This window comes from Aedes aegypti, chromosome 2 (genome assembly GCF_002204515.2).
Source record: "Aedes aegypti strain LVP_AGWG chromosome 2, AaegL5.0 Primary Assembly, whole genome shotgun sequence".
In the NCBI taxonomy this organism is placed as follows: domain Eukaryota; kingdom Metazoa; phylum Arthropoda; class Insecta; order Diptera; family Culicidae; genus Aedes; species Aedes aegypti.
The window spans coordinates 183,716,527-184,293,242 of NC_035108.1; the positions used below are offsets into that span (position 1 = coordinate 183,716,527).

Consider the following 576,716-nt stretch of genomic DNA (forward strand, 5'->3'; position numbering starts at 1 on the left):
CTATAGAAGTAGCCATTTTCGAGATATTTCCAGTTGACTACAAAGATGTATATTTTAATTAAAAAAATAAATCAACAAACCATTTAAGTCGTTTAACCATTAAATAATCAGACAGTGGGTTGTCGTACAATGCTGTAACCGTTTATATCGCGAATGTGGTTAGACGTGAATATGTCATAGACCGCATATGAGCCTTACCTTATCCCACTAACCAATAATCCTTGCCATGATATCTGTGGAGATGCAGAAGACTCTTCCGTCTCTAGTTACAATGGTTGACTAACTAACAATCCTTTACTTTTCGATGGCCGTAAGAACGTGGCCGGCGCCGTTATTGACATTTAAAATTTGTTTGTGAGCTAATACCATGCCCAAACATCAAATCTCTGTGCAACTTCAATTGTTCTAGTCAATCACGGAGTAGCACATACGAATTTTACGGTCATCTATGCTCATGCCCATGCTCATGCTCAACATTGAATAATCTTGCCTCGTGTAGTGTAATCATTTAACCTCAACATCCCTACAAAATTATTAAATCATATCGCTTGCGCTTAACAACACTCATCCGTTTTACATTAAATCAACACATTATCATTTCCATAGAATTCTACGTTCTGAAGCTCTCTCACGACCATAAGTCTTCAACGGAAAATGTCTCCAGTTTCACAGTCTACACGCTCCATCCTAGTTGCGCTAAGAATGTTAACGTAGTAGAAAACCATACGTGGGAATATAGTGTTTTCAAGTCTCACCTAATTCCATCAATATGTAACGGCAGAGCTAATGGAGAAAATAAACGACACTTATGTTTAAACTTCAAACCGATACAGATGAGTATCATCCGAAATCCACAGAACAATTTTCTCGCGACAGTTCACCACACCCGCGAGAATATTACGAAAAGGCTTTTTAAAATTTGTGTTGGCGATATACTACATAGAAGTAGAAGCGTGTACTATGCCATTTTTTCCGAAAGTAAACTCGAAATTTCGCGAAATTCCGTTTTATTCCGTTTGTTTCCAATTGTCCGCGGATGAATTTTTTACAATTTAGCGAAACGAAACGAAATCGTAAAATAAAAATTCCGTTTGTGTGAGTTCCGTAGAATTCCGCGGAATTTCGTTTCGAAGCGTGTTTGACGGAATCATCCGGTATTTCGCATAACCCGTCAAAACGGCTGATGTTGAAGATAAATGCAAAATAAAACGGAGCAGTTATTTTGTTAATTTCGTTTTGACACTGTTAGTTTAAGTGGGGGCCTTGCCTAGCCGGTGTCAGGGTTCCCAGTCGATCCAGGATCTTTTCGCAATGGAAATTTTTATGACTTCCCTGGGCCTAGAGTTCCAACGTACTTCCCAGACAACCAGAAAACGCATAACAGTTAACGAACAAAAACGTTTATATATACAAATTGCATCACTCTCGCCCTACATAGTGGATAAAAACGATTGAACAATAAGTTTCCTCGCATAAAACACTTTTTTATGAGTTTACATGTCCATTTCGTTTCGTCCCGTATACTAGGTAAGTCGAAGCAATCCGTAGCAGCTATTAAATAAACTTCGTTAAATTAAGTCGCTTCTAATTTTCAAACGTGGTTTTCTGAAATCTTAGTTTTCGTTGATATTTTCACTTCAATTGGCCTACGTATCAACTTGAACACTCTGATTCATACTATAAATCGTCCGTGCGTGATAAAAATTAATCGAAATTTGTTTTTGCTCGATAAAAGGTAAGGTGTTCATTTTACCACCACTTCCCCTACAGATGAGTACGCAATAAATCTAGCACACTCGCCATACTTAGGCTCCTTTAACCCGTGTTCAATTTACAACTCCACGAAGAGATGTTATCCTTTACTCGACTTTCTTGTTATTTTCTAAATATTTCTAATGGTAGTTCAACACCACGTCTCACGTAATGCTACACTCACTACTGTATCCTAAAAATTTGACTCCTACCCACCCCTTTCCGTACCGAAAAGTACCCTCTTCAACTGTCTTCTCCACGTAGTCCTTATCGACACCCTCAGCAGGATTGCGGCGTATGACAAATAACGATAACAATATTCCGACGGCGCGCGTAACCAACGAAGGCACGGTGTCTCTGGTAGAAAACATTAATATAAAAAATCAGTATCGATGAAACACCCACCAAATGAAAGCTTAGGCTTTCCCCTTTCATTTGAGACCGGTTTAAAAATGTTCTATCGGGGGGTCCTGAACATTTTTTTTTATTTTAGTAAGAGATACGTACCATAGGTGATCTTCTACCACCAATAGTATGATACAATGAATCGCTTGTACCGTATGATGACAACTCAATAGAACCGTAGAAGGCCATGACAAATATTTCTGGACACACATTTGAAAAGGGCTGGAGAGGTCTTGAGCCTTTTTTCAGAAACGTTGCTGTTGAGCCCTTTTTAGCTCGCCCATGCAAACCACTATCAGAAAGATTAGTGTTGCTCTTCCTGATAGTAGTATTGGTAAGCGTGATCGAGTTGAATTGGGGCTCAACAGCGTCTTACAAAGACATTGTTTACCTATGTCGATGTGCCCTTTTTAAATGTTTGTTCAGATTTCCATAAAACAAGCTTGTTTTTGTTTTGGCAGTGTTGCTGTTCAGTTGATTATAAATTCAGTAAATAGTAGAATTGTATATCTTTAATTGAAATTTATTCATTTATACAAAACTAAAATGGTTGTAAATAGTATTTAAAATTTTGAATGAAAAAAATGTTTAGAGATTTGAAAGATTTCCAATAAATAACCATTATTTAGATTCAGTTGTATGCTACCGTCTTAAAATTCAAATATATTTTCATAAGATATTGCTTTTTACGATTAGTAATAACCAAAGCGTTTGAAAACATTTACTCATGGATCATTACATTACCAATGGTTTCACAGATTGCAAAAACAACTATATTGGCATCAATGGTAGGGAAATCGGCGCTGCGTTATAACGCGAGTTATTGGTGCTTGTGTCGCGTGATAAGTTTATAAATTCATTGTTTTGGGTCAACATTTTGGTTTGCTGATCAGAGGTATGCCTGTTAATAGTTACAATAAATATATCCCAATTTTACACCTAATAATAAATATATATATTTACACTACACTCTGTCAGGAGACCTGAAACATGAAACCGAAAAGCCATGAAGACAATCGTTCGAAGATTTGCGTATTGTGTTTAAAGAATTTGTGTCTGCAACCGTTATCAGCAATAGTGGTTGATATTATTGAACAGCAAATACTTAAACGACATCAGGATTACAGTCTGGTATTGTCCTACAAAAATATGTCGAGCTTGCACGATTATTCTTTCAGTAACAGTTCAAAATTTTGAATATAGCACTGTATTAATATAAATACAATTTAAAACCTACCACTCGAAGCATGTAATGATGTGAGAACAACAATCTCACCAAAACTAAAGGGAAAACGTGGTAGACACAGTAATGCAAAGAGTAAGTGCCAATTGAATTGGTTGGTTGTCGAATCTACACGGTTTACCACTCAACTTATTCAACATCTGTGCAACCTAAAAAACCCATTTGTTCGCTGATGACTTGTTTTGGATTAAAAAAAATTTGATTTGAGCACCAGATGAGCGTTGTAGTTGAGCAGCTGTCTAAGGCGTTTGGATGTTGCAATCGCCCCAAACATCGCTTTCAAAATCAGCAGACCTAACCAATCAGTTCAGGGGTTTTTAGTGGTAACACATTTGCACTTTGATTTGGATGATAATGCAGAAACTGCAATAACGTAAATGTAAATGCAAATAAATGCGTTCAGCGGCCTTCCTTAGCCGAGTGGTTAGAGTCCGCGGCTACAAAGCAAAGCCATGCTGAAGGTGTCTGGGTTCGATTCCCGGTCGGTCCAGGATCTTTTCGCAAAGGAAAGTTCCTTGACTTCCCTGGGCATAGAGTATCATCGTACCTGCCACACGAGATACGAATGCGAAAATGGCAACATTGGCAAAGAAAGCTCTCAGTTAATAATTGTGGAAGTGCTCATAAGAACACTAAGCTGAGAAACAGGCTCTGTCCCAGTGAGGACGTTAATGCCAAGAAGAAGAACGTTCAGGGGTTAGTTGATTATGTGACGTCCAAAAAGGAGGGTTGGCCTGGGCAGTTCGATCTGCAAGCGATGGAGAAGGGTCCTTCAATCATTTACCCTGTCGATTATCGAGCATAATTCCGACGTCATCGGGACTCAAGGCCGATGTAAGGATACTGGCGTAAAAATACTGTAGCTGTTTGCTGTTGCTTTTGGCGTTCCAGAAAAATATGTCAATATTGAGAAAATGTGGAAGACACTGTTGCTTTTGAATAATTTTGGGTGCTCCATTGCTGGAGATTTGAAAATCGTCAATCTGTTTTTCGTAATAATGGGAGTACTTCAACATTTCCTTGCCCAAACTGCACCACACAAAAAAGATTTATCCAATTTAGCTGGTCATCTACGAATACTTTGTCACATACGCGTCCGCGAAATGGAAAAGTCTCGGCTCGGACCATTAACTGGCGGAGCAGTTCTTCTATTGTATTTACTATCCACTGCTCCAAATTGATCCAAATAATGTCGAGGAATGGGTAAGCATCAGCAGTTTGATTGTGTGATTCATAAAGATGACCTTAAAATAATACTTTTATCACAGGTGAGGATCATCAGTTGCTAACGCCACAACAAAAGTGGATTCACCAGATGAAACTGTCAGAAGCTTTTGAAAAATCGGCATGATTTGGAAGTGTAATGGGATCTAAGTTTGCTAGCAATTGTAATTTATCGTACTGTTCTGTAAATTCTCTCTTTTAAATGAAAAAATGTATTTCAGGCGCTTGATCATTCTGATCAGGTACATAAAAGTTGTTTTCAAATGAGTCTGGATGATGATTTTGCAGAAAAGTTGAGAACTTTTCAAAAACGTGGATTGCTTACCAAATAGCTCGAAGTTCCATATTTCCGCTATCATATCCCGGAGTTTTGTGAAATCACAGGAAGTGGTTTGAGCAAATACGGGAAACAAGCCAGTGAAACCGTGCATTTCGATTTTCAAGTTGCTTGGAATCATGTTAAGGTTCCGTAGAACTCCGAAGCATATGATCGACAGCTTCTTTGAGCTGTAGTAATGTACAATAGTGAGCATTTGTAAGCCGTATTATCCGTATTTACTTTATCGATATGTCGTGTATATAATTGGTTTAAATAGAATGGTATAATGCTAAACCTAAATCCTTTTTATTAATTGGTTAACTATTCGTAGTACAATTTCTCATGGCTACCTAGATAAGCATGAAAGAAAATGACTGTGTAAACCATAATTAAGAAATCAGTACTGAAAAAACGGCATTGTACTGTTTAGAAAAAAATGTTCAGGACCCCCCGATAGAACATTTCCAAACAGGTCTCAAATGAAAGGGGAAAGCCTAAGCTTTCATTTGGTGGATGTTTTAGCGATACTGATTTTTTTATATTAATGTTGTTCTACCAGAGACACCGTGAAGGCATCCAACGACACCGTCATCATTGCGGTTCGGTTTCCATTTCCCGCCAGCTGCGTGCTCAATTTTCTATCATTTATTGATAATCAAATTGAATTAAAATTTATGCCTCCCGCCAACGTTGTCGTTTTCGCTGCTGATGCCTCTCGAGATATTGTTGTGATAATATTTGTCCACGGTCTTTTCCAGCTTCCAGTTCAGCTCAAGCTTGCCAGGTCGGGAATTGTAATATGATAAGCGAAAAGAGACGTCGTACCCCAGAAAGAAACGGCAAACGAGCAGCTAGCAATCTGGTAGATGTTGGCACAAGAAGTGGATGTTGTCTTCCTTATGGATTGGGCCATCATATGGTAGAGCCGAGTGAAACAGCAGGAACAACAATAATGTGTCTGTCTAAGAACTAATTTAATTAAATATCCATTAGCCGGAGATAAATAGAAGAAATTGACCTAATTAATTCAGAGATCAATATTTGCTGGCTAATCATTAGCTTAATTGATAGAACAGCTGCTCACGCTGGTTTCCAAATGGACTAGACAGGGTGTTGTCCTGAATTGGAAGACGTCGGAAGTGTTGACTTGTACAGTTGTTCGATAGTGGACTCAGTGAAAATGATTTTCCTTATACTTAATTTTTCTTGTACATTGGGGTCAATTAAGGTCAATCAGAAAAGTAGTTAGGCTATAAATTTGTGAAAAAACTGAAGTGAAATGTTCCGAGTTTTTGAGGACGAACATATACCTACGTGTTGAAATAAACTTTCAGCAACCTATACGCTTTTACTTTCTCCACAATCATCAAGAAAAGGGTGTTTAGGATTAGGATGAGAGACGATCTGGGAGTCACCTTTGGTCGTTGATGCGATCTTAGTTTTGCATTTTTCTCTCGCGTTGGAAGTATTTTGGCAAAAGATTAAAAAAGTAAGACCACATTTGTTGCCAGCACTCTTCGTTATGACGCATAGGTGGTGAAATGACTTACCATTCCCTCGGATGAGTCTGTGTAGTAACGTGGAATGATAAACTGCGAATGACATTTTCCGTAATCTGCTCTCAGTGAGTTTATGATTAGTCAGCACTATCAGCGAATCGTTCTTCAAGTTATGTATCGAAGTGAGTTTGAACGAATTAAAATATAAATTGAATTTATCTTTCTAACAATTATAAATAGGGGAAGGGGTGGTAAAATGAACAAATACTGATACAAAAACTAGGAATTTGTATAGTTCTATCGCACAACATCAAAAGTAGGGATATTATCTATACCAGCGATACGAATACATATTGAAATAGCTAAATTTTTACATAGTTTTATCGCTAGCAAAAAACGATTTAAATATTCATTTTACCTGCACTATGTGGGTAAAATGAACAGCTGTTGGTGGTAAAATGAACATCATGCAAAAAACGTGAGCAAAACAAATATTTTTGAATAATTGTATCGCATCCCCGAAAATATATCTATTAATGATTGTAACCCATTCAAAAATTATCTAAAGGTATTAGATTTGACATCATATCATAACGATATTCACCTCACTGAAAAACTTCAAGACTCCCAAGCTAAAAGTTTCGTCAGTCCTAATTTTCAAACGTGGTATTCTAAAATCTTAGTTTTCGTTGATATTTTCACTTCAATTGAGCTCCGTACCAACCCGAATACTCCGATTTATGCTCTAAATCGTCCGTACGTGATAAAAATTCAATCAAATATGTTTTTTTTTCTCGGTAAAAGGCAAGGTGTTCATTTTACCACCCTGATCATTTTGCCACCACTTCCCCTATTCGTAGAGCAGTAGTGTTTGATTCTTCGACCTTGACGCTTGCTCCTGCGGGGGCGGGCGATGAGGGCAGGATCAAATATGTCACGCGTAGTAGTGAAAAAGTGCCGCGATCGCTCAATAGTGTTTGTTATATTGATCACATTGCACACTGATCCAGGAAGCTAATTTAGGCGGACATAAGGTTTTTGTCAAGATTTATTTATTTTAGAGCCATAGTTTCTTCTGAGAATATGTTCAGAATTTTTAGTACTACAAAATGTACGGATCAATTTTTTTTTTACGGTGATCGCAAGAGTGACGTATACGCCAACTTTTTTATTTTAGCGAATCGTAAGTTGGTATGTTTAGCAAAGTTGTAGCAAATGATCATAGAAACAACTTTGCCGAACAAGCTTTTTCTCGGTTTTGCTTAAGAGCCGAGATAATTAAGTATTTTTTAATAAAAAATCGTTTTTTGCTCTTAAGCGTTTTATTTTTTAGTTTTATTGGCCTACTACATTCTACAAAGTTTTTACACTTATCATTTGCTACAACTTTGCTGAACATACCAAAGTTGTATTTCTTATGGTTTTAATGTTATTTGAGTTTTTCATCTTAAAATTAGCTATTTTGTATGCCTTGTATCTGAACTATGAGTACCTCAAAAAATATATCTTTCCACCAAATGAATTTGCAGTCTTTCAAGTACCTGTGAGCAAAATTTGGAGAAGATAATAGTTTTCTATCTCGTTTAAAATCGATTTTACTAATAGACGATATGACATAAATCCATATTTATTAAATATTCATACATGTTCAACTCACAAAAGTCATGGCTACCTAAGCATATCAAACCAATTCATCATCTTTTCCTCTTCCAGTATTTAATGTATTCCTAAGCTAGATCATCGGGTTGGAAGTCAACATAAGCCGTATAAAATACATATACAAAATTTACAGTCCGATTGAATTCTGTGGCATGATTTTCCCAGAATCTTCTGATGGATTTATTCCGCATTTCTTATGCTTCTTCGGTGGCATGCCGGCAACATCACTTCATGCAAAAGTAGTTTTTACACTGTTGGAGAGAGTACGTTAAAATCGTAGAACTGGCGATACTAACAGCACGTTTATGACAAAAACTGCTCAAATGCCTCCTCGTTAGTCTCCCGATTAAAGTTGACTACTTTTAAAATGATTGAGATCTGTAAAAAGAAGTTTTTACAAGTGCAGAAACGCTAACAAAAGTGCGCAATTGAATCAAATCGGGTAGATGTCTTCGGGGGACTTATTCTTCGTAAATCGCAAAATAAGTGCTCTGAAGACACCAACAGGATTCAATGCAATCCCGCACTTTCGCACTTATGAGGCCGCACTTCGCACTCCAGTAGTAAAAGAAATACACAATATCTACTTCCCGTGTATAATCCCGTTTGATGTGCTTAGGTAGCCATGACTTGTGTGAGTTGAACATGTATGAATATTCAATAAATATGGATTTATCTCATATCTTCTATTAGTAAAATGGATTTTAAACGAGATAGAAGAATATGATCTTCTCCAAATTTTGCTCACAGGTACTTGAAAGACTGCAAAATTATTTGCTGGAAAGATATATTTTTTTGAGATGCTCATAGCTCACTCAAATAACATTAAAACCATAAGAAATACAACTTTGGTATGTTCAGCAAAGTTGTAGCAAATGATAAGTGTAAAAACTTTGTAGAACATAGTAGGCCAATAAAACTAAAAAATAAAACACTTAATAGCAAAAAACGATTTTTTATTAAAAATACTTAATTATCTCGGCTCTTAAGCAAAACCGAGAAAAAGCTTGTTCGGCAAAGTTGTTTCTATGATCATTTGCTACAACTTTGCTGAACATACCAACTTACGATTCGCTAAAATAAAAAAAGTTGGCGAATACGTCACTCTTGCGATCACCGTAAAAAAAATTTTTTGATCCGTACAGTCTGTAGTACTAAAAATTCTGAACATATTCTCAGAAGAAACTATGGCTCTAAAATCAATAAATCTTGACGAAAACCTCATGTCCGCCTAAATTAGCTTCCTGGACCAATGTGCATTGCTTGCTCTTGCGAGGGCGAGCGATGAACACTTGTCCGTCGTACAATGCGTTTATAGAATTATTTCGCGAATCCGGTTAGGCGAGATTATATCATGGATCCAATCACCAAAAATTGGTGACTCCCAGATCTCTACCTTACCCACTAACCCAATATCCTTTCCATGACAACCGTGGAGATGCAGAGATGATCTCGGTCTCTAGTAACAACGGGTAGTCACACTAAAATTCCTTCCCTTGTCCGATGACCGTAAGGACGTGGCCGGCGCCGTTATTGACTTTAAAATTTAAGCTCTCGATTTGTATACATTGAAGAATGGTAAGCTAGCCCCATTCATCAATTCCCTGTGCAACTTCGATTGTTCTGGTCAATCACTGAGTAGCAACTACGAATTATACGGTCCTCTATGCTTATGCTTATGCTTATGCTAACAATTAAAAATATTCGTAGAATTAAGGTATCTGCTTCCTAAAAAAGTCCGTCAGTTTTCCTAGAATTACACTTGAGCATTCAAGGTACGTTTACCATCTGGAATGAAAAATAACACATACTTACCTTTACCTGAAATTATATAAAACTTGCCTTTGGATGTCTGTGGATTTATCGTCGTTAAGTTCCTGTGCAAAGATTGCCAGTGGTATTGTGCGCAGAAGAACACTGAATTAGTAAGTTAAATCTATTATACTTACCTGAAACATAACTAATCAAGGATAAATAAATTACAGCGTTGTAGCTGCTTGATAGCGACTTACAAGACGGTAATTTGTTTGGTAATTCGGAACAATCTACAAGGTAATTCATCCTAAGTTGGATGATTGATTGTTGTCCGTAGGACCTTCAGTTCCTGCGATTCGCGAAGACATAAAGGCGATCTATCCAAGAAGACTTCTTTCGCCACAGAACGATAACGCGGGGGTGAACCTAACTTCCCAGTCACTGACTGGATGCGGCCCTGGGATGGTGTACGAGAAGCAGCTAAGTGCAGTAAATTTAGCCCGTTTTTTCTGTATCCCTTGTTACCGCATTTGCTCGTTCAGAAATCGCTCTACTAGAAATAAGTTAGTCATAGTTAGAGTTAGGTTCATCAGTACAACGATGTTGAATAAAAAAACGTCAATATGTCGACTCCGAGCAGCGAGAAGCACTGCAAGAAATGCGGTCGAGGTGAATAGATGACAATATGGTGTGTTGCAACGTTTGTGAAGCTTGGGTACACTTTCAGTGCGCTGGTGTTACCGATTCGATAGGAGTTGGAAATGTAGTGCTTGTTTGGCCAACTGGAATGTATCCTTGAAGTCTAAGGTGTCATTCAACAAGTCGTCGGTTAGCAAGAGTAGTCGTGTTTCAATGAGAGTACAGCTCAGCATGCAACTGCTCGTAGAGCAACAGAAGTTGAAGAAAAGCTGCAGCGGAAGAGTTGAAAATCTGTAGACAGGAGGAAGAGGCTAGGTGGAAGGAGATGGATGATGAACAGGAGTACTTAACGATCAACGTAATCATCGTTATCATCGAAACTTCAAAAGCAGTTTTTCTGTTCAATACTGAAAATTATTCGATGAAAATGTGTTCACTGTGTTTCGGTTGGAGAATAGGAAACAGTGAACACATTTTCCTGCTCCCTAAAGGAGAAGTATGCGTTGATGCAGTTTGGTGATGAGATGGAGTCGTCGAGCAGGAAAAGCCCCATTAGTGTAAAGAGTAAGCGTGATCAACTGGAGAAGTGGATCATCAGCGGATGGAGTGGGGCATTCGAAACCGACGATTTTCCAAACGGGGACAACCTTTTCACTGTCAATCGCCAGTGAAGATGGCACCGGAGCAAAAACACTGTCAAGCAGGAACTCTTTGGCGAAGAAGATAGGGAACGCATCAGTTCCGCTAAACGAGGGTATGCTATACGCAGATCCGACTATTCCAGTTCAGGGTGGAAGCGTCATAGCTTTGACGCAATCGTTCGAACAGCTGGCGATGGCAGCAGTGCCAGAAACCAACTACGCTTGGTTTGGCAGCAGTGATAACTGTATCTACAATTGCACCGACCGGGTCTTCTCTAACACGCACTGTCCCGGCGATTGCCGCAATTACTAACGCGACAGTTCAGAGAGCGGAGAAGGCTAGAGTTACACAATCCGTTATTTCTGGCATGCCTCCGGTCTATTCGTATCCAGAGATGTCAATTCCATCGAGTTCGCAAAATTCCAACGGTAAATTGGTAAAAAATCAAGTACCGTTTCCTGTATCAGCCACGGGCCAAATTCCATCTCGAGGTTCGTTTCCACCAACGGCTTTTCTTTACGAATTTTCTCAACGTTGGAAAATTTTGTGGAAAACTGTTTCCAGTTAATATTTTTTTTATTCCTGAGAAAATTTGCTTTCATTTTCATAAAAAAAAACTTTGTTTCTATGATGCTTCGTTCTTGAGTTATGACACTACTTACTGTCAGGGGAAAACAAAAAAAATCCAACTGAGTTTTCCGGAAAAATAGGCGACACTGAATTTTTCTCAATTTTTTTTATTCATATATTGATGAGCCCTGCCTGTGGAAAAAGTTTCATGAAAATCTGAGACCTTTCGGCCCAAACCCGTACGGAAATAAAAAAAAATCCCCCTTGCTGGTCGAAAAAGGAATGTAGTGTGGAAGGATGTCGTATTAGACTCGCAGTGGAAACATTGATCGAAGCACCAACGAAACTGTCCACCAAAACCACCATGGAACAAAATCCTTCTCCCTCTTTCGTTACTTTCCCATAACGCTCTACGGGAACGGTAAGTAAGTAGACACTTTCGTGCTCTTGGATGACGGGTCGTCTCGACGTTGCTCGAAGAGGGAATCGCGAAACAGTTTGGAATCGAGGGCGAGCCATATAGCCTCTGGTTAAGTTGGATAGGAAAAATTGATCGATATGAGAAAACTTCTAGGCGACTAAGTGTGAAAATATCTGGAGTCAATAAAGAAGAGATTTGCTTGCTGAACGAATTTGGACTTCTGAATCAGACGTTAAACTATCCTGAACTAGTGAAAGTTTTCCCTCACCTTTAAGGGCTTCCTGTATCCAGTTATGTCAACGCCAAACCAAGCATGATCATTGGAATCGAACATGTGCGAATGCTCACCAGTTTAAAAATCCGCGAAGGGGGCAACAGTGACCCAGTCGCTGCAAGAACTCGACAAGGGTGATGCGTGTATGGGAGAAACACCCCAAGCAATTAGCGTCTGTTCCCCATGTTAGGGCCGGCTGATCATCGTCCAAGTGCCAGAAAAGGACTCTTAGCAAAACTGCGCACTATGGTCATCCGGAAATCTAGGGGGTTGGTGTCAAGCCCTGCAATATACCAGCACAGCAACGTAATGTACTCCGACGTACTAAAGATTCGCGGGTTCGGCATCGTAGCGCTGCAGGAGGTGTGCTGGATAGGTTCGATGGTGCGAACGTTTAGAGGTAATCATACCATCTATCAGAGCTGCGGCAACACACATGAGTTGGAAACAGCTTTTATAGTGATGGGTGTTATGCGAAGGCGCGAGATCGGGTGGTGGCTGATCAACGAATGTGCACGACGTCAAGATCATCATAGGTGATTTGATTGGAAAGTTCAGCGCCCACTGGCTGACGAACGAGAACGGCCTACGACTGATAGATTTCGCCGCCTTCAAGAACATGGCCACTCGTAGCACCTACTTTCAGCACAGCTTCGTTACACCTGAAGATCACCACAGCAAACGGAATCACAAATCGATCACGTTATGATCGATGAACGGCACTTCTCCGATATAACCGACGTCAGAACCTATCGTGGCGCTAACATTCACTCTGAGCACTATCTAGTGATGGTGAAACTGCGCCCAAAACTATCCGTCATCAACAATGTACGGTATCGACGCCCGCCTCGGTATAATCTATCGCGACTGGCCAAACCGAACGTCGCCGCCACATTCGTGCAGCATCGCGAGGTAGCGTTGCCGGAACAGGGCGAGCTCGATAAAATCCCTCTTGAAGACTGCTGGAGCACCATAAAAGCAGACATCAACAACGCAACCGAGGGCATCGTAACCCCTGTATGATAGTTTACGCGAGAATTTAATCCATATCGACGATTATCGCGCACAATTTCTAAAAAAAATCTACTCAATCTGGATTAAATTTAGCTTACCTTTATTGCATATAAAAGCTGTGTCTGAAAATTAGAACTGCCATACCTACAGGAAGAATATATACCTTTAATTGTCACCAAGGGTCCTATTTAAGCTTTTGTAACAAACGGGGGCCCAGATAGCCGTAGCGGTAAACCCGCAGCTATTCAGCAAGACCAAGCTGAGGGTCGTGGGTTCGAATCCCACCGGTCAAGGATCTTTTCGGGTTGGAAATTTTCTCGACTTTCCAGGGCATAGAGTATCTTCGTACCTGCCACACGATATACGAATGCAAAAATGGTCATTGGCATTGTAAGCTCTCAGTTAATAACCGTGGAAGTGCTCATAAGAACACTAAGCTGAGAAGCAGGCTCTGTCCCAGTGGGGACGTAACGCCAGCAAGAAGAAGAAGAAGAACAAACGACGACAGTGACTTTTCCGGAACATATCAACACATATTGTCGCAAAATAAATCTCATTTTAGATTTAGAACCAAGCAATAACTTTTTGCCTAGTGCCGGTAGACTCACCGAAATGTCATTCTCATACCAGGACCCCGCACGTTCTAATGAGATCCGCCAGCCAGACGTTGAGCCCGTAGACAACTGAATTTCTTCACACCGACTACGACGACGACGGGTTGCCAACAAACGGCAGCCAGTCGCAGTTCACTGTCTGATGCTTCAGTGAAAAAAAATATTATCGTGCACTAGGAAAAGGGTAACAATCACTGGTTCATCCACATATTGCCAATAAAATAATTCGACACAAGCAATAGTTGGGTATAAATAAGCAATAAATTTTCCTTATAACATTCAAGAATATATTTTCTGCCGGAAAAATTGCAAAAAACAGCAACAAAGCAATTAAAAATCGTCGTTTAGGATTTAAATACTTTCCAAGAAAAAACTGTATATAAACGCTAGAAAATGAGAAATTCTTCGCAGAATAAATAAAATTTAATTAAGATCTAATATATGATTTTGATATAGACTTCTGATTCAGTAATCAGTTCTCACAGTTTTCACTAAAATCTTTTTGATTTTTACTCACTTAAAATTTTGTTTTTTGTTATTTATTGTTAATTATCATAGTTAACTTGGATTTGTTGTGCTTATTTAAATATTATGAATGATAGTTTTAAATTTCTTGATGTTTATTCAATTTTTTCTTAAGATGTCGATTGGTTTTGTTTCCAAATTATCATTGCTTATTTTTATCGTTAACCGGTAGAAAAAAATTTCATTAATGTTATTTTTTGTTGTATTTCTATAAACGTTCAAAATATTGCTTATGTCTTATTACTGTGTTGGCTAGTTTTGTAGTTAACACAGAGTTTTTCCCGTCTTTGTATGCTTATTAATTTGGCTGCCCGCATCAGTGAGTGTCAAATTTCAAGAGCATGCCTGGCACATCAAGTGCAATGAGAGCTTATTGGATGATTGATTTACGATCCTGTCTGCAATGGTGCTGCTGGCTGCTGCTGTTCCTCCTTCTAATTCTGAGAGTCGCTGATGGCAAACGGCATCAAGTATGAAGCTTAGGTCTACATAGAAATCTAGCTTGGTTGTTGTACATGGTTTGACTTTTGTCGACGTCGGGAGCGATAGTACTATCTCTATGCAATAGATGCTCAATGCGCTACAATTTAGACTTGATGGATGTTTCGGTTGACCTAACGTGACTGACTCGCAGATGGATGTTGAAGGTTATTGGCCCCTTCCTTGGGGTCGGGAGTCTGGATAGCTTAAATCGATTCATTAGGTGTCGATGTCATTGATCGGTTCAATACGGTCAATAACATCATATATGGTTTTAAATTATTCCAATAACATATTAGTATTGTTTCAGGAGTTTTCAGTCTAAAATTTAAGTGATGCCATTTTTCTATTATAGACGTTTCAATGACACAAAAATGTGAGAATCAGGTTACGTTTCGGGAGAGGAGGATAGTATTCAATTTGAGCTCCAAACTTACATATTTTTGCAATTAATTCAGAGGGCAAGGACAGACTTTTAGAAGAGTGCATATTTAATTACCTACTTTTTTGTCGTGCAGCAGTGCTATCAATTACGATTTAGACTGTGTTTTCTACTCCCAGAAATCAGCAGCATAAAATGAACATATATTTCCAATAATCGTTTCTGTAAGTGGCTGAATTTCTACTTCATGGTAAATCAGAACAATCGAAGTTGCTCGTAAAATCAATGAATTCCGAGTCATTTGGCCGAATGCCATTTGGCTGAATGCCATTTGGCTGAATGCCGTTTGGCCGAATGCCGTTTGGCCGAAAGGGTCATTTGGCCGATATTGAAAACAAAAGTGAACTACAGCTAATATGGATTTATAATGAATTTAAAAGATGAATTTTTAAGAAGATATTCGGCTTATTCATAAAGAAAAATAAATCATCATGTGTATATAAAATGTTAGCTATTTAATATTAGCTTAAGAAACAGTCAATGCTGAAAGAAAAACATCCTAAGAATGAGCAATTATTCACTTCTCTGCTAGTGCCAATAGCCACCAGCAGTTTTCGCATCGCGCTTGTAGTAAGCTTTTGGCAGTAACTGAAACGGTTAAAGACTATTCTTCAATCTGCTGGATCGTGTAGCTCCGATACCTCGAATCGTACTAAATATATTTCATAGTGCTAGCAACCACAAGTCTGGCAATTCACACGTTGCAATCGTAATCTTGGAAGAGAATTTGTTAACCTTAATTCCAATGAATATGAAAAATACTTTTCTTTTGAAAGAACATTCTATGATCAAAAGAAGGGAGAATCTCTCATGAAAATTTGAGCATTTGTAATGCATATAATCGTTTTATCAGTTCAACTACAAAGAACTGCCGATGATTTTAAAAAAGGTAAAAAGAGTTCTGGACCCGAATGTACACAGATGACTCATATATCATTTTTTTTCAATCGACTATCAATAAAAAATATGTGAAAAGCTCTATGTTTAAAAGAATGAATCATGAATTTGATTCAAAGATGAAAACATTACAAAGTGATGCTAGACGGCCATTTATATATATATATATATATATATATATATATATATATATATGTACATTAGGGCGATTCAAATTTTAAAAATGTGTGAAAATCAAATCTCACATATGCTCCTTACTATCCTTACCATAAAAATAGTGTTCTGTGAAATTTTCAGCTTTCTAGGTGGTGAGTTGAAGGTGGCCCAAAGACAATGTAGGATTATATGGAAATTACTATGGATAAATTTTGAGAGATGTTCCAAACACATTAGTACTGTAATGTAAGTAGAAACTTCTTCTTCTTTTTCTTCTTGGCATTTACGTCCTCGCTGGGACAGAGCCTTCTTCTCAGCGTAGTGTTCTTATGAGCACTTCCACAGTTATTAACTGAGAGTTTTCTTTGGCTTAGTGGCCATTTTCGCATTCGTATATCGTGTGGCAGGTACAATGATACTCTATGCCCAGGGAAGTCAAGGAAATTTCCGTTACAAAAAGATCCTGAATCGACCGGGAATCGCACCCAGACACCTTCAGGATGGCTTTGGTTTGTAGCCGCTAACTCTAACCACTCGACTAAGCAAGGCCCCCAATGAACGGGGTCTGTGATATGCTAAACAACCGAGAACTTTTAAAAAAATAGCAATGTACATTTTTTTTTCTGACAACAGTGCCACTAGCGCTCTACTATGTACTCATATTTCTATTAGTATACCTCTACAACTCCACGGTTGTCATCCTTTCAATGGATTAGTGGAATAAAGTGAAGATCTGGGAGTTTTTTTTTGTCGGTGACGTAGTCCATGAAATATTTAAATCTAATCAGATTCACGATATTACGTAATCATCATTTTAGGGACAAAATGTCAAACGCCAAAACGAATCCTGAAATTCTCAACAGTGATTTGATTTAGTTATTTTTATTAAAATTAAATGCTAATAACCCCTCTACCGGCAGCTTCATTTTTTACCATCAAAAAATATTTAAATCGCAATAACTATTTTGTTTCTCAATATTTATGCACCATTTTTCATAAGTTTTCAAAAAACTCCTCTAGTTTAAGAATTCGTGTCGATATTTATCCTTGGTGATCTAGTTTTGAAGATATTCCGATGTTCCTTGGGGGATGTCTTGGGCCCCATGTCCATGTTAAATGACTTGGGCAGCCAATTTGTTTTACGTCAATTTATCAAAAAAAATGAAATGTGGGCTTTATAATACCAGTTAATAAGGAGCTACTCTGAAAAAATCATTCAAATCGGTTTAGTATTATTGGAGTTATCTGAATATAACGATACGATATTTCACAATAAGGGTATTCAGTTAACAGCGTAAATCGCTGTGTATTTTGATTATCCGAAATGTTTCACGACATTGCGTAAACTGCAAACGAAACATTTCGAATTGTCAAAACTCGACACATTTTCAATCCAAGCATACATTGATCATCTTTAAAACTGTCATCATAAAATATTGCTGAGAATTTCGATGAAAATATATCTACCGTTCTGATTCAAATTCCGGACAGCTTCTAATTCCGGACACTCTAGTTTGTATGGGAAAGGTTTCAACTGAAATGTTTCAAAATTTTCCGTTCAAATGTTCCTAACTTTCGGGCGCATTTTAATAATAATTTTAAACTGCAATTCATGAAAAATTATGTTTGCGCAATTAGTTTTGACGTTGCTCGTACTATTTCGGGAGTTTAATTAATAATTTTACTAGTGAAGTGTTGGTTTTCGAGAGCTGTCCGGAATACGAAACAAGATGTCCGTGAAATGGAGCTAAAGTGAAGTTGCGTTCGGAATAAGAATCATAGAAAGATCATTAATATCTATTTATTTTAGGTAATTCAATCTATGTAATCCGAATCATCGCCCACCGTTCGGAAGCTAAGTGTTTTAGAATCCTGATAACGCACAGGTATCTTACATTATGTTTCAATTTATATGCTTTTCAATCGGTTATACTTTACTGAGCCTGTTGGGACAGCAGCGATAGGTGTTCGGACCTCTTATAGCATGACTCGTGTTTGCATGGTGCATGAGTCAGCTTTATAGCTGTAATTTTATTAATTTTAATTAGTTTCCAATTCATGTTTGTGTTATATATCGTGCTACTCAAATTTCTAGTCCTAAATGTACGTTTGTTAACTGTCCAACAATTTTAACTGTGATAAGCGACAACTTTAGCGGATAATTTAAGCAAAAAGATTTTAATTCAATGTTTGACTTCCTAGCTTTAGTAGATTTTAATCTGTTTTGTGTGTGTCTATAGTTACGTAAGCTCAATACAATCATCCAGTTTGACAGCTCCACCAGAAGGCAATACATCCGCATGATCGTATCTTGCCTCTACTGTGGCCTCTTGCTGTGCGACGAACGGGTGACCCTATCGCATCCGGGTGCTGGTTTGTCGTCGTTCGGAACAGAGCCCTTAAGTATCCGTAATATGAATCAAAAAGGTACATTAAATTGATAAAATTTAGTGAAAATAGCTTAGATGAGATGGCGCTTTGTAGGGTGTATAAAAGCAATTCTTGGGCGGAAAATTGAACGAAGTGTCCGGCGAACAGCTGGTGATGTAACTACCGTGGTGAATCAAAATCCGGACGGTACCGATATCCGGACACTCTGAATATATAATTGAATTAGAGTTAAAATTAAGGTTTAAAACGTTTGGTATTTATTATCATTTTTTATTGTTAACATTGCTAATTGTTCTACATTATTTTTAATCTAGTAGCCACTGACGAATAATTAATAAAAATAAAAACAAATAATTTGTTCGTGTTGGACGTCATTTCGTCACGATTCAACTCCAATCAAACTCCATCGACCGTTGATGAACGCGTGAACAATGTTTGGTTAAAATAATAGTTTGTGAAATATATTTTTATAGAAAGTTTTACCCATAAGTGCTTGAAAAGAGATGTTTTGAACGTATTGAGGCTCCAGTGCAGTTAAATATGTTGGAAACATATATTTATCCGTGTTTGAACAGACTGTCCGGCATTACGAGCCAGTGTTTCAAGATCCAGACATCATTTAAAAGACCCACGTATAAACAGTGTAAGTGAATTTTAAGGAAGAAAAAATGAAAGGAACAACTATGAGAAGCTTAGTGAGTTAACAGAAATCAATTGAGTGTTAAATAAACAGTGTATATCTTCCAGAATAACTGTTCGAGCCGTATCGACTGCAGTTCAAGCCATGTCCCCTTCAGCTCAGGTAATCAAGCCACTAAAAACACAAATTTGCTATTATTTTTGACATTGTTGTTCAAACGCGGACAAGTTCAATGAAGATTGATATTTAATTGTGTGGTGAAATGGGTTTCATTCGAATAAAACGAATATTACATGCCAAAATACAGTTGTCCGGATTTCGATCCAAAAGTGTCCGGATTTAAAGATATCGTTTGCATTAGGTGTCCGGATTTATAGACAAGACATGCTTCATTGTTTTAACGATTTTTATGCTGAAATCATGATTCTTACCAGAAATTTTAAATGATTCGTAAAGATCTGGCTTGAAACAATCTTTAAAGCAATATTACATTAGGAATTTTCCAAAACAACGCATTCTTTTTACAATTTGAACATTTGTTTCGACTTAAGTGTCCGGGTATTGATGCACCACGGTACAAATGATATGCGTGGAAATCTGCAGTTTTTTCTTTGATATCAACGAAGTATAACTCTAAAAATACTAAGCGTTCAGTTCCACTACACTATTGTCCACATTATCGATTTTTGTAATTCGAGTTATTGAATAAATTGTATTCGACTAGAATAGTTTGACTAGATTTTCTGAAAATGAAGCAATGGTTGCAATCGAATGAGACCTTGGTGGGTAGCACGGCATAAAAATTAACAAGGCAGACTCTCTACTGATGTAAATATCAAGTTTGATTGTAAACATGTGACGTCACTCCTATCGTATCATATACCTTCAGGAGCACTAGATCATTTTTTCGTAAATTTGTTCGAGGTAGATAGGGATGACGTCGTCAAGTAGCTGTCAGTTTTGGGAATATATCACCTTCTCAATATAAGTACACCGTGGGTGGGTAGGAGACTCTATAGTCCTGAGAACCAAAAACCTAATTATGTGATACTTCGAAAAGAGCTTTCATTTTTCAGTAATTGATACAAGAATAATCGATTTAATCTTTATTTTAAATGACCATCGATCGGCAGGGGTTTCGAGCATCTCACGAAAGCCACCACGAATTGAACTGTTTCATATCCAATCATCTAACACACAATTAACAACACTAAAGAATGCTATCTAACGTTCTCCAGATTGTAAAAAATAAGGGTCATTCAAACTTGGCATTCGATACCGTGAAGAAAACGATCATTATTCTGAATATGCAACGAAATAATCCAATAAAAAAAAATTCTGAGCACAAATATTGACAAATTCGCGAAGCACTTTGAGCGATCTTGATGGGTGACTAGATTATGTATTTGTCATCAAGAAGAATTATTTCATTTGAAACATTTCTTGAATTATTTACGCAGAATACAACTTTACGCAACTTTAAGTGAATACCCCTAATATACTCTCATTAATTTACTCTTTCGGAGAGTGAATATCCGAATACGATAAAAATTCTGTAACCTGAGTTTTTTACGTGGGTTATGGCTACGCTTGGGCCCCCAAGGAATTTCGGAATATCTCCGGATCCAGGAGATCAATTATCAATATCGACACAGATTCTAAAACTAGAAGAGTTTTTTTGAGAACTTGCGAAGAAATGGTGCAAAAATATCGAAAAACAAGAAAGTTATCGCGATTTGAATATTTTTTGACGGTAAAAAATGAAGCTGCTGGTAGAGGGGTTAATCATGATTTGCACATATTGTATTATTTATGTTTTCGGAAAAGAATCATCCTTTCAGGAAATTTCCGTCTTCTTTATATTTCTTGCACTGTTAACCAAACTACAACACTGTTGTTTGTATTCAACTTAACTTGCTACGCTCGGTTCTTGAATTCCTTAACCATCGAGCAAGAGCTGAATGATGGTGGTCAAAAACTGTCAAACGCATGGAAAATAATTTAAAAGTTACTAAACTGTATCTATATCTGTATCTATCGCTGTATGATTAGAAATTGAGTGTGATGTGAATAGACAACTTTGTGAGTTTAGCGCTTCTTCTGGTTTTAGCTTAGGATTTTGGTTTCTCTTTTTTACAAGTTACAACTTGTTACCTTCTGAGTTATTTGGTCACCATGAATGATGGTGGTCAAAAACTGTCAAACGCATGGAAAATAATTTAAAAGTTACTAAACTGTATCTATATCTGTATCTATCGCTGTATGATTAGAAATTGAGTGTGATGTGAATAGACAACTTCGTGAGTTTAGCGCTTCTTCTGGTTTTAGCTTAGGATTTTGGTTTCTCTTTTTTACAAGTTACAACTTGTTACCTTCTGAGTTATTTGGTCACCATGTGGCTCGATGGCTAAGTAAATGGTAGGAATCACATTTTTATCTGATTTATATGTTCACGTAATCTCAAAATCATATAGAAAGAATCGCCAAAATTATTTTAATTGCTTTGAAATGAAAGGAGGGCTATATGCGGTATGCAGTGAATTTAAGTAATGTTCAGTGTAATACATTCAATTTGCTATTTATCATTGGTATTGCTGTGTGCGTTTGAAATGCAAATATCAAATGCGAGAACAACAAATGCGGTTAGATTTTCAACAAGGAAGGCGATGTCAAAGATTGATTTTCATTACTAGGTTGACGGTGATATGGACTATGGTTGCTAAGTACCCTTTGGTTATTTTGTGTTACCGCATTTGAAGCCCAGTTATGATTTATTTGCACGAAAACGCAACAGCAATACATTGGTGTTCTTATTTTTATAGCAAAAGCAAGAAAACAAATACGTAACTATTCATACGTCCGTTTTTTACGATCTCTAGAATGATAGGAAAGAGTTTGTCGGTGGCCTACACTGTCGTTCTACGCATATTTGTTCAGTGGTCCATAAGGTTTACATAGAACAGCGGTTTTCATATCGTGCTCGAGGCCATGGCAGGTGCTCCACGACAGTTTTGAAATTTTTTATCAATGCCTTTAAATATGTCAACTTTTCGCATTAAAATACGCAGCCATATCGAGAATGTTCAAGATTTAGAATTTAAAGAACAAAACCGATCGAGCTTATCAATTAGTAACTCGTTGGTTTGTTGTACCATTTACGTCGAGGTGGAGTACGAAACATAGTTTCTACGAGTTTTACATAACCATGTGTAAAACCAAATATACTTAAATTTGAATGCAAACTTTGTACAGTTTAATCTTGTAATAAAAAAGTTTGTTCAATTAAATACAATCAATCTTTTTAGATAAGAACTAAAATTGAAAAATAAAACCATATTTAATGAAAGATTTACCAACATAAATGGCACAAATCTCCCAACTGGTGGGGAACGTGCCTTTGGAGCCGGCCTTCTGAACATAAATCTTACTTCATGATTTTCGTAGGAATTAAAAGGTCAATTTGAGCGTGCACAAAAATCCAGATTAAGAACTGAGTGATGATGAAGGACAAGTGCTCAACGATACAATTTTATTCCAAAAAGTGCTCCGCGAGCCAAAAACGCTGAAAGCCCCTGACATAGAACATGGGACAAGTAGGCGTAAAAGGCAGTACATGTCTCACACGTCTCACGACACCATTCCTTCTCTCTTTTTCGATCCGCTAACGATGGATCAAACCAACAGAAGGATTTTACCTTCTCATATGAATACCTCTTTCATAAAATAGCCCAAACTGCAAATGTTTGCGAAGCAGGAATGAAATCCTGTAAAAACATAGTTTAAGTATTGTAAAAATTCTACGCGCATCATTACTTTATCTATCGCAACATACATCAACAAAAAGAATGTTAGAATATGGAAACAGTAGCGATGTGAGACCGAGGACAAGTACAGTATAAGACAAGAGACAAGAGAGGATACGAAAGATGGAACGGGGCCCCGGTAAAGCGTTACGTTCTAGACGTTATAATTTTCGACGGCCGCATAAAAAATTGCTGAAGGCGTAGCATTTGAGCAGCCGTATATCGGGCCAAAACCTGCATTTCGTTAGTATTTAAGGCACATATACGGCTTGCTAGCATTAAATTAACTTGCAGTAAAGGCGCATATACTGGTAAATAAACACTTTTTTAGGTGTTTATTGGTTACCTGGGTAGTCAATGAAAACAACGAAATTGGTGGAAATCGAGATTATTTCGACCGACATTACTTCGATAAACCAAGAACTTGCTATACAGCACATAAGTACTTGCTCTCTCAATCAGAATTTTCATAGAAACTATCGTATATTGAGCATTTTTGCATTGTTTGTAAAAACCACAAGGTAAGAAAATAATTTTAAATCAAACATTTTATTGACTTAACTGTACCATCGTGTCTGCAGCTATGGCAAAGTTGACAAAGTATGCTATTAGTCAATAACTGTGGAAGTTCTCTTAGAGCAGTAAGCAGATAGGCAAATTAATTCATCCTTAACAAATAATCAATAGTAGATAGAACCAGGGCTAGATTTTCAAATATAAGGGCCCAGGGCTTTTTTTTCGGTATTTCAATAGTTTTCCGGTCCAAAAATAGGAGTCATATATCCTTTGTCGAAGTTCTAAAAGTTGTTATACTTTGACTTAGTATTAGTCATTTACCATTTTGAGATGTTTCAAACAATCGATTTTAAATTTAATGTCTTTTCAACAAGCGGTTTTTTAAATGATCGAAATCAATATTTTTCACATAAAGAAGGAGCTTATTGTCATTTTGAGATTAAATAACTGAGTCTAAGAAGTTTAAATTTTTTGAAACTTTTAGAATATCTGTAAATTTTGCCAGAACACCTTTGTTGAAATATATCTCCAGTATTTTTTTTAACAAAAATGCAAACATAAATTATTTGTTAGTTCAGTGAAGTGATTAACTTCAGATTATATTAAATAAAAGCCAACCACGGAAGATCAGGTGTACGAAATAAAAAATCGAGCATTTAAAATATCCATTGTTACGGACTGTTTTATAAAAGTCATATCAAGTTCAAATTCTGCAAAATGCTTGTTATCATATCTGTTTCCAAAAGTTTAAAAATGTTAACGAAGTCTTGATTAAATTACATACCGGGTACCCCCGTTGGTTTGAGTGGATTTATTCTGAACACTTTATACCCGCTAGTTTATTTATTTCACGTTGTTCAAATTAAAAATGTTTTAAAAGTCACTCACTTCTTGGAATGGAGTGAAAGAAAATGGAACATTGAGGAATGAAACGCAAAATCAAATCAAAACAGCCAAAGATGTAACCGAAAGTAAGATTTTCTGTTCTGGGTAACAAGAAATTCAAATTAAAAATGAATCCGATGGTTTGCATAAGATAGGGTTCATAATAGTGAGGGTGCACGGTAAATATATTTGAGAACATTGAACAAGTTCCAAACTGTATTTTTCTAATTGCTCCAGTTGCAAGTACATGGCCAGGGTGATCATCGGCCATTATAGTTTATAATATGTAGAGTGCTTCGGAAAACCCAAGCAAGATGGTTCGTTTTCGGGACGCCGAGAGTTTGTTTTTGTTTTTGAAGAGTGTTTCAGAAAGCCGAGGAAAGACGGTTCATTATCGGGACGCCAAGAATTTTTGCGGTTGTGATTGTATGAGTGCGAAAAGATATTCGTGTTCAGTCGAGGATGGATTACAAACTGATGAGCTCGTTTCATACCTATGATAACACATTTTTTTCATGACATTTTTTTATGTAACATTCAAACAATATGGTTTGCATAAGCATAAGCATAGATGAGCGTACAATTCGTAGTTGCTACTCCGTGATTGACCAGAACAATCGAAGTTGCACAGGGAATTAATGAATGGGGCTTGGAATTAGCTTACCATTCATCGCCCGCCCCCGCAGGAGCAAGTGTCAAGGTTGAAGGATCAAACAGAACTCATTTATCGTTTCATGACTCTTCACAGTATAAACTCGAAATTGTCAAAAATGTCGAATGTGACAAATATGCAGTTATGGGCAGTGTATCACATTAACCCTCTTATTCTCAAATTTTTATTTTTGATCTAAGTATCATATTTTGCAATCTAAAATCGATCTAAACACCTTTTGGATAATGATTTATTTTTACTCCCAAATGAATGAGTTTTGGTTTTTCATTTCTGTAATTTTTATTTTTGAGCATTGAGATCCTCTTTCATACTTTTTCATTTTTTCAAGTAACTTCAATTTTCTGGAAACCGATTTTTGATAATAATAAAAATTTGAGTTTTTATAGTACTTTTTTAATTTTTTTGTTTTGTTTTTTTTCTGGGACATATTTTATTGTCCGTGTAACTAACGGAAAATTTAGTTGAAAGCATTTCAATTCCACTAGGCTCTTCTTCTGTGATAGGTTGATTGTAGAAAAATATATATGTATTATATATTTTCAAACATATTTCAAAAATAAAAAAAAAATGTTTCAAAAGTCGTATACAACTTTCTTAATATGCGTGTTATGGATCAAGATTTATGCCAAAACAAAAACCATTTTTATTTCTGAGCTAAGAAAAAATACACAAAATTACAAAAGGTACCCCGTCTAAGGGCGGGTTGGGTTTCAGAGGATCAAGTTGATTTAAGCGTATTTTCATTAAAATTTCAGTTGTTGAAAGCTTGTAAGATCAGCACTACCGTGCAATCACATATGTGCATGCGGCTTGAGCAGCAGCTCGTCATAGGTGGCTATGACGCGCTCAGTGATTACCATCAAGCTATGGTCAAGAAATACAAAGCAGTATTGCACGAACTTAACAAATATTTTTCAGATAGTTAAAACACCAACTTTATAAATTTTAATCATGATATACTCTTCAACAATACAGTATGGGCCATAAAACATGCGAAAATCGTCATATCATGTTTTATGGTAGGTTTTTTGATGAGAGCTTCTAAAACATCAACGATGGAGTGAGATTCTACACAGGCCTTATCTACAGTATTCGCCCATATCAAATGATAGAATTGATTTATACCTGGATCATTGAAGACTTAAACATATTTTCGAAAAAACGGCTCATTTTGGAGAGCCGTGGTTGAGCCTTCATATAACTGTGATAAGCCGCTCTGTTTTGCTCAAAACCTATGAACTATTATATTGATATAGGTTGTTTCTAACTAAAGAAACAAATCTCTTCCTCAAAAATCGGTTTTAGACTTCCGTAATATATTTTTTTTAAACTTTAACAGAAAAATGAAGGCATATCGAACCCACAGGATGCAAATGCCCTCAAAACTAAGACCCTGGTGGTATTTTTCAAAAAACGCACTCAAAAACATAGCTAGTTTCCTCAGCATTGGATCGACCGAAATTTTAAAACAAAGCGTCATTAAAATCGTAATCTTATATTCTTTAAAGAGCACTTACGAAATTTTTGCGGAAAAATCAAAAGAGTATTCAAAATTAATGAAACAGTCATTCCAGTCATCGTGCAAAAGTTTGGGTTCACCTGAACTTACTTAAACCACAAAAAACTTGAGAAATCTCAAACCAATCATGTACGCGCCATTTTTTGCGTTTGAAAAAGCTATGAATTATTGAAATCTGTTGACAAATGGCAGAGATATTGACGAAAATGATTTGCGGCTCAGGTGAACCCAACCTTTTGCAAGATTTGCATCATACTGAGGGGTGAACCCAAACTTTTGCATGATGACTTGAATGACTGTTCCATTGATTTTGAATACTTTTCAGATTTTTCCATAAAAAAATCGTGAGTACTCTTTAGAGAAAACCGGAAATTTTTGATTATTTTTTCATGTAAAAAAACAATTTTTGTGGAATTTTATATTTTTCTTCAAAAGTCAAAATATTTAGTTTCCATTCCGTCCAAGAAAATTAATCGGTCAAACTGTTCTAAACTTATGATTTTTTTAGAAATAAAATTTTTGAAAAATCGTGATTTTTCTGGTCACCCTAATGAAAAAATCCAAAAACACGTGTATCCTTATTTCGGATAAGGAACAAAATAGCATATATGAAGAAAACTTTCCCAATGATGGTTTAAGTTCATGTATCCATCGTAACATTTTCAACATTTTTTAACAGTGACGCATTAGACTGATGCAAATTTGAAATTTTTGCTCCCCTATGCTTGAACGGTGTCAATTATGATAAATATCATTCTCCCAAAATTTGAAGCAATTTGGAAGAAATTTGGTTGTGCACACATTATTTTAAGTTTATATGGAAATTACTACGAAAAAGACAAAGCTTTTGTGTTCAGTCCTCTAACTACTCGAAATAATAATCTATGGAAATGTGAATAAACTCTTCTCATGTGAAATTTTCCCAGCTACAACTTTTCCGAAGACCACATTTTGATGGGACGTAAGGATAATTTGTTATTATTGGTAACAAAGTCTAAACCATGCTGAGATCATTCAATTACTTTCAGAGCAACACTGGTTTTTTGCTGTAGAACATTACTTTGATCTATTCTTCCCGCCAGGAGTACCACTGTTGCCTGCCGGCCAGTTGGTTCAGCATGCAAAATGCATACCCAGTTTATGATTATGAATAGTAATTTATCCTGACGTCCAATCAAAATGTGGTCTTCGGCAAAGTTGTAGCTGAAAGGATTTCACATGAGAAGATTGTGTTCACTTTTCCATAAAACATCATGACGAAGAGATAGGAGGCTGAACACAAAAGGATGGCGTTCTCCATAGTAATCTCCATATGAACTTCAAATGGCCTATGCACAGTCAAATTTCTTCCGATTCATTTCAAACTTTGGGAGGGTGCTATTTACCATAATATAAGTCGTTTAAGCATAGGGGAGCAAAAATTTCAAAATTTGCATTACTCTAGTAACGCATGCCATCAAAATCTGAAGTAAATTTTGCGTCATATAAAGCATAAAAGAACTTTTCAAACTGTTTCACTTTATTAAAACAAACGGAATGTTCACAGAAAATATCATATATCGAGCATTATTGCATTATTTTACATATATAAAAAAAAATCATTTAAACATTTCATTGACTTACTTGGGTTTAGAGAAATAACTATGACAAATTTGGCAAAGAAAGCTCTCAGTCAATAACTGTGGAAGTATTCTTAGTGCACTATGCTGAGAAACTAAATAACTAATTCTAAAAAATTATCATCATTATAGAAACAAACTGATTCCCTTCTACCTGCCAGTAATGTTGAAAACAGGATTGAATATATTCGCAATCACTCTTTGGCAAACCAATTACAACAAACGTCCTATCCCAAGGATACAGTTGCGCAACCAGGAGGGGGATTTGGGGGTCAACCACCCCCCCCCCCAGAGCCAAAAAAATTAAGGATTACCAAGTATATTTTTGAAACTCATTACTACACATCTTATGCAACCACGCAGCAGTAACTCAGTTTGATTCTTACAAACACTAGGAGTTTCAGTGGTTTAAAGGTTACATCTTCAAAATTGTTTTTTTTTCAACTCTTGTAAGTATTTGTTTAAAAAAAAAACTCATAAATAACGAAATTTTCTTGCTTTTTCCTAATACCAAATTGAGGGCTTTGTGTGAGAAGTTTGTCAAATATTTAGTAATCAGTTAAATATTCTTAAGGAAATCTGAAAATTATGATATAATATTCTTTGAAGTTCTCAAGATCTTCGTTTGGCCAACGTGGTACGAGCAACATAAATGCTCATTACTCAAAAACGGCTGCACAAAATTGTTTAATTTTTTCACAACAGGCACTCATAAATGTATTATTTTGGAGAGCGAATATCCGAAAAACATAATAAATCTGTGACTTGCGATGAGTGGGTTATGGCTACGTGTCGGTCCACAAAGAAATTTCTGTATATCTCTAGATCTAGATGACCAATAATCAATATTTGATCAATAGTTTTTTGAGAACTTGTGAAAAAATGGTGCATAAATATGGAAAAAAGTTATTGCAATTTGAATATATTTTTTGTAGTGAAAAAAAGATGCTGCTAGTAGAGGGGTTAACCAATAAGACCATAAAATCATCCAAAAACAAAACTTGATGGTCCTATTGAAAACAAACAAGATGTTCGCACATATTTGGTTATAAAATCTTAACAGTGAAAGTAAAACTTGTTTTCGACTTTTAGAATCGATTCTCTTAATTGTCGATGTTTTAATAAAAGACAGTTATGCTCGCACTGTAAGTTAGATGTTGCAATGCTGGTTTGCTTTCGACCAGCTGTAATAGTAGTTGCAATGATTTCTAAAGCAATAGTTTGCGTTTAAAGATCATTCTCATCGTTAAAAATATGAATATATGTTTGAAGAACAACACAGATGGTCGACTGTGTCGTGTCGATGTATTGTAAACTTGTTCAATCAATTTTTACTATGCGTGTTAAAATAGTGAAGTTCACTCAAATCTTCAAGTCGATTTTTTCTAATTAAAAATACCCCCTCAAATTCAAACTTACAAAACCCCCCCCAAAACCAAATCCTGGTTGCGCTACTGCAAGGATACCAGTATAAAATATTTCGCACATGGAAAAAATCAATGTTCGAAGAGCCCAGCTAGTTTCATTACGTAGAAAATGTTTTTGGCTTCCAAGAGCAAATAGTATCTTCGTGCTTGCCACACGATATAATAATGGAAAAATGGTGAATTGTTAAGGAATGTTCTAATTGAATTATTGTAGAAGTGTTCTCTAAGCTGAGAAACAGGCTCTGTCTCAGTTGAGACATAGCTCCAGAAAGTAGAAGAAGACAATTAAAATACAATACCATCGGGACTCATGCCCTGAATCGACCATCCCACCATAAATCCATCACCAGCTCTCACCCGTGTCTGACGTGCTCTCATCAAAAACTCCTCAAAAGCTGCCACGCGGAGAGAGAGACACACACTGTTTGCTTACCCTCCCTATTATCGCACGTTTCCTGCTGGTTGGTATCTCCTCCACATCTGCGCATCCTTTTTAGCGCATAAACAAACCGCCTTCCCCAATCCCACCCCCCGGGCTTTTGTTCACTGCCTCCAACGTGGCACATTTCGGCACGATCCTCTTTACAACAATAGGGGAAAATTTGTTTGCAACAAAAAGGAAAACATCAAGAGCTCTCTTGCCGGCTTGATGCCTCATCGGTTCGGATTCGGATCATTTTCCCTTTCGAGAGTGTAGAGAGTGAGAGTTGATGGTGTATCGGGTGAGCGAATCCTGAAAATTGGCCGCCGTCGGTCTACAGCTGTAATCATTCGCAGGGCGGCTGATTTTCCACCTGTTTTTCATCCGACTCGAAAGGAAACGCGCTTTTCACGAATCAGTCGTATTTTTCGCGCCGTTCATGTTGGACGTGGATTCGCCAAGCAGCGTCAATTCGGGATTCTTTCCAAGCTAGGTTTGTTTAGTCCACTGTATTGTGAAGTTTTCCAAGTGAGAGTCGTTCTTCCGGGTGGAGCGCGTGTGTCACGAGCAGTGCCGTAGCGTGCGGTTGGCCAGGTTGGCACCCGCCAAGGGCGCCAGCCTTCAGGGGGCGCCAAAATGCGTGACATGCTTGGTAAAATTTTAGAAGATACATATATAAAAATGGTGCTCCTGAAAAAAACCTAAATATAATAATCATAATTGTGGGCTCTAGATAGTCAAAGCAGTAAATGCGCAACTATTCAGCAAGAGTATAACGAGGGTCGTAGGTTCAAAACCCGCCGATCGAGAAACATTTTGGGTTGGAAATTTTCTCGATTCATCACTGAATTGTTTGCAACACAATATCTTGAAAGATACTGAAAAATTAGTTCGGTAATTTAAATCTCCAGTGAGAAATCTCAGACTTATCACCATGCATAATTAAAAACTATTCAATACTTGCAATGATTTGTAGAATACTTCATCATTATTTAGAAATCACAAAGATAAAGCATCAGCAGTTCAAAGTTTAGGTGGATCAGCTTAGAGTATATATTAATTAAAAAATTATTTTTTGAAAGGAATAGTTGACATATTCTTTAAAACTATCAGCAGTTGTTCTCACATTTTTTAATTACCAAAATATGGCTTATTCATTGTATTGATGGCATTTATTTAAAAATCTAAACAATTGTCTAGCTTTTTTTTTTAAGAAAAGGCACTACACAAAATTTAAAAAAGATTGATAGCTCCCAGTAGGTTCTGCAGATTCATCTCTGGTCATATAAACAGGAAATGTTTTAGAAAATACAATATAACCTCCGAGCTATCAGACAGTCCTCCTAAGCAGGGCGGTATTTACGGGGGTCCAAGATCCAAGGGAACTCCCACATAGTACGACTCAATTGATAACTATTGAACATTCAAGAATAACTATAGATAGCGATGAATGGTGCCTATATATTGAATCACATCGAAAAATTTGAAAATTTCAAAGTTTCTGATTTTAAATTAGAGTATAATCCTTTGACTTTCAATCTTAATGACTTTTGGGCTTGTCTGTAGTGGGCAGTACATTCGCCCTATTGTTTTATTTATTTATTTATTTATTTGCTTCAATACATGTAGAGTAAGGACTTCTCCTTATTTATTTGTACAATAAGGTCCTAAAGGCCTGTCCCAATTTTAATGCCAAACGCTGAATTTTAGGCACATGTTCACACATGTTTACTCAATTTTTTAATGTTTTTCTTTAGTTCAAGTCCAAAAAACATGTTTTTAGATTTTGTCACACTCTTTGGCTTAAACACAAATTTTGGGTGTATTTTACTTTCCGTGTCCCTTCCGAAATGTCAGATAGGAACAACCCCAGTGTTAAAACTAAAAGCCTTGTGGTATTTTTGTCGATTAAGCGAACGTCAAACATGATCAAAAGTGTCAAGGTTCATTTATGGACCCAATTTTTAAATTAAAGTTTAAATATGATGTAGCTGTTATTTGAGAGGGAAAAATTTCTAAAATAGTTGCAGTAACATGCTCTTTCGTGTCATTAAATAAAAACAAGAATTCATTAAACATTTTAGGACCCAATTAGATGGAATTCGAATTCATTTTAATATCTTGACTAATTTGGTTTTGGATCTAAGTTTCAGTTTTTGTTTGTTTCTAACAGATTTGTCTGGTACTTTTTTTAAATGGAGTTCTGTTTGACCCTTCGACCTTGACGCTTGCTTCTTCGGAAGCGGGTCATGAGGGCAGAATTAATCGTGTTGCGCGTCGCTCGCGTGGCACTGTGGAATAGTATCGCGGGTCGCGGAACGCGTTAGTAGTGTTTGATCCTTTGATCTTGTCGCTTGGTCCTATGAGGGCGAGTGACGAACACTTATTTGGCGTTCAATTCGTTTATCGTTTACCAAAACGAATCCCTCCTCCATATAAAAACTCCCAGTGTTTACTTGTGGAAGTGCAGAGGACTCCTCGGCTTCCATAAAGCAAGTAACACGTCAATATTTCCCTCCTATCCCCAAATTGACCTGCATTCGGACGCAGCCGGCGCCGTTATTGTTTATTATAATAATGAGAGCACCAGTACTTACACATTGAGGATGCTACTGATCCCGAGTAGCGTCTGTTGGTTCTCTGTGTAAGTACAGCTGTTCTTGCAATAACGGAGTAGCATCTGCGGGCGGTCAATCAGGCTCATGCTCATGCTCATTTGTCTGGTACTTTTTTTTAAATGTATCTAAAAATAAATGTAAATTAAAAATAATGTTGGATCACTGCGGTAATCAATTTCTTGAATTGTAGAGAACAGGTACAGGGCAAGTGGTTTGACCACTTTTAATTTGAACACTTTTTCATTTGAACCCCGCTAGTCTGCACACATTAAAAATGGTTCAAACGTCATTCAGCTCGTGGAACGATGTGAAACATAATGTAACGTTATGAAATAAAACTCAGAATCGAAACAAACTAGGCTAAAAAGTAATCAGAAACACATTTTTCTACTGTTCGTAAGGTGATTAAAAGTTCAAATTGAAAATAAAGCCCGATGGTTGCATGAGGTATCGTTCAAATTAGCGGGGGTACATACAGTTGTGTTCAATAATAGTAGTGAAAGCCGATTTTCATACAAAATGCTCAACTTTGGCATGCTGTAACTTTGTTTCCGTATGAGCAATCGGCATGAAATTTTGGCAGTGAACTACAAATATACTCAATTTCATTATCACAATATTTGAAATTTTTCACACTACCGGCTAAAAAGTTAAGTACCAGGTGAAATCGCTCAAAATAATAGTAGTTTTAATAATTTGAATATCTGCTGTATTTTGAGTTTTTGAATTTTTCTTTACTCATCGTTTCAACCATTTTCACCCAAACTATAAACGTGTAAACAAGCCATCCTTTTTACAAATTTTTTGCTGAACAAAAATTTACAAAAAAAAAACAAATATTATTTTGAACGATTTCACTTGGTTCTTAACTTTTTAGCCGATAGTGTGAAAATTTTGTGATGACGAAATTGAGTATATTTGTAGTTCACTGCCAAAATTTCATGCTGATTGCTCATATGGAAACAAAATTACAGCATGCCAAATTTGAGCATTTTGTATGAAAATCGGCTTTCACTACTATTATTCTGAACACAACTGTACGTCAAAAAGTAAGGAAATCCAACATTTATTTGATATATACATATATAAAATAAGTAACATTGAATTACAATTGAGGAGTCCAATGTAAGTGAAAGTTACATTTTGATAGATTTTATGTTAGGTGTAGTGAAATATTGTACTTTTTTTAAGCTTTCCAACAGTAATTTTGAGTGGTATTTCCATCTCAAAATATATCATAAATCGTAGAAGATTGACTTGTTTTTTACAGATCTCATACAATTTGTACAAAGCAAAATATTGCTGAAAAACTTTAAAACTGATTTCTTGGAAAGCAAGTTTTGGTCACTTACATCCATTGATCCCAACTTGCGCTTCTGATGGTTTTTAAATCGGTTCAAACCTAAATTCTGGTAATTGAAACTTTATTCAGAACATTAAGCATGAAACTTAAAAGAACATTAAGCATGAAACTTAAAATTACCAAAGAGAAACTACTTAAAAAATTATAATATAATGCAGTATAATGAAAAAAAAAAAAACTGAGCTTTAAAGGGGCGCCCAAATGATGGTTCGCCAAGGGCGCCATGAGGCCACGCTACGGCTCTGGTCACGAGTTCTGTTTTTTGTCATATTGTAACGAAGTCCAAGTCCAGGACAAGTGTCGAGTTTCCCTTGGGTGTGTGCCCCATTGGCGTAAGAAGTGAAGAATTTTTCTTCGATCAAAAGGTTACAAGTATTTCCAGACGGTTTTTGTGTAAGCGCACGTGATTGATTTACGACGGGCAGAGTTCGTCAGAGCTGTAAATCGTTTAATTAGAGTAACGAATCGAGACAGCAAAATCCAAACAGAAAAGCAAGAAACTGTTCTCACGTGCGTTCAAGTTGTCCTGCTCGGTGAAAGATTTAGGGACCGCCTCTTGGAGCGCGGTCTTTCACGAAGTGAGTGTGTTGATGTGCTTTACCTATCAACTGTGAACCCGTCGGGAGCGCGAAGAATTTTTAACGCCCAGTGGGTGTGCGAAAGGAAAACCCGAAATTGATGATTCACGTTCGCATTGAGAAGTTGTAATTGTGCTCCGAGTGAAAAAAAACATGAGATTTGAGCCAGCATTAGAGTGAAGTGAAAGTGTTTTGGAAAAGTCGCTAAACAAACAATCTAATGAGGGGCAAGTGTTGAAACGATACAGAACAGACACGAAAACGGGAGCATGATTCTTTCATCTGGATCAAAATATCATAAATAAATCTTAAATTGATCAAAGATAACTTGCCTAGTGAATGATAGTGTAAATCAAATAACATAATACATCTCAAAACAAGTGGTTGCTGCTTTGTCAAACGCCATAGAATATAAATTCCAACTGATTGACAGTGCAGTGATACAACAACGCTGAAATAAACTTAAGCTGAATCTGCTGACGCCGAGATTTTAAAAGGTATTTGATAGCATATTCTAGAGGGCTGTTCTAAAAAAAGGCCGTGCATGGCGATTTCCACACAAAATGCTCAATTTTGGCATGTTCTGATTATGTTCCTTTTCAAACAATCTAGCTGAAACTTTCGCCACAGAACTACAAATATGTTCAATTCTATAAGCTCAAAACTTCAAATGCTTCTTAGACCATACCTCAAAGTGAGACACTAGGAAAAAATGTTCAAAATAATAGCAGTTTTAAAATTTTTAATTTTTACTTGCGATTGACTTCTTAAACTTTGTATAACTTACTATTTGAATGACCTGGACATTATTAACGAACGTACACTTAAAACAAAAATAATAAAAAAAATGGAGAACAAAAACTGCTATTATTTTGAACAATTTTACTTGGTACCTCGGGTATCTCGCTTTTTGGTTGGGTATGTGAAAAAAAATAAGTTTTCTGATTACAAAATTGATCATATTTGCAGTTCAATGGAGAAAAAATTAGTGCAGATTGCTTACAAGGAGACAAATCTTAAGCATGCCAAAGTTGAGTATTTTGTATGAAGCGCATGTCGATGGGCTTCTATTTTTATAAAACAACACTACAGTCAACTCTCCGTAACTCAATATTGAAGTGACCATCGATTTAGGGAGATCTCGAGTTACAGAACACAAAACCAGTGCAAATGCGATTCAAGCGACCATCGAGATAGCTATGAAAACCATGTTTACTATGGTTCTCTAACTCGATATCAAGATATCGAATATCGAGTAAAGGAGAGTTGACTGTTTATGTTACGGACAATAACATAAAGATGCTTAATTTTTATTCTAACAAGAAAAAAACATATTTTCAAAACAATACAGCAAATGAAAAGTTTCACTTCTTTGGATACTGTGAGACCCACAACTAACCTATCATAATTTCAGTTAATTAGTTGAGTTTTTCCACAACTATAGTTGACTGCACTTAAGTTCATGTTTAGTTTTATTTTTATTGGCAAAAATTCGAACTATGTGAATTGATGTGTGAGGTCAAATTATTTAAAATAAGTTTCACCACCATTGTGACTCTGAATAGCATGTTGATTCAGACAATAAATAGACAAAAAACGAATAGAAAAGTTATGATAATTAGTATGACATTCATAAATTTAAATATTTTTTTTTTCAAACGCTTTACGCACAATCTGCTCGACACTATGTGATGAACTTTAGAGATTTCGTCACCTTTTACTTGACAGCCCAGTAATAGTAGAACTTGAAATCCTACTTACATCACTTAGCAAAACTCATATTTATTAAAAGGGAGATGAAAACTTGTACCTCAAGTGGTACATATAGTATGAAATACATCGAACTGTCATTGTCAATCGTAAACAAAAACTATGTGATTCGAGCAGTAGACCAGTTGCAGAAAAGGTTTCAGACATAAAAATTAGGGTACGTTCGACAATTAAGAGAAGCAAATGTCTGAAGACAAAACACATTTTTGTCCATTAATAAATTGTAAATGCTTTTTGTTATCCTCTCCAATATTCATGTTTCATACCCACAAAATGTGATCTTTTCAAAAATATTATTTCCTATCCAAATAATTCCTATTATAACGTGAAAAATCTTTTCACTCGTATAACAATACTTTATGCTACATTGATTTAAATATCACGAATATGAGTGGCGTAAATCCAATTCTAAAATTGTGCCAAAAATACGTATCTCCATTTCCTTCGTTGCCACCCTTGATATATGTTATCTTAGGCTCATTTCAATACAATGTCGATTAATGTATTTGTGGCAGTAGCGTAGCTATGGGGTGTGCGGTGGGTGCGGTCCGCACCGGGCCCCGAACTCCTTAGGGCCTCAAAATCGCGATAAGGATTTATCACCAAATTAAAAAGAATTAAATAGCTTGTAAGAAACTGATAATTCTAAGTCCCAATCGAAATGCACATGGCACGATGATATGGGGCCCCTTGATTATCCCTTATTTTTGGTTGTTCAGGTGGACTAGATTTAAAGTGGTTCCAGGGCCCCGGTGTGACCATAGCCTTAGGCCCCCGCATTTTGAGGACCTTTACAAAAATAGTTTAGTGTTATTTGAATTGAAACAAGTTGTTGTTCAATCGACCTGATAGGCATGATATGGCCCCAAGTCTCCTTATTACTATTTGCGACCTAGAAGAAGACTCAGATTGAAGATGTTGAGTCTAAATTACGGTCCTAGATTCATGAATGTTGTCTTCATAAATTATAATTTCCAACGATTTACCCAGTTTTATACGATCTGACCCAAGCAGATCTTAATGTTGATTTCAACCCTTGAGATATATTCAAAAGCACGGATTTTGATTGATTATCAACTATTCATCTCAAAATTAATCCTTTTGTGATAACTTCAAGATGACCAGCAGGAAAAATACTGCGTGTCTGCAAGAGGTAAATATAACGTTTCCTTCTGGTACTTCTTCTGATAAATTGTGATACGAAGTATTTTGATGATTTCTCGACGGTTCTTTTTTAATCATTCAAGAATTCGTTCCAATATTTTTTTAAAATATTACCCTGACTGACGTTTAACATCTTATCAATATATTTCTCCTGGTATTTTTGTTGGGCTTTTGTCAAAGATTTTATCAACAATTTGTTATTAAATATATCCAGAGCTTCCTCCAAATTTTCGTTGAACAATCACCAAAACACTCTCAAGAATTGGTTTAGGTATTCTTTCAGGAATTATAACAGAAAACTTTTACTGGTTTTCTTTCAGTGCCTACATTACCAACCAATAACTCTAGGAAATTTCTTCAAGCGCTTCCATATAGAGCATGTTTATAGTGATTCCTAAAAGAATTACTTTTTACAAAAAAACATTTTACCCTTGTACCTAAGTAGATGTAAATTGCTAGGTATCTTTTTATATATTATAACTTAAGTTGTTGAAACTTGGTTGAATTAAGTTATAATAACAACAAGCTGCTCCTGAAATAACACGATAACATAAATTTTAGTTGATTTAATAACAAAGAAATAACTACGAGTTATTGATTTGTTCTTCAAAGAACAAACTTTAACATTATCATGTTTAGTCAAGTGCAAATTTCTGTTATTATAACTATGAATTTACCAAAGTAAAAAAAAACTAGTTTAATCGAGTTGTGTTTGATTCGTTGAATCTGTTGCATGCTCCTTTGTGTGTGAGCGACGGAATCCGGATCAAGTGTGCCCAATTCGTATTGTTCGGGTGAAAAAAGAAAAGAATAAAAATAAGAGTGCGTTAGTAGCGTCCGGTTTGCTTAGCAACCGCAGTATTATTATCGATCATTCGCGTGTATGCTCACGTATTCATTTAAAATTATATCTTCATCGTTTACCACAACTAATCCTTTCTTTGTGTTTTGTTATGAAAGTGCAGAGGACTTCTCTGCTTTTATAAACCCAATCCAGAGTTTGTTCAAGGATTCTTCAAGAATTCCTACGAGAAAAATTCTAAAACAAAATTAAAATGGTAAACCAAGAATTTCTCTAATGAGACCTCCTCAGTTTTTTTGTCCACAAGAGGTACGTCAAGAAATGCCTTCAGAAGTTTTCTCAACTATTCCTTTACAAACATATCCAGGAATTTATCCACATTTTTTTTTTTTTGATTTTTAAAATATACCTTTTGAGATTTCTCTTAGTATTTCCTACTGGTAACTATCTTATTAGTTTGCAATGATCCCTCAGATCATTGGCAATACTTTTGGATTCGTCCTTTAATTTTTCATGGGGGTCCTTCATGGATTCGTCTTTGGCTTTCTTCAGGCATTACAGGAAGCAGTTCTTCAAGTGGTACATGCAGTAACTAGTTATAGTAATTAAGTAAAGTAGATAACTAAACATCTCAGACATCACAGCCACAGACTTAACATAGTCAAGGACTTTAGAGATAGGATAAATGTCAGACTTAGGGATCATTCTGTAATAAACCATCAACCTGATAATACTAGTCCAGATCTTCTCAGTGATTCCACCACATTTTTTTTCCCAGAATTCCTCTTAATATGCTTAGGGATGGTATACAAATTATGTCACGCTAAATTTCAACTTTTTTGACCACCTCCCCCCCTCCCCCCTTTGTCACGTTTTTTGTATGAGTCTTCCGAAATTTTTGTAAGGCTTGTCACGCTTGGCTTGACCCCCCCCTCGGAGCGTGACCTAATTTATGCCTGACCCCTTACACGAGTTCCGTAAATTCGGGTGAAATTGATCAGTAGGGTGAAATTGATCATTGTGTCACTCGATATTATTTCTTCCTAATGGAGCACAAATATCAATGTAACCCGCAGTGAATGAACATTGTTTGTCGTAAGTATGTCCAAATTGTGTGTTGTGAAGTTTTTTGCGTTCAAAAATGTTTATTTCTGTGAAAATAATGTAAAATTTCAAAATCCTGTACGGTGTAGTGTAGTGTATCTTTGTCTAGAACTAGAAGTTTATTGATGTTTGTCAACACATCAATAAACTTCTAGTTCTAGACAAAGATTTGGACATGGTATAATCCTGAAAGTTTGTAAGGATACTTAGGATATATCCCCAAACTAGATTTCATAACCAAAACTCGTACAAATTCGTTGATTTGGTTGAAATAATTGAATTTCTGTTATGTATCAGGAAATTCCTTAGGAAATTGCATACATTTAGGCGTTTTCTGCGTTATTCTTGAAATTTAAATATTCATTATTTCTATAAATATTGTATTGTTAAGAATTTGGCAAGCATATTCGGATTCAGGGAGCTTAAATTTATTATGTAAAGTTGTTTTGAAAACTAACAATAATGGCATTGATAAGTGATCAATTTCACCCCGAAATGAGATCTCGCGATTTTTTATTTTAGACATATATTTTAGCACTAAAATAACATTTGTTAGAAAATTTCGGTACTTGAGTCAATGAGGCTCACCTTCATACTTGTTTTCCTGCATTCAGTTGTTTGGCATTGTCAACATTGTAGAAATCAGAAAAGAAAAACCGTGAAAAGTGATCAATTTCACCCGAAATTACGGTTCCTTTAAGAGCATTACTAAGAGTTTCACTAGAAAATCTACCAAGAAATTAAGGAACTTCGACAGAGTTCCGAATATATATTATTACTTCATATTTCTATGAAGTATCGCTGCAAATACCTCATATAATAAAATCAACTATTGCGTCAAGTATTTAATCTTGATTGCCTCATTTTTTTCTGTTTCTGTTCGTTTCTTGTTCTGTTCCACTGCGACTAGTTTCCTTTGATCTTTTGTGGTATACCCGTGTCCTTTGTTTAGTGCATGTCGTTCTTCTTCATTACTATTGAGAAATAATGAAGTAGTCGTTTTTTATACAAATATCATTCTTAACCATTTTGCATAGAGCCTCTTTAGAAAAAGATACCGCTATTTATACCTTTTGGAGAAAACAGTTTGTTACCATTAAAATCTCAAAAGCGCGCCCCTTAATCAGGTTCGGCCACTAAGCTGGTTGAATGATACTGATTTTGACCATGCATCGGTACTCTAGCGTATCAAATTATTGCTTCTACTTATAAGGTTCAAAGTCGTATTTTGAAACTGTGAACAGGTTTCATCCCATGGAACATTTAGATTCCTTGAAACAAAAAGCTTATTTTAGAAGTTAAGAGGTCTGCTACTCCACTGATTCGGAATCGTTTCCCTCCTAGATATCGAAAGATAAACTCTTGAACTCGTTAAGAAATTGTCTCATGAGTTGAAACCAACCTCAGATGCTGATTGAGCCATTTTTTCACTTCGACCTCCTCATTATCTAGGACAAATAGGTGGGTTTTAGTGCCTTGTTACTCTCTTATACTCTTCCGACCCTAACTTATAAGTATTCACAAGAACAGATACAACAAGAGTACAATATGGTAGATCTTACCCCGTAACGCACCTCGAAAAGGTGATCTACCCGCGTTACGGGCCTCGTTGGATTGCAAAAAAAAAACAAGAAAGATTTTTTAGAATTTCAGGAATTTGTCAAGAGAATTCACCAATAATTTTCCTTTCAATTGTACCAAGATTTTTCTGACTTTTCCAAGAATATATCGAGGAGATTTTAACATAATTCTATGAAAGTTTTCAAGATGTTTTTCTTAAAGTTTTGTCACACAAAATTTCGATTTCGTTGAAGATCCTTTAAAAAAGCCATATATTTCTCTTGGATTCCACTAAATGTCGATCCAGAACTAACTCTACGCCGGAAATCTTGAAGGTACATGATAATTAAACAATAATATGTATATTTATCTTTAATGAGTTCAGCTTTTTCATGGCAGGGACTCTGCATTAGTAGCTTAACACAAATCTACTTTATCTCATTAGGTAGCTAATTTTCATGGCGTTGCATACCTCTATTAAGGGGCCATATATTTATTTTTTCAGTAAAAAACGACTGCAAGTATGCATGCATGCGACATTCCAGTGTGTTTCATCAGATGGCGAAATTATATCAACTGAACAAAAACCATAATCTATTTTGGACATCACCTGATTTATGCCTTATATATTCATGTTAAGATTTTAGATGAACTTAGCTTAAATATTAGACATATTTAATCATATTCCCACTTGTAAACTTTTATGAATGCCAATTCTGAGCGTTATTATTGGATTTGATGTATGTTCTTGAAATGCACATCCTCTTGCATTTGTAGGTTTCGCAGATGTTCTGTTGATATAAATTACAATTTTGATATTTTTGAAGCCAATTTGTAATTGTTATGAAAATGGTCATCATTAATAAGTAGCATAGTGTATTAGTTATGCAATACATGATGTTTCTACATATATTCCTCACCATCTCAATGAAAATGAGCATAGAGCGACTAGCCAGTCCAAATTATATACATGTCCAAGTTGTATACGTTACCTTATTCCGAACACTTAAGGCCAACCGTCACTTCAAATGCCTCTGATAGGCATAAATTAACTGATATTTGGGAATATTTTAATTTCTTCACAAAGTCTAACAGTTAGTTGTTGGGTTTGCTGATAAAATTGTTTAATGAAACTTGTTTAGTATTGTTTTTACGTAAAAGTATGAAACAACATATCGATTCAAATACCGAACATTGTGTTCATTCTGTCTCATATTCCGAACACCTTGATTCAAGTTCCGAACAGCACGAATAAATCGTATTCAAGTGAATAATTTCACAAATCAATTGATCTGAGCTAGCTTCTCTGACCTTGAAGTAGAGAATCACCACTGCTCCCAAAATCTGAAAATAGATTTGAATATGTTTAAATCGAATAGCAAATAACTGCCATTTCCTGGTAATTTTATGACATATTTCAGTAAAGCATTTCAACCGATTCGCCATACAAAAACAGAGTGTTCAGGATATAAGTCTGTTCGCAATTTGAGTCAAAACAGTATTAAGTACTTCTGAATATTTTCTGACATTCCGACCTCTTCTATCGTAGTCAAATCAGGATCAGGAATCAAATTGACATCAACTCAAATCCTTCCTTTTGTTTCTGGTGTTACGTCTCAACCAGATCAGAATCTGCATCTTAGCTTAATATTTCACGGGTCCTTTCACATTATTGACCTGGAAACCTTCTATGAAAATTTACAAATTTTTGCATTTCTGTGCAATGCTCTTCAAACTGAAACAGGTGATAAGGGAATTTACGTATTCTCAACAGTCTTAGCCGATACTGCGCTTCTTTTTTAATTATCTTGGACAACAGCAAACAAATCACGTGTTTGTCTGTTAACCTTTGCGCTGCTCAATCCTCCATCGATTCACACCGTCAGACTTGTTAAAAGTTTTTTGGAAACGTTCTTACAACGCTTCGAACATCTCTTATCAGTGTGGCTATTGTCGCAGCCACATTCTCTTCGGCTTCTCTTCTCTCATGATTTTTCTGGTGGAACAAAAAAACATCTGAATGTTTTCACTGGTGTATTTAGGGAGTCGATGCCGGTTATGGACCCTTTGCGTATTATGGACCCCCTACAGAAAACATAAAATTAACACTCTAAGCAACTTTATTCATATGAAAATCCACCGGGGGAACTTCGATTACATTGTTAGTCAGCAGTTTCAGGCAAAATATTTGGTTTGAGACGCATAAATACAAATATTTGAACAGTTTTGTAAATGAAACCACACAAGAGGGTCCATAATACGCATTTTCAGGTGGGTCCATAATAGGCTCTCCGGCAGCGAGCCGGATTACATGGGAATCAAATGGAGGGTCCATAATACGCAACGTCAAATTTGTAAACAATCCTATTATGGACCCCGGGAGAGTCCATAATAGGCATTCGGACAACAGTTTTTCAAATGCATATTTCGCTGGAAAAAAACGAATGATTTTGTATGTTTCATAGACGTATTATGAAGTAAAAACATTGAATTTGTTGTTAGACTCCACAGAACGTATATGCGTCTGAGATATCATTGCAGAAAAGCGTCTAGAATGAATTTCAGCTACTAAGGGGTCCATTACTAGCATTGAAACCCTAGATAGAAACATACTGTGTAATTTGGTTGCCGATAATAGTTTTTTGCAAAAAGTGAAGTGTTAAAGTTCATTTGTAGTTCTAAACATACTCTAATAATCCCTCCCAAAGTTTAATATAAAAAAGTGTAGTGATAATAGTCGAATGATGCCGAAGCCGTAAATCATACATGTTAAATTAATATGGCATGATTTGTGTTTATGATATTCTTGGCACTTTCGATTCACATCGGCAGTGTGTTTTTTTGAAAGCTACTAAGCTCATACTTGGCCACAATACGTGTCGTATTGAAATGCTTTTTATTGCAAACTTTCAGACAACTCGGTCGAGAAAAACCCCCTATGCCAAAGTGAATTATGGAAGTGCCCCTAATCAAAATTAAAACAGTTTAGCATGTTTTCCTGTTATTGCAAAAACAAGTACACTTTCACAATAGATCTATTCATATTCTCAAAAATGTCCGGAAACACCCCAGTCAACCAATACTTTGATTTTACATGTCGAAATGAACTTCTGGTAAAAATTTTCGTCAATTTGGAGTAAATTTAGGTGTGCTTCAAATCAATTATGTGTTTTGGGCTAATTTCAAGCTTTAAAAAATCATAACTACCGAAAGAAACACCAAAACAAAGAAAGCAGTTTATCCAATTCTACGAACTTTTGTTGAACACGATTTTATGATTGGAACAAGTTTTAACATAGTTTGGTCAAGGTTTGTGTTTCGAGGTTTTTTAAGGTTACCATTTATCTTACGAAAATAAATTGTAAAAAATTGGTAGTTATGAAGCACATTTGTAAATCCACTGTGAGTAAGCCAAAAGCACCACCATGAGCATCAAAGAACATAAAAAATGAACACGTTAGCACCTAGGGGATGCGAGCTGGATATCAACAAGCAACCAGGCTGCTGTCAAGCTTAAATTTTCATCAGAATGGTCCGAGCATGTATAGAAGTTTGCGGTCATTATTTCGTCACGTATTTTTAGTTTTTGTGACACAGAAACAAAAAACTTTTGAAAAAACGTTTTACTTGGTCATATTGATGCGTAATATTTTCAGAATTTTGGTGAAATGTATTTATACTAACATGCGGTCACAAACTATCTATTTCAGTTGAATCATAGAACTTATTATCTTCATCAAATTGCAGAAGCTTAGTATGAATCAACTTGAGTGTGTACCTTGAAAATGGTATCTAGCTAGGGGGTGTGAACTGGATATTAAGGTGATTATAGAACGAAGCCACACCTCAAATTTTCAAGAGCACAAGACTTGAGAATCAAACAGCGCTCCGCGTTGAAAATCTATCCAATTGGTCATCACCAGCAAGCAAGCAAATTGATTGGTTTTCATCTCGAACTGCTGTCAGATTCTCCAGTCTTGTGCACTTGAAAATTCAAAGTTTGGCTTTGTTTTATAATCACCTTAACAAGTAACCAGGCTGCTGTCAAGCTAAAATTTTCATCAAAATGATCCGAGTATGCCTAGGAATGTGTAGCCATTACTTCGTCAAAACTGGTATACATTTTATGTGACACAAAAACTATCAACTGTTGAAAAAACGTTTACTTTGTCTTTTTGTTGCGTAAGTTTTTCAGATCTTTTGTAAAATATATTTTTAACTAACGTACGGTAAGAAACTATCTGATTCAGCTGATTTATTGGATTTATTACCTGCATCAAATGGCAGAAGCTTTGTGTGAAGTATTTCAAGTGTGCATCTTGAAAATGGTTTCCTGCGAGATAACCAAACACTGGTTAGCACTGGTAGAAAAATTTGTGTTCAAATTGAATGACCAAAATGTTTGAGACCGCACCCCTCAGGTTAGCACTGCCTTTTCTCAGTCGATGATGATGATTGTTTCCAAATCGTTCTAAATGGTCAGTGAAATGCGATCAAAACAATCATCAATGGAAGAATGCACGAGTTCACTAATTTGATGTTTGAGCGGTGCCGAATTCACTGGTTGCCATGGTCCCATAAATAACACGGCACTGCTAAAACGTCAAATAGTGAACCCGTGCATAGGTTCATTGGAAAGAAAAAGCAATGCTAACTTGTTCAATTCATTCATTCGTCGGTACATGTGTCACGCACAATTTAACTTTCATCAGGTTGCGATGCTGTGTTCGATCTTTGGGCATTTTTTGTAACTAATTGCCTCAAGTAACATGTAAGAAGTTTATGGTCAATAAATTCATAGATTTATTATGTTTGATTCTTTTTGACTAGGGTTTGAAGAAATAATGTCAATGTGTGTTTTCTTTACCATATATTGAGAAAACTGTGATCTCTGGGTACTATGGCGAACAAATCAGGATCAAACTATGTTAAAACTCTATTTAATCTTATTAGCGTCTTTGACAAACTTTAACAGAATGAAATTAGCTTTCAAATAGTGGTAAAAGCAAGTGGTTTTGATTTCTCACATGCTAGTTATGATTTTTCAAACCTTGATATAAGCCTAAAAACACATTTTTAACTTTAACGCAATCTTTATCAAATGAGCTGAAAATTTGACCAGACGTTGTTCTTAGCATGAGAATTCAGAATACTGCTTGATCGGAAGATTTACAGGCATTTTTTCAAATTTGAACAGGCCTATCGCACAAGGCATTAATGGATGCTCCTTGGGATTTCACGACGTGTATACGGGAAAGATTTATCACAAAAAATAGGCATTGCAAAATCCTTCATCAAACGAAAATATAGAAATTTTGGCTTCCATTTGACGTATTCCCCAAGAAAATCCACCTATGGATCCCGAACATTTTTTTAATTTTAAATTTGTGTTCCTAAGAGTACATTACTTTTAAATGTAATCATTGTTAGAGACAGTTTTACTTCACTCAAGCTCGATGAATGCTTTGATAGCATATAAAAGTTCATAAATTAAAGGTATGTTAGGTCTCATTTTGTAAAAAAACAAAACTGTCCTATATGATTTAGAGTACTTAATGAGCCATAGGACACTTATTCGATAAGCTATGCTGGAGACTCGACTGTTGGAAATTTATTTGTACTGTAGAATTTTATTGATCCGTGCACTGTTTCTTTTCATGGTTTTAAGTAATGTAAATTCTCTTCTTCTGTTTGGCTTTACACCTCTTCTGGGACAGAGCCTGCTGTTCAGCTTTAAATTGAGAGTGATCCTTGCCAATCAACCGTTAGCGCATTCTTATTTTGTGTGGAAGCACCAATCAACCATTTGATCGTGAATTTTAATTGAAGGAAAAGTAACTTAATTTTTTATAAACTACGTCCATTACTTAATGAACGATTCTTGAAGAAAACTTTCAGTCGATAATTGATTGATTGATTTGACTTTATTAACGAGATTTTTAGCCCTGGGCTAGTTCATCTCGGGACCAACGGCTTTACTTCCCTTCCGAAGGAAGTCGTCACTATAACTTTTTACGTCATAGGTGACTATGTCGGGGATGGGATTCGATCCCAGTTTCAATCGATAAATAAATGTCCAAAGAACTCTAAGCTGGGATAGGAGATCAACTCCAGAAAGAAGAAGCAAAAAAGAAATGTATTCTAACCACGAAATGAAGCAGTTGTACGCTAGAATCGAAATACTTCGATATCGATATACAAATAAGTGTCCAATGGCTCATTAAATCCACAAGATCAAATAGGACAGTTTTGTCTTATACAACATGTACCCTAGTAAAACATCATTCTGACAACTTTCGTTTGAAATATAAGCTATCATCGAGCTTGGGAGAAATAAAACTCCCTTTTACTATGATGCCGTTTGAAATGTACTTAAAGAAGCAATAATGAAAAATAATGTTAAGGATCCCTTGGTGGATTTTCGTCTAATGATAGCTTAAAATTTATATTTTCGAATGATGCAAGATTTACTTACTTTACTTTACTTTCGCTGGCTCTACCTCCTTCAAGACATGACCTGCGCCACAATGTTACGCCAACTAACTCGGTCCATGGCTGCTTTCCTCCAATTTCTCGATCGCCCCACACTTTCAAGATCCTGCTCCACTTGGTCAAACCACCTAGCTCATTGCGCTCCCCTTCGTCTTGTACCGGCCGGATTTGAGATGAATACCATTTTTGCGGGATTGTTGTCCGGCATTCTCACGTGTCTCGCTCATCGTACCCTTCCATCTTTGGCGACTTTCTGGATACTGGTTTCACCGTAGAGTTGCGCAAGTTCGTGGTTCGTTCTTCTCCTTCATACGCCGTTCTCACATACTCCGCCGAAGATCGTCCTAAGCACACGTCGCTCAAAAACTCCTAGCGCTTGCAGGTCCTCTTCGAGCATTGTGCACGTCTCATGCCCGTAGAGGACTACCGGTCTTATTAGCGTCTTGTACATGGTACACTTAGTACGGAAGTGAAGTTTACCAGACCGCAAGGTCTTGTGGAGTCCGTAGTAAGCACGACTTCCGGCAATGATACGTCTTTGAATTTCTCTGCTGCAGTTGTTATCCGACGTTATCAATGATCCGAAGTAGACAAATTCGTCCACCACCTCGAACTCATCCCCGTCGATCATCACGCGTCTGCCAATGCAAGCTCTATTGCGCTAGGTTCCTCCAGCCAGCAGATATTTCGTCTTCGACGTATTTACCTTCAATTCAACCCGATCTGCTTCACGTTTTAGCCTGGTATACTGTTCAGAAACCACCTGGAACGTTCTTCTGACAATGTCCACGTCGTCAACAAAGCAGATGAACTGGCTGGATTTATTGATGATCGTGCCCCGCATGTTGAGTCCCGCCCATTTCATAACACCTTCTAGCGCAATATTAAACAGGAGGCAGAAGAGATTATCGCCTTCTCGAAGTCCTTTGCATGTTTCAAACGGGTCCGATAATGCAACTGATATCTTCACACAGCACTGTACACTATCGATCGTTGCTTTGATCAGTCTAGTCAGATTCCCGGGAAAACCATTCTCATCCATCCATCTTCCATAGCTCTTCGCGATCGATTGTATCATAGGCCGCTTCGAAATCGATGAGTAGGTGGTGCCTAGGGACTTGATATTCACGACACTTTTTGAGGATCTGCCGCAACATAAAGATTTGGTCTGTCGCCGATCGCCCGTCCACAAAACCGGCTTGATAACTTCCCACAAATCTGCTAGGCTGTGTTAAGAATGGTAATCGCTCGATAGTTCTCACATTCTAACTTGTTACCGTAATCCGGGGTAACATTGATCATTTTTTTGAATATTTCTTAAACATTTGATTTGAAAATGCATGTGTTGCAAATTTTATATTTTTAATTTTATTTATTTTACTGCCACCCATTGTTCGTGTTTATGTACTGTATTTTGTTTTCTGAAAGTTTAAAGCATGTTTAAAAAAATGTTTTAAGTGAGTTTTTGATTTACCTGATATGGGGTAACATTGATCACACCATGAGAACATCGTTTGGTAATATTGAAAATATCATTACTTACTAAAATCATGGTCCCTGAAGCCGAATATGAAGGTCAAACTCTTATAAGTCATTTACTTTTTGAGTTATTTTAAAATTAAAAACACCTTGAATTGTGGAATACGCCTAAATGTATGCAATTTCCTAAGTAAATTCTTCACGCTTTATAATAATTTGTGAATTATGTTTTATTGAATATATTTATGAAAATTTTGACAACGGAGTTGTTTCCGGCGATGTCATTTTTAGTAACAACCGCATTTCTCTTGCTCATATCGTTTACAGAACTCATGTGAGACATGATTCTTATATGGTGTCATCCATAATCATGAAAATCATTGTTTACAAAAGTTGAAAAATTTACGCATGAACACAACTCTATTTTCGCAAAAACCTTATTGTTTATTAGCTCATGATTAGAAGAAAGAGAATCGCCATTCATGCATTGAAAATATTTCATGAACAATTGTTGATTCGAGCTTTTTACGAAAAGGGTCATTCCGATCAATTTTACCCCGCTGATCAATGTTACGGTACTCGTTTTGTATATTGGGTTTATTAATCCCTCCTTCCACTCCTCCGGTAGCAGTTCTGTATCCCAGATCCTGGCTATCAATCGGTGCAGGCAAGTGGCCAACCTGTCCGGGCCCATTTTAATAAGTTTTGCCCCAACACCATCCTTTCCAGCTGCTTTGTTTTTCTTGAGCTGTTTGATAGCATCCTTAACTTCACCTATTGTGGGAGATAGTACGTCTCCCTCAACCGCCATACCCGGACAGACGGAAAAATCAAAATGACATCTCGAAACGAACAAATTATGATCGCATATCTCAATTTGATATTGAAGAGATGTTCGAAAATTTTATAAATCTCAGCGCTATAGCTCAACAGCTGAAAATATGTAAACAAGATCAAAATCAGTTCTTTGACATGAAAAAAACACATGCAACAGCAAAATGGCGGAACCGAACAATGTGACGTCAGAACAATCTCTGAGAGCAAAAGGTAGTGTCAGAAAGCGAAGAAAATGATGCTCTTATTTCCTTGATCTTTCAACTGATAGGCATAGCCGATTGGTTAGTATAGGGTTTGATCCTGGTTGCCGGCTTTTAATTATTTTTATTCTTAGCCATCTGTCAGATCATATTTTGATGTTGATTTGTTGGTCAATCAATAAACTGCCAGATATTGTTTTGATCTTTTAATATCTCAATAAGATATTGTTTAATACTTCTCCATATTAATTTTTGATATTATTTTTGATCTTTTATCTCTTATCTCCAACAAACCAATAGCTGATTATGATCGTCAGTAATTATTTTAGAACAACAAAATATGATCTTGGTCAGCTTTTTCCACCTGCTCGGGCACTGATTACATTTCGACTCGCGGCACATAGCCTTTACGGGATGCATTGAGTTTCTTGTAGAACTTTCGTGTTTCTTGACAACGATACAGCTGACACTTCTCGTTGAACCAACCGTTTCAACGATTTCCTTCCACAAACCCAATGGCACCTTCCGCTGCGTTGTTAATGACTGCTTTGAGACTACTCCAGCAGTCCTCAAGAGGGGCTTCGGTGAGCTCTCCCTCTTCCGGCAACGCTGCTTCAAGGCTTTGCGCATAATCAGTTGCGACTTCGGGTAGCTTGAGTCGTTTCAGATTGTACCGTGGCGGGCGTCGGTACCGCATGTTGTTCACAACGGAGAGTCGTTGGCGCACTTAAATCATCACTAGGTAATGGTCTGAATCGATGTTTGCGCCGCGATAGGTTCTGAAGTCGATAATTTCCGAGAAGTGTCTTCCATCAATCAAAACGTGGTCGATTTGCGTTCCAGTCTGTTGGGTTGATCTCCAGGTGTACCGATACGGGAGGCTGTGCTGGAAGTAGGTACTACGTATGGCCATGTTTTTGGAGGCGGCGAAATCAATCATTCTAAAGCCGTTTCCGTTCGTAAGCTGGTGAGCTCTAAACTTTCTTATACCGTGGTGAATCAAAATCCGGACGGGATCAATATCCGGACACTCTGGTAATATTCGTCAAATAGAAATATAATTGAATTTCAATTTGTTGGGTTTACATATAATTTACACTGTTGAAAACGCTGTTCATTTTCCTATCATTTGTAATCTAGTTACCATTGCCAGATAATTAATAAAAATAAAAACAAAATATGTACCCCCTGTTAGATGTCATTCCTTTGGCAGCGCTAGTTCAATTAGTAAAACGTTGACGAACGCATCACAATATTCAATCAACGGGATAGTGCTGAAGTCATATTATTTAATTATTGTTTCAACATAAAAACGATAAGCAACGATTATCCAAGGATTTGGCTACCAAGCGGATTGAAGATATAGTGTAAATTAACATCTAAAGTTGTGAACAAAGGCTGTCCGGAATCACAGGCAAGTGGCTTTAAATCCGGACATCATTTTAAATCCGTATGTTTAATTGTTCGGGATTGGATTTGGAGAAAATTAATACAATATCGCTACATAATTATAGGAAAAAGTGTTATAAGTGAACAGATACCCTTTTGTTTGCCTCAAACCGATTTATTTAAATCATCAGTGAAATAGCTCAAACTCACAGCAACGACTCGGATATCTTCAGCGTTAATAGAGGCAATCAAAACCTAAATATGTTTATTCTGTACTCATTAGTGTAAGTTGAAGCTTAAAATTCGTATAACTGAGGTATTTATCGATTAAAGCTATACCTTCATAAACTTTCCACGAATTTTTCACGTTACAAAGCGGCTGTCCGGATTTTGATTCGAAAGTGTCCGGATTTAAATACAAAGCATGCTTCTAGTGTCCGGATTTAAGGACAAGACTTACCTCATTGTATTAGTGATATACACGCTATAATTGTAATTTTTAACGTAAAGTTTACCATTATTAGCTAGATATAATGTATATTTGTCTGTGTGATAATTGGACTTCAACTTGATTCAAAGAAAACATGTTCAAAATTGAGTTCGAAGATTTGCACTTACTTAAGCGTCCGGGTATTGATGCATCACGGTAAAATCTATAGATCTCCGATAACGATTTTGACATTCACGTTCCAGCTGCGCGTAGAAAGCGTGCTTATCGTCATCGTCACTTGCTAGGTGAGGGCTGTGCACTAGACCGTCCCTTATTTTTTGAAAAGCAGAATGTTATAAGTTCGTCATTCTAAAGTGCTCGTTTTGGTAAGAAAAAAATCAGGTAATATTTTGAAGTACGTACTTGGACGCTAAGTGGTCCCCCAACGGCCCCGTGACCCCGTGGGCAAAATCGAGCTCGCTGCTCTGGTGCACACAGCATGAGTACGAAAAGCCACCAGTAACAAATTGTCCTGCGCGTGTTAATAATCAGCATAGAAGTTTGTTTTCTTTGGGATGATTCAAACATTACGAACGCAACATTTGCCAATCTAAGATCCCCTCCCTTCCCCACATAACAGCTTTTGTATGAAAAATTTAAAATTTTTGCATGGACTGTAAGCCTACGGAAGACCCCCTGCCCCTCTCCCTGTTGCGTAACGTAATATTTGAACGATCCCTCTGTAGTTATGAATTTTATGTCAGCGTATGTTGAAGGTATCCACTGTATAAATTATTATTTTACTTAAAATTTTATGCTGATAATCAATTCGTTAGTAGTGGCTCGATTTGGCGCACGGGGTCATCTACACCTGATACCTTTAGGGTCGTTGGGAGACCACTTAGCGTCCACGTACAGATTTCAAAATTATGCCTGATTTTTTTCTTACCAAAACGAGCACTTTATAATGACGAACTTATAACCTTTCGCATTTTCGAAAAATAAGGGACGGCCTACTGTGCCCGTTAATTATGCTGATATTGAAGAAACGGCCTTTGATTTTCAACTTGCACTTTCTGTTGTCGATTGGCCACCACCCAATCACGCGTCTCTGCATTTCGCCCATCACGCTAAATGCTTTGCCCAGCCCCATGAGCACTCGAAAGATAAAACCCTCCAAATGTGATTGCTTTAAGAATTGTTGCACGAGCGATGTTTGGCTTTCAAGTATGCGGGAGATAAAAAGGAACAAAATCCTCAATTTTCATATGATTCTCTTTATGTGGTTCTGCTAAGAGCTTTCGAAAATGTATGGCATGATTATATTAAATTTTAAATAATGTAGACAATAAAACTTCTGTTTGTCAGCCTTAGCGTAGGTCCACGGATAGTTATTGAACTAAAATCGTGCGAAGTATTTATCGTGCACTTAGCAATTAATTGCCTTTGCGGTAACCATCACTGTCACCGTACGTCCACCCGACCAAACCATCTCGTAAGACGTTGACCAGTTGTTCGAACCCTGGCTGAAACATCTCTCCGGCGAACGCTGCATCACAACATTGCACATGATTTATTAATATCACTTTGCAAATGTCGTGCCAAGTGAGCGCGGTTTACCGACCTGGAGACACACAGAGGTCATTGTCGAGCCGGAAAGTGCTTAGCGTTAATCCTTCTGGCGAACACTCTCACACTTGGTACACTTCGAAATAGCCACATTATAAATTGCATGATTAAGAGCTAACGCGAGGGGATTATGGACCTAATGGGAGAGGACAGCTGCATGTACTAAGTTCCCAGCTAACCGTGGAGAGTGGGCAACAGCTGCCTACCGAATTTGTTAGGTTCAGGAGGGGTTCTCAATTGACTTTGATTTCAATAGGGCATGCCTTATTACTTCGTTTTTGGGGTCTTTTCACCTTACTATGTTCTAAAACTTGTTGGAAACCATGGTCCTTAATATATATAAGGTACCGTGGGGTAAGTGGATACAGAAAAATCAATAGTTAACTTCATTGTTATGTACAGCTAACATGAATAGTTTAACTCAAACGTTTTTTCTGTAGATAGCAAGTAAGGGACTATTATACTTCAAATCGTCATTTATTTTGATTTTTCTGATTGTTATGTATTGAGAATGAGAGACTTGAAAATTTGCGCCAAATGATCCACTTGCCGCACCATGGTGGGGTAAGTGGATCACTATTAAAAAAAATCTGTTCTCGAAACAAATGTAGTATGATTATGTTTAATAAGAATGATATTACCCTCGCACTTGTTATTAGTGCTAGTAATGTTACATTTTATTACTTTAAATTAAAAAGTATCTTTATTTAATCGAAATATAATAAAAAGTATGAATATATTAGTTCATACTAATTAGAACAAAAAAAAACATTGTAACTAGAAAAATTTGGAGAAAATTCATCCATTTATACGCATAAGTTATACAGAAGTATTGTAGGATTATTCCTAACAATATTTTCGAAAAGCACTCTTGGTTTAAAAATATTAGTTACATTTACTTTTGAATAACAAACTGAAATCCTTCTGTTTTATTTATGAATATATGTGTATCATCTGTCTAAAACAATTTATATGGTCAAATCATGTACGAGACTATGCTTTCGATTGGAAAATTAGTAAATTTTGCTCTTTTACAACTCAGCTTAGATAAACCACGAAAAGTTTCGTGTGAATTTTGAAATTATTATTCTTTTTATATTTTTTTATACCAGAAAGGTTAAAAAAAAACTTTTAGGTGGTCAATTTAACAAATTCAAGCTGGGAATGGAACAAAATAAAGGAAAACAGCATTTGCAGGTATTCGAGCTTATTAAAATTCTACTAAGCAGTCTGCCAATAAATGATAATTATTCTTGATCCACTTACCCCACCCCACTAAAAAGTAGGGGTAAGTGTACCATGTCCAATATATTTGTATTTATTCATAAAAATGACATATTTTTCATTGTGATTCATTCAATTAGAACTGAAATGCTCAGCATGTGTCGAAAAAAATAATAGAATTTGATTTTAGACAGAGATACAATGGATTTTTGATTGATGGAAAACAATTTTCAAATTAATTACTTTTTGCAGCTAACAAGTTTGCTTGTGTTAGTGTACGTGTAGTACCAGTTTTGCAATAGTATTAGTGTGGGCGTAAGAATATAACCTAAAACGAAGCAATGGAGCGAAAACATTCAACATATCCAAGTATTTAGGCTTTATATTGACAAATGATCCACTTACCCCACTGATACACTTCCCCCACTGTACCTTAAATATATAACGCATTTATCGTGGCGATAGAAGATGATTTTTGTCTTAAATTTATTAATAATTTTCTTCGACATTTCTTGCAATATTTCAACATTAGAAAATAAAACTGGCCTGAAAATTTGTTTGTAGATCAATAGCTTGAATGTAATAATAATTTGATATTTGGAGTACAAACATTTTTTTTCGTTTCACTGTGTGTGTAATTTTCGTCAAATTTTGCAGTTTCAAGCAAATAAAGCAATTCTAGTAAATTTGAACACTGTTAATAATAATCTTCATGACAAACCAGTTTTATTTTCCGTCGGTAAAAGAGAAGGGGGGATTTCACCTCATATGACTGCTAGAAAACATCCACTCTGCACTCTACGTGTAGCGGATTTATGCTGCGTGCTACGTATCCATGAAGCGTGAAAGGTTTGGAGAAGGATGAGACGATGCGGAGTTTATAATTTGTCGCTCTGGTTGGTGCTGTGGCCGCCCTGGATAAAGATGATACTTTGCGGGATCACACGGCGACTGAGCTCCTGCCAAGATCTGTCACGGTAACCCACCGTCAAGTGAGTTATAATGTGCGGCCTAATTGGATGATTGTTTCGTCCGGTTTTCAGAGACAAACGATTGAAGAAAAATTTGAACTTTAAGAATCATTCCCATCAAAATTTAATTTAAAGAAATTTAGTTTTTCGATCCACTTGGAAATAATTTCACATGCCATGTTCTTCCCGTGTGGTGACACAGTTTCCTCGACAGGACAATATTGTTTTCCAGATGAATGTTCAAGAAGTGAAACTATTTCTCGTCTGTTACACCTGATCCACACTCATACGGTAGCTCTACCATTTAGTGTGGGAAGAAGCAAAATATAACAATTCATTTTAATCGCTGGGAAACGACGGAAGTTTCCCACGGTAAGTGACAGGTGAGCGACTGACGGAAACATGTGGGATTTCTGCGAAGCTGACGACGAGGAATGGGATTTCAATTTAAATGTCCCACCGTAGATATAGATGAGTCAGGCTGATAAGATGGTATGGACTGTTCGCCCGTTGAAGGGAATTGAAAATCGGCGACACTTTCTTGATTGAGATGCAGTTCTGTCTCGATACTAGGAATTGTGATGGAGCTGTGGATTATGATTAATGCATCATCCTATATGTATGGCAATATATAACGGTTTCTTCCGCAAAAACTTCCTACAAGAAACAATGCTCGATTCAAATAAACTTTTATTAACAATGGTTGAACCAATATGTATTAAAATTACAATGGTTGATACCATATATGTACTCTTTCTAAGGTTATTATAATCTTTTGCATGAGACCTAGCGGTATGAAGGACTCAGACTTCAGTCAATTGCTTGGCTTGCATATAGATAATATATCCCGGATTGATTGGACATGAAAATCGGTAAACTAGATTGGCAGCTAACGAGGCACAAAAGCAACCTAATGAGATCTAGCCGGGGTTAGAGACAAAACATCAAATGCCAAAAAAATCAAATTCTTCGAAGAAAATTCGATCCCTCTCAATTATTGCCTCTTGACGTTTTGTCTTTTCCATCCTTTGTCCATTCAACGTTTTGTCACCCAACCCTCCCGGGATCAAGCATTTCGTTCAAAAATATCTCCAAAACTAGTCAACAGTCAACATCTAAACAGATAACACTGAATCAACAATTTCACGCCACAATACTCGGTTCGTGGCCGCATCTCTACATCCTCGATTCTGCCCTACGCTCGCCAAATCTGCCCATCTAGCTCGCTACACTCCACGCCTTCTTGTACCAACCGGATCCGAAGCGAACACCATCTTTGCAGGGTTGCTATCCGGCATTCTTTCAACGTGCCCTGTCGATCGTATTCTTCCAGCTTTGGCCACCCTCTGAATACTGGGTTCACCGTAGAGTTGGGTGAGCTCGTAGTTCCTTCGCCGCCACACACCGCCAAAGATCGTCCTAAGCACCCGACGTTCGAAGACTCTAAGTGCTTGCAAGTCCTTCTCGAGCATCGTCCACGTTCCAAGCCCGTAGAGGACTACCGGCCTTATGAGCGATTTGTACATGGTACATTTGCACTATGGGCCAGAAAGCAAAATTTCGCGATAAAAGTCCAAAAACCTTTTTTTAATAAAATGAATTATTGAGATGAATTTATCATTTTTGAGAGCATGTGTGATTGCATACCAACTATCTTATTTGATTAATAACATTATTTCATCGCACTTTGTGGAGGTCAATATTGTCTGAACTGAAAAACTTGAATTTCAGCCTATCATAAGAAAATTTGGTTTAAGGGGAAAAATGGCAAGAAAAATTATTGTGTGTACATTTTTGGAAAGCAAATTAAGTGCATTTTATATGTCTGGTATAAAAATAACGTAATTTTACAATGTACCAGTAAAATTTAATATATGTTTACTAGTTCACCGTAAAAGTTTAGGTATTCTACCGTATTTGACTTGCAAACAGTTCGAGGTGGAAGCCGAAGCTCCACTCTTTCATGTGCTACCAAAAGTTTTTGCATATATTTGCGGATGACCGAGATACATCGGTTCAAGCACATGCGATAATTTAGTCTATTTTTTAATTCTATATTTTTAGCTTGGCTACTGTTCAAACATTTAATAAATCAAATAAGATTGATTGGTATAATTTTCTTCGAGCCTATGACTTGTATGATATGATAAGACCATAACAAAGGAATCTGTTTGAGGTTCCCAATACAGGGACTTATGCGTGGTTTTTGGACCACGTCCAGGTAAAGATAACAGACGTTTAGAAAAATATGAAACGATTGAAATTTTTATGTTTTTGTAAAATCTCCATGGCTTCAATTGAGACATTTAGTAGAAATTTTCAAAAATAATCATACAAACTCAGCTTATTGTTCATCTTACCAAATTTTTAAAAATCAAGTAGAAACATCGAAAATCTGCCTGTTTTTAAGTTTAAACATTTACTAAGAGTGAATTTATATTTTTCAATAGATTATAAAAGAAATACAAATGTAATGAAAAAAAAAATCATAAAGATTGCTTAATCAACCTCCTGTACCATCTTCCTATACTATGCTGGAATATCATTTAAATACTGTATAAAAATTCAGACAGCACTAAACAACCAGGTCAACAACCATCAATGAAGAAAATAAAAAAAAATCCTTTGAATCCATTAAAATTGCTGCCAGAAATATCGGCAACTCAATCATTATGTTGTCGGGAGAACTATATTATTGTGCATTAACGGATCATCTAATTTCGTTGAAAAGAAATGGAGATTGGGAATCCTACTTGATTCATTTCAATTTAAAATCAATCAAATACGAGATCTGGACAAAAAATCATGGTTCTCATGTAAGAATTTGCTGCACGTAATCATAAATCCATTTTCCATAAGCTGGTGTGAACCAGATGTTCTGATGTTTTAACACATCAAGTAAGGCCTTCAATACAGCTAAAATATTTCTGACAATAATGTTTCGAAAGTGATTTTGATTGTCACCTTTTGAAACAACATAGCTTTCACAAAAATGTAATTCATATTATCTTATTCCATTTTGGACCATTCCTTTATACTCTCTGATGATTGTATGTCTTTGGTTATGTACAGTGGAAACTATGCATTATAAAATTTTAATAGTGGGAATGATGAATTGAATGCAAATGTACTGTCAAGTACCAATAAATATATTAAATAAACAGTTGCCTCACATTTTTCTGGTATTTTTCAACTATTCTGAGAAACTTTATAGTGTATCTTCAAAATTTTTTAGAATGTATGAATCATATCCTTGAAAATGTACCATGTGTTTTGTAACATGAAATATGAGCGAATATGAATTAATAATGCCCTAAATAACATATTTTTCTAAACATTCATAATCCTTACAAATATTCTCAATTCAATAAAAAATGCATCTTACTCGTCCCAAACATGACTTTTTCGTGCATTCTCAAGTTCGTACTACTTTTAGGATGATTTATGTTCATACAGGAGGTGTTTGGAATTTTGTCGCAAAATTTTGATTTGTGTCCCATAGTGATTTGGTGCGGGTGTGAATCTTTTTTGATCGCAGCTTCTTCTGGAGACCATGGACCATTGCACGAGTTCACTTATTTGACGTTTGAGCGGTGCCGAATTCACTCGTTGCCATAGTCACGTAAATAACACGGCACCGCTCAAACGTCAAATAGTGAACTCGTTCATCGGTCCATAGTAGGCCCGACTTCCACTGATGATGCGTCTCCGTATTTCACGGCGTACGTTATTGTCAGTCGTCAGCAAGGATTCAATATAGACGAGCTCTTCGACCACCTCGAACGTATCCCCATCCATCGTATCACTGCTATCTGCTATAAATCGTACCCCGGCTGTTAAGCCCGGCTCTCCACATAACACTTTCTAGCGCAATATTGAACAACAGCCACGAAAATCTATCACCTTGTCTTAGTCCCTTTTTTTTATATAGGGTACAAAAAAGCTTCAAAAGCCAGGCCTGTTGTGTGTTGGCACGGTGTGGGACTCACGTTAGGCGTGCTTAACCACTTAAAAACTTTCCCTACTGCTCCTGTGCCTCGATCCCCCCCGGAACTACATCAGGCAACTTCATCGGGGGAGGGCTGTGCTCATGCACTTCTTCAATCTCAGCCTCTAACTGTTCTGCTAGTTTGCTGTTGGAGCGTTTTTCCCAATTGGCGGTTGAACATCTCGTTAGGACTTTGGACAGCTTTCTGTGCGACGACGCATACTTCCCTTGGGCTGACCTCGCGTCAGAGCTCTGTTGATTTTCTACTGGACGCTCATGTGCACTTCGTTGCTCTACGACGACTCGTTCTCCGCTGCTGCTGTTCGAGCTCTCCTTGTTGACCAGTTGGATGCCGAGGTCGGTCCAGTAATTCCGGTTGGAGGATGACTTCCGGTTTACTGGCGCCCAGACGACCCAAAACTGGTTTGTGACGATCGATGCTACTCGGCTTAGTCCCCGACGGTGGAGCTAGCCTACTCCGGCTACGCACTTCTTCATGATTCGATACTGGCCGGTGGAGTGCCGAAGTCGGTCCAGCGATTCCGGTTGGAGGATGGCTTCCGGTACACTGGCGCTCCGACGACTCAAGCCGGCGATACGCTACGTACTACTCAGAGTAGTCCCCGGCGGTGGATCTATCCTACTCCGACGAAGATTTCCCTGGCGGCGGAAGATCTCCCGAACCGATGCTATCCGAGCAGATGCCGAGGTCGGTCCTGCGATTCCGGTGGAGGGAAGCTTCAACAACGCAACAACGCGATCTACTCAACTAGTCCCCGGCGGTGGACTTAGCCTACTCCGAAGCTGGCCGGGCAGATGTCCCTGGTGGGATCCAAACAAACTGGAGTGTTCGCCTGAAACCTTCACACAATTTTGCACACCTTCCATCGTCGCGCTTATCAGTCTCGTGAGCTTTCCGGGAAAGCTGTTCTCGTCCATGATTTTCCAAAGCTCTACGCAGTCGATATTGCTGTTTGCATTTGGGATGCAAATCAAGACTAAACGTCCTCCAAATGCGGTAACACAAAACAATCAAAGGACACCTAGCAACGATTAAATAAATCACCGCCGCCCTAGCAAGAAAAATTTATCTTTGACATCGCATTTCTTGTGAAAAATCTTACCGCGTTTGGTGTTCCCGCATTTGATATTTGCATTTCAAATGCACACAGCAATACTATCGTATGCCGTTTTGACATCGATGAAAAAAAGGTGATGTGTTGAGACCTGGTGCTCACGACATTTTTGGGAGATTTGCCGTACAGTAAAGATCTGGTCCGTTGTCGATTGGCCGTCAACGAACCCGATAACTTCCCATGAACTCGTTTACTACAGGTGACAAAGACGGAAGATGATCTCGGATAATACTTTGTAGTTCGCGTTAAGAATAGTGATCGCTCGAAAGTTCTCACAATCTAACTTGTCGCCTTTCTTGTAGATGGGGCATATTACTCCTTCCTTCCACTCCTCCGGTAGCTGTTCTGTTTCCCAGATTGTGTCTATCAGCCGGTGCAGAAAAATGGCCAGCCTCTCCGGGCCCATCCTTATGAGTTCAGCTCCAATACCATCGGCTTTATTGTTCTTGAGCTGGTGAATGGCATCCTTTACCTCCCTCAAAGTGGAGGCTGGTTAGTTTCCATCGCCCGGTACTGACGAAGGCATTTCCTCCGCTGACCGACGTTACTCTCAGCTGCATTGTTGATGGCTGCCTTCACTGTTCTCCAGCAGTCCTCAAGAAGGGCTTCTTCCAGCTCACCCTTTTCCGGTAATGCAGCCTCGAGGTGCTGCGCGTACGCTTTGGCGTCATCCGGTTGCTTAAGCCGCTCTAGGTCATACCGGTGCGGCCGTCGGTACCGTACGTTGTTAACGACGGAGAGTTTTGCGCGCAGTTTAACCATCACCAGATAGTGGTCAGAGTCGATGTTAGCGCCACGATAGGTCCTAACGTCGATAATGTCGGAGAAGTGCCGTCCATCAATCAGAACATGGTTGATTTGTGATTATATCTGCTGTGGCGATCTCCAGGTGTAAGGCTGTGCTGGAAGAAGGTGCTACGAATGGCCGAATTCTTGGCGGTGAAATCAATTAGTCGTAAGCCGTTTTCGTTTGTCAGCTGGTGAGCGCTGGACTTACCAATAGTCGGTCTGAACATCTCCTCCTGGCAAACTTAAGCGTTTAGATCTCCTATGATGATTTTGACGTCATGGCTTGGGTAACTGTCTTACTCGCATTCAAGCTGCGCGTAAAAAACGTCTTTATCATCATCAGTGCTTCCGGAGTGAGGGCTGTGCACGTTTATTATGCTGAAGTTGAAGAACCGGCCTTTGAGCCTCAACTTTCACATTCTCTCATTGATCGGCCACCACCCGTTCACGCGCCTCTGCATTTCATCCATGACTATAAAAGCTGTTCCCAGCTCGTGTGTGTGTTTTCGCTGCTTTGGTAGATGGTATTGGTACCTGACACTAACCCCCTAGATTTCCAGAGGACCATTCCCTCTAAATGTTCGAAAAATTATAGTGCGCAGTTTAGTTTGAAGTCCTTCTCTTTCACTCAAACGATGATCAGCCGCCCCTGACATGGGAAACAGACGCTGTGGTGAGCCACTCCTAACATGGAGTGGAGCCGCTCCAGGTTTGCTGAAGCAAAAGCTAAAGCAAACCCCCTCTTCCCTGTCAGCATACGACCAGAGTTCCCACCGGGTTGGTTACCCAATCTTCCCCAAGGTTACTCGTACCCCGGCCAGTACCACGAGGAGATAGGGATAGGAGTCCTGCAGGTACGCGAGGTACCAATGGTACGCCATGCCCAGCCATTTACCGTGCCTCCTATCTAGATATCGAGTCTGGATATTGGTCATAAGGAAACAAAATTAAAGTATGACAAAGTTAAACATTTTGTATGAAAATTAGCTTTCTCTTCTGTTGCTTCGAACACAATTTTATATTACGTCTACAGAAGACGAACAAATTTTAAATTTGAAAAGAAATTTGATTCTAAACAATATTTAAAACTGTTGTTGTAATACTCGGTGGAGTGACTCCATACTTTTGAAGTGTAGTGTTGATACTCATTGATCCGTAAAGGCCTTCTTGTTCGTAACTGAAACATTGTCTTTTTCGTAGAAAATCGAAAAGAAATCTCTATCAAGATCTAATGCTGTCAATCTATTAAAGTAGCCTCAATTTCAGGGAGCATATAAATATGATTTGCCTCCGGCATATTGGACGACACCTCATCACATATCTCACTTGTTTAAATTTCTTTAACACTGTTGTGTACAACTCACCCCTCCTTCATATTGTTCTGAGGTATCACAATACACGGATCCCAACGCCAAAGAAAGTCCCGACCTTCATCATCACCTTTTGAGCTGTTCTGTGTCTACATATTCTGAATACGCTTCGTTTTTTTACGATGAATCGTAAAATGTGGTATTCATCGGCTTTCTCTTTCAAGCCAGCCAGAACAAGTTGACACAGAACATGAGGAGCTCGCAGATTTCCATGTTCCGTCACATCGTCACAACCACGAGGACAGGTAATGTTCGGTGTCAGCGGTGAGTGGCTTTAAGATTTCACAGTTTCCAACCTCAGCTTCCCGTAAATAAACTTAAATAGCTAAGTGAGGGCGTCAATAGGGTGGAGGGTGAACCAGTATGGTGGCCCATTTTTATTTGAGAAAAAAAATAACTCTAGGAGGGGCTTAATGAACTTTAAGTTTGTAGGAAGCAAATCGACCTAATATATCGAAAAGGCTATTCAAATTACATTTTTGACTATAGGTGGCGCTGTAGTTGATGAATTTATTTTATTATTGATTTGAACATTCTCCAACAACAAGTCGAAAGTCTTTTCGTTGAGAAAGAAAAAGAGTCTTAGATTTTTCATTCGATTCTCAAAATACAACGAAATCAGAGCACTTATAAAAACCAAACAGTTTTTGAAGAGCTTCCCGTTCCACTCAGAGAGAAAATCGAATTTCAGTTTCTTCAGGTATATCGTTTTTGTTAAAAATTAAAATATAATTAGAACCGTTTTCACCAAATATTTGGCCGATTTTCATCATACAAACCTCAAGCTCGTTTAGCCGCCCCAGATTCCACTCAAATTTACACACTAGCTTTTGGGGGTCCAAATGAACAAATTTGGAGATGTAACTTCAGGTTTTTGTAGTTTGATCATTATGGGCCACCCTAATGAGCCAAGCTTGATTCCGGTGGCTTGTGGGGGTCGTGTTTATATTTTCCACTTCTATGCTCCCCACACAGAGAGAGCAAGGACACCGACACCGGGTTTGGCTTTCATCTGTGGGATCAAGATAAGCAGATCATGTGAATAGTATAGGACAGAAAGCCGGGTTGTGAATAGACGGAAGAGTAGCGTCTTGTTGTTTTTGGAGCACACATTTTACACTTCATTTTATGGAGCTGTTTTGAAATTGAGATTGCTTCCTGTCGACAGGAGAGCAGAGAAGGACGACAGAACTTTGGATAAAGATTAAACACAAATTAGTCATCTTCACCGTTCATGAGTCGAACTTGAACGAACGAGTAAAGGAGAGCATATCAACGACCAGCTGAAGCCAGTTCATGTGACAAACGTAAATATTTGCGCTTCCACACGCTGATGGATCATGAATAATTTCTCGCTTTGTTTGGTACTGGAAAACCGTACTGATTGAAAGTTGCTTTATAGCCAATGAAAAACCATACGGCAGATTGCATATAGAACTAACGTTCCAGTGACCAGCGTCGCGTCGTTGATCTAAACCGTCTATCGAAAAGCAGTCGGTCGCTCACGTACAGTGACTCAATTTCATAATCATACATGGCACTGGTTTCAAATGAAGTTTCAAAAGCAATATTGAATTGTACATCGAAAACAAACATGCTTCAACAATGACGAAAGTATTTTCGGTTTAGTTAATCTCAGGACCAACGGCTTTACTTCCCTTACGGAGTCCTCGGCGTGAGGGACGTGTGTTCTACCCACAAAACCATGTATGTCGCTATAATGAAAGTGCACAATCACAAACATCCTCTACTTTATTCTTTGTATTAATGGGAATGTTTTGAATTTGTGTCTAAAATTGACCCATCTCAATTTTAGTACACCTAGCAATACCGTTTTGATTTATATTACGGACAGCTTCAAATTCCGGACACTCTAATTTGTATGGGAAACATTTCACGTGAAATGTTTCAATTTTTGCTGTTCAAAAGTTCTCAATTTCAAGGCTCGTTTTAGTAAACTTTTCCCATAAATATCTTTGAAAATTTATAATGCCCAACTACCTTAGATGTCTCTTTGGTGGTTTAATGATTTCGATTGATGATTTGACTGTTTCATTAATGATTATCATGAGCTGTCCGGAATTCGATTCAAAGTGTCCGGAATATGAGGCAAAAGTAAGGAAGCGTCCGGAATAAAAATCATGAAAAGGCCACACATTTTGATTTATTTAAAATTATTGAAGGTGCGGAAGCGTATTCTTCACCCACCGTTCGAAAGTAAAGGGCTTCCGACGCTCGATAGCGCTAAGGAATCATACAGAATGATTTATTTTGTATGCTCTATGCTGGGTTATATTTCCCTGAGTCCTTAAGTGTCCGTAATATGAATCAAAATGGTAAATGATTGCTCAAGTTTCACATACCATTGGATGATTTTTATGCGGCCTACTATATGTTTAATATATGTTTAATAGTTATGTACCGTTTTGACTCATATTCCGAACACTTAAGGCCAACAGTGACTTCAAATGCATCTGATTGGCATAAATTGGCTGATATTTGGGTGAATTTTAATTTCATTGCAAAGTCTAACTGTTAGCTGTTGGGTGTACCAATAATAATGTTGATTTAATTAGTTTCAGTATTGTTTTTACGTGAACGTATGGAACAACATTTTGATTCAAATGCCGAACACTGTGTTCATTCTGTCTCATATTCCGAACACCTTGATTCAAATTCCGAACAGCACGAATAAGCCGTATTTAAATGAATAATTTTGCAAATAAATTTATCTGAGCTTGTTCTACTGATCTCAAACTAGAGAATCATCACTACTCCCGCGGTATAAATTATATTGGAGACGTAACAATTTAATTACAATTGACTGCCATTTCCTTGTTATTTGATGACATATTTCAGCGAAACATTTCAACCAAATCGCCATACAAAAACTGAGTGTTCGGAATATGAGTCTGTTCGGAATTTGAGACAAAACGGTACGTTACTTTCGATGCTTCTATTGTAAGAAGAGTATTGGTTAACACTGAAAATATTTCAGTTTAAATTTGCTCAGTTTATAGAAATCACAAGCATTTCATGTCATTCAAAGCTATTCTAGATTTTCATTTTTATTCAATTTTAACCCGTATCCGCTCAGCAAATGGTAAAAAGTTCAAATTGCAGTTATTTCAATTGTCACGATTTGTCTTCGTTCTAGCTTAAATCAAATCATCTGTACGTCTAGTTGTACAAGCATCATGGGAATTTTCGGAAATGTCCACGGGTTATTCCGGTGGGTCTTTGGGTTAAGCCAGGTTGAAATGACCCCAACTTCCTTTTCAATAATTTTGTACCCAACTTATTTGTATGAATCTGACTCCAAATCAACTTGTTTCTATAGTTTCGACTACGGATGTCATGTGAGAACTGAATAAGTCTGAGACCAGATTTGACCTTCGATATTTTTTCGGTTATTTATGGAATTACCTTAGATACGACCGAAGAAAGGTCAATTTATTTTTCTTCTTAACCGTTTAAATTTGAGTGTTTATCTCCATAATTTACAGAAGATAATTCTGACATGATCGTGGAAATTCATTTGAAGGATATTAGCCACATATATGACAGGTTCAGTGACTTAGTTATGAGCCAGTCTTTACAATATGGGAGCTTAGGGAATATTGTCAAGTGTTCTTCTATTTCCAGGTGATCAATACCCTTAAAATGATCTTGTTCGATAAAGTCTGAGATGCTTTTTAAAAATGATAATGTTTAATACCCAAATTATGTAGTTTGGAAGAACAAATAAATCAAGCTGTTTGGGATCGGTTCCACGGAGGTCCCATGAATACCCGAAAAATACCCAATGCCAAAGTTGATCCCATTGTCTTATTTATTTCTCATATGACGTCCGTAGTCGGAACCATGAAAACCAAATGTAATTGTGTCAGATCTATATCAATTAGTTGGGTAAAAGTTGATTCGAAAGAATTTGGGTAATTTTTACCACCGGAATAACTCCGCACCGGTGGACATTTCCAAAAAAATCCAAACAATCCTAAACATCTATACGACCAGACGATTCCATTTGAACTAAAACGAAGGCCAACCGTCAAAAAGACCCCTCTGTGCGGTCCTTAGCATCCTATCCAGCAACTCCTATCCCTACCTCCTCGTGGTACAAGCCTGGGTACGAGAAATCTAAGGGGAGATCGGATAACCAACCCCGGTGGGAACTATACTGACAGGGGGGGAGGTGGTTTCATTGCTTATATAAACCTGGAGCGTCTGTACTCCATGTTAAAAGCTGCTCACAACAGCTTGTTCCCATGTCAGGGGCGGCTGATCATCGTCCGAGTGCCAGAGTAGAGCTCTTAGGAAACACATATATTTATTTCTAGGAAATGCAATTTTCAATTAAACAAACTGCTATGGACCCCACTAGACCCCGCAATTATTTGAGCATATATTAAAAGGGTAAAGGTTAAGGAACAGCATGATGCTAAAATTAGCTGCTACTACTTGCAAGTTTACAAGACATGCACACTTCAATTTGACGTGAAAAAATCAGTAAATCGTTCGTAAATCTTCAAAATGAAGTGCTAGCGCTTAGTGTCTTCGGCAAAAATGTGTATTTTTACAGCACCATAAACGTTGTAGAACATTGTAAAAATGTAGAATTTCAAATTAAGAAGTAATGGACAAAATATGAGTTTTGAGGGGGTACCCATCATTTTGACCCCCAGTGAAAAAGGTAGAGCTTTTCTGTCTTCGACAAATTTTCATGGAATAATGTCGCCTAAAATAGTTCCTTAGACAGTTTTAAATTTTAACAATATATAAAAAAGTTATATTTTTCTCAGTGTATATCACCTTAAGTGATTTTTTTTCAATGTCTAAATGAAGTACTCAATGAATGATGAAACTTTGTAGAACATGTAAAAACGCTAAACCCAATAGTTTTAGCACAAACACACATATCTCCCTTTTTTATTTCGTCCCACTATGCGTTGCAGGAAGTGTGTTGGAAGGGATCAATGATGCGAACGTTCAGAGGTAATCAAACCATCTACCAGAGGTGCGGCAACACACGAGAGCTGGGAACATCTTTTATAGTGATGGGTGATATTCAAAAGCGCGTGATTGGGTGGTAGCCGATCAAGGAAAAAATGTGCAAATTGAGGCTCAAAGGCCGGTCCTTCAACTTCAGCATCATAAACGTGCATAGCCATCACTCCGGAAGCACTGATGATGACAAGGACGCATTTTACGCGCAGTTCGAATGCGAGTACGACCGCTGCCCAAGTCACGACGTCAAGATCATCATAGGTGATTTGACCGCTCAGATTGGCCAGAAGAAGGAGTTCAGACCGACGATTGGAAAGTTCAGCGCCCTCCGGCTGACGAACAAGAACGGCCTACGACTGATTGATTTTGCCACCTCCAGCTCGTAGTATCTACTTTCAGCATAGCCTCCCGTATCGGTACACCTGGAGATCACCGCAGCAGACTGACGGCTTCTCAGATATAACCGACGTCAGAACCTATCGTGGCGCTAACATTGACTCTGAGCACTATCTAGTGATGGTGAAACTTCGCCAAAAATTATCCGTCATCAACAATGTACGGTTTCGACGCCCACCTCGGTATAATCTATCGCGACTGGCCCAACCGAACGTCGCCACCACATACGCGCAGCATGTCGAGGGAGCGTTGCCGGAAGAGAGCGAGCTTGACGAAGCCTCGCTTGAGCACTGCTGTAGCAACTTAAAAACAGCCATCAACAACGCTGCCGAGAGCATCGTCGGGTACGGGGAAAGGAGGACATGTAACGATTGGTTCGACGAAGAATGCAGGCAGGTTTTGGAGGAGAAGGATGCAGCGCGGGCTGCAATGCTGTAGCAAGGAAGGCGACAAAATGTAGAGCGATATAAAAGAAAGCGAAAGCAGCAAACCCGCCTATTCCAAGACAAAAAGCGTCACCTTGAAGAAGCGGAATGTAAAGAAATGGAACAGCTGCATCGTTCACGAGAAACGCAAAAGTTCTACGAGAAATTTAACGCATCCGAATAATGTAGGGATAAGAACAGCAGCATCTTGACGGACAGAAGTGAGGTGATTGAAAAGTGGAAGAAGCACTACGATGAACACCTGAATGGCACGGGGAACACAGGGGCAGAGGGTCACGACAGCGGAGGAATTGACTACGTCAGCACGAAGGATGAAGGAAACCAACGTGTCTCCACATTGAGGGAAGTTAAGGATGCCATCAACCAGCTCAAGAACAACACGGCCGCTGGTAAGGATGGTATTGGAGCTGAACTCATCAAAATGAGCCCGGAGATATTGGCCGCCTGTCTGCACCGGCTGATTGTCAGAATTGTCAGAAACGAAACAGCTGCCGATGGAGTGGAAGCAAGGTGTCATAAGCCCCATTTACAAGAAGGGCGACAAACTGGAATGTGAAAACTATCGTGCGAAAACTATCCTGAATGCCGCCTATAAAGTGCTATCCCAGATTATCTTCCGTCGTTTATCACCAGCAGCAAATGAGTTTGTGGGAATTTATCAAGCTGGTTTCATCAACGGCCGCTCAACGACGAACCAAATCTTCACTGTACGGCAAATCTTCCAGAAATGCCGTGAATACCAAGTCCCAACGCATTACCCAAGCGGCTTATGATAGTATCGACCGCGAAGAGCTATGGAAAATCATGGACGAGTACAGCTTTCCCGGGAAGCTCACAAGACTAATAAGACCAACGATGGAAGGTGTGCAGAATAGCGTGGGACTTCGCCGGGGACTTCAACAGGGTGTAACAAATGTTTTTGTTGCATAATGCTTAGTAATGAATTATTTATTGATTGTTTGATCAAATTATTAAAACTTGTTTCAATTCGTTTATCAATTTTAGCGTGTTGTGTAGCCGCTTTGTAGAAGGCGGCATTATTTGTTCAATCGTTTGTGATGTATTAAGCCACCTGTTGTCAAGTAGCCACACGACGGGCTTTGTACTAGAACGATAAATGTCTGAGATAGGTCGGTTGCCTACTCACAGGCGAAAACATGTGCGAGCTTTACTTGGGTGCTCGACTAAATAAGAAATAAGCTTAAGAGTGCAAGACTTTTCCACTTAGCCCGAAACCGGAAACCCTTTTCCTAGCCCATCCTAACTCATCTAAAAGTTGAAACGAAAAACCGGAAACCATTTTTGGACCACTCAGAAAACAGGAAGATATAAAATATTCAGTTGTGGGTAGATGTTATTTAAGAGGGTCGAACGAGCTTGTATCAGATAAATTTGTTCCTTTTGGTGGAAGCCGTGGTGAAGAAAAGTGGTTGATTCTAAACCTAAAGTTGATATAAGCCTAAATACGGTGAACTATTGTACTAGTTTGTTTTCAGAAGTGGTTCTTAACGTATCGATCGTACTTAAAAGAGGCTAAACCCATTCAACGTGGGTGTTTGTCTGGAGCGCATTGTACGTGTCTGTTCTACGCTCGGTCGTCGCTAAGGGGGCAAGCAGCCGTCCACCACCCTCGATTCCGGGACGCCAATATACCCGAAGAATCTGCTGTGCGGCCTCTCTAGAATATGACGATTCTCGAACCTCTCCGAAGAACAAGTGCGTCGACGCCACGTGAAGCCAACCGTCATTGGAACCCTAGCCAGCTGACTAGCAAGTAAGCCCGTTCTTGTGCACTCCTTGACTTTGAGCTCTGAACTGATTTTTCGAAAAATTGTACATAAATGTAAATAAATTAGAAGAAAGCTATCTTACTTTTGCGAACTTGTAATCAGAAGACACAGTGTGTTTATTTGACAAATTGAGACATGAATTTGCGAAAAAATACGCGTTCTAGTGGGACTCGAACTCACGACTCCGTGTACGCTAGACCGGCGCTTTAACCAACTAAGCTACAGAACACCTTATGGTTCTGCGGAATAGAAAGCCAAATTGAATCCAAGTACTAACTATGAACACATCTCTTTTCGCAAATCCATGTTTCTTTCGGACTTAGATGCCAAACCGCCAACACGCTCACGATAGCTATCTTAGTTTCTAGTTTTACTCTTACACTCTTTCGTTGTAAATTAAATACTATAAGTTGAATTTGTGCTTACTTTTTTCTTAATTACTTTGGGAAGCGTTTTAGAATTAAGTTTTGAACATAATCTTTCCTTGATTTTTTTAGAATTATTTCTTTCGTAGTAACTCTCTTAGGTATAAGTAATTAACCATCCGCCTCCATCAGTGCTCGAATGTGTGATATGGGTTCGAGTAGTTTATTTAATAGTTTGGTTCATTATTTGGAATTTTTCTGATTGGTTTTTATGGTTGAATTTTTGTATTGAATTGGAATTAATTTAACGGTGATTGGGAACAACTACCTGCCCTCGAAAAAGAGTCTTGGCCGGACATTAACGGTACTAGTGATCCTTCAGTTGAAGGTGGCGCTTAAATCACTAGCGGTAAGTAACCAAACACGTGGCTTACGACTACTTTCGATCGATAAGACAACTCATTGGTTACAAGAGCGATGGAATTTCGTGTCTGTTGTTCTACATCATGCTAGAAGGTGTCTTTCGGAGAGCCGGGTTCAATAACCGACACAGCTAAAAAAATGTTGTAGATTTAAGTTTATTTTCATGCAGCATCAAAATAAACCTAAATTTAACGACCAATCAATTATTTTTCAATCGAATTCACTTTAAATTTACACGATAATGTAATATTCAGCCATTTCTAGTTGAAAATTGAATGTATAATCATTTGTACATTCAGCTGTAACAACACACGAATTTGATTTATTTTTACAGTTTACATCACACTGAAAATAAAATATTTTTTTCTGTGGAGATACGATTTTCACAAGATCTAGCTAATTTGTTTGCTTTGCGGATGATATGGATATTGTCGACAGAACATTTGGAACAGTGGCAGACCTGTACACCCGCCTGAAACGTAAAGCAATAAAAGTTGGCCTGTTGGTGAATGCGTCAAAAACAAAGTACATACATGCTGATAGGTGGAACCAGGCGTGATAGAGCCTGTCTAGGAAGCAGTGTTACGATAGACGGAGATACTTTTGAGGTGGTTGATGAGTTCGTCTTCCTCGGATCCTTGTTAACGGCTGAAAACAACGTTAGTCGTGAAATACAGAGACGCATCATCAGTGGAAGTCGCGCCTACTATTCGCCTAGATTCACCCCCGCACCAAATGAACCATGTACAAGACGCTATTAAGACCGGTGGTCCTCTATGAACATGAAGCATGGACCATGCAGGAAGAGAACCTACAAGCACTTGGAGTTTTCAAACGAGTGTGCAGGAGAACGGTGTGTGGCGGCGGAGAATGCACCACAAGCTCGCTAGGCTTTACGGCGAACCCAGTATCCAGAAGGTTGCGAAGGCCGGAAGGGTGCGCTGGGTAGTGCATGTTGCAAGACTACCGGACAACAATCCTGCGAAGATGGTGTATGCGTCGAATCCGGTTGGCACAAGAAGGCGGGGAGCACAGCGAGCGAGGTGGCTTGATTACGTTCAACAAGATCTGGAGAGCGTGGTCCGAAATCGAAGTTGGAGGGACACAGCCATGGACCAATTAAATTGGCGTAATACTGTTAACGAGGTTTCAAAAAATCAATTGATGTAACCCCAATCAAATAAAAAATAAAATAATAATAATACCTGCCACACATTGAAAAAGCATCGATTTTATCAAATTTAATTTTGAAATTTAAAGCTTGGCTGTTCTGCAAGTTTGGTGGATTGAATCACTTAAAGGTTTGATACATCATAGTTCAAAATTCACATGAATATTAATAAAACCAGTATACAACTTTGGCTACCTGTGTCTCAAAATTGAGATATCCTTGAACATTTCTGAGAGTGGCTCAGATTCAGCAACCAGAATTTACTACACATGATTTGATCCATGAAATAAACACGAATGTTATTTTTGTAGTAAACGATTTTGCTTTCAAAGTTTATTTGATATTTTTACCACCTTCATGATGGGGCACTGGCACCGTACGAATTTGAATTCGAGTCACTGTAGTTTGAACGTTCAGCGTTGTTAGTCCTTCGCAATGTTGCACCATCTGGAATGAGTCCATAGCGACAACACGTATAACTGATGCGAATCCACGAAGAGGGTGACCACTACCAGATGATGGTGTGAAACCGGCGCGGAATGCAAACAGAAAACTTTCAAACATTGAATTGTTGGTTTTTCAATTAAATTTGTCACCGCCTCTGACCGTATACCGAAGTCGAGGGAACAACGGCTAGGATTGCTTGCTGCCAGTTGAAGCCCGAGCCTGAGCGTTTACCAGTCAGTGTTTGCATGCGGTAGTGATTGAGAGTGATTTTCCGGCTGGAAAATGACCAGAACTCAAACATAAATCTGAAACTTGGACGATGAGATCTGGATGGGGTGTGGAATGTTTATTTATGGGAAACGAATCGATTACTTTGCGAGGGTGGCGTGGTTCGTTCTGATCGTAAAATTCTGATTTTGTCAATTACCAATTTGATGAGTTGACTGTGTAAGCAGAATTATCATTCTGAAGATAAATGTTTGAGCATTTATATTGTTTGATCTAGAGGGAACGACAACAAAAAGTTTAATAAGAAAAATTAAGAAGTAGTTAGACGAGTTCAGCCGACAATCATTGAGGAGCCATTGTATCAAAAAAAAAATATTTTCTGAAAATAGATATGTCAATTGTATGCAAGGAACACCAGGGTGGGTGGGGCAAGATGAAATGCAATGTTTTGAACATTATGTTAATAAAAATAAGTGGAGCTTTCGTCACTTACATATTGTTTCACTTGTTAACTGATTCTATATTAGAAGTTTAATTCCTCACCATTCCTATATCTCTCTATGATATCGTGCCATTTCATTTTACCTAGGAATCCAATCAAAATGAGGCAATTTAATTACTGGACAGTTCCCAACGACTTACACGGCTGCGCTTGAGGATTTCGAAGGGCGTTCCTCATCTAAACATACATTTCAAACCAGAGTGTCATATTTCTCATGTATACCTAAATGAGCAAGTGTGCCATGCGATATTTCATATCGCAGCTCACAGGATATGTGAAACACGAGATGCAGATACGTACAAAATATATCTAAGTGAGCGAGTCTCATGAAACATCTCGTGAGGCTTGTCACATGCGCTTACTTGGAGTACTTTTATGCAGTTCTGTTTGCCTAGTACAACAACCCAACGGAAGCATACGGCTTCGGTATATGCCTATGCTTCTTCGGTGGCCAGCACAAGTTTTTCAATTCAAATGCTAGAACCTCAACCGCGTTGAATCGCGTCAGTCCTTTCAAACTGCCTACAGGCAGTTTAATTCATGATTTGATCCCTTTCCTTTGCTTCTGAAACCTTTGCCTGCGAGTCTCAAATGCACTGTTACATTGAGATTTTCTCATGAGACAGCGCATGAGCCAATGCAGATGTGATCGTTTGAGCTAGTAGGGAGTCGATGCCGGTTATGGACCCTTTGCGTATTATGGACCCCCTACGGAATAACATAAAATTAACACTCAAAACAACCTTATTCCTATAAAAATCCACCCGGGGAGCTTCGATTGCATTATTCGTCAGCAGTTTCAGGCAAAATATTTGGTTTGGAACGCATAAATACAGATATTCGAACAGTTTTGTAAATGAAACCACACAAGAGGGTCCATAATACGCATTTCCAGGTGGGTCCATAATAGGCACGTCGGCACGGCCAGCGAGCCGGATTACATGGGAATCAAATGGAGGGTCCATAATAGGAAACGTCAAAATTGTTAACAATAGGCATTCGGACAATAGTTTTTCAAATGAGTATTTCGCTGGAAAAATCGATTAATTTTGTATGTTTCATACGCGTACTATGAAGTAAGAACATTGAACTTGTTGTTATACTCCACAAAACGTATATGCGTCTGAGATATCATTGCGGAAAAGTGTCGAGAATGAATTTCAGCTACTAAGGGGTCCATTACTAGCATTGAAACCCTACGTTGCTACATGAGATCTAAAAAAATGTGTTTCACTATAGCACGTGCTCAAGCGCGCGGATATTTTTGTGCGCTCATGGCAAGCTGATCTCAAGCTCTTGATATGAAGCGCGTATACATGATGTCTGTTTCCACGGTGTACTGTATTAAGAAGGTGATATATTCCGAAAACTGACAGCTACTTGACGACGTCATTCCTATCCACCTCGAACAAATTTACGAAAAAAAAATGATCTAGTGGTCCGGAAGGTATATGGTACGATAGGAGTGACGTCACAAGTTTACAATCAAACTTGATATTTACATCAATAAAGAGCCTGCCTTGTTAATTTTTATGCCGTGGTCTGTTTCAAACAAATCCATCCAAGACCTAGTGACCAATTTCTTACTCATTTGCACTGCCTCAGCAAAAAACCTTAAAACCAATCTTCTATTGAGTCTGTTATCGCTGGTTTTTGTCTCTAATTTTTATGACCGACCGCTTCCGTCTTCACTTTGCAATGTCATTCACATAGCTCTGCTGGTGCACCCGGTAATAATCTAAAAGCTTTTTGTGTGCTATGAAGTTTACCACCACAGACCCGGGACTCGAGCATTCCTATGCCAATGGATGCTCCTTGGTATGATAAAAGACCGTGTGTCATCTTCAGGGCTAGTCGCTCCCACACATGAAATCGAACTCCCAACTGAATGGACAGCCCCAGTCCGACCTCTTCGATGACCGGCCATGGTCGTACGTCATTCGGACAATGAATCTAAGAATGTGTAAGCTGAGACGTATTAAATCTCAATTTTATGAAGATTTATGTACATAATTGCGCCCCTTTCTCCGGACAAGCGTGGCTGGTCAGTAAGAGTAACTCATTGTTAAAGCAATTCAGTCAATATCTATGCCTGAGCGATGTTAGAGAGATGCAAGGAGAGGTATTTCCTAGACGTTAAGTGTGTAACAAATTGATGACTATCAAGGAATTTGCCGTAATCCTACCAATTGTCAGAATTGAGATGTTCTACTGAAGTGAATTATTGTTGCATATTTCCCTGTGACACAATTGTTGCAAAATATGTATTTATTCTGCTGGTGCTGTGTGAAATTTCATTAATAATTACCGCGTTCGGGAAAAACACATGTGTCGTAAATCAAACAATGATGGTACATTACGCCAAACCCAATCATCCGTTGGATAAAATACGCTCAATGTGAATTGCTTAAAGCTGAAAGCGGCGCGAAAATCACTGACCATGGCCCTGTGTATAGAACTGAACTGAATTTTATGCAAAATAAATCATCAGAAAATTATATTTGACTACCAGTTGGAATGTTAATGCAATAATAACACGGTAACCAGCACCAAAACACCGATTTTTATATAATTTTGGGTTGCCGAGTTCATTGCCGTTTTCTAAAATGTCATAGCACTTCTTGTTTTTGAGGTATTGACTGTTGAAACTGCAAAATTTGACGACTTCAGTCAAACCTGTAAACCTCTTGATAATTCGAGGTTAATAATGCAATTTGGACCAAATTATATTTTAAGGAAAAGTTGCATTCCTATTTTGCATGCTTGGTAGATAACATCACTTTAAATCACTAATACTTTAAATTTCATGCAATCGTCAATAAAACCAGTGTTTTAATCACCTTTGGCAATCTGTAACTTAAAATTGTGACATGTTGGAACATTTCTGAGAACCAGCCCTGTCGTCCTGCTTAGTCGCGCTTAGTCGACGACTAAGAAGCTTTTCTCAGATTTTTTTTTAGAATTTTTAACCTGAGGTCATAAACATAATGTGCGCCCATAATCATAAACATGCGGTTATAAACATAATCTAGCGCCCCATAAGATATCAATCGAAATTTCCAACCTGTTCCTTCCAACGCTCTGGAGTAATTTGACCCTATTTCATATAGTACTTCATATAGAACATGAGTATATTACCGCCCTGTATCAACGCCCAAGAGTAATTTCACTATATCTATCGGTCGGTAGAACATCGATTGAACATTTCAGGCTTTATCAATACCCTAGAGTAATTTTACCTTATTCTACGTAGATCAAAATTGAAAACTCTAATCTGTCAACGCCCTGGAGTAATTTTACTTTGTCCCATATAGATCCGTAGTGTCCTAACGCCCTGTATGACATCATTTAAAATTCAAGCTTTATCAACGCCTAGGAGTAACTTGTCCTCCTTTATGTAGACGCCCATCTTTACGCCGCACATAATTTGAATATTCCAAGCATTATTAACGCCCTGGAGTAGTTTGGACTCGTGTCTTGTAAATCAGCTGCATCTTAACGCTCTGTGAGACAATATCAAGATGTATAAACGCCCTTGACTCATTTGACCTTGTCTTACGTAAATCAGGTGCATCTCAATGCTCTGCATGGATTAAAAACTCCAATCTGTATCGATGCTTTAGAGTAATAGATCAGCTACATTTCAACGCCCTGTAGGACATGATTTAATTACTGCAAGCTATATAAATGCCCTGGATAAATTTGACTTCATCCCATGTAAATCAAGTGCAGCTTGACGCCCTGTATGACATCAATAGAAACTCCAAGCTCTATCAACGCCCTGGAGTAATTTGACCTATATCGATCAAATATATCTCAACGCCCTGTAGGACATCAATCTATCTATATAAATAAAAATGGATTTGTGTTTGTATGTCACAAAATGGCTTACGAACGGGTCGACGGATTTGAATGATTCTTTCTCTGTTTTGTTCGTCAAGGGTTCCGACGTGTTTGTGTGTATAACAATCCCAGGATATTTACCGGGAAAGTTGGGAAAACGAGCGTGAACGAATCTGTCATTTTGTATGGGACGATCAATAGCGTTTTTCAATAGCCTACTTGATGGCAAGACGAAGTTTGCCGGGACCACTAGTTGAAAATATAAGCTTTATCGACGCCCTGGAGTAATGTGATACCATTTTACGTAGACCAAGTGCATCTTTACGCCCTGTTGGACATCAATTGAATATTCTAAGATTCAATAACGCCCTGAAGTGATTTGACCTTGTTCCATGTAAATGAGCTGTATTTAAACGACCTGTGGGGCAAATGTCAAGATGTATAAAAAATCTCCACTAATTTGACCTTGTCTTACGTGGATCAGGTGCACCTCAATGCCCTGTATTGATTGAATATTTCAATCTGTATTGACGCCTTGGAGTAATTTGACCTTGTCTCATGTAGATTTTATATCAAGTGCATATTAACGCCCTGTAGGACATAAATTGAAAATTCCATGCTGTATCAATTTGGACTCGTGTCATGTAAATCAACTTCATATTAACGCCCTGTTCGATATCTATATTCCTTGTCATACGTAGATCAGGTGCAACTTAATGCTCTGTATCCATTGAAAATTCCAAGCCATATCAACGCCCTGGAGTAATTTGACCTCATTCCTTGAAGATCAAGTACATCTCAACGCCCTATAGGACATCATTTAAGAATTTCAAGCTTTAGCAACGCCCTGGCCTTATTTCAGGTAGTTCAGAAACACCTTTACGCTTTGTATAACATCGAAGTTGTCAAAATATATCAACGCCCTGGATTAATTTGTTCCTTTCTCACGTATATTAGGTAAATCTTAACGTCCTCTAAGACGTCAATAGAAAATTCTAGCCTTTTCAACGCCCTCAAATAATTCAAGCTTATCTTATGTAGGTCAGGTGCATTTTACGCCCTTCAGGAAATATTCTAAACTGTGTTACCGCTCTGGAGTAATTTGGCCTAATTCTATGTAGATCAGGTACAATTTGTATGGCATGAATCGTAAATTCCGAGATGCCCTGGAGTAATATGACCGTATTCCACATTGAGCAAGTGCAACTTAACGCCCTGTATGGCATCAATCGAAATTGTCAAGCTATATAGTAATTGATCTTGTCTCATGTAGATCGTATTAACGCTTTGTTGAACATCAATTATATGTTAAAATGTGCATATTGAGGATTTTGCCCTCTAATAGACTCACACCTAAATAATTTTGTCACACCAAAATATTCTCCCACCATGTTTGCCATATATTGGATGGCGTCGTAGCTAATAAAACCAATAAGTAACGCACATGTAACGCATTCTGTTGGATTGTACATTGAATGCAAGTTGCGTGCTTCTATCAAAGTGCTATATAAACTGATGTGTGAGTATTTATTTTTCCACGTTAAAAATGTGCACTAGAATCTATTCCTCAACAAAACGAACAATACATTCTGAACATTATCAACACCCTGGAGTAATTTGACCTTATCCTATGAATATTTTTCAATCTGTTCCTGGTTTGCTGGGCAGTGTTTTGGAAAGCCCAAGCAAGACGCTTCGTTTTCGGGACGCCGGGAGTTTGGATTTCAGTTCCCGGTTTTGCTGGGCAGTGTTTTGGAAAGCCCAAGCAAGACGCTTCGTTTTCGGGACGCCGGGAGTTCGGTTTTCGGTTCGCGGGTTTTGCTGGGCAGTGTTTTGGAAAGCCCAAGCAAGACGCTTCGTTTTCGGGACACCGGGAGTTCGGTTTTCGGTTCGTGGGTTTTGCTGGGCAGTGTTTTGGAAAGCCCAAACAAGACGCTTCGTTTTCGGTTCGCGGGTTTTGCTGGGCAGTGTTTTAGAAAGCCTAAGCAAGACGCTTCGTTTTAATGACGCCGGGAGTTTGGATTTCAGTTCCTGGTTTTGCTGGGCAGTGTTTTGGAAAGACCAAGCAAGACGCTTCGTTTTCGGGACGCCGGGAGTTCGGTTTTCGGTTCGCGGGTTTTGCTGGGCAGTGTTTTGGAAAGCCCAAGCAAGACGCTTCGTTTTCGGGACGCCGAGAGTTCGGTTTTCGGTTCGTGGGCTTTGCTGGGCAGTGTTTTGGAAAGCCCAAACAAGACGCTTCGTTTTCGGTTCGCGGGTTTTGCTGGGCAGTGTTTTAGAAAGCCTAAGCAAGACGCTTCGTTTTAATGACGCCGGGAGTTTGGATTTCAGTTCCTGGTTTTGCTGGGCAGTGTTTTGGAAAGACCAAGCAAGACGCTTCGTTTTCGGGACGCCGGGAGTTCGGTTTTCGGTTCGCGGGTTTCGCTGGGCAGTGTTTTGGAAAGCCCAAGCAAGACACTTCGTTTTCGGGACGCCGGGAGTTTGGTTTTCAGTTCGCGTGTTGTGCTGGGCAGTGTTTTGGAAAGCCCAAACAAGACGCTTCGTTTTCGGGACACCGGGAGTTTGGTTTTCGGTTCGTGGGTTTTGCTGGGCAGTGTTTTGGAAAGCCCAAGCAAGACGCTTCATTTTAGAGGCGCCGAGAAGTTTTGCTGTTCGCGCTGTGTGAGTGCGAAAAGATATTCGTGTTCAGTCGAGGATGGATTACCAACTGGTGAGCTCGTTTCATGCTTATGATAACACATTTTTTCATGTAAACGTTACTTTTTTGTAATATTCAATCAAACTTTGTATGGTTCGTCACTACAAGTGTCGGCATTATGCCTGTTTTATACTATTCTAATAAACATAGAAACTTTTTTACATTACTTAAAATATTTTTTGAATTGTTCGACATTATGAATGTCGACGTTTATTTTGAAACTTCTACCAAAGACTTTTCTTCTTGAGGCATAAATGTTCTGTAATACTTTTATGTAATTTTCAAACAAACTATGTATGGTTCTTCACTACAAGTGTCGGCATTATTCCTGTTTCATATAACTTAAAATTTACGCATATATTTTTCTCTTTTCGCCATTAATAAAAACTTTTTTTGAATGGTTCGACATTACAGATGTTGACGTTCATTGCAAATCTTCTACCAAAAACTTTTTGAGACAAAACTAAAAAGTAGCTTTAAGTATAAACCATATTTTTCCTCCTTATCCATGGATCGCATCACCGACCAAAGGTGACTCCCAGATCTTTTCCTTCTCCACTAATAAACACCCTTCCCGTGGTGATTGTGGAGATGCAGAGGTATTCTCGGTCTCTAGAAGCAACAATCATTACACCCTAACATTTCTGCCCTATCCCAACTGACTGTAAGGACTTGGCCGGCGCCGTTATTGATCAATAATATTAGATCTGCTAAAATTGCACTCCGAGAGTAAGCGGAAACTCCCATCCTTTATTCATTTGGATCGCAGTGCAATTATTACCAGTTCCGATCAATCACGGAGTAGCAACCATTGACATGTACAGTCAGTCTATGCTATGCTTACTTACTTATTTGGCTTTACATCAATTATCTTGATAAAGCCTCGCCAACAATGTTTCGCCAATTCCCTCGGTTCATGGCCGCTTCTATGCTATGCTTATCCTATGAATATTTTTCAATCTGTATTAACGCCCTGAAGTGATTATACATTGTTTCACGTAGAACATCTGCATCTTAACGCCCTCTAGAAAAGAAATTAAATTGTGTTTGCTTTATGTCCATAACTAACGTATATCAAGTGAAGAGTAGTAGTAGTTACGTCGTCTGCTCTTGTGGGAACGAGCGATACAATTAGGATCAATGTTGATGTTGTTGGTGAATTATATCCGTTTTATTTGTTGTTTATAATATCTATATTTTGTCTCATATTATTTTTCCAAACTATTTATCAAACGATTGTGCTACTTTTCCTCGAATGACGTTTCCGCGAATGAAAGTTCCCCGAATAACCCTTTTTTTCGAATCTCATTTTTCCGAATGAAGTGTCACTTCGAGAAGTGATGCAGTACATGAAGGTGCAAAAATAGTTCTTAGAAACAGGATGCGTACCAGATGACTGGTCTGTTCACCACTCTAAAATGTAGAAAGTCGTGAAACGGGATACTCGGAGAACAGACATTCAAAGGACTGACGTTCGAGGAAACGACGAGGAAACAATATTTAGGGCAAACTAGCACAATCCTTTAATAAAATGGATATTGCGATAAAAAAGCATTTGTCTACAGGGCTGTATGCACTTGATCCTTAGTATTCTGTATTATTAAAGAAATTATTGGTTAAATTATCTCGAGAGATCCTTCGATGAAAGCACGAGATCATTAAGGGACCCAAGACCACTCTCGAACTTTGATAAAATATGTTAAAGTTTAAAGCTGAAAAATTATAGGGTGTACCAGTTATGGCCATAGTGGTTCCCTATTTCGCCATACGTGATAACTTGAATGTCTCTACATTTTGAAAAGTTTTGTGTGTTTTATTAGTAAGATATAGGATATATCTTGATGTTAAAGCATTCAAAAAGATTAAAAATGTGAAAGTTATCGAAATTTCACATATGGCCAAATAGGGAACCACTATGGCCATAACTGGTACACTTTCCCTATATATTATTATATATAATATATGTTCTATAGACAGTCAGTTCATACCCTTGTTTATTTTGGACCAATAATTTTCATGTGATAGTGATAAACTTTCATAATCAAGTAAACACTAAGAACAGTATTTTCGTATTTTTTAATTTGATGAAATTAGTTTGAAACCCTTCTGTAACTGATACTTGGCAATTACAAGATCCACCACTATATCTAACGTAAAACTACAAAAGATAAAAACATTGAAATCCCCATAAATTGTTGACTTTTTTCATTTTGATATTACTTCAAAAGCGATATTTCATTTTTAATTTAAGCTATAATTTGGCTGAAAATCGAACACATCTTCTTTAAGTTAAAAAGCAGTTAGAACGTTCTAGATGTTTAGAAAATTCAAAAAAATCTTTGTACACTTAATTATTTGATTCATTTTTTTTAATATCATATATTTCTATATGTATGCATCATATATTACATTACGTTCAAACATTCGAAACATCGAGGCTTAAGTATTAAGTTATTTATGTCTAACTTTAAAACTTTTCTTTGCATTCTAGTCAAGTCTATACATTTTCCTAGTATTACATGACTGAGCATACGCATAAAATTTCTTTAAAAAAATGTTTCGAGCTATGGTTAAGTATTTATCGCTGAAACGCGGTTACCATAGGCATATATTATTATAATTACAGATTGCATCGTAGTTCGCTTGAATTTTATAAAACTAGAGGAGAAGCGTTTTGGTAAACTCAAACTGCTGGACCCTAGCTTGACAGTTTACAAAAAGCTTGGTTTTTTGATAAATTCTATGTATTTCTTCACGTATCTTTCTTCTCATATATTCGCTGAAACACAAATCAATCTTAGGGTCATCGCATGGAGGAAAGATATAGTTCAATTTAAAATAATGTTGGCGACCATTTTGAATTTGGCTCTATCTTGATTTTTTTTTTTTCAGAAAAACGTGTTTCGCCGTTAGCGCTTTGTTTTGAATTCTTAGATCAGAATCAATAAGCTTCGAAAACACTGAGTTCGAGCAGCTGCAAAACTGCCCTATAATATTTACCGGATGAACGAATTTCTAATTAAATGCGAACATCATATTTTGTACAATGCTATTTTGTTCTAGGTCAATTTATCAAAAAATAAATAAATACAGTATCAAGTTATTAAAAAAAATCATACAATTGTTAAAATTATGCTCTTGACTTAGAGTTTACTCCAAAAATGTTGAATCAATTTGTTAAAATTTTTCACAATTTTGTTTAAAAAGCGAAATGCAATAACAATATATTGTTTTAAAATCAAAATGCCGAACACAAGAAAAATTTTGAAATTTGAGGCAGACAAAAAAAATGTTTACAAATAAACGGTTTGATGTGGTTATTGGATTGGCGTTAGGTGCCCCGTTTTACACTGAGTGATAGGTTCTACAAGACTAAGTTCATTTCATGGATTGAGATTTCTTTTTAAAGGGCATATCGAAATAGTCTCAGTTGTTAGACTCTAGAAAATAGTCACATAGCATATACAGTAGTATAAAAAGCCATTGTTATAGTAGATTCAATTGATACAAGGACAAAATAACTATCACTTTTTACATTAGAATTTTTTTTAATTAAATAATGTTTAAGCCCATGTACTTGATCTCTTGATTCCATATTTTAATATAAATGGCACACAAACTAAATACGTGCAAATGAATATTGATTTTTGTTTATTAGGAATGTATATTGAAGTTTTTGTGATATTTGTAATTTTTATATATAAAATGTTGCTAAGGGTTTTTGGATTTCCGTTTATGATCTGCATAGACTGAAAGTCGAAAACCCATAGCAACATAACCTTCATCACAGTTGATCCCTATGTATTAAAATAGTTGTGATATTTCTTATTTTTAACGCCTGGGAGTGAAAGCGCCCTCTGGACCATAGCAACGCCCCCTTAAAAAGGGACGACTAAGAAGCTCAACTTTTACGACGACAGGGCTGCTGAGAACTGCATAAAACTCAGCTACCCCAAATATACTAGAAACACATAATTTGATCCTTGAGACAAGCTAAAATGTAATTTTGGTCATCGCTGTGTAATGGAAGTTATTATATATCATTTCAGAAATGAATATGTGGTTTGCATTTGATAAAAATTGAAATGTAAATGTGATATGGATTTTTTTTTCAATTACGGATACCTGTTGTTGCAAACGAGAACAAAAACGAACTGTATCTTCCACTGATATTGATAGCCGTTTATTTTATGCTTCAAACTAGAAAAAAGATTAACAAATTAGTTCGTGGTAATTTCAATCCATAGTAGTATAACCTACAATTCAGTGAGACCATACATGCATGATCTTGCGTTACTGTTGTTCAATAGCCCGTTCACAACTAAAATTCTGTGTAAAGCGACATTCTAGTTATACATATTTGGCATACATTTAATTACAATTTGGATATATTTCACCTGCCAATAATAATCCCGTATCTACCGCGATCCACAAATTCAATACGCTCAGCGAGTATTTAGTTCCTGCAAATGAAATCAGCTCTAATATACCATAACCCACAGACTTATGCTGCATACCTTTGATAGCACTAACGTAGCCTTACTTCTAGTAATTCGGTAATAAAGGGAAATTGAAATAATAATAAATTCTACATAAATCCAATAAATTCAATGGGTTAACTTCTGTCGCAAAGCACTTCAAAATTGCAAGTAATCTATTTTGACATCAGTCAAATCCTTTAGTCACACACTACTGCATTCGATGGCAGGGATGCCATCTCTCCGAGTGATGTGGCAACACCTGTTGTAAACTGATTTTGTGCTTCGTGGACGTATGATTAATATCATGTGGATGTGGATTGGATCCCCGCTTCAACATTTGAAAATTTTTGCGATGTTCTTGTTTCCAGTGACTTTCTACGGTTAATAAAAACATTTTTTTTTATTTTATTTTTTGGCTCGCGTAAAAAAAAATCCTGACAGTATAATCCGGATGTAATTGACAACGATATTTACATGCCGGTACTAGAAGTTTTTATGTTTTCGGTGAAACCAAGCTGTGCGGCACATTCAAATTTGCAGAATTTTTTTACAAATTGATCCAAGACGTTGCTATCTGAGTATGGCAACATTGCCCATATGGATTCCCATAGGAGATTCTTGGGTTCCCTGGGGGGTCCTGGGAAAGTGGCCAATTCTTTCATTTGATAGAACCATATCATGCGACCTATCAAAATTTTCAGAATTTCATACATAATTCATAAGGGACGCCTTCAGTTATCTAAGGCAATGTTGGTCATCTATTGGTTCTGTAACAGGTTCCGGAATTCCCGGAGCAGTGGTCAATTAATGGAGTCAATGGATGCCATCATATCATGCGACACATCAAACTTTTTAGAATTTCATACAGAATTTAAGAGATATTCACTTAGTTCTCTAAGTCAATATTAGTCAACACAGTGGCTCCGTAACAGGTTCTGAGATTCTTGGAGAAGTGGCCAAGCATTTGATTGAACTGAGCCGTGTTACACATCAAAATTTTCAGAATGTCATAGAAAATTCATCTGAGATATCTTCAAGGATTAAAAGCTACATTGGTCACCTAGTGGTTCCATATCATGTTCTCGGATAAGTAGTCAATTCGTTAATTTGATGGAACCATATCATGAGGCTCATCAAACAAACCCATCAGAGATGTGTTCAGTAATTAAAGGTTATAGTGGCCACTCAGTGATTCCGTAGCAGGTTCCGTGTTTCCTGAATAAGTGGCTAATCCATTAATTTGAAAAATTGAGCTGTGTGGCACAAACAAAATTACATAATTCCAATGAAAATTCATCAGAGATATCTTCAGTAACATTGGCCACTTAGCGGTTCCATAACAGGTTCCGGGATTCCCAAAAATGTGGCTAATTCAAACATATGATAGAACAGCAGAAAGTCTCAGAATTTCATGCAGAATTGATGAACTAAATCTTCAGTTATGTAAAGTTCCGTGAGTTCCGAAAAATGGACAATTCCAATAGTTGATGGAACTTAGCCTCGTGGCACAACATATCTCCTATTTTTTCTTGAGCACCCATATAAATGACTGCAGCTATCTCAAATAAAATTGTTAACCAAGTGGCCTCGTAACAATTTCCAGTAGTCGTGAATGAACAATCAATTCAAGTATTGGATGGGACTGAGTGCGGCTCATAAATATTTGTAATCTCATAGATTATTTATCAAGGACGCATTCAGTTATCTAAATCAACATTGGTCACTCAGTGGTGTATAAAGTCAAAATTTTATAGAGAATTAATCAGAGATGTCCACAGTCATCTAAGGTAACATTAGTCACTTAGTGGAGAGTATTTGATAAATGACCACTTTAAACATTTGATGGAACCTAACCATACGGCTCATAAAACCTTTTAATTTGTTTTAAAGAATAAGAGGTATGTGTTCAGTAATCATGAGTCATTTTGGCTACCTAGTGGTTCCGTAACAGGTTCTAGGAGTTGCGGACAAGTGGTCAATTTAAATAAATAAACATTTATTGAATTTCATGAATAATTTATCGCAGACCTTTTGAAGTGCCTAATATAAATTGATAGTGTACTAATCTGCTCAGAGAACCACAGAACAATATCTATTTTTCTATAAAATTCTTCCGTAATTTAAGTTAATGTTTAAGAGAAAACTACCACAGCTGATTTTCATGGTTTTGTGTACTACTAGCATACTTTGAACACAATGTTTTATTCAATGATAGAATGATCCTCAAGCCTGCGGTAGAACTCTGCCACTACCGTAGGAAAGAAAGTTCTCAAAATATCCGCAAAATGATAGTCCCTGCGGCTTGGCTTATAAGGGAATATTTCAGATGATTTCACTTATATATTATCTGCTTAGGAATCATGCACAAATTACGTCACGCTCCGAGGAGGGAGGGGGTCAAGCCAAGCGTGACAAGCCTTACAAAAATTTTCTGAGGACTCATACAAAAAACGTGACAAGTTGAAATTTAGCGTGACATAATTTGTGTACCATCCCTTAGTTCTTTATAAAATTATGTAAGATTTTATGGTCATGATGACTTTGTTCTGTCGAAAGTATAAAAATTGATCGCATTTTTATTTACGTTTGTTTTACGTCTTTCCAAATCTATAATAAATTTTCAAAAAGGCGTAACTGCTTTGGAAACAACAATTCTCATCAAAACTGGCGATGGGAGCAGTCAAGTATTGCTAGTTTTCCGAATTTCTGCAAGCACTTCATGAAACCAGGTGACCAATATTCCTTTAAACAACTTAGCTGGTGAATTTTCTAATCAGTCATGTACATTTTGATATAAACCTTAGCACGTACACCAAATGTTGTATGGGACAACGGCAGATATTTATGATAGCACTTCGAAATAAATCCATCGACTATTAGTATTGACCTTTTTGGTCAATGATACTCAAGATAACTGTAGATACTTTTGATAAATTCTAAATGGAATTTAAACAATTTTGATAATCCGGACGGCACAGCTCTATGAAATATTTGGATTGATCACTTTTTCGGGAATCCCGGAACCTGTTACGAAACCATTAGGTGGCCAATGTTACCTTAGATAACTGCACATTATTCTGATAAATTTAAATGATTTCAGCACTTATCCGGGAATCATGTGGCCTGTTTCAAAAGCACTAGGCCAATGTTTCTTTAGAAAACTGAGGATATAGCTCATGAATTATGTATAGAATTCTGAAGAATTTGATACATCGTACACGCTGTGAACATACATTTTGCCTTATGGAAGGTGGAACGGTTATTACAATACGCTTTATGCATCGTTTTAGCATCAACTCACATCAAGGCGTCGATAGACGCGTGCTGTACGCACGGGCCTAAAGATCGCAAGGTCCTTGGTTCGATTCCAGGTTTCCGCGAAAACATTTTTTTGTTCTCAAAGTTTGGTTTCATAAGGCACACCCGGATTTTTTTTATTGAAACACTAGGTCCAATATTACCATAGGTTGTTAAATAAATCACTAATAAATTCTGTATGAAATTCTGAAAAGTTTGATTTTTCGCATGACATGGTTGGCCACTGACCTGGAAATCCCGGAGCCTAGCACGGAACCACTAGGAGGCCAATGTAGCCTAAGGTAATTGAAGGCATCTCAAATAAATTAGATATGGATTTCTGAAAAGTTATGGTTGCATCAAATGAATGAATTGACCACTTCTCCGGGAATTCCGGAACTAATAGGTGGCCAACGTTGCCTTAGATAACTGAAGGCGTCCCTAATGAATTCATTTTGATAGTTCGCATGATATGGTTCTATCAAGTGAAAGAATTGGCCACTTTCCCAGGACCCCCCAGGGAACCCAAAAATATGCCATGGGAATCCATATGGGCAATGTTGCCATACTCAGTTAGCAACGTCTTGGATCAATTTGTTGAAAAATTCTGCAAATTTTGATGTGCCGTACAGCTTGGTTCCACCGAAAACATAAATTGGCCACTACTCCGGATGCCCTGGGAACCGTTTAATGGCCTCCGGAAATGGCCCCTTGGCCACTTGGTAACCAATAATGCCCTGAACAACTAACCATTCGATAAGATACCATGTTCAATGCATTTTAGACAAAATTCTATGTTTCACAATTCACAACAATTGCATTTTGCTCTTACAAATGATTTTCAACCAGATTCACAAAATATAAACCTTGACGAAAATTTTGAGTACAGAAACATTTATATTTGGTGAAAAAACGGCTGCGAAATTCGTATGTCAAATTCGGGTCAAAATGTTCCGAAAACCTTAAACGTAACTTTTTTTGTCCTTCAGAATTGTCCTACAAAAATTTTTCAAGCGTGAAACTCTTATTTTCCACAAAAGATTTAAAGTCACCAAATTTCATAACAATAGCAATATAACAATAACATATTGACCCGAACACCGTAGGAAGGCTGACAAAGGCGGTTCTGTCTCGTAGATATGATCGTAGCCACTTGACCAACCAGTCGGGAAATCCTAGCCGCTTAAGTTTACGCATTGCAAACTCATGGGGTACCTTATCGAAAGCTTTGGAAAAATCTACGTTAACGTCATCCACTTGGCAGCGTTTTTCCAAGCTAGAGTTCACAGCACTAGCGTACACCATGTGCTGTTGACCGATTCTTCACGAAGCCGTGCTGATATTGCGATATTACTGGCATAGCGGCAGCGTACATTCTACTGTGAACTAAGAGTTCAGTGTCTTAGCTAAGCAACAGAGAATCGAGATGGGTCTATAGTTTTTCACGTCATGGATATTTTCGGCTTTGTGAATGGGCGTTATAGCAGCAACTTTCCAAGCATCCGGAAAAACAGCTTCTGACAACGACAGGTTGAACAACCGGCAAACAGGTGGTCCAAGTACTTCAGCGCAACGTTGAATGAAGACCGAAGGGAGTTTATCAGGTCCAGGACCCTTGGAAGGATCGACAGAGTTGAGAGCACTTACGACTTCTGCCACGGCAAATGTTGGAAACGGTAAATGTATGTTGAAAGACGGCAGGGAATTCAGCATCTCATGCGGATCCGGAGGAGTTTCAACGTTATAAACGGATTTGAAATAGTCGGCGAAAAAATCGACAGACTTTGGTGGAGACTTCTAAGTACGAAGACCTTTGTAGATAGTTCTGTTGATTCATAACATCAGTACGAGTAACTACAATATTCAGTTGATTCGTATAAAATTTAATGGATGGTTATTCTGGTCCTTTTAGAGCACTGGAATGGCCACCGGGAAAACCGTAATATTGGACCACAAAGTTTTAGCACCAAAACTAGACATGTGTTGGCTCAATCTTAATGGTTTTTAATCCCTGTGTTTCTATTAGTTTAATTATTGATAAATGGTTACTTCGGTTCTTCTGGGCCACCGAAATAACCCAAGAATGACCACCGGAGATACCCGTATTGTGAGAAATTTCCGTTTTTGTACCAAAACTAATTGAACTAGAAAAGTCACATGTATTCAAAATCATGAAGATTAAGCCGTCGCATGCCTAGTTTTGGTAGAAAAAATGGAATGTCCCACAAAACGGGCATCTCCGGTGGTCATTCCTGGGTTATTTCGGTGGGCCAGAAGAACCAAAGTGGTCATTCATCAATCATTGAACTGGTGAATTGTTGGCTGAGCTCAACATTTCTCGGTTGTGATATTTATTAAACAACATCTATCTTTGACTGCTGAACTGTTAATCGTGTATTCAAATATTTCTAGTTTACAGGAAACCTACTGGAGACTATTGAAGCTTACATGCCTGTATGTGTTAGGTACTCGATCACCAATCAGTGATCAATAAATAATGGAGAAAGAATAAAATCGAGAGAGAATGTAGATATATCGGAAGGTCGGAGAAGGCGATATGGCAATTATGGCCTTGGCAACAAACACGACACGGTCATGTTGAAATATGATCATGACGGGTTAGAACCCATGGCTACAATTTCTATCGTGTCGTTGAACGGATTTATGGATTCGTTGCTGAACAGGTTTTGTTTCGTGAGAAAGTTATTTATTATCAGATCGACGAGGTATTTGACTTTCTATGCCGTCCTTCGTGAAACCGGGTAATGGGTATTGCTAACATGTGCGAAGCAGATGTCACACTAGCAGAGTCACAGGGATCCATAATCTTGAAGAACCATACTGGACCGAATTTTTCAGGGAATGTGCGCCGGTCATTGGTTCCTTATTACAGAAAAAAAATATGCCAAAATATACATCTAAAGGATGTCCACGATGAAATTGCCACACTATGAAATTGCTCTAACTTTTTAACCGTTGGGTAGAATTTAATGGATATTTGGGTGGATTTAGTTCATAGTGCATTATTTACATCCTGCAAGTTTTAAAGTCCTGTGATCAAAACTCGCGGAAATGGAGGGGAAATAACAGCTCGTGCATGATAAAATCTTGCGCATTCATCACGAGAACAAGGATCTCTCGCGTCGTTCCATCGCTAAAACGTTGGGAATCGCGGATTCCACGGTGTCGCGAGTGATTAAATGGTTCGAGGAACGATTGACCACCGATCGGAAGCCCAGAAGTGAAGGAAAAAGTATTCCGTACAACACCAAAAACCACAACCGCGTAGTTGGGGCCTTCAACCGAAACCAGAACGCCTCCATTCGGGATGTGGCTAAGAATCTGCACCTAAGTCGAAGTTTTGTCCAGAAGGCCAAAACTAAGGCTGGGCTTCGAACGTTCAAGGCACAAAAGGCCCCTAATCGCGACGAGAAGCAGAGCAAGTCCGCCAAAACCCGTGCCAGGAAGTTGTACCTCAACATGCTGACGAAAGTTGAATGCTGCATCATGGACGACGAAACATATGTGAAGGCCGTCTTCAAACTTGTTTTTCACGGCCAACGATAAGTTCAGCGTTCCGGAGCATGTCCGCTCTTAGAAGATGTCCAAATTTGCGAAGAAATTCCTGCTTTGGCAAGCCATCTGCACGTGCGGGAAGCGGAATGCACCTTTCGTGACCAAGGACACGATGAATGGACAGGTGTACATGAAAGAGTGCCTCCAGAAGCGGCTGCTTCCTCTTCTGAAGGCCCACAACGGCCCAACAATCTTCTGGCCAGATTTGGCCTCATGCCACTACTCCAAGGACGTGCTGAAGTGGTATGCGGACAATAAGGTCAATTTCGTGCCGAAAATGTTCAACCCTCCCAACACTCCGGAGCTCCGCCCCATCGAGAAGTACTGGGCGATTATGAAGCAGCACCTTCTTAAACGACCTAAGGTAGTGAAGACAGTCGAGGAACTGAAGAAAGTATGGGTTTACATGCAAATAACGGTTGATTCACAGGTTGTGCAGAATCTTATGGCCGGGGTTAAGGCCAAGGTGCGGGCATTTGCGTATGGACTGTAAATAAAATACGAATAAAATGGTAAAATAAAGTTAAATAGTTATTTTTCAATCCCTGAAAATTTAATGGCAATCGGATGAAAACTCTAATTTTGCGAATCAATTTTGTGTGTGGCAATTTCATCGTGGACACCCTTTAGAGGTCTGGTTTCTTAGAATAATTTGTGCTACATTTTGTCTCCTTCAAGTTTGACCTAGACAAGTTTTAACTTATCTAGATAAGTTTTAACTGATCTAGATAAGTTCCACCTTCTGATAAGTCCTAGCAAAAAACTCTTTTCGACAAAGTTGTTCATTGAAACATTTTTGACATTTCTTCCGGAGACATTTTTGTTCTATTGCTGACGATCCCATACATAGATTCTAGACATAGCAGAAGCATTTGCCAGTGTTTAGCATGAAGGCTTGATTGTAAAATTGGAAACCTTTAATTTTCCAACATACATTGTAAGAATAATCCAAAGTTATCTGTCAAATCGTACACTTCAGGTGTATCAAAACTCCAGGTTTGAAAGACTTCCTGTTAGAGTGGTGTTCCCGGTTGTTCCTCAATGCAGCATTTTGAGACCAATATTATACAATATTTTCACATCTGACTTACCTGAATTATCTCAGGGATGTCAAAAATCATTGTTTGCTGATGACATAGGCTAGATTGCAAAAAAGTTTGGATATTTTTTCTTCATACTTGCAAACATAGAAGATTTTTCCTAATGCTTCCAAAACTCTACTAATAATATTCCCACATAAACAAAAAGCTCTTTATTTGAAACCTTCAGGCAGACATGTTGTAACGATGACATGTTGTAACGATGGTCAGATAAAGTTAAGTATCTAGTGCTCATGCTAGATAAAAATCCAATTTTCAAAAATCAAGATAGAAATCTAGATAAAAATTTAACTTTCAAATTAAAGAATGTCTTATTAACAGAAAATCTAAACTTTGTCTTAAGCTCAAGCTTTTAATCTTCAAACAAATTTTCAGACCAGCCATATTGTGTGCTGTACCAATATGGACTAGCTGTTGTAATACCAGGAAGAAATCTCTGCAGAGGATTCAAAATAAAATTTTGAAAATGATTCTGAAGCTTCCTCCCTGGTATAGTACTAATGAGCTTTGTAGAATTTTTAATGTTGAAATATTGGAACAAATTTAAAAACAATAATTTTAGAAAAAAAATCGTTGCAATCTTCTATTGCCACGATTAATGCGTTGTATATTCAGGCTATGTTAGTTCAAGTAAATTCGAAGCTTTTTTTTCTCTCTCTTTTAAGCAGATGAAATCAACCCATCTGTAAAAATTCTGAATTGCTACGGCAAATGAAATGTAATATGTTGTTAACGAAATGTTAACAAATGCTTAATTTAGTTTTACAAAATTAGGATGATAGTGTTGTCTAACACAGAACACCTAGATTAAGGAAATGAAAGTTATGTTGAGAATGATAGGGTAAAAGCACCGGTTTTGGACAGTCTATGAGAAAATGTCAATAAAAAATTAAATGGGAATCCGTATTTATACTACATATATATCAAATGCAAGCTTCCAATCCATATCATGTGTGTAAAATTTCAAAACTGAGCTAAAACCATTTTTTCGCCTTGAGAAACCCGTTGGTCAATATAGGCCAACGGAACCAGTTTCGGCCAGAGATTTAACTTTGGTTCCTAAATTGGTCAATTGCATTGATTTCTTATGAGAGTGGCCAAATTATGAGTGCCCTGGCCAAATTAGGTGTATGGGAGTTAAAATTATAAGGAAAATTAATTGTTTTCGTATGTTTTGAATCAATTTGGACGAGTAAATAAATGTAGCTCTATCATATCAATGTGATCTACTGAACACAAAAGGTTTCATGCTGATTGGCTATGTAAACCGGTGCTTCTACCCTACTTAAAAAAAGTTAAGGCTTTCAATGATTGTCCACACTTAGACTACTAAAAACCAAGACTTTTTTACACAAAAATAGAAAATTCCTATAACTCGCTTGAACCCGCACTTCTCATATTATTGAACACACACTACTACTGGATCAGCCACCCTACTCGTTCAGAATACAGTTCTAGCGAAACTTATCCGCGGCTCAATGTAAAATGCTTTCTCCAACAGATTAAAATCGTTAGAACGGATAACGCTGTCGGTGTCATTCAAAACAATATATATGCAAACAAATTGTGCTTTACTGCCGCACTTAATCTCCATATCGGAACACCAACTTAGTGATTCTCAATTTCCTTCCTTTGAATAGTAATTCACCGGAGCAAATTTAATGCTCAACTTACTTCCTCTTCGCACTCAACTAATCCGGCACGTACCGGAATAACTCACGTACCGAAGAAATCCTATTGTCATTTCTCCTATTTGAAATTCGTTCGTTCAATTCACAGTCTCCCCGGAGCGAACTCTCCAGCAGAAGCCGTCGACTTGGCTTACTCCAGTGGCAGTGAGTCGTCCAAGCCTCTACCATGCAGGATGGAATTTCCATAAAGTCGAATCTTGTTGTTGCATTCCTGCTTCACATTTATCCGCTCAACTCACATATGTGTAATCATAGCTTAGTCACAGAGCTGCACATCGGATAAATCTACACTTGGAGCAACGGGTACGGAGAATTCTATACGAAAAGATGAGCAAGTCATATTTTATGCTTCTTTTGTCTGGTTGATGCTACCGGCTGGCTCGGGAGCATCGCAAGATCTTCTTAGTGTGAAACCAAACCACCAACGGTACACTATCTCGTCGTTGCCCGGAATGGTTCAAATGGTACACGAAATGTTTAGTTTTTCACCGTCCCTGCTGGGTGATAGGGATGTTTCAGGATCAAACAGACTTTAGGTTCTGGACTTATTGCATGATTTTTTAGATATAATTATAGTTTTATAATTTCTTTTTTATCCTATTATTCAACTATCTAGATATAAGACAGCTTTGGAATTTCAAACGAGTAATTTTTGAAGCATCCCTATTCCAGGAAGCTTTGTACTCACGCCTACAGTGAATGAAGTAAGGAAAGTGGGTATTGGTGTATTGTATCTTAATTCGCCATAAATAAAACACATTTTATCGCTCCCTCAGCAGTTAGAAAAGGAACAACAACGACATTCGGTGGCATGGTATGGGCTTGGGATGATATGTGGCACAAGTTGATGGGGCTGGATATATGCCGCCATAGCGATACAGGAGCATATTTCACACGGTTTACGTAGAATAGGGGCTCAAACAGGGGATGCAGAATGTGCGAGAAAGAAACTCTCTACATACGGTGTGATAATACTCATTGGAACGAGGCAAAAGAATGGGCTTAATGGCTGTGAAAAGTGAAACAATTGGCGGTCTATTGTTTTGCGTAAAAGGAATTGTTCTTGAAGCTTGAAAGGGAGAGTGCTCCAAAACGAATTATAGTTTATTTTTGATGTTTATACACTTGGGCGTTTTTTTTTTACTCAAGGATTAAACAAGTAAACAGAAGATCGTAATTTCGTTCCCTTTTCTGTTAAATCCATTGAATACACTTGTTTTCTGGTCGATGACACGCGGTAAAAGTACATTTCATTTCATATAATTCAATCAATTTCATTGAGTGTACAGTACTGGAGAGAATACAGTATGCGTTGGCTGTATTATTTCATACACAATGGTCAAGATTAAAATATCAATGTCATGATTAAAATAACTTAAATAATCTTCAATTTTTTGAAGGTTTACAGCTTTTCATAATTAAAGTTATCGGAAACCTCCAATTTTGACAGAAAACAATAAATTTTGATATACAAATGATTAATTCAAAATGGACATATTCAGAGCAATATATCCTTCTGCAAAATTGCTCAATTCAAAAGGCAAAAAAATAATAGAATGTTTTTTTTTTCAGCAACATTTATTTGGATGTTATATCATTTGATTAAACATTATTATACAACTTTATCAATATCATAACAACAATACTAATTTCAATATTTTTTCTTTTCAGGTGACTGCTTTTGGACGCTTGCAGGTGTTCAGTACTGTCTAGGGCTAAGCAACATCCGTTCAGCATAAAAATATGGATATCGTTGAAATTCTATACATTATAGTTTTTGCATGAACAGGGCAACACTAAGAAGGTACATATCTACTATGTATGTCTTAAGACATGTCTTCTAGATCTCATGAACTTCTTGGAGTATAGATATTCAAATTAAAAACCATATTCATTGATCATCGGAGCTCACGCAGCATTGAACCATTTTGATCTATAACATTGAGTACACTCTTAAAAACAATGGAAATTACTGTGGACGTAATTCATAGTATGACTGAATGGCACATGATGTAAATGATAAAACGACATAAAAATGTGTCCTTAAAGATGTATTGAACAAAAAATGTAATTTTACACGTTAAAGAACACGAACATAATGTCACTATGATCGGCATTTCCCGAATCAGACGATATGGTATTTCAAATGTGACATAAATGCATGTCATCCGGCTCGCTTCTTTTATGTACATTCAAAAGACGTAAAATCACATGATTTTTTCGGAGTGTGTATGTATATGAATAACCCAGACAACCAGAAATCGCATGAAAGTTCACGTTATAACTCGTTTATTCATACTAATTACATCAAACCCGCAAAAAAACGTGGATAAACTCGTCAGCAGCCCTGTCGTCGTAAAAGTTGAGCTTCTTAGTCGTCCCTTTTTAAGGGGGCGTTGCTATGGTCCAGAGGGCGCTTTCACTCCCAGGCGTTAAAAATAAGAAATATCACAACTATTTTAATACATAGGGATCAACTGTGATGAAGGTTATGTTGCTATGGGTTTTCGACTTTCAGTCTATGCAGATCATAAACGGAAATCCAAAAACCCTTAGCAACATTTTATATATAAAAATTACAAATATCACAAAAACTTCAATATACATTCCTAATAAACAAAAATCAATATTCATTTGCACGTATTTAGTTTGTGTGCCATTTATATTAAAATATGGAATCAAGAGATCAAGTACATGGGCTTAAACATTATTTAATTAAAAAAAATTCTAATGTAAAAAGTGATAGTTATTTTGTCCTTGTATCAATTGAATCTACTATAACAATGGCTTTTTATACTACTGTATATGCTATGTGACTATTTTCTAGAGTCTAACAACTGAGACTATTTCGATATGCCCTTTAAAAAGAAATCTCAATCCATGAAATGAACTTAGTCTTGTAGAACCTATCACTCAGTGTAAAACGGGGCACCTAACGCCAATCCAATAACCACATCAAACCGTTTATTTGTAAACATTTTTTTTGTCTGCCTCAAATTTCAAAATTTTTCTTGTGTTCGGCATTTTGATTTTAAAACAATATATTGTTATTGCATTTCGCTTTTTAAACAAAATTGTGAAAAATTTTAACAAATTGATTCAACATTTTTGGAGTAAACTCTAAGTCAAGAGCATAATTTTAACAATTGTATGATTTTTTTTAATAACTTGATACTGTATTTATTTATTTTTTGATAAATTGACCTAGAACAAAATAGCATTGTACAAAATATGATGTTCGCATTTAATTAGAAATTCGTTCATCCGGTAAATATTATAGGGCAGTTTTGCAGCTGCTCGAACTCAGTGTTTTCGAAGCTTATTGATTCTGATCTAAGAATTCAAAACAAAGCGCTAACGGCGAAACACGTTTTTCTGAAAAAAAAAAAATCAAGATAGAGCCAAATTCAAAATGGTCGCCAACATTATTTTAAATTGAACTATATCTTTCCTCCATGCGATGACCCTAAGATTGATTTGTGTTTCAGCGAATATATGAGAAGAAAGATACGTGAAGAAATACATAGAATTTATCAAAAAACCAAGCTTTTTGTAAACTGTCAAGCTAGGGTCCAGCAGTTTGAGTTTACCAAAACGCTTCTCCTCTAGTTTTATAAAATTCAAGCGAACTACGATGCAATCTGTAATTATAATAATATATGCCTATGGTAACCGCGTTTCAGCGATAAATACTTAACCATAGCTCGAAACATTTTTTTAAAGAAATTTTATGCGTATGCTCAGTCATGTAATACTAGGAAAATGTATAGACTTGACTAGAATGCAAAGAAAAGTTTTAAAGTTAGACATAAATAACTTAATACTTAAGCCTCGATGTTTCGAATGTTTGAACGTAATGTAATATATGATGCATACATATAGAAATATATGATATTAAAAAAAATGAATCAAATAATTAAGTGTACAAAGATTTTTTTGAATTTTCTAAACATCTAGAACGTTCTAACTGCTTTTTAACTTAAAGAAGATGTGTTCGATTTTCAGCCAAATTATAGCTTAAATTAAAAATGAAATATCGCTTTTGAAGTAATATCAAAATGAAAAAAGTCAACAATTTATGGGGATTTCAATGTTTTTATCTTTTGTAGTTTTACGTTAGATATAGTGGTGGATCTTGTAATTGCCAAGTATCAGTTACAGAAGGGTTTCAAACTAATTTCATCAAATTAAAAAATACGAAAATACTGTTCTTAGTGTTTACTTGATTATGAAAGTTTATCACTATCACATGAAAATTATTGGTCCAAAATAAACAAGGGTATGAACTGACTGTCTATAGAACATATATTATATATAATAATATATAGGGAAAGTGTACCAGTTATGGCCATAGTGGTTCCCTATTTGGCCATATGTGAAATTTCGATAACTTTCACATTTTTAATCTTTTTGAATGCTTTAACATCAAGATATATCCTATATCTTACTAATAAAACACACAAAACTTTTCAAAATGTAGAGACATTCAAGTTATCACGTATGGCGAAATAGGGAACCACTATGGCCATAACTGGTACACCCTATAATTTTTCAGCTTTAAACTTTAACATATTTTATCAAAGTTCGAGAGTGGTCTTGGGTCCCTTAATGATCTCGTGCTTTCATCGAAGGATCTCTCGAGATAATTTAACCAATAATTTCTTTAATAATACAGAATACTAAGGATCAAGTGCATACAGCCCTGTAGACAAATGCTTTTTTATCGCAATATCCATTTTATTAAAGGATTGTGCTAGTTTGCCCTAAATATTGTTTCCTCGTCGTTTCCTCGAACGTCAGTCCTTTGAATGTCTGTTCTCCGAGTATCCCGTTTCACGACTTTCTACATTTTAGAGTGGTGAACAGACCAGTCATCTGGTACGCATCCTGTTTCTAAGAACTATTTTTGCACCTTCATGTACTGCATCACTTCTCGAAGTGACACTTCATTCGGAAAAATGAGATTCGAAAAAAAGGGTTATTCGGGGAACTTTCATTCGCGGAAACGTCATTCGAGGAAAAGTAGCACAATCGTTTGATAAATAGTTTGGAAAAATAATATGAGACAAAATATAGATATTATAAACAACAAATAAAACGGATATAATTCACCAACAACATCAACATTGATCCTAATTGTATCGCTCGTTCCCACAAGAGCAGACGACGTAACTACTACTACTCTTCACTTGATATACGTTAGTTATGGACATAAAGCAAACACAATTTAATTTCTTTTCTAGAGGGCGTTAAGATGCAGATGTTCTACGTGAAACAATGTATAATCACTTCAGGGCGTTAATACAGATTGAAAAATATTCATAGGATAAGCATAGCATAGAAGCGGCCATGAACCGAGGGAATTGGCGAAACATTGTTGGCGAGGCTTTATCAAGATAATTGATGTAAAGCCAAATAAGTAAGTAAGCATAGCATAGACTGACTGTACATGTCAATGGTTGCTACTCCGTGATTGATCGGAACTGGTAATAATTGCACTGCGATCCAAATGAATAAAGGATGGGAGTTTCCGCTTACTCTCGGAGTGCAATTTTAGCAGATCTAATATTATTGATCAATAACGGCGCCGGCCAAGTCCTTACAGTCAGTTGGGATAGGGCAGAAATGTTAGGGTGTAATGATTGTTGCTTCTAGAGACCGAGAATACCTCTGCATCTCCACAATCACCACGGGAAGGGTGTTTATTAGTGGAGAAGGAAAAGATCTGGGAGTCACCTTTGGTCGGTGATGCGATCCATGGATAAGGAGGAAAAATATGGTTTATACTTAAAGCTACTTTTTAGTTTTGTCTCAAAAAGTTTTTGGTAGAAGATTTGCAATGAACGTCAACATCTGTAATGTCGAACCATTCAAAAAAAGTTTTTATTAATGGCGAAAAGAGAAAAATATATGCGTAAATTTTAAGTTATATGAAACAGGAATAATGCCGACACTTGTAGTGAAGAACCATACATAGTTTGTTTGAAAATTACATAAAAGTATTACAGAACATTTATGCCTCAAGAAGAAAAGTCTTTGGTAGAAGTTTCAAAATAAACGTCGACATTCATAATGTCGAACAATTCAAAAAATATTTTAAGTAATGTAAAAAAGTTTCTATGTTTATTAGAATAGTATAAAACAGGCATAATGCCGACACTTGTAGTGACGAACCATACAAAGTTTGATTGAATATTACAAAAAAGTAACGTTTACATGAAAAAATGTGTTATCATAAGCATGAAACGAGCTCACCAGTTGGTAATCCATCCTCGACTGAACACGAATATCTTTTCGCACTCACACAGCGCGAACAGCAAAACTTCTCGGCGCCTCTAAAATGAAGCGTCTTGCTTGGGCTTTCCAAAACACTGCCCAGCAAAACCCACGAACCGAAAACCAAACTCCCGGTGTCCCGAAAACGAAGCGTCTTGTTTGGGCTTTCCAAAACACTGCCCAGCACAACACGCGAACTGAAAACCAAACTCCCGGCGTCCCGAAAACGAAGTGTCTTGCTTGGGCTTTCCAAAACACTGCCCAGCGAAACCCGCGAACCGAAAACCGAACTCCCGGCGTCCCGAAAACGAAGCGTCTTGCTTGGTCTTTCCAAAACACTGCCCAGCAAAACCAGGAACTGAAATCCAAACTCCCGGCGTCATTAAAACGAAGCGTCTTGCTTAGGCTTTCTAAAACACTGCCCAGCAAAACCCGCGAACCGAAAACGAAGCGTCTTGTTTGGGCTTTCCAAAACACTGCCCAGCAAAGCCCACGAACCGAAAACCGAACTCTCGGCGTCCCGAAAACGAAGCGTCTTGCTTGGGCTTTCCAAAACACTGCCCAGCAAAACCCGCGAACCGAAAACCGAACTCCCGGCGTCCCGAAAACGAAGCGTCTTGCTTGGTCTTTCCAAAACACTGCCCAGCAAAACCAGGAACTGAAATCCAAACTCCCGGCGTCATTAAAACGAAGCGTCTTGCTTAGGCTTTCTAAAACACTGCCCAGCAAAACCCGCGAACCGAAAACGAAGCGTCTTGTTTGGGCTTTCCAAAACACTGCCCAGCAAAACCCACGAACCGAAAACCGAACTCCCGGTGTCCCGAAAACGAAGCGTCTTGCTTGGGCTTTCCAAAACACTGCCCAGCAAAACCCGCGAACCGAAAACCGAACTCCCGGCGTCCCGAAAACGAAGCGTCTTGCTTGGGCTTTCCAAAACACTGCCCAGCAAAACCGGGAACTGAAATCCAAACTCCCGGCGTCCCGAAAACGAAGCGTCTTGCTTGGGCTTTCCAAAACACTGCCCAGCAAACCAGGAACAGATTGAAAAATATTCATAGGATAAGGTCAAATTACTCCAGGGTGTTGATAATGTTCAGAATGTATTGTTCGTTTTGTTGAGGAATAGATTCTAGTGCACATTTTTAACGTGGAAAAATAAATACTCACACATCAGTTTATATAGCACTTTGATAGAAGCACGCAACTTGCATTCAATGTACAATCCAACAGAATGCGTTACATGTGCGTTACTTATTGGTTTTATTAGCTACGACGCCATCCAATATATGGCAAACATGGTGGGAGAATATGTTGGTGTGACAAAATTATTTAGGTGTGAGTCTATTAGAGGGCAAAATCCTCAATATGCACATTTTAACATATAATTGATGTTCAACAAAGCGTTAATACGATCTACATGAGACAAGATCAATTACTATATAGCTTGACAATTTCGATTGATGCCATACAGGGCGTTAAGTTGCACTTGCTCAATGTGGAATACGGTCATATTACTCCAGGGCATCTCGGAATTTACGATTCATGCCATACAAATTGTACCTGATCTACATAGAATTAGGCCAAATTACTCCAGAGCGGTAACACAGTTTAGAATATTTCCTGAAGGGCGTAAAATGCACCTGACCTACATAAGATAAGCTTGAATTATTTGAGGGCGTTGAAAAGGCTAGAATTTTCTATTGACGTCTTAGAGGACGTTAAGATTTACCTAATATACGTGAGAAAGGAACAAATTAATCCAGGGCGTTGATATATTTTGACAACTTCGATGTTATACAAAGCGTAAAGATGTTTCTGAACTACCTGAAATAAGGCCAGGGCGTTGCTAAAGCTTGAAATTCTTAAATGATGTCCTATAGGGCGTTGAGATGTACTTGATCTTCAAGGAATGAGGTCAAATTACTCCAGGGCGTTGATATGGCTTGGAATTTTCAATGGATACAGAGCATTAAGTTGCACCTGATCTTACGTATGACAAGGAATATAGATATCGAACAGGGCGTTAATATGAAGTTGATTTACATGACACGAGTCCAAATTGATACAGCATGGAATTTTCAATTTATGTCCTACAGGGCGTTAATATGCACTTGATATAAAATCTACATGAGACAAGGTCAAATTACTCCAAGGCGTCAATACAGATTGAAATATTCAATCAATACAGGGCATTGAGGTGCACCTGATCCACGTAAGACAAGGTCAAATTAGTGGAGATTTTTTATACATCTTGACATTTGCCCCACAGGTCGTTTAAATACAGCTCATTTACATGGAACAAGGTCAAATCACTTCAGGGCGTTATTGAATCTTAGAATATTCAATTGATGTCCAACAGGGCGTAAAGATGCACTTGGTCTACGTAAAATGGTATCACATTACTCCAGGGCGTCGATAAAGCTTATATTTTCAACTAGTGGTCCCGGCAAACTTCGTCTTGCCATCAAGTAGGCTATTGAAAAACGCTATTGATCGTCCCATACAAAATGACAGATTCGTTCACGCTCGTTTTCCCAACTTTCCCGGTAAATATCCTGGGATTGTTATACACACAAACACGTCGGAACCCTTGACGAACAAAACAGAGAAAGAATCATTCAAATCCGTCGACCCGTTCGTAAGCCATTTTGTGACATACAAACACAAATCCATTTTTATTTATATAGATAGATTGATGTCCTACAGGGCGTTGAGATATATTTGATCGATATAGGTCAAATTACTCCAGGGCGTTGATAGAGCTTGGAGTTTCTATTGATGTCATACAGGGCGTCAAGCTGCACTTGATTTACATGGGATGAAGTCAAATTTATCCAGGGCATTTATATAGCTTGCAGTAATTAAATCATGTCCTACAGGGCGTTGAAATGTAGCTGATCTATTACTCTAAAGCATCGATACAGATTGGAGTTTTTAATCCATGCAGAGCATTGAGATGCACCTGATTTACGTAAGACAAGGTCAAATGAGTCAAGGGCGTTTATACATCTTGATATTGTCTCACAGAGCGTTAAGATGCAGCTGATTTACAAGACACGAGTCCAAACTACTCCAGGGCGTTAATAATGCTTGGAATATTCAAATTATGTGCGGCGTAAAGATGGGCGTCTACATAAAGGAGGACAAGTTACTCCTAGGCGTTGATAAAGCTTGAATTTTAAATGATGTCATACAGGGCGTTAGGACACTACGGATCTATATGGGACAAAGTAAAATTACTCCAGGGCGTTGACAGATTAGAGTTTTCAATTTTGATCTACGTAGAATAAGGTAAAATTACTCTAGGGTATTGATAAAGCCTGAAATGTTCAATCGATGTTCTACCGACCGATAGATATAGTGAAATTACTCTTGGGCGTTGATACAGGGCGGTAATATACTCATGTTCTATATGAAGTACTATATGAAATAGGGTCAAATTACTCCAGAGCGTTGGAAGGAACAGGTTGGAAATTTCGATTGATATCTTATGGGGCGCTAGATTATGTTTATAACCGCATGTTTATGATTATGGGCGCACATTATGTTTATGACCTCAGGTTAAAAATTCTAAAAAAAAATCTGAGAAAAGCTTCTTAGTCGTCGACTAAGCGCGACTAAGCAGGACGACAGGGCTGCTCGTCAGATTGATGAGTTTCCTCGCATAAAACACTTCTTTTCTCAGTTCATTTGTACGTTTTAATTCGTTCCGTACACTCGTACAAAGTAAGTCGAATCAATCCGTAGCAGCTGTCAAATCAATATTTGTTATCATAAGTTAAGTCGCATAAGATCACAGGTTAGTTCGGTAGAATATTTATACACTCGCATTGTATGTTATTATTCATCACATAATATATGCATGCATATCGCCTCCACTTTTGTACGTAGAAGGCCTTTTCGCGACATCTTATAAGTGAAATTTTGGACATACAAAGCCTCCAGGTGATTTCGTTATACGTACATTTTGGTTGTCTGGGAATGCCTATCTAAGGTCATTCACGAACTCTTTTCTATTCAGGCCTTCAGATCAATATACGAAAATTGTGCAATGATGTCACTGCATTTGACTTGTGGTGCAAGCAAATTTCTTGTTTTACAGAAGTAATTTCGGTCGAAATAATCACGATTTACACAAATTTCGTACACCCGATTCTGTTTTTGTACGGAATTTTTTTTACACGGCCGTGCAAAAAAAGTTTCCATACATAATTTTTCGACAAAACCTTATTTTATAATGAAATGTCGAGAAATGGTGTTACTTTTTTGCACGGTTTTTGAAATTTTGAACTGAAAACTTTTTTTGCTCGGTACGCATCCCCCGTGCAAAAACAGAATCGGGCATCACTGCTGTATTCTTTTGATTGTGTTTTTATGGTGATATTTTTTTTTATTGATTTTTACTATTTTTTCGTGTTGAATCTCCGTTCGCATTTTTGACCTGTGAATGATACATCCTGAAGAACGTTAGGATCTTGGAGTACCCCGTTTTTTGCCATCCTGAGAGATTCCGGAACCTGATTTTCATCGTAGTTCTTCGGTTCACTACATTGCTTTTCTACGACCGTCAGCACCAGCTACAAACCCCTATAGACCACTTCGTTTGATACTATCACCAACTGAAAGTGTACAAAGCAGAATGGATAAAAAACATTGCGGGGAATGCAGCCTGTAGCGGTCAGGAGTTTTGTATATATTTTGTAAATATAGTCCGTTAGAATATTTGTAAATATTGTTCAAATGCGGATATGAATTAAGAAGTAAATATAGTAAATGTACAGTAGAATTTATAAATTCAAATTATAAGATTTCCCTTAGCGTAGGCAATCGCGAATTGCGAACATTGTGCTGAATCTCTCCTAGCGGGTTTCTCGAAAGGTTGGAAAGGGACAGCTGCCCAACCATCGTGCCGAGTATTCCTTCGTGACTATATGGTCACGAATGTGTACGGTGAAGTTTCGGGAAATGACGAATTTCTGGTTTGTCCAAGATTCACTTTCCTTAATCTGAGGAGTCACAGATTCGTTCATTACGTTCGTGACTACCCAGCAAATTAGAAGTGTGCGCGTTTGTAATTCGTTTGATTTTCTTTGAAAGGTAAGATTGTTCAAGTGACGTTAAGTACATGTAATTAATTAAATATTTATTCGTTCTCTAGTTCGTGAAAAGTGTGCGTAGTTAGGATTTGTGTGCGAATTAGCGTGATAGCCAAATGTCAAAGGTAATTGTGCTCGATATATGCCATGTAGTGTCGTGCTCAGTGTTCGTTTTAGCCGTAAGGCTGGTTTCTTCGCAGCAAATCCACCCGCACCCAAGCGCGTGGACTTTTCCCCAACGGACGAAATCTTTGCCCAGTAACCGCTAACCAGCTGGAAGTCGGCCGATCCGTCACCAAATCGACCGAGGGAGGTTCAGGGGACCTCTAGGATTCGCAGGTCGGTCAATCCATCCAACCGACGGCGAAGCTCGATAATTGTCGCCGCCATTGCGAGACCCCGGCTCCGGTGAAGAGCGCGTCATTCAACAGTACCGCCATTGGAGATCGTCGCTCGTCTAGACGAGGACACTGACCTGGGTCACAGGTCAACGACAGCGTAAGAGGCCAACGAACTCGGTGAGTCAAGCCAATTTGAACCTTTTTTCGGAGTGAAGTGGGGCGTCCGGTGAGGGCGCCTCGGAGTGTTTTTTGTCCAGTCTTAAGACTGAAGAGTATGCGCTACTAAAGCCTTACTAGTGGAAGTGGATCACGATGCGTGCGTGACGAATTGCCGCCGCCAGATCCGATTGTCACCAGGAGTGCAGACTAGCCCGCAGATGCACTGCTTTGGTCGGTGACGTAGAACATAGAGCACATGAGCACATAACAGATACACGCTAGGCCTGCTCAACGCAGCGCATGTGTTAAAACTACACAGAATGAGGCAACCAATGCAGGACTCTCTTGCTGAGTGAAAATTCTGTGTAAGTCGCACTCATGCTGTGTGTAGCCGATGCGTTGGCCATTGGCTGTGCGCGGATTGATGGAACTGGAACTGTCAGTCATCTCCCGCACGGCAGCAAACAGTTGGCCTTTGGTAAGATGGGGAGTTTTCTGGGATTTTTCCAGCGAAAAGGCTGAAGATGGTCGCAAATGTGGATTTTTTTCCCCATTTGCTTCCGCTTCGGCTATTCGAATGAAAAAATCACTGAAAACTTTAAAATTTGAATGTATTTTCAATGCTTTTAGAAGCAAAAACAAAAATGGAAGCGTATTTCGCATTCCAAACGCTCCTCCTCTGTGCGCTTTTCACTCATTCGGTTTGTTTACCACCGTTTGCACAAAACTGTGTACAGCCCCCTTTGCACAGAATCTGTGCTGCATTAAGAGAGGCCGATTTTGTGTACTCGGCACTCATTCTGAGCGGATGAAGTTTAGCGTGTTGATTGTGTGGTTGCGTAGCGGTAATAGGGTGAACCCCGTTCGGTCGTTTGGTTCGTAAGTCAGCTGAAGCGATCTTTGAAATTCTTTTCGGGAAAATTCAATGGACCGGGCAAATCAAAATTGGGCATGTGGTCTCCCTTGTGGAGTGGCGCTTAAGCTACGTGCTTTAAGACCGATCGCCCGGGCTGGCTACAAATTGGTGCCCAACTAAGGTCTTCGGAATATTTTGAGAATTTATGGAATTTCTGATGTGGAATTATTTTTCGGAAAATATTTGCGTTATATTAATGGATAATTTTAGGTTCACATATTATTAGTTTCTGAGTAATGATTCGTCGTAATTTTGGGTTTTGTGTAGATTCTTTGAGTGATATAGTAAATTTGGTAAATTATAAGACTTTGGAAGGTTTTGAGATTTGGGAAACATTGAATTAGTGCAGTGAAATATATTGGTTATATATAGAATTAGTTTATTAGTTGTTTTGTTTTTTTTTTCTTATATTTCCCTTTTGATTTTAAACTACATTTTTTCTATTGAAATGGCTGTCAAACTTCCATATGCGGACCATTTGATAAATGATGAAGTAGACTATGAACTTACTATACGAGGGAAATTTGAAGAGACTAAAAATGACGTTGAGGCAAAATATCGGGAATAGAGCGGCTGAATAAACAATTGAGCACTCCGTTGGATCCTCAGCGAATCTTCGAGGTAATTTGGGACAACATGCGCCCTCATTACCGTTCAAAACTGGCGTGCAAGACGGTTGATAGTTTGCGTAAGCTGGAGACAATGGTGAAGAACACCCCTCTGGTACCCTATATTTTTCTTTTTTCACCGAGATGAGCAAGCATCGAGCGACAAATCTCGTTTATAAAGTTAATAATAATAATAACAATTACTTTAAACATAATTATTAATCCCGACATTCTTCCATAAATAACATTCAGATATCTATCCACTCTCCATTTTTGGTCAAAAAATATTGCACGAAAGGCGAGTGTTCGGAATATGAGTCATGTTCGGAATTTGAGACAAAACGGTAAATTGAATTCGGAATAATTTACTAAATTCCTTTCGAAAAAATCAAGAATTCACTCTATAATTTCTGTAACTTTTTGACGAAATTCATGAAGATTCACCTCACAGAGAAGCTTTACCTTAAAAAATGTTTTTATTACTTCATCGGATGGAATTTTTACTGAAAGTAACAAACTTTTAAAAGGGACTTTTTTCATTAATGTGTTTACCTATATTCTATTTACCTATTAACCTATGACGCTATTTTATTTAGAACATTGCCATTGCCTCATAATGTAGGACAGTGTTTCCCAAACTTTTTTGACTTTCGCCCCCTTGAGACCAATACTTTTTTAATCGCCCCCCTGATATGAAATTTAAGTATTTCAGCATTGTTTTTTTTATAAGGGCCTATCTGCATTCATTCATTTCTCTTCATCGTTGCTCTCTTTGCGTTATTGCAGAAAATTGATCCTCTTTTCGTAACATATTTTTGTGCAGTAAGATGAAGAATCACTCATTTTTCTTCATTCACAAGAAATATTACCCCAAAATGAGTGTATTCTATTTATTTATTTATTTATTCTACTTATTCTATTATTTTACTTGTGTATCCATAAAAGAGCCATGCAATATCTTTAATTGTATTGTTTTTGTATCAACAAATCTATTATCCTGGCTAATGTGCTATCATCGAAAAAGTTTCGGCTCACGTTCTGCATTTTTGTCTTCTTTTCAAATGTTTCTCAAATTGTTGAAATCGAATTTACGGAATTTTGGTAATACATTTTCTCTGTTCTGGAAATAGTCCAATCTATATACAAAATATAAAAAATCAGTAAACTCAAACTTTTTGCATCTTTTCTTTCACTGAAATATTACGTTCAATTTAGAGTTTTTTTTTCAAGCTTTGATCCATGAAATTTGAAGTCGCTCTGGCCTATTTTTAATAGGGTGATTTACGTGTATGACATTTAGTAATTTTTCAATGGCGCTCGATTTTTGTCCACCAAAGTCATATAATTTTTTTTATGATTTGTACTATAAATACTGATTAGTATACGTGTCAACAAAATATCAAAATGAGTAGTTTAACAAATGCGTGAGGAATAATAGAAATTTAAGCTGCCTTATTATGAAGATCCCCTAACAAAAAACCAACAAACTTCACTTTGGTCTTGGAAATAAATTTCAAACATCGCCAAAAGTTCTCACATACTTTCTGCTTTCAAAATGCATTCAATATTATATATTGGCAAAAACCATTAACGCGTTTAGAGGTAATGAACCAATGAAATAGTTAGGGGTCAAATAAATTCTTCCTCAGATGTATATGCTATCATTAATATATGATTGTCTCTTACAAACTTTTAATCTATTGTTTTTCACTTTCGCCCCCTTTCTAGCAGTTTCGCCCCCCAAATTCAGTTATACAAATTTTCGCCCCCCTGGACCTGAAAATCGCCCCCAGGGGGGCGAATTCGCCCATTTTGGGAATCACTGATGTAGGATATAACTGATGTTGAATCTACATTATGTAACTAGGTTTAACTGAAATTAAATCTTGCATTACGTTAAAAAAATGTTGAGGAGTTCTTGATTTTGAATCCGGAACCATATGTGAAGAATTCTGCAATTTTTATAAATTCATAGAATTTACCCTTTTTTCTTACATTTTTAAAGTGTTGCTTTTTAGAGTATGGAAAAAAATTGTACGGAGTTTCTCAAGATAGCGTCATGCAAAGAAAGAAGAAACAAAAAAATGTTAAAGCAGGTAGAAAATTATTCATTATATTTTCTTTAAAGGTAAACGATTGCAGGATAATTGAAACTTCTCACATCTAGAATATTTAGATCCTTCCAATCGAAGAATTTTTATTTATCAATAATAAAAGCCATGTAAATTGATCCAGATGATTTTTGTTCATAATATAAGGGGCGGTCCATTTATAACGTAAGGCAATTTTAGAGATTTTTCGAAAACAAAATCCATTGAGTTTTTGCGTGCCTGGTTGATATTTATGGAATGTTTTCACAGTTTATTACAAAACTACCGGCACAAAAGCCGTAACGATTTCAATCTTAATTTTATTTGTTTACCTATGCCAATATAAACTGGTATCTTAATTGACGTATAATGTTTGTTTTCATGAAATGAGTTCATGATTTAGGAATCTTTCTTCATAATTTCATGACTCAAGTTGCCAGTTTTCAGCACCAAAATCGGAATCGTAAATGGCACGTAAATCGTAAATGCATGAAAAGTGCTTATGTACCCATGAACTGTATTCATGATATCAGATCCTTCTTCATGATTTCATGACCGAAATTGCCACTTTTAATATATAAAAAAAGGAATTATAAATAACAGATGATTAAATCCATGAATAGTGCTTATGTTTTCATACATTTGATTCATGGTTTCAGCAAACATACTTTATGATTTGACGATTTGAATTGACATTTTTTCCGTTAAAATTTAAAACGTGACGTACAGCCGGCGTTACGGTACAATGCTTCACGATTTCATGATTTTTGGTCATGGTGTATTCTCATAACATGAAAACACACCTTCCTTTTAAAATCATGACTATTTCTCCTTATTTAAAGTGCCGCATTTTTGCCCGTGCATGAAGTAAAGCGCACCGTTTAGTGTTATCACTCTGATAGTTGTGCTCATAAAGAATCATGATTATGATTGCATGAACCATGACTTGCCTTCCTGATATCATATCGAAGCCAATTTATGAATTTCATGGCTTGTAAATCATGATTAGGGAAACAGATTTTTATTCGTGAAGGGATATTTTATTCTTGAATTGGAATAAGCTGTTATGCTTGGGTCAGTGTGCCAAACTTCATACCTGACAGTATTTTGTACGCCCAGCAGTATTACTGTTCATTCTATGCACTTTCTTGAAGGTTGGCCTATGATGCCATGCACTCGCATAGTTATCTTCAATCTTTTAAAGGTGAAGTCTAAAGTTGTGGCTTCGAACTTCCATCCAAAACACGCTCAATTCGTTCATTAAGTTGTATGTTCAACGCGGGTTAATTTAATTCTTGTCATCAATTAATTATGAGTCTCAGGTTATGAGAAGTGAAAATTTTGCAAGTAAATCTATGCTGCAGCTTACATCAATTGGTACCTTGTCATCATGTTTAGGATGTTGAGTCATTTTTTGTACTTAAGTTATGGTCTATCGTTGAAGGAATCAGTAGTCAATACATTATTTAAAATAAATAGGTTTTCAAGGGCCTTCCTTAGCCAAGTGGTTATTTTCCTCATCTGTAGAGCCTTTTAACCACTGCTTCCATTATTTAGGAATATTGTTGTATGACCCATATTTTATTTGGTGCTCATCAAATATCCTTTCACAGTTGAGATGTGATAGACATTGGTTGATGTGTCACACTGTCCCAACTGGGCACAACTCGTTTTATAAAGTCTATTACCCTATTAGCTTGCCAAATTTCCAAGGGCTTCAAAAACCCGTTTTTTTTTTAAATCTCACACTTTTCAAGCACAACCATCGTCAAACTCATTGTTCTTCAAACTGATTTTCCGTTCCCATTCATAAAGCTCAGGTGTACTTTTCTCCCTTATTCATACTTTCATTCTACCCGTTCCTCTCATCTCTCGTCAGGAAGCGTCCGATCATCCTTAGCAAAAGCTCGCTTAAGTTGACATCGATCCGTTTTAGATGATGGAGTTGGATTTCCGTGCGTTTCTTCTTCTCTTTCTGTAACGCGATGTTTACACTAATGTATATTTTCACACGAATTACAATAATTTAATAAAACAACTTTCCTTACAATAAATCTTATTACCTACAACGATTTCCTTCGGAAGGGAAGCAAAGGCATTGGCCCGGAGCTAAAAATCAATCTTATAAACATATACAAAAAACTGCAGTTGCACTGTTAATGCAAATATCATCACATTTTGAAAATGTTGTTTATCTAAACCACCAGACATCCATCGGTACGCCATCGAAAGGAAAACGATTATCCTCATTTATTATGATTTTCATTCACAATTTGTATCCATTCTTCCGGTGATGTTATCCAGCCATCAAGCACGCTGCATTTGTCCAGCAAAACGATTGTGAAAAGTACCTTCAGTAGCGATGTGACAGCAATGTTCAGGACACATGCACTGCCATCGATCGCCATTTCAATGTCTAGTTGCAGACAATTTAAATTTATAGATTTTATATGAAACCATACGGCAGCACAACAGACGCAAAGGTGATGATGACGACGGCTTCGGTTGCGGGTTGAACGAACGCTCAATACGGCAACCCTTCGCTACTTATGGGGGAGGCAGTGAGTTGAGGTTTTCGTATCAAAAGAGTGCATCTCCGTTGCAGCTTTTTGCCACTGTTGTTGCCATGGGCGTATACAGAAGAAGGCAACGTCGGACGAAAAAAAAATGTTGTCATCAATGTTGATGAAATAATTACGTCACGCTAAAGTTCTTGCATATTTGTTTTGTCTTTTGGTCTATATCTAATAAACATGATAAAACCTCGCCAACAATATTTCGCCAATTCACTCGGTTCATGTCCGCCTTTCTCCATCCTCGACTTCGACCTTCGCTCTCATTGTCCTGGTGTACCTGTTCAATCCACCTAGCTCGCTGCGCCCAACGCCTTCTTGTTCCGACCGGATTCGAAGCGAACACCATCTTTACAGGGCTGTTTTCCGGCATTCTTGCAACATGCCCTGCCAAGCGTATTCTTCCAATGTTGGCCACCTTCTGGATACTGGGTTCTCCGTAGAGTTAAGCGAGCTCGTGGTTTATTCTTCGCCATCACACACCGTTCTCCTGCACGCCGAAGAAGATCGCCCTAAGCGTTCGAAAACTTCAAGAGCTTGCAGGCCCTCTTCGAGCATAGTCCACCTTTCATGCCTGTAGAGAACTACCGATCAAAGGATGAACAATCGATTCAACACTTCTTAATGTCCAAAAAATTCAATTAATTTGCATTTTTCTATAAAAGGTATATAAGAGGTTGTATATCCTTCATAGAATGATTCATATGAAAAATTTAATAATAATTCGAAATACAAAGAAGCATATAGAGCGGTTCCATTTGAATTCGAATGTCGGTTTACTTTTGTATTTTTTGATTTGGCTGAAATTTGGCATATGCTTTCTTTATACCCAAAAATGCCTATTTGCATCATCGGTTCGCCATTTTTACCCTAGCGTTACTTTTAAGAAGGGCCTAAGAAAAAAAGCCTTAACAATTTTCAAAAAATTAATACTCAGAAACTATTTGTCTGATCGGTTTGGTGTCTTCCGCAAAGTTTTAGGTTATTGTTGGAACTATCTGGAAAAAAATATACACAGTAAAATTTTTTTTTTGTAATTTTTATATTTCGAAAATAAAGCTTATAAATCCATTTTCACAAAAATCGTTTTCTTGATTTTTTTTTATTTTTTTATTTGTTAAAGTAGACAAAAAATGGAGTCTTTTGCACAGTGGGTCAAGATGGAGAAATCATGGACAAAAAAGTTATGATTTTTTAAAAAAAAAGGTGAATTTGTTGAAAATGTTCATAATAAACTTTTCAAATGTTTCGGTAGCAATTAGCAAAATTTTCTCATGTACCTTTTTTGTTGAAAATTTTTCGTGCCTTCATAAAATCGGGTCGAAAAGCATTCAAAAAGTTTATTTAGACCATATTGAAAAAAAAAATCAACCTTTTTTTTAAATCATAACTTCTTTGTCCACGATTTCTCCATCTTGACCCACTGTGCAAAATACTTCATTTTTTGTCTTCTTTAACATATAAAAAAATAAAAAAAATCAGAAATACGATTTTTGATAAAATTGATTTTCAAGCTTTATTTTCGATATATAAAAAATTACAACATTTTTATTACAGTGTATATTTTTTTTTTCAGATAGTCCCAACAATAACCTAAAACTTTGCGGAAGACACCAAACTGATAGGACAAACCGTTTCTAAGTTATATTATAATGAACGAAAATTGAAAATTATATCATAGTTTTGTATTAAAATCGCTGTATCTTTAAAACGGTAAAATTTAGCCTGATTTTTCCGTAAAACTTTTTTGTTGTAAATTTTGCGTACTTTCATAAAATCGAGTTTAAAAATATTTAAAAAGTTTATTATGACCATTTTCAAAAATTCACCTTTTTTCAAAAAATCATAACTTTTTTTGTCCATGATTTCTCCATCTTGACCCACTGTGCAAAATACTTCATTTTTTGTCTACTTTAACATATAAAAAAATGAAAAAAATCAAAAATACGATTTTTTAAAAAATTGATTTTTAAGCTTTATTTTCGATATATAAAAAAATACATTTTATTTTACAGTGTATATTTTTTTCCAGATAGTCCCGACAATAACCTAAAACTTTGCGGAAGGCACCAAACTGATCGGACAAATCGTTTCTAAGTTATAATTTTTTGAAAATTAATAAGGATTTTTTTCTTAGGCCCTTCTTAAAAGTAAGGCTAGAGTCAAAATGGCGAGCCGATGATGCAAAAAGGCATTTTTGGGCATAAAGAAAGCATGTGCAAAATTTCATCCAAATCAAAACATATAAAAATGAAATTTGGGAAAAAAGTCGTCATTTTCTGTGGAACCGCTCTATATGGTGGCAAGAATGTTATTTTGTAAGTAAAATATGTGCAATAGCTTTGAAGATCGTTTGCCAAACCCTGGCTACGCCCATAGCCGTTTTTACTCTATAGTCAACGTAGCGGATAGTTATACATGTTGTGTTGTAGGTATTTTGCAACATCATCATCATCCGACACACAAAACTACATTGGTTTGCATATGAATGTATGTGTGTGGGTGTGTGAGCATATGTGGAACAACATGCAGGAATGAACCTCATTTGGAGGAAAACGGGAACATCCTAGTGCCTCCAGCTTATTCTCTAAATTGTGCAAATACAACATTGCAATGTGAAGGTAATACAACCACAGTGGTAGATAATGTGTGCAATGCGAGAATCAGAGCATGGAAACAAAACTCGAATCCAACAGGACCTGAGGTAGGAAGGAGTTTAAAGTTATGATGTTCTGCTGAGTGTTAGCATCCAGCGAGGGAATTGAGTTGGGTTAATTAAAATTATTTACTTTTGTAAAATGTGTCCATTGTGTGTAGACGTGATTGTTGTTGCAAAGCAAGAAACAAATTAATGAAAACACAATACAGCAGCAATGGCTTGGAAATCATGCCTGAGGATTTTTTTCTTCCATTGAATTTTATGCTTAACCTGTGTGAATCAACGAAACATCCTCTTGTTTTAGGTGCAACGTCCCTACTAAGTTCGAGCCTGTTTCTCAGCTCTTAAACTGTAATCCTATTATTCTGCAAATTCATAAGTAAATGATTTAGAACTTTCTATTCCAATTGACCAGGTTTACTTTTGTATATAGTAGGAAAAACATATAGATGATGAATCACAGCTTTATTAATTATTCTTATTTGATTATTTTTGGATTTTTTATGAAGATGTGAAAAATTCTAACATTGCCAGGCACTTTCATATTTTTGAAATTTTTATTAATAGTTTTCATATCTCCCAAATTGGTCGTCCGATTGATTTTGCTGACGGATTCGTGCTTGTTTTCATCGCCGGAGTTTTTTTTTCCTGTTTTGGAGCGTCTTGCTGGGTAGTGCTTCGTGAAGCCCAAGCAGGACAGTTCGGTTTTGCGTCGTCCGATTAATTTTGCTGACGGATTCGCGCTTGTTTTCGTCGCCGGAGTTTTTTTTCCTGTTTTGGAGCGTCTTGCTGGATAGTGCTTTGTGAAGCCCAAGCATGACAGTTCGGTTTTGTGTCGTCCGATTGATTTTGCTGACGGATTCGCGCGTGTTTTCGTTGCCGGAGATTTTTTTTTCCCTGTTCTGGAGCGTCTTGCTGGGAACGTATTTGGGAAGGCCCAAGCAAGACGGTTTGTTTTCGGGACGCCAAGAAGTTTTGCTGTCAGTGTCAGTTTTGTGTTCAGTCGAGAATGGATTACCAACTGGTGAGTTCGTTTCATGCTTATGATAACACATTTTTTCTTGAAAGCGTAACTTTTATGTAATATTAAAACAAACTTTGTATGGTTCGTCACTATATGTGTCGGCATTATGCTTTTTTCTTATACAATTTCAATATACATATATTTTTCTCTTTTTGACATTATTAAAAATTATCTCTTGAATGATTCGACATTGTGAATGTTTACGTATTTTCTAAAACTTCTACCATATCGAGACAAAATGCACAGTAATACTCATATGTAATTTTCAAACAAACTATGTATGGTTCGTCACTACACGTGTCGACATTATTCCTGTTTCATATAAGTTATAATATATACATGCAATTTTCAGTTTTCGTCATTAATAAAAACGTCTTTTGAATTGTTCGACATTATAGATGTTGACGTATTTTTTCCAAAAACTTCTCGAGACAAAAATACAAAACTATTAAATACAAGTCGTATATTTCCCCCTTGTCCATGGATCGCATCACCGACCAGAGGTGACTCCCAGATCTTTTCCTCCCTCACTAATAAACACCCTTCCCGTGGTGATTGTGGAGATGCAGAGGTATTCTCGGTCTCTAGAAGCAACAATCATTACATCCTAACATTCCTTCCCCATCCCAACTGACTGTAAGGACTTGGCCGGCGCCGTTATTGATCAAAAATATCTGCTAAAATTGCACTTCGAGAGTAAGCGGAAACTCCCATCCCTTATTCATTTGGATCGTAGTGCAATTCTTACCAGTTCCGATCAATCACGGAGTAGCAACCATTGACATGTACAGTCAGTCTATGCTATGCTATGCTATGCTATACTATAGTTTTCATATCTCCCAAATCATTCTCCCAATAATTGTTCGTTTTATTGATTGAGAATGCCTTTGAAGTAATTTTCAATTGGACTAGTGACCCATAAACTGATATTATGCGCGCTTTCAAATCACATAGAAGGTGGAAGATCCTGGTGTAGTGGTGAGAACACACACCTCTCACGCCGAGGACTTGATATCGAATCTCATCCCCGATAAAGTTACTTATGACGTTGAAGTTATAGTGGTGGCATCCTTCGAAAGGAAAGTAAATGCGTTGGTCCAGAGATAAGGAAGCCTAGGACTGAAATCTTGTTAGTAGAGATAGAAAAAAAAAACACGAGTTTTAAGGCTTTTTGAATCAAGTTTATAAATAAATGGCTCTAGAAGTTTTTTTAAAATCTTAGATAATTTCTAAACAGGTTAACAGAATTCAAAATTTTTGTTTCTCCATTCTGTTTGTGGCAAAAGCGGTCAGTACCCGTTCTTCGCGATTTTTCCCCTAACAGAGTTCAAGGTTTCCTGCCTAAACTCACCAAATTTGGAAGTACTGATCATGATCGGCGGCACACTTTGCTTCCTCACTTGAATCGAAGAGCCTTGAATAGAGGCTGCTTCGATGTGCTGCACAGAAAATTAATTTAAATCATCAAACTGATTGCTCATTTCGATGCAATTTTCAATATATCAATCCTTGATATATTCTTTGCATGCTGAACAAGTTTGATCTGAATTCTCTGGTAGTATCTCTAAAGTGAATTGTTCACGAATTTTTCGAAGAAATTTTGGATAGATTTATTTCAGATGGCCAGCAATTGTTCTAGCAAGTTTTTTGGCATAAGGCAGCGTCCATTAATTATGTATCGCTAAAATTGGAAATTTTCGACCACCTCCCCCCCCCCCCCTTCCGTAACGCTTTTTGTATGAAAAAATTTAAATTTTTGTGTGAGTCGTAACGCTTGAGCCTACACCCCCCTCCTCCTAGAGCGTTACGTAATTTATGAATGCCGCCTAAATCATTTGAGTTTCATCACAGAGAGGTAATTTTTAAGCTTTTTTGACGATAGTAAGAACTATAAGTGTTATGTTTTGTCTCACGTCGCGTTTTCGTGAATTTCATCACAGTTGTTTGGATTATTCCTTGCAAAATCCGTTACAGATTATGATTCTGAGAGGACTATTCGAATGATCCCGATTTATTGTTGATTGAAGTTCACATGAATCAAAAATAAGTGGAAAATTTGGTACACAACGACATTCTACAAAATGTCAAACATTTGATCGTTCCATGATTCTTTCATAACAATCAATTAGTAAATCAAGGCGCTTACCAAACACTGACAGTTATGGCGCAAAAAGCAGTTCCCTATAACTGATATCGAGGGATGGGTGACAAAGTGGATCTCGAAAGGTAAATGCCATCCACTCTACACGACCCGCAAAATGTTTGCCACAACGGTGAGCAGTTTGAGGGACGTGGTCATTGCTGGGGGTTGTTGTTGTCTGCCCAACTGTGGTGGCACGCTTCGACAATTGAAAACAGGGTCCATCGATAATGATGCTTTCGAAACGTGGTGGGGCACGTGAAGAGCCATTATCCTGCCAGCCCCAAAGTGTTACCTGGTGCGTTTGGTTGGCGGTTGTGGTTGTTTGTTGGGGCTATTTTGCGGTAGAATCTGTATGGGATTTTCCAGGTTGGGATGTTTAAACGGCTGAAGCAGAATTGCGAAAGTGAATAGTTTAAACATTCTTTCTGTTTAGAGCTTCATCCCGATCAGAAAACGCCATTACCCCGTAAGCCACTACCCAGAATGAGCCATTACCCCGAATAGTATGAGATACAAGCCAGTATCTTGTTTTGCTGGCAAAAATGTTAACGATTCTGTTAAAAAAATAATTTGAACATTGATGTATGCGTCTCTAATGTAAACTGATAGTTAGAAGTGCGTAAAATTCGTTGGTACAGTGTTCATTATATATTTTCCCTGCTTTCATATGTCTGCTTTCTTTCGAAATATCTTGTTGGCAACTATCTTCTTCTTTATCTTTCTGAGACAATGCCTGTCTTCCCGCTCAGTTCGCATTTTCGCAGTTCAAGGGTTCATTCACAAATTCTAAAACGCCAAAAATTACCATTTTTGACACTCAACCACTTATTGTATGGAAATTCTATAAATTTTGTATGATGTGGCATTTCAAGGTCAACCACTCATATTTTTTTTCTCACTCTGAAGTTATGAAATTTGTGAATGGGCTTTTAATAGACCAAGCCTTTTATTGACTGAGAACTTTCCTTGGCAGTTCACCATTCTTGTGCATGTGCCTCTATACCTAGGGATGTCAAGGATATTTTCAATGCAATATGATACGCCACCTGAAGATTTCGAACCCATACCCTCAATATGGTCTTGCTGAACAGCTGCGTGCTCACCGGTGTTTGGACTTCTTGGTGGTGTTCATATTTCAATTTTGTTTTAAACAAAAATTTTCCTTTCTTATGTATATAGATTGTGTGATAACATTACATTGTTACAGCGATTATTCACGTCATAGCTGCAAGCATTTCACCATGAATTTGCCCTTTCTTTTTAAATAGGTTTTAAATAAATAAGTTTTCGTTGGATGAGCTTGTTACTAATATTTTCATATGGAACAGCTTTTTTTTAGGAGCAGGATTATCTAACGGCATTCATTGAAATTAATCCTGCTTTATTTGATTGATCTCAAAATGTTATGCATTCGGGGTAATGGCGTTCGGGGTAGTCCCTTCTGATTGGGAATGGTTTCAAACCTATAGATAAGATGCTACTGTTTTTTTTTTTCATAAACATCACTCATAACCTCTACATAAAACGAGCATTTTCCCATTATCTGCTTCATCATCAATCAATAAAAACCAGACAGATTTTTTCAACATGCTGTCGGCAGACGGCAATCAAGTTAATTGAATTGAATTAATCTCCAGTTTAAATGGAAATTAAAAACAATCCGCTAAAGCCGCATTTCTTTTTCATTCTCCATAGTGCGTATTGTCGTTTATTTGTGGAAAGATAATGAAGCAGTGAACATTGTATAATCCATAGCGGTTGTTTTACTATTCAAGAGAAAAATCTCTTTTTTTGCAAGGAAATCAATATTTCGCAAAAATTACCAAAAATTCAGTTGTAACTTTAAAATCGTGTAACAACCAGTAGTTTATGTTACCGCATCCATCACAACTCATAAACCAACAACGGCTGTTACATAGATCTCAGTGTCGGTCAGCTGCCCGTGTAGTATTTTCACCAGTTTGCAGTTGTCGTGCGGTGGCAAAAGGGGTGTCGAAATGAGTGACATAAATAATGGGAAAATGTGTGATGAATTAATTCAATTATTCTCCTGCAGCTCGCACAATTTGGCAGTGACAGAATATGTTGTATGGCGAAAACATTCATATTAAAGTACCGATTCATTAAATATGGGCCATTCCAAATCAAGTATCCACAAAAAAGTACAAACGTATAATCGGCCATCACTGATTTCAACCAAATGTTGATCAAATGTTCATTCACTTAATATGCGTTGAATAAGCGAAATATTGGTATGTGCCTATCGGACCTGCTGTGGATAATTGGTAAGGAATGACTCATACGTTGATGAACATTTGCACAGTTCCTTAAAAATGTTACAAATCTGAATGAATCTGAAAAAAAAAACCTTAACCACTTCCGATTGTCATCATTTCTAGTCTACGATCATATTCGATTTCTCACACAGGAAAAAATCTTTCTAGCAAAAACGGATGCACGCCATTGACAGTTATCCATCCGCTCCCTGTCTGTCATCCGACACGAGGGCAGAAAATTTGTGTCCACACCGTCAACATATTAACCACCGTGGTTTGTTTGAAAATATTTACGGCCTCTTTTGCTCTCAACGGAACGCCACGTTGATTGCAAATTAGCACCGATCGTTGTGAATGAGGTGTGAAAAATGTTGGATTGGGATACTTTTCCAGACGCGGTGTTGAAATCTATGAGTAGAGTGAAATATTTACGGCTGGAAAAAGATTTATTCATCGTCGCTAAGTAGTTGCATAATTTTTTTTTTAATTTCTTTGTTAGTATCATTCCAAACATTACATTCATTTCTTATATTTAGGTGTTCTGTGTTATTAGACAACACTATCATTCTAATTTGGTAAAACAAATTTAAGATTTTATTAACATTTTGTTAACAACATATTACATTTCATTTGCCGTAGCAGTTCAGATTTTTACAGGTGAGTTGGTTTCACCTGCTTACAAGAGAAAAAAAAACGCTTCAATTTACTAAACCTAAATATATAACGCATTAATCGTGACAAAAGAAGATTGCAACGATTTTTGACTAAAATTATGAATTATTTTATTCGACATTTGATATTCTATGTAACTCATTAGTAGTATACCAGGGAGGGAGTTTCAGAATCATTTACAGAATTTAATTTTAAAACCTCTGCAGATCGTTCTTCCTGGTATCACAACAGCAAGTCCATTTTGGTACAGCATACAACATGGCTGGGCTGAAAATTTGTTTGAAGATCAAGTAGTTGCACCTTACATTATTTAAAGCAATGTTTACCGATTCTACCCCATTACCACGAACCACATTACTTCGAATTTCATTTCTCCAAATGCTGTTACCCCGAATACACAGTCGCTCTGCATGACATTCCCCCGGTTTAATGTAATTCAGGGTTATGGGATTCAGGATAAGTATTCGAAGAAATGGGTTAGAATAGTTAGGGCTTTAGGAAACATTACCACGAATGACCCATTACCCTGAATCGTCTTAAAATAGAAAACTTGTCATAAAATGGTGCAAAAATATTTAGAACCCAAATAGCTATCGCGATTTGAAATTTTTTTTTTGTGTGATAAACAATGAAGCTGCCTGTAGACTTATGAGTAATTCCGTAGCGGATACGCGATTAGATGTCGACCAGCTGGAGAACACTCCATGATTACGAAACAATAGAAAACCCTTAAACTCAATCAGCAGTACGTAATCATAAAATCAATAGTTCTCTAATCCTTCATCAACATCCTACAGCTTACCTACCTAGCAACGAAAAAAAAACGAACTCTAGTTTCAACACCAATAAGAGCTCAAAAGCTCTAACGAAGAATGAGTGCAAAATTCCAACCAAAAAGAAGAGTGCCAACAAACTGTCGTCGACGGATGACGGCAACGACAACGATGGCATTTGTTTCCAAAGTCCCTTCCGCAGGCAGGCGTCCTCAACCGTTCAACACCAACCCTCGACAAGATCTCAACATTCTTTGCAATCGGCAATCTCCTCCGGGGGTCTGATTGTTGGTGGTTTCCGTTCGTTGTCGTCTGCAGATTGCGAAAAGTGAGAGAAAAAAAAAATACTAGAAGCTATACCTATGGAGCATTTCCAGCTCAAAACGCAAATATAATGGGATTTTCAGACGGACTTTCAATGCATTTGGAAATTTGCACTTGTATCAGTAGCTATCTGATATGGCATTCCCAATCAAAATTTTGTTAAAATTTCAACTCTACTTTTTAAAAATGTCGTTAGTCTAAAAAATTAAGCATAATTTTAAAGAATGCTACTAAGTAATACATGCGCAAAGTTTCACCCAAATTCAAAAAAAAAGTTATCGGCTATGCAATTTGCATTTTGAGCTGGAAATGCTCTAAGTTTTTATAGATGGAATGACGACGACGACATCAACAACCCACTCCGCCGTCGATCCACAGTCCTCCAGATAGAAGGAGAAAGGCGGCGAAAATCACGATAATACCTCCTTCGGTATTGGTTCAAAATCAATTAAAGTTTAATTTCTTCACCGTACCGCACATTCTTCTATTGTTCAGTCACTTGGAAAAACACAGCCTGGTGAAAATCTTCCCTCGACGTCACTTCGCATTTGCTTGCGGTCTCACGGGAGCTAAGAGGAATAATTAATTAATGGTTTTTTGCCTCTCCAGCATGACTTCTAATGTGTTTTCGCAATCAATCGAAAGGGCACTGCAAATGGTTGTTGGTGTAGTGATTAAAAGTCAGTTTTCTGGAAAAGCACTCTTTCATCAGCATTTTATTGATCTAGCAAGGACTGGTTTTTTGACCCCAACCATATGGCAGCTAGAAATTGCACTCTCCATCATCTACGCCTCAGTAGATGAAGTCAAAACTAGGCTACAACTGTACAGAGAAAGGGATTGCTCATTTCCGAAAGTGGAATTGAAACTATGAACGAGACGTACATACTTCCTCCCAAAAACCAACGGTCTGCAATAGTCTGGAAAAAGTACTCTTGGTTTACCCCAGTTCGGACTTGTACAGTCAACAGTCATAGCCAACCGCCCTGCTGGCAGACAAAGTCTATGAATATTGCATTGATGCAGTGAAAACAGAACAAATTAAAAGTGAAAGAGATGGAGATTTGCACAATGAATGCGGGAGATTTATAGGTATTTAAGTGCGAACTTGTCCTTTTGCCGGCGAGGGTGGACAAAAATCAATACGACACCCGTCGGGCTTAGGGTGGTTGTTGATTTGGATTTTACACTTTCGGTCAGTCCAAAGAGCTTCTCTCCGACTAGCCCAGGCAACATTGATAGCTGAATAACAATTTATTCTGCTAAAAAGAGGCTGTACAAACAAAACTTTAGCTGAATAAGCTGTTATTTAGCTGCCATTGTTACTTGGAAGATTTTTTTATTTATTTTCTTCTTCTTCTTGAAATTATGTTTCGAATCTATGACAAAATGTCGAAGGTCAGAAGGTTGAATGGACAAAAAGTCGAATGAACAGAAGATCGAATGTACAGCAATTCTAATGTACAAAAGGTTCAATAAGGTTGAATGGATAGAGGGTTGAATAACAAAGAAGTTTTATGTACAATATTTGTATTTGTATTTGTATGTTTGTTAATTCATCTGACACTGTGTCTTAATGAACATATGTGGGAAGAAGACATAAACAAGCAAAGTTCGATAAAAAACTATTGGTTTCGTGGCCATGTAGTTAGTGGTGTCAGTCAAACGTTGAAATAAGAAATAAATATTCGATTCAGTCATGGAAAACTTTTCGGAAAACGCATCAATTTTTACAGATCTACAAAGTGTTCTTTGTATGGCACAGTGCGGTGTGTTGGCACTCGTCCGGTCTGTCTTTAAAATTGCAAAAAAGGGTGAAGTTCATTGGACCACTGTTAATATTAAGTATGGCTAAACAAATATGAAACCGAGCCACCTAATTATATGATATAAATGTGTTTCATTACGTGTTAATCCGTTGGGTAGGTTGTCGTTAGCTAGTGCAAACACACAATAGTAAGAGATGCATTGTAATTATCTAAGATTAAAGAGTTAAACATTAGTAGGTAAATGAACATAACAGCCAACACACAACATGAAAAAATATTTTTTGTCCGCATAATACTTGAAAAAAGCACAATCAATGTGTCCGAAACTTTGGAGGAAAATGTAAATTTCGTTTCCTTGGATATATCAGACTGAGCGCCATAACCCCAGAATAGAAAAAAAATTGTTAAAAAATCAGGTCTAGAGCTCATAGTTAATCTCAGACTCTAAGGAACATCAGAACATCAAATATTCGAAATTCAGCATACCAACCATCATCAGTTCAAAATTTCTCAGCTAAGAATTGGATCTAAAGCCAATTCATCATCAAAAAATGCAAACGCGAGACTATCACGAAAAGACAAGTGCTTCTTCATCTTCCCACCAGCAAAGAAATCCAATTGCAACGAAACCAACGCTTATGACCTCCGAAACCGTTGCAAAAGTAGAAAACGGTATATGAATATATCCCCTACCGCCGATAGTAACTGCTAACATGTTGAAAAAAATGATTTGATCTAAATTTTATCGTGCAATATCTTTCAAATTATATCTGATATTAATGTTAAGATCATATTCTCTATGCCTGGTGGACTAGATCACAGAAAAGTTTGAAAAATCATCCTTTAAATTTCACATAAGCCTTAATAAAATCAGTGTTTTATACAACTTTGACCACCTGTAGCAAAAAATTGTGACGTGCTGGAACATTTCTGAAAACGGCATCAGATACACCAACCCCAAATCTACCAGAGACACATTATTTGATCCTTGAGACATGCAAAAATATCTTTTTTTGTTGCGCTGTGTTAACAAGCTAATAACTGAACCATGTATTTAAACAACACGTTCCATGCACCATTAATCTGTCATCTTCTCGCTGGGATATATATCTGGCACCTACAGATTCGCCAAGCGTGTGGCCTTCCATGTCAACCCTGACCAGGGATGTTCAGGATTCATCCGAAGAGTCTCTGGCGGCAGTCAAGATGGACCTCTGCCAAGTATCATTTCATTTAAAAAATTTTTATCTGTTACACATACTACCACCGTGTCACTTTTAAGAAATCTTAAAAATATTCATCGTCCATTTGGCATTGGCATAAGACGAACAATCAAATCAGAACATTATTTTACAAACTACAAATAATGGACCAAGCACATGACATCGAACATCTTCCTTCCGTTATAAAGATTGTTATCGAATATTTTGCAGTCGTGGACCTTCACCAGAAAATAGAGAATCTTCAAACGAAACAAGCTTCAACGAAAACTCTAAGAAGTAAACGCTGTATCTGCAATGGACTTTTGGTGTTATCAAGCAGAGCTTGATGCTTGTGAAGTACCTATTTCAATAGGACTGCAAGAAATGATGACTAGATCCTAATACTATCAAAAATCGGTACAACTGGATACTTGTTGATCGTCATCATAATCAAGGAGGTAGATCTGCAGCGCTTGGAATAAGGGAAGGGGTGGTTAAACACCTTAAGGATATCATCTTGTTTCTAAAAGAAAAACGAGGAATTTTTAAAAATCTATCACACATTATCAAAATTAGGGATGTTACCTATAGCAGCGACACGAATTCAGACTAATATAACTAAATTTTTACATATTTTTATCGCTAGCAAAAAACCGTACAAATGTTCATTTTACCTGCACTATGTGGGTAAAATGAACAGCTGTTGGTGGTAAAATAAACATCGTGCAAAAAACGTGAGCAAAACTAAATTTCTGAAAATAATATCCATTTAATATTGTAACCCATTCAAAATGAATTCTAAAAGTATTAGATTTGGCATCATATCATAAGGATATTTACCTCACTGAAAAATATCGAGACTTTCGAGCTAAAAGTTACGTCAGTTCTAATTTTCAAATGTGGTTTTCTATCAATCCGAACAATCCGAACACTCCGATTTATGCTGTACATCGTCCGTACGTGATAAAAATTCATCGACATTTTTCTCGATAAAAGGCACGATGTTCATTTTACCACCTCTTCCCCTACTGTTGAAAATATCTCACCAATTACATCATAAGAGCTCGTCTATCCCTACCTGCGTCGCCAGATTGAATGCACCGTACAACTTTACTATTGTTTCAATATACGTTCCACCTAATGCAGAGGATGAAGGCGTAGTCAGCATGCTGGACAATCTCATAAGCAATCAACATTCGTTATTGGAGAAGACTTCAACCCCTCTACCGGCAGCTTCATTTTTTACCACCAAGAAAATATTCAAATCGCGATAACTTTTTTGTTTCTCGATATTTTTGCACCATTTTTTCATAAGATCTCAAAAAAAAACCTTCTAAATTAAGAAGCCGTGTCTATAATAATCATTGGTGATCTAGTTTTCAAGATATTCGGATGTTCCTTGGGGGACCGACATTCTTCATATAAAATATCTTTGGCGGCCATTTTGTTTTTGATCAATTTATGAAAAAAGAAAAAAAAATGTGTACTAATTAATACCAGGTAATAAGGAGCTACTCAGAAAAAATCATACAAATCGGTTCAGTATTCTTGGAGAAATCTTAAATTAAACAAATTACGTCACGCTCCGAAGGGGGGGGGGTTAAGCCAAGCGTGACAAGCCTTAAACAATTTTCGAAGGACTCATACAAGGAACGTGACAAAGGGGGGGGGAGGGTAAAAAGTCGAAATTTAGCGTGACATAATTTATGTACCATCCCTATGATCCGCGCCACCTCAGTCAATCTAGAACATTGGAGAATCTCGCCCGCCCCGCGAAAATATTGTGAACAGGCTTTTTTTGACATTTGTGTGCAGTAGATGTGCAGCGTGCGCTATGCCGTTGTTTGCCGTTGTTGGTCGAATTTAAACTGGAAATTTCGCGAAATTCCGTTTTATTCCGTCTGTATTCAATTCTCGTGGAAATTTTTTTACAATTTGGCGAAATGAAACAAAATCGTAAAATAAAAATTCCGCTTGTATGAGTTCCGTGGAATTTTGTTTCGAAGCGAAGGTTCCGCCAGGATTTCTTTGGGGACATTTTCGTTTTTTGTCCGCGACGTCCCAATATTTGTGAATTCAAGAGAACTTGCCAATAAATGAAGAAACAGATTAATTTCAACTTATGTGTCCACTCCAGAGCTTCGATAACAGGTTTCACCAGCGCTTCCGAGAGATGTTTTTGCTCTACGTGTGACGTCTCAATCATCGTGAACTCGAAATAATATGTCAATTAATGAAGAATGTAACTAGGTGTCAATCAATGAGGTCATTCCTAAGCACCTGGTACTGGTTCCGCTAAGGCTTCTTAGGGGACATTTCAGCTTCATGGCTAAAACCTGTTGCGCAACGTCGTAATCTTCATAAATTCAACAAAACATGTCCATAAATAAGGAAAAAAATTTGTCGCCTCGACCTGTTAACTATATTGTTTTTTGCCTGTCTAGTGTCAGTAGTGACCAACGCTACAACATCTAGCCGTTCGAGACCAGGACGTTAGGCAACGATTTGTCGTTTCGATTGTGTTGTTCACACATATGGCCCTCTGTTAAAACAAATTTTCAACTTCTATTCATTTCTCTCGTCGCTCGCTTGCGATTCTATCCATCTTGTCATTTCATTACTTTCGTTACTCCCTTTCACTCTGAGTACAGGTATTGCATTCACCGAAAAAAGCCAATAAATTTCCATAATAATAAAGTCATGCGGTGATTAAACCTTATAAATGAGCTATACATTAGTCTGCGAGCATCAAATTTGGCCATGGTTCAGTAGTTCCAGTAGCGAAATTTTGAAATTGTCTTCAGATCTTTTATCTCTTATGTCAATCAAGTCAATATCACGTTTTGCTTGTTAGAACTTCACTCAGAGTACTTAGGGGTACATGTACAAATTACGTCACGCTCCGAGGGGGGGAGGGGGTCAAGCAAAGTGTGACAAGCCTTACAAAAGTTTCGGAGGACTCATACAAAAAACGTGACGAAGGAGAAGGAGGGGGTGAAAAAAGTTGAAATTTAGCGTGACATAATTTGTGTACCATTCCTTAGCTGAAATGTTTATTTTTGTTTTTCAAAATAGTCTTATATTCCTGGAGACTGATCATGTTCTTTTTCTACTGCTATTGAAAATATTTGAGAAAGCATCAGTTATGATTGTATCTGATGTTTCTTTTTTTATACTAGTAATTTTAACTTTGAAACGCATTCGGAACTCAAGACGAATTTCGGATATCATGCCCATTTTCTGAAAATTTAGCCATAGTGTGATCACTGTTGCAAAGCTTATTTGTTGCTGTACAGTGTTAATCGTTATCTAGCCTCTTTTGAATCCATTGTTCTTATGACATACCGAAGCTGAATTAGGATTTTATAAAATATTTATTCAGTTCTTAATCATGTTTATGATAAACATGTGGAAATAGGTGAAGTTCGAAGAAAATATTCAAGACTAATATAAAGCGCGAGTGTGAGATACGAAGAAATTCAAAGAAAAACGATACGTTACTTCATTTCACATAAAAATCAAATGAAATATGAGGCCCTAGTGGAATTAAAATGTTAGACCTATTCTCGGCGTTAACAGTTTCAAATCTCGATTTATTTATTCAATTCGTCGTGAGTAACCTGTCTACGGGTTCGAGAAAATTAATTAAGAAGAATCATAATCTATAAAGAGTAATCAATTTTAAAACAGTTTTAGAAGACAGGCTAAAACTATTTTAAAATGAAATACTATTCACAGTATGTTTTCTCCGTGTATTCGTTTAAATTTTGGATGCAACCAGCGTTCAAAAACTACTTAGTTTTTATTATTTTCCAAATTCCAAATTTGTTGACAAGGGAATTTTATTTCGCAAATTGAGCTGTGTTTTCATTCCTACTTGTCAATTTTAATGGTGAAAACTGCTTCATCAGTGTTGACATATTCTCAAATTTACCTAGGGTCTGAATCTTGCAGGAGTGTGTTTGATGGAGACGTATTATATACCATTCATTTATTCACAGACATCACACTTATCAAACGCTAGTAGGGCAACCCTAATGGCCCACGCGTATCATTCGGAAGAGATTAGTGCGATTCTCTTCCGTGACGTTGTTCTGTCCTCAACCACTTCCAGAACCCTGCAACCCTTGACTATCGTCATCGCTTGGTTTACTTCCTTTCCAACGTGGCTGAATAGAAGAGGCACGCAGCATGAACATTGTATAACCACGGGCCATGAATACTGAACAGCACGAGACTTTCCACTCAACCCGACTGCGGAATGGTTAAGAACGGTGGTCCCCGCTATCGATGTCCACTTTTATTCGATCACTATCATGCAGCAATAATTCAATACTCTTCCATTCTCAACCTTGCCCACCGCGGATGCACCTTTAGGGCTGTCCTCATTGATCCCGTAGATCAGTGTTTCCCAAACTTTTTTGACTTTCGCCCCCTTGAGACCAATACTTTTTTAATCGCCCCCCTGATATGAAATTTAAGTATTTCAGCATTGTTTTTTTTATAAGGGCCTATCTGCATTCATTCATTTCTCTTCATCGTTGCTCTCTTTGCGTTATTGCAGAAAATTGATCCTCTTTTCGTAACATATTTTTGTGCAGTAAGATGAAGAATCACTCATTTTTCTTCATTCACAAGAAATATTACCCCAAAATGAGTGTATTCTATTTATTTATTTATTTATTCTACTTATTCTATTATTTTACTTGTGTATCCATAAAAGAGCCATGCAATATCTTTAATTGTATTGTTTTTGTATCAACAAATCTATTATCCTGGCTAATGTGCTATCATCGAAAAAGTTTCGGCTCACGTTCTGCATTTTTGTCTTCTTTTCAAATGTTTCTCAAATTGTTGAAATCGAATTTACGGAATTTTGGTAATACATTTTCTCTGTTCTGGAAATAGTCCAATCTATATACAAAATATAAAAAATCAGTAAACTCAAACTTTTTGCATCTTTTCTTTCACTGAAATATTACGTTCAATTTAGAGTTTTTTTTTCAAGCTTTGATCCATGAAATTTGAAGTCGCTCTGGCCTATTTTTAATAGGGTGATTTACGTGTATGACATTTAGTAATTTTTCAATGGCGCTCGATTTTTGTCCACCAAAGTCATATAATTTTTTTTATGATTTGTACTATAAATACTGATTAGTATACGTGTCAACAAAATATCAAAATGAGTAGTTTAACAAATGCGTGAGGAATAATAGAAATTTAAGCTGCCTTATTATGAAGATCCCCTAACAAAAAACCAACAAACTTCACTTTGGTCTTGGAAATAAATTTCAAACATCGCCAAAAGTTCTCACATACTTTCTGCTTTCAAAATGCATTCAATATTATATATTGGCAAAAACCATTAACGCGTTTAGAGGTAATGAACCAATGAAATAGTTAGGGGTCAAATAAATTCTTCCTCAGATGTATATGCTATCATTAATATATGATTGTCTCTTACAAACTTTTAATCTATTGTTTTTCACTTTCGCCCCCTTTCTAGCAGTTTCGCCCCCCAAATTCAGTTATACAAATTTTCGCCCCCCCTGGACCTGAAAATCGCCCCCAGGGGGGCGAATTCGCCCATTTTGGGAATCACTGCCGTAGATGTTGTTACTATTTGCTACCTGAAAAGCTTCTCTACATCAGCATGAGCGTAGCCAGGACCTCAAATTTGCATTCACGCATTTAACATCTAACAATCACTTTACTCAGCCTCTGCAACTTTTTTGAATGAAATGATACTAAGTAATGACTCAATTCAACGTGTTGAAGAAGTATGAATTTTTGTTTTGGATTTTCTGCTGATAAATGGATACAAACAATTTATATATTTTTTACATTTGGCTTGAATTCAGGGAGTGAAATTATCGGTCACGGCGATAACCATAAGCCTATCGCTCAAGCCAATTTTCCGGAGGTAAGACACGTGCGATAATAAGCAACGTGAAGTTGACTTCCTTCTTTTCTACTATTGTTTTGTCGTTTTGAGTGTCCTTCTTTTTGCAAGTATGAAGAAAAATATCCAAATATTTTCACAATCTACTACAAATGGCACGCAGGCTTTGTCCTTTGGCGGATAGGCCTGTGGATAGACATCTCTGAGGTTGGCCCTAAAATGCTGCCTTGAGGAACACCACCTCTTACAGGAGTCTTTCATACTTGAAGATCAGATAATTAACCTGAAGTGTACGATTTGACAACATCAAAAATACATACAACAAGCTGTGTTTCAACAGAAACATTCAAAGTGTCAAAAACTTCGAATCTAAATGACGAAAAAGTTTAAGCTTTATGGACCGATGAATGAAGACTGCAACTCCACCACATGGTCCATCTAGTCGATCATTACGATAAACAAAAAAGTTTGGATCTCTTTTGAGTTTAGATTCTTCTTTCTGGCGTAACGTCCCCACTGGGACAGAGCCTGCTTCTCAGCTTAGTGTTCTTGTGAGCACTTCCACAGTTATTAACTGAGAGCTTACTATGCCAATGACCATTTTTGCATGCGTATATCGTGTGGCAGGTACGATGATACTTTATGCCCTGGGAAGTCGAGAAAATTTCCAACCCGAAAAGATCCTCGACCGGTGGGATTCGAACCCACGACCCTCAGCTTGGTCTAGCTGAATAGCTGCGCGTTTACCGCTACGGCTATCTGAGTTTAGATCCAGATTTCTAATAAATTTCAGTGATAACTGCTATACCGTTTTGAATCATATTACGGACAGCTTCAAATTCCGGACACTCTACTTTGTATGGGAAACATTTCACACGAAATGTTTCAATTTTTGCTGTTCAAAAGTTTTCACTTTGGAGGCTTGTTTTAATAAGCTTTTTCCATATAGATCTATGCAAACTTATAATGTCCAACTGCCTCAGACGTCTCTTTAGTGGCTTGACGGCATCAAATGATGGTTTGACTTTTCTATTAATGATTTTCATGAGCTGTTCGGAATTCGAATCAAAGTGTCCGGGATATGAGGCAGAAGTGAGAAAGCGTCCGGAATAAGAATCATGAAGAGGCCACACATTTCAGTTTATTTAAAATTATTCAACTTTCAGAAGCGTATTCTTTATCCATCATTCGAAAGCTAAGGGCTTCCGACGCTCACTAACGCTGAGAAATCATACAGAATGATTTATTTTGTATGCTCTTTGCTGAGTTATACTTCACTAAGGCCTTAAGTGTCCGTAATATGAATCAAAACGGTATGTATGTTATTATGATTAATATGATTTTTCCAATATATCTAATCAATCTGTTAGTAATATATTTAGAATCGAAAAATTCTAACACAAGAATAATTCTTATAGCGTTTTTCTCCATTGGCCGGATAAGTGGCAACGACCCCCCTGCCCCACTCTTACTACGCCCATGTATCCCAGGCCTTGAGGCAAGATCTCTCCGATTTGTTCGTCGAAACCACAAATTTTCCAGGGCTTCAGCACGTGAGCTGAGGTGAGAAAAAAGTGAAGCACGACAACTATTGCATTGGAAGCTGTTCCGTTGAAAAAAAAAGAACCACTTCTCGAGATCTACTGTACGGTAACAGTAGATGATTTTCTCACCCCGGGTGCGAACTGGTGGTAATAAAAATGCTTTTCCACGAGAGTCGACCGCAAGTCGAGGCCAAGCACGACGACAACGATGTCTACGTAGGACGAAGAGTCTGGCTGCTGAGTGAAAAGATTTATTGCTAAAGCGAGCGTGAAAAACAAGATTTATCTTGTGTTGGTCGGTTTCTCCAAGTGGCTCTCTCAACGAACGACTCCGAATGAAGCCCTGGGATTGTCCTAGGTCAGACGGAACGGGTTGAATTTAATTAAAAGTGGTTGTAAATTTTTATCGCTCGGAAAGGATTTGCTAAATAGGATTAGGAGTCCACCACCACGTTTATCGATGGTACATCGGTTGAACAAGTGTCGAAGGCGACTCGGGATCGATGTTAAGGTAGGATCGGGAGAAATGAGATTGATTGGGTGACAATTACATAGATAGGCTTTAGAACTACTTGGACACGTCCCTGATTCACTTTGGTATGTATGGATTACCTAGGTCAAAAACTATTAGAAACTTGGTTATAAAAGGTTCTTTTATATGACGACTATTGTTATACAAATTATGAACAGACTCGAAAAACTTTCGTTACTTAAAGGTTTACATTTCAATGAGTTTATTATGGATTATTAACATTTTGTTGACAGCATATTACATTTCATTTGCCGTAGCAGTTCAGAATTTCACAGGAGAGATGAATTCACCTATTTTTAAAAGAAAAAATAATCGTTTTCAATTCACTTAACCAAACGAAACCCAAATAAATAACCCATTCATCGTGATTGATTGAAACTATTTTTGTCCAAAATAAATATTAATTTTATTCGACATTTGAAACATTGGGATTTCAACATTGAATATTGTATGCAACTCAGTTTTACTTTAACAGATAGGGAGCTTCAGAATCATTTTGTAAAATTAAAAATTCTATTTTGAATCTTCTGCAGAGTTTTCTTCCTGGTACTACAACAGCTAGTCTATATTGGTACAGCATACCAAATAACTGGCCTAAAAATTTGTTTGAAGATCAAAAGTTTGTTCTTAATACAAAGTTTTGATTTTCTGTTAATAACTGGATATAGGCATTTTACATATTTGTTACATTTTGCTTGACTACCTTCAATGTGATTTTTGGAATTTGAATTTCTATTCAGCATGAGTTCTAGATAACCAACTGCATCAGACCAATTTATTGGAACCACCCTCATCGTGACAACATGTCTACTGGCTTAGAATAGATAAAAAGTTTTTTGTTCGTGTAGCAATAGGGTGAGTTTTGGAAGAATTACAAGAAACCTTCCATTTTTGCAAGTATAAATAAAAATATTCAAATTTTGTTGCAATCTACTACCGTGCGGTATCGAAATCCGTACACCTAACAAATGAATCTAAATCCGTCCACTCCATACAAAACCCCTACTATTTGTATGAAGTGTACGCCTACTATTTCCATGAGCCGGTACGGATTTTGGTCTTCCACTGTACAGATGACACGTGGGCTTCGTCCTTTGATGGAGAAGCCTGTGTTATCCTCAAACAAATATTTTTGACAATCTAAGGTAGCGCAGTATTTTGAAACGATTAAATGTTGTTACATGTAAGAGTTGATTGTTGGTCGAATGTCCATGGAGGAATCCGAATTGTTCGTAGCCAAAAATTGATGGTTTCTTGATGTGGATCAGAATGATTCAAAATGAATTTTTCAAAAAGTTTAATGGTGAAGGAAAGCAAGCTGGTTGAACAAAAAGCGTGATTTACGACAATGCATGACAGATATTCTGATTTGATTTACGCATTTGTTGGTGACTAAATATTGTACGTTTACTGAAGTTCTCTTATTTCTACCATTTATTTTCAGGTAATCAACAATCATAAACCTGTTAGTACAATCAACGATACCGAGAGAATGAATCTTTGACAAAAGGTCGAAACACATAACGTCAAAACGTGATGACAAAAGTTTTAAAAGATAAGAGGTCGAATAAACAGAAGGTGCATCAATAAAGCAAACAGGGATAACATTTTGTATCTGAGTTTCCGAAGATTTGTCCTTAATCCCGAAAAAATACACAGACTCACAATCATCGCAATGAGCAATCATTCTGAATACGACAGTAGGTGACTAAAGATCTATTCAAATCTTGATGTTTATGATGTTTTCATAAATTTAGTTAAATTGCTGTTCTACGCTCTATGCACAAACCCTATATTGTGCTGACTCTTCATATTATTGGGTCCAGGAAGTTAAAATGTAGCCTGCCCATTTATTGTACAACCATCCGAGAAATACATAAGGTAAGTGTACCAGTTATGGACATATTGGTTCCCATTTTTGCCATACGTGATTACTTCAATGTCTTCAAATTTTAAAAATTAGTTTGTGTTGTAGTAGCTAGATTTAAGGTATATCTTGATGTTAAAACATCCGAAAAGATTTAAAATGTGAAAGTTACCAAAATTTCACATATGGCCAAATAGGGAACCACTATGGCCAAACTGGTATACTTTCCATACATGGCAATTTGACATCTTAATTAACCTAATCTATTTTTAGCACTTGCACAGCAAGTATTGAGTTTGGAGAAGGAAGATGATCAGTTTTTGAAGGGTCACTCAACACTTTAAAAAGTCAATAATGAACAATCCGCTAGTTCCATGCTTCCATACCAACTTTAGGGTTCACTACTAAACTTTTTTTTATCATGAAGCACAAGCTAATTCTTCGTTAATAAAACCATTTACAAACAGATGTAACACTAACGAAATTTCCTGCGGCCACTGATTTTACGAGAATTTCGAATTTGCTTTGTTTTAAACCTCCAAATCACAGCCGTTCGCGATTCTCCTCGTCTTTGACATTTGACAATGACACCATCTGATGAGCGTATTACTGTAAAAGCATTTCGTGCATCATACTAACTAGATGATAATAGTGTGAACTATGCGATGGGTTTAAAAAAAATGTTTTAAATATTACATCTGCTTGTCTTCAGTAAAACGTTTTATTCCCAAAAGATTGAAGATTTTTAATGAAACTTCCTATTTTAAGGATGATTTGGCTGATTTTCACGGTATATTTTTGCATTATTTGACCAATCAGGTATCAGGTATCAGAAGGCTGGCTCCAGAGGCACGTTCCCCGCCATTTGGGAGATTTGTGCCTTCGCCACATTTGAGCCTATTTCATCATCTATCCGAAGGGAGAGGAAAGAGAAGGGAAAGATAGGAGGAAATAGGAGTGGGTTCCCTTGAAGAGGGAAAATCGCATAAGCGAATTGAGAGCATGTAGCTCCATACCACAATGGGTTCGAACAGCGCCCTAAAAAGGACACTGCAAAACGCATGAGCGTAAAGAGAGCCTATAGCTAATTACCACAGCGGGTTAAGAATAACAGAATGTCCTGAAGATTCAGGTTTCTGAAATCAGTTTCACTTAATAACTGTTAACCAAGAAATTGGAATCGCAATTACGCGAAGATAGGATAGTTACATATCAGGTAATGAAAAGTTCCATAATCGGAATCACAACTATCACACACAAATGTATCAACACACTGAATATTTGCCATGTGATAGTTGAGTCGGCGTGGCCAGTCAAGGTTGTTACCAAGAGATTGCAATTCTGCTTTGACAGATTTGTTAAATACTTAGCCACCTTTGGGATGGCTCAGTAATGTACAATTTTGTTTGATGACATGACTCAAAATTATTCCAATATTGCTTGTGCTGAGTTGCCGCCCAACAATTTCTGAAGCTTCACCCAGCACTTCGAAATAATATTAGCTGCCTGCGAGCCAATGAAGTCATGCGATGCTCCATTGCGAGCTTATTCAAAAGCCAATTCATTCCCAGCAATGGTAGCAAGGACCCATTTATGTTTTACAGAGTTCACTGAATTCAGTTCCTCAAATTGAGTTCGACGTGCGATAACAAGCTTAGACCTTGAGTTGGCCTAAGCAAGAGCTTTAAAAGCAGCCTGACTATCGGACATATTCCTTTACAAATAGCCAGACGTCAACTCGTCCCGCGAAGGGAGTTGTAAGGAACAAAGTGACAAGCAATTGTGAGATTCACTCGAAGCAAGAATAATTGTGTCCCAATTCACCGGAAGTGGAAACATTCAAATCACTAGGATTTCCAATGGACGGAGAGAATTTATAGAATTTGTTCACAACCAGTTTCCAGTTTGTGGAGTATAACAAATGCAAAGTCTGCAAATTTACATTCATATGTTCATATAGAGATGTAGCGATGATCATATAATGATTCATCATCTGATACATGCCAATTCGTCAACTCGTGACTGATTCTGTGACATTATGTCTAACACTTCTTCTCTAGAAGATACCATGAAGGTTGGGCGATTCCCTAGAATAAGTAATCCAAGATTTGAACTACTTGAGCATTCCATCAGACTGGAGCTTCTCAAATTGATATCTGAGCTGCTCCAGATGATGTGATGAGTATCAGCATAACTACCCACAAATCAGCAGAAGGCCTTTTCATAGGCACTGAACGACAACTCGTTTGAAATCATCCATTGGGGATGGTTCATCATGTGGTAAATACAGCACAAAACGAAAGACGTATTTCCTATTGAGGTCACATACAGAAATATCAATTGTGACAGCACATACATCTCTGGTGGTTAACTCAGAAATGAGTGTGGCAACGTCAGCGCTATTAACGAGCACGCATGCACGAGGTATGGCACGCGAGTTTGCCATTTCATGTTTATGAAAGTAACAAAAACTGGCTCCACAAGGTTACCTAGAAAAAAGTTCACAAAAATAAGGTTTTTGCGCCATTTGAACTGTACCACTTGCATTAGTCTACAAAGATTAATCGTTGCTGATATTTTATGCTGCAGATTGGTCTGACTAAGCTATCCTAACCGTAGCCACTACCCAAACTAGGCAGGATTAAGCTTTTCGCAATCTCAGAACGAAAAAGACCAGCAGCGAAAAAAAACAGATCGGTATCTCTTAAAAGTCTCTAAAGGCGAAAAGCACAGACTACACTGTGTAATACGCATAATGCCATAGAGGTGAAAATTGTAAACTAAATTACAACGTATTAATAATCCCACCCTTATTTAGCCTCAGCCTAGAGACTGAAGAAGGGCAGCCGATTATCTCGGAGAAACACAAGGTCACCTGCACCATAGCTCCGGGTAGCACAGGAAGGGCATAATACTGTAGAGGGCGCCCTGGTACTCCACAGGCTCCGTTTGCGGTTAGGTTTTATTTAGACCCCCCTAACCATTCATTCCTAGGCACGGTAAGCTTAAAGCCGCATGAAATAAGGGTCACCTGTTAGGTGGACTTTTACCACCGGAACAGGCAGTCCGTAGTATTAATTCTTAGCCAATTGAAACAACCGCTACCGACACTACACGGCTATCTAGGCTGATCTGGAAAAGGAAGTTAACATTGATGATTAACTCCTGACGTGCCCAAACAGCCTATAAAAGATAATTTGGCTGACTTTCACGGTATATTTTTGCATTATTTGACCAAACAAATAATTTGAAGGAGCATTATCTGATTCAGGGGAATCAAAATTAGTAGACAGGGATTTTTTTTTCTAAATCCTATTTCGTCATGTGATAATTAATTTTGCGCAGAGTATCAGAAATGATTTTTAATATTTGAGCTTATTCTATTAAACGTTGAATGTTATTTCATAAAAAAAATAGCTGCGAAAAATTAAAGAGGACTAAGAAGTACTGATTTCTTCGAAATTAATTTGCCAATATTTGAATTTCTGAAGACAATCTAAAAAAATATGTTCAATAATGATGAGTTCATTTTCGGTTCACGATACACATTTTTTATCTCTATGTCTTTATCTTTGGGGCTGTCCATAAACCACGTGTTCATTTTTTTTTCTAACCCCCTCCTTCTTCGGGACCCTGTGCGGTTTTGGCCATTACCTACCTCCTATGACCTTTAAAAATTGGGAAACAAAAAAAAACAAAACTAACTTATTTGTACTGGTAGTTCCAATCACTACCACTACCAGATTGCATTTCTCCAATTTCCTCATATATCTAGAATCGACTAATCATGATTCTCTTCACCGAGCCTCTCTTTCGCTAATAACTTCGCTAAATTAGATAAATCTGTAATACTTCTTGTTAATGAAGCAAGATATAGTAATTCTTCATCCTACTGCACGAAAATATGATAGGAAAAGAGAATCAGTTTTCTGCAATAACACAAAGAGAGCAATGATGAAAAGAAATCGATGAATGCAGATAAGCCCTTATGAAAAAACAACACCGAAATGTTTATCTGATTATATCTTTACTCAGTCGCTCTAATCAGTCTTGAGAGATGTTCTCATCCATGATTATATTTTATCTGAAATGTTGGTGAAAGCTTATGACTTCGAAAAAATATTCCGCCAAAATGAGGCTGTTGGCGGACTGCTAAGAAATTTAAAATAGTTTCAGAACTGTGAATGAATAGGTGAAAGTATTAAATATTGTCATAGAAAAATATGTTAGCCAAACAGAAAATTAAATTATAAGGCCAAATGGTACAATGTAAATAACTAGAAATCCTCGGATTTTTCAATTATTTTCGTAAAATCACTATTGAATGATTGCAGAAGACTTAAAAGAAGTCAATTTACACCGCCTTCAGCCAAAGTGAAACCTTTGAAATTTTGAACAATCATGAACATTAGGCAACTGACAGTAACCCAGTCATGACCTTTTCGTTCGACGAAAAGTATCCACGTACGTTGTTAACGACGGAGAGTTTTGGGCGCAGTTTAACCATAACCAGATAGTGGTCAGGGGGCCTTACTTAGCCGAGTGGTTGTAGTCCACGGCTACAAAGCAAAGCCAAGCAAAAGGTGTCTGGGTTCGATTCCCAGTCGGTTCAGGATCTTTTTTTAATGGAAATTTCCTAAACTTCCCTTGGTGTAGAGTATCATCGTACATGCCACACGATATACGAATGAGAAAATGGTAACTAAGGCAAAGAAAGCTCTCAGTTAATAACTGTGGAAGTGCTTATTAAACACTTCGCTTAGCAGCCGGCTCTGTCCCAGTGAGGACATCAATGCCAAGAAGAAGAAGATAGTGGTCAGAGTCGATGTTATCGCCACGATAGGTCCTGACGTCGATAATGTCGGAGAAGTGCCGTCCATCAATCAGAACGATGGTCGATTTGCGATTCTTTCTGCTGTGGTGATCTTCAGGTGTATTGGTATGGAAGTAGGTGCTACGAATGGCCATATTCTTGTAGGCGGCGAAATCAATTAGTCGTAAGCCGTTTTCGTTCGTCAGCCGGTGGGCGCTGAACTTTCCAATAGTCAGTCTGAATTCCTCCTCCTGGCCAACCTGAGCGTTTAGATCTCCCATTATGATCTTGACGTCGTGGCTTTGGGTAGCAGTCGTACTCGCGTTCGAGCTGCGCGTAAAATGTGTAGGGAGGTAGGGAGGAGGTAGGGATAGAAGTTGCTGGGCGGGAGGCTAAGGACCGCACAAAGGGGTCTGTTTTATTCCTGCAGGTACGCGAGGTACCAATGGTACGCCATGCCCCCGAGTTACCGTGCCTTCTCTGCAACTCACTTCATTGAACATCTAGGTTTGAAAATATAATATTTCTACCGGCGTTCGAAGTTTCATTTTCATAAATATTTTCATATAAACCTTCAACGCCTTTGGACCGCTAATCTTCACCATAAGGAAAAAAAATGACAGAAATCTATTTTCATTAAAAGTATCCTAAAAAGGATATAGGAGATATAATTTTCGAACTTTTCGTAATTTAAACCGTTTAAATTTTACACTCAAAGATAGAGGCCACAAATCTGGGAAGCATAGATTTTATTGAAAGCCTACCAAACAAAGATAAGGCTAGGAATCTCTAGTCAGCTTTTGGTGACTCTAATCCACATTCAAGTTAAATTCAACTAAAATAGTTCATCAAGTGTAAAAAACGTTATAAGGGTACCTTGATCATCAAAAATTTATCATAGTCATATATGAAATACATACAAAATGTTGTCTAAATATTTATAGACTATAACAAGGTAATTATTCCAATCTTCATAGAAACGAATTGACAGCATTATCAGAAGAGTATATTTTTTCGGAAGAAAATCATTGCGAATAATACGAAAACTTGATTAATGATAACTTAAAAAATCTCCTTTTTTTAATAACCATGCCCTATAGCACAAAGCAATAAAATTCTGAAAAAAATATTCCTTCATTCCGAAACATTCACAAATCTCCCACTCCAAAACACCCTTCCAAACCACGTTAATGAGTTGTTGAGGCTTCATCATCCACTTCACACCAAAGCGGAAGGGTTGAAAAGTTTGCGGAATTTCTGGATCTCATCACCTTGTGCCCGTCCCCTCTGGCGTGACGTCCTGCCATCAAGCCTGTCAGCAAGATGAGAAGGGATGTTTCAGAGTTCTTTTGAGGAATGAGTGAATGTGCTGGTGGTAGGGTATTAATTTCCACAATTTCACGCCTAATATTGGTGAAGTGGGTTTCGGAATTTGATTAGCGGTCGCGTCTTTGTGGCTCACCCACCGAAAAATCGTCTATCGTCATCACTGGGTTGCATGACTGAGGGTCTTTTGAACTGATGGCGGCTGCTTTAATTGTCGAGGAACGAAATTCATTAAAGGAGATTAAAGCCGGGAAAACTGGGAGCTCTAACTTTCAATTTTCCACCCTTGCACTGCTTCGGGTGTTTTTGTTTTCTTCCGTTGCAAATTGCGCGTTTCCATGTTCGTCTGGAAAAAGTTTATCCGCCGCATCCCTGTCTGGCTTGGAGCAGAATCACTTCGCATAATAGTCGGTAGTAGGTTATCAAAAACCACCCCCTGCTGGTTCTGCGTGCGGTTTTGTCAGGTTCTGAGTCGAGTGGGAAATTTAATTCGGGTTATTCGTTTTCAGTGAGCAATTCGAGAAACCTCCGTGTGACACACCAGCCCCCAAACCGGATGGATCAAATTAAACAAGCAACAGGTACCCCGTGGGGCTATGGCATCATCCATCTCTCTTTGGTTCCGTCATCCACCCCCCCGTTTTCCGAGGCCAGGTGTCGCGTCCAGGAAATCATCAAAAGAATTTACCTAATTCGTTACTCTCCGGCATTCTCACCAGGTATTGCATTAATTAAAAGCGTCGTTCTATCGCGTGCTTCCTTCTGGCCTCCCACTGTGAGCATTGCAGTGCCCCTCTCATACTTGATCTACAGCATTAGAGCAGGGTCCGGTCAAAGCAGACTAAATGAACGTGAACGCAGTACTGAGAGGATGATTATATTTAGACGAGTGGGCGCAAAAAAAACCGACGAACGACCAAAGAGGACTGCTGACGAAGCCATACCTTGAGTTTGTTGTCGTACCTGGCTGGCTGTAGTCTACAGCTACCCTAAGGTTTTGCGAAAAATGCAAGCGGCGAGCGGAGATAATGAGCTGAAAGAGTCGAGGACAAACGTCATAAAAAAGATACGACTTTTAACGTGGCACGCGAAACGAGTCCAGTCAGTCAGTTGTGCAACAGTGAAAGAGTGGGAAAAACTGCCAGTCAAGGTGCAGGGTAGCTACCTAACTACTGTTGAACAGTATCCCTCGTCGTCATCATTGGGAGGGAAAACGAGAAAATGTTATATGCAAGTCATCGTGATAATTTCATCAAAGATTTCCATTCTAATTTTGTTAGCAGCAAAGGAATGGCAGCTCGGAATCCGCTTCCGCGTGAGAAAGCCAGACCAAAGTGCAAGTTGGCGGCTGCTGATTCTTTTATGATGATGCTGAAATGTCACTGAGCGGTGTTAGTGTTGCGTCGAAATAAGATAGCTTTGGAGCAGATTATAAATTCTAAATTGAAATGTGAAAATTCAATGAGTGCAACGGCAATAGACTCTGTGGATAGCAGTAAATGTTGTTCATGTAAGATAATAAATGTTGTGTTAGAGCAATTCAATGATACAGAAAAAAAGACTACACTGTAACCTATATTTACGAACTAGATCGGGGATGCGTAAATTGAATCAGTGCGTAAAACGAGGGAGCTTAGTTTGTTAAACGAGATTTTGCCTTTTGGAGTCTACTTGCATGACATTATTTTTTTTTATATTTATGGAAATTATACTTTTTTAATATCAATAACATATTATTAAAATATTTGGTTCATAATCAGGCTAGAATGTGTGCAAGTTAAGGTCTTCCAAAAACTCTGCTGAGTTTTGGCATATGATTGATCCTACATGGATTAATGGAGATCAATTTAACATTTCCATGTAGAAGAATATCTCACAACATCTTGACCCTAGAAGATTGTTATATTTTGAAGATCCGTTTGTATTGTCAGATTCGAGTTTTGATAACAAAGTGAGTACAACAGGTGTTCTAATTAATTTGAAAACTTTCTGGAAAATATACCTGCAATATACTGGCGTATTTAAGGATCGTTTGATTTTTTTATATGGCATTATCCCTTCACAGCAAGAAAATGAGTTTTGTTTTAATTTGTACCCATGCCATAGGTCCTCCACGGACTTCATCGAGTATAGGTCTCTGAATCTAAAAGCGTGATCAATAATCTAGTAATAGTTTTTTTGCAATTTCTCATCGTAATAGGCTGTTTCTCATCACGCCAATCTGTCATGAAACGGCCTACTTTCCTGCACTGAAGTATGCAGTGCGGGAATAGTCATTGCGCAACTGAAAGCAGTGCTGTAATGATTCATTACGCAACGCTTTCTCATTACGCAACTGTTTTGAGTTGCGTAATGAATCATTACAAAACCATTTTTCAGAAATTGTAAAATGATGGTGAATGCATTCCGATATTATTTCTGATACCCTCAAGTGGTCTTCTACGAAATTGCAAAAAATGGTGTACGTAACTCGTTGCAGAACTCGATTTTTACAGCACTCGTCGTAATTATCCTACTCGGCAAGCCTCGAAGGATAAATTTACGACTCGTGCTGTAAAAATCATCATTCTGCAACTTGTTCCGTAAACTACTATTTTTTTATCTTTACCATTCGTCTAAAGCATCGGAATATTTTATTGGCTTGTACGGATGTTTTTGTTCCTGTAAGGACTTGAAACGGGCGTCTGATCGTCGTTTCATAAACATCGCTAAATTGTGAATTTCGCGCCTATTAGGTAGGTAACCAAGTGTACGTACTTGAATCAGGGTCTCGTGAAAATATTTCAAAGTCGAAATGATTCAGCCGAAAAAACGGAAGAAAATTGGAAATATTTTCAATTATATTTTCAAGAAAGTTCGGACCGGAATTAGAAGGAAAATTCTGGAAATTAGAGATCTGAAGGTCTGGACAAGATCATTACCAGTTCTTTCCAGTTAAGACCGCCGAAGAATAAAGTTTATATAAGTGAATATAAGTCAAGTGATTTAAAACACATTTTAAGTGATATTAGATCTAAACAAAGTAAAGTTAGATTTCAACAAAAAAAAACTATTTACAGAAATAAGTTTAGTGTTTTAAAAGTATTTCATCTTAAATCGTGAGTGGAGTTTTACTGAAAAGTAATTGACTGTAAGCACATTTTTTTTTAAAAAGAACCGAATTGCCAATATGAAAGCTTATTAATAATTTCTGTAGGAAAAGTACGTGAGTGTTAATCTAAACTGCTATTAACACTTAAGTCGTTGCGCTGTTGTATTTTGTACAACACTAGTGAAAAACGCTCGCTGTTCGTTCACAGCAGCAGCGTCGTGGTTCTGACGGTGACAATCCACGCGACGACTGGAAGGTTAAAGGAAAAATAGTTGAAAAGTAACGTGAGGTAAATTCAGGAAAAATCATTTGGTGTGTTGAGAATGACCGTGTGGAGCATTGAGGTTGTGGATTAGCCTCGGAGCTACGTAGAGGAGGATAGCTGTCAAACTACCTCGCCTAGTGCACGAGCAGCTCTTGCACCTGACGCTCTAAGTATTGGTGCCTAATTCGATCGGACTAGGGCGATCCCCTGGAGGCACTCTTCGTCTCGTAGCTTCGCGCCGCTAAGGGTATCCCCAGAGTGCGTGCTCAACGGATTGAAGGATTCGGCCTCACGTGAACCACATCGTTACACGTGGTTCTGTACGAACGCGAGAGGTCTGACTGGGGAAGGAAAACAACAGCCAGCGAGATTCGCCCCACACCACACTCACGTCCCGGATTCACAGGGTCCATGGTCAACAATAGCCCGATCGTCTCCTACTCGCACCCCACCATCGGATAAACAGCATTGGTGTTGTTGGTGCTCTCCACACGCGAGAACGAGAGTTAACGTCGTGTATTGCATCCAACACCACGCCGGCGTCGCACCGACCCCTGTTAAGGTGGCAATGGTCCAGCTACACTCTCGTCAACTACCACTAGGAAGATCATCACATCAGCCAATAGTGATCCAGAAGCCCGACGGTTGCAGCACGAAGATTGACGCCGTTGCCGGCCCCTAGACGCTCAAAAACACCGTAAGCATTCCGGTCTGCCTCCTTCAACGTTCACGCTTCGTGCCCGTAGAGAGCCACCGGAAGAAGGGTCCACAGCTTGATCACCATCATCAATATCCATCCTGTTCCTCGCTACATTTCCATTTTCACCGTTCATCAATTGCTGAAAGTGCTGCTTCCACCTGGCAGCCACCGCCGTTTTATCGGTCAGCAAATTCCCTTCTCGATCATTGCACATGGCGGGCACTGGTACGGTATTGTGCCGCGCACCATTGATCGTTGCATAGAATCTCCGCATATCATCCCGGTTCATGCTTTCTTGAGCTTCAGCTACCACACTTTCTTCGTGCTGCCTTTTTTTTCTGCGGTGAATTCGCCTTTCTTCGGCTCTCGCTGCCCTGTACTGCTCTCTGTTCTGTCGGGTACCGGCCACAAGCATACGGCTTCTGGCGACATTCTTCATGTCTGTCACTCTGTGGCACTCTTCATCGAACCAGTCGTTTCGTCTTCGTCGTTGACCAGTGCCAATAACTTCCCGCGCCGTTGTTGTCACGGTTTCGTAAAAAAGGTCCCACAGGCTGTCTACATCTCCAGCAACGTTGATTCTTCCCAACTGCTCGTCTTGCTAGCGGTACTGTGCAGCTACCCCATCAGTCGACAAGCGTTGTATATTGAAGTGCAGCGTTCTGTCTGTTCTGGAACTCGTGACGCTAGATAACCGCGCCCGAATTTTAGCGACAACAAGATAATGATCCGGGTCGATATTAGGGCCTCGGAAGGTCCTGACATCAATGACATCTGAGAAATGTCGCCCATCAACCAGCACGTGGTCTATTTGGGAGCAGGCATCGACATTCGGGTGTCGCCAGGTGTGTTTGCGGATATTCTTTCGTGCGAAGTAGGTACTGCTGATTGCCATTCTTCTAGCAGCAGCGAAGGTTACTAGCCGCAGGCCATTATCATTGGTAACGGAATGGAGGCTTTCCGTACCAATGACGGGTCGGAAGAAATCTTCTTTCCCGATCTGCGTATTTGCGTCGCCGATGACTATCTTGTTTTGGGCACTCTCCGTAGGCCTTATCCAGACTCTTATAGAACTCATCCTTCATGTCATCGGGCTTATCGTTTATTGGCGCATATATGCTGATCAGGCTGTAGTTGAAGAACTTGCCCTTCATTCTCAACTCATGGATTCGGAAGCTTACCGGTTTCCACGGAATAATTCGCTTCATCTGCTTCCCAATCACTATGAAGCCAACTCCACGTTCTGCTCTGTCACAACCGCTGTAGTAGATTCTTCTTGGCATGAACGTCCCCACTGCGACGGATCCAACTTTCCAATCGTTGTCCTTTATTCCTTGCCGTAAGATCAATCCGTTTGCTCTACTTTTGCCTTTCTTGGTTGGTGAAGAGTCTTCGATAGGCCACCTAACCAGGGTTGCGCTACCTACATCGTGCTAGAGGGGCTGCCTCCTCGGTGCTGACACGATACAGCATTCTCCGTTTGTTTTTTACATGATGACCACGGGCATAGCCGTCACAACCATCTACCTTTATCAGGTCCTTGGACCTGTAGCTCTGGTTCTCAATAGTTTCAAGTTCTTTCGGATATGCTACTGTGATGGACCGTCATGCGCTAGTGGTGTTAATCATCATTCATAGTTGTATTAAAATCAACCGTTTTCGTCATTTGAAACCAAAATATTCTTGTTCTATTATACTCGTGTGACGTCAAAGCGGATGGATTTATTTTCATTCAACAAACTAACAATTACTTTCTTATAAATAAAGTTCATTTATTTATAGGTATTCCACTAACCTGCTCTAAGATTTATTAACATTATTTTTCTACTTACATAAATTCCAAAGAAACTGTTTTTGGATGTTTTATTTTTTTTAAGTATTGTGGTAAACCTTAAAAAGTTTAATGTGAAAACATTGGCAAGGATGTCTTATGAAAGATTTTACTGGACATATATGTACTTTGAAAATTTATTGAGGAATTCTTGGTGGACATAATATATGTTCCATGTTTATACGAATCCTTCCACTTTTCAAAACTCCTAGAATTTATTTGTTTCTTTATAGTGTTACTTCTTGAAGTATAACAGAATTTTTTTTACGAAATTCCTCAAGAAAGCGTCATGCGAAGGATAGAGAAACAACAAAATGTTGAAGCAGGTAGATACAACAGATGTACAACGGAGCAACGTCAGATAAGTGATTATTTATAATCTTTTCTCTAGAGGAATATTAGAACCTCTCAAATAAATAAAAAAACGGAACACATTTGTGAAGAAATATCTTTTTTAGAAATTGTCCTTAAAATCTAACAAAATTCAATTTTTTGACTTCGGGATTTCCCAGAATTCTGCCCGGAAGCATCTAGCAATCCCCCACTGGATTTTCATAGGAATTCAATACCAGAATACAGGTTCCGTCAATAATTGATCAAACTAGTCATTGAGAAATGTTTTAAGGAAGATAATTCCAGTTTTTATGAATTTCTTAACAATTCCATTTCCCCTTCCCAGTTATTTTGCTCATTTGCTCATTTCGGAAGCAAAAGTATTCCTGGCGTTTACAACAATTTTTCCCTGAAGATTCGAAGGCAAGAGACATTCCAAAAATATTTTCCGTAGATAATTCCTGTATAATCCGGCGATTGACAATTTCAAAAAAAAGTAGAAGTGCGTTTTGAAGGTAATAAGTTTAGGTATAATTTATTTTACAAGCCGGATCCTAAATGTTTTCGATTCAATAGATATATCGTCTTCAAAACTACTCTAAGTTTAAAAGATTTTTATGAACCAGATTTTCTATAACCGATTTAAGCTTATGTACTTTTGATCTATCTTCACGTGGTTCTTCTGAATTAATGGAAATAATACGATTCAAAATTAGGACGCACTTGGTAAGTGGTTAGATCAAACGCCTATCACGCCGAGGACCTAGGATCGAATCCCATCCCCGAGATGATCTTAATTCCATTGGTTCCAAGATGAACTTGCCTATGTATAAAAAGATAAGATTATAACAAGCTTTTTCGATTAGGCAGTAATTGAAAAAAGTAATTCATAAATCTAGAAAAAAAAGTTATTTATGAGACTAGAAGATGATCTCGATTCAATAAACATATTAAATGAAACCCTAAATTTCAATTCTTTCCAACAGAACAATGAAATATTTATCAGCAACTCACTTAAGTAACTCTACCAAAAAATTCTGCAAATCATATCTCAGTCATTTATTACTCATTCATTATGGGAAATGGATCGTGCTCGTTTAAAGCTGCGAAGTGTAAATTTCTATTCACGTTTTCACATCCCCATTCTGCGCTGAGAATTTATGTTGCCCCATCCTCGCTTCCCGGCTAGACGCTTCTGTATAATTAACATTTTTATTTATCGACACGGTTGAATTATGATTATTTTTGCCATAAAACGGACCTTTAATGACGGGTCTCATCGTGTGGTGGTTTGTAAGTGGTATGAAAATATTTTAATGCCATGTGGTACAAGCAATAGTGGTATGTTTTCTTGAGTAACACCATCTCTCATCATCCAATCGAATAAGGTGTCAATTTTCACTCTAGCGTGAGTGAGAAGAATTAAGTCAGACGGACACTGATGGACACGCACAAACCACACTCAAGAGGTGGAGCGATGTTTCGAGAGTTGGTGCGTCAAAAATTGAAACTGACCGATCGACAGACCTGCTAAAACGAAAACGAGTGTTTTGGTTTTCTTTCTAAAGATCACTCAATTTTCAGGGGACACATATTTATACCTAACGGATGGCATATCTTGCGGTAAAAGTTAAATTTGGCATGTCGTACGACGGAAATTGACATTTAACGATCGAGAGGTGACTGCGTTTGACACACAGGAAGATTTATTATTAGCTCTCGGTACCGGGGCCGCAATGATGAACGTCTTTATTGCATTTGTATTACAGTTGGAAGAAAATTGGAAATAGTGGCCAGAAGTACCTACACTATTAAACAGTTTTTTCGATTTTCCATATAAATGGTCATCTTATAAGGGTAAGATCTTAGTTATATTATTATTTATTTGGTTCTACATCAATCAACTTGCTAAGACCTCGCCAACAATATTTCGCCAATACACTCGGTTCATGGCTGCCTCTATCTATACGCGACTTCGACCCACGCTATCCAGGTCCTGGTGCAACTGGTCAATCCACCTAGCTCGCTGAACCCCACGCCTTCTTGTTCCGATCAGATTCAAAGGGAGCACTACCTACACAGGGCTTTATTTACCATTAAAATTTACCATAAAATTACAAACAAAAATATATGTGAAACATCCTTGATACAATGTACTTGAACTCACTAGGACGAAAGATTTTGTTAAAAAAAAACATTTTTATTAGTTATTTTTCAACAAAAACAAAATGTAGGGTCTGTGCTGACCATATAAGAATTGACTATCTAAAAATAAAATTTTCAATGTAAACGATTATCAAATCAAACAAATTTAATGCAGGTGCTGGTTAAAATAGCTTATGAAAATATACAAAAATATAAAAATATTTGATTGTTTGGAAAAGTACTATGATTTTCATTATCAAAGTCGTGCCCATAGTTACTAAGACACACTGTATTTCGGCTTAATGGCATTCGCCCTATCGTCATTCGACCTAATGGCATTCGGTCTAACGACCTGCATCCTGTCCAGCCAACAAAGTTGTTCACATAGCTAAGAAATATGACACGTTTTTGAGACAATTCATCATGATTAGGAACAAATTGGAAATTTGGCTTTCGCCGTGGAATTCCGAAAATCACGTGACAAACCCTGTAAATTTAGGATATTTGGTTATGAAAATGAACAATTAATTTTTAATTCGAGCTTCCATCAAAAATGTTCTAATCGTTTAGTTTCAAGTTGGATGGTTTTCTAATATTTTTGTTATGTTTTAAATTTTGCATTGAAAATGTAATACTAAACTTATCTAAATTTTAAAATGAAAAACAAAAACTTTTAATGAAGTTCCGTCAAATTTACACATATAAAGAATATTTCCACCGTAAACATATATTTTTATGTAAAATATGGTCAAAACTATGGACCTGCGACAAAGCCGCGAAATTTTGGTTTTATCGCCTGGATCACCAGCGAAATTTCAAAAAATTTACGGCGAATTTCCATTGTGATCAATACAACTCCAGACAAGTTCAATTCAAGAATTGCCCTCCTATCATAAAATTATTGTTAGAAAGTTTTAACTATAGTTTTGACAGGAAGTTCATTCCGATCCTTCATAAAATTCGGTAATATCTAATTATCTCCGAATAATATCAGCGGAATATTTTCAATTTAACTAAAAGAAACGAAAAAGGAAAGCTAAAAATTTGCCTCTATGGATTTCGTGGAATTCCGGATCACTTCGAAATCTCACCAGCCCTTACTACAGCCTTTATGTTGTACTTAAAAATCCCCATTAGTTCACTTCCTGCATGATAATTCACAAACTAATGCCATGAATAAACTAAACACACTCTCATTTTCAATTTGATTGGCTCGCAAATTCACGTTTCTATAAAAACTTTACATGTTAGTTTAATTTTGATAATTTATGACAGTAAATATTTTCCGCACTCAGAATATGTGTGCCGTTATCTTATTGCTCGAATATCGCTCATCATCCACTCGACATCAATCTCGAAATACACAAGCATATAAATGTTCGTCCAAGCCACGATCGACGAACGGAGTGAATCATATAAAAAAAACAACCAAGCAAGGTGTATTTTGATTTGCTGCGCTAAGGTGAGAAAGCCGGCTAAAATTAGGAAACAAAAATTTAAATTTAAATTCCAACTTTTCCCCTTTTGCTGCCCCATGGTATTTCGCTCTTTGTCAGATTTCCATTCCTTCGCTGTTACTTGTAGGTTGGTATACGATGACGGCGTCTAAATGAGTTCATTCGTTTTTCTCACATTTTGTTTCGGTCTAGGGCAAATGTACCATTGGTGGTTCACTTTAGGGAAAACAGTTAAAAGTCCCTTGAAAGCGCAATTCATTGATTTCTTATTCCACCCTTTACTATGGGTGCTGATGCACTACTATAGGTGCATAGAAGCGAAGTTTTAAGCAAAACCATAATTTGAAATAGCTTTAATGTAGACAAAAATCACATAGTCATGTGTGAAACGTGTCGACACACATTACCTCTATTATTGGAGGTATCCCCACTAAAGGAGCATTTACCTTACGCGGGCTAACAGCAGCAAAGTAAAGGAGCAGCCGAAAAATGCCTGAAGATCATTGCTGCGACCATACGACCACAACCACGACGATTGTGATGATGTTCTGCTACGAGTAATAAAACGAAAAGGAATTGCTGCTGGCGGTTATAAATTACTACATTACCTCGACAACCATAGTGTTGTAGCCGTGGCTGCCAATTGAATCAAGCCGTTGGCAATCAAGCATGAGAGGAAATAGCTACAGAAGGGACGGGACAATGTATTTCTAATTATGTGCGAATTGCAAAATGTCGTAGACCAAACCGACTACAATGAATGAGATGTTTTGAAAATTGTATTGATTTCATAATGCAAATAAAATTCTCACAAATTTATCTCGGTAACATATCTTGATTTCATTGTAAAAAAGTTAGCAAAGGAAGTGTGTGAAACATTTGCTTTATGCATTTTATGGCAACCTCCACCGTTGCATCCGATTGGGCTAGAATCACTTACTAGTCGACCACAAACCAATTAATGGTATTGCAATCGTTTGCCATACCATTAAGCCAGTCAATTACCGGCCCCATCACAATGATTCCATCGCCATGGCAAGGCTAAAATTTACTCTCATATAATAAAATTATTGTCATCCTGCGTGCATAAACTTTATTACCTTTGCTCTCGACCATAAAATTTAACAGTACACTTGAGCAGCGCCCCACTCACAGCTCCATCGACCCATCCCCCTGAAGAGCTCTACCATTTATTACAGCAGCGTAGTGTTTGCCCTCAATATCACACTCACTCACTTAGTTAGTCTGGGTATGGCACCTGGCCACAGAACGCTCGTTCTCTTGCCAGCTAAATACCCGTTCAACACAGAATCTCACTTTCATCAATCGTAAATCAATTCAATTAAAATCATTTTACACACTCGAAATATGCAATGAAAATACCGCACCGACACCTTCCCACTATCGTTGGTGATCGATGATGAATCCTGCAGGCCTCCGACTGACTCACAGTGGTTTAAAACACTTTTTTCATGTCTTAATTAATAGCTCCCTGGAATGATTTCTACAAACAGATTTGTCACTATCAGATAGCTCTTGATATGCTGAACAATTTTGCCGAAAACAATAAGCTTCTAGTTAATAAGGACCTCCAGGTATACAAGATATAGAAAATTTGTTATTAGTGCCACATTCATTTATTTAATTAAAATCTAATCCGATAACACCGAATCAACAAGTTACGCCACAATACTCGATTCGTGGCCACATCTCTCCATCCTCGGTTCTGCCCCACGGTCGCCAAATCGATGCACACTTGATCCGTCCACCTAGCTCGCTGCGCTCCACGCCTTCTTGTACCAACCGGATCCGAAGCGAATACCATCTTTGCATGGTTGCTGTCCGGCATTCTTGCATCATGCCCTGTCCATCGTATCATTCCAGCTTTGGCCACCTTCTGTATACTGGGTTCGACGTAGAGTTGGACAAGCTCGTGGTTTATCCTTCACCGTCACACACCGTTTAACTGCACTCCGCAAAGATCGTCCTAAGCACCTGACCTTTGAAAACTCCAAGTGCTTGCAGATCCTTCTCAAGCACTTTTCCTGCCAGTAGAGGACTACCGGCCATAGGCAGCGTCCAGGCAGCTAACGTTATTGTCAGTCATCAACAAGAATCCAATGTAGACGAACTCGTATCCCCGTCTATCGTAACACTGCTACCTAGGCGAGCCCTGTCGCGCTCGGCCCCACTAGCTAGCATGTACTTTGTCTTGGACGCATTCACAACCAGTCCAACTGTTGCTAGCTCGCGGTTCAGGCGGGTGTACACTGTACAGATCTGCCACCTATCAAATGTTTGGCCGACAATGTCCATATCATCCGCGAAACAAACAAATTGACTAGATCTCGTAAAAACCGTACCCCAGCTGTTAAGCCCGGCTCTCCGCATAACACCTTCTAGCGCAATATTGAACAACAGGCACGAAAGTGCATCACCTTGTTGTATTCACCGGCGGGAATCAAATGTTCGCCTAAAACCATCACACAATTTTGCACACCTTCCAACGTTGCTCTTATCAATCTCGTGAAAGCTGTTCTTGTCCATGATTTTCAATAGATCTACGTGGTCGATACTATCGTATGCCACCTTGAAAACGATAGAGAGATGATGCGTTGAGATTCACGACTTTTTTGGAGGATTTTCTGTATAGTAAAAATCTGGTCCGTTGTCGATTGGCCGTCAACTAAGCCAACTTGATAACTTCCCATGAACTCATTTACTTTTGGTGATAGACGACGGAAGATGATCTGGAATAATACTTTACAGGCCGCAGTTAGAATGGTCATCGCTCACAATCTAACTTGTCGCCTTTCTTGTAGATGGGGCATATTACCCCTCCCTTCCACTTCTTCGGTTACTCTTTGTTATGTATCTAGATATCACAATGTAACTCATCGATATTGATCTAGGGAAGAAACTCAGCGATAGTTCATATCCGCTAATGTTAAATGAGATTCTCATCAGGCAATACTATTGCTATAGTATAAAAGCAATCAGAGAGATTGTGAAGGCCTCTTTTATCTATTGCTCTTCGAGCAACCAAAACCGTTGTAAGTATAGTTGGTAAGAATAAATAAGTGAAACCAACAACGCGTGTGAAAGTTACTCCCAGCCTCCGAACTCCCCGAATACAACACTCTTCTGTTTCCCAGATTAAGCCTATCAGCTTTACTTACTTACTTATGGGTCCTGGGCACCCATTCTGGTGCATAGGGCCGACGTGAAAGATTTCCATCCTGGGCGAATAAAAGCTATCGCCTTGATCTGCGGCCAGGTCAAATTGCCGTCGACTTCTTTTATTTCTTTGTTGAGGCTGCGCCGCCATGATCCTCTGGGTCAGCCTCTGCTGCGATGTCCTGCTGGATTCCATTCCAGCGCTTGTTTGCAGATTTCTTTTCCGCCCCGACGTAGAGTGTGGCCGACCCACCCCCACTTTCGTTGTCGAATTTCGGTTTGTATCGGTTGCTGGTGGCACCGACGATGGAGGTCAGCATTAGAAATCCAGTTGTGTGGCCACCATGCCCGAATTATATACCGCAGGCATCTGTTGATGAACACCTGCAGCCGTTGAGTGTTCTCCGCTGATACACACCACGTTTCACTGGCGTATAACAGCACAGATTTGACATTGGAATTGAATATTCGAATTTTGGTGCGTTGACTAATCTGACTGTTCTTCCAAATATTTCTTAAGCTCGCAAAAGCAGCCCTCGCCTTCTTGATCCGTGCACCTATGTCGATCTTGCTACCGCCGTCAGACGCCAGTTGGCTACCAAGATATTGGAAGTTTTCGACGTTCTCCACTGTTTGCCCGGCTACTGTAAAGCTGGAAGGGCCGGCCGTGTTTACATCCATCGATTTGGTCTTGTTGACAATGATGTTGAGACCTGCCGTTGAGGAGCGTTCGGCAAGATCGTCTAGCTAACTCTGCATATCAGAGCGCCGTTGAGCTAGTATAGCAATATCATCAGCCAAATCGAGATCATTTAAGTGCTCCATAGTAATAGGCTGCCACAGCAGCCCACGGTTTTGTTCACGGTCAATGGCGCCTATCAGGATCTCGTCAATTACGATGAGGAACAGTAGTGGTGATAGTATACATCCTTGCCTCACTCCAGCTACAACCCGGATGGGTTCAGACAAGACCCCGTTGTGCAATACTCTGCACGTAAAGGCCTCGTATTGCGCTTCGATGAGGCCGATGATTTTCTCAGGAACACCCTTGCGTCTCAGGGCACCCCACATATTTTCGTGATTGAGTCGGTCAAAAGCTTTTTCATAGTCAATGAATACCATATACAGGGACTCTTGGAATTCATTGACTTGCTCCAAGATGATACGGAGCGTGACAATATGTTCCACACAGGATCGTCCGGCACGGAATCCCGCTTGCTGTCGACGAAGAGTCGCATCGGTCTTCTCCTGGATCCAGTTTAGGATCACTTTGCATAGAACTTTGAGAACAATACATAGCAACATGATGCCCCGCCAATTATCGCATACAGTGAGGTCACCCTTTTTGGTAACTTCACTAACACGCCTTGCATCCAGTCGGCCGGAAAAGTCGCGGTGTCCCAGATATTTCGGAATAGTTTATACAACAGTTGAGCGGATATTGCGGGGTCTGCTTCGAGCATCTCGGCTGATATGCGATCGACCCCAGGGGCTTTGTTGGATTTCATACTTTGGATGGCTGTTTATATCTCATGCAGTGATGGAGCTTCGGTGTTAACGCGACTAATACGCCGAACCCTAGGCGGATCATGCTGAGGTGTTAGTGGCCGGGTTGACACTTGGAAAAGTTGTTCGAAGTGCTCAAACCAGCGTTTTAGCTGGTCAGTGGGGTCGGTTAACAGTTGTCCAGTCGTGTCTTTCACGGGCATCGTCGTATTCATCTTTGCCCCGCTAAGGCGTCGTGAGATATCGTAGAGAAGACGAATGTCGCCGGTTGCTGCGGCTTTCTCACCTTCATCAGTAAGGGAGTCCGCCCACGCTCGTTTGTCCCGCCTACATGAGCGCTTAACTTCCCTTTCTAGAGCCGAGTATCGTTGACGGGAAAGTGCCTTGGCTCCTCTGGTTTTCGCCCGCTCTATCACGGCTTTGGCTTCTCTCCGCTCCTCTATCTTCCTCCAGGTTTCATCGGTAATCCACTGTTTTCTCCGAGTGCGTAGCTCACCCAGATTATTTTCGCTGGTAGTGATGAAGGCATTCTTGATGGCGGTCCATTGCTCTTCTACGCTGCCACCTTCCGAAATATTAGCAGCACGAGTCTCCAGTTCTTCGACGAAGGGCCTTTTCACTGTGGCATCTTCCAGTCGGCGTGTGTTAAATCGACGTCCGACTCTTTCCTCCTGTCGACGAATCCGCGCAATGCGCAGACGCACCTCGCTGATGAGGAGGTGATGGTCGGATGCGATGTCAGCGCTACGTTTATTCCGCACATCAAGAAGGCTCTGTTTCCACTTTCGGCTGATACAGATGTGGTCAATTTGATTTTCGGTAAAGCCGTCACGGGAGACCCACGTGACCTTGTGAACCGGACGATGGGGGAAGAGCGATCCCCCGATCACCATGTCGTTATTGCCACAAAACTCTGCCAACAGTTCTCCGTTTTCGCTTATTTCTCCGAGACCATGGCGTCCCATGACAGGCTCATAGCTTGAGTTGTCGGATCCGATCTTCGCATTGAAGTCGCCCATGTAGATCTTGATATCACCCTTCGGAATCTTATCCACGACAGCATTGAGTTGACTGTAAAAGTTCTCTTTGTCCTGCAATTCGGCAGTATCGGTTGGCGCATAACATTGGACTATGGTAAGGTTTCGGACCCGTGTTCTAAATCTGGCGACGATTATTCTCTCATTTATAGGTTCCCACTTCATAAGCGCGGCGTAAGCTTGAGCGCTGAGCAAAAAGCCAACCCCACGGTGCCGAGGAGCGTGTTCACCTCGCAGGCCAGAATATAGCAGAATCTGTCCCGATGGTATTCTGTGTTCTCCAAAGTTTGGCCAACGGACTTCGCTCAGTCCTAGGATCTCCAGATTCATGCGACACGCCTCGTTGGCGAGTTGTGCCAGTTTACCCTGCTGGGCTAGGGTTAGTACGTTCCGTGTTCCAATTCGTGTCCGTTGTTTCGCGCTAAAAGTCATTGCCGTTAAATCAGTTCGTAATCTTTCTCTATCGGTTTCTTGAACATTTTTTGATGTTTCGGGGACAGTAGGTTGTTAGCCTAAGGTTCCCTATCCGCCGTGATGGGGCTGCCATCTTAGGTGTAGCTTCCGGGGAAGAGCATTTCTTATTCAGCCGCTGGATGCCATACAGACGCTGTTTGAGCCGCACCTCCTTGGTGAACAGACGCTCGGTGGACGTACCTCCTCAATCTAGCTGAAGTCAGAAGGACTACAGGACCCAGGCTGCACTACCAGCTATGCACGCAACTCTTAGCTGGCGGTCATTTGTCATCCGTCGACCCGTGGAAGCATGAGGTAGGAACTTGTGAGGACTCCGTCGACTCACCATTTTGCAGCCCCTATCAGCTGGTGCAGGCAAATAGCCAGCATCTCCGGGCCCATCTTTAGGAGTTCAGCTCCAATACCATCCTTACCAGCAGCTTTATTGTACTTGAGCTGGTGAATGGCATTCTAATCCTCTCTCAAAGTAATGACTGGTTGGTTTCCATCGCCCGCAATACTGACGAAGGCATTTCTTCCGTTGCCCCGTCCTTCATTGCTTGTACTCTCAGCCATTCAGGCGTTCGTCGAAGTGCTGTTTCGACCTTTCGATCACCCCACGCTCGTCTGTCAAAATGCTCCCACCCTTATCTCTGCACATCTCGGCTCGCGGTACGAAGCCGTTGCGGGATGCGTTGAGCTTCTGATAAAACTTACGCGTTTCTTGAGACCGGCACAGTTGTTCCATCTCCTCGTACTCCGTCTCCTCCAGGCGGCGTTTTGCATCCAAAAGAGGCGGGTCTGCTGTTGCTGTTTCCTTCTATAACATTCCACGATCTGCCGGGTCCCTTGCTGCAGCCACCCACACTGTATTTTTCTCCTCCAGAAACTGTATACACTTCTCGTCAAACCAATCGTTCCGTCAACTCCGTCCCACGTACCCGATGTTGCTCTCAGCTGCATTGTTTAGGACTGATTTCACTGTTCTCCATCAATTCTCAAGAAGGGCTTCATCCAGTTCACCCTCTTTCGGTAACGCAGCCACGAGGTGCTGCGCGTATGTAGTTAAGACATGCGGTTGCTTGAGCCGCTCTAGGTCGTACCAGGGCGGCCGTCGGTACCGTACGTTGTTAACGACGGGGAGTTTTGGGCGCAGTTTAACCATCACCAGATAGTGGTCAGAGTCGATGTTAGCGCCACAATAGGTCCTGACGTCGATAATGTCGGAGAAGTGCCGTCCATCAACCAGAACGTGGTCGATTTGTGATTCTGTCTGCTGTGGTGATCTCCGGGTGTATCGGTATGGAAGGCTGTGCTGGAAGTAGGTGCTACGAATGGCCATATTCTTGGACGCGGCGAAATCTATTAGTCGTAAGCCGTTTTCGCTCGTCAGCGGTGGGCGCTGAACTTTCCAATATTCGGTCGGTACTCCTCCTCCTGGCCAATCTGAGCCTTTAGGTCCTCTATGATGATTTTTACGTCGTGGTTTGGGCAGCTGTCGTTCTCGCGTTAGAGTTGTGCGTAAAAAGCGTCTTTATCACCATCAGTGCTTCCGGAGTGAGGGCTGTGAACGTTTTCATGCTGAAGTTGGGCCTCTACTTGACTTGCATAATCTCTCATTGATCGGCCATCACCCAATCACACGCCTTTGCATATCACCATCACTATAGAAGCTGTTTCCAGCTCGTGTATGCTGCCGCAGCTCTGGTAGATGGTATGGTTACCTCTAAACGTTCGCACCATTAATTCCTTTTCATAAGAGCCACCTAATAGGAATAGAATTTATCACTATCAGATAGTCCTTGGTCCGCTGAATAAATTTGCCAAAGACAGTAATATTCTAGCTTATTTGGATCTCAAGGTATAGATGATATGAGAATATTTGTAAAAAGCGCCACCTATAAAATAAATTCTCAAGTAATTTCGTCATTACCGGATAGCCCTGAGCCTGCTAAGTAACTTTGCTGGAGACACCTACCTTCGATCTTATCGGGATCTCAAGATATAGAAGATATAAGAAAATTTCTCACTAGCGCCACCTAGCAGATAAATTTCCAACCAGATTTGTCACAACAACTGAACAACTTTGCCGCAGACACCAACCTTCGAGCTCAACACGATCTTGAAATATCCGTTGAATAGATTATTTGGCAAATTTTGGGACCCTAAGACAATCGGGAATCACTTGGATCATGTTTCCAAATTTGTTGGACAATGAACTCTTCTAGTTTTCTTTCAAGTTCTGAAAATTTCAACAAAATTTATCAAGAATCAAAAAAGTTATGCCCAACTTAGTGTGTTTTTCAGTATATGAAAAGTGTGTTGGCTGGATAAGTTCATGTAAATGTGCAAGTAGGTGCCGATAGTCCACAATATTGCATTTATATTTGATAAAGGCAGGTCTAGCAATAGCAGCTGCACGGCATAGTGATACGGTTTTTGAGAAGTCCAAAGTTTTTTTTAGAGTTTTTATGTTCAGCAACACTCAGTCATGCCAAATCAGCTTGGAAGAACTGTATTGACCGTGTTGAATTTTTTAAGATGTACTTGTGCGAATAGAGAGAATTCATGTATTTTAAACAATATGCTTCTACAAAACAAGCGTTTACTTTATTGAGTTGCAATATTAGTTATTTGAACAAAGTTTTTGACTGTGTATTGATTTTATGATAAATTAGAAGAATATAGCGCATTGTTCAAAGATAGAAACTGACTGGAAAGACTGGAAGACTGAAAAGTCCAGTCATTAGGCCGAAGTACGTTGGGCCGAAGTAGATTAGGCCAAAGTTTTGTAAGCCGAATGGGTTATTACATTCAAAACTACCCATGTACCAGCAGCTTTATTTTTTAACCACAAATAATTTTCATATCATGATAACTTTTTGGTTTCTCAAAATTATTTTGAGGACTTATATACAAATGGTGCCAAAATTTCGATTAACAAAAAAGTTATTGCGATTTGAATATATTTTTGTGGTGAAAAAGTAGTAGAGAGGTCAATCAATGCGCATATATCGTTAAGGGACAGAAAGTTGCATATGTAGTTATCGTTTCATGAAAGTGCTTAAAAATAGCTTTCAATTGTTGGTAAATTTGCTCGTCCACGATCGTCTGCTTATATATTAGGATTAGATGTTATGAATTAGCTGAGTACTGACAAGTAATCAAATTGAATTTCATGGCTACATTTAAGTTTATTCAGATTTTCCTTATATTCAGTTATTCGTTTTACTTTGATGAGGGTCTGCTGTGAGAAAATGAAACAAATTGCTGTATCAATATATGAGTGATAAGCAGCGGTTGGAAAAATATCTATAAGAGTCTGTATGCGTTAAGTGAAGCTGAAAGTGGATTGTGGCTGTTCAGTCAAGGATAATAGATCAATTGGTGAGCTCGTTTCATGCTTTTATTTCAAATCTGTAGAATGTGTATGACTGCACATTTGATCGTTACAACGGTGGGACGTTAATATGATTGTTCAGCAAAATATAAATGGTTCGTCACTGTAAGTGTCGTCATAAACTCTTATTCATAAATTATTTATGTTCAATATTTTTTTGATTCAAACCCCCTTTTTAACCCTTGAATTTGCAATTCGGTCGTCTGGGACTCCGCAGTCGGATTTTCCATGACGGCACCCCAAACTCGCCGGCGATTTTCTTCTTGTTTCGATGCCATCTAAATAATCACTGAACCGATTGTTATGACAAAAACCACGGACAAAAAAGTAACATACGGATAAAAATGTTGCATTTTTTTTTTCGAGAACAGTGTCGACATAAGAGTTTTCGGTGATGGCCCAGCCAAACGAGTTTTTTTTTCATATGAGTACAATATGATAACTCATGTTTTCGTCCTGACAGCTGTTTAAATGCTGCGTTGAGCTATTTGGTCAACAAACTTTGAATGGTTCGTCACAGTGTCGACATTTCTCAATTTAGGAATTTTCATATTACATTTATAAGCGTCTTCATATCTTACAAATTATAGCTTATTATGGTCAAATCGCCTATTAAAATGTATCCTCTAACCCAGGCCTGCCCAACCTTTTAGAATCGCGGACCAAATCTCAGCAACGAAATTCGGTGGTGGGCTAAATTTTTTGTAGTACACAAAAAAATCTTTGTAATAATATCGGACCAAATCAACCAATAAATCCGTTTTTTTTTTTAAAGATACCTACAGCTTGCCACATTTATCTAGTTTTTTGAGCATCTTCTTCTTCTTTCTGGCGTTACGTCCCCACTGGGACAGAGCCTGCATCTCAGCTTAGTGTTCTTATGAGCACTTCCACAGTTATTAACTGAGAGCTTACTATGCCAATGACCATTTTTGCATGCGTATATCGTGTGGCAGGTACGATGATACTTTATGCCCTGGGAAGTCGAGAAAATTTCCAACCCTCCAAAGATCCTCGACCGGTGGGATTCGAACCCACGACCCTCAGCTTGGTCTTGCTGAATAGCTGCGCGTTTACCGCTACGGCTATCTGGGCCCCACTGAGCATCTTGTCTTGAATTCTATTAAAATGAAATTAAAGTTTTTTTATTGGTCATCATCGGATTTTTTCATTGGTTATCAGATTTTTTTCAGAATCAAACTTGTCCCTGGTACTGCTGCCAAGATTCTAAAAAAAACAGGTCCTAGATTTTCCGAGAAAGTTGCCCAAGATTTTGCCTGGGATTCAATGAGAACTATGCGCAGGATTTTGTGAAAATTGTGCATAATATTATATCAGAATATTGTTTAAGATTTGATTTATAATCCTGCCCAGGAATATGTCAAACAGCTATCTTGTCTAGTATTTTATTTGAATCCTACTCAGAATTTTATTAAAACTCCTCCTAGGATTATGGAAATGCCCAACCCATGATTATGTTTTAGATTCAGTGTTAATTTTATCAATGATACTGCCAAAGATTCTATAAGAATGCTGCCCAACACACATGAGAATTATGCACTAGTTTTCCAAAAAAATCATGTCAATGGTTTTATAAGAATCATGCACAATTTTTTTTCGAATAATCTTCCTAATATTTTCAATAATCTTGCCCAGGGTTTTGCTTGATTTTTTTTCTGAATTTATTTTTGAAATTGTGTAAGAATTTTGTGAGAATCCGGTGAGATTTTGTTTTGACCAATTTGAGCTACATCTTTTCTTGAAGTTCGATATCAAGAAGTGAAAAAAGGCTTTTTGATTACAAACTTCAAAACATCAACTTTATACTAAATGCCAATGAAGAATAGTTTCAAGGGAATAGTTTCTGAAAAAAAGTGCATAGAATCCAACTCCTAAATATTCACATATCTAAAAAAATAAAATTGTAGTTTAAAATCAGTTGGGAAATAAAATTAAAGAAAAGGAAAAAATTGGGCTTGGTACCGTTTTGTCTCAAACTCCGAATAGACTCATATTCTGAACACTCGGTTTTTGTATGACGATTGGGTTGAAATGTTTCGCAGAAATATGTCATCAAATAACTGGAAAATGGCATTCGATTGCGAATCAGTTCTACGAATTCCAATTAATTTTATGCCTCGTAAGTAGTGTTGATTCTCCAGTTTGAGGTTAGTAAAACTAGCTCAGAAAAATTTATTCACTTGAATACGATCAATTTATGCTGTTCGGAATTTGAATCAAAGTGTTCGGAATATGAGACAAAATGAACAAAGTGTCGGCATTTGAATCAAAATGTTGTTTAACACTTTTACTTAAAAGTAATACGAAACAGGTTTTAATGAACATTTTTATCGGCACACCCAACAGCTAACAGTTAGACTTTGTGAAGGAATTAACATTTTTCCCAAATATATCAATTTTATGACTATCAGATGCATTTGAAGTCACTGTTGGCCTTAAGTGTTCGGAATATGAGTAAAAACGGCATGCTTTAACCTCAAGTTGGTGAAACATTCAAACATTTAAACCAGATATGAGATGGATCTCTAAGCTCTTCGCGGGCCGCACAAAATTAGGCCACGGGCCGGATGCGGCCCACGAGCCGGACGTTGGGCAGCCCTGCTGTAACTCAACGATCCTCCGTATTGACAAATATCCCTCCTAGTAGCCTTTTTGGAGATGCAGAGATTAACACGGTCCCTTAATAGCAAAGGTTACACACTAACATTCCTTCCCCGAATCCCACTTGATTGTAAGGACGTGGAAGGCGCCGTTATTGACCTTTTATAAATAAAGGCACTGAATTATGCACACTGAAGAAGATTATGGCCAATCCCAGCCGAACTTCTAGCTTATTGTTTGTGCATATTCACAGACTTCGGTCAAACACGGAATAGAAACCATTGATTTGTGTAGTCAGTCCAAGCTAATAAGCAGCGTAAAAATATTTTTAAACATAAAAAACATTATATTGTAAGTTTAAGATTTCTTGGAGGCAACATGACCGATTTTTCACATTTTATATTTTAATAAATTTACTTTAAAATAAAATGTTACATAGGAAGCATCTGTCCCCAACGAATATAAGAATATCTTCAAAACGAATTGACCAATGGCCAATATCGACATAGATTCCAAAATAAGAAAAGTTTTTTGAAAACATGTAAAAAAAACCCGAGGGAAAATATTAAGAAAAAAAAAAAACAAAAATATATATAGCGATTTTAACATATTTTGTGAAAAAAACAAGCTGCCGGTACAGGAGCTACAATGCTAAAAATTTAATAGAACACTATTTTTATCTTTAGGCTTGTATGAAAGATATGATTTCAAAACTGTTTTAATATTTGAACCATTTTAATGGAATCAATGTCCATAAACCATTTTAATGACACATGCCATACTGATCGTTTTTGCCGAAGACGGCATAACTCTATCTGTTTATCCCAGAGAACTAGCAAATAAGAGCGTGAAAATGGCGTTTCAAACCACTGTGCGATCAACCGATCGATGCAACGCATCGTATCTCCCAGCATTGGAATGCACCATAAACAAACAGTAAACGAGCATGAAGGGAACCCCGAACTGTTGTCTCATTTGCCACAACAACGAGTGTGCTGAACAGAGTGAGCGAACAGTCCCATACACCAGCCTCAGCCTTGAATCCGCTCGGTTTTGTGTGTTATGGATTCGAATATTCCAATCAGCAACCACCAACCATTGCCATCATCATCATCGTCGTCTGCCTCCCGACCGACACCACCCGCCATCAGCGGAGAAAGCATGAGGAAAACAGGGTAACGAATTTTCCCGACACATTCGGGTTGCCCTCGGGCTGTAACACCTTTTTGATACATCGTCGGCGATGTCGTTGGATGCTGACTGCCAGCAGTCTTCGTCAGTGGTCCTCTAACTGTTTTGTTGCGAGAGCTACTTCAAAGTGTACGAGGTTTCTAAACTTCAAAAGCAGTTTTTCTGTTCAAAACTAAAGATTATACGATGAAAATGTGTTCACTGTGTTTCGGTTGGAGAATAGAATACAATGAACACATTTTCCTGTTAATTTTCTTAATTTTGAACGTAAAAACTGCTTTTGAAAATTTCGAAATCAATGACGGACCCTGTCCCCTTAATGTCTCATTTTAATGTTTGAAATGATACTTATTTAAGGAAATGAAAACAAATCATAAAGACTTCTGAATCAAATAATTGAGAAACACTAAAACAAGGGTAATAGGTTTCCACCGGTACTCAGTGTGTTGGAAAATGTTTCAATACTGCACCTGCTGGGCGCATATATAGTCGATTGACTTTATCGCTTGGCGTGGCTGACGTTAGTATCCCACATGCATTCGTGGTGCTCGTGAAGCTACTCGTCAGTGCAACGGCCGCTGTGCTCTCTGGTGGTAAGCCGAAATGCTCGCAGTGCAGAAGCCAGTCGTACGAACATAATCAACAGAGTTCGGTAAGTGAATTGCCACTCTTTCTCTTCGACCAGGTTCACTATTGCGATAAACTTTAGTGAAATAGTAGTCCTTCAGATATGAATCATCTATTTGTTTTTGTTGCACTGATGCTGTATACTATGTTTCTTCATTTATGTTTACAGGATTATTGTTTGACAAAAACTTTTCTTCTACTGGTACAGAAGTTAAATTTTTAGTCTAATATACTAACAATTACGCCAATATTTATACGACCACGAATACACTTACAAGACGCGAAAATTACAAGAGCCTAATATGAAGGTATTACAAATACAAAAACGCATATTTGGTAAAGAAAGTTCTTAGTTCTACACTGTAACTGAAGAAGGCTACACATTGTGATGGCTTTTTATTGTCAATTAAAAGAAGGCATAGTTCTGTTTCAAAATCATCCAAATCACAAAGAAAAACCTGACCTTCACATACACAATGTGTGTGGGAGTGTTGAATTGAACATCTAAGAGAACCGAAAAAGATGCAAGAGACGAAGGACTTTGATTTTAGGTTGGCAGATAGCGCTACAGAATTGTTATCCGTTCTGTGACGTAAATAGTTGGTTAATGCGCCCTGTCTAGCGTACTGGGGAGTCGTAGAATCGAAGCCCACCAGAACGATTTCATTATTTTAAGTCCTCATCGGCTGGTAAGCCATAACAGTGACAACAACCCTAGTTACACAAAATAATGTTTTTTTTTTCAATAAAACATACAGATTGGCTTAGCTGTAAAAACTAACTAATTTAATTGCATAAATGTTTGTTGTGTGGCGTAGAGGTTTATCGTTTGTTGTCTTTGGTTCTACTTCAAGTAACATTTGTATTCAATCGATAGATGAGCTTATTAATCAACTATTTAAGTAATATTCCTTCATCAAGATTTTTTTAATGCAAATCAGCGTGAATGATTTAATGTGGCGTGAAGTTTTTTGTCAGATCGTTTTGAAATATGAAACTCGTCCATAATATGCAGTTCAATATAAGCAATCATGTGGAAGATGTTGATAGCTTTACTGAGCATGAGCATGAGCATGATTGACCGCTCGCAGTTGCTACTCCGTTATTACCAGAATCAGGGACGAAAAACTTCATGCTCGCTACACTCAATTCACTGACATTTATGCCACCATCAAAGTAACCGCACCACCACCAATATGATTGTATCAATGGATGTCACAAACATAGATGAAGAAAACAAAAACGATGCCCGTATGTCGTTGGTGGTTTTGATTATCATAACCAGAAGAGTGTCAATTTTGGAAAATTGATTATCAATGAGGTTCATATTAATAAAAAAAGGTGCTTTACAGGTAATTAACGACCCGATGCACGGAATCGATAATATTGACGCGTCTATAGTGTGCTTCATGCAAAATTAAAACATCCCGAAGCGGAATGTAAGAAAGTCAAGCTGGTTCGATTGAAAATCATTTTTTGTTTCCGATTATCACAAAGCGGTTGAGTATCAGCAAGTTAAAAGGAAACTGACAATCTTGCAGCAAGCGCTTTGCCAATCTTTGTTGTGTTGTCACGGTGAGGATAAAATAAAAATCAACGAAGCATCGCCCAGCAAGCGTCAATATAGGCGAGGGTAGATTAAATATTTTCGTACCTGACCAGAATAGCTGTACTTACGAGAGGGAACCAACAGACGCTACTCAGGATCAGTAGCATCCTCAATGTGTAAATACTGGTGCTCTCATTTTTATAACAAACAATACCAGCGCCGGCTGCGTCCGAATGCAGGTCAATTTGGGAATGGGAGGGAAATGTTGACGAGTTACTTGCTTTATGGAAGCCGAGGAGTCCTCTATTCTTCCACAAGAAAACAATATATACACGGATGATCGATACCGATATTGCGGTTACTATGCAATCCGGATACGATCCGAATTCCGTCGCTCGCCCACGAAGGAGCATGCAACAGATTCAACGGATCAAAAACTACTGACGCGTCTTTGCTATTTTCACTTGCACACTTTGTTTTCGTTTTTTCTTCAGCAAAACGCGAACCAGACATAATTGATCCGGATTCCGTCGCTCGCCCACAAAGCAACATGCAACAGATTCAACGGATCAAACACAATTCGATGTTGATAGCTTTACGGCCCATTAAGGTATAACTGTCCCATATGGAATAAGTAGGTATTGAGAAAATGGCACTCAAAGTATGAAGTTTGTCTTCCCATACAAATATTCATGATTTTTCAGCACATTTCTACATACCATATTCATTGAACACAACCGTTCTGATGACTCAGATTGCTTCTATTGATCAGCGAAAAATATAAACTTGAAAGCAATTCCCATCTTGCAGTTATTATATGGGTTGAAAGTTCACATAGAGACTGCTCTGCCTTTATTATTTAACATGGGACTGCATCAACTTCATATTTTTCCACAACATTTTCAAACAAAGTGTGTCAGTTTGTATATGCATAGTAAAATATATATTGAAACATGGATGTTGGGACGTTAAAGAGTGTGGGCTTGAAAATAAATATGGGGCAGTTATGCTTATATGGGCAGTTTAGCTTTACAGACAATCTTCATAATTCAGTAAACCAAAGTACTGTATATATGCAGTATAAGTCTCTCCAGTACACTTGATACATTTCAAATGCACTATATCATGGAAAATATATATATTTTTTTGTGATGACACTAACCTTGTATATTAAAAAGTTCAAAAAATGAATTGTCTTTCTTATTTCTAGAGGGATAGATCAAAATCATGAATACATCGCATTTACTTACTCAAAATGTTTCTAGAAGATACTATAATGATTGGTGCATAGTTAAGATGCTATATATTATAAGCGCTAAAATGAGATTTCGTCTATGCTATGCAGTGTACCAATTGAATCAGAACAACGCCACAAAGCAATCAATTCAACGGCGAATACGAAACGTAATTGAAATATTGCAATAAACCTAAATCAATACTGCGAGCCGTATTTATTGTTGCAAATTGCAATCACGTCTTAAATAGACAGTTATTTGTTTTTTATAGATCCTGTTTTGGATCTCAGGAAGGGAAAGTTTAAGTGCAAGGTCGCCCCAAAAAACAAACAAAAGTGTTTTGCCCATATCTACGATTACAAGTCCAATTGAATTTCTTTATGTCTCATTCGAAATGATTTTATGGTAAGGGATGGTACAAAAATTATGTCACGCTAAATTTAAACTTTTTTGACCCCTCCCCCCCCCATTTGTCACGTTTTTTGTATAAGTCTTTCGAATTTTTTGTAAGACTTGTCACGCTTGGCTTGACCCCCTCCCCCTTCGTAGCGTGACGTAATTTGTGCATGATCCCTAATGGAATAATTTTAGTTCGAATATGTTGTGGCCAACTAACACCTAGAATTTTGTTTACAATGAGCAAGTAGAAAGCTTTGGATTGCATTGATCTTTGGATAGCCGTTTTTGTCTCAAGCACCAAAATACCGCAATTAATTAAATTAAAGGTTGCTGTAACCATTTCCGTTTTCAAAAATATCACAGAACGTTTAGTTTTTGAGACATTGACTGATGAAAATTCAAAAATTGACTGTTTCAGTCAACTTGCATACAAGTTTGTCAGCTTGTATTCAAACTTCATGTGCATAACAAATGTTATCAACAATGTTCATAATACTTTCGATGCTCAAAAGTTATTTTTTATGATTTTTTTTTAAGTATTGTATTATTCCACAAAAGAGAAATAAAGAGTTTTGTTTGGAGACTGCAAGTGTGTTGGAAAAATTGATTTAATCAAAATTGAATCGTGCAATTTCAACCAAATTCAATCTGAAATGCAAGTTGAAGTCATATATTGCATGCATGGTGGATAAGACCACAAAAAATGACAAATCATATGTTAAATTTCATGCCAACATCAATGAAATCAGTATTTTATACAACTTTGGCGATCTGTAGCTAAAAATGTTTACGTGCTGGAACATTTCTGAGTACGGCTTCAGATACAGCAACCCCAAATCTACTAGAGACACATAATTTGATCCTTAAGATACGCAAAAGTGTCAAAAAAAATCTGCTACTACGGTCAGTTCTCCACAAGTCGATATTGAAGGAATCGTCGAGTTACGGAGATATTCAGTTACTTTTTTCCTTTTGATGGCGTTACGTCCTTCAAGATTTGCATATAGTTCTTCGAGCATTGTCCACGTTACATGCCCGTAAAGAACTACCGGTATACCAGACCACAAGGTCTTGTGGAGTCCGTATTTAGCACGACTTTCGGCAATGATATGTCGGTAATTTCTCTGCTACTGTTGTTATCCTATCCCAAGTAACACCGAAAACATTTTTCCAGATAGCAGATAGCAGATCGTGTCATATAAGAGTTATAATGGTGAATACCATAACATCTTGTGTTATATAAATGTTATAAAATAGCTATCGGAAAACAAGTCATCCCAAAACATTAAATGCAAAAACGACAACCTGACTTGGTTGATTGGATGCTCTACAAACGTACATAATAAAATGTATGTTGTAATTATGCATTTTAAACGAATTTTTTACAAGATTCAAACATCAATATACCCATCATCGTCGATACATGTTGTGTGTCATTCTAACATCGACCATTGAAGTTGGGACAAAAATGCCATAATCAAACCTTGTGGAGAAAAATTGAACGTAATGAAATCGTTAGCGGGTGGTTTTCTAAGTTCGGTTGCTTTTCATTATCACAAAAAAAGAACAATCGATTTGATACTATAAACTTCTGAAAGGGTGGTTTCAGTGGTTTCAGAGTGTACTGCGAATTGACAAAATAAATATTTTTTTAGGTGAACAAAACTTCTGCCAACTGCGTTTGCTTCTTCAACTAGAATTCGGTGTTTTACACATGCACATAACGAATTTTGATATATTCAGATTGGAAAATAAACGCACGGTTTAAACACCGTGGTTGTCCAGAGTGTTTTATGTATATCGGCACCATAATTTCAAATTTGTTCTGGTAGCAGAAAACACATGATCCAAATGATGTATATTCCACTAGTGTTCAAATAAAGCAGGTTTCTTCTGTGCGGGCCAAAATTATTGTAGTCGAATAGGCTCTCAAATTGATGAATATCGTCGAAAATAACAAATAGCTACTGCGTGAGGTCTGTCAACATTACTGCAATTTTCACATTGTTGACATTTGTAGAGTAATGTTTGACGTTTGACAGATTAAAATCTATCTACTAAGCAAGAAGCTATATTTAAGTTATTTGGATGTTATAAACATTATTGAGAAAACAATCAAATGGTTTTTTAGATAATATGTTCTTATGACGTATTATGAACGTTATTTTAAGTCAATCTAAATCCTCTAGTTAAGATGCTCTGGAGACGTTATTACAACGTAATTTCAACTCATATCTGAATCAACATACACAAACATTTCACATTTTGCTAAATAAATAATCAGGCTTACAGTACCGGTTGAAAACTTGAATCACCTTACTTCGAATCTATTTAATTTGCATATCGATAATATTAAATTAAATAAATTGATTAGAAATCAGAATCAATTTGATAAGTTGCGTCATTCACAGCGATATAAAACAATTGAGTATGAAAAATTTAATAAAACAATTGAACCGTTCCAATATTTTTGGACGGCGCTGTAAGACATATTAAAAATCTGCCATCTTATTTTTTCGTGAGAATTGAAGAAAATTATACAAAACTGCACAATTTTGGGTGGCTTCGTTATACATTTAGAAATTATTATAATGGCCCATGAATTATTGAAAAGTGAAATTGAAAGTTTCACCATTAATTTTGATCCGCATAATAAACTTCTCAAATATCGTTGAACACCATCCTTTTTAATTTTATTCATCTCCTTGATGAAAAACAATCTTAGATTTTTTAGTTTGGAAACATTTGCCAGGTTATGGTAGCCATGTATTTTTGGAGGCAATTATGTGTTTTTTTTTTCTGTAAGTTACTTCGTTTTGCAGATTGGACATTTCAAGCAGATAATATGTAATATGATTGTGTTTTGCAAGTTATATAGCTTTCAAATAACGTCACAATAACCAGAGCATTTGCCTGTATTATAATCTAGTCATCTTGTGCCATATATATGTGGTTTGTACTTTAAAATAGCTCATTTACAGCACATGAAGTATGTCGTCATATACACTTGAATTGTGAGTCTTTAATGCTGAAAAATAACCTAATTATAACAACTGTTCATTATAGCTTATATTCCCATCTTTATTATGTTGAGAGTATGTTTATAAATCGTCAATAGTACGTCATTATAAGTGGTTGTCAGACCTATGAGATGTTATATAAGCCGCCATTTTTTGCGCTGTTTTAGCTACACAAGTGTTAGATATAAAGTAAATATCACTAGAAAAATACAACAGAATGTGTTAAAAACTGGAATTTTTAACTCTTATATAACTAGCTGTGTTACTTGGGATGTTACCCAATGATCTTAGGTAGACAAATTCATCCAGCACCTTGAACTCATCTCCGTCGATCATCACACTTCTGTCAATGCGCTCAGCAACCACCTGGAACGTTCTTCCGACAACGTCCACATCGTCAGCGAAACATATGAACTGGCTGGATTTATTGAAGATCGTGCCCCGCATGTTGAAACCCACCTGTTTCATAATACTTACTAGTGCAATATTGAACAGGAAAGAGCATAATTTTGTCGAAGTCCTTAACGTGTTTCATGCAGATCCGGTAACGCACCCCATCTTTGCCTTGATCAATCTACTCAATTTTCCGGAAAACCCGTTTTCGTCGTCCATAGGCCGCTTTGAAATCGATGAATAGGTGGTGCGTAGGAATTTGATTTTCACGGCACTTTTGGAGGATCTATCGCAACATAAAGATTATGTCTATTGTCGATTGTCCATACACGATACTGGCTTGACAACTTCCCACAAATAGATAGATGGCGAAAGTTAATCTTGGAAAGCACTTTATAGGCGTTATCGCTCGATAGCTCTCACATTCTAACTTCTCTCCCGTTTTGTATATTGGGTATATTACTCCCTCTTCCACTCTACGGTAGAGGTGGATACAGAACCCTGGCTATCAATCGGTGCAGACAAGTAGCCAACCTGTCCGGGCCCATTTTAATAAGTTCCGCTACAATACCATCCTTCCCAACTGCTTTGTTGCTCTTGAGCTGTTTGATAGCATCCTTAACTTCACTTATTGTGGGAGTTGGCATGTCTCCCTCATCTGCTTTGCCGATGAAGCCATTCCTCTTGCTGCACTCGTCTTCCGCCTCTCACGTGTTTCTTGAAAACGGTACAGCTACTTCATCTCGTCACACTCCATCTCTTCCAAGCGATGTTTTTTTTATCCCGGAATAGATGGGTTTGCTGCTTTAGCTCCTGTTTGTATCCTTTCACATTTTGACGGGACACTCCTCGTCGACTCGACTGTTCTATCGACTTTCTTCCAAGAAGCCAATGGCACCTTCTGCTGCGTTGTTAATGATTGCTTTGTCACTACTTCAGCAGTCCTCAAGAGGGGCTTTGATGGCTTTTCCCCTTATCCAGCAACGATGCTTGAAGACTTTGCAGTTGTGACTCTAGGTAGAGTCGTTCAAGATTGTCTTTGACGCACTTCAACCATCACAAGGTTGTAGTCAGAATCGGTGTTTGCGCCATTCTAGTGATCTCCAGTGTACCGACTATTCTGGAAGTAAGTATTATACTATGGCTATGTTCTTGGAGCGTTCAGATCTCCGAAAACGATATTGACATCATGGCTTGGGCCCCTAAATTTGAAAGAATGTGAATACTTCCAAAGAAATTGTGAGACTTACAGTTCCATGATCAGAGTTTCCAAGAGTTAATTTGTTTCCGATACCTGGGTCTATGCCGATTGTTCCGGTGAGAATGGAGCTTTTCTGTTACATTCATTTCATATATTGTGTTGACATCTAAACAGATAACACTGAATCAACAATTTTACCAGGGTTGTTAACGTTAATCAACGATTAACGCCGTTAACGTTGATTTCGTCGCGAATCAACGTTAACGCCGTTGCGTTGATTTTCGTGGCTGTTAGCGTCAACGTCAACGATATGCGTTGAATCAACGTCAACGGACATCGCTAACCAAATCGTTGATCGTAGCTACATGAAAATTTGTCTTTACATCGATAAACAGATCGTTTCCATGCTGATTCCGTTTCCAAGGAGAGCCGAATGGAAAAAAATATTAGACCAGCTCTAAAGCAATGTTTTTTCAGTCATCATTCTGATTCCACCTGTCGTCTTGTTTGGGCATAAGTACCTTCATTTCGATTTATTTTATCGGAGTCCTTCATATAATCTGTGCCTGACAAAAATTGTAACTCCAGAAGCTGGCCGAAAATTGCCAACAATTCATGAAAATCCCTGCTAAGGATTGCGAACGGAAGCCTCCACTCAGCACGCCAACCACCACTTCTGGATTGTAGTTGTTCCAAGTGCCTTCGCCGACCCGTTGGATTATATGCGAAACTTTTTATCACATTTCAACCAATGTTTTTTTCTGTTCTGGAGAACACGGTGATCATGAAGCAGGTTTCCCAGTCTCAAATGTGTTAGAACTGCGACGAAGAACATCTCCACTGATGCAAGGATCATTATACGAGGCACTTCTTCGAGGCCTGTTGGTATTCATTCTGGAGGTGCTTTTTAACGAAATGCCGAATGCTAAACCTTAATCAAAAGTGTTCTTTTCTAAAAATAAATATTATACCTTATTTTGTATTTTTCCCTTTTTTCTCTTTTTTTTTTCTCTTGGGTCGTAAACTCCCAATAATAAAGAAAATTGTATCTGACAAAAAAATGAAGTTAATAAATAAAATAATTTAAAGACAACCCTTTTTTGACATCACCCTCAAAACTTTGCATTTAATCTTTTACCATCCGTGTCAACTTGCCCCGGTGGTAATGATAATTTTAAGATCAAGGACTTTTCAAATCCCTTCCCAAACGAGGAACTTAAGATTCTATCAATATTGAGTATCACACATTTCCAGTCATTAACGCAAGAAACAACGCAAGTCGTTGACGTTAAATCAACGGAAATCGTTAACGTTAACGTTAATCAACGGCTCGGAAAAAATAACGGAAAATTCGCTAATCGTTACAATTAACGTTAACGAATGAACGAAACGGCGTTAATCGTTGATTAACGTTAACAACCCTGAATTTTACGCTACAATACTCAGTTCGTGGCCACATCTCTCCATCTTCGGTTCTGCCCCACGCTCGCCAAATCGATACGCACTTGATCCGCCCACCTAGCTCGCTGCGCTCCACGCCTTCTTGTACCGACCGGATCCGAAACGAACACCATCTTCGCAGGGTTGTGGTCTGTCATTCTTGCAACATGCCCTGCCCATCGTATCCTTCCAGCTTTGGCCACCTTCTGGATTCTGGGCTCGCCGTAGAGTTGGACGAGCTCGTGGTTCATCCTTTGCCGCCACACACCGCCAAAGATCGTCCTATGCACCAGACGTTCGAAAACTCCAAGTGCTTGCATGTCCTCCTCGAGCATCGTCCATATTTCATGCCCGTAGAGGACTACCGGACTTATGAGCGTTTTGTACATGGTACATTTGGTGCGAGTGTGAATATTTTTTGACCGCAGCTTCTTGTGGAGGCCCCGACTTCCACTGATGATGCGCCTCCGTATTTTACGGCCAACGTTATTGTCAGCCGTCAGCAAGGATCCAAGGTAGACGAACACGTCGACCACCTCGAACGGATCCCCGTTTATCGTAACACTACCAGCTAGCATGTACTTTGTCTTGGACGCATTGGTGGTGACCTGAGACGAGACTCGCGAAGAGGAAAAAAAGCAACGTCATATGCAGCCCAGATTTCGCTGTCACGAAACGTCAGATGCAGCCAGTTGATTTTGTGGGCGAATATGTGGAAAGTATTGGAATAATTTCTAGAAAACTTAATTCAGCGAAATATTTCATTTAATTTACACTGACGAAACTAAATCGAAACAAGCTAAACATTTGTTACTGCAATGTTTACTGCGTTTGCGGATATGAAATTTAACTTTAAAAGGTTTTCTGAACTTGGAACGATACAATCGGAATTCATCTTTGCCATTTAGTTCATGTAAAAGCTTGAACATCTTGCTCACAAATTTGTGTAAACACAGAATCGAAGAAGAAAATCTTAGCAACCGTAGAAAAAGAAGACCGACTTCGCGAGTCTCGTCTCAGGTGGTGACCAGTCCAACTTTTGCTGCCTCGTGTTTTAGGCGGGTGTACACAAGAGGCTAAGGACCACACAAAGAGTTCTATTTTATTCCTTCAGGTATGCGAGGTACAAATGGCACGCCATTCCCAGTCATTTACCGTGCCAGGATTCCTTGTCCTTGGGTTGATATTTGTCATTTTGTGAGAAATTGTAGAATTTATATTTATTGACTTTCTATAGTATCCCCTAGAGGAAATCTTGGCTGCGTTTGTTAAGACGTTGTTAAGACCTTGTTTTAGATGATTTAAATATGCTGTAACTTTTAACCTCTCAATGCGAAATGTCAATGTGTTTTGAGATTATTGATTTTTACGTCATACTGGGTCATATGTTGTATTTCCAGGGGCAATGGTAAAATATGTGCCAGGAAATTTGTAAACAAATCCGATGAGGTTTACTACTTCGCTCCGAACATTTCTATTATTTCACATACGTTTTGGCCGGCTTCTACAAGAACACACAATGTCACCCATGAATCTTCATTTCAACTATTCTGAAATTTACATATCTTAATATTTCTAAACCATGTAGCTGCCAAAACTAACCAAGAATGATTAGAGTCTTATCATCTCAACAAAATGCATAATGCAATGGCGCCTATCAGGATCTCGTCAATTACGATGAGGAACAGTAGTGGTGATAGTATACATCCTTGCCTCACTCCAGCTACAACCCGGATGGGTTCAGACAAGACCCCGTTGTGCAATACTCTGCACGTAAAGGCCTCGTATTGCGCTTCGATGAGGCCGATGATTTTCTCAGGAACACCCTTGCGTCTCAGGGCACCCCACATATTTTCGTGATTGAGTCGGTCAAAAGCTTTTTCATAGTCAATGAATACCATATACAGGGACTCTTGGAATTCATTGACTTGCTCCAAGATGATACGGAGCGTGACAATATGTTCCACACAGGATCGTCCGGCACGGAATCCCGCTTGCTGTCGACGAAGAGTCGCATCGGTCTTCTCCTGGATCCAGTTTAGGATCACTTTGCATAGAACTTTGAGAACAATACATAGCAACATGATGCCCCGCCAATTATCGCATACAGTGAGGTCACCCTTTTTGGTAACTTCACTAACACGCCTTGCATCCAGTCGGCCGGAAAAGTCGCGGTGTCCCAGATATTTCGGAATAGTTTATACAACAGTTGAGCGGATATTGCGGGGTCTGCTTCGAGCATCTCGGCTGATATGCGATCGACCCCAGGGGCTTTGTTGGATTTCATACTTTGGATGGCTGTTTATATCTCATGCAGTGATGGAGCTTCGGTGTTAACGCGACTAATACGCCGAACCCTAGGCGGATCATGCTGAGGTGTTAGTGGCCGGGTTGACACTTGGAAAAGTTGTTCGAAGTGCTCAAACCAGCGTTTTAGCTGGTCAGTGGGGTCGGTTAACAGTTGTCCAGTCGTGTCTTTCACGGGCATCGTCGTATTCATCTTTGCCCCGCTAAGGCGTCGTGAGATATCGTAGAGAAGACGAATGTCGCCGGTTGCTGCGGCTTTCTCACCTTCATCAGTAAGGGAGTCCGCCCACGCTCGTTTGTCCCGCCTACATGAGCGCTTAACTTCCCTTTCTAGAGCCGAGTATCGTTGACGGGAAAGTGCCTTGGCTCCTCTGGTTTTCGCCCGCTCTATCACGGCTTTGGCTTCTCTCCGCTCCTCTATCTTCCTCCAGGTTTCATCGGTAATCCACTGTTTTCTCCGAGTGCGTAGCTCACCCAGATTATTTTCGCTGGTAGTGATGAAGGCATTCTTGATGGCGGTCCATTGCTCTTCTACGCTGCCACCTTCCGAAATATTAGCAGCACGAGTCTCCAGTTCTTCGACGAAGGGCCTTTTCACTGTGGCATCTTCCAGTCGGCGTGTGTTAAATCGACGTCCGACTCTTTCCTCCTGTCGACGAATCCGCGCAATGCGCAGACGCACCTCGCTGATGAGGAGGTGATGGTCGGATGCGATGTCAGCGCTACGTTTATTCCGCACATCAAGAAGGCTCTGTTTCCACTTTCGGCTGATACAGATGTGGTCAATTTGATTTTCGGTAAAGCCGTCACGGGAGACCCACGTGACCTTGTGAACCGGACGATGGGGGAAGAGCGATCCCCCGATCACCATGTCGTTATTGCCACAAAACTCTGCCAACAGTTCTCCGTTTTCGCTTATTTCTCCGAGACCATGGCGTCCCATGACAGGCTCATAGCTTGAGTTGTCGGATCCGATCTTCGCATTGAAGTCGCCCATGTAGATCTTGATATCACCCTTCGGAATCTTATCCACGACAGCATTGAGTTGACTGTAAAAGTTCTCTTTGTCCTGCAATTCGGCAGTATCGGTTGGCGCATAACATTGGACTATGGTAAGGTTTCGGACCCGTGTTCTAAATCTGGCGACGATTATTCTCTCATTTATAGGTTCCCACTTCATAAGCGCGGCGTAAGCTTGAGCGCTGAGCAAAAAGCCAACCCCACGGTGCCGAGGAGCGTGTTCACCTCGCAGGCCAGAATATAGCAGAATCTGTCCCGATGGTATTCTGTGTTCTCCAAAGTTTGGCCAACGGACTTCGCTCAGTCCTAGGATCTCCAGATTCATGCGACACGCCTCGTTGGCGAGTTGTGCCAGTTTACCCTGCTGGGCTAGGGTTAGTACGTTCCGTGTTCCAATTCGTGTCCGTTGTTTCGCGCTAAAAGTCATTGCCGTTAAATCAGTTCGTAATCTTTCTCTATCGGTTTCTTGAACATTTTTTGATGTTTCGGGGACAGTAGGTTGTTAGCCTAAGGTTCCCTATCCGCCGTGATGGGGCTGCCATCTTAGGTGTAGCTTCCGGGGAAGAGCATTTCTTATTCAGCCGCTGGATGCCATACAGACGCTGTTTGAGCCGCACCTCCTTGGTGAACAGACGCTCGGTGGACGTACCTCCTCAATCTAGCTGAAGTCAGAAGGACTACAGGACCCAGGCTGCACTACCAGCTATGCACGCAACTCTTAGCTGGCGGTCATTTGTCATCCGTCGACCCGTGGAAGCATGAGGTAGGAACTTGTGAGGACTCCGTCGACTCACCATTTTGCAGCCCCTATCAGCTGGTGCAGGCAAATAGCCAGCATCTCCGGGCCCATCTTTAGGAGTTCAGCTCCAATACCATCCTTACCAGCAGCTTTATTGTACTTGAGCTGGTGAATGGCATTCTAATCCTCTCTCAAAGTAATGACTGGTTGGTTTCCATCGCCCGCAATACTGACGAAGGCATTTCTTCCGTTGCCCCGTCCTTCATTGCTTGTACTCTCAGCCATTCAGGCGTTCGTCGAAGTGCTGTTTCGACCTTTCGATCACCCCACGCTCGTCTGTCAAAATGCTCCCACCCTTATCTCTGCACATCTCGGCTCGCGGTACGAAGCCGTTGCGGGATGCGTTGAGCTTCTGATAAAACTTACGCGTTTCTTGAGACCGGCACAGTTGTTCCATCTCCTCGTACTCCGTCTCCTCCAGGCGGCGTTTTGCATCCAAAAGAGGCGGGTCTGCTGTTGCTGTTTCCTTCTATAACATTCCACGATCTGCCGGGTCCCTTGCTGCAGCCACCCACACTGTATTTTTCTCCTCCAGAAACTGTATACACTTCTCGTCAAACCAATCGTTCCGTCAACTCCGTCCCACGTACCCGATGTTGCTCTCAGCTGCATTGTTTAGGACTGATTTCACTGTTCTCCATCAATTCTCAAGAAGGGCTTCATCCAGTTCACCCTCTTTCGGTAACGCAGCCACGAGGTGCTGCGCGTATGTAGTTAAGACATGCGGTTGCTTGAGCCGCTCTAGGTCGTACCAGGGCGGCCGTCGGTACCGTACGTTGTTAACGACGGGGAGTTTTGGGCGCAGTTTAACCATCACCAGATAGTGGTCAGAGTCGATGTTAGCGCCACAATAGGTCCTGACGTCGATAATGTCGGAGAAGTGCCGTCCATCAACCAGAACGTGGTCGATTTGTGATTCTGTCTGCTGTGGTGATCTCCGGGTGTATCGGTATGGAAGGCTGTGCTGGAAGTAGGTGCTACGAATGGCCATATTCTTGGACGCGGCGAAATCTATTAGTCGTAAGCCGTTTTCGCTCGTCAGCGGTGGGCGCTGAACTTTCCAATATTCGGTCGGTACTCCTCCTCCTGGCCAATCTGAGCCTTTAGGTCCTCTATGATGATTTTTACGTCGTGGTTTGGGCAGCTGTCGTTCTCGCGTTAGAGTTGTGCGTAAAAAGCGTCTTTATCACCATCAGTGCTTCCGGAGTGAGGGCTGTGAACGTTTTCATGCTGAAGTTGGGCCTCTACTTGACTTGCATAATCTCTCATTGATCGGCCATCACCCAATCACACGCCTTTGCATATCACCATCACTATAGAAGCTGTTTCCAGCTCGTGTATGCTGCCGCAGCTCTGGTAGATGGTATGGTTACCTCTAAACGTTCGCACCATTAATTCCTTTTCATAAGAGCCACCTAATAGGAATAGAATTTATCACTATCAGATAGTCCTTGGTCCGCTGAATAAATTTGCCAAAGACAGTAATATTCTAGCTTATTTGGATCTCAAGGTATAGATGATATGAGAATATTTGTAAAAAGCGCCACCTATAAAATAAATTCTCAAGTAATTTCGTCATTACCGGATAGCCCTGAGCCTGCTAAGTAACTTTGCTGGAGACACCTACCTTCGATCTTATCGGGATCTCAAGATATAGAAGATATAAGAAAATTTCTCACTAGCGCCACCTAGCAGATAAATTTCCAACCAGATTTGTCACAACAACTGAACAACTTTGCCGCAGACACCAACCTTCGAGCTCAACACGATCTTGAAATATCCGTTGAATAGATTATTTGGCAAATTTTGGGACCCTAAGACAATCGGGAATCACTTGGATCATGTTTCCAAATTTGTTGGACAATGAACTCTTCTAGTTTTCTTTCAAGTTCTGAAAATTTCAACAAAATTTATCAAGAATCAAAAAAGTTATGCCCAACTTAGTGTGTTTTTCAGTATATGAAAAGTGTGTTGGCTGGATAAGTTCATGTAAATGTGCAAGTAGGTGCCGATAGTCCACAATATTGCATTTATATTTGATAAAGGCAGGTCTAGCAATAGCAGCTGCACGGCATAGTGATACGGTTTTTGAGAAGTCCAAAGTTTTTTTTAGAGTTTTTATGTTCAGCAACACTCAGTCATGCCAAATCAGCTTGGAAGAACTGTATTGACCGTGTTGAATTTTTTAAGATGTACTTGTGCGAATAGAGAGAATTCATGTATTTTAAACAATATGCTTCTACAAAACAAGCGTTTACTTTATTGAGTTGCAATATTAGTTATTTGAACAAAGTTTTTGACTGTGTATTGATTTTATGATAAATTAGAAGAATATAGCGCATTGTTCAAAGATAGAAACTGACTGGAAAGACTGGAAGACTGAAAAGTCCAGTCATTAGGCCGAAGTACGTTGGGCCGAAGTAGATTAGGCCAAAGTTTTGTAAGCCGAATGGGTTATTACATTCAAAACTACCCATGTACCAGCAGCTTTATTTTTTAACCACAAATAATTTTCATATCATGATAACTTTTTGGTTTCTCAAAATTATTTTGAGGACTTATATACAAATGGTGCCAAAATTTCGATTAACAAAAAAGTTATTGCGATTTGAATATATTTTTGTGGTGAAAAAGTAGTAGAGAGGTCAATCAATGCGCATATATCGTTAAGGGACAGAAAGTTGCATATGTAGTTATCGTTTCATGAAAGTGCTTAAAAATAGCTTTCAATTGTTGGTAAATTTGCTCGTCCACGATCGTCTGCTTATATATTAGGATTAGATGTTATGAATTAGCTGAGTACTGACAAGTAATCAAATTGAATTTCATGGCTACATTTAAGTTTATTCAGATTTTCCTTATATTCAGTTATTCGTTTTACTTTGATGAGGGTCTGCTGTGAGAAAATGAAACAAATTGCTGTATCAATATATGAGTGATAAGCAGCGGTTGGAAAAATATCTATAAGAGTCTGTATGCGTTAAGTGAAGCTGAAAGTGGATTGTGGCTGTTCAGTCAAGGATAATAGATCAATTGGTGAGCTCGTTTCATGCTTTTATTTCAAATCTGTAGAATGTGTATGACTGCACATTTGATCGTTACAACGGTGGGACGTTAATATGATTGTTCAGCAAAATATAAATGGTTCGTCACTGTAAGTGTCGTCATAAACTCTTATTCATAAATTATTTATGTTCAATATTTTTTTGATTCAAACCCCCTTTTTAACCCTTGAATTTGCAATTCGGTCGTCTGGGACTCCGCAGTCGGATTTTCCATGACGGCACCCCAAACTCGCCGGCGATTTTCTTCTTGTTTCGATGCCATCTAAATAATCACTGAACCGATTGTTATGACAAAAACCACGGACAAAAAAGTAACATACGGATAAAAATGTTGCATTTTTTTTTTCGAGAACAGTGTCGACATAAGAGTTTTCGGTGATGGCCCAGCCAAACGAGTTTTTTTTTCATATGAGTACAATATGATAACTCATGTTTTCGTCCTGACAGCTGTTTAAATGCTGCGTTGAGCTATTTGGTCAACAAACTTTGAATGGTTCGTCACAGTGTCGACATTTCTCAATTTAGGAATTTTCATATTACATTTATAAGCGTCTTCATATCTTACAAATTATAGCTTATTATGGTCAAATCGCCTATTAAAATGTATCCTCTAACCCAGGCCTGCCCAACCTTTTAGAATCGCGGACCAAATCTCAGCAACGAAATTCGGTGGTGGGCTAAATTTTTTGTAGTACACAAAAAAATCTTTGTAATAATATCGGACCAAATCAACCAATAAATCCGTTTTTTTTTTTTAAAGATACCTACAGCTTGCCACATTTATCTAGTTTTTTGAGCATCTTCTTCTTCTTTCTGGCGTTACGTCCCCACTGGGACAGAGCCTGCATCTCAGCTTAGTGTTCTTATGAGCACTTCCACAGTTATTAACTGAGAGCTTACTATGCCAATGACCATTTTTGCATGCGTATATCGTGTGGCAGGTACGATGATACTTTATGCCCTGGGAAGTCGAGAAAATTTCCAACCCTCCAAAGATCCTCGACCGGTGGGATTCGAACCCACGACCCTCAGCTTGGTCTTGCTGAATAGCTGCGCGTTTACCGCTACGGCTATCTGGGCCCCACTGAGCATCTTGTCTTGAATTCTATTAAAATGAAATTAAAGTTTTTTTATTGGTCATCATCGGATTTTTTCATTGGTTATCAGATTTTTTTCAGAATCAAACTTGTCCCTGGTACTGCTGCCAAGATTCTAAAAAAAACAGGTCCTAGATTTTCCGAGAAAGTTGCCCAAGATTTTGCCTGGGATTCAATGAGAACTATGCGCAGGATTTTGTGAAAATTGTGCATAATATTATATCAGAATATTGTTTAAGATTTGATTTATAATCCTGCCCAGGAATATGTCAAACAGCTATCTTGTCTAGTATTTTATTTGAATCCTACTCAGAATTTTATTAAAACTCCTCCTAGGATTATGGAAATGCCCAACCCATGATTATGTTTTAGATTCAGTGTTAATTTTATCAATGATACTGCCAAAGATTCTATAAGAATGCTGCCCAACACACATGAGAATTATGCACTAGTTTTCCAAAAAAATCATGTCAATGGTTTTATAAGAATCATGCACAATTTTTTTTCGAATAATCTTCCTAATATTTTCAATAATCTTGCCCAGGGTTTTGCTTGATTTTTTTTCTGAATTTATTTTTGAAATTGTGTAAGAATTTTGTGAGAATCCGGTGAGATTTTGTTTTGACCAATTTGAGCTACATCTTTTCTTGAAGTTCGATATCAAGAAGTGAAAAAAGGCTTTTTGATTACAAACTTCAAAACATCAACTTTATACTAAATGCCAATGAAGAATAGTTTCAAGGGAATAGTTTCTGAAAAAAAGTGCATAGAATCCAACTCCTAAATATTCACATATCTAAAAAAATAAAATTGTAGTTTAAAATCAGTTGGGAAATAAAATTAAAGAAAAGGAAAAAATTGGGCTTGGTACCGTTTTGTCTCAAACTCCGAATAGACTCATATTCTGAACACTCGGTTTTTGTATGACGATTGGGTTGAAATGTTTCGCAGAAATATGTCATCAAATAACTGGAAAATGGCATTCGATTGCGAATCAGTTCTACGAATTCCAATTAATTTTATGCCTCGTAAGTAGTGTTGATTCTCCAGTTTGAGGTTAGTAAAACTAGCTCAGAAAAATTTATTCACTTGAATACGATCAATTTATGCTGTTCGGAATTTGAATCAAAGTGTTCGGAATATGAGACAAAATGAACAAAGTGTCGGCATTTGAATCAAAATGTTGTTTAACACTTTTACTTAAAAGTAATACGAAACAGGTTTTAATGAACATTTTTATCGGCACACCCAACAGCTAACAGTTAGACTTTGTGAAGGAATTAACATTTTTCCCAAATATATCAATTTTATGACTATCAGATGCATTTGAAGTCACTGTTGGCCTTAAGTGTTCGGAATATGAGTAAAAACGGCATGCTTTAACCTCAAGTTGGTGAAACATTCAAACATTTAAACCAGATATGAGATGGATCTCTAAGCTCTTCGCGGGCCGCACAAAATTAGGCCACGGGCCGGATGCGGCCCACGAGCCGGACGTTGGGCAGCCCTGCTGTAACTCAACGATCCTCCGTATTGACAAATATCCCTCCTAGTAGCCTTTTTGGAGATGCAGAGATTAACACGGTCCCTTAATAGCAAAGGTTACACACTAACATTCCTTCCCCGAATCCCACTTGATTGTAAGGACGTGGAAGGCGCCGTTATTGACCTTTTATAAATAAAGGCACTGAATTATGCACACTGAAGAAGATTATGGCCAATCCCAGCCGAACTTCTAGCTTATTGTTTGTGCATATTCACAGACTTCGGTCAAACACGGAATAGAAACCATTGATTTGTGTAGTCAGTCCAAGCTAATAAGCAGCGTAAAAATATTTTTAAACATAAAAAACATTATATTGTAAGTTTAAGATTTCTTGGAGGCAACATGACCGATTTTTCACATTTTATATTTTAATAAATTTACTTTAAAATAAAATGTTACATAGGAAGCATCTGTCCCCAACGAATATAAGAATATCTTCAAAACGAATTGACCAATGGCCAATATCGACATAGATTCCAAAATAAGAAAAGTTTTTTGAAAACATGTAAAAAAAACCCGAGGGAAAATATTAAGAAAAAAAAAAACAAAAATATATATAGCGATTTTAACATATTTTGTGAAAAAAACAAGCTGCCGGTACAGGAGCTACAATGCTAAAAATTTAATAGAACACTATTTTTATCTTTAGGCTTGTATGAAAGATATGATTTCAAAACTGTTTTAATATTTGAACCATTTTAATGGAATCAATGTCCATAAACCATTTTAATGACACATGCCATACTGATCGTTTTTGCCGAAGACGGCATAACTCTATCTGTTTATCCCAGAGAACTAGCAAATAAGAGCGTGAAAATGGCGTTTCAAACCACTGTGCGATCAACCGATCGATGCAACGCATCGTATCTCCCAGCATTGGAATGCACCATAAACAAACAGTAAACGAGCATGAAGGGAACCCCGAACTGTTGTCTCATTTGCCACAACAACGAGTGTGCTGAACAGAGTGAGCGAACAGTCCCATACACCAGCCTCAGCCTTGAATCCGCTCGGTTTTGTGTGTTATGGATTCGAATATTCCAATCAGCAACCACCAACCATTGCCATCATCATCATCGTCGTCTGCCTCCCGACCGACACCACCCGCCATCAGCGGAGAAAGCATGAGGAAAACAGGGTAACGAATTTTCCCGACACATTCGGGTTGCCCTCGGGCTGTAACACCTTTTTGATACATCGTCGGCGATGTCGTTGGATGCTGACTGCCAGCAGTCTTCGTCAGTGGTCCTCTAACTGTTTTGTTGCGAGAGCTACTTCAAAGTGTACGAGGTTTCTAAACTTCAAAAGCAGTTTTTCTGTTCAAAACTAAAGATTATACGATGAAAATGTGTTCACTGTGTTTCGGTTGGAGAATAGAATACAATGAACACATTTTCCTGTTAATTTTCTTAATTTTGAACGTAAAAACTGCTTTTGAAAATTTCGAAATCAATGACGGACCCTGTCCCCTTAATGTCTCATTTTAATGTTTGAAATGATACTTATTTAAGGAAATGAAAACAAATCATAAAGACTTCTGAATCAAATAATTGAGAAACACTAAAACAAGGGTAATAGGTTTCCACCGGTACTCAGTGTGTTGGAAAATGTTTCAATACTGCACCTGCTGGGCGCATATATAGTCGATTGACTTTATCGCTTGGCGTGGCTGACGTTAGTATCCCACATGCATTCGTGGTGCTCGTGAAGCTACTCGTCAGTGCAACGGCCGCTGTGCTCTCTGGTGGTAAGCCGAAATGCTCGCAGTGCAGAAGCCAGTCGTACGAACATAATCAACAGAGTTCGGTAAGTGAATTGCCACTCTTTCTCTTCGACCAGGTTCACTATTGCGATAAACTTTAGTGAAATAGTAGTCCTTCAGATATGAATCATCTATTTGTTTTTGTTGCACTGATGCTGTATACTATGTTTCTTCATTTATGTTTACAGGATTATTGTTTGACAAAAACTTTTCTTCTACTGGTACAGAAGTTAAATTTTTAGTCTAATATACTAACAATTACGCCAATATTTATACGACCACGAATACACTTACAAGACGCGAAAATTACAAGAGCCTAATATGAAGGTATTACAAATACAAAAACGCATATTTGGTAAAGAAAGTTCTTAGTTCTACACTGTAACTGAAGAAGGCTACACATTGTGATGGCTTTTTATTGTCAATTAAAAGAAGGCATAGTTCTGTTTCAAAATCATCCAAATCACAAAGAAAAACCTGACCTTCACATACACAATGTGTGTGGGAGTGTTGAATTGAACATCTAAGAGAACCGAAAAAGATGCAAGAGACGAAGGACTTTGATTTTAGGTTGGCAGATAGCGCTACAGAATTGTTATCCGTTCTGTGACGTAAATAGTTGGTTAATGCGCCCTGTCTAGCGTACTGGGGAGTCGTAGAATCGAAGCCCACCAGAACGATTTCATTATTTTAAGTCCTCATCGGCTGGTAAGCCATAACAGTGACAACAACCCTAGTTACACAAAATAATGTTTTTTTTTTCAATAAAACATACAGATTGGCTTAGCTGTAAAAACTAACTAATTTAATTGCATAAATGTTTGTTGTGTGGCGTAGAGGTTTATCGTTTGTTGTCTTTGGTTCTACTTCAAGTAACATTTGTATTCAATCGATAGATGAGCTTATTAATCAACTATTTAAGTAATATTCCTTCATCAAGATTTTTTTAATGCAAATCAGCGTGAATGATTTAATGTGGCGTGAAGTTTTTTGTCAGATCGTTTTGAAATATGAAACTCGTCCATAATATGCAGTTCAATATAAGCAATCATGTGGAAGATGTTGATAGCTTTACTGAGCATGAGCATGAGCATGATTGACCGCTCGCAGTTGCTACTCCGTTATTACCAGAATCAGGGACGAAAAACTTCATGCTCGCTACACTCAATTCACTGACATTTATGCCACCATCAAAGTAACCGCACCACCACCAATATGATTGTATCAATGGATGTCACAAACATAGATGAAGAAAACAAAAACGATGCCCGTATGTCGTTGGTGGTTTTGATTATCATAACCAGAAGAGTGTCAATTTTGGAAAATTGATTATCAATGAGGTTCATATTAATAAAAAAAGGTGCTTTACAGGTAATTAACGACCCGATGCACGGAATCGATAATATTGACGCGTCTATAGTGTGCTTCATGCAAAATTAAAACATCCCGAAGCGGAATGTAAGAAAGTCAAGCTGGTTCGATTGAAAATCATTTTTTGTTTCCGATTATCACAAAGCGGTTGAGTATCAGCAAGTTAAAAGGAAACTGACAATCTTGCAGCAAGCGCTTTGCCAATCTTTGTTGTGTTGTCACGGTGAGGATAAAATAAAAATCAACGAAGCATCGCCCAGCAAGCGTCAATATAGGCGAGGGTAGATTAAATATTTTCGTACCTGACCAGAATAGCTGTACTTACGAGAGGGAACCAACAGACGCTACTCAGGATCAGTAGCATCCTCAATGTGTAAATACTGGTGCTCTCATTTTTATAACAAACAATACCAGCGCCGGCTGCGTCCGAATGCAGGTCAATTTGGGAATGGGAGGGAAATGTTGACGAGTTACTTGCTTTATGGAAGCCGAGGAGTCCTCTATTCTTCCACAAGAAAACAATATATACACGGATGATCGATACCGATATTGCGGTTACTATGCAATCCGGATACGATCCGAATTCCGTCGCTCGCCCACGAAGGAGCATGCAACAGATTCAACGGATCAAAAACTACTGACGCGTCTTTGCTATTTTCACTTGCACACTTTGTTTTCGTTTTTTCTTCAGCAAAACGCGAACCAGACATAATTGATCCGGATTCCGTCGCTCGCCCACAAAGCAACATGCAACAGATTCAACGGATCAAACACAATTCGATGTTGATAGCTTTACGGCCCATTAAGGTATAACTGTCCCATATGGAATAAGTAGGTATTGAGAAAATGGCACTCAAAGTATGAAGTTTGTCTTCCCATACAAATATTCATGATTTTTCAGCACATTTCTACATACCATATTCATTGAACACAACCGTTCTGATGACTCAGATTGCTTCTATTGATCAGCGAAAAATATAAACTTGAAAGCAATTCCCATCTTGCAGTTATTATATGGGTTGAAAGTTCACATAGAGACTGCTCTGCCTTTATTATTTAACATGGGACTGCATCAACTTCATATTTTTCCACAACATTTTCAAACAAAGTGTGTCAGTTTGTATATGCATAGTAAAATATATATTGAAACATGGATGTTGGGACGTTAAAGAGTGTGGGCTTGAAAATAAATATGGGGCAGTTATGCTTATATGGGCAGTTTAGCTTTACAGACAATCTTCATAATTCAGTAAACCAAAGTACTGTATATATGCAGTATAAGTCTCTCCAGTACACTTGATACATTTCAAATGCACTATATCATGGAAAATATATATATTTTTTTGTGATGACACTAACCTTGTATATTAAAAAGTTCAAAAAATGAATTGTCTTTCTTATTTCTAGAGGGATAGATCAAAATCATGAATACATCGCATTTACTTACTCAAAATGTTTCTAGAAGATACTATAATGATTGGTGCATAGTTAAGATGCTATATATTATAAGCGCTAAAATGAGATTTCGTCTATGCTATGCAGTGTACCAATTGAATCAGAACAACGCCACAAAGCAATCAATTCAACGGCGAATACGAAACGTAATTGAAATATTGCAATAAACCTAAATCAATACTGCGAGCCGTATTTATTGTTGCAAATTGCAATCACGTCTTAAATAGACAGTTATTTGTTTTTTATAGATCCTGTTTTGGATCTCAGGAAGGGAAAGTTTAAGTGCAAGGTCGCCCCAAAAAACAAACAAAAGTGTTTTGCCCATATCTACGATTACAAGTCCAATTGAATTTCTTTATGTCTCATTCGAAATGATTTTATGGTAAGGGATGGTACAAAAATTATGTCACGCTAAATTTAAACTTTTTTGACCCCTCCCCCCCCCATTTGTCACGTTTTTTGTATAAGTCTTTCGAATTTTTTGTAAGACTTGTCACGCTTGGCTTGACCCCCTCCCCCTTCGTAGCGTGACGTAATTTGTGCATGATCCCTAATGGAATAATTTTAGTTCGAATATGTTGTGGCCAACTAACACCTAGAATTTTGTTTACAATGAGCAAGTAGAAAGCTTTGGATTGCATTGATCTTTGGATAGCCGTTTTTGTCTCAAGCACCAAAATACCGCAATTAATTAAATTAAAGGTTGCTGTAACCATTTCCGTTTTCAAAAATATCACAGAACGTTTAGTTTTTGAGACATTGACTGATGAAAATTCAAAAATTGACTGTTTCAGTCAACTTGCATACAAGTTTGTCAGCTTGTATTCAAACTTCATGTGCATAACAAATGTTATCAACAATGTTCATAATACTTTCGATGCTCAAAAGTTATTTTTTATGATTTTTTTTTAAGTATTGTATTATTCCACAAAAGAGAAATAAAGAGTTTTGTTTGGAGACTGCAAGTGTGTTGGAAAAATTGATTTAATCAAAATTGAATCGTGCAATTTCAACCAAATTCAATCTGAAATGCAAGTTGAAGTCATATATTGCATGCATGGTGGATAAGACCACAAAAAATGACAAATCATATGTTAAATTTCATGCCAACATCAATGAAATCAGTATTTTATACAACTTTGGCGATCTGTAGCTAAAAATGTTTACGTGCTGGAACATTTCTGAGTACGGCTTCAGATACAGCAACCCCAAATCTACTAGAGACACATAATTTGATCCTTAAGATACGCAAAAGTGTCAAAAAAAATCTGCTACTACGGTCAGTTCTCCACAAGTCGATATTGAAGGAATCGTCGAGTTACGGAGATATTCAGTTACTTTTTTCCTTTTGATGGCGTTACGTCCTTCAAGATTTGCATATAGTTCTTCGAGCATTGTCCACGTTACATGCCCGTAAAGAACTACCGGTATACCAGACCACAAGGTCTTGTGGAGTCCGTATTTAGCACGACTTTCGGCAATGATATGTCGGTAATTTCTCTGCTACTGTTGTTATCCTATCCCAAGTAACACCGAAAACATTTTTCCAGATAGCAGATAGCAGATCGTGTCATATAAGAGTTATAATGGTGAATACCATAACATCTTGTGTTATATAAATGTTATAAAATAGCTATCGGAAAACAAGTCATCCCAAAACATTAAATGCAAAAACGACAACCTGACTTGGTTGATTGGATGCTCTACAAACGTACATAATAAAATGTATGTTGTAATTATGCATTTTAAACGAATTTTTTACAAGATTCAAACATCAATATACCCATCATCGTCGATACATGTTGTGTGTCATTCTAACATCGACCATTGAAGTTGGGACAAAAATGCCATAATCAAACCTTGTGGAGAAAAATTGAACGTAATGAAATCGTTAGCGGGTGGTTTTCTAAGTTCGGTTGCTTTTCATTATCACAAAAAAAGAACAATCGATTTGATACTATAAACTTCTGAAAGGGTGGTTTCAGTGGTTTCAGAGTGTACTGCGAATTGACAAAATAAATATTTTTTTAGGTGAACAAAACTTCTGCCAACTGCGTTTGCTTCTTCAACTAGAATTCGGTGTTTTACACATGCACATAACGAATTTTGATATATTCAGATTGGAAAATAAACGCACGGTTTAAACACCGTGGTTGTCCAGAGTGTTTTATGTATATCGGCACCATAATTTCAAATTTGTTCTGGTAGCAGAAAACACATGATCCAAATGATGTATATTCCACTAGTGTTCAAATAAAGCAGGTTTCTTCTGTGCGGGCCAAAATTATTGTAGTCGAATAGGCTCTCAAATTGATGAATATCGTCGAAAATAACAAATAGCTACTGCGTGAGGTCTGTCAACATTACTGCAATTTTCACATTGTTGACATTTGTAGAGTAATGTTTGACGTTTGACAGATTAAAATCTATCTACTAAGCAAGAAGCTATATTTAAGTTATTTGGATGTTATAAACATTATTGAGAAAACAATCAAATGGTTTTTTAGATAATATGTTCTTATGACGTATTATGAACGTTATTTTAAGTCAATCTAAATCCTCTAGTTAAGATGCTCTGGAGACGTTATTACAACGTAATTTCAACTCATATCTGAATCAACATACACAAACATTTCACATTTTGCTAAATAAATAATCAGGCTTACAGTACCGGTTGAAAACTTGAATCACCTTACTTCGAATCTATTTAATTTGCATATCGATAATATTAAATTAAATAAATTGATTAGAAATCAGAATCAATTTGATAAGTTGCGTCATTCACAGCGATATAAAACAATTGAGTATGAAAAATTTAATAAAACAATTGAACCGTTCCAATATTTTTGGACGGCGCTGTAAGACATATTAAAAATCTGCCATCTTATTTTTTCGTGAGAATTGAAGAAAATTATACAAAACTGCACAATTTTGGGTGGCTTCGTTATACATTTAGAAATTATTATAATGGCCCATGAATTATTGAAAAGTGAAATTGAAAGTTTCACCATTAATTTTGATCCGCATAATAAACTTCTCAAATATCGTTGAACACCATCCTTTTTAATTTTATTCATCTCCTTGATGAAAAACAATCTTAGATTTTTTAGTTTGGAAACATTTGCCAGGTTATGGTAGCCATGTATTTTTGGAGGCAATTATGTGTTTTTTTTTTCTGTAAGTTACTTCGTTTTGCAGATTGGACATTTCAAGCAGATAATATGTAATATGATTGTGTTTTGCAAGTTATATAGCTTTCAAATAACGTCACAATAACCAGAGCATTTGCCTGTATTATAATCTAGTCATCTTGTGCCATATATATGTGGTTTGTACTTTAAAATAGCTCATTTACAGCACATGAAGTATGTCGTCATATACACTTGAATTGTGAGTCTTTAATGCTGAAAAATAACCTAATTATAACAACTGTTCATTATAGCTTATATTCCCATCTTTATTATGTTGAGAGTATGTTTATAAATCGTCAATAGTACGTCATTATAAGTGGTTGTCAGACCTATGAGATGTTATATAAGCCGCCATTTTTTGCGCTGTTTTAGCTACACAAGTGTTAGATATAAAGTAAATATCACTAGAAAAATACAACAGAATGTGTTAAAAACTGGAATTTTTAACTCTTATATAACTAGCTGTGTTACTTGGGATGTTACCCAATGATCTTAGGTAGACAAATTCATCCAGCACCTTGAACTCATCTCCGTCGATCATCACACTTCTGTCAATGCGCTCAGCAACCACCTGGAACGTTCTTCCGACAACGTCCACATCGTCAGCGAAACATATGAACTGGCTGGATTTATTGAAGATCGTGCCCCGCATGTTGAAACCCACCTGTTTCATAATACTTACTAGTGCAATATTGAACAGGAAAGAGCATAATTTTGTCGAAGTCCTTAACGTGTTTCATGCAGATCCGGTAACGCACCCCATCTTTGCCTTGATCAATCTACTCAATTTTCCGGAAAACCCGTTTTCGTCGTCCATAGGCCGCTTTGAAATCGATGAATAGGTGGTGCGTAGGAATTTGATTTTCACGGCACTTTTGGAGGATCTATCGCAACATAAAGATTATGTCTATTGTCGATTGTCCATACACGATACTGGCTTGACAACTTCCCACAAATAGATAGATGGCGAAAGTTAATCTTGGAAAGCACTTTATAGGCGTTATCGCTCGATAGCTCTCACATTCTAACTTCTCTCCCGTTTTGTATATTGGGTATATTACTCCCTCTTCCACTCTACGGTAGAGGTGGATACAGAACCCTGGCTATCAATCGGTGCAGACAAGTAGCCAACCTGTCCGGGCCCATTTTAATAAGTTCCGCTACAATACCATCCTTCCCAACTGCTTTGTTGCTCTTGAGCTGTTTGATAGCATCCTTAACTTCACTTATTGTGGGAGTTGGCATGTCTCCCTCATCTGCTTTGCCGATGAAGCCATTCCTCTTGCTGCACTCGTCTTCCGCCTCTCACGTGTTTCTTGAAAACGGTACAGCTACTTCATCTCGTCACACTCCATCTCTTCCAAGCGATGTTTTTTTTATCCCGGAATAGATGGGTTTGCTGCTTTAGCTCCTGTTTGTATCCTTTCACATTTTGACGGGACACTCCTCGTCGACTCGACTGTTCTATCGACTTTCTTCCAAGAAGCCAATGGCACCTTCTGCTGCGTTGTTAATGATTGCTTTGTCACTACTTCAGCAGTCCTCAAGAGGGGCTTTGATGGCTTTTCCCCTTATCCAGCAACGATGCTTGAAGACTTTGCAGTTGTGACTCTAGGTAGAGTCGTTCAAGATTGTCTTTGACGCACTTCAACCATCACAAGGTTGTAGTCAGAATCGGTGTTTGCGCCATTCTAGTGATCTCCAGTGTACCGACTATTCTGGAAGTAAGTATTATACTATGGCTATGTTCTTGGAGCGTTCAGATCTCCGAAAACGATATTGACATCATGGCTTGGGCCCCTAAATTTGAAAGAATGTGAATACTTCCAAAGAAATTGTGAGACTTACAGTTCCATGATCAGAGTTTCCAAGAGTTAATTTGTTTCCGATACCTGGGTCTATGCCGATTGTTCCGGTGAGAATGGAGCTTTTCTGTTACATTCATTTCATATATTGTGTTGACATCTAAACAGATAACACTGAATCAACAATTTTACCAGGGTTGTTAACGTTAATCAACGATTAACGCCGTTAACGTTGATTTCGTCGCGAATCAACGTTAACGCCGTTGCGTTGATTTTCGTGGCTGTTAGCGTCAACGTCAACGATATGCGTTGAATCAACGTCAACGGACATCGCTAACCAAATCGTTGATCGTAGCTACATGAAAATTTGTCTTTACATCGATAAACAGATCGTTTCCATGCTGATTCCGTTTCCAAGGAGAGCCGAATGGAAAAAAATATTAGACCAGCTCTAAAGCAATGTTTTTTCAGTCATCATTCTGATTCCACCTGTCGTCTTGTTTGGGCATAAGTACCTTCATTTCGATTTATTTTATCGGAGTCCTTCATATAATCTGTGCCTGACAAAAATTGTAACTCCAGAAGCTGGCCGAAAATTGCCAACAATTCATGAAAATCCCTGCTAAGGATTGCGAACGGAAGCCTCCACTCAGCACGCCAACCACCACTTCTGGATTGTAGTTGTTCCAAGTGCCTTCGCCGACCCGTTGGATTATATGCGAAACTTTTTATCACATTTCAACCAATGTTTTTTTCTGTTCTGGAGAACACGGTGATCATGAAGCAGGTTTCCCAGTCTCAAATGTGTTAGAACTGCGACGAAGAACATCTCCACTGATGCAAGGATCATTATACGAGGCACTTCTTCGAGGCCTGTTGGTATTCATTCTGGAGGTGCTTTTTAACGAAATGCCGAATGCTAAACCTTAATCAAAAGTGTTCTTTTCTAAAAATAAATATTATACCTTATTTTGTATTTTTCCCTTTTTTCTCTTTTTTTTTTCTCTTGGGTCGTAAACTCCCAATAATAAAGAAAATTGTATCTGACAAAAAAATGAAGTTAATAAATAAAATAATTTAAAGACAACCCTTTTTTGACATCACCCTCAAAACTTTGCATTTAATCTTTTACCATCCGTGTCAACTTGCCCCGGTGGTAATGATAATTTTAAGATCAAGGACTTTTCAAATCCCTTCCCAAACGAGGAACTTAAGATTCTATCAATATTGAGTATCACACATTTCCAGTCATTAACGCAAGAAACAACGCAAGTCGTTGACGTTAAATCAACGGAAATCGTTAACGTTAACGTTAATCAACGGCTCGGAAAAAATAACGGAAAATTCGCTAATCGTTACAATTAACGTTAACGAATGAACGAAACGGCGTTAATCGTTGATTAACGTTAACAACCCTGAATTTTACGCTACAATACTCAGTTCGTGGCCACATCTCTCCATCTTCGGTTCTGCCCCACGCTCGCCAAATCGATACGCACTTGATCCGCCCACCTAGCTCGCTGCGCTCCACGCCTTCTTGTACCGACCGGATCCGAAACGAACACCATCTTCGCAGGGTTGTGGTCTGTCATTCTTGCAACATGCCCTGCCCATCGTATCCTTCCAGCTTTGGCCACCTTCTGGATTCTGGGCTCGCCGTAGAGTTGGACGAGCTCGTGGTTCATCCTTTGCCGCCACACACCGCCAAAGATCGTCCTATGCACCAGACGTTCGAAAACTCCAAGTGCTTGCATGTCCTCCTCGAGCATCGTCCATATTTCATGCCCGTAGAGGACTACCGGACTTATGAGCGTTTTGTACATGGTACATTTGGTGCGAGTGTGAATATTTTTTGACCGCAGCTTCTTGTGGAGGCCCCGACTTCCACTGATGATGCGCCTCCGTATTTTACGGCCAACGTTATTGTCAGCCGTCAGCAAGGATCCAAGGTAGACGAACACGTCGACCACCTCGAACGGATCCCCGTTTATCGTAACACTACCAGCTAGCATGTACTTTGTCTTGGACGCATTGGTGGTGACCTGAGACGAGACTCGCGAAGAGGAAAAAAAGCAACGTCATATGCAGCCCAGATTTCGCTGTCACGAAACGTCAGATGCAGCCAGTTGATTTTGTGGGCGAATATGTGGAAAGTATTGGAATAATTTCTAGAAAACTTAATTCAGCGAAATATTTCATTTAATTTACACTGACGAAACTAAATCGAAACAAGCTAAACATTTGTTACTGCAATGTTTACTGCGTTTGCGGATATGAAATTTAACTTTAAAAGGTTTTCTGAACTTGGAACGATACAATCGGAATTCATCTTTGCCATTTAGTTCATGTAAAAGCTTGAACATCTTGCTCACAAATTTGTGTAAACACAGAATCGAAGAAGAAAATCTTAGCAACCGTAGAAAAAGAAGACCGACTTCGCGAGTCTCGTCTCAGGTGGTGACCAGTCCAACTTTTGCTGCCTCGTGTTTTAGGCGGGTGTACACAAGAGGCTAAGGACCACACAAAGAGTTCTATTTTATTCCTTCAGGTATGCGAGGTACAAATGGCACGCCATTCCCAGTCATTTACCGTGCCAGGATTCCTTGTCCTTGGGTTGATATTTGTCATTTTGTGAGAAATTGTAGAATTTATATTTATTGACTTTCTATAGTATCCCCTAGAGGAAATCTTGGCTGCGTTTGTTAAGACGTTGTTAAGACCTTGTTTTAGATGATTTAAATATGCTGTAACTTTTAACCTCTCAATGCGAAATGTCAATGTGTTTTGAGATTATTGATTTTTACGTCATACTGGGTCATATGTTGTATTTCCAGGGGCAATGGTAAAATATGTGCCAGGAAATTTGTAAACAAATCCGATGAGGTTTACTACTTCGCTCCGAACATTTCTATTATTTCACATACGTTTTGGCCGGCTTCTACAAGAACACACAATGTCACCCATGAATCTTCATTTCAACTATTCTGAAATTTACATATCTTAATATTTCTAAACCATGTAGCTGCCAAAACTAACCAAGAATGATTAGAGTCTTATCATCTCAACAAAATGCATAATCTCCGAAAGCATGTGCAACAGTTAGCTTATAAACTAATTCAAACACCTATTCCACTCGTTCCTTGTGTGGGTCTTACTGGTAAAACTTTCTCCAGTGGCATCCCCAACCAAGACCAGCAAGAAAGCAGTACAAAAACTGCACCCGCCAACGAAGACAACTTGGCACGAATTGAAATAAATGTCCATGAGAATGAATATTCCCTCCCAGAAACTCCTCCCTGAAGCAGCGCCCGACTCTCTCAGCTTGCACCAATGGCACTGTTCGGAAAAATTGAAATATTAAAACTATTAAAAGCTACTTTCGTTGAGCAGTTAAGTCCTTCCCCCGGGTTGGTCATCCGTTGCTAGGCAAGCGTGTCGGAGGATGCTCTCATAGTTGAATTCCATGGAATGTTCTCGTAGTTGCATTCCACTAGGATAGATATACCGGTATTCACCCTAGTACCAATATACACTACCAGGATTATGTACCGTTTTACAAATACTCAAATTTTAAATAAATACGTCATTAGAAACACAATCTTATATTCTTCAAAGAGCTCTAGCGGGCTTTTGGCAGAAAAAAACCTGAAAACTATTTATCATTAATAAAATACGCATTTGAATCATCGTGCAAAAGTTTGGGTTCATCCTTTAGCATGATATGTTGTATTCCTTAGGGTGGTGAATACCGGTCCACCTATCCTACTGAAAACGTCATGCAGTCAGAGATTCCACCGTATCAACCAACAGACCATCTTCGGAAGGAACTGACTCTAGCAGTAGCCCTGACTCCATCGTGGAACCATCAAGCATCTATAAATATAAATTACTTCTTACTTTAATTCCTTGCATGCCAGGATGCTGGCTTTATTGCGAGAATGTAAACGCATCAGCAACACTTATGTGATCAGTGGCTTCCTGCTGGGTTCACAGAAGTTACTCGACTTCGCCTGGAAGTTGTCCTGTTTCTATGTCGTGTTCCTTGCAGCGACCATCCGACAGTCTGCACAGACGAAATGGCAATTCTGTGTTTTCTCCGAGGCGAATGTTAAATAAGATCTTCCAAACGAAGGTATGCATTGGCAGAGTGTTCACTAGTAGAGTGAGCAGCTTGGCTTTTGGATGGCACGATAAAGTTGCCAAGTACTGCAACAGATGTTCTCGACCTCATTTTTTATACAGTTTTCCACTGTTCAGACTTGAGCATAATCAACAATGATTAAGATTTTCATTCCAATATTCCTAAAAATCTTGAAAATAAAGTTTTGTTCTAATAGTACTCGTAGCATGGTTTCTGAAAAATATCTGATTAAAGATCGGAGCAATGATAAATATTTTTTAATTATTTTATCGGTAACATTTCAAACATTTAATATGTCTTTCATATCTAGGTGTTCTGTGTTAGGCAATACTTTCTCAAACATGAGCCCTGGATACTTAACTTCATCTGACCAATTTGTTGGAGCCCCTTTCATCGTGACAACATGTCTACTTGAAGGTTTCAAATAAAGAGCTTTGGGTATATGTGGGAATATTATAAGTTAAGTTTTGGAAGCATTAGGAAAATCTTTCATTTTTGCAAGAATGAAGAAAAATATCAAAACTCTTTTGCAATCTACTACATTTGACACGCAGGCTTCGTTCTTTGTCAGAGAGGCCTATGTCATTCGCAAACAAAGATTGTTGACATTTTTCAGTGAACTTAGGTAGGTCAAATATGAAAATATTGTATAATATTGGTCCCAAAATGTTGCCTTGAGAAACTCCAGCTCTTACAGAAAGTCCTTCGGACCTGAAGTTCTGTTAATTAACCTGAAGTGTACGATTTGACAGATAACTTTAAATTGCACAGTTAATTAATGATTATGTAGGCAGTTCCCGCCCAAGGAAACTTGCTGTAATAATATGGTTTTGACGTTTTGAAGTTTACATGTACACGACGAAACACGTGACAAATGTAAAAATTGAAATTGAAACTGCGAAAAGAAACCACGTGCTCCGGTGGGGATCGAACTTACGACTCCCTATTCGCTAGATGGGCGCTTCAACCTACAAGCTGCGGAGCCCCTTGAGAGACCCCAACGCTCGAAGCCGAACTTAATTCGATTACCCCAAAGCACATGGGATCATCATTTCGCAGTCTAAACTTCGCTCGGATATATGAGATGTATATTTGACACATACATCGTCGTGTACATGTATACGTCAAAGCGAACAAGAGTTATTTTTAGACATCGGCTTCGTGACCAAATCGCCTCCTACCAATCACTTATTTGTCAGAGAATTTAACATGACCTGAAAACCTTATAACTACTTTAGATTATTCTAACAATGTTTGTTTGTTGGAATATAACAGTTTTTTAATTTTACAATCAACCCTTCATGCCAAACACTGTCGAATGCGTTTTCTATGCCTAGAAGGGTTGGACGGTTGGACCAGTAGAACAGCCTTCAAATTTTTTGGAAAGAATCAAATTTGTTACATAAATGATAATAGTTTTTCCGCCGATAATGCATTTTATATGAAACTTCAAAAACACAAAACATAATTTCATGAATTCTATAGTAACATCTGTTGCTGATCGCTCCGTAAACTACTCTCTTCCTATAAGTATTTTTCTTAGAATTCCCCCAATGATATGTTCTTAATAAATTCCTTCTATTATTTTCTCTTAAATTCCTTACGAAATTACATTCAAAATTCCTTTAGGAATTGTTTTAGAAATATAGTCACCCTATAGTTATAAATACCACACAACTATGGATCAAAGTTGGCTTAAACGGAGAATATCTCATCAAAAGGAGTTGTAATTACGCACGCATTTATCTACGTGAACCATAAATCTGTACAACATTGCAATCAATCATAACATCTTCTAGCATATTTTATTCGTCCGTATGAAATAAATTGTCATCCATATTCATTGAAGCGTTGATTCATAACTGTGGGGCATTGAAACCCATACCACAGTTATGAATCAACGATAAGGGATGATTCAAATATGACGTCCATCGTTTTTCGGAATTTTTAGAAGCACCCTCCCCCCACTGTCACGCTTTTTCCAATACCTACTACATGTACTGTAACGCTTTCGTAGACCCCCTCCCCTCCCCCAAATGCTGGACGTCATTTTTGAATGACCCCTAAGATGATTCCGAAAGAAACGCCGAAACGTATGCTTTCACGACACTTTTTCATAAATACCCGCGATTTTTTATGTGTATTCGAGAAAACAACTATATTCGGCATTGCCAAATGGGTATTTTTGTTTTGTACAAGGTCACCATTATTTGTAATTATATTTTGTTCTAAAAAATTACTTTTAGCGGATCCATAACTGTGGGGTGACTGTACTGTCAATGTTTATTTCAGGAATCAATTCAAAATTATTTTGAAAATTTCTTCAATTTATTTCATTCTGCTTTTTGGGATATCGTGAGGATGTTTTTTAGACATTGTTCCTAGTATTTTTTTTCTGTTCCTGAATCATACCATGGATTTATCCATCGATATCTTAGGAGGAATTCCATTATAGATTTTTAATGAAACACATCTAAAGATTTGTCCAAAGGTTTTTCCAGGGATGTTCTTGAGAAAAACATTCTTTAATTATTTTATCTGAAATATTTTACGCATCTTTGGAATTATAAAATAAGCGCTTGCAAGTTGTAATGAAATCAAAGGAGTAATAGGTATCTTGAGAAATTTTCCGAGGATTTTTATAGTGTTCATAGAGATATTCATAGATAAATTGAAACTATAAAAATAAAGTCCGGAGGAAGCATTGAATGAAATCCTGTTTCAATATTTTAATGAATCCTGATAAAAAAAATCTAGAGAAGTCACAGGATGAATTCCGGAAGAAACTAATGCGAAAATTATCTAAAAATTTTGGAGGAATTCAAAACATAAAACTTTACGCACTTCCACGGTGCACCTCTGACCGTTATTATCAGAAAAAAATCTCCATCAAATCTACATCTACATACTCACCAGTCGTTTTCCATAGCTAAGCTGCATGTCTGGGCAAAATTTAAAAAAAAATCGCAGTTACGCCCTTTTTATTATATAAGTCTACTAATTCAAAGGAAATCTGAGATTTTTGAACGGATTTTCATTGGCCGAGATTATTAAAAGAAATATACTATCAAAATTTGGTTCAAAGTTGGTTTGTTTAGTTATTTATAACCTCTTGGTGGAGTTTTGAATGAGAAAATAGGCGAAATTTGAAGTTACGCCCTTTTTGAAGTGTAACCATTGAAAGCACTAATTTGAAATAGAATAATTAGGCATTCTAATACCGATAAGCATGTTCAAATAATTTCAATGACATATTGCAACTACATGTCGCCAAAGTATTTCACAATTGATCAATTTTTCAAAGGCTCAAGCGCTGTAAGGCATTACGGAGCCATTTTTGTGACATTATTATTATTCAAAAAATATTGTTATAGCACGGCTATTCCGGCTAACATTGTACTGCGCTAGAACTTGAACTTCAATTGCTTAGTAGTGGACTATTGGCTAAACTATGGAACTCTAGACCACTGTCAATACTTTTGTGATCATTTGTAGCATACATCACTAAATTTTGATTTTGCACAAATCTACAATTTTTCCTTTGGGTTTCCCGGTCTTTTCGATTACGCAAACCCATTAGAGCCCTGCATAAATAAAATAGTGGAAGCAATGTATACTCATTCTCAGGCTAACTCGCGAAGAGAAAGCATCAGTACTTGAAATACGCTCAAGAGAAGTACGAAACATGGGTTATTATTTGATTTCATTGATTTTAAAATCATGACACTTGCAGAGCTTAATGTTACATATCTTCCTTATGTATCAAAACTCTCTTGAGAAGATTCTAAACCTTAACACCTAATTTAATTTCCCGGAATTTCTTTATCCCGAGTTTCATAACACTGAACGCACTGTTACGGTGAATGCTATTGTCTCAAATATATTATTACCTTGAACGATATTATCCCGTGATAATGGAACTCTAAGATATGCCATTCTTGGAACTGGAACTCACGGTGATGATCTTCAGGTATTCGGGCTAACGGATCTCAAAGTTAAGGGGTATATTTTTGAAAAGATATATTGAATATGATAAACATATAGTTGTTCATGGATCCTACGTGAATTCCAGTTTTGGTTACCGGAAAATTTTAAATTGTTCTGTGGCCCTGTTGATTACCTGCTGACCTATCTACCATAATGTGGTTTGAATCCTACACAAACTGAAGATTTATATGTAAACTTTATTTTTTTGATCGCGAGCTGTGCTTGTGAAGTAAAGACACACCAGCTGCTATGACCCTTTACAAACGAAAAAAAAAAATCATATTTTGGAAGCTACGCAAGTTTTTTCAAACTGACAGAGACAAACATTTAATATTAAGCTCTGTAAATGCTACGATTTTGAATTCCATTAAACAAAATAAACACCGATGTTCTAAACTTTACATTATATGCTTTCATTTTAAATCGCTGCTTTCTACGTCGTTGATTTTATTTTATTCTATTCACTGCTACCCATCACCAAAAACTTGACTCTTTAAGTACTTCTTGACGTATGCTTCGAATTTGATATACAACAAGTAGCAATCAGTAGTATTTAAATAAGTGTGATTACATTGGTTCACCAACCTATCCAGAATATTGTGCTACAAGAACTAATTTGGTAACATGATGAAATTAGCTCCGTAATGCCTTAAAACACTTGATCCTATGGAAAATCAGTTGATATTGAAAGACTTTTGTGGCATGTGAGTGCAATGTGTCGTTGAAAACATTTGAACATGCTCAACAGTAGGGTGCCGGTACCAATGGTTGTAATGTACCAGTAGATTGGACTATGGAATAAAACGTACATTTTTTGATAAAAACGACATGTGCTATTTTTGGTGGATAGATCGTCTCTAGTTTAGTCGATTTGCCAAATTTCAGCTTTTTATTTCATCAAAAAGTCATATAAATAATTAAGTTTACGCAAAAAATTTGCTCCCTTGCACCAATAGTTGCCGTCGTGTTCCAGTAGTGGATCAACGGATGGAAGCAGTTTTTAAAATGGATGTATAAAAATGAAGAAAAGTCCCAGAGATGTTCTTAATGCTTCATTCGAAAGATATTAGTTGCTGTTCGAAGGGAAAAATGTTAAACCTGTGTAAAAGTTTGCCTTTTTTGTTTAAAATTCCTTGTATAATTCCAAAACGTCTACTACTGGAGCACTAGCGCAACTACTGGAACACGTGTACCAATAGAGGCTCAAGCGATATTATGTTAAAAAATTAGTTTTATCACTCTTTTTATATTTTTCCCATATAGTAGAGGTTGAAATCTTTCTGTTGACGCCAAAAGATCTCTGCTAAGGCTTTTCGTTATTTTGTTATGATTTTTTATAGCTTAGGTAGTCCACTAATGGCACCGGCACCCTATTAGAATGCCTAATTATTATTTTAAAATTTGGGGTTTTCAAAGGTTACACCTTTGTAATTTCAAATTTCGCCTATTTTCTCATTCGAAACTCCACCAAGAGGTTACAAATAACTAAACAAACCAACTTTGAACCAAATTTTGATAGTATATTTCTTCTGATAATCACGGCCAATGAAAACCCGTTCAAAAATCTCAGATTTCCTTTGAATTAGTAGACTAATACAATCAAAAGGGCGTAACTGTAAAACGGGTTCTACGATTTTTTTTTAAATTTTGCCCAGACATGCAACTTAGCCATAGAAAACGACTGGTGAGCACAGATTTGTTGGAGATTTTTTTCTGATAATAACGGTCAGGGGAGCACCGTGACTTCTGGTTAAATTGTTAAAACTCAATTCTCTGTCTCTGTATGAATTTTTAATTACCTACCTTGATACCTTGATGGCTACAGCGCAGCGTCACGCCATTGCCGGGCGTATTGTAGAGCTCCATCTTCGTCGGTTTTGGGCAAAACTTCTCCAGTTGCCCCGAACGTTTAGGGTCACCACTGCCCATAACTGCATATTTGTAACATTCGACAAAAGTAGGCATTGAGTAAATGGGATACCAAGTTTGCATTTTATTGCAGTATGGGAGGGAACTGATATTTCAAAAAATCACTAAGAATTCAAAAGTGTTTATTTGAGGCTGAAATTTTGTACAACTCATATCGCTTATTGGGTGAATAGTCAGAAAAAAATTCTGATAGAAATTTCGTTGCCACTGCATTATAAGGCTCATGTATAATCTCAATGTGACTGTTATGCGGTTACAATTGCCAATGTGACAAAACAACTTGGTATTTTTTTCGAATTTTCTAGAACAATCTCACAGATTATAGTAAGTGGGTCGAAAGTATTTGTTATTTGATGACTCTCCCCGGTATTAACTCGAAATTTCCAAAAATGTCGAATGTGACTGTTATGCAGTTATGGGCAGACCAGGTCCTCTTCCACTGCATACAGCCGGCGTATTCGTAGTTTTCCCCGAAGACACCGACCTCTACCTGGTTCCCTGCTGAATATTATTTTCACAATGCTTTTTTCCAACATTCGCACCAAGTGACCAGCCCACTGAAGTCAGCCGTATTTTACACGCTTGATATTATTCGCATCTTTGTTCACTCGATACAACTCGTGATTCATGCGTCTGCGCCACACACCATTTTCGAGTTTCCCACCGAGTATCACTTTACGCTCGAAAACACCGAGAGCTTTCCGGACTGACTCTTTCAACATCCACGCTTCGTTCCCGTAGAGAGCCACAGGAAGAATCAATGTTTATACAGGGCGAATTTTGTTTCCGTTTGCAAGCTGCGGGACCTAAGCTGGTTACGTAGTCCGTTAAAGGCCCTATTCGTAGCCACAACACGTCTTCTCACTTCGCGGGAAACGTCGTTGTCACATGTCACAAGTGTTTCAAGGCAAACAAATTCTTCAACAACTTCAAACACATCGCCATCAAACACTATCTCAGCACCTACACCACCATGCCTGACTCCATCTCTACCTGCAACCATGAACCTCGTTTCGGTAGAATTAATGGTCAGGCCTATCCTCGCTGTCTCCCTCTTCACAGGCATGAAGGCTTCTTCCACTGAGCTGCGATCGATTCCAATTAGAAAGCCAAAGAGCATGTGCGACCTTGTGATAATAGTGCCATTTCTCTGCACGCCAGATCTCCTAAAAGCACCTCGAGTGCAATGTTGAACAGTAAATTTGAAAGTGCAGAAATAAAGTCTCCCTGCTTCAATCCGTCTGACGTCACGAATGAGGTTGACACCTCGTCTACGATCCGAACACTTGATTTCGAACCATCCAGCGTAGCACGTATCTGCCCAATTAGTTTCGCCGAAAAACCATTTTCTGACATTATCTGCCACAGCTCATTTCTTTTCACTACGTCGTACGCCGCCTTGAAATCAATAAACAGATGGTGAGTCTGCAAGTTATACTCCCGGAATTTTTCTAGGATCGTTCGCAAGCTAAACATCTGATTCGTTGTCGAACGGCCCTCACGAAAACCTACTTAGAATTTTGTACGCCGAATTCAGCAGGGTAATTCCTCTGTAATCGGCACACTCCAGTCTGTGCACTTTCTTGAATATCATGAGGCCATCCAACCAGCCGGTGGGCAATTCTTCGTCCTCCCATACCTTCAGAAGTACTCGGTGGATCGACCGGTAAAGCTGTTCACTTCCGTGCTTGAGAAACTCGACCGGGATCTCGGCCTTCCCAGCAGCCTTACAGTTCTTCAGCTCAATAATAGCCTTTTTTAACCTCTCTTATGGTCGGTCCACAGCTTGATCGTCATCATATATGTTCATCCTGTTCCTCGCTACATTTCCATTTCCACCGTTCAACCATTGCTGAAAGTGCTCCTTCCTCCTGGCAACCACCGCCGTTTTATCGATCAGCAAATTCCCTTCTCGATCATTGCACATGGCGGGCACTGGTCATTTTGACTTATTGCGAGTCAATTTTTGCAAGTCAGTTTGAAGAAAACTAACTTGCTGCCCAGAGCATTGAAAAGGCAAATAGGCAGCTATGAAAGTATATTTACCAAGCTGTGTTTCAACAGAAACACCTAAAGTTTCATAAACTTTGGTTTCGAAGACGAAAACAGTTGATATTTTATACGCCTATGAGTTGATATTTTATACGCCTATGAAAGAGACGGAATAGAAGTTTCCTGCAGCGGCATAAGCAGGGAAATTTTCATTTGATTTGAAACAATTACCCATAGGAAGAAAACGGGAGAAAGTGAAATTACCTGAGACAACATTGGCATAAGAATAATCTCGGATATTTCCCTTCAAATTTAAGAAATTCGAACGGTTACCCGAAGGAAGAAAATAAGCTTATGAATGAGCAATTTTCCTGATGGGTATTATTATAAAGCAAGCGATCGTTAACTGAAAAATTAAAATTGATGGAGATTATGTCTGGGAAATTCCGGCTACGAACAACGTTGCCGTTCATATGCATGGTACGAGCGACAACGATTCGTTTGCGCGAATGGCAATCCCAAAAGTTAGACTTATTGTTGCTCCCGAAATTTGCGATTACAAACTTTTTGGTAGCTTCCTTCACAAGACAGACGTCCTTAGGAATTGTCCACTTATTACTTAAAACAATTTTTGGGATTTTTCAACTTCCCTCCTCCATGAAAATAAAAAGTTAGGACTGATTGCTCATGCAATTGTCAACATTATCCATTTCACCCTTGGTAGAAAGCGCGCATTCCGGAGAAACGTCCTTTCTTCCATTCATGCCACGTTTAGTGACAGTTTTAAATCCTACTTTTTTCGGGATGAAGCTGTGAATTCAGAGATTCACCCAAGACGGTGTCCAAGAAGCATTACCACCACTAGCTTTCGCTAACTGGTCCAATAAAAATCGAAGGCACGGGTCCAGTCAAGGATCATAATGGTATCAATAGTTGAAAGAATAGTACTGAACAGTACTGTTTTTGTAGCATCGAAAAGTCTGATGTCATGATCTGAAAAAATGCTAATAATTATTATCAATGTTGTAAATATCAATTTATTTACAACCTCGCTGCAATCTATAATCAAGTAAAGGGAAAATATTATTTTGTTTTTTTTTTCTTTTTCTTCAGATTACGCCGCCAGGATGAAGATGTCAAAGTTATCCAATCAAACCAACTCGCAAGATCCGCAGGCAGTGAACTCGCGAGTGTTTGTCGGAAATTTGAACACATTTCAGTGCTCCAAGACGGACGTCGAACGGATGTTTCAGCGCTACGGACGTTTGGCAGGTGAGTTTCTCCGAAGCATTTTGTAGTAATAAGGCGGCTAGCTCCTCGGAGCCAGCAATCGAACGCAACCAGCAATGCGACTTTGAACCGTAAAGTCTTCCCCTTGACTGCACCATTTCCGATGCACTGAAATTGCGAGAAACTCAACTTCCCACACAGAACTCATTCCGAACCAATAAATGAACAACAAAAGTTGTTGCCAACAAAACGCTTGTTAATTTATGGCTCTTCTTCGCAGTGCAGTGAAAAACTTTGTAACTAGTTTGTAGAATGAATTGAACCCATTTGTACCGGGCAGTGGCAGCGAAGTTGTTGGTCGGGTTGGTGGCCCATGATGCACAGCCAGTGCCAAACAGAAGAAGCGAAATTAACTCAGACAGTTTGATATAGAATCGATTTCTGTACCTTTGTTCCATCTAGGGTTACCATATTTGTTTTAAAAAGCGCTTTGGGCTGAAATCTAAACTTCCGTTACCTTACCTTCACTGTAGTCGATTTTGCATAATGCTTTTTCTTAAACAAAAATTACCTAGATGACCTATTCGACGTATCGCGCTGACAACCCAAGTAACCAAATAGCACTTATTCACCACGCGTGCTAGTATAGTGCTATTATACAGCTGACAAGCCCTATATCAGCCCAAGAAGTTGATCCCCTTAAAGAAGACACAGAGAAAGAATGGTGGTGGTCACCCTAGCTCCACCTTTTTTTTTCTTTGAACCGCTCTTCTACTACCTCGAATGAAGTGGAACGAAAAACCGAGACATAGTCAAGCAAACGTGAAATCAATTTACTACATCAGCAATGAAGCGCACTGATTCCTCACAGGCCGGGACTCATTCGAAAACGGAGCATTCCGGGGTGGGTGGAAAAATAGTGAATGCAACTCTTCCATTCCGATGTGCAACTTTTCCTATATGGTATGGTGGCTTTTTGTAGAGTTTCTTATATTTCACACCTTAGCCTCACATATCAGAGCGTCCCGGGAAAAGTTTTCTTGCACCCTCCCAGGCCTCATTTCCCACCGGCTCGATGTCGTCTCTCATTCATCACCTTCCAATGCGAAACAACACATCAGATAAAACTGGAAACTATACACTTTCCCCGGTAGTTCTATGCCTTTGCCTCTGTTTTTACTACTTGTACGAACCAGGTGTCGGGAGTTGCTCTGATTTTTCACCTCGACTGGAGTTTTTTTTCTCCTCTGATAAGCAGCGATACAACAGCGGGAGGAAGAAGTTTATTGCATGTTTTTAATTACACCTTCTACTGTGTCTATCATTCCTTTTTTGTAGAAAGATGCCAATTTCATTTTTTGTACTGCTAAATGAACTGCAGTGGGCTGCTTGTAAATTTAATTTCAAGTCACAGTTATAGAAAGATTAAATTCATTGAAAGATTGCTTAGAACTTTTAAACTTGTTATTTGTTTGTGAAATAATTCTTTTATCCGCTTATTCGACAATTTGACATTTCAATTGATTATAATAATTGATTATCAATTGATTCTACTGAACACTTCAGTGAACGCGCTGTTGTATTTTGCACAGCAATGATGTTACCGGTATTGGGGTTACTTTTTATTCTATGATCTTTCACATGCCTTGTTAATTCGAAACTTCTCGTTTAGCATCCTGAGTGAATTTCAATGAAAACTAAGTTATCGAAATGCGTTGGAAGCGTACGCATCGTTCAAATCCTGTTCAACTCATATGAATTGTTTTGCTTATTGTTATTTTTAATATTTCACACAATAGCTGCATTTCCCTTTCAAAAGGATCCATGTCGATATTTTGATTAATATAGATTTTCTCCCTACCGACACATTTCCGATGTAATTTGCATTTTATTGCTCCATTTACAGCAATACTCGTTGAACGATCCGATTACCATAAAATAAATATACAATGTAGGTTTTTTTTTTCATCGTCGCCACCCAAATCATTCAACGCGCTCAACCAGCCAACTCAAGCCGAGCCAAATGAAGTATTGTGTTTTGTGGACCGATTCGACAAAACATTTCATGCAATTCAAATGATCGCACACATCGCTCATTCATTGCACGGTTTATTCATTGAGCAGAAAACACCGAACGAATTGAAAAAAAAACTTTTGTTCAAAAGAGCTCCCGAAAGAACGGTGATCCAGACCTGGGGTAGAATCCCTCCCACTTTTTCTGCCACTGCTATTCCTGCTGCCGCTGGTGATGAATTACAACACCATCAAAATTGCATCGCCCTCGAGGCTGATATCAGTTACCAGCCAGGCAGCCACTGCCACTATTGTTGGTTCGGTTGAATGCTTGCTCGCCACACACACAAGAGAAATTTTGGTCAGACATGGGCAAAATTATGATCTGTCCTTAATGGGTTTCGTAAGCTAAAATATTGACTGAAAATTGTTTTCAGCTTAACAAGGATTAATTTCAAACTGTTCCAACTGTCCACATACATTTTCTAAAAAGCATATTTTCAAATATCAACCAATATATTTCTATGGAAATGTATGAAATTTCAATGTAGTTTCAATTTCAATTTTTTAACACATATTTAAGCTTTTTTTTCACTATGGGGAAATCTACTAACAGACGCCTGAGAAGGTAACTCAGAGTGTGGGGATGCCGCACAGGTACCACAAGTAACCGCGGCAAACTGCTTCTCCTAGCCGACTTAAACAATGTTACAAGGGACCAGCCTCGGCTGGGTTAATCCTCTGTCTCTTGGCTAGCGCGCCTTAAGCGCTGCAATTCTAGCATAATGTGAGTGACAGCCGTAGGTAATGCATTCCTGCACTCGACATCCGCACAAATTATGATTCGCATGAGATTCTGAGTACCCGAACCTATGCAGGTACTGCTTATAGCAACCATGTCCTGACAGAAACTGCGTCAGGTCGAAATTCACTTTCCAATGGTTTCTTTCATACCAATCTGACACATTTGGTATGAGCCAATACGCCCATCTACCTTTGGTGGAGTTATCTCATTCATGCTGCCAACTTTTGAGCGTTGCTTCTTCTCGGCTATGATGCACACGGCCTGTCCGTAGATGCCCTTTTGCGGGCATATTCAACGTGGCTGGCGAAGCTGAGCATGTCATCGATCATTACCCCAAGATGCCTAAGGGATCACTTGGGCTCTATGGTGCTAATCACCTACCGAGATAAGCGCCCGTTGCTCGGATTTGCGGTTGTTGACTACCACCACCTCAGTCTTGTGACGGGCCAGTCCTAGTTTCCTAGACCTAGATCCATTTCTCAACTATGGAGATAGAGTGCGCTGCTGTCAACTCTACTTCCTCCATCGATTCGCCACAGACCAGTATGGTGATATCGTCAACAAAGCCAACCATCTTAACACCCATCAGAAGAGGCAGCCCCAATACATCATCATATATCGCATTCCATAACATCGGGCCCAGGATTGAACCTTGACATATTCCCGAGGTAATTCGAACGCTTTTCTGCCCGTCCTCTGTATCACACAGTAAAATCCTTTCATCAAGATAGCTCCTAGACCCACACCGTAAGCTGACGTAGATAAAGAAAATGCCGGTATCCAAGTGTCTAACGCCGAGCTTATAACGATTGTGAAAGGACTGAAGCTGAACTAAGTTCCCGGACCAGATGGTATCTCTAACGTAGCGCTAAGGGCAGCAATCTTGGCGTTCCCAGACATATTCAAGACAGCGTTGTAAAAGTGTCTAGCGGAAGGCTGCTTCCCAGGCAAATGGAAGGTGTAGAAGCTGGTGTTGCTGCCAAAACCGGGAAAACCGCCAGAAGATCCTGATTCATATAGACCAATATGCTTGCTAGATACTCTTGGCAAACTTCTGGAGAAGGTCATCCTCGACAGGCTGACGATCTACACGGAAGGCCAGAATGTTCGACAATCCGTTCAGATGCCGTGAAAAGACTTCGACGGTGGATGCTCTTCGAGCAGTCATCGCGTGCGCAGAGTAAGCGTCCAAGCAGAAGAGGAGAGGCAATCGATACTGCGCAGTGGTAACAATAGACGTCAAGAACGCGTTCAACAGTACCAGTTGGGAGGCTATCGCCGCGGCCCTAAACAGAATGCGGATTCCCGGATATCGGTTTAAAGCTCCGCAAAGTTATTTTCAGAACCAGGTACTGGTTTACGACACAAACCAGGGACGGATTTCAATGGAAGTCACGGCGGGAGTTCTACAGGGATCCATACTTGGTCCATCACTGTGGAACATGATATAGGATGGAGTGCTAACCTTGACACTACCGAATGGAGTCGAGATCGTCGGGTTCGTAGATGACGTCATTCTTGCGGTAACTGGCGAGACTGCGGAGAAGCTGGAGATGCTGACGGCGGAATCGCTAGACATCATTGAAACGTTGATGACTGGAGTCAAGCTGCACTTGGCTCATCACCAAACGGAGGTGGTGCTGTTCAGCAACTGCAAGGCGGTCCAGCAGTTGGAGATCAACGTCGGAGGACACGGAATCCCATCGAAACGCTCTCTAAAGCACCTTGGAGTAACGGTCAACGACAGGCCAAACTTCAACATCCACGTAGACTTTGCCTGCGAACGGCAGCGGAGGCTGCCAACACTGTAGCTAGGATCATGCCTAACATTGGAGGGCCAAGAAGCAATGCGAGGCGTCTTCCGGCGACCGTATCATCGTCCATACTGCGATACAGACTCCCGACCTGGGCTGCAGCGTTGACAACCAAACGCAATCGAGATAAGCTGGCAGGTACGTTCCGGCTCATGGCTAAACGGGTGGCGAGTGCCTACCGCACTATATCGTCGGAGGCAGTGTGCGTTATCGCCGGAATAATCCCCATTTGCATCACTCTGGCTGAGAACATCGGATGTTACCACCAATTTGACACTTGGAATATGAGGAATACCATTAGGTTGGACACAATGGCCAGGTGGCATCAGGAGTGGAATAACTCGGAGAAAGGAAGGTGGACCCACAGGATCATTCCTAACGTGTCGGTGTGGTTGACCAGAAAACATGGGGAAGTTAATTTCTTCCTGACCCAGTTTCTGTCAGGTCATGGATGCTTCCAGATGTTGCCAGAAACCGCAAGCGTCCTACATCCGGACAACATCGTGCAGAACATGTGCCAGCATGAAAGCACTTGGAATGCGGTGAACAGGAGAATAACGGCGATTATGTCGTTGCTGCAAAGGAGATGGCGTGAAGACCAGAGAGTCGTGATCGGAGTAGGCTAGATCCTCCGTCGGGGACTAGACCGAGTAGAGCGGGCGTAGCGTAGTATCGGTTAATAGTCGTCGGGGCGCCTGCAAACCGGAAGCCATCCTCCCGCCGGAATTGCAGAACCGACCCTGGCACTTGGCCGACCAACGTCGAGTCGGAGTAGGCTGAGTCCATCGCCGGGGTCTAGCTGAGTAATTCACGAAATAGCACCGGCAAATGGTCGTCGGGGTGCCTGTGAACCGGAAGTTTCCCTCCACTGGAATCGCAGGACCGCCTCGGCATCTGCCCGGATAGCATCGGTTCGGGAGATCTTCCGCCGTCAGGGAAATCTTCGTCGGAGTAGGATAGATCCACCGCCGGGGACAACTCTGAGTAGTACGTAGCGTATCACCAGCTTGAGTCGTCGGAGCGCCAGTGAACCGGAAGCCATCCTCCAACCGGAATCGCTGGATCGACTTCAGCACTCCACCGGCCAGTATCGAAACATGAAAAAGTGCGTAGCCGAAGTAGGCTAGCTCTACCATCGGGGACTAGGCCGAGTAGCATCGATCGTCACAAACCAGTTTTGATTTGTTGAGGCACCAGTGAACCGGAAGTCATCCTCCAACCAGAATCGCTGGACCAACCTTGGTATCCAACTGGTTAACCAGGAGAGCACGAACAATAGCAGCGTACGAGTCGTCGTAGAGCAACGAAGTACACATGAGCGTCCAGAAAAAATTCAACAGGTTTCTGACGCGAGGCCAGCCCAAGGGAAGTATGCGTCGTCGCACAGAAAGCTGTCGAAGCCCCGGCGAAATCTTCAACCGCCAATGGGGCAAAACGAGTAGTCGCGGCGTTTTTGATGACGTTGAGCTCCAACAGCGAAGTAGCAGAACAGCTAGAGGCTGAGATTGACGAAGTGCATGAGCACAGCCCTTCCCCGATAAAGCTGATGTAGTTCCGGTGGTGATCGAGGCACAGGAGCAGTACACTGTGCCAACACACAACAGGCCAGGCTTTTGAAGCCTTTTTGTAACCTACTATAAACAAAAAAGACGCTTACACAAATGCACCGGTACCTTGAGGCTATCGCTTCTCAGCTTACGCTGTTGAACGCATTCTTCACATCCAGAGTGACTACCGCGCAGTAACGGATGCCACCTCAGATGTCTAAATGGCTGACTGGATGGCGAACAGAGTAGATTTTTCTTTCCAGGCCGTCCACACCTTCCGTATACGGTACGAGCCTGTAGAGGATCAATGTCTCCAACAAAATGTCCGTCGTATCTGGTAGACAGTACAGGGTGTCCGCAAATTATCCGTACAAACTTTGAAGACATGGCTCTATACAATGAATCATAATAAATTCAATATTCTTGCATGGTTTTAAATATTGACTTATTATATTCTTAAGAACTAAGTTTGACACATTTTTTGATTTCAAATAATTGCAAAACCAACCCAAATGTATTGAGGTGTCTTCAAGGGAGCTGGTTTCCGAGCTTTATGGCAGAAGAGAAATGTCCATAGAACTCACTGGATTTGAACCATAAAATTTTCTATCTTCAATCTAACTTGAAGCCACTAACCTGTAGATTACTGCAAGTAGCAATAGAACATTTGGATTCATCTCTTTTAGGTTTAAGGGATGACACATCTTCAGTATGAGTAGTGGCCCTCAGGAAAAACGTCTCCGAAAAATTTAATTTTGCCTATCTCAGTAACAAGCAATTATTTCGAAATTTTTTAAAGTTGTATTTTATGTTAACATATAGATGTATTATAAAAGGTACATGGACATTGATTTTATATTGTTTTCAATGCGAGATCATCTTTCAAATATTTTGCTATTCGGATAATTTGCGGACACCTTGTAGGTCTATACGCCAACGGGTCACCTGGTGGTTTCCCGCCTTTGGAAGCAGCACCAATTTATGTCGATTCCATACATCCGGGAAGACTCCTTGATCTATGCAGCGTTGTTCGTTCGAATCTCGCTGGGGACTACCCCAAGGTGATGGACTTTTGTGCCTGTTGTTCAATATTGCGCGAGAAGATGATATTTGGAAAGCTTAACTTAACAACAATTTATCGGCTTCGCGCACGACATGGATATTATTACAAACAACGTTAGACATGAAATACGAAGGCGCATCATCTGTGGGAGTCGTGCCTACCATTAGCTCCAGAAAAAACTGCGGTCAAGCAGTGTTGTGAAAAACTCAATTTCTCACAAATCACGCTTGAGATTTTTCATGCGTGAGTTGTCAATCATGCAACTCAGCAGTCAAAAAATCATGGATGAGTTGGCTCACCTTTTTAACTCATTGTCTCGTATTTCCACAGTTTACTCACACACGGCAATAATTTCTTGTTAGTCTGGTAAAATTATGTTAATCCTTTCTAACATAAACAACAACATTCGGGTTTCACGAGTTTTTGTCGGGTTTTGCGACTGAATCATTTTTTACGGTTTGAGTTGATTGAGTTGATTTTGCATCAAAATCTCATGCGTGAGATTTGCGAAACAGATCTCTAATGAGTTTGCTCTCACGGGAGAGCGTATTGATTGAGATTTTGAGTGTGAGTCTATCAACACTGCGGTCAAGAATTTTTTACTCTCGCACTAAATGCACGATCTAAAGAACGCTCATTGGATTGGTAGACCTCTACGGGCATGAAACGTGGTCTGTACTAGAGAAGGATTTGCAAGTTCTTAGGGTTTTAGAACGCCGGGTGTTAAGAATGATCTTCGGTGGCGTGCAGAAGAACGGTGTGTGGCGGCGAAGAATGAACCACGAGCTCACTCAACTCTACGGTGAATCCAGTATCCAGAAGGTGGTCAAAGCTGGAAGGATACGTTGGGCAGGAATTGTTTCAAGAATGCTGGACAACAGCTCTGTAAAGATAGTGTTCCCTAGGAATCCGGTCGGAAAAAGACGGCGAGGGCGCAGCGAGCGGGGTGGATTGACCAGGTCCTGGGAGAGCGTGGGTCGAAGTCGAGGATGGAGAGAGGCGGCCAAGAACCGAGTGAATTGTCGAAGTTCAATCAAGTTGATTAATGTAGTACCAAATAAATTAATAAATAAGGTGCAGGAAACATATACAGTCGGTGTCAAAAGTAAGTAATCAAATGCTGTTTTTCCATACAAAATGCCCAAGTTTGGGGATTTGTATCTCAGCTTCTGGTGGGTTGAATTGGCTGAAATTTGGCCGACGAACTACAAATAACCTGAAGTTTTGGTATATTAAGCTTATTGAATTTCAATAATTTTCCGAGGAGTTTCAAAGGGTTGGTCATGAAAAAAGTAAGAAACCGAGAGATTTTTCTATTTAATTAAAAAACGGTGAGCTGTTAATGGTTGGTGCATTCTGCAGGTTTGTGTAACCTCCGAAAGTGAAATGACTGAAACTTAGTGAGCTCAGTATACACAAAACTTCCGGTTATTTATAGTTTATCATTCAGCCAATTCGGACTACCAGAAGCTGAGATACAGATTCCTAAACTTGGGCATTTTGTATGGAAAAACAGCATTTAATTACTCACTTTTATCACTGACTGTAAATGAAAATCTAATTCTTTTTCTTCCCTAGTCTTGAAATCACAGTCGTGCCTATACTGTTTGGGACACTTTTTACTATTGGCAACAATATAGTGGGATCAAAAGTCTTCAGTTTTCAAATTTGCAATTATCAATAAATGAAAAATCCAATTTCGTACTATATCATTTAATTTAATTTAAATTAATCAGAGTGTGTATCCTTTGACAGATACGCGTATTTCGACATCAACTGTAAGGCCTTCTTCAGTGTAGTGTATGTGCCAGACTCGACTTCTAGTACTAGTACACAACACTGAAGACGGCCTTACAGTTGAGGTCGAAGTACGTGTATCTGTCAAAGGATACACACTCTAGTGGAATTATAGTATAGTGTATTAGTCTTTTCATTTATTTACAAGTATTCCACTAAGCCGCTAGAAAATTATTTATCATCATTGAACTTATTACCACAAATTTGCTCCAATAACTCCTGTGTGCGCCGATGAGTGGTGGAACATTCATTTTTAAAAACAGCGCCGGAATGCGATGACAGTCCCGAGTTGAGATGTGTGAAAAAGGTAGGACGAAAAAATGCAATGGAAAAATGAACGTTCCGAATTGCAATTGTTGTCGTCAGTAGTGAGTACTTGGGGGTGGAAAACGAGCAATGCCCAACACTGAAGCACGGATTTTGCCATGGATGATGGTAGCCGAGGACTGTGACGCACTAAACTTGGAAAATTCAAAGTCCCGTATTGTATTTCTCCAAGATAATGGGCTGCCCCTCTTCAGTCTAAATCCTGATTCTAATTGAGGGTGGGATTAAAAATATGTTGTAATTTAGGTTAAATTTTCACCCTTATCTTTTCACACTATGCGTTTCAAACAGTGTATTCTGTGCTTTCCGCCTTTGGTGACTTTTAGTAGATACCGATCTGGTTTTATCACTGCTGGTCTTTTTCGTGCTGATATTGCAACAAGCTTAATCCTGCCTAGTTTGGGTATAAGCTGCGGTTAGGATAGCTCAGATCCTTGTTTAGTGTAAAAGAAAAGCAAAGATAGGGGACCTTCCTTAGCCGAACGGTTAGAGTCCGCGGCTACAAAGCAAAGCCATGCTGAAGGTGTCTGGGTTCGATTCTCGGTATGTCCCGGATATATTCGTAATGGAAATTTCCTTGACTTTCTTGGGCATAGAGTGTCATCGTATCTGCCACACGATATACGAATGCAAAAAATGGCAACTTTGGCAAAGAAAGTTCTCAGGTAATAACTGTGGAAGTGCTCATAATAACACTAAGCTGAGTAGCTGGCTCTGTCCCAGTGAGGACGTTATGCCAAGAAGAAGAAAAATAGCAAAGATCATGTTTGTAGACTCATGAAACAAAGTACAGCCCAAGTTACGACAAGAACCTTCCTTTTGTATGTGAAACTTTTATTTTGGTAATTTTGTGGATTCAGGTTCTGCTACTTTCTGCAACCATGAAATGGAAAACACGCGTGCCACGCCTTGTGTATGCATGCTCGTAAATAGCACAATGATCTGCTCGAACAGAATTGAAGATCTCTTGTCACTGATAAACAAAGTTAAGTAGACCATTATTTACATGTTTTACTTATATTTGGCACTATTGTTTATTGTAAGGAATAATCTTGAAATGTATAGATACATTGATTTTGAAGTTGCCATAGTTTAGTTCGTCACAGTCCTCAGTTCGGCCCTAGAGATGGAGGGGGTGATTGGGCGAGAAATCCAATTTCATCGACTGAATAATTCAGCCATGCGAACTCTGCTTCGGTGCGCTTTGAGGTGGGAGAGCGTGTGTCCCTTCTTCATCTGTCTATCTAACGTTTTGTGGCGGTTGCCAGCGATAAAGATGGACAAGGGGATCTCCTGATTCTGGGATGGATGTCGAATGATGCCGGAGATAGATTTAGTTGCGCTGAACGACCGACACGATAAGAGAGGGATAAAATCTCTGAAAAATAGGGAATTAAATGATGCATTTTTACGTATGCATTGAGTGGCATGCTCGAATCCGATGGACAGTAGTTATGGAGCTAATTCCTTTTTTGTGCACTTGTTCATTTTCTATGGAATGTGAGTGGTTGAAAATATCTTATGCTAATTATTTCCAGGTAGGGATGGTGATGTTGAATATTTCATGGAACTTGTCTCGAATTACATTTCAAAATCGGAAACCGTTGTAATCCCAAAGCTTTTTAGCATGTCGCATCCATATTCAGTACTGGTGAGATTTGAAATCAGGAATCCAAGGTCGCGGTATTTGATGGATTCTTTTATTAGATGTACCATGGGGACCATGGAGTATTTAAACATTTCTGCTAAGCGTAGTTTTCAATAGTTTCGAGTTTATTGATATTTACATTAAGTTCGAGAAATCTCTATAATTAATCAATAAAACCCAAAGTTTTCATCTCTGAGTTATTGTGTGATATGTGTTCCAATGTTTCAACATTGGATATTCGATCTAACTCATTAGTACTATACCAAGAAGGGAGCATCCGAATCATTTTCAAAATTTTATTTTGAATCCTCTGCATATATGCTATAGCATACAACATGACTGGCCTGAAAATTTGTTTAAAGATCAAAAGCTTGCTATTGATACAATTTTTTGATTGTCTATTAATAAGTGAATATAGACATTTCATTTATTTGTCACATTTGGCTTGAATACTCTCAATGTGATTTTTAAGAATGAAATTTTTATGTAGTGATAAATTGACTACTTGAAGGTTTCGAATAAAGAGCTTTTGGTTTATGTGGCAATGTTATAAGTTGAGTTTTGAAAGCATTAGGAAAAATCTTCTGTAGTTGTGAGTATGAAGGAATAAAAATCTTTTTCTTTATTATTATTATCTACAGATGACACGCAGGTTTCGACCTTTGGCGGAGAGGCCTATGTCATACGCAAACAAAGAGTTTTGACATCCCTGAGGTAACTCAGGTAAGCCAGATGAGAAAATATTGTATATTATCGGTCCCAAAATGCTACCTTGAGGAACATCAGCTCTTACAGGAAGTCCTACATGCTTGGAGTTCTGATAACTAACCTGAAGTGTACAATTTGACGGATAGCTCTGGATTATTCTAAAAATGCATTTTGGAAAAATGTTTTTTTATTTTAATTTTAATCAAACTTGGAATCTTGTTGGCACGACATTTATTAAGAGTTAGCATAAATTGTCAAGTTAGTCATCCGTTTTGAATATAAGGCCATTTAACCACTTGTTTCCACAATTCCGGCAGCTGTTTCGTCTCCCATAATATGAATATTTGCTGTTGCTAATAGTCGGAAATCCGTTGAAGAAGTACACTTTCCATTATAACTGCCCCGTAGACGATTCACCCACATTTGCACAAACATCACTAAAATATATTTCACTTTCCTTTTCAGGAATATCAATGCACAAGGGTTATGCCTTCGTACAGTTCACAAACCCCTTCGATGCACGCAATGCCTGTCACGGTGAAGATGGGCGAACAGTCCTTAGCCAAACGTTAGGTAAGTTCCTTATCAATTAAAAAATAAATCAGACTGTTGTTCTACTGCTGTCCATCCATCATTCATGGCTCGTATCAAAACCAAACACATGCCTCTGTCATTTTGAAGTGGCGGTTCTATTAAACAGCTATAAATAAGCTCCCGCGCTGCACTAGAACTAAAAAACATCGATGCTACCAAACGCTCAACCAGAAGAGTGATGCACAATTAGTGAATTTTATATGTAGGACAAACTTCAAAACACCCAAAAATAGAGATATATCATGTCACGAAAAAGCGCGTGGCGAACCATTCGTTGGATCCGCACTCATCAATCATGTGGGGAGTTCGTGCCAAGCTCACTGAAATAACGGCAGAAGAGAAGGAAAAAAAAACTGGGCGAAACTGGAAAACTTTCGCTGTCATGTCATTCATAAATTATTTTCCATTCCATCAGTCTCGGGCAGCCGGGGATGGCTTCTGATAGCCACCATGCAGCAGAGCCTCTCGCACTCTGCAGATTAGGGGTTAGGAAGCCATTCCGTCAGTAAAAAGACGAATTGCTACGCAATACAGGGGCTTCCCGATGTTCTTATCAGTGGGTGAAATTATTAAGGGGGATCGGCCGCACAAATCCTGATGTTGTTGGAAATTCTCATTGAATATCTATATCAGATTCCAAACCAACTAACTATCTCTCAGTGCGCATCGTACCTTCGTGCTGTGCGTACACGAATTCTCTCTGCTCTTGGAAGTTTTATTAAAAACTAACTAAAGCAATGAAACAGTACTTTTCAGTGCTAAAATTAATAACGATACTTTTCAGTGCTACTAAAATAGTACTTTTCAGTACTATTTTTTCTAGATCGCGTACTTCTTCTCAAACATCTTGAAGAGAAGAAGCACGATTTTTTTACTTATGACGACAAAACTGAATGTTTGTTCAAAGTTGTCTTGAAAGGTCTCTCAAGTGACTATAAGTCACCTGAAAAGATCAAAAATGGAATAAATGATTTACTTGGATTTTCCCCAGTCCAAGTAATCATTATGAAAAAGAGAACGCAATCTGGCATTGTTCAAAAAGGGCTTTCTCAAGAATTTTATTTAGTTCACTTTAACAAAAAAGAACTAAATAATATTAAAGCTTTAGAAAAAGCAAAACTTTTGTTCGATGTCCGTGTGACATGGGAACATTTCCAGAAACCTGGAGGAATTTACCAGAACCCCACTCAGTGCCGTCGGTGCCAAAATTGGGGTCATGGTACAAAAAATTGTCGCATGGATGCTAAATGCATGATTTGCGGTGGTTCTTCGCACGCTAAGGACGTCTGTCCAGTGAAGCAAGATACCGATAAGTTCATATGTGCCAATTGCAAGGGCAATAATAAGTCCCATTTTTGGGCTTGCCCGTCGCGTAGAAGAGTTATCGAGGCTCGTGCCAAGCAGATGGAAGATAATATCCGTTACGATAACGGTCGTTTCCGGAATTTGCCTGGTAGAGTATCGAACAATGCTCATTTTCAGTTAACAATCGCTTGATCAAGAATCATACCCATTAGGAAGATCATAACTCATAATCATGCTCATTCACAAACTACTTTTAATACGTCGGGTAGCCGTTCGAATCTTTTAATTTCGAATGTATCTACCCACGAAATCGTAGAAGGTAATTTGAACTCCTCCCCTATTCGTACTATGAGTACCCATTCTACTTGTTTCAAATCAAATGGGAAAATCCCGGCCACCACAGGTAACACTGATCCGCCTCTTCGTCTACCGAAAATGCTAACGGAAAATCATCAGATAATGCACCCACTTCAAGTGATATGTCTGCCTCCGATTTTAATTTTCTAACTGAACAATTGAATCTAATGATTGATGCAATGTTCAAAGCCACCACTATGACTGAAGCAGTCCAAGTTGGTGTAAAATTTACAAATCAAATTGTTATTGGATTACGTTTTTCTAATGGATCCAGTAAATAATAATTTAAATATTTTAAATTGGAATGCCCGATACTTGAATGGTTAAGAGGACGAGCTGTTTAATTTTCTTACAGCTTATAACGTGCATATAGCAGTTATTACTGAAACATATTAAAAACCTAGATCCAAAATCAAAAGAGATCCTAACTTTTTTGTTTATCGCAATGATCGACTTGATGGGGCATGTGAGGGAGTTGCAATCATCATTCATAGGCGCATAAAACACCAAAACTGTTTTCGTCATTTGAAACTAAAGTTTTCGAAACTTCTATTCAATACCCTTGTAGCCCCTCTTTTTTCCACTTCTTTCTACGATTGATTCTAATCAACTCTAGTCACCTTAATCTTAATCGACTCTACTCACCTTTGTAGCCAACTGATTACTCATGCTTATTTTGATCCTGAATATGTCTCTGTTACATTTTAAATATCCCAATCTAGCGATTCTCAATCCTATCAGTTCCAAATGCAATTATTTTAGAGCTTACTATGGAGTTTGAAAGCGCACACAATGTAGGACTTTATTTGTCCAATTAAAAATCAAGTTACTCAGGATTTCGAAAGCGTTCTTAATCAAGAGAAGACTGGAAGACTGATTTGAAAGAAGTGCGAACTATTATTAAAAAAAATCAAAAATATGAAAGCCCCTTGCGATGTTGGATTATTTTACATCCTCATCAAGAAACTTCCAGAATGTAGCTTATCATTCTTAGTTGATATATTTAACAAATGTTTTCAACAGGCATATCTTCCTGACAAATGGAAAAATGCCAGAGTTGTACCAATTTTAAAACCAGACAAAAATCTTCGGCAGGATCTAGCTATCGTCCAATCTGTTAGATTTACTTCAGCGGTAACATTTTTGAATAGCTTTTGAACATATGCTTTGAAGAGATTCTGCCGAGAATTCCTACGGGAATTACTTGTTGAACTATTTTCGTACTTTTAATGCTTTTTTTAACTCATTTAACAGATTTCATTAAGTTCGTCCTAGGATTTTCGTGAAAAATCATTCTTAGACTTTCTGATCTCATCAGAAAATTTCTCGAAAAATCTCTATCGAATTGCTTAAAAATCTCTTGAAGAATTCCACCAGAGAATGCTTTACAAATTCTCTTAATTATTTCTTTTGGAAAGTTTTGTTTATACTTATTACATGTAAATTCCAATGTTTAATTTAAATTATCCTGCAGTTAATTCTAGAAGTTTCACAAAAAACGTCTAAAGAATCACCAAGCAAGGATTAATTCCACGCATCCTTTAGAGAGTTCACCAACAGTTTTTTTCCAACTTTATTTTTGAAGATCTTCCTAAAGCTTCTCTACAGGATTGTTTGAAAAAATAGCAGCAAAAATTATCTAGACCGCTGCAAAAAATTAATGCTTCTTCCAGGTGTTATTCTATAGATTCCTAATAATATTCCACAAGAATTGAGCAATTGAAAAGAATTCTATTAGGAATATGTTTTTCATGATTTCTAAAAAAAAAGTTCTCCGCAGATTTATATTTGCATTTTTTTTTTCACCTATAATTTATCCATCTTTACCACACGTAATGAAATAATAAATTTAATAACCATGCGGATTAGATATTCGAACACTCAATATATCCGTAAATTTAGCATTATTTGGATTGTTCAGAAAAAAAAACAAATTTTGGGAATTGAATTTTCAGGATATTATTCATTTTATAAAGTGGACACCTTGTGCATGCTGTATCTTTTCAATAATTCAATGAAATATCAATCGGTTTTCGGTACATCGTTCGACTAATATTGTACAATGTTGTAATAATAAAATATTCTCCACAATAATTAAATTTCACACGAATATGAAACAACGTTTCGAACGGTCGATTTTTGGAGGTTATCAAAACCAATGATTGTTAGATTTTGGCTGGAAAATTCAACAAACTATATTTTTTATTTTCAAAAAAGGCTTGTTCTTCGGAAGCAGCATCAATCAGAAGCCTGATTAAAAAATCAGGTTAGTTTTGGAGCAACAATTTTACAGATATAATAAAATCATTTTTCCCCGATATTTTTAGACAAAAATATTTCAAATTTGAAGGGTACTGATATGAGTAGAATTTTTTTATTTAAAGTACGTCCTGGCGGAAGTGCTAATAAAGTAATAATGTAAAATATAACTTACGCCTTCATATAGTTACTTATTTAGTCCCCACGTCACATTTGAAGCACAATAGAAAAACAATTGTTTTATTTTAAGAAGATCTTTCAACGCACAATGCCAATCATCGGAATTGGCAACACTGCTCTGACAAAATCGATATTATTTTCATAATATGTTATTCTGAGATTACCAATTGAAATATTCAGAGAAAAACGTTTACAATTAGCTGTAGATCAATAAATATGCGTACATGATTTTAAAAGTATGAGAGTCTTTAGTAAAACGACCATTAAGAGTAAAATTTATACTTTAGACTGTGGTTTAAACCCACGATTTAGCTCTTGCTTACACAAATATAGTTTCTCTAGTAATCTAAACTAGTTTTGAACACGCTTTTTACTTTTCTCTTTTGCTGGAAGTGAAAGGATGGTGTATCAGCAAATTTGGCCATAAATGGATAAATCACTTAGGTTACCTAATGTCAGAGAATAGTGGAATATAATTGATTTTTTAAAGCTATTTCTTTTGTAGAATAGTAAAGGATACAAACATACAATTTGATCATAAAAATGAGGATTTTTGCTTTACGAAAAATAATGTTAAACTTTGACGAACAGCTTTTCTTGGGAGTTCTTGAAAAAACTGTTTAGCTCTTCAACCAATAGCATTTTGTAAGATCTTATATTTTCATAGCATTGTAGAATAATAGTTGAACGATGCTCAGAAAACCGGTTATGATTTTATCAATAAATAAAAAAGATATGGCATAAACAAAGTGTCCACTTTATAAAATGAACAGTCCTTATTTTTGTTTTGTATCACGGTTTTTTTTAACGGAGATGTCGAAAAATTGCGCTTATTAAATATAATAAGAAGCTAATTCTAACAATAACTAATCGATCGACAGCCGGAAGATTAAGCTTCCGGTTGTCGCGTGATTTACCGAAGTCAGAATAGAATTCATTTTGATTTATTATCATCAGGTCCCCCTGTTCCTACGCCAATGGTGATGAGAGGGGTTCCAATGAATCGGTCAAATGAAGTTAAGTATCTGGGGATCATGCAAGATAAAAATATAACATTAAGACCGTATTGAGGCATTCAAGCCAAATATAACAAATATATTGAATGTCTTTATCCACTTTTTAATAGAAATTCGAAACTTTGTCTAACGAACAAACTTTCGATCTTCAAACAAATTTTCAGGCCGGTTATGTTGTATGCTGTACCAATATGGACTAGCTGTTGTAATACCAGAAAGAAAGCTCTGCAGGGCCTTCCTTAGCCGAGTGATTAGAGTTCGCTGCTACAAAGCAAAGCCATGCTGAAGGTGTCTGGATTCGATTCCCGGTCGATCCTGGAACTTTTGAAAATGATTCTGAAGCTCCCTCCCTAGTATACACAGAAAAAAATATTTAATTTTCAATGTGATGTAAACTGAAGTCTACTGTAAAAAATAAATCAAATTCGTGTGTTGTTACAGCATCATGTAAGTTTAAATAAATATACACTCAATTATGAACTAAAAATGTTTGAATATTACATGATCGTGTAAATTTAAAGTGAATTAGGTAGAAACATAATGGATTGGTCGTTGAATTTAGGTTTAGTTTGATGCTCCAAATATGTGCATGAAAATAAACTTAATTTTACAACATATTTTTAGCTGTTTAGTACAGTTAGCTCTCCCTTACTCGATATTCCGTATCTCGGTGTCGAGTAAGAGAACCATAGTAAAAATTGGATTTCATGGCTAACTCGATGGTCCATTGGATCGCAGTTGCACTGGTTTTGTGTTCTATAACTCGATGGTTCCTTCAATATCGAGTTAGGGAGAGTTGACTGTACTAATTAGTACATATAATATCCAATGTTTGAAGCATTGGAACAAATGCCGAATGAACATTTTTTAAATTTTTGATAAAAATCGTAGCTATCTTTCCACGATTAATGCTTTATATATTTAAAATTAGATTAAGTTATTTGAAAGCGTTTTATTTCTTGTCTTATTAACAATATGTTAATAAAAGCTTAATTTAGTTTTACCACATAAGGATGATTGTGTTGCCTAACACAGAATACCTAGATATAAGAAATGAATGTGTTGAATAAAAAGATACTTAAAATGGAATTGAAAAAAAACGTAATAAATGACGGTTCCTAAATTTGGAATGTCTCTGTAATATTCACCGGCGAAGGAGGAACAGTTGATAGTTAGGAAGCAGATACCAGCAAAAGAAGGAATAAAGAACCCATCCCGGTTGACTCGGTCCAATTTGTTTTGTGCTACGGGTCACGCGATCTTGGCACCCCTTGTCGCAAAACACACTTACACGCACAGACACAGAGTAGGTATAGAAGTTGTCAGTCATTACAGTCGCACGCAAAGCACTTCTTCCGTAGCCTCGGCGTGTAACCGGTGGTGGGTTTTGTCGTTGTTTTCCCTTGACTCCTGACGACTTTCGGTCTTTCAACTTCTTTGGCCAGCAGCGTCGGCCAATAACTAATAGCATACATTTCCGGTTCTGCTTTTCTGCCTTCGGTTTTAATTTATGGCAATTTTTATGCATGGAGCGTAGCATTTCCATTAAATGAAATTAATAGCACTATAATGGGAGGCAATATATGAAATTACGGAACTCCTGGTGTGAAAGAACGTGGTGGAACCGGATGTGGGTTTGGAGGTTTCACGTTTTGTTTTCCACCCGGGGTCCGCGTTGTTTTGAAGCAGAAATATGTTCTGTCAACGCGTTAAATGAAAGCGATCCATCAATGTTTTTATTCCTGAAATTATTTGTTGCCAGTCATAAAGAATTGTGGGCCATTCGTTATGGTTGGAGGTTCTGCTAACAAGTTATTGCCATGTGAATTTTTGAATGTTTTACGTTTGTTTTCTAGCGCTGAATCTAACATGCATGTTTTGAAGTCTTGTATTTCAAAACCATTGTTTTTGCTTAGAATAAATTCTAGTCGATGTTTCTGATATCAGCGTCTCATCCGTATTTTAAGCTTGAGGAGACAGCTCTGTCTATAAACAAAAATTTAATTGTGCCAACATGCTTTTTCTCGTTTTTCTCATACAATTTTAGAGCTCGATCAGCCCTCGCCTTAAAATTTATGGATACCATTTAATTTTTCAAATAGATTCTAATTGTCTAATAAGCGGTTTCTTCACCACCGCTTAGGCCTTAAAGCCTTAAACCTGGTTTAATCGTATGGGTAAACCTGGTTTACGGCTTAAGCGAAGGTGAAGAAATCGGCCCTAAATGAATAAATTCAAAGGTGCAACTTGCAAACTTGAAATTTTTGAGTTTTAATGGTTATGCTACACACCTTCTAATTCACTTTGACATATAATTATCTCGTTACAACAAAAGTTTTATCAATGACAACGAACCCTAGCCGCTTTCGAAGAAACATTTTCCACCTTACCACCTTGCGACCAGCGGTGACATGTTACTACTAAGTGACCTAAACAGCCGGAAAATCCATGCGTGAGAAAATGCGATAGCACCGTTTTACCTCGCTAATCTTCTTCTAGCCCCGGGGGAACAGTGAAAGGCGACCCGTTCGGCTGCAACTCAATAATAATGAATTAATTTCATTTAGACTGTGAACTCCCGTCTCAAATACGCATCGTCGACCACTGGGGGTGGTACATAAATTACGTAAAGGTGTGAGTGATAAAATGTTGTGTAATTTCTCATTTTAAAAAGTGCCAAATCTTTCAATAGGAAGAGCGATCTCAAAAACAAGTATTGAAAAAATGTTTTACGTAGTTTATGATCAGCCTCTAACAGGTAGAAGCCAACGACCAAGAGTGATTACTAGGGCAGTTCAAATTTTAAAAATGTTTGAAAATCCAATCTTCCATATGCTCCTTACCACCCTTACCATAAAAATAGTGTTCTGTGAAATTTTCAGCTTTCTAGGAGGTGATTTAAAGGTGGCCCAAAGACAATGTAGGTTTATATGGAAATTACAATGGAGAAATTTTGAGAAATGTTCCAAACACGCTAGTACTGCAATGTAAGTACAAACTTATTATCCCATAGTAAAAACTCATTCTTCAACCCATAATAATGAAATTTGCAGAAGAGAGAAATTCAATCCAACGGATAGCAGAAGAGATATTCATGAGTTTGTTTGCTATTATTTAGCTAAATACGGGATTATAGCCCTGCAAACATGTACACAAATCTCAAACAAAATTAGTTCAAAAGGGATTTGTTTCTTCAGCAACATCCTTCATTAAGGTTTGAAGAATGAGTTTTCAATATGAGATGATAAGTTTCTACTTACATTACAGTACTAGCGTGTTTGAAACATTTCTCAAAGTTTCTCCATAGTAATTTCCATATAAACCTACATTGTATTTGGGCCACCTTTAAATCACCACCTAGAAAGCTGAAAATTTCACGGAACACTATTTTTATGGTAAGGATGGTAAGGAGCATATGGGAGATTGGATTTGCAAACATTTTTGAATTCTGAACCGCCCTAGTGATTACGCTCTTAAGTGAAACTCCCACACGAGAGCATGAAAAACTAACGGAAAGCCTACCTTAAATTTATTGTAGTGACGTCCCAGAGGAAAATGTCTCACGTGGCGATCGCATCTACTCCCACATACGGCTGAGGAGGAGGATAGAAATAGAACCGTCCGACTAAGCAGTATCAAGTCTCGCCTTTTGAGTCATCAGTACCTCTACTATAGTGCCGATGGCTGGCGGCTCTCGGGAGACACCCTGGCAGACAAAATATCATCAAGTTTGATCGATAGTGAAGTTTCTTTCCATATTTTGTTGTTGTTGTTGTGACGCGCGTTTCCTTTGAACTCGTTGTAAAGTGAGACCTGCGGCTTTTGACGTTGGATATTTTGTAGTGTTAGTCGTCTAGAACGTGGTTTTCGATGTGGAGCAGAAATGGAAGACGCGGTAATTTTTGTTATTCGTTAATAGTTAGGGACTTAGCGGTGTAATAAATCAGTGAAATGGGTTTGGATGAAATACAACTTTCGGTAGTAGTGGGAGTCAATGAAAGATAATTTAAATTTTAAATGACCTTGGTTGCTGTGAGTTACAATTATATGTTTCAAATTTTGAAATATTTACACTGCCATACTCGCATAACAGTCCCATTTATAAAGGATATCCCATAGAATATGGGACTGTTATGCGTGTATTGACAGTACAAGCTTTGAATAACGCTGCGGAGCAAAATATCGCTGATTACGCAGTGGCTATAGGAGGAGATCCTGTAGTACCGGACAGCACCCAATACCGAACGCCGTCGAAAAATTGAGAAAGCATGGATCCAATCATAAGGAAAGGAAACTAAGGAGTAATGTTTGTGTAAAACAACACGTCTTTGAACTATGCAAGCTTTTTGGAAAAACAGAGATGTTTGAAAAAAGTTACAGAGTTGACGTAATGCCTTAGAATTGAGTTTAATTAATAATGATTTTGAAAGAAAAATAAAATTCAGAACAACACGTAAAATGTTTTATTTTTCGTCATTTATGATATATGATAGACGACTGGCAGATTAGGTAAAACTCCAATTACTCTTATGAATATTGCAAATGCATTGAATTGGCCATAGATTACTATTCCGGGAGTAAAAACATTCAATGATGTCCAAATTTACAGAATTCGATGCATTCTAACATCGGGTCCGGCATTGGGTGATACTTTTTAGGATTGGTTAATTTGGTACTAATATACACCCTCAAAATATTTGCAAATTTATTTTTGTACGCTACAAAAATGATAGTATTTATCATACAATGGCACCATGAGAGGGAAACATCAATCGTTTTTTATTAAGTCCGGTACTGGGGGATCTCCCTCTATAATTCTAGCAGTGACCAAAAAAGTTAAGAAAAAAATGTATTTTGTTCCTAGAGTAAAAAGAAAATAAAAAAAAGTACGTTTTTTTATATGGTACAGGCCCTTATCTATTCATAGTAGTAAAATGAGTATCGTTATAATTTTTACCATTGTCCTAGGTTCTCCAAGGACTTCATCGAATATAGTCCTTGGGATCTACAAGCGTGATTTTGTCTTTCGACCTTTTGTCCTTTCGACCTTTTGTCCTTTCGACCTTTTGTCTTGTGACCTTTTGTCCATAAACCGGCCTATCGGTAGCTTTTCAATATAGCACAGTCTCTTAACCATTCATTTAAGTCGTAGGAACATTTTGTTGGTTTGTACAGACGAATTCCATCCAGAATGAGTCGAAAACAATAAACATCGTGCTTGATAGTCTTCGATTTGGATTAAATTTTGCACATTTTTTTGGTGTGGTAGAATAAGCGTTTTCCATAGAACAATTGATCATTTTGACTCAAGCATAACTTTTGAAAATGGCTTATACATTTTTGCATGCAACTTATGTGAAAAGTTCTAACTCTGAAACTGTTGATTTTAGAGAAAAATTTTCTATGAAGAAGTTTTAGTGAACCGTTTGGACTATAAGAAAATAATGTACACTGCAAAAATATTCTTTTAAAAATTAAACTTGAATGTTAAAAATGGGGTTTACGTGTTATTTAAACGTAAACCCCATTTTTAATATTTTTTCAAATTTTCACCATAGAATCTTGATAGTTAACAGATGTTTGGGACAAAGTTTCATGATGTAGAAATTTTTAATAAAAAAGTTTTTCTAAGAACAACTTATAGTCGATTTTAAAAATCTTGATTTCTGTCAAAAAAATACGTTCTGATGATACAGTAAGCATCTTGAAATGATTCTGAGCCATGATGATTATATGAATAATTTCTCTAGAAGTATCCGTTTTCGAATTATATCGAGTTTAATGCAAAAAATATTATTTAAATATTAAAATAGGCCATTTTCATTAGTTATTCGTGATTCTCCATCAGGGAAAATACGTAAGTGGAAAGAAATATGGTCTTTACTCTCGAAAACGTATTATTATTTATGGAGAAACGCGAATAACTTATAAAAATGGCCTATTTCAAAAATTTAAACAATATTTTTTGCAATAAACTTGATATTATTCGAAATTGGCTACTTCTATAGAAATTATTCATATAATCATGATGGCTTAGAATCATTTCAAGATGCTTACTGTATCATCAGAACGTATTTATTTTGACAAAAATCAAAATTTTGAAAATCGACCAAAAGTTGTTATTAGAAAAACTTTTTCATTAAGAATTTCTCTATCATGAAACTTTGTTCCAAACATCTTTTTACTATCACGATTCTATGGTGAAAATTTGAAAAATATTTAAAATGGGGTTTTTGTGTAATTAAAGATTCAAGTTCAATCTTTGATTTTTTTATGAAAATAAATAAAATATTTTTGCAATGTATATTTTGTTCTTATAGTCAAATCGGTTCACTACAACTTCTTCATAGAACATTTTTCTCTAAAATCAATAATTTCGGAGCTAGAATTTTTCAAAGAAGTTACATGCAAAAATTTATAGGTCATTTTCAAAAGTTATTCTTGAGTCAAAAAGATCAATTTTTCTATGGAAGACACTTATTCTACCATATCAAAAACATGTGCCAAATTTAATCCAAATCGAAGATGGTCGAGTTCTGTGACTGACCAATTTGACATGGAATCCGTTTTCAGATGCACTATGGGCGGTGACCAATAATCGAAAAAATTACTTGTTTCGATAGGTTTTTCATGTACATCAGTCCATACTTAACACTTCTATTAAGATATTCCTGGAAAATCACGACAATATCTTTTGTATTTTAATTGATACAGTATGTCAAAGTTAGAGTTTTTAAGATAAATGAAGAATTCAGTGCAAACACAAGGTACACATTGAATACAATATACTGCATAATCGTGATATTATAAACAGATCTTTATACACTGTCCGAAAGCTTATTCAAAAAGTTTAATAAAAATAAATGAAATGAAATAAAAATTTGTATTTTAGGTCTGAAAATGCGGGGAGTGCACTGAAAAAAAAAAATATTTTATTTTATATCGAAACTTTACACATCCCATAATTGTTTGTCCCAAGTTGTCCCAGGCTAAAATTTATTCCAAAGGGTACTTTGAGATGTAAACTAAAGGATTGTGAAGAATTTAGCTGCACAAATTTGCACTTTCTTAATTTAGGGCTTTATGAATTTTTCTCATATTTTTAACTATTTTCTTTTGAAAACAGCTAAAAAATAATTTAGAGAATCACTAAATATCGCAAACCCATTCATATCATCATTTATATCTCGCATAACTTATGATCTCGCCCTAAAAGCCATTGGTAACCATGTGTGTAGCTCATTGTTTCTGAGCATTTGAATGGATTTACACGTTGTTTAACAACTCTATGGTGAAGAAAGAATCATTATCTACCTACCAGTGATGTTGGTTTGGATGTTTATTCCTTCACTTGCTCAGAAACAACGAGCTACACTCATGGTTACCAATGGCTTTTAGGGCGTTATCTCAGAGTATGCGAGATATGTAAGTTCTAACATTTACAATGGTTTGCACAACACTAATCGCATAAATGGCTTATATGCATTATTAGTAACAAAACTTATTATTTCGCTATAGACCCTATTCAAAAGTTAGTCTCGAAAACTTCTGTTTGAAAATAAAACATTATCAAGTCGCCAAGTTGAAATTACTCGAAAAGATCTGCTATGAATTAAGCCTTAGTTTTAGCCAAAATCTTTAATCTAGGAAGTCCCATGAGTAATTATACTTTTTTCTATTAATTTTGTCGAACTTTAAACAAGCTGTATTTAGTGGATTTTTTCAAATCTTATTTGCGTTTTATCTAAATTTGTGATGTTTCAAATAAAGTATGATTGTAAAAATTGCATATTATTTAGATCAGTTCACTACATTATGGTGTATTATTGAGCATATCTGGTTATCTGTGAAAATTATTAAACAATAATTAATTATCAAACAATATCACAAATGGCAGACATGCATTTCAAAATATAACCCAAAAATAGCCATTAAATTTTAATCGAGATCTTATTGAGAAATTTAGACCAAATTTTTTGACTTTGTTTAAAAAATTTTGCCAAACTATCTAACTTTTTATTTTTGAAAATTCAATCACGCAGGAACTTCTAAAAAATCATGTGATTTTACGTCTTTTGGATGCACTTAAAAGTAGCGAGATGGATGACGTAAATTTGTGTCACATTTTAAATACCAGAGCGCCTGATTCGGGAAAAGCCGATCATGGTGACATCGTACTCGTGTCTTTTTCCATGTTAAATGACATTTTACTGTTTGGTATATCTTTAAGCTCACATTTTGAGTCGTTTCATCATTCATTATTCAGTTATTCTGTGAATCACGTCCATAATTTACATTATTTTTAAAAGTGTTGGTTTGCAAACTTGAAGTTCGATATGCAAAACTAAGTTTTAGTACCATCAATGTAATGATCGCTTCGCCCGGGAATCGAATATCTGGAACACGTTGGCTTGTGGACAGTACCTAATTCATCCAAAACTATTTGAACCATTTGAATCATAACCTGCTACTCAGCTAACCAATTTCGATTACGAGAAGATCCTGCACCTACCGGGAATTGAACCAAGACACTTTCATCATGGCTTTGCTTTGCAAATGCGAACGATACCACTAATCTAAGGGAGGTCCACAAGTAGGTGGATATGGGTAGGAAAATTATGATGTTTTTAATTCACGAGCTAGATTTCAAAATCGCCAATATACTGGTTATTTATTCCGGGAAAACGTACAATTTTCAATTCTATCGTCATATTTTATTTTCATTTTTCTGGATTGAAATGTCTTCAAAAGTAATCAACTACGCAGTACGTTACAACAAAATAGTTTCCGATCCGATCATGGCTATTATTATAATGTGAAACTAAGAGTCCCCCAACGACCAGAACATGTAACTAAATGTTTCGGATGACAAACAATCCATTTATAAGCCGAGAATGTCTTGTTAGTTTACATGTTTCCCATTGATACACCATTCTACCATTTTAAATAACTCCAACAAAACCAGCCGCATTACTTTCCGCCTTGAGTGATGCGAGTAATAAAAATAGCTTCCTAACCGGTAGGCATGAATCTGACCGACCCTAACTTAGGCACGCACGGTCTAAATCGTTACGTGTGACAATGTTTAGTAAGCAATTCTGTTAATTGATACACCAGCTGTTTTCGGGTAATTTGCTTCACCCGGTCGGTCGGTGACTAAGACGAATATCAAACAACGACTTTCGGTGGCATCGGGATTGAATGGAAGCATTTGTTGTTGCCAGAACAACGCCGGCATTTGTTCGAAATATTTCCGAATTAACGGTTGAGATTATCAAGTGGGATAATCTCCTAGTTTAACTATAGAGAGCGACGTGTTTGAATGCTGGTGTGTAGAATTATTTCTATTTTAGAAATGTTTGCTTGATGACGATGACATTAACGCAATAAATTCAGTCAAACTTAATACTTTTAGATTTTCTGAGAAGTAATCCTTAAAGCGAAATTTCACTATGATAGCGCAATTGTAATATAAGTGGTGCACTTGAAAGAAAACAGCGAAAACAGGTTGATAAAATCATGAAATTATTAATTTTAATGAATTAGTCGATAGATTTCCAATCTTTCAATCTTTCAAATGTATGAAAATTAGGATTCATTCAAAATTACGCTTCAAAAATCCTTACACCAATAATAGGAAAACTTTTCCATTAGTGGAGGTATGTTTTTACCATGGTTTCTTTAATGGCAAAATCCACTGATTTCTTAAGGGAACCTCCACTATGGGTACTGTTGCGCTACTGTAGGCGCAAAGAAGCGAAATATTTAAGTTCAATAATTGTTCAATAATCTATATTTCTGATTTGGTTTCATGGATGTTATTTAACTTCTTGTATTATTTTCGCATCGTATATCCTAGAAACATATCTAATAGTCATTTATTTATGCCAAACATGTCAGAACACTATTGGAGCTACCTTCACACTATAAGTTATTTGATATGATATTATAAAAATGGCACAATTTTTTACTGTAGTGTTTTTTTACAAATAGCTCATATTCTCCTGAGGAAGCATTTACCTTCCAAGTAAGTGAATCATAATTTCTCACGTCTCGTTTGAAACATGAATCAGATAATACTAAACCAGCCCGAGTGGATGACTGCGGCTTATGTCCAATCCAATTTTCAGCTGTCAATCATTCACTGTATCTCATTAGCCAGATTGGCTTCTCGCTTACAGCCTAGAACAGACAGCTTCACGTAGCTACTCTTCGGGGTTGATACTTTTGCGCCACACGTTTGCTCGGCTTTTTCGCGGGACATTAGCTCAAAACGGCTATGGTTTGCGATAGCTACAGGACAGCCGGTCATCGCATCCCTGCGATGAATGTCACTAACGTGCCCCAGAAAGCCGTTGTAAATGAAGCAGATACGTTGAATTCCACTTCAAATCCTGCCAGTCAGGGGAACGATTTATTTTCGTTTCAATTTTTTAGACGATCTTTCGTTGAAATGTTCAGCTGTTTCTGTGCTACTCAATGAGCATGATGCTGTTGTTGGTTCTATGTGTACTTTGTTTGTTATATTAAGTGCCTATTTCATCCAGCTTGGATGATTTTAAGAATCAATTTATTCAGGGTCGACAACGGTGCTGGCCCCGTCCTTACTGTCTTGAAGGAATTAGAAAATGAATGACAATATGTATTTCTTTATGTTTAAATAAGCATAATAAAAGAAGAACACAAAAATTAGCCCGAATGAAGAACAGAAAATATGCAACAAAATTGCCTTGATATCGCCACAACTCAAACATCAGTAAATCACTTTTCAAAGTGATGTAAGGATCTTTTCGATTAGAAAGTTGCCTAGTGGATTCATGAAAAAAGGTAATGATTTAAATTTCTATGTTTCGTGATATTATGACAATGAGTCATGAAACCGTGACTTTTGCTCAAGAATTTGTATGCTCAAGGCGTTACACAAATCAATCTGTCACTTTTTTTATGTTAACCCCTCTACCGGCAGCTTCATATTTTAACGTAAGAAAAAATTCAAATCGCGATGACTTTTTTGTTTCTCGGTATTTTTGCACCATTTTTTCACAAGTTCTTAAAAAACTCTTCTAGTTTAAGAATCCGTGTCGATATTGATTGGTGATCTGGTTTTAAGGATATTCCAATGTTCCTTGGGGGACCGACATTTTCCATATAAATTGTCTTAGGTGACCATTTTGTTTAACGTCAACTTATCGAAAAAATAAAATATGGACTATCCAATGCCATGTAATAAGGAACTACTCTGAAAAAATCATACAAACTGGTTGATATATCAGAAGAGATATCAGAAAATCACGATATGAGGTTTTTTGAAGTTTTCAAGTCCTTTATTTGGCCAGCGTGGCCAGCAACATATATGCTCATTACTCAAAGACGGCTGCACCAAGTTGCTTCATTTTTTCACAACATACTCACATTAATGTACCGTTTTGACTCATATTCCGAACACTTAAGGCCAACAGTGACTTCAAATGCATCTGATTGGCATAAATTGGCTGATATTTGTGTAAATTTTAATTTCTTCGCAAAATCTTACTGTTAGCTGTTGGGTGTACCAATAATAATGTTGATTTAATTAGTTTTAGTATTGTTTTAACGTAAAAGTATGGAACAACATTTTGATTTAAATGCCGAAAACTGTGTTTATTCTGTCTCATACTCCGAACACCTTGATTCAAATTCCGAACTGCACGTATAAACCGTATTCAAATGAATAATTTCACAAATAAATTAATCATCACTACTCCTGCGGTATAAATTATATTTGAGACGTTAAAATTAAATTGCAATTGACTGCCATTTCTTTGTTATTTGGTGACATATTTCAGCGAAACATTTCAACCAAATAGCCATACAAAAACCGAGTGTTCGGAATATGAGTCTGTTCGGAATTTGAGACAAAACGGTACTGTTCCGAAAAATATCAAAAATATCCATATACTATAAAAATGCTGTAGCCTGAGGGTTGTAGGACAAAATGTCGAAGGGACAAAAGGTCGAATGGACGAAAGATCGGATGGACAGAAGGTCGAATGGAAGAAAGATCGAATGGACGAAAGGTCCATTCGAAATTGTACCGTTGAAAAAATTATCGTACTTCTCATCTGAAGTTTTTCCTTCTTTTGAATGATAGCTGTTCTTTAGAAATACTGTTTGAAGCAATAATTTGTATTAGGGCTTTTATTTTCCTAACAAGAGATTTGTTTTCTGAACGTTGGTTGTTATTATTATGGTAATCCAAAGCATATAGTAATTATTGTAAGCTTTTTATTTGATACATTTTTAATAGAGATTTGTCCTTCTTTTAAACATTGGCTGTTCTTTGGGAGTTATACATTATAGTGATTTTATACTATTGTAGACACTTGTATCGACGATTATTCCTTCTATTCAACATCGACTGTTCTTCGTAGATTTCACATATACATCTTGCCTGTATTTTTTTCAATTGACATTTGCCTTCTTATAAATATCGGCTGTTCTTCATGCTTTAGTGTGGTTATGGGCATTTCAATTGCATTTTCAAAAAAGGATTTTCCTTCTTTTGAAGTTTTGCTGTTTTCAGGGCTATGCATTAGAGTTTTATCTAAGCATCAGGGACTGATAATCATCCTTTTCTGGAATTACGTCCTAACCAGGATACGGTCTGCTTCTCAACTACTCAAGTATTTACTGAGAGCATTTCTGATAATTTGATCATTTTTGCATCAAGCGACTTGTAGTTAGCCTCGATTAAGCCTCCATATTTAATTTGTTGTTGTAGGGTTCTTTCGAGGCTAACTACAAATCGACCGAGGCTAAGGTTTTGGTGCATTTCATCATAGCTGCATTGAAAAGATCACATCTTTTACAAGCGGAAAACATATAAAAACCTTTGGGTTTGACAACTTATTGCTGTTTTAAATGCGAAAACAAATTTCGCCATATTGACTTGCATGCATGTTCCGAGGCTAACTACAGAAATCGAGGCTGAGAGGGAAATCAATTAAAATCAAAAAGTAAACGCAATAATTTACGTTCAAATGCAATAAACTCATTATAAAAGAGCATTATTAAGTCCCCAATTAAAGAACATCCAACAAAACACGGTTATAAAAAATAATTAGCAACGCTTACTATTAAAATCTAATAAAAAGAATGAATATGCAAATCTCGCTCACCGCAACATAGACGGGATCCATATGAATCGATTGGATTGAGATTGAAAAAATCAGGATTCAAAACGATCCCGCTCATTGAGATGAATTCAAAGCATGCTAGTTTAAATCTTGGAGCAGAAGGATGATCTTAAAAGACTGGTATTGTCTGACCACCAAAAATGTTCAAATGGAAAAAGGAGCATATTTGAAGCAACAAGCCGCATTTTTGATAAAAGGTGACAATTAAAACACCAACGGAAAAACGCATTACTTGTATCGTTTGACCTAGATCACGCATTCGACAGAGTAGACCACACATTCCTGAAGGAAACACTGATTAGGATGAACTTCAATCCACAATTTGTGCAACTTTTTGCTACAATTTGAAGTCGATCATTTTCAAAAATTTTGATCAACGGACATCTAACGCAAGAAATTCAAATAAAGCGCTCTGTTCGATAGGGAGACCCTCTGTCAATGCATCTGTTTGTCTTGTACTTGCAACCATTACTTGATGCCATCAAACAGAAGCTTCCGAGAGTCTTGATAAACGCTTACGCTGATGACATATCAATGCTCTTCGAGGACGAATGCTCGCTTGTCCAAGTGACACAAATCTTCATAGAGTTCGAAGAAGTATCCGGTGCAATTCTAAATAAAGGGTAAACAACAGCGATAATGATAGGAATCATGAACCTCTCTGCAGATACAGAATGGCTCAACATCGAGAACTTTGTAAATATTCTTGGAGTGCGGTATGGGAACAATATAAAACAATCGCAAAAACTCAACTAGCAACATGGACTAAGATCACGATTATGGGTACATCACCCGAGGAAACTAAACTTGATACAAAAAATTATCCTGATGAACACGTACATCAACTCGAAGGTCTGGTACATGGCTTCAAATTTACCAATTAGCAAGGGATTTGTCAGTAAAATCAAGACGGAAATGGGTAAATTCATTTGGCACGGCCAAACACTGCAAAGAGTCGCATTTGCAAATTTGATATTACCCAAAAATCGAGGTGGATTAAATCTGCACTGTTCAGAAACAAAATCAAAAGCACTGCTAGTAAACCGTTTGATTAACTAAGCTCCTCAATTACCATTTTTGAGCAGTTTTCTCGGAAATAGAAATATAGCTATTCCATCAACATATAGTCACATAGCTGTAGTCTGTTCGGAGATGCACCTTCGTCGCAAGGAATCTATCATCATCTTCTATCCATGTTACCGGATCCTGGATTTGTGTCTGCAGAACTTCGAGACTGGAAAACTGTTTTCAAACACCTTCATAGTAAGTCACTTGCTTCACGTCTACGTTCAAATTGGTATATGGTGATGCATTCGAAGATAAAACATCGAGAGTTGCTGTATCGTCGAGGCGTCGTTGACAACCCGTTTTGTGAAACATGTCCTGATGTACCAGAAACCATTGTACATAAACTATTTCGCTGTCAGCAAACACGAGACATTTGGAGATACCAGCGAAGAGAGATTATAGAAGGTTTTATAAAATAATATAAGGGGATAGAGACATTTTACATATTTGTTACATTTGCCTTGAATGTCTCAATGTGATTTTTGAAAGTTAAATTCTTATCTAGCATAAGCCATAGATACTTAACTTCATCTGACCAATTTATTGGAACCCCTCTCATCGTGACAACATGTCTACTTGAAGGTTTCAAATAAAGAGCTTTTGGTTTATGTGGGAATATTATTAGTTGAGTTTTGGAAGCATAATGAAAAATCTTTTATTTCTGCAAGTATGAAGAAAAAATATCCAAACTTTTTTGTAATAGACTACAGAGGCTTCGTCCTTTGGCGGAGAGGCTTGTGTCACCCGCAAACAAAGATTTTTGACATCCCTGAGGTAACTAAAGTAAGTCAGATGTGAAAATATTGTATGATATTGGTCCCAAAATGCTGCCTTGAGGAACACCAGCTCTTACAGGAAGTCTTTCAGATCTGGAGTTCTGCACGATATATGGTAATTTTGGCAACGAATGCTCTCTGTAAAAAAAAAAAAAACTGTGAAAATGATCAAAAAAATAGTTAAAAGTTTTATATAGTTGGTTTATATTATTTTTATATTAAAACAAATACAATAAATAGATCAGTCTTTTTCTTACCATAAAAAGTCTATTCGTAAAACCATTACAGCGTATATTTCTCTGTACAACAATTGCTTATCCCGCTTAGAAGGTCATTTTCTAAAATTAGAGAAAAAAAAATCTTACGCTAGGCAATAGACTTGCCTTAATTTTTCCTCATGATTGCCCAACAAATGCAGTGAACGAAGAGATATGAAACAAGATGTGGTCAGGTATCATCTCTTAAACGAAGCTCGAAATTTTTTTTATTAACCTTCTAGTCGTCACGCGGTTGGGCTCCGTCAGAACCACCACGCTGCTGTTGTGAACGACAAGCGAGGTTTTTTCAACAGTGTTGTACAAAATACAACAGCGCGACGACTGATAAAATTGCTAAAGTTGATCCGCTCTTATATGTTCCACTACTACTGGTTCTTTGGTATATGCATGAGGGCACATTAAAAAATTTCATAACGTCAAAACTAAACAATCACCCATCCATCCCCTTATAACGCATTTATAATAAATATTCTACGTTTTTTGTATGGACCGTAACAACTTTTGAACTCTCTCTGTCCATTGTTATGCTTTTTTTAATAAGTGTTATTACACCATCAAAAATTTAAATGTCGGAACATTGAAACGAAGGATTTATTCCTTTAATAAATCCTGAATCAAATTGACCAAAATGCTGAATCAAATCTGCAACAAAATTCCACTGATATACAGAAATGAATTTTACAATATAAAAATATCAAACAATAGTTGAACGTGAAGCGTTGATAGTTCGCTTATTTTTTGCATTTAAAATTCAAAATTGGTGTTGGTACAAGCTGTGTGGAGCACATAAAAAGGCAAGAAAACCTTAGAATTTTCTTATTACTTTTTTAGTATTCGATTCTTTTTAATTACTGTGACGTCTCTAATTGCTATTATGAGAAACTTATAACAGTGGTTTGATCGGGATGGATTGTTCATTCAAAGTTAAAAAATATCAAGATCCATACAATTTTTTAACAAGAATTCTACAGTTCCAAATTTTAAGTTCTATAATATTTATTGCTAAACGTAAGGTGAGATGAGATTAAAAATGTTGAATGCAGATAAATTTACTATCAAGTTGATGATTTGGCAAGATATCTGAGATAGGAGAAGAAAAATATAAGACTTACTGGAGTTATCACTGGACCTACTATTCATAGATAGGTTTACAAAAAAAATCGGATGATACTCTTATCCGAATAGAATTTTGTCATTTACTCGAAAGCAAAGACATTGCTATTAGATGACATGAACAAATTAAAGTGAAGTTTGCAAAAAAAAATACACGTCTTTTCTGTGAGAATCGAAGAGTGAATGAAGAAAGCAACATGGTTTCAATTTCAACGGCAAGGTATATGTGATGTGAGAAAGATTTATAGATTTTCATAAATTCGGGAGCTCAAATTACAACTGGTGACACCTGTTGCATACGTTTTTACTAGCGACAGCTTAAACCCCACTATCTTTGGAAGAAAACTGTGAATCCATAGATTGGTATTCTAAGGCACGGATTTAAAAAAGGATCATAAACGATCATGTAAACTAGCACTGAAAAGTACGATTTTTGTATGACAGTGAACCATTTTTTTATGATTAGTTTACAAACTTCCTCCAATAGGAAAAGTTGAATTTATGTATTTGTATATTTCATGGCAAGTTAAAAATATTTCCAACCCTCGAAGATTCTAAAACGAACCATACTTCAAATTTGACACAGTAAGCATAGGGGCCGTCCATAAAAAAGAACGAAAATTGTCTTATGTAACGCATGGACAGCCCTACAGTCTTGCTGAATAGCCGCAGCTACGATTTTTAAGGCCCAAAATTAGAATATTACAATAAACATAAAGAAAATCAAATCCTCAAATGCAGCATCTTCAACCAATTCCCGTTTTTCGAAAGATCATTCCGTTTGGCACGCGCTCCCGTTCAATTAATCTTTCCCGCTGATTCATGTTGAAATTGCACACAGGCATCATTCGTTCTAACACCGCACCGTCACCATCTTCGTCGTAAAATATTACCCATTTGATTGTCGTTCTTCTTCACCATAATCGCTCAATTGGGACCACGCCTCATAATTCCTTGCTTATACATGCATATGTAAGTAGCTAGATGATGTCATTCGGGTAGAATAAGGAAAATAGATTCCGAAGCAGAAGCCGCCGAAACAAACGAGCATCGAATGAGTTGCGAATACTTGTCATAGGGTAGATGTACCAAGTATAGCGCTAGTACCATTTATGGCAATAGTGGGTAACAAAAGTGTTTTATGACATTGTACACAGAAAAAAATATTTAAATTTCAATGTAGCGAAAACAGAAAAGTATAATAAAAGTATATCAAATTCATCTATTATTACAGCTTCACGTTTAATGTTCCACTAAAGATGCTTGAATGTTACTTGATCGTGTAAATTTAAAGTGCATTCGATTGGAATATAAACGACATTTCAGTTTATTTTAATGCTCCAAATATGTGCATGAAAATAAACTGAAATTTACTACATATTTTTACTGTGTATGAGGGCAAATATTTACCGGAATGATGAAATTATTTATTTTGATGGTGAAAAAACTTTTTTTTTTTTTTGAGAAAAATATAAGATGGCGACTAAATTCAAAATGAACGCCAATTTTTTTTTTAACTTCAAATGAAAGCTATATCCTTCCTCTATACGATGCTACTAACTTAGCTATGTGTTCAATGGGAAATAAGCTGCCCATAAAGGCATAACTGTCCCATATGGAAAAAGTAGGCATTGAGAAAATTTCGCTTAAAGTTTAAGTTTTGTCTGCTCATACAAATGTTCATAATTTTCTAATACATTTCTGCATGACATATTTATTCAGCACAACCGCACACAGCAAAAAATATAATCTTGAACACAACGCACGTTTTGCAATTGTTATTCGCGTTGAATGTCTATATAGAGACTGTTATGCCTTTATTTTTCAATATGAGACTGCTCACGCTTCATATTTTTCCGCAACTTTTCCGAACAAAGTGTGTTAAATTTTATATGCATAGTAAAGTACATATAAAAACATGAATGTTGCTTCGAAGAAAGGTGTTGGTTCGAAAATCCATATGGGACAGTTATGCTTTTATGGGCAGTAAGAGATATCTCACAAGAAGAAAAACCTATGATTTATCAAAAAATGGATTTGTCGCAAACTGCTTGGTTAGCTGGCGCACGTGGGGTTCACCAATTTAAGAAGACCGATTGGGCCACCCTTTAGATTTGGCATATACTAGCGATCAGTGACATAAACTTGTAATTCTAATGACAAGAAATTGTGTTGTATTTTTTTGTTATTTTAACTATTAATCAGTCAAAATGAAAACATATTTTGTTAGACAAAATATGCTAACTGAATAACAAAATATGTTACACTTCTGTTGTAATCTACTGGTTGGGTAAAAACAAAACTATTATACGAAAACAATCAACATACTGAAGTTTTTGTACTAAACATGGTCAAATGATCCATTTACTTCGCTGGTACACTTGCTACGCTTTAATTTACTCCCATAAACCATTTAAGATAAAATGGCATGAATTTCAAATAATCATAATACTTCTTGAACATTGTATATAACTATTTACAGCCCAACTGAAGTTATACGAAATCAAATTCTTTCACATAAACGTTGCATTAATAATTGTCCCGAATGGTATTCGATTTCATAATGTACAAACAATTGATATTCCACGATAGGTACATTTTCATGACGAATTTTGGGAAGAAAATAGTCTTAATTTGTACTAAGAAAATTCTTTGAAAAATCAAACTTTAAAAGAATTAAATAAATGCAACACTAAAGCTGTTTGTAAGCATGACTTTACAATTCAGAAACGCGACTACAATTTGATTTTTTTTAACATTTGTTGATAAATTAAATTCATCGTTGGCTCACTAACCCTACTCTGGTTCTTCTTACGTGGCCGAAAAAAAGAAAAAAAAAAAACACGCGGTAAGCCAACGCTGTCACTCCGCTAACCTCGGACCGCACTAGGTCCCTGTGATGCCAAAGTGTGTTTCCTCGTAGCTCAGGAATGTTGTCAACTGCACAAGAATAACGAATTTTGAGGATGAAAGATCGTCAGCCCATGATAAGAAGTGGAAATTCACATAGAATAAAAAGATGCTTTCTTCTAAGTAAGTTAGTTGGCTATCACTAAGGATGTACAGGATTACGGGAGGTCGTGTCTGCCAGTGAAAGGTTCATTAAAAAATTACTCACATGATTCGTGCAACAGACAGGCGCATTAATTTTAATTAGCCGTCGCCTTTTTTCTAGACCTTAGCATAACAAGAGCAACGACGAGCCACGCGAAGATGCAATAAAAACGTGCATTTCTTTAGCTTAATCCCACACAGAGACGATGTACAGTGGGTACAATAGACGTAGGACCCGAAACCATTCAACGAAGTGCAGTCAGAGAGCAAAGTGTTTGTTTTGATACGACAACAATAGAGTGAAAACAGCAGCGCGAAAACTCAGTGCACAATGGTCCGAATCGGCAATTTATTAGGAAAAAATTGTTTGATCAATTCTCGATGATTTTAGACGTACGATTTTCTTAAATAGTTTTTGCATGTTATTAGAAAATAGTTGGAAACGGAATTTAGAGTTAAGTTTTGAATCAAAGGTTTTCGAATTCGATTAAATAAGTGTTTGGTTGAATACTTCAGCAAATTCATAGAACATGTTAATAGTGGAATTCTGGGAAAGTGTGCCATCTTAAGCTATTCGTTTTCTATCTTTGTTTAAAACTTGACAATCCCATGAATTTATCATCATGATATTATTTTCACATCTTACTTCACTCGATCGCTCAATTTACAGCAACGATGCGTCACTGGTTTTCTCTACTGGTGTCGTTGTCGGCGGTCACCTGTGAGCCCAAGTACACGAATTATTCGACCACCTCGTTTTCGTCACCATCAATATGAATTCGAAGTAAGGGGCGTGCCGTGTCCTCTCTTGAGCCCCTCGCTATAATGTACTTTGTCTTTGATACATTGATGTTCAGTCCGATTCGCCTAGCTTCAGCCCTTAGTCGGATGTACGTACCCGCCATCATCTCAAAGCTCCATGCTACGATATCTATGTCGTCGGCGAAACCTACTAACTGAACGAACTTTCTGAAAATTGTGCCACTCGTGTCTATCCCCGCTGTTCTTATTACACCCTCTAATGCAATGTTGAACAGTAAACACGAAAGGCCATCACCTTGCCGTAACCCTCTGCGATTCAAAGGGACTCAAGAGAGTCCCTGATACTCGGAATACGCACATCACTCGCTCCATCGTCGCCTTGATCAATCTTATCAGTTTGTCCGGGAAACCGTATTCGTGCATAATCTGCCATAGCTGATTAAGGCCAATTTAAAATCGATGAATAAATGGTCGGTGTTCAGACAGACTGGACTACATGGTTTTTTGGCGTTCTAAAGATAATTCATCAATTCTGATTTTCTAGATTGATGTGCCACCAAATATATGCGTTCTATTATTACAGCAAATAATGCGAATATTTTGAAATTTGGATTGCCTGTGGTACGTTTTCCAAATATCTTTAAAAAGCTCTTGTAATGTACCCACCAAATGATGTGTGGGTACATTGTATTCGCGGCATTTCTGCAACACCTGGCGGATGGCGAATATTTGGTCCGTTGTAGCTCGTTCGCCCATAAATGCTGTCTGATATTGCCCAACGAACTCTCTAGCAATTGATGATAGATGGCAGCGTAAATTTTAAGAGAGTAACTTGTAGGCGGCGCATAAAGTTGTGATCGATAATTGGCGATAATCCAACTTGACGCCCTTTTAGTAGATGGGACAAACGACACCATCCATCAACACCTCCGGTTATACTTCGTCCTCCCAAATCTTGGAAATAACCCAGTGCAGCACTCTTGCCAGTGCATCACCACCGGATTTTAGCAGCTCGCTTGGTAGTTGGTCCACCTCAGCGGCTTTGTTATTTTCAGCCGTCCAATCTCCGTTTCAACCTCTTGGATATCTGGGGGCGGAAGTCTTTCATCTTCCGCGCGTGCTTCCAAAGTTACTTCCTTGCCACCTTCGCTACTGGCCACATCACCGTTAAGGTGCTCATCGTAGTGCTGCCACCACCTTTCGACCACGTTCGATCGTGAGAAAATTTCCGTCACAGGCTCTGTGAAGCCTTTGCGCGAATGGTCCAGCTTCTCGTTGATAATGTCAACTGGGTGGCGGACAGCACGGGAATAGCGGCGATACAGGTGATGAGTAGGTTCCCAATCCAAGAAGTGGTTTCTAGCACCAAAAAGGATTCGTGATCGCGAAAGAGAAGGTGTCTACGCTTAGGCAGCTGCTACGCTCCTCCGAGGAGGACGCTCGACGAATTCGGGCGGATGTTAGAGGAATTAACCGATGAGCTTGTCGGTCGGTAGCCAGTACTAATTGGAGGAGACTTCAATGCATGGACCGTGAAGTGGGATAGCAGGGTAACCAATGCCAGGGGTTACAACCTGCTGGAGGCCCTAACAAAGCTCCAGCTGTGCAATGAAGGTATCATTAGTACATTTAGGCAAAACGGACGAGCATCGATCATCGATCTTACATGGTGTAGCCCATCGCTGGCGCGCAACATGAACTGGAGGGTAAGTGAGGAGTATACCCATAGCACCAGGCAATCCGCTATACCAATGGCCGACGGGACTGCTCAGAAACGTCGAGAACTACAACTATCGTACAGCAGTGGAAGACGAAGGCCTTCGACAAGGACCTTTTCGTCGAAGCACTTCGTCTAGACTCGATGCGGTGGAGCTGACAAGGATGGTGGTCAGGGCGTGTGACATAATAATGCCAAGAAAACGGAAGCCATCAAACAACCGGCGTCCGGTATAATGGTGGAACGAGGCACTCTTCGTGCCGCTTGTCTTAAAGCCAAGAGACGATATCAGAGAGCAAGGCACGAGGAAGTCCGAGAAGAGGGGAGAATTGTGTTTTAGCAAGCCAGAACGGCTTTCAAACGAGAGATTAAGCTGAGCAAGTCTAACTGCTTCAAAGAGCTGTGCCGAGCAGCTGATGCTAATCCTTGGGCTGCCTACCGAGTGATAATAACGGAAATCAAGGACCCGTCGACGCCGGTCGAAACGTGTGCATACAAACTGTGAGCCATCGTTGAGGGTCTATTACCAAATTATAACCCTACAATGTGGCCGGCCACACCATATAGCATTGAAGAGGTAGGAATTGCCGAAGCTCGTCAGATCTACAACGATAAGCTTATAGCGGCGGTGAAAGCGCTGACGCTGAACAAGGTCTGGGAATTCTCAAAGTGGCAGCGGTTCTTGCGTATCCAGGTATGTCTAGGAAGGTTTTTCAGAAATACCTGGACGAAGGTCAATTTCCAAAAATATGAAAAATTCAGAAACTAGTACTGTTGCCAAAGACAGCAAGAACATGCTATCGTGTGTTGCGAGGAGAGCGAGAACATACTATCAGAAAGGCAGTTTGGATTCCGGAAAGGAAGGTCGACGGAGGACGCAATTCAGACGGTGCTGGAGAGAGCCGAGAAAGCATTGAAACAAAAGCGTAGGGATAGTTACTGTACCGTGGTCACGAAAGATGTGAAGAATGCGTTCAATAGCACCAGCTGGTAGGCCATTGTCACAGCGCTGCACAGAATACGGATTTCCGACTACTTGTAGTCCTAGAAGCAGTAAGAGGCGTCTTTTGGCTGGCGTATCAACATCGCTTCTAAGATACGGTGCATCAGTCTGGAGGGCTACAGACCAAGCGGAATCGGAAGAAGTTAAACAGTGCGTTCCGACTCATTACCATGCGAGTGGTCAGTGCGTACAGGACAATATCATTGGAGGCGGCATGCGTAATCGTTAGGATGATCCCGATCTGCATCATCCTATCCAAAGACATGAAGCATGGAGAAGTGAACTTCCACCTGACACAGTTTTTTTTAATTTCTTTATTAGTATCATTCCAAACATTACATTTATTTCTTATACCTAGGTGTCCTGTGTTATAAGACAACACTATCATCCAAATTCGGTAAAACAAATTTAAGATATTATTAACATTTTCTTAACAACATATTACATTTCATTTGCCGTAGCAGTTCAGATTTTTAACAGGTGAGTTGATTTCACCTGCTTATAAGAGAAAAATAAATAACGTTTTCAATTAACTTAACCTAAACATATAACGCATTAATCGTGGCAGTAGAAGATTGTAATGATTTTTGCCTGAAATTATTGATTATTTTATTTGACATTTGTTCCAATGTTTCAACATTGGATATTCTATGTAACTCATAAGTACTATACCAGGGAGGAAGCTTCAGAATCATTTTAAAAATTTTATTTTGAATTCTCTGCAGAGCTTTCTTCCTGGTATTACAACAGCTAGTCCATATTGGTACAGCATACAACATGGCTGGCCTGAAAATTTGTTTGAATATCAAAAGATTGTTCTTAAGACAAAGTTTTGATTTTCTATTAATAAGGGGATAGAGACATTTTACATATCTATTACAATTGGCTTGAATGCCCTCAATGTGATTTTTGAAAGTTAAATTCTCATCTAGCATGAGCCCTAGATACTTAACTTCATCTGACCAATTGATTGGAACCCCTCTCAACGTGACAACTTGTCTACTTGAAGGTTTCAAACAAAGAGCTTTTGGTTTATGTGGGAATATTATTAGTTGAGTTTTGGAAGCATTAAGAGAAATCTTCCATTTTTGTAAGTAAGAAGAAAAAATATCCAAACTTTTTTGCAATCGACTACAGATGACACGCAGGCTTCGTCCTTTGGCGGAGAGGCCTGTGTTATCTGCAAACAAAGATTTTTGACATCCCTGAGGTAACTCAGGTAAGTCAGATGTGAAAATATTGTATAATATTGGTCCCAAAATGCTGCCTTGATGAACACCAGCTCTTATAGGAAGTCTTTCAGATCTGGAGTTCTGATAATTAACCTGAAGTGTACGATTTGACAGATAACTTTGAATTATTCTAACAATGTATGTTGGAAAATTATAGTTTTTCAATTTTACAATCAAACCTTTATGCAAAACACTGTCGAATGCTTTTTCTATGTCTAGAAGAGCAAGACCAGTAGAATAGCCTTCAGATTTATCGGAACGGATCAAATTTGTTACACATAAAAGTTGATAAGTGGTAGAATGTCCATGGCAGAATCCGAACTGTTCATTGGCAAAATTGAATTTTCGTTGATGTGGGCTGTTAAAAATGACCTTTTCAAAAAGTTTACTGATGGAGGAAAGCAAACTGATTCGACGATAGCTAGAAGCTTCTGCAGGATTTTTGTCTGGAATCTGGAATTGGAACAACCTTAGCATTTTTCCATTTGTCAGGAAAATATGCTAATTGAAAACATTTGTTAAATATATCAACTAAAAATTATAACCTACTTTCTGGAAGATGTGGAAAATTCCATCAACGCCAAAAGCTTTCATATTTTTGATTTTTTAATAATAGTTCTCACTTCTTCTAAATCAGTCTCCCAGGAATTTTCGAAAACGTTCTCTTGATTGAGAATATTTTCGAAGTCCTGAGTAACTTGATTTTCAATTGGACTAGTGAGTCCTAAATTAAAAACTGCATAGCAAGTTTATGAGCTTTTTTCGCAATTAGTTAGTAGCAATTTGTTTTCCTCTTTCAATGCCGGTATTGGCTTCTGAGGTTTTTTCAAAATTTTAGATAACTTCCAAAAGGGCTTAGAGCCAGGGTCCAATTGAGAAACCTTATTTTCAAATTTTTTGTTTCTATATTGTGCAAAACGTTTCTTGATTTCTTTCTGCAAATCCTGCCATATAATTTTCATAGCAGGATCTCGAGTGCGATGAAGTTCCCTTCTCCTCACGTTTTTAAGACGGATCAAAAGTTTAAGTTCATCGTCTATAATAACGAATTCGAATTTTACTTCACATTTTGAAATTTCAATGCTCCAGCAATGGATGCAATGCAATGGAATTTGTTGTAGTTTCAAGAGCATTGTCAATATCAAGTTTAGTTTGTAAAGAAATGTTAACATCAAGATAAGAGTCAATATATTTTTGATATATATTCCAGTCGTCTCGAAAATAATTGAAAGTGGAGCTTATAGGGTTGAGAATCACTTCATGGGATATTTGAAACCTTACAGGGACATGATCAGAATCAAAATCAGCATGAGTAACTAATTGGTTACAAAGATCACTAGAGTCAGTTAAGACCAAGTCAATCGTAGATGGATTTCTTAAAGAGGAAAAACATGTAGGGCTATCAGGGTATTGAATTGATAAATATCCTGAAAAGCACTCATCAAATAATGTTCTGCCGTTGGAATTACTTTGATCCATCTGACACAGTCAAAAACAACATGTTCTGGTGTTTCTTCAATATCCATACACTCAGGACAAACTGGTGAAAACGCATGGCCGAATCGATACAAATACTGCTTGAAGCAGCCGTGACCTGACGGAGGTGTATGGAGATTGAAGAAACACCAGAACATCTTGTTTTCGACTGTCCAATGTATTAAGAAACACGACTGTGCAATATACCGTTTTGAATCATATTACGGACAGCTTCAAATTCCGGCCACTCTACTTTGTATAGGAAACATTTCACACGAAATGTTTCAATTTGTGCCATTCAAAAGTTATCACCGCAAAAAATCTATGCAAACTTATAATGTCCAACTGCCTTACACGTCTCTTTAGTGGCTTGACGACTTCAACTGATAATTCGACTTTTCTCTTAATGATTCCCTTCAGTTGTCCGGAATTTGATCCAAAGTGGCCGAAATATGAGACAAAAGTAAGGAAGTGTCCAGAATAAGAATCATGAAACGACCACACATTTCTATTTATTTAAAATTATTCAAAATGCGGAAGCGTTTTCTTCACCCACTTTTCGAAAGTTAAGGGTTTCCGACGCTAGATAACGCTGCGAAATCATACAGAATGATTTATTTTGTATGCTCTATGCTGACTTATACTTCAATAAAGCCTTAAGTGTCTGTAATATGAATCAAAACGGTAGTAAGAAAGCGATCCCGATCTTTGGAATATGATGACCAACACGGTGGTGCAAATAATATCAGACTTACAGCACAACTGGCAAGAAGAGCTGCGAAACGAGACGCTTAGAGCAGCGCTTGACCGCCGATGAACCGAAAGCCAACTTTCCACCGAAATCGTCGGACCGACCTCTGCACACGACAAGTCAGTCTGTTGAAGAAAGAAGATCATCGGGCGCTATCTGAGTAGGCTAGATTCTCCGTCGGTAGCTAGAGACGAATTCCATCCAGAATGAGTCGAAAAAAATAAAAATCGTGCTCGATAGTCTTCGATTTGGATTAAATTTTGCACATGTTTTTGGTATGGTAGAATAAGTGTTTTCCATATAAAAATTGATCATTTTGACTCAAGTGTAACTTTTGAAAATGGCCTATAAATTTTTGTATGCAACTTATTTGAAAAATTCTAACTCCGAAACTGTTGATTTTAGAAAAAAGTATTCTATGAAGAAGTTGTAGTGAACCATTTGGACTATAAGAGAAAAATGTACACTGAAAAAATATTTTATTTATTTTCATAAAAAAATCAAAAATAAAACTTAAGTTTTAAATGACACAAAACCCCATTTTTAATATTTTTTAAATTTTCACCATAGAATCTTGATAATAAACAGATGTTTGGGACGAAGTTTCATGATGGATAAATTTTTAACAAAAAAGTTTTTCTAAGAACAACTTTTGGTCGATTTTCAAAATTCTGATTTTTTATCAAAATAAATGCGTTCTGATGATACAGTAAGCATCTTGAAATGATTCTATGCCATAATGATTATATGAATAATTTCTCTAGAAGTAGCCATTTTATAATTATATCGAGTTTAATGCAAAAAATATTATTTAAATATTAAAATAGGCCATTTTCATTAGTTATTCGCGATTCTCCATCAAGAAAACTAAGTAAGTGGAAAGAAATATGGTCTTTACTCTCGAAATCGTATTATTATTGATGGAGAAACGCGAATAATTTATAAAAACGGCCTATTTTAATATTTAAACAATATTTTCGGCATTAAATTTGATATAATTTGAAAATGGCTACTTCTAGAGAAATTATTGTTATAATCATTATGGCTTAGAATCATTAAAAGATGCTTACTTTATCATCAGAACGTATTTATTTTGACAAAAAATCAAAATTTTGAAAATCGACCAAAAGTTGCTCTTGGAAAAACTTTTTTATAAAAAATTTCTCCATCATGAAACTTTGTCAAAAATATCTGTATACTATTAAGATTCTATGGTGAACATTAAAAATATATTAGAAATGGGGTTTTTGTGTAATTTAAAATTTATGTTTTATTTTTGATTTTTGTATGAAAATAAATAAAATATTTTTCCAGTGTTTATTTTTTTCTTATAGTCCAAACGGTTCACTACAACTTCTTCATAGAACACTTTTCTCTAAAATCAACAGTTTCGGAGTTAGAATTTTTCAAATAAGTTGCATACAAAAATTTATAGGCCATTTTCAAAAGTTACACTTGAGTCAAAATGATCATTTTTTCTATGGAAAACACTTATTCCACCATACCAAGAAAAAAGTGCAAAATTTAATCCAAATCGAAGATGGTCGAGTTCTGTGATTGACCGATTTGACATGGAATCCGTCTAGACCGAGTAGAACGAGCGTAACATAGTATCGGTAATTAGTCGTTGAGGCGCCTGCATACCGTGAGTCATTCTCCAAACGGCATTGCAGAACGGACCCTGACAATTGGTCGACCACCATCGAGTCGGAGTAGGCTAGATCTTCAGTCGGAGAGTAGTTGAGTAGATTGCAAAACAGCACGGGCAAATGGTCGTCGGGGCGCCTCGCTCCACACCGGAATCGCAGGACAGACCTCGGCATAGTTTGCAGGAAATTTGTTAATGGCCTTTCAAATGCCACTAAAAGACAAATTCACGAATCATCTTCATAAGTTATTGGCATATTAGAGTTTCTTAGTATTTACTACCTAAATTTGCTTATTACTTTGAAATATTTTGAATAACAGGCATGCAATGTTCAGCAAAAATGTGAATAATAACTTCCTTTACAATTGTTCTGATGACCACTTTCACGAAAAACTAAAAAAAAAAACAGTTAGTTAAAAATGATTTTTGGGTGGTCTTCTTTCGGAATTGTTAGTTTGACCCAAAATTCAAATTTTTTCAGAGGCAAAACCTACAACCAACTTCTCTGGGAACAAAGAAAAACTATTTCACTGCCAAATTGACGATTCGAACCATTGTGCAGCGGTTGGAAATAGCTGACGACTGGCGGCGACGGTCGTCATCGTCATCGTCATCATCTCGTCCTCGTCCTCGTCTTGCCGTTGTCGTCTGGTACTGAACTAGATTTTATTGTCCCTGTCCCGTTAGCAGAGAGGAATTTTTGAGTTATTTTAAAATTTTAATACGTTGCTTTCTTCATTCTGTGTCGTTTGCAGACGTCAACATGGTAGCCGAACCGAAACCACATCAAACGGGCAGAAAGCGACAGAACAAGTCCAAAACCGGAAATGATTGGTGAGTGAGATAATTTTTGCACTTGGTTGAGTGAATGATATAATTGATCTTCTTTCTTTTCTATTTTCAGGGACTACTATTATGACAGGTAATATTTAGAATATATGTTAGAATAAACTTGTAATAGTCATTCCATATATTCGATGGTCATTCCATATCATTATCAATGATTCTATAAATATGGTTAACTTTAGTTACACTTTTGAAGCATGGAAAGTTGTTGTTGTTCAGTGAATATCGATAGAGTCGATATAATTTTTAAATCAACACAAATTTAAATATACAATACGAGCTGTATTCTGAACCTAGCTGGTCCCAATTTAATTAAAATTATTTACCTCTGTTACTTCAGAACAGCTGAATTTATTGAGATTTTTTTTTCCTTTAGGTAATTTCAGTAGCTAATCTATTCAGTAAAATATTATAAGAGAGCTACCTATTCCTGAAAAAAAATGAATAAACTTCAAACATGACGAATATTTTTACACTTTGATAATGCTTGGCGATGCATTTTAGCACCTTCTTGTCATGAACTTATAATTAAAATCATGATGATAACCAATGCTTTTAAAAGTTCAAAGAGAAGCTTTGGCAATCGCAAACAAAATAAAATTTTCATTACCTTTTATCAGAGGCGAAGCTAACAATCGCACATCTAATTCTATTATTGAGGGCAGAATTAAAACATCAACAACGGGATTTCACTATCAAATGGAAACATTCCCACAATATTAACGTCCTGACATTTAAACGGTTTTGACTTTATGCTTACCCTACCTCAATGTTCTTTCTCCCTCCTTTGAAATGATATCTAATTAATGGATTCGATAGTACCACGTCAGATGGTGCCACTCGCTCTCAGCCTAGTTGGATTTGAACCATTTTCGATTTCGGTAAAATTTATTCATTGCCTAGCTAACTTTTGACACCGTGCTCTTGTGTCATAAATTGTTCTACGGCAAGTTTGGCTCCGAAACTCCCAACTAAATAAGCGGATTTAATTTCTACCGACTGTTATCGTCGTAATTACGCTGATACAGACTGGTTCTGCAAGGTCTTTAACCCTAACTTACAGGTGTTGAGAGATTGTACTGAAGTGAAATATTGTATCAAGGCGACACTGCCTTTTAAAGCATAACTGTATCATACGGATTTTTGAATCAACACCTTTTTTCGCCGCAACATTCATGTTTTATATATTCCTTTCTACGCATATAAAAGTTAAAACACTTTGTTTAAAAATATGGAAGAGAAGTATGAAGTAGGTGTAGTTAAAATTTAAAAAATAAAACCATAACAGTTTCTACATATACAAACATTAAGCCTCAATAGCATTTGTAAAACTTGAATAACGTTCAAGTTTACATATTTTTGATGATCAATTATAGCAGAATGAGTAATCTGTGTGGTGGTGAAAAATTAATATGTCATGCGAAAATGTTCTTGAAAATAATGTACATTTGTATGAGAAGCAAACTTCAAACTTTAAGCATTATTGTCTGAACGTCTACTTATTCCATACGGGAGAGTTACGCCCTTATCATAAGTATTATGAAATTGAACCTTATTTAGTCTAGTGTTAACGTCCACAGCTACAAAGCAAAGCCATATGGAAGGTGTCTGGATCCGGATCCCTGGCGGTCAAGTATCTTTTCGTAATTTAATTTTGTTTTGACTTTCCTGGGCATAAAATTCCATTGTGGCTATCAAACGATACAAATATTGTAAGACAAAGGAAGCTCTCAATAAACAAATGTAGAAGTGCTCATTGAACACTAATCTGATAATCAGGCTCTGTCTCAGTGGGAACGTAATGACGATTTCTTAACTCTATTCACAAGTATGAAATATTAAATCTACAATATGTGTGTGTGTAGATGGAAATGGTCTCCCATGTTTATTGAATTAGACATCATAATTCACATATAGAGTGCCTCTTTCGACTATGCTTCAATTGCGTGATTTTAACAAATAATTCCATTCCAATCACAATATGACAGAACAAATAATAAATCTTCAGCTTTCTTTACAAACAAGCTCTCCATTCTCATGAGGAAAAATCTCATAAATTTTAAAATCAACATTATTAAAAGATTACCTCCCAAAGATTTATGAGGTTATTTCATTTATTTATGAACACCCGCCCATCGCCCCCATCGTCTTCGGATTGGAAAAGCTGCTCCGTCGCGGTATTATCGTTGTCGAAAGCTGTGATGCTTGTTGCTTCCCATCAAACGCCTAAGAGAGGGAGTGAGAGTTCCATGGCACGTTTTACACGCCAAACAGATAGATTATCCTTTCAGGAAAAGGGAGTGAAATTGGCACAATCGAAATCGCTATTGTTTCATAAATAATTGATTGCTTATCTCTTCCGATTTCACTCGATTTTCTGGAACGGAACAAAAGCTCCATCCAGTGTGTTGCCGAGATTCGATTATGTGGTGCAGTAGTTTTCCCGGTAATGCGGCTCACGAGGACTACACAGCAAAAAAAATAGTTAAATAATGAATTTTTAGCTGCACATCACTAGCGTCGTAATAACTGTGTCAAATTAAGTCAAATTTTTAAGATGACATACGGTTCGAATAACAGATTTATGTTCTGTTGGTTCGACGAGCAGTGTCAGATGGTTTTGGACGAGAAGAAAGCAACGCGGGTGATTATGCTGCAGCAAGGTACCCGTCAAAGCATGGAACGATATAAACAGAAGTGAAGGCAGCAAACCCATCTATTCCGGGATAAGAAGCGTCGCCTGGAATAATTAGAGTGTGAATAGATGAAGCAACTGTATCGTTCTCAAGAAACGTGTAAAATCTACAAGAAACTCAATGCATCCCGCAAATGCTTTGTGCCGCGAGCCGAAATGTGCCGGGATGAGAATGGAGGTATCTTGACGGACGAACGAGAGGTGATTGAAAGGTGGAAGCAGCATTACGATGAACACCTTAATGGCGCAGAGTAGGAAGACCAAGGCAGCAGAAGGAATGGCTCCATCGGTACGGCGGATGAGGGAGACGTGTCACTCCCACAATAGGTAAAGTTAAGGATGCTATCAAACAGCTCAAGAACAACAAAACAGCTGGAAAGGATGGTATTGGAGCGAAACTTATTAAAATGGGTCCGGACAGGTTGGCCACTTGTCTGCACCGATTTATAGCCAGGATCCGGGATACAGAATAGCTACCGGAGGAGTGGAAGGAGGGAGTAATGTACCCAATATACAAAAATGGTGACAAGTTAGAATGTGAGAACTATCGAGCGATCACCATTCTTAATGCAGCCTATAAAATGCTTTCTCAGATCATCTTCCGCCATCTATCGACGCTAGCAAGAAGATTTGTACGAAATTATTAAGCCAGTTTCGTAGACGGGCGATCGACTACAGACCATATCTTTATGTTGCGACGGATCCTCCAAAAGTATCAAGTCCCTACGCACTTTTTTTTAATTTCTTTATTAGTATCACTTCAAACATTACATTCATATCTTATATCTAGGTGTTCTGTGTTGAACAACACTAGCATCCTAATATGGTAAAACGAATTTAAGATTTTATTAACATTTTGTTAACAACATATTACATTTCATTTGCCGTAGAAGCCTTAACCTAAACATATAACGCGTTAATCGTGGCAATAGAAGATTGTAACGATTTTTGCCTGATTACCTGATTATGTCTGATTGACCATGTCCTGAATCGAAAGACAATGTCCTTGGCTAGCAATTCTCCAGGATAGTTCACTCCAGCATTCCTCCCAGTAATAGCTGAGAATTTCAGCCATTCTCAAAGAGCTTTGATGTATCTCTCCAAAGAATCTAAAAAAATACCCTAGCAGTTAGTCTTCTGATTGTTGGGGAGGTTCCTCCAGGATTTTTATTCAATTATTCCTCCGTTGTATTTCTCAAAATTTCTTCCAGAATTTTTGATAAATTCCACCTGAAAAATCTCAATTCTATCAAATACATATCTGCACAAAGCATGAACTCAAAATTTATGAACTTATTATTTTGGCGAAGAATCTTAAATGAATCGTTTCAAGGACTTTTTTGATATTCTTAAAGATTCTTCTAAGAGGTCACCTTAAACACATCTAGGAATTTCCCAACAGATTGCATCAAAATAAATATTTTGCTCTTGAATTACTTAAGGAATACCATATAATCAGAGTTATTATCAAAGCTTTTAACAGCAATCAATCTAAGTTTGTTTAAAAAATTTCACAAAATCTCCACAACACCTACCAAATGAAAACTTTGACATTCCCATTTTATTTGGTGCTATAAAAAATGATCTATTAGGGGTACTGTTTTGAGTAAAAATTATCCAAAATACCTTTTAAAACGTTGGCATTTGCTCAAGAAATCGAAAAAAAAAAAACAACATCGTTCCAGACTCCGCTAGAACATTTTCGTGAAGGAGAAAGGCCCAAATTTTTATTTGGTGGGTATCTCGGATATAAATATTTTTGTGCACATTGTGTTTTTCATAGAAACCGTGAGTCATTTCTCTCGCTGTGTTTCCTACGGAAATTCTTTCTAGCATACCATCTTAGATATCAATATAAATTCTTCCAAAATTGCAACAATAAATTCTTATAGTATTTTCTTATTTCTTTAAGTACATGTAATGCCGTGAATCGCAAGTCAGTCCCATCTGCATTTTCGTCAAAATTGAGTTGAGTTCAGTTTTTAACATATCTTCCATCGCTCTTTCAGCTGCACTAGTTAGATAATAAGATTTGTTCGGAAAAAGTAGAAAAAAACAGCAAGTCAAATTGTCCCATAATGAAAAGTAACCGCATATCAGTCCCACTACAGATTTCCGCTCCGTATAACACAACAATGAACCGTGTTTCGAACATCTTGATATTTTTCTCGGAAAAATATCGTAGTGAAAAGCAAATTGAGAAAGTTTCATTAAGATTTGTACACATTCCAATTCTCTGGAATTTTTTGAATATTCGTATGGAAAACGAGTTTGGAAACTTCACACCCCATTTTCTTAATGCCTACTTTTTACAGATAAGACTGACTTGCGATTCACGGCAGTGTAGTTCTATAAATTTCTCTAAACATATAATTTAAATCTCTAAACAAATACTTTCCGAAGAATTCCTCGAAAATTCATCCAATTTTTCAACCAATTTTTGCAGAAATGTTTTCATGAAGTGCTTTAGAAATTTAATAAAAGTTTCTCATGGAATAACCTTCTCAGTAATTTGTGATATACAGGGGTTCGGCCCAGATAGCCATAGCGGCAAACGCGCAGCTATTCAGCAAGACCAAGCTGAGGGTCGTGGGTTCGAATCCCACCGGTCGAAGATCTTTTTGGGTTGGAAATTTTCTCGACTTCCCAGGGCATAGAGTATCTTCGTACCTGCCACACGATATACACATGCAAAAATGGTCATTGGCATAGTAAGTTCTCAGTTAATAACTGTGGAGCTGAGAAGCAGGCTCTGACCCAGTGGGGACGTAACGCCAGAAAGAATAAGAAGAAGGGTGTCCGCAAATTATCCGTACAAACTTTGAAGACATAGCTCTGTACAATCAAACACAATAAATTCAATATTTTTGCATGGTTTTAAGCATTCGCTTATTATTTTCTTAAGAAGCAAGTTTGGCACATTTCCGATCTCAAATATTTGCAAAACAAAGCCAAATGAGCTTAATGACGGAAGAGAAATGTTCATGGAACTCGCTGGATTTGAACCGTATAATTTGCTGTTTCCAGTCTAACTTGAAGCCACTAAACTGCAGGTAACTTCAAATAATTATAGGATATTTGGATTCATCTCTTTAAGACTTTAGGGCTAACACATCTCCAGTATGACGAGCGGCCCTCAGGAAAAATGACTCCAAAAAATTCAAATTTGCCTATCTCAGTAACAAGCAATCATTTCGAAATTATTAGAAGTTGTATTTTGTGTTAACATATAGGTGTATTATTATAGGTACATGGACATTGATTTGTCATTGTTTTCAATGCGAGATCATCTTTCCAATATTTTGCTGTTCGGATAATTTGCGGACACCCTGTATAATAAGTAAAATTTTGAGAAATTACTTTTTGATTTCGCAGATTTTTTTTGTTGTGCTAAGTAAAATCTCTGACAACTATTTCGATTTATTTTAGGAAGGCTTTTGAACCTTGGACCTCTTTTGGAAATCTGGGAAAAAAAAATAACGTTCTTCCTAGGAAAATTACTGAATTTATTCCAGAGGAAATAATTGCAACATTTTCTCAATAAAATTTGCCATAAGTACAGTAGGCTTTCAATATAAAACACTTGAAATAATACCTGAAAATATTTCTAGTTAAACTCCAGAACAACTTTCCAAAAGAATTCTAGTAATCCTAAATCTCTGTAAAAACAATTGAGGAACCTTCGAAAGAAATTTTGAGAGTACTCAAAGAGGTAATGAGTTAAAATTCTTATGATCTCTAGAAGTTTGAAAAAATCCTCGGAGAAATCCCGAAGAATCATCTAGGTAACGACGTTCTTCCTGGAGAAATTTTCATAAAAATCCGCTTTGACACGCTTAGTAAGTACACCCCAACCTCTTTTTACGTTATCGGGGGGTCGTAAAAAAAATCGGTCGTAAAAAAATAAGGGTTATAATTATGTTTTTGAAAAATGCAATGCCTAGATGCGGAAATACTGATTCGAAATATTCGGCAAAGTTGAAGCATGGGTTGAAAACTTTCCAAAATGGCCGTTCAAGTTTTAATATTTTGGTAATAGATGGCAACACTGCTTGATTATTATCAAAAGAGCCAATTTTATGGGGGTGTGATATGCAAATAACAAAAAAAAATTGAGATAACGATACCGAATGTTCATCAAAGTTGAAGGAAGTGTTGCGTGCCATACAGTCGGCCGAATCACAAATGTTCATGAGGCTGGCAACACTGTTTAAGAAGAATAAAGTATAGATCAAAACCATCAAACTTGAGCGGAACAGAAAAATATAATGCTTAGCAACATAGCAATACTCTTCAACTGTAATCCAGTTTTTCATGAAGGGTTCAACATTTTTTTCGTAGCTGCCAACACTGCTCAAGTGAAATTGCGCCACCAGGCAGTACAAGTGTGCATGCAACTATTGTTTTGTGGATATCTCAGGATCCTGACCACTTAGAAAGATGGCGTCTTCGGCAAAATTGTTCAGTAGCTCAAGGACTATCATTATTCTAGTCAAGAGATTCGAGATTTTGCCACCAGGTGGCGCTAGTGAGGATAGATTTTTTGTTTTTGAATCTCATTTCTTTTATAATGATAGTTCTTGAGCTACTGAACAACTATGCCGAAGACGCCATCTTTCTAAGTGGCCAGGATCCTAAGATAACCGCAAAACAAAAGTTTCATGCTCACTAGCATCGCCTGGTGGCCAAATCTCGAATCTCTTAGCTTTTATAATGATATTAAGAAGGTGAATGTGTCAAAAATCTGCTATTTTCACGTTAAGGTGATTGTAGAACGAAGCCACACTTCAAAATTTAAAGAGCACAAGACTTGAGAACCAAACAGCGCTCCGCATTGAAAATTTATCTCATTGATCACCAACAGCAAGCAAGCAATTTGATTGATTTTCAATGCGAACTGTTGTCAGATTCTCCAGTCTTGTGCTCTTGAAAATTCAAAGTTAGGCTTCGTTTTACAATCACCTTAAAATAACTATTTTGAATGTATTTTGTAAAATTTTCGAAAATTTCTAAATTTGAAAAAAAATGTGTTCTGTATCTCGATACCTCCCTAAATCGATGGTCCCTTCAAAATCGAGTTAAGGAGAGTTAACTTATTTATTTTCATTAAATTCTTAGAAACATGCTGCAGAGAATTTTTGAAAAAATCAGAATACAAATATTATTTGTTTATGCTTTTTGTCATCGGATTTTTTTATTTTCTGTTAGGAAGCCGGATTCTATTCTTGGCACTCTTGATTCATTTCGCCAGTGGGTTTTTTTTTTTCAGCTATTTGGCCACAATATGCGCTGTACTGAAGCGCTTCTTACAGCAAAGTTTTAGACAATTCTGTCAAGAAAAACCTCCATGCCAAAGTATATCATGGAAGTGCCCAAGAGTTTCTGAAGTTTGTTTTTTTTCCGGACATCTTGATTTCTTAAGTTTTGAAAAATAATTTTCCAAAGTTTGAGATCGTTCGAGGAAAATTGACACATTGTAAACATCAACTGCTCATAGAATATTGAGAAGATTGCTTTTCCGTCACATTGAACTGAATATGGTTCGGATCACAAAAAATATCAGTTACATTGGACGCAACTGTACATGAATTAAGTATTCTTAAGTTCAAATACCATCAAATTTACATATTGACACATATATTGAGCTGTTCGTTAACCCAATCCGCATGATTTATAAATGAATGAACTCATTACGCGTAACAAAGATGGATAAATGATGGGTTAAATTATGAAAAAAATCCACGAGCTCAGTTGAGATTCGAACCATTGACTCTTGTATGCTAGACGAGTACTTTACCAACTAAGCTACCGAGCCACTTGATGATCCAATAACTCAGAAGGTTACAACTTTCGTATTGATTTCCCAACAGATCACGCAAATCCTTTCCATAATTCATATCCATCCATCTCATGTATAAAACACACGCGCGCAGAGTAAGTGCGAGTTATATGGTGTTAAAACTGTTTGCCTATCATACTTACATCGCTTCAACAGTAAATGCAGTTTTTTTTATATAAATTTCTAGCAAAGCTAGAAACTTTCACTTACCCCAGGCTATTTGGAATGCTAATGGTGTTTAGGCTCTGTGGTTCTCACTCAACCATCTATTACTCAACGGTCTATTACGGATGCACGTCTCGAGTGTGGTGCAGAGAAAAAAAAAGAGAAAACGAATCGATATCGCACCACCTTTATTTGGCTTGGGCTACAAGTCCAATGTCCCCCCGGAATTACCTAGTGGTATTACTTCAGGGGGCTCAGGACTTATTGATGCCTCTACGCCATTTCTTCGCCTCTGGCTCTATTAGCTCTGGCTGCTATTTGTCTCTGCTCTGACTTACATTTTCGGTTCGGCCACACGCTTGGGCCATGTGAGACTTTTTATGATAGGTACTCCTGTGCTTGTTGGACTCTACTCTGGACTTTACTGCGCTGCTCGTCATGCTCTTCGGGTGGACCTGTTGGATGCCGAGGTCGGTCTTGCGATTCCGGTTGAAGAGTAACTTCTGGTACGCAAGCGCCCGACGACCCAAAGCGATTTGTCGTGATCCATACTACTCGGCGTAGTTCCCGACGATGAAACTAGCCTACTGCGATGGAGAGTTTCCCGACGGAAAAATATCTCCCGAAACCGCTAACGTCACGCGTTGTTCTTATTCTGTTGTTGACCGGTACAGTGCCGAAGTCGGATGGCTTCCGGTTCACTGGCACTCCGACGAGTCAAGCCGCACATTGGTCCAGATTTTCAAATAGCTGGCAAAAACCCTATTTTTTTAGTTGAAAAACGAAGTCAAACATTCATCTACTATATCAGATAGTTAGGAAAAACAGTATTTTGGTTAGAATTTTGCCCTATGACAACCAAAAAATTGTGACTATGCCCGAAATAGAGTCTTCCATCCTAAATCATGTTCCACAACACTTGTAATGGCTAAATATAGTGAAATATTGAGAATGCGCAATTTCTGCCACGATTTTTCAAAACTGGACCAATGTGAGTCGGTGACTTGCTACGGACTACACAGAATAGACCCGATGGTGGATCTATCCTACCCCGACGAAGATTTTTCCGACGGCGGAAGATCTCCCGAACTGATGCTATCCTGGCAGATGCCGAGGTCGGTTCTGCGATTCCGATGGAGGGACGATCGTTTGCCGGTGCTGTTTTGCGATCTACTCAGCTAGTCCCCGACGGTGGACTTAGTTTACTCCGAAGCTGACTGTGTCGATACCGAGGTCGGTCCTGCGATTCCGGCGGAGGGAAACTTCCGGTTCACAGGCGCCCCCATGACCATTTACTGGTGCTGTTCCAAGATCTAATCTGTTAGTCCCCGGCGGAAGATGTAGCCTACTTCGACTCTATGGTGGTCGGTACGGTGACGAGGTCAGTCCTGCGATTCCGGTAGAGGAAGGCTTCTGGATTGCAGGTGCCCCGACTACCCATTACCGATACCACGTGACGCTCGACATACCCGGGACTTGGCGGAAGATCCAGCCTACTCTGATCGCGGCCCGACGCCCTCTAGTCTTCTCGCCATTTCACCGCATGCCTCGTACATACGTGTTGACACATTTCTGCACGATGTTGTCGGAGTTAAAATCTCCGTCGCTGCTTCCAAGCATTTCGTTCCGCACCTCCGCGTATCTTGGGCAGTCAAAAACTACATGTTGCTGTGTCTCCTCGATTTATGGGCAGTCTAGACAGTGTGGCGACTCTGTGTGCCCGAATCTATGGACATACTTAGGTAGAAGTTCACCTCTCCGTGCTTCCTATTAATCGAAAAAAAAAAAATGGTCAAATGTACCGGAAATGTCTTGTATTTTATTCAGCGACAATTTCCTTCAAATTGCCTTAACAAATCTTGTTATGTCATATAATAAGCATTTCTGAATGTTTTGAGTGAAAATTGCACTTTTGGCCAGCATTTATACGTAGTGCGATTACTCAAAACGTCAATCTGGCTCGCAAATTTTAAAGGGAGGGGAGACTAAAAATTAAAAATCAAGTTTTTACCAGCCTTAGCAAAAATGTGCCACCTTATAGGAATCCTTGCTGTACAGTTCACCCTTGTGGCTCGATGACTCGTGTTGTAATTTGTTTGTTTATACATTTGCGGGGGAGAGTATTATCCGGGTGACCCGATGGATCAACCGGGAGTCAAAGGAATCGCGCGCCCCTAGACGGTCGCGTCTCTTCGTAGGCTTCCCTTTCATGATGGAATGGAAAGGGAGATTGGAGAAGTCAAAAGCGAGGCAGTGGAAAATATTTGATGGAAAATGGAAATAAAAAAGCGTAGCGTGAATAATGGAAACGATTTTGTGCGTTCATTAGATTTATCCGATGAAAAATATACCGATCCGTGTGGCTACTGTTTTCGGCAGCTTTCGGACCGGTGGTGGGGAATGGGTGGAAGTTGAGAAACGAACGGAAAAATATACGGGAAAATAAATCACTTTAATGAAATTGAATTAAATTGAGTGCAATGGCAGGGCAGTTTTCAGCACACGGGTGGCGAATTACAGTTTGCGAGGGCACAATGTATGAAGCAGTTCACCGGGATCAAGTAGGAAATGGCAAGAGGGCATAAAGATTAACCTTTCAAATCTTGTTCTTCCAGTGGATCCGACGATGTGGAAAACAGGAAAATGCTCATTTCAGCAGTCCATTAGCTTTTCAGAAGGAAAGTTTTGACGTTTTCATAATTTAGTTTAAGGAACATTTTGAAGGTCTATCAAAAGAGAGGATGAAATTGCCACGTTAATGTATTTTTTGTTCAATTACGTAAACTTCAGGCCAGAATACAGAAGGATGATTAGTGGCCACATAAATCTTCATGAAAATATATTACTTTTGGAAGGTTTTGGTACATCTTCTTCTTTCTGGCGTTACGTCCCAACTGGGACAGAACCTGCTTCTCAGCTTGTTCTAATGAGCACTTCCACAGTTATTAACTGAGAGCTTACTATGCCAATGACCATTTTTGCATGTGTATATCGTGTGGCAGGTACGAAGATACTCTATGCCCTAGGAAGTCGAGAAAATCTTCAACCCGAAAAGATCCTCGACCGGTGGGATTCGAACCCACGACCCTCAGCTTGGTCTTACTGAATAGCTGCGCGTTTACCGCTACGGCTATCTGGGCCCTTTGGTACATTGCGCCATTGAATATATAATACAACGATAACCTTGAAGATAACATTAACGTTCCCCGTTTGCCTAAGTCAAATCCCAAATTAAACATGATTAGACAACATAATTGTTCGATTTACACATGTTTAAAGTATATATAAGGGTTTATTTTCGACCTTTTTCAAACCTTTTAGCTGGAATCAGATATGTCATTTCTATTTAGATTGCATATACTTGAGCTATAAGTTTCAAATCAAATAAGTGGTAATCTGATTAATAATTATATAGGCACTGATAAATATATACCTTCAGATTTTTTTGTACGTGCCATCTTACCTAGCACACTTTTTGTAAAACAAATTCGCCTAGAAATTACGCTAATTTGTAAGAGATGCTTCTAAGCAATGTTACGCCATCTTAATAATTTTATAATAATAATTCTCTAAACCTCTTAAAAGGAGCAGAAATCCAACATGTTATAGTCAGATTTTTATCTATCCTTGACTTGAAATGGTAAATAGTATGGTGAATTTCGACCCATACTTTCTGAGACACCCTATATGTAAAATTGTAGTAAAAACATACATGTCCTCAACTAGGTTATAAGTATTTCATAAATCGAACTTAAATTGTTCATAATCTAAAAGCTTTTGCGGAAATCGAACTATAAGTATAACATCCTGAAAATGGAATCAATACACTATATTTTTCCTAGTTGTTACAGTATTTAATGACCAACTTGTTAATATTCAAAACAACTTTCCGCTACCATCTCTCGTATGCAAATCCTAATCAATAAAAGGCAAAATATTTCCAAATATCAATTTGTCTGCCACCGTTTCATCTCGAGCATTGCTTGGAGCAGATGCCTTTCTTTGTCGGAACCGCAAATCACCCTTAGGGGGAGAATAAACACAAACAGTAACCACGAGGCGGGACAAGCCGGATGGCAATCACGCGCATCATTAAAATTCAAATTAGACAACAATCCAGTCCGTCCTGTCGAGCTCGGTCTACTAGAAACAATATGTATTCGGCAGGGGGGATTATACCAGAGTTCCAGTTGCGAAGTGCTTTGAGGGTTGTCTTTTTTCTCTTTGCTCATTATCTAAACACAAACCATCACCCGCCCATTCGCCACCCATCTGCCGGAAATGACATTTCCAACATTTTGATATTGTTGGTGGGTTAGAAGTGCCACCACGGTGGTGTTTAGGGCGCAAGCGATGACGGTATGATAGAGCAGGGACAGCAAAATTGGGGGAAAAATCCAAGCGTGAAAAGGTGATAAAACAAAATAATAATCAAAAATTATGAGATCCGTGCAGATATACTGCTCTTGGCTTGCCATGTCCTATCTTGCTAATTGTGATATGCTCTTTTATGTTTAATAAATATAAAAATACTTGAGTCAGCTATAGCAAAATATTGTGACGAATTTCAGCAATCAATAAATCCAAAATAGTGCGCGATGTCAAACTGTTTTTATGCAATTTTAGCATTTGAAATAATTTTCAAAAGCGTTTATAACTAGGATCCAATTTCACAGAGTACAGCCAGTATAGTATTGCTACCTGATATCCTGTTAAATATTATTTTCTTTGTATTCTTTCTTCCAACATTCGCACTAAATGACCAGTCCGCTGAAGTCTGCCGTATTTTCTACGCTCAATAATATTTAAATAAATAGGGCGATATTCAAAACTGAAATGGCAATAGATGGCTCTTTTTCAATAATAGTAAAAACGAAATCCTGTAGCAAAGAAAGCACCACAAAAGATAAACTATACACAATAAGTTATGTATTTACTTAACACTTGATTTCTAATCACTACTTTTTTGATCCAGTTTCCTAATTACAAGCAATTTACGTTTTTTATTATTTTCCATACGTTTTGACAGTTCTCCGACTATCATTCTTCCATGCGCTTGTGTTGAAAGTTTGAGAAATTTGAGAATCCAGCGTAGCGCGATCAGTGAGTAGAATAGAGCTTGGTGACAGTTGAACACACTTACACTTGCATAGGCTTATCATACACAGTTTGTTTTTATTTTTCCCACAGAAACTTGCACACACTTTCCAGACGCATCAAAATGCATATGGAAATATTACCCAATTTCAAATATTTACACCCAAGTTCTGGGTGCTTTCCGAGACAGAGTGCATATTGTTTTCCTCTAAGGTTCACAACCACATCTACACTAGGGCACCCATACCATTGAGCGTGATAACCACTATACAATTATCAGTGTTGCCGCTCGGTGGCCGGCAAAAGAAACTGAATGTTCGAAAGGTTGTTGTCTGTAATTTTTGCCGCTGTCGCCAACTGTTAGCGTTTGAGAACAAAATAAACAGTTTTTACCATATTAACATCCTCAATTATTATGTGGTGTTCCTGAGTGCACTCTCAGGATAAAACTGAGAAATTGGGAAATATTGGAATCAATTTGGAATGCCACTGATACATCCCAGCAAGCGAAATGAAGAAAACCCAGTCTAGCAAAAGCCCGGACTATACTGAATCATGAAGAAAACCTTAGGGCCTGATGACCGGTCACTGTCCTAGTAGATATCATCATAACCTTTCGGATGTCGCGCGAATTTTTGTAACGCGAGTAGTCTAATGTAGAGTAGCGCTAGTGAGGAGCCTGATCACCTAGAAAGATGGCCTCTTCGGCAGAGTTGTTCAGTAGCTCAAATGCTTGCTTTGTATGATCATTAAAATTCGAGATTTGGAGAAATAATGATAGTTCCTGAGTTTCTGAGCAACTTCACCGAAGATGCCTGTCTAAAAAGCACCGAAGACGCTTTCTTCCTAAGTGGTCAGTCTCCTGAAATATCTGCAAAGCAAAAGTTCCATGTTCACTAGCGCCGCCTAGTGGCAAAACTTTGAATCAACTTGCTCGAATAATGATAATCCTTAACTTACTGAACAACTTTGCCGAAGACGCTATCCTTCTAAATAGTCAGGATCCTGAAATATCTGCGAAACAAAAGTAAAACTTCCATGCCTACTAGTTCCACATAGCGGTCAAATTCCGAATTAAATGAGGTACCATTGGATAGCGCTTTACCTCCAGAACAACTTTATTGAAGACCCGAAGTTTCTAAATTATCTGGATTTTGCGATACACCGACTTCAAGCTGTGGTTTACTCTAACCATATTATAACTTCATTATTATGCGACTTTCATGTACATTTGTTGACATTACCGCAATATAAAGGGTCATACTGTAAATAAAAACTGTCGAGTATTGTTCTTGAGAAGATTCTTGAGGAATACATTTTGGTTTGGAGTCGAAAGATATCTTCGTCACAAAATTATAGCATACAAAGTACAACAGCGCGACAGCACAAGGTTAACCAGTACAAGGTTAACCTTCAGTTGTCGTGCGGTTTTGCACCGTCAAAACCACCTTGGTGGGCTTGTGTACGACAAGCGAGGTTTTACCAGCAGTGTTGTACAAAATAGAACAACATTATTAGGAAAAATCCAAAATTTGAAAAAGCTACTTGCTTTAGTTACTGAGCTATACAGTATTAAAAACAAAAATGGATGCCAAATTTACACAGCGAGAAAACCTTATTCTTCAAGTTCATTGAACAATTACATTTTTCATTAATGCTCTGCATCAAAATATGTTCCTGTTGACGCCGTGATAGACTGGCCGTACTCATGGCCGAAGATGAGATAAATTAATCACCGAGAACACTTTACTTTTTTTACATATGTACACTGGTAATTAACTCTAATCAGATCACTACACCCTAACCCAGTCTGTGGGCAAAGGGTGCGACGGCGACAAGCGCGCGCGGGGCACAACAGAAATGTGCTATGAACCGTACTGATCGGTCGGCGATCAACTATCGAACTGTTCTCTTTGGATCGATTTATTTCTAGTGGTTGATATTGTGAAAGTATGAACAGGAGACTAAGGGAAAGGGGGTATCTACTTCTGTTGGATACAACTGGCTAGAAGCAGACGATTATTCACTTCCACGCAGTGGACGTGGGTTGGCACTATGGGTGATAGAGTGAAGATAGGTGCAAAAATGCAATGCGCTGTTTAATTCACGTTTGGCGTGAACAGTTCCCATTAAGGTTTTTACATAAGTTTTCTGCTGGATTATTAAAATAATGTCAAACCACTTAAAGAAAAATATTAGAAATGAAAGAAGTTGACAATTTTGAAAAATAATTCCAAATTTAAAATTTGATAGTCAAGAACTTTTTTTGCATTTCCCCACACTTCTGTTTAGATAGTAATCAAGCTTGAAACTTCTACAAATATGTACCGTAGATAAATCTTGCAACATTTTTTTCATCATTTGATTTTTTTACCGTGCATGCTTAAAATATGTTTCTTTCTACATCAAAAATTTACATAGGTTTGGAATCTTGTTATTCTTAGTTGACCTACAAGTTTTTGATTTATTTCGGACCATTATTTTATTTTGCCCTAAGGGTAGCCATCTTAAGGATACGGTGGCCAGAAAACATGATATTAGGAAATATGGGATGAGGCAATTTTCAATCTATTATTTTTAAAACAAAGGTAGTAAATTCGTGGTTTTGTTACTTTTTCATTCATAACCACGACTACCACCGCCATCATTTGTTTCAGAGTAATATTTCTCCATTAAAAACCAATCAATCACTCTCTGTTGAGCACAAATAAAAATATGTTTCTTGGAATTCTTTGACAACAGTTAATTAGTACCTTATACTGGCAATTGAATTTTATATATAAGCAGAGTATTTTGCTGTCAGTGCTTCTGAAAATGATGCTATTGTTGAAAAATTAGAAAAAGTGTCGGTACCACCAAAAGCAGTTATAAAAGAAGCTATAAATGATCGCTCTGTTATTTTTCTTTTCGATGTAAAATTAAATCATATATAAATTTATCGAAAGGTTGCATTATATTCTGATAGCAATCAACTTCCAAATGGCAATAAACCCAAAAAAATTATGAGTATTGTAAAGCTACTTATCAACAATATTTCAATTTGTATAGTTTGTACAAAATTCCCGCAACTATTCATAAAATTCTGGAACATTTAGTTTCGCTGGCTGGAGAAGCTGCCGCGTGCCAGCATAAACTTTTAAAACAAGTTAGGACCCAGCATGCAAGGAATCGTTCCAGAGAGGCCAACATGCATGACGTTTTTCTTCGCGCTTTTTATGAGTCAGATCCATTTTTAAGCTCCATTTGGGTTCGAAACGAAAACAAAACAACTCATAGATTTACCCTGAAGTATGGTATTCGACGATTCTAAATTGACGAAAATTTTGTGGATGAGAAGTTAACTCAGATGAAGAATAGTGTTTTATTGTTTCTGTGATAAACGAAAAAGGAAAATATATAAAAAAAACAATGGTAAGAAGAAGAAACCCCATATAATATGTCCAGATTTTGTAAGGTTGCCTCCCTTTTGCTTCTCATGGCTCTTTTTTTATCGGTTCTCAGAAATTAAAAAAATGCTTCTTGTGAGCCTGCTGTTCTCCGACGAAGAGCTTCTAGATCGGTTAAACAACTTTAAACAACTTGTAACCAACTGAGTTATTGGGTCACCAAGTGGATCGGTAGCTTAGTTGGTAAAGCACTCGTCTAGCATACAAGAGTCCTGGGTTCGAATCCCAGTCGAGCACGTGGATTTTTTTTAATAATTTCTCCCATAATTCATCTATCTTTAACACGTCTTCTTCTTCTTCTTTCTGGCGTTACGTCCCCACCGGGACAAAGCCTGCTTCTCAGATTAGTGTTCTTATGAGCACTTCCACAGTTATTAACTGAGAGCTTTCTTTGCCGATTGACCATTTTTGCATATGTATATCATGTGGCAGGTACGAAGATACTCTATGCCCTGGGAATCGAGGAAATTTCCTTTACGAAAAGATCCTTGACCAGCGGGATTCGAACACACGACCCTCAGCATGGTCATGCTGAATAGCTGCGCGTTTACCTCTACGGATATCTGTGCTTTAACAAGTTTAATGAGTTAATTAATTTAATAACCATGCGGATTGGATTACCGAACAGTTCAATATAAGCTTCAATTTTTATTTAATTTTGTTCCTCGTGACATTAAGAGAAATAATACTATCATATTACTGTATGAAATTTTCAATAATTTTCTCAAAGAGTTTCATATGATATTTTTTCAGATATTTTCCCAAAGATTCAGATATCATTCCGAAGATTTTCTTAGGTAAGGATAGATAGATAAATTGCTGTTGATTGATAGATAAAGCTCGAGAGAGCTCGAGGCTAGCTTATTTCCTATATTTCTTCAGGAGTTCATTTAAATATTGTTTCCTATGGAATCTCTTCGTGAATTTTCCTAAGGAATTCATCAAAGAATTCTGTTTTGTATATCTCAAGAATACAATCTGATTTTGTCAAATATAAATTAACTCAGAGATCATCAGGAAATCCTTTAAAGATTCTTTCGGATATTTTTTAAGAAAGCCCTAAGTCATCCAGGGTTTTATCCGGTGATTCTTCCATCGATTTCCATGGGACATCCTGCAAGACTTAGTTAATTCTTCCAAGTCCGGAAACTGGAAAAAAATATATTTTGAGCCTTAGCTCTTAGTTTATTCACGGTTTACTAAAGACTGATTTACATTTTGTTCTTAACCTACGAAGTTAGTTCTGGGTTAGTCCTGGAACGTGGGAACAGTTTGGGATTGTTTATGTTGCAGTCCATTCTGGTTTTCGCTAATGGATTCTGATGACTCTGCGTGCGGGTGGTCCGTAGCATCATGGCATTGGCGACATCGGTGATCGGCGTGATTTCAATAACGGCGATTGTTTGGATTATCGAAGAAAGTGGTCTGGGATATGTCATCCATCGTCTGATGAAATCGTGGGATCGATGGACTGATGATGCAGGCCGCGCTGTTGCTAACTCCTCCTCTCTTAAGTGACTTTGTCCTCAAAGTTACATGTGGATGGTGCGGAGTGCTGTTGGAGTATCGAAAAATGTTTGAAGTTCTTTCTTTCTTTCCTCTGATAGTTCCTCTGGATTTGATGTGAGAGATTTGCTTTCTGATAATGTTGAAGATGGTGATGGCTCCAAGTCATGAATTATGATAGTCTCAGCATCTTTGTTGAATGTGACTTTGATGTCTGATTGCTGTTTCCTTCTGAAAAAATAACAGAAAACTGCTATTGAACTCGAGACAATAATTACCGTCGAAAGTCCAACGCTTCCAAATACATTGAGTTTCCATGAAAGGGAATGATTTTGCAGCTTCAAGGTTTCCAATTCTTCTCGATGATCCAATGTAAGTTTTTGTAAGTATTCCATAGGTGGTTCATCGATGATATGAATTTCGTCTACTCGTAGTCCGGTTGTTGGATAGTATGGTCTACCAGGTATGGTGATTTCATAGTTGGAGTAGAGTTCTCCGTTAATATGAAGGTTACATTGGGTAAATTGTATCAGGAATGATCCGCTTAATGGTTGGCTGGAATTAGTGCAATTCGATGTAACTTCTACGACTGCGTCATTAATAAGGATGGTTCCGTCGTTGATCCTCTTTACGAGTCCTTTAGAGTATACCTTCTCAAATGTACAGTTAGAATGTTGTCCAGTTGTTAACCTGTGAATACACTCGTTAGCATGTTCGATTTGTGTATTTTCACATAGGAAGTAGTTGTTCTGTTCTTCGCAAGGTTGATCAATTTCATAGACATGTGTAGCGTTTCTAAGAATGTAATTCTTATTGAGCGAAATACGTTTCTCAGATTTGATTATTGAGTCTATGTAATCGTATTCATATGATACAAGTGATACCTGTGGGACTTTCAGCATGTAGACAATATGAGTATTGTTCAAAATTACTTGTGCTTTTGACTGCGATAGTAATTCTTCGAAGGACGTAATTTGTACATCATGAGTTTGTAGAAATGTAGCAATTTTGTTGAAATCTCTCATTGATAGGAGTTTGCTGCTGGGTATTCCATGTTTAGCCATGAGTATAGCTTCCTCGAGTGTCTCTACTTGATTCTGTAAGGAATCCAGATTAGAAAGAACTATTAATTGGTTGATTTCAATGGAATGATTTTTGGTGCGCTCATTCTCAATTTTTAGAACTTGGTTGGTGATGTCCGTTATTTCTTGAATCCGTTTGTCGATTGCCTGATTGATGAAGATTTGTTTGTTGTTTTGAAGTATTAGCGAGTTCATCGATGAGTTGATGAGTCGAAGGTCCTCGGCGTCGGGGCTTCCTGCGATCCATTTCCATACTGTTCCGATTGTGTCCCAACGTTTCGGTCTATTGTTGAATGGTTTGATTTTGAGAAATGTTTCGTACAATTTATAATTTTTGATTTGGATTAGTTCATAAAGTGGGTTAGTAAAGGGATTATTCTGGATATCATTATTGACATTATTGATGGTGTTGCCTATTTGAATGAGGTCTATTGGGTGAACGATTCGGATATAGCCCGTCTTTACTTTAGCTTCTCCTAGTGGTACTATTGCCAAGGGATTGTTTGTTAGGTCGTGGATTTGAATTCTGGCTATTATTGGGGACACGCAGATGGCGAGTCTGAAAGAAATGGAAAAATACATATTAAATTTTATTTCTTATTTGATTTTCTGAGATTTGTTTTGTGAATTTTCCTATTGTTTGAATCAATTACATAAGTATCATGATCTTCTTTGATTACAACCATATTATATCTATTTTTTCTTTTATTATTTGTAAATGTTTTTTCGTAAGCATAAGTATTTGGTGTATATGTTTCATATTTATTTGGTACAATGTTTTTTTCTTTGGCTTTAAACAATTTTGTAATTTTTTCATTATTTTTATCTCTTTGGATGGCGAATTCGTTAAAAGGTAAGTTATCGGGATTATCTCCAGTATAAATTTGTTTTGGTGTTTGTTTCGTAAAGGAATGAATTGTGTTATTGTATTTATGAGCTGCCTGTTGGATTAATTCATGAACTGACATATCAGGGTTAAGAGCTTTAGTACATCTGGCTATTTCTCTAATGGTCGAATGGCATCTTTCTACTTGGCCATTAGTTTCTGACCTATGAACAGGAGTTTTGAATATTTGAATGCCTAGATTTTTGATTTGCTGTTCAATGACATTTGATACAAATGAACTCTCATTGTCGATTACTATTTGCGCTGGAAGATCCCAATCATACAGAAGTTCAATAAGTACATTTTTGACATCTGCTATAGATTTGGATTTGATAGGCTTGATCTTCAAAAATTTGGAGAACTTGTCTAGGGATGTTATGAACATAAAATTTGCATTGTAAAGGAAAATATCAATATGTATTATTTCTCCTGGGTACTTAGGTATGGGAGTTTTAACTGGAATAAATTTTTGAGGTTTTCGGTCATATTTCTCCATTTTACAAATTTCACATTTGTTTACATAATTTTGAATAGTTTTGTTCATGCCAGGGAAGTAAAACTTTCTAATAAGCTGTAGAGAATTTTCTCTAGCGTTACGATGCGCAAAATTATGAATATTTTTAATTTCTTCTAGTTGATCTTCTTCTTCTTCTATATCATGAACAATTCTCTGCGAGTACCTAGCTCTAACTATTCTAGGATTGAAATTATCCTTATAGATCTCCTGAATTTTGCCCATTGTTGGTTCATCAGTCATTATGCCATTTAGTATACCGGGAATTAAGTACTCTCTTAGTTTGGATTTCAAAAAGTCATTCGTGAATTCTGGTTCGGAAAATATATGTCTTTGATATCTCTCAAATGGTCTATTTTGCTCATAACTGGAGATTTGATCAATTTTGAAAATTAATTGATTTCGAAATACATTGATTGGTGCTTCGGTAGAAGGTATAAAGGATGTGTCATCATCGTTTGCTGAGTGTTGTGTTGGGGTTAGTGAGTTAATTTGGATGCGAGAAAGTGCATCAGCTACAACGTTGGATTTTCCAGGTTTGTACTGCATTTCGTAGTCATGCTCTTCTAAAAATGATTTCCAACGTTTTAACTTTGCATTGTTATTTTTTGGGGATAAAGTAAAGGTTAGGGGAAGGTGATCAGTAAAGATCTTTAGTTTTGCTCCGTAAATAAAGTTTCGAAGCGTATGAAGAGCCCATACGACCGCGAGCATTTCTTTCTCATTGGTCGCATAATTCTCTTCTGTTTGAGAGAGTGTCCTGGAAATAAAAGTGATGGGTCTTTCACCATCGTGAAATTTTTGTGAAAGAACTGCACCTAGTGCTTTGTCTGAAGCATCGGTGGTCAGTATGAAGGGTAGGGTAAAATCTGGATAAGCAAGAACATCGTTTGAAGATAATATTTCTCTCAGGATTTTGAAAGCATGTTTTGCTTCGTCATCGAAAGTAATGGGAAAATTTTTGGATTGGTTCTTAGGAATCTGGCGATGGCCATCTTCCCCTCTTAAAAGTTTTGTTAAGGGTTTTGCAATTTTTGCATAATCCTTGACAAATCGCCTATAATAACCTGAAAGACCTAAAAATGCTCGTAAGTCTTTTAAGTTCTTAGGTTCTGGATAGTTGCGAATGCATTCAACTTTTTTCATATTTGGTTTTAATCCATTTTCAGACACAATGAAGCCAAGAAATTCAACTTCAGTGCGTAAAAATTCAGATTTGTCCGGTTGAATTTTAAAATTCGCTTTCCTTAGTGTTTCAAGTATAATTCTCAAGTTTTCCAAATGTTCTTCTAAAGTTTTTCCGAAAATAATGATGTCATCAATATAGACATGGCAAATTTTCCCTAAATGGTCTCTTAGGATATCATCCATTACTCTTTGAAAGATTGCTGGAGCATTCTTCAAGCCAAATGGTAAACGTACAAATTCATATTTACCATTGTTAATAGAAAAAGCTGTTTTTTCTATATCATTTTCGGCCATTGGAATTTGGTGAAATCCTGAAGCCAAATCCAAAGTCGTAAAATATTTATTGTTGCCCAAATTGGCTAAAACTGCAGAAGTATCTGGTATAGGGTACCTGTCACTAATGGTTTTTGCATTTAACTTCCTATAATCAATAACCATTCGATACTTTTTCTCATTTGAAGCGTCCAATTTTTTAGGAACGATCCAAACGGGTGAATTATATGGAGATCTTGATGCTCTAATGATTCCATCATTCAATAGCTTTTGAACTTGTTTGTTAACTTCACTTTTCAAAGCTTGTGGGTACGGGTAAGATTTGCTGTAGATAGCAGATTCATCTGTAGTCCTAATTTCAGCTTTTACTCTGGTAGTGAATGGTAATTTCTCGTCAGGGGGTTGAAATAAATCTTGAAATTCTTTCAAAAGTTTATCAAGTTCGGTTTTTTCATGCTTTTCTAAATGTTCATTTCGAATTTGAATTTTGTTAACTTCTTGTAATTTGTATTGAAGCAAGGGAATCATAAATTCATTATTTAAAATTAATTTTTCATTGGAAGTGTCAATAACTGCTTTGAGTTCTTTAAGGGTGTCATGGCCTATTATAGCGTCGAAAGATTTTAATTTATCCATGTGAAAAAATTTAACTTCCAAATCAGAATAAGGCTTGAAAAATTTAGCCTTTGAAAATTTATTTATTTTTATCTCTCCACCAACGGAAGAAACTGAAAATGGGGTTTTTACGTCGTGAGAAATGATTGCAAATTTAGGATGAATATAATTTTTATTCGACCCTGTATCTATGAGTATTTTTAATGGTTGTTTGGCCTTGCCATAGTACAGAAAATATGGTAAAGCCGAATTTATTCTAAAAAATTTAATTCTGCCTGTTCTTCAATTTCTTCAGGAACAGGTTCTCTACCTTGAGCTTCCATAGTTTGCATGTACCGTTCGAAGGTCTGTGTTGGCTCAGGATAGTATTCTTCATCGTCAGATGGAACAAAATCTGATCGTTCGCTGACTGGATCTTCAACATTGGGGTTTTGGTACATTTCGGTAGTGGCATGGAATAGTCTTGGACGTTTCAATGGGGGTTTTTGCTGATTTGAATTTTGGGGCCTATTGGAATAATTTATATTAGCGGTTCGCATAGATACATCAGTATCTAAGTGGTCCGCGCCTCTGAAGGGATTCCTCTGAGGAATTTGAGGTGGTGGATTGTAAGATTGTCTAGGAGGTGCCGGAGGAAAAGAAGGATAATGTTTAGGTGGCATCTGTGGTGGAATAAAAGGTGCTTGCCTTGGGGGGTAATAATTCGGGTGTGGATGAGCGGCTGGTCTCATCGGGATTCTAGGTATATTAGATAGTCTTGGTGGAAGGGCAGGAATTAAGTTCCTTGGTTTTGCGTGCATCTCAGGCACTTTATGACTTGTAACATTTTTTCTATATTCGATATTCTGAAACGATATACAGTATGAATAGGCATGAGCCAGTGAGTCAGGCTCATAGTTTTTCAAAAACCGCCCTATGTCTCCATCCAATCCTCGTATGAAAGCATCGATTGCTTTCCGATTATAGGTATCGATCATAGCTTTCTTCGCCTCTGGGTGTGAAAATCTAGAATCGGTACATATAGAATTGGCTATTAATGATAGGATTCTATTTACCCTATCGTAATATTTATCGAAAGTGTCTCCCCTTTGTTGACTACACATTAATTGGTAGTCCAATGTTTCGAGATCCCTCTTCTCACCGTAGTAGGTGGTAAGGGTTTTTTTAATCATTTTCCAATTAATGTTAACGTTAGACGCAACGAGGGCGTCATTTGCCTCTCCCTTTATCTTACGTCTAATAGATTTACAAATTACATGGAACTTGTTTTTCTCCTCAATTGAACTCCTTGAATGGGGAGTGTACAAATTGACGAGAGTTTCAGCGTCTTGAATAAAAAAGCTGAGCTCGTTCGGGTCACCATTGAAAGAAGGCAAACCTTTCACGAGGTCAGGTATATCTTCAATAGAGTCTGGGCTTATCGGAGACCCATCGGCTCTTACAAGATATAACGGTGGATCCGAGAAATCTTCTTGATTCGGAATCGCCGTTGCCTCTAATGTTGTAATTCTTGCGGTTAATGCTCTAATCTGATCGAGCAACTGATCCATTTTTGTATTTAGTATTGATAAAATTAAAACACTCAATTAATCACACTTATATTTCTCACTTACACTTGAATCACTCACTTGATTTCACTCACTCAAGATTACGATTGATACTAATTTAAACGTGATGTACGTAGTGGTTTTTCCAGTTAGTCGATTTATACACTTATTTAAAACAAAATTTTTTTCACTTATTAGTTGTTCACTTCTTTTTCTTTCTTAATCTGAAATAAAATTGTCGTATTAACTTTACTTACATAATAATTCCAAACATCTTCTGGGGATTCCAAGAGATTGCGGGATTTTATTGGTTGCTCCCCGTAACTCTAACGTGGGGGACGTCAAGCAATTGTGGAACGCGTGTCTGGTAGTCGAAATCCTATTACTTCCTTTGGTATACCCAACTCCGCCGAGTTCGGTAGAGACTAGTTGGGTCGGGCCAGAAAGGTGTCTTCCCTCCTTCTCAGCACGATCGCGGGATCCTTTTCACCCAGGTTGAGTGATTAGCTATCCTGGCTTACTGGTGGCGCGTTCCGTGCGGCTGCGCTGTGCGATCCGGATGGGTTTCCAAGTAGTATCAGGAAGGTGATATCCTCTATCAGATCAGCTTTCCTGGTGCGGATGGTGTCGCTTAGTGCCTGCGAAGCTCTTACGCTGCAGATCTTCTAAGTTGTCTCTAGCACTTCACACTACTTGTTAATTGCACTCACTTCTGGTCCCTATTCGGGCGCCAGTTAATTCTTCCAAGTCCGGAAACTGGAAAAAAATATATTTTGAGCCTTAGCTCTTAGTTTATTCACGGTTTACTAAAGACTGATTTACATTTTGTTCTTAACCTACGAAGTTAGTTCTGGGTTAGTCCTGGAACGTGGGAACAGTTTGGGATTGTTTATGTTGCAGTCCATTCTGGTTTTCGCTAATGGATTCTGATGACTCTGCGTGCGGGTGGTCCGTAGCATCATGGCATTGGCGACATCGGTGATCGGCGTGATTTCAATAACGGCGATTGTTTGGATTATCGAAGAAAGTGGTCTGGGATATGTCATCCATCGTCTGATGAAATCGTGGGATCGATGGACTGATGATGCAGGCCGCGCTGTTGCTAACTACTTTTGATTGGAACTTCTTAAAAATTCAATCAGAAATTTCTCCAAAGATGCCGTCAGGGATGCCTTATAAAATTGTGCTTCAGAATTTCTTGAGGATTTTAATTTGGAAATGATCTGAGGACATCTCCATTAATTACTCAGAGACTTCTTTAGGAGTTCTTTGGATTTATCAAGGATATCTTTTATACAAGTATTCTTCCAGGAATTTTACAGGCATTGCTCCATGGAAATGTGAATGAATTTTTTTAGAAATTTGAGAAAAAGTTGAATAAAAAATTCGAGAGGTATTTCCAAAACAAATTTTGAAGTAACCTCTGATGTTAGTTAGTGGAACTTGTGTGGAATTTTAAATAAACTAGTGAGGAACCTTAAATAATCTTTTTAGATACCATGGGATTTTTTTTTTTTTTTGAGAAACTCATTGAGAATTGTTTGGAAGAACTGCCTTTGGAATCACTGGATGAAATTCCTAGAAACTAATATAGGGGATGGATTTATGATGAAACGGGTGGTAAATGACTGGTACTACTTCGCGTACCTGTAGGTATAAAATAGACCCCATTTGTGGTCCTTAGCCTCTTGTCCAGTAACTCCTATCCCTACCTCCCCGTGGTGCCGCCTGGGATACGAGTAACCGTAGGGAAGATCGGGTAACCAACCCTGATGGAACCTTGGTCGTATGCTGACAGGGAAGGGGGGCTCCTCTCCTCTCTTCTGAGGGTGTAGCTTATCAGAGCGTCTGTTCTCCATGGTAGGGGCGGCTCAAAACAGCGTCTGTTCTCCATGTTAGGAGCGGCTGATCATCGTCCTAGTGCCAGCGTGGGACTCTAAACAGTGCTGTGCACGATGATCCTCCGGCGAGACAGGGGGTTGGTGCAGGCCTTACAAGCCAGCCGTAAAAATCATCAGTACAGGAAGCATACAATGTAAATTCGGACCGGAACAATCGGCATAGACCCAGGCATCGAAAACGGACTAACGATTGGAAACTCGGATCATGGAACTGTAAGTCTCTCAATTTCTTGGGAAGTACCCGCATTCTTTCCGAATTATTGAGGGTCCGCAAGTTTGACATCGTAGCGCTGCAGGAGGTTTGCTGGAAAGGGTCGACGGTACATACGTATAGGGATGGTTATACCATCTACCAGAGCTGCGGCAATAGACATGAGCTGGGCACAGCTTTTATCGTGATGGGCGAAATGCAGAGGCACGTGATTGGGTGGTGGCCAATCGACAACAGAATGTGCAAGTTGAGGATCAAAGGCCGTTTCTTCAATATCAGCATAATCATCGTGCACAGCCCTCACCTAGCAAGTGACGATGGCGATAAGGACGCTTTCTACGCGCAGCTGGAACGTGAATACGACGGCTGCCCAAGCCATGATGTCAAAATCGTTATCGGAGATCTCAACGCTCAGGTTGGCCAGGAGAAGGAATTTAGACCGATTATAGGGAAGTTCAGCGCACACCAGCTTACGAACGAAAACGGCCTTAGACTGATTGATTTCGCCGCCTCCAAAAACATGGCCATACGTAGTACCTACTTCCAGCACAGCCTTCCGTATCGGTACACCTGGAGATCACCCCACCAAACTGAATCACAAATCGACCACGTTTTGATTGATGGAAGACACTTCTCGGACATTATCGACGTCAGAACTTATCGCGGCGCAAACATCGATTCGGACCACTACCTAGTGACGGTTAAAGTGCGCCAACGACTCTCCGTTGTGAACAACATTCGGTACCGACGCCCGCCACGGTACAATCTGGAACGACTCAAGCTACCCGAAGTCGCAACTGATTACACGCAAAGCCTTGAAGCAGCGTTGCCGGAAGAGGGAGAGCTCACCGAAGCCCCTCTTGAGGACTGCTGGAGTAGTCTAAAAGCAGCCATAAACAACGCAGCGGAAGGTGCCATTGGGTTCGTGGAAGCAAATCGACGGAACGGTTGGTTCGACGAGGAGTGTCAGACGGTTTTGGACGAGAAGAATGCAGCGCGGGCGATGATGCTGCAGCAAGGCACCCGTCAAAACGTGGAACGATACAAACAGAAGCGAAGACAGCAGACCCATCTATTCCGGGATAAAAAGCGCCGCCTGGAAGAGTTGGAGTGCGAAGAGATGGAGCAGCTGTATCGTTCTCAAGAAATACGTAAGTTCTACAAGAAACTGAATGCATCCCGCACAGGCTTTGTGCCGCGAGCCGAAATGTGCCGGGATAAGGATGGAGGTATCTTGACGGACGAACGTGAGGTGATTGAAAGGTGGAAGCAGCACTACGATGAACACCTAAACGGCGCAGAGCAGGAAGATCAAGACAGCAGGAGGAATGGCTTCATCAGTACGGCGGATGAGGGAGACGTGCCAACTCCCACAATAGGCGAAGTTAAGGATGCTATCAAACAGCTCAAGAACAACAAAGCAGCTGGAAAGGATGGTATTGGAGCGGAACTTATTAAAATGGGCCCGGACAGGTTGGCCACTTGTCTGCACCGATTGATAGCCAGGATCTGGGATACAGAACAGCTACCGGAGGAGTGGCAGGAGGGAATAATATACCCAATATACAAAAAGGGTGACAAGTTAGAATGTGAGAACTATCGAGCGATCACCATTCTTAATGCAGCCTATAAAGTGCTTTCCCAGATCATCTTCCGCCGTCTATCGCCACTGGCAAGCAGATTTGTGGGAAGTTATCAAGCCGGATTTGTGGACGGGCGATCAACGACAGACCAAATCTTTATGTTGCGGCAGATCCTCCAAAAGTGTCGCGAATATCAAGTACCTACGCACCACCTATTCATCGATTTCAAAGCGGCCTATGATACCATCGACCGCGAAGAGCTATGGAAGATTATGGACGAGAATGGTTTTCCCGGGAAACTGACTAGACTGATCAAAGCAACGATGGATAGTGTACAGTGCTGTGTGAAGATATCGGGTGCATTATCGGACCCGTTTGAAACACGCAAAGGACTTCGACAAGGCGATGGTCTTTCCTGCCTCCTGTTCAATATTGCGCTAGAAGGTGTTATGAAACGGGCGGGCTTCAACATGCGGGGCACGATCTTCAATAAATCCAGCCAGTTCATCTGTTTCGCTGACGACGTGGACATTGTCGGAAGAACGTTCCAGGTGGTTGCTGAACAGTATACCAGGCTGAAACGTGAAGCAGATCGGGTTGGATTGAAGGTAAGTACGTCGAAGACGAAATATCTGCTGGCTGGAGGAACCGAGCGCGATAGAGCTCGCATAGGCAGACGCGTGACGATCGACGGGGATGAGTTCGAGGTGGTAGACGAATTCGTCTACCTCGGATCATTGATAACGTCGGATAACAACTGCAGCAGAGAAATTCGAAGACGTATCATCGCCGGAAGTCGTGCTTACTATGGACTCCACAAGACCTTGCGGTCTGGTAAACTTCACTTCCGTACTAAGTGTACCATGTACAAGACGCTTATAAGACCGGTAGTCCTCTACGGGTATGAGACGTGGACAATGCTCGAAGAGGACCTGCAAGCGCTAGGAGTTTTTGAACGACGTGTGCTTAGGACGATCTTCGGCGGAGTATGTGAGAACGGCGTATGGAGGAGAAGAATGAACCACGAGCTTGCGCAACTCTACGGTGAACCCAGTATCACGAAAGTCGCCAAAGCTGGAAGGGTACGATGGGTGGGACACGTTGTGAGAATGCCGGACAACAATCCCGCAAAAATGGTGTTCAACTCAAATCCGGCCGGTACAAGACGAAGGGGAGCGCAACGAGCTAGGTGGTTTGACCAAGTGGAGCAGGATCTTGGAAGTGTGGGGCGATCGAGGAATTGGAGGTTAGCAGCCATGGACCGAGTTAGTTGGCGTAACATTGTGACGCAGGTCATGTCTTGAAGGACGTAGAGCCAGCAAAAGTAAAGTTAAGTAATTTATGATGAAACACAGGTTCAAATTGAAGGAATTTTTTGAAAAGTTTTTAATAGATTTTCTCGAATAATCCCTCGAGCATTTTTAGAGCAATTCTTTGGAGATACCGTGGATAAAATAACGTAAAAATTTGTGTTGGATTTGTTGAAAAAAAAAATACGAACATATTTTTCCAAAAGCTCTGGAATTTACTTTTGCGGATTTTCGTGGACAAAATTTTGTAAAAAGCTGGAAGATCTCCTAGAGTAACAACAAGAAAATTTGGTTGAAGAGGAAAAATATATGGATGAAGTCCAAGGATAGTGTTTGGATTTTTTAAAGTAATCGCTGAGCAAATTATTAGAGTAAGTAATGTTGAAGTGCCCGAGAATTTGCTGGGGAAATTTCCAAAGATATTCTTTGAAAAATATCTGGAAGAATATCTGGGATATTTGGTAGAGGAATCGCTAGAAGAAATTCTGGAGAAATCCCTGAATGTGTTCTGAAAGTATAACGAATAAAATCTCTGCATTAACCACTAGGATAATTCCTGAAGCTTTACCTCGAGAAATCTGAGATGAATTTGTTGAAAAACAAGTTAAATAGTCTCGTAATAGTCTTTGAAGGTTTCTCTGGATCCTGCAGAATTTTGCATTCGAATGCTTTGGAAGTTAATTGAAAACAGGGACTTTAGAGACATTATTAAAATATTAAGACTTTAGAGACCTTTCATCAAAAATAAACCAAATTAATAGATCAAAAATGCACCATTTTTTCACAAGTTCTCAAAAAACTCTTCTTTTTAGAATCTATGTCGGCATTAACAATCATTTGAAGATATTCTGATATTACTTGCGGAACCGACATTTCTCATTGAAAATTTCATTGGCTGTTATTTTGTTTTAGTCAATTCACTAAAAAAAAACAAAATTTGGATTATACAAAAACATGCAAATGTTTTTTTGAAGTTTTCAAGATTATTTACGGATGGAGTTGTACCAGAAAGATAAATGTTCATTACTTTAAAACGGTTGCACCAATTTGTTTCATTTTTTCGTTCTGGTCAATGAACACGGTTCATACAAATTTTAAAAATTAGTGCCTTCTTGTACCAACTAGATTTGACGCGAACAGTAACTTTGCATGCCTTGTGAGCACGTGGATCATTCTCCGCCGCCACGCACCGTTCTCCTGCACATCCTGCACATGCACTATCCCAGCCGTCTGTCAGCATGTATTTTGTTTTTGAGGTTATTTACCACTAAATGAACTTAGGTTGATTCAAGTTTCAGGCGAGTGTACAGATCTGCCATCGATTCAAATGTTCTGCCGACAATATCCATATCATCCGCGAAGCAAACAAATTGGCCAGATCTTGTGAAAACCGAACCTTGGTTGTTGCAACCGGCTCCCCTGATGACACCTTCTATTACAATACGATTCAGGGTAGGGTAGTCTATGAAAAATTGATGTTTTGCCCATAATTTTTTATTTCAAATCCTATCAAAATTACGTCTTCTACAAAGTTTTAGAGCTAGTTGAAACGCGCATTTAAATGGAAGAATTAAGTGATTATATTCATTCGTTTATAAGATATAATCATTTTTATTCAAAAATATCTTATTTTTCGAACGTCAATATCTTAAAAGGGGGAAAACGGGGATACAATTTGCGCAGGATCTGAAAGGTATAACTTAGAGGTTTACAAGCATGCTACAAATTCATGATTTCAGCTGAAACATTGATGTATGCTATTGAAAACGAAGTCAAAACTAACAAAAATCTGTTCAATCGAGTATTTTTTTTTTTTTTTTTTTCAATAAATACAAATCTTTTGTAATATAGTTAATTTAACAGCCTGTTCATTGGAAACGTGCAAAGAATTAAAACATGTTTTCGTTAATGATATAAAACATAAAACAATCAGACTCATAATCCGGGCACGCGAATTTTGTAAGGCGTATTGGTTGAAATATTTCCCTGATATGTGGCATCCAATTCTCAGGAAGTGGCAGTCAATTGCAACTCAACTTTAATGTGTTTCAATCTGTTTTATACCCTGGGAGTTGTAAACACTTTCTAGCTCGATGTTAGTTGAACCAGCTAAAATTATTTTTTTTCGAAACTATTCATATGAGTAGGATTCATTCGTGCTGTTCAGAATTTGAATCACAGTGGTAAGAATATGTGGCAAAATAATCACACACGATGGTTCACGATTAAGCCATGCAAATACATTTAATATTTCAAACACATCTGCTGATAGTTGCCTATTAGATGCTCTTCAAGTCAGTGAAAACCACATGTTCGTAATATTAATCCAAAATAAGTATAATATGTTTTCAAACGAATCATATTTAGAACTTTACCGAAATGTTCAATACTTCATCTGAAATCACGAATTTACAGTAAAATAATGCTCGTTACCACATCAAAATTCTCCAGAGATATGATATACCATTTGAATCTCGAAGTTGCCCTTCAGATCCTGCACAAATTGCATCCCCATTGTTCCCCCTTTCTAAGATATTGAAGTTTAAAAATATGTTTTTTTTTAATACAAATTATCATATCTCATAAACGAATGAACAGAAAAACTTAATTCTTTAATCAATATGCGCATTTGAACTAATTCGAAAAACTTGTAGAAGACGAAATTTTGATAGCTTTTGAAATAAAAAAGTTATGGGCAAAACATCCATTTTTCACGGACCACCCTACCCTGCATCATTGAAAACGCCATAGAAAAAGCTGCAGTAGACTTACAAGGTTGGCGTCTTCGCCAAAGTTGTTCAAAATTAAACGAAGAACAACTTCCTAGAACACCTCAAAGCGCTAACTTGAAAAGCATGAAAGGTGGTAAATATATGATCGTATTTTGGTGGAACATTTTAATGTCTCTTAATTTCAAAATGTAGCCCTCATTATATGTAACCATTTTTCCGATGACACTTTTGTTCTAATAAATCATCTTCATAGTCAGAATATTTATTTCCTCCTAATTTTGCGGTCTGGCCCAATGTGCAATGTCACTAAGATGGAGTGTTCGGGCTAGATCTTCACGCAGTTTTGCACACCATCCATACTTGCTCTAATCAATCTTGTAAGCTTCCCGAGAAAACTGTTCTTGTCCATGACCTTCCATAGCTCTACACGGTTAATACTGTCGTATGCCGTTTTGAACTCAATGATCAGGTGGTGCGTAGGGACCTGGCACTCACGGCATTTCTGGAGGATTTGCCACACGGATAATATCTGGTCCGTTGTCGAGCGACCGTGAATTAAACCTGATTTATAACTTGCCAACTTGTTTGCTATAGTTGACAAAAGACGGAATATTATCTGGGATAGTACTTTATAGACGACATTTACGATAATGATTGCACCACAATTTTCAAACTCTAGTTGCTCCCCCTTTTTGTAGATGGGCCATATAACACCTCACGATTATTATACTATGAAGTTGAACATTTAAGTATATGCACCAAACTGTAGTGCGAGTAGTGATTGAAATGTGAAATGTGACCTCGTTTGATGAATTTGATCGGAAGAGATACAAATGTTTCTACCGTTCGCTGTTGTGAAAAGAACGACACTCGGTTAACACAACCTGTGAGAAGTACTGGATCTCTATCGATGAATTATTATTTCAAACACAATGATGTTGCTGTTGCCAAGATCGGCCAACTTTCAGCAATGTGGGAGCCGAAGTCGAAGGAAGTGGCCATGGCTTATGTCAGTCTTATTATCCACATATGATTGAAGCAGTTGCAACCTGGAATTTTCGACACCTAAAATACGAAGTTTCTCCAAGTTTAAGCATTGGAGCTACGTTTGGTAAGATGCGCTGTCCAGCGCACGGAAGCAAATGAAATATTGAACAATTCTCACAGAAACGGAAAATTTTGTCATTCTTGGCCACCGGAAAGCTACCGTTCATTGCTTCAAGTGCAACATACAACCCCTGGTGGTAACACAGCGAGATTCACGATCCAGGAGAGTCAACACAACAATCGTTGGTACACAACTGTAATTTGGTGAGATCGTTTCAAATCATTTATATTATATTTTTTGATTACATTGCACACAACGGGAATATGGTTGAGCTCACCAAATAGGAGACTACCCTGTATACTATAATGTTCCAAATCATGTCTGATGTTTCAAAAATGTATTATCAATTTAACAGAAAACTGTTTTTAGTTTTTGTTTAGCGGGAAAGGGGCGAAATAAGTTTTCATTTCGTTTCAGAGAGCGAGTAAAGGCGCTTAAGCCTAGGCTCTAGAGCCAGGACATGAGGAGGAAATACCTGTGTCCCATCCCAGGAGAAACTACAACAATGGAGTGCGCATTAACTTTCTTAGCAACGCCACTCCCAACGATCTTACCTATAACCCTGAGTTGAAACGGTTGGTACGGTTGTCCCCGTTTCTTCATACCTCAAATTGGAAATTTTTCGCCTATCATGTTATCCATTCGTGGTTAACCTGATCGTCGTAATCTTTCCAGTTGTCTTCAATCCCAAAGTCTGCACAGTGGGCCTGGCCATTTTAATATTTGTGTAATATTACTGATATTCTGCAAATATTAATGCTGACAAGAAAATACCTTAACAAATCTAGGTATTTCCAGGATGCTTTTCAATATTGGCTGTGCAAGCGCTTAGATTAGATTAGATTAGATTAGATTAGATTAGATGTGCCATATAACACCTCACTTTCACTCTTGCGGTAGCTGTTTTCTCTCTCAGATTCTGACTATGCAGACAAGCGGCCAACCTATCCGGGTCCATCTTGATGAGTTCTGATCTGCTACCATTCTTGCTAGCAGCCTTGTTGTTCTTGAACTGTTGAATGGCATTCTGTAGTATTCAGATATTAAGTAATCACATTACACTAACTGCCCATAAAAGCATAACTGTCCCATATGGATTTTTGAACCAACACCTTTTTACATCTTAAACTTCATGTTTTAATATATACTTTACTGTGTATATGAAATTTAACACACTTTGTTTGAAAATGTTGTGGAAAAATATGAAGTTGGTGCAGCCCCATATTGTAAAATAAAGGCATAACTGTCTTCATATGAACTTTCTACCCAAATAGCAACTGCAATACGTGAATTGTGTTCATGTTTATATTTTTTGCTGATAATTAGAAGCAAAATGAGTTATCGGTGCAGTGATGCTAAATGAATATAGCATACATAAATGTATTAGAAAATTATAAACATTTGTATGAGAAGACAAACTTTGAAACTTTGAGTGTTATTTTCTCAATGCCTACTAATTCCATATGGGACAGTTATGCTTTTATGGGCAGCTAAGCTACTCCAAATTTTAAGTAGGCCATGACTTATACAAGACCTAACATTAGACTGATTAAGAACTGTAACTCAATAAACGTTCAAACTGATAACACGTATTTTACTAAACATTCCATCGAGGGAGCTGGATGGTTTCCACTGTCTGCTGTGTTGACGTAGCCATCACCTCCGCTTTTCTAGGCTTTTCTGACCTTCTATGCCTGTGTTCTCTGCGCTTTTAACCTTCCGAACCTCCTTTCAATCACCCCGCGTCCGTCCGTCAAGAAACTCCCATCCTTATGTCAGCACATTTAAACTCACAGCATGAAGCCTTTATGGAATGTGTTAAGCTTGTGATAGAACTTCCGTGTTTATTGAGGACGGTACAGCCAAAGACAAATTAAAGACCTCCATGTCCTTTGCAGTTGCCCAAAATTTTATGGCTCATAAGGTAATCTAGAATGCCGTGAAAAGTGTACTGCGATCTGTCAAACTTGGGTACCTTTTGCATTACCGAGGGACCAAATGCAGTACTAGAAGTGGTACCCAATCTGAGCTCGAGTGGGACGGACCTGGTACAGCAACTCAATATCTGGACATTCCCCCAAATCCACAGCGAGTTTGCTATTTCTACTTTAGTCTGTATCGTTTCACGTTTTGCAATACTGCAGCATTGCAACCCGCGCTGCATTCTTCTTCTCCGAAAACTTTTGGCATTTCTCGTTGAACCGATCTCTTCTTAATTTTTTTTGACAGCCCTCCAGCAAGCATGGGAAAAATCACTCACTCGCCCGAACGCTACCGATAAAAAAAAGCAAAAAATAAGCTGCTACCGAACATTCAGTGACAGCTGATCCGTACTGGGTGGAGTGTAGCATGAAAGCGTCGAAATCGATTGTGTAAAAGCCAAAATCTGAAGGAACACGAAGAGAAGTGAATACCAATACACTTGTATCTGCGAGGCACGAGTGAACGCATTTAGCAACCATTTTCCGAATGCATTTGACAGACTGAGCAGATTCCCACTCACTGAATCCACTGTAATTGCCAGTCAATGAACGCTCATCTGCACTCAAACCCGAATGCCACTCGACCGGAATCATAATGTAAACACTCATTCGGTATTGCATTCAGCTGCTTTCGGCTTTCAGACTCGGTAGCGACTCAATCGATTGTCGATTTTTGTTCCGCTTAGTGCTCGTCGGAGAAGCAGAGTGGGCACTGCATGGCCCATTGAAACGTTCGGCTTGGTTAAAGAAATGGCAGTCTCCCGACTGTGCGTGGAAGCGAGTGAGGGAAATGCAATACCTGAGTGAGTGTTTCCCATGCTCTCCATTCAGCAGTCCTTAAGAGGGGCACCATCGAGTTCACCCTCATCCGGCAACGCTATCTCAAGATACTGCGCGTATGCATTTGCGACATCTGTTGCTTCAGACGCGCTAGATTATACCGAGGCGAGCGTCAGTACCGTACATCGTTGATGACGGATAGTTTTAGACGAAGTTTCACAATCACCAGATAGCGATCGGAGTCAATGTGAACGTCAGATAGGTTCAGACGCCGGTTATGTCGGAGAAGTGCTTAATCAAAACGTGATCGATTTGCGATTCTGTCTGCTGAGGTGAGTTCCTGGTGTACCGATACGGGAAGCTGTGCTAGAAATAGGTGCTACCAATGACCATACTCTCGAAGGCGACGAAATCTATCTGTCGTAGGCCGTTCTCGTTCGTTAGCCAGTGGGCGCTGAGCTTTCCAATAGTCGGTTTTCTACTGAAACTCAACAATAACGTATTATCACCGATCAGTTTTAATTAACTTCTCACCCATAATAGAATAAACACTAAAGCTTTCCTTGAAGTATCATAATCAATTAATACACAAATCCTTAATCATTTTGCCATCGTTTACGGACTCAATCTTCGAAGAATGCCACAATATTACCCTTCTATCGAAAGATGGAAAGCGAAAGTCATCTCTCCTACCACAAGAAACGTGAGCCAATATCTCCTTTACCGTGAAGTGCCAAATGCCACATCATCGTTCAGGTTCGATCCTTGCTTCCTCTAGCTACCAACATATTCCTTCCTTCCGATTCAATACTTTTCATGAACTTCTTCGTCTTATTGTTGTAGGTATTCCTTCGTCATCACCACCCGCCTTTAAGCACGAAAGAAAAGTCAGTTTTTCCCTATTAGGTTTCCACATCTACACCCATCGGAAAGATTATTCGGATGAGCGAGCAATTTCTCCCCTCGCCTAAGGAGGACGCAGCCCCCACACGTGTTTACGGTTGAACTTTCTGGAAGCCATCAAAACGTCGGTCGGCAGCCGTCGAAAAGTCATCCCTTAAATGCCTTATGCTAAATTATTTGATCAATACGGTATTAATTGAAAGTAAATGGATGTGGGGGAGGCGACGAAGCGATAAACTTGATGATTGATGATGACGAGGCTCCACTGACTTTTGGAACACTTTGTCTGGCAGAGAAAGGTTGATCGTAAACAATTTGAGGATTTTGTTTGGCAGATAGGTTTCGGCGGAAGTTAATAGTGTTTTATGATGTAGGTTAAAGGAAATTTTGACCGTGGAAATTTCTTGGCAAATTGAATTTTCGTATAATAATGATTCATCCTAAGTAACAATTCCGATTCTATTTGGATTGGTTCCATTTTTATCTTGGTTTTTTGATAAGCACGATCATTACTTGCAGATTTAAAGCATATTTAAATCCAATTCAAATTTTATATACAAAAAAAATCAAGTGAATAGATTTTAACACTGTAAGAATTATTTATCTTATCAGTATTTATCTTGAGTCATACTTTCTTCTAGCTTTCACATCATCTCTGAATTGTTTTGAAATCTCATTGTAACATCATTTTCCCATTTCTAACTTTCAAACTTGTTCGCTTCATCGAGTTGAATGAGCAATTTGTCATCTAAACAAGCACTCGAAACCTCGAATAATACGAAGGAAAATTGAGTCAAAATGTTTTCCGAAAAAGTTTTCCTCCCAACAATCGTTACCGAAGAATGAATGGTAGCGGAAAAAATCAGTTGGGGAGCTGCTTCTCGGAACCGAACATCAGCATGCCTTCTTTATTCGGATATAACAGATGAGATAAGCCAAAAGTCAAAGGAAAAGTAGCAAGAAAGAATAAAAGTTATCCAAATACTGTAATTGAATAGACTTGAGTTCACAAAGATTCCTTCCGACGAATGCCCTTCACGAGCTCTCACGAAACGGAAAACTGATAAGAGTGATCCTACTTGTTTCTTTTCTGTGCTGTTGCCCCTCTCCGCTGCTGTCGACCGTGTGATGACAAATAAGGTAAATTGTTTTGCTTCATTTCCTCTTCAGAATGGAGAAACTTGTTACCATTATCGTTATATCGACATTATCATTAACATCGTCATTATATGAGCGTTTGAACTTCTCGAGAGTTTATTCTGGCATGGTGCTGCTGTTGATTTTCCCACTGGAGCTATCTCAAAGGGAACCTTTTGTCGCCTACCTAATTGTTTGTTTATTCTGTCATTTCATTTTATTTGATTAACAATTTTCTACCTGGATTGCGTTAGCAGTCGTCGTTTGTTGACTGTGGCTGTTTTCACGGACTATGGATGAAAGCCCAGAAGAGTACTCAGGGGAGTACGTGCCCCTTGTTGGTTTGTAATATTTAACATTTTAACTGTACAATTCACGAGTTACAAACGAATAAAGTCCATCAATAAATAACTATAGAAACGCTAATGTAAAATGTGTATGAAAATGTCCGCGTGATCTGTGGGGATTTGAATTTGAAACTTGTAACCATCTAAGTTATTGGGTCACCAAGTAGCTCGGTAGCTTTGTTGGTAAAGCGCTCGTCTAGCAAACAAGAGTCCTGGGTTCAAATCCCAGCCGAGCAAATTTTTTTTCCATAATTTCACCCATTATTTATCCATCCGTACCACGCGTAATGAGTTAATTAATTTGATTAATTATATTTGATTAAACTTATTAACCGTGCGGATTGGATTACCGAACAGCTCAATACATGTGTTAATATATAATTGAACTATTTGTTCGAGAAAACACATAAGTATATTTAGTAAAAATGTTCGAAACCAACAACAATATTTTGCAAGAGTCATTGTTTTCAATCAATTGCGTTTTTTGGGTTTAATGTGCCGAAATAATTTTTCAATGTTCCATAAAACGTAATTACAAAGGTTTATAAGATTTTTATCAAGAAGAAGTTTGTTTCTTTGGGTTAAGCTCAGATCAGATCAGCCGCTTATCTTACTTAAATAAAACCTAAATCACGTCAAAACACACAGTCTAAGCGAAAATATGTTTGTGACTCCAACGCTTCAGATATAAGTATTTTCCATCATTTGACAAGCGCGAATCTTCTATACAAGGTCTGTGAAGAATTTCACCAGATCGTTGTTGTTTTAAAAGCTTCAATCATAATGTTACAAAGAACTTAATGTCTACTTGACAAATATAGAAGGTATGCTTCCAAATCCTCTTATATAAAATGTACAAATAAAATGCATGTCCAAAAGGAAAAATATATTCTAAACAGCAAAAGAGCAAAACAACTAATAAATTAAAATTATGACTCGTTTTTACTTTCCATTTAACAACTGTTGTAGACCATGGTACGATGATTTTCGCATTTTTTCTGGGCCGTACTGTATAAAAAAAAAATATTCTAAACGGACTGAAAATATACGGTAAGTTTCCTGCAACTCAAAATGCTGAGGATATAAAATACAATTCAAATATTGGCTTGTTATTCACCTATTCAATTGTCGATATTGTTACAATCTATACCAAAACCTATGTAGTGCAATTTTGTCGAACATCCTAATATAACTATCAGTTTGATACGTGCGTAGCACTTTTCGTCACTCATCATAATCAACTGTAACTGTGGACATATTCGCTTTCTTGAATACACGAAACAAAAAACGTTGTTGATTGAAACAGCTCTATACACTTTCCTTGCAAATTTTCATGACATATTATTTATCCCCTACATTCTCAAAACTGTCAAAAATTATTTTCGATGTGTCTTGAGTGGTTTCTGCAACAAGTTGAGGTATTCTTGGTTGATTAAAAACTAGACTAAAATTCTCAAAAGTGTTATAACCCATCACATTATCAACATATTTTTAAACCTAGTCGTTATATCAACTGTCAAGAAAATATGTCTTCCTAATATAAGAGCGTTACAATGGTTCAGAGCTCACATCTCAGCCATCATACAAAAATATTATAATTTTAATTTACCGTTGGAAACACTCAAGACCAGCATTGCAGTAAAAAATATCAAACAGCGTTGTCGCAAGACCATTAGAGAATGGGCGGTTTCCATTAGGAATGTTTACCAAACCTATAAAAAACTTTTTCGGTGCCAAATTAATGAACTCATTACGCGTGGTAAAGATGGACAAATTATGGGTGAAATTATGAAAAAAATCCACGTGCTCGGCTGGGATTCGAACCCAGGACTCTTGTTAACTAGACGAGCGCTTTACCAACTAAGCTACCGAGCCACTTGATGACCCAATAACTGAGTTGGTTACAAGTTTAGAATACAGACCACGCGGACCCTTTTCATAACCCATATCCATCCATCTCATTTTCCTACACACGCGGAAAGAGTGAGTGCGATTTATTTAGTGTTAAAAAGACAATTTACACCGTCTTCAGCCAAAGGCTGCACAGACTGAACATTACTAACATTAGACAACGGACACATGGAACGACCAGTGGACCAGTGAAGAATTTTTCGTTTGACGAAAAGTTTTCTCCGACTGGGGCGGGAATCGAACCCACACTCCGTAGCGCAATACGCCTAAACGACTGACGCCGCTAACCGCACGGCTACGAAGCCGTGAAATTGCTTGCCTATCGTGTTGTATAAAAATAAAGAAAAATCCTGTTTCATGAGCCTGTTTGCCCATAAAGTAACATCACAAGCGATGACCTTAAGTTTTCTTCATATAAATTTCTTTATAGAAGTTAAGTTACCATGTTTAACGAAAACAATATTCTTGATTTACACTCGAAAATTAATTTACTCAAATACTATGAAAATCCCAGTTGTTATACCTTAATCTAAAATCAAAATCAAAAGCAATATGTATTTTTTAACATTAAATTGATTGTCCACTTGAGTGGAAGTAATATGTTTGGATACACTCAAAAGTATTTCACTTAAAACTGTGATATTAATAGTTTTTCAGTAAAATAATTTTTGTGTTTGATTGAAAATTTCTGTTTTTTTTTTCTTTAGCATGCTTACTTGACTGCTATAAATAAAATAATTATAAAAAAACTTAAATTTGTATTTTCAGGCAAACAAATTTAATTTTGTTAATACCTATTTGTACTCAATAATGTTCATTTGACTTCTGCAATAAATTTAATGTAAAAAAAACTACATATCATTGCCTCAGATTTTGATTAAAAGGAATACAATTAAAACAATGGGATTTTTCAGTTTTTTGTTAGTATAATAAATTTTGAGTGCAATCAAAAAGTACATTTGAAATTCAATTGTGTAAATATAACTTCTATAAGTAAACTTATACCGAACAAGTAAAATGTCATCACTTATGATTTACAGGGAAACAGGCTCATGATGAAGTTTTTTTTCTCATGTGAAAGAAATATTGAGTGTACCTAATCAAAAATTTTCATTACTTCTCAAACATATTCACTTAACTTCTTCAATTAATTTTATGTCGAAAAAACTAAAATCTATCGATTTGATTTTTTTACTAGCATATATGTTTATTTAACATGGTTTTACGTAATTTCTTGGGTAAAATAAATTTTGAGTGTAATTAGAAATCTCTATTTTCAATTAAAACATGTTGACCTAACTTTAATAAGCAAAATCACTCCAAAACGGCTACGTGTTATCGCTTTGAATTTAAACTTACAGGCAAACAAGCTCATGAGATAGGGTTTCTCGTAGTTTTTTAGGTTAAAAAAGTTTGAAGTTTTACAAGAAAATATCTTTTTCTTCTCACACATGTTCACTTTACTTCTTGAAGCTAATTAATGCCGAAAGAACTACTTTGTAATTTGATTTCCAGGCAACAGACTCAAGAAAAAAGGGGTTTTTAAGAATTGCTTGTTAGGTACCGTAAAACGGGATAACTTTGATAGTTTTTTCGAAGAAAACTTGAATATTTATGCATGCTGTTTCAAAGAATTTTATTTCATATTTTTAAAACAAGTACTGGTATCCTAACTATCGATTTCAGTTGATAGATTTCCAAAAGATTTATTCTTAATGGATATATAATTTTTCATATAATCGAAAGTCGGTTTTCTGTTTTGGGGTAACTTTGATAATGGAGCATCACTCAAACAAAATTGAATGAATTACAGAACAATTGTAGGGCGTTGCATATCTTTAGGCGTTTAACGCTATATGGAAATTTCTGACTTAGATTACAAAAATGGTCCCAGTTTGTAAAAATAGTATTCGCTTAGAGTTTTGAGACCGAATTCGAGTTCGACTATAACTAGGCTATCAAGTATAAGTGACGAATTCATAATAACTTCATCAAATAGTGATCGTAGAACAGATTGTTTGAGAGCATTTCAAAATTGCTAAAATCTTATAAATTTTCCACATATGCATATAAATCCTCAAATGTACTTGATTCCAACGGAAATAGCTTTAACATGAAGTGTCATACTAAAACTCTTTACTTTTGCATTCGTTTTGCTTAACAGATTAACAGGAACTTTGTTATTTCGTCGTGAGAGTCTCGAATTATCAAAGTTACCCGCATTATCAAAGTTACCCCGTTTTACGGTAATATAAATTTTGAATGACATCCCTTTCCAAAAACATCCCTTTCTACTTCATAATGTTCACTTGCCTACTGCAATCAAATTTATGTAAAAAAAACTATATATCATCGCCTTAGATATGGTTTTAGCAGCATATAGTTCGAAAAATTGTCTTTTCCTTAGTTTTTAAGTAATATAAATTTTGAATGTAATCAAAAACTATATTTTAAACTCAAACATGTTGATATAACTTCTATAAGTTATTTCTAACGAAAAAATAATATGTAAAAAAAGCACGTAATTTATCTCACAAATTTTGAGTGTAATTGAATATTTGTATCACGCCTCAAACGTGTTCACTTGACTTCTACAATGTATTGATTGTTGAAAAATTGCATTATTTCGATTTGAATTTATATTTACAAGCAAAGCAATACGTTTATTAAACAAGGATTCACGTTGTTTTTCGGTAAAATAAATTTTATGTGCCATCAAAAATTTATTTATTTACAGATTCATCTGATTTCTAAAAGCAATTTCATTCCGAAAAATCTACGTGTCGTCGCTTTGGTTTTCAATTTCCAGGCAAACAGACTCAGGAAATAGGTTTTAAGAAGTTTCTTAGGAAATATAAATTTATTTTATGTAAAAAAAACTTCATGTAATTGCTTTGAATTTTGAGCTACAGACAAACATGTGCAAAAAAGGTGTTTCTCCTTAATTTTAAGGGTAAAATAAAAGTTGTGTGTTTTCAACAATGAATTTCAAATTTAATAACTTCTATATTCAATTTCATGGAGAAAAAACGGCATGTAGTTTTCGCTATGAATTTCGATTTACAGGCAAACGGGCGCAACAAGTAGGGCCCAATTCGTAAAAACCTTATATCTTACTACGACTATGTGTAATATTGTTTTTCTCTGAAAGATAATTACCTGATCCTGGTGAAAGAAAATCAAAAAAACGGTTCGTTCATTATAAAGTTATGATTTTTTTCTATATTTTGGGCATATTTTTTATGGCAGCCCCTTGCAACTGTTTATTTTTCTAGCTACAACCATGTTTAATATTTTTCATTTGAAGATCTACAATAGGGAATCCCCTATTCTCTATTTGCCTTGCTACGACTCTGTTTGATATTTTCCCTGCTATGCTGGTCTTTTATGTTTCCAACAGTGAAATAAAATTACTAATAACGTTTTGTCCGATGGCTGAGATATGAGCTCTGATCCATTGTAACCCTGTTTTCTCTGTAGTTGACCATCTTTGCTCAATCTCTTACAGACCGTCTACCTTGCTACAACTATGTGTGTTATTTTTCTTTTTCTTTAATGTTTTCGTTAGTGAAAAACTTTCAGTATTTGGACAAATATTTGTAAAGCTACGTTTTTTTTTAATCTGTGTAACGCTGTTTTGGGGTCACCGTCGTCTACGTCTTTTTTTTTTCATAGTAGCGTAACAGTTAATAGACAAAAGATTAACTCCAACTTAACCAGCAGTGTTGCCAGAAATGCTAGTTTTTTAATGTAATTCAAGAGTTCTATCCTTACGGTCAAAAGTTTAATTATATTTTCAAATTATGATAAAATGTCGCTTGTCAAGACATATTTTGTATTTTAAGCAACACTGCAACTTAAAACTTCACTTGATACATTCAAATATTTGGGTTACAAGTGGTCTTAATTTACTGCGTTTTTATTGTCTTTTATTTATTTAATGCTTAAACAACCTAGAATACCTTAATTTTGCATTGAGTAATAAATGGTACGTCAATATCTAAGATTGCTTATGATTTTTAAAGGAAAAATTCGGAATTTTTCACTCAAAAATACTTTTTTCAAATATTGGCCTTGACACCTCTGGTAGTTCATTGTTTTCTACTGATAAATGTCTTAGGTGCTCGTTGTTGAACGCGTCATAAGGAGTACACGGAATGTGCAGCAATAGGCGAGAGTTTAAGCCGTTCAAAAATAGACGAATTACCCTTTTAACGGGATAGAATCAACAGTTTTGAAAGAAAAAAAACTCTTTCTAAGGAAAAGTGATTTAAAGTTTCTAAAACCAAAATAAGTATATTTTGCAATACTGTGTGTTTGTAATCCAACTAACACCCACTGTCCGGCAGTGATATAATGGAAAAAATCTTTCTGCAGTGCTAACCGAAAATGAGTATATTTTGCAATACTGTATCGAAAATTATTATTTTTTCTGGATTTCTTCAACAATTGAACTGATAAATGTTGTTTGTCTCTATATCTAATAATTGGATTCATATTCTGAACTATTCATAGAATAATATTTCGGTAGGGGTTTTAATAAAAAATGGAAGAAACCTTTTATTCTGAGAATTGCTTATACATTTTAGTGTAATACAAAACATTTTTGTACCGGAAAAAAACATTGATATTTTTCAACTCATGTACAATTTAAATTTTTGTTCAACAATAATTACATTCCTGATAATGTGTACTTATGAAGTCAAGCATTTTATAGATATATTAAATTTAGAAGTATGTGAGAACATCGTGTCTACATCGCGCTTATTCGTCATCTCACGTTCTACAAATTCAGTTAAGACACTTAAGCGATCCGACGTTATTCCGTACTTTTATTCGCCATCCCGTACTTTGACCCGCATTATTTAACAAATTCGTGAAGATAAATAATGATTAGTATCAATTCCATTGAATGAACAAACAACCACACTTAAGAAATGCTCTATTTTTATCTAATTTTGTAAAACGCGACTCTGTTTGAATACTGGAATTCGGTTACTCCTCCCTGGCTATGAATCAAACGTCAAAATCGTACTCTGGCTGGATACCGAATCTGATGCGTAATAGACGAACCAGCCAAGGGCTGAAAGTCTCGTTAATAAAGACAATTCATTCATCTGATGCGCCAATCGTCTGACGATTCGGAGACAATGTTGCCGCACAGTGCGTTGCTTCATAGACAAAAATAAAAATTGAAGTTATTTTATTCAGCAATAATAAGTATCCTCAAGTATTCGAAAATACCATCTACTATTGAAACAAGCATTTATAAGCTATACAAAGCATTAAATCAACTACAACACACATCGAAAGTGACAGTTGTCGGAATAGCAGAAAAAAAAAATTTGTCGCATGTTTTCAGCATTCCTTTCAACTAGCACGGAGAGTTTTGAAAACAATCTATTCAATCAAAATCGGCACGTTGAGTTGGCTATGAAATCAAACTTATGAAATACTAACATGTAACTTTGACTATCGATTTAGAAAGAGTTCCACCGAGTTTTACCCTAAATCACGCACAGACATGTTTCTTAGAGTGTCCACTGAGAGGTCTGAAAAATACAGCTGGCTTGATCTTCCAGTTTTGATTTATAACCCACATCTCCATACATTCAACGCACTGTGTGCCGGAGCAAATTAGAATTGCATTCATTTAATTCAATGAAATTAGATAACATAACACCTCGATAAATTAATCAACCTTGCACTCGTCTAAAAGTTTGCTCATCAGACCGACAGCTGTTTTGGAAAACAATAAACAAAACTCGATACAGTGGAATTGAACATTGAATAATTTCAACCACATTCTTTGCGTGCATGCGTTTTTGTTGGAAAAAATCAAACTAGTCAAGCAATAACTGTGTCCCTAGACATGTAGAAAAACTTACTGATCTATTTATTTCTGTAAACGATGGAGGAAAAGGTGCAGATGAATGAAATCAGCGTTTTTTTTATAAAACTTTAATGGCAAATTCAAGGCAAGGGCAATAGTAAGGGGCGGGGGAGGTTGATTATTTTTGTTGCAGGTCGCAAACTCCAGTCATACGTGAAGGGTATTACCAGTTACCACACCATTTTTCTTACACATCCCAAAAGATAATTTAACCCAAAAGGATATCAGTTGTTTACAATTTTTTTTGATTTAGGTGCACTCCAAGGCTGCAAGGCTTACTGTGCTGTGTTGACATAATGTCAAACACATTATACGAGCGAAACATATCATTTAAGACGAGACTAACGTCAATATTTTGCACTGTAAATTTCCATAGGGTAAACAATGTTTTATTCGCCTACTCATCTTCACATTTTCTTGTATTCTAGGCGAAAATTACTTATTGTTCTAGGATGGCTATCTGTTCTGTGCCTAATACCTTTAGGGTCATTTGGGGACCACTTAGCGTCCACTTACGGACTTCAAATTTTTACCTGATTTTTTTCTTACCAAAACGAGCACTTTACAATGACAAACTTATAACATTTCGTAGGGTTTCAATGCTAGTAATGGACCCCTTAGTAGCTGAAATTCATTCTAGACGCTTTTCCGCAATGATATCTCAGACGCTTATACGTTTTGTGGAGTCTAACAACAAATTCAATATCTTTACTTCATAGTACGTCTATGAAACATACAAAATCATTCGATTTTTCCAGCGAAATATACATTTGAAAAACTGTTGTCCGAATGCCTATTATGGACTCTCCCGGGGTCCATAATAGGATTGTTTACAAATTTGACGTTGCATATTATGGACCCCCCATTTGATTCCCATGTAATCCGGCTCGCTGCCGACGAGCCTATTATGGACCCACCTGGAAATGCGTATTATAGACCCTCTTGTGTGGTTTCAATTACAAAACTGTTCAAATATCTGTATTTGTGCGTCTCAAACCAAATATTTTGCCTGAAACTGATGACTAATAATGTAATCGAAGTTCTGAAGTGTGTAATCGAAGCTTTGAGTGTTAATTTTATGTTTTTCTGTAGGGGTCCATAATACGCTTCTTCTTCTTCTTCTTTCTGGCGTTACGTCCCCACTGGGACAGAGCCTGCTTCTCAGCTTAGTGTTCTTATGAGCACTTCTACAGTTATTAACTGAGAGCTTACTATGTCCATAATACGCAAAGGGTCCATAACCGGCATCGACTCCCTATTTTCGAAAAATAAGGGATGGCCTACTATCCACCCTTTTTTGATATCTGAAGCCACTTCTGTTCGCTAATGGGTGCTCATTTTCTTCATTCCCCTTTCACAGCTACTACGCATCGACACTTTTTGGGCCCATACAGCAGCAGCCCTCCTCCCAGCCCAGGCCCATGAAGCGACAACGATTGATGCCTCCGAGCCGGCTGCCTCTGACAAGCAAAATGAATGGCGCTGGCATATTGGCAGGAGGGCCCCAGGTACCCCAACAGCAATCCCAACACCCCACACAACAGCAGCTTCAATTGGCGGCCGTCGCAGCAACAAGTCCTTCAGCAGCCGCAGCAGTGGCCGCCGGATTGGGTAGCTACTATGGCAATGGCAACGGATCATTGGTCGTGAATGGGCTCAGCAATGGATGCCTCACCAGCAATGGATACATTAACAACAATAGCTACCTGCTGAACGGAGATGTGAATGGAAGCATGTCCAGCTACACCAATGGGCAGCACGTCGTTGGACCATTCAAAGTTTACAGTAAGTTTATTGGGCTATCGGGTTTTTTTTTTTTTTTTTTTTTTTTTTTTTTTTTTTTTTTTTTTTTTTTTTTTTTTATTGAAACAGGATTCGAGTTACAAACTTCTTATTGCTTAACACTACTTAACTTAAGTACATCTACGATTGTTAACAGTTAGCATATGTTCAAATTTGATCCGAATTCCGAAGCAAAAAATTTTCTGTTGTTCCACCTTTCTTCCCTTATCTCCTTTTTGAAAACAAATAGTGATGGTTCTGGAAATGTCAAATTGAATGAAATCACTTTCATGGTCAGCCACAAAGCAGCTTTTTGTTGCTGCGATGATTTACATATCGAAAATGGAAGAAGATCCTCCAAATCAACTACACTTATTTTATAACGCGTTTGAACAATCGAACTGCACCATTCCCAAATGATCTTCGCTTTTGGACATTCTTTTAATCGATGAAAATTACTATCTGCGATTCCACACCTGCGACAATTTCCTTGGCTACTGCGAATGTTATAAGCCGAGAGTTTCTTGCCATTTGTAATGATGTCATTAACAAAACAAAAGACCATTGATCTTATGTCGGTTGAAATAAATCTCATATTTATGTTTTCCCATATTCCTGCCCAATTGATATTAATGTTTTGCTCTACTTTAGGAGTGCAGTTTTTCAAACTTACAAAATAATTATACAAATGCCTTGTACTGTTATAATTAAATCGTTCTTTCAACATTTTCCCTTCCTGAATCCATTCCCTTGCGTTTTTTGTTAGTCTTTGTGTTTGTGCTTCTCTCATTTCTAGTAAATATTTTTCTTCTACTGTTGTATCACCTCCATCTGGGTTATACAGGATGTTCCTCAAAAATAAAGCTTTAATTTTCGCCTCCGGATCAATCAAATTCAAACCTCCTTTCATGTAATCAAGATACATCTGGTTTCTCTCGATTTTAATGATAAACCCATTCCATAAAAACTTTCCGCAAATAGATTTGAGCTGCGCTATGTGTTTGTTTAAGGGAGGGAAAATTTGTGCTAAGTACCAAACCTTTGATAGAATAAATATGTTTAAAATCCAACATTTCTGATACAAATTCAAATTTCTTATGTAATGTCTACTCAATGAGTGTTTTATATTATTTATCACTCTATTATAATTAGTGTTTACCGTCAAATACCAACTTCTACAAAACGTTATTCCTAAAATTTTCAGGCTATCTACTTCTCGAATCTTTTGTGGTCCCATTCTTACTTGATTAAATCTCATATATTCAGATTTACTCAGATTTATTCTTATTTTAGCAAGTATTGCATATTCATCGAATATACTCAAAAGTTGATCAAACTCATCGTCATTTCTAATAATTATGTTAAAGTCGTCAGCGAAAACAATTACTTTTAAAAATTTATCGTAAACTAGAAATCCTGTTATACTTTCTGAAACTCTTCTTATCAATGGTTCAATGTATAAAACAAAAAGAATCATACTTAGGGGACATCCTTGTCTGACAGAGCTGTTTATCTTGATCTCATTTGTAAGAAATCCATTGATCTGGACTCTGGAAACCGCAATACTGTACACATTTCTAATACATTGAACAATTGTTTGGGGGAAGCCGAACTTCTCCAAAACCTTCCACAAATATTCATGATCAACTCTATCAAAAGCCTTGTTCAAGTCAATACTGACAAGACAACCCTTGAATCGTTTGTTCTCACAAGATTTAGTCAGCATTCGACGAAGATCTTTCAAATTATTCTTACAAGATTTGTTTTTCTCGCAAGCAGACTGTCCCTCAGAGAGTAGTTTATCTAAAACAGGTGATATTCTTTCCGCAATGATTTTCATAAACAGCTTGTAGTCACAGTTCATTAGAGAAATTGGTCTGTAATCATCTAATGACCTACTGCTACTCCCTTTCTTGGGAACAAGTGTGATAATCCCATCTGAAAAGCCTTTTGGGGGACAAAAGGTGCCAGATAAATAAAGATTGAAAATTTGCAGTAGGTCCTGCTTAATAACATCAAAATTTTTCAAATAAAATTCATAGGTCAATCCATCTGGGCCTGGCGATTTCTTTTTCGAGCAAAGTTTGAGTACCCTTTCCAATTCAATAATTGTGATTGGTCGCGCTAAGTGTTCTCTGTCGTCATCATTCAGTGAGTTGTTAATACTGTTGAGGGGATCATTGATGTTGTTTGGAAATCCTGCACTTTCATCCATTTTGAACCGCTCTGTGTAATATTCGAAAACCTCTTTCTTGAGTTCCCTGATATCCACAATCATGGAACCATCTTTAGATAATTTAAATCCGCTACTGTGCTCTGAACGCTTGATCTGAGCTGCAATTTGATATATATTGATCATCTCTCCCTGTACCAATGTAAATTCATTCATGGTGTTTCCCAAATGCTTCAATCTGTTGGTTTCTATTTCAAGCAACCTAGATTTGATCATTCTAACATTAAGAAGAGTGTCCTCACCGTTATTCTGCTTGTTCATCCATTCATTCAACTTACTTTGAAAGTAGCTTTTTTCTGTAAAAATCCTGCTATTTAGCTCCCAGCTCTTAGTTCTATAAAACTGTTTACACTTAGTTTTAAATATACTATTCCACCATTCGCATTTATTATGTACATACTGATTTCTATGCTTCCAAATCTCGTAGTTATTTTCAAAATCTCGGGCTACATCATCATCCATGAGAATTGTGCTATTTACCTTCCAGTATCCTCTACCTTTGGAAACTATCGTATTTTGACAAATTCCTATTTTCATGGCAATTCCGCAGTGGTCTGAAAAGGGTACCGGAATTGTCTTGAAATCTTTCACACGGTCCATGATACTGACCGATGCATAAAATCTATCAAGCCTGGAAGCTGACGATCCACGATGAAAAGTAAATTCTTTCTTTTTAAGAACCAGCGCTACATCTTTCCATTTGAACGAATCTATGAGGTTTGTAAGCCCCGGGCTATAGTTTTTGTTTTCCCCAACGCAATCAGTCCCATCTACAATACAATTGAAGTCACCACCTACAACATTAGCAGTTATGCCCGCTTTGCCGAGGTGGGGAGCAAGATCATTTAAGAATAAGTTTTCCCGTTCTTTTCTACGGTTCGATCCAGAAAAGGCGTAGATGTTTACGAAATTTATCCCGTTCACTATTACAGAAGATATTCTTCCATCCAAGCTTAGCAACGGCTGTCCCACTTCAAATGTATTTCTAATCAGAATGGCAGTCCCAGAACCATGTTCACTCACATTCACATACGGAATATAAGATGGAACAAAAGAAAAATTCGTAAAGCAAACTTCTTGTAACAATATCACATCAAGGTCATTGTTGAAAATAAAGTCCCGTAACAAGTACCTGTTAACAATCGTTGTAGTACTGTTGAGGTTAATGCTTCCTACATTCATTACATAATTCATTTTACAGTTATATTATTCTAAACTGCTCTCTTTTCAATGTTCTACCACTCTCGCTACCATCTCTTCCATAGTCTCAACCTGACTACTGCTCTCGCTGAACTGTGATGCATCCAATACTCCGGAAACTTCACCTACCTTACATCTCTTTTGTTGTCTCGCTTTATTTCTCGTCGTCACCCCCTTTTCCCCGCATCCGCTTTGTCTATTGCTGTCGATTTGATGATCCGATTCCGTTGTTGAGTGCTCCGATTCAGAATCTTTTCTGCCTTTCTCTTTCCCGGCCTGCTTCCTGCCGCGTTTTGTTTTTACCTTCCATTGCTCGCCCGCTGCTGTGTTGGGAACGCTTGGTGTCTCACTTTCCGATCTTTGTGTGTCACCATCGCCCCGCTCTACACCTCCGCCACATGTAGAAGTGGTGGGAACGCACGGTTGATCGTTCGTCGTTGTGGTTGTATTCTCACTGCTACGCTCGCTGATTCTCTCTTCGCTCTGCATCGCTTGACGTTGAGACAGCGTCATCGTGCCGCCGGGAATGGTTTGTCTCTCTACCTTCTCTTTCGCTTTCGTTGAATGATCCGACGGTGGCGCATGGTAGTTTGCTGCCACCAGCAGTGACGTGAAATGTAGTTGTACGTTTTGATTTTCTCCTGAGTGCGTTGCTGTGCTGCCAACATCTTCATTTGTGCGTGCTGGCTCTCGCTTCTTCGTCCATCTTCCTCCAGCAGTGAGTGCGTCACTGTAGCTCGACGGCCCTGCTGCCTGGAGACGACCGTTCACCGTTTTCCGTTGTGGGCATTCGGCTTTTATGTGATCAGTACTACCACACCGATAACATTTGTTGACCAATCCATCATAAAAAATCCGGGCACGCAAATTCTTGACTAGTACAGTACCGGGAATTTCAACGTTGTCCTTGAGCTCGACGTATACACCTCTTACCGATGTCCAGATTGGAAAACCAGTATCCTCCGCATATTTTTCCCTTACCATCCGAATAACTTTTCCATACTTAGCCATGACCTTTTGAATCTCCAGGTCTTCCACCTCTGGCGGGAGATTGAATAGCCGAATGTATCGTACAATGGCGTTTGCCATCGAAAGCTTCACATTAGCACTCTGGTACTTGTTGTAGTGAAACTCCATGACACTGGGCAAACGCATTAGCGCCCGCTGTGCGTCCTCTTCCTTCTTGAATTTAATGATCACCGACATCTCATTTTTCTCTTTATACATCGACAGTAGACTGTCACACTTCAACGCCATTTTTTCCTTCATAAAGGAAAAAATATCCATGTCCGTCGGTTCCGGGTCTCCTCGCTCAAAGCGCAGCCTCAAAGAATTTGTTCTCAGTTCCATATCTGCCATTTTCCTATTCGTAGCCTTCTCACACTACACCTCGACAGCAATAAGCTGAACAATACAACTTTGAAAACACCTTCAGATCTATACTTTTGTGCGCTCACTCTATACACGTCTGATCACAACGAAGTTTGAACACGAACTGAGAGGTTTCGTGGGCTTCCGGATCATTTCGTGTCCTTTTAAATCTGTATAGAGAAAAGGTAGAGAGCTAAATATTGCAACTTAAAATAGGTGAGCCCAAGCAACCAACAAGCACGATAACAGTGCTTAATAATAACATTTTATGTGCAAACAGTGCAGTAGCTTTAAGCAAACCTCTGTCCATATATTGCTGTCATAATGCCAGGAAATGCATAAAAAGCCTTATATTATAATTCAGATATATAGAGTTTTGAGTGGAGCAAAATTTTCTCTTCGAGATTTCTATCTAAATTCAAAACATTTGTTATGAATGTCATGATGATTCTAATGCTATTCAAGTAGGAGACGTTCATTCCAAACATCATAAAAATCGATTCAGATTTAGAAAAAAATAAATTAAAATTGTTGTTTTCAGACGAAAAAATTGTAATTTTAGGTTGAACTTTCATTGCAATAAAATTAAAACCTAATTACATTTTTAATGTGGGCCAAAAGTTCGAATCAGCGGTGCAAAATTTAATGCCACATTACACCGTGGAAAAAATTGCAAATGGCCTAAGATCCACATATTATTTTAAATTTTGGCGAAACTATTCTGACTGTAAGAAAAAAGTCAGTAATACTAAGTTTTTCCTTAATTTGTAAAAAATCTGCTATTTCAAAATGTCTGTCTTTCAAAGTTTTACATTCACTACAAAGGCTTAGCATATTGATGCAAACAGCGGAGGGTTTAACCATTTTCGTTTTGATTGAAATTTGTAACAAAATGTTCTTAGTATCGTGCGTTTCCTTCAGTATTGTGAACGATAGTTTTTATTTGCTGTTCACGTATTCCACAGAATACTCGGGGCCTTCCTTAGCCGAGTGTTTAGAGTCCGCGGCTACAATGCAAAGGTGTCTGGGTTCGATTCCCGGTCGGTCCAGGATCTTTTCGTAATGGAAATTTTCTTGACTTCCCTGGGCATACAGTATAATCTACCTGCCACACGAAATATACGAATGCGAAAATGGCAAGTTTGGCAAAGAAAGCTCTCAGTTAATAATTGTGGAAGTGTTCATAAGAACACTAAGCTGAGAAGCAGGCTCTGTCCCAGTGAGGACGTAATGCCAAGAAGAAGAAGAAGTATTCTACAGAAGATGACCAATCATTGAATTCACTTCGAAATCTGGATTGGATTTTTTTGACCAGCTGTTTTAAACTGTTGCTTGCCAATAATCCAGTATTGCACTACCAACTTCTTTTAAATACAATTTCTGATAAGAAATGAACAATAAGCAAGAAGATTTCACTCCCCTTCTTCGGGAGATTTCCGAAACCAACAAAGCGCGTCAAACCATCAACAGACTCCTTCTGTCTTCGGCTGAACCGAGTAACAGCGCACTCCGGAGGCGATAAAGCGAATAGTTGGCCCGAGCAGCATAATTATGAATGTAAATTCAATGAATTGTAAATGAGAACATGTTCACTTCCCCACAGCTTCGACAGACTGTGATAGACAGACAGCACTACCGGAAAGTTTCACGCTACTGTCTTCATTTCTACGGTTCTACAGCTCAGGGCTTCGTCGCCACGCTATCTTACAAGGCCACATCGTCATCTTTCCTGCCGCTTCCGACGCATGCCGTCTCCAGTCAAGGATAATGGTGTTTTGCGGTACGGTGTGTCCGAAACCGTTATTATCGGAAAAAATGGCCATCAATTCTATACCAACCATTCTAAATACATTGTTACGGGAGCGGAGGTTTTAATAAATTAATTTTAGTAACATACAAAAGTTTAACCATAAAAGTTAGAAATTAGTTATTTCATAAAAAAAAAGTTTTAACGTGTTAAATTACTTAGGTTTGTGTACAAATTCTTTTTTTGTTTTCCGTTGACGTCTCTTACAGTACAGATGAAGTTTCACCCATCTGTCATCCTTACAATCCCTGCTGGAAAGCGTTGGACCAGGCTGCCAATACGCCCTCACCCGTATTGCGCGAAGGTCCTTCCGTTATACCATCGCCAGACTCTTGAACATCCAATGCTACAAGCAGAGTCACTGGTCGTTAACTAATACCTGGAGATGTTTGAATGTCCGCCTTCCTAACACGTCCGTGTTTCCCAGGAAAGACGCGTACAACTTTTCCTCTTGTCTAGCTATTACGCATGTTCTCTTGTGCGATTACCACAAAATCGCCAACTCGAAGAGGCCTAGCTTCGCTGAACCATTTAGTTTGTTTTGAGATGATTGGCAAATAATCTTGAATCCAACGTGTCCAGAAACGATCCAACATTGCGTGGTCTAAGTTCCAGTTGCATCGCAAAGCAGTACGAGGATCCACAGATTTCAACGCCGGTTGATTCACTCCCGAAGAACTCAGTAGTAAGAAGTGGTTTGGAGTCAGTTCCTCCTGCTCCGAACTCTCCAGGGCCAGATAGATTAATAGACGGCTATTCACAATGCTTTCGATTTCCACCAACACTGTCGTTGGAAAACCATGCATTGACGAAATTAAACATTCTGGCTTAGCTGAGCCTCGTGGACGTGCGGTTAGTGTCGTCAGTCATTTAAGCGCAACGTGTCATGGGGTGTGGATTCGATTCTCACTTCAGCCATCGAAATTTTTCGTCAAGAATGTTTCGATGATGTGCCACTGGAGCACGCTTGTCCGTTGTCTAGTGTAAAGTTACAGTCGGTGCAGCTAAATAACTGAAGACGGTGTCCGTGTCTTTAAAGCTTATTTTACCCGAGTTTGCTCAAGAAGCGTTTGCAACCTTCTCCGTTCCCGTAACAGATCCTTAAGAACATAATCGTTCTAACGTCAATCCCGTCTGATCGAAAGGAGCATTGCAACGATGCCAACTGCGTCAATGAGCAGCAAGCAAGACGACGAGCCATAGATGTCGTTCGTGAAACCAGCCAGATGCCAGATGAAGCCGATAGCCGAATGGTCCAATGCGACGGTTGTAACCACTGGTAGCATTTCCAGTGCGCTCAATTGAGGACAGTATTGCCGATGAAAGCAGAACATATTGCTGTGCTTCTGTTCAGCATCGCCTGCAGCGTCAGTATCGACAACGGCTAGTGCACAGGAAGCCAAGTTGAGGTTCGATATGCAAAGTCTAGCGGAAGAACGAGAGCTGCGTGCAAAATTACTGGCAGATAGGGAAAAGCAGGAGAAAGATACGCAGGAAATGGTAATGAAACTGGAAAATGAGAGAAATGAAAACGCCATTGCCGATCTAATGGTAGGTACTGGAGAAGGAGTTCATTGATAAAAAGTATCAGCTGCTGCAAGCTCGGCTAGAGGAAGACGACGACGGAAAGATTACCATAAGCGTTTCTAGAAGCCATCGCAGCGTCCGTCATGGCGTAGACAAGGTTTAAGAATGGATGAATCAGCAACCAGGAGCAACGACCATGAATTCCAATTCTGGGGGAACTGTCCCCACTGGGCTCACGTCTGTAGCAACCAACGTAGTACTTCCACCAAGGTTCAGCGCTAGCGGCGAACAGCGACCAGCGACAACTGATGGCGAAATTTCCTGTGCAACTACTTTCGGCCCTCATCTCATCTGTGACGATGGCACATACCGGTTTGCCAGTGGAAACAATAATCGTCTCCGAGTAACGTGCAGCCTATCAGTGTTGATAGATTCACACTCAAATCACAATCAATACGCTCTCCCGTGAGAGCAAACTCATTAGAGATCTGCTTCGCAAATCCCACGTTTGAGATTTTAATACCGTAAAAAAAATGATTCAGTCGCAAAACTAGTCAAAAACTCGTGAAACCCGAATGTTGTTGTCTACGTTAGAAAGGATTGCTGTAATTTTACCAGACTCAAGCGTGAGTTATGAGAAAATTAGTTTTTCACAACACTGCAGCCTATAGCATTACAACAATCTACTCCAAGAAGTTTATCAGCCAATATCATGGAGCCTGCCATAGTGCTGCCACCAACTCCGAGTGACGATCCGTATGTGAACTCCTATCACGGTTTGTCTTTCCCAAACACCTCTTCTATTACGGTGAGTAATCGATCGACAATTCAGGCCAGAGTAGCCGGTAATTTTGGTCAACCGACATTCGGTGAGGACACTTCAAGGGTTATTGTCGGGGAAACTCACAATTAGTCAACGAGTCGGTTTCCTCAAAGCAGCGTAGTAAATCATCCGATGATTTCACCAATCAGTTCAGTTCCTATCGGTATTTATTTTGCTTCCATCCCTTTAAATCCTTCATGGTCAGGTCTTATATATCTTTCGGTGCTACCAGGCAGCCAGGCACATGCCTCTGCTTTACCAAGTGGCGTAATACACCCTCCCTTGGTTTCCAGTGTGCCTGTGATGTCGCAGAGTGGCATGTTTTCTTCTTTCTCTCTACCGTCTGATATGACTCGGGGAATCTACAATTGGTCTTCGCTTCAGTATCTGAGGATAAACGTGTACAGTTACCAAGTTCCAATATTTTCGATGCCAGAACAATCCAGCATACCATCACAACAGCTGCAAGGTCCGACTTCTCAACAACTGGCTGCTTGCCATGTAGCGCCTAAGGAGCTCCCGTCATTCTCTGGAAAACCAGCAGAGTGGCCACTGTTCTGGAGTAGTTTCGAAACATCCACCCAGATGTGTGGATATACCTACTGATGCAGAAAACTTGATGCGCTTGCAGAGAAGTCTGAACGGTGACGCTAGACGAGTCGTGAGCTGTTTTTTGCTTCATCCAGCGATCGTAGCCGAGATGATGAACACCTCACAATCACTTTACGGTCGCCCAGATGCTTTCATATATACACTGTTAAATGAAGTACGAGCCACTCCGTCACCACGACAACATAAATTGGAGACGCTGATCAACTTCGGACTGGCAGTGAGAAACCTTTGCGTTCATTTTGTAAGAGGCAGGAGATGCATTTAGCTAATCCGATTCAACTGCAAGAACTTGTGGAAAAGCTTCCCGCAAATAACAGAAAGAAAGAAAGAAAACTATTAGTATAAGGAATAAACAGGATTTAATGAGTTTTCATTGAATTACGTTTGACTACATCGCTGATTATAGTCAACGACATCGGAAACTTTATGTGTCGACTGTTGATCTAATTTTTCCTCAGTCCCGTTGGTCAGTATTGCTAAAGGTCATTCTTAACATGTTAATTAGTACTTGGACAAGTTGAATATTTTAAGTTCACTAGTTTTGTCATGTTGGTCAATAATGATTTTGATCAGTTTGTTTTATACATCTATTCATATTCAAATCTGGTCTTGTCTGTTTTCATTTGGAATCGTCGTAAATACATTTCTATGTGTTAGAAACAATATGTACTAGAAATAATAAAGAAATAGAAAGTCATTTTTATTGTCCGGATCCACTTTTCAGTGACAAAATAAAGCCCTATCTATTTATTATAATTTTGCGAGAATGAAGTTGTTGTAGTTTAATGATACCAACATAATAAATGTGGTTTTTTATTATGATTCATATGAGAGAAGCAAAACAAATTTACATTTGTGTCATAATCTACTCGATGGATCCTTAGTCATTCTCCTCATTAGTCAATATTATAATGATTTAAACAAAATCTAACCAATCTGCATCAAAGCGTGGCTACGGCTCCTGTTACCCTGATGCCTGGTAACAGGATAACCGTTGGATCACATCCGTAAGATTGATGTATCTATGCCAGATGGTTGATGACGCGGCATTAAACAAATATTTCTTGATGTGATACCACCACGACTGTACATGTCTTTGGTTCCCATATAAGTGCTAATGGGGTAAGCCCACCCATCGCAGCAGGATTACACGTCCTAGGGGAGGGTGTTCAATCACTTAGGTTTGTGTACAAATTCTTCTTCTGTCATCCGTTGACGTCTCTTACACGCTTCCTCGTACAGTACAGATGAAGTTTCCCCCATCTGTCATCCTTAAAATCCCTGCTGGAAAGCATCGAACCGGGTTGCCAACATACACGGTATCTCAGCAACCTCTCTTTGAATATGAGAATGTGTTATCGAGGGAATTGAAGGTTAAGGGAAGGGGTGGTGAAATGAACACCTTAAGGAAATCATCTCGTTTCCACAGATAAACAAGGCATTTGTATAGTTCTATCGCACAACATCAAAAATAGGGATGCTATCTATAGCAGTGACACGAATTCAGACTAAAATAGCTAAATTTTCACACATTTGTATCATTGGCAAAAAGCAATGCAAATGTTCATTTCACATGCACTAATTGGGTAAAATAAACAGCTGTTGGTGGTAAATTGAACATAATGCAAAAAGGTGAACTATTGTAACCCATTCAAAAAGTAATCTACAGATATCAGATTTGACATCATATCATAACGATATTCACCTCACTGGAAAACCATAAAACCTCCGAGCTAAAACTTACATCAGTTTTGATGTTAAAACGTGATTTTCTAAAATCTTAGTTTTTGTTGATATTTTCACTTTATTTGACATCCGTAACAATCCGATCACTCCGATTTATGCTCTGCTCTAAATCGCCCATGTGTGATAGCTTCATTGAAATTTGTTTTTTCTCGATAAGAGGCACGGTGTTCATTTTACCACCACTTCCCCTATAGTGATCTGAAGATTTTGAATCATTTTCAAAGCATATATCCATGTTTGAAAATATTCCCTTCATATTCATCACCATTCACAAAAAAAGCAAATATTCATCAGGTTTAGGTTCAGAATTCAAAAGATGTGATATCCAAGGATATCCCATACGAATTTGTAATATCGTTGAAAAAAAATATGTTTGCTATCATTGTAGTGTTGAATCTTTCACTTGCTTCTTTCTTCCACTCCTAATAAATCACTCTTAGAATAGTTGTTTACGCAACAATGTGAAAATGATCCTAAATCTTCAAATACTATAACTTTCATTTCACTTCAAGAAAAATTTTCAAACTCACGAAGAAGATGCTGGGATACCTTATCTTTCGAGTGATGGGCGCAGAATTGACGGCCATTTTTCGTGAATAACGGTTTCAGACACACCGCGGCGGGCGATGAGTTGATCCAGTTCTGTGGGGACTATTCCAGCGGGATTTGGGTTGGATGGAGACTCATCCTACTGCAAAGCGACGGTCATGGAATGTGGGGAAGAAACCGGTAAAGATTTTCAACCTTTCCAAGCGCAACACTTCATCGCATCTTTCGAAACATCTTCATCCCGCAGGCAATCAATTTCCCGAGCACGCTGCACTTGAGAGTGGGTTAATTTGTTGGCAAGAACTTTAAGATGCCAAAGTTTTGGGATTCTTGGGTTGGCGAGAGAAAGAGTTTGCGAGTTAAAGGGTCGGCCAAAGTTTTTAGATTCAGTATATGGCTTAATGGGGTATGAAATAGATTGTAATGAGGTGGTCTTTCAGAGCAATTATTCATACTTAATACTTTTTCTTTTCGCTTAACAAGCAAATGCCGAAATGTTCAAGGGAGAACGCTTTAAACAAACTGACGAGAAAAAAAGCATGGGTGAAAAATATTAATTAATTAAATGTTTGTTTCATATCCCGCGGATTTTCCTTTGCTTTGTGGTAATGTCTACAGTTAATCATCAGAGCTTTACTTAAGTTAAAAATATGGTCTAAGAGCGCTAAGAAGCATAATATATCTTAGTAAAGATTTAGATACAAAAACGTTCTTTGCACTTCTAAGATCTGCTAATATATTCAAGTTCAACATGCGTCTATAATTTCGTTTACTAAATAAAACCTTGGATTTAAAACAAATGTTGTAAACTGTTACAAACAATGAATAGAGTTTTGATGTTTTCTTTTTTCAATTGGAGATTCTCAATTAATTGAATTGTTTTAAAGAAAATTTAGACATTGAATTTGAAAAATTTTGGTTTTGATCATTGACTTTACTTTATCTAAATTTAAAGATGCTCGAATTCTAAACGAGTTGTTTTTTTTTTTTTCAATGTTTAACTTCAAACTTGGACTAACGAATGTTAGATGTCAAATCTGTTCCCAGCAAAAAGTTCATTGCACCAACAACGCGTACGTTGCGAAATAGCTCAACCAGTCTGAAAAAGTGATACTTATTTATTCATTACCATCAGACAGCACCGGTAGACAGTTCACGGTTCTGGGCCCAAAGTCACAGGAAGTCGTGAGATGGTGCAAACAAAGATACCTCTTGCTGTTTATGTTCGCCAATGTGGCTGATTTCCGGATTTTCTTTCCAAATAAAACCAGATTTTCACACCCCCTGGTGAAATCCCGCCTCTTGATGGAAGAAAGTCGCGAGTTTAGCTGTACTAGCTTCACTGTGTCATAGACATTGCATTCTCAAATCTGTACAAACAAGGGTTGCAAGGGTGATACTGGGTAAGTGTTCTCGAAGGGATCCTGTTGAACGAGTGTAAAAAGTGTGAAAAGAGTCGATGTGAGAATTTCTTCCCGTGGCTGGGAGTTATGTTTGTTTTGGTTTTCAAAGAGGCTGCTGAAGTGTTGTAAAAAAAATCTGACTGAAGTAGAGAGTGTTGTATTGTAGAAAATAGTCAATTATGAAAACTGTTTGTTTTGCGATGAATCAAAAAGTGTTATCATTAATAGATTTTCTAACAAATATATGAAAATCATTGACCCGAAAGACTTGAGCTTGTATATGTTTTGAGATATATGTATTCTGATTAGACTGATTGGAGGTCTATCTATAGGTAGGGTGATGTGCTAGTATCCATCGTATTAAGCATTGATCAGTGAGAGCTGCAATTTTCCCAGTATTGCAGTGAATGATGCTGTTACAAACCGATGCCAAACAATTCTTTCTCAAAACGGCTTTAGCATTGTACAATAACATTTTGATAAATCTTGATCTGTTTTTGGAAATAATGCAAAGAAAATGCATCTTATCGTATTCTCAATCCGTCGTATCGTTTTCAACTCCGTCGCAATCAGTTTCCAGATTCGTCCCACAACTTACGGCTCACTGTGATGTATTGAGTGGTTAAAACACAATATATCAACGCTATAATAAAATGTTTTACTAGAAAATATAGATCTACGGGCATCTCCCTCCATTCCTTCAGCATGATGGAATATACTAATTTCCTTTAAAATTTATTGTTTGTCATCAAAATTCAGCCCAAACACATGAACACAATTCCTTTTGACCGTACAATTATGGCATTTGCTCACAGTACAGCGAAAACAACACAATCAAAGGAACCGTATTTTTACGTCGAGCGTCGCGCACACATTGATGCGCACAAGCTTTTTTTTTTTCTCAGTACGACGGATTGAACTTTGTTTACATTCTCAATTATACGCGGCGGTTGAGGAAATTTCGTAAAATTTGGTGATTAATTGAAGTTTTACGGCGTGTGATTGGAATAAAATCCTTCAGTGAAGAAGTACGAAGGTTTTCCATAGTGAAAATAAGTGCCCGGCTAAGTCAGTCACCTACGGGGGCGGGAAGAAACTTGTGTTCGAAAGTGGTGTGACTGATGTCGATCGCTAAGCATTTCTCTCAAATCGTGTTCGTCCATGCGATTTCGGTGAAAAAGTGAAAAGTGGATAATTGAACTGAAGTTATTTATCGAAATACAGTAGTTTCATTGCATTTTTGGTGTACAGGTGGACGAATCATAAAAGCTTTCACAAAATTACATTCGGAAAATGAATCTATGTTGCAGTTAAGTTGGAATACCCGCCGTAGTGGAACATTTTAAGTTTGATACGATGAATAGTAGCTCTTACGACGAAGTAGAACGAAACCCCATATTATTTTGAACTTTTTTTCAAATCAATGGCTTTTGTAAAGAATAGTCCCAAAAAGTATTAAGCCTTATGCAAGAAAGAACAAGAATGCAAAGTCATTTAGTTATATTACGGTTGTTGTAACTGAAAATATTGTACGTGTTCTTCTTCTTCTTGGCATTATGTCCTCACTGGGACAGAGCCTGCTTTTCAGCTTAGTGTTAAATGAGCAATTCTTGGGGCCCAGATAGCCGTAGCGGTAAACGCGCAGCTATTCAGCAAGACCAAGCTGAGGGTCGTGCGTTCGAATCCCACCGGTCGAGGATCTTTTCGGGTTGGAAATTTTCTCGACTTCCCAGGGCATAGAGTATCTTCGTACCTGCCACACGATATACGCATGCAAAAATAGTCATTGGCATAGTAAGCTCTCAGTTAATAACTGTGGAAGTGCTCATAAGAACACTAAGCTGAGAAGCAGGCTCTGTCCCAGTGGGGACGTAACGCCAGAAAAGAAGAAGAAGAGCAATTCCACAGTTATTTACTGAGAGCTTTCTTTACCAAAGTTGTTATTTGCGCATTCGTATATCGTGTGGCAGGTACAATGTTACTCTATGCCCAGGGAAGTCAAGGAAATTTCCATTGCGTTAATATCCTGGACTGACTTGGAGTCGAACCCAGACACCTTCAGCATGGCTTTGCTTTGTAGCCGCGGACTCTAGCCACTCGGAAGGCCCCTTGTACGTGTATTACCTTCATTTTACGGTATTTACAAGATCCAGTCAATTTGTTTGCTTCGTGGATTATATGGGCATTGTCGGTCAAACATTTGAAAAGGTGGCAGACCTGTACACCCGCCTGAAACTGGAGGCAGCGAGTTCTCTACGGGCATGAAACGTGGCCGATGCTTGAGGAGGACTTGCAAGCACTTGGAGTCTTCGAACGTCGGGTGCTCAGGAAAACGGAATGTGGCGAAAAATGATGAACCACGAGCTTACCCAACTCTAAGGTGAACCCAGTACCGTCAAACGGGGTAACTTGCAACAGGGGTGAAACTTGCAACACTTCGACATGTAACCGAATAGTCGTTTTGTTCTGCATTGTGTTAAATTATTATGATTTATTCCGCCGTTTATTGACCTTAGGTATACAACAGAAGGTTTTGACAAGGGTTTGGGTATCGTATCTTTTTTGGTGAGTTTGCTGCAGGTGAAAATCATATTAAAATTTGTATTGTATAAAACTAATGTTGAAAAACGTTCTTTGTACCACACAAACGGTAGAAATATGTCATTCGAGGCATTTGCTATCAGTTACAGTACTTAGTAGTGTACAAATTGACAACATAAAAGTTTTGATATTTTTTTGCTTAAACGCTATAAAAATTCAAAAACGTTCTTGACTACCCTTGTGGGGTAACTTGCAACAGCAATTTTGATCTCAATTGTTTGATATTTCCTGTCGCTTGTCATCGAAAACACATGAAATGGCAAAATTGAACATATATTTGTACAAAAACATTAAAATGTTTGTACCTCAATCAATTCAATACACTTTTTGTATTTATTTTTGGAAAATTTAAATAAATCGTATTATTATTAGATTTAGTCTTATTTTCTTCATAAAAATAAAGAATAGCTTAGACAATCTGCATAAAAATAAACTTACAGATCAGTCATTGGGAACTCTCTGCATGAAATGTGATGAAGGTTATGTCAAAACCCAACAGAGACCATTTTCAAACATACATATCAATATCTTATACATCGCTTTGATTTAAGTATGTCTAAAATAAAGTTATGTGAAATAAAACCTAAAATACCATTGTATTTGTAGACAAGTTGCATTAAAACGTTGGTTTTCCAATAACTGTCAAGACTTATGATATGCTAGAATTTCCCAGTGTGGACACCCTATGCAATGCCAATGAAGTTTTCAATCAAATTCGTCTAATACTCATAATTAAATCAATAATATTTAGTTTTCTAAGAGAAAACTAGCCTGTTTCTGATAATTGTCATGCTTTTACTGTAGCAAATTATTAAATGACCATAATAGCACGATATAGGATATATTTTGAAAAGTGTACTTTAGGTAGCACTATGTGTTGCATGTTACCCCACATCAGGGGTAGCATTTAAAATGCATATTTTTCGTCTCTCCTGATTCCAGAAAACTAAAAACTGATAAAAATAATACCGCGTGGTATTCTTTACATAGTGATTAGGGTACCAGATAGTTTTTGTCTCATTTGAATCCTCAATTTTTTCATCCATATAGCTTTGAAGTTGAAAATTGTTGCAAGTTACCCCGTTTGACGGTATCCAGAAGGTGGCCAAATCTGGAAGGATACGATTAGCAGGGCATGATGCAAGAATGCCGAACATCAACACTGCAAAGATGGCGTTCGCGATTGTCCGACATTTCCCCGAAAACTATTTCCCCGAATGCAATTTCCTCGAATGAAATTTTCCCGAATGAACTATTTCCCCGAAAATTATTTTCCCGAATGTACCATTTCCCCGAAAAAATCGTAATGTAATTGACATACTGAAAACTATTCTTGATCCTTCTGCCAAAAAGTATTTAACGTGTTAGACGTGTTAAAGACTAGATGGAAATTGATTAATTTGTTTTTAAATTCATGTGTTTAAAGTAACAGATATTCAAAATAATGTGCCACATGCATTAAGTCAAACAACTTAGATTTTTTGTGATTGCGTGATGAAAAAAGCAAGCACATAATAAACAGTTTCATTGGAAGTGGTATCTTTGGAGTATAGATATTTGTCTGGACATTTTGCCGAATAAACATTCGGCTTAGTTTTGCCTTCTTAGAATAATAGGTTGTTCTTTATATTTAAACTGTTCCAATATTTAGTGACACTTAGTTGATAATATTTCAATTTGAATTTTCCCTTCTTTATATAATAGGCTGTTCTTTCACATTGCTTCGCATGATTACGCAAAGATGCCTTATTTGGTCCTCATGTCATATGTCTATTAGGTTTAACGTAATTTCATTATACTTAGTAACAGTAGCTGAGTTCAATGATCCTTAGAATCTATTATATCTTGCACTACATAATTAAACCTCGATTCTTCCTTCTAAATATTTTAAAAAGACAACATACTTCTTTATTAATTTATTGACAATCAATGCCAGTTTTCCAAATAAAAATCTTTTTATGTCTTGGATAGAAGCCGAACGTTAATTTTTCCGAAACGTTCCTAAATAGGTCATCTAGTCAAAAACGTCAAATACAGAGAGCATGTTAGTAATAAAAACGGGAAATGCTAATAATCACCAATTAAATAGAAAAAAATGTCTGTTTGCTGCTGAAAAAGAATCACTAAAGAAATATCTCATCGATTTCTTGTAGAAATTTCCTACAGCGACTCCCGTTTGAACTGACATTTTTTTTCAACTGCGTACTGCGATCAGAAAAAAAAACGCTTCTTTGATCGATTCCTTGCAGGAATTTCCCATGCATCAAGATAGGCCAAGAAATTACTAAATCAGGCTTAAGAGTAAATCGAAAGAATTGAAAATGTTGAATCAAAATATTAAAATCTGTAGTATTCGTTCTTACAATGTCATTTGAAGTAATAGCGTATAATTACCAGCAAAAAAACTGATTAAAGTTTCGGTAGTTCTGTGTTTTTTATTGATATATTTATGTATAAAGAACAACATTCTAATATAAGAAGGGCAAATTTATGATAAAATCAGTACTGCCTTGAATCGTAAGTCATCTCCATCTGAATTTTCGTCAAAATTGAGTTGACTTCAGTTTTCAACTTATCTTCCAATGCTCTTTTAGCTGCTCTAATGAGATAATATGATTTAGGAAAAAAAAAACACCAAGCTGGGTTGTCCCATAATGAAAAGTAACCACATATTAGATGTTCGCACCATGTAACGCAAAAAAAGAACATTATCTCTATATTTTTTCGGAAGGATATCGTGGTGAAAATCAAATTGTGAAAGTTTCTTTGAGATTTGATCATGTTGCAATCTTCTTCCTCTTTGAGTTTGGAAACTTCACAATCCATTTTCTCAATGCATACTTTTTACAGATGGGACTGACTTGCGATTCACGGCAGTGTAGCAGCTGCAAGAAGAACAATATTAATAAAGAAAAGCTTCAAAGAACTGCCTACGATGATATCGCCTTATAATAGCTTTAAAATTATAAACTATTTTGATGCCAACGATTATTAGACCAGTAATATAAGGAAGAATAACCTATTTTCTAAACAAGGGATATTTATAAAATTGAAAACAAGCCTTTTTTACGTTAACTAGAGTTTAAAAAAACATCTGCTTGTGTTTTAAGATACAGAAACTACTAACGCGGAAGTAATGATCGAATGATAGCCTGAACCCGGTGTGTTGAACTATCAGCTGCGTCTGAAATCAACTTAGTGATTCATTTATTATTTCTAAATTTTCACGCCATCTTCACTGCATCTCATTTGTGTCACGTCTTTGAATCCTGCAAACAGTGTTGCCACATTTTTTTCGAATCTCATCTGTGTTTTGAGTTGAAAAAATCTCTTTTATCTGTAGCCGACCTACAAAAATCTTGGTAAAAATCTGTGTTGCACAAAAATTTAAAATTTCACCTTTTTAGATCAAAAAGAACATTTGCAAACGTATGTTGGGTGTTCTTGGCATGTCTAAAATTTTAAACTTGAACTTATTCTACTAAAAGTGAGAAACAGATGCACAATTGTTTCGAAATATTTGAAATACTTAAGAATTTTAGAAAATTAAACAGAGTAATGGCATTTCTTTCCACATCCATGTCCTAAACTCGTGTTATATCCTAAAATCTTAAAAATCTTTTTGAACTCAAAATTATATGATCTGTGATCACAGATATCTGTAGGCAAGAACAAGAAAAAATCTGTGTAATTAGAGATAAATCTGTGTATGTGGCATCACTGCCTGCAAACTGTTTTCAACCAGCCAAACCTTATATCATAATGCTGCCGTTGCCAGTTCAGCCAGATGTCATTCAGATGAATTATGTTCAGACAAACGACATTAAGCACAAGATTTGTTCATCTCTTGAATATTCTTTCAAAACCCACATTCTACATTTTATGCATTTTTATTACGATTCTTAGCATAATCATATTTTAATACCGAACTTCATTTTCTAACATGTTTTTGAAAGCAGCCAGTAAAAACTGTCATCGATTTTCAATCCAAATATCACTTTTTGTTCAATTCAAATCTATCGTATGAAACGGAGTTGTGTTTGATCCTTCGACCTTGATGCTTGCTCCTGCGTGGGCCGGCGATGAGGGCAGGATCAAACATGTCGCGCGTCGGTCGAGTGAAAGTGAAAAAGTGGCGTGATCATTTAGTTGTGTTTGATCCTTCGATCTTGACGCTTGCTCCTGCGGGGGCCGGCAATGAGGGCAGGATCAAACATGTCGCGCATCGGTCGAGTGAAAGTGAAAAAGTCGCGTGATCATTTAGTTGTGTTTGATCCTTCGACCTTGACGCTTGCTCCTGCGTGGGCCGGCGATGAGGGCAGGATCAAACATGTCGCGCGTCGGTCGAGTGAAAGTGAAAAAGTGGCGTGATCATTTAGTTGTGTTTGATCCTTCGACCTTGACGCTTGCTCCTGCGGGGCCGGCGATGAGGGCAGGATCAAACATGTCGCGCATCGGTCGAGTGAAAGTGAAAAAGTCGCGTGATCATTTAGTTGTGTTTGATCCTTCGACCTTGACGCTTGCTCCTGCGGGAGCCGGCGATGAGGGCAGGATCAAACATGTCGCGCATCGGTCGAGTAAAGTGAAAAAGTGCTGCGTTCGATAAGTTCTTTTTGATCTTTCGACGTTGACACTTGCTCCTGGGCAGTGCGTCAAGAAAGCCCGAGCAGTCGTCAGTTGCTTTCCCTCTCGGGTCGCGCGCCTATTTTCTCTGTGTATTTTTATATAGCCGAGCAAACGAGTGAAGCTGAAAGTGGATTGTTGCTGCTCAAGGATGACGCATAAATTGGTGAGCTCGTTTCATGCTACTATTTCTAATCTATAAAATATGTATGATTGCACCTCTAATCGTTACAACGGTGAGACGTAAATATGATTTTTCAACAAACTATGAAAGATTCGTCACTGTGAGTGTCGACATAAACTCTGATTCATAAATTATTTACGTCCAATATTTTTTTTTTTTTTTTTTCTCAAAACACCTTTTTCCTTTTACTTTTATTTTTGTAATTAAAAAAAAAAATGAATGGTTCGACACTACGAGTGTAGACTTGCGAAAGATTCACTTTATTTAACAAACTTTGAATGGTTCGTCACATCAAGTGTCGGCATAATTTCTCTCTACATAGATATTGTTCATACCAAATGAAAATATTATATTTACATATAAGCATATTTATAGCTCACAAATAATTATTTATCATGGTCTAATCGCTTATCAAAGTGAATCCTGTGACCCAACGATCCTCTCCATTAACAAACATCCTTCCCAGTAACCTTTGTGGAGATGCAGAGGCAAACACGGTCTCCTAATAGCAAAGGTTACACACTAACATTCCTTCCCCCAATCCCACCTGACTGCAAGGACGTGGCCGGCGCCGTTATTGACCATGTATAAATAGAGGCACTGAATTATGCACACTGAAGAAGATTATGGCCAATCCCAGCCGATCTTCTAGTTGATTCTTTGTGCATTTTCACTGACCTCGGTCAATCACGGAATAGCAACCATTGATATGTGTAGTCAGTCTAAGCTAAGCTAAGCTAATTCAAATCTATCGTATGAAACGATTATCAAATTTGCTGAATATAGTCTATTACACCGATAATAAAATAAATGAATAAAAAATGTCTTTGGAAAAAGATTTCGGGGAAACAGTACTTTCGGGGAAACAGTTCATTCGGGGAAATGGTTTTCGGGAGAAAATCCTTCGGGAAAATTTCATTCGGGGAAATGGTTTTCGGGGAAATGTCGGACAATCGGCGTTCGCTTCAAGTGGATCAAGTACGCATTTGGCTAGCGTGAGGCAGAGGATAGCGAGTTCGGCCATGATCCGGGTATTGTGTAGTTAAATTGTGTTATCTGTTTAAATGTTAGCTAAATAAATGATGTCTTACCTAAGGTTGCTCGTTCTCCGGCCAGTACCACGAAAAAGTCGGGATAGCAGTATCTGGATATAAGGCTAAGGACCACACAAAAGGGTCTTTTTTATTCCTGCAGGTATGTGAAGTACCAATGGTACGCCATGACCAGCATTTACCAACCAACATCAATTCCTTGAATTGCCAAAAACGAAAATAGATGCATTATACATTGAAGAACGTACTATCAAGTAATCTTCTATTGGTGACAATGGCAATAACGAAAAAATGACCAACCGTCGAGCTCCGAATCATTCTTCCCTCGCCACTTTCATTCCAAAAACAATGGATCCTGGCATCAGAACGATAAAACAGATACCCATCATCGTCGTCAGCACCAGCTACCAGTAACATTTGTATTTGTTACAAATAAACGAATGAATGGGAAACCAACAAACCTCAGTTGCCTTCCCTCGCAATCTCGTTTCTTCCTCTCCCTCCTGCTAACGCGATGATACCACGTTGATAAAATATTCATATTTTAATTAAAGGCATGGAAATAAAACTCGGTGATGTTTTTGTTTTTCGTCGGGTTTGTCGGAGTTTTCTCTCGCTCAAAACCCAAACAAGGGAGCGCGTGTCACAACACTATATGGGAGATTCTAGGGGTGGCATGGGGGAACTTTTTTCACTGAGACCGGCTGGTAGTTTTTCATCGACAACGGTGGGTTTCGTCGAACTCACTGTGAAACAATGCAACAGGATTTCGTGTTGTCTTTTCGTTTTGATATGTCGTAAATTTTTGTCCGAAAAACGACAGTGGATATAGCTAACGAAATAAAAAAGTGTTTTCCATCTCAAATGCATGGACAGTAATACGCTGTGGTTTATAGTGTAAAATACAATCATGATCTTTGAAAATCCTATGAATGAATTCAGAAATCGATCACGTTTTATAAGCATTTACAAATAAAAGAAAATAGTGCACATCTTACTTTCCTGCCGTGCCTAAATAAAAAAACCGTTCTCAGTGAGCATGTGAGTGTTTTCCAGAGATTTAAAAAAAAGAGCACTAAAATTCCACTTTTTACTTAAGTAAGGGTTGCTGAATCCATTGAAGATTTCAAAAATATCATAGCACGTCTAGATTTTGCGATATTGACTGTTGAAAATGTGAAATTTAACTATTTCAACAAACTTGCATGCAAGTTTTCCAGCTTGCATGGCTTGTTGTATGGAAATTTATTTGCTTAATCTGCCATACAATTCAAACTTCATGTAGATAACAAATCTTTTCAATAAAGTTGCTGAAAATTTCATTTTTTTTAAACATCAATGAAACTAGTATTTTACACAACTTTGGCGATTTGTAGCTAAAAATTGTGAAGTGCTGAAACATATCTGAAAACGGCATCAGATTCAACAATCCTAAATCTACTAGAGACACCTTGAGTTCAACACAAGGGACCGTTTTTGAAAATTCCTTTAGGAATGATTTAGAAGAAGTAAGAACTATTATTTAAAAAAAAAAATCAAAAATGTTAAAGCCCATGGCCATTTATGGAATTTTCTACATTTTCATAAACTTTCAGAGAGTAGCCTACCATTCTTGGTTGATACATTTAACAAACGTTTTCAGTGAGAATATTTTTCTGATAAATGAAAAAAAAAACAAGGTTGCACCAATTTTGCAGCCGAACAAAAATGTTGCAGATGCTTCCAGATTTCGTCCAGTCAGCTTACTTTCCTCCATCAGTAAACTTTTTAAAAGGTTATTTTTAACAGAATGATGGTTCACATTAACTAAAATTTATTTTTTTGCTAATGAACAATACGGATTGCGCCATAGACATTCGATCACTCATCAAATTTTACATGTAAAACATATAATTCGTTTCAACGAATCTGAAGGTCATTTTGGTCTTACCATTCTTGACATAGAAAAAAGCATTTGACGGTGTTTATCATGTAGGCTTGATTGTAAAACTAAAAAAAAACTTTAAATTAATTAACTCATTACGCGTTGCACAGTTAATTAATGATCAATGTAGGCAATTCCCGCCCAAGGAATCTTGCTGTTATAAGGTTTTGGCGTTTTGAAGTTTACATGTACCGTAAATCGGAGTAACTTTGATAGTTTTTTCGAAAAAACTTGAATATTTTTGCATGCTGTTTCAAAGATTTACAATTTATATTTTTAAAACAAGTACTGGCATCCTAGCTATCGATTACAGTCGATAAATTGGCAAAAGATTTATTTTGAATGGATATATAATTTTTCATGTAATCGAATGTTGGTTTTCTGTTTTGGGGTAACTTTGATAATGGAGTATGATTCGAACAAAATTGAATGAATAACGAACATTTGTAGGGCATTGCATACCTCTAGGCGCTTAACGTTATATGGAAATTTCTGACATAGATTACAAAAATGGTCCCAGTTTGTGAAAATGCTTTTCGCTAAGAGATTTGAGACCGTATTCAAGTTCTATGATAACTAGGCTGTCAAAGATAAGTGGCCAACTATTCAAAACTACATCAAATAGTGATCGTAGAACAGATTGTTTGTAAGCGTTTCGAAAATGCTAAAATTGTGTAAATTTTTTAAATTCGTATAAACAGCCTAAAATGTTCTTGATTCAAATGAAAACCGCTCTTACATGAAGTGTCATACTAATATGCTTTAGTTTTGCATTCGTTTTGATTAACTGATTAACAGAAATTATGATATTTCGTTTACTATGTGGTGGGTTACGCACTATCAAAGTTACCCGCATTATCAAAGTTACCCCGTTTTACGGTACACGACGAAACACTTGTCAAATGTACAAATTGAAATTGAAACTGCGAAAAGAAACCACGTGCTCCAGTGGGGATCGAACCCACGACTCCTTATTCGCTAGATGGGCGCTTCAACCTCAAAGGGGTCCGCAGGTAGGTTGCAAGTTTCTAATTCAAATCCCCACCTTCTAAGTTACCAAGCGGCTCGGTAGCTTAGTTGGTTAAGGTGAAGATAAATCGAAGCCAAAGTTCAAATTTTCAAGAGCACGGATCTGGAGAACCAAACATCCGTTTGAGCTGAAAACCTAATCGATTGGTCACCAGCAGCTGGTGACCAATCGATTAAGTTTTCAGCTTGAACGGATGCTCAACCTTACCCTTAAGCGCTCGTCTAGCATCTGGGTTCGAATCCCAACCAAGCACGTGATTTTTTTTTGCATAATTTCACCCATAATTAATTTAATAACCATGTGGATGCTTCAATATAAGAAAATATATGTAAGCTTGACGATAACTGCTGGTTCTACAAACATTTTGCACATACACTCCCGTGCATAAGTATGGGTTCACCCCCTCAAAAACATACAAAAGTGTTCTGTCCATATCTCAGTAATTACACGTCCAATTGAAACTCTTTAAGCCGTATTCAAAAGGCAAAGAGTTATTCTTACTTCGTATGTATTTTTCCAAAAACATTTTTTTGAATTTTGTATACTAAATTTTCATTCAAAGTAGTGACATTTTTCAAAAAACACTGAAAAATCAAATCCAATTTCCTCAGCATTGGATCGACCAAAATTTTAAATCAAAGTGTCATTAGAATCGTAATCTTATATTCTTTGAAGGAACCCCACGAAATTTTGGCGGAAAAATCTGGAAAGTATTCAAAATCAATGAAACAGTCAATCAAGTCATCGTGCAAAAGTTTGGGTTCACCCCAGTATGATGCCAATCGTGCAAAAGTTTGGGTTCACCTGAGCCGCACGCACATCCTTTTTGTCAATATCTCTACCATTTTTCAACCGATTTTAATAGTTTAAAGCTTTCATGAGCGCAAATAATGGCGCGTACATGATTGGTTTGAGTTTTCACAGATTTAAGTAAGTTCAGGTGAACCCAAACTTTTGCACGATACACCATACTGAGGTGTGAACCTAAACTTTTGCACGATGACTTGACTGACTGTTTCATTGATTTTGAATACTTTCCAGATTTTTCCGCCAAAATTTCATGAGTGCCCTTCAAAGAATACAAGATTGCGATTCTAATGACACCTTGTCTTAAAATTTTGGTCGAACCAATGCTGAGGAAATTAGCTATGTTTTTCCAGTGTGTTTTTTGAAAAATGTCACAACTTTAAGTAAAAATTTAATATACAAAGTTCAATGAATGTAATTGTAAAAATACATACGAAGTAAGAATAAGCATTTACAAATAAAAGAAAATAGTGCACATCTTACTTTCCTGCCGTGACTAAATAAAAAAACCGTTCTCAGTGAGCATGTGAGTGTTTTCCAGAGATTTTTTTCTCTTTAAACTGCTTAATTGATTCTTCTGGCGATTTTTCAATAAATTTTTCCAACAGATTTACTAAATTATATTGCATGTAATTCTTGAACTTCTCACAGAATTCTCACCGATTTCTCAGGTTCTATAAATTTCTCCACAGCTATTTTTTTCGGGATTTCATTACAAAAAAATCTTTACAAGCCACTCCATACCAATATCAAACTTATAGCATATTTCTGAAGCAACACATGTAAAAAGAATTGGGAGAACTCTTTAAGAAATTTGTTAGACAATTTCACCTTAATTTTAATTCGGAAAATGCTTTTATTCTTCGGCTTTTGTAACGCTGCGGAACACGTTTTTGTCTCAGGCACTAAAATACCACTTTTTACTTAAGTAAGGGTTGCTGAATCCATTGAAGATTTCAAAAATATCATAGCACGTCTAGATTTTGCGATATTGACTGTTGAAAATGTGAAATTTAACTATTTCAACAAACTTGCATGCAAGTTTTCCAGCTTGCATGGCTTGTTGTATGGCAATTTAGTTGCTTAATCTGCCATACAATTCAAACTTCATGTAGATAACAAATCTTTTCAATAAAGTTGCTGAAAATTTCATTTTTTTTTTTAAACATCAATGAAACTAGTATTTTACACAACTTTGGCGATTTGTAGCTAAAAATTGTGAAGTGCTGAAACATATCTGAAAACGGCATCAGATTCAACAATCCTAAATCTACTAGAGACACCTTGAGTTCAACACTAGGGACCGTTTTTGAAAATTCCTTTAGGAATGATTTGGAAGAAGTAAGAACTATTATTTAAAAAAAAATCAAAAATGTGAAAGCCCATGGCCATTTATGGAATTTTCTACATTTTCATAAACTTTCAGAGAGTAGCCTATCATTCTTGGTTGATAAATTTAACAAACGTTTTCAGTGAGAATATTTTTCTGATAAATGAAAAAAAAAAACAAGGTTGCACCAATTTTGAAGCCGCACAAAAATGTTGCAGATGCTTCCAGATTTCGTCCAGTCAGCTTACTTTCCTCCATCAGTAAACTTTTTAAAAGGTTATTTTAAACAGAATGATGGTCCACATTAACTAAAATTTATTTTTTTTGCTAATGAACAATCCGGATTGCGCCATGGACATTCGATCACTCATCAAATTTTACATGTAAAAAATATAATTCGTTTCAACAAATCTGAAGGTCATTTTGGTCTTACCATTCTAGACATAGAAAAAAGCATTTGACGGTGTTTATCATGTCGGCTTGATTGTAAAACTAAAAAAAAAAACTTTAAATTAATTAACTCATTACGCGTTGCACAGTTAATTAATGATCAATGTAGGCAATTCCCGCCCAAGAAATCTTGCTATTATAAGGTTTTGGAGTTTTGAAGTTTACATGTACACGACGAAACACGTGTCAAATGTACAAATTGAAATTGAAACTGCGAAAAGAAACCACGTGCTCCAGTGGGGATCGAACCCACGACTTCTTATTCGCTAGATGGGCGCTTCAACCTCAAGGGGGTCCGCAGGTAGGTTGCAAGTTTCTAATTCAAATCCCCACCTTCTAAGTTACCAAGCGGCCCGGTAGCTTAGTTGGTTAAGGTGAAGATAAATCGAAGCCAAAGTTCAAATTTTCAAGAGCACGGATCTGGAGAACCAAACATCCGTTTGAGCTGAAAACCTAATCGATTGGTCACCAGCAGCTGGTGACCAATCGATTAAGTTTTCAGCTTGAACGGATGCTCAACCTTACCCTTAAGCGCTCGTCTAGCATCTGGGTTCGAATCCCAACCAAGCACGTGAATTTTTTTTGCATAATTTCACCCATAATTTATCCATTTTTACCACGTGTTATGAGTTAATTAATTTAATAACCATGTGGATGTTTCAATATAAGAAAATATATGTAAACTTGACGATAACTGCTGGTTCTACAAACATTTTGCACATACACTCCCCTGCATAAGTATGGGTTCACCCCCTCAAAAACATACAAAAGTGTTCTGTCCATATCTCAGTAATTACACGTCCAATTGAAACTCTTTAAGCCGCATTCAAAAGGCAAAGAGTTATTCTTACTTCGTATGTATTTTTCCAAAAACATTTTTTGGATTTTGTATACTAAATTTTCACTTAAAGTTGTGACATTTTTCAAAAAACACACTGAAAAATCAAATCCAATTTCCTCAACATTGGATCGACCAAAATTTTAAATCAAAGTGTCATTAGAATCGTAATCTTATATTCTTTGAAGGAACCTCACGAAATTTTGGCGGAAAAATCTGGAAAGTATTCAAAATCAATGAAACAGTCAGTCAAGTCATCGTGCAAAAGTTTGGGTTCACCCCTCAGTATGATGCCAATCGTGCAAAAGTTTGGGTTCACCTGAGCCGCACGCACATCATTTTTGTCAATATCTCTACTATTTTTCAACCGATTTTAATAGTTTAAAGCTTTTATGAGCGCAAATAATGGCGCGTACATGATTGGTTTGAGATTTCACAGATTTAAGTAAGTTAAGGTGAACCCAAACTTTTGCACGATGACTTGACTGACTGTTTCATTGATTTTGAATACTTTCCAGATTTTTCCGCCAAAATTTCATGAGTGCTCTTCAAAGAATACAAGATTGTGATTCTAATGACACCTTGTCTTAAAATTTTGGTCGAACCAATGCTGATGAAATTAGCTATGTTTTTTCAGTGTGTTTTTTGAAAAATGTCACAACTTTAAGTAAAAATTTAGAATACAAAGTTCAATGAATGTTTTTGGAAAAATACATACGAAGTAAGAATAACTCTTTGCCTTTCGAATGCGGCTTAAAGAGTTTCAATTGGACGTGTAATCACAGAGATATGGACTGAATACTTTTGCATGTTTTTTAGGGGGTGAACCCAAACTTATGCACGGGAGTGTACCTCTTCATTGTTTTGGTGTAATCGTACTTTCAAGTAGGTTTATCAAACTTGTGAAACATCTTATTTTTGCTTTGTTTCCATCGTATTTCATCAATATTTTTCAGCTGTGAATGTTTTTTGCGATCATTTTCTCAAAAACAAGTTATGTTAATTACAATGACTCAATGTCACCCCATCTAAGGGTCGTATCAACATTGCTACTAAGATACGGTGCGCTAGTCTGGAGCGCGGCGCTACAGACCAAGCGGAATCGGGATAAGTTAAACAGCACGTTCCGACTCATCACCATGCGAGTGGTGAGCGCGTACAGGACTATTTCGTCGGAGGCGGCATGCGTAATCGCTATCAGCAAAGAGAAACTAGGCAGGCGAGGAAGTTGGCATGAATTCGTTCGCTGGCTAAGTGGCAGCAAGAATGGGATGCCTCCGAGAAAGGCAGGTCCCGAATCTATCGGCCTGGGTGAACAGGGAGCACGGAGAAGTGAACTTCCACCTGACACAGTTCTTGTCTGGCCACGGCTGCTTCAAGCAGTATATGCATCGATTCGGCCATGCGTCTTCACCATTTTGTCCTGAGTGTAAGGAGATTGAAGAAACGCCAGAACATTTTGTCTACGACTGCCCGAGGTTCAACATAGAACGAAACACGGTGGCGACTGCTTTTGGTGAGTACTTCAGCGTAGAAGGTGTGGTCCACGGAATGATAAGCAATCTCGATCTTTGGAATATGATGACCAACATGGTGGTGCAAATAATGACTGGCTTACAGCGCAACTGGCGAGAAGAACAGCGAAATGAGACGCAGAGAGCAGCGCTTGACGTCGGGACGTCGGGACGTCGGGACGTCGGGACGTCGGGGCGCTGATGAACCGGAAGCTAAGCTCTCACCGGAATGGACCGATGCACGACTAGTGACGTTTGAGCGGTGCCGAATTCACTAGTTTCCATGGTGACATAAATAACACGGCACCGCTAAAACGTCAAATAGTGAACCCGTGCATCGGTCCATTGTCGGACTAACCTCGGCACACGATAAGTCAGTCTGTTGATGAGAGGAGACCATCGGGCGCGATCGGAGTAGGCTAGATCCTCCGCCGGGGACTAGCTGAGTAGACCGCGAAACAGCACCGGCAAATGATCGTCGGGGCGCCTGTGAACCGGTAGTTTCCTTCCACCGGAATCGCAGGATCGACCTCGGCATCTGCCCGGATAGCATCGGTTCGGAAGATCTTCCGCCGCCGGGGAAATCTTCGTCGGAGTAGGATAGATCCACCGTCGGGGGCTATTCTGAGTAGTGCAGGCGTATAACCGGCTTGAGTCGTCGGAGCGCCAGTGAACCGGAAGCCATCGTCCAACCAGAATCTCTGGGCCGACTTCGGAACTCTACCGGCCAACAACGGAGTATGAACAACGCGTAACGTTACCGGTTTCGGAAGAGGTACTCTCCATCGTAGTAGGCTAGCTTCACCGTCGGGAACTAAGGCGAGTAGTATCGATCACGACGAACCGCCGGCTTTATGTCGTCGGGACGCTTGCGAACCGGAAGTTACCCCTCAACCGGAATCGCAAGACCGACCTTGGCATCCAACCGGTCCGCCCGTAGAGCATGACGAGCAGAAAAATGGAGTCATGGAGTTTTTTAGTGATTTCTAGTGAAGCTTATGTCAAGAAATTACGAAAGGGTTTGTTTTAAGAATTTTACCACGAGTTCCTCATAATAAAATTCTTGAAGTTTTATTATTGCCTGCTTGAAGTGTTCCTGGATTGCTCAGCATTAACTTTATTGAAAATTTCTAAAAAATCTCATTTATAAGTTTCTTTTAGAGTTTCTACGAGTGTTGAAGGATATATCCAAAAAATTTTCTGCATTTTCTTTTATTTAGGATTACTGCAATAGGTCTCTTCACCCCCATTTTCTCTCTCCATATCTCGATATCCTCCTTATCGCGATATCTCCATATCTCGATTTTTTTCTGTTGATTTTTGTTCCCAATTTTCTCTCCATATGTCGATTTATATTAGGAATAATAATAGAGTTACGTTTTAACGAGGTATTACTGTAAAAGCGTTTTTTTTTTCAACTAAATTAGGATAATAGTGTTGTCTAACACAGAACACCTTGATATAAGAGATTAATGTTATGTTTTAAATGATACATATAAAAGAATTCAAAACAATTTTGAATTCTGGTGGTATTTAGAATTTCTGGAAGATTTCAGGCTTGTTGAGCCCTGCAGATCAATTTCGTGTCTGATTTTTAGCCTCTATCTAAATTCATCAAATCTCTTGCTTGAGATTTTTCACGCTTTCACGCAGCTGAGCAGAAAATCATTTATGAGTTAGATCATCTGTTTTACTAATTGGCTTGTATTTTCACCATTTTTTCAGGCAAAGCACTCATTCTTCATTATCATGCTAGGAAAATAACAAATCTTTCAAAAATTACGATGGGTGATGATTAAATCATTTTTGACGGCATTAGTGTGAGCAAGTGATTCGTCATGTGAGAGTTTTCCGAAGCGGATCTCCAATGAATTTTTTTTTTCTCTCGCGGGAGTACTGAATGTTTAAGATTTGAAGTGTGAATCTGTCAACAATGTTGCGGAGAATTAGGTAAAGTTTGTTTTCTGAAGTAAAATCTGAATTGAAAATTTCTTGGTACAAATAAACTAAATAGAGTCTTGTTCAACTGCATGTTTTGAATTTATATGATAGAGAAGCTAACATTTTGATACTATTTGTTCTTGATGTTACAGGTAATCCGGATACACTGATTTGTGGCAACTGTCGAGAAATGTTCACCGATTTGACCGAACTGTTGGATCATAAGAAATCCTATTGCAAACTTCGTTTCACCTGCAAATGTGTTTCTCCGTTGACCGTTAACAAAAACAGTAAGTATCCATATCTCTGCTCTTGATGCCTATCAAAATCCATACCCAATTCTTGACTTCACAGAAAGCAACCCCCCATCAGCGAAATTGCTCTGCGTGGCGTGCAAAGATTCCTTTTCCAACCCATGGGATTTGATGGTACATGCTCAGGCGGCCCACATGGTGAACATCTACGAACTGGGTGATTCGTCCGATGAAGATAAAGCTTCTTCCATGAGTTCGGATTCCCTTGCAGATTCCAGCGTCAACGAATCCAGCTCCACAAAACGTCTGACCAACGGAAGCGATAAAAGCGGCGAAACCAACGGAACGCATCATGAAGATGCCAGAAATCATCATGTGAACGGCAAGTCTTCCGAGCAGAACGAGGTAAGTGACCGAGAAATCTCCGCGTGCAAACAGATTAATCGCGACAAATAATCTTGAAATGTTGTTCACCGGTGGAACAAGCGGCTACTTACGCAGTCATGCTCCGGGAAACACACAAAAACCTTTTTCTTTGAGACCGTCGAGAGCGCTGCATGCTGTATGAAAACGGTACGCTGGGAAATGAAAAGTTTCCCTTTGATTTATTCACATGAAAAGTTTTTGCACACGACTCTGGCTGCGAGTACGACGATTCTCATTCTCCCAGGGGAAGATGAAAAAGTGAAAATCTGCCATCTGTTGTTGGTTTGTAAAAGATTTTCCCTTTAAGATAAGCCAGTCCGGACCAACTGTTGAAACTCCCTGGAACCTCCCTAGATTCAGCTTGTTTGATCCGACCGAGGTGGAAAAATTCTCGATGAGAAAGTTTGCGGAACCGTTTTCTGTTCGCATCGGTTGAGCTACATTGGTCTTGTTGGAGGGTATTGGGTAGAAAAACATATTTTTCGCTTTAACAATGTTGCTGAAATCAAAACAAAAAGTTTAAACTTTCTTGTGTTATGACTTTCTCGAATACCATTACGACAGTGGACCGATTGATGATTACTAATAATCGTTAAATTTCCATCGTTGATTCCCTATTGATTTTACACAAACGCCAAAAGCACCCAATGGATATGCTTGCCCTTTGATAAAGACATCTTGTACGAACATTATAGAGCAGTTCCAGCTCAAAACGCAAATAAGAATAGCGTTTTCAGGTCAACCATTTTCTATGTAAATGAAATGTATGAGCAGTTATCGTATATGATATTTTGCATAAACATTTGGCTAAGATTTCTAGGCTACATTTTGAAAAATCCTACCTATTGAAAGCATATTCAATTAAAATGATATCTCCGAAAGTCATAAATATAGCCTAGGATGGTCAAATTCTTAAAATATGTTTTACAATGTTTTTATTTGTCATGATATTCAATATGGTTCAACTAGCAAATTTTGAGTATATTTGACATACAATTAAAAATTGTACGCCAAACTTCCTTCCAATTTGGTAAGGCGATCTCCCCCCTCTAGTACCAGACAGCACCCAATACAATATATCGTTTGAAAATTGAGAAATCATTATCTAATTACGGTTGCTTATAAGAAGAAAAGAAAATTATTTTGGAGAGCAATGTATACGAAGAACGAAACATCCTTGAAATATTCACGACTTTTTTAAATAGGTAACCATACCATGTTTGAACTAAATGTGTGCAAACTACGATTTTGGTAATCTGTCCCTTCGTTTGGGATAGCTTAATTTGCTACAAGATATCATTGGAGATTCATTATTTATTCTCGGACTTCATCGCTCATGGTATCGCACTTGCAATAAAAAGAAGCATATTGAAATCCAGATTATTACCGTTAACCTTTGTGCTGTCGCGCTGTTGTACTTTGTACAACAGTTGTGATTTATATGCTATCATTTTGCAACAAAGATATCAATCGACACCAAACCAAAATGTATTCCTCAAGAATCTTCTTAAGAGCAATATTCGACAGTTTTTATTTACAGTATGGCCCTTTAAAATACGGCAAAATCAACAAATGTACATGGAAGTCGCATAATAATGAACGCACCATATACGGTTCGAGTAAACCACAGTTTGCAATCGGTATATCTCAAAATCCAGATAATATAGAAACTTGGGGTCTTTAGTAAAGTTGTTCTGGAGGTGAAGCGCTATTTGATGGTACCTCATTTAATTCGGAATTTGACCGGTAGGTTGCACTAGTGGGCATGGAAGTTTCACTTTTGTTTTGCAGATATTTCAGGATCCTGACCATTGAGAATGATGGCGTCTTCTGCAAAGTTGTTTAGTAAGTTAAGGACTATTATTATTCGAACTAGTTGATTCAAAATGTTGCCACTAGGCGGCGCTAGTGAGCATGAAACTTTTTTTTTGCAGATATCTCAGGAGCCTGACCACTTAGAGAGATAATGTCTTCGGCAAAGCAGTTCAGTAGCTTAAGGACTATCATTGTTTGAGCCAAAAAATAGGATATTTTGACACCAGGCGGCGCTAGTGAGCATGATTTTTTGGTTTTGAGGATACTGCAGGATCTTGACTTTTTAGACAGTCACCTTCGGCAAAGTTGTTCAGAAGCTCAGAAACTATCATTATTTTACAAAATCTCGATCTTTAAGGATTAAACAAAGAAAGAATTTGAGCTACTGAACAACTCTGCCGAAGACGCCATTTTTTTAAGTGATCAGGCTCCTCAGATATTTGCGAAACAAATGTTTTAAGCTCACTAGCGCCGCCTGGTGGCAAAATGTTGAATCAACTAGTTCACACAAGCATAGGCCTTTTCATGTGACAGATCCGTCTATGCATTTGTTTACATCGGTGGAGGACCGGTGCTAACACGGGCCTGTCATTTTCATAGAAGAACTGTCAAAGTGCTTCCCGATCAGCTGATTTGAGACGTCATGTGAATAGGCCTATAGTCCATGAGTTACCGAACAACTTTGTCGAAGACGCCATCTTTCTAAGTGGTCAGGTTCCTAAGATCTGCGAAACAAAAGTTTCATGCTCACTAGCGCCGCCTAGTGGCAAAATTCCAAATTTCTTGGCATATATTATGATAGCCCTTGGGCTACTAAACAATTTTGCCGAAGACGTCATCTTTCTAAATGGACACACTCCTGAGATATTCGCAAAACTAAGGGTGTTGTAGAAAGTACAACGCGCGACTACTCGCGTTACAAAAATTGGCGCGACGACCGAAAGGTTAAATGTGTTATTTTTCATCATACATGTACGAAAATGTTTTTAGATGGCCTCTAATAAAAGTGCTAATACAAGTACAATGTAATGAAAAGGTACCATCTAAGTGATTTGCGTTTTGAGCTGGAAATGCTCTACATCGAACCACTCTTACCGATTCCACTAGGAGAGACTGCTAAGTAGCAACATACCCGGCAAGCTTGTAGTACGCCCGTCTATAAATACAAGCAGTTAGGAGCCTTACTCCAGCCAGCAGCTTAAGAGCAGAAAGTGGTAAATGCATAATCCCAGCAGCAATCTGTGGAACATGTTTTCGGATTTTCGGTGAACAGCCGGCTACCTATAGAGACCGACTACATCCGAATCTGTCTTAGCCGTTTCGATCCGATCCGTTTCGTTGGTTTGCTTCATGGAGCATTGGGATAGAGGCCATATAGTGGAGAAGGGCAAGAATGAACCATTTCCCTCGGCCATATTCGTCTTCCTGACATTAAATCCGATAGGAAGAAGATTATCGAGAGTGGATTCGTTTGAGGGGTGGACATTGGGATGGGAAAATTCGACGAGGGGTGTGAAATCCGACTTGTTTGCCCCAGTAAAGCTTGCAAGGAGGAAGCTGAGTTTTAATGGGAAGGAACTTGACACCCGAGATGATTTTTATGAGCTTAGCATAAAATTTTATGTAAATCGCTGATGTGCTAACAAATATTTTCGTCACACTAGGAAAAAATGTAAAATTAACTTGACGAATTCTCTTGAAACATTACTTATATTAGCCCCTCTAACGGCAGGTTCATTTTTTACCGCAAGAAAAAAATTCAAATCGCGATTACTTTTTTGTTTCTCGGTATTTTTGCACCATTTTTTCACAAGTTCTCAAAAATCTCTTCTAGTTAAGGAATCTGTGTCGATATCGATGATTAGTGATCTGGTTTTAAAGATATTCTAATATTCCTTGGGGTACCGACATATTCCATATAAAATGTCTTAAACAATAATTTTGTTTTACGTCAACTTATCGAAAAAATAAAATGTGGGCTATACAATGCCATGTGACAAGGAGCTACTCTGAAAAAATCATACAAATTGGTTAAGTATTCTTAAGGATATCTGAATATTACGAAATGAGGTTTTTTGTAGTTTTCAAGAACTTTATTTGGCCTGCATGGTTCCAACAACATAAATGCTCATTGCTCAAAGACCAAATTGCTTCATTTTTTCACAACATACTTTCATGAATATATTATTCCGAAGAGTGGATATCCGATTACGATAAAAATTCTGAAGCCTGAGATACCATAATTTCGGGTGAAATTGATCATTTTTCACGGTTTTTCTAGTCTGTTTTCTTTAATGTTAACAATGCCAAACAATTAAATGCAGGAAAACAAGTACGAAGGTGAGCCTCATCGACTCATGTACCGAAATTTTCTAACAAATGTTTTTTGAGTCTTAACAAATATCTCTAAAATAAAAAATCAGGGAATCTCATTTCGGGGTGAAATTGATCACTTGTCAATGCCATTATTGTTAGTTTTCAAAACAACTCTACATGATAAACTTGAGCTCCCTGAATCCGAATATGCTTGTCAAAATCTTAACAAAGAAATGTTTATATAAATAACGAATACCGTAATCCGGGGTATCATTGATCAGCGGGGTAACATTGATCGGAATGATTCATGTTGTAAAATGTTCGTATCATCATTTATTGATGGAACATATCCAAATTATGAATGGTGCTTCTCTTTCTTATATTCATGAGCTAATGAAAGTGAATATTTTTGCGAATATTGCGTTTACCTTATGCGTAAATTTGTCAACTTTTTGAAACAATGATTTCAATGGGTAAGGATGACACTACCGAAGATTCATGTCTCACATAAGTACTGCAAACGATGTGAACAAGAAAAATGGAATTCTTATTAAAAATGGCATCGCTGAAAACGATTCCGTTATCAAAACTTTCATAAGTATGCTCAATTCGGCAACATTAACGAATTACCGTAAAGAATATAGATTTCCCTTAGGAAATTGCCTACCTTTAGGCGTATTCCGTGGTTCGCGGTGTTTTTAATTTTAAATTAACTCAAAAAGTAAATGACTTGTAAGCGTTTGGCCTTCATATTCGGCTTCAGGGGCCATGATTTAAGTAAGTAACGACATTTTCAATATTACCGAATGTTGTTTACATGAGTGATCAATGTTACCCCATATCAGCTAAATCAAAAAATCACTTAAAACATTTTTTTAAACATGCTTAAATCTTTCAGAAAAGAAAATGCAGTATATAGTTACAAGCTATGGGTGGCAGTACTTGTTTTAAAAATATAAAATCTGCATTATTTGCATTTTCAAACGAAATATTTAAGAAATATTCAAAAAAATGATCAATGTTACCCCAGATTACGGTAGTTAAATTTCAAGAATTACGCGGAAAACGCCTAAATGTATGCAATATCCTAAGGAAATCAATGATATCTAATAGAAATTCAATTATTTCAACCATTTGAGCTAATTGGTACGAGTTTTGGTGATGAAATCTGGTTTACGGATATATCTCAAGCATCCTCACAAACTTTCAGGTTTATACTATGTTCAAATCCTTGCTTAGAAATAGAAGTTTATAGGTGTTTGTCAATACTGCACCGTGCATGATTTTAAAATTTTACATTTTTTTTTTCATAGTAATAAACATTCTTCAACGCAAAAAACTCCACAACACACAATTCGACAATAGTTACGACAAACAACGTTCATTTACTGCAGCTAACATTGACATTTATGCTCCATTACGAAGAAATAAAACCGTGTAATACGATGATCAATTTCACCCTTCTGATCAATTACACCCGATTTTACGGTATATACGTGGGTTATGTTTACACGTCAGTCCCCCAAGGAATTTCGTAATATCTCTGGTTTCAGATGACCAATGATCAATGTTTATACAGATTCTTAAACTAGAAGAAATGATTGAGAACTTGTGAAAAAATGGTGCAAAAATACTGAGAAACAAAAAAGTTATCGCGATTTGAAATTTTTTTTGCGTTAAAAAATGAAGCTGCCGGTAGAGGGGTTAAGGGAGTCGATTACCAATCGAGATCCCCTAGGAATAATTCCGTTGGAAATACGAGAAATTCAATTGTTTTAATCCTCATGAGGCAGGGGCAACTATATTGCCCCACAAACTATCGACATTTCTCCAGTGTAAATGATTACAACTTTTCAATCATTTTTACAGTATATTTCAAGCTAATTAGGGGTCGCCCATTAGTTACGAAAGGGATTAAAAACGTGTAAATTGTTTTGATATTGCTTCTTCTTCTTCTTCTTCTTCTGGCGTTTCGTCCCCACGGGGACAGACCCTGCTTCTCTGCTTAGTGTTCCTATGAGCACTTCAGAGTTATTTACTGAAAGCTTTCTTTGCCGATTGACCGTTTTTGCATGCGTACATTAGGGCGGTTCAAAATTTAAAAATGTGTGAGAATCCAATCTCCCATATGTCTCATTAGTGTGGGACAAAATTTAGATTCACGCTCCAGTCCACTTTTTGGATTGCATTTAGGTCCCATACCAACTGTGCAAAATTTCAGCTCGATCGGAGAAACTATATTTTAGCGCCAGCCGTTCAAAGTTTGTATGGGATTTACTATGGGAAAACATACTTTTGCAAAGAAAAATCGCCAGAGGTTGCCCATTGACCTCTATAAAAAATTTGAACACAGACCTCGATAGGTATTTCTACGATGAAGAATATTGCCGAAGACCGCGAAACAATCCGATACTTGTGAAAAAAGTTATTCAATAAAAACCTATTGGCAAGGCGACGTTGATTAACACGTAAAGGAATAACAATAATAACAAAATCGGGAAAAATTTCCGAATTTCCATATAACCCTACATTGTCTTTGGGCCACCTTTAATTCACCACCTAGAAAGCTGAAATTTTCACAGACCACTATTTTTATAGTAAGGATGGTATGAGACATTAGCCTGGGACACGGTTATATGAAAAATTTAGATTCTCGCTCCAGTCCACTTTTTGGATTGCATTTAGGTCCCATAGCAACTGTGCAAAATTTCAGCTCGATCGAAGAAACTACAGTATTGGACAAAACATTTGCAACTTTTTTGATTTTCCATACATAATGACCAACTTTGGTAAGCTAAATCTCAGTTATTTTTGGACCGATTTGAATGAAATTTTCACAGAACATCAGATATAACTTGAATTTCAACATATGTTTTTGAATAATTTTTCCAATCACGAGATTATAAGTAATAACGGTTTAACAAAAGTGTAATTTTTGACGAAAAATTCAAAACTATTTATCTCAAAATCTGATAGCCTTACACAAAAACTGTCTTCAGCAAACTTTTCATCTCGTTAAAATCTATAACTTTGCTGAAGATACCATGAAGCTATTCCTTCAATATGTTTAGTTATGTCATTTATAAAAAATCGTCAAAAAATTTACCTTATTTAAACCGTCACTACTTTTAAACTTGTGATTGGAAAAATCATTCAAAAATATATGTTGAAATTCAAGTTATGTCTGATGTTCTGCCAAAATTTCATTCAAATCGGTCCATAAATAACTGAGATATAGCTTACCAAAGTTGGTCATTTTGTATGGAAAATCGAAAAAGTTGCAAATGTTTTGTCCAATACTGTAGTTTCTTCGATCGAGCTGAAATTTTGCACAGTTGCTATGGGACCTAAATGCAATCCAAAAAGTGGACTGGAGCGAGAATCTAAATTTTTCATATAACCGTGTCCCAGGCTAATGTCTCATACCATCCTTACTATAAAAATAGTGGTCTGTGAAAATTTCAGCTTTCTAGGTGGTGAATTAAAGGTGGCCCAAAGACAATGTAGGGTTATATGGAAATTACTATGGAGGAATTTGGAGATATGTTCTAAACATGCTTGTACTGTAATGTAAGAACAAACTTTTTGTCCCATAGTGAAAACTCATTCTTCAAACTATATTAAAGAGCTTTGCTGAAGAGAGAAATTCAATCCGACGGATAGCAGAAGAGGTATTCATGAGTTTGTTTGTTATTATTAAGCTTAAAATGGGATTATAGCCCTGCAAACATGTGCACAAATTCCAGACAAAATAAGCTCAAAAGGGATTTGTTTCTTCGGCAACAGCCTTCATTAAGGTTTGAAGAATGAGTTTTCAATATGGGATGTTGATTTTCTTGTAAAATGGTGAGTCGACAACCAGGAAGGAGCGTCCAACATAGCTCTGGTCCTCGCAAGTCCCTACCTCACGCTTCCTCGGGTCTAACGATGACAAAGACCGCCAGCTAAGGGTTGCGTACTTAGCTGGTAGTGCAACCTGGGCACTGTTGTCCTTCTGACATCAGCTAGAGTGAGGGGGTGCGTCCCGAGCGTCTGTTCACCAGGAGGTGCGGCTCAAACAGCGTCTGTTCTGGTATCCAGCGGCTGAGTATGAAATGTTGTATCACGTCAACTAACCTAAGGTGGCAGCCTCATCAACGTGATGTAGGTAGCGCAACCCCGGTAAGGTAGCATACCGAATTTCTCACCTACCACGAAAAATGGAGAAAGAAGAAATAACGAACGATATTTTCGGCAACCGACCTGGCAACGAAATAAGGACTATGAATGGAAGCTTGGTACCTGGAATGTCAGGACGTTAAATGAACCCGGACGAGCGAGCCTTTTGGCTCGTGAACTGCAGAAGGTTGGAGTGGGCGTGGCCGTTATTCAAGAAGTGCGGTGGCCTAGATCTGGAGAACGTGAATTCCGGGCGGTTGATCCCATCGCCAACACTACGTTCAAATATAACATCTACCACAGCGGCGGCGATAAGGCAGAACATGGAGTCGGTTTCATAGTGATCGGGAAGCAGATGAAACGCGTTATGAAGTGGAAATCGATTAGCGAACGAATCTGTGTACTGAGGATACGGGGCAAATTCTTCAACTACAGCCTGATCAACATCTATGCACCGACGAACGACAAACCTGATGACGTGAAGGACGCGTTCTATGAAGGCCTTGATAAGGCCTATGGAGAGTGCCCAAAACACGACGTGAAAATCGTTATCGGAGATGCGAACGCGCAGGTCGGAAGAGAGGACTTTTTCCGTCCGATCATCGGTAAGGAGAGTTTTCCTCCGTTACCAATGACAACGGCCTACGACTAGTGACTTTCGCTGCTGCCAAGGGGATGGCCATCTGCAGCACCTACTTTGCACGCAAGGATATTCGGAAGCACACCTGGAGGCATCCAAATGGTGATATTTGCAATCAGATAGACCATATTCTGGTGGATGGCCGACATTTCTCAGATGTCATCGATGTTAGGAGTTTCAGGGGTCCTAACATTGACTCGGATCACTACCTCGTTGTCAGTAAAATTCGAGCGCGGTTATCAACTGTAGCGAATTCAAGACCACAGCGAACAATGCGATTCAATATCCAGCGCTTCTCAGCAGACGGTGTTACAGCTGAATACCACCAAAAGCTGGACGAGCGGATAAGTGAGGTCAATGTGAGCGAAAATCTCAACAATCTATGGGATGCAATCCATGGAGTGGTGAGTGAAACAGCGCGAGAAGTGATAGGTACTGCTCGAAGACGCCCCAGAAGCGGATGGTTCGACGAGGAGTGCCAGAGGGTGACGGATGAGAAGAACGTGGCCAGACGTCGGATGTTAGTGTCTGGTACCAGGCTGAACAGAGAGCGGTACAGGGAAGCAAGATCAAGAATCCATCGCAGGAAGAAAAAAGAGTTTGATGAGAACGTGATAGCCGAGGCGCAAAACTGTATGGAACAGAACGATATGCGACGATTCTATGAAACTGTCAATGGCGTGCGGAGAAAGTCAGCGCCGTCTCCCGTCATGTGTAACGACCGTGAAGATAATTTGCTGACAGATAAAACGATGGTGGCTGCCAGGTGGAAAGAGCACTTCGAAACGTTACTGAATGGAGGGAACGATAGAGCATCGGAGAACAGAATGAACATCGACAACGACGGTCAAGCTGTGGAGCCTCCATCTCTAGATCTCTAGATGAGGTTAAGAAGGCGATTAAAGAGCTGAAGAACAACAAGGCTGCTGGGAAGGATGAGCTCCCGGCCGAACTTCTCAAGCACGGTAGTGAGCAGCTGCATAGAATAATTCACCATATACTACTAAGGATATGGGAGGAAGAAGAACTGCCTGCTAGCTGGATGGATGGCCTCATTTGCCCTCTCTTCAAAAAAGGGCATACAGTGAGAGGCAAAATAAAGTGCCCACCTTACCAGTTTTCGAATTTCTCTCATTGATTTGGTTCAAATTAAAGTTAACACACCTAAATCTTTTGTGATATTTTATTTTTGATGTTCTTTTAAAGTTGCACTTACGAAATTTTGATTAAAAAAAGAATTTTACTTAAAGAAAAAGAAAATCAATTTGTATTGAAAAAAAAGTAGTGACAAAAATAAGTGCCCACTTCCTTCTTGGCCCCAGAAAAGATGATTTAAGAAAAATAAAAAGCAATTTAATAGTTAATGTGTCCTCCTTTGGCCTTAAGGACTTGCTGGAGGCTCTTCGGCATGCTTTTCACCAGGTTTTGTAGGTGTTGTGGATCTAGTTCTTCCCAGGCGCGCTCCAAGGCTTCAAAATAATTATTTTTGTTGGTAACACCAGTTTTTTCAACCCTAGCATCGAGAATCGCCCACAAATTCTCGATGGGGTTGAGGTCTGGGCTTTGTGGAGGCCATTCCAGCGGTTTAATCCGACAAGACCGGAAGAAAGACTTGGTCTTCTTTCCAGTATGCTTCGGGTCGTTGTTCTAGAGAAATATGAATTTCTCTTCAAGGCCCGTCTGGATCAGCGAAACCTCCAGATTTTCCAGCAAGATGTTAATGTAGGAATCTGCCGTCATTATTCCGTCGATTTTCACGACGCTTCCTACTCCACTCCATGAAAAACACCCCCAGACCATCACATTTCATCACATCACACTTCCATGCGTCACCGTTCCTTGGATGTGGCGCTCCTGAAGCTCGAGCTGTCTAACCGAGAGCGGCGGGCTCGTGTGTGATGCAGAGCACCACATCCAAGGAACGGTGAAGCATGGAGGAGGAAATGTGATGGTCTGGGGGTGTTTTTCATGGAGTGGAGTAGGAAGCGTCGTGAAAATCGACGGAATAATGACGGCAGATTCCTACATTAACATCTTGCTGGAAAATCTGGAGGTTTCGCTGATCCAGACGGGCCTTGAAGAGAAATTCATATTTCTCTAGAACAACGACCCGAAGCATACTGGAAAGAAGACCAAGTCTTTCTTCCGGTCTTGTCGGATTAAACCGCTGGAATGGCCTCCACAAAGCCCAGACCTCAACCCCATCGAGAATTTGTGGGCGATTCTCGATGCTAGGGTTGAAAAAACTGGTGTTACCAACAAAAATAATTATTTTGAAGCCTTGGAGCGCGCCTGGGAGGAACTAGATCCACAACACCTACAAAACCTGGTGAAAAGCATGCCGAAGAGCCTCCAGCAAGTCCTTAAGGCCAAAGGAGGACACATTAACTATTAAATTGCTTTTTATTTTTCTTAAATCATCTTTTCTGGGGCCAAGAAGGAAGTGGGCACTTATTTTTGTCACTACTTTTTTTTCAATACAAATTGATTTTCTTTTTCTTTAAGTAAAATTCTTTTTTTAATCAAAATTTCGTAAGTGCAACTTTAAAAGAACATCAAAAATAAAATATCACAAAAGATTTAGGTGTGTTAACTTTAATTTGAACCAAATCAATGAGAGAAATTCGAAAACTGGTAAGGTGGGCACTTTATTTTGCCTCTCACTGTAGATTGGAGTGCGCCAATTACCGAGGAATAACATTCCTCAATTCGGCGTACAAAATAATGTCACGTATTCTGTTCAACAGATTGAGACCGCTTGAAGAGTCCTTCGTCGGCGAATATCAAGCTGGTTTTCGTGAGGGCCGATCGACGTCGGATCAAATGTTTACCCTGCGGCAGATCCTCGATAAATTCCGGGAGTACAACTTGCAGACTCATCATCTGTTCATTGATTTCAAGGCGGCGTACGATTCAGTTAAAAGAAACGAGTTGTGGGAAATAATGATGGAACATGGCTTTCCGACGAAGCTGATTAGACTGATTCGTGCAACGTTGGAAGGATCGAAATCAAGTATACGTGTTGCGGATGAGATTTCCACATCCTTCGTAACCTTAGACGGATTGAAGCAGGGCGATGCACTTTCAAACCTATTGTTCAACATAGCGTTAGAAGGAGCAATAAGGAGAGCTTGCGTGCATAGGAATGGCACTATTATCACACGTTCGTATATGCTCCTTGGTTTTGCGGACGATATCGACATAATCGGGATTGATCGCCGAGCCGTGGAAGAGGCATACGTGCCTTTTAAAAGGGAGACAACGCGAATTAGGCTCATTATCAATACCACGAAGACAAAGTACATGATCGCTGGTAGACATCGTGGGCCCATAGGTGATGTTGGTAGTGAGGTGGTGATAGGTGGTGATATTTTTGAAGTAGTTGAAGAATTTGTGTACCTTGGAACTCTAGTGACTTGCGATAATGATGTTACCCGCGAGGTTAAAAGGCGTATTGCAGCTGCGAGTCGGGCTTTTTACGGACTTCGTAACCAGCTAAAGTCCCGCAGCTTACAGACGAAGATCAAACTCGCGTTGTACAAGACTCTAATTCTTCCGGTAGCTCTGTACGGCCACGAATCTTGGACGTTGAAAGAGGTCGACCGGAGAGCTTTTGGAGTCTTTGAACGTAAAGTGCTGCGAACAATACTCGGTGGTAAATTGGACAATGGCATCTGGCGGCGTCGCATAAATCACGAGTTATACCAAGTCTATAATGAAATGGATATTGTTAAGCGTATAAAACACGGCAGGCTGCGGTGGGCTGGGCATGTAGCTCGCATGTCGGAGGAACGTCAAGCTAAACAAATATTCAGCAGGGAACCAGGGAGAGGCCGTCGCCTCCATGGAAGGCCGCGCACCAGATGGCTTTTTGCAGTTGAGGAGGATTTAAGGTCGCTTAACGTTCAGGGCGACTGGAAGCGATTGGCCCAGGACCGGGTCCAATGGAGAAGGCTTCTTCATTCGGCGTAGATTCAACGCAATAGCAAGGAATTGTTGACCATCAAGTAAGTAGTATGTTGATTTTCTACTTGCATTACAGTACTAGCGGGTTTGGAACATTTCTCAAAATTTCTCCATAGTAATTTCCATATAAACCTACATTGTCTTTGGGCCACCTTTAAATCACCAACTAGAAAGCTGAAATTTTCGCAGAACACTATTTTTACGGTAAGGATGGTAAGAAACAAATGGGAGATTTGATTTTCAAACATTTTTATCATTTGAATCGCCCTAGTGTACATATATTGTACGGTAGGTATGAACATACTCTATGTCCTGGAAGGTCGAGAAAATTTCCTTTACGAAAGATCCTTGACCAGTGAAATTCGACGCCATGACCCTCAGTTTGGTCTTGCTGAAAAGCTGCGCGTTTACCACTACGGCTATCTGAGCTCCTGAGATTTCAAACGCGCCATATATTCATACTTAATAAAATATATAACGAAGAATTGTCCGAAATTCCTCATATTTTTTCGTTTTTTTTAATTTCTTTATTAGTATCATTCCAAACATAACATTCATTTCTTATATCTAGGTGTTCTGTGTTATTTGACAACACTATCATCCTAATTTGGTAAAACAAATTTAAGATTTAATTAACATTTTGTTAACAACATACTACATTTCATTTGCCGTAGCAGTTCAGTTTTTTTACAGGTGAGTTGATTTCACCTGCTTATAAGAGAAAAAAAAAGTTTTTAATATACTTAACCTAACTTAACCTATACATATAACGCATTAATCGTGGCAATAGAAGATTGTAACGATTTTTGCCTGAAATTATTAATGATTGTATTTGACATTTGTTCCAATGTTTCAACATTGGATATTCTATGTAACTCATTGGTACTATACCAGGGAGGAAGCTTCAGAATCATTTTCAAAATTTTATTTTGAATTCTCTGCAGAGCTTTCTTCCTGGTATTACAACAGCTAGTCCATATTGGTACAGCATACAACATGGCTGGCCTGAAAATTTGTTTGAATATCAACAGCTTGTTCTTAAGACAAAGTTTTGATTTTCTATTAATAAGGGGATAGAGACATTTTTTTAAAAAAAAAATTGACGTGTTTAAAGTTTTCTGCTGCATTTTTTTCGCTCCTCGTAGATTTTCATTTTCGGCGGAATCGCGAAATGGCTGATGTAGAAGTATAATTTTACTAAATTAGTCTTATTTTTGTGTGTCGCGAGTGTATTGAAAGTGCAGAGTGAAATACAGTGTTCAGGAACGTTCTGAGTTTGCAGTTTGTTTGTTTTTTTTTACGTTGTGCGTGAGGTCATTAAAACTAATTGAAATTTATGAACCTGTAATTGTATATTGTGCGGTGAAATACGTGTTGAGCCATCGACATCGAAGAAAAAATAAAATGCCTAATAGTAACTTATGTATCGCCCGTGATTCAAATCATCGACGTTTTTATTTTTCGAACAACGTTCCGGTCCCTTAGTGCAACGCTTTTCGCAATGCGAAATTATCAAGATGCAAAACAAATGTAAACCTGGAAGTAATTATTGAAAAACCTTCAAATCGATTGGTCCCCCGAATGCCTGATGTTTGTTTGCTAGATGGAATGCAGCCATTCTATTGCTTTGGATTCGGTGAGATCTTTCATATTTGAACTCTAAGGCTTGCACACTGACTAAATAGTACGCTTTCTCTTATATGAGTTGGGTGTTTTCTGGATAAGCGTGAGGTCAGATGTGCTGATCAGTGTTCAATCAGATTGAACTAGTTAATTTAAAAGAACTAATCTCAATTGTATATATGATTCATGTGCTCTGATACGTTTAGCAAAAGAAAAAGGGGGTGGGGGAGTCAACCATAATATTTTCTTCTCGTTTCAGAGAGCGAGTAAAGGCGCTTTATCCTAGGCTTCCGAGCCAGGACATAAGGAAGAAATACCTGTGTCCCATCCTTGGAAGCATCTACAACAATGGAGTGTGCATTAACTTTCTTAGCAACGCCACTCCCAACGATTTAAACTTTCCCCTGAAATGAGACGGTTGGTACGGTTGTCCCCGTTTCTTCCTAAAAACAATTCAAACATTTACGTCTATCATATTATTCATAAGTGGATAATCCGATCACCGTGAACTTTTGAGTTATCTTCAAAAACAAGTCTGCACAGTGGGCCTGGCCATTTTAATATTTGTGTCATATCACCGATTTGCTGCAAATATTAATGCTGACAAGAAAATACTAGGAGAAATTCCAGTATTTCCAGGATGCTCTTCAATATTGGCTGTGCAAGCGCTTAGATTAGATTAGATTAGATAAGGGGATAGAGACATTTTACATATTTATTACATTTGGCTTGAATGCCCTCAATGTGATTTTTGAAAGTTAAATTCTTATCTAGCATGAGCCCTAGATACTTAACTTCATCTGACCAATTTATTGGAACCCCTCTCATCGTGACAACATGTCTACTTGAAGGTTTCAAATAAAGAGCTTTTGGTTTATGTGGGAATATTATTAGTTGAGTTTTGGAAGCATTAGGAGAAATCTTCCATTTTTGCAAGTATGAAGAAAAAATATCCAAACTTTTTTGCAATCGACTACAGATGACACGCAGGCTTCGTCCTTTGGCGGAGAGGCCTGTGTCATCCGCAAACAAAGATTTTTGCCATCACTGAGGTAGCTCAGGTAAGTCAGATGTGAAAATATTGTATAATATTAGTCCCAAAATGCTGCCTTGAGGAACACCAGCTCTTACAGGAAGTCTTTCAGATCTGGAGTTCTGATAATTAACCTGAAGTGTACGATTTGACAGATAACTTTGAATTATTCTAACAATGTATGTTGGAAAATTATAGTTTTTTAATTTTACAATCAAACCTTCATGCCAAACACTGTCGAATGCTTTTTCTATGTCTAGAAGAGCAAGACCAGTAGAATAGCCTTCAGATTTGTTGGAACGGATCAAATTTGTTACACGTAAAAGTTGATGAGTGGTCGAATGTCCATGGCGGAATCCGAACTGTTCATTGGCAAAAATTGAATTTTCGTTGATGTGGGCCATCATTCTGTTCAAAATAACCTTTTCAAAAAGTTTACTGATGGAGGAAAGCAAACTGATTGGACGATAGCTAGAAGCTTCTGCAGGATTTTTGTCTGGTTTTAAAATTGGAACAACCATAGCATTTTTCCATTTGTCAGGAAAATATGCTAATTGAAAACATTTGTTAAATATATCAACTAAAAATGATAAGCTATTTTCTGGAAGTTTCTTGATGAGGATGTAGAAAATTCCATCATCTCCAGGAGCTTTCATGTTTTTGATTTTTTTAATAATAGTTCTCACTTCTTCCAAATCAGTCTCCCAGGCATTTTCGAAAATGTTCTCTTGATTGAGAATATTTTCGAACTCCTGAGTAACTTCATTTTCAATTGGACTAGTAAGTCCTAAATTAAAATTGTGCGCACTTTCAAACTGCATAGCAAGTTTTTGAGCTTTTTCGCAATTAGTTAGTAATAATTTGTTTTCCTCTTTCAATGCCGGTATTGGCTTCTGAGGTTTTTTTCAAGATTTTCGATAATTTCCAAAAGGGCTTAGAGCCAGGGTCCAATTGAGAAACCTTATTTTCAAAATTTTTGTTTCTTAATTGAGCAAAACGTTTCTTGATTTCTTTCTGCAAATCCTGCCATATAATTTTCATAGCAGGATCGCGAGTGCGTTGAAATTGCCTTCTCCTCACGTTTTTAAGACGGATCAAGAGTTTAAGATCATCGTCTATAAGCACGGATTCAAATTTTACTTCACATTTTGGAATTGCAATGCTCCGGGCTTCAACAATGGAATTTGTTAAAGTGTCAAGAGCATTGTCAATATCAAGTTTAGTTTCTAAAGAAATGTTAACATCAAGATTGGAGTCAACATACGTTTTATATATATTCCAGTCGGCTCGTAAATAATTGAAAGTGGAGCTGATAGGATTTAGAATCGCTTCTTGGGATATTTGAAATGTAACAGGGACATGATCAGAATCAAAATCAGCATGAGTAATCAGTTGGCTACAAAGATGACTAGAGTCGGTTAAGACCAAATCAATCGTAGATGGATTTCTAGAAGAGGAAAAACATGTGGGGCTATCAGGGTATTGAATTGAGAAATATCCTGAAGAGCACTCATCAAATAAAATTCTGCCGTTGGAATTACTTTGAGAATTATTCCATGACCGATGTTTGGCATTAAAGTCACCAATGACAAAAAATTTTGACTTATTGCGAGTCAATTTACGCAAGTCAGTTTGGAGCAAATTAACTTGCTGCCCAGAGCATTGAAAAGGCAAATAGGCTGCTATGAAAGTATATTTACCAAACTGTGTTTCAACAGAAACACCTAAAGTTTCAAAAACTTTAGTTTCAAATGATGAAAACAGTTGATGTTTTATACGCCTATGAATGATGATTGCAACTCCCCCACATGCCCCATCAAGTCGATCATTACGATAAACAAAAAAGTTAGGATCTCTTTTGAGTTTAGATCCAGGTTTTAAATACGTTTCGGTAATAACTGCTATATGCACGTTATTAACCGTAAGAAAATTAAACAGCTCGTCCTCTTTACCATTCAGAGAACGAGCATTCCAATTTAAAATATTTAAATTATTATTTGGATCCATTAGAAAAACGTAATCCAATAACAATTTGATTTGTAAATTTTACACCTACTTGGACTGCTTCAGTCATAGTGGTGCATTGCATTGAACATTGCATCAATCATTAGATTCAATTGTTCAGTTAGAAAATTAAAATCAGAGGCAGATATGTCATGTGATTTCCCATTGGAATTTCCGGTAGACGAAGAAGCGGAGTTACCTGTGGCGGTAAGGTTTTTTCCATTTGATTTGAAACAAGTAGAATGGGTACCCATGGATCGAACAGGGGAGGAGTTCGAATTTCCTGCTACGATATCGGCAAAGGATTTACCGTGGGTAGATACATTTGAAATAGAAAGATTCGAACGGCTACCCGACGGATTAAAATTAGTTTGTGAATGAGCATGATTATGATCTTCCTGATGGGTATGATTCATGATCAAGCAATCGTTAACTGAAAAATGAGCATTGTTCGATACTCTACCAGGCAAATTCCGGAAACGACCGTTATCGTAACGGATATTATCTTTCATCTGCCTGGCACGAGCCTCAATGACCTTTTTGCGTGAAGGACAATTCCAAAAATTGGACTTATGGTTAGCCCCGCAATTACAACATATGAATTTGGTGGTATTTTCCTTCACTGGACAGACGTCTTTGGCGTGAGAAGAACCTCCGCAAATCATGCATTTAGCATCCATGCGACAATTTTTTGTACCATGACCCCACTTTTGGCACCGACGGCACTGAGTGGGGTTCTGGTAATTTCATCCAGGTTTCTGGAAATGTTCCCATGTCACACGGACATCAAACAAAAGTTTTGCTTTTTCTAAAGCTTTAATATTATTTAGTTCTTTTTTGTTAAAGTGAACTAAATAAAATTCTTGAGAAATCCCTTTCCGAACAATGCCAGATTGGGTTCTCTTTTTCATAATGATTACTTGGACTGGGGAAAATCCAAGTAAATCATTTATTCCATTTTTGATCTCTTCAGGTGATTTATAGTCACTTTAGAGACCTTTCAAGACAACTTTGAACAAACGTTCAGTTTTGTCGTCATAAGTAAAAAATTTGTGCTTCTTCTCTTCAAGATGTTTGAGAAGAAGCTCGCGATCTTTAAGAGTTTCCGGCAAAACGCGACAGTCTCCTTTCTTTGCGATTTGGAAGGAAACCTTGATTCCCCTAATGGAGTTCAAGATCTCCTGCCTAAATCCCCCAAATTCGGAACAACTGACCACGATAGGCGGCACTCTTTGCTTCCTCACTTGAATCAAAGAGCCTGGGCTAGAGGCTGCTTCGATTTGGTGTTCGGAAAATTTGTCTAGAGCATCGAACTGATTGCTCATTTCGATACAATTATTCATTTCACCCTTGGAAGAAAGTTCGCATTCCGGGGAAGCGTCCTTTCTTCCATTCTTGCCACGTGTAGTGACAGTTTTAAAACCCACTTTTTTGGAAGGAAGTAGTGAATTCAGAGATTCACCCTTCCTTTTGTTTGTTGTTGATACCATGTTTAATTAATAAACGAAAGAAGACGTGACCTTCGAAAGGTTTTTTCCCAAGACGGTGTCCAAGAAGGATTACCACCGCTAGCTTTCGCCAACGGGTCCAACGAAAAATCGAAGGCACGGGTCCAAACAAGGATCGTAAAGGGATCAATAGTAGAAAACATAGTACTGAAAAGTACTGTTTTAGTAGCACTGAAAAGTACCGTTTTTAATTTTAGCACTGAAAAGTACTGTTTTTGTAGCACTGAAAAGTACTGTTTTATTGCTTTAGGTAGTTTTTAAGAAAACTTCCAAGAGCAGAGAGAATTCGTGTACGCACAGCACGAAGGTACGATGCGCACTGTCATATTTTTTCGTAATTAATCCTTAACAATGCTGTCCCTAAAAGCATTACCATATGGACTTTCGAACCAACACCATTTTTGCATTGTGTTCATGTTTATTTATTTTTTCTTTTCCAAAAGTGAAATGAAGTGTTAATGTTCAATTAGTAGTTTTTTTAAACATCCCTTCCATAAAATTAAAAAAAGTGTAGCTGGAATTTTTAACTGGCATTAATTTGAAGAGGGGGGCAACGTGGCGTAGTTGGCTACACGTTCGCTTCATAAGCGGATGGTCATGGGTCTGATTCCCTAAAATTGCCCTCAAACTGATATCTCAACATTCAAATGAACTAGAAGGTTGATGTCTTCGGCAATCATGGGAAAAATCACTCACTCGAACGATACTGAAAAGAGAAATAACAACGTACCTGCTGCCACTGAACTACCGTATCGGCTGTCACTGAACTACCGTCAAGCTACCATTCACCATGCATTTAAGAAAAAAATGAACTTCAAAAAATTACAAAACTATTCCAAATAATTTTAAGCGTACTACAATACCACTGCGTAGCGTGCAATTATATAATAATTCAGGGAAAAATCTAGAATTAATGATGCATCACAAAAAATTACTCAAAAATTATGTTTGAAAATGTCATGTTAAGGTCGCCTCGTACCGTTCTATGTTACCATTTACCGTGCACACTAGTGCACCATTCACCGTACATATAGTTTTCGCCATGATTTAATTTTGTATCTTGAAGAAACGTTGTTGATGGAGCAATTATGTTGCTAGTAGTGCCCGCGCTTATTTTTAAGAGTATTTAAATCTTCATTTACGATAAAAACCATAAATAGTTTGAATATTGGCTAAATAATTATTTTTTCATTAAATTCGTTATAGGAGGCTTGATTGTATTGTCCAAACCATTCCATATTCACTCAAAAACTAAATATGAAGTAGTGTAATGACGACTTAACAATAAATCTAATATTACCGAAAAATTTCATGCCTTTTACACTAATGCACGGTAATAGGAACCATATATATTGAAAAGGATCCATTCACCGTGCATTTGGGTTTCGACTGAAACACAATAGAAAATTCTAATTTGCATGAAATCTCATTGCTCATACGATGAAATACATCTAATTGGTAGTATCCACAGTGAATACTTGTTGAAATTTTGAAAAATTTCGTAATCTATCGTCGTCCATTATCAAACAGAATTTACATGATTTTGACTACATAAACTAGGGTTTTCAAAATGCGTTGTGACAAAAACTACTTCATTTCATCAGTTTTATCTTATTTTGCTGACAAAAGAAAAATGTGTGAACATTGTATGAGTATTCTGTAGGAATTTGTATATGTGCACGGTGAATGGAGGCCGCACGGTGACTGGTAACTTAACGGTACTAGGGAGAGCGCAATCCCGACAAATCGCAAACGACTAAGATACCCCGAAAATCAAAATACTCTCAGAGCGGAAAAAGAACCAATCCTGTCTTAACTGGGAGACACGTAAGAACGCGTACACCATTCGATCACTGAAAGTACGGATTTCGCATTTACTGAATCATTTCGCCGTGTGTATTTCCAGCCAGTGAGCGCTCATCAGCACTCATATACGAATGCCACTCCAGTGGATTCGGAATGTAAATAATCATTCGCTACTGCAATCGGATGCCTTTGGCACACGGAGTCGATAGTGAATCACTCTGTTGCCGTTTTTATCTACAGGGGATAGGCAAAATGATTGAGATAGGCAAAATTTTGCCCAAATTCAAATGCTTATAACTTTATGAAAAATGAATGAAATTGGATGCATCTGGAAGCAGTCGACGGCAAATTTAGTCCAGTTTTAGGAACTTTCTTGGCCATGCATATTGGCCACTGGACACCGGAGATGTTCCGGATTTTCTGAGGTCATGTCCAAATGTCATTTTTTCTGTCGCTTGTATTTTTGTGCGGTGTAAAGTTAGATAGATGTTTGCAATTTTCCTAGAAACTAGAACTAATAGGAAGTTGAATGCCACCGGACGCATTAAGATTGGTTGGAAATCTTCAGAAATATGACCATTTCCGTAAAACTGGTTCCGGAAAGCATGGTCAGTCATGTTTGTATTTCCAATCATGTAAATATTATCCGGAGCTATATCCAAGTGGACATCAACCTTAAAAATGATGTTTCCTGCAGCGTATTCAGAACCATTAGATGCACATACCACTCAATAGAAGGTTCCAGGTGCCCTGGGGGAAGTGGTCAATTAGGAACATATCTGGAACCATATCAATATGGGCATCAAACTTCATGATTTTCAAAGGTTATGCTTTCCGAAGCATTTCCAGCACCACCGGCTGCCATGACCACTTAATAGTAGCTTCCAGGTGCCCCGGGGATGTGGCCAATTCAAAACATGCCCGAAAACATATCAATATGGGTAAAAACATCAAGATTTTTGAAGGTGATGCTAATAGAAGTATTTACAGCGCAACTTATTTAAACGACCACTGTATAGTAGGTTCCGTGGGCCCTGGGGGATGAGGTCATGTTTCGAGTTGGCCACATCTCTAGGAGCCCCTGGAATATACTATAGAGTGATTATTATATCTTGTGGTTCTGAAAATGCTCGCCATTTTCCAAGTCACATGGATCTTACTGTTTATGGTAGAATGTGATTCTAAACAGATGAACGGACATGTTCCGAATTGGCCACATCCCCCGGGGCACCTGGAACCTACTATAAAGTGGTTATGACAGCCGGTGATGCTGGAAATGCTTCGGAAAGCATAACCTTTGAAAATCATGAAGTTTGATGCCCATATTGATATGGTTCCGGATATGTTCCTAATTGACCACTTCCCCCAGGGCACCTGGAACGTTCTATAGAGTGGTCTGTGCATCTAATGGTTCTGAATACGCTGCAAGAAACATCATTTTTAAGGTTGGTGTCCGCTTGGATATAGCTCCGGATAATATTTACATGATTGGAAATACAAACATGACTGACCATGCTTTCCGGAACCAGTTTTACGGAAATGGTCATATTTCTGAAGATTTCCAACTAATCTTAATGCGTCCGGTGGCATTCAACTTCCTATTAGTTCTAGTTTCTAGGAAAATTGCAAACATCTATCTAACTTTACACCACACAAAAATACAAGCGACAAAAAAATGACATTTGGACATGACCTCAGAAAATCCGGAACATCTCCGGTGTCCAGTGGCCAATATGCATGGCCAAGGAAGTTCCTAAAACTGGACCAAATTTGCCGTCGACTGCTTCCATATGCATCCAATTTCATCCATTTTTCATTTTTGCCTATCTCAATCATTTTGCCTATCCCCTGTAACTTGTCGCTCGGCGAAAACGTAGAAAGCGCATTTGAAATTGAAACACTCAGTTTTGTAGGAGAAACGGCAACATCGCTCTTGACTGTGTGTGGGAGGGGAACGCAACAATCGAGCAAGCGTTTCCCTTGCCTGATCTTCGGCAAAGCTGTTCAGCAGATCAAGCGCTATCTGCTGATGAAAAGTCTAATTGAGAATCCATCCGCTAGGTGGCGATAGTAACAAATTATCTTCAATTGTCTGTATCTGAGAATCCTTATCATTTAGAATTTTGGTGTGTTCGATAAAGATGTTGAGCAGATCAAGGGCTATCTGGCGTTAAAGAGTCTGATTGGAAATTCATATGCTAGGTGGCGCAACCCAGGGGCCTTCCTTCGTCTAGTGGTTAGAGTCCGCGGCTACAGAGCAAAGCCATGATGAAGGTGTCTGGGCTCGATTCCCGGTCGGTCCAGGATCTTTTCGTAATGGAAATTTCCTTGACTTCCCTGGGCATAGAGTATAATCGTATCTGCCACACGATACGAATGCGAAAATGACAACTTGGGCAAATAAAGCTCTCAGTTAATAACTGTGGACCAAACCCGCAAAACATGGTGTATAAAATCGTCAGATTGATGAGTTTCCTCGCATAAAAAGCTTTTTTTTGAGTTTATTTGTACAATTTCCCGTAGACTCATACAAGGTAAGTCGAATTAATCCGTAGCAGCTGTCAAATTAACATTTGCTTTGTAACGCTCCGTTCCGTTTCCAAGTAATCGGCTTAAGCGCCACCTTCGAAGAAGGACCGTTACTCCGTTAATTAGCCCGGAATGAGACTGCCTTCTCAGGGCAGGTCAATCAAAGTCTTAAGAACTGATGTGGCAAAATAGTCCCAAACGTCGTACGGCAAATCAAACAAATATAGCTAATCTAATTTAAAAAATAAGAAACGCAACCTCTAAATCCCAGAAGAAGGTGAAATATTAGACTGGCCCTAAAACAAAAATGTTGTAAAACTCAACGGGGCATCCCCTAGATATGTGCCTTAGGGTAAGAAAAAATCGCTCACAAAATTTCAACTCGATTGGTTGCTCCACCAGCTGGCGCATTCAATTTGAAGTTTGTATGGCATATTCGTTCCAAATATATTGAGAATTGACCCAATGTCACTGTTTCGTTCCGTATACTAGTTGATCGCGTTCAATTGAGGGCAGAATGACAAACACACTAGTTGATATCCTAATGAACATAATTGCAGAAGGTTGTATCTAGATTTAAGCTCGTTTTCATTAACAATTCAGTTATTGAAAGTTAGGCTTAGATCAGTCTCCCGTACAGTCACATATAGGCATGCGCCTTGTGCAGCAGCTCGCCCAGCGTCATAGGTGGCTATGATGCGCTTAGTGGCTATGTTGAGGAAATACAAAGCAGTATAGCATGAGCTTAGCAAATTTACTTCAAATAGTTAAAACACCAACTTTATCAATTTTAATCATTATACAACCTTCTACAATATTGTTTGCTATGGTATCAAGTAGTGTTTTTGATATTCTGGGTGCAATTGAACGCGATCAACGATTTTCCTGAGCCAAACATTAGATGATGCGCTGAATCCCATATGTTTGAGCTGAAAATGCCATATTAACTTCAATTCAAATGCGCCAGCTCATGGAACGACCAAATGAGCTGAAACTTTCAGGAAGTCTTCTTCTAATTCTAAGGAATAATTCTGGAGGGTGCCCCGTGGAATTATACAACTTGGATTTTCTCCCATACTAAGCTGGGCCAGTCTAGTGAAATATACACCGAAACGTAGGAAAGTAGATGAAAAAGGCGTTTTAGCTGCTTATCTAGACTGAAAGAGCCGAAAACCGTTAAAATACTGGTGAACTACAGTCGAGAGCAAACCACAAAATAAGAAAGGATAGTTAACAAAAATAACTTTATAATCCGTCTAAGGAGAATCGCTTAGCTCTTAATAGACAAACACAATTAACGATTATATTCAAATTGATTGCGTGACGCGGAAAAAAAGTAGAGTACTTAAACTAAACTTGAAGTAGGTTTTATTAAACTCAAATTCAATCTCGATCGTGAAACAAATTCAACTAAATCTATCGAGATCAGCGAGTTTGTATTTAGTTACTAAAAACTTTTAATTCAAAGCCCAAATACAACCTATCACGCTTTCCTAGCTTTTGATTGCAATCTAATTTTCGCTCCGTGAGCAATTCAAATTATTGTCTCGCCCGATCCAACGACGGGGGACGGACGTGATTCGTCCCAATATACGGGATGCGATTTCATATTGGACACAAATTCACCAACACGTTGTCGGCTTCGGGCTCTAATTTTGCTTCGTCTTACTTACGTGTCCCGCGCGCCGGCTTATCATTCGGGGTATAGGCGTCTCCTTGAAGCGTGGAGTGATTTCTCCAAAGAATGTTTGCTTTCGATGTCTTGAAGAATCGGATTGGTTGCCCTGAACTTCTGCAACAAGCGAACTTTTTCGTTCCGGCTCGGAGATCCCGCCCACGTTCGTTGTTCTGGACCGCAAGACATCGTACGGTATTTGGACAAAATCACCCGATGGAAAGATGTTTTAATTTGTTAAATGTTGATGTTTTGTACTTTGATGTGAGTAGAAATAAGTTTAAAGCTAGAATAAGATTATTGCATTAGATTAAGACCAATACAGTCTGTACAGCAATGCTGAAGACGAAGTAAATAAATAAATAAATAGATCGGCCGTGGGTTGTAGCGTGGCCAGCCATGCGACTTATTAGCTTGCGGTGACACGGAACGATGTTGCACGACGAAAGACGAGCGGGACGATTGCTTGAGCCGCCGACAGCAAGACGTTAGATCGCCGAACGGTGGATTTCCCCACTGCATGTGCTCAAAAAAGTCCTCTTCAACGCCGTGTCCAGTGTCGAGTTCGGGATAGCAGATCGTAGCAGGACTAGGTTTCACCTCCAGACTAACCGCCCACGTTGCATGGGCACGCTGGAATGATCTCAAAATTGGTCGGTGTTAAGTCAGAGGGGACCAAGTACAAAACTTGGGAAAATTGGATTATTCTCTCATTAGATGCGAAATTACCTTACCTCCGTTTCACTCTAATCTGATTTGATGAATGCTGCGATAAAAGTGTGCAGTCAGAGTGGACCAAGTGTTTATTACCGTAAAAGCGAAAATGATCAGCGCGCTGAGGAATGCGAGGAAATGAAAAACATATCAAGAGATTTGTCAGAATTTTCGACATCGAATGATCTTTCTACTTATCTATCAATAGAAATTTAAAAATATTGCTTAATACAATGCATTTGATTTTTGATCATTTACCATATTTGGATGGGTGGTCAGAAATTGCAACAAATTCTGTGCAGACAGAGCGGACCAAGTGTTGAAAAGCAAAAAACTGATTGATTATTGGATTTTTCGAGTCAATTTCAGAGTCCGATAGAAGTTTATGGTAGTTCTATGGTGTATGTATGGAATGTGCTAGAACCCGCTCATTGGACCAGTATATTTTGGTCGGTACTCAAGATTTTCACTTGGTCCACTCTGACTGAATATATATTTGAATATTTCTGGTTATAAATGCCCTGACCCTGCAAAACCTTAATTTTCAAGCTATCTTAATGCCACTGATTTCGGTATAGACGAATGGACCACTGAAAAATTGACAATACTGGCGTCGAAGGGTCTTGATAATCTGCTTATCTTAGAGTTATGCATCCAGTTTGACCATGCAAGCAATCAATGATTGTTATTTTCCTAGAAATTGTTCAGTCAGAGTAAACCAACTCACTGAACGGTGGTCTTTAGTTCAGTTAGAGTGGACCAAGTGCACATAGTCCTTTAAAAAATCGTTCTATTAGAGGATTGGATAATGATTTTTCATGATTATCGCTTCACCTCATATTGTTTGAAAGTAACACAAAGATGTGTAGAAATATTGAACGAGTTTAAAATTTAAACGAGTTCAAAAATTACAGAGCGTTAGACTTTAAACCAACTTTTCTCGAAACATGAAAAAATTCCGCTTGGTCCACTCTGACTTAACGCCGACTAATTAAGCTCACTATTAGTATTAAAAAGGCTTACCTGAATTAAGTTTGTCATAAATTCACTAAAAGAAATTTCTTTCAAACTGCACTTCACTTGATTATTTAGTTGCTAATAAAAAAGAGAAACATCTCAAATTAGATAAACTAAATAATTATGAACGCGCGAAAACTTACTTCGCGTTTAATTATTCACCCGCACAATTTAACTTTTGTTCAATACGATTGAAATTTGAATACCGTTAAGTCACCATACGGCCTCCATTCACCGTGCACATATACAAATTCCTACAGAATATTTATACAATTTTCACAAATTATTCTTTTGTCGGCAAAATAATATAAAACTGATAAAATGAAGTAGCTTTTGTCACAAAGCATTTTGAAAAACCTAGTTTATGTAGTCAAAATCATGTGAATTCTGTTTAAGGTGAAGATGAATCGAAGCCAAAGTTCAAATTTTCAAGAGCACGGATCCGGAGAATCAAACACCCTTTTGAGCTGAAAACTTAATCGATTGGTCACCACCTGCTAGTGACCAATCGATTAAGTTTTAAGCTTAAACGGATGTTTGGTTCTCCAGATCCGTACTCTTGAAAATTTGAACTATGGCCTCGATTCGTTTCATCAAGATGCGAAATAAAATCATGACGAAAACTATACGCACGGTGAATGGTGCACTAGTGTGCACGGTAAATGGTGATATAAAAAGGTACGAGGCGACCTTAACATGACATTTTCAAACATAATTTTTGAGTATTTTTTGTTATGCATCACTAGTTTTTTATTTTTCCCTGAATTATGATATAATTGCACGCTACGTAGTGGTATTCTAGTACGCTTCAAATTATTTGGAACAGTTATATAATTTTTGAAGCGCAATTTTTTTTAAATGCATGCATGGTAGCTTGACGGTAATACTCTAAAAGCACTCCACTGAAATGAAAGGACCGACGCGCTGCTAATTGTATCCAGCCTGAAAATTGCTGCGCAATATCCCACTATTGGAGGATTAAAGAGAGTTTTGTTACAATAGTCTTTTGTACTAATAGGGTAACGACTGTTTATTTCGTTCTTAAACGCTAACAGTTGGCGCCAGCGGCAAAAAGTACAGACAACAACCTTTCGAACATTCAGTTTCTTTCACTGTTCGCCGAGCGACGACACTGTTGTTTGTATTCCACCCACTGATCACGCTACGCTGGATTCTCAAATTGTTCAAACTTTCAACACAAGCGCATGGAAGAATGGTAGTCGGAGAACTGTCAAAACGTATGAAAAATAATGAAAAACGTAAATTGATTGCAATTAGGAAACTGGATCAAAGAAGTAGTGATTAGAAATCAAGTGTAAATTGAATACATAACTTTTTGTTTTTAGTTCATCTTCCATGGTGCTTTCTTTGCTCCAGGATTTCATTTTTACTACCACTGAAAAAGAGCCATCTATTGACTTTTCAGTTTTGAATATCGCCCTATTGGCCTTTTCCTAGCTACACCTGTCTGACTCTCTCTCTTTACGAAACAATTTATGAGACTCGACGCTATGGATTCAAATTTTGAAATATATCAATTTATTACCTAGGTCAACTCCTAGGTGGCGCTTAGAGTGATTGTTGTCTAGACTCTCGTATTAAACTGACAGCATTTTGTTTTCGAGCTAGCTGACAGCAAGATGTATGAATGAGTAAACACGAATCAAAATGTGATTATTTTAGAGTGAATTTAAATTATCGTTACAGTTATTATAAGTTAAATCGCATAAGATCACAGGTTAGCTCGGTAGAAAATTTAAACACTCGCATTGTATGCTTTAATTCATCACATATTATATGCACTTATATCGCCTCCACTTTTGTAAGTAGGAGGCCTTTTCGCGACATCTTTTAAGTGAAATATTGCAAGTGCAAAGCCTCCAGATAATTTCTTTATACGTTCATTTTGGTTGTCTGGGAAAAATAAAGATATCTTCAATCCTCTACTTCTAAATTCTTATAAGCTAGAGGTTTGATGTCTTTAGCAAAGCTATTCAAAAAGATGAGGGCTATCTGGAGGATAGCCAACTGGGACAAGGCCTGCTTCTCAGATTAGTGTTCTTATGAGCACTTCCACAGTTATTAACTGAGAGCTTTCTTTGCCGATTGACCATTTTTGCATGTGTATATCGTGTGGCAGGTACGAAGATACTCTATGCCCTGGGAATCGAGAAAATTTCCTTTACGAAAAGATCCTCGACCAGCGGGATTCAAACCCACGACCCTCAGCATGGTCATGCTGAATAGCTGCGCGTTTACCGCTACGGCTATCAGGGCCCCTGTGTCTGTATCTTAAGATCTTTATTTTTTTTTTTTCTACCTTTATTAAAGAGATTTTTAGCCCTGGGCTAGTTCATCTCGGGACCAACGGCTTCACTTCCCTTCCGAAAGAAGTCGTCACTGAAATTTTAAGTGACTATCTCGGGGATTGGATTCGATCCCAGGTCCACGGCGTGAGAGGCGTGTGTTCTAACCACTACTGTGTACCACCAACTGTTAGTGTTTAAGAACGAAATAAACAGTCGTTACCCTATTTTCATAATTTTTCAAGAAGTTTTCACATACAAGAAATTTAAAATGTAGCTCGTTTTGCCGTATAAATTTCAAAAATTTAAACTTTGCTGCTAAACTGTTTATGTTACACATAGGAGGTAGCTCATTCAAAAAGAAATTGTTAAAAATTTATATGGATCTTGATAGCGAAAATCTTGAAAACGCTTCCTTGAGCACAAATTTAAAATCATATATATTGGCAGATTGAAACCCTACAGAAAATATTGAATAAGTTTTATTAGCATTATCTACATCCAGTCTGCGGTTATTCTCCGAAGACATCAACCTTCTAGCAAATGAATTCCCATTCATATTTTTCGCCGACAGATAAACGTTGTCCTACAAACGAACATTTACAAAGATACATATCTTCTAGATTTTTTGGATCTAGAAATATAGAAAATATAAAATAATTTGTAACTTACGTCACCTAGCGTAAAATATCAATCAGAATCAGACAGAACCACCTTGACCATATTTCCATGTTTTTTTTTTTTTTGAAGAGCTTTTCGGTAGGTTATGAATATTTGAACACACATCAACAAAGTCATGTAGATTTTGAAGTATATTCAGTATGTTGGCTGGATAAAGGTTAACGAGATGTTTAGTCCTTGGCTAGTACATCTCGGGACCAACGACTATACTTCCCTTCCGAAGGAAATCGCTACTATAACTTTTACGTAATAAGTGACTATCTCGGGGTTGGGATTCGATCCAAGGTCCTCGGCGTGAGAGCATGTGTTCTAACCACTACACCAGATCCGCCCCCATTAGCGCCCATTAGGCAATTGCATTACTCGGTAAAGCGATTCCATACCTTTGGGGTGTAGATGATTTCGATTATTCATTTATTCGAAACATTACAATTACTTTTTGATTTCAGCAGTGAACAATTGGTCGGTGTTTGGTCAGACTGGTCCATGTGTTTTGAAGAGGTTCCAGAAATATATCTAGGGGCTCCTGGGGTAATATGCACTACCGGGGCAAAACGCACCTTGTCATTTTCTCTGAAATTAACGAGTTTGGAGAGGAAAACACTATGCGGATTGATTAAACGTTGCAAATTGTTGACACCCTGAGAATTTGATACATTTTGAAAAACTTAACAGGGAGATAGAACAGTAAATTCGAAAAGCACGATTCTGGTGTAACTTTCCCGATCATTTCACTTGATGTTTTAAAAGCGATGAATTGAGAATTTTTACAACCTTTCATCATGAAACAGATGATTAGAGACAGGGTAAGTTGTTGATGACATGTTTTGGCGAAATAACACAACGATTTCTTTTTTTCATAACATTTTCCGTTAAGCGCCCGGTTGGGGTAACATGCACTCCATTGGTCGGGGCAGAACGATCCACTTCAAAATAAACTACAATCATAAAAGTTAGGTCATTTGAAGTCTTTACTAACGTATTTATGCAAAATTGTATCGTCTCGTAGACGAAAATCATCCAAAACTCGTGTTTTTACGATAAATTAAATTACGTTTAAAACACGATGGTGCATCTTGCCTTATTGTTGTGGTGCATCATGCCTTTTTGTTTAGGTGCGTCTTGCCTCAATGTTGTGGTGCGTTCTACCCCAAAAAGCGGTGCAACGTGCCCCGCATCAATCTTAATTCACACAAAATTAGTGTTTGAAAAAAGTTTAATTTTCCAAAAATCTAATGTAATTATGATGAAAATTCGCTAAACCCCATGTGGGATAAACCCAAACCAACTAGATTCGTGTATTAAAACACTACATACATGTTGTTTAGTGTTCATTTCGGCACATTTTCCTTAAGTGGTGCATATTACCCCAGGAACCCCTATATTCGAATTAGCAAAATAGCATCGAAAAAAAAAATGATGACCACTCTTTGTAAGGCCAAAATATCATCTATTCCAATCTATCTTAACATCGACCAATTATGAACGAAAAAAAAAACCCAACTCTAGTCACTCCCCAATTCAAACGCATCATGGCCGTATTGTGAAATCCATCTGTTCTGTTTCGCAATACACTGCATTTCCGTAATCATTGGCACGTCGTCGTCGTAGTCGTTCTCCCTGCTTCACACCCACTCTACTCTATCGATGAGTCCAGAACGATAAACACAGCCCTAGTTGTACGCTACTGTGAGAAGCCCACCGACTCGGAAAGAAAAGCAAAGCAAGATAAGTCCAATGATAAAAATATTTTATTCATTCGAAATAATTTTCCTAAAAGGTTCTCCACCTTTTCGTTTACCGTCCGGCCGATCCCAGAAACATGTCCAATTGAAGGACAACAGCGACGATATTTCACTAGGGTAGTGGCACTTGTTTTGCCCAGACTAAGATGGATATTGTTTTTTTAAGAATACATGGGAAGCCAAATTATACTGCAACATACGACCAAAGAAAGCTTTCAATTCATAATATTTGTGGGAAATATTGGAACTGGGCATAAAATTCATTCGAAAAATCGGGATTCTCAATCTCGGTGACTGAATTACCAATAATATCGTTTTGTGTAGTGTATTCGGACGGATAAATGGTAATAGCTCTAACATGCGAATATATTTTACGAAACACGAAATGTTTCAATCTTATTTTTTGTGTAAAACGGTTTATAATACAATAAGCTATAACAAGCGCTAAGAACAAACTCGGTGCTTCTACCCTATAGGCTTCTAGTTCATTTCTGTTGCTTCACGGCTTTTGTCTGTACTGCTTTACTTTACACGCCTCCCTTCGATGGTCAAAACGAGGAATCGGGCTCACGAACGGACCAACAAACCCAAGTCCAGAGTGCCCAGATGCAACCGACAGAGAGGATTTACGACAGAAAAGGGCGTGGGTATCGCTCCTCCGATCTCTGACTTTCCTATTTTCCGGTTCAGGTTGATTTCCGTAGTTGGTTTTCCGGTTTGGGATTTTTTTTAACTCGCTGGAATTTCTACCAACATGGAAAGGAAGGAAACGAGGTTCGCAAGCTATACTGAATCTAAGTGTGAAGGAGTGGTCTAAGTTGTGTAGATGCAATGAAGTCCGATTAAATGAAAGTAGGGAACGGATTATTTATTGATTTTTAGTAGATAACGTGCTTTAAAATCAGAAGAACAGCACGATTCTATGCTGAAAGATAATCAGGCAAATCTTTCCAGTTTGCAATCGTATTTTGTAGTTAAGTTAGTCAAACATTACGTGAATGTTTATGATATTTTCCGGAAGTGATGTGGAAAATGGTGGACTTGTTTAAAATCAACGCAATTTGATTCAAAGCTAAAAATTATGTCTTCGTAATGCATTAAGAAAAACTTACCTTTACTTTATTTTCAACTTATTTCAGTTGCGTTATGATTATTATGACACAATTCAGTGCAAGACAATGTAGGCTGTTTCATGATAGATTTGCGCGATGAAAAACAGTCTTACGGTGAGAAAACGCAAAACATACTTTGTTACAGTTCTTACCTTATTTTTGAATACCTCAAAAAATCAAAAAAAAAATCTATATTCCAAAAATATTTGACAGTGTAAAATTATGTGATTGTAAATATTTTAGATTTTCGTTAAAAAGTGCAGCTTGTAATGGTGCCTGCTTCTATCAACAGTGTATCATCATACATATTAATCCCAAGTAGACATAACGAGCAACACTGTCTGCTAGACCTCCCCACCTTTGTAAAATACTGATTGTTGTTCAAGAAAGAGGAAATAAATATGCCGGTCTGCGTACATAAATCCACTTCACTCCGCTTTCCGTTTCAAAATATATGAACATACAAAATACATTTCTCACCACTTTTGTTCGCAATCTAAGCACCACTTCGTGTCCACTTTCTTGCTTGTTTCACAGAATACCGACAATGCATCCAACAGCAATGGGCTGAAAGGAGCTTCGTCCACAGAAGACATTCACACGGTGGAAAACGGCTCAGAATCGGCAAAGGTTAACGATCATTCTACCCTTCCCTACAACGGTGCATCTAGTTCGATTGCATCACCGCATCAAGTCAACAATAGCGAGGATTTGCAACCAACACGTGCCTGCATCATGACTGCCCTCAGTATAGTAAGTAATGATATTTTGATTTTTGTTATATCATATCGTTTTCCCTCACTTGTGGGAAAAAATAGAAATTAGCAGCTTTGCTCAAAAATAATCACATTATTATATTTTCAATTATTTTTTCCATGTTACTAAAAACTTCTTGTAATATTTTTAGTAAGATCCTGGTGATTTGGTTGATTTTAAAAGTTCTCTAAGAATCTTTCACGCCGAGGACCTGGGATCGAATCCCATCCCCGAGATAGTTACGAAAAATTTCAGTGACGACTTCCTTCGGAAGGGAAGTAAAGCCGTTGATCCCGAGATGAACTAGCCCAGGGCTAAAAATCTCGTTAATAAAGGTAGAAAAAAAAAAGTTCTCTATGAAGTTTATCTTTATGCAATAATTACATAAAGATAAACTTCTTAGAGAACTTTTAAAATCAACCAAATCACCAGGATCTTACAAAAAACATTTAGTAGCATTCATCAAATTCGTCAATGTGTGAACGATCATGCCAGCATCTATCTCTCACAATCTTTAAATATATATTTATTATAGAATTGTGTCAACGATTTGTCAAGGAATATCTCTGGGGATATCTATAGGTATTACCCCAGGAATTCCTCTAGATATTCCTCCAGCTATTGATGGAGGGGAAGTGGTGGTAAAATGAACACCGTGCCTTTTACCGAGAAAAAACAAATTTCGATGATTTTTGTCACGCACGGACGATTTAGTGCATAAATCTGAGTGTTCGAGTTGATACGTTGGTCAATTTAAGTGAGAATATCAATGAAAACAAAGATTTTAGAAAACCTCGTTTGAAAATTACAACTGACGTAACTTTTAGCTCGGAAGACTTGAGGTTTTTCAGTGAGGTGAATATCATTATGATATGATGTCAAATCTGATACCTTTAGAATTCTTTCTGAATGGGTTACAATCATTATTGGATGTATTTTCGGTGGGGCAATGAAAATTTCCAGATATATTTGTTTTGCTCACGTTTTTTGCGTGGTGTTCATTTTACCACCAACCGTTGTTCATTTTACCCACATAGTGCAGGTAAAATGAACATTTGCATCGCTTTTTGATAGCGATGAAAATATGTGAAAATTTAGCTATTTTAGTCTGATTCCATGTAGCTGCTATAGATTACATCCCTATTTTTGATGTTGTGCGATTGAACTGTACAAATTCCTCGTTTTTCTATCAGAAACAAGATGATTTCCTTAAGGTGTTCATTTTACCACCCCTTCCCTACCAGGAATTTCCTTATAAATTACTCAAGCAGTATTTCAAAAGCTCACATCAGAAAGTGCTTCGGGTTTTCTACAGAGTTTTCAGCGATTCATAGAGGAATATTCTCAGAAATTCCTTTCAGGGATTCTTCCAGAAATTGGCCTACCATTTTCTTCACAAAAATTTCCTGGGATATTTCCCAAAATTGAGCAGGATACGTCAGTTAATTGTAGTTTTATTCATACTTCAGTAGTCACGCTGCTGTGTTTTGTACAACAAAGATGAAAAAACTTCGCTTTCAGCATCAACGCGGAGAACTGTGGCGGGCCTTCATAAAAAGGTCGGACACAACCTTAAATACATCCAATCGCTAGATAATCGTAATCTATTAACTATCTATAATATCATCGCGTTGGAAATAAGTGTCAAATTGAAAATTAGATTTTCTAGTGAAATTTGTCCAAATAAAGTTTGTTTTATCCAATCTATAAAAAGACTATTATTACGATAAAGTTGATTGTGATGCAGAAATTGGTGTACAAACCTAAACAAGAGATACAGAGAGAGAATTTTTGATGTTTTGTCCGGCCATGCGCCACTGTGCGGTGCTTCTGGCGGTGAACAAACACACGACGACGCACAGTGGCCCAAAGCTGGCCAAAAGTAAAAAAATGAAGTGGTCAAAATCCTTCTCGAATATTTTTTCTTGATTTCTTCAATATTGAATAATAATCCCCCAAAGTTTCAGATCGATGGGTGTATATTTCGATTTTTCACAGCATGTGACCTGGAGAGATGCCAGCTAAAAATGACCCTTTTGAATTTGTCAAATTTCGTGGAGAAGAAATTGCAGTTTCTGTACCAAATCATGACCAAATCTTTCTCAACCGGTCTCATTCGAAATAATATACCTTAGGCTTTTTTTTGAACCATATTTGACATCTTTACCATTTGAGAATGTCAAGAAGTGTATAACATAGAACTCCTTCAAATCTAAGGCTTTTTTTTCAAAGGTAGTACAAGATATCTGGGAAACGCTCTAAAATACCCCTAAATGTGTGGCAAATAGTCCATAGTATTCGAAGTATTATGGCTTCACTTGCCCTTTTTTGCGCCAAGATAAGAAATAGTTATTTAGGCAACAAGTTGCAAAATGATGATTTGTTCAGCACGAGTTGTACATTTATTCAACGAGGCTCGCCGAGTTTTGCAACAAGTTGCCTACAACATTTTTTGCTATTTCGAAAAATGCAATTTCAGCTGGATGAACTCTAAAAACACAAACAATCATTTCAAGAGAACTCACATTGGCACACATCCATGCGTAGTATCAATTCAGTATTTTTCAACCACGTAGGCTGTGATACAGTAGTACCTCTACCCATAAATGTCACAAGTTTTCACGCTCCCATCGATATCAGGTAAGACAGCACAGCACAAATGTTGGACTATTCGATTCCAAATCAGAATCGCCAGCCTGTGTGGGTTCGTCCATAAATCACATGGTCATTCATGGGGAGAGGAAGGGTCTGGCCTATAATCACGGTTCATACGAGTTTTATAAATTTGTGTATGGACAAATGACTACGAGGAGGGAGGGGGTGGCCTGGAATCGCAAAAAAAACTGATCACGTCGTTAATGGACAGCCCCTGTCGGGATCAGATAGCACAACGGATCTAGAAACAGATGCAATTATGCTTATTCTGCGCGGCATGTGAGGCGAGACAAGTCGAATGAGGGACGATTGTCGACTCGCTCCCATTGGATTAACATTAGTCGCCTCACATCACCCGAGGTGAGAGCGACTCGTCTCGACTCACACGCCGCGCTAATAAGCACAAATAGCATGAAGAGACTGGGTTGTTCGGTTGATGCCTACCAAAACAGTACTGAAAAGTGCTACTTTTCAGCACCGAAAAGAGTGCTGAAAAGTAGCACTTTTCAGCAGTGTTTTTTCAGTAGGAAAAGTAGGCTGTTATGTTGATCAACTTCTCAATGAAAAGTTGATTGATTTACAACGGAATTGCAAAAATATATTTTTAGTTACACTGCGAATCAGTCAATTAGACCATCATACTTGTCATAAATATCGAATTTTTTACCATTGTAAGCTCTTGAATAGATTAAAAAACCATCTCGAACTTTCCCACGATATTAAACTTCAAATTGGCAACGAAATAATGACGTTTCATTCGATTTTGACCTGGATACGGATTTCATTGATTGAATTAAAAAAAAGTGCTATTTAAAACTTATTCTGTCAAATGAACCGGAAATATCGATTTTTTGTTTCAGCGACTATTTTTATCAAATTACCTCTAAGAATCATGTTTTATCAAATAATTAGCATTTTTGAACGTTTTGAGTGAAAATTAAACTTTTGGCCAGCATTTGTAGCACCGCACTGTGCGACGTTTTGGTACCTTTTATACGTTCTGTTTGTGCAATTGTGTTGCCCCACTACATTCATCTACTGATGTGTTGTATCTGCTCAATAAAAGTCAGTTAACTCTCTACCTCCGCCATGGCCGGACGGTCAAACATAAATGTCCAAACACAACGTAGGAAGAAATGTCCCTCTCGTGCGCGATCACGTCCATTACAATATTTTTAATGATATTGTTGTTTTTGCATACGTTTCAATTGCATTTTACTATTACATATAATTGTCAAAATTAACTTTTAATTTCGTAGTAAAAATCATGCTTTAAATGAGGTTTGATGAACTTATATGTCGAATAAAGTCAACCTTTTTATCTTTCATTCATTTATTTAGTTAACATCTAAACAGATAATACCAAACCAACAATTTCACGCCACAAAACTCGGTTCGTGGCCGCGTCTCTCCTTCCTCGGTTCCGTCCCACGCTAGTCAAATCGCTGCACACTTAGTCATGGGCGTAGCTAGAAATCCATCAGAGGAGGGCCAATGACCTTAAAACTTATTGACGAATTGGTATCTTGGAGTTAATTCCAGATATGAAATGGCACTTCTTTAATTTTTTTCTTAAATTTTTCTTGAAATATACTGAAGGCTTGTTATTTTTGCTTGGGCCTCTGCCAAAATTTCTACGAATTCTATGAAAACAATCTTTAAACGAGCTTTTCCCTGAGGAATTTCTCTAGAGATTCTAAATAAAACTAATGAAAGCAATTTATCATAATTTCTTTCAGAGATATCTTTGAGAAAAACTAACATATTTTCAGATCGCCAATATTTCTACATATGGTTGTCATATAAGAACTTCTTCAAGGATTTTTTTTAGAAAAAAAAAATAGTGAGAAAAAATTCCTCAGAAGTTTTTCTTAAATTTCCCAAGAGATAATTCATCGATCAATTGTTCAATGAGTTTCTCATGCTATTTTCTATGAATGCTCCAGATTTTTTCATGAACTCCTCCGAAGATCTGTCCAACTTTTATCTATATAAATTTGAAGAATTGGAACTTTTTGAGTAATTCATGAAAGAGTTCATAAAATGGTTTAAAAATTTCAAACAATTTTTGAAGGAAAATTTTGAACTTACGTAGTAATAAAAGAAAAAAAACTAAAGTACTTTTTACAAATACATAATTCCTAAAGCTGGATTCCGGGTTTTTCTTCTGACCGAGTTGGAGAGAAAACGCATGAAAAATTGCTTAAAAAATATATAGAAGAATATCCGAAATTGCCATCATAAACGAATTATTGCAGAATATCCCTATAAACTTTCCTGTAAATGTATTGTTAGAACTCTTGATATAATTCATGAAAGCTTGTGTTTTGAAGAAAGTTCTGATAGCATTACAAAGATACACTTCCAAACAAAAACCTTGAGTTATTGCTAAAGACTCATTGAATAAATTTGAGGTATTTCGAAAAACGGATTCTTAAATAAACCTTCTTTGGATTCCGTAAAGTATTATTAACAGCTTACACTCAAAATAAAATGAAGGCTGTTGATAGAATCGTCAAATGACATCTGGTGCACATTAATCTAATTGTTTGGTGAAGTTAAAGAATTCTCCAAGAAGTCATTCAGAAAACTTTTTTTTTTTCAAATGCGAAAGCTGTATGCAATTTCTTAGAAATTCAAATATGGGCTTTCCACGTGGCAATTTTTCCCATCGGCCAGGGAGGGGCAAGCCAGATACAAAATCTCTAAATAATTTCTGAAAAGATCTTTGACAGTCTGATTTTGAGAAGGATTCTTATATTTAGTACTTAGTGTTTAATTGTTACGCAATTTTTCATAGATATGAATGCTGAAACTAATATTTGGAAAATCTTAAAAATCTTAAAAATCCTTCGTAGCATACTAATTGGCTTTGATTTTTATCCCGTCGGCCAAAAAGGGGGGCTACGGTCCTCCCCTACTCTCCTTCTGGCTACATATGTCCATGCTATTGATCTGTCCACCAAACTCGCTGCGCCCAACGCCTTCTTGTACCAATCGGACCTGAAGCGAACACCAATTTTGCAGGGTTGCTTTGCGGCACTCTTGCAAAATGTCGTGCTCATCGTAGCTTTTCAGCTTTGGCCACCTTCAGGATACTGGGTTTGTAGAGTTGGCCTAGCTCGTGCTTCATCCTTCGCCGCCACAGACCACCAAATATCGTCCTAAGCACCCTACGTTTGAAGACTCCAAGTGCTTGCAGGTCCTCCTTGAGCATTTTTCACGTTTTATAATTGTAGAGGACTACCGGTCTTATAAACGTTTTATTTTGTACGCACAAACGCGGTTACCGAGGCGAACCCTGTCGCCTTTGGCTCCCCCTACTAGCATGCACTTTGACTTGGACGCATTCACCACCAGTCCAACTGTTGCTGCCTCGCGTTTTAGGCAGGTCTACAGGTCTGCCACCTTTTCAAATGTTCGGCCGATAATGTTCATACCATTCGCGAAGCAAACAAATTAACTGGATCTCGTAAAAATCGCACCCCGGCTGTTAAGCTCGGCTCTCCGCATAACACCTTCCAGCGCAATTTATACCAATGGCACGAAAGTCCATCACCATATCGTTATCCCAGGTGGGATTCAAACGGACTGAAATGTTCGCATGAAACCTCTACACAATTTAGCACATATTCCATCATTGCTCTTATTAGTCTTGTGGGCTTCCTGGGAGAGCTGTTTTCGTCTATGATTTTCCATAGCTCTACGCGGTCAATATCATTTTCCATAGCTCTACGCGGTCAATAGCCTCTCCGGGCTCATCTTTATGAGTTCAACTCCGATACCATCCTTACCAGCAGCTTTATTGTCTTGAGCAGGTGAATTGCATCCTTAACCTCCCTCAGAGTGAGGGCTGGTTAGTTCCATCGCCCGCAGTACTGACAAAGGCATTTGATATATTGGCTCGACCTTCATTAATTGCGGTCTCAGCACCATTCAGGTTTTCATCAAAGTGCTGCTTCCACCTTGCGATTACCTCACGTTCGTCTGTCAAGATGCCTCCATTCTTATCCCTGCACGTCTCTGCTTCTTCTCTGGATCGCTCCATGGATTCTACCAGGAATTCCTGCAGGTGTCTCACAACTCACAAATTTCTCAAGAATTTCTGGCAGGAAAATCGCGTCATGAATTATTCTAATGATTTCTTCAGAAAATCCTCCAGAAATTTCCCAGGAAATTCTCCAGGGACTCGTTCTGGGCCTCCTAATAATCCTGCGAGTATTCCTTCAAGAGTTCTTCTTAAAATTCTTTTAGAGATTCTCTTATGAATTCTTGCAGGAATTCCGTCAGAAATTATCATAAGAATTACTTCAGGGATTATTTCATGAAAAACAGTACAAAAATTCTTCCAAATGCTCTACATTAATTCTTTTTGGAAAATCTCTTTTTCAGGTTAGGAGTTCTTAGAGGAATCTCTGGAAAAATTGCAGATGAAATTCTGGATGAATTCGATTTCATTTTGATGGAATTCATGGGCGAATCCCTGAAGAAATACTAGATGAATTCTCCAGAACGAACCTCTGGAGAAATTTTAAGGGGAATCCCTGGAAGATTACCTGAGAAAATCCTTAGAATAATTTATGTAGCGATTTTCCTAGATGCATGCCTGAAATAATTCTCAATGGAAACATTTGAGGAATCCCTATATGCATTCATGAAGTTATTTATAGTAGAATCCCTAGATGAATTTCTCCTAGAAGAATCTCGAGAAGACTACCAGAGGAAATTCTAGAGAAATATCTGGATAAATATCTGGAGTAATCCTTGAAGAAATCGTCGTACTGTTGTAGAGCGCTTTGAAGACATCTCTGCATTAATCTCCTTTGAGAATTGTGTGGAGGAATCTTTAGAGGAGTCCCCGACCAGATAGAAGAAATAAGATTATAACAGAATGTGTTGCTCTAATATGATTTCATTATATCACCAGTTGTTATAAAACATATACCGTTTATAGTTGAAATAAAAAAAAAATTACACCAAATAAATATTGAATATAAAAGATATGTCATAATTTAACAAAATTGGTGCTGATCATTTCCGCTGTTATGGTAATAAGCACTTACATATCACTCGCAGTTTACAGCATTCATCAAATCTGATCAAAGTGAAACGGAAGTTAGGTAATTTCGCATCGATTGAGAGAATAATCCAATTTTCCCAAGTTTTGTACTTGGTCCCCTCTGACTTAACCAATTGAGTCGGATTCGAATCCTAGAATCACAAGCTAGTTGACCGTGAGGGATTCTGAGTCTTGCAAAAATAGAGCAGGCGTTCTGTGGTGGTTCACGTATATTTTTATATGAATGGACCAGTGCACGAGTTCACTAATTTGACGTTTGAGCGGTGCCGAATTCACTAGTTGCCATGGTCCCATAAATAACACGGCACCGCTAAAACGTCAGATAGTGAACCCGTGCATAGGTCCATAGCTTACAATATGGTCTGTCTTTCAAAGCAACAATAAAAGTGTGAAAATTTGTGACAGCCATTGCACAGCCTACCTGATTGACAAATACGGAGTTGCTACATCGCATGGATGCCCTTATGGATTTTCTGGAAATGTCTCCAAAAATCCAACTTTATCGGCATCTTCCGTTATTGCAAAAAATGTTGCATGCAACTCGTTGCAAAACTCGATTTTTTCAGCAATCGTCGTATTTATCCAACTCGGCGAGCCTCGTTGGATAAATGTAAGACTCGTGCTGAAAAAAATATCATTTTGCAACTTGTTGCTTAAATAACTATTTTAGAACGTTTCAATGTCATGGGTCACTATTGGCCCTTTTTGCATAATGTGTCACTTTTCTGTGGCACCTATTGGTCGCTAAATGCTCCTTTTATCAACAAAGTGTTCGTTGTCAAAAGTTAGGAAAAGTCAGATAATTTCAGATTTCTATCTCTTATCTCCACTAAGTTACAACTCATTTACCATTCCAATTGGTCAAAAATGACCCAAATGAATAAGGAAGGTTAAGAAGTTTTTAATGCAACCTATAGTGGAATTCTTGGATTACTGTGATGAACGTGATGATCTGGGAGAAATTTCTAGATTCCTGGAGTAGCTGCTAGTATCAATTAAAGGAATATTTGAACAATTTTACTTAGAAGAAGTTTAGGGAGTAACGTATGAAGAATTTTTAAAGGTGTGTGGACGCATATTTTCTTTTTCTATCAAACACTACATCCCAAGTGGGACAAATCCTGATTCTTAGCTTGGTGTTCTGATGAGTGTTTTCATAGATAGTAGTTGAGCGATTTCTTTGCCAAAAGAATCAAAACTGTATTAAAATGTGTGTTTATTATGTTCGTACAACATTTATATGCACTACTTCTTGGATACAGTTTCCAAATTTCAAGTAAATTTTATTTTCAATTATTTTCCATGTTTAGACAGTACTTGACTGGTGAACCGTTTAAGAAATGTTTTAACCCGTATAGGCCTGAGTGAAAACAACAATACTTAAACGCTCACCGCTCAGCAATTACTGCTATTTATTGGGACATGCCAAGTTATCTTCATTTGCTTGCAATGACAATCATTGTAATTTGCATAAATCATTAAGATTTGATATTCGACATTATAAATGAAGAGTTTTGCTCCGTTTAAAATGTACCGAAAGTGACCATTCGGACTCAATGCCCGGAAGAACCGGTAATAGATTTGTTGGATACTAAACCGTTTCAATTCTCGAAAAATAGATATCAATCATAATTATAATTATAATAATTATGATAGTTCGCAAAAACCATACACAGATGTTAAGATACAAATTAATCACTTAATAGAGAATTGGAGGATCCCGAGGACCTAAAAATGGTCATTTTTAGCATCAATAATATGCAGGAAACAAGGTTACCCAATCTAAGCGTTCCTCAAAAGGATTACACTTATGCGTTTTACTTAAAATTCTTTGACAAAGTAACCACTATACATTCGATTTCAGAAACTTTCCGTGACTTGGAATTTGCCTACATCCAGGGGCACAAAAGCACAGCACCCTTTTTACCCGACCTGACCCAGTGACGCACCGGAATAACTCCGGCCACAAGAACATTCCCGAGATCCCTTGGCCACTTTTAGAAACTAGATATGTGTACGAGTATACTGATAAAAAATAATTGAAATCCATTAAGTATTTGCTGAGGGGTGATAGTTTTACTTTATTTTTTTCATTCAGGCCTATATGGGTTAAATGAAAAGACCACGAGTGGAAAAAAGTGAACAGAAAACTCGAAAATTAAGATCAAGTCTTTTAAAACAACTTAGTTGAATGTCTGAATCCTAACCAACGTTTTTTTCGTCCTGCAGAATACCAAATCCAACCCAGATGCTACTGTTGCGCTGAAAATGGTCACTTCGTCGCTTGGAATTTCACTGACAAATGGAACCACAGTCACGGCAGCTACGCAGTAAGTTGATTATCGTGGAAGATGACATCCCTGTTATACGCGCTTTAAATATGTTTTACACAATCGTAATTGGTGAAACCCAAGCCTACAGCCATAATCACCCGGGACAAAGCTGATTGAACATGATGGAAGGGGTGATTTTAAAAGTTATACTACCTTACACGTCTTGAAGAATGTATATAAAATAAAAGTTAATACTATTTCTGTTTCTGTAATATTATTCGTAAATTTACTCACATCATGAGACATTATTGTACAACTATTAACGCAACGTATAAATAATAAAACAACAGATCAGCTGTTCTTCTTAAAGGTAATCGACAAGTATTTCCCACCACTTAGGAATGTTAGTTGAGGGAGAATGGGTTTTCAATAAAACAGTATATATCCGACAAATTAAGAGCTTATGGTCAACTTTGTTGAATGGTAGTATTTTTGCAGATCATGTGTTACGGTGTTTCGTTGGTTTTAGAATCGGCGACGTAACGTTACTCAAGATAAGGTAGTTAGGAAAAATAATGAAATTAATCCAAATGTTTTGTAGTTATTGAACACAACAGTAAACTGACCAATCAAGATCGTTTGAAACGTATGAAATTAAACGAAAAAGGTTTGAACTTATCAAAACAAAAACTGTAAAAAGTTGAATCACTTATGTACATATCAAGGCAGCGAACGTAACAGAAGGAACCTGGTACTGCGATCGGAATATGGAACGTAACTTATGTATCCTAAATAGATAAAGTGAAGATGTTTATTAATTAAACTAAAATATCTTCTAGGTAAAGGATGTAAATAACAATCTTTATACAGAACAGGACTATCAATCGAAACTCACGAAACTGAATGTAAAGAGGAAGAGAAACAAACATAATCAAAGTCAAATTGAGTGTCTATTTAATGAGTTAAAAGTTGCGTTCTGTTTTCCATAGTCCTCACCATTAGAATGGCAGAGTGCGACTTGCCCATCATCTTCCAGTGAGAATCACTTTGACAGGCAACAATGAATATCAATTATACAATTTGCTTATGCAGAGTGTCTATAGGCTTCCATACCCCCTCCAACCCCACTAATTGATTATAACTTGTCCACATACTCACAACCGCTTATCCACGTTGCGGAGTAGTTCAATTAGAATCCCGCTGACAGGTGTCATTGTATGCCAAAAACTGAGTAGATCAGTCCGTATTATTAGCTAGCCACATATATGTCGGTACAGTTTCTTATCCCCCTTACGTCTATACGGTTATATATCTATTTATCTACGTAGCGCTCTACAGATAGCAACTTACACAGCCAAGCTGCAATTCGATTAAAAATTAATGATTTCCGGTCCAAATCCTGCTTTGGTCCAGACGACCGACCGGCTGTCACTCAATATGCCAGCAAACAACTTTGGAGAGCACGCACCCATCCCGAGAGCCGCTAATTGATAGGGAAAAGTCAAACCGAACCGAATTAGAGATTCATTAATTTTGATGAGTTTTGTGCAATTGGCCCCACTCTCGAGCGACATTTGCCTGCCAACCGATCTGGACAAAAAGGGAGTGGATAGCGTACTGGTCAAACACGCTCCCTATATAGAGGCTAGATTTGTGAGTGCTTTGAAGTAGGTACATCACCAAAGTGGTGCACTGGGGAGTGGAAGATAAAATCTACATATTTATTGTGTTAACGTATTGTTATGATTACTGCTTAACTGCCCTAGGGTTTACTGCGTTTGTGTATGCAAACACAGAATTACAGCTTACGGCCGATGGCCACAGCGTAGTTTATCGCTTTATCAATAAGTTGAGGTGACTATGAAAACTGGTAGTATTAACTGACAGAAGGATGCGTGTCGAATGGTATGATTTGAAGTGTTGAGATGCGTAATATATACAAATGATTTTGAATTACGTTATTTTCGGCTTGAAGTTTTGTTTGTATGGAATTCTATGGAAGATATTTTAAACTTAACTGATTGTGTGGCAAATTGCATTCACAAAATTGAATTAAGTTTTGCTTATTTCCTTTTTGTTTAACAATTTATTGTCATATCTGAAAACGTCCATTTAAAAAAGTGGAAAGTGATTTAATGGACCTGCAATATTTCTTCCTGTTTTAATTTTCAACTAGGGACATTCAAAACTTAACATTAACTTCTAATATATTGGTGTGTGTGTGTGTTTAGCATCACTTTAATTTCAATGTGATGGAACTAAATGGAGCTATTGTTAGTAGTTTGTTGACAACATATTATAATTCGTTTGCCGCATCAATTTGCAATTTTTGCAAGTGAATTGCAACAAAATCTGCTTGGGCTGATAAACGGTTGTGAGCTCATTAAAACTTTTTTTTTTAATCTCCTTAATGCGACAACAAGATAACTCAAATATCGTAATTTTGTGATGTGCAACTTTGGAAAAATAACCGTTTTATAAGGTGATGGTTTATCTCAGGTAATATGATTGAAAAATCAACTTTATCTTCCGTATATTGAATCATCAAACCCTTAAGTACCGTGGATATTTTGCAAATCTAATTAAGAATAATGTTTTAACATATTGATTAATCCATAGATAACAGACAGAAAATAGAAGTGTAAACCAGAGATTCAATCCTGTGAAATTTGAAAGAATCGCTCACTTATCGCTCTCAGAAACGATCGTGATTTGTTGCAGCACATCATGAGAGCCTGTTCAACGTATACTGCTACAGCTCTGATTGATTCGGAGGCATAGGAGTGCATGGTAAAACCACTCTAAACAAGCTCCAAACCTGGGGGACACGATTGTTGTAGTAGAATCGAACTAAGAACCCTGCGATCGGTAGCTCCTTCATACAACACGCGTCCAGTGAAGTACACTGGGGCAGATCACTTTTTTGGACGGCCAAAACCTCTAGTACTCTGGGTATGCATCCTAGATGTTTGGTGTTTTCGACAAAGTATTTTGGAATAATTTGTACTACATTTTGACCTCCTCGGATTTGATTAGATAAGTTAAAACTCATCTAGATCAGTTTTATTTTTTGATAAGAGCGCAAAGTTGTTCTTTGAGGCATTTTTGGCATTCCTTTCGAAGACACTTATGCTCCATCACTGACGTGGCTGTATGGCATTTGGACCATTATGACCATTTTTTCGAACAAAAGAAATGTAAAAAAACAATTTGTCATCATATTTTCAAAGCTTAGCAATAACAAACAATAATCTCCATATTTAACACACATTTGATGTTTCATCTAAACATACAACATACAAACTTGCATCCTACAAATTGTATGCAAATTTGTATCATCCTTCTTATACGCAGGGTTTTTGTCACTTGGATAATGGGCGAACACACAATAGGAACGCATGCAGACAGAATTTACTTGCAATTATTTTTCGGAAACTCAATCATTACATAAAATTTCTTTTTTAAAAACATATTAAATCAACACATATAATTTTGCCTTCATATCGTAAATTGTGTTATGTCAAAAACTGAACTGCTTTATTAAATTGTATTTTTAACTCTAGGAGCCCCGGGAAGGAAAACAGCTATATGGATTATCGGCTATATCTCATTCATGTGTCTATTTGTTCATGTGTCTAATATCCATATCCTCACTTTTGTTTTTTACGAAAGGATTAAACTATTCTTAGGAGTGTTCAAATTTCCCCTAGAGCAGTTGAACTAATACCATTTTTTTGTTGTTGACTGAAACTTCAAAAGAATCTTGTCAAATTTTACTGGAAAAATTACTACTTAAAGTTCCTCAGATTCGATTTATCTTGAATAATAAGAGAAATGTCACATCTATTTGAACACAAACATTTCAAGCACCCCTAATGAGGTAAATTTGGATATCCTCTAGTGCTCTGTGTGTGCTTTATATATAGGTTGCACTACATTTCGCCACATCCATTTGGATTTGATCTAGATTACTTGTAACTAATCTAGATCATTTTTATCGCTTATTATGAAGGTCCCAGTTCAAAATTTCTCTCTGCAATGTTGTTCAATGAGCCATTTTTTCATTTTTTCGATACAAATTTACTTGTTTAAGTGCAGAGAACAGTTTGGAATATGAATTTTTGGATTTGGAATCTTAATTTTTGATTACACTCACAATTAATAATACTGCAACGAACTAAAAATACATTTCTCTCTTAACTGTTTGCATTAGATACGAAATATAAAGCAATGACGTATAGTTTTTTCGACAATTATTAGATAAAAGTAGTCCAGAGAACATTTGTAATAAGCTATAGAAATTCGCAATCACACTCAACATTTATTTTAATAAAAAGACTTCAAGAAATCCACGTGTTTTTAATTGGTTGGCATACATAATTCATAGTGATAACATATTGAATATTGAATATTGTATATTGACTGAGAACACTGTATCCTTTTTGCCAATGACATATAGTTTTTGTGACATGAATTCTTTTGTAGAAATCTGGTGAATATGTTTGATTAGAAATTGTTATTCTTAGATGCAGTCAAAATTTCTTTTACTAAAAAACTACGGAAAAAACTTATTTATTTCAACTGTGTGCCTTTAACACAAGTACCAAAGCGAGGACATGTAGTTTCTTCGACATAAATTTTATTGGGCAAGAACAGTATCTATGTTTGAGCAAAAGGAAGAACTCTGGATCAGATTGAAAACTTTTATGCTTGAAAAATTACCAAAACTTCTATTTTTAAGCCCTATGTGCTTGTGAATCAGAAATAATATCGACGAAATATATATAATAAATTTTCGAGCTATACCAGAACCGAATTTAGTACTATACCATTTAATTTCACTAGAGTTTGTATCCTTTGACAGATACGCGTATTTCGACTTCAATTGTAAGGCCGTCTTCAGAGTCGTGTACTAGATCAAACCAAATTCTACCTATTTATATCACTTAGTGGAACGACTTCCAAAATTCTTACATCAATGGATCCAAACACTATTCAAAATGAACGCACACTTACAAGTTCTAGAAAAAGGTAAACTATCTTAAGTTATTGATCTAAAGGCACTTCCTTGTTCTATCTGGTACGCTTTTTGGCACAAATTAAACCTCATTCCAAGTGATGAAACGCGATATTTATTGGGAGTTTTAAAACGCTAATGAACATGTTTGCAAAAAGAAACATTTTTTTATTATACCCAATTTGTCAAATCGGTTTTGAAGTAAATTTTCACCCGATAACATTTTTTTTCCTGACATGATGGAATCCCAGTGAACATGTTTAGGCAGAGATTGAAATGTTTGATTTAAAATCGAATATCTTTTAAAAAAGAACCTATTTTTCAATCTATTTGCTCATATATCCATACTATAAGCGATGATATTGAGTTTTTTTGCGTAAATTTAAATGTAGAACGCTTGTGAATATATTTGAGCAGAATCCAGAATTTTTGATTACATCTAAAATTTACTATTATACTGAAAAAACTATGAAAATCCCTATTTTTCCAACCTTCAACCGGTAAATCAAATTAAAATGCGGAGATATGTAATTTTCCTACATAAATTGACTTATAGAAATCCAATAAACATATGTGTGTTGAAATTAAACTTTTTGATTACACTCAATTTTTTTTTCAGTTTTTACTTTTGACAAGTGTCTATTTTCTGTAAATCTAAATTCAATGCGATGACATGTAAAATAATGATTCAAAAAAAAAAGCTCATGTCATCGTTTTAGGATGCGATTAACAGGCTTGAAAGAAAAAAATGTTTCTTAGATTTGCAGTACAAGAAATTTTGAGTGTAACCTAAACTTATTTCATATTCTCATAGATTTCTTATGATTTGATTAAGGAAAATAAAATTTGAAGTGTAATAAAAAAATCTTTTTCTGCTCTAGCGTGTCAACTTGATCACACACGTCAACATAAATCGAAAAAATTTCATTTCATAGCAATACATTTTTATTGACGGACAAACAGGTTAAAACCAAGGTTTTAAAGTTAAACGCATTTCGAGCGACTTCAATATCTACTATTTCTAGTAGAACATGTTCAATGGTTTCCTACAATAAAACTAATTGAAAAAAAAACTGCATGTCGTCCCTATAAATTTGAATTTATTTCAAATAGTTGTATAAATTAATGTTTTTTTCTTTTCCACCCCAAACATGTACACTAATGTAATTGCTTTTAATTATAACTTTGCTGGCAATCCTATTCAAAACTATTTATTTGATGTAATTTAATTTTTTTTAAGTTTTGAGAGCAATACAACATTTATTGTTTCTCAAACATACGCACGGTTTCTGCACAATCAAATGTATGCAAAGAAACTACATGTCATCGCTTTGAAATGCGATTAACAGGCAAATAGTTATAAAAAAATAAGTATTTCCGTCGTTTTTAAGGAAAGGAAATTTTAAGTGTATCAAAAAAATACTATTTCGGCCCAAACATATTCTCTAGATTTCAACAAAAGAATTCATGCCACAAAAACTACATGTTGCTTTGAACATTGTTTTACAGGCAAACTGGATGAAAATTAAGGGTTTCTCGTAGGTTTTTAGTAAAAAAATATTTGAATGTGATCCAAAACTTCTATTTCTGCTGTTCACATGTTCACTGGACACGTACAATCCAGTTTATGCAAAAAAAAAACTCCATGTAATCGTTACGTTACGTGGTACAGTTTTTTAATCAAAATAAGTCTTGAGTGAATCTCTAATTTCTGTTTCTACTCAATAATGTTCTCTGGACTACTGCAATAACATCAATGTCGAAAAAACTACATGTCAATGCTTTGAATTTTGGTTCATATGTGAACAGTCAAGAAAAAAACTATTTCTTCATTCTCTTCAGTAATTTAAATTTTGAGTGTAGTAAAAAAATGATGGCTCTGCTCAAACATGTTCTCTGCAATTCTGCAAGCAAATTTGTGTCGAGGAAATGTCAAAACCGTATCATTGCACTATATGACAGAAGGAAGTTCCTATCAAGATACAAAATGTGAAATTTTTCATACAAAAAGCGTTACGGAGGGGGGGAGGGGGACAAAAATTTACATTTTTAGCGTTACGTTATAAATGGATGCTGCCTTGTTCGTCTAGGTAACTAGGGTCACTAGGGTTTGAAAAAAAACTTAAATTACAACATTTGCGGTAAAACTTTGCCGCTCCAATGTGCGAAAAAATGTGTATTGGTTTCATTGATGTAAGGGAAATTTGAACATCCCTGGGAACATTTTTTAATTATGGACATGAGATACGTGAAAGAGTTTTTAAAATCGGTTGTGTCATTGGTGCAGAGTTACTTGGGGACTACCAAGATTCACTTTGGCATTCACTTCAGACGAATGTTTTAAAATTTTGCAACAGGAGCACTCCAGTACGATGCGTATTGTGGCCAAATATGAGCGCTGTAGCTTTCAAAACCCACTGATCAAGTGGATCAAAAGTGCCAAGAATAGAATCTGGCTCCCTACTGATTGAAATATTTGTTACAACTGATATTTGATTCCAGGGCTCCTAGTGTTAAGGGTATGTACATTTAAAATAAATGACGCAAGTAGCTGTAAAATTGTTTATTTAAAAACGCCGACATACAGTTTTTACTGAAATATTATCTATAGTATAGACATATAATTGATATAATTCCATATACATTACTTTCAACACTTTAGATCGTACTAAATAATGCACCATACCGACCAGACACGGCTAGAATGCCATAAATTACCAAACCGTAGTATTTGTTATCGAATGCGTTACATGTTAGCTGAAAATCGTATCCCACATTATTTAAACTCACTACAAACTACACCGACAACCGAGCAACCAAAACGCATACAGAAACTGTGGCGAACTGAAATAACTATTTACAGTTTATTCCATGAAGGCAAATATCAGCTGGTATTGCTATCAGAGATTAACAAACATTTTACTCCTGAATGCACTGTTCTGCTATGCAATCACCAACTGGTGAACCTTTTTGCGAAACGTAACAGTGTGATATGCGTATTAAACATGAGATGATTGTTTCAAATACGAGCAGGAAGGTTAATGATACATAGCTTTAGTTACAAAACTGCAAAATTCAATCTTCTAATTACCTATCTCTTTTTGTTTCAAAAATTTAATCATGCGATTTATTTCCAAATGTTGGGTAAATTCTGGTATTGAGATCGATTGAAATAAACCATTAGCGAAGTATGTTTCCATTATCTGTTCTTATGTTTATTTCAAGGACTCGCTAGCTTGGAGCTCTTACAAACCCTATGTTAACTAAAATGCGTAAAATACTGCACAACTTTTTCCTTCAAAGTGACTTTCATTAATTCTATCAATCATAAATTACAATTTTATCTTCAAGCCAATATTGCATCACCCTAATCCAAACAAAATCAAAAACTGTGCAAACGAAACACACCACTGATGTATTCACTCCCACCGTGTAGCAGAAATCATGGCTCCACAATTCACATATCTGCTGCATTTGCCGATACCAGCGCCACCGCCTCTCGTAGCACCAGTCCGCAACAACCGCAGCATCACCACCACCGCAAACTATTTACCCGCAACACTCGTTGATGTCTGTCGGCGCACTAAATGACAGACAGACAGCGCGAAATGAATTAATTATCCAAACTTGTCTCTACCACGTTGCCTGCACACCTTATGTATCGCAAACTGTTGTACCGTGCCGTATATTCTACACACAACTCTACAATACTACCGAAACTGTTATGATTATTATTAAATTAATTGAAATGTGTAATTTTAATCCCTTTATCACGTATACTCCGCAAACGTAACAACAGTCAGTCGGAACGTGGCGGAAGACATGAGCTGATTTGGAGCCGAACAGAGGGCCTAAACTGTAGATTTCCGATGAACTAGTTTGAAAATTTCGGGCACATGCCAGTGTTGTGTAGATTGAACACTACAGTGGGAGTTGTAAATGGTTTTATTGGAAAACTGGGATACAGACTAAACTTAATTATGAATATTGTATCAAAATGAAACAAATCGATGTCTGAACAAGACGAAAGACGTTGGAATGTGCAGCGGATTGAACAAATATGTAGCTAAATAACGATTAAAAGTCAAGCAACCAAAACCAAGAATAAATAAATAGTAGAACTGTTATAAATGGTTTAGTGTTTTATTACATACGATGACATCATGGTGTTTCATCCCAGGTGGAGCCTACGTAGTGTGCAGGGCCGGAAATGGCATTGCGTAACACTATGAGTATTTGTATCTATACTTGTCATTTGGGCCACTAAAATGTTTGGTCTCGATATCACTCTTAGTGTGTGCAGGTCTTCCTTGTTCATTGTCAATTATCGTGCTCATAAGCGTTTTGTATATTTCTTTATTTCTTTAATATTGTACATTTGACGCTGGAGTGAATCTTTGAGGGGTTAGGTCTGTCAGTCGATATTATCCATATCATCCGCAAAGCAAACAAATTGACTGGACTTATTACAATTGTTCCTCGTTCACTCCACCCGTCTTTTAACATAACCCGTTTTAGCGCGACACCGACGTCGACTATCGGCCAGCGGAACCGTTGTTGTATACCGGCGGCTGGAACAACCGGATCCGGCTAGGTGATCGGTAGTACTATTACCAGGGATACCACAGTGCCATGGAACCCACATGATGGTGACATCGGGTGATGCTGATTATTCCCTGAATCCACGGATGATGAGGAGCTTCCGATTGAAAGGCGAAGTAACAACTGAGTCGGTTATTATGATGATCGGGCGAATGGTTGGTTTCAGTAGCGGCAAATAAAATAGCCGCGGCTTTCGGCGGAGAAATCGAACATTGTCCGGGAAGACTGAGGCTTAACGCGAGTTCGTCGTATACGATGCCTATTTCAACCCCCTTGCACTGAGAGAGAGCCATCTGTATAGTGCCGTTGATGTACTGCATAATCTGTCCGCAAGATTTCAGCGACGGATTGTCGCAGCCGCGCACATTGGGGAAATCCGAACCCAAAGGTGGAAAAAATTGATAAATTTCACAATAGAAAGATAAAAAATAAGTTTTATAGCTCATTCGAAAGGAAATTTTCTCAGGAATCGATTGGTAATGGTTTCATGAATGTGGGGCTACTCTGGGATAAGCTATGGTGCCCGTTTTGCCCCGACTCCTTGAAAATTTTAGATTTTCATGTTGTTTTGAGTAAAACTGTTTTATTGTAGAGATTATTTCCCATGAAATCAATCATTTCTAGTCCATTCAACAATGTTTCACAGAAAACCATAGTTTGTCCATCTTTACCACGCGTAATGAGATAATTAATTTAAAATTCTTCATGTCATGCATTTTAGAAGGCTCTTGAACAAGCTTGAAATTCAGTCAACAGATGTAACCATAATTACTGTTTACAATATTAACAAAGTATGGTTCACCATGAGGAACATTGATGTCAACCAACAAGCAATCTGTTAACAGCAAATGTAGAGGCAACATAACAAACACACTAAGTATAAATTATTATACTAATGAAATGAATGATCGATTTTGGAAAAAATCTAGAATTGAGCATTATTAACAACTGCATTATCACTTTTATGATAACTTTTTCTGTAGTGTATGATGGCAATTGGAATATTGAATACCAAATATCCATAAAAAGACAAAATTATTTCCCGAATAATTTCTAGTGAAATGCAATTTGACTCTCACGAAATTGCTACAGTAATGATTGAGTAACTAACCTGAACCTGAGTAATTTGTTGCAATCAGAAAAAACGGCTGATGATTTCATGATAGATTCATTTTTGATTTTTTTATTTGATTATTTTTTTGTTTATGTGTAAAAGATCCCCAAAATCTCCTATGTTTTATGATTTAAATATTGTATCAGATACAGAATAAACAATTTAGTACACAATAAATTTGATTTGGGAGAAAAAGTTAAATTAATAACGAAAAAAATCGTGTTTAGGGGAATTGGGGCAAAAATAGTCAAAAAACTATATGCTCCCACTATCTCCTATCAATGAGGCTAACGGCAATCGATCATTTAGATCAATATCGTCTACCCAAACTATCGCACATCGTTTGGAAATGTTTGGAATTTGTAATATAAGAAGGTAAATTATTCACAATATGTTATAAAGAGCATACATAATTATCATACATATTCTACAAATTTTACTACAACTTATTTCTGCAAGCTATATTCATGATTATTTGACTATTTTAGAATTTATTTCAATAAAAAAAAACGTTGGAAAAATTAAAAACAAAAATTCCTCTTCAAAAATATTTCATTGTACATTTGGCCCCATAATCCCATAAATTTCCATCTTTTTTTAACGTTATCTGTGAAACATTGTTGAATGGACTAGAAATGATGGATTTCATGGGAAATAATCTCCACAATAAAATAGTTTTACTCAATACAACATGAAAATCTAAAATTATCAAGGAATTGGGGCGAAACGGGCACCATAGCTTATTCCAGAGTGGCCCCACATTCATGAAACCATCACCAATCGATTCCTGAGAAAATTTCCTTTCGAATGAGCTATAAAACTTATTTTTTATCTTTCTATTGTGAAATTTATCGATTTTTTCCACCTTTGGGTTCGGAATTCCCCAATGTGCCGCGTTGTGGAATATCCTGCCCTGAAGTTGTTTTTTTCTTCTTTCTTTATTAAGGTGAATTTTAGCACATTGACGAATGGCTAGTTCTTCACCTGGCTGGAAATGCCAGATGGGCATCCCACGAAAAATGTGTAAAGAAGAATGGTCATAGGGACCAGCCTTTGAGCCCAACCATGGGGTCTCACCATTGCACAGTGGCAGAGTTGCTTAATATCATTCATATCAGCTGATGCCTGATGCTCTAAAATTATCAATGTCACTTGCGAGCTTTCAATATCAATTTGATTTGACAACCAACAGCAGTGATGCGACAGCGCACTCTAGATCATTATCACTGCCGAATGAGTGATCACGTGGTAATTATCCATGCTATTATTGTTTTTCTGTGACCAACGTATAGTTTCAATCTATTTGAAGCACTGTCAAAAATATCGTGCTGATAAATTGCCATTTTATTTGCTTAATTCAAGGATAAACTTAACCCATCAGTGATATCCATAGTCTATCGCCATCAATGCACCGGTGATGTAGTAGACAGCATGATGTTGATGTGATATAGATTGATCCGAATTATATCGCAGTCGGCCTGTACAAATCAGGTATCAGAAGGCCGGCTCCAAAGGCACGTTCCCCACCAGTTGGGAGATTTGTGCCATCGCCATATTTGAGCCTATTTCATCATCTACCCGATGGGAGAGGAAAGGGAAGGGAAAGATGGGAGGAAATAGGAGTGGGGTCCCTTGAAGAGGGAAAATCGCATAAGCGAATTGAGAGCATGTAGCTCCATACCACAATGGGTTCGAACAACGCCCTGAAAAGGACACTGCAAAACGCAAGAGCGTAAAGAGAGCCTATAGCTCATTACCACAGCGGGTTAAGAATAACAGAATGTCCTGAAGATTCAGGCTTCTGAATTCAGTTTCACTTAATAAGTGTTTACCAAGTAATTGGAATCGCATTTGCGCAAAAACTGGACAGTTACATATCAGGTGATACGAAGTTCCATAATCGGAGTCACAACTATCACACACAAATGAGTCAGCACGCTGAATATTTGCCATGTGATAGTTGAGTCGGCAGTGGCCTGTCAACGCTCTGACCAAGAGACTGCAATTCTGCTTTTACAGATTTGTTAAATACTTCGCCACCCTTGGCTCAGTAATGTACAACTTTGTTTGACGACATGACTCCAAACTATTCCAATATTGCTTGTGCTGAGTTGCCGCCCAAGAATTTATCTGAAGCTTTACCCAGCACTTCGAAATTGGAATAGCCAGCTCAGGGCCAATGAAGTCATGCGATGCTCCATCGTGAGCTAGCTCATCAGCCAATTCATTTCCAGCGATGGAAGAATGGCCTGGTACCCATACAAGGTTTACAGAGTTGACTGAATTCAGTTCCTCAATTTGAGTTCGACATGCGATAACAAGCTTCGACCTTGAGTTGGCCGAAGCGAGAGCTTTTATAGCAGCCTGACTATCTGAACAGAAGTATATGACTTTACCCATTACGCGCTGTTGAAGTGCTGATTGCACTCCACACATAAGGGCAAATATTTCCGCCTGAAAAACGGTGCAGTTTCTACCAAGTGAGTAAAACTGATTCAGCCTTAGCTCACGAGAATATACTCCTGCACCAGCTCTACCTTCAAGAAGGGAGCCATCAGTGTAACATACTATATTGTTTGATATACTTCTTTCCAAATAGCCAGACGTCCACTCTTCCCGTGAAGGGAATTGTGTGATAAATGTCCTGTAAGGAAAGTGACAAGCAATTGTGAGATCACTTGGAGCAAGGACAATTTTGTCCCAATTCACCAAAAGTGGAAACAACGAAGTGTGTGTAGATCTACGATTCACTGGATTTTTCTCCAGTAGATCCAGTACCCATAAACGGTAAGAGCAAGAAAGAGCTTCTTGTTTAAGATATATGTGTAGTGGCGCAACGTCAAAAAGGGCCTCGAGCGCTGCTGTGGGAGTTGTAGAGAACGCACCAGACATCGCCATCAAGCGCATCTTTTGGAGATGGCCCAATTTTGATTGGATTGTTCTCACTTCGCCCTTTTGCCACCACACAAGAAATCCATATGCCAATATTGGTCGAACAACTGTTGTGTAAATCCATTTGATATATTTGGGTTTGAGGCCCCAAGTTTTACCAAAGGTTCGTCGGCATTGACCGAAGGCCATGCAAGCTTTTTTGACTCTGAAATCAATGTGAGCTGTCCATAAAAGTTTGGAATCTAGAATGACTCCGACATACTTTACTTGATCAGTCACATTAATCTCAGTGCCAAAAAGACGTAAAGGTCGAATTCCATCGCGGTTTCGTCTTTCCGTAAACAGAACAATAGATGTTTTATTCTGGTTAACCGAAAGGCCATATTGGCGACACCAACTCTCGACTACCTGAAGAGCACTTTGTGTCAGGTCGAATAGGGTGTTATGCACATACCAACTATCAGAGCTAGATAGTCGTCGGCAAATCCATATGTTGGAAAACCGCTATTATTGAGTTGCCTCAATAGCGTATCTGCTACGAGATTCCACAAAAGTGGTGACAAGACTCCCCCTTGGGGGCATCCGCAAACACTCAATTTTCGAATCGCTGCTTGACGCAATGTCGAGAAGAGATGTCGGTTTTTGAGCATTTGATGAATCCAATTGGTAATCATTGTAGGTAGCCCATGGTTTCGTGCTGCTTCCAATATGGCATCGAAAGACACGTTATCAAAGGCACCCTCAATATCCAAGAAAACACCCAAGCAGGATTGCTTCTGAGCGAATGCTTTCTCGATATCGTATACAACTTTGTGTAAAAGAGTCACCGTGGACTTTCCAGATTGGTAAGCATGTTGATTCACATGAAGAGGCATGTTTGCCAAATAAGCATTACGGATATGATGATCGATAATGCGTTCCAGACATTTTAGAAGAAAAGAAGTCAGACTGATTGGTCTAAAACTCTTCGCTTCTTCATACGACGCACGGCCTCCTTTCGGGATAAACTTTACAGTAATATCACGCCAGGATCTGGGAATATACCCGGTAGCAAAACTGCTTACAAGTAGCTTTTTCAAAACATGTTTGATAAACTCAAACCCCCTTTGGAGCAGAACAGGATAAATCCCATCCGCTCCTGGAGATTTGAAAGGAGCAAAACTATTAAGTGCCCATTGAATCGATTCAGTAGTTACGATACTGCGAGCCGAGGCCAGAGACTCGTAACTACATGAAAAGACATTTGGTTCATCCGTAGATGCTATGTCCACACGTCCGGGGAAATGTGTATTGAATAGACATTCTAAAACTTCTTCATCGGAATAAGTAAAGTCATTCATTTTCATTTATTTAGTTAACATCTACACAGATAACACTGAATCAACAATTTCACGCCACAATACTCGGTTCGTGGCCGCATCTCTCCATCCTCGGTTCTGCCCCACGCTCGCCAAATCGATACGCACTTGATCCGCCCACCTAGCTCGCTGCGCTCCACGCCTTCTTGTACCAACCGGATCCGAAGCGAACACCATCTTTGCAGGGTTGCTGTCCGGCATTCTTGCAACATGCCCTGCCCATCGTATCCTTCCAGCTTTGGCCACCTTCTGGATACTGGGTTCGTCGTAGAGTTGGGCGAGCTCGTGGTTCATCCTTCGCCGCAACACACCGTTCTCCTGCACACCGCCGAAGATCGTCCTAAGCACCCGACGTTCGAAGACTCCAAGTGCTTGCAGGTCCTCCTCGAGCATCGTCCACGTTTCATGCCCGTAGAGGACTACCGGCCTTATGAGCGTTTTGTACATGATACATTTGGTGCGGGCGTGAATCTTTTTTGACCGCAGCTTCTTCTGGAGGCCATAGTAGGCCCGACTTCCACTGATGATGCGCCTCCGTATTTCACGGCTAACGTTATTGTCAGCCGTCAGCAAGGATCCAAGGTAGACGAACTCGTCGACCACCTCGGACGTATCCCCGTCTATCGTAACACTGCTACCTAGGCGAGCCCTGTCGCGCTCGGCCCCACCAGCTAGCATGTACTTTGTCTTGGCCGCATTCACCACCAATCCAACTTTTGCTGCCTCGCGTTTCAGGCGGGTGTACAGGTCTGCCACCTTTTCAAATGTTCGGCCGACGATGTCCATATCATCCGCGAAGCAAACAAATTGACTGGATCTCGTAAAAATCGTACCCCGGCTGTTAAGCCTGGCTCTCCGCATAACACCTTCTAGCGCAATATTGAACAACAGGCACGAAAGTCCATCACCTTGTCGTAGTCCCCGGTGGGATCCAAACGAACTGGAGTGTACGCCTGAAACCTTCACACAATTTTGCACACCTTCCATCGTCGCTCTTATCAGTCTCGTGAGCTCCCCGGGAAAGCTGTTCTCGTCCATGATTTTCCATAGCTCTACGCGGTCGATACTGTCGTATGCCGCCTTGAAATCGATGAAAAGGTGATGCGTTGGGACCTGGTATTCACGACATTTTTGGAGGATTTGCCGTACAGTAAAGATCTGGTCCGTTGTCGATCGGCCGTCAACGAAGCCGGCTTGATAACTTCCCACGAACTCGTTTACTACGGGTGACAGACGACGGAAGATGATCTGGGATAATACTTTGTAGGCCGCATTTAGAATGGTGATCGCTCGAAAGTTCTCACAATCTAACTTGTCGCCTTTCTTGTAGATCGGGCAGATTACCCCTTCCTTCCACTCCTCCGGTAGCTGTTCTGTTTCCCAGATTGTGCCTATCAGCCGGTGCAGACAAATGGCCAGCCTTTCCGGACCCATCTTTATGAGTTCAGCTCCGATACCATCCTTACCAGCAGCTTTATTGTTCTTGAGCTGATGAATGGCATCCTTAACCTCCCTCAAAGTGGGGGCTGGTTGGTTCCCATCTTCCGCAGTACTGACGAAGGCATTTCCTCCGTTGTCGCGTCCTTCATTGCCTGTGCTCTCAGCACCATTCAGGTGCTCGTCGAAGTGCTGCTTCCACCTTTCGATCACTTCACGCTCGTCCGTCAGAATGCTCCCATCCTTATCCCTGCACATCTCGGCTCGCGGCACGAAGCCGTTGCGGGATGCGTTGAGCTTCTGATAGAACCTACGCGTTTCCTGAGACCGGCACAGCTGTTCCATCTCCTCGCACTCCGTCTCCTCCAGGCGGCGTTTTTTCTCCCGAAAGAGGCGGGTTTGCTGTAGCCGTTTCCGTTTATAGCGTTCCACGTTCAGCCGGGTCCCTTGCTGCAGCATGACCGCCCGCGCTGCATTCTTCTCCTTCAAAACCTCCTGGCACTCCTCGTCGAACCAATCGTTCCGTCGACTCCGTCCCACGTACCCGACGTTGCTCTCAGCTGCATCGTTGATGGCTGCTTTTACTGTTCTCCAGCAGTCCTCAAGAGGGGTTTCGTCCAGCTCACCCTCTTCCGGTAATGCAGCCTCGAGTTGCTGCGCGTATGCCGCTGCGACATCCGGTTGCTTGAGCCGCTCTAGGTCATACCGGGGCGGCCGTCGGTACCGTACGTTGTTAACGACGGAGAGTTTTGGGCGCAGTTTGACCATCACCAGATAGTGGTCAGAGTCGATGTTAGCGCCACGATAGGTACTACCAGAGTGTATGTGCTGTCACAATTGATATTTCTGTTGGTGACCTCAATAGGAAATACGTCTTTCGTTTTGTGGTGTATTTACCACATGATGAACCATCCCCTATGGATGATTTCAAACGAGTTGTCGTCCACTGCCTATGAAAAAGCCTTCTGCTGATTGTGGACAGTGATGCTGATACTCATCACGTGATCTGGAGCAGCTCAGATATCAATTTGAGAAGCTCCAGTCTGATGGAATACTTAAGTAGTTCAAATCTTGGATTACTTATTATAGGAAATCGCCCCACCTTCATGGTACCTGCTAGAGAAGAAGTGTTAGACATAATGCTCTGCTCGAACAGAATCAGTCACGAGTTGACGAATTGGCATGTATCAGATTTTGAATCATTATCTGATCATCGCTACATCTCTATATGAACATATAAATGTAAATTCGCAGACTTTGCATTTGTTATATTCCACAAACTGGGAATTGGTTATGACCAAATTTCATGGATTCTCTGCGTCCATTGGAAATCCTAGTAATTTGGATGTTTCCACTTCCGGTGAATTGACACAATTGTCTTTGCTTCGAGTGATCTCACAATTGCTTGTCACTTTGTTTATAACAAATGTTCCTCACAACTCCCTTTGCGGGACGAGTGGATGATTCCAATTACTTGGTAAATACTTATTAAGTGAAACTGATTTCAGAAACCTGAATCTTAATGACATTCTGTTATTTTTAACCAGCTGTGGTAATAAGCCATAGGCTCTCTTTACGCTCATGCGTTTTGCAGTGCCCTTTTTAGGGCGCTGTTCGAACCCATTGTGGTATGGAGCTACATGCTCTCATTTCGCTTATGCGATCTTCCCTTTTCTAGGGACCCCACTCCTATTTCCTCCCATCTTTCCCTTCCCTTTCCTCTCCCATCGGGTAGATGATGAAATAGGCTCAAATATGGCGATGGCACAAATCTCCCAAATGGTGGGGAACGTGCCTCTGGAGCCGGCCTTCTGATACCTGATACCTGAGCGTTTAGATCTCCTATGATGATTTTGACGTCGTGGCTTGGGCAACTGTCGTACTCGCGTTCAAGCTGCGCGTAAAAAGCGTCTTTATCATCATCAGTGCTTCCGGAGTGAGGGCTGTGCACGTTTATTATGCTGAAGTTGAAGAACCGGCCTTTGATCCTCAACTTGCACATTCTCTCATTGATCGGCCACCACCCGATCACGCGCCTCTGCATATCACCCATCACTATAAAAGCTGTTCCCAGCTCATGTGTATTGCCGCAGCTCTGGTAGATGGTATGGTTACCTCTAAACGTTCGCACCATTGATCCCTTCCAACACACTTCCTGCAACGCTACGATACCGAATCCACGGTCCTTCAGCACGTCGGCGAGTATGCGTGTGCTCCCGATGAAGTTGAGAGATTTACAGTTCCACGTACCGAGCTTCCAATCGCTAGTCCCTTTACGTCGCTGTGGTCTTCGCCGATTGTCCCGGTTCGTATTCTCTCGTTGATTATTCGTTGCTTGATATTTTTACGGCTGGCTTGCAGGGCCTGACACCAACCCCCTAGATTTCCGGAGGACCATTCCCCCTAAATGTTCGGAGGACCATAGTGCGCAGTTTAGCTTAGAGTCCTTCTCTGGCACTCGGACGATGATCAGCCGCCCCTGACATGGGGAACAGACGCTGTTGTGAGCCGCTCCTAACATGGAGTACAGACGCTCAAGGTTTGCAGAAGCAAAAGCAAAAGCAAACCCCCCCCCCTTCCCTGTCAGCATACGACCAAAGTTCCCACCGGGGCACAGTGGGACGGAATCAAAAAAAGTGGGACATGTGGGTTTGCGCCAAAACTATCGGTTTTAGCGTTTTGGTGTCTTCTGCAATGTTTCTTCTTTTTAAGAGTACTTTATTATAGAAATAAAAAAAAATCGTTTTCAATTGTATACACTGAGAAAAAAAAATTAACTTTTTTATTTTTTCTCAAAATTGAAAACTACCTAAGGAAGTATTGTAGGTAACGTCATTTGAAGAAACTTTGTCGAAGACGAAAAAATTCTAGCTCTCATACTTACTAAGTTATATGGTAAAAATGATGTTAACCCCCTTAAAAATGATTTTTTTACAATATCTTTTTTATATGATTTTTTTAATTTTTACAATGTTCTACAATGTTGTAGAAACTTCAAAAATACACATTTTTGCTGAAGAGACTAAAGCGCTATCTCTTATTTTGAAAGAGCTATGAACTATTTCTTCTTTTTTATACGTCACCTTTAAGGGTTAACAGCTTGCAAAGTTGCAGGTAGTAGCAGTTAATTTTGACGTTATACTTGGTCAAATTCCTCCGACGATGAAGATTGGGAAGAAAATGATTTAAATGAGCTTTAATTATAACTCCAGCAGAAGAAAATATTAGAATTCGATGAATTTGTTGAACAAATATGAACTAAATTTGGATGAAGGAAACATCTCCGAAAATAAATCAATATTCTAACATGAGTTAAAAAAAGGTACTCCAATATTGAAACCAATTGCTTACTATTGTTTTGCAATACATATGAACCTCAAAAGCAATATAAAATTATTCAGAAGCATAATATGTCCATCATATTTGTTGAAAACTGCAATATTATGTTATAACATCAAGATCGTTAAACTTAAAAAACATTATTGATCCCATTGGATCCCGCTCTGGTTCATATATGTTTTGAAAGTGTGTAAGTTACTGAACAGTATAACGTCAAAATTAACTGCTACTACCTGCAACTTTGCAAGCTGTTAACCCTTAAAGGTGACGTATAAAAAAGAAGAAATAGTTCATAGCTCTTTCAAAATAAGAGATAGCGCTTTAGTCTCTTCAGCAAAAATGTGTATTTTTGGAGTATCTACAACATTGTAGAACATTGTAAAAATTAAAAAAATCATACAAAAAAGATATTGTAAAAAAATCATTTTTAAGGGGGTTAACATCATTTTTACCATATAACTTAGTAAGTATGAGAGCTAGAATTTTTTCGTCTTCGACAAAGTTTCTTCAAATGACGTTACCTACAATACTTCCTTAGGTAGTTTTCAATTTTGAGAAAAAATAAAAAAGTTAATTTTTTTTCTCAGTGTATACAATTGAAAACGATTTTTTTTTATTTCTATAATAAAGTACTTTTAAAAAGAAGAAACATTGCAGAAGACACCAAAACGCTAAAACCGATAGTTTTGGCGCAAACCCACATGTCCCACTTTTTTTGATTCCGTCCCACTGTGCGGGGGTGGTCTTAACTAAGGTTACTCGTACCCCGGCCAGTACCGCGAGGAGGTAGGGATAGGAGTTGCTGGGCAAGAGGCTAAGGACCGCACAAAGGGGTCTATTTTATTCCTTCAGGTACGCGAGGTACCAATGGTACGCCATGCCCAGCCATTTACCAACCAATAAGTAAAGTCACCATTAGGTATTTATTTTATTTGCTTAATTCAAGGATAAACTTAGCCCATCAGTGATATCCATAGTCTATCGCCATCAATGCACCGGTGATGTAGTAGACAGCATGATGTTGATGTGATATAGATTGATCCGAATTATATCGCAGTCGGCCTGTACAAATCAGCAAATTTTATGCGTTGATAGTGACAGCGAGCAACTCGGCACAGTGGTCAAGATAGCAAGTTTACGCGGACATGAACTTTTCGACGTCATTTTGTGGTTTTAGAGTATAGGTTGCTTCCCAGAAGTGTCTCGAAATTAGTTGTACTACAATTCGTACGAAAGGGATTTTTTTCTGCACTTATCGCAATAGTGTCCTATACGCCAACTGTTTTATGTTAATAGATAGCAAGTTGGTATGTTCAGCAAAGTTGTAGCATATTTCAATACAAAAAACTCGTTCTATGTTCTACAAAGTTTTTGATACTATTATATTCTACAACTTTGGTGAATATACCACAGTTGTGTTTCTTCTGGTTTTCTTATTGTAGGAGATATTAATTTAAAATCATACTGTATTACAGGCCAAATAACTCGCAAAGATGTACTTGTACGTCTTTGTATGTTTATATATATTTTTAAGACTATTTTCAATGACGGGTGATTTGCAATTAAAACACATTAATCAATCACCTTTTTATAAAACACACAAAAGTCATGGCCACCGCGATTCAGCATGAAATAATCAACACCTGTTTGATTTTGTAGAGTGTACTATATTTGTTAAAAAGCATAATTTTCAAAACTTTTTCAATAATTCTTGCGCTTCTTCGTGCAATTCCGAATGCTTCTGTGCGATTCGACGATTTGTCAGTAAGATCACTGGATCTGATGTTAGTAGCAATCGCAATTGTATTTTTCGACCTGGTTACTATGACTGATTTCAATACGACTTTAACTACTGTAATAATTACTTCTATACATAAATCAAAGACTCAAGATAAATAAATTAAATGCTTCTCAACTCTTGCAACATATTACCATTTATGACTTTTGATACGGCATGATTTTAAATTAAAATCTTTTTTGGGACGTTACGTCAGGAAGAAGAAGAAGAAGACAATAAGAAAACGAGAAGAAATACAACTGTGGTATATTGACCAGAGTTGTAGAATATAGCATTACCAAAAACTTTGTAGAACATAGTAGGCTGCTAAAATTTGTAAATAAATGACTTATGAGTGAAAAAATGATTTTCTTCATTTTTTTCATATATAAAGTCAATTATCTCAGAAAGTATAAAAGATAGAGAAAAAGTTTGTTCTACAAAGTTTTTGTATTAAAATATGCTACAACTTTGCTGAACATACCAACTTGCTATCTATTAACATAAAACAGTTGGCGTATAGGACACTATTGCGATAAGTGCAGAAAAAAATCTCTTTCGTACGAATTGTAGTACAACTAATTTCGAGACACTTCTGGGAAGCAACCTATACTCTAAAACCACAAAATGACGTCGAAAAGTTCATGTCCGCGTAAACTTGCTATCTGGACCATTGTGCATAGTGGGTTTTTAACGTAGGACGATAAAAACAACTTTAAAAAGGGGTACGTGCGCATTTGCTGGGCCGACGTCTTCTGCAGCCGAGAAAAAGAGAAAGGATCATTGGCGTGGTTGCTATTGATGACTTCGTTGTTGGATGGGTCTTATCCCCGAATACAGAATCTTCCGGGAAGCCCACCGGTCGCGGCGGTGTGAAGATTCTTGCAAGTTCATTGAAATGATGGTACGGTTGCATTAGGAGTTACGTTGGTTGGATGGGACTTACCCCTGAAAGTAAAATCTTCAGGGAGCCCACCGATCGTCCAATCCGTATTCTCTGACGTGGATTAAGTTGAGATCAGGTTGTAGAGTCGTCACGTGCGGTAGTAGAGTCTGGTTTCCCTCTCTTGATCCTCTCTTGATACGTTTTGAGCATACGTAAAACGACTCAAAAAATCATATCTCCGTTATTTCTGGAGCGATTTTTAAAATTTTACCACCAATGCAACCGGTCACTTCTCTAGTTTCCATATGTCATAGAGAATATGATATTGGCCACATGGTTCCGGAGTTATTCCGGGGTGCAGTGGGGTAGGTTTTTTCCCGGATGATGATCCACTTACGAAGTGCTTCAGAAACCTGGACTTCGACATGTCATTCTTCATGATTTATCAAGAGGAAGTCACTTTAAACCACTTTGGGCCTTTCTGGCCACTTTGGCTGCATTCCGGTAGTCTTCCGGTCACTTGGTTCCCCTGGGGAAGTGGCCATTTACGGACTGGTTATGAAGCAGGGCTTGCGGCATATCAATCTTCAAGATTTAACGAATCAAGTATGTTGAAGACTATATCAATTGATTTTGGCCACATTGGCCACGTTCCGGAAGTCCTCCGGGCACCTGGTCCCCTCAGGAAAGTGGCCATATATGGGCCGGTTATGAAGCAGGGCTTGCGACATATCAATCTTCAAGATTTCACGAACCAATTATATTGGTGACTATTTCAATCGTTTTTGGGCACATTGGCCACGTTCCGGGAGTCCTCCGGGCACCTGGTCCCCTCAGGAAAGTGGCCATATATGGGCCGGTTATGAAGCAGGGCTTGCGACATATCAATCTTCAAGATTTCACGAACCAATTATATTGGTGACTATTTCAATCGTTTTTGGGCACATCGGCCATGTTCCGGGAGTCCTCCGGGCACCTGGTCCCCTCAGGAATGTGGCCATATATGGACCGGTTATGAAGCAGGGCTTGCGACATATCAAACTTCAAGATTTTACAAATCAATTATGTTGAACACTATATCAATTGGTTTCGGCCACATTGGCCACGTTCCGGAAGTCTTCCGGGCACCTGGTCCCCTCAGGGAAGTGGCCATATATGATCCGGTTATGAAGCAGAGCTTGCGACATATCAATCTTCAAGATTTCAAGAACCAATTAAATTGGAGACTATTCCAATCGTTTTTGGACACATTGGCCACGTTCCGGTAGTCCTCCGGGCACCTGGTCCCCTCAGGAAAGTGGCCATATATGGGCCGGTTATGAAGCAGGGCTTGCGACATATCAATCTTCAAGATTTCAAGAACCAATTAAATTGGAGACTATTCCAATCGTTTTTGGCCACATTGGCCATGTTCCGGTAGTCCTCCGGGCACCTGGTCCCCTCAGGAAAGTGGCCATATATGGGCCGGTTATGAAGCAGGGCTTGCGACATATCAATCTTCAAGATTTCAAGAACCAATTAAATTGGAGACTATTCCAATCGTTTTTGGCCACATTGGCCATGTTCCGGTAGTCCTCCGGGCACCTGGTCCCCTCAGGAAAGTGGCCATATATGGGCCGGTTATGAAGCAGGGCTTGCGACATATCAATCTTCAAGATTTCACGAACCAATTATATTGGTGACTATTTCAATCGTTTTTGGGCACATCGGCCATGTTCCGGGAGTCCTCCGGGCACCTGGTCCCCTCAGGAATGTGGCCATATATGGACCGGTTATGAAGCAGGGCTTGCGACATATCAAACTTCAAGATTTCAAGAACCAATTAAATTGGAGACTATTCCAATCGTTTTTGGCCACATTGGCCATGTTCCGGTAGTCCTCCGCCCAAGTAACAATTCCACAGCAATTTGGCATTCGTGTGGATTTATCAATGTTTTATGACAGTTACGTGAATGCTATAACAGCTAAAGGCGCCATTTAACGTTGCTAGAAGATGCTATTTTGTAGGTCAGCTCATAGTTCTTTTTAAAACCTTTTGGAGACAAAATATAAAGTCAAAATGTTGTGGCTACAAAACCAGCTTTATTGCAGCATATGATACCTCATTTGAACTGCTTGAAGTGGCTGAATGACACTTATTTCTTACGGCTATGATAAAGAATTGATATAATACACCTTGTTGTCATAAAAGCTGCTTTTAAACTGATTAACTTGCACTTGAATCTGGATAACTTACCTTATCATACCTCTTAAATCAGTATTGGGACTCCTAATATGCGATAACACCTTTAGCATTGCGAATTTATAACCCACCACATCATCATTGACATTGCGTCATTAATCAAAAATACTTATTCTTAATATAAAAACGCCAAACTAATGTCCGTTTTCATTGTTTTTGCGTATTTTCTTCAAAACAGCACTCGCAAACTGTCAAACTTTGTTAAATGCTGCTTAGTTACTATAAAATGTGAAAAAAAGCTGAATCGTCTTCGATCAGCATTAAGGCAATTTTACAACCACAAATGCTGAAGCATAACAGTGTGCCCTTATTCGTGTATTTATAATCACAAAACAGCATTTGTCGATGAATCAATCAATTATGGTCCCGCCATATTAATTTCACTCCGGTTGCCACAATTTCATTTTTTTTCAACTCATATTATCTCCATGAATTCGCTCATAAGATGCTATGGTTTGATGATTAAACTGTCTAAATTTAATTCAATGCACAATTACTGCGCAATCAAACCAACAAATGTTGAATATGTTTTATTCTTCACCTGGCGGTTTGTTTTAGCAAATGCTATATAACTACAAATATACCGCTTTCAGAGGGGGCAACCGAAATTTCACTTCTTTTTCACCACATTTCACTGTAAATCTCACTCGGCACTAAAATTTTTAGCACTATATCAAAATAAATCACTTTATTTTTTTTAACAAGCACTACGAAATAAATTATCACAGACATATTATGATTCTTCTTTTGTTTTGTTTACGTTGGAATAAATCCGTGAAGATCGACGTTATGATAAAATCAATTTCAAGATGAAGCGACATTCACCTAGAACAGGTGGCCTCAAAATAACTACCACTAATGCTATTTTGCTTTATTTGTGTGACATAAATATGCACTTCATAGCCTCTTTCAGAGTGGGCCAACTAGTCACGTTCTAATCTACAAGAGGCTTTGGAGGATGCGATGAAGGCAACAGTGCCTTGACCGTGGTTTTATGGGCGTTTATTTAAAGCACCCTGGAAGTAATTCGTAAAACTAAAATTGTTACTTGGGCGGGCACCTGGTCCCCTCAGGAAAGTGGCCATATATGGGCCGGTTATGAAGCAGGGCTTGCGACATATCAATCTTCAAGATTTCACGAACCAATTATATTGGTGACTATTTCAATCGTTTCTGGGCACATCGGCCATGTTTCGGGAGTCCTCCGGGCACCTGGTCCCCTCAGGAATGTGGCCATATATGGACCGGTTATGAAGCAGGGCTTGCGACATATCAAACTTCAAGATTTCAAGAACCAATTAAATTGGAGACTATTCCAATCGTTTTTGGCCACATTGGCCATGTTCCGGTAGTCCTCCGGGCACCTGGTCCCCTCAGGAAAGTGGCCATATATGGGCCGGTTATGAAGCAGGGCTTGCGACATATCAATCTTCAAGATTTCACGAACCAATTATATTGGTGACTATTTCAATCGTTTTTGGGCACATCGGCCATGTTCCGGGAGTCCTCCGGGCACCTGGTCCCCTCAGGAATGTGGCCATATATGGGCCGGTTATGAAGCAGGGCTTGCGACATATCAATCTTCAAGATTTCAAGAACCAATTAAATTGGAGACTATTCCAATCGTTTTTGGCCACATTGGCCATGTTCCGGTAGTCCTCCGGGCACCTGGTCCCCTCAGGAAAGTGGCCATATATGGGCCGGTTATGAAGCAGGGCTTGCGACATATCAATCTTCAAGATTTCACGAACCAATTATATTGGTGACTATTTCAATCGTTTTTGGGCACATCGGCCATGTTCCGGGAGTCCTCCGGGCACCTGGTCCCCTCAGGAATGTGGCCATATATGGACCGGTTATGAAGCAGGGCTTACGACATATCAAACTTCAAGATTTTACAAATCAAGTATGTTGAACACTATATCAATTGGTTTTGGCCACATTGGCCACGTTCCGGAAGTCTTCCGGGCACCTGGTCCCCTCAGGGAAGTGGCCATATATGGGCCGGTTATGAAGCAGGGCTTGCGACATATCAATCTTCAAGATTTCACGAACCAATTATATTGGAGACTATTTATATCGTTTTTGGGCACATTGGCCACGTTCCGGAAGTCCTCCGGGCACCTGGTCCCCTCAGGAAAATGGCCATATATGGGCCGATTATGAAGCAGGGCTTGCGACATATCAATCTTCAAGATTTCAAGAACCAATTAAATTGGAGACTATTCCAATTGATTTTGGCCACATTGGCCACGTTCCGGGAGTCCTCCGGGCAACTGGTCCCCTCAGGAAAGTGGCCATATATGGGCCGGTTATGAAGCAGGGCTTGCGACATATCAATCTTCAAGATTTAACGAATCAAGTATGTTGAAGACTATATCAATTGATTTTGGCCACATTGGCCACGTTCCGGAAGTCCTCCGGGCACCTGGTCCCCTCAGGAAAGTGGCCATATATGAACCAGTTATGAAGCAGAGCTTGCGACATATCAATCTTCAAGATTTAACGAATCAAGTATGTTGAAGACTATATCAATTGATTTTGGCCACATTGGCCACGCTCCGGAAGTCCTCCGGACACCTGGTCCCCTCAGGAAAGTGGCCATATATGAACCAGTTATGAAGCAGAGCTTGCGACATATCAAACTTCATGATTTAACGAATCAAGTATGTTGAAGACTATTTCAATTGATTTTGGCCACATTGGCCACGTTCCGGGAGTCCTCCGGGCAACTGGTCCCCTCAGGAAAGTGGCCATATATGAGCCGGTTATGAAGCAGGGCTTGCGACATATCAATCTTCAAGATTTAACGAATCAAGTATGTTGAAGACTATATCAATTGATTTTGGCCACATTGGCCACGTTCCGGAAGTCCTCCGGGCACCTGGTCCCCTCAGGAAAGTGGCCATATATGGGCCGGTTATGAAGCAGAGCTTGCGACATATCAAACTTCATGATTTAACGAATCAAGTATGTTTCAATTGATTTTGACCACATTGGCCACGTTCTGGGAGTCCTCCGGGCAACTGGTCCCCTCAGGAAAGTGGCCATATATGGGCCGGTTATGAAGCAGGGCTTGCGACATATCAATCTTCAAGATTTAACGAATCAAGTATGTTGAAGACTATATCAATTGATTTTGGCCACATTGGCCACGTTCCGGAAGTCCTCCGGGCACCTGGTCCCCTCAGGAAAGTGGCCATATATGGGCCGGTTATGAAGCAGAGCTAGGGGCCCAGATAGCCGTAGCGGTAAACGCGCAGCTATTCAGCAAGACCAAGCTGAGGGTCGTGGGTTCGAATCCCACCGGTCGAGGATCTTTTCGGGTTGGAAACTTTCTAGACTTCCCAGGGCATAGAGTATCCTCGTACCTGCCACACGATATACACATGCATTGGTCATTGGCATAGTAAGCTCTCAGTAAATAACTGTTTAAGTGCTCATTAGAACACTAAGCTGAGAAGCAGGCTCTGTCCCAGTGGGGACGTAACGCCAGAAAGAAGAAGAAGAATAAGAAGATGAAGCAGAGCTTGCGACATATCAAACTTCATGATTTAACGAATCAAGTATGTTGAAGACTATTTCAATTGATTTTGGCCACATTGGCCATGTTCCGGGAGTCCTCCGGGCACCTGGTCCCCACAGGAAAGTGACCATTTATGGGCCGGTTATGAAGCAGGGCTTGCGACATATCAATCTTCAAGATTTCACGAACCAATTATATTAGAGACTATTCCAATCGTTTTTGGACACATTGGTCACGTTCCGGAAGTCCTCCGGGCACCTGGTCCCCTCAGGAAAGTGGCCATATATGGGCCGGTTATGAAGCAGGGCTTGCGACATATCAATCTTCAAGATTTAACGAATCAAGTATGTTGAAGACTATATCAATTGATTTTGGCCACATTGGCCACGTTCCGGGAGTCTTCCGTACACCAGGTTTCCTCAGGAAAGTTGCCATATATGGAATGGTTATGAAGCAGGGCTTGCGACATATCAATCTTCAAGATGTTACGAACCAATATATTAGAGACTATTTTAAAGTCTTCTGGCCACCTGGTTCACTTATAGAAGTAACTATAAACAAATAAGCTATGAATAATGATTGCGACGGATGCAATCTGCAAGATTTGTTGGAGGCTATTTCAATTGTTTTTTTTTCCTATTGGTCACATGCCGGAAGTCTTCTGGGTATCTGATTCCCTCGAGATAGATAGGCAATAAACTTATAAATTATGAAATAGGACTTGCGACATATCAGTCTTTAAGATGTTATGAAGCAAGTATGTTGGAGACTATTTCAAACATTTTTTTTATATATGACGCATTCTGAAGGTCTTCCAGTCCTGTGGGTCCATCGGGAAATAATTATAAATGGATTAACTATGAAACAATACTCAGTTTTTAGGATTTTATGGAATATATATGTTGGTGACTGTTTCAAACTCAACCCATAATCTGGAAGCTTTGTGGTCAACCGATTTTCCTCTAGAAAGTATATAATGAAAACAAGAATATGCTCGCGATATTGAAAACCATTTTAAACAATGTTTGCCTCATTGGCCATATTCCAGAAGTCTTCAGGATACTTGGTTCCTCTGAAAAGGGGCCATGAACAGAACAGTTATGACACAAGGTTGGGAACATATCAATCTTCATGATTATGTGTATCACATATTCAGAAAACATTTCAAACACTTTCGGTCACATTGCTATTTTCTGGAAATCTTCCTGATTCGATAGGGATCTTCCATAAACGGATCAGTTATATGACAAGACTTACGATACATAAATCATCAATTTTTTCCACCATTTTTTAAGGTTCTTTTAGAATTTTTCTGCATATTTTTTCATGTTATTTACTAGTACAGTCGACTCTCCATTACTCGATATTCAAGGGATCATCGAATTAAAGAATTATCGAGTTATAGAATATACCTATGAAAAAAAAAATCCAAAATCGAAAGAACAAATTTCTGTATTTCCAATACATATATGAGTACTTCCGTTAAAATAGAAACATTATTTTGTCGATATTATTTTACAAAATTATTTGAAAACTTTTTTCGAAATGCACGAAAAATATCACTTATTTTACTGATAAAATATTTTTTTTATTCTAATGTTTTTTTCTTATTTATTAAAACTTGCAAGTATTTATTCACGCCAAAAAAGCATTAGTACAAATTACCCCGAATAAGGAGGATTTAAAAATGGAAATCGAGTTATGGAAGGAAATTTTCCTCTCACATTACATCGACTAGTGGAGATATCGAGTTATAGAAATATCGACTTATGGAGAGCACAACGTATGGAAATTTGAAGGGACCGGAAAATCCATCGAGCTATTGAGTATATCGAGTTATAGAATATCGAGTTGTGGAGAATCGATTGTTATTGATTCAAGACTTCCGTAAGGTGTTTTTTCCCCATAGCATGGCACAATTCCCTTATTGGTGGGGATCATGCCATCTGACACAGATTTTTTTTCTAAATTTCTCATATCAGCTGCTTGGCTATGATCAAAAATGTCACAACATACTTGATTTATAAAATTATGGAGATTGATGTTCCGCTAATCCGTTTATAGTCACCATTCCAAGGTGCCCGGGGGATTTTTAGATCTTTAGTAACAAAAATGATCAAAATTGTTTGAAATTACTTTCAAGATAATTGAATGATTTGCGGAATGAGACTACACAGTTCGAACGAAACGTGTAAATTTCTGAGACATATAATGTACAAAATTGGAGCGCGAAATATCATGTATATGTCATGTAAACTTAAATTACAGTTAGAGCTCGTTATAACGACAACTTTTATTGCGACAAAAGCTCTCTATAATGACATTTTTCGGTCCCTTGAAATATATTTCAGTGTTATAATAATTCTCTATATCGACTTTTCTCTATTACGACGGTCCCTTGTGATGTCGTTATAACAAGCTTCGACTGTATATGTCATGTAATCCAGCAGAATCCTGTGTGATTACATGACATATAATACATTATTTCATGATTTCAGACTTAAATTTACATGACGACATGTTCACATCGCATGAATGAAGTTTACATGACGTGTAATCTTCATTATTTTTAACTGTGTAATGCGACTATTTAAAAAAAATACAGTCATCTCTCCCTTACCATCGAGTTACCATCGAGTTAGGGAGGTATCGAGTTACAGAACACAAAAGCAGTGCAACTGCGTTCCAAGGGACCATCGAGTTAGCCATGAAAACCACCTTTAACTATGGTTCTCTAACTCGATATCGAGATACGGAATATCGAGTAAGGGAGAGTTAACTGTATATTAAAATAATCTCCAAAATACATGATCTACAAAAACTTGACCATAAGCAATTGAAATAATCTTCAACTTATTTATTCGTACAATTTTGTAGATTGATATGTCGCAAGCCCTGCTTCATAACCGGCCCATATATGGCCACTTTCCTGAGGGGATTAGGTGCCCGGAGGACTTCCTGAACGTGGCCAATGTGTCCAAAAACGATTGAAATAGTCTCCAATATCATTGATTCGTAAAATCTTGAAGATTGATATGTCACAAGCCCTGCTTCATAACCGGCCCATATATGGCCACTTCCCTGAGGGGATCAGGTGCCCGGAAGACTTCCGGAACGTGGCCAATGTGGCCAAAACCAATTGATATAGTGTTCAACATACTTGATTTGTAAAATCTTGATGTTTGATATGTCGCAAGCCCTGCTTCATAACAGGCCCATATATGGCCACTTTCCTGAGGGGATTAGGTGCCCGCAGGACTCCCGGAACGTGGCCAATGTGGCCAAAAACGATTGGAATAGTCTCCAATTTAATTGGTTCTTGAAATCTTGAAGATTGATATGTCGCAAGCCCTGCTTCATAACCGGCCCATATATGGCCACTTTCCTGAGGGGACCAGGTGCCCGGAGGACTTCCGGAACGTGGCCAATGTGGACGAAACCAATTGATATAGTGTTCAATATACTTGATTTGTAAAATCTTGAAGTTTGATATCTCGCAAGCTCTGCTTCATAACCGGTCCATATATGGCCACTCTTCTGAGGGGACCAGGTGCCCGGAGGACTTCCGGAACGTGGCCAATGTGGCCAAAATCAATTGATATAGTCTTCAACATACTTGATTCGGTAAATCATGAAGATTGATATGTCGCAAGCTCTGCTTCATAACAGGCCCATATATGGCCACTTTCCTGAGGGGACCAGGTGCCCGGAAGACTTCCGGAACGTGGCCAATGTGGCCAAAACAAATTGATATAGTGTTCAACATACTTGATTTGTAAAATCTTGATGTTTGATATGTCGCAAGCCCTGCTTCATAACAGGCCCATATATGGCCACTTTCCTGAGGGGACCAGGTGCCCGGAGGACTCCCGGAACGTGGCCAATGTGCCCAAAAACGATTGAAATAGTCACCAATATAATTGGTTCGTGAAATCTTGAAGATTGATATGTCGCAAGCCCTGCTTCATAACCGGCCCATATATGGCCACTTTCCTGAGGGGACCAGGTGCCCGAAGGACTTCCGGAACGTGGCCAATGTGGCCAAAATCAATTGATATAGTCTTCAACATACTTGATTCGTTAAATCTTGAAGATTGATATGCCGCAAGCCCTGCTTCATAACCAGTCCGTAAATGGCCACTTCCCCAGGGGAACCAAGTGACCGGAAGACTACCGGAATGCAGCCAAAGTGGCCAGAAAGGCCCAAAGTGGTTTAAAGTGACCTCCTCTTAATAAATCATGAAGAATGACATGTCGAAGTCCAGGTTTCTGAAGCACTTCGTAAGTGGATCATCATCCGGGAAAAAACCTACCCCACTGCACCCCGGAATAACTCCGGAACCATGTGGCCAATATCATATTCTCTATGACATATGGAAACTAGAGAAGTGACCGGTTGCATTGGTGGTAAAATTTTAAAAATCGCTCCAGAAATAACGGAGATATGATTTTTTGAGTCTTTTTATGAATGCTCAAAACGTATCAAGAGAGGATAAGGGCAAATTAGGGCCGACAATGATGCGGGGTCATTTGCGATGGCATCGCGGATGCTTCCGGGAATGTTATTAGTGCTTCTGTGGTGTCCGTATAGAGGGCAGTGGCAGATTACATGTTCCGCTGAGTTGTGTACACCGCATTGTTCACACTCTTGACGGAAGGATCTGCCATCAAAGTTATAAGCAAAACGGGTATGTCCGGTCCTAAGGCGCGAAATTATTTTCTGGTCGCGGAGCGAGGAGAGCTCTTCCCAGCTAGAGGTATCTCCTTTTACCTTCCGAAGCTGAGCCGAAGTGTTTTAGTGCCAATCATGTGTCCAATAGTCTCTGATGGACTTAGCGATCCAGCGTTTTACGTCTGGGGGTGGAACGGAAAGGGTAAAACGAGACATTTGGTGTCCCGTACCACCTAACAAGTCTGCAGCCACGTTTCCTTGAATACCGCAATACCCAGGAACCCAGGTAAAGGTGACTGTTTCTGGAGTATGGGCTCGTATACCCTGTATCCACGGGTGGGACGGCCGTTCTGACTGCAAGTGCTTGCGGAATCGGTGATGATGAGGATTGGAGCACTCGCTGGTGAGATGGCTGCATAAAAGATGGCCGCTGCTTCGCCAGAGAAAACCGAACACTCAGTTGGAAGGCTTTGACAGAGCGTCAGATCAGCGCCAGAGATGCCGATACCTACTCCACGCTGCGAAAGAGAGCCGTCTGTGTAACGGTGTATGTATTCCGGGTATTCAGTGCGCAGAAGTTCCAGTACGGACGCTCTAAGCACCGTAGAGTCACCGCCACTACGGAAGGTCTTTTTTATCTGCTCGTCTACGATTGGATGGGGAAGCTGCCAACTGCTCGCTCTATGTCAGTGTACTCTAGCCACAGGGGGAAGACTGGAATTGGTAACCTCACGGAGGATACGATCTGCTTGATAAAAGAGAGTGACTCTATCGTTTCTAGCTGTTCTTGAAGCGGAAGTAGCCGCCTTGCGGCAGATGGCTGCGTGCACTCGATGGCGGAATGGGAGGATACCAGCTTCTGCACAGGCTGCGTCGGCGGGAGTTGATGGAAGTAAACCGGAGATAGTGCGGAGGTACCCGTTGAAAATCTGTGAGAGGATTTCAAGCAGATTTTGTTGGCTCAAACAGGTGATCTCGAGACCGTAAAGTAGCCTGCTATCTACGATAGCTTGTGCTACCCTGAAGCGCGTGGACCGATTGTTGAATCTATGCGGCTTGGATATCGTTTTAATGATGTTCAGACGGGAACGACAGTTCGTTTTGACAGCATTGAAATGGTCCTTAAACTGCAGATTACGGTCAATCAAAATTCCTAAAGTCCTGACAGTTTTCTTGTTTAAAATGTGTTGCCCGTCAATTTTGATTCCTGGATTCACAAGTTTATGTCGCGAGTTACAAACATGGCCGCGGACGCTTTTAGCTGCGGAGAGGGAAAAACCAACAGAAGAAGCCCATTTATGTACTGCCGTTACTGCTGCTTGCGCTTTGACTCTAGTGCGCCTAGGAGTATGACCAATGGCTACCAGCAAGATGTCGTCAGCATATACAAATATGTAAATGTCTGGCGGTAAGTTTTCAAACACTCCGTTCATCGCTACCAGGAACAGCGTAACCGCGATGACCGAACCTTGTGGGACCCCAGTTTCTTCGGCGAAGGCGCTTGAGCTGTGGTTCCCTACTGCAACCCGAAAAGATCGATGCAGAAGAAAGTTTTTAAGGAAGCCGATCAGGTTCCCGGAGAAATCCCATTCCGTCAGTTGTTTTAGTACCAAAGGCGTCCATGTTCTATTGAACGCCTTAGAAATGTCCAGTGAAACCAAGTCTGCATGCTGTCCTTTTGTCCGCGCATCATGAAGGAGGTCTCCAAGGGAGGCGAAGTAAGAGTCAGTGCCGTATCCCGGCCTGAAGGTATGCTGTCGATGCCCGAGGTGACCATCCGCTCGAGCTGCTCTTTTAATCGTTGGTTAACCATTCTCTCGACCACCTTCGAGAGGCAACACGTTAGAGATATGGGACGATATTTAGATGTATCCCGAGAGACCACGTTGGTTTTGGGAATAGGGACGACGAGACTTTCTCTCCACTCGTCCTGGAATGAGCGCTGGTGCCACATACTATTGATTAGCTCTAACAGTTTCGCTTTAACTCCGAGAGGGAGGTTTTTTATGAGGGGGTAGCCAATACCATCAGGGCCGGCGGATTTGCCAGTACTAGACCCGAGGGCAAAGTTGAGCTCTCGCATGGAGAAGGAGCAATTCAACGGAGAGGTGCCACGGTCCTCCGGAATCACGAAATTGGATAAACAAGATTGGTTGTTAGTGATTCTTTGGCGGAAAACTGGATCGTATGCATCGATGCTGACTAGACTACCAAAGTAATTTCCCAGGGCTTCGGCAACCGCAGAAGGCTCGGTGATCGTTGACCCTTGAATGTCCAGGGAAATCAGCGTGATTTTCCTTTTACCACTTAGAGCGTTAATCTTCCCCCATAAATCTGCCGAGGTTTGGGAAGAATTAATGGAATCAAGAAATTCTTCCCATGATAAGCGCTTGGCTGTCCTTATGGTGGAACGACATTTTATGTTGACGGCTCGGTAAATCCTGAGTTTATCTTCTTTCTCCGGATGGTCGTTGGGAAGCCTTTTAAGTTGTCTCAGCGCTTTCCGGCGTGCTTTTACAATGGAGCGGGTGTCATCAGACCACCAGCGAAGAGCTTTCCTTCCTTGTTCTGCTGCTGCTTTTGGGGATGGCTGAGGCAGCTGCCTTTGTAATAGCATTGGAAAAGCTGGTTAGTAGACCTATTCGTATTTTCAAAAATGTCTGGAAACTCCCCAGTCAACCAATAGTTTTATTTATCATTGCGAAATGAACTTCTGGCCAAAATTTCACTTAATTTAGAGTAAATTTAGGTGTGCTTCAAATCAATTATGTGTTTTTGGGCTATTTTCAAGCTTTAAAAAATCATAACTACCGAACGAAACATCAAAGTTTATTGGAAATACCTCTACATAGTAGTTTATCCAATTCTACGAACTTTTGCCGAACACGGTTTTAAGATTGGAGAAAGTTTTAAGATAGTTCGGTTGAGGTTTGTATCTCGAGGTTCTTGAAAATCTCATTTTTCGGGAAGTGTTTTCACTGAAAAGCATGCCTGCATGAACATTTCGGATTTTTAACTTCCAGGCATGATGACTATGCATATCTTAAAGTCAATCCCGTTCAAAGTTACCATTTATCTTACGAAAATAAATTGTAAAAAATTAGTAATTGTGAAGCACATTTGTAAATCCACTGTGGGTGAGCCAAGAGCACCACCGTGAGCTTCAAAGAACACAAAAAATAAACGCGTTAGCACTGCCTTTTCTCAGTCGATGATGATGATTGTTTTCAAATCGTTCTAAATGATCAGTGAAATGCGATCAAAACAATCATCACTCGGAAAGAAAAAGCAATGCTAACTTGTTCAATTCATTCGTTTTCGGTACATGTGTCATGCATGATTTAATTATCATCAGGTTGCGATGCAGTGTTCGATCTTTGGGCATTTATTGTAATTTATTGCCTTGAGCAACATGTAAGCTGTTTATGGTCATTGAAGTAATAAATGTATTATGTTCGATTCCCGTTGACAAGGGCATGAAAAAATAATTTTATTGGGTGTTTTATATACCATGTATATTGCGAAAACTGTAATTTCTGGGTACTGTGGAGAACAAATTTGGATCAAACAATGTTAAAACTCAATTTAATCTTACTAGCGTGTTCGACAAACTTTAACAGAATAGAAATTGCTTTCAAATAGTGGTAATAGCATGTGGTTTTGATTTTCCACATGCTAGTTATGATTTTTTAAACCTTTAAATAAGCCCAAAAACACATTTTCAACTTGAAGCATACCGAAATCTTTATCAAATGAGCTGAAAATTTGACCAGACATTGTTCTTGGCATGAGAATTCCGAATACTGCTTGACCGGTAGATTTCCAGACATTTTTTCAAATATGAACAGGTCTACTGGTTAGAGAGGCAGGCTCTTCTAATTCGACAAGATGATTGAAGTTTGATTGGTAGATTTGCCAGTCCGCCCGATCGTAACACCACCTGGGGCGTTTGGTGATTGGCGGGGACGTGACAGCTGCAGAAATCTGAATCGGATAATGATCACTACCATGCAAGTCGGCGCAAGCTTGCCATAGGAACTTGTAAGCTATGGAGCGACTTGCCATTGAAAAATCTATGGACGAAGCGACAAGGCCGTTGTAGAAGGTGGGTGAACCGTAATTTAAGGATACCATGTCCGAATCTTCTAGGGCGTTAAGGATAGCTGTTCCGCGTGGATCTGTCCTATCGCCACCCCAGATTTGATGGTGCGCATTGAAATCTCCAAGCAGCAGTCGGGGCTCTGGAGTAGTCCTGATTATATTTAAGATTTTCTCTTTGATTCCATAGAGGGAGCCGCAAGGAAGATAGCAGTTAATGATCGTTAGCCTAAAGCGACCAACTAATCGAACAGCTACAATGGGTAAGTCACTGTCGATTTCTATAATTTCGAAAGGGACACTCAGCAAGACGCCGAGGGCTACGGTGTGCCGCACATTCCTGCTTTTCTGAAGTTGTTTTAATTCTACCGTCGAATTTGAGTGATGAGCGGCGCAAGTCACGCTCGCCGTACCAATGGACCTTGGCGACTGAGAGGAGTTTCTTGCCAGCTATGCTATCGGACAGGTTGTCGGCCGCTTCTAGGGGGGGGATTTTAGTTTTACCAGCAGTCTTCTCTGCGAAGGCCGCTTTCGTGCAAAGTGTCGCAGTAATTAAGTAACGGAAAGGCAAAAGCCCGGCCTCGGCGTCGGCTGGGTCAGAGGGGAGCAGACCCGAAACTATTCGCACGTAGCGGTTATATATGGGAGACAGTGTGTCAATCAGTCTGTTCATCGCCAAAAATGTGGTTTCTAGACCGTAAAACAGTCGACTATCGATAAGAGCTTCGGCGACACGGAATCGAATAGCTTGGTTGTTGCTGCGGTGTGGTCTCGAAAGAGATTTTATTAGGTTCAGGCGGCTACGACAGTTGGCTCTGACTGCTTTACAGTGGGGCTTGAAGAATAGGCCGCGGTTGAAAGTGACTCCAAAGACTTTTGCTGTCTTACTATGAGGGATGGTCTGGTTGTTGATTACGATCGGAGTCCCACAGACCCTACGAAATATATGGGATCGAAAACTTCTGGATGCTGACATGGTAAAATCTACGTAGGCAGCCCACTTGGCCACACGAGAAACAGCTGTTTGTGCTACTCTGCGTGTGACTACAATTGTCTGTCCAGATACTACGATGACTATATCATCCGCATAGACAAAAATATGCACTCATGTTGGCAGGTCATCGATACGCCATCCATCATGACCAGAAACAGAGTTACCGATATGACTGCTCCCTGTGGTAAGCTGGTTTCTTCATTGAAGGTGGTGAACTTGGCATCCCCTATAACCACCCTAAAGGATCGGTTGGTGAGGAAGTTCTTGATGAAGTGCAGGATGTGACTAGTTATGCCCCAGCTGATTAGCAGAGATCATCTCTGAGTGGTAGTTTTTATTAGTTACCTTTTGTAGGACTTCACCGAGAGCCGAAAAGTAGGTGTTCCTGCCATACCCAGACCGAAAAGCTTGCTGCCGGTGGTCGAGTAGACCGTGTTGCTGTAAATGGTGTGTTAGCCGGCTGTTCACCATTCGCTTACCATTGGCGTAGCTAGGATTTTTTCCTGGAGGGGGCCTAGGGGGGGCCTAGTAAATACTTGTTTTACAGAAGTAATGTCGGTCGCAATAGTCACGATTTTTACAAATTTCGTTGTTTTTACAGATTTGTATTGATTCAATTTATTTGTTATTTTGTTTCATTTCGCGGCACATCAGTGATATTTATAAATTTCAAATTTCGCCACGAAAATGATTCATTTTTTTTGCAATCCAGTCAAGGAATGTCCTTTGTGTTTCTTCCTTGTTCTTTTCAGGTGTTCAACTATGTGCTTTGAAGAAATTCCTCTGAGAATTCCTACGGGAATTTGTCCATGAATTATGTTCGTAATTTTCAGTGCTCTCACTAAGAACTTTTTTGCCAGTTTTTACTCAGTTCGTCCTAGGATTCCCACGGAAAATCATTCCAATTGTCAAAGTATCCTCATGTGTTCATTAACAATTTGTTTAGGACTTTCAGAAATTTTTAAGAATTTCTCCAAAACAAATAGTACAAAATAATGTAAGAGTGTCACCAAAAATATCCTCAAAATCACTAAACAAGGATTCATTTCACGAATTCTCCAGATAATTTGCCAACAGTTTTTCCAACTTTGCTTTTGAAGTTCTTTCTAAAGTTTGTCTACAGGATTGTTTTAAAGAAACGCAGCAAAACTGGATAACTTTCTCAAAACATTTAATGACTCTTCTAGGTATTACTTTAAAGATTCCTCGTAATATTCCACCAGAATTTCATGACCAATTGGTCGGTGTCCAGACAGACTGAACCAAGTGTATTTTAATTGTTTCAGGAAAACGTACCCCAGCCCCAGGCACTCGAAATATTAACATATTTGCATTATTTGCTGTAATAATGCAACTTATCTATTCGAGGATACATCTGTATCAAAACAGTATCGAAAAATTCTGAATTGTCAGAGTTCTTAACGTATCTTTAGCTCGACAAAATATCATCTAGTCCGGTCTGTCTGAACACCTACCAATTAAAATGAATTAAAATGGGCAAATATTATTCATGAATTTCTCTACAAATCTATGTGTATTTTTCACAGATAATTGTTTCTTAGATTTATCTTAAATCAATCAGCAACATCTCGCATTCTTTCAAAACTATCTCGATAACAATTTATTTTTATTTTTTAAAATGCCTTACTAAGAAATTTTTAAAGAATTCTAACATTCCTATAAATTGCCTAGTGGAATACGTTCAACTGTTTTTTTTTCAAAAACCCTTCCGCAAAAATATTAAAAGAATTTCCTAGTAATTTTATCAGGGCTTTCTCAGAGGTATATTATTGTTTCCCTAAGATTCTTTCGAAAATTTTACCAATGATTCATCTGAGCATTTCCCAGAGATTTTTTTCAAACCGCACTAACGATTCTTTTGGGAAGAAACCTTTCATCAAATTTACGAAGATTATGCAGTTCATTCTTGAACTTCTCAAAAAAATCTCCAGGGATTCCATTATGTATTATTTCAGGTTTTAGGAAACTTCTTTTTTTTTTGCGAATTTGGTAATCTCAGGATTTTTTTACTCCAGGCATATCTCAATATTTTTTAGGGATTGCTTTACAAATTCCTCTACGAATCACTAAAGAAGAGTTTGAAAGAACTTCATTGGCGATTTTTTGAATAATTGCAGCCTAAATATGATTCGAAAAAATAACTTAACTCCTGTCGTAAAATTCAAGAATTAAACCTCTGAATTTCTGAAACTTGTTGACAATGTACCTCACAGAAAAGCTGAAGTGGTCCTTGTAGGAGGTTTTTTTAAATTATTGTTCTTTTTCTACTTCTGTTATAATAGAAAATGAATGCAATTTTTACTGAAAGTATTTGTAACTAAAATCCGAAGTTTCATGATACTATGCTGCACATATTGATGTAGAACCCATTTTTTTCCTACCTCTAGAAATTCCAAACAAACTTTTTTGAAGGCTCTATTATCGATTAAGTTGTAGTACTGTAAATGTTTAACGCAAAATTTTAAGATTTAAATAAATTTAAATCCTAATGAAAACCTTTGCATTACATTACTAGAAATCTGCATTTTTTCTCAAAATTCTTATAATTTACCATTCTTAAGATTTTTTAAAATATTGCTAACGAAAATCTAAAGAAAGGTAAATTAAAAGAGTTTCGAAAAAAATGCAGAGTTCTTATATGGAGTATGGAATGATTTTTGTATGAAGTGCCTCAAATTGTCATGCGATTCTTTCCTTCAACAACAAAATGTTGAAGCTGGTAGAACAAAAGCTGAACAATGTTACAATTAAAGAAAATTTATAATCTATTCTTCAGAGGTAAACCTTAGTAATTAGAACCTCTCTAATTAGTCAACAAATAAAACAAATTTCTTCTGAAGATCCATCAGAATCTTCTTTAGAATTTATCCTTGAAATATATCCTTCCTTGACTTCTGGTTTTCTACAATTCTGAATGTCGCTCTCGTAACGCTAAAAAATTCAAACTAAGAATATGGTGAAATTATTTCTGAAAAAGTGTTTTAAGGAAGATCAATACAAATTTCTTCATTAATATCTTAATAAATCTTTTCCCCACCTCAGTTATTTTGCTACATGTTTCTCTAGAGATTCCTTTACTGTTATGCTAGTTTTGGAATCAAAACTTTTCCTGGAAGTTTTTCAACAAATTTCCTCTGAAAATTTCAAGGCATTTCAAAAACAATTTTCTTTCCAATTCTTGAATAATCCGGGCATTTGAAGCAAAATTTCTAAAAAGAACAGAAGAATTACGCGATTTCTGAAGTTCTGCTGAACCTCGAGGAAGAATTTGTAATAACATATTTGGGAAAACTATTTAAAAGAAATTCACAGAAGAATTTCCAATTGAACTTCCAGCGATAATCTCAAAATAAGATTTGACAGAGTCAATGATTATTGAAGGGATTGCGAAGGAAACTGATCTTTTGAAAGATTAAGTAACATTTTTCAGGTAAATCCGGGAATATTTTCTCTCGGAATCAATTTGCTAATAAAAAGTAGACATGGAAGGAATGAATGTCCACCAGGAGGAATTCGCTTTGAAAGTGTGAACAAGTCCCACAATATTGTTCGACTAATTTCGAAAAGTTTTATAAAAGCTCTGAAGCCGCCCTTAAATATTCCTCGATTTTGTTACATTTTTCATACCAGGTTATATCTCTGTAACTCATCTGAAAAAAAAACTTTGCTATGCCAAAGTTCCTTGAATGTTTTTATTTGAAAGTTTTAATTTTCGACAAAAATATCCGCTTCGTATTGTCTGAGGAATTCCTTTAGTAATTTTGTCTATTTTTTAATTATTTTTCTCGGACATCATACAAAAGTCAATGTATGGATTTCTTTAGTGAATTCTCATAATGGAAATCATCAGCATCACCACACACTTCGAGAAGAGTATCCTCCAAAAACTTTAGAAATCAGAATGTTGCTTTATGCTAAAACAGCATCATTTGGATTATTCAGAAAAAAAAACGAATTTTTGGAATCAAACCTTCCCTTCTTGTACCACGGTATTTTTCGCAACGGAGTGTCGAAAAATGTCGCTTATCGCATACAACAAGAAACTAGTTCTAACAGTAATCAATGGATCGACAGCCGGACGGTTAAGCTTTCGGTTGTCACGCGATTCACTGAACTCAGAACCGCCACGCTAATGTTGTATGAAACAAGCGAGGTTTTCTCACTATGGTGTTGTAAAACATAAAATAACGTAACTACTGAAGAATTGTTCGTCTATAACAAGAGTCATGTACATTGATTCAGTAAATTTTGCTTCATATTAAATTGTTTTTTTTTATTATCATCAAAAATTCTGGGGGGGGCCTGGATGATTCTGGAGGGGGCCAGGCCCCCCTGGCCCCCCCTGTTCCTACGCCAATGTCGCTTACTACCTTCGAAACGCAACAAGTGAAAGCAATCGAACGGTAGCTTGTTGGTTCTCACAACTGATTTCCGGGCTTAGATATCGGCACCACGAAAATCTTTCGCCACTCTATCGACCAGGTGTCACTCAGCCATAAATTATTTATCTATTCAAGCAAAACAAGCTTCCCTGGTCCCTCCAGTTTCTTTAGCATAGGATAGCCGATATCATCGGGCCCGGCGGATTTGCCATTACTTCGGCCCAAGGCATGCTGAAGTTCTCCTGCTGAAAAAGGTAGGTTGATGGGGAACTGTGAGTTGTTTGCAGGCACGTAAAAATTTACTATGTTGCCGGCGGTAGCGCCGGATCGTCGGACGAATTCCGGGGCGTAGCTATCGAAGGCAGCTAGGCTGGCAAAGTATTTGCCTAGGACGTTCGCAATAACGGTCGGGTCCACTGTGTTATTGACGTCAATAACGAGATTAGGCAGGGTGACGGATCGTTTTCCGGTAAGGGCGTTGTCTTTGGCCCATAGGTCAGCTTTTGTTTGAGAAACATTTATGTTGTCGAGAAATTCCTTCCAACAAGCTCTTTTAGCATCACGAATGACTTGCCGGCATTCGTTGCGCGGAAATTGATATCTGTCCAAAGCCGCTGCTCAGTTTGGATGACCGAGTTCCAATCTCTTGACAGCACGGAGGGCCTTTCTGCGTGCTTTGATAATTTTCTTGATCTTTGGGGACCACCTTTCGGCCGGGTGTGTTGCTAGTTTTCGGAATTGAAACGCTTGCCGCTTGGTTAAGGATATCGGAGAACCCAGATATGCTACTTGGTTGATGGTTATGGATAGATGCGCAAATGTTGTTGTTATAGGGCCGCCTTGGTCATATAACCAGCGAAGTCGTCTGGTTGTGGCAGGTGCCTTGGCGGCTACTGAGATTTGCAAAGGATGATGGTCGCTTCCACATGGATCGGAGTTGACATTCCACTGGAAACGCAGGACGTCTGACCAAATTACGACTGAGACATCAATTGCTGTTGAGTAGTAGCCCTTGAAAAATGTTAGGGAGCCGTCCTTACGAAAAGTGAGATCACTATCCTCGAAGAGATTAAGCAACATAATGCCTCTTGCGTTGGAGCGGGACCCGCCTCAGGCCGGATGGTGGGCGTGAGGGGGGAATTTGTTTCGAAATGTATTCATTAGGTAGCTTTTGCAACAATTTATTTCGCAATTCTTTAAAGATCCTGATGAGCTAGAAGATAGACGCAAATGAAGATTCTGAATATAAAGTTAGGGAGAGATGACTTTAGCATCATCTATCGGATTATTCATCAATTTGATTTCACCGTTAGACACGAACCTTTATTTTTCAAGTATATCGAGATACTGGAGATTGAAGAAAATTTGTTACCAGCACCATAAATTTTCAATGAGATTTTTCCCCTCCAGAAAGAGAAGATTGAAGATTTCTTTTACTAGCGCAACCTATCGGATGATTTCCCGATCATACTTATCATCGCCCAATGATCTGCTCAACAGCTTTGCCAAAGACACCAACTTTCTAGCTGATAAGAATTTTAAGAGACAGACAATTAAACATTTTTTTACTAGCACCACCTAGCGAATTATTGAGCATTTAATAATAAGGGTAGGTTTTTAAAAATAATAAAAGGTTATTCATGAACGTCAAGGGCTTCTGACAAAACTAAGATTGTTGAATATGGGATATTTGAAAATCATTTATAAATAAATTCTGGTTGATGAAGATTTATTGCAAAATATTTGAATAATAGGGAAAGATGGGGGATCACAGTTCATGAATATTCAATCCAAAACACTATTACAGTGCTGTTCTGAATAATAGCAGCGCATGTCGATTTTCATACAAAATGCTCAACTTTGACATGCTGTAGTTTTGTTCCCTTTTAAGCAATCGAGCTGAAATTTTCTCCACAGAACTACAAATATGATCAATTTTGTAACTAAAAAAATATCAGTTTTTTCTGAGTCCCTGCCGAAAAGTGAGACACTAGGTGAAATTTTTCAAAAAAATAGCAGTTTTTCATTTTAAAATTTTTCTTCTACAAATATTTTAAACATTTTCGGTTTAGATGTAGGTTTGATAAGTAGGAGGAGATTGTTCCACTGGTAAGTGATATACAATTTAAAACTATAATGTCAAGCCGAAATTCAAATTTTTAAAACTGCTATTTTTTCGAACAATTTCACCTAGTATTTCACTTTCCGGCAGGGGCTTAGAAAATTTTGAAATTTTGTGTTTACAAAATTGGGCATATTTGTAGTTCTGTGGAGAAAATTTCAACTCGATTGCTTGAAAGGGAACAAAACTACAGCATGTCAAAGTTGAGCATTTTGTATGAAAATCGACATGTGCTGCTATTATTCAGAACAGCACTGTATGTGTCTAAACAACACTCTCTCAAATCCGATAGAACCACGTGGGCGACCTTGCTCCCCCCTGGTTTTTCGCAGCCAAACCCGCCCTCATCAATGAAAACGTGGTTTATGGATGGTCCCTATAGCGAAAAAATAGAGCAAATGGTTGCAAACGTGTTTGAGTAGTGATCATTAATATTTCTGGTACAATATTTAAACTGAACTAGAAAAAAAAACATAATCTTGTAATTTTCAGATTTCATTGAGATGATCCAATTTGTATGTTTCTTATAGTAGCTTCCAAATAGTTGATATTGTTTCAATTGTTGTAAAAATATAAAAAAATAACAAAAATTATCACGAATTTATTTTTTTTGTGAACAAATGATGCTGCTTGTGGATGGGTTAATCACAAAAGAAATAATAAACACATTCAGATGCGAACACAAATATAAAAAATACATCTCCTACAATCGACAATGATGCCTTCTCATCTTCTGTTCCGCTGATGTCAAAAGTTGTATTCCACTTCTTACTAGTACACCACTCACAATCACACAATAGAACTCCAACCCTTACTAAAATAACAGTAGAAGTGCGAAAAAGCGTTACCGGATGTAGCACTATGGCGGACAAGCTGATAGAAAGAGGCGTTGTTAGAGATGATGATAAGTGCTTTTCACTATTATGGCAGTTACTCGAAGACAGTCTATCTTTCTTGGTGGGGAGCATCTTCTAGTCGTTTGATCTACCCAATGTCGGCTTGTATGACCTTTCTTCGCATCTTTTTACTTCAATCGTCGTTTCCGTCCGGGACGTACGGATTGTATTGTTCAAAGTTGAAGCTTTTTTGATGCTGCTTTGCACTTCTCATCGGTTGGCATTGAACTTCCCTTTCCACCTCAAGCCAGTCGAATTGGGAGTATCCGGCAAAGATGACGTGGGAGGAAAACTACATCGATACAACATTATGAGAATGGCAAATTGCCCCTATTCAGGAAGGGGGTTTCGTATGTCCTGATATTGCTGCAGACAACTCAGCTCTTCTTGAGTCGATGTCTTCTGTCATTTGCCCTTTACTCTATTCCATAAACGACTTTGGTCACTGCTGTTCGGACTGTTTTTTATACTTATTGAGGTGAAAACGAGATAATATGGTGAAAATGATTGTGCTGATAGTTAAGTGGAGAATTTATTTCCATTTCTTGTAGATGATTTTACATTTGTTCAAATCTTTATTCCTCATGGCTTCATATTCACCCTTTGAATCGGTTTTAACAAATCCTAGAGTATACTTTTTACAAAATTTGAGGTCATCTGACATTGTATGCTAATATTTATAGAGTAAATTGCCCATTTTTGCGGTTTTCCTTATTACTGTGGTATAAGAATTAAATCCTCATTATTCATCGAAAAGCTTGTAATATTTCCGAGCTGAAACAAATGAACGCTTTCAAAATTAAACGTTGTTGGTCCTTTGAAGAGCAGGTTTAAATGATGCATCACGAAAAGCCTATATTTTTAACCGGTCCCTCTATCTACGGAACAATTTCCATAAGCGTGAATATTAAGGGTAAAGTCAAAACAATTTCATGCAGGTCGTGGTTCTGCTAAACCGCACCAAGTGCAATTTTTTCCAAGATTCAGTTTTTACACAGGACCATAACCTTTCTGCCATAAAAATATCGAGTAATTTGAACAGTCCCTTGTAATCTTAGATCACAAATTTTCTCTAGAAGGACATGTAAAACTATAATTTTGTTCAGCCAGAGTGAACTATAATCCAACGCACGTCATCAGAGGGTATTCATTTTTCTGATATAAAGCAAGATTTTTTTCAGTTTTCTAATAAATCTTTACAATATATCCATTCTAAGTAACTCATAGCAACTGGGGCCAGAAAAATTGGACAGCAATTAACTCATTGAAATTAAAATTTTGTTTCTATGGCGTTGATCTATTTTCTTTGAACTTTTATCCAACAAAACCGCACTAAGTACTTCTTATCTGAAAATCACATTTTGACCTGAAGTAAAGACATTGACATGCGATAAATACTAACATTTTCTTGTTATATAATATGTTAATTGATCCACATATGAGCCGTAATGAAATAACGAAATAATTGAATACGATGTAATACTATGTAAACAACTGAGGTGGACTTGATGCGCTTCAGTTGTTCAGAAAACAGCGTTATTGCCATCAAACCCCGACAGACAGAGTGCACATGACTTGTTCCAAGTTTACCACCCTTCATTCAAGAAGTGAAGATGACCTAGTTCGAATTCCGATGAAATTTGTTTCTGTTGTTCTATCCGGTGGTAATGAAGATCAATCAACTCTTAGATTCTGTTGTCATTTTTATATTGCAGTTAACCATCAGCTGGTGAATATTCAGCTGAAATGATGTTCATTCCTGGTGTAAGCTTCACGCATTGAACTATGAACTTGTTCAGCAAAAGTGCACCAAATGGGAGCAACTTGATGCGCTTTGGCAGGTGAAATTCATGGTTTTCATTGATCATCACAATTTTGTAACACCTTACTGTTGTCTATGTACCTATGACACATGAGAATCTTGATTCAATACAAATTTATAAGTTATAAGAAAATGAATAAATCGCTTAATCAAAGATATATGGAATGCGTAGGAGAGCCGTTCCATTAATTGTCCACATAGATCCACAACTCAACATTTGAATCACAACGAATCCATCAAAATCATTTACATTGGTGACATAGATTCCAACATGCATGGTGATGATAGACATCATGTGTCCCCAATTTTACTTGTGTTGTTGAAAACTACGAAACACATCCACCCATACGGAACCTAGAACCATATTTTTCGATTTTTGTTGAGCCAGAGTAAACTGATTGCTTTATATTTTTGAATAAAATTCAATTACCGTTTTGCATCGAATTGCCGGACGCTTCGAAAGCCGGACACCTTGAAAGTTTTCATGATTTATGTAATGTTTGAGTAATCATTAATGATATACTAATTAACAGATCGATACTTCGAAATAACAAGTTCATTGTAAATGTTATTGCATCGTAGTAGGCTACTAAATAGTCAACACCAAAATAAAAAATGTAGTGCGTGATAGTGCTCCGTTGATTTTCATCTCTAGTTAACAAATTATAAAGATTGGTGACTGGTCAATACCGTGGTGAATCAAAATCCGGACAGTACCAATATCCGGACACTCTGATGAAATTCATTGAATAAAAGGAAAATGTTGTATAATTATTTAGAATTTTGTTCATAACTTCTACTTCCAATAGTTTTGAACATTTTATCTGCATTTGTAATCTAGTAACCATTGCCTGATAATCATTAAAAAGTAATAACAATAAGCTGCTTCAGTTAGACGTCATTTTCTTACAGTGCAAGTTATTTTGGTGATAGTGCCGCCGAGTCTACCACAAGTTTTAGTTTAATATAATGTGTGAAAATTATCATACTTGAGAAGCGTTATCGATAAAAATGTGAATAGAAATGTAGTTCAACAACTGGAAAACACGGCAGTAGTGGTATATGGTGTAAATATGCATTTTTTCACGCAAACAAAGACTGTCCGGGAAACCATCCAAGTGTCTCTAATTCCGGACATCATACTAAAGCCTCATTATTTGTTAATGTTAGTGAATATTTGGAATGTAATACTGGAGAAACTTGACGATATTATCAAAAGAAAAGTTTTAAGTGTTCATAATGCCTTTTATGCAAGAAATATATCTAGGATGCAGTAGAGGTAAACTATGCGTTTATGTGCATATTTATCTTTCTTTCAAGAAATATGCATCACATGTGAGTATTAAAATCTTATAAATTTTATTATCTATTCAATAAAGACATGCCTTTAGCATTTTTACGAATATTTCACATAATTACATAACTGTCCGGATTTTGATTCCATAGTGTCCGGATTTAAAAACAAAGCGTCTTAAGGACAAGACATGTCTTTTTAATTCAACAATTTTCATGATAAAATCATAATATTCACCGTCAAATTATTTTTTATCATAACAAAATGGTTCAAAACTGTTGGTAACATAAGGTGGTTTCATATAAATCTATGGGAAACATATTGAAATTAAAGGTTAAAGATTTGCCCTTGCTTAAGCGTCCGGGTATTGATGCAGCACGGTATACCATTAGATTTAATATCCAAAATGTGTTTATCTTCCATTAAACGCGATAAACAGCATAATAAATGTGTATTCGCGTCGGCAGTTAGTGAAATTCACCGGATTATGTGTTGAAATAATGTTGAAAATGGTTAAATATCTACGTCCGGAATACGAATCAAGATTCTCAGCTGCTTCAAAAGCCGGACATCATTGGAAAAGGAGTAAAATGTGCCTTTTAAAACATTCAAAAATGATTGCTATTTTGTGGTCTCAGAAATGTTCATGAAAGTCGCAGCTGAAAACATTTTGTGTATGTGTTTTTTTTGTTCTGGTTAAATAATTTTCTAAAAATGTGACGAGTTTAATTCTAGATGCTGCATGTTGCTGAACCAGAGGCGGCAATGGGAAAGAGTTGTTCAACTTTCACTTCATTGTTGAATGGGCATTAACAAATGTAAATGAAGGTTGTACGGAAAATTGGTGAAAGTACCTTCGATAAAGTGCACAAAGTAAGTTATTTAATTTCGATTTTAATTAAATAATTTCCGGAATTCGAAGCAAATTTGTCCGGAATTTGAATCAGCTCTCATATGCTGTCCGGCTTTCGAAGCAAGAGTCACCATTGAATTTTTAATATTTTGGTGATTTTTGATTCATATATTGTAATTTTCCTAAATAAGAACCTACAAACGTTTTGGGAATACATTATGGCTCGAGTATACATGAATTTGCCTACATATATTCAAGTTTGAAAGTACACTTCTTCTTAGGTGTCCGGATTTCGAAGCAAAACGGTACATCGATTATTTATAATGATTTACTTGTATTACTTTGGTTACTTATTGGACACTGTTAATGGCATGTGTGCGATAAACAATTTAAATTATTCGTCCGCGATAAATTAGTACACGCTATCACTTTAAATAACTCGGAATAAAGATGTTGCCACTTGGTTTCTACATAGAAAATTCTATATATTCTTGATTTCTGTATAGAACATTTCTATATTTTTGAGAAAAAGCATATACCGCAATAATCGAACAATGAAAACAGCTGCTTGCCTTCTATTGTGCCTTTAATTACGTTCAAAATTTTGAGATTTCAATAGACACTCTATAGGAAATATACTTAAGTCAGCAAATTCATCACTAGTGGTTACAGATTAAAAACAAGTCTTGTTATATAATATTTTCCAACTACGACGAAAAAGGAAACGAAACAGTCAAAATAATTCGATTCTGTTTATTTGTTTTCGAATCGTGACAGAAACCTATCAACCAGTTTTCTTTAAAGTTATGTCCAAAGTATCCAAAGTAAGCACAAGTACCATACAGTGTCATTTACACGGAGGGAGCCTAATTTCAATGTATGAACCAGAGCGTTAATGATTAACGGGTCGTAATGATTGATTAAGTGATTAATGATTAGATTCAAGTTAATCATGATTAATGATTATGATTAATGATTAAATTTTTTGAAGTCATGATTAATGATGATGATTGATGATTAAGCCAAAGTTTGATTAATGATTATGATTAATGATTAAATTTCAATTTTATATGATTAATGAATATGATTAATGATTAAACTCGGTATGATTAGTGATTATGATTAATGATTAAGATTAACCCTCACGTGAATGATGATCAAAATTTTCAATTTCAAAATAAAACTTTTTTTTTAAATTATCGTTTATTGTATTTATATTGAGAACGTCGCGACCCATTGTGAGCCTGCACTTTACAAATCTCGTTGGCAAGTAGTATGTGGACTTTCTATACCTAACAACTAATGCACTCTCGGCTTAGGCATTCAACAGTAGAAACCGTTGTGTCAACGAGTCCTCTCGTGGTGTAGGGGTAACACGCCCTATCTAGTGAACAGAGAGTCGTGAGTTCGATTCACAACGAGAAGACGTCTAACTTTATCTCAAATTTCATATAAATTTTTCCCATTTAATCCAATTGAGGAAGTATATGTAATGTTTAGTTTTACGATAGTTGTTTTTCAGTCGTCTTCTAAAGAAATTTCGTAAATATCAGGAATGCTGTTGTCTTCAGAACTGCGGGTATCAATTCGAAAATTACGATTATTCCGGATTCAATTGCGTGGAGTATTGGAGTAGCCCCCCTAAGATTCAGTAGCCACTTTCATATCGAGTCCTAAAAGTTGTTAACGATTTATCAAGCCTCATTATTTTGCAGACCGAGTGTAAAGAAGGATGGTTCAATAGCAGAGCGTTAAGAGTAATATGATTGGAAAGTTGATGATTGAACAAAAAATCAAATTGAGAACTATTTGATTTAGATTTTTCTTAATCATAAGTGAACCAATAAATTTTCAAGAGCGTGATGCATTCGTTACATACTTTAAGGTGGTAGGGCATCTCATGACATTTAATTATTGTTTTTATGATTAATCTTTGATTAATCATTAATTGTCCATTCTAATGATTAAATGCCCGAAAAGATGCAGTAAACGACTTAAAGTGTGCAACCAATCAGTTATACACTAAGACTAGATAATGATGATGATATTACTTAATAAGCAATCCTATGCACAAATCATTTGAACTTAGTTATGTGAAATTAATCACAAATCGTTATTAATTGCTCTGGTTCAAGAGCCAGTATCCTGGAGGAAGTGGCCAATACATTGACCTTTTGAAGCGAAGCTTGCGACACATTCATGAATTATCAAGTTTTGAGTTGATGTTATTGATGCACTTTTTTTTTAACTAGTTCGTTTATTTGGGGCTCAAATGCGTGTAACGCTTTACGAAGCCGAAGTTCATTTTTGTACTATTTACAATTTATTTACTTTTTCATTACCAAAGTTAGTATGGGATGGAGCCAGGGTACTCGTGGCAACTCGAGGTTAATGGTCACAATTTTGAAAGGGAAGGACATGGTAAGGATTGGGTTTAGGGTTCTCTGCAGCTCATCCGGGAGGTAAAGCGTGGTCGCTCTATTGTCGTGTCATGGCGTTGGTACCAATTTCTTGCCGGTATTCGTCTGCCGGATGGCCAGGATCCTCAATCCAACACAAAAGGGACAACACAGAGAAAAAAAAAACTGGAGAAGAGAACACAAGAGAATTAAACTTTTATACAAGACAAGCGAAGGAAATCGTAAATTGCGACCATATAAATGAAATCGCGGGTGCCCAACACATCTCTAACTGGAACATAGGGTTGTCTACCTCGGGCCGCAAGGGTATCCAAAAGTTGCGCTCTGGAGGCGTCCATATCCGGGCACTGCCAAACTACGTGATCGATGTCATCATAACCGGAACCACACCTGTTACAAATATTGCTCAGCGCGAGGTTAATCCTGTGTAGATGTGCATCTAGCGAGTAATGGTTGGACATAAGTCTTGACATCACGCGAATGAAATCTCGACTTACGTCCAAACCTTTCCACCAGGCTCGCAAGGAAACTCTAGGAATTATGGAATGTAACCACCGTCCCAGTTGGCCATTGAGCCAATCGCTTTGCCAACCGTGAAGAGAACTTTGACGTACTAAATGAAAAAATTCATCGTGTGAAATTCGTCTATCATAAATCTCACCTTCCTCAGCGCCCACCTTTGCGAGAGAGTCCGCCTTCTCATTGCCATAAATTAGGCAATGTGAGGGGACCCATACAAAGGTAATCTTATATGATCTTTCGACCAGTGCACACATCTGCTCTCTTATTTTTGTAAGAAAGTAAGATGCATGCTTTACAGGTTTCATCGATCGGAGTGCCTCAATAGAACTGAGGCTATCCGAGAAGATGAAGAAGTGGTCTGCGGGCATGTTTGAGATCATCCCCAAAGCGAAGTTGATTGCTGCCAGCTCAGCAACATAAACCGTGCAAGGTTCCTGAAGTTTTCGGAAGGCGGAAGAGTTTTCATTGAAGACACCGAAGCCAGTGGATCCATTTATACGGGAACCGTCAGTGAAATATCTCCTGTAGGAATCGACATTCTGGTACTTTGCGTTAAAAATACGTGGGATAGTAATACATCGAAGTTGATCTGGAATTCCATGAATAGCTTGTTTCATGGACAGATCATATTCAACAGAGGAACTGTCATTGGTGAAGCGTACACGTGGGGGGTTGTAACATGGAAGGCTAATGTCAGATGACATGTAGTAGAGATAAACTCTCATGAATTTTGACTGAGCATTCAGTTTGAGCAATTCTTCGAAGTTTTCAATGACGAGTGTGTTGCTCACTCCACACTTAATCAGTATTCTTAGCGAGAGCTCCCAGAATCGGTTCTGTAGCGGTAAAACCCCTGTCAGAACCTCTAGGCTCGCATTATGTGTTGAGTGCATACACCCTAAGGCGATACGCAAACAACGATATTGAATTCGTTCCAATTTAATCAGGTGGCAGTTTGCTGCTGAGAGAAAACAGAAAGAGCCATACTCTAGAACAGATAAAATAGTTGTTTTATAGAGTTTTATGAGGTCTTCCGGGTGAGCACCCCACCATGTTCCTGTAATTGTTCGTAGAAAATTGATCCTTTGTTGGCATTTTTCCGTTAAATGCCTAATATGAGTTCGCCAAGTGCCTTTTGAATCAAACCAGACCCCAAGGTATTTTGAAGTCAAAGACTGGTCGATGTCTGTTCCCAAAAGCTTAAGCTTCAGTTGGGCAGGATTCCGCTTCCTAGAAAATACAACCAGTTGAGTTTTTTGCGGAGCAAACTCGATCCCTAAGTTTCTAGCCCAAGTGGATAGATTATCAAGGGAATTTTGCAATGGTCTTTGCAGGATTTCCGCTCGTGAACCCTTCATAGAGACCACAGCATCATCTGCAAGTTGTCTAAGCGTGCATGGTTCTTCCAAACAGTTGTCAATATCTTTAACATAAAAATTATAAAGCAAGGGACTTAGACATGAGCCTTGAGGGAGACCCATATAGCTAATTCTGGAAGTTGTCAGTTGACCGAGAGTGAAGCTCATGTGTTTTTCTGACAACAAATTGTACAAGAAATTATTCAACATTCCAGGTAGTCCACTATTGTGCAGGCTTTCTGACAATATTTCTATGGAAACTGAATCAAAAGCGCCCTTAATGTCCAAGAAAACCGAAGCCAATTGCTCCTTGTCAGCAAAGGCTAGTTGAATATCTGATGAAAGCAACGCTAGACAATCGTTTGTTCCTTTGCCCTTGCGAAAGCCAAATTGTGTACTGGAAAGCATGTTGTTTGATTCGACCCAGTGATCGAGTCGGGATAGGATCATTTTTTCTAACAATTTCCTTAAACATGATAACATAGCGATCGGGCGGTACGAATTATGATCAGACGCTGGTTTCCCAGGCTTTTGAATAGCTATTACTTTGACCTGTCTCCATTCAGGTGGAACAATGTTGTGCTCCATGAATGAGTTGAACAGGTCAAGCAACCGTCTTTTAGCGATATCGGGGAGATTTTTAAGAAGATTGAACTTAATCATATCGCGTCCCGGAGAGGAGTGTTTGATGAAAGAAGAGCCATAGAAAATTCCAGCATAGTGAATGGTCTATCCAAAGAATCGTCTCTTGGAGTTTCCCAAAAAGGCGGATGAGCTGGAACTGAGTCTGGACAGACCTTTTTTGCGAAGTTGAATATCCAACGATTGGAGTATTCGTCACTCTCATTTGAGGATGAGCGGTTTCGCATGTTGCGAGCCACTCTCCAAAGTGTCGTCATTGAAGTTTCTCGTGAGAGGCCATCGATGAAACGTCGCCAATAGCTACGCTTCTTCGCTTTAATAAGATTCTTCAGTCTTTTTTCGAGCTTCGAGTACTCTAAATAAAGTTCTGAGGTACCATATCTACGAAAAGCTTTAAAGGCATTAGATTTTTCTCGATACAACTGAGTGCATTCATCATCCCAACCAGGTGTGGCTGGTCGTCTTTTGAAGGATGCACTTGGAACTCGTTGCTTTTGGGATTCTAATGCACTTTTATAAATCAATTCTGTTAGGAATCGATACTCATCCAACGGTGGGAGAGTGTTGAATGATTCGATACCAAAAGTTACCGCTGATGCAAATTTTTGCCAATCGATATTCCTAGTGAGGTCAAAAGGAACCTGAATTGACTGTTCTGACCTTTCACAATTAGTTCTGATAGAGGTTATTATGGGCAAGTGATCACTACCATGGGGATCATCGATAACCTTCCACATGCAATCGAATGATAGTGAACTTGATCCTAAAGACAGGTCAAGACGGCTTTCTTTGCCGTCGGATGAAATACGTGTCACTTCACCTGTGTTCAAAATGTTCAAGTTGAAATCGTCGCATAAGTCATAGAAAATAGCCGCTCTACAATCGTCATAAGATTCGTCCCATCCAGTACCATGTGAGTTCATGTCACCCAGTATTAGAACTGGGGATGAGAGCATGGACACTGCATTCCAAAGATAACGGCGGTTTATTGAAACTCTTGGAGGAATATAAACAGAAGCTACGCAAAGATCTTTACCCTTTACGTTTATTTGGCAAGCAACGATTTCTATGCCTGGACGAGTCGGGATGGGGATTCTGTAGAATGAATGGCACTTTTTGATCCCTAAAAGCACACCCCCGTAATTATCATCTCGATCCTGGCGTATAATGTTAAAATCGTAGAAGTTAAGATCATCTTCAGAAGAAAGCCAGGTTTCACAAAGTGCAAATATATCACAATCGGAATTGTGAAGCAAAAACTTAAATGTGTCTAATTTAGGTTTTAGACTATGACAGTTCCACTGTAGCACAGTGATCATATCTTGTACCTCACTTGATGAATTAGCCATCGAAAGATATGATCGAAGCAAGGAGGGGCCACGAGATAGTCAATTCCCTGAGATATTCTTCTATTGCGGGGAGAAAAAGGTCGAGTATGCCTCTGAATGAGTCTGAAACTCCGAGAGCATTACATATGCGATCCACAAGGGCCGTAAAAGTTATCAGTCCTCGCTTAGCCCGGGGGGTTTTCGAGGAAGAGCGAGGGACTTCAGTAGCTTTTCTTTTGCTATCTTGTCTAGAGCTTCTTTTTGAAGTGTATTTTATCTGTGGAGGCGGGGGCGGCAGATCTTTGCTGCAACACGGAACGGAAGCATCAAAGACCTGTTTCTTCGGGATTTTCAAATTTGCCCCACCTCCTTTGGAATTAGGCAAACTTCTGAGGGAAGATTTCAATACCTTACGGCGCAGTCCCGGAGAAGATGGAGACTTTCTTTTACCGGGTGCGTGTACCTCCGAAGAATCTCCCCCATCGGTTTCGTCGTCGTTTGCTTCATCGGAAGACAACTCTTGAAAAGAGTTACCAACTGGGATGGCTGATGAAGACTCTTTTGCAGGCGGGTTTAAAGCTTTCACCATTTCCGCATACGTCTTCTTGGAGCGCTTCACAATTGAGCGACTCTCATTTCGAATGCGCCTTTTGTATGCCGGGCATTTCTGCAAGTCATGCAGATCCTTGCTACAGTAGCTGCATTTTTCAGCTTCCTGTGTGCAAGCATCTTCTAAATGAACTTGGTTGCATTTGCCACAACGGGGCTTGTTGTCGCAAAAGCTAGCACTATGACCAAGCTGTTTGCAGTTGGTACAATTGAATACCTTCGGCACGTAAAGGCGCACTGGGTAAAAAACACTATCAATGCAAACAAATTTCGGGAGAACGGAACCAGGAAAAGTTACACGAAACGAGGCTGACGGCGAAAACACTTTTTTATTTCCTTCCATGGAAACTGATTGTAATTGTTTACAATCCAGTATAGCCACATCAGGAATGGACCGGTTCTCAAAAACGCCTTTGCCAGTCTTAATGTCTTCGCATGTCAGACTCGCGTCGATAATTTTCCCTTCCACCTCGATCTCTCTGGCAGGTATGTAGATAAAATACTCCACAGTAAAAGCCTCATGCTGAGCAATCTCATTCGCTGCTTTATAACTAGGTGCAGTTACACGCAGCTTGGATTGCTTCACTTGGTGAATAACGGTCCCAGGATATTTACGCGTCAGCTCTCTAGAGATCGAGAGCACATTCAAAATCTTATTTTTGCGCCGGAAATAGACAACCCAAGGCCCAGCCGAAGACGGTTGATAAAACCGCGTTCGAGCAACGAGATCTTTAGGAGGCGTATCGCCTCCATCCGATTCGTCCATGCGGGATAAAAATCAACCACAACCAAATAATAATAAAAAAAAACAATAAAGTAAAAAAACAAAAAATAGCTTAAAGTTTACTTATCAGTGGACTATTTTGTACACACCTCCCCTATACGGGCAAAAAAATAAAACTAAAAAAAAAAAAAAAAAATATCGAGAGAAAAAAAAACTTAACCGATCAGTGGGCTGTTTTGTACAAGCCTCCCCTATTCGGGCAAAACTTGCACCGGGAGAGAGACAGAAGTGAACCGAAAAACAACCTTGAATTCAACCTTGTTTGTACGGAGATGCGAAAGCAATTCAAAAGGATGTGGAGTAGGTATACAATTGATGATCCGTTCCCGTTCGATGACCGCAGCTGGTCTTCTACACCGTAGGTAGGCAGAAAAAACGTGTCGTTGTTTTCGCTGCTGATGCAAACGGGGGATCCAATCACCGGGGAATGATGGTGACAATATCTTCTCGTGGCACGATACCAGTTGACCCTTGCCAATCTGGTTCGCTTCCTTCACGATGCGCGGTTTAAAGCACTACGGTACAATACTGCACTGGTAAAAACCACACGGGCGGTGGAAGAAAAAACCAAAAAGCTACCGACTGCCAAAAACTGAACTGGCTTGTTCAAGCGCACAGCAAGGAATGTTATTGATGCACTTGAACATATGCCGGATGATAAGGTTTGTTGATTTCCCGGGGAAAGTATTCAAAATATTGGTAAAAATCTAGTCGGATTTCAACACTTAACTTTTAAAAAGAAAGAAGAGTGTAGACAAAATCATTAATAATCCGCACAAACTCCAATAAACTCTAATATGCTGTTTAATAAACAGTGTTTATCTTGTGATTATTATATTATTATAATAAGTTGAATGGTATTTGCTCGCCTTTCTAGTGATTTTTAGTTTTATTTTTTTTTTGTAAATTGAATTGCTAAAATTCAATTAGTTGTTTATTCATACTCCAATAATCCCTCCGAAATTAAAGTAAAGCATTATATTGGTAGTTCTGAAACCTAGCTTTCCATCTTAAACTGCATGAATTTTGCAAACAAAGCCGTTGATTTTTTTTCTCAAGAGAATTATTGAAGTATAAGATATCAGATTTTTCGGAAGAATTGTTAGCGGTATCCCTAACGTTGTTTAAATTTTCTGAATCTGCGTCAAAGTTTGAACCAGAACCCAAAGTTTCATAATTGCCGTGCCCTGGAACTATCTCAAAAACACGTATGAAAATCTTTTTTGAATCAACCCTCCTCACCCCAAAATTTAACTTCGCGGCAATTTCATAATTTATAATATCAATCTTGAGATATTTAAGCGCAATAAAATTGTGATATACTTAGATAAATGAGATCTTCCGAACAAGCTAAAAAAACTGCAAATATTTCATCACTTAACAATCCCATTCTTAGAGAAATGTTGAGTGAAATCAGTTTGAACATTTGTTTAGAATATCCTAACGAGATCTTTATAAGAAACTGGAAAAATGTTTTTTCAAACAAAGTTTTAAAGGAATTTTCGCCCTTCTAGAATTTCCGTAAAAACGGTTTGAGATGTAAAATTTGCAGTAAAGAAGTTCAAAAGATTTTTATTGCAAAATTATTGCTAACCAAGGAAAAATTGAAATAATTCGTTTGTTGCATACTTCAAGGCGTTTAGTGCATACTTTCGGGCATTTAATCATTAGCCTTTGAATGATTAATCATTAATAATGATTATTAATAAAAGTGATGATTAAATGGTATGTCACTAAGGCACCGTGCACAAATCACGTCATGCTCGAAGGGGAAGAGGGGAAGGGCAGGGTCATGCAGGCCCGGATTTGGGGGGGGGGGTTGCCAAGGGGGCAAATGCCCCGGTCCCCCCGATGCATAGTGATTTTTTTGCCGATTTTGTGATCGAAATAGAATAGCGTCTAAACTGTTGGTTTTAGTGAAAAAGTTTGTTCAGAGAAGTTTCTTGATTTGTAAAAGCGCTTCTTTTGATACTAGCGGCTAGGTGATTAAATCACCTAAAAGTGAGATAAAAAAATATTTTTTTTACCTGTTCGAGATAGACGGTCGGTGTCTTCAGCAAAGTTGTAGCACATGTTAATTCAAGACACTTTGTCTAAGACACAAATTTCTTTCTCTTATACATTACAAGATATGTAATTTAATCTTAATATGACCCTTAAAACTCAAAATTTTAGTATAACTTTTTTCTACAATTTTTGACATTTTTTGTGTCTTCTACAAAATTGTTCAACTACCAAATCTACATGTTTTTGCTGAACATTGCAACTTGCTATCTCTTATGATAAAATAGTTATTTTCAAATGATCGATTTTTATGGGGCTTTTTTGGACTAATAGCATTAGTTTGGACGTAAATTTACGCTTATAGCGATTTGCGATTCTGAAAGGACTATTTTTTCACTTTCAAATGACACTAAGGTCTTTTGGCCAGAAGCGGTCTATTGATTTTTATGTTTAAACTAGTTAAACCAAAAAAATGCATTTTTTGCGGTTTTACGACTTTCCTCTCGTTTTCATAACGTTATTTCATATATAACATGTTGAATTTGATACGTTATGACCATTTATATAATTTTTGATATACTACCTCACCCACAAACTTCATTTAGCATGGAAATGCTTTTTTTATTTTTGTTTAAGTCATAACGTTTGACCCAACTTTTGACTCTCCATAGAGCGTTACGTAATTTGTAAACGGTGCCATTCGTTTGTTACGCAACTTCCATTTGTGGCGCTACCGTGTAATGTCTTTGTTCCTTTCAAAATCCCGCGATACGCGACGTAGCTAATATAAATCCTCTTCGTGTTATACAAATTCTTCTATGATGTAGGAACAAAATTTAAAAAAAACTATCGAGAATAATATGTGTGCTGACACTTCTATAGTGAATGTAAATTTCACTTATACTAATACAGACAAAGTATTTGCTGATTTGATATAAAACTGTAACAGTGAACGCCGATTGGACATGAATCAGAACTTTAAATTCAGTGCATATTATTAAATTCTGTTATAACTATTAAAACTCTGTGAATTCAGTGAGAACTGATGAAAAATGTCTGGTTCAACAAATACAGGTTTAGATTTGATTATAAATTAGTTGTACCTTTCCTTATTATCATGATTTATCATTTGCATTTGTTTGTTTGATTTGTTTACCGGCAAAACAGACCGATCCTCCGAGTAGGAACTATAAAATTCATTTTTATGGTTTAACTACTTTAAACATAAAAATCAATAGACTGCTTCTGCCAAAAGCTCTTAGTGTCATTTGAAAGTGAAAAAATAGTCCTTTCAGAATCGCAAATCACTATGTGCGTCAATCTGCGTCCAAACTAATGCTATTAGTCCAAAAAAGCCCCATAAAAATCGATTGTTTGAAAATAACTATTTTAACATAAGAGATCAAAAGAAGCGCTTTCACAAATCAAGAAACTTTTCTGAACAAACTTTTTCACTAAAACCAACGGTTTAGACGCTATTTTATTTTGATCACAAAATCGGCAAAAAAAATCACTGTGCGATGAAGGGGGCCCGAGGAATGAAAATTAAGAACAAAAAACATTTTGAAATACCTCACAAAATTTTTTTATCTCCCAGTATGGTTTGGACAATTATTATCCTTAAATATATTACAAAATATAATGAATAATAAACCAAAGAGTTTATCTGGTTCCTAACAGAACTTTAAAATTTAAACAAATTTGCAACGCTATCAGAACTTGAAGCGTAAGGAAAATTCTTTTGTGACGCGGTAGTCATTATTTTTAAATACTTTTCTATTTTGTATCCCGTAGTTGATGAAGTATTCTTTGAAATCAGCTTGAAGTAAAATTTAAATATAATTAATAGATTATAGAGTACTGCTAAGAATAAAGTACATGAGGACCGATTTTCATACAAAAATGGTAAAGTTTAGGGAACTGTATAACTGTTTTTAACGGACCGATTGACCTGAAAATTGAACTACATCTCATGAATAACTTGAAATTTGATTAAGTTATTGGAAATTAATCAAGAGAAGGAAGAAGTTAGTTCAAACAGTAGAAGTAGTTCAAGAGATTGGAAGCTATTAAAAAAATACTACCGGGTACCCCCGTTGGCTTGACCACATTTAATCTGAACACTTTTTAATTTGTACCCCGCTAATTTGCACATCGTTCAGATTAAAAATGGTTCAAACGTCATCTAGCTCATAGAACGGAGTAAAGTGGAATGAAACGCTGTGGAACGGAACGCAGAATGAAAACAAACAGTGAAAGAGGTGACCAGAAACATGTTTCTAGGGTGACTAGATGATCAAATTAAAAATGAACCCCGATGGTTTGCATGATGTATCGTTCAAATTAACGGGGGTGTACGGTATTTTGAGAAAAATGACGAAATTTTCGAATTGGAAAATTATTGAAATGTGAACATTTATCAAAAAGCATAATTTCTGTTTTCAAATATCTAAGTATCAAAATTTTGACATTTTTGTCAAAATGGGCGGAGTTTAAGAACTTAGACACTTTTGCTTAGAATTTGATGATTTTTTTACAAATCTAATTTGAAGTTATTTCCAACATGCAGTTCAAATTTCAGGTCAATTGGCCTTGTGTACTTTATTTTTGCTAGTACTGTAAATTCTTTTTTTTTTTCAGAGAATGCGGCAACCAGAGAAAAACTGGAAACTTGTACTAAATAGAATCAAAAGGAGCTTTGGAAAAAAACGGTTTTGAAGGCTTTTAGCAATTTTTCACTATCCCTTTGTATGCAAAAATCACCTCAAAACATTATTGGAAAGCTTCAAAACAGTCGAATTTTTCAATGTATTTCACAAACTAGCTAACAAACGAAAATGTCACTTACACTACTTTGAATTTGGGCTCCATCTACTTCCAAACTCAAATTCAATACGTTAGTTTGTGGAATCCTAAAATGTACTGAGTTTTGTATAAAGGGGCCCCCTTTATGAGATCTGACCCGGGCCCCCCGAAGCCCAAATCCGGCACTGGGCTCATGTGGTCCGACTCGAACAAAATTTTTAAATCTCTCATACAAAAAGCATTACGGAGAAGGGAGGGTTTAAATTTTTAGCGCTACGTATGCACGTATGCAACGAATGAGCCATAAACATGGAAATGAATGACGTTACTCATTGTTGAAGAGGATAATTCAAATTGTAAAGCTTCAAGGCCCAAGTAAAAATTGTGCAAAAATCAAAACTGAAAAAGCAGCCTTAAGCATGGTTTATCGTTTATAATCATCAAATGTTTAATCAAGATTAACTTAATGCTCTGCTACATTCAGTGGATATCTTCAGGTGATGTAAGATTGCAAACATCAAACGTGAACAAAAACAGCAAGCTATTGACAGAAATACCACCAAATAGGAAAAAAGGTCTAATTTTCGATCTCGAAAATTTTGTGTAAATTTTCAGATTTTCATACAAAGTATACAAACATTTTATGAACGGCTAGAAAACGAGTGCTTGGTCGAAATTTGGTGATCTGCGCCTATAAGCACCAATCCTTCATGTAGAATGGTACCACTCACAAGCGTCCAACCGGGTCTTCGAATTCGGATCACATACAACTGAGAAAATGCACCGTCTTACATGAAGGAAATGTTTAAAGGTCTTTTTTAGTCTTAAGGTAACGTCCGCGGATATAGAGCAAAGCTATGCTGTACTTGGTTGAGTTTGGAACTTCAATGGGCATAAACTATCATTGTTCTTGTCACACGATATAAGAAATACCAAATTTAGTGTTGTTCTACAATTAACAAAACTGTACACTGAAACCTCCTTTTACGTAACATTCATTTACTTATTACTTATTCTACACTGATTCTCATCCACCTACTGACATTCGGTGGCAGCAAATTCAATTTCGGCCTTTCTTAGCCGAGTAGTTAGAGTCCGCGGCTACAAAGCAAAGCCATGCTGGAAGTGTATGGGTTCGAATCTCGGTCGGTACAGGATCTTTTCGTAATGAAAATTTCCTTGACTTCTCTGGCCATAGAGTATCATCGTACCTGCCACACGATATACGAATGCGAAAATGCCAACTTTTGCAAACAAAGCTCTCAGTGAGGACGAAAATGCCAAAAAGAAGAAGAAGAAAAAAAATTCAATTTCGCTTGTGAAAAAATTCATTTCCATCAGAATACCCCACAAAAACATCCGCAAATTGCAAAAGTTGTATTTTTTTTTTTAATAAAAGACAATCATGATTCATCAACTGGCGACATCACATTGCCATTTTCTTACACCAGTAATATAAAATTCATTTGTTTTTTTTTTATATTCAATTTTCAATTTCAGTGCCTCTAGGTGAAATTGAATTTTGAAATGACATCAACAGTGGGTGAAACTGAATGTGTGTGTGTTGCACCCACACTCTTTCTCGTCGCATTTGCTCTCATTGTCCGATTGGCTTCGTGCCAGCGGGGTTTGTTTTTGTTCGTTTTCGGACTGATCGGGTAGGTGCAGAACCACTTCGGCACTTCCAAGATTCACTTTGGCATGGGGGGTTTTCTCAGCCGAATTTTCTGAAATTTTGTAATAAGAAGCGCTTCAGTACGACACACATTGTGCCCAAATATGAGCTCTGTAGCTTTTAAAAAAACCCACTGCCGAAGTGAATTAAAAGTGCCAAGAATAGGGTTCGGCTCCCTATCTTTGGCTGAATTTTTACGGCACTGACTGGAAACATTAACAAGTCGATGTTTCTAACATCTTACAGGTACCGTAACCGGGGGGAGATTGATCACTTTTGAGCGATTTTGTTCAATAAAATCCGGTGGGATGCCATTTTGATCATCCAGATATTTTTTAAACCAGCACTGGTTGGATGTTTATCGAATGACGTAAAGGAATTTTGGACAAAATCCAATAAACATATCAAAAGTATTTTTTTAAATCAAAAAGTGAAGTTTTAGATTCCGGGGTGAAGTTGATCAATTATTGTGATATGTTTCTAAAACTAAAGAGATATGCTATTCACTAATTATGGGATCACTTAATTTGAATAAAGACTCAAAAGTCGGACAACTAGTTGGTAAATCGGTATATTTTAGAATTTAATTTTGTGATTTACAGAATAAACCACATTTAACGCCTAAATGTAGGCAATTTCCATTGAAATTGGCACCCTGTTCACGAAGAGAGCAATATTTTCGCCAGAAATGATTTTTTATTCTCAACTCATATTTGAAACTGGGTAAAGAAAACATATCTGGAATGTATGCGACAGTTTATATAAGTGGTGTCTTCATATGGTCTTAGATATAGTCGATTGTTTGGAGAAGAACTCTTCAACAGTTCATAAAACATTTCCTTAAAAACCTGTTTTTCCATGGTGTAATTATTTTCTATGTCAAATCAAATAAAGGAAAACGAAGTACAGGTACTAGACAATGCAACAACACAGTAATGTTGATAATTGAAATTGAATTATAGCTCCCTTGACTGATTGTACAGGTGGCTATGGAAATGATCAACTTCTCCCCACTGATCAACTACACCCCTAATTACGGTAACTATATCCTTCTTGATGATGTAAAATATGTCTTAATGTATCAGTGCGTATCGTACCTTCGTGCTGTGCGTACGTAAATTCTCTTGGCTCTTGCATGTTTTTTAAAAAAAAAGCTATAGCAATACAACAGTACTTCTCAGTGCTATAAAAACAGTACTTTTCAGAGCTAAAAATAATAGTTATTTATGCAACAAGTTGCAAAATGATTTTTTTCAGCACTAGTTGTACATTTATCCAACGATGCTCGCCGAGTTCGATGAATACAACTAGTGCTGAAAATATCGAGTTTTCAACGAGTTGCAACATTTTTTTGCTGTTAGGAAACTTTTAATTTAAGCTGGATCATTTCCAAAAGACGTACATCTATATAATTTCAGTATTTTTCATTCGCGAAGGCTGCGACATAGTAGTATCAACGAATATCAAAATTTTTCTCGTTCTTATCATACAGACCCATATTCCCTATTGGAGGACAACGTAGATGCGCACAGTAGCAGGTTCTGCTGCCATCTCTACGAATGCTGGACCAGGGACGAAAGTACTCAATCTACCATCGCCTATATTGGCGCTTGCTGGGTAGAATCTTCGTTGATTTTTATTTGTTTTAATCCTCATCTTGACAACACAACAAAGATAGGCAAAGCGCTTGCTGTAAGATTTTCAGTTGCCTTTTAATCTGCTGATACTTAACCGCTTTGTGATAATAATGGGAAACAAAAAATAATTTTCATTCGAATCAGCTTGAATTTTTTACATTCCGCTACAGGAAGTTGTGATTTTTGCACGAAGCGTCAATATAATCGATTCCGAGCATCGGATCGTTCATTACCCGTATATCAGCATATTTTTAAATTAATATGAACCTCATTGATAATCAATGTCCTAAAACTGACACTCTTCTGGTTCTGATAATCAAAAACTACAACGGCATACGGGCATCATTGTTTGTTTTCTTCATCTATTTTTGTGTCATCTTCATTGGTACAATCATATTGGTGGTGGTGTTGGTACTTTGATGGTGGCATAAATGTCAGTGATTGAGTATAGTGAGCATGACTTTTTTCGTTCCTGTGCTGGACGATCTCTTCCCAAACAAATATTGTCAGAACGGTCTGAAAATGCAGTTCGCCTAAAATGGATTTTTCTCGGCATCCATATAAGACACCCTGTTTCGGAAGTAGGACATATATGAGCGTCTCCGGATGCGAAGCGAATGCACCACTTCCGAAGTAAGGTATCTCGCATAGATTTTGAAAAAAAAAAAACTAACTTCGGCAAGAAACTTATTCTAACTTTTAATCGCACCGACAATATCATCCAGATACAAGTATCTGGATCGCACATCACATATAAAATCAGATGCTAGGGCAGAATAGACTGGGATATTTGGCTGACGTTTCCCAAACAGTTCTGGAAAGTGCTACTTTTCAGCACCGAAAAAAGTGCTAAAACTAGCACTTTTCAGCATTTTTTTTGAGTTGGAAAAACTGACCATTATGTAGTGCATCTTATCAATGAAAAGTTGATTGATTTGCAACGGAATCGCAAAAACGGTACTTTTACTGCTACAAAAACTACTACAAATTAGCCTACAAGAGAATGCACAAAACAACGGCCTACTTTTCCTACCGAAAGAAACATTGCTGAAAAGTGCTACTTTTCAGCACTAATATCAGTATCGAAAAGTGGCACTTTTCAGTACTGTTTTGGGAGTTTCCAAAATGATGTTGGATTGTAACCATACGTCGTTTATTCAATTGCACTGAATTTCTCATTGACATAGTCAACTAGGTTCTGATTCTACATCCGTTTGACGAACCGAATTGAATCGGATTCCTATGTAGAATCAGGAGCCAGTTGATTGTGAGGGATTCTGAATTGAAGTAGGACGTAGAGGATGCAGTGGAATATGTAAGTTCTCTACAAAAATAAACAGAGGCTTCATGGGACGATTCGTGTACCGGGTACCCCCGTTGGTTTGACCACATTTAATCTGAACACTTTTTAATTTGTACCCCGCTAATTTGCACATCGTTCAGATTAAAAAAAAGTTCAAACGTCATTTAGCTCATGGAACGGAGTAAAGTGAAACAGAACGCTGTGGAACGTGACGAAGAATAAAAAAAAACAGTGAAAGATGTAACCTGAAACACGTTTCTAGGGTGACTAGATGTTCAAATTAGAAATGAACCCCGATGGTTTGCATGAGGTACCGTTCAAATTAATGGGGGTGCATTGTACAGTTAACTCTCCCTTAATCGATATTCCGTATCTCGATATCGATTTAGAGAAGCATAGTAAAAGTTGGTTTTCATGGCTAACTCGATGGTTCCTTGGATAGCAGTTGCATTGGTTTTGTGTTCTGTAACTCGATGGTCCCTTCAATATCGAGAAAGGTAGAGATGACTGTATACGTATTTACAGACAATTCAGCACACGAATGACTAATAATATGGCTAAAAACTGAATACGGCGTCTTACCTGATCGTTCTTTGAAAATTGAATGAGCAACGGAAGTGTGAAAATTTGTGACAGTCATCCCACAGCCTACATGATTGAGAAACTGCGCATGTTACTACGCATGAATACCCATGTGGGTTTTCTTGAAATATGTTGAATCTCCAAGAAATAATCCAACTGTAACGACATTTTCGTAATTGCAAAAAATGTTGAATGCAACTCGTTACAAAACTCGATTTTTTCAGCATTTGTCGTATTTATCCAACTTGCAACTTGTTGCATAAATAACTATTCTACTCCGAAAAACGAATTGCTTACTTAAAAAAAAAGCATCAGCCGAATTGAAATCATTCGCGGAGACGAAAAAAGTGACATTAAATTTAAAACACAATCATTTGCGCGCGTGGCTTGCTGCTATCTCACTTACCCAATAGAAGTTTCATTTACTTGATTTGCATACTCCCGACTTATTACGTAAATGGAGGTTTCAGTTTACCTCTTTACCTATTTCTAAAAAGAAATTACTAATCATGTGATAAACATACACATCTAGTATGAAAAAAACGCCATTTGTTCGTCCTTGACAAACTTCCCCGAATGCATTTTCTCTTCTGCAGCAGATTGCATACATCGAAACCAAGCAACTCCCTTCTGTCATTTTCCATCAACCGAACACCATTATCACATTCAGTGGGTCCCTCTATAGCCCATTTGATTATTATATTTCACACCCAGCATCCGTACTGTGGATACCAACTGCTGAGTAGCAACTGTAGCTACCCAAAATCACAACGGGATGTTTTTTTACGTGGAAAGAGTGATACATTAGCATAAATACATATTATAACGTTAATTTAAAAGTACTCCCTTGTCGTTCGTCTCCCGCCAGTCTCGTCAGTCAGCCAGTCTCGTTGAAAACTTTTATTTGCCGAAAAATGCTCACAATGGGAACCAACCAGACCGGAGTTCATTCATTTTTAGTTAATCGTATTCGTATGAATGTTTCAAGGTACACGCCGGGAAGAGAATGGCATTCGTATTCAGCTACATTTGTATTCATTTGTATGTTACATGTTAAAGTTCATGTTTTGGCGGCGATCCTACAGAAATTTGAATGCCAGTGGACCGATTACTGGCACTTAATAATTGTTTTGTGCTTCGCATGCAGTATTTTTATGTATACTTTTCGCTGCCATGAATTGTTACTTGCAACTGTTACACATGGCAACCATTCGCTGACAGAGGTGGATTTATAATTTTTTTTTTCAAATTCCCCATTCAAATTTCAGAAGAAGTTGAAAGAAGAAATAAAATGCCTTATTATCAGTGTTGATTTTCATTATTTTTCATGTTTCATCAAAGTAGTTTCATAGCAAATCTCTTATGAAATTGCATGAGATAACAGGTATTATTATATTATTGGTTGGGCCTCAATCTCAAGCCTCAAAACATGTTGAGTGCCAAAAAGATGGAAAACTCATTCTACTACTTAAAACCAAGATGGCGTCATAATCCAAAATGGCCGCCAGATTTTTTCACTCGAAATAATACATACTCCTATTTTTCAACTGACTCGAATAATACACCATCGATAGAAAACTTGTTTCTTTGTTGTACAAAAAATGATGTTTGCATTGATTGCACTCGCCATATACGTCAAAATCGTAGAACATGATTTAGAAAGTCGTTCATATCATAGCGTAAATACCATTGCACACCTATTTTTTGTAGCCTATCTTACGCAATTTTTTCTCAGCTTTCTGATCATGATCTCAGAATTCAAAACGAGCGGTGCACTAATGGCGAAAATAACAATTTTTCTAACAAAATTCAAGATGACGGCAAAATTTAAAATGGCCGCCAAATTGTTTTGACCTTCAAATGAAAGCTATATCCTTTCTCTATACGATGCCACTAAGTTTGATATGTGTTCCAAGGGAAATATGATACATATCACGTGAAGAATGACCCAAAATTTATAAAAAAATGGGCTACTTCGCAAACTGTTTAGCTAGCTGGCGTACGAGATTTCCACCAATTTGAGAAAATCGAAAGAACCACCCCTAAGTTTTATCGAAAACTAGCGATCAATGACATAAAATTAAAATTCCAACGATGGGTGCTGATGGCGGCCTGGTTTCAGCGAGAATTGCTCAGTACTCCATGAATATCTTGTCAAATCAATCCTGCAGTAACTTATATTTAAATGCAATTTTTAAACAAATGGATTCTTCGCGGGTGCGATGCAACTTGTATAATTAAACGGTGGCTTCTTATGTAAATTCTTAGGCGACTTATGGTTGTCTGGGTTGGGTGTATCTATTGAACCACAACTTGAAAAATATACTTTCAAATCTGTCTATTTCCCTTGAAATGCACTCGACAGCAAGCCTATCTGCTTCGAGCTGTTCCCAAATTCAACCCTGCACATCATTGAACAAGCAGCAATCACAAACAAGGGCCAGTTCATGTACATAGGTGCCAGAACTTCCTGAGCGGATTAAATTATTATCACGATAATGATGAGCGCGCAATTAATTGTTTAAACTGTATTAAAAATTATCATAAATTCCGTTTAATTGGAAAGCACTGTTTCCCTACCACGAATCCACTTTTGCTGATTGCCGTGGTTGCCACTGACATCGTCTATCAACCGCAACACACCGGCTGTGACAGTGCTCAATTCCCACCAAGCATGGGAATGTGACAGCCAGAAATTCAAACACCGAAAGGAACACCCTTAGCTAGAGCAGCTGTAGCGAAACGCAAACAGAACTTGAAAGTCAGAACTCCCCATCCTGGCACCAGCAAGAGTGCACAGTGCTTCATGAGCCTAATTTGTTTGGACTTACAAAAATCGGGTCTAATAACTTTCGGGATTGGTTATATCGATATACGAATTGAAAATTGGGAACATAAAATCAAGGGGAACACATCGAGATATGGAGAGATAAATTGTATGCAGAATTCACTCGACCTGACCCAACGGAATAATTCCGGCCACAGGAACATTCCCGAGATTCTTTGACCACTTAAAGAAACTAGATAAGTGTACAAGTACACTAAAGTCTTTTTTTACACGGCTTTTTTTACATGCCTTTCGGAATTAACACGGTACTTTTTTTGCACAAAATTCGGAAATAACACGGTTTTTTTACTTATTTACACGGATTTCGGAATTAACACGGCTTTTTTTTCCTATTCACACGGATTTCAGAATTAACACGGTACTTTTTCCACGGATTCTAGAATTACCACGGTTTATTTTAACACAAATTCCAGAATTAGCACGGTTTTTTTTTTGCACGGAATTTTTTTGCACGGCACGGGGGACCGTGTAAAAAAAAACCTTAGTGTATACTGACAAAAATACTTGCAATCCATTAAGTATTCACTGAGCGGTAAGATTTTTTTTTACTCAGGCCTATACGGGTTCAAAAGGTCTCTACATCCCGGAAAACTTCTCTAAACACATCGTAACTCAAAGAAACTACTTTTTCAAGCGCAAAATATTTTCGATCACGAATTTAAAGCTCCGGCAACACTGTGCAATGAGAGGAAATGCCGAGTCTTTGATGTAAGGACGTTCTTTGCCAGCAAGCGGCACATGACACACCACGTGACATCACACAGAGCCTTCACAAACGGTGGTATGTTATCTGCACACCGGTGCTCCTCAAAATAAAGCAACAGGCTGCATGCGTCTGGAGCATTCCTGGGGCCTTTGGAGATTGGCCGAATAGCTCGGCGGTGTCCTGATGGGACGGTGTATTTGGAAAATAATGATTGCATGAGCTCCTACTGAGTTTATTCCACGGCGTTGTTAGTCTTTGTCTTTTTTTTCAATTGGATGCTATCTCCTGTTTTTCAGAGGCTTTTGATCAAAATGGGTGCGTAGGTATAGGTTCACATAACAAAAAGTAACTTGTTTGATCCTATTGAGAATATAGTGGCATGAGTAAGCACCACAATCAGAGGACAACATGATCAGTAGTACAAAATGGATATAGAAAATAGAAAATTGTGGTAGGGGAAGAGTACCAATTTTCGACTCAGCTCTAATTTTCGACCCAACCATATGATTTTGGCCTATTTTGTATGGACATCCGAAATTTGGCACATAATTTTTGTATGTCGAAAATTAGTGCTTTTCCTCCATCTTTCAAATAAGTTATGGCCCCCCAAATCTTATTGAGTAAACACCCTCACAAACAGTGTTCGCTATTTCGCGAAACAATCAACGACTTTACTAGCTGTTTGACTGAGTGATACGATATTTTCCCAAGGAAATTGAATTTCAACAAGCAGTGTCGTTTGTTCTGTTTCCTTCCCTCGTTTCCAGTTTACGCAAATAAAATCACATCTCAAGAATATACACTAATTTATTATTTAAACGAGCAATTAAAGGACGCCTTCTCCGCCGTTTTCGAGTGATTATCGCATTCAAAGCGTCTGAAGAAGCACTCTTCCTGCTTGCTCAGGCAGCATTCATCCTTTTGAAGGAATTTAATTCGGCTACAATTATTTTAATGTTTTTCGCAGCCGGGATTCTCGAACCATGGCACGTCACGGGAGCCGAAATAACCACCAATTAAAAACCACTAATCACCACGTTTACAGCGTGGTCGATGGGATTTTGGGATGCTTCACAGCCAGAGCACAATAGGGCAAGGGGTCCTCCAAATTTATTCAGTATGAGTACCGACCCGACTCCCACAAAACGGTTCCCATTAACTCTCGGAGCCCTGTCTGCGACCGATATGGTAGCCGCTAATGAGTACGTCTGTTTTGGCGATTTTCCGACTCATTAGGCTGACAGGGGCTAGAGCCGAAGAGAGAGCCTATGGCATGGTCGATATATTATGTGCTCAAAGGGAGGGGCATCATTCTATTTCTGGTTTATCTTGAACAGTAAGACCAGTTTTATGTTTTCAGTTTAATCTATTGAGACTAATATTTTTCATATCTTATTCATATGTGGTATACACTTCAGTGAAAAAATATAAAGTCACCCAGAATGTGAAGCCATTTTCATTTATTGCTGGGGTGAACCTAGTTTAACAACTGTCAAAACGTTTTTTCATTGGGTCGAGCTGCACCGAGATCGAGACCCAAAAACAACTAGGTTCACTCTGTCGATTTTTGCGATTCAACCTGAGCGGGGTCCAACTGTCAAAAATGGATTGTTTACATGTTTTGTCATTATTCAAATGAACGATTACAGAAATATATCAGCAGTCTTAGATGTGCATGAAAGCATTCGGCATTATTCATTTGATTGTTATTGACACATTCTTTTGAGTTGTTGCACTCAAAGAAGTGAAGTTTTATGAGTCGGTTTTAAACCTGGGGTTACAGCTGACCCGACTCGCAATAAACGGATAAAAAATGGATTCAGGTTCGAGTCAAATCGACTGTGTCATTCCTACATTCGAACTGTCAGCCATACCGACAGTTCGAATGTAGGAATGACACAGTCGATTTGACTCGAACCTGAATCCATTTTTTATCCGTTTATTGCGAGTCGGGTCAGCTGTAACCCCAGGTTTAAAATCGACTCATTGACATTTAACGATTTTCTCGGGTGAAAGCTGTGCATTATTGTGCTCCGTTAAAATTATGTGAATTGTACATACAAAAGTATCGACCGTGGCATATCGGTCTATTTTTCACGAAGTAAGAGGGAGCATGGAGCACCAAGACAGCTGTTTAAGTAGTGTTATTCTAAAAAATACGCCAAGCCGTTCCCATAGGGGACGTAAACCACAAGGAAGGACATTTCAAGTAATACTGTTTCATATGGTATGCCCTCTTCAACATCTAATCCAATTTCTCTCGCCGTTCCCATATGATACCTATCCATCTAGTATTCATTGCTTTCTTCTCCATGCTCCTCTTACTTCGAGCAAAATAGACCGATATGCCGGAAAACAAATCAAATGTGAATTGTATAATTATGTCTGAAATGTCCAAATGTATGTCTTGACTTCAAAACAAATCAATGGTGTAAGTTGCTTAAACTAATGTTTCGGATTTGATTGGACATATAATAGGGGGAGATCCCCACTTAAGCTACTAAATTCATAATTTAAAAAAAAAGTTATTTTATGTAATTCTGTTACTCATTTATGATAAAAATTATAATTTTTGTATCATACAAAATAAAAATGGATATATAAATATGAGTTTTGACATTACATTTTGATTATGTAATCCAGTACCAAATCGGTCAATCATAAAAGGTTGCTCCTAATACCTTGTCTAATAGTTTGTCCACATTTAGTCTATATATGTACCAAATAGACTCATACTTTCAAATTATGATAATTCTCGATCATACTCCCGTTATCAAAGCTATTTTGCCATATTTGAGGTTATGGCTTTCAGTCTAAAATAAAACTCAAAAAAAGGCACAATACATGTGTCCGAAACGTCGGATGTAAGCAAAAAATCCGTTTTTGAGTTTTATTTAATACTGAAAGCCATAACCTCAAACATCAACACAAAAGTCGTACCTCCAAGAAAAATATTTTGCCTTATTCAAAAAAGTTACTAATTAGGGGGACGGACCTGGTGTAGTGGTTAGAACACTCGCCTCTCACGCCGAGGACCTGGGATCGAATCCCATCCCCCGACATAGTCACTTATGACGTAAAAAGTTATAGTGACGACTTCCTTCGGAAGGGAAGTAAAGCCGTTGGTCCCGAGATGAACTAGCCCAGGGCTAAAAATCTCGTTAATAAAGTCAAACCAACCAACCAACCTTACTAATTAGGCTCAAATTTGAGGCAATACGTATATTTTTTGGCGATTTTCAAACATCTCTACTTTTTGAAAAAGGCATGCAAATTTCAAAACGATTGTTTAATTAAGAAACCAGTGGACCAAAATTATGCCAATAAGGAGTCACACACAAATTATGTCGCGCTCCTAGGGAGGATGAGGTTAAACCAAGTGTGATACAAAATTATTAGAATACCTATCCAAAAAGCCTGAAAATCTACATACACGTTTTTTGTCTAAACATCTATCAACACGCCTCATTTAAACTCTCTAAGGCTAATTCAAAAGGCAAGAAGATAATCTTACTTAGTAGGCATTACCCCTGAACGTATTCCCGTACAAAAAAAAATCAAGTCTAATTACGACAGTTATTCAACTTTCAACTTAGACATACGGTTTTTAAAGCCATTCTCACTCCCGACGATGGTTGAAAACTTCTAAAAACATACGATGAGTTTCATTATTTTTATCAATTTAACCGTTTTTTATTCATTTAAATTAAATGCTTTCAAGACGAACCATGTTTTTTCATTGTTACTTAATAAAAATGTTTTGGCTTACGTGCCCGCGTAGTTAAATTACCTAATTATTTTTAGAATACACCAGAATTAAAATACCATCCTACTTCAGCTCTATTTTCAACTGACTATTTTTGCATTCATGCATCGTGTAAGAAGCACCAAGATACTCTAAGGAAAGTCAAGAACATACCAAACATAAAGAAATCTTGACCACACCGAAATCTGAACTCGTCACCATGAACGTAGCCAGGATTTTGATCAGAAGGGGAAAAGACCTTAAATGGGTCATCAAGGCTCACAAAATGGAAATTTTCGGGGTTACGGAAAATCCTTATTCCAGTACGGCGAATGTTTATATTAACAAGAAGTGGTCCCGGCAAACTATGTCTTGCCTTCGAATAACCTTTTGAAAACATTATGAAAAACTGCCATACAAAGTTACACTTATTTAAATCCGTTTTCCCGCACAGAAAAAAAAATCCGGTCTCGTATCCGTGAACAGCAGACGTGAACTCGTCAACAAGCAAAAATACACCGTGAACTAGATCATGTTTATGTGAACGCGTTGCCTAGTTCCGAGAACGATGATGGTAGTTCACGGTGTATTTTTGACAGTTCACGGTGTATTTTTGACAGTTCATGTTTTCCAGAACTCTTTTTTAAGCGTGCGGCTATTCCGAAAATATTTGCGCGACTTTTTCTTTACAGAAACACGTCGGAACCGTTGAATAATACAATAGTGAAAGAATTATGTAAATGTGACCCGTTCTCAAGCCATTTTGTGACATACAAACACCGTTCTATTTTTATTAAAAAGAAGATTTAAGCCACTCTCACTAATTTCTGGCGAACGGGACACAAGACAAACGTGGTAACTCCTACACTCTAAATATTCGAACTCATCAAAATGACACTTCAGATTATATCCAGCGTAACATATAAAAATTACCAAGCTAAAATATTGATGAACTTCTGCAGAGTTTCAAAATAATTTGTCTACATAGGATAGAAGACAATTCCGTTTTATTAACAAAATAATTTATTATTGATGAAAGATTATTCAAACTTTTAAAAAGGGACAAATGAACAATCAAGTTAAGTACTAAGTAATAAATACACCATGCATCATGAGAGTTTGTAAATATGTACAGACAAACAGAAGTCACACTCTCATTGATGTCCATTGACCACCTTTTTAACGATCGATTTGAATATATGGTAGGTGGTCAATTGACCACCCGCAGCGCTCGCATCGCTTTCGATCGTGTTTGACGTTTACACACTACCGTTACCTGTTGGCTCATCGGCCAAACGCAGTGATTTTAACATTGGGCGTACATGTTCTCACAACTATGATTTTGATCGCAATTTGTTCTAAGTGCAACGTATATTTTATCTGTGGCGTAAGTGTTATCATCGTCTCATTCGAATTGATTTCACAGTGGAACAAACGTTCGTTTCAAGTACCAATATACCTCTATTTACTTGATTTGAGGTCACTGAATCATTTGCGTTATAAAAAATGTAATAGCACGTCTGGCTTAGAGGTATTGACAGTCGTCAGCAAACACTTGCTCGCGCACATATCGTCAAATATGATTCAATAATAAAAACCATCAGAAATCTTTCAAACCCCAATGTAATTGTTTACATTAAAAAGTTTGTAATAGTTCAGAGGGAAAACACAGAATAAGTGCTTTAAGTGGAAAAGAAACTGTGGAAATACAAGCCTATTAGTCAAACAGCTACTCAATAGCCAAAACTACTCATGCTGTTGTGCTTCAACTCAAGCGTGAAAAATTTCATTTCATAATTTGAGATTTTCGCAACACTGATGAATGATATTAAATCGGAAAAATAAATCCACACAGAAGTTTCGGCCCTATTTTGCATGCTCAAAATATACTTCACATTTCAGTCAAACATCAATGAAACATTTCAGAGATCGGCAACGATTTCAGCAGCCCCAAGTTTGCTGGAGACACTTAATTTTATCTTTGAGACACGCCACAAGGTTTTTTTTTTGTTCCGCTGAATTTCTAATGTAAATAGAAGGTGAGAAGCATAACACAGCGTAACAGAAATGATAATTTTGCGTGTCTCAAGGATCAAATTATGTGTCTCTAGTAGATTTGGGGCTGCTGTATCCGACGCCGTTCTCAGAAATGTTCCAGCACATCACCATTTTTAGCTACAGGTCGCCGAAGTTGTATAAAACACTGAAATAATCCACCAAGCATGTAATATATGACTCTAACTTTCATTTCAGACATAGGATGGCTGATCCAGTGGTAGTGAGTGTCCCAATAATAATGGTAGTGCGGTTTTAAGCATGTTATAGGCAATTATTATTGCTATGTTTATTTTCCAAACATGGCTCTTGTTAAAATGATATCTAAATAGATAAAAATCTTGGAAATTAGTAAGAAAATAGTAGACAACAATTAAAAACCTTAACTTTTTTGCGCCTTTGCACCAGTAATAGTGGGTCTTTCCAATAATAGTGAGTTTCAACGGGAAATCAATGTAAGCCACTATTATTGGAACAGAAGTTAGCAAATACCTCTATTACTGGAACATGTTCCAGTAATGGAGGAAATGCTTTTTTGAAAGATTTAATGATTTTATCATTCTAAGATTATTGTTTACGTGAAATAGAACAAAAAAGCTTTCGAATGACATATTCAGATATAAAAAACGAGCCTCCGTTTTTTTGTGATGATTTTTTACTCTTCAATCCGTTACTATTACCTCTATCACTGGTTCATATGCCCTATATTGGTTGAAATTTCACGATATAATCAAGATTATATCGATTTTTCCAACGTACTTGCAGTCTTCATACAAAATTCTTCGTTCCTCTTGTATGGAAAAATAAAATACTTTTTGAAACCATCAAAAAATAACTTTGAGCATCGAAAGTATTATGAACTTCGTTGATAATAATTGTTACACACATGAAGTTTGAATTCTGTGGCAAATTAAGCGAATAAATTGCCATACAAGCAGACGAACTTGCATGGAGGTTGGCTAAAATAGTAAAATTTAGCATTATCAACAGTCAATATCTTAAAAACAAGAGGTGCTATGATAGTTTTGAAAAGGGCAATGGATCCAGTAACCGTCAATCAAGTAAATAGCGGTTTTTTGGTGCTCGATACAAAAATGTGTTCCGCAGTGTTATTAATTACATTTTTTCTGCTGGAGGTATGAATACCAGGGGACTGAAACGGCTTTCATGCTGCATACATTTCGGCTCTTCCTCACATCGTTTTGGTACTAGTAGAGTGTCCATCCCGGGACATCCCTGGACAAAAAATCCCGGGATTTGACAAATTTCGGGATTTCCCGTTTCCCGGGATATTAGTTCTTATATCCCAAGAATCCCGGGATTCCCGAAATGTTAGTAGAATTTGATGAAAACCACTGAATTTCAATGGAAAAGAATGCCATTTTTCTCACTATCGAGCCTATTGGATAAAAGCATCTGAAAAAGAGAATAAACGAGTAATTATTTCCATAAAATACCAATTGATCGGTGTTCAGTTTTAAAGATACGTTAAAAGTTCCATTTGTTCTGATTTTTCCAATGCCGTTTTGATACAGATGTATCATAATATAGTTAAGTTCCATAATAGCAGCAAATAATGGAAATATGTTGTCATTTGGAATGCTCGGTTACGTTTTTCCGAAAACTTCAAAAAAACACTTGGACACTTGGAAGTAAGAAACACGTATTTTTATTTGTCTAGTTGCAAAATTTAATGCTTTTCAACATTAGCCATTTGTTTAAGCCTAGGCTGAGAAAGCCAATTTGAAAGTACAGTTGAACACTATACTTCAGTCAATGATTTTAAGTAATTAACTTTTAGCATGATATTCTACAATACCTTCGATGATTTTTCATCGTTATTTTGTGCTAAAGTTTTGATGACTTTCAAATTGTTTTAATATAATGACCTAATTTTTTACCATACTTCCATAAGTGTTATATAGAACTTGAAAAAAAAATCCTAGCACACCTGTAATTAGTCAAGCTAGGTTTTGATTTTTGTTAAGTTACTTCATCAGGATAAGGAAGTCATATATGATACGTGATTTGTTATGATTAATTCAACAATACAATGTTTTTTTCAATTAAATAAAAAGATAATGTAACTTTTCAACATAAAAAATTTATTATCAGTTAATTTCATTGAAAACACACACCCGTCGGGTTCGGGTTGGGGTCGGGTTTTCGGGTTTGAAAACCCGAGACCCGACCATCTCTAGTAAACATTGGCTCATGCCACCCCCCTGATGAATACATCATTGGCATTCAATAGTGTAGTTAATCAGTTATACGTGCTTTTTTGGAAGGGGAACCAAAGATTGATTATATTACCGTGACGCATCACGAGTCATCCCAGTCTTCAGAGCCAATCCTTATCCCGAAGTTACGGATCTAATTTGCCGACTTTTCTTACCTACCCGGACACTTAAGACAGATCAAATGTTGCTTCATGTTTAATCTTAGTAAACGTGATAAATTTCTCGGAGAAATTTGAGATTTTGCTATACTGTGCTGTATCAATACTCGGACGCTTAAGCAGGGACAATTGTATAGATTTTAATTTTAAGATGTTTGCTTTGGATTTAAATGAAGTCATTTTATGTTACCAACAATTTTAAACCGTGTTTGGAATCAAAATCCGGACAGTTGTTTTATAATGTAAAAATTAGTATAAAACTGGTTCAATATCCCTCATCGAATTAATTATCACATTTATAAGATTTCCATACACTCTTGTGGTCTATGGTGCCATAGCATAATGAAAAATATGTATATAAACTCATAGTTTACCTCAAGTGCTGCCCAGATAGAGTATGGCCCATAAAAAATTCGAAAATGGTCATATCATGTTTTATTGTAGTTTTACATAGAAAATGTAATTGAAACATGAATATTATTCACTACTTGTATTATTTAATCTATTTGGACTCAGTTTATCGCCTTGGAAATGATTTTAATCTGTTACTTTCACCTTATCAGATGGAAATTGGAAGCATACCTTCAAATTTTATCATGCGGACGTCGAGTTCAATATCTGTGTGATGAAAGCTTCTAAAACATCAACGATGGCGTGGGATTCTTCACAGGCCTTGTCTCCAGCATACGCCCATATCAAATGATAGAATTGGTTCATACCTGGATAATTGGAGAATTTTTAAGTCTTTTTCGAAAAAAAGGCTCATTTTTGAGAGCTTTGATTGAAGCCTCAGATAAGCGGCTACGTTTTGCTCAAAACCTATGAGCTAGTATTGATATAAGTTGTCTCTAACCGAACGAACAAATTTCATCCTCAAAAATCTGTTATAGGCCTCCGTATTTATTTTTTATTCAACCTTAACAAAAAATAAAGGCATATCAAGCCTTTACGACGCAAATGCCCTCAAAACTATGACCCTGGCAACATATTTTATTGTGATCATGAAAAACACGTTCTCTAAGAACTCCTCCATCTTATGATACCAAACAAACTAAAATTTTCAACAATAAAGTGTGATTTTCGAAGGTGGAAAGTTTATCACCAGAGTATACGACAATCAGACGCTGTTTCTAGCTTTGGGCGGACAAAACCTTTGAACTTATTTTATTTATAACATTATTTAGAACAGTAAGAAAAATATGACAAAAATTGTCCTGGATAGCAAAGATGTGTCAGAATATACTACAACAATCTGAAATTACATTCACTATCAAAAACAATGAAAATAATGCTTGTGGATGCTATGGGGCCCAGATGGCCGTAGCGGTAAACGCGCAGCTATTCAGCATGACCATGCTGAGGGTCGTGGGTTCGAATCCCGCTAGTCGAGGATCTTTTCGTGAGGTAAATTTTCTCGATTCCCAGGGCATAGAGTATCTTCGTACCTGCCACACGATATACACATGCAAAAATGGTCAATCGGCATAGAAAGCTCTCAGTTAATAACTGTGGAAGTGCTCATAAGAACACTAATCTGAGAAGCAGGCTTTGTCCCAGTTGGGACGTTACGCCAGAAAGAAGAAGAAGAAGAAGGATGCTATATTCACGTTCAAACAATTTTCGCATTTTTTAATGGGCCATACGTATATCCAACCAGCCGATAGTGGTTCAAACTACAGCCAAAATTTGGAACATTTTTCATATAAAAGGACTTCTGAACACTGAGCACATTCCTTATGACGACAATGTCAAGATTCTTTAGTTTCACTTCCAAAATTGTCACTTACATGTATAAATAGCTAGGCTTTAGAATGGTGTCCGGATTTAAAGACACTAGCTTGGCTTTCCGGACAGTCTCTGTTCACACTCTAAAATGCATATTTACACCATATACACCAGTTTAAGAACTGTAAAACTACCTTTCTGCGAACAATTACATTGGACAGCTTCCTAAATATTACAATGTTTCACACATTACCGCAAACTAAAACTTGTGGTGAACTCGCGACGCTATGAACCTATGCAAGAGTTCACTATGTGACGTTTTAGCGGTGCCGTGTTATTTATGTGACCATGGAAACCAGTGAATTCGGCACCGCTCAAATGTCAAATAAGTGAACTCGTGCATTGGTCCATCACCAAAAAACTTGCACTACAAGAAAATGACGTCTTTCTGAAACCACTGGCGTGCAGGAAACAATCAAATTATGGGCCTTAGTTTTTGAAGTTGTTAACAAGATTTGCTTAGAAAGGGTACTGGTAACACTGGCTTTTGTATCTTCAAGGTTATCCACTGAAATACAACGGGGCAGCCTTAGTTGAGCTGTCACGTCCTGTCCTAGGTTGTTATTATTTTATTTTTTTCATAATCATCAGCAATGGTTACTAGATTGTAATTCATTGTTATATGTTAGGGAACTGTCGGAAGTAGAAGTTATGAGTAAAAATTACCATAATAATATTATGTTTTACTTTCAATCAATGAATTTCACAGGGGTGTCCGGATATTGGTACTGTTCGGATTTTGATTCACCACGGTTGAAATGATAAAAATAATGAAACATTTCTTGTCTTTAAATCTGGACACCTGAGCCAAGCATGTCGATAAATCCGGACACTTTTGAATCAAAATCCGGTCAGCTTTGATTTTACATGGAACTATCAGATTGAACTGTGTTAAACTTTTTAATTACACTCGATATACCACGATTTTAGCAGATTTGTGGGTAGCGTGTGTTTTGTAATGGTATAAACATACAAATTTATGCAAAATTTGTTATTCGTTACCTGTGCTAAAATCCCTGCGTTTGGAATCACAATCATCACTATTTACTTTATTTTTTCTGCATAAAACGATGCACCTCATTGTTCTGCACTCTTATTCAACATGTTTCGATCATGTTCAAGGTTTTCTTTTAGTTGTACTAGGAAAATATATTATAACGCCATTAAAATACACATTTTCATTTCAACGTCCGGATTTAAAAACACTTGGCTTCAATCCGGGCAGTCTGTTTTCACCATTTTAAACGTGTATTTATCCCGTATATCTACGATGTGGTGTCATTAAACTGTTCAACAACAACGTTATGAACAAATATGTTGCAATCACTACACATGTAATACATTTTCACACATTTCAACTGAAAATCGTGAAGGAGGGTTTGTCAACTCTATCACCAAAATCACTTGTACCGCGACGAAAAGACGTTCAACAGAGCAACTATTTTGTTTTTCTTATATTTAATTATTTGGCAAAGGTAACTAGATTATAAACGAATGTAAAATGATCAGCTGTTTTCATAATAAAAGTATAAATTAAAAATAAACGTTTTAACATTCAGTTTTCCCTTTAATTATTAAATATTCTCAGAGTGTCAGGATATTGGTACCGTCCGTATTTCAATTCATCACGGTAATATGGTTCTTAAATCGACGTAGGCCGCCATTGAAATGTGTACGCATCGTTGATGGTTGCTGTTAATTTATCTCACCATTTCGAATTAATATCAGTATCAGCATATTTGACTTTGAAATTACGAATTAAGAAGCCAGGCTATTAAAACTAATGACGGGTTTAAATGATCTTTTTTTCAGAATCCTGATTTTTGAACCCCATCCCTGCTCTCCTCTGGTTTCACCCATGTTCACCACTCTTAGCATGCTCTTACTGAATAATTGTACGTTCACCGATACACATACATGGGCCCACCCTTCCCACGCCTATGGACCGAAAAACCACACGCAACAATAATATCGAAGGCCACAAGCTGACCTGAGAGCACCCTTGTGCACGAGGAACTGTTGGTGTTGTTGTAGTTGTTGTAGCGGGTAGAGCTTTCACAAACCGTGATGATAAATATCACAAGTTAACAAATCACTTTCTATTTGTGTGCGGCACCTCGTGCACTGTTCGATGTCGAAACTGAGAAGAAGCGGTTCGGTCATTTGGGTGGATTTGGGGGGAAACGGAAGCGATTCCACGGTGTCACGAGCAGGACAACTTGAAGGATTACATAGTGGTGAAGTTCGGGTTTGTGGGTAATCGTTATGATTTTGTGTCAACAGTACGAATCATGGCAAGCGAGTCTGTCGGGAGTTTTGGGTTCGGTACGCTGTGCTCTGGCCAAACAATAATATAATGTTGGGTGAACTGCAGATGGGAGGAAAATTTATGAAACCAATTAATTTTTACATCTGCAGATGGCATACGAAGCAGGTTGGTTACAATGTTGACTAATGTGTTGCATTTAATGTCCTACTGTAGCAGGCAGGAAATGGTGGCATTTGGTAATAATGTTTTTAGCAGATATTATAACTTTGATACAATAATTGTTTGATGGTTGTATATTAAATGTCGAAAATAAAACTGTTAGGTTTACTCGAGGAGTTACTTACACAATTCATACTTAAAAATGTTGTTACGATTAAAATAAAAACAAAAACCAAGTTATAGATGGTACACAACTTATGTCACGCTAAATTGGAATTTTTCTTATCATCTACAACCCTGTGTCCGGCCGAATCACGAACAAAAAATAAAATTGCTTCAACGTTGATGAGTAGGATTTATAAGCGTGTGGATCAGCTAATTAATTAGTAGGGCTCCAAGAGAATAAATAAAACGATTCAGGATGAAGTTGTGAACTCGCGTCAAGATTCTAAGCTGATGGTTGGTTCGTTTCTGAATTACCAACAGTGTGCTAGGGGGTCAAGAGTGATTTCCATCAGAAATTTTTCCAGCTTTTAAACATAGGCTATTCTTTATATTAACTGATTCCATGACTATTGGCAATATATTAGTTTATATTTTCATTGGAAATTTGACCTTCTTTAAATAAATTCTTTATAGTTATGCTGATATAATAATTATTTGCATTTCACTTGCTTAAATTATTACAAGAAATTTTTCCTTCTTTTGATCATAGGCTATTCCTTCATATTTGAATATTGTTCATAGGTTTTTGGAACTATGGCTTACAATACGCTCATAAAGCTCTCGAACGACTCAATGAACACTTACGTCAAATAGGCTCACTGTTTCTCAGTTGTGAAAAGAAGAAGCCAAAACTCGTGGTTCCTAGAACCAAGAATTAATTTACTAAGTACGATTCAAAGCATTGAAGCAAACCGAAGCTACAGAAGGACGAATTATATGATAATTGTTTTAGTTACCATGAAAAGCTGGCTACAAATGCAATGCCAAAATCTCTACTGATAGCTATTACCGCTAGCAGAGTAGCGAATAATTACTTACATGTAGGATATTCTACTTTCAGCAATAACTGTTTCTTGAACTAATACCAAAAAGCTATATATTAATAATGATTTACCTTCTTCAAGAATAAACTGTTCTTTTAAATTCAGCTTTAAATTCATGCCAATGTAGTTCACTATTGTTTTCAATTTCGGCCAAACGGCATTCGGCCAAATGGCATTCGACCAAATCAAATCTATTTTATGCCAAATTTATTATCGATTGGCTAAAACAAATTTGTTATTTGTTATTCCTGATATAAAAGGAAAGTTATATAATATAAACGTATGATTTTTCAAAGAAAAATGAAATGATGGAATATTGAAGTTTCATTAATCAAGCTAGTTAAACGGAAATGAGGACAGCCCCACTCATGACTTTTCAAAGCGTGTTGTCTCATTTGTGTGTGATTATTTGGATCCGATTATTGCACTTGAGTTGTATCTGTCCAGTTTTTGAAAGAGTACAAGTACCACCTTGGTAAACACTTATTAAGTAAAAGTGATGTTCGTAAACTAAATCTTAAAATCATTCAGTTATTCTTAACTCATTGCTATAAAATGCTCTAGGTGATTTTATCTATTCTTATTCCCTGTCATCTTACCTTTCCTATCATATCTGAAATTTTTAAATAAAAAAAACCAAAGGAAACTACAATTGCGTGAAGTGATTAGCACAATCGTTGGGCATCACCGAAACGTTAAAAACTTTTAAATGTTCCATCCAAATCCAACGACTGTTCGCTGTTCATTAGGAATTCCTGTCTCTCAGATGCCATTTTTCATAAAACTTCCATCAACAAACCCATTTGCTGCCAAAATAAACAATAGCTGGCCAATTTCAGCGACTGTCAAACACGCCAGCTAATTGTTATTCACGGTGAAACTGCCTTCGTTTGTGGAAATGAGCAAATTATCATACTTTTAACGAAAGCCATTCTGCACGGCTTTTCGGTATGTCCAAGGCGCGGAAATCGCCTCACGAAAATGCCTTATTACTGTAGTCCAGAACATGGCGACTTGCCAACGGGAGTGGTGAGAAGGATGGGAAAATATTTTTCTTTTCTCTCGAACAAAAAGCGTAAAGTGTACAACAGTCAGTCGTCGTCGTCGGAGGAGGAGGAAAAGTTGTGGATGAGAAATAAAACAAGTAATACGGTGAAAGATCGTGTGCGTGATGATGAAGCAGGGAGCGAGCTGTGCCGGAAAAGTTCAGTCTTCATAAATTACAAGTTAACTTTTGCAAATGATGTTTCTTCATCAAGAAAGCAGCTGTACATACAATCAGTAGCTGGAGTTTAAGAGGGGAGTCATGGAAATCCGTGAGGAAGCAGATTTCAGCTTTCACTCTATACCTGGCATTTTTGTTAACCTTGTACGGAGTCATTATGGCGATGAACATAATTTAAGATAGTTTGTAATGTTAGGTATACAACATATTAAATCGAGTTTATGTAACAAAATGGCCTGCAACATAATCGGCGTAATTGTTTATACCATTTTGTAAATTATCAATAAGCTTCCTTAACTTGCACACATTTTAGCCTGATTGAGAACCAAACGAATCAGTCATATGCTTAGAATACTGAAAACGCATAATTTTTCGACATGATAAAAATTAATTTCTTGCAAGAGCGATTCTCGCTGAAACCAGGCCGCCATCGGCACACATCGTTAGAATTCCAATTTTATGTCACTGAACGCTAGTGTATGCTAAAACTAAAGAGTCTTCCTTCCGGTTTCTCAAATTGGTGGACCCCTCGTACGCCACCTAGCTAAACAGTTTGCGAAAAAGCCCATTTTTCAATAAACCATAGGTATTTCTTAGCGTGATATGTCTCATATTTCCCTTGGAACACATAACAAACTTAGCCGCCATCTTGAATTTTGTCAGAAAATCATTTTGTCACCATTAGCGTTTGAATTCTGTGATCACCATCGGAAAGCTGAGAAAAATTGAGTAAGATAGGCTACAAAAAGTAGGTGAACATGCTATTTACCCTTTGAAATGAACGATTTTCAAAAGCATATTCTACGATTTTGATGTATAAGAAGAGTGCAATCAATTCTAACATCATTTTTTGATGAAAAAAAAGACATATATTTCCAATCGTTGGTGTTTTCTTCGAGTCGATTGAACACGCTCAAAAAAGAGTTCTGGAAAACGTGAACTGTCAAAAATACACCATGAACTACCATCATGTTTACACATAAACATGATCTAGTTCACAATGTATTTTTGCTTGTTGACGAGTTCACGTCTGCTGTTCATGGATACGAGAACGGATTTTTTCTGTGAAGAATAAGAGTATTATTTTGAGTGAAGAGTGAGTGTTTCACCATGTTTAGCACTCAATGTGTTGAATATGGAGGCTACCCACTAAAACAGATTACTTATACTTTTCTTCATAATCTTCTTTTTCCTTGCGTAACGTTCTTACTGTAAGCGAGCCTGTTTTTCAGCCTAATTAGTTATAGAAACGGGATATTGAATAGAAATTATCTTTTATAATTTTATAATTAAAAATAAATTATAAAATTATAGAAGAAAAATTACAGAATGATTCTTTGACAAATCTTTCAATTCAAGATTTATAGAGTTACAGTTTGTAGATTACGCGTTGGAACATAATTAAGTCTAGTGATGATATCTATAGCTTTAATGTAAAACATTGCAAAAAGTGCATTTATTTATAGAGAAAATCTTGATCTTAATTTCTTGAGCCATAAAGTATCGTTTTAACTGCCGCCCAACATACACTACCCACCATAAGTATGGAATCGCATCACGTAGTATTGCCACATCCCAGTTGAATATTGCAGCACCTCGAAAATTTTTAACATCACCTAGACATTATAATATTTATAATGCTGTATCTCGGAACCTTTACTTTCTGCAAAGTTGCGGTCTTCGGCAAAGTTGTGCAGAAGCATGAAAGCAATTTGAGGCAACACTATTTGGTTAGCTGTTTTACCGCTACCTGGCGCTGGTGTGCATGTAAATTTGGTCATATTCCATACTCTAGCTCATAATCCTGACCTAGAAAGTTGTTCAAAAACATTTGAGTAAGCATTGTTTGGTATTTTTCAATATTTATATTTGCATATTTTGAAAACAAACGTAGAAATAATTTTATATTGTATTATATTAGGGGGAGTCCTCTATGGTTATTTTTAGAAAATGCAAATTTTTATAAGCTCGTCATTGTAAAGTGCTCGTTTTGGTAAGAAAAAAATATCGGGTAAAATTTTTAAGTCCGTACGTGGACGTTAAGTGGTCCCCCGAGCGGTCTTGAAGATATTAGGCGTAGATGACCTCGTGCGCAAAATCGAGCTTGCAGCTCTAAGGCACGCATCATGAGTACGGAAAGCCACCAGTAACAAATTGTCCTGTGCACCTTGGTAATCAGCATAGAAGTTTGTTTTCTTTGGGATGTGTGGATTTTGGACCAATTCCACGTAACTCGTAAATGCCTAATTGGTTTTCTTTTTTAAAATACTTTGAAGATAAGTCATAAAAATTACTCTTTCCACTGAAAATTCAGTAAACTCAAGCACTTATATATTCTATTTCATATATACCTCTAAAACTATGATTTTTTTCATGAATGTTCCATGAGGTTTTTGATTGAAACATATATTTTTTTTTTCATAGGCAACATAATGAATTTTTATTTTGTTCTGCAATTTTCTTCTCAGATTTTCTTATTTTTTTGAAGCATTGTAATTTTACTAATTAAGATTCACTCCGCTTTAGATTGAGAGCTCCATTCATTGCTCAATGTTCTGTCCTACAGGCTGGCTATACTTTCATATCTACTTAGTTTTAATCTGTTTATTACGTGCCGTAATCCGTTTACAATAAAGTCGTCGAATTTTATTCAGTGTGTACAAATAATATTACAGACTTGTCTAGGGAACAGGATATACAAAATCTCTCATACCTGTCATTTTCATTATTTTCATAGTTCGTAAAAATCGAACTGTAGAAATGCAGTGTATTTTGATGCATTCAAATGCATTTTCGTCTCACGTAACTTTGAGGGAATTCAACGCACTATAACATTATTGAATATGTATATCCTTGATTAAAAGAAATTCTAGTCATGATCTTCGCTCTTTAGAACGGTTTGTTTTTTCAAAGTTTAAAAACCATGTAATAAAAATAATGCAGTGAACATCTCAGCATTAAAACCTTTGTTGGTTCGTGTAATGTTAGACATACATTGTCATCAAGTAATACCCAAGGTCTCATTCTATATTGTATTTGAATTTACCATGTTTTTTACCTCCTAAACGTTCCTTGTATAACAAAAAATAAAACATCCAAACAAAACAGATCCAGTATAAATTGGATGATCTGTTTTGGAATGAATAATTTTAATAACAAAAACGACCTTTATGAAAAACATAGATAGCGCCACCGCAGTCTTGTGTGTTTGACAGAACAACTGTCACCATGTAATATCCCATATGAACTAATCTACGATGACGTCACGCTGCATCTTCCAGCGGGAAGAAACCCTTTACTGCAGGCCGTGTTTACAAAAAATGAACGATTTCGCTGCGCATTCATCCACTCAATGGACCGATTCCTCTCCATCGATAATCCAAACTCCACAGGATGGTTCAAATATTACGTAACGCAAAATTTGCCAATCTTAGACCCCCTCCCTCCCCACGTAACAGCTTCTTATGAAATTTTTTTTTTTTTTTAGACCATAACACTACGGAAGACCCCCTCTCTCCTCTTGTTGCATTACTTAATATTTGAACGATCCCTTTAGAGTTCTGAATTTTATGTCAGCGTGCAGTGTTATGAAGATATCCACAGCATTAAATATTATTGTACCTAAAATTCAAAGCTGATTATCAATTTGTTACTGGTGGCTTTTCGTACTCAAGTTGCATACACTAGAGCAGCGTGCTCGATTTGGCGCATGGGGGTCATCTACACCTAATACCTTTAGAGTCGTTAGGGAACCACTAATAGTCCACGTACGGACTTCAAATTTTTATCTAATTTTTTTCTTACCCAAACGAGCACTTTACAATGACGAGCATATAACATTTCGCATTTTTGAAAAAATAAGGGACTTACGGTCCTTGGAGGCCTTAAAAAGTGCTGTAAACATAACTCGATAATCGAGTTACAGAACACCAGTGCAAATGCGATTCAAGGGACCATCGAAGTAGCCATGAGCACCAAATTTTAATGGTTTTCTAACTCGATATTGAGATACGGGATATCGAACAAAGGAGAGTCGACTATACTTAAGAGCACACTTTAAGACTGCATTAAAACCTTCGAGCTGGTAAAGAAATTGTCAGGAACTACAAGACATTCTCACCTGAATACGAGCAACCTCCAGCGCAACATAGACTTATATGGCGCTGACCAACAAGGAGTTTATGGAACTGAGCAATAACCTCGCTAATATGCTTCATACACTGTACATCATGCAAAGATTGAAGCACATACCTTTGCTGACAAACGAAGCACCCCTTGCCCTTTCTGTGGATTTGGTGTAAACTTTGATGGTGCAGATCATAGTGTCCGAGCATAGATAGTGTCCTCTAGGACACATCAGTGTATATGATTTTTGATACATAATGTAACCATAAAAATTAATTATACAGGTTTATGTTTTTTTCTCATGTTATTTTTTACTTAAAATATTGTTCATTTTTTAGACTGCACAAAAATAAATGGTAAAATTAATTTAGATTTTGAAATGTAACCAAAAAACGAAAAGTGTTCGGGCATAGAGGCCACCCTCTATATTCCACCATATTAGGATTTTTTTTTTCCTAAGTGTTCAAGTTTGTAGAAGCATACCTTCTTCTAAACATTCGTGGTTTCTAAAATATTTGTATTCGGATATTTTGTTATTTCTCTCAAAATCATATTTTTCAACACCCTGTGGAACATGCCTTCTACAAAGTTGTTAAACATTTTAAAACGCGTGTTTTTGCTGAACATCACACCTCTCTATCTCTTAATGTAAAAGAATTATCAGTCTAATTCGTTTAAATAAGGCTTATTTGTTTGATAGTAGAAACCCATGCAAAGACACTTATAGACAAAAGTTTTTATCAACTGCCGTAAGGGGAGATATGGTACTTTCATGATTTGTTAGAGTTGTCTGCGCCATTTTGCGCCGAAGCCAGTTATAGAGGCCTAAACTACCCCTTGAAAAAATAGTAATTCATGAATAACTTTGTTACTTCAAAAGATAGGGTTATGATATGTTCAGCAAAAACACGGGTTTTTTCATGACAAACAACTTTGTAGAAAACACAAAAAAATGTTAAAAATCTTGGAAAAAAGTTATGATAAAAAATATGATTTTTAGAGGCCATTCACATACAATGGCATATATCTCAAAAAGTATAAGAAATAGAAAAATCGTGTTTTCGACAAAGTTGTTTCAAATTTCCAATTTTACAACTTTGCCGAAGACATCATATGTCTAACTAAATGTTTTGAAAACATAGTTTTTCTATCTCACTGCTAGGTGGATTGATCACAAAATTGTTTTCGTCAAAAGTCGCGCTTTAATATACCAAGAAACTTCTCCGAACAAACTATATCGCTAAAATCAACGGTTTGGGCGCTATTCAAAAAGCGCATGAAATCGAGAAAATAAAACACAGTGCGTAGTAAACTAAACAGGGCTGCCTCAAATTGCTTTCAAGCTTCTTAACAACTTTGCTGAAGACACATACTTTATAGGTGGTCAGCATCATGAGCTAGAGTATAATGAATTTGACCAAGTAACATACACACTAGCGCCACGTAGCGGAAAAATGACACATTAAAATGTTCACCAAATAAACGCCATAAGGCTGCTAAACAACTTTGCCGAAGACCGCAGCTTTGCAGAAAACAAGGATTCCGAAATATTAAATCATAAATATTTTTGTTTTTGGGTGATGCTGAACTTGTTGGGCGGTACTAGGTAATGCGATTTCATACTTATGGTGGGTAGTGTACATGTGAGAAAGATTCTACCCCATTACCCCGAATCCCATTACCCCGAATCTCACTAACCCGAATGCCATTACCCCGAATTCCAAATCCCCGAACGACCCATAACCCCGAATGACATGACCCCGAATCCCAAAATCATGGGGAAACGTCATCAACGTCATAATACAAGATAATTGTAAATTCGGGGAAATAACATTCGGGGTGATGGAATTCAGGGAAATAGTACATTCGGGGTGATGGCATTCGGGGAAATGGGATTCGGGGTAATGGGGTAGAATCGTGAGAAAATAACAAAATTGAACAGCTGAGGAGCAGACTTTGTTCCAATGTGGACGTAATGCCAATACTTAGGAGTATCATTTTGAGGATGAAAAATCTGACATTCATCTTGAAATTCGACGCCATCTTGGTTTTAAACAGTTGATTTTTTTACCATCTTAGCGCTCATCATGTTGAATTATCAGGCCTCCGTTGAAAAAACAATAAGATTTTTTTTCTCTTGTCTTAGCTATTCAATTGATTGTTCATTTCAATCAATGGTTTTAGGTCAAATTAATGAAAGAATGAAAGCTATTCCTGAACTCGAAGATATGCCGAAAAGTAATTACGATACCAAATATGCATTATAAAAGAAAATTCCCCCGTTATTACCTGTTTTATAACTAATTTAGTTTAGAAGCAGCCTCTGTCAGTGGTGCCAAATGGTAAACAGAGTCTGTTCATGCGCTACAGAAAAATACTTCCGCAACGTTGATTCCTTTTGTGCGATTGCGTTCTTGCTTTCTTTGCTCACGTTCGCCCGAACACAAGTACCTACTGTAGAAGGCATCACATCATTTTATTTTAACATGCACTCACGCATCCGATTCCCTGTGATATTTCTACTATGACATCATATATAATATTCTCAATATTGTCGTAAATTAGTTTGTAATCTATCTTTTGTAATAATAATCCACCCAATTATTTACAAAAATAGCTATGAACGGAAAAAGAACGGCTGGATGAGCAAATTTTGCTCATCCAGCAATCACGCTCTTCTTTCATTTGTTTTGTTCTGGTTCTCCGATGCAAGAATCTGTAAGAAAATCGTTCGCGGTTGGTTCTTGAGCGTGTGAGCATGGATCCTGCCTAATATTGGTTCATTTTGCGTGAACGGCATGATGCTTTCCACCACTGGCCTCTGTTCCATTAAAGATGTAACGCCAGGAAAAAGAAAGATAAGAAGAATAGTCGTAACGGTAACCTTAAAATACATAGGTATCGACCGTGATAATTATATTTAATTTTGTTTACCGGCATATCGGTCTATATTGCTCGAAGTAAGAGGGAGCATGGAGAAGAAAGCAATGAAAACTAGATGGATGGGTACCGTAAGGGAACGGCGAGAGAAATTGGATTGGAAATGTTGAAGAGGGCATACCATATGAAACAGTATTGCTTCAAACGTCCTTCCTTGTGGCTAACGTCCCCTATCGGAAGGGCTTGACGTGTTGTTCGAATAACACTACCGAGAAAGACAAAAAGAAAGAGGACACTGAACATGACTGCAAGTGGTAGTCGAAAAACGCGTATTTGTCAAAGATAAGCATTTAGAGCGATATTAAATGATACAAGGTACTCCAATCTACTTTTAAGTTTCTGATTCTACTACCTACCTTGATACCTTGATGGCTACAGCGTAACATCACGCCATTGCCGGGCGTATTTTAGAGCTCCATCTTCGTCGGTCTTGGGCGAAACTTCTCCAGTTGCCCCGAACGTTTATGGTCGCCAGGTCCTCTTCCACTGCGTACAGCCAGCGTATTCGTGGTCTTCCCCGAAGCCGCCGACCTCTACCTGGTTCCCTGCTGAATATTATTTTCGCAATTCTTTCTTCCGACATTCGCACTAAGTGACCAGCCCACTGAAGTCTGCCGTATTTTACACGATTGATAATATTCGCATCTTTGTACACTTGATACAACTCGTGATTCATGCGTCTGCGCCACACACCATTTTCGAGTTTCCCACCGAGTTTTGTCCGCAGCACTTTACGCTCGAAAACACCGAGAGCTTTCCGGTCTGACTCTTTCAACGTCCACGCTTCGTGCCCGTAGAGAGCCACCGGAAGAATCAATGTTTTATACAGGGCGAATTTTGTTTCGGTTTGCAAGCTGCGGGACCTAAGCTGGTTACGTAGTCTGTAAAAGGCCCTATTCGCAGCCGCAACACGTCTTTTCACTTCGCGGGAAACGTCGTTGTCACATGTCACAAGTGTTCCAAAGTAAACAAATTCTTCAAAAACTTCAAACACATCTCCATCAAACACTACCTCAGCACTTACACCACCATGTCTGACTCTATCTCTACCTGCAACCATGTACTTCGTCTTGGTAGAATTGATGGTCAGGCCTATCCTCGATCGATTCCAATCAGGTCTATATCGTCCGCAAAGCCAAGGAGCATGTGCGACCTTATGATAATAGTGCCATTTCTTTGCACGCCAGATCTCCTAATAGCACCCTCAAGTGCAATGTTGAACAGTAAATTCGAAAGTGCGTCTCCCTGCTTTAATCCTGCTTTAATTTTCTCATTCTACTACTTAAAATCAATCTGGCGTCAAAATCCAAGATGTCCGCCAAATTTTTTCACTCCAAATAATACTCTTTTTTCTTCACGCGACTCGAAGAAAACATCGACGATTGAAAACATTTTTTACCAAAAAATTATGTTAGCATTGATTGCATTCGTCTTATACATCAAAATCGTAGAATAATGATTTTGTAAATCGTTCATTTCAAAGGGTAAATGCCATTGCTCCCCTTGCCTTGCCTCTTAGAATTCTAAACGAGCGGTGCGCTTATGGTGAAAAAACTGTTTTTCTAACAAAATCCTACATGGCGGCCAAATTCAAATTTAAGTCAGGTTGTAAGTATTAGAAATTATCTGGTATGGAATACCTAAATTTGGTATTTAGTAGTTATTTTTTTCTGCTTGGGAAGGGTCCACCAATTTGAAAAAAAAACCGAATGGATCACCCTTAAGTTTTAGCATGTAGGTACTAGCGATCAGTTGCATAAAATTGGAATTATAACAATGTGTGCCGATGGCGGCCTGGTTTCAGCGAGAATCGCTCACAAGTAAATTCTTAAAGACAAAACCTCGTTTTACAAACTAAGCTCACTCGTTTTACGAACTGATTCAATTTACGAATCCCCGATATAGTTCGTAAATTGAGGTTCCAGTGCACTCAAACAGGAAATACAGTGAAATATCTAGTCATGGAACAGAAAAGCTTTGGAAGGCTGTTTTAGGGTGAACATCATAGTGACCGTGAAATTTATTATTAAGTATGGTTTTATGAGTCGTAAACGAACCATGGAACATCGTCTCATGAAGGTTTCACTGTATTTTGAATCTCTTTTTTTCCCGGCATCCCCAGTACAACTTAACCATAAGTCAACAACTTTAATGCAATTGTTTTGGTTTTCCGAACTCAATCAAAATTTCTCCCTTCTGGGTACATGATGTGATCCAGCAGATACCTACAGCTAGCTCAATATATTACTTTCCTTCCTAGAACACCAGCGCGTCTTCACTTGATGCTGCAATTCCCACTTCCTTTGGGAAACGGCGCATAAGCGTCAAAGTTTTGCCGACCAAACTGTCGAAAAGAAACATAAGTAGGTAAGTAAGTGTCTACGCAGCCAACGGCAGACGTAGTGGAGGAAAAGTGTAAAACTGTTTCCGACGAGAAAACTTTTGAATTTTCATTTGCGATTTCTTGGCGTTATGGTGAGAGGGGAAATGCTTTCTTTTTTGTTCGCGTCGCTTTAGAATTGGAAATAGTGTAAATGGAAATATGGTTGTTGAAAAATGAACAAGTTTCGCAACATGATCAGCTCGCTAGGATGACCGGATTGAAAAGCTTGTTATTGCTATGATGGACTTGAAACTTTTCTAGTTATTCGCATGGAAGTCTCTAGAAGCAAGGTGAGATGCAGAAGCTGGACTTTCTTTTTAGTATTGGACATTAGTTGACCTTTAATTCAATCAAATATGGGGTTTGTTTAATGGATTTGAGGATTTCCATGCATAAGAGTAGAAACGCTAGTTCCTCAATTGAGGATTTTCCTCATTTCCAAAAAGAAACTACCACTATTCTTTTTTTCTGGAAATATCTTCTAGATTGTCGATGCAAAGAGGTGATTAATTCAAATGGAAAACCTTATATGCAAAAAAAAACAGTTAAAACGAACAATCATAAAAAGTAGACTTCGTATTCCCTTAGTATTCGAAGCCGTTTGCTACAGATTTTGGATCATTTCTCACAATTATATCCAAAAGATCTACATTTACGTAGTAAAGTAGACATTTTTATTTCAGAAAATGTTCGATTCATAAGTCTTATATTAATTTTAGTCACCAACAAAAAGCATCTCTCCCCCACATCGACATATAATAATACCAAGTACTGCTAGAATAAGAAGCACTTGCTAAAATTAGGTTCCTTGCGTCAAAAGGATGTACATTCTCTTCATTTGTATCAACCATCCACTCTGTAAGAACGTTTGAGAGACGATATTTTTCGTCATTGCTAGTTCGTAACGTAACCAATTTAGTTACGTGAAGATAAGTTGTCCGTGTCAAGTCAAGATCGTCTCGTGTCTTGTATTCGCAATTCTTCAGCCGAAAGGAACCAAATACATTTATATATGGTGTGGATGTGACCGGATATGCACGATATGTCTTAGACACGTGCGGAAAACATTTAGCTAATAGGATGAAACCAGGTGGGATAAGCACAAGTGTAGGGGTTGCGTGATACTTCAATCTTTCGTTTTCGTACTGAGACAAACAGGAAATTGACTACAAGAACGAGAAATGGCTTGCTTAACTTTATGATGACTTCTCAAAATTAGTTCGTTACGAAATAAGGCGGCATATCACGCGCTGCAATGGACTCCTTCTCATTAAGGAAAGCATATGGCTTACGTGTTTGAAATGTCGTACTGATGAATCATTGAATGTACATTCTAAAACAAAACTGTTTCAAAGACAGTATTATCAACTTAAAATACAATCTTGATGCCATCGTCTCTTTCTCCTATTATTTACAATTTGACTTGCTTATTTTTTCAACTACGATCCAGAAATCTATAAATCCAGAGAGTTCAATGATTGTCTACGAATGTATAGTAACTAGTGATTGTATGTCATTTCCCAGAAACCCATTCTCTAGAATGACATTCCCCAGGACGCCACTCCCCAAAGACCCATTTCTCAGAATTGAAAATTCCCCAGAAAAATTTGAGATTTGTCTTGAGCAGTTAAAATCCACGTAAATAATGAATAGTAAATAGTGAACACATTTATCTAGAAATTTGGGGGAACCAAATTTTAGTTTTCATAGGTTTTTTTTTTGTAACGACAGGACTTCCAGTTTCTTTCAGTGTTTTATTTATTGATTTGAGAATCTTTGAATCAATAATTCAAAAAAATTTATCAAATACAGCGCCACTTATGGTCGAAAATGCAACTAGTTTTTAAAAATTTGAATGGTTTTCTCCTTACAAATTTAGAACGGAGTTGATGGATTCTGCTAAAATTTTTACAGTAATTTATTGAAGTCTGACCAATTTGGGCCACTCTTGTGTACACAGACTACGATATTTTGTAGCTGTTAAGTTTAGCTATAAAATTATCCTAGACAAGGGAAATACTAAAGTGTAATTGTGTTCCATTATTCTTCATAATTATGAAGACAATAAACCTAGGAAGAAGAGCCAATGTTCAAAAGAAGGGAATATAAAAAAAACATATTTCATCAATTTATTTTGTCTATATAAAGAATATTACACTGATACAAAACACCCTCTGAAAAAACAATCAGGAAGAACAGTCAATTTTAAATGAAGGAAGAATACCTATTTAAAAAAATCCTAATGACTTGGGTCAAATTTGATCATAAAACATCAGCTTATCTTTAACAGTTGTGCTATTATCCCCGAATGTCGTTTCCAAAAAGTTTCCCCGAACAGCCCAGCTCGGTGAAAAAAAAATCGCACTCATAATTATCATAACTTTTTGCGTTTCAAGGTGGAGAACGAATCGGTCATCTGATATGCACCCTTATCTACTTGATTGGCGGTACTTTCGATTTTCACCGTCTTCGGCATTTTTGTCAAGATGTGTTTAGTCGAGAATAAACTTATAATCTATAACATCTCTTTTTTTGATTGCTTATCATTATTTTTAGCTTAGCACCCAGTCCCTAGAAACTATTGTTGCATCTGTTTGAACTGCATCATTTTTCAGGTAAAAGGGTTAATCGCTGAAATGGCTTTCGGGAAAATGGGTCTAATATTAATATAAAATATTATCCTATGTAAAAAGAATTTTGAGAAATTTCCTACTCTGGGGAATGGTTTTCTAGAGAATGTCCCATACTGAAGAATGAATTTCTGGGGAATGTCGGGAATTTGACTTTCTGGGAAATGTTCTACAACCGTAACTAGTAAGTACTCACTGTCGTTTAAAATACTTACAGAATCTTTAGTTCTTTAGGGCCTTCCTTAGCCGAGTGGTAAGAGTCCGCGGCTACAAAGCACAGCCATGCTGAGGTATCTGGGTTCGTTAATAACTGTGGAAAGTGCTCATAAGAACACTAAGCTGAGAAGCAGGCCTTGTCCCAGTGAGGACGTTAATGCCAAGAAGAAGAAGAAGAAGAAGAATCTTTAGTTCGGATATACCTGTCCCACATAGGTCTTTAAGAATTTCCAATAATGTTGATAGCACTCATCGAGGAACAGTATTCCCAAAAGCTAATAAAACTCGTCATTTGTTTCTGTCATGATGTCTACGTTAACAATCGACATACTGCATAACTCTTGAACCATATACTGATGATTGCAGGGATCTAGATAGCCATAGCGATGAACGCGCAGCTATCCAATAAGATAGAACTGAGGTTCGATGATCTTTTCGGATTAGAAATTTTCTCGACTTCCTTTGGCAAAAATGATCAACTGGCAAAGAAAACTCTTAGTAAATAAGATTGAAAGTGCTTATACGAATACTACGCTGAGAAACATGCTCTGTCCCAGTAACACCAGGAAGAAAAATAAGATGTATTGATGTGGAGCTCGTCAAGGTGCGGAAATTATCTTCATGAGTGCTGAATATGTCGCAGTAGTCATCATAACTGAATGGAGCATCTTTTTCGGTATCATAAATACATATAAAGGTATAAACTTTGTATGATTCCTCTATAAATAATAAAGCTTGGTATTTATTTCACAATCAAATTAGCTGCTACACCTAACTCTTCATATGTATTTTGATTTTTTTAATGTATGTTATTAGAAATGAAAAATTACCCCACAAGAAAAAAATCTACGAAACGCAATTCTCTAAGAAGATTTGCACATTCAACGATATTTGACTATCATCTATCACTACAAAATCTAATCGATCTCTTAAATCCAATCCCACTTGATTTTTGGCATTGCGACTATGTTGCGAATCTTCTCTGCGTTATCTTTGCCACCGTATATAAATTTGTAAGGTGCAAGGTTTCGCAATTATCAAATGAATAATTTGAAGAATTAAATTGAATGTCTAATTCTAAACCTTATGGTCATAATACATTTTATGAAAGATTAGACTCAGGAAACGTCAAATTTGTTGACTACAGCTCTTAATCATTCTGTGTTGGTACAAATTTGAAAATCTAAATAAATAGCACAGTTTTTTTTGTTTTTTTTTTTTTTTGGTTGGACACAGTAAACCACAACTCGTTTGACACAATAATATCCACAAACGACTGGTAATGTTGTGTCGGAAAAAAGCCAACACTCTTGAAACGAAAGCAGCCAACTTCATATTGAATGAGTCTATTCCTGGCAGTTCAGTGTTTGACACGTTAGTCATATACCTCCTCCTGAGAAGCTGCTTTCGTCTTACAACCAAACGGAAACTTCTTTCCCAAGTAGCTCGGTGCAGGTGGTTTCACGGAACACAGTCTGGCATCGTTATTATTCTTTCAACTTTCTGAGCAAACGTTATTCTATGGCATTAAGGTACGAATGTTTTCTATTTTTAATAATACACCAGTCACAGCTCACACTACCTCTTCTGGGAATCCAGGGTTCACACTTTTAGTCCTGTTCATTTACCGATGCAATCAATATTTTGTCATTTTAGATTTCCTCAAGATTTGGGCTAATATAAAAATTGCATGAATCTAATATTCGTTATTTTGGATATCTTTCTACGTTTAGAAACACTGTTTAATGTAATGTTTAATGTTCAATGTATCGTAAATTTAAACTTAATAAACAAAAAACAAAAAAATATAGAAATTAGGTGTTGCAATTACGCAATGTCAACATCAATGATATTTTGGTTGTTTGAATACATTTTATATCATATTTTAAATAACTGTCGGGAAAACATAATTTTAGTCTTGTATGTTTTGTCTCTTGGATTCTGTCAATATAATCTGCTGCAGGATATCACTGTTCTGTATGCATTAATGTTCAACATGCAGTAAAAATGAGAAGAATAAACTTTATATAAGGGGCTGTCCATTAATTATGTAAGGGTTTATGGGGGGAGGGGGGGGGTCTGAGAATTCTTACGCGCCATACAATTTATTTTTGATTTTCATACAAAAAATCTTACCATTGGGGGAGAGGGGGTTGAAAAACCCCGAAATTTGTCTTACGTAATGAATGGACCACCCCTAATATAAAAGACATGCAGTAAAAATGGAAGAATTAATGATTGAAGGAGATTATATTCATCATATAATAAAACGTGTTTCGTTGGACGTATAACAAGCCATTTTATAGAAATTATTTCAATGTAAATGTCCTTCATTAATTTATTTCATTAATTGATCTGAAAGTTGTCTACATGAATAAACTGGCTCCATCTCATTACCCCAATCGCCATTACCCCGAATGCTACTACCACGAATGGGCCATTACCCCGAAGGATTAAGCACAATATTTTTTGTGGGCTATAAAATTGGACTGAGCATGGTTTGTATGTATGCATCTGTAATGTAAGCTGGCAAACAACGGTGTGGAAAATCGTACCTAAAATTTGTGTTGGATTATCTTTATCAGACATTTTACTTTCTTTTGGCCAAACTATCAATTCTTTTGTCGTGCTTACTGCCATTATTATTATTATATTTATAACCGAGACTTCCAGCCTGAGATTTCTTCATCTCGGTGCTTATTGACATCATAGTTGCAAGTATTTTATCAGAGATATTCTCTTCTTTCTAAAAAAGGCTGTTCTTTTGAGTTATTTTTACAAAAGTTAGCCAATGATATTTTTAATACTGTTAATATTAACGAAAAACCGACTATTTTTAATTAGTTATACTGTTGTAAGGATAATCAATAATATAATGTCTTTTGAACATAGATTTCTTTTTATTATATGTAAGTTCCGATCTCTTATAGAGCTGGTCAACAACTTTTATCGGGATTCAGCTAAATAATTTAATTTATTTTCGAAATTCAGCTAAAGAATTCTGCGTACCAAAGCGATATTTTATTTTTAGCCGTAACGGTGATGGAATTTTGTGATCATATGTTGGTGTCAATACAGGCACAATCTGCCCAGCCTTCCATACTACAGCCAAGAAATGTTGGTCAAATTGGTCATCCAAATAGTCCAGATGGCGACCATTCATTGTCGTCACTGCAAAATATGAGCTCAAAAGTAATAGCGTAATTAAATAGTGTTTTTAGGAATTTCATAGTTTTATTTTAAAGAAATTTTTCCTTCTTTTCAATACCGTGGTGAATCAAAATCCAGACGGTACCAATATCCGGACACTCTGGTTATATGAGTCAATTAGAGTTAAATTAAATGGCAATATGTTTGGTTTTTATTCACTCCGTTGATTTTTAACAGTACTTATTACTCTACATTTATTTCTAATCTAGTAACCATCGTCAAATAATTAATAAAAATAAAAACAAATAATTTGTTCGTGTTGGGCGTCATTTCGCCGCGGTCTGACTCCAACTCAAGTTTTTACGATCGATGACCGCGCGAACATCGTTTGATTGAAAGAAAAGTTTGTGAACTATATTTTATTGCAAGTTTTAACCATAAGTGGTTAAGAAAAGATATTTCAAAAGTTTGGTGACTCCTTTGTGTGTGAATAAGTTAGAAATACATATTTATCGGTGCTTCTAGAGACTGTCCGGGATTACGAGCCAGTGTTTTAAGATCCGGACATCTTCTAGAAGACCCTACTTTAATTAGTGTAAGTGAGTTTTGTGCAAGAAAAAATAAAGTTCAAGCCACACGCTCCTCGGCTCAGATAATCAAACCACTAATATTAAAAACGTGCTATTCTTTTTGACATTATAGGGCAAACGTAGACATCAAGCTTTTCAAATATCTATATTTTATTGTGTATTGATATGATGTTCATAAAAATTAAACGAATATTATGTGCTATTACACAGATGTCCGGATTTTGATTCATAAGTGTCCGGATTTAAAGACATCGTTTGCATCAGCTGTCCAGATTTATGGACAAGACATGCTCAAGTATTTGAATGGTTTTCATGTTAAAATCATGATTTTTACCAAAAAGTTCATCAGTAGCGTGAAGATCTTGAGTGAAACATGGTTTGAAATAATATTACATTAAAAGTTTTCTAAAACAACACCTTGATATTAGCATTTGAACATTTGTGTCGACTTAAGCGTCCGGGTATTGATGCACCACGGTATAGGCTGCTCTTTGAAACATATTCAAATCATAATTCCATAATTTGTTGTGCAAATTATGGAACATACACTGAAGTCTCGACAAGTGAAAAGTATTGTGGGGGGGGGTTGAGGTGGTCAAAAAGTTTCAATTTTAGCGTTACGTAATAATTGGACGTTGCCTTACTCCAGTGGGGATAGGTTTAGCCCCCAGCATCAAATTGATTGGGTGTAGCCACACAGAAAATGGTCCGATCACGAACGTGGTCTTCAGGCATCGGTCGTTTTCTTGGGGTTCTGCTTAACAGCAACTCAATTTTAAATCGCGACTTCGATTTAAACACTGCGTTTCATTATAACAACTCCGCGGACATGCAAACTCGGTTTATTAAGGCTTATACACTATTTAATTTTTGCTTACAATCTAACACAATAACTACAGGTTAAAATTCTTCGACCGTGGCTCAACCGCCCATTCTTCCCGGTTGCCGGCTGGATGTGGACTAACTTTCGCTCCAACTCTTCTCGTCCATTGGTCCTGGGATTCCGATGCGTTGAATTACGATTCCCGAAAGCAACTCTCTCCGCTCTTATCACCGGAGTCTATCCTTCCTTATCACTCTACCGGTGTTGATGATGAGATGCGAGCTATTTTCAGCTAAGGCACAGGTAGTCATCTATCAAGGCAGCGTTTGATGAGCACGATTGTTTGACCAGAGTTTAGATTGCCTGGACTCTCGTTTGGGCCAGAGTTATAGCTAGGGGTAGTCGTGTACTCAAACAACGATATACACATTGAAAATGATCAATCGACAAAAAAGGTCTCAGTTAATGTTTGTGGAAGTGCTAATAGAAACACTAAGAAGCAGGCTCTATTCCAGCTGGATCGTAACGGAAGAAGAAGTTACATTTCCGCTGTAATAAAACCTGCTACTCAGCCTTTTTTTTTCTCACGAACACATCCACAGTTATTAACTCAGAGTTAGCTTAGTCAATTAATCATTTTTACATTAAAATGGCAAGCACACATATACTCTATGCTCTCGGTCGTTGGATTAGAAATCATAACCTTCAAAATGATCTTACTGTGCGTTAATTTGGATTCCATACGAATATTATCCTATTGATCGAAATTCCACATCACAATACTCCACAATTATCCATCTTAAAATATTATACTTTCGGGGTAATGGCGATCGGGGTATTGACCTATTCGGGGTGGTGCCGTTCGGGGTAATGGCGTTCGAGGTAGTGTCATAGAGTCGAATAAACTTTAAAGTAATTATAGCATCTTTTAATAAGTCAACTTCCTTTCCAGATGCTTTGGAAGTCTCACCATAGTAAAACAGCTCTTTAACTAATGCAAAGCTTCTAAAACATGCGGTAAATGGTTTGTAAAATTCATAAAAAGTGCTGTGGAATGCTTTGATATGGGCCGAGCAAACGAGCCGGTTTCGTGCCTCGTTGATGTTTTTTTTTTCGTTCTTTCGGTTTGCGCGCGTTGTGCTGGACAGTGCTTCAAGAAGCCCAAGCAAACCAGCTTGTTTTTTATAGACGCCAGAGTAAAAGACTGGGCATGGCGTACCATTGGTAACTCGCGTACCTGCAGGAATAAAAAAGACCCCTCTGCGTGGTCCTTAGCCTCTTACCCAGCAACTCCTATCCCTACCTCCTCGCGGTACTGGCCGGGGTACGAGTAACCTTAGGGAAGAACGAGCAATAAACCCCGGTGAAAACTTTGGTCGTATGCTGACAGGGAAGGGGGGGGTGGCTATTGCTTCTGCAAACCTGGAGCGTCTGTACTCCAGGAGCGGCTGCATATTTGTCACATTCGACAAAAGTAGCAATATTATATCGATCAACTTACTCTTACTAACTGGTGCAAAGGAAATGGAATGATCATTAACACAAACAAAAAAAATGCAAAGTAACCACCAGTTAGTAGTACGACTTACGGATTCAATAATCCATTTCATGTTTGTATTCGTGCTCTCAACACTATATTTCATCTGTTGGACTTTGATATAAGTAAAAATGTATTTTTTTGTAGGATTGAGAATGTAGCCTAGAATAGCGTACGTCTGTACGGCTAAGGCCGTAGACGAATAATCAATAAATAAATAAAACAGCTTGGTATTTTTTTCGAATTTTCTAAAACGAAATCACAGATTTTAATAAGTTGATCGGAAGTATATATCATTTTATATGACTCTCCACGATATTAACTTAAAATTGTCAAAAATGTCGCCCATAAATGTCAGCCCATAAATGACATATATGCAATTTTGGGCTGAGCACCTGTTCACCTGTGTTAGAAAGGATTAACATAATTTTACCAGACTAACAAGAAATTATTGCCGTGGGTGAGTAAACTGTTGAAATACGAGACAATGAGTTAAAAAGCTGAGCCAACTCATCCATGATTGACAACTCACGCATGAAAAATCTCAAGCGTGAGTTGTGAGAAATTGAGTTTTTCACAACACTGACTATGACCCTCCAAAAATTTTAGGGGGAATGGTCCTCCGGAAATCTATGGTGACACCAACCCCCTGCAAGCCAGCCGTAAAAAATCAAGCAATAAATAATCAACGAGAGAATACGAACCGATACAATCAGCGAAGACCACAGCGACGAGAATGGTCTAGCGATTGGAAGCTCGGTACGAGGAACTGTAAATCTCTCAACTTCATTGGGAGCACACGCATACTCGCCGACGTGCTGAAGAACCGGCATCGTAGCGTTGCAGGAAGTGTGCTGGAAGGGATCAATGTTGCGAACCTTTAGAGGTAACCATACTATCTCCCAGAGCTGCGGCAACACACACGAGCAGGGAACAGCTTTCATAGTGATGGGTGAAATGTAGAGGCGCGTGATCGGGTGGTGGTCGAACAATGAAAGAATGTGCAAGTTAAGGCTCAAAAGCCGGTTCTTCAACTTCAGCATAATAAACTTGCACACCCCTCACTCCGGAAGCACTGATAATGATAAAGACGCCTTTTACGCGCAGCTCAAACGCGAGTATAACAGCTGCCGAAGCCACGACGTCAAACCCGTCATAAGAGATCTAAAACTCACTTGGCCAGGAGGAGGAATTCAGACCGACGATTGGAAATTTAAACGCCCACCGGCTGACGAACGTAAACGGCCTGCGACTAATTGATTTCGCCGCCTCCAAGAATTTGGCCATTCGAAGCACCTACTTCCAGCACAGCCTTCCATACCGATACACCTGGAGATCACCACATCACAAATCGACCACGTTCTGATTGATGGACGGCACTTCCCCGACATTATCGACGTATGACGGTATGACCAAGAGCGGCTTAAGCAACGGGATGTCGCAACTGCGTACGCACAGCACCTCGAGGCTGCATTGCCGGAAGAGGGTGAGCTGGATAAATCCCATCTTGAGGTCTGTTGGAGAACAGTAAACAGTGATCTTGTTCGGAGCTGTTCATAGTTATATTGTGCTTTTGGGAAGAAAGCTGCTCCCCCGCCGAGATTTATGATTTCCAATGGTTATTGACTACAAACTAGTAGTTTACTGTCGATTTGATGGTTATACAATTAATTTGTCTGATAATTAATCACAGCTTGCTCGGTTACTCGCGAGTAAACGTTCCCGAGCTTGTTGCTACTTCTTTTATCATGCTCTCCCGAGCAGACGGGTGCGGACTTACTCACACCTAGCCAGTTTTCGAGTCTGTGATGCTTGTTATTCGTTGGTATACACTCGTGAGCTACTTTGTGGTGCGAAGTTTTCCAGCACTGGCTGCAGCAAGGCACTTGACAGAACGTGGAACGCTATAGATGGAAACGGTAACAGCAGACCCGCCTCTTTCGGGAGAAAAAACGCCGCCTGGAGGAGACGGAGTGCGAGGAGATGGAACAGCTGTGCCGGTCTCAAGAAACATGTAAGTTTTATCAGAAGTTCAACGCATCCCGCAACGGCTTGGAGCATTTTGCGGGCGAGCGTGAGGTAATAGAAAGGTGGAAGCAGCACTTCGACGTACACCTCTATGGCGCTGAGAGCACAGGCAATGAAGGTCGGGACAACAGAGGAAATGCCTTCGTCGGTACTGCGGGCGATGGAAACCAACTAGCCCCCACTTTGAGGGAGATAAAATATGCCATTCACCAGCTCAAGAACAATAAAGCTGCTGGTAAGGATGATATCGGAGCTGAACGCATAAAGATGGGCCCAGAGAGGCTGGCCATTTTTCTGCATCGGCTGATAGGCACAATCTGGGAAACAGAATAGCTACCGGAGGAGCGGAAGGAAGGAGTAAGATGCCTCATCTACAAGAAAGGATCTACAAGTTAGATTGTGAGAACTTCCGAGCGATCACCATTCTAAATGCGACCTACAAAGTATTATCCTAGATCATCTTCCTTCATCTGTCACCTGTAGTTAACGAGTTCGTGGAAAGTTATCAAGCCGGCTTCGTTGACGGCCGATCGACAATGGACTAGATCTTTGCTGTACAGCAAATCCTCCAAAAATATCGTGGATAGCAGGTCCCAATGCATCATTTGTTCATCGATTTCAAGGCGGTATCGTATGCATCGACCAGTTAGAGCTATGGAAAAAACATGGACGAGAACAGCTTTCCTGGGAAGCTCACGAGACTGATAAGAGCGACGATGAAGAGTGTGTAAAATTGTGTGAAGGTTTCAGGCGAACACTCCAGTTCGTTTGGTTGCCGCCGGAGACTACTACAAAGTGATGAACTTTCGTGCCTGTTGTTCAATATTGCGCTAGAAGGTGTTATGCGGATAGCCGGACTTAACAGCCGGGGTACGATTTTTAAGAGATCCAGTTAATTTGTTTGCTTCGCGGATGATATGGACATTGTCGGCCGAACATTTGAAAAGGTGGCTGACCTGTTCACTCGCCTGAAACGCGAGGCAGCAAAAGTTGGACTGGTTGTGAATGCGACCAAGACAAAGTACATGCTAGTTGGTGGAGCCGAGCGCGACAGGGCTAGGTAGCAGTGTTACGATAAACGGGGATACCTTCGAGGTGGTCGACGAGTGGCCGTGAAATACGGAGGCGCATCATTAGTGAAAGTCGGGCCTACTATGGCCTCCACAAGAAGCTACGGTCAAACTAGATTCACACCTGCACCAAATGTACCATGTTCAAAACGCTTATAAGGCCGGTAGTTCTCTACGGGCATGAAACGTGGATGCTGCTCGAGGAGGACTTAGCACTTGGAGTCTTCGAACGTCGGGTGCTTAGGACGATGTTTGGCGGTGTGCAGGAAAACGGTGTGTATGGCGGCGAAGGATGAACCACGAGCTCGCCCAACTCTACGGCAAACCCAGTATCCAGAAGGTGGCCAATGCTGGAAGGATACGATGGGCAGGGCATGTTCCAAGAATATCGGACAGCAGCCCTGCAAAGATGGTGTTCGCTGGATCCGGTTGGTACAAGAAGGCGTCGAGCGCAGCGAGCTAGGTGGGCGGATCAAGTGCGTATCGATTTGGCGAGCGTGGGGCAGAACCAAGGATGGAGAGATGCGGCCACGAACCGAGTATTGTGGCGTAAAATTGTTGGTTCATTGTTATATGTTAAGATGCTAACATTCCTTGTAAAACCGTTTTAGTTTGTGCAAAAATTTACATCACATAAACTATTTATGTGCTTTTAATTTCGGTTTGATGGATTTTTCAATGTCCTCCTTTTTCAGCATCGTTGAAGCAGCTGACTTGCTTTATCACAATTTCATATGGTCACCACACTCATGATGGAAACTTAAGATCATAGAGCATTGATATATTTTCTTGATCCTAGAAATTTAAATCGCGGTACACCAATGTTATGCCTTATTGATTGTAATCTGGTATTGCACAGTTGTTCAAGAACTATAACTGGAATCTTTAATTCTGTTAGATACCTGCCCTACACGGTTTTCCGTGTGATGGTATGACTAACTTTTATCTATTTTAGCTGTTTTAGGAATGACAATTTTGAAATGATAGATAATTACGTTTGTAATAAATGATTAAAATAACCTACATTTCTATTTCAATAACAAAACTCATAATTGCAATTTCTAGTTTCAACCCTGAACAAGTCAAACCAGTTAAACCGCACACACATTGTTGTTTGGGGTACCCTTTCCTATGCAACCGCCCAGCCGACAAAGGCCGGGAAAAATGAGGTTTTGCACAAGCCAAAGAGCACACGCCTTATCCAAACTCTTACCCCCTTACTTGCTCTTTCATCCTGTCAACAGAACTACCTTGCTAATCTTCTCCAGATGCCAAGAAGTGCACCACCATTGTTGAAAGGGGGAGGGGGGGGTCTAGGAAAAACTTTCATCCATAGCTGAAAGCAGTTTCCTCTGTGCTCAAAACCAATGTGAAATGTGTGCCTTTTTGTGTTCAGTCAAAAAGAAAAACGGCGCGGAAAATAAGCTTGAAAAGTGGGAACAAACATGTTTATTCAGTCCTGGGGCCTCGCAAACGACGGACTGAACCGAGAACGTCGACCACCACAGCCCGCCACAACAGCTCAGCTGCAATGCGGTTCCGGTTATGGGTGTGCGATAAGCATACATATTTCTCATGTCGAACGGAACGATACACGGAATGTTTAAATCTTCTTCTTCTTTATGACGATACGTCCCAACTGGGACAGAGCCTACTTCTCAGCTTAGTGTTCTTATGAGTAGGGTAACTCGGTGTAATACGCCCCAACGGGGCAATACGCCTCTCTTCATTTTCACGGGATTGAGGCTTCTTTTACACGTATATATGATTACACATCTTAAATATTTGCGATAAAATGATGTTGCGGGTATATGTTCTTTGTGAAGTATTAACAATCAATAGAAATTCTAAAAATATCGAAAATCGGGTTTTTGTTTCTGATAAGCAAGCCTCTGGGCGAATGAGAACCATTATTTACTATTGTACTTATTACATAAACTTCTATCGGGAGACGACTGCTAATGGACCCTTGTAAGCTTAGTAGGTGGTGGAATTCCTCTTGGAAACATTTCTACAACGCTGTGAACCTTTTTTCTATGGGAGGGGCATATTGCCCGGGTTGATTTGAAACGTAAACATTGGGACCGTTTACAGCAAAATATCTTGTACACTTTTTTGAAGCAACCTGGAAAGAGAAAGTTGCGTACATGACCAACTAAATAAGGAACACTTTGACATAAAAAACTTTAGAGTTGATGCATTTGCTACTGCGATAGAGCAATATTTCCTTAAGGGGGGGGGGGCGTATTACACATTTTAACCTTACATCCACAGTTATTAACTGGCAAATTGACCTTTTTTGCATATGTATAGTGTGTAGCTGATACTAAGATACTGTATACCCTGGGAAGTCGTGACAATTTCCAACCCGAAAAGATTCTAGACCGATCACAACTCTCAGCTGCGCTTTCAAGGCGTTGGACATCGATTTCCATAACTAATCGTTGTCGTTCCAAAAATACTCATATTGCAAGTGATTTTCATAAATCGGAAGTCGCCATCTTGGCATCTAAAAAGGCATCAGACATCGATTTCAGGAATCTCCTCATCGGTCCCGTTCCAAAAATACTCATATAACATTGGATCTCGTGGTACGTCATCTGGCAGGAGCGTAAGATGGGATTTCAAGCGGTTTGGTTGTAATTTCATCGATTGATTTTTCAGCTTAACAACACGAAACGAAACGAAATCTGAAAAAATGTCTCATTATATTCCGTGAAACTTGGCGAAATTTAACAGAATCATTCGAAATATCGCACACCCTTAGTTCCGGTAATGCAAGGCCAACAACAGAGCAGAGCCCCATGTGTATCAGCGACCGAAGTTTTCCACCTATTTTGCCACATGCTTGACCTGATTCCACCGAGGCCCATTGCTCATTAGTATGTGCTATGTTGTGTATCACATTATCTCATTAGAGTTGTTTTATTTTGTTCAATTTATGATTCCCAATTTATGGCGATGGAAATAAAAACGAATCAAAGAGCGAAACGGGCTTGTCACGTGTCCAAATTAGATCGATCGCTCCTGAATAGGTCCTTAATTAATCAATTCAACACCGTTCGACGTACGTTCGAGGACAATAATTTACCGTATAATTAAATCACACTTCGTTGTCGGTGATTGTCCGCAAGTCATCTTCACGCGGTAAAAATGATAAATTTATATTGAATTTTCAGAAAATTGAAAAAAAAATCTCATCCACAACATTTTTCGTTTGGGGCTCAATGTGAAGGGGCCAACGAGGGTGGTCGTTTTCCAATCAATCAACAGCTTTCCCTCCGTGGGCCGTGGTACATTTATGGGCAGACTGACACATATCAGTGTTGTTGACATCGATGAGTGTAGCGACAAACGACCAATGATAAATCAGTACATTGCTTGTTTTGGTTTGGTTCGTGTTTTTTTTTTTTTTTTGATCATGGAGATTTTGACTGCATCTTTAAATGCTATTTTCAAACGGTTTTCGCAGTCTGGTAATCGCGAAACGATATTTTAAACTTTGCCGTCGTTTCGGCCGATGAGTCTTCAACGAGCCTTCCTTCCTCCTTCTGTCGGGTGTGAGATCACTGCGTCCATTTTTTTTAGAACTATTGTGATATACCCTTTTGCTTTTACAAAGACCCTCAGTGGCGGGAACGCCACCGGACTACTTTGCGCGGTGACTGAACTTTTAGCCATCTGCAGTGAATCAATTATCACCCAACACGCAGCAACAAAGATATTGTCACCTTCTATTCTTGTTGCAACAATTTTATTCCGCAACATATGTTTATCATCACTTGAACAGAATATGACAAAGATCGATCACTAGGGTGGGGCTTATTTCCAAAAATCTGCCGTAGTCAAGATTTACAAAGTGGAAAATGATCATCGGTCTCAAAATAACATTCTGTAAAAAAATGAGAATTTTTGGTGAAGGTTTAGATGTGGCGCAAAGGGCGTATGTGCAGTTTTCCCATTTTAGTGAACTCTGAAAAATTTTGGTATGCTTTTCAGCTTATTTTGGTGATTTTAGGACCCTTAAGGGCAAAAAATCACCTCAAAATTTCGATATCTCCACTCCTTTAGATGATATTTGACGAAATATATTTTATGCATGCGATTTTGGCCCTTCAATAGGTTACGCTGACTGATTACTATGAACCCGAATAAGCACGTGAATAGCTGTGAAGGATTCCTATGCTAGTAGAATGGAACAAAGAACAAAGAAGAATGAGAGAAAGAACAAAGAACACAAAAGAATGTAAGGTGGGCTGGGTTAAACAGGTGGGAGGGTGTAACTGATGATATTATATTAGAATCAACTACGGAACCGTGAAAATATCTCGGTTGGATGTATGAGATGTGATTATATGGGCTTTAGGACATTTCGTCGAATGACATTTGGTCGAATGACGTTTGGTCGAATGACATTTGGTCGAAAGTACATTTGGTCGAAAGGACATTTGGTCGAATGGACATTTGGTCGAATGGCTTTGAAACATTAACTTTAGTCGAATGATGTTTACTTGAACGTAAATTTGATTGGAAGCTTTTTTTGAAATGGTTTATTGAAAGATCATTTGGTAAAATTGATTATTGTTTTCTAAGTTTTGCAAAGTTGATTAGATTACGTGTTCTTTTTGATAATCTGTATCATTATCTGTTGTAGAAAAAAATGGGACATTTTATGTAGTCTTATTATTAAATTTCATGTATCTTTTTATTTGTAATTTGAAGTCAAAATCTAGGATTTCTTGAAGTCAAAATCTATGATTTCAATGATTATTCAAATGAACTTTTTAGTAGTTGTTTTTTGTACATTGATTGTAATACTTAGCTCTATTGAGTTTATTATTCTTTTGAAATATCATCATTCTTTGAAAAAATGCTCAACAACTTATTTTATTTCACAGCGATGAGAACATAATGTTTTCTTTATTTATTATTCTTTTGAAATATCATCGTTCTTCGTAATGAAGATCAGCTCATCTGAAAGAAGGATTCGAAGAGAGTGCTCAGTTCTTTCATTGTCTTCCGGATTTTGCAGCTCATGGACGTGGGTAAGATTTTTAAAAGCTGAAAAGAAGATTTAAAACGGCAGAAAAAAATTTGCTTTAAGGACAACCTTTATGGCGAAGTGAATGTTAGGTGTCGGTAACTCTACTTATGGCCAATTGGCCTTTTGTGACTTTAAGCTTAATAAAATTCCTCAAGCAAATATATGACTTTGCTGACAGTGTTGATGACCTCGGGTGAATAACAGAGTTTGCAGTAGAAGCTATAATCCAAAGCAAGAGGTTGATCAATATGTTGGAAGAAATATTAAAATTTTGCTAATCGCATATAGATTTTTGGTAAAATTACCGTTATTTTTTGAATTATTCAATCACTCTTGTGTTAGCGATAAAATGTTACTCTCTACGGTAGCCAGCAAAAACGTAAAACTTTGTTTCCATACTATTTAGATTCAAGTACTATCCTTTTCACGGAATGTCGGTTCGACCAAATATCATATGCTTCCTGTTGCAACTAAACCTTTTCGACCAAATGTCCATTCGACGAAATGTCCGTTCGACCAAATGTACTTTCGACCAAATGTCATTCGACCAAATGTCATTCGACCAAATGTCTTTCGACCAAATGTCATAGATTCGATTATATGCAAGTTTAACACTTATTTAGTATTTTAGAATGTCCGTTTGATATAACTTCAGCAATTGCTTTTATAATCAGAAAGAAATAACAGAGGGGGCCTAAGTCCATACAGGCTCAAAATCCGTACACTTTATACAAATAGAAGTAGTTTTTTATGAAGTGGAAGAGTTTAGATTCATTTCTTAAGTGTTCGGAATTTGATCCCGCACAATATATCCTTATTAGGTAAATCCATAAACGATTTTTGCTTTCCAGCCATAACACTTCTTGTTAGAATTTCCACAGGAATATCTGGATTAGGATGTCATTTCAGCAATTAATTGCGTTTGGGCTTCCAATACTTCACTTTCGTCACAACATCTTCAACACAACTTCGGACGAACGAAAATGCAGTTGAAGTTCAATACATCGTTCTACCTCTGTATTTGAAATCGATGTATTTAAACAACAGCAGAAGGAAAAAATCGGTAGTCAAAATTCAAATTAGTGCACGAAATTCTATAGGGTGCAAGAGATAAAGCACTTCAGGTTGCAAACCTCTCACAGTTCTAAAACATATATTTTAGGAATTGCGACAGAGCTACATGAAGGAATTTTCACAGGATGTTCTATGTATTTATAAATAATTATATAAATTGGTTATGAACTCAATAGATACTGCGTGAAGCTGAATTTCCAGGATGTATATTTTGCAACGTTCCCTTTCGATAAATTGCCATCATCATTCAGGAAAAAAAAAAACAAAACCAAACGATTATTGAACTAAAGCAGTAAAGTGGACATGCATTGATCTATATCTACCAGGATAATAATGATGAAACTTCGCATGGAGTTGAGGACATTTTAGCCGTTACTGCAATTTTTCCATAAAAAGTAATCTAAAATCGTATGCATAGGTCGAAAACTAGAGATGGTTCAAAAATGGGTGCTCTTCCCCTACTTGAAGTAAAATTGTTCAAAATAATTCTGAACTAGATACATTTCAACCTCATCGCCATACGCAAACCGAGTGTTCGAAATATGAGTCTGTTTGGAATTTGAGACAAAACGGTAATATTAAATAGAAGTCAATATAATCATCTTTTACTACTGGAACTTTTCTCCATTGCGCAAAATCGAGATTTTTAAAGATTCCTCAGTTACACTCAAGATATCACTATTTTCACCCTCCCACCTGTTTAACCCACCTCACCTTACATTCTTCTGTGTTCTTTGTTCTTTCTCATTCTTCTTTGCTCTTTGTTCCATTCTACTAGCATAGGAATTCTCCCCAGCTATTCATATGCTTATTTGGGTTCATAGTAATCAGCCAGCGTATCCTGTTCAAGGGCCAAAAATCGCATGCATAAAATATATTTCGTCAAATATCATCTAAAGGAGTGGAGATATCGCAATTTTGAGGTGATTTTTTGCCCTTAAGGGTCCTAAAATCACCAAAATAAGCTGAAAAGCATACCTAAATTTTTCATAGTTCACTAAAATGGGAAAACTGCACATACGCCCTTTGCGCCACCTCTAAACCTTCACCAAAAATTCTCATTTTTTTACAGGATGTTATTTTGAGACCGATGATTATTTTCCACTTTGTAAATCTTGACTACGGAAGATTTTTGGAAATAAGCCCCACCCTAATCGATCACCTCATGCGCAGCGATTTTCTGGGCTTCACATTGCAATTTTCGAGAACTTTCTCCGTGTTGGTAAACATGACACATTATCAAACAGCATCCACAAAACAAATTTGGTTTTGTGTTTAAAATAACTGATTAATCGCGAATTGAAAAGGTTGCAACAATGTTGCTCTCTGTGATTGTCATGACAATTTTGCTTTTAATTATGTCCTTATTCGCAACAGTTGCGACAAACGGTTGTGAGCGAGCTTGCTTTGTTGTTTGTTTTTCGTCTGTTTTGATGACAATTTGATTCACTGGCCATCTGCCATTGATGGGCAGAAGTCCTAAGTTGCAGCATTGTGAATCCCCCAATCTGGTACGAAAGGCCTGATAAAGCCGACCACTTCCCTGGGAGATGCGTTCCAAATATAGGCCGGCTCCAAAAAGGGCTTGCCAAATATTTTGGATCTTCGTTGTATATGTGCACTGCAGGAGCAGAGAAGGTGTTGTACAATGGGGCAGCTCGCTGTTTTCGACGGCCAAAACCTCTAGTACTCTAGCTAAGCACCCTAGAGGTTTGGTGTCTTCGACAAAGTGTTTTGGAATAACTTGTACTATATTTTGACACATTCAGATTTGATCTAGATAAGTGAAAACTGATCTAGATCAGTTTTATCTTTTGATAGGAGCGTCCTAGCAAAAAACTTTCTTCTGCAAAGTTGTTCATTGAGGCATTTTTGACATATCTTCGGAAGACACTTACACTCTATCTCTGACGTGGATTACGATATATGACAATTTAGTAAAAACAGTAAAAATAACGTTTTGGATAATTTTTTCACACAAAAAAAAATAAAAAAATATTTTGTCATCAAGTATCAGAAGCTTAACTATAACAAAGTAAATTTACATCGTTTACTAGCAAAATTTTCAGAATTAGTTATGTTTTTGATAAAAACAGTCTAAAAATAGTGTTTTACAAAATCGAGGATAACTCATGAAGCGGCAGATGGCGGCAGCTAATTTTTTTGTATACGACTAGCCAAGAACATAAGTTTCATTGCCGCGAAGAAAGAAAGGTGGGGCCACGTGGGGCTTTTTTGTTGTGGTGGTTTGAAAACTTGATGAGAATATGTTAAAAAATGCTCATATTTGAGAAACTTTTCATGAATTTATATTTTTCAAATGTATTTCTAAAACATATTGCGTGTTGACGAAGTGATTTGAAAAAGTCATCACCAAACTGGTATCGTATAATATGGCTTTTATGAAACACAATACTATTACTCTAATAAAAATCAAAGGATAGATAGATAGGTAGTTAAACATATGGGACAAATTATCTTGAATTCCGTTTAAAAGTTTATTGGAATACCAGTTTAGAGATGACTTCAAAACACTTTGTCAACATGCAATATGTTTCAGAAATACATTTGAAAAATATAAATTCATGAAAAGTTTCTCAAATATGTGCATTTTTTAACATATTTTCATCAAGTTTTCAAACCAACACAACAAAAAAGCCCCACCTGGCCCCACTTTTCTTTCTTCGCGGCAATGAAACTTATGTTCTTGGCTAGTCGTATACAAAAAATTAGCTGCCGCCATCTGCCGCTTCATGAGTTATCCTGGATTTTGTAAAACACTATTTTTAGACTGTTTTTATCAAAAGCATAATTAAATCTGAAAATTTTGCTAGTGAATGATGTAAATTTACTTTGTTATAGTTAAGCTTCTGATACTTGATGACAAAAAATGTTTTAATATTTTTTTTATGAAAAAATGGTAAAAATCGATGTTTTGACTGTTTTTACTAAATTGTCATATGTCGTAATCCACGTCAATGATAGAGTGTAAGTGTCTTCCGAAGAAATGTCAAAAATGCCTCAATAAACAACTTTGCAGAAGAAAGTTTTTTGCTAGGACGCTCCTATCAACAGATAAAACTTGTGGGCTTCGTAGCCGTGCGGTTAGTGTCACCAGGCATTTAGCCGCATTGTGCTAGGGAGTGTGGGTTCAATTCCCGCCTCAGGCCGGTAAACTTTTCGTGAGGACTGTTTTCCGACTGTGCCACTGGGCGTTGCATGCTAGTCCGTTGTCTAGTGTGGTGCTTCCTTCAAAGGGCATAAATGCCCACTGGAAGCATTAACGTGTCAGTGTCTACTAAAAAACTGATCTAGATCAGTTTTCACTTATCTAGATCAAATCTGAATGTGTCAAAATATAGTACAAATTATTCCAAAACACTTTGTCGAAGACATCAAACCTCTAGGGTGCATATCTAGAGTACTAGAGGTTTTGGCTGTCGAAAACAGCGATCTGCCCTAGTGTGTGTTGTGAGGTTTCGCACGTTTCACTACAGAAACGGCAATTTGGGTTTTGGATGGCTCCGATCTTTTGTAAATGGTATCTGCTGGGGCAGTGTCCAGTTATAAGACCGGTGTAGGTGCTGAGGTCCCTTTTGTTGAGACCAATGAGTTTTTGTGTTTGTTTCGAATTAATTGTGACGAATCTTTTAGATTGATTCGCATTGGAAACTGTTTTCCAATTGGATATATTTTGCCTGGACAACCAGCTGTTCAGTTCAATATTTAGTGAGCAGTTTGATATGCCAAAGAATGGCTCAGGACCAATGAATGTATTGGCCGATACATTCCTGGCTAGCTCATCGGCAATTTCATTACCCTCTAGGCCCGTATGCCCGGGGATCCAATATAGTTTAACTCGATTGCGGATGGCTAGGGTTTTGAGAGCAAGAACACATGCCCACACTATTTTTGAGTTAAAAGTGTAAGCTTTCAGAGCATGAAGAGCTGCTTGGCTGTCGGAGAAAATACAGATTGTGGCATTTCTGTAATTCCTCTTTATGCTGAGCTGCACACATTCAATGATAGCATACACTTCAGCCTGAAAAACTGTAGGCCACTGTCCGAGAGGGACAAAGATTTTAGTTCTTGGTCCGTGCACTCCAGATCCAGAACGATTGTTCATTCTCGATCCATCAGTGTAGAATTTGATTGAGCCTGGAGGAATACTCGGTCCACCTTCTTGCCACTCGTGGCGAGAAGGAATGAACACCGTATATGATATGTCATAATTCACAACCATTTCCATCCAGTCACTGCATTTTTCTACAATTGGATTTATAGAAAATTCGTTTACTTAGTATGCTTAGGTGACCGGTTAAATCACCTGGCAGAAGGTTTATTGATCGTTTTAGCCTCAGAACGCTTTTCTCAGCATCCAGCTTTATGAATTGATCTAGCCGGGCAGATTAAGCATTGCATCTAGGGCGAATGAAGGGGTGCTTCGAACTGCACCAGTAATGGCGACACACGCGGCGCGTTGGATTTTGTTCAGCTTGGCTCTAGCCGTAACCTCGCTTGTTTTTGGCCACCAAACAAGGGAAGCGTAGGCTATTCTAGGCCGAACGATGGTTTTATATATCCACATGATCATATTAGGTTTTAGGCCCCACTTTTTTCCACAGGTCTTTGAGCAGACCCACAGAGAATTGAGACCTTTATTTACCATGTTTTGAAGATGTGTGTTCCAATTGAGTTTAGCATCAAGCGTAATGCCAAGGTATTTGACTTCATTTGAGTAAACCAATTGTGTTTGATTGAGGAAAAGAGGTTGCAGCTGTACCTTTCTGCGCTTTGTGAAATAAACGTAAAATCATCAAAATAAACGTAAATTTCAACGACCAATCCATTATGTTTCAATTGAATTGACTTTAAATTTACACGATCATGTAATATTCAACCATTTTTAGTTGAAAATTAAATGCATAATAATTTAAATTTACATGATACTGTAAAAACACACGAATTTGATTAATTTTTACAGTAGACTTCAGTTTACATCACATTGAAAATTAAATATTTTTTCTGTGCAGCTCACGAGTGTATACCAACGCATAACAAACATTACAGACTCGGGAACTGCCTAAGTGTGAGTAAGTCCGCACCCGTCTACTCGGGAGAACATGTCAAAAGAAGCAGCAACAAGCTCGGGAGCGTTTACTCGCGAGTAACCGAGCAAGATGTGATTTATTATGGTTTTGACAGACAGACAGACAGAGATTAATTGTATAACCATCATATCGACAGTAAACTTCTAGTTTGTAGTCAAATGCCCTCGAAAACCATAAATATCGGAGGGGAAGAAGCTATATTCCCAAAAGCACAATATGACTCTGAACAGCTCCGTTGTTCGGTAAATTTTGTTACCGTAAACGTACTGTAAATAAATGTTCAACTGATGTTTCGGTATTTCAAACGAGCTTTACCGAAAAAACGTACAAAATTAGGGAAATTCAGAGCATTTTTCTTTGTTTTCACCGAAATCGTCATTTCATTTACCGAAAAAAATGTAAATCGTTTAGATTCACCGTAGTCAGTAAACGTTTACCGTACTTCGGTACCTAGTGATACAGCGCTTTACCGAACAATTGGTAATTTGAGATTGTTAACCGCCATGTTTATTTGTGGAAGCAAGAAAATACTGTGAGAAAAAATCCACTGTCGGGCATCGTTGAATGGATCAAGGTAAATAAATTGAATTAGTGTTACCACAGAATACAAAAAATGTTATTTTTGTAGATTGTAGAAGTTGACCTATCCAAGACGGAATCGGCGGCATCAGTTTTGTTTGCTAGAAGTGGCGAATAGCTGCAAACGCCCCACAGGACTGTTGCATGAAGCAGATAATCAATGGGTTATTCAACTGGCGCTGAATTTGTAACTTACTTTTAGGTTAACGGTGAAATCGCTAAAAGTGAAATGAAATTTATAAAAAAATAAACATGACGAAAGGAATAAAGAAACGATCTCGAAATAAATTCGATTGTTTCTTTAGAGATCACAATTCATTGCCAATATTTTATTTTATTTTATTTTTTGTATCATCCTGTCCAATTCTGACTCCCTGCAAATATGAATAATGTGTTCGGTAAATAAATAAATATTACAAATCGTTCGTGAATTATTACCGAACGATTTGTAATATTTTGACAGCTGCGTTTCGACTTCACTTACGGATTGTTCGGTTATCATTAAGTTTACCGGAAGCATTACCGAGCGCTCAGCGGTTTATATTTCGGTAAAAAAATTACCGGAGTCCGAGATATTTTCTAAGTGTGTAGATAGATAACTTTTTAAACTGAGGCTACATGAATCGCATCACTTGCCACGGTGAATCCTGATCATGTAGCTTTTAAACCCTCCCACTAATAACTCCTTTCTGGGAAAACCATGCAGATTAGAATAATGCAAACTTTGAAATTTTGGCTCCCCTATGCTTAATCGACTTATATTATGGTAAATAGTATCCTCCCAAAGTTTGAAATGAATCGGAAGAAAATTGACTGAGCACAGGCCATTTGAAGTTTATCTGGAGATTACTATGGAAAACGCCATTCTTTTGTGTTCAGCCCTCTACAGGGTGTCCGCAAATTATCCGAACAGCAAAATATTGGAAAGATGATCTCGCATTGAAAACATTGAAAAATCTATGTCCATGTACCTTTTATAATACTTCTATGTGTTAACACAAAATACAACTATAAATAATTTCGAAATGATTGCTTGTCACTGAGATAGACACATTTATTTTTTTTCGGAGACGTTTTTCCTGAGGGCCGCTAGTCATACTGGAGATGTGTTACCCCTAAAATCTAAAAGAGATGAATCCAAATGTCCTATTATTATTTTATGTTACCTGCAGTTTAGTGGCTTCAAGTTAGACTGGAAATAAAAAATTATACGGTTCAAATCCAGTGAGTTCTATGGACATTTCTCTTCCGTCATGCAGCTTGAAAAACAGCTCATTTTAAGACACCTTAATACATTTGGCTTGGTTTTGCAAATATATCAAATCGGAAATGTGTCAAACGTATTTTTTAAGAATATAATAAGCCAATGTTTAAAACCGTGCGAGAATATTGAATTTATTATGCTTGATTGTACAGAGCCATGTCTTCAAAGTTTGTACGGATAATTTGCGGCCACCCTGTATCTCTTCGTCATAACGTTTTATGGAAAAGTGAACACAATCTTCTCATGTGAAATTCTTTCAGCTACAACTTTGTCGAAGACCACATTTTGATTGGACGAGTGGTGCTCTGCCCATACTCGCAATACAGTCCCATCAGGAAAATCATCACGTCGAGAAAAACGCAACTGAACATTATTGCAAAAGTTTTCGTAACGCCGCTGCTAGCAGCAGAAAAATCTTGTAGGGTGATGTGCTAGTATCCATCGTATTAAACATTGATCAGTGAGAGCTGAAATTTTCCCAGTATTACAGTGAATGATGCTGATACAAACTGATGCCAAACAATTCTTTCTCAAAACGGCCTTAGCATTGTACAATAACATTTTGATTAATCTTGATCTGTTTTTGGATATAATGCAAAGAAAATGCATCTTATCGGATTCTCAATCCGTCGTATCGTTTTCAACTCCGTCGCAATCAGTTTCCAGATTCGTCCCACAACTTACGGCTCACTATGATGTATTGGTTAAAACACAATATATCAACGCTATAATAAAATGTTTTACTAGAATATATAGATCTACGGGCATCTCCCTCCATTCCTTCAGCATGATGGAATATACTAATTTCCTTTAAAATTCATTGTTCGTCATCAAAATTCAGCCCAAACATATGAACACAATTCCTTTTGACCGTACTAAGGCACGCCAAACGTAAGGACTGGAGACGGGTATGTGAAACCATCAACAACGCTCCTGCAGCTGCAAGGCTGCACAAAGTCCTTTCAAAAGACCATTCAAATGGTCTAGGTTGCCTTAAAAAATAAGACGGCAGTTATACTGTTGACTCTTCTGAAACACTGGAAGTAATGATGAGAACTCATTTCCCTGAATCGATCCCATATTCGGATGAAGAACAGGTCTCAGATGAGGCAAGACATGTATGGTCGATTAATGCCTATCAGAAGGCTTGTGAAATCTTCACGCCTTCGAGGGTCGAATGGGCATTGAGTTCTTTTCAGCCTTACATATCTGCCGGGAAAGATGATATTTTCCCAGCCTTACTGCAACAAGGAAAAGAGACGCTTTGTCCGCTCTTAACCGAAATATTCAAAGCAAGTGTTGCGGTTCGAGTTGTCTTCATTCCAAAAGCTGGAAGAAAGGATAAAACAACTCCCAAAGCCTTTAGACCTATAAGCCTTTCCTCTGTTCTTTTAAAGACAATGGAAAAAATAATTGATGACTTCATCAAGTCAACAAGTTTAATAGAAATGCCTCTTTGTAAATACCAATTTGCGTATCAATCAGGTAAATCTACCATTACGGCGCTGCAGTCGCTGGTAAATAAAATCGAGAAATCTCTTGAAGCCAAAGAAATAGCCGTGGTTGCTTTTCTCGATATTGAAGGAGCATTCGATAATGCATCCTATAGCTCTATGAGTTCAGCCATGGAAGCAAGGGGCTTGGATAAAAGTGTTATCGAATGGGTTATGACCATGCTCAAGGGTCGCACAATTTCTGCTGATCTAGGAGGTGCGCAAATATCTATAAGATCTACGAAGGGATGTCCTCAAGGAGGAGTGTTATCGCCCTTACTGTGGTCTCTTGTAGTAGACGAACTCCTTAGAAATTTAATAGATCAAGGTTTTGAGGTAATTGGATATGCCGACGATGTGACCATCTTAGTTCGTGGAAAGTTTGATAACACGATTTCCGATCGGTTGCAAACTGCGTTAAACATTACTCTCAAATGGTGTAGGAAAGAGGGGTTAAACGTAAACCCTTCAAAAACTACTATCGTGCCTTTTACCAGAAGGAAAAAGGTAAAGCTTACACAGCCTTCTTTGAATGGAGTTCAAATTCAATTTTCGGATGAAGTTAAACACCTTGGTGTTACTTTGGATAAGAAATTGAACTGGAACTCTCATCTGAGCAAGGTCATAAGTAAGGGTACTAATTCCCTATGGGTCTGCAATAAAGCCCTAGGAAAAACTTAGGGACTGCGACCTAATATGGTAAACTGGATTTATTCAGCAATAGTCCGACCAAAAATTAGTTATGCTTCACTGGTATGGTGACCCAAGACAAATGAGGTAACCGCTCAGAAGAAGCTGGCTAAGTTGCAGAGACTTGCTTGTATATCAATGACAGGGGCAATGAAAAGTACACCATCGGTTGCCTTGGATACCCTTCTTAATATACTGCCTTTGCATCAATTCATTAAACTGCAAGCTGCAAAAAATGCCTTGCAGTTTATTCGTTATAATAAAATACTAGATGGTGATTTGGTTGGTCACATGAAAATCATCAAGGAATTCAATTTGAATTCAGATAACAAAACAATAGAAGATTGGATGCCAACGAAGACCAACTATGATGTTCCCTTTAAAGTGGTTAAACCAAGCCGCTATAGTTGGGATTCTGGTGGGCCAAGTTTACGTGCAGGTTATATTGTGTTTTATACCGACGGGTCAAAGATGGGCGACAATACCGGAGCTGGAGTTTTCGGCCCTGGTATCAGCAAGGTAATCGCTATGGGGCGCAGTCCCACTGTGTTCCAAGCTGAAATACAAGCCATCATTGACTGTACAAATGTTTGTCTCAAAAGAAACTATAGGTTTGCAAAGATCTGTATTTTCTCAGACAGTCAAGCAGCTTTGAATGCTCTAAAGGCATTCACATGTAGATCAAAGTTAGTGTGGGAATGCATTCTTTCTTTGAAGCAATTGGCCAGTAGGAACGAAGTTACATTGTACTGGGTGCCCGGCCATTGTGGAATTGAGGGGAATGAAATCGACAATCTAGCAAGACAGGGTGCAGCTTCGAGCTTTGTCGGCCCTGAACCGTTCTGTGGTATTCCTGAGTGCACTCTCAGGATGAAACTGAAAAATTGGGAAATGTCCATGGTAGAATCCAATTGGAACGCCACGGATACATCCAAGCAAGCGGAAAGATTCATAAAACCCAGTCTAGCTAAAGCCCGGGCTATACTGAATCTTAATAAAGAAAATCTTAGGGTAATAACTGGCCTGATGACCGGTCACTGCCCAAGTAGGTATCATCTTAAAAATATAGGAAAAATACAATCCTCTGAGTGTCGTTTTTGTCAAGCTGAAGACGAAACTGCTGAGCATTTACTCTGCAACTGCGGAGCATTGCTTAATCAAAGAACGTTAACATTTGGAAAAGGGTTATTAGAGCCCTTGGAAATTTGGCAAGGTAGTCCTAATAGGGTAATAGACTTTATAAAACGAGTTGTGCCCAGTTGGGACAGTGTGACACATCAACCAATGTCTATCACATCTCAATTGTGAAAGGATATTTGATGAGCACCAAATAAAATATGGGTCATACCACAATATTCCTAAATAATGGAAGCAGTGGTTAAAAGGCTTTATAGATGAGGAAAAAAAACAGCTCCGAACACGTTCGTGAGTCACTTTTAGCTTCGGTTACTCGGGAGCCGACAGATGCGAGTAAACCAGCGCTCTGACGCTCGGGAGCGTTTGATTTTGTTTTTGTTCCAGTTCAGAAGAAGTGTTCGTTACTTTCCATCACTGGACAACGCTTTTAAATTTGCCGCGTACAATGATGACAACATCATCAGCGTAGCCAACAACCTCAAATCCTCTTTTTTCCAGGCTATTAAGTAGATCATCCACCACTAGACACCATAGCAAAGGTGAAAGTACCCCTCCTTGAGGATACTCCTTTGTAGCCATGACAGTGGCGCACGATCCGCTCAACTCGGATGAGATTCGGCGGTTTGCTAGCATAGCATGTACCCAGGTAGCAATGCATGGGTCAAATTTTCTCCTATGCATTGCTGACACTATAGACAAATAGGAAGCGTTATCAAATGCACCCTCAATGTCAAGAAATGCCACGATGGCGATTTCCTTTGCATGAAAAGTTTTCTCGATCTTGTTGACTAGCATGTGTAGTGCTGAGATCGTAGATTTTCCACTTTGGTAAGCGAATTGGTATTTGGAAAGAGGCATTGCTTCCACAAATTTTGAATTTATGAACTCTCCTAAGACCTTTTCCATTATTTTAAGCATCACTGACGACAGACTTATCGGTCTGTACGCTTTGGGATTGGTTTTGTCTTTTTTTCCCGGCTTCGGGATAAAGACAACTCGAACTTGACGCCAGTCATCTGGAATATGTCCTAAGACTAAACTGGCCTTAAAAATCTCTATCATGGGAGGAATAAGCGTTTGCTCCTCTTTCTGGATAAGCGCTGGGAAAATTCCATCCATGCCAGCAGATTTAAATGGCTCAAAGGATCTCACTGCCCTTTCCACCCTTGCTCGCGTAAAGGCTTCTTTGGCAACCTTCAATGCGTCTCTTTTGGTACTTGAGTCCCATGACAGGAGCTCTTGTTGACCAGAGACGCCATGTCTGTTGCCATTAGCGTTCACGATCGCTTCAGAGATTGAATCAGGGAAGTGAGTCCTCAGCATTTCACTCAATGTTTCTGTGGGATCCACAGTGAGCGAACCGTCAGTCTTTCGGAGAGTTCCCAGACCATTAGAGTGGTCTTTCGATAGAGTTTTATGAAGTCTGGCAGCTACGGGAGTCTTCTCAATGCTTTCACACATGAGGACCCATGATTTCCGCTTAGCTAGCCTTATTTCCTTGTTGTAGTCTGTCAGAGCCTTTCGGTATAGGCTCCAATCAGTAGAGCGTTTGACACGGTTGAACTCCCTCCGTGCCGTTTTCCTAAGCTTTTCAAGATGGTTGTTCCACCACGGAACATCTCTGCTCGACCTAACAGTTTTAGTCGGACAGCTTTCTTGATATGCATTAAGAATGTAAAAACCAAATGAATGAAAGAATTAATGCTATTCCTCAACTCGAAAATAGGCAAGAGAATCGTTCAGGTAGCAACATACACACATTTATTGGTATAACATTGATATTACAATAAAACCGCGTCAACAATTCCACGCCATACATCTCGATTAGCAGCTACCTCCCTCCATCCTCGGCTGCGGCCTACACTCGCCAGATCTTGCAGCACCTGGTCAATCCACCTAGCTCGCTGCGCCCCACGCCTTCTTGTTCCATGCGGATTCGTAGCGAACATCATCTTTACATGGTTGTTGTCCGGCATTCTTGTAACATGCCCTGCACAGCTAAAGCTGGAAGGGTAGTTACCTTCACGACACTGGGTTCGCCGTAGAGTTGAGCAAGCTCGTGGTTCATCCTTCGCCGCCACACGCTGTTCTCCTGCATGCCGCCAAAGATCGTCCTTAGCACTCGGCGTTCGAAAACCCCAAGAGCTTGCAAGTCCTCCGCGAGCATAGTCCACGCCTCATGCCCATAGAGAACTAACGGTCTTATGAGCGTTTTGTACATCGTGCATTTGGTGCGGGGATGAATCTTTCTTAACCGCAGTTTCTTCTGGAGACCGTAGTAGGCACGACTTCCACTGATAATGCACCTACGTATTTCCCGACTAACATTGTTGTCAGCCGTCAGATCCGAAGTAGACGAACTCGTCCACCACCTCGAAGGTACCCCCGTCTATCGTGATACTGCTTCCGAGGCGGGCTCTGTCGCGCTCAGTTCCGCCAACCAGCATGCACTTTGTTTTCGACGCATTCACCATTAGTCCGACTCTTGTTGCTTTGCGTTTAAGACGGTGAACAAATCTGCAACCATTTCAAATTTTCTCCCAAAAATATCCATGTCGTCCGCGAAGCAAACAAATTGTCCGGATCTCGTGAAAATCGTGCCTCGACCGTTAAGTCCAGCTCTCCGCATGGCACCTTCAAGCGCAACATTGAACAACAGGCACGAAAGTCCGTCGCCCTGTCGTAGTCCCCGCCGAGACTCGATCGAACTGGAGTGTTCGCCCGAGATCTTCACGCAGTTTTGCACACCGTCCATCGTTGCTCTGATCTATCTTGTGAGCTCACCGGGAAAGCTGTTCTTGTCCATGATTTTCCATAGCTCTACGCGATCGATACTACCGTATGCCGCTTTGAAATCGATGAACAAATGGTGCGTAGGGACCTGGTACTCACGGCATTTCTGTAGGATTTACCGTACGGAAAAGATCTGGTCCGTTGTCGAGCGGCCGTCGATAAAACCTGCTTGATAACTTCCCACGAACTCGTTTGCTATAGGTGATAGACGACGGAAGAGAATCTGGGATAGCACTTTGTAGGCAGCGTTTAGGATGGTGATTGCACGATAATTCTCACACTCCAGTTTGTCGCACTTTTTGTAGATAGGGCATATAACGCCTTGCTTCCACTCCTCCGGTAGCTGTTTCGTTTCCCAGATTCCGAGTATCAGCCGATGCAGACAAGTGGCCAACCTGTCCGGGCCCATCTTGACGATTTCGGCTCCGATACCATCCTTGCCAGCGGCCTTGTTGTTCTTCTTCATCGTGGATTTGCATTGAAGCCCGCGCTGCATTCTTCTCCTCTAAAACCTCCTGGCACACTTCGTCGATCCAATCGTTTCTTGAGCTCCGTTCCACATATCCGACAATGCTTTCGGCAACGTCGTCAATGGCTGCTTTGGCTGTCCTCCAGCAGTCCTCAAGAGGGGCCCTCTTCCGGCTCGCCCTCATCCGGCAACGCTGCCTCAAGATGCTGCACGTACGCATTGGTGACATCTGGTTGTTTCAGTCGCGCTAGATTGTACCCACGCGGGCGTCGGTACCGTACATTGTTGATGACGGATAGTTTTGGGCGCAGTTTCACCATCACCAGGTAGTGGTTGGAGTCAATGTTAGCGCCACGATAGGTTCTGACGTCGGTTATGTCGAAGAAGTGCCGTCCATGGATCAAAACGTGGTCAATTTGCGATTCTGTCTGCTGAGAGGATCTCCAGGTGTACCGATACGGGAGGCTGTGCTGGAAATAGGTGCTACGAATGACCATATTCTTGGAGGTGGCAAAATCTATCAGTCGTAGGCCGTTCTCGTTCGTCAGTCGGTGGGCGCTGAACTTTCCAATCGTCGGTCTGACCTCCTGGCCAACCTGAGCGTTCAAATCTCCTATGATGATCTTGACGTCGTGGCTTGGGCAGCGGTCGTACTCGCGTTCGCGTTCCTTGTCATCATCAGTGCTTCCGAAGTGAGGACCAATGCTCCTGTCCAGCACACCTCCTGCAGTACTACGATACCGAAACCGCGGGTCTTCAGTACATCGGAGAGTATGCGAGTACTTCCAATGAAGTTGAGAGATTTGCAGTTCCACGTACCGAGTTCCCAATCGCTATTCCATTTTCGTCGCTGTGGTCTTTGCCGATTGTTCCGGCCCGTATTCTCTCGATGACGTTCCTGTGCTGGTGTGTTTTTACGGTTGGCTTGTAGGGCCTGACATCAACCATCTAGATTTCCGGAGGTTCAATTTGAATGTAATTTTCGCATCACTTTAAAAACAACCTAATTTTCAACATATTTTTCTGAACGATGTTTAATTTTTACAAGTTTAAAATCAATATTGATTTGACTTAGGATATATTTTTCTATCTTCTGCAAATTTTTTCATCTCATATAAATCTGCAACATGTAGTTATTCGTGATTAAAAAAAAATCTTCAAAATATGTGTAGAAAGTCGAGTTAAGTCTACGATAATTTAATTCCTACCGGCCCATAAATAACTCAGCTCTTATCATAGACATTGATAATGTTGTATGAAAAACCTAAAAATTATGTACAAATGTATTGTCCAATACTGAACATACGAAAATCATCCTTTTTTTATTGCAGATGAAACTCCGATTATGTACTACCACCAGAAACAGCTTCACAGTGTCTTTAAATTCCCGGTGCAAACATTTGCCAGGTTATATTTACCTTTCCGCTTTATCCTACTCTATCGGCTTACTCCATCCGTCGCCGCCGTTGAACTTAGTTACAGAGTACTCCGTGCTTCTGATTATGCTGTTTCTGAATTTCACTTTGCGGTACCAGTCGTCCGGCGGTCATGTGGTCCACGTGGTTTTCCAGCAGTCAGGATTTTCGTGGTAGCATGAAAAGCACGGCATGGTTCTTCTCTTGACTTGAATGCCCAGTCGGCTTCCTACCTTTGGGGAAAGCTGTACACTGAGTACTCTTCAAGTTTATTGGATTTTCGGAAAAGTTTTAACTGAAGCAAAATTGAGATCAAGGTTTTTTATTAATAAAATGTTTTCCTACTTTTCTGCAGCTAAGATTAGCTTTAGACCAACAGTTGAATACACTCTTTGTAGCAAAAGCTATAAACAGAAAAAAAATCAGATAAATTTCAAGATTCCATAGCAATTAATATAATTTACAAATTAATTTCAACAAAAAAATAAGGATAATTTTGCAAATCAAGTATTAACTAAACGAGTTTTTATGGTTTTATTGTATGATAAATATTTGAAGAATAAATTTAATGCCACAGGCTCTTTTCCTATGATAAGTTTATTATTGAAAATGAAAACATACCAAATTTTGAACTACACATTAAATGAGAGGTAATTGTAACTACAAAATATTTTTAAACATTTTTCATAAATACTGAAATGTTCGATAAATCGTTGAAAACTTCCCAGATATACGTATCATGGTCCCACCTTTAAGCTAAAAATAATTTTTGATTTTCATGCATCATAAATACAAAAAAAAACTGAAGCCGTTGTTGAGAATAAGAAAATTGATATCACACAAAAAGTCGTGCAAAATTATTATAACGTAATTATGTTACTTATTTTACACTAAATATTTCCTCATATTATTACCGAAACCATTTCACAGAATAGGTGCATTTTACACCTTCATCCCTTCCCAACAAACAGAGAACAATGGACGAAAAGTAAAGAGAGTAAAGTATCATCTGGCTGTAGGAAGAAGAAAATCATGGGGTTGGCAATGGGATGGCGCAGTAGCCGGATGAAGGAAATGTACGCTTCAAGAGTAACAACCTGTTGATGCTATTATATTCAGCAGGTTGGGATCTAACTAGAAGAAGCGAGTGGCTGAGATTACGAATGGCAGAATGGAACACTGCGGTGCATACAACACACTTGACTTCAAGTTGACAATGAACTCTCTCGAGATGAAGTTTATTGGATGAGTTTGGTAAGAGGAAAGGGAAGGATTGTTGGTAGTGAGGAAATTTCCTTTCACCAAGATCGAAGATCCTATCAACGAGCTCGTTGTCGTCTAAAATGCTCGACTGGCATACCAAAGGAGAATAAATCTTCAGTCAATAGATAATAATTGACGTGCGGTATTCTTTTCCATCAGCTTTTCGTTTACTATCGATTGCAATAGTGAGGAGGTGGTGAAGATTTTTTATCGTTTAAGATATTACCTCACATATTTTTTTCAATTCTTATGAATAAGTGAATGTTACTATCGTTCGTTGTTGTTTGTGACAATAGGTACAGATAATTTAGTAAATGTTACTCGAATAGAGCTGAATAACAAAAAATAACACGATGTGCTAGCCGATTGCAAACGGATCGTGGACCGACCGGGAATAGAACCTAGACACCTTTAGCATGGTTTTGCTTTGTAGCCACGGACTTTTAACCACTCTGCTAAGGAAGGCCCCCCTAGTTGATAATAACTTACATTGTTTTCAATTTTGTTGTATAAGTAGGCAAAAACATAACAAACATGATGGCATTTTTTTCCATGATATCGAAAGAATATCTCATTTTATTTTCATTTGAAACAGATTAACTCATTATATTATCAACTAGTTATTAACTTCAACAGTACGATAGCGATATAGTTTTCAGGAAAAAACACAAATGAGCAATATTTTAGGCTATTATATTAATATGCATGCATTCAAATTTTTTGAATACACCCGATTCTGTTTTTGCACGGGGGATGCGTACCGTGCAAAAAAAGTTTTCAGTTCAAAATTTCAAAAACCGTGCATGAAAAGTAACACCATTTCTCAACGTTTCATGCAAAAATAACGTTTTGGTGGAAAAAAATGTATGGAAACTTTTTTTGCACGGCCGTGTAAAAAAAATCCGTGCAAAAACAGAATCGGGTGTACTGTGATGGTTTCAGTTCTAGGTTCAAATTTGTTGGGGCACTTAGAGGTTTTCATACAAGAAGAAGAATATGTCATCAATGTAACATTAATTAACTTGACAGGACGTTTCAACAATTTCTGCTTTTGGACTATTGTGATCATTCCGGGAATATGGTCGCCGGATATCGGTTCCGGTAGAGACCCTGAAAGAACGTTTCAGAATATCATGCACTAGTACCTTTCGACGACTGAAAATTCATGATTTTCTAGCCTGGAGAAAATAAATGTCAAGTCATGAATTATAAGTGGCTTTGACCATTTTCGGACACTCAGTAACAGGTTCCGATAGGGCTCTAAAGGGACACTAATGGTACCTCTTGTGTCGGCTCGTGTGACAGCTTGAATTTGACTATCTTTCGACATAGATGTGAGTGGACATTCTCTTATTTGTGGTAATACCTCTCAAACGAAACAGAGCCTGCTTTTAAACTTTATATTTGACAAGCTCTTCTACAATAATGACCTTAAATTTTTTTTTGTGCAGTGACAATTTTAAAATTTGTATGCATAAGCCTCCAGGTGAAACAGAGTGATACATGCTATCAAGTACATTGGTCTCTTAAAGTTTTTGAAAAGCTTTCTTGCATTTACCCATCTTGTGCCTTCCGAAATAACCAAAAAAAATGAACCTATATCTGGAACCATAACCCAATTCGAAATTTAAAATTTGTGGGCTTCGTGACCGTGCGGTTAGTGTTAACAAGCATTTAGCCGCATCGAGTCAAGGGGTGTGGGTTCGATTCCCACTTCAATCCGGAAAACTTTTCGTTAGGAATGTATTTCGACGGTGCCACTGGGCGTTGCATGCTAGTCCGTTATCTAGTGTGGTGCTTCCTTTAAAGGGCAACTCGTCCACTGGAAGCATTAACGTGTATCCTTTAAAATGCATACATCAAAGTTATAACTCATTTGTCATTTTTCCTGCATATTTCATCAAAATCGATCAAACGACGACAAAAATAAAAGTAACAAAAACGAGTTAAAAAAAATGAAATCTCTGATGTCAGTACCCGAGCAAAGTTGAACCACATACACAGAAATAACAAATTTCGTTATCATGCGTTAGTTTTATTTTGTTTTTCTTTTTTGTTATCAATGCCAAGACTCTTGATATCAACTAATTTCGAGTTGTCCGATGGAGGATGCCAAAGATATGTTAATGACGTCAAATGTTTGTGATCAAGCCTCGATCTTTATAACGATTTGATAACATGATGCGTTATCAAAGGGGAAAATTTAGTAGATAATTTCTTAGTGTTTCTGGACGGAATAAACCACTGCGATCAATTTTCATCATTTTTTTTTTTTGGGGTATAGCCGTGCCCTTTATTTAGTGCATGTCGTTCTATTCCATTACAATTAAGAAAAAATAAAGTAGTCGTTTCCATATAATTATCATGGCTCCATCCTGACCAGACGGAAGAAAAAAGATTATAATAGAATGTGTTCTCCTGATATGATTTTTTATATCACCAGTTGTTATAAAACATGTACCGTTAGTAGTTAAAATAACAAAAATGCTAACAAAATTTGCACCAAACAAAACTAAAATATATCAAATTCTGTAATAATTATAACAAAATTATGACAGAGTGTGTTGCGATGATGTTACAAAATAACAAAATTATTGCAAATTATGTTTCTGTTCATGGCATCGGATGTTGTTTGAAACAAACTTACAAATGCGATGTCAAAAATATAACAAATAGTGTTATAAATGTTTTACTAAAAATATAACAAGCTGAGAACAAAGCCATCTTGATAACAAAATTTTATCAACTTCTGTTATTTTTAACTGCTGCTGATAGGAATGTGTTATAATCTTGTTATGTGGTTCTGGTCGGGATCCCAATACCCCGAACGCCATTACCTTGAACACCACTAATCTGAATGGGTCAATATCCCGAAAGCCATCACCCCGAATAGTATAAGTTAACTACACTGTAAAACCTCAATTACAAATACACACTAAAACCTCAATTACGAAAACTGAATTTACGTCTCTTTTTTTACGAAGTAAACTCAATTTACGTTAGTTTTTCTACGAAGTGTGTAAATTGCGTTTAAACAATTATGTGGAAAATTATGAAATGGAATGACCTCAATTTGGGGAAAATCGTTGTAAACCTACGCAATATGGTTATTTTCGGAACAGACATGAAGAAAGGATGGCAAAAATCGATGTTTGACGCTATTTTGGAATTCCACATAACGACCTCTGGTTGGGGAAAATCTTTCTAAATCTATACAATACGGATATTTTCGAAACGGGCACGACGAGGGGATGATGAAAATCATTGTCCGACGCTATTTTGAAATGCAATCCACTGAAACCTTAATAAACGAGTTTTTTAGGCAAATTTAATTGATATCACTTTTTACGTAGTAAACTCAAGAACATCGGTACAAATCAGTACATTTATTCATTTTCTTATATGGAGAGTAAAGATTTCATGTCATAAATAAGTATCATCAATAAACAGCTACTTACGTTTGTAGATACTCAGGCCTATAATCCATGGAGTCCTTGGAAGTCCAAGAACATCGACTCAATACAATACTTCGTTTACTCATATGGACAGTTACATATACATTCGATAGAGATCTTGGGGACCGAGAACATCAGCACACATTGATATAGTACACCGTTTACTCACATAAATGGTTAGGGGCCTTTAGAGTATTTGAAAACTAATGTTTATACACTTAATACGGTTTTAGATACCAAGGCCTATGTTCAGTGAAGTTCTTGGAGGACCACAAACATCCGTATAAACCAACAAAATATTTCGATGACTTAAATTAATGAGTTCAGTTGAGAGAGTTTACCATATTAAAAGAACAATCCGATGACTTATATGAAAAACATCAAAGGATCGCTAAATACCCCAGAACATTGAATAGAACACCTGTTGTACTCACTTAGTTGCTAAAACTCAGATCTGACTATACAATTAAGTATTTATTTTATTTATTTGGCTGTACATCAATAATCTTGATAAAACCTCGCCAACACTCGGTTCATGGCCGCTAATCTTTAGGATATAACAATCTTCTAGGGTCTAGTATTACAAGATTTTTGCTACATGGAAATTATAAATTGATCTCCATTAACTCATGTAGAATCATATGCCCAAACTCCAAAAAGTTCTTGGAGACGTAAACATGCACACATTCTAGGCTGTTATCAACCAAATATATCAATAATCAATTATGTTTTCAGGCTACGCAGTCTTAATTTTTACAACGGCTTACTTGTTTGCCCGACGTTTTGACACGGGAATTGTGTCTTCCTCAAGGGATACTGCAATTTAATGTTTATGCTGTACCTAAAATATCCCGACCTGACAGTTAAAGTTAGACAAAACATAGGACTACAAACGACAACAATATTGTAAGTTACAACAACTAAACATGTAAAACACACTTAGCATACGTATACATACATAGACAAAGTACGAAAACCACAAGTTGATAGCACACGAGCACTTAGAAGAGTTGTTTGCAGTTCCTGCAATGAAATCGGAGACCTTTGAGGCGCTGAAAATCTTTCTTAGACGTTTAAGGTCAATCTACAGCAACTCGAGAAACTAGGAGACAACACCAAAGCCTGGAGCAATCTACGAATCCATGGTCGATTTTTTTGAGAAGCAGTGCGCCATTCTTCAGTCTACTTCTACTCGAAGTGCAGTAGAACAAAACCGACCCTTCAGAAGCTCAACCGTTCACACTTTAGTGCCAGTTACCAGCAGTTGTGCAATCTGCAGCTGCAACGGTGGACAGCACAGTATCGTGCAGTGTCGTCGTTTCGCAAAGATGAGAGTGGTCGACAGGAAAATGCTTGTTCGTAGACTTGGACTCTGCCTGAATTGTTTATCGTCCGGACATTTTGTGGCTGATTGTTCCAGACGTACGTGTTCCAAGTGTGGTCAACTACATCATTACCTGTTACATCCGTATTCTCCACCCATTTCTACCCCGCAGAATACACCACTGATCAACCCTAGCAGGCCTCAAGCCGCGAACGCGAATACAAACGCTCAATCATAATCTCGTCCTCAGTCTCAAGGACAACAATCGCAATCGCAGTATCAAGGCCAATCCGGGATGAATAATACTTAAGCAAATCCAGAAACTCCTCCAGTCCAGAGCACTACGCCGCCACATACACAACAGCCACCTCTCACAAATACACCAACTACTTCTCACCACACAGCTAATTCACGCAACATACGAAGTCAGCGAATCACCACTCTTCTGTCAACCGCGCTCGTGAAACTCGCCGATCGCTTTGGAAACATTGTAATCGCCCGTGCGCTGTTGGACATTGGTTTGCAAATTAGTATGATCACGGAAAACCTATCGCAGCGACTGAACTTCAAGCGGTTCTACGAGATTTCACCGGTGAATGGTGTTCTGTAGGCGGTTGTTTGACGGTATTAAAACAATCAATGTTAGCGAGGATCCTTTCACGTTACGCCTCGTTTGAAACTGCAGAAGTGAAGTTTGTTGTGCTACCTCGGATTACGCTGAACCTGCCGCAGCAGAACATCGACATCAGTTCATGGAACCTGGAACGCTTTTGGGAGTTGGAATCGTGCCGCACGAAAGGCTGCCTCTCCATCGAAGAGTTTTTGTGTGAGTCTATCTTCAAGCAGACTACAACAAGGTATCCGGATGGCATGTTTCGAATAGTTCTACCCAAAAGGAGTATATGCTGGAGCAGTTAGGCAAATCCAAGGAGATAGTCATCAAGCGATTCATGGGTTTAGAAGGCCGCTTTAATGCAAACCCAGAAATGAAAGTTCTCTACACGCATTTATACATAAGTATTTGCTGATGCACATGAGAGAATTCAGAGACGACAAGTAAGAACCGATACACACCTACTATTTGCCACATCATGCTGTGATGAAGCCCGACAGCACCACGACGAAGCTCAGAGTAGTGTTTGATGCATCTCTCTTAACGACACCCTGATGGTGGGTCAGGTGGTTCAGAGCGATCTACTCTCCATTTCAATTCGCTTCCGACTCCACAAGTACGCAATTGTTGCTGATGTGGAGAAGATGTACCGCATGATTAATGTAGGCGAGCAAGACCAATCGCTGCAAAGGATTCTTTGGCGAGAGTCCGTTGATGAGCCACTTCTGTCAACTGTGACATACGGTACTTCGTCGACGCCATATTTCGCAACTCTGAGCTTGAAGAAGTGCGCAGATAGGATAGCAGACGTATCAAGCAGCCGCCAACATCATTAAGCACGACTTCTACGTGGACGACATGTTAGCTAGAGCGAAATCTGTGATAGAAGGAGCAAAGCTGTGCAAGGATCGCTTTTCGGTTCTTTTGGTTTCAACCACCGGAAGTGGCATTCAAATCAGCCAGCGATTCTGAAGAGCATTCTCGGCCGTTTACACGAAAAGCGAGATCTCCTGGACATCAATACAGCATCGACTGTGAAAACTCTAGGTTTGACCTGGGAGGCAGCCTTGGATATGTTCTGGTTCAAATCTCCACGTTGGAATGTGAAGTCATTCTTTACTCAGCGCATCGTGCTGTCTGATTCCGCACGTAGTGATCGTGCAGGCAAAGATGTGGTATAATGCGAGTTAAACGAATTCTGTGATGCTTCAGAAAAGGCGTGCCCCAGATTGGAACTGTCATCGGCTCTACTGTTGGCACATTTGTACGAGACAGTAGCGGAGAGTACTCAGATTCCGGCAAAAATCTACTTTGGACTGATTCGATGATAGTGAAGTGCTAGCTTTTCTCCCATCCATCGAGGTGGCAAGCGTTCGTCTCCAACAGAGTGTCGGAGATTCAGCACATTATTCGAGATGGCTTTTGGAATCACGTGCCTGGCGTCGAGAACCCGGCCGACATTATCTCGCGCGATGTAATACCGATACAACTCGCCGAAAGCTCCGTGTGGTAGAATGGCCCGGCGTGGCTTCAAGAAGATTCGACTGTGTGGCCGAAGATGAGCAACAGTTCAGAACAGCAATTTGATTCAGTATCTTTGGAGGAGAAACCGCTAGTAACAACAGCGCTGCAGAGCAGATGCTACCGCCGAGTGAAATCTCTACCCAGTATTCATCGTTGCTGAAGTTGATTCGGTCAACGACATGGACACTTCCCTTCGCCAAAAAATGCAGAATCAGCAACCGAGCATGCAGAAGAACTGGGCAAGTATCTTGTAAGGCCGCTCCGGTAAAGTGTTATCTGTGCGTATTCGAAGCCTAGTAGTGAAGGCGGTTCACGTAGAGATGGTTGCAAATCTCACTACGAAGGCGTTCAAAGCAGCATTAAGGAGGTTTGTTGCGAGAGGTTTGTTGGAAGCCTGCCTCAACTCAAGGCCGATTAGCAGTGACCATCGAGATCTGGAGGCGCCAACCCCCGGATACTTTTTGGGCCAACGACCGCTGTCAGCGATTTCGGAGCTAAGTCTCACAGATATTCCGGAGAATCGACTGAGTAGGTGGCAACTAGTTCAGCGTTTCAGTCAAATGCTGTGGAAGCGTTGGTCTGCGAACTATTTGTCGGATCTACACGACCGAAACAAATGGACAAGAGAAAACTGTTGCATGCTAGTCCGTTGTCTAGTGTGGTGCTTCCTTCAAAGGGCAAATCGTCCACTGGAAGCATTAACGTGTTGGTGTCTTTGTAAATCATGTACCAACCGGGAATCGAAACACCTTCAGCATGGCTTTGCTTTGTAGTCACGGTCTGGCATAAATCCAAGGAGGATTCAACAAATTGTCTCCTGCTATTCTTTCACCAGTTCCAGTTCAGGGATCGGAACACACCCAAGCGAACTCGTGATGAAGAATCCGCACAATCTTCGGAGCAACCATCGAAAATATTCTGCGGCACCGGCCAATCAGCTGGGAGTACATCAAAAGGATTGGCAGCGAATGCTGACGATAAGTTCTGGGTGTATTTGACAAAAATATCACCCGAAGTGTCTGAAAGTGATGTTCAGTGTCTTGCTTAGGATCGACTACAGACTGCCGACGTTATGTGAAATCGTTGGTACCTAGAGGAAAACCGCTTTCGATGTTGTCGTTTGTATCCTTCAAGGTTGGTGTACACAAGGATCTCAAATCAAAGGCTATGGATCCTGCTATCTGGCCTGAGGGGATACAATTCCGTGAGTTTATCGACCACGATAGCAATGTTCGGAATTTTTGGAGACCAGCGCTGCGCTTAGATCCGGGAGCAGTAATTCAGCCACAAATCGCTCTTCAGTTTTCTACGTAGAAGAACATCATTCCGTACTCCAAAGTCGTCCATCTTGCTCGGCAAACTCATCTCCGAATTATCTGACGTTGTATTATCAGAACGCCAGAGGCATCCGTACTAAAACAAACGAGTTGTTCTTGAGGCTTTCGTCATGTGACTATGATATCGTGGTCCTCACAGAAACATGGCTGCACTCAAACATATCCAATTCGGAACTCGCTACAGGCTATTGCATATTTCGTTGCTATCGGAGTTCGGCCAGCAGTGACCTTCAACGTGGTGGCGGAGTTTTAATTGCGGTTAAAGCCTCTCTCAACTGCAAGTCTGTAGCATTGCAAAACTGCGAGAACCTCGAACAGGCTGTTGTATGCATTAAACTCCAGAAGTCGTCAATCTATGTATGTTGCATTTATCTACGTCCCAACTCGCATGTCACTCTCTACTCTGCACACTCCTCAGCAATCCAGTGCATATGTGAAGGCATTTCGGAAGTAGATACGATCATCGTCGTGGGCGATTATAATCTTATAAATCAATAGCTTGCAAAACACGAAAGGCCGAATACTCGATTTGGCATTCGTCAACGATGATGTGTTGGTGATGTTGAGTTAATCAAACCGCCGGCACCTCTCCTCAGGATTGACAACCACCATATGCCGTTCTTTCTTTGAATCAACGCAGAAGATTATCAATCGCGGTACGTTATGGATTCGAATCAAACACATGACTACGATTTTCATCACTGCAACTTCGCGGATCTCAACACCGCCATCTCCTCCATCGATTGGACTACGCTGTTTCACGGTAAGACAACAGATGAGACGGTACGTATGTTCTATGATACTCTAAATGGGATTCTCAGCGAAAATGTACCGCGAAGACGTCGTAGATGCCAACCATTTAAGCACCCTTGGTGGACTTCCGAGTTACAGAACTTACGGAATGTCCCCCGGAAGCCTCGTAGGCGTTATTTTCGGACAAGAACGGTTATTAATTATGACAATCTCCGTTCAATAGAAAATCGGTATAACGAATGCCAAACGGAAGCATTTCGGGCCTATATTTCACGACTGGAGACGACTGCTAAACAAGACCCCTCTTCGTTCTGGAACTTTATTCGTAACCGCAAACGCTCAAATCGGATACCAGCTGAGATGACACACAATAATTGTTCCGCTAACTTTCCTGAAACATTAGCTGACATGTTGGCAGATTGCTTCGAAAACGTTTACCGTAACAGCTCGCCACCGTTTATTCCCGATAACCTCAGGCAGTCTCCTGTGTTTGATATAAACTTCCCGCTGTTAGAATTAACTCAACACGATGTTTCATCAGCCTTGAATGAACTTGATATTTCCAAAGGACCAGGAACCGACAATCTTCCTCCAGTGTTCCTAAAAGAATGTTCCGCATCTCTGCAATTGCCTCTATGCATTATTTTCAACAGATCGCTCCGTGACGGCACTTTTCCGCAGCTGTGGAAAATAGTCCGATTTTCAAATCTGGTTCCAATCAGATTGCCGAGAACTACCGCGGCGTTTCCATTCTGTGCTGCGTGGCTAAAGTCTTCGAAAGCTTAGTTCATAACGCTTTGTATGCAGCTGCTCAACCGTTAATTTCAGATTCGCAACACGGTTTTGTTAAAAAGCGATCAACCACTACGAATCTGATGTTGTTCACTGATTTCGTATCGACGGCCCTCGAGAACAGACAACAAGTTGATGCCACCTATTTCGACTTCTCCAAAGCTTTCGACAGAGTTCCACATGATCTCGCTGTTGCGAAGCTGAACCATCTGGGATTTCCACGCTGGATTACTGATTGGCTCCATTCATATCTGACAAACCGTGAGGCGTTCGTCAAAGTAAACGGAGCAAAATCTCGAAACTTCGCTATTACATCTGGCGTGCCTCAAGGTAGCGTCCTCGGGCCACTGATTTTCGTGCTGTTCGTGAATGATCTCTGCTTCCGGCTTAAATCACCTAAAGTGCTGTTTGCCGACGATCTGAAAATTTACAGAACCATTTCGTCCCTTCTCGACTGCTGTGCTATTCAAGCCGATATTAACGAGATTCAGCTGTGGTTCGTTGAAAATGGAATAGAGCTGAACACCAAGAAGTGTAAACAAATTTCATTCACCCGACACCAGTCCCGAATCGACTTTGAATATTTGGTGGGCCCAGATATCTTGGAGCGCGTTGAATCCATCCGCGACCTTGGTGTCATAATCGATTATAAACTGCAATTCAACGAACATATCAGCATCGCCAGTGCCAAAGGATTCGCTACCCTCGGATTTATTCGACGTAGTACGAAACATTTTCAGGATATCTACGCTTTGAAGTCGTTGTACTGTGCGCTAGTTCGAAGCGTTCTGGAACATGCCGACTGTGTGTGGTCTCCACATCATACTACGCAGATCATCCGAATGGAAAGAGTTCAACGTAGCTTCGTTCGGTACGCTCTTCGCCAGTTGCCTTGGGCAAATCCAACTGATCTGCCGGATTACAGAAGCCGGTGTAACCTCATCGCTTTGGAAACGCTCTCTGCCAGACGTACAAAACTACAGAGACTGCTTGTTTTCGATCTGATTGTAGGAAATGTCAATTGTCCGTCGCTGTTGGAAAATGTGTCCCTGTATGCTCCGTCTCGTCAACTACGTGAACATAATCTGCTTTTTGTTAGACGACATAGAACTTCAAACGGTTTTCATAACCCTCTAGATAAATGTTTTCGTGCGTTCAATAATGTGAGTGTTGTGTTCGACTTCAATATTTCAAAGTTTGTTTTTAAAAATAGAATAAGGAACTTAGAGTAAGATACAGTCTGGGGAATTTATTTTTAATTCAAGACGGTGATAAATAAATAATAAATGTCATATCATCTTGTTATCCACTTTTGCACGGGTTACCATTTAAGAATATACTGTAAAGAAATAATATCGAAGAGTTCAGCACACTATATTGCGTGGTCAACGGTGCTTTTTTCATCACATTTTCTATAAACCTCAACGAAAACCACTGGCACCGAAGGACTCATTTTGCAGCAGGGACTGAAAAAAGAATGGAAATTGAACTGAAGAACATAGAGATATTTCTTTCTGCATATCATTCTCGGTAAAGAACTAGTAAGAAGAGAGCTATGATTGAGAAATTTGAATTATCAAACAAAAAAGTGTACGAAATTAAATTGAATTGAGATCATCGAAAATCGCGAAGTATTTGATAATTGCTTGCAATTTATCCATATTAACTATTGATACTATTGATGGCATTCAAAAATTTGACCTTATTTTTTGACGTTGGATAACGTCTTACGGCAACATACTGGGGTACAATTTTGAAAAACGAAAAATCGCTCGCGTCACGAAAAGTGGTTAGATTTTGACTGTTAATAACATACTAACTCCCGCATAGATTTTCAAGATTCTTGCACCAATCGATTAGTAATCTTTCTACGAATCTACTCCAATAATGAAAACTATTGATTTTCATGACTAAACTATTGAAAAAGTGGTAAATATCGAGGCATGTCTTATTTTTCATACAAAAGCACATTTTTCTTGCTGTTATAAGGTTTTGGCGTTTTGAAGTTTACATATAGGTACCGTAACATCGGGTAAAACTGATCATTTTTTATGGTTTTTATTGTCTGTTTTCAAAAATGTTGAAAATGCCAAACAACTGAATGCAGGAAAACAAGTACGACGATTAGCCTCTTTGGCTCATGTGCCGAAATTTTCTAACAAATGTGCTTTTAGTGCTAAAAATCATCCCTTAAATTGAAAATCGGGGAATCCCATTTCGGGGTGAAATTTAACAATTGCGATTATTGTTATTTTTTTAAACGACTCTACATAATGAATATGAGGTCCCTGAATCCGAATATGCTTGTTAAATTCCTAATAATGCAATATTTAAAGAAATAATGAATAATGAATAGTTAATTTCAAGAATTGCGATGAAAACGCCTATGTGTAGGCAATTTCTTAAGGATCAGTTAAGAGTAGAGGCTGCAAAAATGCTACCGCCGCCCGACCCGAGCGACGAGAACCTAGGTAAAACTTTGTTTGCCATTTATCTCCGTTGAAAACTAATCAACCAAAATTATAATTGATAAAAACATTAATTAATCAATTAATAGTCCTCAAAAGGAACAAATGGGTTCAGTTGTCTTGGACATTAAGGGGACTTTTGATGCAGTTTGCATAGATGTCCTTTCATACAAACTCCACCAATGTGGATTTTCTCCTATCCTAAATAACTATTTGTATAATTTGTTGTCTGAGAAGCAAATGAATTTCGCTCATGGATCCTCAACAACTTCAAGAATTAGCTTCTTGGCTCTCCCAGAGCTCGTGCTTAAGCCCTCTTCTTTACAACTTTTACGTAAGAGATATTGACGATTGTCTCATGGGAAATTGCATGCTAAGACAGCTTGCGGATGACGCCGTTGTTTCTGTTACAGGACCAGAGGCGGACGATCTGCAAGGACCATTGCAAGATACTCTGGACAATTTATCCACTTGGGCTGCGAAGCTGGGTATCGAATTCTCTCCGGAGAAAACTGAGTTGGTTGTCTTTTCTAGGAAGCGTAATACAGCAGAGATTGAGCTTCAAATTTTGGGTAAGGAAATCACTCAAGGCCTTTCACATATGTACTTAGGGGTCTGGTTCGACTCTAAATGCACCTGGGGAAAGCATATTAAGTATCTGTACCATAAGTGCCAGCAACGAATCAACTTCATGCGTACGCTAACAGGAACGTGGTGGGGAGCCCATCCGGAAGATCTGATAAAGCTATATCGCACAACAATTCTCTCGGTCCTCGAATATGGTAGTTTTTGTTTTCAATCCGCCGCGAGAACACACCTCATTAAACTCCAGCGCATCCAATATCGCTGTATTCGGATTGCGCTAGGCTGCATGAGTTCGACTCATACTATGAGTTTAGAGGTATTAGCAGGAGTACTGCCTTTATCAGATCGTTTCGCGGAATTGTCGTTGAGGCTTCTCATTCGCTGTGAAGTGTCAAATTCATTGGTGATTGAGAATTTTGAAAAGCTAATCAAACGTAATCCTCAAACAAGATTCATGACTCTGTACTACACGTACATGACTCTGGAGGTTAACCCTTCTTCGAATGTTTCCAATCGTAGTTGCTTCCCAGTCTTCTCCAATAACACTGTAGTTTTTGATCTGTCCATGAGGCAAGATATCCGTGGAAATTCCAGATCTGCTTCGCTCGGAACACATACCAAAAATGTTTGCAAGCAAATTCGGCCATGTCAGTTGTGACAAAAAGTTTTACACCGACGGGTCAAAAATAAATGATTCCACTGGTTTTGGTGTATTTGATGAGGTTCATAGCGTCGCCCATAAACTTCAAAGCCCTTGCTCCGTATATGTCGCAGAATTGGCGGCTATACATTACGCATTAGAGCGAATTGCCTCTCTTCCCTCTGATCAATACTTCATTTTTACAGATAGCCTCAGTTTTATAGAGGCTATTCGTTCAATGAGGCCGGTAAAGCACTCTCCGTATTTCCTTAGTGAAATACGATCTACTCTGAGTGCTTTATCGAATCAATCATATACTATCACCTTGGTATGGGTCCCTTCTCATTGTTCAATTCCGGGCAATGAGAAAGCGGACTCGCTTGCCAAGGTGGGCGCTATGGAAGGCAATATTTACGACCGACAAATCGCCTTCAACGAATTTTTTACAATTGCTCGTCAACACGCCTTGATCAGTTGGCAACAAAAATGGGACGCAGGAGACATGGACAAGTGTTACATTCCATTCTCCCGCAGGTATCGAAGAAACCTTGGTTTAAGGGTTTGGACATAAGTCGAGACTTTATTAAAGTAATGAGTCGCCTCATGTCCAACCACTATTCTTTAGGCTCGCATTTCTATAGAATAGGGCTCTCAGACAGCAATCGCTGCAGCTGTGGTGAAGGCTATCAAGACGCCAATCATGTGGTTTGGGATTACCCCGAATACGGTGTTGCCAGATCTGATTTATATGTATCCCTCAGGGCCCAAGGGAAACCAGAAAAGGAGGACATTAGAGATGTGTTGGGTAAACTTGACTTGGAATACATGAAGCTTGTGTATAATTTCATTAAGCAAGCCACAATTGCCGTTTGATTCCCCCGTCTTGTTGTTCCACTCGTCCACCTCGTGTCCCCTCGAAATCTGTTTTTTCTTGTATCGTTACAGGTTGTTCAGTCCTCTCTACGTTAGTCCGGCAGCAAATACGCAAAAACTACACGCTGCTGACTGTTAACGTCACGCCCCGTTATCCTATCCCTTACTTACTTACTTACTTACTTACTTACTTATTTGGCTATACATCAATTATCTTGATAAAGCCTCGCCAACAATATTTCGCCAATTCCCTCGGTTCATGGCCGCTTCTCTCCATCCTCGACTGTGACCCACGCTCTCCAGGTCCTGGTGTACCTGGTCAATCCACCTAGCTCGCTGCGCCCCACGCCTTCTTGTTCCGACCGGATTCGTGGCGAACACCATCTTTACAGGGTTGTTGTCCGGCATTCTTGCAACATGTCCTGCCCAGCGTATCCTTCCAGCTTTAGCTACCTTCACGATACTGGGTTCGCCGTAGAGTTGAGCAAGCTCGTGGTTCATCCTTCGCCGCTACACGCCGTTCTCCTGCACGCCGTCGAAGAACGTCCTTAGCACTCGGCGTTCGAAAACCCCAAGAGCTTGCAAGTCCTCCTCGAGCGTACTCCACGCCTCATGCCCATAGAGGACTACCGGTCTTATGAGCGTTTTGTACATCGTGCATTTGGTGCGGGGGTGAATCTTTCTTGACCGCAGTTTCTTCTGGAGCCCATAGTAGGCACGACTTCCGCTGATGATGCGCCTTCGTATTTCCCGACTAACATTGTTGTCAGCCGTCAACAAGGATCCGAGGTAGACGAACTCGTCAACCACCTCGAAGGTATCCCCGTCTATCGTAACACTGCTTCCTAGGCGGGCCCTGTCGCGCTCAGTTCCGCCAACCAGCATATACTTTGTTTTCGACGCATTCACCATTAGTCCGACTCTTGTTGCTTCGCGTTTCAGGCGGGTGAACAAATCTGCCACCGTTTAAAATTTTCTCCCAATAATATCCATGTCGTCCGCGAAGCAAACAAATTGTCCGGATCTCGTGAAAATCGTGCCTCGACTGTTAAGTCCGGCTCTCCGCATGACACCTTCAAGCGCAATATTGAACAACAGGCACGAAAGTCCGTCGCCCTGTCGTAGTCCCCGCCGAGACTCGAACGAACTGGAGTGTTCGCCCGAGATCTTCACGCAGTTTTGCACACCGTCCATCGTTGCTCTGATCAATCTTGTGAGCTTCCCGGGAAAGCTGTTCTCGTCCATGATTTTCCATAGCACTACGCGGTCGATACTATCGTATGCCGCCTTGAAATCGATGAACAAATGGTGCGTAGGGACCTGGTACTCACGGCATTTCTGGAGGATTTGCCGCACGGAAAAGATCTGGTCCGTTGTCGAGCGGCCATCGATGAAACCTGCTTGATAACTTCCCACGAACTCGTTTGCTATAGGTGATAGACGACGGAAGAGAATCTGGGATAGCACTTTGTAGGCGGCGTTTAGGATGGTGATTGCACGATAATTTTCACACTCCAGTTTGTCGCCCTTTTTGTAGATAGGGCATATAACGCCTTGCTTCCACTCCTCCGGTAGCTGTTCCGTTTCCCAGATTCTGACTATCAGCCGATGCAGACTAGCGGCCAACCTGTCCGGGCCCATCTTGATGAGTTCGGCTCCGATATCATCCTTGCCAGCGGCTTTGTTGTTCTTGAGCTGTTGAATGGCATCCTTAACTTCCCCCATCGTGGGAGCTGGTTGATTTCCGCTATCCGCTGTGCTGACGTAGCCATCGCCTTCGCTGTCCTGATCTTCTGTGCCTGTGTTCTCTGCGCCATTCAGGTGTTCATCGTAGTGCTGCTTCCACCTTTCGATCACCTCGCGTCCGTCCGTCAAGATGCTCCCATCCTTATCCCGGCACATCTCAAACCTTCCTGTATATTATTGTTACCCCTAACCTCGACCAAACCGCGAGTTTTACGGTTCCCCAAAGCTAACACTATAATTAAGAAGAAAACATGAAATTGTCAAAATAAATTTCAAAGAATACGGCTCCGTAATGCCTGAAGGCGCATGAGCCTTGTAAATAAATGATGAAGTAAAAAAAAATAATAGTCATAGATGAAATGTCTCTGGTTGTAACTCTTTTACGTGGAATGCATTGTTGTGAACCTGAAAAGGGCCGTTTTGTTTGAAAGTGTGCTGCAATTCACTTTAAGCGTGTTCTCCACGGATACGACGAGTCAGCTAGATGTCCTTCGGCATGTTGCTGACACGCTTGGCGTGGATCGCGCACAGTTTGGTGTCCTCAAACAAACCGATCCTGCAGGACCATGACGGCCGAGCTCTGGAATTGCAGATTTGCCTCTACATTTCCCCGGATACCACGACGAAGCAAAAGAAGTTCTTCATGAGGCAGAACTTCTTCGAGTATCAAAAGGAGATCATGCCAATCATGGTGACTGGCAACTTTAACATCGATTTGAGCAAAGAGGAGAACATGGAGCTCGCGAACCCACTAAAGCAACCAATCTTAGTCAAGGATGGAAAAAAATCAGCTCTAACGACAAACAACACGGTACCGTGCTGCATCAATACCCGGACGCTTAAGCTGGGACCAATGTTCAAATTCTGTTTTGAATAGATTTTTTCTAGAAATATATAATGTTCTGTGCTGCTACACATTCATTCACATCTTGTCTAAGTGACGATAATGAGTGTTTGATTGAAAATAAAGATTTTATCGTTTAAATAGTCAAATTAATTATGCTTGTCTTGTCTTTAAATCCGGACACTTGTAACAAGCCTTATCTTGAAATCCGGACACTTGTGAATCCAAATCCGGACAGCAGAATTACATCATGAAATATTTGTGTAAAATAGATAATAGGCTTACCTTAATCCAATTAAACTCCACATTGTTACGCTTTTGATGCACTCTTTTACTCTACGTTGCTCACAAAATGTGAAATGTTTGTAAATTAGTGTTTTCCTTGCCTCAATCGAAGTCGCTTGTGTCTTTAAGCTGCAGCAATACATAAATCGAATATCTTATTTTAAATTTAAACGAAGTGAACACATAACAAAACACTTGTATTGAAATAGCTTCAAATTTTCTCTTCATATCAATTTAAAAATGTTCTTTAACATATGCAAATAGAGGAACATTCCTCTCGTCCGGATTTCGAGCCACTGGTCTTCAATCCCGGACAGTCTATTCCAACACTTATAAATTAGTATTTTCACCATATTTATCCATTTTTGTGTCACTGTATTGTTAATGTGTAGTCCCGTTTGCACTTATACTAAAAACTCCATCCAAATAATTGAAATTAATCACAATATTTTCAATCCGAACTTGATGGAGCTTCCATCGACGCTTAACCGAGAAGAATTTGCACTGCGAAGAAAAAAGTGTCTGGCTGGAACAACTTTTCTGTTTTTATTTATATCAATTATTTGGCAATGATTACTAGATCACATGTTTCATGAAAATGATAAACAATGTTAAAGGTAAAAGTGAAGCACAAAATTTAACATATTAACATATAACTTTTCGTTCATTTAATCAATATTATCAGAGTGTCCGGATATTGGTACCGTCCGGATTTTGATTCACCACGGTATCAATATCCGGACACTCTGTTAATATTCATTAATTTCAGCTTAATTTGAATGTTAATATGCTGGAAATTTATTCTTACTCTTTACTTTAAACACTGAAGATTATTCACTATCATGTCAATCTAGTAAACATTGCCAAATAATTATTAAAAATAACAATAAGTTGGATGTTTCTGTCGGACGTCATTCCATCGCGGCTCATTTTAGTTCAAGTTTTACGATCTCTGCACGCATGAGCCAAGGCACCAAAAACGTTTATTTAAATGAAAAGTGCGTGAATTTTGTGGAGTGTTTTGAACAAAATTAAGTGCAAAGTGATACTTTCTATGTTCGATAACACTACTGGTGTAAAAAATGATGCAAATGTGTATATAACAGTGTATAAAGGGACTGTCCGGGATTACGAGCCAGTGATTTTAAATCCGGACAGCGTGTGAAAGACCCGATTTTCACTAGTGAAACTATTTTTTCCATGGAAGATAAAATAAAAGAAGACTTGAAAAGTATACATAAACAGTTGTGAGTTATCAGAAGACGGAACAATTTAAGATTAATCGTGTATATCTTTCGTTATCACAATCAAGCCACACGTAAAAAGGCTCGAACAACACGCGCTTTGGTTCAGGTAATTAAAGCTCTAATTATAGTTACGTTTTGTTCTTCGTGACATTATGGGGAAAATACATACATCGAATTGATATAAGAAAGATATTTAAACAAGTTTGTGAAGTTTTCTTGAAAAGATATACCAATATTTCATATTATATCATATGTGTCCGGATTTCGATTCAAAAGTGTCCGGATTTAAAAACATCATTTGCATTAGGTGTCCGGATTTAAAGACAAGATAGACTCCAATATTTTATTGATTTAGTTGTAAAAATCTTGAATAATTCCAATAATTTCATTGCTTTGATGAAGATTTGAAGTGTAAGAATGTGTTACATAATAAAACATTACGAAAATTCTAACTAAACATACTTAAATCGTAGTTTGAACATTCATGTCGTCTTAAGCGTCCGGGTATTGATGCACCACGGTACCGTCCGGATTTTGATTCACCACGGTATCTATGATTAGCGCGCGTGGTGAGGTGTTGAAATCATGTTGCTGCAAGAGCGACGGCCCTCTTGGACCATTCGAATAGGTATATCGTGCATCCGATGAACTGTTTATCGTAGGACAAAGGGTTTGTCGGATATTGTAACATGTTGCGATTAATGTGAATCAATTTAAAATTCAAGGATAAATTTTCTCACATTTCATGCATCATTGACTTTCAGATTAAAAACGACAAGATAGGTGACAAATCGTGGAGTGCAACCAGAAAAATCCTCCAGAATTATGATTTTGATTCGCGAACAATTTATCGTCAGCTCACATGCCGAGCGATTCATTTTTCGCGGAGCGGAGTTTGTTGTGATGGCTTGACGACTAAGGGTTTATCGTTGTTGCTAGGATCGCACGACAAAGAACAACCGCGATGCATCATTTGTTTTACCATGATCACTAGATTTCCATCCTTGATCTTAGTGCATTATGCGTGGACCTAACGTTCGACCGAAATATTTGTTTGGGAAGCAAGAGTTACCGCTCATGCTTCTTCTTCCTTCGACCGAATCTATCGGTGTTGAAGTGTTAACCGAACCAACCAAATAATAAAACACAATGTCCATAATAGGTCAGAATTGACATGCAACAAATAGTATGAAAATTCATTGGATTTTTATCAGTAGACATCTTGCATAAGTTCGGTCTCAAGCCAGGAAATAGAAGAAGTAGCTAACGTTATCCAACGTCAACTTGACGGTTGTACCTCGGAAACAACCTCTTACTTTTTTTAGTGAAAATCAAATGATAACCGTTTGTGGTTTTGCTTTCCCTTGGATAGAACCAAACGGCTATTCTGCCTGTTCATTCTCTGACGTAGTGGTATTTATATTCGGTGCTTATATTAAATGCGGTTTGCGGTTTTCCCGGATACGTATCGTACGATCCTGACATGGTAGAAGAGGAATAGCTATCGTAATCGTTATGACTATATCGCGCTAGATAGAGTCTCGAGACGCAAGATTATTGCTTGAGGATGAAAACCATTTTCATTTTTTAAGATTGCTTCCTCGCCGCAATCGAGGAAAGACGCTATTGGTTTCTTGTGCCGTTCTTCGTACATTTCAGCATTGCCACAGATGAAATGAACGAGATATAAATTTTCGACTAGCACTACTGCATAAGGAATGACGGCTTAGGACTGTAGAAACAAAAACCGGTTCGGGGTGCTTCAACATCCTGTTGCAGTTTGGTCTACTGTACGCCAAATGCTTTTTTTCTCGAAAGATATAAATTTACTTGCTGGCTCATGACATTTCAATTATGTTTCTGCAAACTGCAAACCTTAAAAGTACACGAGAAACATATATTTTTGGTAGCAATAAATACAATCAATAATACACAGACTTATTAAGGGAAATAAAAAAAATATTGTTATCCAATTCACATTCTATTTTTGGGGTGTGCTAACGTAAGAACTTCCACTAAGATCACATAAAACGCGACGCGAGACGGAACACAACACTTATTGTTCTTACAAATAAAATAGTAGTTTACGGAACAAGTTGCAGAATGATGATTTTTACAGCACGAGTCGTAAATTTATCCTACGAGGCTTGCCGAGTAGGATAATTACGACGAGTGCTGTGAAAATCTAGTTCTGCAACGAGTCACGTACAACATTTTTTGCAATTTTGTATGAGACCACTTGAGGGTATCAGAAATTATATCGGAATGCAATCACCATTATTTAAAAAATTTCCGAAAAATCGTTGTGTTATGCTTCATTACGCAACTCAAAACAGTTGCGTAATGAAAAAGCGTTGCGTAATGAATCATTACAGCACTGATTTCAGTTAGGTAATGACTATTCCCGCACTGTATACATCAGTGCAGGAAAGTAGGCTGTTTCATGACAGATTGGCGTGATGAAAAACAGCCTATTACGATGAGAAATTGCAAAAAGGATATTAAAACATTACATTTTTATTTCGACCGGTTTCGGGCTCGATGTTGCCCATCTGCGGGACGATGTCCGACCTTATCTAATTCTATCTAAAATTTAAAATGCACTGCGAAAAATGTTCGTAGTTTTTTTTTTCTTTTGAAACAATGAGCTGCGTAAACGGATGCATGTGACTTATGGGACTTTTGCTATTTTTTTACAATTGAAATGTTCATTTGTCCAACTTATTTTTTGATTTAGTTGCAAGTATAGGATCAAGCATTATATTCTTTCATTGTATTTAGTTTTTAAGAGTTAAATAACACTAATTTGCTGAAACTAAATTGAGTTATCATTCATTATTATTTGTAGCAGTTTAGACATGATACAAGCGCGTGGAAATGAACTGCTTGTAATAAAAGTGTGATACTTGGCAGAAGGAGAATGTTTTAAATTCAAAAAGATTGGTTTGTGAGGGATCTCTCTCTGATGATCGTGATTTTTTTCGTAACATATTTATACAACGTTAGAAAGAATAACGCAAATTAATGCAAAAATAAGGTAATTTCAACCTAAAATCCTAAATTTACAAATAAACATTAAAACAACAAACTTCGTGCTCAAAACAATTGGAACAACATTCTTTACCACTTCCCGTTTACTGTTTAAATGATGATGCAACTAAAGCAACATCCCCCACCAAGCTAGCCGTGCACGGGGAAACAGACAAAACAGTATTTATGCCAGTTTGGGAATGAAAAATTATTGCGCCAACTTTCAGTCTCATCACGTGGCGAGAGTCGTCGTTGGTTGCTGGTTAGTGACATTTTCTCTGTTGTCTGTTAGATAGATATAGGTACCTAGAATTACGCTTGACTCAACTCCCAAACAAAGCCGTAGGGATGCCTGGGGTAATACGCCATGTCGGAACAAAACGCAACTTGTCAATTTCTCTGGAATGAACAACTTTTGAGTGAAAAATATAAACGAATCGTTGAGGCTCGTACCAGGCAGAAAATCGGCAACGTTTTTTCGTAGCTGGAATTCCCCAGGCAGAATCTCCATCACTTTTAGATTTTTAGTTAACGATCGCCTGTTTAGTAATCATACCCATCAGGTGAATTATCATCATGCTTACTCATAAGCTAATTTACCTTCGTCGGGTATCCGTTCGAATATTTCGATTAACTCAATTGAGACACAAAAGCTTTCAAAATAAAATTTTGCAATTTGAACCTGGCTATAAGCCCTTCAGGAAATTATCTAAAATTTTGAAAAACTTCGGAATCAATTCCAGCATTGAAAGAGAAAAAAAACTAAATAATTGCGAAAATGCTCAAAAACTTGCTATGCAGTTTGAAAGCACGCACAATTTCAATTTAGGGCTCACTAGTCCAATATAAAATCAATTTACTGGAAGAATTATGTTTTTTAAGCAGTATCAGGTTATACCTTGCTCAACGCCGTGTAGAGTGCAAACAAATCAACTAGATTCATGTAGTTTGGTCTTCATTCTGGAACATCTTTCTTAGCTGGTTCATTTTACCCAAGTCCCCCAATGAGCGGATTGTTCAGTTCAGCCTAGTTACCGATACGAGTCCCTGTGTTGCGTGGATAATAGACTGGGGCTCAGGGACACCAGGAGACCTACGCTCACTCTCGGTCGTCATAAATGTGAAGCTTCTAAAACTAGAATAACGAGGATGCACACAAATGAAAACAAAACACCGACCGTCACCAGGGAAACTTTAATTCTGCTTAATCCGGAGCACAGCTATTCCTACTGCTTTTCTGCTCTGTGATTTTTAGACGTAGGAAAGTTCATACATCGAGTAGGTATTGCAGCAGTTGGCATAACAATTGAACTGCTTTGTAGCTGTCATCGGATCTGCAATAGATGTTTCCTCCAAAAATTTCGATTCAATGAACTATCACAAAAAGTACCATACTCGATTTTTTAATCTATTGTCCATGCCTAAATCTTTTCGTTCCACTGAGCTCTTAAACCTGCAAAGCATACGCTAATCTAGCTTTTCTTAATGAATTTTAATTTGATTAGTTGAGCGTTTGTTTAAGTGATTATATCTTCCCTCGCTTAAGCTTCTTCTTTTTGCATTTTCTCACTACTATGGTCATCACTCTCTTTTGGTGACAAAAAGTATCACCACCCTTAGCTCTTCTTCCGCAGTATCAATCTTCATTAGATTTTAATTTAAATTGGATGGCTAATTTTACTACCGCACTTCCCATCTCTACTGTGGGCGAACATAAAGCTCTGCTACGCGGATGGCTATCATCAGCCACACAGCCGTTGTTATATGGGGATTACGGAAAGGAGGGCAGCATTTGTGCTCTTGGCGATGCAATTGTGAGATTAGTCGGGAATCTGCGAGCAAAATGTGCGTTCCAACGTTCGCGCAATATAGTCCACGAGGATGGGTAACTTTATGCGATCATAACTAAGAAAACAAAGAAGGAGCAGGGTTCCTAAGAAGTTTATTTAAGGAGTGTATGAATTTGAAACTTTGATTAATGGTCGAGAGACAAAACTTTGTTGAGTCATCAGTAAAATAATACAAAACTAAACGTATTGTAATATCCTTACCTATAAAGCAAATCCATGTTGAAAATCGATGATATCTTCAGCATACCAGAACCACAACGCCACGAGCGATGTCAGAGCCTATCGTGATACTAACATTGACTCCAACTTCTACCTGATGATGGCTATAACTGTAGAACACTAGGAAAGTAGCTCTAGAAACTTGTATTGGCTCGCGATCCTTGAACCACTCCGTGCGCTTGGTGATCGTTGGGAGATTAATAGGCAGGTGCGTAAGCGGCATCGAATACACAACGAGCTCTGGCCTTTTAACCGACCGAACCATGCGTTCCAAAGACCCTATATTAGGCGTGTAGAGTAGATTCAAACGCAACTGCGTTTCGATGTTGATGATGATAAGCTGTATCTCCTCTTCCAAGCCCCGGCTAGTCCCCACAAAATTGGTGTCCCGATCGCTGAATATTTCCTTAGGAACCCCCACCGTGCGATGATCTGCCAAACCGCCATCTTACAGGACTTCGTTGACAGGTTGTGCCCCACCTCGAGATGCAATGCGCGTTTGGTCGAACGATTGAACAGTGCGGCTCAACATTTCACTTCGTTGCGTCCCTGCTTAACCACCATCGGCCCGAAGCAGTCCTAGCCGACGTAGGTGAACGATCGAACGTATGATACAGTCCTTGCTTCAAGCAGTAAAGCCATGCTCGGGATAGCCGGAGCTGCCTTATAGACCATGTATTACTAACACTGCTTTCTAGCTTGCGTCAAGGCGACTCTCATGTCGGACACGTGTCAATGGTACCAATCAACGAGAAGTTTCGTCCTCTCATGGCTTTTGGGAAAAATGATGAGAAACTTGAAGTCGAACGAGATCTGCTGAGCGCCTGCAACCCTTCCATACATCCAGATAACACCTTGCTCGTGATGAACTAGCCAAAAGAGTTAAAAATCACTATAATAAAGAAAAAAAAAACCTTGCTCGGCCAGGAAAGGATATTAGGTATTAGAAGGCCGACTCCAAAGGCAGGGGAACGTTGGGAAATTTGTGCCATCACCATATTTCAGTCTATTTCATCATCTACCCGATGTGGGAGGGTAGGGAAGGGAAAGATGGAAGGAAATAGGAGTGGGGTCTCTTGAAGAGGGAAGATCGCATAAGCGAAATAAGAGCATGTAGCTCCATACCACAAAGGGCTCGAACAGCGCCCTAAAAAGGGCAATGCAAAAGGCATGAGCGCAAAGAGAGCCTACAGCTCATTACCACAGCGGGTTAAAATATCAGAATGTCCTGAAGATTCAGGCTTTTGAATTCAGTTTCACTGAATAAGTCTTTACCAAGTAATTGGAATCGCATTTGCGCGAAAACTGGACAGTTACATGTCAGGTGATATGAAGTTCCATAATCGGAGTCACAACTACCACACACAAATGAGTCAGCACGCTGAATATTTACCATGTGATAGTTGATTCGGCAGTGGCCTGTCAACGCTCTGACCAAGAGACTGCAATTCTGCTTTGACAGATTTGTTAAATACTTCACCACCCTTGGAGATGGCTCAGTAATGTACAATTTTGTTTGACGACACGACTCCAAACTTTTCCAATATTGCTTGTGCTGAGTTGCCGTCCAAGAATTTATCTGAGCACTTCGAAAGTGGAATAGCTGCCTCAGGGCCAATGAAGTCTTGCGATACTCCATTGCGAGCTAGCTCATCAGCCAATTCATTTCCAGCGATGGAAGAAGAATGACTGAATTCAGTTCCTCAATTTGAGTTCCAAATGCGATAACAAGCTTCAACCTTGAGTTAGCTGAAGCAAGGTCTTTTATAGCAGCCTGACAATTTGAACAGAAGTAAACGACTTTACCCATTACGCACTGTTGAAGTGCTGATTGCACTCCACACATAACAGCAAATATTTCCGTCTGAAAAACGGTGCAGGTTCTACCATGTGAGTAAAACTGATTCAGCCTTAACTCACGAGAATATACACTAGCACCAGCTCTGCCTTCAAGAAGGGAGCCATCAGTGTAACATACTATATTGTTTGATATACTTCTTTCCAAATAGCCAGACGTCCACTTTTCCCGTAAAGGGAATTGTGTGGTAAATGTATTGTAAGAAAAGTGACAAGCAATTGTGAGATCACTTGGAGCAATGACATGTTTGTCCAAATTCACCGAAATTGGGAACAACTAAGTGTGTGTAGACCTACGATTCACTGGATTTTTCTCCAGTAGATGCAGTACCCATAAACGGTAAGAGCAAGAAAGAGCTTCTTGTTTAAGATATATGTGTAGTGGCGCAACGTCGAAAAGGGCCTCGAGCGCTGCTGTGGGAGTTGTAGAGAACGCACCAGACATCGCCATCAAGCACATCCTTTGGAGATGGCCCAAATTTGATTGGATTGTTCTCACTTCGCCCTTTTGCCACCACACAAGAAATCCATATGCCAATATTGGACGAACAACTGTTGTGTAAATCCATTTGATATATGTGGGTTTGAGGCCCCAAGTTTTACCAAAGGTTCGCCGGCTTTGACCGAAGGCCATGCAAGCTTTTTTGACTCTGAAATCAATGTGAGGTGTCCATGAAAGTTTGGAATCTTTACTTGATCAGTCACATTAATCTCAGTGCCAAAAAAAAAAACGTAAAGGTCGAATTCCATCGCGGTTTCGTCTTTCCGCAAAAAGAACAATAGATGTTTTATTCGGGTTAACCGAAAGGCCATATTGGCGACATCAACTATCGTCTACCTGATAAGCACATTGCATCAGGTCGAATAGGGTACTTATGCACATACCAACTATCAAAGCTAGATGGTCGTCGGTAAATCCATAAGTTGAAAAACCGCTATTATTGTGTTGCCTCAATAGCGTATCTGCTACGAGATTCCACAAAAGTGGTGACAAGACTTCCCCTTGGGCGCAAACACTCAATTTTCGAATCGCTGCTTGACGCAATGTCGAGAAGAGATGTCAGTTTTTGATCATTTGATGAATCCAATTGGTAATCATTGTAGGTAGCCCATGGTTTCGTGCAGCTTCCAATATGGCATCGAAAGACACGTTATCAAAGGCACACTCAATATCCAAGAAAACACCCAAGCAGGATTGCTTCTCAGCGAATGCATTCTCGATACCGTATGCAACTTTGTGTAAAAGAGTCACAGTGGACTTTCCAGATTAGTAAGCATGTTGATTCACATGAAGAGGCATGTTTTCACATCACGGATGTGATGATCGATAATGCGTTCCAGACATTTTAGTAGAAAAGAGGTCAGACTGATTGGTCTAAAACTCTTGGCTTCGTCATACGAAGTACGTCCTCCTTTCGCGATAAATTGTGCAGTAATATCACGCCATGATCTGGGAATATACCCGGTAGCAAAACTGCTTACAAGTAGTTTTTTCAAAACATGTTTGATAAACTTAAATCCCTTTTGGAGCAGAACAGGATAAATCCCATCCGCTCCAGGAGATTTGAAAGGAGCAAAACTATTAAGTGTCCGTTGAATTAATTCAGTAGTTACGATACTGCGAGCCGAAGCCAGAGACTCATAACTACATGAAAAGACATTTGGTTCATCCGTAGATGCTATGTCCACACATCCGGGGAAGTGTGTATTGAATAAACATTCTAAAACATCTTCATCGGAAGAAGTAAAGTCACCATTAGGTAAGCGAATTTCGTTCACTTGGAAATCCTTAGATTTTGCAAGAATTTTGTTCAGCCGACTGACTTCACTCAAACTGGAAACATTTGTACAAAGGTTTTTCCAGCCGGATCGTTCAGCAGAACAAACAGCCTCCTTGTAAGCCTTGCGAACCGACTTGAACGACTCTGATCCAGCTGAACGGCGTCTGCTCCAACTCCATCTACATTGTTTCCTGAGTCTAGTCAGATCGGAATTCCACCATGGTATCCCTATTGTAGTCTTCACAGACCACAGAGGACATGCTTCTTCAAAAGCTTCCATAAATAAGGATTTTGTAGTATCAACGGCATCATCCAAATCACTTGGATTTTTAATGGACGGAGAATATCCATGAAATTTGGTCGCAACCAATTCAGTGTAGAGTTCCCAGTTTGTTGACCGGGGATTCCTAAAACGCAAAGTCTGCACAGTTACATTTGAATGTTCACTTCTTTTCTATTAGATATCATGAAGGTTGGGCGATTGTCTATGTTAAGTAATCCAAGATCTGTACTATTTAAGTATTCCATCAGACTGGAGCCTCTCAAATTGATATCTGAGCTGTTCCAGATGATGTGATGATCTTTGGCATCACTGCCCGCAATCAGCGGAAGGCCTTTTGTTACGCAGTGTACGACAACTCGTTTGAAGTCATCCGTTGGGGATTATTCATCATGTGGTAAATATACCGAACAATAGACGTATTCCCTGTTGAGGTCACCAACAGAAACATCAATTGTGACAGCACATACATCTCTGGTAGTTAACTCAGAAATGAGTGTAGCAACGATTGCTTTCCCAAGAAACAATTGTAGGCGAGTAATGAACATGCCTGCTTAACTAAAGCTTTACAGCAGCCGTGGTAGTTGAGCAAAAGTATAAGTTGTACAAAGTGATGATCAAATGTTGCATATTGTTAGCAGCACTTTTGTTCCTCACTATCATGGCATTTTAATAGCAAGTAGAACCAAAGTTGAAGCAACGTTGGTTGATAATTTAGTATGGTTGTCTAACAACCTCTTTATAATAATTGAAGATGTGCTGTTTCTCAAGATCCAGACTCTGTTGTTCCATATGCGACAAACATTTGAATAACAAGCTTTTACAATTTTTAGCAACACTTATTTCGTTTTTTTTTCAACAATACTTAAATGGGACAAAACGGCAGTGAAAATATGTTTGCTTTGAAAAGCTTTGAATTCTACTTTTCAACAACCAGTAATATAAAAGCTCTTAAACATAGTTGTAGGTACATCGTTGTTCAAAACTTGTAGAAATGTGGTAGTAACTATTATTAGCGACTAAGATTAAAATTCTCAATCACAAGTATTGTTCAACTTCCCAAGAAACAATTACTTCCTTGAGAAAAGTTTCTGAGAGCTGTTTTATTGGTTGTTTAATAATTGTCTTGATAAAAAGAAAACTATTATTAAATCTTTATTGGCCCAGAAATGGATAATCTATTCAATAATAAACCATTTGATTAACGTAATATAGTACTTGCTTATTCAATTACTTTACCTTGGCTGTTAAACACTTATAGCATTATAGATAGACTCTATAATGTGAACTCAACAAGTAAACCACCAGTTATCCATCGATCATTCAGAAATGCTTGTTCAGCGTTTGTCTAACAGGGACTTATAACGAGTAATAACTAAATTGTGGAAGAAAAGTTGAAGAAGTCCTTATTGCTTATGATCACCGTCATTCAAAAAAAAGCCGTTGTATAGTGTTAATTCAACAGCATGTTTTGATATGGTGATTATTCATCTGTTATTAAACTATTATAAAACTGATAGCTTGAATAAGGAACTTTGATGTTTACATACACTGCAGGCGCAAATAACTACCAATGTTTTTGCTGTTTCCGTTATAAAATAAATGTTGAAGAAACATCGAACAAACCTTTTTTTGTCCCTTTAAACAATTAGTTCTATATATAAATGTGATATCTAATTCAGTTGAACAAAACACTTAAAAAGACTGTGTTCAGCATGTGTTGTTGTTGAACTAATGCTGAACAAAGTCTACTATTTTGTACACTTGTTACCATGAGTAATAATGGCATCTACAACTTTTCTTCGACAATTTATAAATAACACGTCATGAAATCCTGTCAAACAAACGCCTAATAAGCATCTCTGGATGTTCGCTGTATACCTGGTGGATTGAATGTTGAATAAACATTATAAAGTCTACTTATAATGTTACTACTGTTTTACAGCCAAGGTAAGGTCATTGAATACACATGTTGTTGGCCTACCCCATTAGGCCAGCGCGTTAGTCTATAACCGTAATCTCTATATTGTCCGCAACCTTGCGAGCAAGTCCAAAGCTTGGTAGTATGGATGAGGAGTGACAGGTACGCGCCCTGTCACCAGGTGAGTCGACAGATCAGGCAGAAAAACAAACCATTGTACAATACAAGTTAAAAGGCGTGGACTTGATTCTTAGTTAAAGCAGATTAAACACTAGTGAAAATAACTTAAAATTGAACTTAAAACTAGTGAAACAAAGGAGAAACTTAGTATCTAATTATACATGCAGAATTGGTAAGATTATCTACTTAAAATAGCTTAATTTGATATTAAAGTTATACTTACTAACTAGGTAACCTACATTACTACGAGCTACATCTAAACGAACATTAACAGTGCAGTGCCCATAACGGTAAGACAGATTTGCTAATTTCCCTAAAATATCAAAATACTAGTTGTAATGTTGTGAACATAAAACTTAAATCACTAGATTGTGCTGAGGTCACTATATACCCTCGAAAGTTGCCTACATCAAAGCGCAAATTACGGAATTCGGACTCATAAGACTGAAAGGTTAGGAAAATAGACATTTGACCGACATCAGACTGACATTTGAGCAGGAAAGGGAACTAAACGTAAGTAAAATTACTGAAAAACTTATTTTCCTAAAACACAAACATAAAAATTTGAACCCACTGAAATGGGATACAGAGGTTCACCTAACGCACTCCACGTAGCACACAACCAATATGAATTATTGAAACCAAGATGAGAACTTATGTAAGAATTCGTGTATCATTCCATAGGAAAATTATATTCTCCCTTGACAACGGATCCAGAGTTTTTATTTTCGTTCCGGAGAATTATAATTTCGGAAATTCCCGTTGGATTAAATCCAACAATATATAATTTTCGTTTATTACGAATTATCACTTCGCGAGAATGTCAAGTCGTGGTTCGAAGTCCGACGGAAAAGGTAGTAAAGTGAGTGGAAAGAGCGATCGGCAAAGGGCCAATAATAGTGAAGCGGTTGATAATGTGGAAAACGATGATGTGGTAGTAGTGGTGGAAGAGATGGAAAAGACCGTCGATGGACACACCTGCAGGAGATGTAGAGGACCTGATACGGATGACATGGTGCAGTGCGACAAGTGTGACGGTTGGCATCACTATGGGTGCGTTGGTGTAACGGACGAAGTTGCCGATCAAAGTTGGAGTTGTGCCAATTGCAAGACGGCTACATGGAACCAGCGAACAACGGCAGCATCTGGCGGAGATCCAGCGCAGCAAGAGTCCAACAAGACGCTTCCATCCAAGCGTACTCCATTGCCGAAACAGGCCTCTCCAACCGTGATTCAGGGTTCATCGAGCGGTATACCAGAGTTACTGAAACCATCAGCTCCAAAAGGGACTGGGAAGGAGTTGTATGTCCCGAAGCTGGCAGGGTTGCCAACCATCCGATTGGACGAAGCATCATCGATAGTATCCTGTACTTCCTCACAGCGGTCCGCTAGGAATCGCGCTAAATTACAGCTGCAGCGGCTGGAAGAAGAACGAGCCTTCGAACAGCAGCAAGCAGAGCGACGGCGGGCAGCCGAACAGCTAGAAGCGGAGAAGCACAGAGAGTTTCTGGAGAGAAAGTACAAAATTATCGATGAATTGGCGAGCGAAAGCGGATCAAGTAGGCGTTCCGGTAGTGAATGCTCTCGGAGACGAGTGGAGAATTGGATTGAGAAGGAATGTCATCTGGAGGTAGCGCAGCAGTTCCATGAACCACCAGCACAGCAGATGCGAGGTCACCAAGACCAGCGTTCAGCACCGCAGGAGTTTGAACAACGCCAGCAAACACCTATCAGAATGTCCAAATACTTCAATCCAAATATACAACCTCAATCTACGCGAATCCATTCAGCGCCGGTCCGAGTTCCGCGAACTCTGGCAAATTCCACAATTCTAGAGCAGATTCATGGTGGTACTTCAGGTCACAACCCTACATTTGCAGAGCTGCCAAGTAACGACGATGCATTCCAGTTATCACGGTCTCAAATTGCGGCAAGACAAGCGGTTTCCAGGGACTTGCCATCATTTTCCGGTAACCCGGAGGAGTGGCCGATCTTTCTATCCATGCTCAATAGTACGACCGCTATGTGTGGATATACAGAGGAGGAAAACCTCGTACGCTTGCAAAAGAGTTTGAAGGGAAAAGCCTACGAAGCAGTCAAATGTCGGTTAATGCATCCGGGAAATGTCCAAGGTATAATCAATACCCTCAAAATGTTATACGGCCAACCGGAGATCATCGTACACACGTTGATTGGTAAGATCAGCGCTCTGCCACCAATTCGGGAAGATCGTCTTGAAACGTTGGTGGACTTTGCTGTAAACGTCCAGAATTTCTGTGCAACCGTCGAATCGTGTGGTCTGAAGGAATATATGTATAACGTGACCCTTCTTCATCAGCTTGTTTCCAAGCTACCGCCTTCGATTAAGCTGAATTGGGTGCAACACCGGAAGACACAGCTAACGGCCAACCTGGCGACCTTCAGCGAATGGATCTACTCGCTAGCGGAAGCAGCAAGCTCAGTAACGTTTCCGATAGACCCGTTGCAGTCGAAGCCGATCCGAAACGACGCTCGCCGAAAAGAAAAAGAAGGAGCGTACCTCAATGCCCACTCAGAAACACCAACGAAGTCCATCACTAGCTCCATCCCGGCCGCTGAATCAATGCCAACGCCCACAACCGCGCCGGCGAAGGATACCTGTCCGGTTTGCAAAGGAGCCTGTAAATCCGTGGACAAATGCAAGCGTTTCTTGGAGTTTTCGAGAGATTCCAAATGGGCTGTCATCCGAGAGTTTGGTCTCTGCCGAACTTGTCTTCGCCAACACAAAGGATTGTGCAAGGCAAAACCATGTGGCAAAGATGGATGCTCCTTCAGGCATCACGAGTTGTTGCACAATGAACAGAAGTTCAAACAGCAAACTATCGACCAGACGGCTGACAATCCAGTTACTCCGCCGACAACAAGTGACGCCGATCTGATCTGTAATACGCACCAAGCAGTTTCTAGTACTGTCCTATTCCGCTACCTTCCTGTAGTACTAACTGGACCGGCAAAAACGGTTCATACCTTCGCTTTCCTCGACGAAGGGTCAGGAGCAACGCTGTTGGACCAAGAATTGGCCGACGAACTTGAACTAGGCGGCAGCCCTAGTCCAATATGCCTACGCTGGACCGGCGGCACAGAGCGGTGCGAGAAGGATTCATGTATCGTTCGACTTCAAGTCGCAGGACAGTATGAAGGTGCAGCGAAATTCACTTTAGAGGAGGTTCAAACCGTTTCCGAGCTACGCCTACCGCAGCAGACCCTAGATTTCGATGAACTGAAACAATCATACCGCTATTTGGAAGGGTTACCAATTTCGTCATACCACGATGCACGCCCACGGATTTTGATCGGAACCAAGCATGCACAACTGGGATTAACCCTGAAGAGTCGAGAAGGGAAATTCGGAGAACCAATCGCCACCAAAACACGCCTAGGCTGGACCATTTGTGGCAATTTGGGATCCGGAGACTCGCTAAGCATGTTTCACTACAGCTTCCACGTTAGCTCGCTGAATGAGCGGTTCGATGATGATATGCATCAAGCGATGAAGGACTATTTCGCAATCTACAGCCTAGGAATCAATAGTTCATCCAAAGCACTTCTGTCAGCCGAAGATGAAAGAGCCGAGACGCTGCTGAAATCTCTTACACGCTTCGTAGGCGATCGCTACGAGACCGGCCTGCTCTGGCGCTACGACAACGTCCGTCTGCCTGATAGCCGGCCAATGGCTCTTCGTCGACACCGAAGCTTGGAGAAGCGCATGGCAAACGATCCTCAACTCGCAGAAGTCTTACAGCAGAAGATAGTCGACTACATCGTCAAAGGGTACATCCGCAAACTTTCGCAGGACGAAGTTCAGCAGCAATCCAGCAACGCATGGTTCTTGCCCGTCTTTCCAGTGACCAACCCAAACAAACCCGGGAAAGTTCGAATAGTATGGGACGCAGCCGCTAAAGTTCACGGTGTATCGTTGAATTCGGTTCTCTTGAAGGGCCCAGATCTGCTGTGCTCTCTTCTTGGCATTTTGCTGCGCTTTCGACAGCATCCTATTGCGGTGACGGGGGACATCCGCGAGATGTTCCATCAGGTGAACATTCGTCGAGAAGATCAGAAACATCAATGGTTTTACTGGACGGATGAAAAGGGCGAATTGGTGATCTATACCATGACAGTGATGACCTTTGGAGCATGCTGCTCTCCTAGTAGCGCGCAATACGTCAAGAACGTCAATGCTGACCGGTTTATCGGAAGTCATCCAGAGGCGTGTGAAGCAATTGCGAAATCGCACTACGTCGATGACATGCTGATTAGCGTAGCAACAGAGGAAGAAGCGATCCAAATATCCAAGGATGTGCGGCACATCCACGCCCAGGGAGGCTTTGAGATACGGAATTGGATCAGTAACTCCAAAAACGTCATGAACGCGCTGCAGGAGCAGAGCGTAGATAACGAGAAAAGCTTAGACCTGTCTACTGAACTGGCCACTTAGAAAGTCCTAGGCATGTGGTGGAATACAACAGCTGATGCCTTTACCTACAAGATTGGCTGGAATCGATACGATGCGGATTTGTTGAAGGGCGATCGACGTCCTACAAAACGAGAGATGCTGCGAGTGCTGATGACCATATTCGACCCAATAGGACTGATTGCCCACTTTCTCGCCTATTTGAAGGTGTTACTTCAAGACGTTTGGCGATCTGGTATCACATGGGACGAAGAAATCGACGAAGATGCCTTCGAGAAATGGCGGCATTGGCTAAGCGCTTTACCGCAGGTGGAAAAACTACAAATTCCTAGATGCTTGTGGCCCCGCCATCTCATCGATACAGCCGATGATGTCCAACTCCATACGTTTGTCGACGCTGGAAAAGACGGAATGGCAGCAGTATGCTTTCTGTGGGTCCTGAAAAACAAAGAAATCTACTGTTCATTAGTTACAGCTAAAGCTAGAGTCGCTCCTCTGAAGCTGACATCGACTCCACGGCTCGAGCTGCAAGCGGCAGTTATTGGAACAAGGCTGTCGAAGACTGTGCTTGACACACTATCCATCCGGATTACACAAAGGTTTTACTGGACCGATTCCAGAGACGTCTTATGCTGGATTAACTCCAATCACCGACGTTACAGCCAATTTGTAGGTTTCCGCGTCACTGAAATCTTGGAGTCAAGCGAAATTCACGAGTGGCGGTACGTACCAAGCAAGCTTAATGTTGCCGACGATGCAACCAAGTGGGATGGCTTGCCTGATATGTCCACCAGAAGTAGGTGGTTCCGGGGACCGGATTTTTTGTGGAAAGATCCCGAAAGTTGGCCAACGTCTTCCGTTCGCAATGAGTCGACAACCACGGAGTTACTGACAAGTCTACTGGTTCATCATACTCCGCCGCAGCCAGTCATCGTCGTACAAAAGTTCTCCAACTGGAAGCGGTTGCAGTACGTCATGGCACGAATACTACGTTTTGTGTCAAATTGTCGCCTCAAGTCGCAACGCAAACCCACGTACAGTGGTCCTCTTACTAGCGATGAGCTCCGCGCAGCCGAAGTACGGCTGATACACATTGTGCAGCAAGCCGAATACTTTGAAGAGCTACGCATCCTACAGACTGCCAAACTTCTTCCAAAATCAAATGCATTGTACAAGCTCCTGCCATGGATCGACGACCGCGGCCTTATGCGAATGAGGACACGCATTGCGGCGTGCGAGTACACCACCGAGGACGCAAAGAATCCCATAATCCTTCCAAGAAAGCACCACATTACCACACTAATAATTCAACACTACCACAATCGCTACCACCATCAGAATCACGAAACGGTGATAAATGAGCTGCGTCAGAAATACCAGATCGCTCGCTTACGGACTTGCTACAATCAAGTTCGGCGAAATTGTCAGAAATGCAAGAATGAAAGTGCAACACCAAGCATCCCGATTATGGCCGACCTGCCACCTGGTCGTCTAGAAGCATTTTCCCGTCCGTTCACTCACGTAGGCATCGATTATTTCGGTCCCATCGAAGTTGTTGTCGGCAGAAGGCACGAGAAGCGCTGGGGAATGCTAACAACTTGCTTGACCACTCGAGCCATACACATCGAGGTTGTCAACTCACTCAGCACTGATTCATGCATCATGGCCATCCGAAATTTCATCGCTCGTCGTGGCCAACCTCGTAAGATATATAGCGACCGTGGCACCAACTTTGTTGGTGCAGATCGCGAACTACAACGGCTTCAGAGTGCGATTAATCACGACGAAATGATGCGAGAGTTCGCAACGGAGCAGACCGAGTGGGTGTTCAATCCTCCGTTGGCACCGCACATGGGTGGCAGCTGGGAGCGGCTGATACGCACCGTCAAAAATAATTTGATGGCAGTCTGCACCACAAAATCTCTTACAGATGAAGTCCTTCGCAATCTACTCGTAGAGATCGAGAACGTCGTTAATTCCCGTCCTCTTACGCACGTTCCGCTGGACGAAGACTCCGCCCCAGCCCTTACTCCAAACCACTTTCTGCTCGGTTCCTCCAGTGGCTCGAAGCCGTTGGTCAACTTGGATGACAGAGGTCATATCCTGAAGCAGAACATGTGCACCTCCCAGATCTTGGCGAACAGGTACTGGAAACGTTGGGTAACCGACTATCTACCAGAGATCACTCGCCGGTCGAAGTGGTTCCAACCCGTAAAGCCCCTAGCTACCGGAGATGTCGTCGTCATCGTCGACCCGAAGTCCCCACGAAACTGTTGGCCAAAAGGCAGGATCATCGCGACGACTTCCAGCCGAGACGGACAGACCCGATCAGCGACAGTACAGACAGCCACCGGAGTCTACGAGCGCCCCGTTGCAAAGTTGGCGGTTCTAGACGTTCAACGCGTAGAGCAGTAAGCCAACCAGAAGTTGGCGTACCCCGGGGGACTGTTGGCCTACCCCATTAGGCCAGCGCGTTAGTCTATAACCGTAATCTCTATATTGTCCGCAACCTTGCGAGCAAGTCCAAAGCTTGGTAGTATGGATGAGGAGTGACAGGTACGCGCCCTGTCACCAGGTGAGTCGACAGATCAGGCAGAAAAACAAACCATTGTACAATACAAGTTAAAAGGCGTGGACTTGATTCTTAGTTAAAGCAGATTAAACACTAGTGAAAATAACTTAAAATTGAACTTAAAACTAGTGAAACAAAGGAGAAACTTAGTATCTAATTATACATGCAGAATTGGTAAGATTATCTACTTAAAATAGCTTAATTTGATATTAAAGTTATACTTACTAACTAGGTAACCTACATTACTACGAGCTACATCTAAACGAACATTAACAGTGCAGTGCCCATAACGGTAAGACAGATTTGCTAATTTCCCTAAAATATCAAAATACTAGTTGTAATGTTGTGAACATAAAACTTAAATCACTAGATTGTGCTGAGGTCACTATATACCCTCGAAAGTTGCCTACATCAAAGCGCAAATTACGGAATTCGGACTCATAAGACTGAAAGGTTAGGAAAATAGACATTTGACCGACATCAGACTGACATTTGAGCAGGAAAGGGAACTAAACGTAAGTAAAATTACTGAAAAACTTATTTTCCTAAAACACAAATATAAAAATTTGAACCCACTGAAATGGGATACAGAGGTTCACCTAACGCACTCCACGTAGCACACAACCAATATGAATTATTGAAACCAAGATGAGAACTTATGTAAGAATTCGTGTATCATTCCATAGGAAAATTATATTCTCCCCTGACAACGGATCCAGAGTTTTTATTTTCGTTCCGGAGAATTATAATTTCGGAAATTCCCGTTGGATTAAATCCAACACATGTACTAAAATACGTTAATAAAATGGTTGTTGTTGAATAGATTCTCCATTTCTGGGCGAATAAGGCTTGAATAATAGTTTAATGTTAACTAAGTCAATCATTAAGCAACTAACAGCTTAATAAAACAGTTCCGAGAAACTTTTCTTAAAGCAAAAATTGTTTCATGGGTTATTAACAAGCACGCATGCGTGGGGCATGGAGCGCGAGTTTGCCATTTCAGGTTTGTTGAAGGTAGCAAATACTGGGTCCACAAGGTTACCTAGATAGAAGTTCCCTCTACGAAAGTAGGATTATTGAACTAGCGCCACTTGGGCTGTACCATTTTGCGTGAGTCTGCAAAGATTGATCGTTGCGGTTCTTTTATGCTGAAGATTGATCTGGGCTAACCTAACCGTAGCCACTACCCAAACTAGGCAGGATTAAGGTGATTATAGAACGAAGCCACACCTCAAATTTTCAAGAGCATAAAACTTGAGAACCAAACAGCGCTCCGCGTTGAAAAATTATCCCATTGGTCACCACCAGCAAGCAACTAATTTGATTGATTTTCAGCGCAAACTGTTGTCAGATTCGACAGTCTTGTCTCTTGTGCACTTGGAAATTCAAAGTTTGGCTTGGTTTTATAATCACCTTAAGCTTTTTTGCAATCTCAGCATGAAAAAGCACAGAATACTCTGTGTAGAACGCATAATATGAACCCATTTAGGTGATAATTTAAATTAAATAGCAACATAGTCATAATCCCACCCTTATTCAGCCTCAGGCAAAAGACTGAAGAAGGGCAGCCGATTGTCTCGGAGAAACACAAGGTCACCTGCATCATTGCTCCGGGTAGCACAGGAAGGGCACAATACTGCAGAGGGTGCCCTGGTACTCCACAGGCTCCGTTAGCGGTTAGGTTTTATTTAGACCCCCCTAACCAATCAGTCCTAGACACAGTACGCATCACACCATGAATTAGGGGCACCTGTGAGGTGACATTTTACCACCGGAACAGGCAGTCCGTAGTGTTAGTTCTTCCAGACGTTCCCATTCGCAGAATGCAATAGCTGCTCCTTGACTACGTTGCAATGAAACTGGATTGGGCGAAGTTCTTCCAGGTTCTCTTCTTCTCTTATTGCTTGCTGAGGCCGAAGGTCCGGATGTTGGTGTAGGAATGTCGGAGCTTGGAACCATTGGCTGTCGGAGACGCTGTTGGGGCCTTTACCCCACTTTGTGGCTTCATCCACCACGTTCGAGTGGGATGGTACTCACAGCCACTCATTGACCTTAACACAGATCGTGGATTTCTGTTAGCCTGAATGCGAATAATTGTCGAGATTTTCTGGGATCCGATCATCGTAACCAAGAGAGAAAGGTACACGAATCGCTCCAAAAGACTTTGTGGCTAATTAGAATTGTGTGATTCTTGGCTACGGACCTTGCGCCGAGAACAGCTACCGATAGCTCCAGCTTTGGTATATACAGTAGTTTCAATAACGTCACCTTTGTCTTCACCGACACTACAGACCAAAAAAATCTTAGATTTACACGTAACTAAATTTTAGCTTTAATCATGCAAAGCCGTTTCTCATGTATTATTCAAGGATATATCCTATAAACCCATCTATTATATCCAACATTGCTAGCAAAATCTTTTATATTGAATACGAAACGTCTTCTTTTAAAGAATGTTGCATGCAAAACGGCTCGGTTTACATGATTTTCAAGCTGAAAATTCAATCATAAATAATGCACATGGAATGACAAGCCGTCGATCCAGCCATGTGCATTATTTTTGACAGAATATTCAGCGTAGAATCATGTAAACCGAGCATTCTAGATGCAAGAAAGCATGCAATATTGGCGAATGTTAAAAAAAAAATGATATTCATAAAAGTTTACGTGTCACGTAAATTTAAGGTATTTTTGCTGTGTAGGGGACATCGAACTCGTGATCCTTCGACGATACGGAAGAACGCTACTGCAGCAAAGGTTTTTTGCGGATGCATCCACGAAAATGTGCAGCTCTACGGCACCGTTATCTTCAGGAGAGTAGCCAGAAAAGTAGCATAGCGGGATTTCACCATGATCCAGTTGCTGCAACAACTTGATCCATCGCTTCCTTTGCTCAAGCAATGTGGCTGTTATACGCTCGTCCCATCCAAGCCCAGATTACCAGATGTGTTGCACGAGAATTTTTCCGTGGACGACAAAAACAACTATTAGTCCGATAGGGTCGAAGGCGCTCTTTACGACATTCAAAATCACTCATATTGTCGGAATAGAGTTCTCCTGTAGAAGCACTCGAGGTTCTTCTCGGAAAACACCTTGAAAGGCAAACACATCATGTTCTGGTTGCCAGATCATGCCCAGGACACTTCGTAGGCGGTCGATCAATCGACCAGAAACTTCTTCAGCAATTCTGTTTCTTGCTCCCCGACCCGTGTGAGAACATTGAATGAAATCGAAAGCCAATTGCGAACTGTGAATCCAGCATTCGGGCGCACGAGTCTTACCTGTTCCGCCAGTTTCATCATCCATGTGGACACTGCACACGGTAATAATCCACATAACGATGCTTCGTTGTCGCTTTTGCTACTCGAGGAAACTGTTCGGCAAACTCCTCGGCATTCCATTTTTTTCCGAAACTAGGCCGCAGATGACGAACAGGTGGAGCCGAACGAATGGATGGATCATTCCTCCAAAAGAACAACTTAGTCGACCGGTCCTCTGATTTAATCACGATCTGGTGGACTTGCATATATCAGCACTGATGACCATCTCGAACTGCCGAAACGTACCTAATACTGCGGGCAGCGGAGCGAGAAGATCTGGACCGGCGAAAATGACGGAATTGAATGACTGACCTTGAACCTTGGCAGCCGCATCCCACACCAGTCGTACTCTGTTCGGCTTCTTGGGGCTCGTGACGACGTTGAACGGTAGATACCAAGCGCGCTTTGGGTTGACACTGGCTAGCTCATCGGGACTCGCTTTATGCGAGTATCCTTTGGCCTGATCTGGTTCTTTACGTTGTCGGGTCTGCTGTTCGGGAACTTCACGTTGTCGTATTTCAACAACAAGCCTGTCTGAAACCTGTCGGGCTCTGTATGTACCGTGGTATTTTCATGGATCTGCTTCGCACGTAAGTTTTCGTCATTTTGCTTCGGAGATGATCCAGAAACTACACTCTCCAGCGCAAACACAAGAAAAAAAATTCACGAGGTGCACCTGACCGATTTCTGCTGCGGAACTTCCATATTAGACTGGCCCAGCTTAGTATGGGAGAAAAATAAAGTTGTATAATTCCACGGGGCACCCACCAGGATTATTCTTTAGGGTTAGAGGAAGACTTCCTGAAAGTTTCAGCTCATTTGGTCGTTCCATGAGCTGGCGCAATTGAATTGAAGTTAATATGGGATTTTCAGCTCCAACATACAGGAAACAGCACATCATCTCCTGTTTGAGTCAGGAAAATTGTTGATCACGTTCAATTGAATCCAGAATGTCAAAAACACTACTTGATACTATAGCAAACAATATTGTAGAAGGTTGTATGATGATTAAAATTAATAAAGTTGGTGTTTTAACTATCTGAAGTAGATTTGCAATATTGCTTAGTTTTCCTTCAGCTTAGCTGGGTGGTAGCCACTAAGCGCATCATAGCCACCTATGACGCTGGGCGAGCTGCGGCACAAGGTGCATGTACATGTGTGATTGTACGGGCGTGCTGATCTAAGCCTAACTTTCAACAACTGAAAGCTTAATGAAAATGAGCTTCAATCCAGATACAACCTTCGGCAATTATGTTCATTAGCATATTATTTATTTATTTAGTTGGTATCACATCAATTAATTTGATAAAACCTCGTTAACGATGTTACGCCAATTTACTCGGTCCATGGCTGTGTCTCTCCAACTTCGATTTTGGCCCACGTTCTCCAGATCTTGTTGCACCTGATCAAGCCACCTCGCTCGCTGTGCTCCTCGCCTTCTTGTGCCAACCGGATTCGACGCAAACACCATCTTTGCAGGATTGTTGTCCGGTAGTCTTGCAACATGCCCTGCCCAGCGCACCCTTCCGGCTTTCGCAACCTTCTGGATACTGGGTTCGCCGAAGAGCCTAGCGAGCTCGTGGTTCATTCTCCGCCGCCACACACCGTTTTCCTGTACTCCGCCAAAGATCGTCCTAAGCACCCTTCGTTCGAACACTCCAAGTGCTTGCAGGTCCTCTTCCAGCATGGTCCATGCTTCATGTCCATAGAGGACCACCGGTCTTATAAGCGCTTTGTACATGGTACATTTGGTGCGAGGGTGAATCTTTCTCGACCGCAGCTTCTTCTGGAGCCCATAGTAGGCGCGACTTCCACTGATGATGCGTCTTCGTATTTCACGACTAACGTTGTTATCAGCCGTTAACAAGGATCCGAGGTAGACGAACTCATCAACCACCTCAAAAGTATCCCCGTCTATCGTAACACTGCTTCCCAGGCGGGCTCTGTCGCGCTCGGTTCCGCCTATCAGCATGAACTTTGTTTTTGACGCATTCACCAGCAGGCCGACTTTTGTCGCTTCACGTTTCAGGCGGGTGTATAGGTCTGCCACCGTTCCAAATGTTCTGCCGACAATATCCATATCATCCGCGAAGCAAACAAATTGGCTGGATCTTGTGAAAATCGTACCTCGGTTATTGAACCCGGCTCTCCGCATGACACCTTCTAGCGCGATGTTGAACAGCAGGCACGAAAGTCCATCACCCTGTCGAAGTCCCCGGCGGGATTCGAACGAACTGGAATGTTCACCCGAAATCTTCACGCTATTCTGCACACCGTCCATCGTTGCTCTTATTAGTCTTGTGAGCTTCCCGGGAAAGCTGTACTCGTCCATTATTTTCCATAGCTCTTCGCGGTCGATGCTATTATAAGCCGCTTTGAAATCGATGAACAAGTGATGCGTTGGGACTTGGTATTCACGGCATTTCTGGAGGATTTGCCGTACAGTGAAGATTTGGTCCGTTGTCGAGCGGCCGTTGAGCATATCAACTAGTGAATTTGTCATTTTGGGCTCAATTGAACATGATTAACTAGTGTACGAGACGAAACAGTGACATAGGGTCAATTTTCAATATATTTGAGACGAATATTCCATACAAACTTTGAATTGAATGCGCCAGCTGGGGGAGCAACCAAATGAGTTGAAATTTTGAGAGAGCTTTTTTCTTACCCTAAGGCACATATTTAGGGGGTGCCCCGTTGAATTTTACAACTTTTTTGTTTAAGGGCCAGTCTATTCCATATACATCCAATTCTGGGTTTGCCAGCGATCTGCCCCTTCTCTGCTTTTCCAAGTTATTCGAACGAGTTGTCCAACCCGATGAGGAACATGGGGACAGCATTTTTGTAACTTTGTACCGGAAGGCCTTGAAGATGCGGAAACAGTTTGCAGAGAATGCCGGAATCCAGCGATTGAACTAGATGGTCTGAAGGTGTAAGTTTCCTTCAAGTCATGTTGTAAGCCATTTGACGAGTTCTGCTACTGCTGCCATCATCGTCCTCCAGTTGGGCCTGCCGAATCACAAACTTTTTGGCGATTAATTACATCTCCACGCCCTTTTGCTCTTCTATCTGCTGAAGTTCTAGGTAAGAAAGCGTGTGAGCTTCCCTTCGATGAACGATTTCGTTTTGAACCGACGGACGGTGCAATATATGTGTTCTCCATCCCAGAACCTTTGTCGGAACCTTTCAGATGAGAGCCAGATTTGGGGTTAAAAACACATTCCCGCTGTGGGTTCACACAATCCGGAAGCTTTCGCGTTGTTGACGGTGTTCCAGCACTGGATCGATTTGTGGAGCTTCACATCTCCGGGAGATTTCTCAACAGAAATCTAAAAAGTTTTGTTGGGACAGCTGCGGAAAAGTATTTCAGACGAGGTTATAGCACGACTCGTTTTTTGTTTGCACATTAGTCAGATTTTAAGTTGTGAATAATTAAATTTACATAAGTAACAAATTAGCGGTTCAAATGGAGCTTTACTTTCATTTCTAATCCTCTATCAGTAACTTGTCCTCTGTCCAACAAATTTGATAAATTTGATGTAATTCCTCCCCCCTCGTTATCATTTGTCCATACAACAATTTTAAAATTTGTGTGACCGTGGTCATTGGCTGAACATTCCCTCCCCCTCCCCTATAAATGATCACGTTGTTTACGGACGACCCCTGGGTAACAAATTCAATAAATTAGGCATGACATTTGGTTCTATACAGTCGTATGTGTTAGCATCTCTAATCGCGGCTGCGTGTGGATCGAATGACCCTTTCGCACCGCGGTGCTGGATATTCGTCGTTCAGAACATTTAGTTTTGTCGAATCGCTTTAACATGATACGGAAACATTCTACAAAACTTCAAAATTTGCTCAGAAAATAATAGAATAAAATCACGTTTCTTAAAATGATTGATCCTTTGGATTGTGCGATATTTGCCAGAAAACCATTCGCCAGAAAACTATTCGCCAGAATGACATCTGCCAGAAAACCATTCGCCAGAATGTACCATTTACCAGAAAACCATTTGCCAGAATGTACCATTCGCCAGAAAGTACCATTCCCCAGAATTATTTTTCTTGTCGATTTTGATCAATTAATGCATGGTGAAATATCTCGGAATCCAAAGATGGCCGTCACAATATTCGACTTGTGTCACTTTTCACATCTTCAAGAGCACTAAATTGAACTAGTAGTATGGTAATCTCGTTCTTCTCATTTTAAGCTGTCTGCTACTGCACAGAGTGGAGACAATATAACACTGTTATTCTACATCTCTTGCGAGATTTTAGCCTATTAGATTTTGATACAATATTCTAAGCTGTTTTAAAATATATTTCCTTTCACCGCAAGCTTTTCTTCATCAGAATATATTATTGTACAGAATTTATTGTACAACTACCAGATAAATTTTGCTCTTCAATGGACAGTTTATTGGGGCTGTGCTATTTTCTCCCGAATATCGATACCCCGAATGTCCTTTCCCCGAACACCAGTTCCGCAAATGCCAGTTCCTTGAATACCCCGTTTTCTGAAATGGACTTTTTCCTCGAAAATGTTTTGGCTCTCATAATTACCATAACTTATTGTATATTTCAGGGTGATGAACCGTTTATATGATATGCAACCTTCTTTTTTGATCAGCGGTTCTTTGAAGTTTCTCCGAACTCAGCATTTTTTCTTGTTTTCTTTATCGTTCTTTCTAGTTTACCACTCTGTCTCTGAAGATTGTTCCTTATTCATTATGAGCTGCATCTATTTTGGTGCCGGCCATAAACCTCGTGGTCGTTTAAGGGGTGGGGGGGTGGTACGTAGAAGTGGGTGGTTCTATCCTAATACCACAATTTTGGGTCATTCGGGAGAATAGATTGCGGGGAATAGTGTCATTCGGATAACTGGCGTTCGGGGAAATAATATTCGGGGGTACAATATTCGGGTAAAAATAAACCAAACATTTTTTAGGGATAATGGTCACTTACATTTCAGTACATGAAAAAGTATTCAAAAAAGAGTCATTCTATATCGTTACTTGATATGGTTTGGGGCAAATCAGAACTCTCCATTCTCCATATATAGGATGTTCTTATTAATTTTTCAACTGTCTTCTTTATCAGAAAGTACATGAAAGTTGTAAATGTAACTTTGGTTTGCGAGTGGAGGCATTAATTACTTCATAGAACAGATGGCACAATTAGTTGCAACGTATATCGAAATCTTGTAAATATCCAATGAACTAGCCCTTAAGACGCAACAAAACTTTAAAGAATAGCCTATGGTGAAAAGAAGGGAGAACCACTTGTGAAATATTCCAAAGCAAAATCCCCTTCAAAACTTAATAATATTAATATAGAAAGATATTTAATTGAAACTGGAAAATTCAGAAAGAAAATCGTATGGAATTTACAAATTATAAAATAACAATCTCATGCTATAACATTTGCATAACAATAGTTGCAACGTATATAAAAATCTCGTAAATATTCAATGAATTAGTCCATGAGAAGCCACATAACTTTGAAGAACAGCTTAGGTTGAAAAGAAGGGTGAATCTCTTGTGAAGTCTTCCAAACCATAATACCATTTTACTGGGACAACATAAAATAAAAAAAAAATACATTATTATCCGTCATTCTAAATATCAAATATTTACATCAGTAAGCAGTATCTTCCATGCATAGTGGAACAGCTTCCAATGAATGGAATTGTGATTCTTTTGTATGTTTTCTTCTTCATAGTTCCACGGTCCCAAAGAATTAAGTGCTGTCTTTTCAATTCATATGTATAAAGCTTCAAATGTAGATGTTGATCGTTGAATGCAACGTAACCGTTTTTGAACCGTAAGGAAGTCATGTGTACAGTGTACCTAGTCCAACAATTATAATACTAGAACCACAATACTCAAAACGGATATGCGAAGCTGGCTCACTAAGTCAACTGGAGATGGTGTCCAAAATACCCTGTACTTTTTTAAGTAACTAACAAAAACAATCTCATAAATTTTTTAACGCTCTGGCTCGATTATTTCTCCTACAATTGGTTAATCTGAAAAAAAAAATCTAGGGGATGGTCTATTCTGGGGAATGGTACATTCTGGCGAATGGTTTTCTGGCGAATGGTACTTTCTGGCAAATGGTTTTCTGGCATATGGTACTTTCTGGCGGGTGTCATTCTGGCGAATAGTTTTCTGGCGAATGGTTTTCTGGCAAATATCGCACAATCATCCTTTGTACCTATTTCCGCCATGTTGTTTCTGAATTCGTTGCCCTTCATAAGAAATCAACGTAAGTGGCGAATTCAGGAACCGATGTGAAAAACATGGCGAATACTGGTACTCTTATATGTTTGGTGCTAAACATGGATTAAGAGCTTTAGTTTCATATCAAAATAGTAATTAAAGGTCTTTCGATTTACGCTAACGCTGGAATTTTAAAGGTTTCAGGAACCCTATCACATTATTTCATCACACTTATCTTTATTTGGACTCTTAATCTTTCACTCGGCTAGCTCGGGATTTTGATCAAAGTTTAGCCCACCGTAACAGAGAAACACAACAAAGAAAAAAGGTATGAATTCGCGGTTTATGTATTTAATTTTCCTTTTAATACAATTTCAACATCTGAGAGTAAACAGATACACAATTCGTTCCAAACCCCGAAAAAAAATCTATAGCACCAATTTCGCGCCCTTATTGACACCACACCTGTTTTAGTCCATAAAACCCCAAACAACAGGAAGCACTTGCTTAATTTCCCATTAGCAGCTATTAATACCATCAGCGACCACCTAACGAAAGCACCCGAAAGCGAATAAAATCTCAGCATCTCGATAGCACCATACGCTCAACTCAACGAATGGTCGGTGGTAGAAACTTATCAGCACCCGAGCGCGTGCTTCCTTGGTTTGGTTTTACGGTAACCCTCAGGATGGGGAGGACGCGGTGAAAAAATTCAAGTCACGTGCAGAAAATTTCCCAAACAAATTTATTTGGTTATTTGTTCCCGACAGTATAAACATTACACCATCATGCGCGAGTGTTTCCTCGTCTGAATGAGCTTTTTGCTTTGCCCTCATCCAGTGAATCGCTCTTCAACTGGTACCCTGCTGGTTCAGGGTTGATACAGAATGTTTACCGAAAGCTCAAAGGTCCAGTGTTGAATATAAAGAAGGTTCGGGAGGAATTCTCACCAGACAAAAATGCTTACAATCATGGACCTTAGGGTGACTGTCGATGTTCCAAAAGTAAATACAAACGAATTTCATAGATTTGGGAATCGTTGACAGTGGATAAAATGATTTTCCAAAACTGTATTAGGTAATAAACTGAAAGCTTTCAAAAATGTATTAGATAATTAAAGCGTTGTCAAAAGTCGATAGAAATTAATAGGGTTTAATCAAATCTTGTTTTTATTCAATAACACAAAAAAGCATGTTACTGCAACTATTTTAGCAATTTATCCCGCTCAAATAACGGCTATATCATATTTAAACTTTAATTTACAAATAGGGTTCATTAATGAACTTTGATACTTTTGATCATGTTTAACGTTCGCTTAGTCGACAAAAAAACACATGGCTTTAAGTTATAACACTCGGAATGTTCCTATCTGACATTTCGTAAGGGACACAGAAAACAAAATACACCCAAAATTTGAGTTTAAGCCAAAGGGCGTAACAAAATCTTAACAAAAACATATATATTTTTTTTTGGACTTAAACAAGCGAAATATTGCTTTGTGCGTTTGAAATGCAAATTTCAAATGCGGGAACAACAAACGTGGTAAGATTTTTCACAAGGAATGCGATGTCAAAGATAGATTTTTCTTGCTAGGGTGGCGGTGATTTGTATCATCGTTGCTAGGTGTTCTTTGATTGTTTTGTGTTACCGTAATCCGGGGTAACATTGATCATTTTTTTGAATATTTCTTAAACATTTCGTTTGAAAATGCAAATGTTCTACTTTTTATATTTTTAAAACAAGTACTGCCACCCATAGCTCGTGACTATAAACTGCTTTTTTCTTTTTTGAAAGATTTAAGCATGTTTAAAAAAATGTTTTAAGTGATTTTTTTATTTAGCTGATAGAGTAAGGTGGGGCAAAAGTTCGACCTCAGTGGTATAATCAAAGTTTCCAGGAAAATAATAGCAGATGATACAAAACAAATACCATACAGCGAACCTTCATCATATTGGCTATAACTTTGCTGAACAAACTTGTGTCAAAATATTTACCCATTTTTAGTTATAACAGTTTCAAAATTGATTGTCTTATTCGAACTTTTACCCCACCGGTGGGGCAAAAGTTCGAATCTAGTGTGGGGCAAAAGTTCGTTGGCTAAAACACGAAACATCAATACTTTTATGCCAGGCATACTTTATAAAAGCCGTAAACTTATGTTTGCCGAAAAATACACACTAAATTTTCATAAAAAAAATGTCCAAAACAGGGTTAATTGTAATACACCCAAAAAATAGCAGTTTTTCGCAAAACTAAGGGAAATGTAAAATTTTTGTGACATTTTTCGCACGATCAGGCAAATTTCGCTAAATTTGAAGATAATATGTAGATTTCAGGAAATTTGAAAAATTTTCCGTGGGTTTATACATGGGTCGAACTTTTGCCCCGCAGATTCGAACTTTTGCCCCGCTATGGGCCAAAAATTGATTCCAACTATTTATGGAAAAACTAATCCACGTCAAAGCATCCTTATGATAGGCCCAGAAACGCCCTTACATAAAATATTGAAAAATATTTTATCTTCATTTGGTTCCATGCATCGAAAGTTTGACCAAATATTACAATATTTACGTCGAAAAACAACAAATAGCCATAACTTTCCAAAACCTCAATCGATTTTTGAATAGCATTCGAACAACCATGACGTTTCTAAGTTTTGATTTGATTTGAGCTAGAAATCTTAAAAAGAAACTCTTGCCCCACTTGAACTTTTGCCCCACTTTACTCTATGGGGTAACATTGATCACCTATGTAAACAACGTTCAGTTATATTGAAAATGTCGTTACTTACTTAAATCATGACCCCTGAAGCCGAATATGAAGGCCAAACGCTTACAAGTCATTTACTTTTTGAGTTATTTTAAAATTAAAAACACCTCGAACCACGGAATACGCCTAAAGGTAGGCAATTTCCTAAGGGAATTCTATATTCTTCACAATAATTCGTTTATGTTACCTAATTGAGCATGCTTATGAAAGTTTTGACAACGGTATCGTTTTCAGCGATGCCATTTTTAGTAAGAATTGTATTTCCTTGCTCATATCGTTTACAGAACTTATGTGAGACATGAATCTTCGGTAGTGTCATCCTTACCCATTGAAATCATTGTTTCGAAAAGTGGACAAATTTACGCATTAGGTAAACGCAATTTTCGCAAAAATCTTTACTTTCATTAGCTTAAAAATATGAGAAAGAGAAGCACCATTCATGATTTGGAAATGTTCCATCAATAAATGATGCTACGAACTTTTTATGAGATGAGTCATTCCGATCAATGTTACCCCGCTGATCAATGATACCCCGGATTACGGTACCGCATTTGGAGCACGTTTAGTCAAGATTTGCATCTCAAATGCAAACAGCAATACATTGAAAAATTGAGTAAACATGTGTTTTTGGCCTAAACTTAAGCGTTTGGCCAATGACAAATTAAAGACCTACATGTCCCTTGCAGTTTCCCAAAATTTTATGGCTCATAAGGTAATCTGGAATGCCGTGAAGTGTACTGCGATCTGTCAAACTTGCGTACCTTTTTCACTAGCGAGAGACCAAATGCAGTACTAGAAGTGGTACCCATTATGAGCCCGAGTGTGACGGACCTGGTTTGGCACTAAAATTGGGACAGGGCTTTAGCACCCTATTTCTGAAGTAAACCTAAACCCATTTATACTCAAATTTTCATTTTCGATCTAATTATTATATTTTGCTATCTTAATCGATCGAAGCACGTATTGAACACTCTTTTATTTTTATTCACAAATTTATGTATTTTGATGTTCAACTACAGCGTCATTCGCCTCGAGTAAATGTATAAATGTAATGAAATTAAATTCTACCTTAAATATAATTTTCTATCGAATACTGACCACCCTATAATCTATCTTAGTACCTCAGATACGATTGTCGCGAATGGCTTCATGAACTGGTCTGCATACCCTCCTGTTTCGGGGAATAGCCAGCATATTGGCACGTGACTTTGTGGTTTTCAATGGAGCAAGTAAGTCACGGGTATTCGAAACTTCTCACAGTTTAAGCACGCTTGAATTCGATCATTCTTGTAATGGAAGTGGACCATAGTGTGATACCCTGACAACACACCATTACAAAAGTGCTTTCGAGGTCATCGAATGTAAACTAAATTCTTAGCTCCAAAAAGTGCACATCAATGATAGCAAATCCTCATTTGGATTTTTATAGTTAATGTGAAGATGAATCGAAGTCAAACCTCAGATTTTCAAGAGCCCGAATCTGGAGAACCAGGCATCCGTTTAAACTGAAAACTTCGATTTTTCGTTGGAACCGTTAGTGAAAGTTAGCGGTGGTAATGAGTGCGGTGTGAAAAGCCCGAGCAAGCATAAGTTTTTTTTTTTTCGTTGCGTCGCCGGTTTTGTTTTTTATTCTCGGTTTTCGCGTTTACCGTGCAGTGCGTGGATTAAAGAGCCCGTACAAGCATTAGTTTTTTCGTTGCGTCGCCGGATTGTAGCGTTAAGTGAAACTGAAAATGGATTGTGGCTACTCAGTCAAGGAAGAAGGATGAATTGATGAGCTCGTTTTATGTTTTTATTTTAAATCTGTAAAATTTGTATGACTCCACATTTAATTGTTCAGCGCTGAGACGTAAATATGATTCTCAACAAATTATTTATGGTTCGTAGCTATTAGTGTCAGCATAAACTCTTATTTATTATATATTTATGTTTTAGTATTTTTTTTTTCAAAGCAACCCCTCTCCTTTTACCTTTGTTTTTGTTACTAAAGGAATACTTTGAATGATTCAACACTATGAGATTTTCATTTTTTTTACTTTATTCAAGAACTTTGAAATGTTTGCCACTGTGAGTATGTACATAAAAGTGTTCTGTGATGGTCCAGCCAGTCGAGTTTTTTTTTTCCTTTCATATGAGTAAAATATGAAAGCACATGCTTTTGTCCTGACAGCTGTGCGTTTAGCTAATTGTACAACAAACTTTGAATGGTTCGTCACTTCAAGTGTCGACATTATTTTCTTCTACTTGGATTTTTTTTCATATCAATTAAAAATATTATATTTAAAGTAATATTTATATCCCACAAATAATTGTTTATCATGGTCTAATCGCTTATCAAAGTGAATCCTGTTATAAAACGATCCTTAACATTGAAAAACATGCCTCCCAGTAACCTTTGTGGAGATGCAGAGGCAAACACGGTCTCCAAATAGAAAAGGTTACACACTAACATTCCTTCCCCCAATCCCACCTGACTACATGGACATGGTCGGCGCCTTTATTGACCCTGTATAAGTAGAGGCACTGAATTATGCACACTGAAGAAGGGTATGGTCCATCCCAGCCAAACTTCTAGTTGATTATTTGTGCATCTTCACTGACTTCGGTCAATCACAGAATAGCAACTATTGATATGTGTAGTCAGTCTAAGCTAAGCTAAGGAACCGTTAGTAAAGGCTAGCGGTGGTAATCCTTCTTGGACACCACCTTTGGAAAAAAAAAAACTTCTTAGGAGGTTACTTTTTTTTGTTTATTCACTAAACATGGTTGCAACAACGAACTAAAGGAAGGGTGAATCTCTGAATTCACAGCTTTCTTCCAAAATGTGGGATTTAAAACTGCCACTAAACGTGGTAATATGAAAGAAAGAACGTTTCTCCGGAATGCGCGCTTTCTTCCAAGGGTGAAAGGATAATGTTGATAATTGCATCGAAATGAGCAATCAGTTCGATGCTTTAGACAAATTTTCGTAAAAAATTAAATCGAAGCAGTTTCTAGCCAAGGCTCTTTGATTCAAGTGAGGAAACAAAGAGTGCCGCCTATCGTGATCCGTTGCTCCGAATCTGGAGGATTTAGGCAGGAGATCTTAAACTCCATTAAGGGAATCAAGTTTTCCTTCCGAATCGCAATTGCTTTTGCATTCGCATTTCGGAATTCGCGTTTTGCTGAAAACTCTTGATGATCGCGAACATCTACTCAAATATCTTGAAGAAAAGAAACACCAATTATTACTTATGACGACAAAACTGAACGTTTTTTCATGCTCTCTCAAGTGACTATAAGTCAACTGAAGAGATCGAAAATGGAATAAATGATTTACTTGAATTTTTCCCAGTTCAAGTGATCATTATGAAAAAGAGAACCCAATCTGGAAAGGGCTTTCTCAAGAATGTTATTTAGTTCACTTAAACAAGATCTAAATAATATTAAAGCTTTAAAAAAAGCAAGACTTGTGTTCGATGTCCGTATGACAAAAGAACATTTACAGAAACCTGGAGGAATTTTCCAGAACCTCACTCAGTGCGTTCGGTGCCAAAAGTGGGGTTATGGCTCTAAACATGGCTGCAAGGATGCTGTATGTATGATTTGCGGAGGTTCTTCTCACGCTTAGAACGTCTGTCCTGTGAATGCAGATACCAAAAATTAAAAAGTTTGTATGCGTAAATTGCGGGGGCAACCATAAGTTTAATTTTTGGATTGCCCTTCACGTAAACGAATCGTCAAGGCTCGTACCAGACAGATGAACGGGAACGTTTTTCGTTTCCGGAATTCCCCAGGCTAAATCTTCAACAATGTTCATTTTTCAGTTAACGATTGCTTGATTAAGAATCATACCCATCAGGTGGATTATAATCATGCTCATTCACACGCCAATTTTCGTTCTCCGGGTGGCCGTTCGAGTCTTTCAATTTTGAATGGGTTTACCCAAGCAAACCTGTATGCCGATATTGACGCAGGCAATTTCAGCTTCTCCCCTTCAAATTGTCTTCCTACGGATAACCGTTCTAATTGTTCCAAATCATTTGGAAAAACCCCTGCCACCGTAGGCAACTTCTATTTCGTCTCTTCATTAACGGATAATACCAACAAAAAAAATGCACCTATTCTAGTAAAATGTCTGCCTCTAATTTTATTTTTCTAAATGAACAATTGAATCAAATATTTGATGCAATGTTCAAAACCACCACAATGACTGAATCAGTTCAATTTGTTATAAAATTCACTTACAAAATTGTTATCGGATCACGTTTCTCAAATGTATCCAAATATCGTTTTAAAATTTTTAAACTGGATTACTCGTTTTTGAATGGTAAAGAGGTCGAGCTGTTTAATTTTCTAACATCTAGTTACAGACATATAGCAGTTATTACTGAAATAAAGATGAAACCTGGATCCAAACTCAAAAGAGATCCAAACTTTTTGTTTATCTTAATGATCGACTTGATGGGGCATTGGGGGAGTTGAAATCATTGGAAATCATAGGCATTCATCATTGCATTCATAGGCGTATAGAACATCAACTTTTTTTGTCGTTTGAAACTAAAGTTTTTGAAACTTTGGGTGTTTCTGTTGCAACATAGCTTGGTAAATATACTTTCATAGCTGCATATATGCCATTTCAATCCTCTGGGCAGTAAGTTAATTTGCTTCAGAATAAATCGCAAAAAGTCAAAATTGATTGTCATTGGTGACATGCCAAACATCGCTCTTAGAATAATTCGCAATATAATTCCAATAACAGAATGTAATTTTGCTTTTTTTATATTTTTTTAATATTTCTCAATTTGATGATGACCCGATTTTGTCAGGTTCCCCATTTTGTCAGCCTAAAATTCATCGAGGGGCTGACAAAATCAGGTCCTTACTGTATCCCATGAAGCGATTCTCAATCCTATCGGCTCTACTTTCAATTTTGTTCGAGCTAAGTGGAATACATATGAAACATCGATAGTAATCTTGATGTTAGCATATCTCTGGAAACAAGCTCAGAAGCCAATTCAAGCATTGAAAGAGGAAAACATATTATTACTAACTAATTGCGAAAAAGCTCAAAAACTTGCTATGCAGTTTGAAGCGCGCACAATTTTAATTTGAACTTACTAGTCCAAGTCACAAGTTACTCAGAATTCCTGGGAGATTGATTTGCAAGAGGTGAGAAACATTATTTAAAAATCAAGAAATATGAAAGCCCCTGGCGATAATTGATGTAGCTAACAAATGTTTTCAGATTTTAAACCAGTGAAAAATGCTGTTGAAGCTTTAATCTATCGTCCAATCAATTCGCTTACCTCTTTTAGTAAACTTTTTGAAAAAGTCATTTTGAACAGAATGAAGGTCCACATCAATGAAAATTCAATTTTTGCCAATGAAGAGTTTGGATTCCGACATAAACATTCGACCTTTGATGTGTAATAAATTTGATTCGTTTCAACAAATCTGAAGGCATAGAAAAAATATTTAACAGTGTTTGGCATGAAGGCTTGATTGTAAAATTATAAAAAAATCTAAATTTTCAAACAAACATTGTTAGAATAATTCAAAGTTATCTGTAAAATCCTACACTTCAGGTTAATTATCAGAACTTCAGGTCTGAGTCTTCCTGTAAGAGCTGATTTGTCTCAAGGCAGCATTTTGGGGCCAATGTTATACAATATTTTCACATCTGACCTACTTGTAAGTTGTATTATCTACATTAGTTGAAACATAATCGCAAACTTGTAGCCATAATTAGCCATAGCGTCTCTACTGGATACTTACCACATAGTTTTCATATTTTGAAATTGATTCACCATCAGAAAAATAATTGAAGTTATATAAAGGGTAAATATTATTTTTAAAAACACTATTTAATCATGATTGATATATAATTACATTTAAAAATGTTTGCAATGTGATACAGATTAAGAAGGACTATTTTCGTAATAAATCAGTGCTGGGAAAGCTGAACAAAATTAATCTATTCCAATTTTCCTTCCATGCCTTCTTCATTTCTTGGAACTTAAGAGTCACATAAATAAAATTAACCCTTACATTAGCCATCACCGTCGATGTCTGTGCTGTTGCCAATTGATGGCAATGTTGCCGATCTCATTAGCATATAAATTCGAGTGGAATCGCGCAAAGGAAATGGAACCAATAATTCAACACTTCTTTTTCCGCGTGCTTTTTCGCTAAAAGAAATTCGATCACCCGGAGGCAAGCAACACATTGACTTTCCAGTAAGGTTCCAGCTCCTTCCCTAGAGAAGTCTACTAGTACATATTAATGAAGCTCACGTTTCGAAATGTAAATCGGGATAGCAGGATATGGCATATCTTCTTACATTTGTTGGAATCGCTCCCTAGAGGAAATCGGAAAAAGAGTGTGGATAACGAACACGAATGGGATATCTGACCTTTTCTTAAGGATTTTCATTTCTGATTTACTATCGTTATGGCGATGAAAGCTGACCCAAAAGTTGCATATTTACGCAGCACAGTTTTCGTGATAATCCAGAGCATTAATGTAACCAGTTTGCACTGAGATCTGCATAAAAAGGAATGAAAATTTGAACAGATGAATCTCAAACGAAACTACAGGAATATCCCGATTCTTTTTTAGTAACACAATAATTGAAAATTTGAAGTTTTTCAAACTGATAAAGTGGAAACCCGATTTCTCAAGTCATTTTTCAAGGCATTTTTAGTCCTCCTTTTAAAATGAAAAATATAATCAAATGTAATGCATCTCTGTAATCTGGCTTGCACCCATAACACCACGAATCACTCCAATTTTGAACATTGTGTAAGGAAACCACGGTGGAAAATCCAGAAACTTGAATCCCGTGGTGTTTATGGAATTCGAATAAACGTACCGTAAAATGGGTAAAGTTGATCACTTTCGATCGATTTTGTTCTATAATCGCCGGTAGGATGCATGTATCATAATCCAAATATTTTTAAAACCTGTACTGGTTGGATGTTTATCGAATTATACAAACAATTTTTTAACGATATGTTATCATAATAACAAAAACGTTATTTAGAAATCAAAAAATGGAATTTTTCATTCCGGGGTGAAGTTGATCAGCTAGTGTGACAGGTTTTCTAAAATAAAGAGACATGCTATTTGCTAAATTCGGGGTCTCTGATCCCGAATCAAGTCTCAAAAATCTTTCAACTTGTTGATAAATCCGGCAATTTTAAAATTGAATGTTGTGAATTACAGAATACATCACATTAAACGCCTAAAAGTATGCAATTTTCTTTGGAATTAGCAAAGCACTCACAAAAAGAACATTTTTTTCTCCTAAAATCTTCTTCTTCTTTTTGGCGTTACGTCCCCACTGGGACAGAGCCTGCTTCTCAGCTTAGTGTTCTTATGAGCACTTCCACAGTTATTAACTGAGAGCTTACTATGCCAATGACCATTTTTGCATACGTATTTCGTGTGGCAGGTACGAAGATACTCTATGCCCTGGGAAGTCGAGAAAATTTCCAACCCGAAAAGATCCTCGACCGGTGGGATTCGAACCCACGACCCTCAGCTTGGTCTTGCTGAATAGCTGCGCGTTTACCGCTACGGCTATCTGGGCCTCCAAAATGAAACAGTTTATTTAAATGGTGTTCTCCTAAAATGAAACAGTTTATTTAAATGGTGTTCTATATAGCCTTGGCAATAGTCGAATATTTGGAGTAGAACCCTTCAACAGTTCATCGAACATTTTCATAAAAATCTGTTTTTTTTTTCATGGTATAACTATCTTGAACGCTGAACCGAATTTAGAGCAGCTATCAAGTAATGCGATATCCCAGAAGTTGTGATAATTGAAAACGGATCATAGCTTTCTTGACAGTTTATACATGTGGGTACGGGATTGATCAACTTCTCTCCACTGATCAACTACACTCCGAGTTACGGTACTGAAGTCAAGATTGAACATTTCAGACGTCGAAGTTCAATGCTATTTTTTTTCCTAGAATTATAGCGTCATCTGACAATTATCACAACACACTGGGTAAAACATTAGCATCGGTATTAGCAGGGTTGTTAGGTACATTCTATAGTATACTTAAGCATACTTTGTGTTAAAAGTTTAGAAAAAGTAAATGCTTATTTACAAAATTTCTTTTTCAAATTCGTGATCAATCGCAAAGCCTAAATTAGTAGAGCTGGCTGTTTTAGAATTGGTGCTTTCCAATCCAATTCCTGGTAATAAAAAACACCACAATCAAATATTGGTTTCAATTTGCAAAACTTTCGCAACCAACCATCGCCATTAAAATCCGATCCATTTTTTATCTTGATGCGTACACTGTAAAAAAAACAGACCACGCCCGAATCTTACACAGATGTTTGTAGCCCAAATATAATTTAAAAATTCCGCTGTATTTGGTTAGATTTATTCAAATTTGGGTTGTGCAATTACTTTTTTTTATTTAAAAACTTAACTATTTATCAATTTTGAATGAAAGAGTTTATTTAGTTTGGCGAGCTTTCACCACATTTTTTCTACACAAAAATAGGAAGGAAAGAAATTGGCTCGGGTGATAAATTTTGCAAAAGGATACCTCTGTCACCTCGATTTCTTCTCCTTGCTGAGCATATTCAGTCAAAAGCGATTTTCTACATGTGGCTTTGGACGTATTGTAAGGTTGAAATACTTTGGGATTATCAATAAACATGCTTTATAAAACCTAGAGGAACTTAAGTATTTTCGGCCGTTTTTTTTTTTCTTATTCATATGGGGGTTTTATCGACCAAATTTTATGATATTCGACAGTAAAATACGCTTATGTGCTGAAAGTATTGCTGCAAAAATTTAAGCCCAATAGCTTGAAGAAAATCACCTATGAAGAAGAGAACAAAGCTGGTATTTGTATGTCACGAGCTTGGGAACGAGTCAACCAGAGATGTTAAGTGATAAATTATTTATCGTCCGACAATTCAAAATTAACTCGATAACGAGAAAAGTTTATGATAACTTTCCGTTGACGAGAACCAAGCGATAAATCCACTTCAATAACAACGTGCCTTTGATAAATTTGTGATAATCTAGTTACGGTAGTGATGACATTAACAACTTTTTAGTTTACGTGGGAAATTTTGTAAGACTTTAACGTTTTATCGTCGATTGTGCTACTTTTCGCCGAGTGTAATTTTCCCCGAATTCAATTTGTACGAATGACTTGTTTTCCCGTAAAGTGATGAAAAAACGATCAACTGATGGAACATACACTTCGTAGTTGCTACTCTGTAATCAATCAGGATAGTGAAATTATAATTTCCATGCAGAATTGTCACATCTCAGTTTGCATTTTAAGGTTTTCAAAAAAATATATTTTCATTTTGGCACAAATCCGTATAATATTGGAAAATAAATCTGTATACAGAATCTGTACACCTGTATTTGAAAAACAATTTAATCTATGTATACAGCCTAGTAAACACAAACTCGTATATGATAGCACTTAAGAGTACAAATGTGGAGGCACTATACTGCCCATAACTGCATATTTGTAACATTCGACAAAAGTAAGCACTGAGTAAATGGAACACCAAGTGTGCATTTTATGGCAGTATGGGAAGAAACCAAAATTTCTAAAAATTACCAGGAACTCAAAAGTGCTTATTTAATGCTGGAAATTTGTACAGATCATATTGTATATTGGGTGAGTAGTCAGAAAATAATTGTGATAGAAATATCTTTGCTACTACATTACTAGGCTCATGCATAATCTCAATGTGACTGTTATGCGGTTATATTAAGCAATGTGACAAAACAACTTTGTATTTTTTCGAATTTTCTAGAACAATCTTACAGATTTCAATAAGTTGGTCGAAAGTATTTGTCAGTTGATGACTCTCCCCGGTATTAACTCGAAATTGTCAAAAATGTCGAATGTAACAAATATGCAGTTATGGGCAGTACACGTACGTGCGCCATTAGACTGCGTGTAAAAGGTACGTATATCGCCTTCACATTTGTACTATTATATCTTATTATATGCGATCATGTGTTTACTGGGAGATTCTTGATCACGAAATATTCGAGAAAATTGTAAAATACTGATAAATCCAGTGGCGTAGCCAGGGTTTTCGGGGCCCGGTGCGGAATCAGACTCGGGGGTCCTTCAAAATTAGAGTGTTTGCCACAAGCCTAACGTACAATCGACTTGTGATGTGTCAATTAATTGAAATGATAATAAACTGACATCAAATATTAGAATTCAATCGTATATAGATTTAAATAATTAATTTTTCTACACAATTTTCTTGAAGCGTTTACCAAACAAAACCTTACACAATTTCCCACAGGGTTTTCAGAGTAAATTTCTGGAAAATCTCGAGTGGATTCCTTGGATGAATTACAGGAATAATTTCTGCAGCATTATATGGTTTAAAACCCTAAATAATTTTTTGAATTGAAGAATCCATTCAAAAATAATTTAAGGAATTTTGGGAGAAAATTATGAAGGAAACACGGTTGAACTTACTGTGAAATTCGTAGGAAAATTCCCAATAGATGTAAGACGGAAGGGTTAAAAGTTGAGAGAATATCGAAATAATTACTTTATTCAGGGAAAATTATAATCTAACGCGCACACGCGTGTTCACCGGTACGGCGGTATCGTTAGAACTGACTTCGTGAGCATTTTTGCTGAGGGGCTACCCGATCCTCCCACAGGACCTTTCCTGACACTACTTCCGCCCCGGAAGTGTCCACGGCTTGATAGCATCACCAGCTGTAGTCGTCTTCTTCGGTCCTTCGTCTTCTTCGTGGACCTTTCGCACCTCATAGCGATCGTAAGGTAGAGCTTCGATGATTTTGTACGGTCCAAAGAATTTAGGCTTGACTTTCTGACCCACACCGAACTTTGTTTTCGGTATCGCCACCAGATCTCCAACTTTGTACTTCGTTGCAAACTAACGTCGTAAGTGGTAATGCTTGCGATTCTCCTCTTGCACAAAACAACATCCAGAAGATGGGATGTTGTTTTGTGCAATTTTCCGAAGTTCGCTTCTTTCCTCCTCGAAACTTGCTTGTATCTCCTTCTGCAGTACTTCATGTAGGACGTGATCTTCTTTGGTTCGCATTTTTACACCAGTTAGCAACTGAAAGGGTGTCATTTCAATCGCTCTCTGCCAACTATTGTATAAACACTTTTGAACATCTATCACGTGCTTGAACCACTCTTCCGGTTTGTCCACGGTCATCTTCGTGATAATTGGAATTATGATTCGATGAACTCGTTCCACTTGTCCATTACCACGAGGCATTCCAGTGTGAAGCTCGATGTTTTTATCCTCACAGAACTTCGTGTACAATCCCGATGTAAATGCAGCGCCTTGATCGCAGATGATCCTTCTCGGATTACCGAAGGTGTTGGTAATTACACGTAACTAATTCACGGACTCTTCCACAGTTGTTGACTTAGTTGAGAACAGCCATACGAACTTGGTAAAGGCGTCAATAATGGTCAAAATATAGTTGTATGACTTCCTGGTAGACGGCATAGGACCTAGGTGGTCAATATGGAAAGTATCCAACGGAACATCACCTTTCGGGATGGGATGTAATTCACCCTCAGACTTTCCTCGTTTCTTCTCACTAACTATACAAGCGACACACGTAGCAATGCACCGCTTTATTTTGTCGTCCAAACATGGGATGGAGTAGTCCGCGTTGATTCTCTCCTTTACCTTCTTGACTCCGAAATGTCCTCTTTCATGCGCAGAACGAACTATCTCCATTTCCATCGATTCCGGAACGTAGATTCTTCTAGCATCGCCATCTTCTTCGTACAGGACACCATTGTACACAGTGTAGCCATTGATTTCTTCTCCTTGCTCCATTGTCGTAAGAATCTTCATCGCTTTTTCTGTAACGCACGAATTTCGGCGATAATCGGTGCGGACACGACCATCACGTTTGCTCTGGATAGCGCATCCACATGAGGCATCTTCTCTCCACGGCGATGTTCCACCTCGTAGTCAAACTCAGCGAGATCCACGACCCACCTTGCAATCCGCGGATTCAGCTTCTTCTTTGACATTGAATCTTTGAAGGCCATGCAATCCGTGATGATCTTGAATTTACGGCCAAGCAGATAACATCGGAACTTCCGCACAGATTCTACAACGGTCAACGTCTCCAGTTCGTAGGAGTGATAGTTCTTCTCGGATCCATTAGTAAGGCGACTGTAGTAACAGCATCGTCCTTTTGCATCAAGATGCCTGCCAGTGCTTCTTTAATGGCATCGGTGTGAACCTCGACATCGCCTTCAGGACGGAAAATTTGCAGCACTGGGTAGCTGGACAAAATCTCCTTGATGCGGTTGAATGCCCTTACCGCATCGTCATCAAACTGAAAAGAACTTCCTTTTTTTTTCAACATACCTGAAAGCGGTCGGGTGATGTTTGCAAACGCTGGGACAAACTTCCTGAAGTAGCTGGCCAATCCATAAAACCGCTGCAGTTGCTTCACTGTTGACGGCTGCGAGAACTGCAACAACTTCTCGACCTTCGCAGGCGCTGATACAATTGGCCATCGTAAATTGTATAGCCGAGATGTTCGACACGACGTTGCAAGGAAGCGCACTTCTTCCAATTAAACTGCAATCTAGCCTTTCCAGCCACTTCCATCACATGTTTCAGCACTTTCAGTCCTTCTTCTTCATCTTCGGACGGAATTATGGCATCATCCACGAATGCCAAAATCATCCCGTCATTCATCAAATCTTTTAACACCGTGGTGATAAATCGTCCGAACGCGTTACCACTGGTACACAGTCCGAACGGAGCTCGTAGGAACTCATATTGCCCGTCACTCGTTACGAACGCGGTATACTTGCGGCTGCTTTCTTCGACCGACACATGAAAGTACGACTTTTTCAGGTCGAGCGTCGTATGCACACGGGCCTCCAACAGCTGATCGATTTGATCCTCTACGTTAGGCATCGGAAATTTATCACGCACTACTTTTTTGTTTATTTTGCGGTAATCGATGCAGACGCGATACGTTCCGTCCTTCTTCGGAACAACCACAACCGGACTCGCGTATTCACTTTCTGACGGTTGCCCTATGCCACTTTCCAACCATTCGCTGATTTGCTTCTTCACTATTTCTTTTTCAAGCTGCGCCAATCGACGTGGATTTTCACAAACGATGTCATTATCCTTCAACTTAATCGACAATTCGTTCGCAGCAATCACTGATTCATTCGGCTAATCGAATAATCGACAGTATTGTGGAAATCCATTCCTATCTATCTACAGCTGCATGTCCTTCGCGTCCACCGGCTACCCGATCCTCCCACATAGATTTTGTGGGATAATCCATGGAAAACTAATTAAATTATTGTTGAATACGCGTCTACAGGTGGCCGTGATAACTATAACCCGAATAAAACGTACGCGGATTCAATAATTAAAACTATACTACTTTATTAAAAGGTACCGGTACATAGAATGGTGTTACTCGAGTAGGCGGAAGTCGTAGTGACATTTTTATACAAAACTGACATGGCATCAGTCGCATGACAGTCCAGCTGTCAGGATAGAGCCCAGTGGTAAAGCGAGGAGTCATTCGGTATAAGACCGTGCTCCCAGCTCTGCTCCATTCGCCCCAACATCTCCCCCGTTAAAACTGACGGTACACGTCGAACCACGCAGGCATCCTTATAATGCGCGAAGAACGTCTAGGCTGTTGTACCATAGATGTGCTTGAACTTGATGACTCGATGTTGGAGGCTACGGTTGAAGCTTGCCTTGTGTGGTTCGAAACAACTGGATGATGAGTAGTGTCTTCAGGCGGAGGTGATAGCGAAGGAACACCCATCATGCCGATTGCGTTCGGCCTCGGCGTATTTGTAGAGACAGATGAGGCAGACTTGCTTGGTTCCTTAAAGTTCCATGCTGATAGCAGGACATCGAGAGGCAGAGGATTTCTAGGCTTGATTGACTTAGATGTACATTCAGAGTCTGTTGAGGTACGGCGTCTTAGCTGGTTTACGTGTGAGCGAAACAAATTACGTTTTTCAGTCCACACGTTGTACATAACTTTCCCAATTCTTTCCAAAATCGTTCCTGGTACCCAGCTCCAGATGTTTTTGCTATACAGCTTTACGTAGACCTGATCGTTCGGTTGAAATGACCGGCGGTTTTCCGATTCTTCTCCTACTTCTTCTTGATGACGTTTTGATGGTGGCCGCAACAGTTCTAAATTGGTTCGGATCTGTCTACCGAACATCGCTTCCGCTGGTGATGCACCGTTAGGTGCCGATGGGTTCGGTGTGCTCCTGTAGGTCAACAAGAACAGGTCCAAGGCTTCTTGCATTGACCCCTTTCCCTCGCGAATCTTCTTCGTTGCACGTTTGAACGTGTCTACAAACCGCTCCACCTGCCCGTTTGATTGGGGATGGAACGGTCCGGTGGTGATATGTTGAATGCCGTTAGTGCAGCAAAACTCGGCAAACTCCGCACTAGTAAACTGAGTGCCGTTATCGGACACTAGTGTTTCCGGCATTCCCAGCCGAGCGAAGAGACTGCGAAGAATCCTTATGGTAGCCGGGGTAGTGATCCGGGACGTTTGCACTACTTCCGGCCACTTGGAGTGTGAATCTACCACCAGAAGAAAATATTCACCGTCAAGAGGTCCTGCATAATCAATATGCACGCGTTGCCATGGTCGTTCTGATTTCGGCCAAGGAACAGGCGCGGCTTGCGCTGGAGACTTAGCAAGCCGTGCACAGTGGGGACACGCTTTCACAAAATCTGCTATCTCGTTGTCGATGGAAGGCCAATAGACATACGCCCGAGCAATGACCTTCATCCTTTGAATTCCAGGGTGTCCTTGATGTAGTTGTTCCAGGCACCGTTTTCGCAAAGCCTTCGGAATGACGAGTCTCTCACCAAAGACTAGGCAACCCTGAAGAGTTGTTAGCGAATCTTGACGATTGTACAGCTTGTGCAACTCGCGATCTGCGGTTGACGGAGGCGCTGACTTCCAACCTTCCTCGATGAATCTCAGTGCTTTTCCAAGGACAGCGTCCTTTTTGGTGCCTTGCTGGACATCGCTAAAATTGAGTGGCAGAAAGTTAAGCGAGTCAAAAGCTACTGACCTTACATCATCCTCAAGCGAAATGGCTGCTATGACGTAGTCTTCGTCAGGGTTTAGCGTGTTGGATTATGAGACGAGACAAAACATCAACCTGGCCAAACTTATCCGTGGCCACATATTCGATCGTGAAGTCATACATGAGCAACATCAATGCCCACCGCTGCAGCCGGTTGGCTGTATAAACGGGAATACCTTTCTTGGCCCCGAAAATCCTAAGCAGCGGTGCATGGTCCGTTTGTAGCCGAAACTTTCGACCAAACACCATACGGTGGAATTTAGTTTCAGCGAATATTATAGCCAGCCCTTCTCTATCTATTTGGCTGTAATTCCGCTCAGCTGGAGTAAGCGCTCTCGATGCATGCTGGACAACTTTAATCGATCCATCTGGAAAACGATGACTAATCGTGGCACCAAGACCTATCGATGACGCATCAGCTGCGACAATGATCTCCAAAGCAGGATTATAATGTGTCAATAGCAGGTCGGACGACAATATTTCCTTGAACTTGTCAAAAGCGGCTTGACAATCGGCGGTCCACTCGAACTTTGTTCCCGCTTTCAACAACTAGTCCAACGGATATCGAATGGATCGCATATTTGGCACAAATTTGCCGTAGAAATTTACGGCTCCCAGAAAGGCGCGCACTCCTGTTACATCCACTGGCGCAGGCATTTGCCTAATTGCTTCGACCTTCGCCGGACCTGGTCGAACTCCATGCTGATCCGTCAAATGACCCAGGTACTTAATTTGGGCCTGACCAAACGAACATTTTTCCAAACGCACCGTGAAGCCAATCTTTTGGAGGCGCCGAAATAATGCCACTAAATTCTGCCAATGTTCTTCTTCGTCTTTACCACCACGATGACGTCGTCTAGGTATCCGCAGGTGTGCTTCAGACCTGCTAACATGGCATCGACAACCTGCTGGAACGCCCCTGGTGCTGCTTTGACGCCGGGCGCAAGGCGGTTTACTTTGTAAATGCCTCGGTGTGTATTTATAGACAGCATCTTGCTAGAGGGTTCATCGACTTCCAACTGCAAATAGGATTCCGACATATCGATGATACTAAAAACTTTGCAGTTGCCGAGCTTTACAAAAATGTCCTGCGGTAGCGAAAGTGGGTACTGGTTCGGCTACAACGCATCGTTTAGCCCAGTGGAGTAATCTCCACAGATTCAAATTTTGCCGTTCGCTTTTCGGACGACCACGGAACGGCCCATTCCGAATAGTCCACTGGGGCTATTATCTTCATCCGCTCGAGACGGTCCAACTCGTCATCCACCGCTTGATACACCGAGTACGCCACTGGGCGTTTAGAACGGAACACTGGTTGTTGATTTGGCTTCAACTCTAACTTGACGGTTTGCTTTCGTGCACTTGCCAAGCGACGTACTGAATACTTCCGGAAACTCAGTCTTCAATCGTTCAACGAGGGTAGGAGAACCCGTGACCTTGTTACATAACGCACTGATCGGTACTGTATCCAACTGGAAAGCGTCTATCAAATCCAACCCCAAAATATGCAGGTCGCGATTCACTACAAAACCCGTACCGACTTGAGTCACACCGTTTACCGTAATCGAACAATCGAATTCCGACACTAACTTTAAATTGTCTCCGGAGGCGGCCTTCGCTTTAACCGACGGCGAGCGTACTGATGGTTTTCCTAGTCGCTTCCAAGTGTCCACGGAAATCACACTAATGTCCGACGCCGTATCTAACTGTAATCTGACGAACACACCATTCAACACTACGGGAACGAATCTTCTTCTACCGCGAACCATATCCACCGATACCGTCACAGTCTTCGTCTCAACCGTAATGCTTTGGGACTTTCGTTTGAAATAACGACGAGGAGCTGGTTTCTTCGCACTTGCACAATAGCCCTCTTTATGGCCATACCGACTGCAGTCCGCACACTGGTGAGTCTTGAAACTGCAATCCCGACTATAACGTTTGCGCGCTCCTCTATGCGAGAAAGAAGTCGCGTTCGCACTTCCGCATCAGCTTCGGATTTCAATCCACAAACGAACATTAAACTTTAAAATTCTTCTTCGGACAGCTTTCCTAACTCGAATTCCACACAACATTTATTAACACGACATGCGTATGAAACATAATCTTCTGTCGCCCCCTTGCATATCTGCAGACAACGGTAACGCTTGCTAAGCACCGACTCCGCAGCACCGAACAAGCTCTTCAACTTGACTACCGCTTCGTCGAACGTAAAGTCCTTGGGCGCTTTTGGCATGATAAAACTGATGAAGCGTTCATGCTCAGTGGTTCCCAATTTCCGCATCAACAGTCTAACCTTCGCGGCATCGTCTAACCTAGCAGCATCACGAGCAAAGAGATCGTCGTATCGAGCGAACCAAGCAGCAAATGTGCTGCCGGCCTCGACGTCATACCGGAATTCTTTTATATTGCCGGCAAGCGAATCCAGAATCGCTTCTGGCCCCGTCGGCACTTGAACTTGAAGATTCCGAAGCGCATCACCTTGCTGCTGAATGAATAGCTTTTGCTGCTCCTGCGTCTCACGATGGTTGTTGAGAAGTTGATTAGTTACGAGCTGCTGCTGCTGCAACTGTTGGAGAACCTGCAGAATTAACGCATCCGTGGGGATCGGTTGTTGCTGATGCAACGCTTGCTGCTGTTGCTGGCTCATGTTCACCGGAGAAGAGGATCGATCCGGACTTTCATCCACTTCCAACCTTTTCCTTTTCCGCGTGGAAGGCGTAATTTTTCCGTTCACTTATTAACCGCGCGAACAAAACAAAATCGCGAATACCGAGTCGCCACTGTTGAATACGCGTCTACAGGTGGTGATAACTATAACTCGAATAAAACGTACGCGGATTCAATAATTAAAACTATACTACTTTATTAAAAGGTACTGGTACATAGAATGGTGTTACTCGAGTAGGCGGAAGTCGTAATGACATTTTTATACAAAACTGACATGGCATCAGTCGCATGACAGTCCAGCTGTCAGGATAGAGCCCAGTGGTAAAGCGAGGAGTCATTCGGTATAAGACCGTGCTCCCAGCTCTGCTCCATTCGCCCCAACAATTATATTATTTCAGTTTTCTAAAAAAAATGGAATAGAACGGCGTAAATGACACAAATCAAGTTTTGTTGAAACGTTTTAGAAATCAATATATGCTGCAATATTTCCTGCTTGCTTCATTATTGATACTAGTTCTTTGTAAACCATCAGTTTTCAGGATTTCGTTTTCACTACCACTGAAAAAGAGCCATCTACTGCCTTTTCAGTTTTGAATATCGCCCTATTTCCCACTTTGTCTCGCTTGTGTTTTACTCTCATCACTCCTATCGCGAACAGTCAATACTTCCTTAGCCACGTCCTTGCAACTGGCAGTAATAGTGAAGGGAATTGATGATATATCCGACATGTGGAGTAAGATTCCCTTTCTGGAATTCCGCGTAGCCCAACGCGAAAAACATTGACACCTTCATGGCCAATATCGATAGTGAGTCTGTTTCGGATCACCCATCTCAACACATATATGGCTCTCTACAACAACTGTGTTAGGCATTGCAGATAATCCAATTAACAACCGTTTGTGTACAGATTTGTGTTTGGCATTCAGTCAAAAGTCTCGCTTGCATACACGCTGATGATTCTCGGCTCGTCCTACCATGCTGCCAGAAGTGATCCCAACCAGAGCGCTAGTCCGTGTGATTGGCCCTATTGTTGAGTGACGCATATGCTGCACTACGGTTTATATAGACTACAAATGCTCACACTAGGTGTATCACTCTGACTCACAATTCGACGTCATGCTTCGGTGTATGCGCTTTCATCAACGTAAGTGCCCTATTGAGATTGATTGCCCATTGCGGGTGCATGATAAAAATCAGCACGCACACATGTATGGATCTATTTGAAATCATGTGTTCTCACATGCTACCAGCTACCTTGTATTTAGTTTAGTTTTCACCGCGATAGTCCAGCTGATTGCAACTTGACGTTGAGTAGATATTACAGTAAATATTTCAATTGAATCTATCAGGCTTCAAGGTGACTGGATGATCGAGATATATTATTTGATTAACGAAGATAAACAACTCTATATGCAAGATGAGGTGTTCTTCAGCCAATGGGTAAGGCGTCATCCACAAATTACGTAACGCTCGAAGCGTTACGACTCATACACAATTTTGAAAACTTTCATACAAAAAACGTTATGGAGGGGGAGGGGTTAAAAATATTTCCAATATCAGCCTTACGTAATAAATGGACGCTGCTTAACATCCATAACTTGTACTGAAAATATGGGTCTAGGCTCCATTCTTGGCCACTTCAGAATCCTTTCGTAATGTTAATTCCGTGACGTCTCCGGACATAAAGAATCATCGTACCTGCCCGATTCAAATGTGAAAATGACAACTTTGACAAATAAAGCTCTCAGTTAAAAAAGTTGTGAAGCATGCTCTGTTCCAGTTGGAAGGAAAAAGAAATGTTGCAAGATGTGCTGAACGGCTTACAGAAACAACCAGGAAATCATCTAACGGGTCGTCCATAAACCACGTGGTCATTTTCTTCTGACTTTTCCTCCCCCTTTGGCTCTGTGTTGTTTTGGCCAATACTTCCCTCAACTCTTCCCTAACCCGTTAACGCCCAGCGTTCTATTTTGAGGACAGATACCCCGAACGCCCAGCGTCCTCAATTGAGGACAGTGATTTTCTAAAATAACTTCAAAATGACTCAGAATATAATGATGTTATGTTTGGAGAACTTGTTCACAGACCTGATATCTTCCACTAAGTGGTAATTATATTTTGGAATTCACTCACTAGATGGCGCCACAGCATGATCAAATGTACCTTACTTGTGCACATCCAACCTCCTGAAAAAATCGGAAATCCAATTTTGACATAGCATATCTTTGTTGTTTTCGAAGTGAATTCAAAAATTCTTTCAGCAATGGAACCAAGCATCATGCTAGATCAACGTTCATTTTAATTGGTTCTTAATAAATGCGTCTACCCTAGCAATAGACACTTCCTAGCATTTTGGAAAATACATTTAACACTAAAACGAAATTCAAAGCGATGACATATAGTTTTTTCGACATTAAAGTTTTTGTGGATATGCAGTGAAATCGTTTGAGCAGAAATAGAGTTTTTTGATAACACTCAAAATTTATTTTACTAAAAAATATCAATAAATACTGTTTATTTTAAACTGTTTGCTTTTAAAATAAAATTCAAAGCAATGACATGTGATTTTATTGACATCAATTTGACTGAAGTAGTCTAGTGAACGTTTTTAGGTAAAAATATAAATTATAGATAACACTCAAAATTTGATTTACTCTGAAAACTACGAGACACTTTAGGTTTCCGATCTGTTGGCATATAAATCAGAATTCATAGCGATGATTTTTACCAAAAATTCACGAAAAAACCTAGATTTACAACCTTTTTGTCTGAAAATCAATATATAAAGTAATGACATATATTTTTTGTCATGAACATTCTTGTAGAAATTCGACAAACATCTTTGGGAAGGAAAAGTAAATTATGAAAACACTCAGAATATATTTTACCAAAAATAAACATTGAAAAAACTTATTTTGTATAACTGTATGCCAATAAAACAAGTTTTAAATCAATTACATGTAGTTCTTAGTGATAAAATTGATTGTACAAGCACAATGATTGTATTTGAGCAGAAAGAGAAGTTTTTGATAACACTCAAAATTTTGTTTGCTTAAATAACTAC

General features: G+C 38.5%; 1 protein-coding gene, 2 long non-coding RNA genes and 1 other non-coding gene across 10 annotated transcripts; 3 read left to right on the plus strand and 1 right to left on the minus strand.

The window, feature by feature from the left end:
* The first annotated feature begins 30,848 nt into the window (after positions 1–30,848).
* Positions 30,849–379,463, plus strand: LOC5572637. Of its 7 annotated transcripts, none has more exons than XM_021843388.1 (11): positions 30,849–30,917; positions 34,771–35,480; positions 207,313–207,471; positions 219,617–219,724; positions 253,671–253,749; positions 253,820–253,837; positions 301,773–302,197; positions 333,912–334,049; positions 334,114–334,418; positions 367,625–367,840; positions 377,808–379,463. In XM_021843388.1, exons 3-11 carry the CDS (start codon positions 207,327–207,329, stop codon positions 377,910–377,912), a joined length of 1,539 nt encoding a protein of 512 aa, XP_021699080.1. In that variant the 5' UTR covers positions 30,849–30,917; positions 34,771–35,480; positions 207,313–207,326; the 3' UTR covers positions 377,913–379,463. The 7 variants fall into 7 exon arrangements, with proteins under 7 accessions (XP_021699080.1, XP_021699082.1, XP_021699078.1 ...); XM_021843390.1 differs by having other exon boundaries at positions 30,867–30,917; positions 34,927–35,480; XM_021843386.1 differs by having other exon boundaries at positions 30,868–30,917; positions 34,687–35,480.
* On the minus strand, positions 294,412–294,483 carry Trnat-agu. The gene has a single exon. It is a non-coding gene; the product is annotated as a tRNA-Thr (tRNA).
* Positions 379,464–536,699: 157,236 nt separating the features above from the next.
* Positions 536,700–537,069, plus strand: LOC110675457. Its single transcript, XR_002499507.1, has 2 exons — positions 536,700–536,821; positions 536,900–537,069. It is a non-coding gene; the product is annotated as an uncharacterized LOC110675457 (long non-coding RNA).
* Positions 537,070–543,723: 6,654 nt separating this feature from the next.
* Positions 543,724–544,093, plus strand: LOC110675458. The gene is made up of 2 exons (XR_002499508.1): positions 543,724–543,845; positions 543,924–544,093. It is a non-coding gene; the product is annotated as an uncharacterized LOC110675458 (long non-coding RNA).
* The last annotated feature ends 32,623 nt before the right edge of the window (positions 544,094–576,716 follow it).

What these genes read in the sequence shown, in the direction of transcription:
- LOC5572637 (XM_021843388.1), top strand. Translation starts at nt 207,327, where the DNA reads ATGAAGATGTCAAAGTTATCCAATCAAACCAACTCGCAAGATCCGCAG. An exon ending in GCGCTACGGACGTTTGGCAG is followed by an intron (nt 207,472 to 219,616) that starts GTGAGTTTCTCC and finishes TTTCCTTTTCAG; the next exon opens with GAATATCAATGCACAAGGGT. An exon ending in AGTCCTTAGCCAAACGTTAG is followed by an intron (nt 219,725 to 253,670) that starts GTAAGTTCCTTA and finishes TGTCGTTTGCAG; the next exon opens with ACGTCAACATGGTAGCCGAA.